Source organism: Microcebus murinus, chromosome 5, assembly GCF_040939455.1.
Source record: "Microcebus murinus isolate Inina chromosome 5, M.murinus_Inina_mat1.0, whole genome shotgun sequence".
Classification (NCBI taxonomy): domain Eukaryota; kingdom Metazoa; phylum Chordata; class Mammalia; order Primates; family Cheirogaleidae; genus Microcebus; species Microcebus murinus.
The window spans coordinates 13,222,429-13,695,097 of NC_134108.1; the positions used below are offsets into that span (position 1 = coordinate 13,222,429).

General features: G+C 37.7%; 1 protein-coding gene, 1 long non-coding RNA gene and 3 pseudogenes across 9 annotated transcripts; 2 read left to right on the forward strand and 3 right to left on the reverse strand.

Annotated features, from left to right (window-relative positions):
* Window positions 1-27,112: 27,112 nt before the first annotated feature.
* SYNE1 (spectrin repeat containing nuclear envelope protein 1) lies at window positions 27,113-465,464 on the forward strand. 7 transcript variants are annotated; one of them, XM_076002855.1, is made up of 146 exons: window positions 27,113-27,373; window positions 35,505-35,782; window positions 113,091-113,152; window positions 126,146-126,241; window positions 131,789-131,872; window positions 135,507-135,527; window positions 136,004-136,096; window positions 136,842-137,020; window positions 140,772-140,968; window positions 142,336-142,445; window positions 147,592-147,699; window positions 150,333-150,470; window positions 151,746-151,910; window positions 167,780-167,892; window positions 168,439-168,607; window positions 173,917-174,013; window positions 174,554-174,756; window positions 176,582-176,746; window positions 177,207-177,359; window positions 178,339-178,482; window positions 180,789-180,962; window positions 183,951-184,109; window positions 184,401-184,565; window positions 186,149-186,283; window positions 188,329-188,487; window positions 188,688-188,896; window positions 189,505-189,613; window positions 191,242-191,406; window positions 194,284-194,451; window positions 196,115-196,285; window positions 197,072-197,212; window positions 201,219-201,379; window positions 203,345-203,495; window positions 206,608-206,835; window positions 207,216-207,314; window positions 209,031-209,218; window positions 209,598-209,721; window positions 211,735-211,901; window positions 214,407-214,560; window positions 216,787-217,415; window positions 219,393-219,572; window positions 221,961-222,111; window positions 222,438-222,596; window positions 223,799-223,981; window positions 225,957-226,058; window positions 226,710-226,913; window positions 227,891-228,098; window positions 228,977-229,089; window positions 230,650-230,855; window positions 231,883-232,038; window positions 235,109-235,400; window positions 235,873-236,045; window positions 238,904-239,213; window positions 240,774-240,938; window positions 244,905-245,261; window positions 249,019-249,155; window positions 249,371-249,548; window positions 252,322-252,504; window positions 255,231-255,374; window positions 255,704-255,859; window positions 257,310-257,474; window positions 258,873-259,045; window positions 260,483-260,636; window positions 263,286-263,429; window positions 264,220-264,384; window positions 268,066-268,383; window positions 269,105-269,260; window positions 269,415-269,585; window positions 270,184-270,510; window positions 272,521-272,673; window positions 272,960-273,127; window positions 274,855-275,031; window positions 277,034-277,180; window positions 281,450-281,575; window positions 282,878-283,054; window positions 284,020-284,285; window positions 285,730-287,890; window positions 289,112-289,449; window positions 289,717-289,861; window positions 291,162-291,380; window positions 292,475-292,734; window positions 294,071-294,236; window positions 294,588-294,740; window positions 296,475-296,627; window positions 297,225-297,407; window positions 298,217-298,354; window positions 301,993-302,178; window positions 302,381-302,503; window positions 302,714-302,896; window positions 303,950-304,093; window positions 309,174-309,368; window positions 310,402-310,542; window positions 317,583-317,750; window positions 317,964-318,125; window positions 326,730-326,936; window positions 328,464-328,637; window positions 331,399-331,590; window positions 339,758-339,892; window positions 340,876-340,985; window positions 342,690-342,846; window positions 347,794-347,925; window positions 348,160-348,315; window positions 349,259-349,468; window positions 355,171-355,272; window positions 359,301-359,420; window positions 361,506-361,706; window positions 363,660-363,833; window positions 365,304-365,435; window positions 365,961-366,157; window positions 366,813-366,945; window positions 367,655-367,837; window positions 369,078-369,227; window positions 369,770-369,946; window positions 370,411-370,566; window positions 375,639-375,794; window positions 376,639-376,809; window positions 378,931-379,064; window positions 379,451-379,655; window positions 381,643-381,825; window positions 382,372-382,518; window positions 384,945-385,099; window positions 385,932-386,079; window positions 388,043-388,137; window positions 391,212-391,446; window positions 393,385-393,579; window positions 397,248-397,373; window positions 404,361-404,516; window positions 411,616-411,774; window positions 414,231-414,397; window positions 428,025-428,187; window positions 433,798-433,985; window positions 434,878-435,028; window positions 437,593-437,775; window positions 438,043-438,180; window positions 440,002-440,193; window positions 441,039-441,366; window positions 443,609-443,677; window positions 445,442-445,584; window positions 447,374-447,500; window positions 448,077-448,288; window positions 450,644-450,844; window positions 452,189-452,317; window positions 453,945-454,157; window positions 455,217-455,309; window positions 456,714-456,772; window positions 464,465-465,464. In XM_076002855.1, the coding sequence occupies exons 2-146, from the start codon at window positions 35,716-35,718 to the stop codon at window positions 464,703-464,705; spliced, it is 26,442 nt and encodes an 8,813-aa protein (XP_075858970.1). In that variant the 5' UTR covers window positions 27,113-27,373; window positions 35,505-35,715; the 3' UTR covers window positions 464,706-465,464. The 7 variants fall into 7 exon arrangements, with proteins under 7 accessions (XP_075858970.1, XP_075858972.1, XP_020142855.2 ...); XM_076002857.1 differs by lacking the exon at window positions 27,113-27,373 and adding an exon at window positions 27,662-27,955 and having other exon boundaries at window positions 326,742-326,936; window positions 339,761-339,892; XM_076002856.1 differs by lacking the exon at window positions 27,113-27,373 and adding an exon at window positions 28,421-28,679.
* Window positions 317,347-317,447, forward strand: LOC142871241 (uncharacterized; annotated as a pseudogene).
* LOC109730816 (small nuclear ribonucleoprotein G pseudogene) lies at window positions 325,417-325,636 on the reverse strand (annotated as a pseudogene).
* LOC105862102 (large ribosomal subunit protein eL33 pseudogene) lies at window positions 352,522-352,948 on the reverse strand (annotated as a pseudogene).
* On the reverse strand, window positions 440,187-445,442 carry LOC109730817 (uncharacterized). Of its 2 annotated transcripts, XR_012919253.1 has the most exons (4): window positions 443,720-445,442; window positions 443,128-443,302; window positions 441,342-441,487; window positions 440,187-440,488 (listed from the first exon to the last, which is right to left on the reverse strand). It is a non-coding gene; the product is annotated as an uncharacterized LOC109730817 (long non-coding RNA). The 2 variants fall into 2 exon arrangements; XR_002223920.2 differs by lacking the exon at window positions 440,187-440,488 and having other exon boundaries at window positions 441,361-441,487; window positions 444,037-445,442.
* Window positions 465,465-472,669: the final 7,205 nt, after the last annotated feature.

Here is a 472,669-nt window from a genome sequence, read left to right on the forward strand (position 1 = left end):
GCAGAAAATTTTGAGACAGCCCAGAGGTCTCAGACTCAGGAAGCAATTTCCATTTGATCTGGGGAAGTAAAGTCAAGACTAAATAAAGAGTGTAACAAACCTATTATAATTCGACATATGCATATCGAGTCCCCTCATTTTGCTGTGAACAGTGTAAGGTACCGAGGATGCAATGATGAACAAAATGATCACAATCCCAGCCTTTTGAAACTTAACAACCATCTATGTCTATAAACAGGTAATTTTACTTCCATCACTGTAATACTGTTAATTTAATAAACACATATGTTCTTACTGATAAAGGTATTAATTTAGAAAAGTCAGCCATGTAAAGAGTCTATTGCAAAACTGTATGTATCATCTGATTAAGTATTGCATGAGTTAATAAAACTCACCAGGAGATGGCAATACATAACTCTGTATCTGTCTGTTATATTGCTAAAGCTGAAAAACTATCACAATTGCAAATAACACTTTTCATTTTAGTCATTTGCATTAGTCATGCTATATGTACTTTGATCACCAGGCAGTACAGGCATTGTCAGATTTATAGGATTGCATTGATGACCAGGTACTTAAAAAGTGCAATGTTATAAAAATCCCAAGTTTAAAGGCCCATAGGAAGGCATCTCTTTGATCTCCTTGCTCTCTTTTTCCTTTTCCTATTTTCAACAATGTATGAAATTCAACAATAGCAAGATTCATGCACATAAAGTAGAATTATCCTATCAAAATTAGTTGTTTTTACATTTGAAACTTTAGCTTCAAAATGTATTTCTAAATATATTTTACTATAAAAAAATTTCAAGTACATTTTATTGAAAGGAAATTCAAGTTTTAGTCAGTTATGCAAAATAGGTTTTGTTCTCTAGTTTAAACTCAAGATAAAAATATTTCAAAGTTATTTGCTCTATTTTTTAATGGAGCCAGAAAAACATTCAACTATTTATTTTTAAGTCAATTCAATTATTAATGTTAATACAGCAATAATAATTTAAAATTATGAGTCAGTCACCTTTATAAATATCTTAAAGAAACTTCCCATCTATTCAAGCAGAATAAGTATTAATACCCTACCCATCTAAAAGTGGCTGAATAATGAAGATTTATGTTTAATTCCAGCTAATGTGGGTGCTTTAAGTTAAACCTCTGGAAAAAAAAGACACAATAAAAATTGTAAAAGTTTGCTCTTCTCTTCATAGAAGTGAAAACTATATTATAGGTACCAATAGAAATAGGTCAATTTTTAGGTTGTCTTTCAAAAATAAATGCTCTCAGGCTGGGTGTGGTGGCTCATGCCTATAATCCGAGCACTCTGGGAGGCTGGGGCAGGAGGATCATTTGAGCTCAGGAGTTTGAGACCAGCCTGAGCAAGAGCAAGATCCCATCTCTAACCAAATCAAAGATTCAATTTCCTTCACAATAGCAACAAAGAAAATAAAGTACCTAGAGACATATTTAACTAAGGAGGTAAAAGACCTCTACAGGGAGAACTATGAAACACTGAGGAAGGAAATAGCAGAGGACGTAAACAGGTGGAAAACCATGCCATGCTCATGGGTTGGCAGACCCAACATTGTTAAAATGTATATACTACCCAAAATGATCTACAGAGTCAATGCAATCCCTACAAAAATATCATCATCACAGATATAGAAAAAATAATTTTATGCTTCATATGGAACCAGAGAAGACCCTGTATAGCAAAAGCAATCCTAGGCAATAAAAACAAAATGGGAGGTATCAATTTACCAGACTTTAAACTACACTACAATGCTATAGTAATTAAAATACTTTTGGATTGGCACAAGAACAGGGACATTGACAGTGGAACAGAACAGAGAACCCAGATATAAAACCATCCTTATATAGCCATCTAATCTTTGACAAAGTAGACAAAAAAACATACACTGGGGAAAAGAATCCTTATTCAATAAATGGTGCTGGGAAAACTGGATAGCCACATGTGGAAGACTGAAATACTTAATAAATAAATAAATGCACTCATGTTCAGGTGTAGTAACAAGAAAGGACCAAATATCCAAGCAGTATCTGTAGAATCTTTTCAAAACATATCACTAAAATACATGGGAATACCAAAACCAATCAAAACTGTACAATTGAAACTCAAACACCATCCTAAATTTATGAGGAATTTTAACAAAATTTAATAAAAGTGATAGAACTAAATAAGAAATGAAATCAGTGACTTTTCCTTGTTCTGGCACACTGAAAATAGAAAGAAGACTTTTTTCCGTTCTTTGCAAACTGAAGCTCTCTCCTTTTACAGAGAATTCAGAAAACCAGGCATGCATTAATAATAGGTGTTATAGTAATGATGAAAAAATGTTTAGCAGTTTGAAAAAAAGTTAGCTAGGTAGGTAAACAGTGTATATTTTATAGGAAAATCAATTTATGATCCAGATATCTTGACTTTCATTGATACTAAAAATATATGTACCCTTGGTTCATTAAGAGTATTATTCCATACCTAAAATTTTGCCAATATCATCTCTAACTAGCAAAAATTGCTGACTCTTTTATGGTTTCCCTTTACACAAATATTTCCAGGAATCCTTTAAAATGTTTTTGATTATAATATGAATCCATAAATCTTTCTAAATTTGATGAGCAATCTATGTCAGAGCTCTAAATAAGAGCTAATAAATCAAATAACATAAGTTTAAATATATTAAGTATATAATCATAAACACCAAAAAAAGTATAATGCAATTAAATAGTGTTGATGTAACTAGGACAGATAGTGGAAGGAAGAAAAAGGAAATATGCTAAATTTATATTGTTCATATTTAAGAGTAAATAGATACTGTCTTAATATATAAAGATATGGAACTACTAAATGGAGTTAGGTAGGAGTGACATCAGCAAGATAATAGACTAAGAGGTCCCAGGTCTTATCCCTCAATGATTTAACAACTCTCCATGGGCAAAAATATCTCTAGGAGAGCTCCAGAATATGATTAAGAAATCATGCCAAGTCAGTGTTGTACAAAAACCAAGAACTGTCTCATAAAAAAGTGTGGGAAGCATTTTACCATTGTCACTCTGTTTTCCAGGTTTGCAGAGCTCAACACCAGGAGGAATCCTATTGGGTCAACTTTTCCCTATGATAGAAAAAGAACAGGAGGATCACATTTCTTGCTACCACTGCAGACACTCACGGCCTTCAACACTGGGGACCCCCATAGCCTTTGCCAATGCAGACCCCAGCTGATGGTGTTATGGAGCCCATGCCACTGTGCCTTGCCCCCCCCCTGCCCTGGCACCATCACATGCATATCTACTCCACAGATATCACCACTCACCCTGGACCCAATGCTGCCACACATGCCTCAACTTGGTGCCAATCAGACCCATCACTGCCACATGCCCCTGGAACCAGCAACCCTGTGTACACTGGAATTGGTGCCTTCCTGTGTCCCAGAACCACTGCTCCCTACCCATTTATCACCCTTGTACCCACAGAAGCTAGTCCATGACATCTGAAAGAGGTGAATGTTCCATAAAATTCATAGACACCAACTCAAAGCTACTAAGAACAAGAAAAATTAGACAAACATAACATCACCAAAAGGACACAATAAGTCTCCAGTAGCCAACCACAAAGAATTGAAGACAAATTGCTAGACAAAGAATTCAAAAATAATTATTTTAAAGAAGCTCAGTGAGCTACAAGAGACTACAGATAGACAATTCAACAAAATCGAGAAAATAATACATGTAAAAAACAAGAAGTCGGACAAAGATATAGAAATAATTTCTTAAAAAAATAAATTCCAGAGCTGAAAATATAATGAGTGGAATAAAATATGAAATAGAGAGCTTCAACAGCAGATTCAATCAAGCAGAAGAAAGAATCAGTGAACTCACAGGCAGGTTGTTGAAATCGTGCAGTCAGAGGAGAAAAGAAAACGAAAAACAGTGAAGAAAGTCTATAATATTTATGGGATACCAGCAAGCAAACCAACTTATGCCTTTATGGGATCCTCAGAAGGAGAAAAGAGAGAGAATAGGGAAGAAAGGTTATTTGGGAAAATAATGATTGAAAAGGCCCCAAATCTGGGACAAGAAATACATATCTACATTTATGAAGCTCAAAGTTCCCAATGATCAACCTAAAGAAGACTCTACTAAGACACATTATAATCAAATTCTCAAAAGTCAAGGACAAAGAGAATTTTGAAAGCAGCAAGAGAAAAATGTCTCATCATATATAATGAAACCCCCATAAGATTATTGACATATTTCTCAGCAAAAATCTTGCAAGCTAAAAAAGAGTTGGGTGACATATTTAAAATACTGAGGAAAAACTCCCAACCAAGACTACTACCCAGGAAAGTTATCCTTTGAAAATGAAGGAGAAATAAAGTCTGTCCTAGGAAAACAAAATTATGATAGTTCATCACCACTAGAATCGCCTTACTAGAAATAGTTAAAAGAGTTTTTAAAATGGAAACAAAAATACTCTAAAAGCAATACAAAACCATATGAATTCATAAATATCACTGGTAAAGGTAAATATATGTACAAATACAGAATAATGTAACACTGTAATCATGATACATAAATTATTTTTAACCCTAATATAAAAGTTAAAAGACAAAAATTTGTTAATGTATATACAATATTTAAAAAAAAGTAAATTCTGACTACAAGAAATCTAAGTATGGAGGTGGGGAGTAAAAGTGTAAAATTGTTGTATATGGTTGAAGTTAAGTTGTTATCAACTTAAAAGACAGTTATAACTATAAGAGATTTTATGTAAGCCTTGAATTAATCCCCTACAAAGAAAAAAACCCTATAATAGATACATAAAAGATAAACAGAAAAACAATCAAAGCAAATCACTACCAAAAAAAAATCACCAAATAACAAAAGGAGACAGCAAGAGAGGAAGAGAGGGAAAAAAAACAAGTGCAAACAGACAGAAATCCATGAACAAAATGGCAATAGTAAGTGCTCACGAATCAAAAATTACTTCAGCACTTTGATCACAATCACTTATAGCAGTAGCCAGTCTAAAAAATTCTCAAGCTTTTAATTTCTCACTTCAGTCTCTTCCAAAGGACATACATACTTGAAAGGTAGACATGAAAGAACATCCTGCTAATTTGAAAAATGGCAGACTAGAAGGAGTCTGCCAGCAGTTGCACCCAAGGAAAGAAGTGAAAAATGCAGACAGCTGCTTACAGATGGATTGCTCTTCTCTGATGCAACATTGTGAAATCACAGAGAAGCAACACAAGACACTCAGCGTGGGGGGATAAAAAGGTGACAGGGCAATATATTACAAGATCAGAAAACCCATGGGGAAGAATAGGAGGACAGAGCTCTGGGGCGCTGCATTCACCCTGCTGGCACTGTGTGAGTTGTGAGATGGCTTCTCCCACCTCCACTGCCACTGACCTCTACCCCAGGACCTGCCTGGAGTCTGTGCAGTCATTGCAGTGACTGTAGGCATTATGGGGATCAGGCAGCAACTAAAGCCATCCTGAGCTCTCAGGTGCATGGTGCTAGGTCCACACCAGGCTGGGCAGGGAATGGACTACCTAACAGCTTTCCTGAGTTGTACCCTGTGACTGGAAGCCAAATGCTTCCCCCCTATAGTACAATGGGATCTGAGTATAGGAACTGACAGGGGTACTGCAGGCTCTGACCTAAGAGGCTTTGGGTGACTGCTTCCACAGGTCCTGGGTAGGGCAGAGAGAACTCCAAGGTTCCTGGGCCACTGGAACTGATCTCTGCCCACCAAGACTGGTATCCACAAAGTCCCCAAGGCTGTGGAATAACCTTCCACTTGTTCAGCCCTGTCTCCATCCTCCAGGCCCCAACTGCCTCCTGCCTGCTTGGCCCTGACCCTACCATTCAGGTTGGATCAGCCTCACTGCCTGCATAGCCCTGTTTCTAGCTCAGAGGCCCTGCTCAGAAACCCTGCTTCCAACTTTTCCCCAGTCCCAGCTCTGACGTTCTCACACTGGAACCTGAGACTCTGCTTATGTGCCTCCAGAGCTCCTGCCAGGCCCAAGACATCATCCCTAAGACTCCATCACTGCCCCTGGACCCCAAGATCTCACTCCAGAGCCTCCACCACTGCTGCAGGGCTGCAGGAACTGCTCCAAAGTCCAACACCTAGTCAGCAACCCCCCAGCCTCAAGCCACCAGTACACTGTGACCTGGTTTGAGCAAACACAGCCTGGGAACCCATGACAAACAACTGCCTAGATAGCCTCACCCAGCTGCTGCTGTCACCTCTGTGAGGAGACCCTGGGTATAGCAATCTCTACAACACCAGCCTCAATGAAGAGGGTATTGTCCAACTCCCAACTCAAACATCTTACAACTATCTAGTGAATAACCCAAAACCCAACACAAACAGCATTCAGCACAGGCTTGAGCAGAGGCAATCGCAGGCAAACAGAACAAATCAGAATGGCTGCATTATAGGCTTCTAGTGTAAATGCCCCTCCTCTGCTATGCCAACATTTCAGAGTAGGGGGGAAAGTGCCATCTAGGGACCTCTCCTTACTCTAATCAAGCAGGAGAGTTCCCAGCAAGGAACAGGTGGCTTGAAAAACCATTAGCCTTGAGTTGAGAAAAGAGGTTTTAAATGAGAAGAAATCATCCTGCAAAACTAAATTTCACAATTGACGGAGAAATAAAGTATTTTCCAGACAAGCAAACATTCAAGGAATTTGTCATGATCAGACCTGCCCTGCAGGAAAATACTCAGAACTGTATTATACGCAAATCAGCACAATAGATATCCACCAGCGCAAAATCACCCCAAATAGCCAAAGCTCACAATTCCTATAAAACAATAGCGCAAGAAGAAAAACAAAGCAATAAGGTACTACCCATTATGATGAACAGAATGGCACCACACGTATCAATTCTATCTCTTAACATGAATGGCTTGAAGGCACCACTCAAAACACATAGGCTGGCTGAATGGATGAAAAAACATAACCCAAGCATCTGCTGCCTCCAGGAGACATATTTAAACCACACTGATACAAATAGGCTCAAAGTGAAAGGATGGAAAAAAATTTTTCATACAAATGGAAACCAAAAGAGAACAGGTGTAGCCATTCTCATATGAGACAAAATTAACTTTAAATCATCAATGATAAAGAAAGACAAAGATAGTTGGGAGCAATTCAACAAGAAGACATAACAATCCTAAATATATATGCAGCTAACACAGGAACTCCCAAATACATAACACAAATTCTAGAGCTAAACAAGGAACTAAATAACAGCATTGTAATTGCTGGGGACTTCAACATCCCACTATGAGAACTGGACAGATCATCAAAGCAGAAAATAAAAAAAAGATACAATGGACTTAAGTGGGACCCTAGAACAAACGTACCTAATAGATTTTTACAGAATATTCTACCCAACAACTGCTGAATATACATTCTTCTCATTAGTCTTGGGACAGTCTCCATGATTGATCATATCTTAGGACACACAACATGTCTCAACAAATTTTTAAAAAATCAGAATCATAACATGCATCTTCTCAAGCCATATGGATTAAAATTAGAAATCAATTCTAAGAGTAACACTCAATTCTACACAAAGTTATGGAAATTAAACAACCTGCTACTGAACGATTATTGGGTCAATAATGAAATTAAGATGGAAATCAAAAGATTCCTTGAATTGGATGGCAAAGGAGACACAAACTATCAAAATCTATGGGATACAGCAAAAGCATTTTTAAAGGGAGAAATTCATAGCCTTAAATGCCCACATCCCAAAGTCAGAAAGATCATAAATTAACAACCTAATGACACATCTCAAGGAACTGAAAAAAGACGAACAAACCAAACCCAAAGCCAGCAGAAGAAAAATAACAAAATTCAGAGCAGAATTAAATAAAATGGAAAATAATAAAATAATACAAAAGTTCAGTGGAACAAAAAGTTGGTTCTTTGAAAAGACAAGTAAGATTGATAGACTTCTTGCAAGATTAACCAGGAATAGAAGAGAAAGAACCCAAATAAGTTCAGTCAGGAATGAAAAAGGAGATAAAGCAGAAATAAAAACGTCATCCATGAAAACTACAAAAAACTAAGCACATAAGCTAGAAAATGTAGAGGAAATGGATATATTCCTAGAAACTCACAACCTCTCAAGACTCAGTCAGGAAGAAATAGAGCTCCTGAATAGACCAATAATGAGCAGGGAGATTGGAACAGTAATAAAAAGATCTTCCAACAGAAAAGGTCCCAGAGCAGATGGATTCACAGCCAAATTCTACCAAACCTAGAAAGAAGAACAGAATCCATACTGCAGAAATTATTCTATAACATTGAGAAAGAGGGACTCCTCCCCAACTCATTCTATAGAGCCAGTGTCACCTTGATACTAAAACCAACTAAGGACACAACAAAAAAAGAAAAATATAGACTATTATCCCTTATAAATACAGATTCAAAAATACTGAATAAATACTAGCAAACTGAATTTAACAACACATAAAAAAATAATAATAATTCATGACTGAGTAGGTTTCATCCCATATATGCAAGGCTGGTTCAGCATAAATAAACTAATAAATGTGATCCACAACATAAACAGAAGCAAAAACAAAGACCATATGATCATCTCAATAGTTGGAGAAAAAGCATTTGACAAAATTCAGCACACTTTCATCATGAAAACTCTCAACCAACTAGACATAGAATGAACATATTTCAAAATTATAAAAGCCATATATGACAAACTTATACCTAACATCACACTGAATGGGGAAAAGTTGAAAGAATTTTCACTAAGAACTGGAACAAGATCATTATTTTAAGAATCACTTCTTTGAGTTGATTTTTTTTGAGATGTGAGAAGTGCGGATCCTGTTGCTGTCTTCAGAAGACTGAAACAGGATCTGAAATTTTCACCATTATTTTAAGAATCATTTGATTCATCAGCTCAGAGCCTAAAATGGTTTTGGTAGGCAAATCTATGTTTAGGCTGAGCTAAATGGATATTTCCTAGAAGTAGATACTAGAACCTTTGTAATAACTGCTATATTAAGAATCATTTCTTTGAATTGATTTTTGTGAAAGGTGATTTGTGCAGAGCCTGTTTCAGTCTTTTTCTGGCAAAGTAGAAGGCCAAAACAGGATCCCTACTTTTCGCCATTATTTTAAGCATTCTTTGTTTGAGTTGATTTTTTTTGAGAGGGGAAAAGTGAAGATTTTTGTCAGAGGTGAAAGTGTGGATCCTGTTTCAGTCTTACTTCTCAGCATTATTCCATTATTTTTAGAATCACTTGTTTCATCAGATCAGAGCCTAAAATCATTTTGGCAGACAAATCTATATTTACACCCAGGTAACTGGATATTTCCAAGTAGTAGTTTCTACAATCTCTGAAAAAATCATTATTTTAAGAATCATTTCACCATAATTTTCAGCATTATTTCACCATTATTTTAAGAACTGTAGCACTTTCCACCATTATTTTAAGACTCATTTGTTTTAGTTGATTTTTGTGAGAGGGCAGATTTTTGTGAGAAGTGAAAAGTGTGAATCTGGAATCAGTTTTCTAAGAAGACTAAATTTAAGAATTATTTCACCACTATATTCGCCAGTATTTCCTCATTCTTTCACCATTATTTTAAGAACTGTAGCACTTTTCACTATTATTTTAATTATTTTTTTCACCAATATTTTCACCATTACTTTAAGAACTATAGCAGTTTTCTCTATATTTTAAAGAATTACTTGGTTCATCAGCTCAGAGCCTAAAATGGTTTTGGCAGACAAATCTGTCTTGAAGCCCAGCCCTCTGGATATTTCCAAGAAGTAGGTACTAGACCCTCTGAAATAACCATGATTTTAAGAATCATTTGTTTGAGTTAATTTTTGTACTCTGATTTTAAGTAATCTGACTAAAATGCCTAAATATCCCAGTTTGCCTACAATCAAATGGGAACAGGGTGTGGAAAAGCTAATTTTATGACTCTTCCTAAAGAATTTTTATAAACTTTCTTGAACAGACTAAGGTTTCTACTGTCAATGTTGATGCCCAAGAGCAAAGTTCTCCTCCGTCTGGTAATTGAGTAACCTGGAACTCAATAATCACTCAGCAAAAGTGATGCCTGTTAAATGACATACAACATACCCTTCTTCACACAGAACTCCCAGTGGGAATTCTTAATTAGGAAACAAAGAATAAAGACATTTATAAATAACAGAAAGAAAACCCACACCCCCTTCTCTCCTCCTCTTTCTTAATTATAAATTCATCTCTTCTGTGTGAGAAGAATTGCTGGGATAAATGAGGACTTAAGTAAGCAAACAAGCAAAAACTGTATTCAGAGGAAACTGAGATAATTCAGGGAGCCAGATTAACATTCTGAGAGAGACTTAAGAAGCTATCACACCCATAAATAAAAACATATTAGTTATTCTGAGATGGAAGATAAATGTTCTATGGCCTTCCTCACTTGTTCAGTTTCTAGGGGGCCCAGTGATATGAGACATATAAGAATGTCACTTCTAGAGTAAGAGACTTGTTGCTGTGCCTTGCACAGCCCACCGTGGAGAAAGAAGTGTAATATATGGTGAACCCCCCTGGGATTTTAGAGGTAACACATACTTCCTTTGGTCAAGTTGCTCCAGTCCATATACAGTATCCATCAGCTGCTAGTTTTCAATAGGGCCCAGAGGAAGAAAAGGCTCTGTAGCAGGTCTTGTGGCAGCTGTCCTGATCCTTGGGCCTTATGATGAAACAGGTAGTAGGAGTCTCTGGGGCAGACAGAGATACCATATTGAGCCTCTAAAAAGCCCCAATGAAAGAATAAGCATACAGACGCTTAGGGTTTGGGAGTAAGGTCATGCCCTCTTCTACAAACCATCATTCTTGATTAGGAGAGTTTTTCTCAGCCTTGGTAGAGGCTAAACAGCTGACCATGGGACAAAAGATGTACTGAGTTGAACAGGATCGCTTCAAAATTCATGTCCTCCCTGGAACCTTGGAATATGACCTCATTTGGAAACAGGGTCATCGCAGATGTAATTAGTTAAGATGGGGTTATATTGGAATACGATGGACCCTTAGTCCAATGTAATAGATATCCTTATAAAAAGAAAAGCAGGCACAAAGACAGACACATGGGCAGAATGTCATGTGACAACAGAGGCAGAAACTGGAGTGATGTATTTACAAGACAAGGAAAGTCAAAGGTTGCTGACAACACCAGAAGCCAAGAGAAAAACATGGACAAGATTCTCCTCTAAGCCTTCAGAAAGATCATGGCCCTGTCAACACCTTGATTTGGAGCTTCTAGCTTCCAGACTGTGATAGAATAAATTTTAATCCACCTAGTTTGTGGTACTTTGTTATGGCAGCCCCGGGACACTAACACAAGAGGTGATCATGCAACCTGTGTTACACCTATTGAACTGGATATTCTGTGACCACCAAACCATACACCTGAGTACGCACAGCAGTGTCACATTGTCAGGTGGAAGTGGTATCCACAAGTTCTGGCCCCAATATGTCTGGAGGGCAAATACATTGAGATGGCTCAGTCTCTCATTTCACTGCTTTGCTGCCTCACCTTCATCCCATACCTATGGCCTCCTGGGAAATCTTCTATGACTATTTACAGGAAAATCTTGGGCCTTGGCCAAAGATGAACCTCTGCTTTGCTACCAGAGTTGAAAGTGAGCAGTGGCTGCTCTATACTCAGCAGTGTCTCTGTGAAAATAATAGTGACAGAAAATCCTCCTTGTTGGCAGACTTTGGAGGGGGACAGGTGACTGTTCACTTTGTAGAAGAGATGGCCTGGATCATATGGCAATTCTATTTTTAGTTTTTTGAGGAACCCCATACTTTTTTTGTAATGGATATACTAATTTACATCCCATTTACAAGGGTTCTCTTTTCTCCACATCTTTGCTATCTTTTGTCTTCTTTTTTGTATCCAAAAAAAAAAAAAAAAAGACATATAATCCAGCAATCCTACTTCTGTGTATTTACCCAAAGGATCTGAAATCAATATGTTGAAGATATGTCTGCACTCCCATGTTTATTGCAGCACTCTTCACAATAGTCAAGTTTTGGAATCACATACTTGTCTAAAACCAATAAATGAATGTGGTGTACATACACAATGGAATACTATCATTCTATCTGTTGCCCTGGGTAAAGTGCAATGGCATCATCATAGCTCACTGCAACCTCAAGCTCTGGGCTCAAGTGATCCTCCTGCTTCAGCCTTCCCAGTAGCTGGACTATAGGTATGAGCCACCACTGCCCAGCTGTCTTTTTGATATAGCCATTCTAATAAGTGTGAGGTGATATCTCACTGTGGTTTTAATTTGCATCTCCCTAATAATTAGTGATGCTGAGCATCCTTTCATGTCTGTTAACCATTTGTATGTCTTCTTTTGAGAAATGATTGGTCCTTTGCCCATTTCTTAATTAGATTATTTGTTTGCCCTATATGATTCAGAAGTAACATTTGGAAAGCATTGCTATTACATAAATCTCAAAAACATAGAAAACTAGCTTCAAATAATATTTATTATGTTATTACATAACAATCACAAATATAATTTCCATTATATTTTATTTTCTAAAAATTATCCATAAACTTATCTAAGCACTTTTTTCCCCCATAATATCCTATGTGGTTTCCCTCATTCCTGAGTTTGTGTTATCCTATTTTAGTCAGTACCACTTTGGGGGATTGAACACCAAAAGCACATCACTTAGTTTATAAAGTGGTACATCCTTATCTGTTTTGTGTTTCTCCCCTTCAAAATAAATTGCCTTTCAAATGACCTCTTTACATGTAAATCATCAAGCAATGACTTGGACATAATGATTCTAGAGGGCAATAACTGAGACTAAATAAGAAATGACAACAGAAATGGGAGGGAGGAAGGTGAACTGAGAAAAACAGAGGAACTAGTAAACAGATAAAGAACTCAAGAGAAACAGTTGCAATGCCTGAAAATGTAGGAAGAGGAAAAGAACAAGGCACAATTGAAGTGCTTATAAAGGATTTGTTTCCTGGAATTGTCTTAAGGAAGATTAAGTGAATGGAGAATGTTAGAATTTCTGCTATAGTAGCAATTGGGCAGAGATCGAAACAGAGAAAACATAGGGATAGACGTGGTATCCAGAGAAAATAAATGAAAAACAAAGTGAAAGAGGCAAATACACAAAGAAAAAGGTCCTATTTTTGTTTAAGGACAATCTCTTTCTCCTTATTATCCAGGCTTAATACTTTTGATTTATCATTGATTCTTCTATGTTGGCCTCTATATTCACTCAGCTGCTCAGCTTTTACTTATGAAACGTCTTTCATAGCCTCTTCTTTTCCTTTCCACTATGATCAGCTGAGTTCAGATTCCAATTTCCTCCCACCTGGAAACTTATTCTTGGCTTTGATTTTATAACCCTCTGTTGTAGACTGAATTGTAGTTTCCCTCAAATTCATATGTTGAAGCCCCAACCCTCCCAGTGACTATAGTTAGAGATAGGGCCTTTAAAGAGGGAATTAAGGTTAAGTGATAAGGATGGAGGCATTAGTCCAAAATGACTGATGTCCTCGTAAGACAAGGTAAAGACACCAGAGATGTGTGTGCACAGACAAAACGCCAGGTGAGGACACAGCAAGAAGGCTGCCAGCCATCTGCAAGCCAAGGAGAAACCAGCTGTGCCAGCACCTTGATCTTAGACTTTCAGCCTCCAGAACTGCAAGACAATAAATTTCTGTCATTTAAGCCCCCCAGTTTGTGCTATTTTGTTATGGCAAATGCCACAGAAGGTGGAAGGTGGATAAAACTTTTTAAAAGGCAACACCTGTACTGTTACTTTTCTCCTCAAAATTTACTAATGACTCCCCATAGAGGTTAATCACCCTGATCTTTAAAGGCATTCTTTTTGGATTTAGCTTTGGCCAGCCCCATGTTTCAATGTGACTCGTTCATGTTGCAATGTGACTCGTCACCATTCCTACATATGCCAAATAGTTTCTTACTTCCATACCTCTCACAAACTATTTATCTCTATCTAGAAATATACTTCTTTTCTTCAACTCAATAACAGTCAGGAGTAGCAGGCACCCTGTCTAAACCAGTCCCAGGAGCCACCTCTAGCATATGCATAGTAAACAGACTGAATGCATCATTGAAAGTCATTGGGGCAGTGGCTGAGGGAGTAGAGACTATAAGAAGCCCCAGAAGGATACAAATGCCTTTTGTAGTTTATTACTGACCGTCGTGTTCTCTTAGCATTTGAATTTTTAAGAGATAAAAGGCCTCTATGTGCATTGTTTCAGACTCTTAATTTGCCTGGCTTCCAGCCATATAAATTGCTACATTTCCGTTAGATTTTAGCCCAACTCTGGTCTCTAATATCAGCCCTGGCTTAGCTGACGCACTATGAAGCGCCTTAGAACCATAGCTCAGTAGCTAGGCAGCATGTTGGTTATGTTGTCAGCCCAGTTCCTAGCAATGTTAGTGCCTTAATTCCCTGTAACTGAATCCCTCTCTGAACCAATGAGTGGCTGCTTTGTTCCACAATGATCAAATTACTGCCTAATATCTTAAATCTACTACTAGTCAAAATTACCACGATGCATGCTCTTAGACATCGCCAATGCCTTTCTGCCTAGAGATGTGTTGATCACCTGATACAGGTCTGCCAATCATTTTCTCAGCCATTCTTATATCATCTTGATTCACCTGGGATCTTATCCTGGGTTTAGAATATTATTACTCTATCCATCCTGATTGGTCCAGAATTTCACTTGGAAATTTGCCTCATGAGAGTGATGCACTTCTACTTTCAGACCTGTTAGAACTCAAATATTTCCATGAGAAATCTTTGGAAACATTCCACAGATCTTAATGTCCTGTCAATTTTTCTATCTCTCACATGCCACATTCAGGTTGTCAATAAATCTTATTAGCTTTAAAACATATTCATAATATGATCACTTCTCACCTCCATCATTCAAGCTACCATCATCTCTCACCTGTGTTATATACAATGGATTTCTAACTAGTCTCCCTGCTTCTGACTTAAATCTTTCAGTCTATTATCATCACAGTGGTCAGTGATCTTCTTAAAACACATGCCATGTCATTCTTGTGCCCAGGACTCTCCAGTGGATTCCTACATCACCTGGAATAACAGCAAATTCCCTATAATGACCTGCTGGGCTAATACAATCTGTCATTCGCCACCATCCATCATTTCTATGACCTCATCTCCTGCAGCTCTCCCTTTCATCCACGACACTCAGAAAATTCTAGCTTCCTTTCTGTTCCTCAAACAGAACAAAGAGTATTCAACCTCAGGGCCTTTGCACTTGTCCTTTGCTCTCCCCAATATGCTTTCCCCAGTTATTTCCCCTATGACTCCCTCATTTGCTTCCTTTAAGACTTTTCTCAGAACTTATACTAACTAGAATTTCATTCATTTACTCAACACATCTTTTGTCTCTGCTATGTTTTTCTTCCTTGGCAGCCATCATTATCCAATACAGTATATATTAATATACTGTTTATTGCCTACCTTCCACGCTATTGTTTACTATCTTCCATGAACATTAACTTCATGAAAGCAAGGATTTTCTTCTGTTCACTGTTCCAATAAGCACACACACACAAAAATTGTCTGGCACATATGTGGTAGGCAATCAGTAAGTACTAAGGCAATGAATGAATGTTCTGCATACCTGCCTGGATTTTGAGATCTGCCTTTTCTGGTCTAGCCCATCATTCCATGCTTTTGTCCTTGTCATTATATACAAAATGGATTATGGAGGAAGCTGAGGATCCTGCTGAGCAGTGTGATGGCCTGGCCATCTGAATTGCCCAAAGCTAGCTTTGGATGGAGAAGGAATATATTCCATTGCCCTACAACCAAAGCAGCTGTCACAGTGGTAGCCACCCTGGGACGTAGAGCAATTCTGTGCTTAGGAAGCCAAAACAAATTTTGGATATCATTTTAGGCCCTGTTGGTTGCCAGATTGATTTTAGAACATAGGCAGAGAAATCCCAAAACTATGCTCAAAGATAATCACAAAAAACTTTTGGAGTTTAGCATTTCCTATTATCAAAGCTGTCTACCTCCATTTAACAAAAATATCACTTATTTAATGAACTCATTTTCTCTCATTTTATGTTCAAGAATAGGGCGGGGATAGCAGGTCTCTATCATCCATATGATCATCTTTCACATGTAGAATATTTTTGGTTAAGAAGTTTTCCTAGAAGTTAAGCAATATGTCCTATTGGTTAGCTAATGCCCTTTCTGTAACTGGTGATACAGCTGATAACAATAAATACGATTAAATAAGATAAATGGCTGGTCCATGCTTCTAGTCATTGAAGTAGGAGAATACTGACAAACATATGTGATACTATAATTATTTTAAAGAAGATTTGTTTGCTTTTTGAAATACTAGGTGCTGTCTTAAGTATGTTAAGATTAGTGGATATAATACTTTGGGCTATTTCCCCAAGGTTTGTTATATTTTCCATTTGCTCCCCCCCCCCCAGCTCTATTCTCTGTCTCTTTCTGCTTGGTGCTTGCCCTGGAAGGGTGAGCAGCATGGGCAACATCACATTGCTCTTGCATCTTCAAGCTTCTGGTTTGGCTTAGACTTTGGTGGGGAGGGGGGTGGGCAGGTTAGTGTAGAAACGGGGTGTCCAGTAGAAACAGGAGCAAACAAGAATAGCAAAGTCTTAATGCCTATTGTTCCTTCTCTGAGCTCCTCTGAAGTTACCTGTGTTCCTCAAAGGTCACTGTTTCTATCAGTATGTTAGTCTCTAGAGAACCCCTTTTCCAGGGTGCAGTAAGCTCTCCCTCCCAGTTTTCCTTTGGGCCTAGAATGAGCAGTGGTTCTGCTATTGCTCCCTCCACATTCATGCTCTATGCTTATGGATCCACTATGCCCCATCCACGCTTATAATGTGGACCTTTGAATAAAAAACAAAGGCAAACGCACTTCACCTCAAATGATCCTAATCTAGCATTGTGTGACTTCTGTTTCCTTTTGGGGCAATTACAAGTACCTACATGTTGCTATGTAGACCATTTTCTTTGGAAAGATATTATGTCAAGTTTAGTACCAGAGATGGATCCTGATTGTGTAAAAGCCAATCAGCACATTTTATTCCTTTTGACCATAGGGATTAGTGGGAGGAGGCCATTAGGCACATAGCCTAAACTAGTCTAATTGGGGTAAATTTCAAGACCTTTGCCTGGTACTTTTAGACACAAGTACTTCCTATCTCAATGGGTGGACCAAGAAGTCTGTACTAGGTATCCTACAAACATAAGAAGAGTCAGCCCTAGAATGAACCTAACATGTGGGTAGCAGAAGAGAGGACTGAAAGAAACCAGATTTTTGATGTAAACTTGGGTGAATCCCGAAACCTCCCCTTCTGGATTTTCATAAGCAAATAAATCTTCTGTGTTATCTTTGCCAGTGTCAGCTGGCTTTTCTTTTACTTGCATCACGATGAGTCTGAACTGACACAGAAATTTGATTCTGGTGATTTTCTCAAAATTAATCCAACTGAAAATAGATATGGGTAGTAGAATAAACCAGGAGAAAGAAGCTCACAAATAAGGATCCTCTTTCCTTTTCAGAGGCTCCTTGAAGTATTTCCAAGTGGCCAATAAAACTGTGTGTACTAGTGTGTTCATTCAGCCACTCTGGAACACTCTTTGTAGGAATCCAATTAAGAAATTCTTCAAGCCACATGATCTATGACCTGATGTCATTACTGGCACAGTTATCTTGTAAACAAAAACTCAGTGATAAACTCTACTAGCAAAGTCATTACACCCACGCCAGCCAGAATGGTGGTGGCCTATGAAATAACTTTTCTAATAAAAGTCTCCAAAAAATGTAAAAGGTCTTTGAAAAAAGGGAAAAAAAGACAGAGAAAAAGTAGATGACATCAATGCATGACAAACAAAGAAAAGATGCCAATATTCCCAGAGAGTTACACAAACCCAAGGGAAATATGAAAAGCAGCACAAAATCTCAGAAGTGAATTTATCAGGGGATTTCAGAGCTGTCTGCTTATCAGCAGCCAATTCAGCATAGAACTGTATAGCCAAACAGAACCAAAAGTACAGTGACAGAAGTGCTTTGCAATAGTTAAAAAATTGTGAACTGAGAAGAAGAGACAGAATTAAGAGCTGGAAAGAAAAATGATATCTTCTTACACCATCATGAAACGCAGGATTATCTTGTATTGATGGCCCCACTGAGAATCATGATGTCCCAGAGATTTGGGTAACCAATTTCTAGTGGGTTTGATAATAATATATCTGTATAATTGGTGATATATAGAAATCCATGAAGAATAGTACATTATGGGTACATTATTCACTTATTTACTTAACTAATATTTTTTGCGGTATCTTTTATGTGTTTGTTATAAATGCTGAGAATATAAGAGTTAACAAACAGACAAAAATATCTGCCCTCAAGGAGCTTACATTTCAGGAGTAGACATAAAATAAACCAGATAAGTAAGGAAAATACATACAATATTAGTGCTAAGTGAGAAAGTAAAGCATGGAAGAAAGATAGGATGTTCAAAGCAGAGTGGAGGGACTTTTAAAATTTAATGCAGAGCATCTAGGAAGGATTTTACCAAGAGGGTGATGCCTTTTAAAAGTCCTGAAAAAAAGTAGGAGTAAGTCATGTAAATAGTTTTCAGAATTGAATTTCCAAGCAGAGGGAAAACCATATGAAAAGGTCCCGAGGCAGAAGCTTGCCTGGTAACCTTCAGGAACATTAAGGAAGGCATGTGGAGCTGATTAGTAATGGATTTTAGGCATATATTTTTTTATCCCACAGAAAGGTTTCTAGAGCGTTACACAGAACCCACACACACCTTTCCACCAGACTCAGTGGTTTACATTTTGCCCCATTTCCTTTCTCTATCCCTCACTATCTTTCATTATATTATTTTTTCTGAACTACTTGAGTATGCATGAGTTACCATGCCCTACTATTGCTAATTTTCAGCTTATTTTCTAAGAACAAGGACATTCTATAGACATATTTTCATGATAGAGTCAACACAATTTGCCAACTGGCTGAAGGTGAGAAATGGGAAAAAGAATTGTCAACTATGACACCAAGACTTTAGGCTTGAGCAGCTGAGAAGGATGGGATTGCCATTAGCTGATGTGGGGAAGACAGGAAAAAGGGGAGATCACAAACTTAATTTTAGACAGGTTTTACTTGAGATGCCTTTTAAATTTCCTAGTGGAAATCCTGAATAGGCAATTGGATATATAAGTCTGGAGCTCAGGAGAAAGGTCTGGGCTAGAGATGTAAATTTGGGATTTCATAGCATATGCATGATATTTAACAACAAGAAATTGAATTAGCTATCCTAGGAATTATTGCAGCTGGGAAACAGAAAAGCTCCCGAGATGGAGCTCTTGGCCTCCAACATCTAGAGGTTGGGGAGATAAGAAGGAAGTAGCAGAGGAGACCAAGAAGCAGCAACCAGAAGTGAGAAAGCAAGGGAAGAGTATGGTGGGTTCAGAAGCCAAGTGAGGAAAGCATTATCAGAAGGAAAGAGGAAATACATAAACACTTCTGGGTCAAGATAGGGATAGAAACAGAACCGTTTAATTAACAAAGAAGTCGTCATTGGTAACATAGATAAGGTGGAGTGCTCAGGGTGAAAGCTTGCCTGTGCTAAGTTCAACAGCGAGTGGGAGGAGAGAAATTGCCAACAGTAAATGTAGACAACTCTTTCAAGGAGTTTTACTTAAAAGTAAGGAAATTAATGAGGTAGTATTTGGAGTTCAGGTGGTCATCAAGAGCATTTTTTTTCTTTTTCTTCTTCTTTTATTTTTTGTTAATATGGGAGAAATAGCATGTTTATGTGCTGATGGAACTGAACTAGTAAAGAGAAAAGAAATTCATGACTCTGGGAGGAGCAGGAAATATTGTTGGCAGGAAGGGATAGATGGGGCATATGAGTGGAGGAGATTGCCTTAGCTAGAAGCTTGAAGAGTTCATTTGTAGCAATAGAAGACAAATTTGAATATTGTATATGGGCACTGATGGATATACTAGTGGAGGCTTGTGGAAACTCTCTTCTGATTGCTTAAAATGTTCAAGGGAAATGGGAAACAAGGTCAGCAGCTGAAAATGTCTATGTGGGGAAAGATATCAGAATTTTGGGAAGACAAGAAAAAGTATGAAATTTGTTTAGGAAAGTAGAAGAGTATATGATTAGAGAAATAGAGTATTCAGGGGCATTTGATTTGGTGATCATAAATGCAAAGACCAGTGAGTATGATGGATCTTTTCTCTAGCCATCTTCAGCAGTGAAAGTGCAGGCACAAAGTAGGCACAGCTGAATTTAATAAGGTAGGTGGTTTAGCCAAGTGAGTATGACAAGGTGGGAGGAAAGGCAATTGAGGATAAATGCAAGGGGATGCATTGATGGTTAAACGTGGAATTTAAACCATTTTAAAAGAAATGAACACAAAGGGGGTGATGGACAAAGACAAAATACTTGTAGGACTGTCAGGTTGCAGTCTGAAATGTTGGTTCTTGAGGTGCTCATAGCCAAAGAATGACCAGATGCATCAAAGTAAGGCAAGCATGAAAATAGTTTTATTGAGGAGAGAAAGATAGGATTATAGGGAAAGAGCAAGATACAGGTTTACAGAGCATGATACATATGCCACAGATGATGACCGAACCCATTGTTGCAGCAAAGGGAGAGCAAAAGGAAGGGGCCAAAAACGGGGTTGGTTATGGTCTGCATCTTGTTTTATAGTGCCCAGACTGGGAACTCCCTAGTAGCTCAGACGTCACCATGGAACCACTTTGGACAGTTGGGAGTGGCATTACTACACATGCAGGTTGTTGTAGGTCAATTTCCAGACTCTATGGTACCTATGCTGCTTGGCCCATGGGCTAGAGTCCTCTGCATTCTTTTGCAATTGGTGTGGTAAGTTCTGATGGGCAGATTCATAGGGTAGTCCCTCCTCCCCCAGGTATGGTAGTAGCTCAGGGCAGGATTAAGGTACAGCAGGACCAAGATGGGGACCTAGGGCCCATCCTTGTCCTTCTTCCCAGGCGGGGCAATTGCACCAAGGCAAGACACCCACTTTTGTCCCTAGGAGACCCAGAATCCCTTTCTATCTACGTAACAGGACCAGTAGTCACTGAGCTGCCATATATGGTTAATGTGTGTTATACACTACCTACCCCAAATGATACCTCTTTCAAATGAGCATGGTCTATATTTGAAATTTATGATTTTTATATTTATTATTTTTTCTGGAATGTAAAGGAAAATAAAAATCTCAGGACCACCCCCCCCAACTCCTTATGCAAAAGAGGAGGTCAAGCTTGGAGGCTGAGTCGCAAAATCCCCTTCCAACGAATAGCTGTTACTAACATTGTGCATCATCCAGGTCCCTATGGAAAGGTGAAAGGCCTCTGGCATCTAAAAGAACAGCCCCCACAGATCTTCATAAGGAAATTCCATGCTGGCCTCCCATAAGCAAGGACATACAAATTGTAACTTTGGGTCTGCAGGCTGAGTCTAGCTCCTAAAATGAAGGTCTATTCGATTCCACGCTAATAATTTGATTACAAATTTATCTTCCTAGGTGCAGAACAGAGACAAGATCAAACATTCTTCTACCTACCCAGAGACATCTACATAATTGATGCTTCACTTCCCTTTTCTCTTCTAACATTCACTTTATCTTACGTAAAATGTTGATTTTTTGGGCCTCACAAGAATGCAATCACTTGTCTCACTGACCACCGCACTCCTTTTTTTTTTTTTTTTATTTCTGTATGTTCTATCCCTTTAAAATCCCACTTTGGAAAAACAGTCACAGGTATGTCTGTAGTTTGTGTTTTTTCCTGGGTACCTCCTCAAACTGTGACTTGACCAACCTCCATTGTTTGAGGTCTTTGCTTCAGTCACTTATGTTGGGTTGTCAGAAAGATGCCACTCAAGTGTCTTGTTTTATCTAAAAGGTAATCTATTATAATCATTTCTAAAAGATTTAATTGAAATATATCAAAAAATTCAAACAAAGGCATTGTAAGGGCCAGCAGTGGCCCTGTCAATGGCTGTAAGGTCCTATTCAGTTGAAGGATTATTGGAATTGGAATACTTAGAGGGAGAGAACTGGGAATGAATGAGGCATCATCAGAGAGTGGGGTGCTTACAATTGTCATCACAAATAATTATCATTATTGATAATGACAAGGTCAAGATTATGACCACAGGAGTGGGTGGCTAAAGTAGGGGAGAAAAAATAGTGGTCTAAATTGAACAGCTCCTAAAGGAAGCACAAGGAGAAAAGGAACAAGAAAACTACCCTAGGGAATTAATAGCATCTTGAAATGTACCAGCAGTGCTAAAATATTTCATGTCCTTTTAGAAAACAGTCTTTAAAAACCTAACCTTTTAAATTCTAAAACAATATCAGCATGAGTTATAGTAGATTACGAAGATTCAACTTCTTAAACTGGAATTTCTGTGAGTTTTAATTTCAGCAAACATTTGCATTAACCAGATCAACCCAAGTTTGTGTTTGTACTGGATACTATTTCTTGGCAAACAACCTTCATTTGCAACCCCTTCTGTCATCTTTCCTGTATGTCAGGGCTAAAAGTCTTACATTTCCTATAGACTCCCTTTCCTGAGGGGTTTGGATGAAATTTGCATTCTGCCAGTGCAATCTCATGAGAATTGGAAGGCAAAGGAGACACCAAGAAATTCTCCCTCCAGCAGCAATGGTAGTAGTTTCACAGTGGCTGGCTGAGCACCAAGCTCCATCACCAGGACTAGCCTTAGAGCGGAGCAGGGCAGCTGTGATGCTGCTGGCGGTTTCCTGCAACATATTCACCTCTGGGTGGCAGCAGCAACTTGCTGAGTCTGAATTGCACCTGCAATGGTACTACCTTAAAGCTAAAGGCAGACACACTGATGATCACTTCTCCAGCCTTTCTAACAATCTTCAAGTCGTTTTAATTTTTCTTTAATGAAATCCTGACTGCCACAATATTTTATGCCAAGACGTGTTCCAGGCCTTCAAGATGGGACTCTTGTTTGACCTGGTTGCATTTGCTTACAGAGATGACCTCACTGCCAATGTAAAATAAAATTCTAAAGAGACATGATGTGCTACCAAACAGCTACTTAAACTATGGCTGGTGGAAGTTAAGGCTCATTGAAGATGAGAATTTAGGAGACCAAGTTGACTGCTGCTGTGGAACTATATGAAAGAAGAGAATGAGAAGGACTATGGGATGTGTCAGCTACTTCCAACTGTACGGGAGATTGGAGAAGTAAAATGACAAGCTCAGAAACTTCACATTCTTGGGACCAAGGTATGGTTAGGCATGAGAGAACTTCTAGGACCCTTACCATTCTACCCACATTGTTGATATAGGAAAAAATCAAACCTAAGGTCTGTTCCCGAAGGTTACAAAATTATAGAATAAGATGAATTCAAATATTTTCCAGGTCTTTTTGATTTTTGATTTTCCAGGTCTTTCCATAGCCTATTATAAATAGTGGGCTATGAGAACTGGAAAAGGGGCATTTTGGAGGATTTTGGTGAGTCTGAGTACTCTGAACCCCAAATCTTCCTGAGCCTTCCTTGCTACGAAAATAAGCCCCTCCTTCCCCATCTGGTCTTTCCTCCCTTGTCAGCAGATTGTATTGACTCCACTTGAAGCCATTACCTAGCAAGAGGCTCCCAAGTTTCCAAGACCAAGCCAGACCATTACTGACTGCATGAAGACCCTGACTGGTAGGATGTCCCAGTTCCTTTAAAAAGTAAGTGAGCTGTTTTGATTGGGATTTCACTGCACTATGCATATGTGGTAGTTTTAAAAAGACTTATGACTAAAAGAGGGAGGTGGGAGAAGAGACTCACTTGTTGAGTTGCAAATGTGTTTATTTGAGTAAAGATGCACTTCCTTGTAAGACCTCGGGGCTGGCTGATAAATCAACAACATATTTTAATGATGGCAATTTTTTGCCATGGTATGAATATAATTACATAAAATAGGAATGACAGAAATACAAAAGATTATTTGTTGATTTCATATGGGAATGATGTGCTTATTTTACAGATGTGTAGAGCAGGATGATGCAGGCATTGAGATAAAGCTGAGCTGAAGGCTGCCTGCAACATTTGCTATACTTTGCTACCTCCTGTTAATGCAGAGAGGAAATATTGAAGACGAAGCTGTAGTGACGTATGAGAATAGGATTTTATATAAAGTGAGATTGGATGAAAGGAAGATGGGTGAGGGGGATGGGCCTTGGGCTTGGTGGAGGAGAAAATCAGGTTGTTGCCCTGGCAGCTGTCTCTCGGCTCATCATCTCGGCCTGGGATTAGATCTTGCTGTTCTCAGGAACTGGCACCCTAGCTCAATCAGCCTATTGCAAAGTGAAGTAGAGAATAATTATTTTCTCCTTATTTGCCAAATTAGGGAACATCTAGAATAATTATAATCACAACTATAAGTATAATAATGACGCTATTTATAGTATTTCTTGACCACATGCCAGGCACTAAAGTACTAAGTGTTTTTTAGGTATCAGCTCATTTAATACCCATAAATGCCCTATGAATGAGATATTATTATAATCCTGAATTGCGGGTTTGTAAAATCTGAATTCATGAGAGGTTGAATTACTAGCTAAAAATCACACAGGTAGATAATGATAAAGCTGGGACTCGAATCTAGGGCTTCCTTGCTTCAAAACCCAAGACTTTAACCACCATACTCTTCTAACGTCCTTTTGTCACATTTCTTAGTGTGTTTGGGCTGCTATAATATACAATTAATACTATAGACTAGGTAGCTTATAGACAATGGACATTTATTTCTCACAGCTCTGAAGGCTGGGAGTCCAAGATCAAGGAATCTGCAGACTCTGTGTCTTGTGAGGACTATAGATGGCTGCGTTCTCACATGGTGGAAAAGGCAAGGAGTTCTCAAGTCCCTTTGTAAGGACATTAATCCCATTCATGAGGCCTCCACTCTAATGACACAATCACTCCCAAAGGCCCTACCTCCTAATATCATCACATTGAGGATTAGGTTTAAACATATGAATTCTGGGGGAACATAAACATTCAGTCTATAGCAGAACATATGGCCTTGTGCCCTATAAGTTTTATCTATTAAATATCTCTCACATCCACCCACTTTCCCCACCACCATCACTCTAATAACAAATGACGTAATCTTTTCTAAAGGAGTACTGCAGCACCTTCCTAACTGGTTCACAGTCATTGATTTTTGGCCCCACTTCTAATCTGTTTTCCACATTATAACCAAAGAGAAAATTTCAAAGCATAAATCTAATCAATGTTGTTCCAACTACTGAAAATACTTTAATGGCTTACTATAAAGACCCATCCCTTCAGAGTGGTTTTTAGGACTGGCACAGTCTGCACTTAGCTCTGTTTCGAGCCTCACTGGGCCCATGATTTCCCGAACCTCTTGCCCTCTCGCCTGCTTTCTCTCCTACAGTCAGCTAGGTCCTCCTCAGTTGCTCAAGTGCACCATATGATTTCCTTCCATGCCTTCACACATTCTTTTCCCTCTGTCTGGAGCCCTCTTCTAAACCCCCACGCACCCCCTTCCACCTGTCTCATGCCATCCCTCCTGTACCTCACAGTTCAGATGCCACTCCCTTAGCAACCCTTTTCTGATCCCTGAAATAAATTAATTCTTCTCATTGAAAGCTTTCATAGCAACATTTGCTTTTTCTTGGAGAATGGGGTTTTATAAGTATTTGCATGGTTCTTTGATGAATGTCTGTCTCTCCCTGATCACACTGTAAGCTCTGAGAAGGCAGGCACCAGGTCAGATTTTGCTTACCACTGTTAGCCCCAGTGCTTAGGATAATATCTGGTATGCAGTAGGTGATAAAACAATAGTTACAGAATAAATAGGGCCTCCGAACCCTTCCCTGGGGAGTATGGAAAAGATGAGCCCTTTTCAAAAGTCTAAAATGTGCTTAGTCCTTCTCTGGAGGATAAACTTGAGCTAAGAGTGGAAGTTCAGCTCAGTGGCGAGCCAATGCCAGCCGAACAGCCATGTGCTCCTGCAGGTCTAAGCCTCGGGAACGGAGGTTAGGTCTAGAAAAGGAGTCTTGGTGGAAGCAATGTTTCAGGCTTGCATTTAAATGGCTTGATTCTCAAGTAAATTAACCCAAGGAGGCAGCTCCTTAACACATAGAATATCAAGTTGGGAGAATATCTTCCTACTCCATCTTCAAAAACCAGTAGGGTGAGTTGGTTCTATGAAGGTAGGAATTGAAAGGGTGTGCTGAGACAGTTTGACCTTTTCCCTCTGAGTGGCAGGCCTGAACGTTTGGATCCCAGTCAGGTGGGCACTTGGGCAGAGAATGCTGACCTGGAATAACGAGGCTCTGGTGGTTATCTCGGGAGGACTCTGGATGTCCGTGGTGACGGTTCTGCCTGGGCAGAGGCAGGGCATGCGCTGATAGTGACCCAACCCCCTCAGGGGGGTGATCATTACTTTTAAGATTCTTGCAACATAGCTTCAATTATTCTAGCTGCAATGATCCTGTTGGACTTGGACTTTATTGTTGCTGAAGAAAGTCTGTGTTTGACTTTGCTTGGAAACCATGAAACCACAACAAAATAAATTCTCCCAAATGCTACTAGGCAACACCAGGATTTCTTCCACACCACGAGAAGGGCTTGTGGTAAAAGATTTAAATGGCTCTACAATGTACAGAATGCACACAGTGCGTCTGAAGAACCTAAAAGTGTTTTTTGTTGTTATTGTTGTTAAACATCATCTTAATAAATAATCAAGAATTAATGCGATTAAGATGTCCCGTGCCTTCTCGAGACATCTAAGCTTTATAAACAACAATAACAAAATCCTATAAAGCCTGACCAGTCTCCCTCAAATTAAATTACTTGCTACTGATCTGACAGCCCAAAGGCCAGCTGTTAAGATCTTTTTGGAAGTTGATGAAAAGGGAGCGGGCCAATGTGCTCCTTGCTCTGCATCACGTCCTTCCTGGGACCGTCAGGGAACCTCCCGGTCTTCCAGGATAGGCTCTGCTCAGAGAGGTCAACGGGGCAGTGGAAATCCTGGGCAAAAGTTGGCGGTTGGAGCAGCGCAACTCCTTCTGGCCGCGGAGGCAGCAAGTCCCGCGCTCTGGGCCGTTTCCTTCCCACCTAGACCCCGGGAGGGAGGTGGGCCCCTGCACAGGCTCGCCCAGAGCGCGGGTCACAGGACCGCTTTGCCCTTGTGGAGAAAGCGGGAGGCCGTGCGTCTCCCTGCAGCAGGTAGGGGAGCCTGCGAGCGAGCCCCAGGCCCCCGCCCCGAGCCCTTCCAGGCACCGGCGCATCCCGGAGCCGGGCGCGGGGCGCGGGGCGCGGGGCGCGGGGCGCGGGGCGCGGGGCGCGGGGCGCGGGGCGCGGGGCCAGGCAGGGGGTGTGGCGGGCTAGGGTGGCGCTGGGCCCTGTCCAGAGGCTCTACCGGCCTCCGCGACCTTCCCTTCCGACAGGAGCGGCAGCTGCGGGAGGCGGGAGAGGGGGAGGCCTAACCCCCGGTGTGCAGCGGGAGGAGGAACGGCTCGCGGAGGGCGGGGAGAGCGGCGGCGCTGCGGGCGCGGGAGTGAGTGTGGGCGAACCAGCCCGGGTGATCGCGGGCGCTGGGTCGCGGCCGCCCGCCCGGGAGGGCTGGGATTGTTGCATTCTGTCACCAGGGCGGCCCGGCGCCCTGCAGCCCTGCAGACCGCGCCGGAGCGCCGGCCACAGGGCTGGCACACAGCCGCCGTCCCGCCGAGCCTGGGCGCAGCGAGCCGGGAGGAGGCGTTCGCTCAGCTCGCCCCACTGCTCGGAACCCGAACGAGGCCGAGAGAGAAGGTAAAAGGAGAGACAGAGAGAGAGAGAGAAAGGAGAGATAGGTGCAAGGAGAAACAAATTGCAGAGACATTGTAAGCAAGTTTGTGCTTGCACGCTGGAGCTCTGGGTACTTGATGGGAGGGAGGGGTGGTGGCAGTGGTGTGTACGTGTGTGATACTCATGGAGAAGGAGAAGAGGTTGGGAGCCTCTTTGCATCTCATACGTAGATATCCCTATTAATATCCCCCTCTCTGAGTTGTCATTTCCGCTTGGCACATCCCCTGGCTCCAGTGATGCAGAAGCAAAAGGTAGCCACCCTCTTATTGTGATGGTCGGTACTGTTGCTACTATCAGATGGGAGATGGAGGGCGTTGAACGAATTCTAGGAGCCTCGCTTCCTCCACCCCCGGACTATTTTAGGAAGGGCTGGGGAGGTTGGGAAGGGGGGCATGGGTAGCACAGCTGATGGCTTGGAGGCTGTGCGGAGGCCCCGCGCGTCAGACTCCAGCGGCGCTGTCATGGTGCGATTGCTTCCAGGCAGAGCCTACACTAGAGGGCAAGATAACTTTCATCTCCTCTTGAGAAAGACACGTTTCAGACAGAGATTTTGCATTGCTGCCGGAGGAGTTCTGGGAAATGGTGGTTCACAAGGAGGGCAGGTGCATCGCAGAGGGCAGGAATATAGTGCAAAATGAAGCAGCCATCAGCCGCAGAGGAAGGAAAGCCCCTGGGGAAAAGAGGCTGGGTATGCTGACAGGGATAGCAGTGTTTGGATGCTGGAAGTTCAGCCCTGTTCAATAAATAGAACCAGGTTTGGCTCAGGGAGTAATATCAGCTGTGAAATCTTAGCATCCTGAATGTTCATTTCTGAGCTTTCTATCTGGGGTGAAAAACTTGTATGTATCTGAAATTTTTCTGTTAACATTAAGGAAGTTCAAAAGGAATTAATTTTTTTCTTTTTTCATGCCCATCTATTTTTGTCTTGGTCTGAGAACTACTTTCCCAAAGGCAGCAGAAGCCACCTATGTAAGAGAAAGTATAATCATTCTCAAGCAAGCAAAGGTTGTGAATATGACCTATATCTGCATAAAGTGCTGATTTAATCATGACTCAGGAGCATTGTTCATTGAGAGACTTTTTTATTCCCTATGATGAAAAAGATGCATAATATGGATAAAAAGTTCCTGACAACACCAGAACAGTGTAATGGAATACATATCCAATTTTTCTTGTTGCTTCGTTACTTTGTGGCAGATTTAGAACAAAATGTGCCAGATCAATACTAAATATGTTTCATGTTGAAGATAAAGAAACGTCTTCAGACTAACCCAGATAATAATAGTGCTAGCTTTTGAAAACTATTTGCTCAACTCTTACAATTATATCCTCACTTTAATCTTTCTTAACAAAATGATTTTTCACAAACTGGTTCCCTTCTGTCCTCATTGTCCCTGTATAAGAACTCTTTCTTTACTTGATTCCTTCCTGCCAGTGAGTGGGGATTGGAAAAAGATAGTTTATCTATTGAAAATTTTCAAGAATTGCTTGACGCTACACTGGGCCTACTCTCTGATAATTATACAGAACGTACAGCATCTTGGAATTGAAAGGAGGCGTAACTGTAAGAGCATGTAAGAAGCCCGTAACTGGGCAGGGCTGGTAGCATTTTCACAGCCCCAGCTCTAGCTGCTGCAGCCACGCCCTGTGGTCTGAATGTGACAGGCATACAAGGCCCAAACTCCTCTGTGGTGACATGTGCATTTCTCCTCCCCTTAAATGTGTGCTTCCTTGTGGTCTGATCTAATGAGAATTCATGTTTGGCAGTAAGTGCAATCTATATTCTAGCGAAGTAGGAAAAGAAGCTTGTGGATATCTTTGAGTATAATTTATACTCCAGGCTTACAAAAACCGAAACTGAATTATAGCACAGTATTTTTCAGCATATTACTTATGCTGATCTGCTGGTGTGCAGACCATGCTGATCTGCTCTATACTTTGTCTTTTGATTACTTGTTCACATTCCTGTCTTCCAGGGAAAGGTCTATTTCTTATTGTTACCCTGTATAATTCATAATAGTGAATATTTAACAGAAATATTCACCAATAATCTGCACACATGCATTAGTAATACATTAACTCAGGGATATTCCTCTTCCTTTCTAACTTTTAGTCATCTTCATGTTTACTAATTAGTACCATTACTAAAGGTTAAATAGAGAAAATATAATTAAATTTAAAATGAAACAATTATGTTAACTCGCTCCAGCAAAAGGCTTGAATAGAAGAGAAGATTAAGATTTATTCATGGCTTTTTAATATTTGTTTAAGTGTATTTCAATATTAGTGCTATTCTTGTACATGTTTAGACATTTAATTAAATAATATCCATATGTCATACTAGTGTGATTCTGTTTATGTGTTTATGGTCACAGTTGTTTTTTTCTGTTAGAAATGAGCCACATCATCTCAGGTTGTTGCAGGATTTGGGATTTTCTGCCATAGTTTCTAATACCTAAAAATTTAGTTATATTGCTTTAAGATGAATTCTTATGGACTAGTAGTATTTCTTCTAGTGATTTTCTTCTTCTATTCCTTTTTAGTCATACAAACAAGAAACTGCATTAGTAGCCAATGTCCATTCTGCCTAAAGACAGAAAAAGTCGAGGGGTGATATTTCATGACTATGCTTTTCACAAGTGTTGGTGTAAAGAAGGGTATGCCATTCAGCTAGGAGAATCCCAAATAGCAGATAGTCTAAATTCCATCTGCATCCTACGCAATAAATGCAGCAGATGGTGTTCTGTTTGCTCCCACAGTAGCCTGGACTTCTCCATTACAATATTCACCCTACTTTGTTGTAATATTGTTTATATTATCCCCGCTCTGGTACACAAGCTCTAAGAGGAGATTTTCTCTCTTCTTCACTGCTATTTACTCATACTATGATCCCTTATAATTTATCAATATATATTTGATGTGAAATAATAAATACAGGAATCTTACCTCCCTGCTAAGTATAGTGGATTTATTTAGCTGCATTGTAATCTTAGTTCCTTTCTCTGGAAAAATTTGGAAATGGTACAGGGACTATTAATTGGTATATAGCCCATCAGTGTCTACCTAATTCTCCCTTTCCATCCCATACCTAGCTTCACTCCTGATTCCCCCCCACACACAATATTCTGCATCTATTAAAAACTATTTTAATAACCCTGGGAATAGTGAGCTCACTGATATCTATCTTTCTCTGGTGTTCTGGTTCTACAGGTCATTTCCACAACCAGAACACGCCTACATAACCAGTTAGTTCAAGGATTCATGACCTTGCACCAGCAGTTGTTTTCTTTGTCACTTGTGCTGCCACTAGTTTGGGAACTGAAGATCACACATCTCTCGTATCATAGATGGAGAAGCCAAGGCCAGGGGAGGGAAAATGGAAACCAATTATTTGCTGAAACTCTACTATATGCCAAATAATCTGCTGGGTTATTAAAAATTTTTAAATTTAAGTGGGATAAAATTAAACCTAATTTAGCATAAATGTACCTCATTTTACAGATGAAGAAACAAGGGCTCAGAAAAGTTAACTTTTCTTAAGGTCACATGGACTGTAAGAGACAGAATTAAAATTCAGCTATAGGTCTTTCTTAGTCCAAAGTCTGTGTATTTCCTGGTACCACACTCCCTCTGATAGGTAGTTGTTGAGGACCTTCATACACAAAACCAGCTCAAAACCACTCAACTAGCTGAAACAAAGTTAAGCCTAGAATTCATATCTCCTACTTCCCATTCTCCCTTTATTATCTTCTTTTTATTAATTTGAAAATTTTTATCAACTCATATGATATTAAGGTATCAGTCAAAAGCAAGAAAATCATGGTTTCACAATATAGGACATGTGTGATACTTGAATGATGAAAACAACATTCTTTATCTTATGTCTGAAAAGGGAAGGATATTGCATGAACTTCTTTTGCAGTAGGGAGGAAGTGGTTTTCTGGGGCTGTCCCATAGATATAAATTACTATGAACTTGATTCAATGAAATATATATATATATATATATATATATATACACACACACACACATATATACATATATAACATATATATATATATATATAACATATATATATATATATATATATATATATATATATATATGTTAGGGGCCTAGGATGTGGTCAGGGATATATTTGGTGTCAATGGATGAGATGTTACATCCATAAGTGTTATAGTCTATACCAGTGAAATGTTCACAGTTAGGTTTGAGTGAGATAAGACCAATAATAGCGAAGAAAACAAACCAAACTGTACTTATCGTGGGGATTGTTAGTGCTAGAGGAACTAAGGGAAAGCAATGCTAATGTATGCTGGTGTGTTTAGGAAAGGCTTCAAGTGAGATGTGGGTTCTGGGTTATATACTTAGTGATGCTTTGGATTTGTTCGGCTGAGAGTGTTGTCCGTTCATTCTGTAGAGGGGTGATCTGAAGGACAATGAAGAAATTGTTCCACAGAGTTGTTCCAAAGATATAGAGATATGAAGTGAAGAATATTTGAAAGTAAAACCTATGCAGCCCCTCTTCTGCTGAGCCAAATTAATAGCATCATGAATCCTAAAAGTCATCAGAAACTCCTCGGACTTCCTTATTCACCCTGGAAACCCCACCTCCTTCCGCCTGTACCCGACACCTTGCTCATCCCACACTATCCCCTATTGACAATCACCAAGTCTTACAAATTTTGCTTCCTGAAACTTTCTTAGATTTTACCCTCCACTCACTCTACTCCCTCTGTCTGATTTCAGTTCTCTCATCATCTCTCACCTACATTCCTGAGATACCTTCCTCACTGATCTGATCTTCCTGGATCTTCCAGTCTTGTCCTTCTCAAATACACTCTTAAAAACTGTAGCTAGAATCAAATTATCCCTTCTCACTTCCACCCTGAAACCCCCCAATGGCTTCCTGTTGCCTCCCAGAGAGCCAAAACCAAGCTTCTGGGCACAGCATGCAGGGACCTCACCACCTGGCCGCCTGTTTCCTGTTCAGCCTCATCTCTAGAACGTCACCTGGCAGAGTATTCAGTGTCTGGTGGTGGTAGTTTTTATGAATCATGCTGTTGCTCGTGCCCACACCTTTGCTCAGCTATTCACTCTGCCTGGGATGCATCGTCCATATTTTGTACTTGCCTAACTCTAACTCATTTACTGAGACTCAGCTCAGGCACTAGCTCCTTCTTGGGACACTTTTCTAGAACCCCTAGACTGACTTGGCCTCCATCCTCTGTATCCATCCATCCTGATATTTTCACTTATCCCTAGTATTTTTAACATTACCTTTTCTATGTTTTATTTCCCACTATGTTCTAAGCTCCTCAAAAGTAGGTTTGGTGTCATATTTATCTTAGTACTCCCAGCAGTGAGCTCAGGCACTCAGAATACGTCAGTTATGCTGTGGACATAACACTGGATACATTCTGGGTCCAAGCAGGGAAATTCTGAGTTTAATGTGGTGAGAGAGAGAGACAGAGACAGAGAGAGAGAGATTGTTTCCGGATTTATCTGCTGTTTGACATGAAAGTGAACTGGAAGAGGGGTAGAAGCAGGGTGATCTCTGATGCAGTGATTTACAGAAATCCCTTTTAATTCCATGATTCTTGATTGAAGGCGGGGGCCGTGTCTTCACCATCTGTAAGCTCCAGTACTGAGCACTGGGATCGCGTTCCTGAACTGAAGTGAATGTCTTTCCTTCTTTTTAGTTAATGTATATGCACATACATTATATTGGCCAATTTATTGATAGATTTCAAAAAATCTATATTCTTGCATTTGGGGAACCTCACCTCCTAATAGCTCGGAGGAGCTATTTGTAAGGTCCCCCAGGCACTTCTCACTATCTATTAGTCTCCCAAATTAAAGTAGCTTTTGTATGTGGGCGAGTGGAATATTTTTCCCCAGGAGATACAGGCTGCTAATGGGCACACAATTCCAGCAGGAATATAGGTCTTGATGTGTGACAGCCCAGCCATAAGTAATTATTTCTCTTCTGAGAATCCCTTGGAGAGCCACCCACTGAGAAGTACCACTCTAGCCTAGAAGATGCCAAGAATTGGGTCCTACTTCTAGTAGTTATCCTTTCAAGTGGCCAAGAGAAGTCTTCTCCTACCTTCTTACCAATTAATGATGTTTATTGTATCTCCGCCCCTTGACTTGCTAAGTTAGTGATGCTTTCTTGCTCCAATACATCATTTTCACACATACTTTTCACACATGCCAGCAGCAGTGTACAATGCTTTGCGCCCCTTTTTATTAATAGATGATAGTCTGAAAAAGATATGATTAGCTTTGCATTCATGTATTCAGACCAGATACCAATATATGCTAGTATTGCTAATGCCATTTTTAAATCAATTGTAATTGTACACTCTATTACTTAATCAATCCTTCATGAATTATACTATTTTATGGACCATATGTTCAGGTTATAATAGAGTTTTTTATAACACCCATAAACTCCTCTTATTTTCTTTTTTCCTTCAGACAGGTGGACCATCCCACATTTATGTGCTTTCTTTGGCAGTTTTGCTTTTTGCATTTTTTCCTCCTTCCCCATTTCTTTATTATTATTTTTTTACCTTCATTTTCATAACCTAGAGATGCAATGTGATTTGTAATAAAGTATCACTCTCGCCTGGGCCTTTTCAGCCTGGCCCCTTGGTTGAGTTTCTTTCTCTGGATGCATTATTCACTACCCTCTTCTTTCTGTCTAATTATACTGTTCATGGCAAGATATTCTCTTCAGCTAATCCTAGGGTTAGGAAATTCTTGCTCAAAGTGCATTTTGCAATGTCGAGATTTCATCAACTACTCTCCTACCTCTTTTTTGCCTTCCCTCTCAGTTGAGATGTCAGTTAAAGTTGACCAAGCAGAGAATTCAGAAGGGAAATGCCCTCTCTGTTTAGTGCACCCTTCCCCCAGCCTTACAACTTACTTTAGTGTCCTTCTGTATAGGGAAGGAAAAAGCTAAATCAGACCCATTGGGCTACTAAAATTAGAATATTTGAAGCTCAAATTTTTGGAATGAGATAGTTTTTACATTTATACCATTTTAATCCATCAAACTGGTATTAGAAATTAGGATTTTTATCTCATTCCTGTAAAGTCTACAACAAAACAGGGCAAAAAATGTGTGCAAAGCAGGATACAATAGCACAGATAGGAGAGCTTGTGAACACTGAGAACTGTCACTCAGGGCTTTGAGAACTAGGGCTTTCACTTTCATAGGTCAATGGAGAAAGTTTATAGCTTAGACAGAAAACATGGAATAACAATGAACATTACTCCTTTTAGCAACCAATTAGATTTTATATGTCTCATTTATGTGTTTATTTTATCAAATATCATGGGGATTCCTAATATTTGCATAGTTCTTCATAGTTTGTAAATGTTTTCACATGATTTCACTTGATAATGAATTAGGTATTCCAATTGAATAGAAATGGTTCTCCTTTTAGCACTATGGTGACCTTTGTAGATTTTTTATATTGCACCTTTCTTTTTTGTTTTTCAGGTTTTTGAGTTCATTTAAGAGGACAGTATTCAAAGAAGAAAAAGAAGTGGTTCAATTTTGGGAGTGCTGTTTCCCTGATGACTGCTACAAGTGGGATTCACTTATGACTTGATAGATCTAGGAGAGTTCAAGTATGTTTTCTAGAGTGGTGTAGTCCTGTGCTGCCTCTGGTGAGGTCTTGTGGCGTTCCCTTCATCCTACCGCAGGGACCATGGCAACCTCCAGAGCAGCCTCACGATCTCCTCGGGACATCGCCAATGTGATGCAGAGGTTGCAAGGTAAGGGGCAGAAATTTCAAGAATTTCTTTATAGTACACTTTTAAATTCAAATACCAACTTAACACACAATTCACTAAATGTCCATGGATTTTTATTCGATTTTATAAAATGACAACAAAGAATAGAATGGATGTCTTTTATCCCAGTGTTTTCAAACAAGGCCATGCTATCTCAAGATGCTGTCTTCTTTATGTAGAAAGAAAAGACAAAGATACAGCTCTTTTTGTGATTTGATTTTCTGTTGGTGTTAGTATGCTTTACATGGTCAGTTGGGAATTCAGAGTTATTGCCAAATGTGCTGGTGCTGTCCTTCAATAATACCAATGCCAATACAACACTAGTGACAGTGCCTTGATAAGGTTGTCATGACAAAGCTGGACAAACAACTATGTGCTATTGTCAAATAAGTAAACCAGTGGCATTTCCCAACTAGAAATCCCTTAGATAGCTAGAATGCCTTTAAGAAGAATTAGGCAATAGAATTAGGCAGAGACATGTAGTGCTGTGACAAGACTAATGGTTAATGGTGGTGTACAAACTAATCCTACATTCTTCTCTGGTGCTCTTACTCTAACAGCATATTGCTTTTGAGAAGAGAATTAACAGGGGAAATTTAAGATAATCCACAGGGGAACTACCAACTGTCAGTTTTCTTTAAGCATGTACATTTCTTGAAACAGAAAAATAATCATCACCTATAGATATATGAAAATATTGTTTCTTTGTCATAATCTCAGTGATATCTCTCCTAGGCTTCAAATAAGTGCTTTTAGGATATAAAAATAACCAAATTTAAGAGAGTTTTCCTGTAGTTTTTGTCAAGAGAGCTTAAAAATAATGTCATAGCTCCAGTGTGAGTGGGGCATGCTTCCCATTTATTACTGATGGATCCTACTTGTCATGCCAGAAAGAGCCTCATTAGATAAAAGAACAGGTCCTTGCTGAATGTATGGATCTGTTCCATAGGCTGAAAAATTATTTGCTTGCCTTTGTTCAACACTAAGGATCTCAGATTTAAGTTGTGCATCTTTACTTTCACACGTGCAACACAGAATATGCAGCTCCATTCCTCTGTCTATGTTTGTCTTTGTGGTTTGCTTGAGGGCAAGTGCCTCAATGACATACTCTGAATTGTTGGAAAGGAAACCCACAGGTCCCTTACAGAACTGTGAGGAAGAAAATGAGGTGATAAAGCAGATTTTCCTTTGAGTCTGTTAAATGTGAAAATTCTCTGGATGGCATACATATTGACAATTAAAGAATGCTGTAAAGAGCAAATGTGAAAGAACTCAAACAGAATCAGATTGTGTTCCTACAAACATTCTACTCTTCGTTCTGATCTTGTTTTGAATGGAAGTTCTTTTTTTAATTAAGGCAATGGTTAGTGGTGAGAGGAGAGTGAAGAGTATGGATGCTTCAGTGTTTTGTCCTGTTTTTAAGAGCACATGTGGTTTGTCTTAAGAAATGTGTGGAGTGGGGCAATGAGCTGGAGCCCCCACCTCATCCCTCACTAAGCCTGTGACAGTGGATGCCCTATGTCACACCTGTGCGTCTAAGTGCCCCATTTGTAAAATGTGGACTATTCCCACTTACTTCCCTCTCAGGATTGTCGTGAAACTCAATGTGACAGTATACTAAAGGAGCTTTAAAAACTATAAATGCTGTTATATGGTGAGCCATTCAAACAGTCATGGAAGAAAATTGGATGAGAAGGACTGGTGTTATAATTTGTTGCAAATTTTTTAATCATCCAGATTTTGGGAGAAATGTTAATGGTTTTCTATTTCACAGAAGTAATTTTATTACATAATGAACTGACTATACTTATTGTATTACTGTTTTTCATTGTTATAAAAGAAAGAGTTATAACATGTCATAAGGTACCTGACAAAGTTAGAACAATAAGCCATAAAATTCAGAAGAAGACAAAATTCCTGAGCACTAGATACTTATCGTTAACCTTTAAACATCAATCACTTCGTGTATGTAGGTTACTGCTGGCTACAAAATGTAAGGTCTTCAATGACACAAAGCACAATCTATCTAGCCTCACTAAGTGGAAACTTAGTGAAATGATAGGAAGTGAAAGTGATCTGGTAGGTTTGTCTGTTAACAAATTGATCTGCTGGGTTAATTCTGCTGATTCAGTTTGTGAGGTGTGGGTCTCCTGCTTTCAGTTTTCATTGTGCATATTTACTGATGCTTTAAACCCAACTTGCCCAGACAGGAAAGACTTGTCTTCTATTAAGAGCATTTAGTAAACCTGCTTACCTGCTGGAACCTCCAGACAAGGGACCAAGATCCCAATAAATGGAGGGCTGGTATTATTGCCCAGATAACTAAGAAAACATTGAGGAAAAATAAATTTCTATTAACTTAAAATCAAAGTTGCTATTTTCAAAGTTCAAATCCATAAGAACAATCTTTTGGAATCCCTTTTCTTTGCCTGGGTAGGTGATAAGTAACTAATGTTTTGGGGTTTGTTTTTTTCCCCTTTCTTGGATTTCATTGTCTTTTCAAATCCTCACTAAACTAACAAAGAGCATGGGAACTTTGAATAACAGCAACTTGGCTTTTCTCCTTTGCTTATTTAGCTTACAACCATAATTGCTGGCTATTTTTCTGCTTTTAATTTTTATTTCTTGTGCTAGGAAATTAAAGAACAGACACAGATTGCTACATAATTTAGCTGCTACTGTAACAGTTCAATATTTCACCTTTGCCAATATTTGTGCTTGTTTGAGCATAATGTTTTAGGCTGAGATCCTGAATTATGGATGAGCAGTCAGACTGCAATGCAGAGTTTGCTTTTAAGAATAATGAATGTTTCTATAACTTTAATCAATTTAAACATAACCTTAGAAGAAAATACAGGACAATGGTATCATACAAAGGTATTAAAAAATAAAATGCACATAATTAATATACACATCTTCCACTTTTAAAAGCTAAGGGGATCTGTATAATGGCTGGCTTTTGGAGTCATTTTAGTTCATAGTCACATCTAAGAAAATAAATGGCTGAATTCTTCAGAATATAAATTTCAGTAAGATAGTGACAATTATTTTAAGCCTCTTTGTAATTTTTCATAGAGCTGCTACATAACATTTGCTTAAAAAGTATTTGTTTACTGACTTTTATCAACTACATTTTTTGTTTGAAAATACCATATTAAACTTTATGTATTTTTAAATTAATATGCCAGTGTTGGTTAATGTGAGACAAGGTGACTGACATCAATGCAATCTTAAAGAGCAAGTGGTAAATGCCAGAAAAGATTCAAATAAGCATGGTAAGGTATTATATAGAGACAGTTTTATAGAAAAGAATTTTTCACTGCAAGGTCAAAATTTTATTTTTAAATCTTGTGAATAGATTCAAAGAGAAACAAATGAAAAAAGGGATAAGCATTTATCCTTGGAAATATATCTATAAAATTTGCTAACCATCCAATTCAAAATGATCACAGCTTCCTCTTAAAAAATTTTTACGAGTGCTTTTAAACCTATTTTGGTTTAAGTATAATATTTCTTATAAGTCCATTACATTATAAAAGAAATCCTCAAACTAACAAAGGAGTTGACTGAAAAGTAGAATCAAATAATAATAAATAATTAATAAAAACATAATTTACTTCTAGTTTAGTATCATTAGGTATAAGAAAAACTTGAGAAAGGAAAAATTTGCCATCTTATGAAGATTGAAACTTTTATAGTACTTTGAGAGATTAAGTTTTATACTTTATTACTTTGACTTAATGACCCTTCTTATTAAACCACAAAATACTCAAAAACCTATTTATTATATTTAGGCTGAAATTCCCTTTTGGATTTAATCTCTCCCTTTCCACATGACTGTTGTGTGAAAGTATCTCAAATTTACATAACACAAAATGATGATTATTTCTTTATATTTTGGAACATCATAGTTAAATAAATATTTGATAAATAAATGAACAAATCATTCTCCCTAACTGAATGAATTAAATATAAAATTAGTTAAGACAAATAAAAGCAAAGGAAGAAACCAACTAAATTGGGTCCTACTTTACCTGCCTTCTTTTTGGAAAACGTTTATCTGAATTTTGTTCTTAATCAAAAGTGGTTTTTGACCATAAAAATCACTGTAAAAATACATATCCTGCCTGAATGATGTATTTGTTGTTTTTATAAATAAATGTTTTAAGCACATTTTCCTTCCAAAATGTATATTATTAAATACATATTCATATTACTTTTAAATGTATAAAGGTATTTATATGTATTTGTGCAGTGCTCTTTTCTCCAAGCCTCTCTGTTTGCAGACCTATTTCATCCGTACTTTATGGAGAAAGTGCGTGAGGCCTTCAAGGTCTTCAATGGCTAAAATATTGGCTCTTAAATAGAAAAAGAAAACTGCTAAATAAAAAATAATGAAGTTTGGCTAGGCTCGGTGGCTCACGCCTGTATTCCTAGCACTCTGGGAGGCCAAGGCAGGAGGTTCATTTGAGTTTAGGAGTTCAAGACCATCCTGAGCAAGAGTGAGACCCCATCTCTGCTAAAAAAAAAAAAAAAAAAAAAATAGAAATTAGCTGGACAACTAAAAATATGTAGAAAAAAATAGCCAGGCATGGTGGTGCATGCCTGTAATCCCAGCTACTTGGGAGGCTGAAGCAGAAGGATTGCTTGAGCCCAGGAGTTTGAGGTTGCTATTAGCTGGGCTAATGCCATGGCATTCTAGCCTAAGCAAGAGAGTGAGACTCTGTCTCAAAAAAAAAAAAAAATAGTGAAGTTTTATAAATGCTGATGTGTGTCAACTAGTCAGATATATCAGGTCAATTCAAAAATCATATATGTCTCATAATGTAACATTAAGCGATGTAACATTACTTCCTTGACCTCAGGATTAAAGTCTCAACTTCTTGGCTCGGCTTTCATATTCTAGCTCCATCTTAAATGTCTAGCATTTTTCCTCTAGCTCCCCTACATATCCTTCTATTTCAGCCAAATGACACTATTTGCCATGCTCTGAAGGTCCCCCTACTCTCTGTCTTCTTCTGGGGCACCTTTAGGAATAAGCTCAAGTCACTGTTCCTAAAACTTTTCTTATTATCTTCAGGGCCCAACTTAAATGCGGCCTTCTCAATGAAGGCTTTACCTCCAATACAATCAGAAATTCCTTCTCTTCCTTCTGAACTCCTCTAGCACTTCTGTAACACTATATGGCAATTATCTAAAGTTGCTTTGCATTATATTACATGTATTATATGTCTAATCCACTCACCCAGAGTATAAAAGCCTTGAGGGCAGGAATTGGGTCAGATTCACATTAGGGCCCTGCATATTGTCTAGCATAGTACATTTCATAATGTGAACTCTTCATAAGTATTTGTTGAGTGACTATAATGTAAATATTTAAAATCATATTGATTTGCACTGGTAGAAGCCAGGAAGCTAGTAATGAGGCTATTTTTGATGAGTCAGGAGACAGATAACAGTGGCTTGGACTACTTATTAGCAGTGGATGGGGAGAGAGGTGGCAACATTCCAGATATATTTTGAAGGTAAGACCAAAATGATTTGCTGATGAATAAGAGGTGGTATATGAGAGAAGGGAATGAAAGTCAGCCCGTTCATTTTTTATTTTGAAACACAGAAAGACTACTGGGGAGAACAATGTTAAGGAGGAAAATCAAGTGCTTATTTTGGATATGTTAACATTTTAGATGCCTCATAGACCTCCAAGAAAGTAGTTGAATATTTTTATATGACTGTAGAGGTCAAGGCAGGAGATAAATTTGGAGAAAATATTTGGAAGTCATCGGCACACAGAGAATATTTAAAGCTGTGGGATTGGTTGATGCCACCCAGGGTGCAAGGGTAGATATAAAAGAGAAGAGGTTTGAGAAGTAGAGCATTCAGCATTATGGGATGGTGGGGGTGGATGAGGAGACTCCCACATATGAGACAGGGAAGCTGCAACCCATGTGGTAGGAAGAAAGAAGAGAGAAGGAAGGTGTGGAAGCCAAAGAAAGAGTGAGTTCAAGGAGAGAAGGATTAATAGTATTAATGCTGTTAATATTCTTTATATATACTTGTTTCCATATGTTTATAGTATATAAAAGATTATGTGCATTTTATATATAAATATCAGGCCTGGGTAGGTGCAAATACATGTGATTATCATTTAAAATTATTTCTGGAGGAATAAAGAATGGCCCTGTGCATTTGCCCATGAGGATTTGCAAGGTTCTTAGAAGTTAATTGGATAAGAGAAGTTCCTTAATAATTTATTAAGTATAATTATATATACAATATGTAGAGCCCACTCAGAAATGAGCCCTAAGGATAAATTGTCCCTTTCTCAGGCCCTCATCGGTCTTCCGTTCTTGTGGAGTTGGGAGTCCTGCTATGAGCTGACAGTGGTCCTCGTGAGAGTAGTGCTGCTGTTGGTGCCATTTTGGACACTTGTGTGTGACTGTCCCACCTCTCAGTGCGTTCCTTCCTTCCTTCTGTACCTCCTCCCCTCGGACAGCTCCACTTGCAACACTTGAGATTATTTCTCTAGACTCTTGCCAAATAACAAGACTAGTATTATTCTTGCTTGTGTTTTGGAGAAAAATCCTTATGGAGCCAATAACATTTAGTTTGCCTTGCTTGGTCATTGTTTAATTAGCTCTGTTAGAGCATGGTTTCATGAAAAGGAAAGAGAAAGTATGACATTATAGGTGTTTGTATTACCTCAGACTTGTAAAGACTCTGAGATTTCCTTTCCATCAAGACTGGGATGGTATCCTCCCCAAAAGTGATGTAACCGAATTAGGAAAACTGAATCTACATTTGGAAAAACTCTGTCAGTTGCTGTGCTGGTGGTTATTTAACCCTGTCTGTGTTGGATCAGACCTGGGGTCTTGGGTTGGCCTCTGTAAGAAGAATGAAGACCACCCAGGTGCCCATGAGCTTTAGAGTTCCATTAATGTATAATTTAAAGTAATAGATACTTACAAAGGGGATAAAAATCTAGGCTTTAAAGTTGATGTATAAATCCCTCATATATCTAAAGGGACTTACAAAACCAATTCACATCCAAAGTTGTTATTATTTTTATTTTCTTTTAAATTGGAGCTGATGAGGATATTGGCACATTTTGTGTGTGTGTGTGTGTGTGTGTGTGTGTGAGTTGTATGACAATCTGTAGTTCCCAATCTCTGTATGACAGCCAATCTCTGTATGACAGCCTATAGTTTAATTAAGCAATTATGAATCATAGGTATTCAGTTATCATGCACTCATTTATTTTAAATGGTTGAAAATTTTCTGCATAAGTATATATATGGCTTTGCTAGAATGCTAAAGATAGGCAATGATAATTTTCTATTTGTTTCTTCCCAAATAAATGAATGGAAACATTTGAGAGAAGTTGATGACTGCCCCAAAGAGATTCAGCATCAAATGACACATATATAATTTTAAATTATTTGAATATAGTGAAATTTGCCTCAGTATTTAAAACATGGTTTCTATGGTTACTTATGTTCTTTATTTTTTTCTTCCATTACTTACAATGACCCCTTGGATCGAAAACAAACAATTCCTTCCTCTACTGATATTAATCTTTCATATTTAGTAAACACTGGTCTCCACCCACATTAAAAAGTTATATACTTAGAATTACACAATTAGCTCTGTTCCTTTGCTTCCTTTGTCCTCACATATGTCACTGACACTTGGAATCCCTTTTATCTGTTTATTCTTTATTATACTGTTGACTTGTTTACTCACTTGGGAAGAATTTTGACATTTTTAGGACTTATCTTGGTGTTTTTTGTTGCTGTTGTTACTGCTGTTATTATTATTAGTTGCTTTTGTATTTGTTATATGTTACTGTTGGAAGTTATGAAGCACAGTGTTCATTTTGCCAAGAATTACACTAATCACCTGCTCGCGGCCTGCGTTTTCAACTCCTTTAATTTTCCAGGGGTTCTCACAGATTATCTCATTTTATCCAATTTTAGTTGAGATAAGCATTCGTTGCTTCAATATTCAACAGAAAAATTGGGAATTCTTATAACACATCCAGAAACCTGGGAGTTCAACTAGACTGTACCCTCAGTATTGTAACAAGAGAGATCTGGCAAAACACAACTCTGTTTGCATCCCTTTCCCTATTTAAAAACCTATAAGGACTCGCCATAACTTTCAATATAAACTCATTATGGCAGAAAGGATCTTCATTATCTGACTCCTGTTAATCCTCCTATCTTCATATCTGTTCATCCTTCTCAAACGATGGTGATGGTGTTCTAGTCACCCTGAGCCACTTCTAGATACTCTCAAGCTAACTTCAATCTCACTTCCCTGTTCTCTCTGCCTCTTGACTCTCCCAAACTTTAAATCTCAGCTCAAACATTGCCTCCTCTGTGAAGCCTTTCCTAATACCACCAGCTAGAGTGAGAGGATCCCTTATTTGTACTTGACTTTGAACATGTTTCTAGTAAAGTGTTGATTACATCAGGCTGTAAGGACTTATTACTTTATCTCTGTGCCCCATTAGTATACTAGAACCTTGGGGGTAGAGGTCTTGTCTATTCAATTGTGGGTATTCAGTACTAAGCACAAGTAGGTAATTAGTTTATTCAACTAACGTTTAGTAGGTATTCAGTTTATTCAATTGTACATCCCTGCATTTAACAAGTATTTATTGGGCATCTGCTGTGTCTTAGTGCTCTGAACACAAATGTGAACATGATTTATAGACTTTGTATCCTCATGGAGCTGTAGTCTACTAGAGTGACATGATAATTAACAAGAAATTTGTACCCTGGATGATAGATATAAGTAGGTATATGTTTCATGAGTAAATTAATGAATAAATAAATTTCCACAAAACTGACAGATATTTGAGTAAATTGACCAAGGTAACAGACTACTGGATAGCCTAAATTATTTTTATGTGGTCTTTTAATCTGTGAAAACATCTTACTCTTAAAAACCACAGGTCCCTAGTTTCATACAGAGTAGTGTGGATGTTTAGATTAGAAGGAACATTATAGTTCATAATTTGATGTCCTAATTTTGCAGATGAAACAACAGGATTCTAGAACAGTAAAGTGATAAACCAAAGTTATAAGTAGATATTTGAGGGACCAATTTCTGAGAAAATTGAGGGGTAACTCGATCTTTATGCATTAGTGCACATTCTTTCAAGGTTGTTCTTTCACACAGCTGTTAGTGATCCTGGATCATTATGGATAGGAGGTAAGACTAGCCACATAATTTTTAGGGCACAGCACAAAACAAAAAATCATTAAGAATGATGAATATGCAGCAGGGCATAAAACCATGTGCAGGGCCCACCAGAGTTCAGGGCCCTGCGCAGCTACTCGGGTCATACACCCACGAAGCTAGTTCTGAGAGGAGATCAGACTTCAGAGAACTTGGGACCCTGAAGACTTTAGGGCTGTCATGAAAAAAGAAATTAAGAGGTAGGAAAGTATGAGGGAGAAGCAAAACATCAAGGAGAGCCCTCAGCTGTTTCAAAATTGCATCTGGAATCGATCTCACATAAAAGGGAAGCAAGAGGAGGTCTTAACACTCCCTTGACCAGAACTGAAAACTAGTTATTCTGCACCATTAGCCAATCTCTCTATCAGTCAGATACACTAAGGACCTGGGAGCCTACCCATCACTTACAACTTTATCTTTCTGGGTTCAAAATAATTTATCATAAAAACAAATTCATGGTTATTTAGTGAGGTGAAGCTTGCCTATACATTTCTTCAAATGGAAAGATCATTTTGAATACTAATTATTTTAATATGCAGTTTCCCACCAAAAACATTTAGGTCATACTGAATAATCATGATGAGAAACTAGCAATTACTCTTCTTATTTCTGGATGTATTCATGCTAATTATATCCCTTTAATTTCTCTGTCCCTACAATTAGTAGCATGATAGTCAAATTTATAAGAAATGTAATGCATGGCATAGAAAAAGATTTGTTGAAAATTTCTGTCTCTGGACTTATCTTATTCAGTGAAGTTGTGAAAAATCCCTGGAGTACATAGCTCTTCTGTTTGCAAGTCAAAAGGTGTGAAAACATTTAGTTGAGAAAGTATTGCTATGTTAATAGATCTCATAGAGAGTCAGATATTCTGAGATCATTTTGTATTATGATACTTTTTTGATTATATAATTATTGTAGATGGACATCTACATAATTAATTAATTGATTGATTAACGTGAAAGATGTTTATTTCAGACTGGAAATATGTGTTTACAAATAGCACTCTATACTAATAGCAGCACACCTTCACTTTGATTTTATTTCTGTTTTTCTATGTCTCACCTGGGTGATAAAATGGCTCCATTCCAAAATAACAACTTCTACCATGATAATAATAATAATAGAATATTTCTTCCAATATATTTTAATGTTTTGTGTATTTTCTTCTCATGTTACTTTGTACTTTTAAAAAGAATAGTTTCATGACAACATTGAGTTTTGGAAATATCTTTATGAATTTAATATGATGATAGCAATAGATGCATAAAACTCCATTAAATATTTATAAATATTTCAAAGATGGCTAGTTATCTTTAAAATCTTACTTTGGTAATTTAACATTACTATATAAGATGAGTATTTTGTAAATAATTTCCTAGGTGACACTTAATAGTTGAGATGTAAGTGATCCTGAAAGAGTTATAGAATCTCACAATTTTAGATGGAAAAATCTTAAAAGATCAGCTTGTCTCACTCTGATTTTTAAAGATGAGTAATTGAGATTCTTAAAGATTGACTGGTACAAAGTCATGCATTTAGTTAAGGCAAAATAGGACTAGATAGATCCTACATTGTCTTACCCTCTCCAGAACTATGAAATTGTGAGAATTTTTCACTTGTAATAAAATTACATACTTCACTAAGAAACATTGTCTTTTTAGCTCTTTTCTGGGTTTGAAAGCAAGACTAATGTTATTGTGTGCTTAATTTATATACAATTATGAACTCCATATTTACCTGTAATTAGAGCTCTTACTACAAATAGTTGGAACTGTGAGGACATAGCCAATATCTTTTTCAATTTTGCAAAATAAGGTAAATGTTCGCTAAATATTTGTTGAGTGGATTAGATGAGCAAATTCACCTTTCCCACAGTGTGTCTTTGAAGAGCGAGAGAAAATAGAGATAGAGATGAGGGTGAGAGAGAGAGAGAGAGAGAGAGAGAGAAATCTTTAGCTCATCATTTCAGTTTTTATCTGTTGCCTCAGGACTGTTGCAAACATTTCTCTATAGGTCCTGCTTGCTCATTGTAGTCACTTGAAGTAGGAAAAGCTAACTACTAAGTTAAAAAGTAAGAAAACCTTTTCCTTTGAAAACTTGGCCATATGATTGATTCATTTCATTGCACTTATGTGATCTTTTGTTCATGAAATGTAGTGAGTGGCAATTCAGAAGATACTCCATTTCTACCACATATATAAACTGAACACCTTCTGTGATCCAGATACTGTTAAATGTAAAGGATCTAACTCTGAAACCAACAGCTGTGTCCTGGCCCTCAGGAACTTTAAAGTGATTGACCAGGTTGTAATCACAGTTTTGCCCTTGAAGAATTTTGCAATGAGAAGCTCTGGACAGAGGGCAGAGGACCCTTTGGAAGCTGTTTAGGTTCCTCCTGGGTGGGCTAATGTCAGGCAGCCCCCAGAGGCTCCCTGTCTACTGCTGTGCATGTTCTCCAGCTTGGGCATTGGCCCTTCCTCACTTTGATTCACATGCCAGGTTTTCGGAACTAGGCCACATTCTGACAGAACTGCCAATGAGCTCCCCTTCCTGCCACACTGCAGATGGCCATTAGGTTGTGGACGACAAACTGTGGCTTCTTCTCTCCAAGCACTGCCAAGCCACAGACTGTGAATGTGGAAGGACAAACGCTGATCTCTTCCTTCCCTGCAGGGCATCCGTGGGGTACTTATACCACAGACTTGCAATGTTAACATGCTCTTCTTTATCCTAGGGAAAGTTGGCTTTGGTTCCATGTCCAAGACATTTAAGGAATAGTAACTTAATTATTACTTTCCTGAACTTAGTGTATTAACTTTGGCTTTGGGAACGTGTGGACTATTTAAATGGCATACTATGCTCATTTTATTGAAAACCAAGAATTGCTCTAATGAATACATAGAGCTCCAAGAAAAAGGAAAAGATGACTTCTTCAATTAGTAAAAGCCCCAAGCCTTAATCACAACTATAAAGATATCTTTAAAGATCTGCATTTTGAAAAGTAACATTGTTTCTTTAAAGAACCTTTTTGCCCAGAAAGCTACGTTCTGAGTTTTAACTGGAATTGGTTTTAATTGGCTCTGTTATTGATGCCTCAGGAATGAAGTTTTATAATGGAAATGTCAAATCAGCCTTAAATATGGGCCAACAGACTTAATACTGTAATGCATTTCTTCTTGGCAGAGCTACTTTACAATCAGCCTCATATTAATGTGAACTTTTATTTTATTTATTTTTAATTTTATCAGAATATTATGGGGGTACAAATGTTTTGGTTTCGTGCATTGCTTTTTACTGCTTGAGTCAAAGTTATAAGTGTGCCCATCACCCAGATAATGTACATTGTACCCCTTAGGTATGGTTTTACCCACCCTCCCATACCCCTCCCACTAATGTGAGCTTTTATATGTTTGATAAAGATAACTATTTCCTGTTACCCAAAATAGGTTCTGATGTAGGTCAGATTATTGATGCGGAACATTAGACACTCCCATTACATTTCAAGGACAATCAGTACTTTGAAGTACCAAGCAGCTTTTGTTTCTGTTTTACGAAAGGAAACATGAGTCCATTTTTTTTACTTCTTCATTGCTAGTTAGCTATTTAATAATTTAACATAGAAAATGTGATGCCTAGAAAATATAGAGATTTCATCATTGCTTCTTTAGATGGGAAATAAGTCCAAATGGAAAACTGGTAATATTTTTGTATTTTAAGCAAAAATATTCTTTGTGAAATATAGTGACTATTTTTTAGAATTCTATTAATGACATTAATCAATAAATTTAGTAGATAGGCATCTAAAATTTTTTTCAAAATTAAAATAGCTTAATTTTCACAGATTATAGAGTATTGCAAGTTTCTTAAAATTCAACCAACATAGAAAATAATAAAGTGATAATTCCTTCCCAATACCACTACATAGATGGATATAGATTAGCTAGACTGATAGACAAGTATAAGTATTTTGGTAGACAGTCTTCCAAATGTTTTTCAATGTATATATATGTAAATGAGAAAAGATGAATTTATAGTTCTTGACAACTGTTATTTGAAAAAAGAGAAAAAATGAATTTATACCATGCATGCTGCTTTATAATTTGTGGGTTATATTATGGAGCAATATGTTGTATACATCTTCATACATCAATAAATATAAATTTATATCATCATTGAATGTTTGAATAATATTACATTTTATATATGTACCATTGTTGATTTAACTAATCCTCTATTGTGTCTAGTTTTTTGCTATTATAAATAAGATTGGTCATCTTTTAACATAGAATGCTTCTTCTAACTATAAATTGGGTAAAAATTTAAGAAACATGGACTTTTATGCCTTATAAAAATCAGTTTTATAATCGTTTTAATGAACAAGTTTCCAAGATTGTGAAAGTCTAATGAGGATTATATTTGAGACTTAGAAATTGAAAAAAGGTTGGATAAATTTCCTATTACTATGGAATATTTTCAGATGAAGTCTCCAATGCTTTTGTTCAAATAGAGTCAAACTACCTAACCCAGAAATAGAATAACACTTGAATGGGAGGTTCTAAAAGGAAATTTATGTCAGGAGCTGATGGTGAGTTTCCTTTGATCAGACTGATTCCCATGTGGCTAAGGACAGAATTATCAGTGGCATTTTCATTTAAAATGTCACAAACATATTTCTGCAAAATAACAACCACCTGTGATATGATAAAGCCCAATTTACTCATGATATTGCAGAATATAGCATTGAAATCAAGAGAACAAGCCAAAACTATTTTCCTCAACTCTGACATAATATATAGGCAATGGATATTGGACTTCAATTTTCCTATTCCTCGACTCACCCAGGCAACTGTCTCAGCTCTCAGCCTCATCATTGTGTGTGAGTGAGAGTGAGAAGTTCTGAGAAGTCTTGAAAGTGATGGGCACCAAGACGCTAAAGTCCTGCCTCGTGCTCCTAGCAATGATGATTTTACCTGCAGACTAGTTATTTTAGTCTGAAATTCACAGATCCTCTGCCCTGGTTGGCCCCTGGTAGAGCTTCTCCATCCCAGCCTTGCTCATATTTACTCTTCCTGTTTTTTTTCTCATCTAACAGGTAAAACCTCCTTGTCTTTCTCTGAGTTGCCACCAAGGGGACATCTCTCCATCCAAGCCAGCTCTGGTGGCAGGACTTATTCTTCCTTTTCTTGCTGCTTGTTTAGGAAGGAGCATTCACCCCTTTGCCATTTTTTTAAGTTACCTTTCTCTCTCTCTTTCTCCCCAACCCCTCTCTCCCTCATTCTTCCTTTTTTTCCTTCTTGTTCCCTTCTTTCTTTCTGTGAATAGCAGCTACTTAAAAATAAACAGGTATTAACAAAAAGAGGAAACAACCGTAGGCCTAGTTTCAGATCATGAGAAATCTTTATTTATGCCATACTTGGTCCAGAAAGGATTGAAAACAACAGACATACATACAACCACATACATTTTGCTTTTAAATGAGGAAGTGAGTAACTTAGGCCCATGGAAAGTGCTAATGAACATCACCTTCATTATTCACTTATTAAAGATGTGCCTGCATTAGTTTGTTAGGACTGTCATAACAAAGTACCACAAATTCAGTGACTTAAACAACAGAAATTTATTGCCTCATGGTTCTGGAGGCTACAAGTCCAAGATCAAGGTGTCAGTAGGGTGGTTCCTTCTGAGGGCTGTGAGGTAAGGATTTGGTCCAACCCTCCCTCCTTGGCTTGAAGATGGCCATCGTCTGCCTGTGATTCTTCACATTGTCTGCCTATATGAGTCTGTCTATATGTCTATCTGTCTATATGAGTATCTCTGTGCCCAAACTTCCCCTTTTTATAAGGACACTAGTTATATTGGATTAGGGTCGGCCCTAATGAGCTTACTTTAACTTGTGTACCTCTGTAAAGACCCTATCTCCAAATAAGGTCACATTCTGAGGTCCTGAGGGTTAAGACTTCAATATATGACTTTTTGGGGTAGGTGGCACCATCTAACCCATATCAATATCTAAGTTTTTCTCAAGCTTAGGGCTCAGAGAATTGGAATGGGGGCAAAGAGGAGAGAGGAGAAGATGTACTGAGAAACTTTTCTCCGAGTTACTGAGCACCAGACTTGGCATTAATCAAAGAAGCACAAGTGCTGGACCAGAATTAGTGGGAATCGAGGAGCAAGACAATCCAGGCCAAGGAGCACCTGGGTGGGCACCTGAAAGGAGCCAGGTGAACCCTGAGATTATTTTAATTTCCAAAGCACATGCAGCTTTTTACACATAACATATTGCTGATGTAAAGGGGTCAGTATGGAATCCTTAAGCAGCGGATGCTGTTCTCTCGCTCCTATGTGGATATTCTCACTTTATCTACTGCCTGGATCTCACTGTATGAACCAATCCCCTCAATGATGCTTAAAGTCCATTCAGACAATGACTGCCATTAGATTCCTACTGGAACAGCATTTGAATGATGGCTTATAATTTTTTCTGTGGGTGTTTAGGATGCTCCATCTGCCTATGGTCTGAACTTCATTTTCACTCTGTATCTGTTCATCAGGATGCTGTGCTTCCTGGACTCTTTGTCTTTTGGAAGAGTTAGTCATTTACATTTTTATCCTGGGGCAACCATTTCCTCATGTGACATAGGGTGCACTGTGCTCTCTTGTATTTGCCTCCTTTACCAGACATCTCAAAGGCATTGATGGTTAAGCGTTGACCTCAGCCTATTGCTTCCTCTTCTTTGGTTGGCCTAAAATGTATTCATTAACCCATGGTTAAGCATGAGTGTCTATTTAGATGAACCTCAATTTCTTTAATTAAATTAACCCTGTGCCTAGCTAGGTCTGCTATTGCTTATGGTCTTGACAACAATCACATCATCCATAAATCTTGTCTCCCAATAATCAGCAGATGCTGTTGTCTTCTTATTTTTAAGCATCTAACTCACTGCTGAACTTCTACCAGTGTTTCTGCTTTTGACATGAATGGCTGCCCCCTCACTTGGTGTAAAGCACAGCATATGCCCTGAACTTACTTGAATGTGCAAGGCAAGGCTGCCTCAGTTCTGACCACCTCGTAACAGCAACGTCATTCTCATTCCCAAATTCTGTTTACTGTCTTCTTAGGTTTGGAAAATGATCTTCCCAAATTATCTGATTTTAAACTTGTAATTTTAAGATTCTACAAATACGTGGGAAGAATTGTAGCATCGTTTCCATCAAGAAAAGATGACAACTGTTTGTTCATACCTTCACTGGGCATTTAGTTCTTTATCAAAATATAATAGAGGGCCATCTAGAGGAAAACCTTTCTCCAGTGACCCCAATTCCTTCCCATCTCTAAGTTCTCTGAACATTGAGGAGAATTGAGACTGTCTGAGGCAAAGCCAAGAAGAAAAGGAACCTGAACACAGAGGTTAGAGCTAATGAACCTCTGATTGCCATGATTGTAAACTAGTCAGAAAAAAATAGATGCAGAGTTTCAACAGATCCCTCCCTCCCTCCCTCCCTCCCTCCCTCCCTCCCTCCCTCCCTCCCTTCCTTCCTTCCTTCCTTCCTTCCTTCCTTCCTTCCTTCCTTCCTTCCTTTCTTCCTTCCTTCTTTCCTTTTTTCCTTCCTTTTTTCCTTCCTTCCTTCCTTCCTTCCTTCCTTCCTTCCTTCCTTCCTTCCTTCCTTCCTTCTTTCCTTTTTTTCTTCTTTCCTTCCTTTCTTTCTTTTCTTTCTTTCATTATTTGACAGCTAAGAAATACTTTTACCATAGGAGGAATAGTTACCATAGCTTCTACCAGGTCGTGATTAGTTCCCAAATTCTGCGTTTAATTCTCTATATACAATGAAGGAGAAGACTATTACAAAAAGTTTTTATTTGCTTTTTGGTTTTTTATAGGAAAGATTTTTTTACATAATTATCATTTACCAGCCATTTGAATAACAATTCTTGTTTGGATTGTACATTTTATACCCTGTGTCTAAAAGAAAGCTGTGCAAAGGTGTGATTTGTTTGGACTCTCAGTCCCTTCTCACCTGGGTGGTAGCAGCTGTTCCTTGTAGCCTCTTGCCATCTGTTGTTTTGTTTTGTCAGCCCTTCTAAGGTCAATGCCACATCAGAGCTATCCTCTTGTTAAATTATTCACCTTTGTGAATATATGTGAAATCAAAGTGTTGTCAACTGCTACACATTTAATGTAGCGGTCAGTCCTGACTAATATTACTGGGCTGTGCTGGCTGTTGCTGATACTAAAAGACAGACATATCAGATAAATTACTAAATCTCTTCAAGTCCCATGTTGTTGGGTTTTTTTTTATTCAACTCACATACCACTCTTCATTTTCTAAATAATTCTTGTCTTCAATAACCTCATCTTCCACTTTTTACCTGCTAGATATCATTCAATGTATTTAATCTTCATCTATTGACTTGCAGCACCTTATCAGAAATGTTGTATCTGTCCTTCTATGCTGTAAGATATGTGCACAATTTATTACATGTCATTGCCCTCGCAGCATAAGTAGACAATAGAAGACATAGTGCTGTAAATAAAATAATGTCGCTGAATATACTTGACTCAAATGAAGCTGGCCAGTGGATTTTAATTCTTACCATTGATAGGCTGCAGAAATTTCGTTATATAAATGATAAGTTTTATAACCAATAGTTTGGGGATACTTAACAAAAGAATTGACCAAGCCTCATGCAACTTTTTAGTTTATTCATTTTTATCTGAAAATCTAGAGAAAAACCCTGATGTATCTGGCTCTGGTAGATAGAGCATGTCCAGAGCATTAATTCCAAGAATTTATTGTTTTCTTTTGTTGTTATTCCTTTGGGAACCAAAGACATTTTTAGTTCTTTGATCTGATAGTGTCACCAACGTAGGATTGCTCAGCATGTCAAGGGAGGGAAGTGGGAGGAGTTCTGGAAAACCCTGTGAGTCTGTGATAACCTAGTGCCATCAGATAAGTAGATCCAAATAAAACTGCACAAAAAGCATTCTTCCTCTGTATTCCAAGCACTTATTAGAACAGCCTACAGTGATATTTTCCTTGGCAGGCTTACATAGCCATTATTAGCCAGTGGGTTGTCCAGTCTAAAATTGGTGACAATTTGAGAGACTCACAAGGGGCTAGATTTAAGCACTCTAAATAAATCCAGGATGATGATTTTACTCTCCTGTGAATTTTTATTGTTGAAATTATTAAAGAAACAGCAAATTTTCTTGGACTGAGTTTTCTGTTTACTTCATATGAAGGGTAAAAATTAAATCCAGATGTTTATTCTCATTTCATCATTTGATTATTGTGGAAGACTCAAAAGAACCTCTGATCTGTTACAAAAGAGGATGACATCACTTGAATTTGTTCATTATTCTGATTCTCTCTATGATAAGGATGAATAGCACCAAAACATCTGGATTAATAGGGAAAAATAGCTGGATGAATAATAACACTATTAATTATGTCATAAAATGCCCTTGTTGGTCATTATATTATCTGTCAGATATAGATCACATATTAAATGTATATTTATATATTACTGATATTCAGTCTCCCAGATTCTGTTTATGCATAATAAGAGGAAACTTACTCAAAGTCTTGGAGGTTTTATAGCTATCAAATGTGATGAGTAATTGCCACATTGTTCCTTCTTTATGCACTCTACAAATGGCAAGCTTTCATTTAACCTTGCAAATGAAGAGTATTCCATGTCTGCATGATGCTATTTTGAAACTCCTAAAGCTGAAATGGTATTTATTATGAGAAATATTGCCAAGAGATCATTGAGTTTATGAAAGCCTGAAAAATGTGACTTAATTAAATTACTTAAAGAAGAATTATTTTATTAGTTTAATGTGTACCTGTAGGTTCTGAATCTTAATATCCAAGCTTGAGCTTTTTCCTCCCTCAGGAAATATTTCCTTTTTCTTACCTTATTTAAGGATAATAAAAGGACAGTGCATTTGTTATCATCAAGGCAGTGATTCTGCTACTAAATTTGATGGAGCTCATGGATCAATTCCTAGTCTCTATACACATACATGTGTGTGTATATATGTATGTGTGTGTGTATATATATATAACATATATATAAAATTATTACTATACAATGCTTTTTGTATGATACTTAATGCTATGGTTGCCATAGAGGAGAAAGAAAAAGGGAATTTTTCTAGAGGAGAAAAACTTACCATTTTACTGTAATGTATACTACATATTTAAGCAAGTATTTTGAGGTTTTTTCATTATGAATATATTCATGATAACTACAATGAAAGAAGGAATTCCTTACATATAGCTATTTCTCATTAGACATGCACTCTCTAATTGGATAGTAGGAAATATGATCTCTGCAGTTTATGCTCATTCTGAGTACAACAGGTATTTGGGCTACTGAATGAAGTCCAATTCAATAGATATTTATCTTGCACTTGCAAAATCATGTCAATTTTATATGGTTGAAAGTTTGAGGCAAAGAGGAAAGTTTAGGTAGTTTCAGTTACTATAAGATGTACAAATATTTAATGCTTAAAATAAATTTTCCTACGTATGCTTAATGGGAAAATATCATGTTGCTCAAAACTCTGATATCTGTTGGTTTACTAAAATATCTCAATCTTCCTTCCCAGAGCAGTGCATGTGAATGAAATCCACCATTTCACATGTAGTTTAACAAAAATCTTATTTGTCATTAAAGAAGTACCTATGATTTAAGAAGAGGGTAAGAGTGATTTTATTGAATTTTGTGTTGTCTACAATTTGATGCCCACATTTGCCCCAGACATATGGACACACACATGTTCCTGGCACAAAAGATAAGCGGTTTTTGCTTATGTCTTTTCTGTGCCTTGAGAGAGAACGGTCCCTTTATGAAATAAACCAAGTGCTCTAGTAAGTTAGAAAGTCTATAATGCCTCATTTACTTAAATTTGTAAGATTCAACAGGAAGGGATAATAGTCAGGGAGATCATTGTCAAGGAGATCTCTTTTCCATTAATTTTTAAAAGTGTTGTTTTGTGAATACCATAGTTAATATGAAATGAAGGAAATAGTCCTATAAAGCTCATGCTTCCTACATCTTTTCCTTTCACTCTGCTTATATGCAATACCCTGAACGTAAGTGAACAGTTAGTACTTCCATTCACCATGTATAATAGAAAGCTTAAAGAAATAAGAATAATAGAAGAAGATTATAACCATGACATTTTAAAAATGAGAAAATAATAAAAAATTCCTCAACATTCAAAATTCGCTTTTAAAGAGTAACTAAGACAATTCCAGCCAGGGACACAGATCAGAAGGGGCCTTTTTATTTAAGATTACTTTTTGGGCCAGGCACATTCTTTTGGGGAGAAGCACAAGGAACAGTAACGGCTGTTGGATCCAGCTAAGCCCTCAGCCCTCCACCTGGATGTCCCTGATTAGGGCAGCTCCATCTCTCCTCTCAGTCCCATGTACGAGCATATGTAAGGCCAGGGGCTCTGATTAGTTTCTCGGGATGGAGGACATTTAAGCATAAAAACACAGAATATCAGAGTTCGACCAGAATGAAGAACATGAACCCAAAGCCACATCTTACAGCTGAGGCAACTGGGACCTTGAAGTTTACTGCTTTGTCAAAGCCTGAACTCTGGGTTAGCTGCTGCTATCATACCTCCTTTATAAAGTTTCCAGAGTTCCCACTAGGGGCAGATGTAGAGAGACAACTACGTTTTCCCACAACAGCTCTGTTAACAGATTTCTGTTCCACTGTTTCCAAATTCAGGAAAGAATATATAGTATCTGGCAAGGCAGTTTGGAAGAGCTAGTGGCAACATTTTAAAGTATTATGATTGAAAAAAACAGATTGCTCATTTGTTCATTCACCAACTATTTGATAAACGTCTGCAATCCTACTTGAGATAGGGTTGTCAGCAAAGGCACATCTGAGAGTTGACATTTGATCAGAGACCTGCATGAGAAGGGTGGAGCCTCAAAATAGGGGAGGATGTTCCAGGCCAAATAAACACCAAACATAAAGTGCCATGGAACCAATTTAGCTGGTGGATCTGAAGCTTGGAGGATAAGGCATGGAATCACATGTTGTGCATTAGAAATATTCACATGCAGTGCAAATGTAAGGAAATCAGTTTTATTAAACAGTCTGGGGATCAGAGGAGAGTTCAAGGCCTGGCATATATGTTTGTGATTCATGAGCATATAGATGACATTTATCCAGATGAAATCTTTTGAAGAGAGAATGCAGAAGGAAGTGCTCGTTACTGCCTTGGTCTTCCTCAATATCTGTAGTTCAGAAAAAGGAGGGGAGACGGCAATGGAGGCTGGAATGGAGCAGTAGAAAACACACATACAGACAAAGAAAAACAAACAACAGACAAAGGGGATGACTTGGCATCCAAGCACACAGAGTTTTAAGAATGAGGGTGTAACTAGCAATGCTGATGTGTTGCAAGGTCATGTTACCTGAGAACTGAGAATTTAGCTTGGAATGTGGTCAGGTAGAGGTGTGGCTTTGGTGAGAGTGTTGTCATTAAAATAGTGAAGATGGAAGTCTGATTGGAGCAGGCTCAAGAGAGACTGGGTAGTGAGGAAGTGAAGATTGGACTATTTATTGGAAATTCCTTGAGAGGGTTTTTCAGTATAATTGAGTAGGGAAATTGATGGTCGCTGGAGGAAGACATGACATCAAGGGTGGCATTTATTTTAATAAACTGTTTCTAGATACTTTACAATAAATGTGTGACAACGTTACATAACTTAAAATAATCAACCCCATTTGCTGTAATTGAGTCCTTTTTTATAATTTCAAGATATAATTATAAGGTACAAATGTTTTTGGCCTCATGGATTGATTTTGTTATGCTTGAGTCAGGGTTATAAGTGTGACCATCACTCAGATAGTGTTCATTGTACCCATTAGGTGGGTTTTCACCAATCCCCTTCTTCTCGCTTCCCCTTGCTTGATTTCCGTTGAGTTTTACTTCCCTCTGTGCACATGTGTGCTCATCAGTTTGTTTCAATTTAACAGCAAGTACATGTGCTTGTTTTGTTTGTTTTTCCATTCTCTAGATACTTCACTTAGGAAAATGGTCTCAAGTTCCATCCGAATTGTCACAAAATGCCTTAATTCATCCTTCTTTTTGGCTGAGTAGTATTCCATAGTATACATATACAACATTTTTGTTAATCTACTTATGAATTGATGGGCACTTTGGTTGATTCCACATCTTTGCAATTGTGAATTGTGCTGCAATAAACATTTGAGTGCAAGTGTCATTTTGATAAAATGACTTCTTTTCCTTTGGGTAAATACCCAGTAGTGGGATTGCTGGATCAAATGGTAGGTTTACTTTTAGTTCTATGAGGAATGTCCATAGTGTTTTCCGTAGAGAGTATATTAATTTGCAGTCACACCAACAGTGTATAAGCATTCCTTTCTCTCTGTATCCATGGCAGCATGTATTGTTTTTGGACTTTTTAATAAAAGACATTCTAACTGGGGTAAGGTGATATCTCATTATGGTTTTAATTTGCATTTCCCTGATAATTAGTGACATTGAGCATTTTTTCATATGTTTATTGGCCATTTGTCTATCCTCTTTTGAAAAGCTTCTGTTCATGTCTTTTGCCCACTTTTTAATAGGGTTGTTTATTTTTTCCTTACTGATTTGCTTGAGTTCTTTGTAGATTCTGGTTATTAGCCTTATAACAGATTTTTAGCTTGCGAATATTTTCTCACATTCTGTAGGTTGTCTATTTTCTCTGTTTATTACTTCCTTAGCTGTGCAGAAGCTTTTAAATTTAATCATGTCCAATTTATTTGTTTTAGTTGTTGCTGTGATTGCCATTGGGGTCTTTTTCATAAAATTCTTTGCCTAGGCTGATATCTAGAAGAGTTTTTTAAACATTTTCTTCTAGAATTCTTATGGTTTCATGCCTTAAATTTGAATTTTTCATCCATCTTGAATTAATTTTTGTGAGTGGTGAGAGATGGGGATCCTGTTTCATTCTTCTGCATGTGGCTATCCAATTTTTCTAGCACCATTATTGAATAGGGCCTCTTTTCCCTAGTATATATTGTTGTCTGCTTTGTCAAAGATCAGTTGGCTGTATGTGGATGGTTTTATATCTGGGTTCTCAAATCTGGAGGCATCACATTACCAGACTTCAAACTATACTATAAGGCTATAATAAACAAAACAGCATGGTATTGGCACAAAAATAGACCAATGGAACAGAACAAAGTTGCGTCTTGTGTAACACCAAAAAAAGAAGTTTCCTAAAGACTTCATATATTTATTGGATATCAAGGTTTCTTGGGTTTTGTTTTTGTTTTTGTTTTTTTTTTTGGAGACAGAGTCTCACTCTGTTGCCTGGCTAGAGTGCTGAGTGCTGTGGTGTCAGCCTAGTTCACAGCAACCTCAAAATCCTGGGCTCAAACAATACTCCTCGTCTCAGGCTCCTGAGTAGCTGGGAGTACAGGCACACACCACCATGCCCAGCTAATTTCTTCTATTTTTAGTTGGCTGGTTAATTTTTTTTTCTATTTTTAGTAGAGATGGAGTCTTGATCTTGCTCAGGCTGGTCTAGAACTGCTGAGCTCAAGCAATCCTTCCACCTAGGCATCCCAGAATGCTAGGATTATAGGTATGAGCCACCTTGTCCAGCCTGGATATCAAGTTTAATTCCTAAAGGTAGAATAGCCTGACCTCTTCTCAGACCTCTAACCCTGTTCATCTTTGGACAGACCAAACAGCCAAAACCCATACGTCATGTACACTGAACATAAATATGTCTCCTTGTAACTTTATTCTTGTGTTTTATCCCATTGGGCCATACAAACTTTGGCTGCTCCTATACATGAAATAACCCTGGTCTCCTCAGCAATTCTCTTTGACAGCCCAACACTCCCATTTCCCTCCATCCATTCTTTGCATGATATGGTTCCAAGTTCCTTTGCCCATCTAATGACTATCCCTTTCCAGCAATCTGTGTCCCATGTGGCATGGCATAACCTGCAGACTTTCTTTATAAACTTCAGCTCATCTCTTGAATTTGTGCACCTGACAATGACTCCTTTCTCCAGCCACTTAAGCCTCTCCTGAATCCAAGTAAATAGAAATTACACGGAATGGAAAAAGGAAAACATGAATATTTTCTTCATCTGAAACATTGGTAAAAAGAAGTTAATGAGAAGGCAGATGGGCTCTTCTTAGTGGAGCAGTTACTATTTTTTTTTCTCCTGACCTTAGCAATCAGAGACTTCTTGTCTGTGGAGCCAGCCCTGTGTTACCTCTAGAAGAGCACCTCTAGGCACTCTTCTTAGTGATCTCATATAGTTTCACAACCCTGTGAGTAGTCATTTCTATCTCTGTTTAACAAAATAAAGGCCCAGAAATTCTCAGTAAATTGTTCAAGGTCACATGGTTTACAAGTGGCAGCATCAACATTAAAAATCACAGTCTGTCTGACCGACCTCAGAGTCTCTCTTAGCCTCAACCTGGGTACTTCCTGATGCACTCAGATCAAAGTCCTGGAGCACCTTGAAATGTTTTCTGCTATCTGTGGTTCTTAGTGTTACACATTTCATTATATTATACATTTCATTATAGTAATGAAGTCCTCATTTAACATCATCTAGGTAGGTTATTGGAAACTGTGACTTTGAGCAAAACCATGTATAAGGAAATCAATTTGACCATAGGCTAAGTGATATAAAGAAGACTGAAGTTCCTACCGTATATCTATGGTCACAAAAACATCACCAAACTGTTAAATAAAGACCAACACACTACTAACATTAAACCTTGGAATAAATATGCACTATACATATGTTTAAGAAAGATTGATAAAAACAAGAGAGATGATTATTTACCCAATTATTCCAGTTTAGGATGGCAGGTGGCTGGAGCCCATCCTGGCAGCTCAGGGCTCTGGGTGGGACCCATCCCAGACAGGATGTCATCCTATAGCATGGTACACTCACACACACCCACACTCACTCAGACAAGGACCATGTAGACACACCAGTTCACCGAATGTGCACAGCTTTGGAATGTGGGAGGAAATTGGGATATCCAGAGAAAATCCAGACATGGGGAGAACTTGCAAACTCCACACACACAGTGGCCCTGCTGGGAAGTGATTAGTTTTCTTCCCAAGGTTATAATGAAATGACATTGGGCAAAATATTATTTGAGGATCTCCTGTATGTTCTTTATTATATTATACTCTTTAGATGATTTATTTTTTAAAACATTTCATTATTCTTCATTACATTATTGAGCACCTTTTCTGGATTTTTTTGGTTAAAAGAAATTAAATTTGTAATTATTATAATAATAATTCATTGTTTTTGCCTTATTTGACACTGTGAAAAAGTCATTTTACATATAAAATTAGATAGTATGCTATGACCTTATGTGGACTATCGCAGAAAAAAATGGATTTTTGACCCATAAATTTCTTTCTTTAAACATTTTATTATGATCTGAGATGTTGTTTTGTTATGTTTTAGGTAATTGTTTCATTAAGATGAACACAGTTTACAAAGGTAGGGTAATAAGAAATAATTTTGAGGGGGAGCAAATTGGTTCCGATTCCCCTGAAGTTTGCTTTTGTATATTGAGACTGTAGGTTCAAACTAGCAAACAAACCAACTGATGGAATATGAAAGTGTGTGCATAGAAATAATTGACTCAACTAAGGTTTGCTAAAGCCTTTATTTTACTTCGAATTAATCTTTCAATGGGATAACTGCAATTCATACTTAGTTAAGAGAGCCACACTAGATTGTCACACTGGGCCTTTGCTGCTCATTGTCCCTCAGGATTGGTGACATGTGATCCTTGCTTGACTCAAAGCTGGTGCATACTAATGGTGATGTGAATTGATGGATGAAATGTTGACTGCAGACTTTTCAGACAAAGAGTCTCCATTCAGTTCTATTTTTGTACTTTTAAAATTGTCATTTACGACCATGACCTGCACTTCTGTTTAGATCCAATTTATTACCCAAAATCATTTTTATGATTGATTTTCTGATAAGAGGATAAAGAATTTTCACATTAATGGCTTTCTATTTAAAGCCTCTATAAAAGATAAGACTTTAAAATAAACGAGCTTTATATTAAATTTCCTGGTAGGAAATGGATTTCTGAGACTACTAGTAGTCTTTCCTAGATAACCAAAACTAGTAATAGAATATTTCATTATTATATATTTCTTCCATCATCCCATGAAATGGCTATGATCATCTCTATTAAATAAATACCTATGATCTCTATTAAAAAGAAGGATTAGAACACAAGCATTTAAAACCCTGGGCCTTCCTGATTTTGCTCTTGCAGTCTACTGGCCAAGTGAGTTCTTGCCTACTACATGGCCAGAGGGATAAGCCTGGCTTTCTCAAAGGGCCTATCGGTGCTGGGTCCCCCCCCCCCCCCCCCCGCCCCAGAGGCCTAGATGGATGAATCTTGTCAGGGCAATGGTCCCCACCAGCTTTTATGGATGCAGCATGGGGAGGAAAGACAGTTTAAAATGTGCATGTCTCTCTTCCTACCCTCTGTTGTTTATGAGAACTGCACTGGGAGGAGAGCTGGGCATGTGTGTTTCAAAAGAGCACCTCTGGCAAGTGTGCTAGAACCCACCCCTCCTCCTCCCCTTTCGTTACCATCCATCATGTAGGCTCACTGTGAGGATTCTTTTTCCTTCTCCAAGTCTAATCTTGACCTTGTTTGTTCTAGAACCCAGTCAACCACCGGTCAGACCTCTCATTCACTGTCCAATTTGTATCTGTTGAAGGAGTGAAACCACACACTCAAAGAAAACCGGACAAAAGAACTTGTGGAATAGTTTCTGCCTTTTTGTGAGACACTCTGTCACTGATCATTTCAGTTTTAGACTATTTTACACGTTGTAATTTTTCATCTATATGCTAATGTTCTATTTGCATGCAAGATTCTTCAAGGCACAGATCATATAACACGTTTCTTTGTCCTTACTGCCCAGCACAAAGCCTCAACAGTATAGTTATTCAAGTTTCTGTGGTTTTTCTTGTTGACATCGATGTTGTTTTGTTCTCTGCTGACCCTGTTAGTGCTCAGTCTGACTTCAGACATTTGTATCTGATGAAGCAGATAGAGGCGACAAGTTATAAGTTTGAATGTCAGCTAGACTATATAAATCTATTATGTTCTTCAGACAGACAAAGGATAAAGGTAGAACACTTTTAAAATTTTGTGGCAACTGTGTCTGAGATAGATGACCAATAAAACATTGCTGTCTTTATTCTTAAACAAAAACAACATATACAAGTCCAATGTAAGAGCTTGCCTCTTTTATTCGAGGTGACCCCCCACCTGACTTAAATCAATGTAATATCTTTATAATCATAATTTATAGTAGTTAAATTCCATATGGCAGAAAGGGAATTTCTTCCAGACAACAGTTTGACCTTAAAACACTTCTGTAATTACTAATGGTAACCTTGGATTTTCAAATAAGTGAGAACTCAAGGAAATGGAAACACGGAAAACTGACTGCTACCAAGTGCAAGCTTACATCAAGTGAGAGAGGTGTTCTAATCTCTCACAGCAATATTGCCACAACAGACCCTGTATGAGAGAGAGGATGTGGGAAGCAAAAAGAGAAGAAGAGATTAAATAAGAGGAACTTGCTAAAGAGATGCAGTTCCCTTTATAGTCCTTTCTGCCTGAGCAGCTCACCCAATAAGTCCCTTTCATTCATTCCTTTTTCATGATTCCATAGGCATCCTCTACTTTCATGATTCTATAGGCATCCTCTAAGTCATTATTTTGTGTGATTGAATTGGATTTTCTGTGATCTTGTTCTTTTTAAACAGTCGTTCTTTTCAGTGATATTTATCGCGGTGAAACTTTGGAACAACCTAATTATCTAAAAGTAGGAGGGAGGCCAAGATAGCAGACCAGAAGCAACCTGCACAAGCCACTTTCACAGAGAGGATCAAGAGTGGCAAGTTGATATTCACCTTTGGATTGACTGTCCAGGGAAGAACATTGGGAATCAACAGAGAGGTGGCAGGAGCCTACCAGGGTGAAGGAAGGGGAGATGGGAGGACCTGGTCAGCAGGACACAAGGCACACAGGGGAGGGATGCAGGAGAGAATCCCAGGGCTCCACACTTCTTCCCTTGCAGACATTGCAGTCAGAGTTAAGGGGGGCCCCTCCACCACAGACCACTGGACTGACACAGGGAGCTGACTGGAAACTGTTCAGCAGCATTGCTCTTGTGAAGGATCTTTAAAGTTTTACAAACCAGTAAAGTAAACTGATTAACCAGAAATAGAAAAAAAGAAAGGGACTCAAATAAGCTCAATCAGAATGGAACATAGAGACACTACAGCGAATATCACAGAAGTACGAAATACCTTTCGTGACTACTATGAAAATCTCTATGCATACAAACTAGAAAATCTAGAGGAAATGGATAAATTTTTGGAACCATATAAAAAGAAGAAATAGAAATCTTGAACAGATCAATAATAAGTAGTAAGATCGAGTCAGTAATAAAAAAAATCTCTAAACAAAACCAAAACCCGGGATTCATAGCCTAAGTTCACCAGATGTACAAAGAACGAAGCTATTCCAAAAGATGGAGGAAGAGAGAAATCCTCCCCAGTCCATTCTATGAAGCCAGCAGCACTCTGACACTGAATCCAGGAAAGGATACAATAAAAAAGTACAACTACAGACCAATACCGCTGATGAACATATATGCAAAAATCCTCGACAAAATACTAGCAAACCAAATCCAACAACACATCAAAAAGATAATACTACACACACACACACACACACACATACACACACACACACACACACACACACCCATGGAGTACTACTCGGCCATAAAAATAAATGAAATAATGTCTTTTGTAGCAACTTGGATGGAACTGGAGACTGTTATCCTAAGTGAAGTATCTCAGGAATGGAAAAACAAACACCACATATTGTCATTTATAAGTGGGAGCTAAATGAGGGATGTAGATGGTTATAAAGTGGTGTAATAGACATTGAAAACTAAGAAGGGGAGAGAGTGAAAAAGGGGAGAAGTATAAAAATCTACATATTGGGTATACTATGCACTATTCCAGTGATGGGTACACTGAAAGCCTGTATTCAGTATGATATATTTCATCCATGTAACAAAAAAAAAACAACTTGTACCTTCTAAACATTTGAAAATTTGAAAAATAAATAAAAATAAAATAGGAGATTTGTTAGATACATTAGGTACAACCATTCGAAGGAACAATGGCTAGCCTTCAGAATAATAGTGTGGGAGTTCTGGTGAAAGATTACGAGGAACCATATTTTCATTTCTCCCTGAGACTTACCAAAACAGCAGAAAGGAATGTAAGAGTTATGGAAAAAGAAGCAATGTTAGTCAACTTGAAAACAATCATAATCCAACCCCCTAAAATATCCACCAAATAATAGTGACATTTGCATCATATCAAGTGAAGGACATCAAGGACAAATGCACACTTCTCCAGAGCTCAGTTAGGGTATGGACATCTCTATAAATGAGCTTTATGGTTCTGAAATAATCCTTTACAAAGGTTCCATGACTAGGGCCATGGCAAGCCATTGTAGATGTGGAGAACAATCTTATACAGACCCATTTCCTCACTGAAGAACATCAGAGAACCAGGGTTGAAGTAGGAAACATAAAGCTATATTTATTTTCTGTGACCCAGAATAAACAGAGTTAGCATTTTTTAAGATAATAGTATACCACCAAATGGAGAATCTTCTCAGAATGTAAGGATAATTCAATATTATGAATTATATTAATATAATTTACCTTAGTAATAACTCAAAGAAAAAAACCATATACCCATCCAAATGCAAAATAATTTATATAAAATTTGCACTTAATTCTGATTTTTAAAAAATCTTCATTTTGTGTGTGTTTGTGTTTGTGTGTGTGTGTATGTATGTATGGCCAGTATCAGGGCTAATAAGTTTTAGAAACATTCCCACTAAAATCAGCTGCCACATACTAGCAAATAGAATCGGGTATAAATAAAAAATTTGGAGGTGATATGGCAAACTTTTATCATTAGTTATATGTAATGTGAATGTATGATGGGAAAACATAAAAGAATTAACTGAAAAATTATTTAAAAACTATAAGAGAATTCAGTAAAGTAGTAGATCTTGAATGTGGAGGAATGATATGAAGAAAAATCTGAGCATCCTTTTGAGGACTATATATTAATAAAAGAGGATTTAACTAAATTAAAGACGTATCTTGTTCTTGGACCAGAAAACTCCCTATAAAGATGTCAGGTCTTAAATTGCACACTTGGGCAAGTAGTTTCTTAAATTTGAATTGTTCAAAATAATTTTATTCATTTGGAAAAATAAACATTATAAAATTATATAGAAAATAATCTACAAAAGAAGAGTTGTAAGGGAAGACTAGTTCTATCAGATATTGGAATATACTTGAAAACCACAGTAATTTAGACAGATATGTCCTTTGGGCAGGATATGTAGTCCAAAATAAGCCCAAATATGTAGAGATGAATATTCGTTAAATCATTTGGCAGTAATGAGCTGATTTATTTACCTCATGCCTTTATACCTCACACATGCACACACACACACACACACACACACACACACACACACACACACTCTTCCTCCAAAAACACATACATACCACAAAACACACACATACACACACACACCCAAACACACACACAAATTTCAAGTGGACTAAAGGTTTAAATACATTTGTCTGAAACTGACATTTTGTAGGCTAAAACCACTTGATATCTGGGGATTTCAATTAAGTGTAACTCGAATTTTAAAAGATGAAACCTTGGAACTATTAAAAGAAAACATAGAGGTGTTTTTCCTTGTCTTGTATAATCTCATAGTGAGGAAATTCTTTTTTGGTTTATCAGAAACCCAAAACCAAAAAGAGAACTGATTTGTACATTTCAGTACATAAAAATATCTGTACAACAAACTACATAACTAAACAAAAAGCAAATGAAAAAAATGGAGAAAAATATTTGTCACACATCTGACAAAAGCTATATAATTTTGAAAAGACAAAGGTCTTTATAAATCAGTAAGTATATCAGCCAGTAGGAAATGGGCAAAGAACAGAAGAAAACATCTGTATTTAGGCAATATTCCTTCAAATAGAGGTGTGCATATTGATTCTGTAATTTTACTTCTACAATTTTTATCTCATGGATCTATTTGCAGTTGTCCACAAAAATAGACTGCAGAGTTCTTGATTGCAGCATTTTTAGTATTATATACATTTTTAAAAAGTAAAATTATCTGGAGTTTCCTTATAGGGAATTCTTTACCAGTAGTAAAATGCATCCATTCAATTAAATATTATGCATGTTTAAAAAGTGAGGAAGATTTATATGTAATATATGTGAAGATGCAGAAGCATACATAGACTTTCATCCCAGAAATAGTTTCTGCATATTTAAGAGTGTGGGAGTACCTATAAGTATTTTATACTCTCTTGCTATGTTAAACATTATCTTAAAAATGTAAAGATAACCAAGAAGCAGATGTCTGGCTGACGTCAAGATAAATTAAGTGAATACTTTTCTACAAAAGCCCACCAAAAAAAGAGATAAATGAAGTGAAAGGGTTAGGTAAAGTATATGATCCCATTTTCTGATACTTTCTCTGTCTCTCTCTTTTACCTTATTTGTTGAAACTTTGTGGCCAGGCACTATTGCCAGTGTATTGCATGTGTTATCAATATCTTACTTAAACCTCACCACAACCCTAAAGAAAGCTTTAATTATTGTGCTCCCCAATTAGCAGATGAGGATAGTGAGGCACTGAGTTTAGTAATTTGCCAAAAATCAGCAAGCTGAGTCAGTGCCAGAGCCAGGACTTCAAACCAGGCAGTCTGTCTTCAGAGTTTCTGTTCATAAGTCTCAGGCAACAGTGTATGCATATAAAATCCACCATAGAGAGTCGCACGGAAAAGATGTTTCTCTTTTTTCATTGTGAGGCTATGTCTAGTTTTTAGGCAATTTTGAGTAGGATGAACATGTTAGTGCTGACTCCCCAGCTCCAATCCGTCCCTTCTTACTCTGCCCCAGGCCTGATCCATGTTCTAATCCACCCATGCCTGCCCCCAGGAAATGAGCTCACAAATTCAGTCACACAGATGATCATGACCCACAAGGCTTGGATGCTCCTCCAGACATCCTCTTTTATGAAGGAGAAGAACCTTAAATTACACACTGATAGGCTCTACTGAGTCACTGCAAGTGTTCAGGGTGTTGAAGGCTAATGGAGGGGATTTGATGGATTTCTGGAACCTGTAAAAACAAACACAGCCTCTTTACCAGCACTGGACATTTTTAACAATGCTGATTCTACCAAGCCATGAGATGTTTTTCCATTTGTTTGTCGTCATCTGCGACTTCTTTCATCAGTAGTTCTCTGGAAGTAGTGTGTTCCCTGTTTCTGTACATTTTCTGATAAAAATCCCAAATGTTGGGGTTGTTGGGATAAAGCATGCAGTATTTATAGATTTCTTATTATTCTGCACAATCCTCACAAGAACCTTAGGAAGCTGGTGACACTATTATTATCCTTATTTTATAAATAAAGAAATGGGCCTCAGAGCAGTGAGGTAACTTGCTCAAGGCCACCCAACCAGTAATGGTAGAGGGGCCACTAAAATGTCTGTCCCCCTAGGGAGACAGCTATGGTTTGGGGGTGTGACAGAGGGGATTTTTTAAAATTTCAGGATATTATGGGGGTACAAACATTTTGGTTACAGATATATAATGCCTGCACCTCGCCCAAGAGAAAGGGGATGTTAACTGTGATGGTCCTAAAGTCCCCTCCTCTCTGAGTGTTTTGATTTTAGGATGTGACCCATGAGGCCAGGGCACACTAGAAGTCTGGCACATGATACTTCCTTAATGAGGGTCACTGATTTAGAATCCGAATGGAGATACTCAAAGCATATATTTAATGCATTCCCTTTGATACAAAATAACTTTTATATTCCTAAAAAGCAGCTTTTTTTGTTGCTCTTTTTCCATAAAATAATTATAAAGTGTGTAAGACTTAACAATACTTTAGAAGCCCTCCACACTAACAGAAGTATTAATTTAATTATAATAGCACTCCATGATGTTGTCGATATTCATGACCAAGAAAATGCTAAATATAATTATCTGATAAAAATTTAAAATATTATGATTACAACCTTCCACAAATATTTAGAAACTATGAAGTAAATTTTCATTGTAGAATTACGAATTTCAGTAAAATGTTGAAGAGGCCACGATATAAGTGGCCAACCCAGTGTTTGAAGTGCGAGGATGAGGAACTGTAATGCAATTGTGCTAAAAAGAAAATATAACCTTTGCGTTTGGGGCTATTGATGATTATATAAATAATGAGTCATCATTTATTTTGCCATAAAAGAAATACCATTTCCTAGAAATGACTTTAAAGACAGTTTCTTATTACAGTGGTTACTACTTTAGTTTATATTTTATGGTGTTTTATTTGTACATCATGATAGCCATTTACATTTCAAAAGCTCTTTGAAACTAGACATTAATAGAGTCAATTACCACAAGGTGATATAGCATGATTTTCTTCTGAATTTCCTGCTGAGATAACTTCATACTTGCAGCTGACCAGGACTGTCATCAGTGATAAATCTGATCTTCCTTTGAAATGGAACTCGGTGTGTGTACACAGACGTGTACATAAACACATGAACATATACATACTTTTGGGGTGACTGGGGCTGGCTCTTAGGTAAATACTGATATTATTTTTACAAGGAGGGATGTGAGAGCTCCTATGAGAATGTTTAAGGTAATTCACTGCAGATTTACAGAGGAGGGAAAGAGAACTTCCAGATATGAGGGTATCATGGGAGCTCTTACTTTTGAACTAGACACGCTGAGGAGGAGAATTTACCAGCTGCCACAGAGGAGCAGAAGGTATCCAGAGTGGCAGGGCCCATTGGAACAGTGGGGCCGGCGGGCAGCTGGGGAGGGAAGTCCAGGCTGTGACTGAGGAATGTTTGTGTGTTGGGAGTTACAGTTTGGCAGAAGCAAGCAGCGTGGAGCACAGCTAGCTCTAGATGTGTTATTAGTGACATGACTAGAAAGTAGGTTGAGGCCAGATTGTAAAAATTTAGAGTTCTGAGATGTGGAGCAAAAATTCTGCTAGGCAACTGTAACCCATTTTAAGGTAGCAAGGGATTAATTTTTCAGTTAAGCTCTGAAAAACTAATCTAGTGTTTGTGAGAAGTTTGAATCAGACAGCAGAGAGACCAGAGCGGGGGAGACCAGAATCGATGATGTATAAGAACTAGCAGGAGCATTTATGAAAGTTCAGGCCTGCGCGGTGGCTCAATGCCTGTAATCCTAGCTCTCTGGGAGGCTGAGACAGGCGGATTGCTCGAGGTCAAGAGTTCGAAACCAACCTTGAGCAAGAGCGAGACCCCGTCTCTACTATAAATAGAAAGAAATTAATTGCCCATCTAATATATATAGAAAAAGTTAGCCGGGCATGGTGGCGCATGCCTGTAGTCCCAGCTACTTGGGAGGCTGAGGCAGAAGGATTGTTTGAGCCCAGGAGTTTGAGGTTGCTGGGAGCTAGGTTGATGCCACAGCCTGGGCAACAGAGTGAGACTCTGTCTCAAAAAAAAAAAAAAAAAAAAGAAAGAAAGAAAGAAAAAGAAAAAAGAAAGTTCAAACTCTGGGTCCACTCCAGTGGTTCTGATTCAGAGTCCGGAGTGTCCCAGGGGTCTGCAATATTAACAAGGCCCCCAAGGGATTCTTAGGCTGTACATCAAAGGAAAGGGTGAGGTGTTTGAACTAAACCTGGAAGGGGAGGGGCCTGCAGAGAGGAGAAGGGACGAAGGCAGTCAGAGGTGACCGAGGTCGGTGCAGGGAGAGAGGGGCGGGCGACAAGAAGACCGTGTGCTTATCTCGGCCGCGGTACTCGCCACACAGCAGTTGTGTGTTTACACACTGTGTGTTTACATGGTTACTTTCCTACCCCGAAGTCCCTACAGGATCCGCTTAGGACGCAGCGGACACTCGGTAAATATTTGTGGGACAACACCAGCCTTTGAAGTCTCAGAGACGCCTGTGTAAATCTGGCCTCTTTCTCAGAAGGCTGAGAGTTCATTCGGTTTGAGGCACAGGCTGCCGGTTGTGGCTGAGGGAGAAGCTGTCTTCCGCTCTGCCCAGTCCCTGGCCCGCCAGGGCACCTCGCCACACCTGCGTGTAGGAGTCCCAGCCCCTTCAGGCCCGTGCATGGCTTAGCCCGCTCCACTGGGCCAGGCGTTCAGAGTGGCCAGTGAGTTCCTGAGGCCTCCCTGGAAAACTTACTTTTCATTTTTGTCTAGCTCTGCAGGGTAGATTTTAGCAAAGTTTACCAAGAAGAGAAAAACTGATAAGTGGAGAAAGGAGCAGATTGTTTAAAAAGCCAAGAGAAAAGCAACATTACAGGTGTTAACAGATGCTGCATATTAAGTGCCACATTGTCTTAGTGTACATGCTTAGGTCTGAGTACACGTGGGTTCTGGCTATCTGTGGCTCTGTAACAAATTACAAAACGTTGGCAGCAAAAACAAGCACTTATATTATGCTTACACATTTTGTGGATCAGGAATTTTGCAGTAGTGGCTTCTCTCTGTCCACAATGCCTGGGTCCTCAGCTAGAAGACTTAGATGCCGGGGCTGGACTCCTCTGAAGGCTCTCTTCCTACATCTGGCAGTAGATTCTTGCTGTTGGCTAAGATTCTACCTGTAGCATCTGCATTTGGCCTCTCTTTGCGACATGGGCATCCTCACAATATGGTAGCTGGGGTCCAAGGGCAAGTGACCTGAGAGAGAGAGCCAGGCAGAACCCTTTTGCCTTTAAGATCTAGCATAAGAAGGCACATCGCTTATTTCTGACACTTCTTATGGAAGTCCCAAAAGCCCACCAATTTCCAATGGAGGGAAAATAGTTTCTACCTCCTAATGGAGTAGTAGCAAGGTTTCAGAACAGTATATAGGACCAGAAATATTGTTGTTGTCTTTTTTGGAAAATGTAATCTTCTACAATATCGTCATATTTTGATAATATCCTTGTGTTACCAAATGGATGGAGCCTATTTAGTGAGAAACAGCAGGTGAAGTATCATCATACTTGTAAATTGACATTTCTTGGTTATAAGCGTATGAAGTCAAATCTCTTCTGAAATAAACTAGAATATTAAATTAATATCTATATCCGAACACTCACATTTTTAAATAGATAAATCTGGAAATAAAATGTGACTCTCGTTGTTAAAAAATGTTAATGAAATAAACAGAGAAGTGACCATCATATAAAATATTATTTAGATAAATAAATAGAAGAGATACATGCATAGTAAAGGTCAGAATTCCTAATTATGAAAGTTAACAGGAAAACAGGGCTATAGACTTCACAAGATTAGCCAGCCTTCAAACCTCCAAAGGCAACCTTCAAATCAAAGTCAGGATATCAAAATGAAAGAATTTGAAATTTTATATCTCATGAATTTAACAAAAGAAAAAGAGTTTGCTATTGTTTCTCTGCCTATTGTGGGGAAAAAATGGTTTCTGCTATGGGTAGTTGTATATTAAGTAGAAAGAGCAACACTTTACAAATGCACAGACATATACATGTACCCCCACCCTCACGAACACTGTCACATCATAGTGTATACAGGGGAAGAGATGCAGGAAGAAAAGAAGGTGTTGAGTTGTTATTCCAAGAAATACTTGTTTCTGGTGGTTCCCTTCAAAGTAAGTCCTATTGGATACTATAACCTTTTTGTAAGTAGGTAAAATATCATATAATAAATGCATAATTATTTTATTGGCATATTGCTTACAGGGGAGAAAACTCGATACTGTAAAAATGGGGAGATGTGATACCATCTAAGTGAGTGCAGAGCTTCATTTCAATCCTGTCTGGAAAATCACCAAAGTGATTAGAAACATTTTCAGTATAAGAGAATGTTTTTATAATTTAAAATGTACTAACTATGTCATTTTTGAACTCAGTTGTTTTCATGGATCTTGGTGAATTATCAGGATTTTAAATGTAAACTTTTGCAAAGTATGTGGCAGTTTTGTCCATATTTCTGCCTGGAAACACGGGCCCTGCATTAGCTGTGATTTCTTTAAGGCCCTGCATTAATTATGGCTTCTAATGAAATTCTTTCTATTATTGAACCATTTGCAACAGGTTTTATTCTTGGTAAAGAACAAAAACACTTCAGTAGCCCCAGGGCTTATGAGTACTCTTCCTATCCAAAGCTTGATTTAATTTATAGAAATGACCCCCCCCCAACAAATCTTTTCTCAATGTATGAACAATTGATTATCCATCTGATAATGAAAGCTGGCATTTTGTGTGTGTATGTGTTCCTCAAGTTACTTTTAAATTACTAAAAATCCTATTTGCTTTAGCTCCCAATCTGTTTTCTATAGATCTTTCGTTAGTGTTCAATCATTGAGTCAAATTGTATCTCCATTTCCTCTGTTCTTTGAGGGTTATCTACTCTTCTTTAATCTAATTGGACTGAATGTGATTAGACTCAGGGAAACACAAAGACAAAGTTGGATTTTTCCACTAATTCTTCACAGCCAGATTTGGGAAAGTATAAAATAATTTTCCCACTTCCTACATCTAATTTTAATGGGAAGGTCAAGAATTTGGCCATCCATTTTATATCTGCTGTGGCCTAAAATATGCCAAGGTTTTGAAAGCCTTTGGTCTATGTGTCATTGTCTCACTTGGAGAATCTTTTTTTTTTTAGAGGAGGGGGTAACCACCATTCCATAGTAGTGATTCTTTAGTTACATCTCTGACAGATGTATGAAGGTAGGCCTCAGAAATTAATCTGATGGCAAAATGACTAGGTTTAGAGATGGAAACACACCAGGTTGCACAGGATTAGTCATCAGGAAACTTGGGGACAATGTACTCATGGAAACTGAGTGATTGAAAGAGGATAACACTGTGTAAGTACATGGGAGTATTGTCAAGTGGGCAGAGCAGGACTTAAAAATGAAGACTATGTGCTATGTGCTAGTGTTTCTGCCATAAATGCCTACTAATCAGTTATTCCCAACCTGCAGTTGTGAACTGTCCCCCAACATCTCTCACCATGTCACTGGACCTTGTTGGTAAACACCATAACATTTTGCCTGCTCCAGACCACTTGAGAACTTGCTCATGCATAATAATTTTTATTTAGTTTACACGTATTCTATATATATAGAATGTGAATATATACGAATAACTGCACGAAGCAAGCAGCTAATGCGGATTAGATTTAACATTAGTAAAAAAAGATGGGTTGATAGATTTTTTTTTTTAAAGAACCACAGCAGGAACAATTTAATAGCTGACTACATGGCTACCAGAAAGACATGCATGGGCATGTTTTGTTGATTAATCAAGGTCCACTTTATTCTTATTTGGCAGATTATGCAATAGTTGTTTCCCAGAACATTAGTGCTAATGCTGCAAGAATTATAAGAGAAAGTTTGTTTAAACTGAATATTTTTAAAGAGATTATAGTCATATCAAGTTGCTAAGATATAAAGCGATAATAATAATCAGTAGCTTGGATTTAGTGCCTATTATGTTCCAGGAATTGTGCTATATGTTTTGCATGCATCTTACTAATTTAGTTTCCAAGCAACCTTGTGAAGTAGCTGTTATTAGTTTCTCCATTTTAAAGATAAGGAAACTGATGGTCTAATAGATTGAGCAACTTGTTCAAGGTTACACAGCTAGTAAGTGGTGGTGAACTTAGTTTGTTCTGACTCCAAAGATCATGTTTATTTCTATGACACCACGCTCTAAAAATAGAACATCTTATTTGATTATTGAACTGTAGTGAAATGCAATATCACTTCTGTCTTGAGTGTTGTCATCAATCAGCTTAATTAAATTAACTTATGAATATTTTAAGGTTCTAAAGAAGTAGTTTTTGAACTTTATTTTGGATAAGAATTGCCTGAGAAGTGTTCCAGTGCAGACCTCTGTAAGCCTTGTCCCAGAGAGTCCCAATCAGGAGGCCTGATGTGAAACCCAGGACAAGCACCACATTCTCACGCCATTGGTCCATGAACCACATTTCCACAGATACAAATCTAGAGAAATGTAATTCAGCCCAGACCATTTTTTAAAAAGCTTCTTTTAAAATTGTTCAGCTTAATTTTATATTAGGAAAAAACTTTATCAAGTAAGTCTTCTGGATGTAGAAGCAGTCCTTTAGGACATTTATTATATTCCCAGATTGAAGACTACTATCTTATACTATGGAGCTTAGAGAAAACCTAGTCAACTGTATACTTTTAGAGATGTGATTTATAGCTCAGACGCAGGCATTCTTACATTTAAGGTTTTGACACTCATTTTTCTAAAGAGAACATGATCCCAACAGTTATTCTTTTAAAGTACTTTCATGGTGGCTTAAAGGAACTAAAAATCATAGAAATGAAAAACAAAAACAAAAACAGCTAAGAGTGAACTGAAGTTCTGAGAGTCTTCTTCTATAAGAACTTAACAGTGAGTGGATCTCAGGGTAGCACACAGACTGGAGTCTATTCTAGGGATCTCAAAGTGTCAACGTGCCTGATAAAACCAGAATTTGGCTTATACATTGGGGGAAATCAATTACTTTGACTACCTCAAATGTTTTAAATACTTGCACACAAACTTAGTAAAGAGCATATCCTCCAGGTGGACTTTTTCATCATTGAGAAGCAACTATAGTATTTACTAAGCACCTGCTAATACTCATCCCCTTTCAGCCCTCCAAGCTTCATTTAGTCCAATTAATGAGATAATATTTGGACTAATGACCACACTGCTTAACTTTAATCAACTAATGACAAGAGAGTCGTGAAGGAAGCAAGACTGAGGGGACAGATGAAGGACATCCCAGTCCTTGTCCAGCTAGAATAGTTAACAGTCAGGTGTAGAAAGGAAGGACAGGTATAAAAGCAAAGAGAAGGTAATTACACAGGATTGAGCTTGGGGGGCTGCCTTTGTATAGGTACAGACACATTTTTAGACAATTCTCCAAATCTCATCTATGAATACAAATATATAGATAAACACTGACACAGTAGATTTTTCCCTTATCTTCATTCTTCCTCCATTATGAGTCTCAAATCATGTTACAAACTGGTGTCAATGAACCTGCTGTGTTTCTTTTAGGATAGGTAGGTGCTATTATCACTATTAGTTTGATCATCTTAATCAGATTTCTAAAAAATGATTGACCAGATTTTTGAACATATGGATTAGAGTGCTGGGGTAACAGACTTTTATAGAGAAATCCTCAGAAAAATTTATGCAGAGAAGGTATAATTTATGAGAGTCCCAAGGTTACATTCTCGGAATTTCATGAGGATGGGTTCTAAAAGCTTCTTGAACATTTATTCCTATATTCAAAATTAGAGAATGACACATTGGGGCTATCTGAGGGAAGGAGAGTTGTGAGGAATGGAATCCAACCTACTTTTTCCTTCTTTTCTCTCCAGCTTCTCTCACTTGGAGAAGTCAATCTCCTCCATAGGGACCTCCATTAGGTACTGCCCAGAGGGGGGAGTTCTCCACCTCTAAGTGCCTCACCCTTAGAAAAGTATTCCTTTCTCTTTCTCCACCCTTTATTTTTCATTGCCTGAGGCTATTCAACTAGGTGTTATCTAAATAGAGCAATTGACAGTGAAGTGTGAATGATAAATAGACCTATCCTTCCCAGTAGGTGTTTACATTCTTCAAATGTTCATTAGACCTAAAGCAACTCCTTGTTTCAGAATTGGTGGCCAACATAGTTTTTATGCTCTATGTGCTTTCCCTGCCTACCCTAGTAAGCCAAATGGCCTGGAAAACACGCCAACACAACATCACTTCGTTAACACAAAACGCCAATGAGCGGATTTCATGGAATCAGTTTAATTCTATAGCTTTTGGCATTATATTAATTAATCCCCATTACCTCTGCTCTCTTTCCTTTTAAGTTACTCTTCATTCCCTCTAAGGAAGTGAGTCACCCTTCAAGAAAGACTTTTGCTGTAGCTAATCTTTCCAACTGCAGAGGAAAGAGCTTTGAGTATCCGGCAATGACGGGTATTATTTCTGACATTTTGTGGCTAACTGGTTTTGTGACATTGGGTGGGTCGTAGACTCTGTAGTTGTTTCTCATCCATAAAAAAGTGCTCTAATTCTAGAATTCTTTTATTCTAGGAGTCCCTTTATTCTGTTTATTTTCTTTGAAGCCCTTCCAATCGTACAATTTCTACCATAAGGCATAGGAAATGGGCACTTGGATAAAAAGCAAGACATCTCGGACTGAAGTGAATTGTTCTAACAGATAAGTAGATTGCTGTACATTTGGATAAGTATAATTAATGGACCCCTCCTTTAAAAAGATAGTGAGAAGAACTGAACACCAATTGGCAAAATGGACAGAAATGGAAACATACTTTAGTTTAGAGAAATTTTAATTTACCTAAGATTGTAATAAACATTACTTTGGCTATTATACTCCCTACAATAAATTGCTAAGGATTATGTAATGACAACAGAAATATCACCCAGACACTTTCAGGAGTGTCATTAAAGATTCATGCATTATATAAAAACATATTGATTACTACTCTTTTTTTCAAATGCTTAAGGCAAAAGGCCAGTCCAAGATTGTGGTTATAAAGCTTCCCCACCCATCCTCCTCCCTTAATTCAGGAAGTGACTAGAAAGAGTTTTGTCATTGCACCTACAAATATGATAATTTCTTAGCAAGAACATTTTGAAAATGTGTGATGGTGCACAAACTAGTGTTAAAATTTTTTTATTATTAAGTCCATAAAAAAATAACAAGTTAGTTGCATCTGACATACAGGAAACAGTTTAATCATGTTTTTCTTTCCTTTTTAAATTAAGAAAATATGATAAAATGTTAATATTTTCTCTGCCAGAGAAAGTACCTCTTTTGTCATAGTAATTGCTCCAAATACTGCCAAATACTGCCGTAATATGACAATTTTGTTTCTGAGACTCTTTTCTCTCTTTGTGAGCACTTAATTGTCATGGATTTTATAAATAAGTTAAATTGCACTTTTTTTATGAAAAGAAGGTAATATGCATTCTTTCTTCTTGTAGAATAAAAAGCATATACATATTATATATACAAATTAAATATAAATTCTCCCCCTTCATCCTGAAGCTACCGTGAAATGTCTCTGAAGGATTATAGGTATATAGCTCTAAATTTCATGGTGCTGCTGGATTCATATACACATGTATGTCCTCCATTCTGTAAGAAATATTTGGATCTTTTTTGTTTCTGCACATTGTGTTTTTCTTTCTTCCCTTGATTTTCTTGTTCAGAAGACCCAGATTCAATACAAGTGCCATTTCTCAGCTAGAGGTCATTGCTAAAGCTGTTATTTAAAAAGCAAAACTAATAATGGGTACTTGGATTCTTGATCTTAAGCAATTTCAGAAGATGAAATAAAACACTAATAGGGAGAATTTCAATCCACTGGGTTAAATGGAGCCTTAGAACCTAACACATTGTAAGGTAGTGTTTACTGGTTAAATTTATTGAAACTGAGTAACTGAGATAGAAAGTTGTCCATTGAAAAATATCTCCATATTCCTGTGTGAGTAAAAAAAAAAGACCAGAGTAAATACCAAGCTAAAAAAGCAATTTTATTTCTAATCTGAGTCCCTTGCCAACCAAAGGGACAAATCTCCCTTTGTTTATCCCTTCCTGAAACTGAGCAGAGATATCTCACACGAATTCCTCTGTATCTGGGCGCCTTCGGGGTAGAGCAGTCTGGGCTGATGCTCACCTTATTGGCAATCTCCACATTGCTATGGGTAGGAGTTTGAAATTTTTTCCCCTCTTCAGTGAAGTAGGCAACAAAAGAAAGATTTCTTACCATGATACTGGGTTTGAACCTTCCTAGATCGCTCCCTTTGTGAATATGTAGAAGGAAAAGAATCCCATCATTTCAACTGCCTTTGATTGTGGGAACAGTTACTGGGCAATTTGCGATTCCAACTTGGTGGAAGTAGGTACAACACACCACCATCTGGAACTTGTTTGGGGTGAAGGAGCCAGAATGAGGACCCAGCACTGAGAGAGTGGAGATCCACGGTGGCCTCAGTGAGTTGAGTCCTGTTCCCTAGTAATGGCAAGGTTGGGCCTCCCCCAAAGGGTCAAGTTGATCATTTTGGTCTTCAGCAACTGCTTTGTTTTTTATAGACCTCAGTGACTTCCTTATCTACCTAACCCAAAAACTATGAGTAACTTCCTGGTTATCCCATTGACATTAAAAGAAGCTGAAAATTATACACTCAGGTGAAGCAAGTGTTTTGAATGTGATCTAGTAAACGTTTTATAAGCAGAGACTCAAAAGATTTTTTGAAAGCATAACAAAAGATATGTTTAAGTTTTGGATGATCAAATATCTACTTGATATTGGGGAAGTATTACGATTTTAACTTTTATATTATATTGCCTAGTGCTGAGGAGGAAAGGTAAAAAAGAGAAAATAGAAGATTGTGGTGTTTACAGATTTTGCTGTGATTTCATGATAATTTAGTTATCATTAACAACTAAATAATTGAAGAATTTAGTGGAGTTGTCAGACAGAGTCTAGACAACACTGAAATAATTGCTAGACTTGCACTTTAAAAAAATTATTTCAGGAACTAAATTGCAAGTCAGAGGAGTGACTATTAAGTAGACTGAAATCACTAAGAACATATCTTGATGACAGGCTAAGGTAATATTTGGATTACTTGTAACTTAATAAAGATGTATTTATTTCGTCAAAGTATGGCCTCAAGCCATGTTTCCACAGCTGTTTTATTAGCATAGAAAATCAAACAAACACATCTTTATCATCAAAGAGAAGTGCCTTATATTTCCACATCATTTTCAACTGAGCACAAGAATTCACAATTCCAGGGTTATCTCCAAGGTCTCTGAATTAATTGCATGTTTGGCTCTGCATTGTCCAAGTATTTGAGAATATTTTTGATGCAGCTTATGTATATTCTTTTTTCTCCTTTTCTTCTTATTGTACCTAAAGCTACTTATGATCTATTCGTCTATTCCAAGTACAGATATGCAACTCTGCTTGTCATTTTTGATGCTATAATTATCTTTTAAAAAAAAATTTTATGTGGCCTTTTCTCTTTTTGATTAAAAAGTTTTTTAAAACAATTTTATAAAACAATGAGTTAAACTCTATACCGGGGGGGTCCTCAAACTTTTTAAACAGGGGGCCAGTTCACTGTCCCTCAGACCGTTGGAGAGTGCGCACTGTGGACCTGGGATGAGTCAGCTGCTAAGCAGGACAGGCACTGGTGGCAAAAACACCTGGAGGGCTGGATAAATGTGCTAGGTGGCCTGCATGTGGCTCTCGGGCCGTAGTTTGAGGATGCCTGCTCTATACTAAGTACTGTTTTACCTGCTTTTCAAACATTAACTCCAAACTTGATTGTACATCAGAATCAGCTGGGAGTCTTAGTAAGCTAGTTGCTGATCTGATTCTGTAGGTCAGAATTAGGGCCGGGGAATTTACATTGCTAACAAGTTCCCAGATGCTGCTGCTGCTGATGGTCCAGGCACTTTGACAGCCACTGATGTATGATGACATAGAGACCATGAGAAATAAATAGCTAATTTATTAATGCTGCTTAATCTTCATTATATAAGTTGAAAATATTGAATTCAAAATAAGGAACCTTTTGCAGGCCCCACATGTCTTATTTTGTTTAAAAATTACCCCTGGATATTATGCTTATCTCATTGTTTTAATCTCCATTTTAAAATTTGAATAATGTCAAACTTTATTTCACATTTTGTAAATAGCTGGTTCATGCCTTTGTTTAACAATGTAATAGTATTTAAGATTTTTCTCATTGATTTCATTTAAATTCCAACCCATATAATAATGTTTTTAGTAGATATTTTTCCAATATACTCTTTGCCTTTAATTATGTTTATAATATATTAGATGTGCATTTTTTATTTTTATATAGTAAGATCTAGTCCTCTTTAGTTACTTTTAGGCCTAGAATGTCTGTTTTCATTCATCAAACATAGATACTAGCCATATTTTCAGGTAGCTGTTATAGTTACTTTATTTACTTTAATTCTCTAAACCATTTGAAATTTATTTTGGCATAAAATGAGATTGTAAATGGATTTTTCTACTTTAATATGTCTTCTAGTTTTCCTTAAACCATTCGTTAAATAATCTTTCTCATTTTGTTTAGATAGACTTAAGTCTCTTTCTGGACTGTGTATTCCATTCCATTCTGTGGCGTGTTCCTTCTCTGCTGTCACACTGCTTTAATTAATGTAGCTTTTTATTGTATTTTAATCTTGGGCAGGACAAGCCATATGTTCCCCTCCCTTGTTATTTTCCTTTTTCATATCTGAGATTTTCTTCATGAAGGAGTCAGACCTCCCTCCTTTTTTCTAGAAAGCATCTATAAAGCTGGCTTTTGACAACTTAACAAAGATCACGATTTTATTAGATTTTGCACAGAAATCTGTAAGTGCAAAGTTACTGCTATAATAACTAGTTAGCATTGGGATAGCAGGAGAGTTTCAGGCTGAAGACATCGTGACAGATGAAAAAATACTCCATTCTTTGATTCTTTTGTTCTTCTCTGTTGCCTTTGCTTTAGCAGATGGTAGAAGGAGTCAGTGGTAAAAATGGAGACAAAAAATTCAATAGAAGCATCCAAATTATTATCTATACTTCACTACAGGCTAATAAAGATCTTTACTACTAAAGGAAAAAAAAAGAGCTGTGTAGGTTAGGAAAACAAAATAATGTACAATTTTATGTTACTGTGGGAAAAATCTTTTTCATTCGTGAAAAGTTATCATATTAACAAGTCAATGTTTAACCATTCATCTATGAAGGAATGAATGTATAAGGAAATTATGGCGCATATATATGTCTGTGTATATATATTACATATACACAGAGAGACATATATATAATGGAATGTTATTCAGCTTTTAAAAAGAAGGCAGTCCTGCCGTTTTTGACAACGTGGTTGAGATGAACTTGAGGACATTATGCTAAGGGAATGGTCTCACTTATATGTGAAATCTAAGTCACATATAAGCGAGTCAAATACAGAGAGCAGAACAGTGGTTACCAAGTGCAGGGGGAGGGGTGGGATAGGGAGATGTGGGTCAAAGGGTACAAAGATCCGGAGATCTAAGGATGAGGACCATAGTTAATAACGTTATAGTATATATTAATACTAGAAATTTGCTGAGTGTAGATTTTAGACACTTTCAGTGTGTACACACGCACACACACGGTGACTATGTGAGGAGATGGATATGTTAATTTTCTTAACTGTATTAATTATTTCACTGTGTATATGTGTAACAAAACATCATGTTCTACACCTTAAATATATATAGTAAAAAAGTTAATGTTTAAAATAATACATAGAAAAATAAGGGATACTTTGCAGTGCCACAAAAACAAAGAATACGTGGATTGTTTTTCTACCCCTGAGATTAGACCCTGGGATAATGACGGTCACTCTTGTAACTTGTTTGTGAAATTAATATTTGAGTCTAGCCCAGGTCTATGTGGAGTAATCCTATAAAGACACCTTGCTGAAAGTGCACCTGTGGTTTCTCTTCCTGCCTGATGTCCATTTGGCATCCACACTCTGTTGATAATTCCACTAAGCCTCATCCTACAGCACTGTGAGTTTAAGATTTAGTGCCAAAAAATGCTATATTAACCATGCTTTTAATTCAATTTGGAAGGTGATGGATTAGAGTAAAATTGCCTCAAAATCTATATTTTGCCACCCTTGCATCTTCCTGTGTCCCCTTTCTACTTCCTTCCTATCACACGTCTTTCTTGCTGCTATTTTGTGTGTGTGTGTGGATATTTTTTCTCAAAGTCAGTATTGTTTCTTCCTGAAAGGAAACAGCATTGCCCTTGGCAGTGCAAACTGAAAGCAAAAGGTCATGCTGGTTGTTTGCCCCCTCTTGAGAAGACAGGACATGTCATTCTCAAACCAGTTGGCATCTTCGTTTTACGCCACGACTTCCCTTGTTTTTGCACTCTTACCTCAATGGGCTGAGGTCCTTCTGGCTCACAAGTACACCAACACTGGAGGGGTAAGGTGGTAATGAAACAGAGGCTGTTTCTTCATCTAGAACTCCCACCCCCCACGGCTGTGGTAGTGTTGGGAAAAAAATACTGTGGTATTGTTGAAAAAAAAAAAAAAAAAACTTCTCAGGAGTGTAAAGGAACTAAGCTTATGAGGATGTTAGGTTTAGGTTCTGTATCTTCTTCCTCTTTTTCTCCTTGCTCTTGTGCTCCCCCACCCCTGCCCCCGCCAATCACCAGTATACCTAGTCTTGGCACATAATTTGTGTGCAACAAATGCTTCTTGAGTCATTGAAGCAACCTAGTCCTCCTTTAGGACCACAACCCCTTTTTAATCTAACTTTTCATTGCCACAGTTCCTTGCTATTAGTCAGTAATGAGTAGCTGTTTACCAAATGGAAATAAGGTTTATGTAAGAAATTGGACAGGATAGGAAATCCTATTTGTAAAGTGACAGAAAATCATCTCCCTCTTATTTCTTCAGTTTCTTAGAAATTCTCCCCTCCTTAGAGTTTTTGTTTTATTGCTTTTTTGTTTTTTTTCTGGTCACTTTCAGCAAGGGGACTGGTATGAATAAAAGGAAATTTTAAAGTAATAAAAAGTTTAGCAACTTTTGACTTTTTTTTCCAGGCCTTGAGTGAATACAAGTGAGAATTTTGAGAATTATGAGGTTCAAGATTCAATGTTGAAAATATTGGTATCAGGTGGAGAGGAACACAGCAAGTGACAGAGGATAGAATAACAATGCCAGTAAATGCAAAAAGACACTATAAAGTTCACACTTTTCTCTGACTTTAAATTTCTGCACATGCCATACTGGAGGATAAACTGCTAACCTTTAGGGGTGAATACTAGGTGCTGGGCCTTCCTCTTAAGGTTTCAGGGTCATTTTATTCCCAATAATTAATTAACTTAATTATCCTGAACATGTCAAGATAAAGGAAACCTAATGGCTCAGATTTGCTCTGTCAGTATATGCTGGAATGTCTTACATTTCACGTGAAGCTCTCATTCTTAGGGTTCAGAAGCAGGTGGAGGTAAAAGGATCCATGTAAATATTTTAATAAATAAGCAGATTTCTCCTGGTTTATAGAAACCTCTTAACTTCCCTGCCTTTGTTAAATGCATATTTGAAGGGGTGGGAACCTGTGGCCTTAAAGTAACAGGTGGCCTTCTAGGTCCTTAAGTGTAGCTTTTTGACTGAATCCAAGTTTTACAGAACAAATTCTTTTTTTTAAAAGGGGTGCAGCCAAGGAAAGATGATGCTTTTCTTGCCTCCTTTTAAAGAAAGAACAATCTTGAAATCTGAAGGCTAAAGGCTCCCCACCCTTAGAAGATGAATAAATACTGTGTGATAAATTTTGAACAGAATTTACATAAAATATCTGATTTAATCTTTGTAGTGATCCTGTGAGACTTTCCTTATTTTTTGAATCTATATTTTACAAATGGGTAAACTGAGGCATCAAGTGATCAAGACACTTTTGTGGGGTCTCATGATAAGTGATGATACTGGGATTCCAAGTCATATCTGTCACACTCCTCATGCCCAGCATTTGTTGAGGAAATTTTCATTTCCCTTCCCCATCTACTGAAGAGTTGATTTGGTTTTTTTTTTTTGTTTGTTTCCCTATAAATCATGAGAATAATCAACATTCTTTATAAACAAACTTTTGGGCATGAATAAATTTTTTATGACAATAAACACTCCTTACTCTAAATGGTCTAGAAAAATGAAAACATTCCCATTACTAATTTCACTGTGTTGTTTTAAAGGGCTTAAGTAGGCTACGACTGATTTGTATTTTGCCTTGAAATTTCAGGCCAAGGAGTTATTTGACTGTAGGCCTGGACAGACTCACAAATCTGTAAACATTTCTTGCTTGGAAATAAAATCTTAAATCATCTTACACAGTATAGCATGGAACTTTTGAAAGACTATGTGTTCTTATACTTATGTTTGTCTTTCAAATGCTTTTTTCTTTAATGATATTTTATATACTTACATAATGTAAAACCTCTCCAATATTGTTTGCATATTTTTAAAAAAAAAATGGTGTGATTCCCTTGGCAATGTGCTATCATGGGCATTTCTAATATGGGAATCATAATTTCTAATAATGGGTCACAATATTAGATATTTGGGAAAAAATTCTAGAAATTTTAAAGAACAAATTAGAAACAAACAAGATTATATCTTATGTAAATATAAATATAATAAATTAAATGCCATTGTAGTATTGGTCTACAAAAGACTCATTTAGTTTCCTCTCCAAATTTCTAAAATTAAAACTTTATACATATTTCTAAAGTAATAAGCCTTGAAATTTTTGTAAGTTGAATGATTTTTTTGGTACCAAAAACATCCTTAAAAGTTATTGAGATTTTATGTTATTTTATTTTTTAGCTTTATTGAGATATAATTGACAAATTAAAATTGGTGGGTAATGTGATGATTTTGATACATACGTATGTTGTGAAATGATTACCGTAATCCAATTAACACTAAGATTTTTAACCTGATAAAATGCCTGAATTTCTAAATGTCAAATAAAAAATGCCTCTTTTTTTTCCACCAAAAATGCATGTGAAGCACTTTTTATAAATCGATGTGGAAACTGTTTTTGTAGAAATGCTGGCACTGGGGAGTAGTGCATTTGGTTAGTAAGCAAGCAGGGGGTGAGGGTAAAGAATGAGGGAAGAATAGTATGCTTTTATAAAAGCGTTGCTATAGTGATAACTTCAGGAGGACGCTGCTGGGAGAGGTGGAAGTTCCCCTGGTGAACACTGTGTTTGGTTTAGATACTGACTGAATTGGGATAACTTCTAAAAGTCACTAAAATAGGTGGGATATGATAAAGACAGGCTACAAGACTCCGGGTATGATAAAAGGTACTTTTCTCTTGTCTTTGCGTGTGTGTGTGTGTGTGTGTGTGTGTGTGCTGACACTTTTTCTTCTGTTATAATTCAAGTTGGAATCCCTTGTACAAAAAATGTAATAATAATGAATATACATAAATCAGGCTTTAAAGCAACTCTAAAAGATTAAAATCTTTTCTTCCTATTGTATATGAACCTAAAACTAATGGAAGTGAAATGAATTATATTGATTTACACTCATGATTTTGGAATACCTAAAATCAGTATTCATCGTGGAAGCTTGAATAGTGAAAATTTAGATGATTGATGTTTAGATATTTAAATGTCTGCTGTTTATAACAGCTGAATATTGTCCTCAAATCAATGAACAAAAATACTAGGAAGCCTGAGTTTTGGGTGAAAAATTTGTTATTGTCTGTGAATAACTTCATTTTCGTTTTACTATTCTTTTTAAATTCTAATTTTTCAGTACATTGACTTATTTCATATCTTTATGTGAATATAATGGAATTATTTCATCGTAATTTTATTGTTTTCAGATTTCTCTTTTCCCCTGCCTTATCAAAGTATAACTGGCAAATAAAATTGTATATATTTAAGGTGTATAAAATGATGTCTTGATATATATACACAATGTGAAATGATTGCCAGCATCAATCTAATTAACTATCCGTCATCTCACATAGTTATCTTTGTGTGTGCATATGAGTGTGGTGAAAACATTTAAGATCTACTTTCTTAGCAAATTTCAAGCATATTATATATTAACTATAGTCATGCTGTATAATAGATTTCCAGAACTTGTTCTTCCTGTATAACTGAAAATTCATACCCTTTGACCAACATCTCCCCATTTCCCTCAACCCCCAGACCCTGGCAACCTATATTCTACTCTCTGCTTGTATAAGTTTGACTTTTTCAGATTCCACATATAAGTGAGTTCTTGCAGTATTTGTTTTTCTGTGTTTGGCTTATTTCAGTTACCATAATGTCTTCCAGTTTCACTCATTTTGTTGCAGATGACAGGATTTTCTTCTTTATTAAGTCTGAATAATATTCTGTTATATCTATCTATATCTCTATCAATCTATCTAATTTATCTATCCATTTATCTATCTATGGACACTTAGGTTGATTATATACCTTAGCTACTGTGAATAATGCTGCAATGAACATGGGCATGCAGACATCTCTTAAGCATACTGATTTCATTTCCTTTGGATATATATCCAGAAATGTGATTGCTGGATCATATGGTAGCTCTAATTTTAATTTTTTAAAGAACCTCCATAATTTTTTCAATAATGTCTGTACCAATTTTCATTCCCACCAATAGTGTGCAAGGGTTGGCTTTTCTCCACATCCTTACCAACTCTTATATTTCGTCATTTTTAAAAAAAATTTTTATTTTTTATTTATTTATATATTCTTTTAAGACAGAGTCTTGCTTTGTTGCCCAGGCTAGAGTGAGTACCGTTGCCTAGCTCACAGCAACCTCAAACTCCTGGGCTCAAGCAATCCTTCTGCCTTAGCCTCCCAAGTAGCTGGGACTACAGGTATGCGTCACCATGCCCGGCTAATTTTTTCTACATATACTAGTTGGCCAATTAATTTCTTTCTATTTATAGTAGAGACAGGGTCTCACTCTTGCTCAGGCTGGTTTCGAACTCCTGACCTCGAGCAATCCGCCCACCTCGGCCTCCCAGAGTGCTAGGATTACAGGCGTGAGCCACCGCGCCCGGCCCATCTTTCATCATTTTGATAATAGATTATCTCACTGTGATTTGAGTTGCTTTCCCTGACGATTCATGATGTTGAGTATTTTTTTCCTATACCTGTTGGCTATTTGCATGTCTTCCTTTGGGAAATGTTTTCTCAGGTCTTTTGTTCACTTTTCAATCAGGTTATTTGTTTTCTTGCTATTGAGTTTTTGAATTTCTAATATATTTTGCATATTAACTTCTTATCAGTTGTGTGGTTTGCAAATGCTAATATTTTCTCCCATTCAGTAGGTTGTCTTTTCTCTCTGTTAATTGTTCCATTGCTGTGCAGAAGCTTTTTGGTTTGATGCAATTACGTCTATTTTTGTTTTTGTTGCCTGTGCTTTTGAGGTCATATCTAGAAAATCATTGCCCAAACCAATGTCAGGATACTTTTTCCATCATTTTTTTTCCTAGTAGTTTTATGGTTTCAGGACTGATGTTTAAATCTTCAATCTGTTTTGACTTGATTTTTGTATAGGAGGATAGAATTTCAGTTTTTTGCACATGAATATTCAGTTTTCCCAACACCATTTACTGAAGAGACTGTCCTTCTCCATTGTGTATTCTTGGTGCCTTTGTTGAAGATTAATTGACTCTATATTATATGTGGGTTTATTTCTGGGCTTTCTATCCCATTCTACTGTTCTTTGTATGGATTTTTATGACAATACCGTATCATTTTGTTGACTATAGCTTTGTAAAACTATGATGCCTCCAGCTTTGTTCTTTTTTTCTCAAGATTGCTTTAGCTATTCATGTGTTTTTGCGGTTCCATATAAATTTTAGGATTATTTTTTCTATTTTTGTGAAAAATGCCATTGGAATTTTGTTTGAGATTGCATTGAATCTGTAGATCACTTAAGTAATATGGATATTTTGACAATACTGATTACTCAGATTTATAAAAAGAGCTATCTTTCCATCTATTTGTGTCTTCAGTTTCTTTCGTCAACGTTTTATAGTTTTCAGTATACATATCTTTTAACTCCTTGGTTAAATTTACTCCTAAATATTTTATTCTTTTTGTTGCTATTATGAATGAGATTATTTTAATTTATTTTTCTGATACTTCATTGTATATAAACATGCAACTGATTTTTGTATGTTGATTTTGTATCCTATAATTTTGCTGAATTTCTTTATTAGTTATAACAGTTTTTTGGTGGAGACTTTAAGGTCTACACTATATGAGGTCATGTCATCTGCAAACAGAAAGTTTCACTTATTCTTATCTAATTTGGATGTCTTCTTTTTATCACATAATTGGTTTGGCTAGGACTTTCAGTGCTGTGTTGCATAGAAGTGGGGAGAGTGGGGAGCCTTGTCTTGTTCAGGATCTTGGAGGAAAAAGCTTTCAACTTTTTACCACTTACTGTGATGTTAGTTGTGTGCTTGTCATATGTAGTCTTTATTGTATTGAGATCCATTCCTTTTACATCTAATTTGTTGAGAGTTTATAACCATGAAAGTATAGTGAATTTTGCCAGATGCTTTTCATGCCATTATTGAGATGAGTACGTTGATTGGTTTGCGTATATTGAGCCATTCTTGAATACCAGGGATAAATTCCATTGGCGATAGTCCTGTTGAATTCATTTTGCTAGTGTTTTCCTTGAGGATTTTCATATCTATGTTGATCGGGGATATTGGACCATAATTTCCTTTTCTTGTAGTGTTCTTATCTGGCTTTGATATCAGAGTATTGCTGGTCTTGTTAATTGAGTTTAGAAGTATAACCTCTTCATCAATTTTTTTCAAATAGTTTGGTAAGTATTGGTATTACTTCTTCTTTATATGTTTGGTAAAATTTACCCCTGAAGTCATCAGACCCTGGAATTTTTCTTTGTTGGGAGGTTTTTTTATTACTGATTCAGCCTTCTTACTGGTTATTAGTCCATTCAGATTTTCTTTTTTCTTTTTTTCTTTTATTTCAGAATATTATAGGTACAAACATTTTGGTTACATATAATGTCTTTGCCATTCAGATTTTCTATTCCTATTTCTTCATGATTCAGCTTTGGTAGGTTTTGATGCGTGTCTAGGAATTTATCCATTTCTTCTAAGTTATCCAATTTGTTGATGTATAATTGTTCATAGTGGTGTCTTATGGTTCTGTGTATTTCTGTGGTATCAGTTGTAATGCCTCTTCTTTCATTTCTGATTTTATTTATTTGAGTCTTCTATCTTTATTTCTTAGTCTTGCTAAAGGTTTGTAATATTGTTTATCTTTTAAAAAAACCACCTATTAGTTTCATTGATCTTTTTGATTATTTTCTAGCCTGTATTTCACTTATTTCTGCTTTCATCTTTATTATTTCCTTCTTTCTACTAACTTTGGTCTTTCTCTGTTCCCTTTCATTCCCATCAACATTGTGCATGGGTTATCTTTTCTCCACAACCTTGCCAATACAGTCATGCATCATTTAATGATGGGCTACATTCTGAGAAATGCACTGTTAGGCAATTTTGTTGTGGTGCAAGTATCATGGAGTATACTTACACCAATTCAGGTGGTATAGCCTATTATCCACCTTGGTTATATGATATATAGCCTATTGCTCCTGAGCTACAAACCTGTACAGCATGTTACTATACTGAATACTGTAGGCAATTGTAATGCAATTATTATTTGTATATCTAAACATAGAAAAGGTACAGTAATAATATGACATTATAATCTCATGGGGCCGCAGTTATATGTGGTCTGTCGTTGATTGAAATGTTGTTATGTGGTTCATGCCTATGCTGGGAGGGGAATGTTTTTGAGGATGTGAAAAGAAAATCCTTTCCACTTTCCTCAAAGACATAACATAGCTATAACAAAGATATAACAACCATAACCAAAAAGAATTACAATAGAGCTTTTAAAATTGGGAATCTTTATTTTGCTTATTATATCTTCCTAAAATTTATCATCATATTGTTTCTTTATCTCACTTCCCATCTGTGTATATATGGAAGGTCTGCCTTCCTCTTTTAAGAGGTCTTAAACTTAGTTAACTTCAGGCGATTTGAGAATTTAACTGGTTTAAGACAGTAACAGGTTTAAAACAAAGGAACTGGTTTAAGATAATAGAGAGTGATAGGTATATGGAAAACTGGGAAATGTAAGTTACCCCTAAAAACATTAAGGTGTCTTCTTAGAACATAACTGGTGAGAGAAAACATATTTCAGGCCCAGATTCTGCCTACATGCCACTACATGGCAACTCCCTGTTCTTTGTTTGTGCAGGCTCTTGGATGACGATGTTTAGGAGCTAAAAGAATAGCATCACCTGTAGGAGAAAGAGTGGAGCAAAGGGCCTATGTTGCTGTAAAGGTCAGACAGAGGGCAGAACTAGATTGTGGTTGCTGGGGTTGTCAGGGTTGGAGAAGTAAAAATGTACCTTAGGTAGGCAGGCTTAGAAGCTAGAAAGACACAACCAGACTTTGTGATTAGATGGAGGAAGTGTATGAATTAGTAAGAAACTATTCAAACTGAGAGAAAAACTAAGGGGATTTGGGGAACTCCATGGAACTGGCTGTCTCATGAAAGGTGTGGCCCTTTCCCTTTCCTCGCACTACCTGCTGTGCTGCCACACTTTTGATCCAGTCCTCAGAAGAGTGAAAACATGGGTCTTAGACACCTTATTCATTTTGAAATAAACAGAGGAGGCAGCATCTCATGGTGCCAAAGTGTTTGGCTGCAGTGACAAACAGAGATAGGAGCAAATCTTGACTCCCTCTGAATGCAGTATGCCTAACGTGACATGCAACAAGTGGGAACTGCTCTTCCCATTGTTCTTTGGACTGTTCCATTTTTCAGCACTTAGTAGCTAACATACGGTAGCTGATGTAGCACAGCCCAGATTCTGCCCTTCAGTTCTCTCAGCTCTCCCAAGTGGTGCCTGCTGAAGGATCACAACCGAGCCTCTCCCCAGGACGTGCCCTCAGCCCAGGGCATCTGCCTCTTCCAAGTTATGCCCCTCCCCGGAGCTAGCCCATATCCAGCAACTGGTCAACACCTAGGTGCCAAGTCCTAGCCTGGCCCCTGGCTTCCCCTTAGCGTGTCTCCAAAAGGCCATCCCAGCTTCAGATACATAATTGCATGTGAGTTCACCATCTCCCTCTGCCCAATTCTGCTTCCCCTACACCATTTAAGTTGCCGTTCTTGAGAGCACATCCTAAAAAACCTCCTGCTGACAAAATTCCTTCTAAAATCTGTTCCCCTGTTAACCTGACCTATGACACATGATAATAACACCAAAGCATATGCAAATATAGTCATGTGGAAGGAAAATTAGTCTGTGGATTCATATATGTGAGCCAACTCCCATGAACATCAGGTTAGATCTGTCTCCTGCTCTGTTGCGGGGGCTGGAGCAGTGGTGAGGAGGACTGAAAAATGAGGATAGACAAAGTTCGAGAACTGAAGACAGGAGGTCAAGGTGTCACTGGAGAGGAGAACTCTATATATTTTGTAGCTCAGAAAGATGATGGCGCACCATGGCCTAGCTTGGAGGTGCTCTGTCAATCAGCCAGACTTCAGCCAAAAGGTTTCTGACATGGTGCAAGGGACAAGGGGTCCAAAGGATTTTGGTTGACTTTGCCACTTGTTTGCTGAGACACCATTTCTGAAACTGGGTTGCCTCATTTGTGGGTTGGGGATAGTGTCCACATTGCCTATCTCCAGCTCTGATGTCGCGTGTGCAAGTATTCTGGAAACCCCCGTGGGCAATTTAGGCATGAGAGTAGAATGAAGTGATTGAAGGCACAGACTTTGGAGGCAGACAGATACCCACAGTCTACCACACAACTCAGGCAAGTTGACTGACCTTGCTCACCCACTTTCCTTCCAAGTAAAATTGGGGTGGGGGGGGTGAGGGATATTTCCTCATAGGGTTGTTGCAAAGTTTAAATTAGATAATGTATGTAATGAATATATATGCAACCTTATCCTTGCTATATGCATTCTACATAAATGGTAGATTTTTATTATTATTAAAAATAAACTTTAAAATATTATATTACTGTACGAATAAGCACGCACATATAAGGTATGACTGACACTCAGGAAATCCATTTGTGATAGTCACCAGCTGCTGCCTCACGTGGAATCTCCTGCAGCTAGCCCAGTGGCCACAGGTTCTGTGAGTCAGCGGATCTTCCTTTATGACAAGCTCACTGGTGTCACTCCAGTCCTGAAGCGACCGAAAGCTACACCACCCCCTGGTGGTATGTGCAGGACTGACCCCTGAACGCAGGTCTTCCAAGCAGCTGATTGAACATTACGTGTTACGGTGAAGTTTGAGGTTGAAACTTCCAACACCTGCTCTTCAAACTTTACCATTTGACTTTATTTTTCAGTTTCACTATTTTAGGTTTTTGCTTATTAAAAATTTTTATCTGCATCTCAGATTTATACATTTCAATGTTAAAATTATGGCTCTCTTTACCTCTTCTTAAGGGAATAGTCAGTATAAAATATAAGTGAAATTGTGTCAAATTATTGTATTTGTGCTTGGTTGTTGATAAAAATAATATACACATGTCTAGGGGAAAGAGAGTCTCTCTCTCTTTCTCTCTCTCTCTCTATATATATATGTTCAAAATACAAAATCCTGAAATGTGAAAACATGGGATTGTAATAATGAACCTGCTTAAGAGAAAGGGTAGTATTAATAATTTAATGAAAACAACAACCAAACTTTGAAAACACTACCTGGGAAAATTCCTATTTATTTGAGAGAACTCTGTTTTTAAAAAGCCTAAACAAAATATTGGATGTAAAATATATAAACACTGTGATCAACTATTCTCCCCTTTATTCCCCTACCCCAAATAAAACTCAGTACTTTGAGTCATAGAAACTCTAGTATTAAAGTATAGTTTTAACACTAAAATAAAGTGGTTCTATAAAGGTGGCATTTCAGGACATTTTCCAATACTCCTTTTCTTTCTGCTGCCCTTGTATTGCTAAGAGCTTACAAGAGGAAAAGATTTCAAAGTTGTGATAGCTTTCTTGCAAAATTAGGAGACATCTACTTTTAGCATGAGGAAGCTACATGTGGCAAGTTCACCCAGTCCCAGTCCTAGTTCGAAGTTCTTCTCAAGACCTCTGTGCTCTCTGATTGGAAATAATGCTTCCTCCAGGAGATAGTCGTCCTGCTGTTTTCTTTAACCCATGCCTCTGTATGTAATTTACTGGGGAAACTCTTAGATGTAGAGGCAGCAGTTTCTCCTTAGTTTCTATCCTAACAAATGGTAGGGGTTGGTTTTTCTATTTTCCACATTCACATTGTCTTTAATCTCATAACAGTGTTCTTTTAAAATCTATACTGTGTTTCATGTCACTGTTATTAACTTTTCTTTGCATGTACAAAACCTGGCTGTGGTGTGATTCTTTTTGATTTCTGTCTTCCCTGCTGGACTCTAAGGAACAGAGCTCATCCCCTCAGATTGCACCCACGGCTGGTCGGGGAAGAACAGCTGACACACAGAAGGCACATAGTGAAAGTTATTAAACAAGTGAATAAAGAATCGGCAAACCGATCTGATAGAAATCAGATTAGACTAGGAGTCTGACTACCTAAATTCAGGTCATGATTCTGTAACTCTCCATACTTCATTCCAGTTTCTAGATTTCTGGCATATTTCTTAGCCTCCACTGTTCTTTCGTTTTCTTGTTTGCATTGAGGTTAATGATACCTTTTCTGTGTAAGTGGCAGGTTATTTGTGAGAACCAAATGAGAATATGCATAAGACAAGAGTAAATTCAAATGCTATGCAGATATAAGGTATTTTCGTTACTTCACTATGTGATCCTTTTTTGGGGGTAATATTTATATCTACAAATAGAGGACAAAAAAGGTGTCAGAAAAAAGTTCTGCTGAAACTATTTAAATGTATTGTCTTTATTTAGAACTAAAAGGTATTGAAGGAAGCCACCAGTATGAATTGTCACAGTAAGCTCTGCTGTTTTCACCATCTTATTGTATTTATTGAATCTTGTTTATATATTAGGAATATTATTCTTCTGAGTACACATCTCTATCACTGCACTTCTGTATTGCATGAACAACCCTTTATTCCAAAGTCTAAGGGCCCCAGCTTTGTTTTCAAAATCAGAATGGTGCATTATACCGTGTATTATGTATCAGCTCTAATCAGGATCTGTGGCAGCACCTTACAATCAAAGACATTAATATTTCTACAGAGAAAAGTATGAATTTTCACATTAACTGGGATAATGAAAGATTATAAATAGCCTCTTCTCAATTCAGGTCAGTTTTTTGTGGCCAAATGATTTACTGAGAAATTATGAAATTGAAGCCTGTCTGTGGATTCAAGCCTGATACATCTGTTATTTCCTCTCTCCCACAACCCATGTATATGAGATTACAAATTCCTCATGAGATGAAAGCATTTCCACATCATTCTATCCCTACAGACTAACCCAGTGCCTGGTACATTGTCTAATATATGTGTCCTTATAAAACCATCTCTACTTAACTGTTACAACCACAACAAATACACTTAAGATTCTGTAAATATTAAGATTATTTGTGTATTTCACTGACTGTCATGTGCTATATGCTTTTCCTGGTCTGACAGTGACAGAATCAAAATGTTGCGATAAATGGTTCTATTTTTTTTTTTAACTAAAAATAACCAACTGCAACTGATCAACTGTGTTTTTTTAAATTTTTTTTTTTATAGTTCTGAAAATTTTCTAGAGGTTTAGAACAATAAAATAAACCAATGTCAGGATATATACACCTTCTCTCCTCCCACACCCTCCTAATCACATAAAACCAAGCTTTCCAGATTTAAATGATATAATCTCAGACATCATAGGATATTTCATTCATATTGAAAAAAATCATGTAATTTCCATGTAACCTTTCAACAGAAGCCTAAGACTTACTGCATTTTGGCACTTCTCAAATAGATATTATCTCAAGGTAAAAGATTTTTGCCTAAATAAACATAAATTGTGGGAATAGCCTTATATGATTATGACTTTTTGGAGTTACTAATTGGATAACAATAATTCAATTGAAAGATTGACAATAATAGTGATGTTATGTATTTTTTCAAATGTTCGCACTGGTTTAATGCCCATTGTTATACATAGATGCAAAGGGCACAATATAGGTAGATGTTGTCAACCAGTATGATTTTACCCCCAGCAGAAATTTGGCAATGTCTGGAGAAGTCTTTGATTGTCTGTGCAGGATGCTGCTGCAATCCCTTGGGTAGAGGCCAGGGATGCTGCTAAATATTCTATAAAGCATAAGACAGCCTCTCACAACAAAGAATTATCTTGCCCCAAATGTCAATATTGCTGAGGGTTAAGAAACTCTAACTGAAGAACTGAGATAATTACATTCTTTTCATCCCTTCTGCCTTAGATTTAAAGTGAAATGGTGCCACATTTTGTAACTGCAACTTTAATGAAACTAGGCTCTTTTGATTTAGTCATTAGTTTTAAATACAAAATAAATACAACTTCAATTCCAAAACTCTTAAGAGCAATATAATTCTTTATTTACATTCACTTGAAAAACAATTTTGAAGCAGTGATTAGAGCACTCAGCATAGGCAAGACTCCCTAAAACTTCTCTTAACTAATCTGTTCCCCCATACTGACTGTTCCAGAGAGCTACTGATCTTCTCTCCTCCTCTCCCTGTCATCAATACTTGTCAGAACTTATGCAAAGTACCTCTGGATGACTTTGCTCCTTGCTATTTTTTCCTCAATTGCTCATCTGATCAGAACATCAAAGGCCCAGGAGATGGATCCAACCAAGTAAACCTAGAATCTTTCCATTATGGAAGACAGAGTGAGGGAGGAGGATAAGAATCACACACACACACACACACACACACACACACACACACACACATACACACAAGTAAATGCCTTTGTTTCAGTAAGCTTTTGCTGTGTAACAAGCCACTCCAAAACTTTGTGACTTAAACCAGTCACAATTCATCATTTCTCACAATATGTGGATTGGCTGATTGGTTCACAGTTAAATATGGATGGTTTCATAAGAACAGATATAAGACAATGTACCAAGCAGTGTATTAGTCTCTAGGGATACAATGTTGGGAAAAATACTTTCTTCCCATGAAAAATTTATAATCAGTTTTACGTATGAATGTGGGAGAGAGGAAGTATCAGATGCATCAGCCTTGAAGACTTAGGCCTCAGTTTGCTGGTTTCACTTGAGCTCACATGCGGCTGAGTTCATCTGCAGGGTTGACAGAGCTGGAAGATCAAAGGTGACCTCACTCTCGAATCTGGTAATTAGTTCTGACTATCAGATGGGACTTCTCAATTCTTCTACACATGGACTCTCATCTTCCAATATAGACTGCTTTCCTTGCAAGTGGTTTTAGGATGGTGATCCAGACAGCTAAAAACAGAAACTTCAAGACCTCTTAAGGCCTCGAATCAGATGACATAAAGTCATTTCTGCTGCATTATTAATCAAAGCAAATATCATATGATATCTGATTCAAGGGGAGAGGAAATCAATCCTACCTCTTGATGAGAGGAAGGGCAAAGTCACATTGCAAAGGAGGATTTATGGTTGGACCAGAGGATTTTGTGGTGTCATAATTTAAAATCTGTCCTTGGCCACTGTTATTTATTTTCTTCCTACATGCAAACTACACCTATCTTCTCTTAAGACATCAAAAGTCTCCTCCAGCTCTGAGTTTGGCATCAACCTCCAAGTCTAGTATTACATCATCCACATCTGGTCCAGATATAGAGTAGCCTCCTCAGGTGTAATTTCTCTCCATCCATAGACCTGTAAACTAGAAAGAGAAGTTGCCTGTTCCTGATCCATCTGACATTCAGTGATGAGGCCAGGGCTGGGTCATTGCAATAAATGCTTCTGTTTGAGGAGAGGGAGAATGGAAAGGAGGTGGCAGTCATGGTCCAAAGTTATTTTGAAATCCAGCTAGGCACACGTGGCTAGTTATTTTAATCCAAGGGCAAGGGATATTCCTTTTCTTCTTGACAAGAAGTGGCTCATGATTGCAAATGATAGTTTTCTTAGCTTTCTTCCTAGCTACCTAAAGTTATGGTTCCAAAGTCCTCTCTCTGATAGTTTTGAACTATCCCTTTAGTACCAGCTGGCTTCCTAAAGATCTGTTTGGAGTTCATTCTGTGCACACAAAACCTAACATTTGAAACAAACTTTGGACACCTGAGGCTTCTGGGGGCAATGACCTTAAGATTCTTAGAAGCTGGTTTGTCTAGTTGAGAAGGTCAACTAGGCACTACCTTAAACCTTTCCAAGTTCTCTCTTTTTGTTCCCAAGATTTATTGAGGTATAATTGACAAATACAACTTGTATATATTTAAAGTATACAATGTGACTATGTGATATACATATACATTGTGAAAAGATTACCACAATCAGGTCAGCACATCCATTACAACAGACAAATGGATAAAGAATGGAATACTAGTCAGCCATAAAAAGGAAGAAATCCTTCCATTTGCAAGGATATACATGAGCCTGAAGGACACTTTGCTAATTGAAATTAGCCATACACAGAAATAAAGATGCTATATGATCTCACTTACGTGTGGTCTCTAAAAAAGTCAAACTCTTTCTGAGTTCTTAACGATGAGTCTTACAGTCACATACTTGATTTGTTGTTCCCTGAAGTTATTGCTTACTTTAAAAATCTTTTTCCTGGAGAGGCTAGGGATAACAAATCATCTCATTTTCTAATCCACCATATCCCTGGCTTTTTGTATTTCTTCTACCTTGTGCTTGCAAGCAAAACAGTTCATTTCTCTCTCTTCCAGTACTTTATAACTGCAGCTAAAAGAAGCCACTTGACACTTTCAGCATTCTGCAGGGAAATCTCTCTAGCCAAATGCACAAGTTCAAGTTACTGCAGGTGACAGGATATATAATATACAAAACAAACACATATAATATACCAACTACATGTGGCTCTGCCTTCAGTTTTTAATAGCAGATCCCTCACTGTTCGGCCTCCGGTAATAGTCTCTTTCTGTCCTTTTAACTTCCTTCCCCCACCTGGTCCCAAGGCCAATGCCATCTGTTTTAGATTTTTGTTATAGCAGTACTACTCTCCTGGTAGCAATTTCTGTTTCTGTTAACATTTGCTGTGCAAAAGCCACCACTAAATCTTAGTGGCTTAGAGCAATTTATGATTTCTCTTGTTTCTGTGGGTGGGCTGGGTGTTTCCTCTGCTAGTTATGCTTGGGCTCATTCATATGGCTGCGTTCAGAAGGAAGGACAGTTGGATTGGCAGGTCCCAGATGGCTCACTCGTGTATCTTGCAGGTCTTGCTGGCTGTTGCCTGGACTGCCTCTTTTGTTCTCCAAGTGACCTCTCATTTGCTAGGATCCTAGACCAGCTTCCTTGTGTAGTAGTCTCAGGGAACAACTCCAATATAGCCAAATTGGAACTTCAAGGCCTCTTAAGGTTTAGCCTCACAAGTCACAAAAAATTACTTTCCTTGCATTATTAATCAATGCAGATCTCAAGGGCAGCCCATACTCAAGATGTGGGGAAACCACAAGTCATTTGACTTAGGTCATACGATCGAGGCTATTAATTAGTAATAATTACATTGTCTTCTTTTGCTTTTGTTGTTGTTTTCCCCTTTGTAGGCACACCATTTTGTTGTAGCAAGAAATTCAATCTGCATATTTCTATTTTTAAATCTCATTCCAACTTTTTATTGAGGTGAATCCATCTGCATCACAAATGATGAAAAAACTTTATTAGATACAGTCAGAAATAAATGTGATTCTAAATGTGTGCTTTGTTTTAAATTACATTTACATTTTTAGGTAATTTAAATCTATAAAACTTTTATTTAAGTCATTATTATTAAAGAAACTTACAGCGCATAATGAGAATATGCAAAAAATGTAATCATAACCTATTGCAAGTTACTGTGAATGTATCAATATATGATACTGTTAGATCTGTCTCAGTGTTCCCTGGTCCTCAGTTCCCAGTGTCAAGAGTGTGGACTGGTACCGAGTTGAGATGATAACAGAGTGATCACAAATACAAAGCAATATCACACAAACAGTTTATTACAGAAAAGAAAGAAACTATTCAAAGTGAAAGTAAAGAAGAAAGCTACCCAAAGTGAAACTATGTTCCAGAGAGAAGAACAGGTCAGTTTCCACGAGTAGAGAAAGATGTTGAGGACTCCCAGCTGGTCTTCTTCTATTGGCCTGGTCTGGGGAAGAGCATACAGGAGGGGCGCGATAGTATCCAATGATTCTCAGGTGTTCTGCATTTTTATGCAAGCCCTTCCCCTGCTTGGTCCCCAGCTTTTCTGCCCCTGCGAACTGCCCTCCTGGCCTGTATCTGTCACCTGCAGGTTTGGTCCCTGCCTAACAATACCCTAATAATTTTTTTGCCAGAGATGACAATTTGAATCTTAAATAGATTTCTTTCTTGTTGGTATTTACATATTAAATATGATATTAATTAAAGATGGATACATGGAATAATTGCTATTTTGCTCTTTATGATTTTTCATGATTCTGATAAAAATACATTATGCATTATGTTCATACTTATGTATGAAATGCTATATCTCTCAGAAATAAATTATTACAAAAGAATTTGTTCCACATATTGAAATATACTGATTTCAATTACTGTCAGCATTTTAAGCATACTGTCTGTTAAAAAGATATTGACATGTATTTTAATATTTTCTTAATTTAATAAACCTATTTAAAAGCTAGTGATCATAGGATTCTGTGACACAGGTTTACATAACATACTATATGTGGTAAATTAATTATGTATAGTAAAATTAAAAGTATACATAACCAGCCTGAGCAAGAGCAAGACCCTGTCTCTGCAAAAGCTAGAAAAAATTAGCCAGGCATGGTGGCATACCTATAGTCCCAGCTACTTGGGAGGTTGAGACAGGAGGATAGATTGAGCCCAGCAGTTGGAGGTTGCGGTGAGCTATGATGATGCCCCTGCACTTTAGCCAAGGGGAGAAAGCAAGACCCTGTCTCAAAAACAAAACAAAACAAAAAAGTATAATTAACCTATTTATGGAAAGTAAAATTTTCATGATTTCTTGCAAAGGTTCCTCAATAACTCAGACAACCTTTTATTATGACCTCTGGGCTTGCAGGTGCATGTGTAGGTCACCTGAGGTAAAACACAGGTGTGCAATGTCAGCAAGTGACTATTAATATGATTCATCAGGAAGAAAACTGTGGGCTATTGTCAAGTGTGGTAGTTTCCTAATGGTCAGTCACCATTGCTAAGTGGTGATTAACAGTAACCACCATTGTAATCATACATTTGTCACAGGTCATGCTCTGAAATGGCAAAGATCAAAAAATAGGAAAAGAAATATAGAAATTGAGTATCTGAGCCAGCTCTTTTTATTGCTTACTTATTTCTATAGAGTGATATAGCCTTGCATTTGTGCTCTTGTAGCAACATTACCCAGAGCCAGGTGCTTAAATAGCCTTCCTACCTAGGTCACAAGACTCAGTAGCCTTCACATCCTGAAGGCTGGGGAACCAACTGCTTTTGAAACAAAACCAGCAATGCAGGTCTCAAGGGCGAGAGATTCAGGGAGTTTTTATAACTAGTTTGTTGTTGTTGTTGTTCTTAATTTTACATAGTCTTGCCTTTAGAAATGAATCATAATTTAAGTTATAGGAGATAAGGGGAATTTTTAAATGTATGTTTCATTTAATTGCTGAAAATGTACATATCACCAGATTTTCTTACCAAGGTTTCATATTAGAAATGAATAACAATCATTAGAGCAGAAGAAATTTATCTATAAAGCATTGTCCATCTCTCCTCATCTTCAATGGAAAATAACTGCTTTCAGCTTGAACAGGGAAATTCAGTGTTTTCTCTTCTTCTATTATAGCTTTTAAGAAACAATATTAAATTATTCCTTGAGTTGATCTCATTTTAAGATTATTTTAATCTGTTGTTCGCATTCCTGTTGTTGAATTTTCTTTAAAAAATTTTTTTTTACAGATTTAGGGAGTATAAGTGAAGATTTGTTACATGGATATATTCCATAGCAGTGAAGTCTGGGCTTTTAGGGTACATTAATAGTGTACATTGTACCCAATATGTAACTTATCATTCCTCATGGGCCTCCTGCCCTCTCACCTTTTGATGTCTTCAATGTCTATTATTCTACTCTGTACGTTCATGTGTACCCATCATTTAGCTCCCACTTAAGAGTGAGAACATACAGTATTTATCTTTCTTTCCATTTCTGAGCTATTTCACTTAGGGTAATGACCTCCAGTTTTATCCATGTTGTTGCAAAAGACATGATTTCATTCTTTTTTATGGCTAAGTGATATTCCATGGGGTATATGTGTATATGTATGTAATATATACATATATACACATCACATTTTCTTTATTCAATCATCTGTTGATGAACATATAAGTTGATTCCACAACTTTGCTATTGTGAATAGAGCTGTCATAAACATACGAGTGCAGTTGTCATTTTTAACGTAATGATTTGTTTTCCATTGGGAGATACCCAGTACTAGGATTGCTGGATTGAATGGTAGATCTATTTTTAGATCTTTGGGAAATCTCTACACTGTTTTAAATAGAGGTTGTGCTAATTTACATTCCCACAAACAGTGTGTAAGTATTTCCTTTTTTCTGTGTCCTCACTAACATCTGTTGATTTTTGACTTTTTAATAATAACCACTGTGACTTGTGTAAGATGGTATTGCATTATGGTTTTAATTTTGCATTTCTCTGATTATCATTGGTGTTGAGAATTTTTTCGTATGTCTGTTGGCTGCTTGAATGTCTTCTTTTGAATAGTGTCTGTTAATGTCCTTTGTCAACTTTTTGATGGGGTTATTTGTATTTTTCCTGTTGAGATGTTTTGAATCCCTTATAAATTCTGTATGTTAGTCCTTTGTTGGATGAAAAGTTTGTAAATATTTTTTTCCATTCTGCAGGTTTACTCTGTTGATTATTTCTTTTGCTGTGCAGAAGATTTTTAGTTAATTAAGCCTCATTTGTATATTTTTAGTTTTGTTGCATATGCTTTTGAGGTGTTAGTCATAAATTCTTTGCCTACACCAGTATCCAGAAGAGTTTTTCCTAGGTTTTCTTCTAGGATTTTTAGGTCTTATGTGTAAGTCTTTAATCCATCAAGAGTTAACTTTTGTATATATCGAGATATATGGGTCCAGTTTCATTCATTTGCATATGGCTCTCCAATTTTTCCAGCATCATCTACTGGGTGTCCTTTCCCCAGTGTATATTTTTGTTGATTCTGTAGAAGATCAGTAGTTTGTAGGTGCGTGGTTTAGTTTCTGGGACCTCTATTCTGCTCCATTGATCTATGTATCTATTTTTATGCCAGTCCTATGCTATTTTGATTACAATAGCCATGTAGTATAATTTGATGTCAGGTAATGTGATGTCTCCTGCTTTGTTCTTTTTTACTTAGGATTTCTTTGGCTATTTGGGCTCCATTTTGGTTCTATGTGAATTTTAGTTGTTTTTTTTTTTTCTTCTAATTTTGTAAAAAATGACTTTGGTAATTTGAGAGCAATTGCATTGAATATGTAGATTGCTTTGGGCAGTATGGTAATTTTAGTGATATTGACTCTTCCAATCCATGAACATGGAATGTTTTTCCACTTGTTTGTGTCATCTACAATTTCTTTCATCAGTGTTTTATAGTTCTTATAGAGATCTTTCACATCCTTGGTTAAATATATTCCTAGGCACTTAATTTTTTTGTAACTATTGTAAATGAAACTGAGTTCTTGATTTGGTTCTCTGCTTGATCATTATTAGTGCGTAGGAATGCTATTGATCTTTCTAAACTGGTTTTTGCACATTTATTTTTTAAATTGAAACTTTAATGAAGTTTCAACTTCATTTATCAAGTTTAGGAATCTTTAGTGTTTCCTGGGTATAAGATCATATGATCAGTAAACAGATATAGTTTGACTTCCTCTTTTCCAACTTTATTTCTTTCTCTTGTCTGATTGCTCTAACTAGGACTTCCAGCATTATGTTGACTAGAAGTGGTGAAAGTGTGTGTCCTTGTCTTGTTCCCATTCTTAGAGGGATCCTTTCAACTTTTCCCTGTTCAGTACGATGTTGGCTGTGTCTTTGTCATATATGACTTTTATTATTTTTAAGGTATGTTCCTTCTATGTCTCATTTGTTGAGGGTTTTTATCATGAAAGATGCTGGATTTTACTGAATGCTTTTTATGCATTTGTTGTAATCATCATATGGTTTTTGTTTTTAATTTTGTTTTTATGATGAATCACATTTATTGACATTTATAGGTTGAACCATTCTTGCATCCATGGAATGAAACCCACTTGATCTTGGTGTATTATCTTTTTGATTGCTGTTGGATTTGGTTTGCTAGTATTTTGTTGAAGATTTTTGCATCTATGTTCATGAGGGATTTGGGCCTGTAGTTTTTTGTTTTTTATTGTTGTTGTATCTTTGCCTGGCTTTGGTATCAGGGTGATACTGGCTTCGTAGAATAAGTTGGGGTAGATTTCCTTTCCTCAATTGTTGGAGCAATTTCAGTAGGATTGTATAATGTCCCCCTTTTTCATTTCTAATTGTGCTTATTTGAATCTTTTTCTTTTCTTGGTTAATGTAGCTAGCAGTCAATTTTGTTTATCTTTTCAAAGAACCAACTTTTCATTTCGTTGATTGTATCTTTTATCTAAATTTCATTTAATTCTGCTCTGATCTTTGTTATTTCTTTTCTTCTGCTAACTTTTGGCTTGATTTGTTCTTGTTTTTCTAGTTCTTTAAAGTGTGATGTTAGGTTGTTAATTTGTTATATTTCTGGGGTTTTTTGTTGTAGGCATTTAATGCTATAAATGTCCCTCTTACAGCCTTTGCTATATCCCAGAGATTTTGGTATGTTTTGTCACTATTTTCATTTGCTTCAAAAATTTTTTTGATTCCATTTTATATTTGTAGTTGTCCCAAAGATCATTCATGAACCTGTTGTTTAATTTTCATGCATCTGTATACTTTTGATAGTTCTTATTGGTATTGACTTCTAGTTTTATTTCACTGTAGTCTAAGAATATACTTGGTATGATTTCAATTTTTTTAGACTTGTTGAGAGTTGTTTTATGGCAAAATAGGCTATTTTTGAGAATGTTCCATGTGCTGATGAGAAAAATGTATATCCTTTGTTATGTAGAATGTTCTGTAAATGTTTGTTGGATTTATTTAGTCTAGAGTCCAATTTAATTCCAGTGTTTCTGTACTGATTTTCTGTCTTGGTGATCTGTTTAGCACTGTCAGTGAGGTTTTGAATTCTCCTACTATCATTGTATTATTATCTATCTCTTTTCTTGGGTCTAGGTGAATCTGGGCACTCTGGCATTGGGTGTATATATATTTAGGACTGTTATATAATCTCATTTAATTGATCCCTTTATTATTATATAATGACCATGTTTGTCTTTTTTTTTTTACCATTATTGATTCAAATGCTATTTTATGTCATATCAATACAGCTACTCTTGCTTGCTTTTGATGTCTGTTTTTATAAAATTTCTTTTGCAACTCCTTTACTTTGAGTCTGTAAATGCTATTACCAGTTAAGTGGGCTTCTTCAAAACAGCATATGACTAGATTTTGTGTTTTTTTTAATTCATTCCACCAATCTGTTTCTTTAAAGTGGAACATTTAGTCCATTTACATTTACAGTTAATATTAATATGGAAGGTTTTGTTTCTGTCATAATGCTTCTGTAATGTTGTTACCTGGTTGCTTGTTGTCTTGATTGTGTACTTGCTTTATGAGACCCATGAGTTGTATATTTTCATATGTTTTTATGATAGCAAGTATTGACCTTTCATTTCCATGTTTAGAACACATTTGAACGTTTCTTATAGACCTCGTTTTGTGACAGATTCCCTTAGTGTTTCTTTATCTGGGGAAGTATTTGCTTTTCCTTCATTTATGAAGCTTAGTTTAGTAGGATACAAAATTCTTGGCTGTCAGTTTTTTTGTTTAAGAAGACTAAAAATAGGACCCCTATCTCCTCCTGTCTTGTAGGGTTGTAGGGTTTCTGCTGAGAAGTCTGCTGTTAGTCTGATGAGATTTCCTTTATAGATGTTTAGATGCTTTTTTCTTGTTGCTTTTAGGATTTTTTCATGTTGACTTTAGATAGTTTGATGACCATATGCCATGGTGAAGTCCATCTTGCAATATCTCTCTCAGGGGTTCACTGAGCTTCTTATATCTGGATGTCTAAATTTCTAGCAAGACCAGGGAAGTTTTCCTCAGTTATTCCTTTGAATAGGTTTTCCAAACTTTTTACTTTTTCTTCCTCTTCTGAGGGAACATCTATGACTCATAGGTTTGGAAGCTTTCTGTAATCCCATAATTCTTAAAAGCTTTGTTCATTTTTTAAAGCTCTTTATTTTAAAATCTATTTTTGTCATTTATTTGGGTTGATTCAAAAGACTTGTCTTCAAGCTCTGAAATTTTTTCTTCTGTTTTGTCTAGTCTATTTTTAAAACTTCCCACTGTAGTTTTCTTTTAATGAATTCTTTTAATGAATTTTTAATTTTCAAATGTTCCATTTGATTTTTTAAAATATCTATCTCTTTCATAAATTTTTCATTTATATCCTGAGTTGTTTTTATGATTTTTTTGGTGTTGGTTTTCAACATTCTCTTGGCTGTCATGACTTCTTAAGAATCAATATTTTGAATTCTTTATCTCATATTACAGAGATTTCATTTTTGGTTGGCTCCATTATTGGAGAATTAGCATGATCCTTTGTGGGTGCTGCAAAACTTTATTTTTTCATGTCATCAAAATTGTTTCTCTGGTTCCTTCTTATCTGGACAGACTATCTCTTTTTATTTTTAAATTTACTTTCCTTTGGATAGGATTCTTTTTTCTTCCCCTTGTGGATGTGACTGTAATGTATGTTGTTTATGGTCACCTGGGATTGGTTCTGTTTTTAGTGGCAAAGACTCTGTAAGAGTTCTTTGGTTATAGGTAGCCTTTGAGTAGTGGCTTTGTCAGATGCTGGTTGTAGTAGTGATGTACTGGGCTTATGAGCAAGTTCACTGCCTCCTATGGGGCCAGGTTGGCTGAGGTCTCAGGAAGCTTATTTTGTTCTTCCATGTTGTACACTTCTGTCAGCAAGTTTTACACTGGGTTGTGCAGTTCAGCCTGCAGACCTGTGGTGGCATCCATGGGTAAGAACTGGCTGCAGTGGAAGCAGGTATATGTAATGTCTCAATGGTGGGCACAAACACCAGCCCTGAGGGAAGTGGTGGGGGGAGCTCTTAGTGAAATGCATTGAGTTCTCTGCAGTGATGGAGGGGACCAACCCAGCTCCCAGCCTGGGTGAGTAGAAACACAGTTCACCTTACTGTCATGCCTCTGTACTGATGCTCTGGATATTCAGATCAGACAGACACCACTGTCCATGTACAGGAATGTTGCTGTCCCATGTGTGGGGATGCCCAGCCCTTGTGTAAGCCTGGGCTCAGTGGGCATACCACCAGTGAGCGCTTGCCACCCTAATTGCCCTAGAATGACCATCTACAGGTGCACCCATGCCAAACTCCTATGGGAGGAAGAGAAGTCCCCCTCTGCATGTCCCTTCACAAGCACTGGGGCTGCCCAGTCACTGGAGCAGAAACACAGTCTTCCCCTAGACTCCAGCACAGTGCCCAAGTCTTTGTTCAAAGAGTCACAGTCACTTTCTGCCCACAAGGGGTGAGCTCTTGGGCACAAGAAAAGCATGCACTCTGGGTGGGCTGTGCTTTTCCATTTTTTAGAGGCAACAATCCCTGAGGGCTAGCTACCCTGTGTGCCTTCTGCAATCCAAGTGGGTACTGGGGAATGTCTGTGGGGGATCCAGTGATGTGAAGACACAAGGGCTGAAAGTCCCCAGCAGTACAAAGTCCCACAATGGGTATGCACCCAGTATGGTGCCTGCTGTGGCAGCTCAGGTCTATGGGGAAAGCGAGTGACTCTGCATGAGCTGGCAAGCTGGTACAATGCCCTTAAGAAGTCTCCAAATTGCCGCCCACACCAGTGCTTGGGCTTGCAAAGGTAGAGCTCTCTGTGAATTCAGGAACCAGCAGTCTGCTGCAAGGGCAAAGGGATCTGAAACACTCCCACGTACCCTCTCCATGGAATACCAAATCCCTCAGAATTTGATTGCTGCCAGCCTCTTGCTTCCTTCTTTTTCTGTGTCCTAGTTTCTTCCTATGAGCTCTTCAACAGGCGTCAGCACTGTCCCCTTAATGCTCCACTCAAGCAGATTATTCACCTGTAACTTCGGTTCCTCTTTCTGAGGAGCATTGGCATCTGACATCTCTAGTCAGCCAGCTTGGAAAAAAAGAGAAGGGGAATTTGAACTACCTCCACCCAGTAATACCTGAATCAAAAACTCGTCTTAAGTCAGAGCCTGTTACGGCTTCCTATCTATGCAACTCCTGCTTTGTAATGTGGCTTCTCAAGCCCCACTTCTCCTCTGCCCTGTGAAGCCATACCATCCCTTTTACAATGCATTTGCAGTGGGTCTGAATTCTCAAAATCTTCCCTCTCAAGCAGAAATCTCAAAAGCACCCTTACCTCGTATCTCTCTTCTTCTTTTTGATTTTACTTCTGATATTTACCTTTCAGCCATTTTATGCATTCCATTCCCGTTGGCACTGCCCTAGAACAGAATTCATCACCTGTAGCATGTTCCCAAATACCCTTCCTGTTCTCAGGTTCTTTTCCCTCCAGTTAAACCTCTCCACTCCTGTCAGTGTTTCAGGTCTGATGTGATCGTGAATTTGTCGTGTTTAAACCATTGAGGCTCCTATTGCCCATCAGATAGAGACCAAATTCCTTGGCAGAGTAAGGCTTTAATAACCTGCTCCAGGCTCACTTCCAGTCTCTTCTTAACCCTTCCTCACTTTATAGTCTAACTGTAACAGATTTTCACTGTCGATTCAATATATTATGCCACGCTTTTTAAATGCTGCCTCTTTTCCCTAGAAAGTCATCTACTTTTTCCACCTGCAAATTTCCTTTTATTATCTGATGTGCAACTTAGTGGTACCTCTTGTCTTTAGTTTTTCTAGAACTTCCAGTCTATTTCATTATGCAAAAGAACAGCTACTTGCTCCTGACTTTATGTTCTCTTAGCACTTTATATGTTCCCCCATTATAGTCATTGACACATTACTCTGAGTTATTGATTGTATGCTGTCTCTTCCGTTGTACTACCAGTTACTCCAGAGCAGAGGCTATACCTTTGTCTGCAGCACTTCCTTAGTAAGTCCGTCCATTCATTTGTTAAGCATCTGTTGTGTGGTGATGGGTAAGACTGGGGTGAACAGTCAGATATGGTCCCTCTCATCTAATCTAGAACTTTGGTTCTAGAATTGGTAATGAACAGGTCTCCAGAGAATGATGGTGGCTTGAACTAGACTGATATTGGTAGATATGAGATATTCAGGAAGTGAAATTCACAGAAATTCCTTTTGGATTTATTATGGAGAATGAATAAGAGCAAAGAAACAATGATGACCACTAGGTGACTGACTGGCTTATGCACTGAGTGGATCTTAGGCTGAATTAATAGAAATCAGGGAATAGAACTGGTAACAGATCAACTCCTTGTTCTCTGTGATTCTTAGAACTAGAGGAATGGGTTTATTTGTGATATATAGATAAACTTTACTGTGTTCAAAGCTAACATGCATGTTCAGCAAAATGGGTAAATTATTGATTTTAGTAGAAATATTAGCATGCATATGTCTGAACACTTGGTAAGACTACATTGTTCTGTGTTCTCAACATTGTTCTGAAAGGCTCAAGACAGAAACATCATTAATAAGATTGTTATTTATTAAATATATTTAAATGTTCTCTTAAATACAATGAAATATACAGTCATGTTACTTAATAATGGGGATGCATTGTGAGAAATTAGTCATTAGGGATTTTATGTTGTACAAACACCATAGAGTGTACTTACACAAACCTAGATGGTACAGCTTACTACATACCTAGGCTGTCTGCTATAGCCTATTGCTCCTAAGCTACTAACCTGCACAGCATGTCACTGTACTGAATACTGTAGGCAATTGTAATACAGTAGTTACATATTTGTGTATCTGAACATACCTCAACATAGCTAAAGTAATACATTGCATTACAACATTAGGATGACCATGATGTCATTAGGCAATAGGAATTTTTCAGTTCCATTATAATCTTATGAGACCATTGTCATATATGAGATCTGTCAATGACCGAAATGTTATGCAGTACATGATTGTACATAAAGAAAACTTTGTAAACATGAGAGTTATTTCAGTTCTTTTTCAGAAACATTATAAAGAAATTTTATTGTTCATTATGTTTTTAACCCAAGTTAGTAGTCTTTCACTGTATGTTTCTATTCCTTCCACAAATTAAACATTTTATTCTGTTGGTATCAGATTCAACTACCAAGTATTGGGAGTGTATTATTCAAATTTTACAGAAAAATAAGCTTTTGCTGACATGATGAAATTTTAGGAAAATAGTAAAAGTAGAAAAATATTTAGTTAGAATTCAGCTGTCTGTGTCTGACAATATTAAAAGTAGATTTTTAGGACTTGGTAAAATCTATTTTGCAGCCATAATATAAAGGGAAACATGTAGAGAATTTGACATTAAAATGTATCCAATGCTACTAAAAACATAATATGAGCTTTCTATAAAAGGCCTTTTAGCAAAAATCTAAATATAAACTCAGAAACTTATCATCAGATGAAACTGTTACAATAACAGTATTGTTTTATTAGAGGTGATACTAGTGAAAATATAACAATTTAATATTAGGAAGTAATATATTATCAGGAGATTATATACTTAAATTTATGATACTATAGGTAAACATGCTAATTGTAACATTTTTAAATAGTGACATTTTGTGATATTTGTAAGAATGTGTAATCTCAAATTGAGTGTAAAAAATTGATACATACTCTAATGGTAAATATTTTAGATTTAGACTTGGATTTTATGTATTATAAAGTTTCAAATTCCATCAAACCTAGCTTGATTGGTGAATATCATTTTGCTACTACAAGGCTTTATTTACAGAACCCAAATATTCAAAGATCAAACTTATTGAACTATGAATTTATCATTTTCTTGAGGTTAATATTTTATGTGACTAATGTAGTAATTTTTATGCACCCCAATGACATGGGAACCAGATTTCTGGTGTCTAAAACATGGCTCTGCCTTGAGTAAAAATATCTAACTTCTGTGTGCCTTGATTATCTTATATGTAAAATGGGCATTGTAGTAATTGCTGCTTATATGTTTGTGACAAGAATTAAATGAGTTAATACATATATAATATATGAGACATAATTAAATAAATAGTACTTAATTAAAATAATTGTATAATATGATCTATCTATCAATTTATACATTAGTGCCTGGTACATAGACAGTATCACCTACTGTTATACTGGTTTGTGTTTGTGAACTAGAAAGTTAAAACAAAAGAGCATGTTTAAAATACATTAGAGCTGGGGGGAGGGGGGGGAAGGGCATTTATTGAAACTTTAAAATCTGTACCCCCATAATATGCCGAAATAAAAAAAAAATACATTAGAGCTAATGACATACTCTTAATTTTATGGATGATGTATCTGAAGTTCCTCCAAATTGAAAGGTTTTGTTATTTATTTTCTTCATTCAGGTCATTCTTATTGGTCACACCTTTAGGGTCTGGGAACCAAGTTGCTGTCCTCATGGCTTTGCATTCTAGTGGATACTCAAATGTTCTGAGCTGAAACCCAGGAAAGGTCAGGGCTAGAGATGTAGATTTGGGCATCCTCCCTCAAAGGGTTAGGAACTGAAATTATATCTTTTTTACATGTCCCCCACAACATCTGGTATAGTGTTTTATGCACAGCTGACACGCAGTGGGTGTTGGCCAAGCAAATGGAATTCACTTTTTCCTTTAGAGGTATTATTAAACTATACCCCCTCATCTCTTTATACCTCTAATTAAAGCCTTCCTGAACATACCTCTTTTTCTCCCTATATTAGTTTTCTCTTGTTACATAGTAAATTACCACAAACGTTGCAGTTTAAAACAATATTTCTCCAGATTTTTGTGTTTCAGGAGTGCATGCACAGCTTAGCCACATCATCTGCTCAGGGTCTCACGAGGCTGTAGCTAAGGGGTCAGCTGGGCTGCATTCTCATCCAGAGGCTCAACTTAGGGAAGAATCCACTTTGAGACTTGTACATGGTGTTAGCACAATTCATTTCCTGTGGCCATTTGACTAAGGGCCCAGATTCTTACTGGCTGTTGGTGGGAGGCTACCCTCTACTCCCGAAAGAGCCCATAGAGCCCTGACACTGGCCCTCTCGGTGGGAAGCACAGAGCTTGCCTGCTTGGGTCTTCACGGCCAGCAGGAGAATCCTCACTCCAACCAGCTAAGATGGAGTAACATAAAGTAACACGATCATGGGTGGGACATCTTATCACTTTTGTCATGTCCTATTGGCTAGACGCAAGTCACAGGTTCTGCCTACACAGAAATGAGTACTCCACGAGGTGGGAATTTGGGGGAGGTCACCCTAGGGTGAACTCACCACTCTTCCCAACTGGACCGCGTTCCTATAGTGCTCATGGACACAGCTCTGTCTTATTACCACATTACTGTGTAACCCTCTACTATTCATACGCCCTTGCATGTCTGTCTCCACCTCTTGATCTTTCATGGCGGAGACCATGCCCTGTTCATCTCTCTATATCCTTTTGCATCTGGCATAAAACTTGGCCCTTAGTTTCAGTGAATTTTTATTTGTAATAGCTTTGTGGAGTTACAATTTACCAGTAAACTTTTAATAAGTGAATTAAGACAAACATAGGGCTAACACAATGCAAATTCTAAAGCATTTGCTGAGAATTTTAAAGGAATAGTCTAATTGATTATGCAGTTGAAATTGTATTGACTCTTCCTTCAAGACAATTCTTGGTAAACTGAATTAGAAGATAAAATAATTTTATGATTCTTTCTAGATTTGTGTAACTATGATACAACTTTATGACATATTATGTTATCTAACTAGGTATTTTTTTTTCTTCTAGATGAGCAAGAGATAGTTCAAAAACGCACTTTCACAAAATGGATCAACTCTCATCTGGCCAAGGTAAAGGAAACGACCCGAGTTATGGGTTTGCTTAGTTTGAGCCAATAAATCATCAAATGCACAGTAAAAAGGAATATTGCCGTAGATATTGTCACTATTACTAACCAATGATCAGCAATTCTGTTGGTTGGTTTAACTGTTGCTAAGTGTGGTGTTTGCTCACGTTGCCTCAAGGAGGAAATGAACTGATAGCTAGAGTCAAGTTACTTCATGTCGGTTCTATGAATCTTGAGGAAATATTTCATCCAATTTTTTCTTTTGTACTAATGTGTGTGTCATATCAAAAAGAAATTGTGCTGGATTTTTGTTTGTGTGTATTTGTATTTGGACATAAAGAAGCATGAGTGGTCTGTGCTTAGCAAAGGATTTTATCTCAGGAGATCACGACAGTACCTCTGCTCCCCTCTCTGGTGTTCTGATTAAAAACTAACCATTTTAGTGATAGGACACTAAAAAGGCTGCAATCATTTTGAGATTTTCTACACTAACATTAGGTGGTATTAGGTGACTATGTGGGCATTGTCTTTGAACATAAATACTAATATAAAATAAATTTCAATCTTGGTACATCATAATAGAATTAATTTCTTACACTGCTGATAGAAAAGCAAACTAAGAAACGTCACATTTGTAAAACTAAATTCGGACGCTAGGACAACTGTCTGAATTCAGTTAGAGGGTCCTTTTGCTGAGAGCAGTGCTTACAGTATATGAGGCACAACCCTATGGGCACTTTTTTTTTTATTTCAGCATATTATGGGGGTACAGATTTTAAGGTTTCAATAAATGCCCACTTCCCCCCTCCCCCCACAAGTCTGAGTCTCCATCATGACCACCCCCTAGATGGTGCACTTCTCACTCATTATGTATGTATATACCCGCCCCCCTCCCACCTGCCCAATACACTATTACTGTAGTACCTATGTGACCACTTAGGTGCTACTCAGTTAATACCAGTTTGCTGGAGAATATATCTGGTGCTTGTTTTTCCATTCTTGGGATACTTCACTTAGTAGTATGGGTTCTAGCTCTAACCAGGAAAATATAAGATGTGCTATATCACCATTGTTTCTTAGAACTGAATAGTACTCCATGGTATACATATACCACATTTTATTAATCCATTCTTGGATTGATGGGCACTTGGGCTTTTTCCACAGCCTTGCAATTATGAATTGTGCTGCTATAAACATTCGAGTGCAGGTGTCTTTTTTGTAGAGTGTCACTGGATCATTTGGGTAGATGCCCAGCAATGGGATTGCTGGATCAAATGGTAGATTCACTTGTATCGCTTTAAGGTATCTCCATATTGCTTTCCACAGAGGTTGAACTAGTTTGCAGTCCCACCAGCAGTGTAGGAGTGTTCCTCTCTCTCCGCAACCACGCCAGCATTTATTGTTTGGAGATTTTTTGATAAAGGCCATTCTCACTGGGCTTAAGTGATATCTCATTGTGGTTTTGATTTGCATTTCCCTGATGATTAGAGATGTTGAGCATTTCTTCGTATGTTTGTTGGCCATTCTTCTGTCTTCTTTAGAAAAATTTCTGTTCAAGTCCTTTGCCCACTTTTTAATGGGGTTATTTGATTTTTTCTTCCTAATTTTCATGAGTTCCAAGTATATTCTAGTTATCAGTCCCTTATCGGATGCATAGGATGCAAAAATTTTCTCCCATTCTGTAGGTTGTCTGTTTACTTACATGACTATTTCTTTGGCTGTGCAGAAGCTTTGTAGTTTGATCACGTCCCATTTATTTATTTTTGTTGCTGCTGTGATTGCCTTTGAGGACTTCTTCATAAACTCTTTGCCCAGGCCAATGTCTAGGAGAGTGTTTCCAACTTTTTCCTCAAGGGTTCTAATAGTTTCATACCTTAGGTTTAAGTCTAATTGAGAACCAAATCAAAGACTCAATTCCCTTCACAATAGCAACAAAGAAATTAAAGTACCTGGGAATATACTTAACCAAGGACGTAAAAGACCTCTACAGGGTTATGAAACACTGAGGAAGGAAATAGCAGAGGATGTAAACAGATGGAAATCCATACCATGCTCGTGGATCGGCAGACTCAATATCATCAAAATGTCTATACTACCCAAACTGATCTACAGATTCAATGCAATACCTATTAAAATCCCAGCAGTATTCTTCACAGATATAGAAAAAATAATTTTACACTTCGTATGGAACCAAAGAAGACCCCGAATATCAAGAGCAATTCTAGGCAACAAAAACAAAATGGGAGGCATTAATATGCCAGATATCAAACTATACTACAAAGCTGTAGTAATTAAAACAATATGGTATTGGCACAAAAATAGGAATATTGACCAGTGGAACAGATGTGAGAATCCTGATATAAAACCATCCTCATATAGCCATCTAATCTTTGACAAAGCAGATAAAAACATACGCTGGGGAAAAGAATCCCTCTTCAATAAATGGTGCTGGGAAAACTGGATAGCCACCTGTAGAAGGCTAAAACAGGACCCACACCTTTCACCTCTCACAAAAACCAACTCACGCTGGATAACAGACTATGGGCACTTTTTGATGAGGGCCTTTTTTATAGTTCAGAAGCAAACAAAGCATGGCAACTTATTTTAGTCCCATTCTACAAATTAGTGACTTACTTCATGTCTATGCTAGCCTTTGAAGACAGGAAGAAATTAGTAAGACACTTTACGAGGCCAGCTCAAAATCCAGCAATGAAAGAAGACTAGAATGGTATGTCTAGATGCAGAATGCTCTGGGATCACCATTCCTATAACTTCTTTCTGAAAGCCACTTGATGAGAGGGGAGTCTTCTGGCATAGTGGTTGCCCCCAGCATCTGCCTTGTAAAGAGGCAGTGAACACAGTGGGCTTGAGATTTTGAGGCTCATTTTCCCCAGCCTTGGTTGGTGCCGGCCAGCCGCTACTTATATTATGGAACTGTCATCAATTAGGGAAGATCTTCTTTTTCCAAACTGAAAATAGAGTTATTGTTTCTTCATAGTATAGAAAGGTTAGATGCTAATTATAAATAATATTAATAATAAACCTCTTACAAAGTGTAAAGTAATTAAAAATCATCTTAAATCACCCACTCCAGATATAATCATCCCTAAAATATTGGTCAACATTTTTCGGCACACAGACATACACTGTTTCATATAAACCATGTTATAGAGTACTCTTCTAGAAGCCTCTATTTCACTCAACACACCTTTCCATGTCAATAAATAGGTCTACATAATCATTATAATTGCTAAATAGACTTTATTATATTATCTGCCTGTGTTAGCCAGTTGCCTATTGACGGTCATTTAGATGGTTTCCAGTTGTTTAATATATAAATATATAAAATATAAAATACTATAGTGCAAGTCCTTGAACATACATCTTTGAGCACCATGTGGCTTTTCTTCTTAGGATAAAGTTCTAGAAGTTGGTGAATAGTCTCAACAGGTTTGCACAGTTATAATTTTAATATATCACAAGACCTTATGAGAATCCCCATTTCCTTGCACTATTAAAACATTCTTCAACATTTTTAATAGTTAGGGATGGGAACTTGATCCAGTAATGATGGCAATTATGAGCTTGCCTCCCTTTTCATATCTGATGTTTCCTTATTGGCAATCTCTGGTATACATAGGTCTGTGTTTTGGAATTTTTTCAGATGATCTGACAACCAAACCATTTTTAAAAATTAAAATACATTTTATTTCTTAGTTGTAGCCACTCCCTACAGTTTTATGTTGATATCTACCAATAAAGGTAAGAAAAATGACCCATGTTGAAAATATTTTTATCCTGGTAATCAAGATATTAGTTTTAAATAGCCTATTATGCAGCATGATACCCTAAGTTATTTTATCTCTTAGAACAGGAGGGGATAAAAGTGCTAAATTGGCCAAGAAAAATAAAAGTTTCAACTTTTTTTTGGAATGCAACTTATACAGACTTTTGCAGGATGTTTATTGTCTGAAAATTTTTATACAACTATCATGAGAGTTTTGTTGATTTAAATTAGGATGATAAATTATAAATTCTGTGATTATATCTTGCCACTGAAATGCCCTCTTTAAGGTTTTTAAGATATCTAAATAAATGCAAATTTTATTTTAAGGGACAATTTAAAAGACTCTCTACTTGGAAAGAATATTTATATCTAGTTTCTCAAATTCATCTTTGGAAATTGACTAGTTCCACATATAACTTTACTAATAGGCAGTGGCAGGTTTAAGAGCTATCAGTTTTAGTTAGGAAGCAAGAAAGCTGGTCTCTCTGTCCTAAGGTCATTGAATCTTGGGTGCATTGAGAGATGTTCTGTAGATGCTTATGAAGATAAATTTGGGAAGGTTTTGTAATAAGAAATTTTCATTTTTGTTCTTGACTGCTTTGCTCAGTTACAAATTCATAAACTGTTTACTTATAATTAAAGTCTTTTGCTGATAACATTCCATTCTATTATAATAATTCTTTATAAATATTATGACAGCAGTATGAAGAGATAGGATACAAATAAGAGTGCAATCTGTTTCTTAAAACTATACTTTTCTTAAAACAAACATCTTATTAAAAGTAGGGAAAAAACCTAGGGATTTTTCTCTGTGTTTGTGTTTTTATGCCATTTTTATTACACAGATATAGATTATTCAAATTTGGGAGTATAATTATCTGTTCATTATTTTGATGTTTGTTTTCAAATTGAAGTCTTCATGTTTCTGTAATTATGCAAGACATTGCAAATCACAAATTTTCAATGTACTATAATATAATGTTAACCAAAATTAGTGGGTTGTAGTTATTTCATATATCTGATAATTCCTTTTGGGGATGGGGCTCCAATTTTAGACATGGAACCTAAATTTTCTTCCTTTCCAAAAAAAAAAATCCTGTATCTTTCTATTCTGTTAGCTCTATTAATGAAAGAAGGTAGAGTTTTTATTTTTCTTAATTAGCCCAATATTGATTTTGAGTGATAGTTTTTCAAAGTTGGGTTCCTGCCTCAGCTCTAGCTTGTAAGTACTCGTTAAAATATGTTTCTAAATTGCAGGGCTACCATTTATTGAGCAATTATCATATGCCAATTACTGTGCCTTAGCAACTTTATCTTTATTTTATTTAATACTCCCAACAACAAGCAAATGTATCATTTTTACTATTTTATAGATTATGAGCCTGAAGCTTAGAGTTAATTGATCAGCTCTTGGTCACTTAAAAAGTAAGTGACAAAGCCAGATGTTTCCTATGCTTGGGGCACTGTCAGCCAAACCGGGATGCTATAATGAAATGCCACGGACTGGGTGGCTTAAACAACAAACATTTATTTCTCACAGTTCTGGAGGCTGGAAGCCCAAAGATCCTGATGCCAGCAGATTCAGTTCTTGGTGAGGGCTTTCTTCCTGGCTTGTAGATGGAGAGCTCCTTCTCACTGTGTCCTCATGCGGTAGACAGAGAGAAAGTTATGGTCTCTCTTTCTTTTCTTATAAGGACACTAATCAATCCCATCATGGAGGCCCCACCCTGATGACTTCATCTAAACCTAATTAGCTCCCAAAGGCCTTGCCTCCAAATATCATCGCATTGAGGGTTAAGGCTTCATCATATGAATTTTGGGGAAGACACAAACATTCTTCCATAATAGGCATGAATCAACGTGTTATACTCACATGCTCTGCTTGTTTATTTAGTTATTCAGCAAATACTTATTAAGCAACTATTATGTGCTAGAGATTGTGAACAAAGACAGGCATAGTCAGTGCCATCATGTCATTGATCGTGTAGCAGAAGAGACAAACTATTACGATGACATGTGTGTGATGAGTCCAGGAGAGGGGAAGTGCAGGGTGACAGGTGAGCACATGGCAAGCACCTCCAGCCACACAGGTGACCTGAAGGAGGGCATTGGTAAGCTTTCAAAGGAAGACACATTTAAGCTGGTGCCTGAGAAAGATCTTGGGGTTGGGTAGATGAAGAAACCAGTGCTTTCAAAAGTGGAGAGGTGAGAAAGAGCACGGTATGGTAAAGGGAATGGAAGCAGCTCAGAATAACTGGAAGTGTGGGTTCCAGCAGTGTGATGGGAAAAGAGAAAACTGAGAGCCGGTCGAAGGCCAGTCATTAAAAATGTCTGGACATTGAGTTATGGACAGTGGAAAAGAATCTTTGGAGGAGAATGAAATGATCACTCTGACCCTAAACATCTCTCTCTCTCCCTCTCCCTCCCTCTCTCTCTCTCTCTCTCTCTCTCTCTCTCTCTCTCTCTCTCTCTCTCTCTCTCTCTCTCTCTCTCTCCTCTCTCTCATGAGAGCAGGAACAAGTAAGATTGGAGGTAGAGTGGCCTGGCACTAAGTCAGATGAGAGGTGAGGGCACCTTGGACTAAAGCAATGGTGGGGGATAGATTGAAAAGATGTTTAGGGGTGGACTTGAAAGAACTGAGTAATTAATTAGAACCTTGGAGGAGAAGGAGTCAGGAATGACTTCAGACTTCTGACTTGAGCAAATGATTAAGATCATTCACAGAGGCAGGGAATACAAGAGGCCTGGGGAAAGGCTACTAAGTTCAGTTTAGACATAGAAATGACTTGGTAAAGATGAATCCATTTGATCTGGCAATTAGGAAGTTGTTGGCCACCATTGGGAGTGTCACATTATAGTAGAAACCAGACTCTAGTAAGCTGATGAGTAAATGAGAGGTAAGGATGTTAGGACACTTAGAGTCTATCAGCTGGTACAGAAAATTGGATCAGGTAAGAGCTGTTTTAATAAAGAATGGGCTTGAGTGTGTGTCTGTAGGTAAGATAATGACCAAGAACCAGTGGACAGGGAGAGGCTGAATGAAGATGGAGAGAATGGTTATTCTGAAGGTACAAGGCTCTGGGGAGGTGAGAGAGGAAATCAAGAGCATGGGTGGAGGGTGTAGGCTTGTACCAAGGAGAGAAATCTCCCCTCCCTTGAGACTAGAATGGGAATAGGAAAGGGCGCACCTAAGTGTGGGATAGGCAGAGAGACGAAGACAGAGATGGAGTAGACTTCAATTTGAAGAGATTCCCACCTAATGGCTACAAATTTCTTAGTCCTAATAGTATGGTCTTTGCGTTCTTGAGCAAAGAAATTATATTAGGATCAATATGTTAAAATTAGACAGTTAAAAAAAGTTAGTTCTTTCACATTTTAAAATTTATCTTAGAAAATTTATAAATTTTGTGCAAGATCCATAGGCTATTGTGCTTGTGTACTGGTACTTTGGCCACACAAAGAAACAGTTTGAACACATCTTTTCCAAAAAAACTTTATAAATGGTTATATTTTTAAATTAGACTTAATCTATATAATCTTAATATTTATATTGATTATATTCTGTTATCAAATGCTTGCAGTTTCATATGTTCTCTCATTTTGTCAAATGGAATAGAATATTAACCCTTGATTCAGTCTTTATGATATTTGGCTGTAAAATAAATAGATGGCTTGGCAATAAGCTCTTTGGGGGAGAATAGGTCTCAAATAGCCATTTTTTAGTGTTTCTATTAATATAAATGGAGCTTCTTTTGAATATGCAATGAGCAGTTCTTTATCCATCTTCTAGGCTTAAATTTATGGAGCTATCAAGCGTAGGCATTGAACATTTTAAATACTGTCTTTGGGATGAACTCAGGCATGATATGAGCACCTTCTCATTCCTTAGAAGAATGGGGGCGGGGAAAGTATTATAAAACATTATTTAGGTTCTCTATTAGTTGCTAGGGCTGCCATAACAAAATACCACATATTGGGTGGCTTGAAATGAGAAATTTGTTATCTCACAGTTCTGGAAGCTAAAAGGCCATGCTCCTTCGGAGGGGCTGGGTAGAATCTTTTCTTACCTCTTCTAGCTCCTGGTAGTCTCCTGCACACTTGAAATTTCTTGGCCTGCAGCTGTGTCACTCCAGTCTCTGCTCTGTGGATGCCTGTGTCTGTGTCCAAATTTCCCCATTGTACCAGGGCACTGGTCATCGGATTGGGACCCATGCTAGTGACCTCATTTTAACGTGATTATCTCTCTAAAGACTCTATTTCCAAATAAGGTCACATTCTGCCGTACTGGGGGTTAAGATTTTAGTATATCTTAGGGGGAGACGAAATTCAACACATAACAGATTCCGTTAAGAGCACATTTTATTTTAATACCAAGTTAGATTTATATACTCCTTTAAAAGGAACACTTTAAACTTTCTATGTTTTTCTAAAATAATCCATGCTAATTATGACTTTGAGTGATGTCTCCATAGTCATAAAATATCACTTTAGTGGTGGCTTTCATCTTTAATTGTCTTTCCACCATCAGTGCAGAAAGATAACATGGAAACACTTTCTAAGCTGAATTTTACTGCCATCTGTTTCCTTGTACACACTCTGGTAGGATTATTAATGAACTAAGACAGGAAGATAAAGAATCAAAGATGAAAAGGTAAATATAATATTTGACCCCCAAAACAATTTTAGTTGTTTTTCTAAAGCCACATTAGGTATGTGAGATGGTAGATATGTTAATTAGCTCGATTTAATCATTTCATGATGTATACATATATCAAAACATCACATTGTACATCATAAATTATATATATATATACATATATACAAGTTTTATTTGTCAATTTTATATTAATAAAGCTGGGAAAAATAAACTTTTAATTTGTTAACCCTATAGTTCCATAAAGTTAATAATAAATTAGTTATTTCCAAATATATAACTAAAAGATTACAAACAAAAATCACCATTTCAAAATTAATAGCATTTATTAATTTATTTATAGGATATGTTAGTTTATTGATACTATGGATATATATCTTATAAAATTTATGTGGATTAATAAACATTTTGCTGATATTTTTCAAACTTCCTTCTTTAGATTTTATTTATTCATCCATTCATTCGACAAATAATTTTAAATGCCTTTTAATAAATTAGGCAATATTCTAGGTATTGAGAATGTGGCAGTGAACAAAACAGGAAAAATAATCCCTGCAGTAAGGACTTAGGTCTTAATGGAGGTCATGGGCAACAAGGAAGATCCAGAGGCTGTTGTTAGACTCAAGTGAGGGCAGAAGGAAGGAGACGAGCTGGAGGTTATTGAAGTCAGCCCGGCGAGGGACTCGAGGGACTCGTGAGTTGGGCCAGGATAGCAGCAGTGGAGGTGCTGAGAGGTGGTTGGATTCTGGATGCATTTTGAAAATGAAGCCAACAAAATTTGTTGATGGATCAGATATTGAGTATGAGCAAAAGAGAGGTGTCAACCCTAACTTTGCACTGAATAAAATAAATCACTTGGGGGTTTATACTCGATAGTAAAAAGGACTTTATTACATCTGAAAATGTTTAAAAGAAGAGTTTTCCAAGCAGATTTAAAGCTGGGCAGGAGGGCACTTATTGCCTTTGGGATATTTATTCAGAATTAAACTAAATAATCAAGGAAGTGGAAATAATTATGCTGTCTGTCATAGGAAACAAAAAAGAATGGGGAATATCTTCCCACATTTGCCAATTAGAGGTGGAAAATAATCACAGTACTGCCGTTGTAAAGGGAGTAAAAGAGGAACAGATTACACATGCCATTTTTAAATTACTTCACCTTGTTTCTGGAGATATTGGTAACATTTAATTAGATTTTCTGAATAAAATGACAAAACTTTCAGGCAGTAAATTAATTTTATTTGACCACTGTTAGTGGTTATAGTCATGACTTTATTGATCTGGTCCAAGGCTGCTTTGACATTTTGATACATTTTAGTGTGGTGGCTCTTTGCCAACCTTTAGGGAGGTAACTTGCTCCACATCTGCTGGTTAACCTCTCTTCCCTTCCCACTCTTCTCTCTGTTCCTGTTGTTTAGCTTGTTGCTCACACCCAGCAGATAACCATCAGAGCAGACAATAACCCTGGACTAGTCCTGGGATGGGAATTTGTCCCCTTATACTATCTCTCAGCCTGTGAAATAGTTCCTAGAAGTAGTGGTTTGTCCGGTTCTAAAAGTTTGGGCCTTCTGTGCACACAGGTTTCAAGGATACACAGAATAGAGAAGCAGCCCTCACCTTGAGACCTCCCTACAGCCTGAGCACAGGGCAGTTTTGTGGCTGTCTCAGATCATGACTTTGATTCCTGTTCCCGATTGTGCTCAACAGGGTGTGTGTTTCAACTGAAGTAAATAGTTACTTGTAGCATGGGCTTTTCCTTCAGGCATTTTCTAGTTCAGTTTTATTGGTGCCACTAAGTATCCACCAATTGCAAATATTAAACCACAGGATACGTGGTTACTATTTTAAAGTAAAATGCTGTAGCTTTTTATGGTCATAAGATGTTTTGAGAGCTCCTTCCCCAAGAGAGAAAAGCATTTAGTAGAAGACTAAAAGTGATAATGGCAAATGAGGACCCGGATGCTTCTGACATGACATAGGTGATTTTACTCTTTTCTTTGCTAAAGACTAAATCCATAATGCTGAAAATCTACTTTACAGCTGCATGATATTGGTCACTAGAAACTAAGATTCTAGATGTGTAGGTATCTGCTAATGAAGTAATGATATGCTAGTAATGTTTAAAAGTAGGTTTCTGTTCTTCCCCAAAGCAGCCACTATGGAAAGCAGTACTGCAGTTCTTAAAATAAAAATAAAAATAACATATTTCAACATTTGAGTACATATCCAAAAGAATTGAAAGAAAAGTCTTGAAGAGATAGTGGTACGCCCATGTTCATAGTGGCGTTAATCACAATAGCTAGAAGCTGGAAGCAGCCCAGGTAGCTATTGACAAGCAAATGGATACACCATATAAAGTATATCCATACAGTGGAATGTTATTCAGCCTCAAAAAGAAGGGAATTCTGGCATCTACTATAACATGAATGGATCTTGATAACATTATGCTACATGAAATTCAGTCAGTGAGACAGCCAGCAATTTATATTGTGTGCTTGCCACAAGTTCGACAATGTTTAGGAGTCACAAATGTTTAGGAGAAGACACTTAACTGGAAGGAAGGATTCAAGAGTCATATCTATGCAGACAAGATTTCATAAAGAATAAAGGACTCAGGATTGAGTTTGGTGGATGGCCATAATTAGGAAGAAGAGAGGGAGGAGAGAGAGAGAGAGAGAGAGAGAGAGAGAGAGAGAGAGAGAGAGAGAGAGAGAGAGAGAGAGAGAGAGAGAGAGAGAGAGAGAGAGAGAGAGACAGGACTGGTGCCTGTGAACAAGGTAGTCTGATTACAGAGGTTTGGGGAGAAACAGATCAGGGAGCGGATGGTATCAGCAGTGGCCCATGCAGAGAGACCAGGGGGCTACTGAAGTGTTCAGCAGTCATTGCCGATCTGAAGGCCGGTTCCAGGAGCATCATGCAGGGAACAACCAGAGGGAAAAAGAGAACAGGTGCAGCATCAGTAGAGATATAAGAGGGAACAAAATGAGAGATATGAGGTCAAGAGAAAAGGTTCTTTGAAGTGGCAGAGACCTGTGTATCTTTAAAAGCAGAACAGATAATTGCATGCATTTTATTATTCTTATGGTATAAAATTTTTTAGAAGCTTTATTATTTCATGAGAATTACTTGCTTTAGGTATTTTTACATATGCAGGTTAACACAATATATGAAAAACTTAACTCATGTTTGCTTGTTGAACTTATCACACATTTATGAACTTTTTTTCTCATTGTTTTACTTATTTGAATTATTGGCATATGAATAGACACTTTGAATGATAAATAGACCATATTTTAATGACTATATATGGCTAATACAATAATTCTGATTATCACACCAAATAGTTTTCATTTTAATGGCTCCTTTTATTCTGAATAATTTTATTTATATGCTTAGAACATAAAGTCACTGTTACATTTTTGTCATATAAGTAAGAGTAATTGTCAATGGTAGAATTTTAAGGAAAATGATTGAAAACGAAAACTCTTATCTTTGAACATGTATTTAACAGCATGAGAACAAAATATGTTCAGCTGTGCATTCTGTAAAGAGAGAAAAATACATTTAAAATTAGAATTACACCATTCAGAGACTGTAATTTATGCATTCATAAGAGAAATATAAATGCTTCAGATCAGTGGGTAGAGAAAAAAGTCACATTTCATCCAGACATTTGGTGATTAAATGTCTCTACATAGAACACATTTTTTTATGGAAAGTTGAAAGTCAGGAATTGAACATCAGGCCTTTAACAAGATTCAGTGGGAATCAGAAAACTATTGAGCTTGAACTCGGTGGATAAATGGAAGAAATTCTGACTCTAAATCAGTGAGCATCTCCCTTCTATTGACAACCAGAATTGGCATCATTGCTTCTTTACTTTCTTCTGAGCCAAAGCAGACCCTAATTCAAGTTTTGATGAACTTCAGTATATTGAGTATTTTTAAAAACTTCATAAAATATAACCTCCCTGAATTAAATATGAACTTTGGCTTATTTCCCCAGCAGTGGTGATGGATTTTCCCTGCTTAGTCTGCACTCTTGTGCTTATGATCTTTTGGGTTCAGTGCCACTAAGAGAAGGCTTGCTAGATCCCCCAGGCTGTGAAACAGAACATACCAGCTAACTAACCCACAGGGAGATTAAATCTGCCACCTGGGTTACGTCGACAGTGCTCCTTCAACAGGACACTGAGCTAGTGAGGTTGCCTTGGTGAGAATCTCCTATAGAAAGGCTACACCTTCGTAAGCAATAGCAATGTGGCTAGCTCAGAGTGAAGTTGTCAAAACTCTCTTTCTAGAAAGAAGCTGGCATATATGTTAAAGCCAAAGCATTAAATCTTCTGACATCCTTGAATGTTGAGTTTTTTTCGACTGTATTGTTTTACTTCTTGTAGTTATCAAAGGGTAATAGATAATCATATCCAAAATAGAGTCAAGGTATACAGAAATTTATTTTGTCTACAAATTTCACTACAGTGAGTAGCAAAGGTGAGGTTGGGGGAGAGAGAGAGACTTTAATTTTTTTGCATTTATTTCTCTTTTTTTATTTTACAGCGGAAACCCCCAATGGTGGTGGAAGACCTTTTCGAAGACATGAAAGATGGTGTTAAGCTGCTTGCTCTCCTGGAGGTCCTATCTGGGCAGAAACTGGTAAGAATTTTTTTGTGAATATGTTTGTCAAAGTGTTCCTATTTGGAATTTGGGGATTGTTGGAGTCTCCCTTATATACGTGCTGCCCGTATAAGAGAAAGTTATTCTCTTTTGTAGTTGGTAGTATTAAGGAAACACTAGTCTACCAGTCACTTCTGGGAACAGGAATAAATTTCCTCCTTTCTTGTTGCTGCACACCCTGATGGATTTAAAACATTATGTTTACAGTAGCAATCTTAGAAGTAAGAGTAAAGAACTTCAGCAGTAGCTAGCATGGTTAACTATTACATCTGTATCGTATCCAGGAAGATTAGTAGCAAGTTAACATCTATCTCATTTTGAGTGTTTGCTTTCCATTCAGAAAGGATTATTGGTCCGTATCTGTGTGTTTATATAGTTGTTTGTTGAAAGTTAAGCTTGAAACCATGTGACATTTTTCATTCTCTTGTTGACATCATCCATCATTAGTCATTTGTAACAAGAACAGGCTATTCAGAGTTGATTTTATGCGCTATGGAACCAGCAGAGTGAAAAACAGTATTGACAGCTGTAAAGTTATTTTCCTACATTATCCAATAATAAAATATTTTTTCTTTAAAAAACGTTTGCATTTTAGCAATATCTATACAATCATTATAGTTGGATAACTGAGTTTTTAAAGAGTGCTTGTAAATTTCATAAATTTCAAGTTAATTTTGTATGGGGAGTCCTCAAAATAACTTTTATAGAAGAGTTGTTTGTTGGAAAATACAAATTGATAATAATTTTGTACCAATCAGTTATCTAATTGGATTCGCATTGTAGCAGACACTTTTGGTGCCCCACGTCCCATCTCAGCTTCATTGGTGGTGACGTTGCCCATCTGTGCTGACAGCCTCTCACCTCAAGCACTGGTAGCATCTCTCTGGATGTCTTCTTCAGGACTCTTATCAAAGCCACGGGTTGCACATGGCAGCCCTGAAGTATTGGAGGGTTAATGGTCCCAAAGTATCCTCAACCAATGGAGACGAGAATCCATGAATAAATGTTCCACTCTTGAATTTTTAGGAGAGGCCGTTCTGAGGCATATTTTCCATATATCTTCTAGAGTTCCCACAGGGTCCCCTGTGGGATGGAGCTCCAGTTGCTCACAGTGGCAGCCCCATTAGCATACACTTTGTTGGCTTTTCCTCCTCCCCAGGCCCACTCTCCACACATCCTCACTCCTGCTGCCTAAGATCACCTCTCCAATAAACTACATGCACCCAAATCCTTGTCTGAACCTCTGCTTTGAAAGAAATCAACCTGGATGTATGAGCAGCCAATTTGGAATATATAGGCATACACTTTAGCTAAGTAAACTGGATAAGCATTAGGATGTGGGATGCATTAGATTGAAATATATAGACCCTTGGATGGACTGATATATCTGTCCATCTTTATATATCCTCCTTAATTAAGCTAATTACTTGTAAGTTGAAGGAGTCTTCATACTCACGTGGGCATTTAAGAAGTATATGTGTCATTCTAAGTGTCAATATAATTCTGTCATTGTACTTGGCCAACAGTATACAGAAATTTTGAGAGGCATTTAGCTGCCAAACTAAGTTATTCTAGAAAAAGTGTGTATTTTTGACATGGAAATCCTACTTCTGTTTAAGTGCCCAACATATTCAGATATATTTAGAATTATGGGATCTTAAAGCTAAAAGAAATTTCAGAAAAAAATCATAGCATTCTCATTTAACAGATAGAGAAAGTGAAACATAGAAGATAATTTTCCAATTTAACCATTATTATTTATTTATATAGAATTCTGCAATATTCTGAACTTCCTAAAGTAAAAGTATTCTGAAATTATAAATATGCTGTTGCAATGGTTATTTAAATTTTGTACGTGTATGCATTATGGTTCAGGGCCACATTAAGATGAAAAGCCTCATTTAAAAGAATAAGCATTCTAGACATTGTTTTAGATCTTTTCAAAGGGACAGTGTGGGCAAGAGCATTTTCCTTAGGAGCATTAACATTGATCAGGAATCTGTAATTATGTGATGGATAGAACCCTACTGAGAACCCTACACATGATCATCTGGAAAATGTGGACAAATGGCTTAGCATCCCCTCTACTGCCAGCATCTCAGAATTAGAACAGAATCTCAGCATCCTAGTACCCTTTGCTAACCTATTGCAACTCCTTAGGATATCTATGATTTTATTTGAGATCTTGGGGAATTATAAAAGTTTTATATTATTATTCTTGGATTTTTCTACATCCCTTGAATATTATTTGTAGAACATTTATTCCTTAAATGAATAAGTGATCATATATCTTAAACTGCACATAAGCATAGCAACACTAATTTAGTTTTGCACTTAGGAATTTTTTTAAGAATGTGAGAAACTGCCATTGAAAAATTAGCAACAATAGAAGCAATATGAATAGAGGTTAAGGACTACAGAGAAACTTATTTAGTACCTATTTTGTTAATATTCTGTACAGTATTTTTTTTTTACAAAGATCTTCAAAACTTTGCAATCAAGAGAAACCTAATAATACAATAAGAAATAAACAATGAATAATCTATGGAAATATTGAGTATCAAAGCCCCATGCATATTCACCACATGACTCTGTAAGTCATTGAGTATATATTTAGAGGAGAACTCAATTCTGCAACAGGGTTGCATTGTCTGATAATCATTCGGCTAACATTTCTGTAGTGGCACTACTTTATGCCCTGTAAGGAAAACACAGATGAATGAGATATGATTGGGTCCCTCAAAGATACTTGTAGCCTAGTAGAAAGTATAATTGTATTAGTTAGAATAGGTTAAGTTGTTTAAAAATAGGTACAAATATGTGATTGGACAGTACGATAGATGTTTATATCTTCCTCACTTAGCCATGATACATGTGAAGAAGAAAAGCAGAGAGAAGGTATTTGCCCTACTAAATACCAGATCTTACAATGAAGCTATATCATTTTAGACCAGTATGGTATTGTATGTATGGTACAGGCATATTGACAAATGCAATATAATCCAAAGACAGACAAGACATACATAGAACTTTTGTATATGTCAGAGGTAGATGTCAGATCTGGGGGAAAAGCAGGACTGTTCAATACATGGAACAAGAAAGTAATGTTTATTTTAATAGAAAAAGGTAAAATTGGATGCTTATGGCCTACACAAAAATCAAATCTACATGGTTTAAGGACCTAATGGCAAAAACGCTTTAAGCTCTTAATAGAAAATATAAGTGACTATATTTCAGATATAGAGTAGGAAAAATTATTCAATAAGAAATAAAAATATTAACAATAAAAGATTGCTATATTTAACTTTATTAAAATTAGGAACATTTTAAAAATAAAAAATCTTTGCCCAGGCGTGGTGGCTCACACTTGTAATCCTAGCACTCTGGGAGGCTGAAGTGGAAGGATCTCTTGAGATCAGGAGTTCGAGCAAGAGCAAGACCCTGTCACTACTAAAAATAGAAGAAATTAGCCGAGTGTGGTGGTGCACGCCTGTAGTCCCAACTACTTGGGAGGCTGAGGCAGGAGGATCACTTGAGCCCAGGAGTTTGAGGTTGCTGTGAGCTAGGCTGACACTACAACACTCTAGCCCAGGCAACAGAGCCAGAATCTATCTCAAAATAAATAAATATAAAACATCTGTAAAGAAAGTGTCAAAAGAAGTTACAATGTTGTAGAAGTTATTCTCAATTTATGTTGTGAAAGGATTAAGAGAGGATTAAGTCAAGAATATATAAATAACATCTTCCAAACAATAAGAGTACAAACAACCCAAAGGAAAACCTGGGCAAGAAATGTGAAAAGGCGTTTTACACACATTGCCAGTGAACACAGGAAGAGATGCCCACATCATTACTGATCAGGGAAATGCAAATGAAGGCCATAGTGAAAAACAGTACACATATTTTAATACATTTAATTGAAAAAATATTTTTTAAATATATGTCAAAATCAAGTGTTGGAGAGGACATGGATAAAGATTATTTTTTGTAATGCTAGTAAGAGTGAAAAGTAGTATAACCATTTTGGAAAAGTTTGGCCTTACTTTACAAGCTCATAAGTCACATTCCTTCTGACTTGGAAATTATACTCTTTCGTGTACATCTGAGAGAAGCTTTGCTAGTACAAAAGGTGAGAAGTCCAAGAATGATCTATGAGCATATCACAATAACAACAACCTGAAATCAACCCAGATTCACATCAGAAGGGAGTATCTAAAAGGCATATTATATAGCTATATTACTATAGAGTAATATATGCTATATTGTATAACATCAAAGATAGCATATTCTATAATATATATTATATAACACACTCTATTATATAAAATGAATGAAATGCAATGAAAGGCAATGATAGATGAATCTTAGAGATATAGTACGTGGAAAAGTAACTCTCAAAGGATTAATGCGGAGATGTTCTTTATATAGAGCTAAAAGCTAAAATACTTTTTAAGAATGCATAGTATGACGGTTGCCTGGGTGCAGGAAGGCAGGATGATGAAACGAATGGGGTGGTGACATTGCAGAATGTGGCTCTCACACTTAACTGTGGGTCCTGGCTTTGTTTTAGGTGGCAGGTTCACAGGTGCTTTATACATTATAAAAGATAATTAACTAAATAAACTAATTAAGTGAGCTGTGCATGGACTAATAATGAGACTATGATCCTGTATAACAGAATTCTCAGTAAAGAATAAATAAATATTTAAAAATATATCATCTATTTAAATAGTTGTTTCAAATCATGTCATAAAAATTACCACCTGGCACAATATTAATTGGAAGTGAAAAGATACTTGGTTTTGAATTTCAATGGGAGATTATTTAGAGCTCTAGGCTCACAGAGAAGAGACTAGTTTTTTTTCTGTGCAGCTTTGCAACTTTATGACATACTTCCTGTTAATGTAAAGGAAGCTTATAACATATACTTCATTGAAATTATTTTGTGTTTTCAAATTAATAGGGCAGCACAGAGAAGGCATATAGTCAATTTTGGTTACTTAAACACACATAACTTAGAGTATCCATGTACCAGAACACACCGTTTCATCCTCACAATCCTATTTTTTAATGTTGGCTTGTATGTGCCATGTATTTTGGTCATTCAAATCAAGAAACGTTACTAAATACTGTCAGTATCCTTACATGTTCATATGACTGAAAAAAATGGTAAGTAACCAAGTATTTTTCGTGTATATATTTCCTAAATTATAGGAGTGACAGTCTCAACAGACAAATACACAAGTTTTATGAATTTCTGCTTCTAGGCATACAGTAGCCTAAAAGGCAATAGATTAACAGACAAGCTGAGAATGAATGTTTTTATTGATCAAATTAGTGCATCTTCAGAGTGCTGTGGAAATAACACTCCTCTATATGTTTGCTAACCTTTATGGAAATTGAGTAACATTGGTTGCCCTTGAATATTCTTCAAGTATATTTTTAATTCATTTAAATGGTAGATTTTAATGACTAACTTTTTAACATGTGCATTTTGTTTTATTCTTATTCTTTCTCTTTTCACAGCCTTGTGAACAAGGACGCCGGATGAAGCGAATTCACGCTGTGGCTAACATCGGCACAGCGCTGAAGTTCCTTGAAGGAAGGAAGGTAAGAGAGAAACAAAGAAATACTTAGGAAGAAGGTCTGGGCATCCTAATGTTTCCAATATAGTCCATGGGGTCAAAACACTGCATGTAATCTATATAGATGTGCAATGTTATTGTAGGATAATTATAGATCTATCAAAAATTGCAAAAAAAGACTTCATGTCTACATTCATTATGTAATGTTAAGAACTTACAAAATCATAGTAACCTTACTATCAAAATAAGGAAATTAAAATAGGTATGGTACTACTGACTAAAGCATAGACATTAGCCTAATTATAACAATATTCCACCTATTGTCTTATTTCTGTTCCAGGATCCAATTCAGCATCACACCTTGCATTTATTTAATTTAATTATCTCTCCCTTCTATAATAAGTTTTCATTCTTCCCTAAAGTCTTTTATGACCTTGATACTTTTCATAACTGCTGGTCACTTATTTTGCTAAATGTCTCTCAGTTTGTATTTGTATGATGTTTTCTCATGATTAGATTGGAATTATATATTATTATTCTTCCCCATCCCCTTCAGTATGTTATGTTATTCATTTGTCATAGAAGTAGGTTCGTTTGTTATTATTTGTGTTCCATTTTTCCCCTATAGACACACACATCCTGATTGATTTTGTTTATTTATTTTGAGAGTGAGACATTACCATAGTTCTAAGAGCAAAAGTTAGACTTGAAAAATTATACCCTCTCTTCATTCCTATACCCCATTCTCATTCCCTCACTGTTACTGTAATTCCTACTTCTAGGTAACTAGTCTCTCTGGTTTCTGACATCCTTTCTGTGATTTTTTTCATAACTGAGATGTGTTTTCATATCCCCCTTTCTTTTTTACATGAAGAGTAACATACTATAGATGTATTTTGCTTTTTTCATTCAGCAGTATATCCTGGAAATTCACCCCTAGTCAGTTTATAGACATTTCCTTATTAATTTTTACAGTTGCAGAGTATTCCATTGCCTGTATGTCCTAGAGTTAATTCAACCACTCTCTTTTGAATGGGCATTTCGGTTGTTTCTAACACTGTCCAAAAGCAAACAATGATGCAATTAATAACCATGTGCATGAGTACTTTCATATTATTGGAGGTGTATCTTCTAGATAAATTTCTTGAAGTGTGATTCCCAGGTCAAAGGTAAGTGTGCATGTAATTTTGTTAGATATTGCCATATTTCCCTACAAAAGGGCTGCACCAATCCTCTTAGATTTAGCCTTTACTAATTTGTGAGAATTTAGGAAGTCTGTCCCTGGCAGTACTAAAATGAGCTTTATTCCCAGATAATTCTGGGAAATAGAATGATCCAATTCATTTCTTCTCAGTCTATATGTACTATATTAATTAATTTACTTCACAAATATATAATTGAGTATTTCTATAAGGCAGGAATTCTGGAAAATACAAAACAAAAGAAAACTTGGATTCTGGCTCTTAAATAATTTACATATTAATTAGTTGGTAATCCAGTGAATCAGTATACATTTTAGTCAGTTGGCAAACTTCATGCCCAGGAGAGATTCCAGGCATTAGGATGGTATAGAAAACAATCTTAGCATCTTAAACAACATTGGACAATGTTTCCAGATCATTCTAATCTCATTCTTATTGGGGGTTTCCCTTCTTCCCGCTCACCCTTCATTAGTTTTTCATATTAATAGAAAACTGAATGAAGGCTTGTTGAACAGGATATTTAGAGTTTTTCGGGTCATTCATTCTCTCATTTCAGTTGTATGAAAATAACGTCTTACTTCATTCTGATTATATTTACTGTTAGTTGTGAATTAATGTCTTAGAGAAAAATGTGATGACAACCTATGAAAGTCATTCTCTATAAGAAAAACTTATTTTCATAGAAAACCTGTTTTTATAAGGTCCATCTTCAAAGAACAATGCTAAGTAATAAAAACAATAAGTAGAGGAGAATCAGACTTTAAATATTATATTTGCTAAAGACAGAAAGGAATGTGTTTGAATCGCAGAACAAAATCCAAAGAATTTCCCCTCTGGCCCCACAAGTCCCTTAATCTTTTTAAAATTTCCGCTTAAGTCCCCCCACCCTCCAACTACCTGAAACACATCATTTGTGGCCACTGTTTCTTGTACCTCTCTGTCCCATTGCCCGACAGGACATTTGGCTATGGGGAGCAATGAGTGTTGAAGGCTCCTTGGCGCCCTCCCACTTACTGTTTCCTTTTCTTCTTCACAAATTAAGAACTTATGTCCTGATCATATTTTTAGGAATTTGTCTTTGAACTTTATACTTACTTTGTCCTCCACTTAGATTATTTTTGCCTTAGATAGTAGGAGATTTATTTAGTCCTCGTATTCTTACTAAGCTTGTTTTGAGGAATCACGAAGGCACTTCTCACGTGTTACTGGGGAAACCCTACGCACTGTGTTTATTTTTTCTCTTGTTTGCAAGGCTATTGAAAAAGACATATGTTAGAATCTGATAAGAAGCATATAAATGTGACTGGTGAATGGATCTACCATGACTTTCCATAAGTTTCTGTCTCCAACGAAGTGTCAGGTAGATGATTCTAAACAGTAACACAGGAAGCTAACCATGGACCACCATAGTGCAGACAAAAGACATAGTGTAGATTCCTAGGAGGTCCATAAAGGTGCTGTGAAGAAATGAAGTGAGATAGAAGCTCGCTATGGTAACAGGAGCACGGAGCAGCCTGTGCTCTGTCTGTCTAGAAGAAGGGAAGAAATACTCAGTTTCAGCTAGAGGTATCTTAATGAAATGCAAGGATGGTGATCCCAGGTTTTCTGATTTGTCAAGAAAACTCAGTAATCTGGATTTTTATCGAAATGTAATTATTTATTTTAATTTGTTTAAATTATGTATTAAATAAGGCTAGTAGTTTGCTACCTGTATTATTGTCTTACACTAACAGGTTTAAAAGAAGTAAACACAGTCTATAGAAGTTCTTAATTTTTTTCTGTCATTGAACCTGATGAATAAGCTTCACCAGTGAGACAAAATCCCATGAGCAAACTTCAAATTATTTATAGTGATTTTTGTGGCAGCTTTTACTCTGCCCCATGATGTAAAACTAGTCGATTTAAACTATTTATTCAAGAGTATTTATGGGATGATTTTGCATCTGATAACATTTTTTTAAGTAAACAAACTTCTGACCTTTATTGTTAATAACACCTCGTAAAATCTTGGCTGAGAATCATTGAGCTCGAAGTCTGAGGAGTACTTCATTGTGTTTTTTAATTTGTTTAGGAGTTATGAAAGGGATGCTGAGCAGTTGTACATTGTAGGATATAGAGATTGACTGAGATTGACTTACGAGAGAAGTTCATTTTGTTGGGACTTAGCAAATAACTTGCTAATGGTTGGGAACACATCAAAATGAATAAATGGGGACAATTGTACATAGATTGACACCTGTCCTGAAGGCTTATAGTTACCATCAGCCAATAGTAGGGAATGGCAATAGTCTCTGTTCTACTGTTTCTTGGCTTTCCTTTGTTTTTCTTTATAATGTATTTCCAAAGTCATGTACTAAATTTATTCTCTACATTTTTATTCTCTTTGAACAAACAACGCTGATTTTGAGAGAATATTTATGTGTGTATATCATCTTCTCCCTTTGTTTTTCATGTCAGTCCATGTACAGAGGATCACCGGTTAGTACACATTTTAGAATTCTTAACTCCTGATTTTTATAGGTAAAAGAGAACATAAGTTTCATGCTATTTGGTATCACACTTCAAAGTAAGTGCATCTTCTTAAACTATCCATCACAGTTTCTTTTAAGTTGCAGTCAACCTTTACATATAAAAAATAACCTTTTTTTGTTGTTATTTGGCATTTTAATAGATAATTTCCTGCATGGTGTTACATTTTGTCAACTTTAAACAAAACAAATTTCTGGAATACGATTTTATAGTTGTTTTTGTTTTGTGTACCTAACAAATGCCCTTGAACTCTTCACTGAAACTACGTGCTTGTTTGTATTTATGGCTCACCCTACTTACTCTTGTGTACCACTGTGTAGGCATGACCAGATCTTACTCATGTCTAATAAAGTCCTAATTATTGCATAGTCAAATTGGTTATAATATTCTAGCACATTACTAGTACAGTTTTTCTTTTTATACAGATTAAATTAGTCAACATTAACTCCACTGATATAGCTGATGGCCGACCCTCAATAGTTCTCGGATTGATGTGGACTATTATTCTATACTTCCAGGTATTGCACTATAGTTCCTTTTTCATTGATGCAATCTCATGGAGGGAGAGAGTGGTAGACATTTCAATAATGCCTTCATTTGCCATATCTTTGGGGTTTATCCTCAACTTAGCAGACATGTGACTTTCACACATACATTGTTTTTTGGTAGCAGTAGAATTTCCACTTTTTCCTTGCAAGAATGTTGTACATGGAAGTTCTCATCCAAAAGAACTCCAGCCAAGGTACCCAATCTGAAAATTGGGCACAATACAATGGAGATGAAATGTACAGGGTGTCCCCAAAGTCACCATACATAGGAAAAATGGGAAATTATAGCTAACTGTACCTTTATTTACAAAATATTCATTACAAAAATTTTCCTTTGTATGGAGACACCCTGCAGATGTAGAAGGAACTCAAGAAAATTTTCTTTTGTCTCTGGAAGGGAGCAGTTCTAAGCTCCTATTAGACACAAAGGGGAAAATGAACTTTCCATTCTATCTAGAATAATTATTCTAATGATTAGGTTTTATTTTATTAATCCATTCATGCATTTGACCAGTGTTTATTACTGTGTGTAAGATGCAGCTAGAGGGGCAGTAGGAAGTACGAAGAGGACTAAGACATCAGCCATGCCCTTTAAGAGCTTACATTTTTGTCAGGGGTCTTAAGGGTATTAACTATAGTTGGAAAAGTAAAATATCTGATGAAGGAAGAACAAAGATGATTCTTATATTTTTTCTGGCTGTTAACTAACTAACAGATTGAAGAGCTGACCAGCAACCTCCCCCAGCTCCAGTCTCTGTCTGGCAGTGCATCCTCCGTGGACAGCATAGCGAGCTCTGAGACTGCCAGCCCACCAAGCAAGCGGAAGGTGGCCACCAAGATCCAGGGAAATGCGAAGAAGGCTTTATTAAAATGGGTTCAGTACGCAGCAGGCAAGTGAGTACCTAGAGTTTGTCTAAACTTGAAACCCTTAAATAATTTGAGTTATCAATTTGTTACTGATTGAACCTTTTAATAATTGTAAAATTTAAAGACATATTTGAAGCCATTCAGTCTTGGCTTCAGTCCTTGGTTTCACCCTTTCCTTAAATTAAAATATAAACATGAATCACCAGTAATATTCTAGGAAATGCTGTAATTATATCAATTCCTTCTTCATTCATGTGATTGGGCCTGATTAATTAAGTTGGTTAATCTTACACTTTGCTTAGTAGTGTGAGGGCTGATTCTATTCAGGTCATTGTTTATAATTTCTGCTTCCATTAAATAATCTCTACACAAATAAATTAGAGATTTAAACTTGATTATTTCTTCATAAGACTGTTGAGTTCTATTTAATAACATTATAAGTTAAGTTCCACATTCTAAAAATAAATTTGTTTGCTTTAATTCCCTGAAACTTTCTAGCAATTTTATTTTTAAATTATTTTCCTTTGGTCTTATTTTTTATCAAGAATGTAAATTCCTATCTCAACTCTAGCTTTACGAACTGAGCATTTGCTTCTAGTTTTCAGTTTAGGCATAATAAATTTACATGTGTATATATTTATGTGATAATAATGGATAGAAAATTATTACTCTCAAACTACCTTTTCTCATAGCAATTCCAATAAAGCTTTCAATTGATCATACCTATATTTTGTGGTCTGTTGTGGGCAGGGGCTAGTCCCTTCACAAAGAAACTGTGCTTCTGCTTGATTTTCCAAAACATTTAAAATTAATTCAGGGTTGAGTGCAGTGGCTCATGCCTGTAATCCTAGCACTCTGGGAAGCCACGGAGGGAGGATTGCTTGAGCTCAGGAGTTCGAAACCAGCCTGAGCAAGAGCAAGACCCTGTCTCTACTATAAATAGAAAGAAATTATCCAAACAACTAAAAATAGAAAAAAAAAATTAGCTGAGCATAGTGGCATGTACCTGTAGTCCCAGCTACTTAGGAAGCTGAGGCAGGAGGATTGCTTGAGCCCAGGAGTTTGAGGTTGTTGTGAGTTAGGCTAATGCCACAGCACTCTAGCCTGGGCAACAGAGTAAGACTCTGTCTCAAAAAATAAATAAATAAATAAATAAAATAAAATAAACTCACTTTCTATCTAGTTTTGCATGCCAAAATCTAATCTGAATTTGATTCTCTACTTCTGGAAAATAGCTGTAAACAAGTACTAACCATTATAAAATATTGAAGCACTAAACATAGGGAGTTCTATTTTTAAAATGTTTGAAGAGCAAAAATAAAAAGAGGAAAAGATAAACATAGAAAAGATGTAATTAGTGTTACTAATTTGTGTAGTTTTGTTTAGCTTTCAAAGTGAGGTCTAGTTAAGGGTATGTTTTTATGATTCCAGTTATAGTCAAAAATATTTCTGAAAACAAAGCTTTGTGGCTCTTTAGAATCTGTAGTAGAAATTAAATAAAACCCCTTCTCACATTGCTAGTACACTATTTGATTGGGTCTATAATTAAACAGTACAGTGGGCATTACTAATCTCTACAGCAACTTAAGTTGGCAGGGAGGTGAAAATGTGTTAGGTACAAGAAGACTGATAACCACGTGCTAACATTTATTGTGAATGCTCTTGCGATTAAACTTTGTAATAATGTCAGTGTGATATTCTGCTGCCCATTGCTCCACGCAGCATTAAATTAACCAAAAATAAATTGATTTTCTTTAACAATATAGTAGCTTTCATTTAATAATGTAGTAAACTCAAATTTAATGCTGTTGGAGTTATCCTGCATTTAATCTAGTTTTACGCATGCTGTTTTGGGTGTCAAAGACATATGAGAGTCTGATCACAGCTCAAAGTCATTCCTGCAAATCGTGTATTGTCAACGTTAGCGGAAATTGTATTTTCCTTATTTGTGTGAATGTCCAGAATCATGGACCTGAGGGTCCTCCACCTACCAACACATCAGTAACATCTGTTTCTTTTGTAGCTGCATAAATTGTAGAGGTTTGGGGAAATGACTATCCTAAGCCATGAAACTTCTGTAATAAACACATGATTCTACTATGCTACCAACCTGTTCATAATTTTTTCTAAAAGCTGCTTTTTATATTATCCCAGTGTGTATTTTTCAAACAACTTTTTATCTGACATGTGTAAACGACTTTAAAATATGCATCCAATTCGGTATATGAGTAACAATTGTTCTTAAAATTATTAACTTGTGTGGGATCCTATAGTCTGAAGATTTATCATGCTCCCAAGATTGGAGACAGTGGGAAATCATAAATAATCTAGGAAACAGTAGGCTAATTTTAAGAGTATATTTACTGTTTTCATATAAATTTTAAAAATATTTAACAAATAAATTAAAAAATTATTTCAGTAACCCAAGATAGTTAAGCCGTTTATAGTTTTTTGAATTAATTCCATCCACTATCAGTACAGATTCTCAGAAATAAAAACATTAAGTTATAGCATATCTGACATGTGCATACCTACTGTCAAATGTCTAAGAACAGTTATATTGTAGGACAAAATTAGTAACATAACCAAACAAATTAATATATGTTTATTTATGAAGCCGGTGATTATGTTCAATGATGCTATTTTTAGCAAGTATATTTCACAAAAACTGAGTGCACATGGGTAAAACATGTTTTAAATTGAATATTAAGTTTGCTGAGATAAAAGTTAAGAGCACTTACCAACTAATTGTATTAATCAATGTATCAGTCAGATTGTGTTTTACATGGAAAATTTGAAATTCTGGCAAAAAAATAATTGAGTGCTGTTTCTGCTTTATTTAGAAACAACTGTAAAGTGAATCAGACTAACTTTTAGAAAAGAAACTGCCAGATGACTTTATCCATTGAACGCTACCTATTTAAGTGACCTTATTAGTAGGCTCTACATGTGATCCAGAGGTCACGTGATGCTCAGGGGCATCTTTACAGCTCTTTTTTTGGAACTGCCTTTATAATTGATAAGTTATATGTAGAAAACTAATTGTGTACTTGCCTTCACTTCTATTTTCAACAACAAAATGTAACTACCAACTTGAATGAATTTCTCAACTATAATTGGATTTGAATTAATCAAACCATCCCCATAAGAAAAAGGCCTACCCCCAGGGTATTGCCCTCAAGGCACTTTCAAGAAAAAAAAAAAAGTTTAAAAACACTTTGATTGGTGGAGTAATTGGAATTATCGTCTGGACTTAAGTAGAGCATAAGATCCTTCGTGGACACCTTAAACATAGAATCACATCCCTTTACATTTGTGAATTCTAATGCATTTGATATAATTCAGCCACATTATCTTAGTCTGTTATAACCTGTGCCTGTACAACACAGTGCTGCTTAGCATTAGAAATGTGTTAGATCTTTCTTTAAAAGATAATCATTTATTTATTGTTATCATTTTTGGTGTTTTCATAATTTTTCTTTCTTAAAATTTTTTCTGCAAGTTTATTTTCCTTTAAAAAAACAAGTGTAAAAAAGGTGCTTTACATTGCCTTTCTTAACTGAAAAATCTAACAGAAAAGTCTAAATATGGAACAAGAATTTCTCCATCTTGTTACCCTCTAAAATTTTTGGTTTGCTTAATTTTTCTCAAAAACAATGAACTGATATAGCTAATTGCACAACGTTGGTGAGAAGCCTTGGACTTTGCGTGAGGCCTTGGAGAAAGGGCTTGCATGTATTAAGAATGTGACGTTATTTTATGTTTTTGTCACACTAAGGCACACTGGAATAGAAGTGAGAGACTTTGGGAGGAGCTGGAGAAGTGGGGTTGCCTTTCATTCAGTCATCCATGCCATTCGACCTGAACTAGTGGACTTGGAGAAAGTGAAAGGCAGATCTAACAGAGAAAACCTGGAGGATGCTTTCACCATCGCTGAAACGGAACTGGGGATCCCAAGACTGCTAGATCCCCAAGGTAGGCTGGATGATGGTGCAGCGCAACATAGTGGGCTTGCATGTCTTATACCCAGAAATTACACACGACTTCCATAGTCAGGAATAAAATATGACTTCATTGGTCCCACCAGAATTAGCCAGGTGAATGGACTTACTCATTAGACTTAAGGTGGAATGAAAGTTTTGGAAGTGTATGCACAGAGTGTGAGGATGTGATAAGATAGAAGAATTACTCTGTTTCTGTAACTGCAAAGAATCTGGGAGAAATAGATTATTACTAATCTAAGATTATAAAGTGTTGGTTATTAGATACTTAGAAATGTTGGTAGCCATCCAGTGTTTTGGTGTCAATCAGAAAACTACACAAATGATTGACTAATATTTGTTATCTTAATTGTTTGGCATATTTTTGGTAAGGTTGTAAATTTTAAGACTTTCTGGAAATGGAGTTAATTCCTTCAAGCCTTCAAAAAACAATTTTTGGCCGGGCGCGGTGGCTCACGCCTGTAATCCTAGCACTCTGGGAGGCCGAGGCGGGTGGATTGCTCGAGGTCAGGAGTTCAAAACCAGCCTGAACAAGAGGGAGACCCCGTCTCTACTATAAATAGAAAGAAATTAATTGGCCAACTAATACATACAGAAAAAATTAGCCGGGCATGGTGGCGCATGCCTGTAGTCCCAGCTACTCGGGAGGCTGAGGCAGTAGGATCGCTTGAGCCCAGGAGTCTGAGGTTGCTGTGAGCTAGGCTGCCGCCATGGCACTCACTCTAGCCTGGGCAACAAAGTGAGACTCTGTCTCAAAAAACAAAAAAAACAAAAACAATTTTGATGCCTTTGATAAACTTTAATAACCTAGTAAGTTGCTTATTTTGGTGAAATAAAAGTATCAAAGCGAATTTTCCAAATGTCACTGATAATTTCTTATGTAGGTTGGCAATTATAGAAATTTCCATAATAAACACAGAAATGTAAATACACAGTGAAAGCAAATTATCCACCACCCCTCAACCTTCCTGGCCTCTGCTTACTGCCAGCTCTGTCACCCAGGATGGAGTGCAGTGGCCCAATCATAGCTCACTCTAACCTCAAACTCCTGGGCTCAAGCAGGAGCTTGAGCCCTCAGCCTCCCACCTCAGCCTCCTGAGTTGCTGGGAGTACAGGCAGGTTCCACCATGGCTGGTTATAATGTGCCGTCTTTCTGAGTCATAACATTTCCACCACGTATTATCTATGCTTAATTGATTTCCCTTCCCCTCGAAATTTTAAATAGTAATTCTATTTTCATTCTACATTTTGGACAGTGGTTTTTGGTACAATTGCTAGATTTCAAAGCTTGTGTTATTGAATGCTAATTAATTTATTCAAGTTTGGCTTTGATTTTTCCAGATGTTGATGTGGATAAACCAGATGAGAAGTCTATTATGACCTACGTAGCCCAGTTTCTGAAACATTATCCTGACATCCACAATACAGGCACTGATGGGCAAGAGCACGATGTAGGTCCTTGTTTTCTGCAAGTATTGATAGTGAATGCAATGATAGTACCCAGATTTTTAAACTAGAATATGTTTTTAATATGAGAACAACTGAATAAAAAATAGATACTACCAAAGGGGGTGGTGACTAAAGGAAAAAGTTTCTCTGGTTTGTATACTAGATATGTCAGAGAGAGCATTACTAATAGTAAATGCAAGCTATGTGATGTCAATGAATTAAAATTGTGGAAAGATAGCAGCATTAGGAAATACATTTTAGTAAACTGCGCATTTAAATAAGTGTATATCTGTCACATCATTTGCATGTCTAGATCTTATGTACCCTTTTTCTGTTTTATCTGATGAAATCTAATTCTGACTTTTGGATTTTATTATTTCTACTCACAGCAAACTTATGGAAGTAAAGCACAATTTGTAAAAGTTCTTATTATTTACCATAGTTAGATTTTTTCAGCTTTTCAACAGTTTAAATAACATTTACGTTTTTCATATTGCTCTGATGATATATGTTCATTGTCACAAATTTAAAAATTGAGAAAAAAAGAAAAAGGAAAATAATCTTTACTTGAACGTCTAGAGAGAAACTATCCTAGAAAAAAAATTAATATGGTGGTGTTAGTTCCCAACATTTTTATATGAATATGCAGATATAATATTTTTAAAAACAGAATCATAGTGTCCATACAATTTTATAATTTTCTTTTTTCATTAACATTATAAAGAATTATGCAAGCCATCATATGTATATACAATAATTTTTTAGCCAATATTAATTGTTGGAAATCTCTAACTTTTTGCTATTATAAGCAGTGCTTTTATGAACAACCTTTAATAAGGTGTTGTTCTAAGATTATTTTATAGAAGTAGAATTCTAGGAATAGCATACAAAATGGTAATTCTTTTAAGCATGTTTTTCAAATCCCCATGTAGAAAATTTGTCCCATTTCACACTCTAGCCAGGTCAGCAGAGTGCCTGTTTTCCTGGTCTTTAACCACAATGCATATGACCATTTTCTAAATATTTTAGAAGTAGTATTGTATTTTTTAATTGTAAAGGGGTGGAAGATTCAGTGCTGAATTTAAAATGAATCATAAAGCACTCCTTCCCTTCTTTTCCCTTTTTCCCCCTGAAAACAAAATGTAATTATGAGGCAAATGGGATCAGGGAAAATAATAAATGGAATTTTCAAAATATGTTAAAAACTTTCTCTGTCTTCGTTACTCAAGTCTCAATTGGAGTTTTCAGAGCACTTGAGATTACAATGAAGAGCAATAAGAAACCAAACATTTTAAAGCGTGTTTTCTCTGTAGACTTAGAAACAGCCTAGGGAAGGAAAAGGTTAGAGGAGCATAACCCAAAGTTCTCAAGCAGGAAAAGGTATTTTGCCAAGAGTTCAGAATCAGTGGCTTCATAAAAGAATTAAGCAGAACAATAACGATTCCTTCCTAGGTCTCTTGGATGAAGTTAATCTGGCATTTAATAGAACTATGTTAGTTTCTTAAAAACTGTAATTTCAGGAAACCTCTTTTGTTCCTTGCCAGGATTCAGGCACAAATATTGATCATCAGAGTAACTTATCTAGAGTTAGTAAAATAAATGTTTCTAAGAAACACCACAAATGGCTAAAGCAAAGACTCCACGTGCAAATGCAAGCATAGAATGATGCAAGTATTTTGGAATCATTTGGGGCTTCTTGGGTTTTGACAATATAACTGGACATGAATGTTGCCTTCTGACTAAGAAACTCTATTAGAAAGCATGTTAGACTTACGCCATACAGCACAGAGAAAATCCCGCCAAATTTTCATCTGGTTTTCTTATCTGAAGCCCTTATATTATTCAATTGAATTTATATCTGATCTGGTTTCTGAGTTTTTACTATTTTAATTTCTCTGACATTAATCATCTCTCCAGATTAGTAAACTCTGTGGCTGGGAACATCTAAAAAGCAAAAGGAGATGCTTTACTTAATATTCATTAGCAGAAATTTAATGCAAAAACTCCTTAAAGATTTGAAACACACACATTCTTTTTTTTTAATCTCCTTGGAGTTTATTTAAAATTAAGATTCATGCCTCTTCCTGCCATTTGATTCCAATGATGGGTAGACCCTAAGATTCTGCATTTTTATTTTTATTATTTATTTATTTTTGGCTGTATAGTATTCATGTGTGTGCGCGCACGCATGAGTAAATGAAAGAGAGAGAGAAAATAAAAGTGAAAGTAAAAGAGAAAAGTAGAGAGAATGCTGACAGCTTAGCTGCTTGGAATTTAGGTGGTCTTCTACAAGCAAATAGAGCCCCATGTCTTTTTTTTTTTTTAAAGACACAGGGTCTCATTCTGTTGCCTAGGCTGGAGTGTAGTGGCACTGTCATAGCTCACTGCAGCCTTGAACTCCTGGGCTCAAGTGATCCTCCAACCTCAGCCTCCCAAGTAGCTGGGAGTATAGGCACTTGCCACTACACCTGGCTAATTGTTAAAAACTTTTTGTAGAGGTGGAGTCTCACTATGTTGCCCATGCAGGCCTTTAACTCCTGGCCTCAAGTGATCCTCCCATTTCACTCTCTCAGAGTGCTGGTATTACATGCAGGAGACACCACCATTCCTGGCCTCCACATGTCTTTTGAATGCATTTAAAAGTTACCAACTGTAGAAAAGCCATGAGACTAAAGGGTTCTGGGACTCTAAATATTGTTTTGCCCTTTGTTTTTCTATTAGAAAGGAGAAAATCGAGTGTATAAATAGCTACATCCTTCTCGCCTTATTGTAATTTGCTTGACACTTTCCCAGCACTAGAATAAGTCATTACTAAATAGACTCTAATGAAGTTATTTTAAGAACATAATACTTTTCTCTCAGGTGACTTTTGCTAACAAACAGCTCCTCTTCCGGACAGTCTCAAGTGCTTTTCAAACGCAGAACTGTCCTCAGAGGCGCACGGTGAAATCCTACACTCACCCCTTACAGAGGTCACATCGACCTGTGGTACCATGGATAGAACAAGAGCATCCTTTTCCGCTGAGCTCATAAGAATGTGTTATCAGTGCTTTGCTGGGCATGAAAATCAACCAGGAATAAAGCATGTGCCTTGATTACACTCACCTGCTTATTCAGGAGAGCTGTGATGGGGAGAGTAGAGAACTTTTGCACTCTTGAGCTCCAGCTCCATTCCTTTGTTATTAACTACACTACCAACATATCACTTATCCACTGTCATTTATTGAGTGGTACTGAGTGCCAGACACTGTTAGGCAATGGAAATGAAAAGATACATAAGGCATTTGTACAGTTGTCCCTCGGTATCCACAGGGGATTGGTTCCATGACTCCCAATAGACACCAAAATCCTTAGATGCTCAAGTCCCTGATATGAAACGGCATTATTTACATATAACCTACATGTATCTTCCCATATACTTTAATCAGCTCTAGATTATTTATAAAACCTAATGCAATGCAAATGCTATTTAATGGTTGTCATGCTGTATTTTTGAATTTGTATTATTTTTATCGTTATTTTTCTTGTTTTTTTTTTTTCCTCAATATTTTTGATCTGAGGTTGGTTGAATCTGTGGATACAGAGGGCTGATTGTAAAATGAGGAAAGAAGAGACAATTAAGGGGACAAATACAATATAATGCATTTGGGTAAACATTAGTGCTCAGGCTGGTACCAGATCATAAAGAAGTCTTCTCAGCATGTGGTCCTAGACCAGCACATCAGATTCACCTGGAAACTTAGAAATATACAATTCTCAGGCTCTGCCCCAGATCTACTGAGCCAAAAAGTCAGCAGGGGGGGGGGGTGCCCAGCAATCTGTGTTTTCACAAGCCTTCCAGGTGATTCTGGGGCACACTAAGTTTGAGAACCACAGGCCTAGAAGAGAGACCCCTTCCCCAGACTTAGAGGTCAGAAAAAGCTTCCTAGGGAAGTTGTGCATGGGTTGAGCTCTGAAGACAGCAGCATCCAAAGGAAATGGGAATATAAGTGTTTGAGCAGAAGGGACTATCTTTGTGAGACCAGAAAGTGAGAGAAGCCATGGATCATGTAAACACGTACCAATCTTTGTACTAGGTGTGTTACATAGATTACCTCTATTCCCACCAAAACATGGAAAAGGTGTGCAATGATTCCTCTTTACAACAGTAAAGAGGTTAACAAAAAGACATACCAAGTTCCCAGAGCCAGTGCATGGCAGAACCTGAATTTGAAACCAGTTTGGCCTGCCTTCGTAGACAGCACTCCTTCCACTCTGACACGTCACCTGTCCATAGGGTCGGTGATTTTACCTGTGTCACAGGACTGCCAGCAGCAAGTGAGATGCTCTAGTTGAAAGCTATTTGTATTTGTATTTTGGCTATTTGCCAAAAAACATGTTAAATATGTTTATGATTACTTTGGCATTCTTACAAGATAGGAAATCTTGATGAAAAAAAATAAGATGTTTTCATTAAATCAATGCTAGAATGGCTCCTGTTATTATGTGTGAAAACAAGGATGAAAATCTCAATTTTATTTTTCATTTTTGAGATGTAAGCAGTGGCCTTGATGCATTCATTCAGCAAATAACTTGGTAAATCTCTTATAGTGCCCTGTTGCCAGGGTCTAGGAATACCACATTGAGCAAGATAAATGTGCTTTCTGTCCATATGGAGCTTATAACTCTGAACTTATAACTATTATCATTTCAGACAATAGTCCAGACAAGTCATCCAATGTTACTGTGACTGAGACTCCTCAAATTCAGTCCAAATTAATCCCATCTAGAACAGTCCTCTGGGTTACCGATGGCCTTGGGTTAGGAAGCAATTCCCAGGCTTGTGTTTCCACTCGAGCTATTGCTCTTTCTCAGTTTTTGTATAATTAGGACATTCCCTCTTGAGCACGTTTTCTTTATTAGTGTTACTTGAGGGGGAAAAATGGAGGAAGATAATTTCAGTATCCAACAAGATAATTAAGATATTTTTCTAGTGCCAACCTTTGCTTCTTATTCTCCTAAAGAGGTGGAGGTGAATAGAAAGAAAATTTTTCGGGGATAATTGGGACTTACTAAATATTAAGTCTCTTCTAGTGTCGGTCAAGTATTAATCATCAATTAAATAAATGCACAGATACTAATAAAATTGCATTGTCTCCTGGTTTCCAGAGAGAAGACAGACTAATTTTAAAGGAAACGAAAGTTTGGATAGAACAATTTGAGAGAGATTTGACAAGGGCACAGATGGCAGAATCAAATTTACAGGATAAATATCAGGTAATGTATGGAAGAGCTTTTTGGATTTTTCAAAAGCTTTTCATGAATAAGATTCATGTATATCATTTAATCTATGTTTAATCTTTAAAATTATACGAATGAGAAAATCTTTAAAGAAAAATAATATGCATTAACATAATAATTGTATTTCTATCTAAATTGCATTGTGTCCACACTATCTATGGATCTCTGAGTCTTCTTCACTCAGAACTCAGCCTTGTAGATGATCCAGAACATAAACATAGAACTAGTGGTCTCATAGATGTCATCCAACACAAATACACACACACACACACACAGAAAAGGCTTGAGTCAAATTTAAAATTACTACAAAATAAGCTGAATTTAGTAAAGGATTGCAACATGAATATTCGGTGTGGGTCCATTAAAAGGACTAATTTCTACTGTGACCTGCCTAGTTCAACACTTTTACATTCAAGTAGAGGTTGGAGTTGTTTTTGTTTTTCCCCATGCTCATTATGCTGTCATTAATTGGATTTCTACTTCCAATTTCCACTTCCTAGATACAAAGTCTTTTCTTTTTTTGAGACAGTCTCACTCTGTTGCCCGGGTTAGAGTGCTGTGCCATCAGCCTAGCTCATAGCAACATTAAACTCCCGGGCTCCTTCTCCTCAGCCTCCCGAGTAGCTGGGACTACAGGCATGCACCACCATGCTCGGCTAATTTTTTCTACATATTTTTAGTTGACCAATTAATTTCTTTCTAATTTTTTTTTTTTTTTTAAGTAGAGAGGGGTTCTCGCTCTTGCTCAGGCTGGTTTCTAACTCCTGACCTTGAGCAATCCTCCCACCTTGGCCCGCCAGAGTGCTAGGATTACAGGCATGAGCCACCGCATCCAGCCCAAGATACAAAGTCTTATAACAGGTTTCTTCCATTAAAAAGTTGTGATTTATTTTGTGCAGCATTGTCATTTTTCTCTCATTTAAAATATCACTCCATTTTAGTGGCAAAAATGTAGCATATTCTATAGAATTTTCTACTCTACATTAGATTTCAATCATTTGTGCTATCAAAAAAATGGTGGCATAAAATGATACGACAGTTTCAGCATGGCAGACAATAAAAGATTTATCTCTGACATCAGCGTGTGATTTTATATAATCATATCTATAAACATGCCTGAATTTAGATGGATGATGCCATCAATACTGTATTTGTTGAACTTGGCAAAGCAATAAATATGTGCTTGTTATGCGTGTACTCTCTTGCTTTGTGACTCAATCTAATCTTTTTTCCCAAAAATAAAATTTTCTGGGATGATTTCCATTAAAAAATGATTAATACAGTAAACCGAGAACAGATATGCAAGAACAGAGTGAATATACTTATTTAGTACATTGGTTTTAGTTTCAGCATAAATTATCAAAAACTAAATTTCAAGTTATAAAGTTACCTGTTGCGCAGATGCTATTTTATAAGGGGGAAATAAAGGATTAGAAAAGTATAGAACAGAAACACTCCTTTAGGCCAAAGGTGATCACTAGTCTCCTAAAACAGGGTTAGACAATATGAAATCTGAATATAGGGAAAATTTTCTTTCATCTTTGTATTATGTACATCTGTTTCAACCTATCAGTAAATGCTGTATTTTCCAGTTTTTCCATTCAGAGAAGTCTGTGGGATAAAATTAAAAATTGGATTTACGTTTTGTATTTTTAAAATTCCGTTAAATTAGAGAGAATGGAAGGTAAAACGTGAAGTAGAATTCTTATTCACTATCTCCCCCTAGTGTTCTTCATGTAAATTTACATGTTGGTTTATAATTTTGAAATTCTTTTAGATGTTTTAATTGCTAGATTCTGTGAGGCCATTCTCCTGTTCTGAAACATAATTGCACATTTCAATGGTATTTTTAATTCATATTTGGACTTGGAGTCACATTTTTGGGTGGGTTAATTTAATGTAAAATGTAGAACTTTAAAATGACTACTTTTAATGTTAGTATTAAGCTATGGTTAAGTCTGCATATTATAAATTTATCTTTACCATGCTATGACATACATAATATTTTTTTTTCATACATAATATTTTAAAGCCATAAAATTAAAGCAAAAGGTTATCATGTAAATGAGGTCCCCTACAGTAAGCCTCTTTATACAGGCTTACCTAAGCACAAATTTAGGTATTAATTTGGCATTATTTCGATAGATGTGATTTCTATTTGTAAATTGTTTGAGACTTTGAAGGAAAGCAACTATCTTGTTTATTAGCCTAGATTTATACTCCTGTTCGCTTTTATTTCTTGGCAAACATGTACTGGTGTATAAATTACTAATCTAGAAATGAGAAACCCTAGGTTTTAGTCCTGCCTCTGTAACTTGCTCTTGCCAGGTTGCTTCTGGGCTTCATGGTAATAATGCATGTCTATGTTGTAGGGTTGTGGAAAGAGCCAGAAAGGATAATATGCAGAGAGCACTTAGCACAGGATCAAGCTCACGGTCAGGGCTTGATGGGTGGCAGCTGCTATTAGTATCATGGCTGTTATTATTATTATCGACAACATTTATTGAGTGCTATCCAAATATAAAGGATTGTTATTTAGGAAATGTGCTTTCCTTTGCCTTTGCTTTTTTTGACTCATTGCCATATTGTTGCTGTTTTTCCTCTTTTAGTCATTTAAGCACTTCAGAGTTCAACATGAAATAAAAAGGAAACAGATTGAACATTTAATACAACCATTACATAGAGATGGTAAATTGTCACTTGACCAAGCATTGGTAAAACAGTCCTGGGACAGAGTGTCCTCCAGGGTAAGTTCTCTCATGATTAATTTCATTAGAGCTATGGAATTCGGTCAAGAATATTTTTCATCATATTTTCTACACAGTGATATTGTGTCAGGTCCTACTGCTTCTGTGGAAGGGTGGAAAGGCTTAACTATGGGATAACCTTTGCCCTCTTGTCAGGTTTTCCTGTAAGTTACTGGAAGTGCTTGGTCTAACAGCCATTTTCCTGCTTTCCCTACCCTACATGTGACATCAGGCACCAACTAGATGGTAGACTGAAATCCTGAAAGACTATATGCACGATTGCTCACCTTATCCAACTTAATTCTGGGTTGTTTAGAAGAGGTGACCCTGTTGTCTTGTAGAAGATTCCAAGGAATGGAGCCCCAACAGCTTCTCATAGTCTGAAACCATGTTTCATCATCAGTTAATGATTTTCTTGTATTGACATACAATTTTATGTTCTATAATTCAGCATTTCTTCTTATCTGGTCATTCATGAATCTTAAGGGAAGCTGCTCATTATCTTTCATATTAATGCTCTTCCTGCTTAAAGACCAAGATTTCAAACCCCTGGGACTTTTCTACCACTAATAGGAATATTTTTCTTGACCTTACCATGTGTCCTGGCTTTTGATAATCTCATTTTTACCATTGACTTCATCAAATAGTAGGTTAGTTCCTGAGCACATTAATTCACCACAGCTGGCATTTCAGTAAACCAGGAAATGGTGTTTGGGAATTGGACAAAGTGGAAGCAATGGAGAGAAGATTACAAAATCATAGGATTATAGAAAGAATGCTGAAAACTCATCTTTGTCCAGAACTTTCTAGATAACCCTAATTTTTTTGGACTTGTTCTAATTGTGTGAAAAGTTTTAATGAGATTCTCATTTGACAGCCACGATACACATCCATGGGTGCATAACTATTGCATCCTTTAAGCATGTCAGAAAACTCGGTCCCTTCCCTTTCAGCAAAAGCCACACTCAAAATCAGTGGGGGCTTTGTGCTATTCCCATAAGAAGAAAATTGCTTAAGCTTCCAATAATACACTTTCGTGTTTAAGATGTATTTTGAGTTTCATCAAAATTTGCTTATAACTGTAATTTTCTCCCAAGCTCCAAAGCATCAAACTTACAACAGAGATATTTGCTTATTTGATATTTTTTGAATCAGCCTAAAATCGTCAACTTTAAACCTTATATAGGCTTTAAAATCATTTGGGGGAATTTTAGAAATTGTCTTCTGTATCAGAGATATTTAATATTTCTATTTTCTTGCTTTTTTAAATTTCAGCTCTTTGACTGGCACATACAGCTTGATAAATCTCTTCCTGCACCTCTGGGCACCATTGGTGCCTGGCTGTATAGGGCAGAGGTGGCCCTGAGAGAGGAAATAACCATTCAGCAGGTCCACGAGGAAACGGCAAACACAATACAACGGAAGCTGGAGCAACATAAGGTAAAAATTCTTTTTGGAAAACTTTCCAGCATGACAGTCCTAGTGTGGTTTGGACAGGTGGCCTAGTCAGAACCTATGCTGGCTTGGATCTCCCAAATATCCATCCTACGTGATTGAGAGATGTCACGCCTGCTCAAAGTTTTCTAGTTAGCATTTTCCTGTCTTGTACTTGTTGACTTTTCAAGTCCAACTGTTCTCAGGTTGATTTCCTGAGATATTTTCCAATAGATCTGTGGTATTTTTTCATCTGCAGCTATCTTTGTTATTTCTCTTGCTGTGTATTGTTTTCTAAAAGATAATCCCACCAATAGTATGTGCTCTAGGCCTCATCCCTGCCTCCACTCTCAAAGGAAAGCAGGCTAAAGTTCTTATGTCCTGGTGCTGTGGGGGTGGAGAGAGTGGTGTCTTTAAGAAGTGGTGGAATTAGGCTTTGACAACCTCTTACTCGTTTTGAAATTTTTTAGCTTAATGTATGGTCAGTTGTATATAGTGTAACTTCAAATATACTTTCTCTTGGTGTTTTGTGATGGCATGGGCCTAACTAAAATGCTATATTTCAATAACATTACATTAATGCAATCCTGTATTTTGTGTGACTAACTTTGTGAACCCAATTTTCTGTGCCATGATGGGGTTTTAATGTACATGTGGAAAGCAAATAGATTTCTACTCCTGACTACACATGTGTAATTCATACCTCATAAATATGTGTGTATATTTCACATGACTGAGTCCCTTATATTTAATTTTATTTTTATTTCAACAGATTTAGGGGACACAGTGGTTTTTTGCTGCATGGTTGTATTGCATAGTGGTGAAGTCAGGGCTTTTAGTGTACCCATCACCCAAACAGTGTACATGGTACCCAATAGGTCATCTTGTTCCTTGCTCCCCTCCCAACCTTCCAACTTCTGAGTCTCCAATGTTCTTTATACTACTCTGTATTGGCCATGTGTACCCACCTATTATAGATCATACATGTTTTATGCCAAATTATTGATATATATACTTTTAAGTGCTCCAAAGAAATAGAATGCTATATATTCTAGATTAGATCATAAAGCAAATTCATGACAGATTTTGTTTTTTTGATGCCTCTCTAGGACATTATTTTGGAGCTAGAGAGGTAGAAATTCAGAGATGTCACGACATTGCAGCTCCCAGCCCTTTAAGCTCAACTGACTCCACCCCAGACAAGCTCATCAAACCAGACAGACACAGCGAGGTCTGACAGTGGAGACCATCACTCAGGGTCCTGCCTCCATTTCCTCCTGGCCTCTCCTCAGTTAGACTCGGTGCCTTCTGACACTTCTCAATTTGCTGATTATCTCTTATCCCCTCTCTTCCCACTGCCACAGTACACACAGACATTCACACATTCCCCCTCATCTGGCTACTAAGATGCGAGCATGACTTTGGGTCTTCTCCATCTGTACAAACACACACACAGAAAATCTGGAGGTAGGGGAAGCTATAAGAAAGCCGGAGTTCAAGATCATACAAGATCAAGTCATAGAGTTTTTCCTGGAATTGAGCTGGGTTAGGGCTTGTCCTAAGCATACAAACACCTGGCTGTGTTCCTTTTGAGATTCCTAGCATATCAAAAATAGGAAAAAGTGTGAAAACAGGGTTATACAGATATCTCTTTTAAAAATTAGCAATTAAGCATGTATAACATACAATAATTTCTCTTTATGTATTATATGTAATAATTGAAACCATTTTAACTGGTATGAATATTTGATACAAAAGAAGTCACCTTAGAGTTTTAAATAAAATGCAGAATGTATACAAATTGTGAGTTAAATGTTTTAGCAAATATGCATTGCAGAACTAGGATGTGCCAGTTATTGGCATCAAGGAAAGAGGTGAAGGGGACAGGTGGGGTCTGGACATCTGTGGTGCCTCTAATTTAGAAGTTTGAGAACATCATGTGTTAGTTGTTAATATAATACACCTGAGTTTGATTTAAATGTTTCCCTGTAGAGAAAATGTCCTACAATATAACTGTGCTATTTGCTAGATAATACTAAGATTTCACAGAAATACTAATTCAAGGCACACTACATGCGGCATCAGCCCCTGATAGGAGTGAGTTTTAACTTGGACAATGTGCACGCTGTTGGTATGTTCCCATAACTACATGATTCCAGACATTTCATAAGCCCTTCTGGCTCCCTTGAGAGAAAGAGAAAGATTCTGTGCCAACCAAGAGTACAGCTAGAAAAATCTCTCTGCCTAAGTGGAGTAACCAAGCCATAAAAACCAGAAATGAAGTGAGGCAGGGAGAGACAGGGGGCAGGAGTCAGAGAAGATGGTTATCTGAGACGAAAAAATCAGAAGGATGAGTTTCCAGCATGACCATCCCCCAGATGGTGCACATCTCACTCATTATCAGACTTGTGGGGGGAGGGGGAGAAGGGCATTTATTGAAACTTTAAAATCTGTACCCCCATAATACGCCAAAAAAAACAACAACAACAAAAAAAAAAACAGAAGGATGAAAGAAAGCCAGGGAATAATACAGTAGACAACAGGGAATAAAAACAGAGATAGGTTAGAGCAGAGGCCAGGTTCAAGGTGTGAATCTCAGAATGATCTTTTATGGAGATAGGAACTTTTTTCCTGATGCCTTATATTTGTACATATTTATGGGGTACATGTGGAATTTTGTTCCATGTGTGGAATATGTAATGATCAAGTCGGTATTTGGGGTATCTGTCACTTGAGTATTTATCATTTTTATGTGCTGAGTGCATTTCAGGTCCTCTCTTCTAGGTATTTTGAAATAATATATCATACATTGTTGTTAACTATAGTCACCCTGTTCTGCTATTGAATATTACATCTTATTCTTTCTATCTAACTGTATGTTCACTAATCAATATTTCTTCATCCCTTCCACACCTCCCCAACCCCAGCCTCTGGTATCTACCACTCTACTTTCTACCTCCATGAGATCAACTTTTTTATCTCCCACATATGAATGAGAACATGTGAAATTTGTCTTTCTGTGTCTGGCTATTTCACTTAACATAGTGACTTCCAGTTCCATCCTTGTTACTGAAAATAATATGATTTCATTCTTTTTTTACAGCTGAATAATATTCCATGATATATATATATATCACATATTTTAATCCACTCATCCATTGTTGGACACTTAGGTTGATTCCATATCTTTGATATTGTGAATAGTGCTGTCATAAACATGGGAGTGCAGGCATCCTTTAATATATTGATTTCTTTTCCTTTGGATAAATACCCAGTAGTGGGATTGAGGTAGGAACTTCTGCTAGGCCTGGGCATGGGTACTTAAAGTAGCAGAGTCCTGAAATAATTAAATTGTCAATTATGAGATTAATTCTCATTTATTTTATATGTGTATAAATATTATTGATTAATATAGATTAATATATTAATTATACATAATATATTAATTAATATTTATTAGGGACCTATAATAAGCTAAGGTTTTAGGATGAGAAGTTTGAGTCATTGTTAAGATAAGTAAAAATTCTAGGTTTTCTCAATGGCACTAAATCAGTCCATCAATTTGATATAACTACTTTATGCTAGTATATTGGGCTCACTTGGAGACGCAATAAATTGGAAAAGCACAATTTAGGACTCATTGTTATGTAACCAAGAATATTTGAAAATATTATCTTCCTATCACAGTCTAGAAAGTAATTCTGATTGTTGTCAAGAAAACTTAAACATGCTATCAAGATTAGAATGCTTGTATTTCTGTACTCCACATCATTTTTTTTTTTTTTTTTGAGGTAGAGTCTCGCTTTGTTGTCCAGGCTAGAGTGAGTGCCGTGGCGTCAGCCTAGCTCACAGCAACCTCAAACTCCTGGGCTCAAGCGATCCTTCTGCCTCAGCCTCCCGAGTAGCTGGGACTACAGGCATGCGCCACCATGCCCGGCTAATTTTTTATATATATATCAGTTGGCCAATTAATTTCTTTCTATTTATAGTAGAGACGGGGTCTCGCTCTTGCTCAGGCTGGTTTTGAACTCCTGACCTTGAGCAATCCGCCCGCCTCGGCCTCCCAAGAGCTAGGATTACAGGCGTGAGCCACAGCGCCCGGCCCCACATCATTTTTTTTTTTTTTTAAATGTAATTTTCATCAGTTAAAACATAGGCAGTGTTTGCAAATTGAATTCAGATCATGTTTGAAATATATATTTCAAAAAGTTTACTTTGTAAATGGTTCTGCCAGTGGGTTCATTTTACTATTTTTTTAAATTAACTTACATGTATGTCAGAATGTATTTATTCTGCAAAGTACACCTGTGTTATCTTTCCTATTTTCTAGTTACCCAAATGCTCAGTTGTCTAGAAAGATAACAATAATCACAGCTAACTATTATGAAGGATTTAATCATGTTTCCATTTTTAGTATTTAATTTTACTGAACACTTGACATGAGGGATCTGACACAGGTATTATTATCCTCTTTTACAGATGAATAAACTGTAGGAAGAGAGAGGCTAAGTGATTTGCCCAAGGTCACATAGCTGATAATCCTGGTTGTCTTAAACATTAAGCTTAAAACATGCCCACAAAGCTATTGCATATGGTACTTGTAGAGTGATTATATTAATATATTAATGGTGATATTGCTTTGGCAAAGTAAGGCTTTCAGTCTTAAGGAATCATGAGAGTATCCATCAGACTCTGCCACTTACTATCAATCCCATAAGCCAGTTTCCTACTTTCTTGAAGATTTTATTTCCTGAAAGGCATTGCATGCCATAATTCTTAATAACTTCAGTAACCCATAGATGATCCTCCCAATATTCTGACCTCTCAGTTTCTTGGCCTCTTCCCCAGTGGCCCTGCCTCCACCCAACCATAGTGTTCTCATCCCTCAGCCACTTACCCCATACTCATACCTAGAATGGTCATCTCCAGTAGCCATAACCCCTCTACGATCTCTTTGCCAAGCACCTCACTCTCCAGCCAAGCAAGCCTTCATCTCCTCTGCACCCTGAAATCCATCGACCCCACTGCCTTTTCACTGTTCCCATCCTCTTCACTTCATCACGATGCCCTTTGTGTTCCTCTTAAACGCAGTGCCCAATGACTGAAAGTCCCCACCTGTATACATCTTCACTTGCCTTGTCCACATCTCCCTTTCTCTGCTATCCTGGTGAAAACACAATGCTGGTCAAAGCCAACTCTCCGCCTAGTTCATGCCCACACACACACAGCTGACTGTGGCTGGAGAAAAACACACCCGCAGGCACGGTGACTAACCAAGTGGGTTGTTGCTGCTGCCTGGCAATCCTAAGGCACTTCCCAACCCCATTCCCTCTCCATTTCTGGGACAACTATTTCATACCTTGCCTCCTCAAACCTTCCACACCTCCTCCCCATCCTCAGTCTTAGCTGATGACATGACTTCCTTTTTGTCTGAGAAAATAGAAACAGTCGGAGAAGAATTTCCAGAAGCTCCCACAGCCACATCAACCCACCTACTTGCATCTGTGCCCGAACACTCTCGCTTCACTTCTGTTACTATGGATGAACCATCTGTGCTCCGAGATAAGGCCAGCCCCGCCACATGTGCATTAGAGCCCATCCTTCCCCCTCTCTCCAAAAGACAATTCCTGTTGTTCTGTCCTTTCATGTATTTTTCTCTCTCTCCGTTGGATTTTTCCCATCCACATCAGATATGCTGTTACTATTCTCATCTTAAAGAGTCTCTTTCTTAGTCCTACTTCCCCTCCTAGCTACATACTTCCCAATTTTCCTCCTTCTTCTTACAGCAAAGCTCTTTGAAAACATTGTCAATGCTCTCATTTTTGTTTCAACATTCTCTTCTCCCATTCTTTCTAGAACCCATTCCAATCAGTTTTTCCCTTGCTGCACTATAAGCCAGGTTTACCAGGGTTGGCTTTGCGCTCCTTACCCAGTGGCCAAGTCTCAGTCAGGGGCAATTTACATAGTTATCCCTTCACTGTTGAAATACATTCTTCATCTGTTTTCCTAGTTTCCTTCCTAGTCTCCTGGCTATACCTTTCTAGTCTCCGCTGGTCTTTCAACAAATATTTGTTGAGCACTCTCAATGTGCAAAGCAGTGTTCTAGGTATCTATGATGCGCTGGTAAGCAAAACAGATAAAAATATCTGCCCTTAGATAACTTGCCTTCCAGTGGGAAGAGGCAAATAAAAATAATAAACACAATAAATAAACACATTTATGTTAGAAGGTGAGCAGACAGGGAGTATTAGGTGGTGTTGCAATTTAAAACAGGATGGAGGCCGGGCGCGTGAGCCTGTAATCCTGGCACTCTGGGAGGCCAAGGCAGGTGGATTGCTCAAGGTCAGGAGTTTGAAACCAGCCTGAGCAAGAGCAAGACCCCGACTCTACTATAAATAGAAAGAAATTAATTGGCCAACTAATATATATAGAAAAAAAATTAGCCGGGCATGTTGGCGCATACCTGTAGTCTCAGCTACTTGGGAGGCTGAGGGAGGAGGATTGCTTGAGCCCAGGAGTTTGAGGTTGCTGTGAGCTAGGCTGATGCCACGGCACTCACTCTAGCCTGGGCAACAAAGTGAGACTCTGTCTCAAAAAATAAAAAAATAATTAAAGAAATAAAATAGGATGGAAAAGATGACATCGAACACATAAACATGTCCCCACCTCAAGGCCTTTGTCTTTGGCATCCTTCTGGAAATTTCATGCCTCTCAGCCTGAAACATCCTTCTACTGATGTTCTCATTATGTTCTTCCTCATCTCCTTTGGGCCTCTACTAAAAGGGCACCTCTTAGTCAACCCTTTCCTGACCACCTCTTTTGAAATTAAAATTTCCCCAAAACTCCCTTTTCCCTTTCCTGCTTGATGTTTCTTTTTAGCATCCATCATCTTAACTGTTAATATTATCTGTTTCATCACTTGTTTATTGCTTGATTTCCTGCACTATAAGGTCAATCTTGTAAGCGTGAGGATTGTTGTTGTTTTATTCTTTCATTGTTGTATCCCCATATTCAGGCTCTCAAAATTTAATGAAGTCAATATTGCTAATTCATACTTTCTAGGAATTTGTTCATTTGATTAAATTTTCAAATTATTGGCATAAAATTGTTCAAAACATTCTTTTATATTTTTTTGTAATTTTTTCTGTGCCTGCAGTTGAGCCTCTATTTTTTCCCAAGACTGCTTCTTTGTACCTTCTCACTTTCCTGAATCATGGTTGATTTGCTCTGTTTGGTCTCAACCTTCTTTTTCCATTCATTTTCTTACCAGAGGAATGACAGTACTTTCACCATATAGCTGCCATGTGAGAAGAGACTAGTGCAGGGATGGCGGGTGGAAGCCAGGGTACTCTTTCCGTAATCCAAGTTAAGTGGCTTGAACCAGGGCAGTAGCTGTAAGGATGGTGAGAAATGGCAGAGTCTGAATATATTCTGAGGGCAGCACAAACAGAATTTTCAGCATTAGATATCCATTGTGAAGCAAGAGGAGTCATAAATGACTATGATTTGGGGGCTGTGCAACTGAAACAACAGAGATTCTATCAACTGAGAATGGGAGACAATGAAGCAGGCATAGGAGGAAAGATCAGGACTTCAGTCTGGGGCATGTTGAGTCTTTTTCTTATCCAAGAGGACATGTGGACTAGGCAGTAAAAGAGAAGAGACAGGAGCTCACGAGAGAAGTATAGGCTGGAGATAAAAAGTCATGGGATATTAACTGGAGAAATAAAAGAAGCGTAGACAGAGAAGAGAAAAGATGAAGAAGGACTGAGCCCCAGGGAATCCAATATTGAGATCAAAGAGTAAAAAATACACCAGTAAAAGTCTGAGGAGTAATGACCAGTGAGATAGGAGGAAATCCCAATACCATCTTGTCTTAGAAGCCTGAGGAAGCAAATGTGTGGAAGGCATGGTATTTTTCCATAGAATAGCCACAGTGATCCTTTTTAAATGCAGCTCAGATAATTTCACCAATCTACTCAAAACTGCCCACTGGCTTATATCTACTCAAACACCAAAAGTTTTTTATAAAGGCCCCTTTCTGCAGCCCCTTCCCTCCCCCTCCCTGCCTTATCCCATAACCCAACACCTCACTTGCTCCCTTTGCTCTATCTTAATCATTTAGAGATGTGTGTCAATAATTCCCACAGCATTGTGGATTTATCACTTTCAGTTTTTGCTTTATATATTTTGAGGCTTAATAGGTATGTTCAAGTTCAGGAAGAATGTATGTTTTAGTAAGTGGAGAGTTTCCTCTTTAACCAATTAATTACAGATGGTCCTCAACTTACAATGGTTCAACTTAAAATTTTCTGATTTTATGATGGTGCAGAAATGATATGTCTTCTGTAAAAACTGTATATTAAATTTTGTTTGGGTTTTTTGTTTGTTTCATTAATTTTTCAATTTTTTAAATATTTCATTTTTTTAATTTCAGCATATTACAGGGGTACAAATGTTTAGGTTACATACATTGCCTTTGCCCCACCTGAGTCAGAGCTTCAACTGTGTCCATCCCCCAGATGGTGTGCACTACACCCATTAGGTGTGAATATACCCATCCCCTCTCCCACCTGCCCAACACCCGATGAATGATACTACTATATGTGCACATAAGTGTTGGTCAGTTAAGTCAGTTAACACCCATTTGATGGTGAGTATATATGGTGCTTGTTTTCCTATTCTTATGATACTTCACTTAGTAGAATGGGCTTCAGCTCTATCCAGGATAATACAAGAGGTACTAGATCACCATTGTTTTTGTGACTGAGTAGAACTTCATAATGTATATATACCACATTTTATGAATCCACTCATGTATTGATGGGCACTTGGGTTGTTTCCACATCTTTGCAATTGTGAATTGTGCTGCTACAAACATTCTAGTGCAGATGTCTTTTTTATAGAATGTCTTTTGTTCCTTTGAGTAGATGCCCAGTAATGGGATTGCTGGATTAAATGGTAGTTCTCCTTGTATCCCTTTGAGGTATCTCCATATTGCTTTCCACAGAGGTTATACTAGTTTGCAGTCCCACCAGCAATGTATGAGTGTTTCTATCTCTCTGCATTCACGCCAACATTTATTGTTTTGGGACTTTTTGATAAAGGCCATTCTCACTAGAGATAAGTGATATCTCACTGTGGTTTTGATTTGCATTTCCCTGACAAGTAGAGATATTGAGCATTTTTTCATATGTTTGTTGGCCATTAATCTATCTTCTTTTGAAAAGTTTCTGTTCATGTCTTTATCCCACTTTTTGATAGGGTTGTTTGATTTTTTCTGGCTGATTTTCCTGAGTTCTATATAGATTCTAGTTACCAGCCCTTCATTGGATGTGTAGCATGCAAATATTTTCTCCCATTCTGTAGGTTGTCTGTTTGCTCTCATGATAAGTTTCCTTGGCTGTGCAGAAGCTTTTTAATTTGATCAGATCCCATTTATTTATTTTTGTTGTTGCTGTGATTGCCTTTGGGGGTCTTCTTTTTTTTTAACTTTTTTTTTTTTAATTATTTTTTTTATTTTGGCATATTATGGGGGTACAGATTTTAAGATTTCAATAAATGCCCATTTCCCCCCCTCCCCCCAAAAGTCTGAGTCTCCATCATGACCATCCCCCAGATGGTGCACATCTCACTCACTATGTATGTATATACCCGCCCCCCTCCCCCCTCCCACCTGCCCAATACCCTATTACTGTAGCACCTATGTGTCCACTTAGGTGCTACTCAGTTAATACCAGTTTGTTGGAGAATATATCTGGTGCTTGTTTTTCCATTCTTGGGATACTTCACTTAGTAGTATGGGTTCCAGCTCTAACCAGGAAAATATAAGATGTGCTATATCACCATTGTTTCTAAGAGCTGAATAGTACTCCATGGTGTACATATACCACATTTTATTAATCCATTCTTTGATTGATGGGCACTTGGGCTGTTTCCACAGCCTTGCAATTATGAATTGTGCTGCTATAAACATTCGAGTGCAGGTGTCTTTTTTGTAGAGTGTCACTGGATCATTTGGGTAGATGCCCAGCAATGGGATTGCTGGATCAAATGGTAGATTCACATGTATCGCTTTAAGGTATCTCCATATTGCTTTCCACAGAGGTTGAACTAGTTTGCAGTCCCACCAGCAGTGTAGGAGTGTTCCTCTCTCTCCGCAACCACGCCAGCATTTATTGTTTGGAGATTTTTTGATAAAGGCCATTCTCACTGGGGTTAAGTGATATCTCATTGTGGTTTTGATTTGCATTTCCCTGATGATTAGAGATGTTGAGCATTTCTTCATATGTTTGTTGGCCATTCTTCTGTCTTCTTTAGAAAAATTTCTATTCAAGTCCTTTGCCCACTTTTTAATGGGGTTATTTGATTTTTTCTTCCTAATTTTCGTGAGTTCTAAGTATATTCTAGTTATCAGTCCCTTATCGGATGCATAGGATGCAAAAATTTTCTCCCATTCTGTAGGTTGTCTGTTTACTTTCATGACTATTTCTTTGGCTGTGCAAAAGCTTTGTAGTTTGATCATGTCCCATTTATTTATTTTTGTTGCTGCTGTGATTGCCTTTGGGGACCATGCTCGTGGATCGGCAGACTCAATATCATCAAAATGTCTATACTACCCAAACTGATCTACAGATTCAATGCAATACCTATTAAAATCCCATCAGCATTCTTCACAGATATAGAAAAAATAATTCTACGCTTCGTATGGAACCAAAGAAGACCCCGAATATCAAGAGCAATTCTAGGCAACAAAAACAAAATGGGAGGCATTAATATGCCAGATATCAAACTATACTACAAAGCTGTAGTAATTAAAACAATATGGTATTGGCACAAAAACAGGAATATTGACCAGTGGAACAGATGTGAGAATCCTGATATAAAACCATCCTCATATAGCCATCTCATCTTTGACAAAGCAGACAAAAACATACGCTGGGGAAAAGAATCCCTCTTCAATAAATGGTGCTGGGAAAACTGGATAGCCACCTGTAGAAGGCTAAAACAGGACCCACACCTTTCACCTCTCACAAAAACCAACTCACGCTGGATAACAGACTTAAACCTAAGATATGAAACTATTAGAACTCTAGAGGAAAAAGTTGGAACTTTTTTTTATTTCAGCATATTATGGTTATGTGTATTCCCTTCCGCCTTTCACCTCCCCCCACTGAGTCAGAGTTTCAAGCATGTCCATCCCCCAGATGATATGCATTGCACTCATTATGTATGTATACACCTATCCCCTCTTCTCCCCTCCCATCTGCCCAATGCCCAATAAATGTTATTCTTATATGTCCAACTAGGTGTTGATCAGTGAAACCAATTTGCTGGTGAGTATATGTGGTGCTTATTTTTCCATTCTTGGGATACTTCACTTAGTAGAATGGGTTCCAGCTCTATCCAGGAAAATACAAGAGGTGCTATATCACCATTGTTTCTTATAACTGAATAGTACTCCATGGTATATATATACCACATTTTATATTAAAAATATAAAATGTAATATATTGATGGCCACTTGGGTTGTTTCCACATCTTTGCAATTGCGAATTGTGCTGCCAGAAACATTTAAGTGCAGATATTTTTTTTATAGAGTGTCTTTTGTTTTTTGTTTGGGTAGATGTCCAATAATGGAATTGCTGGATCAAATGGTAGTTCTACTTGTATCTCTTTAAGGTATCTCCATATTGCTTTCCACAGAGGTTACACTAGTTTTGGGGGTCTTTTGAATACATTCTTCCTCTATGCCAGTGTCTATAAGAGTGTTTCCAACATTTTCTTCTAGAATTCTTATAGTTTCATGCCTTAGATTTAAGTCTATTATCCTTCGTGAGTTCATTGTTGTGAGAGGTGATAAGTGCTGTTTCAGTCTTCTACATGTGGCTATCCAATTTTCCCAGTATCAATCATTGAATAAGGATTCTTTTCCCCAGTGTATGCTTTTGTCTGCTTTATCAAATATTAGAAGGCTATATGAGGATGGTTTTATATCTGGGTTCTCAGTTCTATTCCATTGGTGTATGTCTCTGTTCTTATGCCAATCTCATGCTGTTTTAGTTACTATGGACTTGTAGTATAACTTGAAGTCTTGTAAATTGATGCCTCCCAATTTGTTCTTTTTGCTTAATATTGCTTTTGCTGTATGGGGTCTGCTCTGGTTCCATACGAAGCATAGAATGATTTTTTTCTAGATCTGCAAAAAATGATGTTGGTATTTTAATAGAGATTGCATTGAATCTGTAGATCACTTTGGGTAGTATAGACATTTTAACAGTGTTGATTCTGCCAACTCATGAGTATGGTATGGTTTTCCACCTGTTTACATCCTCTGCTATTTCCTTCCTCAGTGTTTCATAGTTTGGTGAGTATATATGGTGCTTGTAGAGGTCTTTTACCTCCTTAGTTAAATATATTCTTAGGTATTTTATTTTCTTTGTTGCTACTGTGAAGGGTAATGAGTCTTTGATTTGGTTCTCAGTTGTTGCAATATAGGAATGCTACTGATTTCTGTACATTGATTTTACCTGAGACTTTGCTGAATTTGTTTATCAATTCCAGTAGTCCCATGGCAGAATCTTTGAGGTTTTCTAGAAACAAGATCATTATCATCAGCAAAGAGCGATAGTTTGACCTCTTCTGCCCCCATTTGTATGCCTTTGATTTCTTTCTCTTGCCTGATTGCTCTGGCTAGGACTTACAGTACTAGGTTAAATAGAAGTGGTGATAGAGACTTTGATCTTTTCTCAGCTAACAATATGTGGTATGATATTCTTACATCAGTTATTCAAAACTTTATTATAAAATGGGGTTTGTATCAGATGATTTTGCCCAACTGTATGTTAATGTAAGTGTCCTGAGCACATTTCATGTAGCCTAAGTTGAGATACAATATTTGGTAAGTTGGGCATATTAATTGTATTTCTGACTTACAATATTTTCAACTTAGACTGGGTTTATCAAGATGTAACCCCATCACAAATCAAGAAGCATCGGTAATTATAGTGACTGTTCTTTAATCTATTTTGGCTGATAATACACTTATATGAGTATCAATACACTTATATGAGCTTTCTTTGATTATTTGCCTGGTATGTTTTCCATTTTATTAATTTCAAACTATCCATGTTCTTAATGATTAGGTATATCTCTTTAAAAGGCAGATAGTTCTATTTTTTGTTTGTCCTATTTGACAATCTCTGTCTTTTAACTATTAATAGTAAATTTATACTCCATTCACATTTTTTTATTATTATGGATATATTTGAATTTGTTTTTGTCTCTTTGCTATTTGTACTACTTTTACTTTTTTTCTACTTTCTTGCTATTTACAAGTTGATTGAGGAGTATTTGTTTGCTTTTTTGTTTGCTTGCTCATTTCTCTTATTCCATGGTCCTCTTTCTATTGACTTGACCATTATAAACTCTAGTTTTGTATAGAATGATTGCCCTTAAAATTTCATCATGGATCTTTAACAAAATTGAAAGTTAATCAATATCTTAATCTCTTCTTGATTGATATAAGGAATTAAGAATACTTTAACTAGATCATTCTCCTTTTACTTACATACAGTTGTTGTCAAGTATGAAATTACTGACATTTTTCTAGCACCATAAATTTGTTGCTACTGCTGGTTTTCACTCATGGTGGCTTGCTTCCTTCAGTTGGTGACCTTTGCTTTCCTCCTATTGTATCTGCTTTTGCTAATAACTGGGCCACGTTAGCCCTCCTTGAGGGTTCTGGCTAAATAGAGGAGATCCCCTTTCAGTGTTGTCTCCCTGTTCATATTCTAAGACTCAATCACCTGCAGCAATGGTAAAGATATTTAACCAATCTGGATTTTTAAATTTGATTTTGCACACAGGTCTGTGATCCAGTTTGGGGTCATGTATTACTGAGAATGAGACACCTAAAAGATTTTACTTACTTCCAATAAACTCAACAAAGTGAATTAAAATCGGCCGGGCGCGGTGGCTCAAGCCTGTAATCCTAGCACTCTGGGAGGCTGAGGCGGGCGGATTGCTAGAGGTCAGGAGTTCGAAACCAGCCTGAGCAAGAGCAAGACCCCGTCTCTACTATAAATAGAAAGGAATTAATTGGCCAACTAATATATATATATATAAAATTAGCCGGGCATGGTGGCGCATGCCTGTAGTCCCAGCTACTCGGGAGGCTGAGGCAGAAGGATTGCTTGAGCCCAGGAGTTTGAGGTTGCTGTGAGCGAGGCTGATGCCACGGCACTCACTTTAGCCTGTGCAACAAAGTGAGACTCTGTCTCAAAAAAAAAAAAAAAAAGTGAATTAAAATCATAAATTTTGCTAGACATCTAGCTCTTTTATAGCGAGAGGTTCTTTCAGAGGAATCGCGGTGACATCATTTCAGCTGTAGAATTTCTTTTATCATATGTGTGAAAACGTTTTTGTTTCGATATTTTGTAAAGATTTTTCAATATAGTAGATATTAAAAACTGTCACATATAACAAATCAGCGAGCTGAAGTGATAGCTCCAAGTTTGTTCTGCAGTCACTTGAGGGAGTTTCAGCCCAAACCATAAGCCATAGAAGTGTATCTGGCTGCAATAAGGAGGTAGTGAGTGACTAAAGTACTCGTTGTCAATAGCTGCTCTAGGAATAGTCCTTGTTTTACTGTTCCCTTGCAATTAGCTCTTGGTTGCGTGTAGTGCCCCTCAATTGAGGCACAAATGATCTGTGACATCTGTGCAGTTACCTGCGTGTCAGGATAGAAATAGTTTGGCCCTGAGGTTTTCTACAATGTTAAAATATCACTTATGTGGAAAACATATATGATCTTAAAGTTTTAATTTATAATAGAAGGGTCTTCATTTGTCCCTTCCATTAAATGTGTTGCTTGGTTTTAGGCTGTTTTTGCTTCTGTTTGTTCCAATTAAGCCACTAAATCCAGTTTGAGAGAAAAATATTAATTTTCATTTATTATTTTGGTAGGCTGCTGTGTCTTAATTGTTAATAGGGGACACATCACTGGGTATTATAGTTATTGAGCTCTTGGAGCATAGACTAAGCTCTAAAAAATAAGGCATGAATCTCCTTTCACCTCACTCTTACCTTGCTACTGTGTGAGAAATTGGCTAGGAATTGTGAAATACATGTACATCTTTTTATAAATAAGTTTGTAGATGGTGAAAAACACATAAAATAAATCAAGGAAGATTCAAATTATCCTAAATAAATGAATCAGACCTGCATAATTCTACACAGTCCAAAAAGAATATTTATAAACATTGTATTTGGTCTTCCCACTGTGCTGTCTATGGGATATTCCCTGAGCTTGTTTGAAATTTTCTAACCAAAAGGGTATTTTTCAAAATATGTTATAATATGATTACTTTAGATGGCAAGGAACTATCACTTTATAATAGCCTGCATGCATTCAAAATGAAATAGTAATAGAGAGTCTCATCTCTTTTACCATTAAAGGTTTAAATTTGTTTTGCTTAATTTTAAGCTTTTAAAAAGCATCATATCAAAAAAAAAAAAAGCATCATATCCAAAATCAAGAAAGGAGAAAACACTAGAATCATTGTTTATGGCAGTAATTACATTTTCCTTTGGATCATGTGCCTTTAAAACGTCTGAATGCATTGCTGTGCAAGTGTCATGTGTGTTTAAAAGATGCATAATTATTAGATACGGCTCTAGCATAGTGTCTTAAACACAAGCACCGGCTCCTGTTCAAGGTAAGAGGCTGTGACGGGCACCAAGCTGCCTTTGCATGTGGCAGCAGGATCGAATTGTTGAATACATTGACTCATCCGTGCAGGCTGAAAATTATGCTTCTTAGCCTCCTGTGAACATGTTTCCTCATTTTCTATTTTTTAAAAACTGTATCTTAGGATCTGCTTCAGAACATAGATGCCCACAAAAGAGCATTTCATGAAATCTACCGGACCAGGTCTGTTAACGGGATCCCAGTGCCACACGATCAATTAGAGGACATGGCTGAGAGGTAAGAGAATGTCTGGTTTTTAAATGAAGTCTCTTTTATAACACTAGGTGGATGCTTTTTACATTTCTTTGCTTTTCCATGAATTGTTTGTTTTGATTTTTAACAGAGATGCTCACATTTGGTAAATAAAAAGTGGGCTCCCATAACATATGCTAATAATGTCAACATTCTAATATATTATTAACTGAAAAGAGTGAATCTGAATGTACCCACAGCTTGGAAATCACAGAAATGTTTTTTTCATAGGCTGTATTTTTTGCTCAGTACTGTAAGGAACATTATGTAATATTGCAAAAAACAGCCTATAAAAGAAACAGATGAGAGATGTGTTGGCAGGGGAAAGAACTAAATCAAAGACTTCAATCAATCATGTTCCGCTTTTAAACCCAGGGCAAGAAAAGGAATCAGATCTCTTCATAATGATCAACCAGAGTTTAGAAGACCCTGTGGCTGCATTATGTTTAAGGCTGGCATGTAACAGGTTGAGTAAGCATCATCCTGTTACTATTAGTTACATTCTGTAAATTCTCCCTGTTTCATTTCTAGGTTTCATTTTGTTTCCTCCACATCAGAGCTACACCTAATGAAAATGGAATTTCTAGAATTAAAGTACCGTCTGCTCTCACTGCTGGTTCTTGCAGAGTCAAAGCTGAAGTCTTGGATCATTAAGTATGGGAGGAGAGAGTCAGTGGAGCTGCTTCTACAAAACTACATCGTAAGTCCCCGGTGCTTTGTCAGAGAAATCAGATGGCCAGTGGATTTAGCATCTAACACCTACCAGTTTATTTAATGCTGTTTAATCTTGAATTTAAACATAAAGATACCTATGTGTTAAATGGGTTAGATAGTAAATAAGTTTATGAGCTTTTCACAATCATCTGAAACATAAACCTTTATTCTTTGGAGTTTGATTCCTTAAAACCCCCTAGTTTAGAAAGGTTTTGCTGCATTAATCATATTGAACCATTGTGACTGGCTTTATGGATTAAGAAGAAAAGTTTTTGTATTGTATACCCACATCTTTGATTGTAGCTCACTGCTGAAACTGAATTAGGATACTTAAAGATTATCTTCATGTGTTCTAAAATCCAATCATGAGTAGTTTGGAACAATTCTCAATTGTCCACGAGGACTATTTTTTAGAGTGGGTCCAGTGTGTCTTTTTCATGGTCATTTCCTGAGCTTCACTGTTCCTTGTGTGCACTCAGGAAGAATAAAATCTTGTCTAGGAATTTTTGTACCAACTTAATTTTTAAACATTATCTCATATTTTGGGCTATGAGTCTCCATAAGCCTGTATCTACATAGAGTAGTAGCACTGCATTAATAAATGAATGGAGTTGTTCTGTAACTAGCAGTTTTCATTTACATATAATTAGTATATATATTTATTAAAGGCAGTTTATTTCTTAATCAATTAAAAATGCCCTCCTTATGAATTTATTTGGAATGCAAATGTGCTCACAAAATTAATGTTAATAGGGCATCTTAGTCCTATACTGTTCCATTTATATTTAAACACAAATTCTAAATGGTAACTCAATGAACTTTTAAACTATGAGCCCATAATAACCTGATTAGTCACAGTGTCTCTGTAATAAGTTGTGCTCAGATACTTACTGAAATCATATTTTTACTGAAGCATCTTAGAACCATTATCTATTTTGCTGCCTTTTAATTTCATTTTCTAAGTGATGAGTGAACAACATGTATTTGAAAAAGAAAAGATTTAACTGGTTTACAGTAAAATCTTTTTCTAGGTTTACTAAAATTGTCTAGGAAACATTTGTTAAAAACTGTGAAATCTGGTATGATATGTTCCTTTACATGTTTTAAGTTATTTTAGAAAGTAATGGAAGATCCAATTTCTTAAATTCAAGCAAGTACATGAGTCCTTTAAATATTAAATATAATTATACATTTGTATTTTCAGGTTTAGTCATGTCAAATGATTTACTCTGAGCCCAATAGGTAATTATACAGGATCCATTCTTTGTTCTAGCTATTTAAGAACAGCCAATCAGATTTAAATATCTAATGGGACTGTTCCACCAGGTTAATGTTCCAATACAATTATGTTAATAATTCTCTTTGAACTTCTTGAAGCATATATAAATAGAGAATTATTATTGATGATAAAAAGTTAATACTTCCTGCCTACTCCATAAAGTCAAAGAGAAGTTCACTAAGCTGCTAATTTTAAACTGCTTTGTAACTTTCGCAATTATTTCTAAAGTTGCTAGTTACCCTACAGGTAATACATAGCATATATCAATAAACATTTCCTACTATTCTCACCCCTTAATGAAGAATATCTATTTGTCACTGATGTTTTTTTTTTTTCCATAAAGAGTTTTAAGACACTTTTTTGCTTAGTTTCGATGACTGCGGGGTGTTGAATGTTGCCTAAGTGCCAGGTCTTTTACATGCATCATCTTTCGTCTTAATTATGGTCTTACAGGCTGAACATTTGCACATTAATTTACATGCTGAGGAAACAGTGTAGGAGCCATTAAGGCTTCATAGGCTCACGTTTCATGCTTCAGGTGGTAAAGCAGGTTAGATTTGGAACCAGAATTTGAATCTAAATCTTTCCAAAGCAAAAGCCCTCGTGCTTAAGTATTGAATATTACTATCAAAAAGGATTTTTTAACTTAGAAGACCAAATCACTGATGCGATATCTTGCATTTTTGTAAACTAAAGAATGTAGCTCACATAAATATTAGTTCCATTTAATATTGGTCCATATCTGACAGTATTTAGCAGCCTGATAGTTGCTGTTATTTATGCCCTAGGCAACATGGTGTGGGGGTGGAGGAGACTGATGAAGCCCAGACCATAGTCGCATTAAAATGGGTTTGAATCATGGTTCACCTACTTACTACCCATGTGACTTTGTGAATGACTTAATTTCTAAAGGCCTTAGTTTTTCTCAAATTTTTAATAATAATAATGGTGATAACGACAATAGAATAATAGGAAGTTTTCTAAGGAACAAAGACTGACACATACTGTTTTCCTTTTATGTTGGATCCCATAGAGCTGCAGTCCCCAGTCCTCGGGGCCGTGGACCAGTACTGTTTAGGGACAGGGCCAGAGAGTTCTGCCGCCCCCCGAACCCTGTACACATCCATGGAAAAATTATCCTCTATGAAACTTAGGAACTTGTACCCTACCCAGGTCCATGGAAAAATTGTCTTCCATGAAATCAGTCCCTGGTGCCAAAAAGCTTGGGGAACCATGGCCATTGCACCTCCTATCTTTTTGGTGTATTCTAGAAAATCATGCTCTTTAAAACAGACTATTCCAAAGAGCATGAATATTTTCAAATAAAATCACAAAAACCAGTGTTATAATAAGCTGTATGCCTCTAATAATCTAATAACCAAATTAATATTCAGGACATAAGCTTCCATTATCTTTTCCTTAGTTTAAATTCTCAATTCAAACTTATTCATTTCTAAAAAAGAAAAACAGTACATTCTTTTAAGGGTTAGAGAATTAGAGAATGTAGTTCCTAGCTCAGATATGCAGTTACTGAGCGCTTAAAGAATTCTTAAAAAATGCCGCACAAATGTTTGTTGTGATTAATGTAGGCCACATACCATTGATATGTGATTAAATACTGTAATGTAAGTCAGAAGATAATTGGTTTGGTCCTTGCTGTCAGAATTATTGAAATGACCAAAACATGTGCTTCAATTTGACTATGGCAAAAATAGGATAACATTTTAATCTCTCACATAAAAGAAGAGCTCTTGAAATTATGGACTGTCTGAATGCAACATAAATTATGTGAATATTTATTTTATTATTAATAATTATTTTATTAATATAAATAGACAATTCTAATAAATCACCCCTCAAAGTTAATTTGAAATATCTTAAATTATCTGGTTTATTTCCCTTCCAGTGAAATTCATGAGGTTTGTATTTGTTACATCTGTATTTAGCTAGTAAAAGTAGAAATTTAGTGACTTTTAATCATATTTTGAATTTAGTGGTGTAAGAAGTATCTCATTTTTCTTGAAGTACAATTAACTCTCAGAGTTCCCTAACATCACTTATTTCTTAAACTTCACATCCAAGGTTCAACTTTATTTTGAAAGAATTAAACTAATTCTGTCATTATTATTTTAAATGTACATTTCTATTTCCTTTTCCATTTTACTGAGAGGCATTTCTAAATAGCTCACAGTAAAAAGGAAGTTTAGCAATGCTCCTGCTAAAGTGATTCTAATAGACAAAATAATTCACATTGCTAACTGGGTTCACTCCATATTCAGGAAAAAATAACCAAATTAAATGGATCGATAAAAAATAAAAATAACAAATAAGGTCTCTTTTTCAAAAATTAATTGCCTAGTTTTCCTAATAGGAAAGCTAAAAAATAATGAATCCCTCCAACATTTATAAAATATCCTTTCTTCTTTCCTGCATCTTGGACCAAAAATGAAATGAAATAAGTTTTTCTCTCTTGTTCATTTTTAATTAATTTATAAACCAGCAAAAGCATATTGAAGTCTTCCTGTCCATCACAAGCACTATTTCCCATTTCTTTGACATTTAGAGCAATTGTCTTCCCACTAGCTTTTGAAATTTGCACCAAAACTAAATGGAGACTATTTTTAAGACTTTGCCAGATATAATTCTTTCTTCAGTTTCTTACACAGTGTCTTTAACATTAGGTATAATTTCCCATTTTTTATCAAATCATGATTTGCTTAGTTGGTTAAATTATTCAAGATTTAAATTCTAGCAAGTTACTCTTTTCCCATGTGGGGAGTAAGAATACGATGTAAAGCTAAATAATGAATTAATCAGACTATTATTGTCTTACTTTATTCTTAAACAAAAATAATAAAGTTATTGAAGTCATTGAATAAAGTATTCATCATTCCAGGTAACTCACGGCTTTCTCTATTCACTGTATTCCTAAAGAATAGTTAATGTATAAGTAAATGCTTGATAAACATTAAATGATATGAAATGCATCATGGATATAATGTTTTTAAATGTTATCTTGAAATATGATATAAACATTTATCAGTAAAAATCTAGGAATATTTGAAATTGCTGTTATGAATAACTTTGCCTATGCACACAAGCACCTTGCATCTATCTATTAAGCATTCATCAGCATACTCTATAGAACTTCAGATGATTTTTGAAGGCTGATTTTGCATTTTGTGATAGTGATACTTATCAAGTATTTTAATAGATCCAAATCATAGGAACTCATTATACTATTAAAAGAAATTCCTTTACTGATATGCTATAAACTATAATTGCATTAATTTCCTAATCTAGAGGAATAGAATAATCTTTGAAATGAGAGTTATTTCATATTTCTTGGACTTAACAATAATAAAATTTACCTAAACATTTATTGCATGTTCTCAATTTTATACTGTCCATTTGCTGATAGTGACTTTACTACATATGTACAGTACATGTAGATATATAGACATGTCTTATCTGTAATTTTTATACTAAGTAATTGAAATATGAGCCCATCAATAACATGGATGGAATATATGATTATTTAAAATTTTTCTACTTACCTTTTAAGGGAAGTGTTTGTGCACTGTGTCATTTATTTATAATCTGAAGTTCCTCAAAGCAGTCATTCACCAGGATTAATATTCAAAGAGCAACATAATCCCACAGCTAGAACACAGTGGGACACTTTAAAATGCTCTTCCAAATTTAGTGCTTTCTAAATGTTAGGCTCAGGTTCTCTGGATAAATTTTTTTCTTTGAAAAGCAAACCCCTGGGTGGTGAACAAAGGGAATATGTTCTCTATTTAGTGCTAAGTTAGGATTTAAACTGTGGAATTAATTTATATGTTCAGAATGATCTTAGGTTATTTGTGGCAGTGGAATTATTTTTGTATTTTCAAAAAGCATGAGGTTGGCAAATTTGGGTAAAATATCCATATAGCTATTCTGAAGAAAATTGACTTTGGCATTTCTACATAAGCCTAATGTTTTCTATCTTCTAACTATTCTTCCTTTTCTAGTCTTTCATAGAAAATAGCAAGTTCTTTGAGCAATATGAAGTGACATACCAGATCTTGAAACAAACAGCTGAGATGTACATCAAAGCAGATGGTTCAGGTAAAGCGTGCTATAGGATTTGTTGCAGTGTTGACTGCAGTAGAATTAGAACCTGTAGGTGTCTGTGTGATCAGGTCATTTTTTTTCCTCTACAGAATCTTTGTATGACCATGCCATTGGCCTGGAGAGCACATATTGTATTCAGTCCCTTTGATTTTGTACAATGCCTAACCTGCATGATCATACTCTTCTCTCCGTGTGTGTGTGTATGTGTGTGTATTCTTCTAAGAGAAAAGCAAAATACACATTAATTTTCCAAATTATAATTTTTCAACCTATTTCCAATTCTAAAGATTAAAGGCAAAGATATTGGAATGACTTGAATATGATAATCAAGTAAATGAGAGAGTAAATTAGTGTGAAAACATGATTTGTAAAATGTTTGTTTTCAATTTGTAATTATGTCTGTCATATTTGTTGGAAATGAACTTTAGCATTTGTGATTGATACTATTTCACACCAGTATATAAGACTATTTTTAAAAGGGGTGGAGGATTTAAAATATAATGTAAGGATTATACTTGGTTTTATCTCTTTCAGTGGAAGAAGCTGAGAATGTGATGAAATTCATGAATGAAACTACTGCTCAGTGGAGGAATCTCTCGGTAGAAGTTAGGAGCGTGAGGAGTATGCTAGAAGAAGTGATCTCTAACTGGGATCGCTATGGCAGTACTGTGGCTAGTCTTCAAGCCTGGCTAGAGGATGCTGAAAAAATGCTAAATCAGTCAGAAAATGCCAAAAAGGTAAGACTGTCTCCTGCAAAAGGAGAAGATGTGGATTTAGAAATGAGAAATTTTACAGCATAGCTCACTAGGGAGTGGCATGTATTTGCAAGTGTGGCTCAAGAATCCTGACTTTGCCTGGAAAGTTGCACAGGTTAGTAAATTACTTCGGACCAATAAATGCACTGCTTAATGAAAGCTCTGTTAAAATAGTTCCCTATCTGATCACTCTAGTGTCTGACTTTTGCATTCAGAAGAGTAGTAACTGATGTTTAGCCAAATCCCCTGGGCAGCAGAGGGCACCACACTCACACTGAGGTCTGTACATGAAGGGGCGTGTCTAGGGCCCCAGTCCTTGATTTCCTGATTTAAGAGACGATGGAAACAACTTTGGCTAACACAGTACTGAAGCTGTGTGGTAGTATACACTAGGTAAACAGCAGGACCATCATGCTCTTACCTCTTTGAACATTCTTTCTTGTATGTTGTCAACCCTCAGTCAAGGGTCTCACTCTGGCTAGGAGTGATTTCTTTTTTCATTTTTTGGCAGTACAAGCGTGTATGTGTGTGTGCATGTGAGAGTTACTGTTTTACTTTAATATCACTCACATGTAAATAGCACATGAAACGGACTTACTTCAGTGCATATACTTCTTAATGGGTGCCTGGCATTTTCATATGGAAAATCAATTTATATATAAAAGATGTTCAAATGCCAGGTTTCTGTTAAGAAATATAGTACATACATTAGAATTACTGCTTGCTATCCAAGATTGGATCATCTATTATTGTTTGCATGAGTAGATGTATCATTTTCAAATGTTTTACTATTCTATATTTCATATAGATGAAATATGCTTGTGTAGCTGAGGAAGGCAGTAACTATGTACCCATATAGATTTTGGCTTTTCTGATCAGACCGGCAGTGCCCGAGTAGATGTCATATGTGTTAATTTGATCCAAGGGAATATAACCGGCAGAAACAGAAGTGTTCTCATCTATTTATGTAGGAAGTCCTCCCACACATGGCTTATGAAATGAATTTTGAATTATCTTTGGTATCCTTGGTTTTTACTGTGATGTGTGTGTGCACACACATGCATTTAATTTAAAATGAGTTGGAAACTGTTTTATTGCCAAGTATGTGGCAATAAAACCTTAAACAAATAAGAAAGGTTGTTACTGTATTAAGTGTTCTTTACCCAGACATTTAAATTTGTTTCCTTTGTTGGTTTATCCCCATGATTGTTAAATTATTTAATGTGCCGTATTCACCTTTTAAAGTCAAGAATAACAGTTCAAATTTTGTTTTAAATTTTTTTAGAAACATCTGTATTTCCCTAATCTGTTATGGCTTTTATATGATCTTGGCACTGGTATTTACTATTAATAGCTTGAAGACCATGCACAAGTTTCTTACACTTACAGTTTTATTTTGTCCTCAGCTAAAAATACGGCGTAGATGTTCTTATAAAAAGACACTCAGCATTTCTTGTTCATATTTTGAAGCTCTTTATTACAAATTTGCATTTTGAATTACCTGGGCGTGGTGATGTGCACCTGTAGTCCCAGCTATTCAGGAGGCTGAGGTGGGAGGATGGTTTGAGCTCAGGCGTTCAAAGCTGCAGTGAGCTATGATTGCAACCACTGCACTTCAGCCTGGGCGACAGAGCAAGATCCTGTCTCTTAAAAAAAAAAAAAAAGTTGCATTTTGAAGGATTTAAGATTTACCTTAAAATTTGCACAAGTTTTAGAACAAAGACATTTCTCCTACTCTAGTCACTTTAGTATCAGTTATTAATATACGGTTTATGGTTTGCAATACTGTGTATTCTGTATTGTTTAGGATTTTTTTCGAAATTTGCCTCATTGGATTCAGCAGCACACTGCCATGAACGACGCTGGCAATTTCCTAATTGAAACGTGTGATGAGATGGTCTCCCGAGACCTTAAGCAGCAGCTACTGTTGCTAAATGGGCGGTGGAGAGAGCTGTTTATGGAAGTCAAGCAAGTATGTCTTTCAAATCTATAGACATCTCCAATGTGTATATATTATAAATATTGTGATAAACAGTCTGTTTTAAAGACAATTTTATTTATATCGGCTGGGCTTATTAAGGCAGGGTATGGATATGTTTAAAACTGGTGTATTTTATGGTTGATTATTCATTGTTTTCCATTTCTAATGGAGGAATGTTACTGAAATGCATTAATTTGATTAAGGACTATGTTGAGATCTGGAGCCCACTTACATGGAATGATTTGTGTTTCAAATCATAGTTCATTTTTGTTCTAGTTTTTATCCTTTCAAAGTAATTGGACTTACTTCAAATTTACCTAAAATGAGAATCAGGAATTAGAATCTTTCTTGCCAGTTAACAATTCCAGAGACTATGTTAAAGTGAAGGTTGGTGGGTCTTCCAGTCACAGCTTAATGGCTTTCATAATATTCCCCTCCCTTTTCTTAACAGTATGCGCGAGCCGACGAGATAGACAGAATGAAGAAAGAATACACAGACTGTGTTAATACTTTGTCTACTTTTGCAACTGAAGCCCATAGGAAACTTTCTGAACCCTTAGAAGTCTCTTTTATGAATGTGAAGCTAATAATCCAAGACCTGGAGGTGAGGAGTTTCTGAGTCATAAAATGAAAAGCCTATTCCACTGTGAAAATAAAGATCAGCAGGTTGCTCAGATCATTGCAAAGATCATTTCTGTGTCTCCTGGGCATCATTTTGACTTAACTGCCTACCCTGATTTGTACCTGTCATAAAAAACATATTGAGTTTTTTAAAGATATGTCTTCATCATATAAAGTAACTTCAAAATAGTTTTTCAATTTGGAGATTTTTTTTTCTACAACCAGATTATGAAACATTGGGATAAAACAGGAGACATCTATAGATAGCACTTCCACATAAATGCTTCCAACAATAAATGATTAATTGCACAAATTGTGGTATTTACATATTTTGAATAGCCTACAGCTTTCAAAATGAAGTACTGGAAAAGTTTTTAATGACATGGAAATATTTTATTATACAATGTATTGTTAAGTGAGAAAAGCAAACAATAGTATCATTGTTTTGTTTTTGTAAAAATAAAAAATGGATATAAACACAGGAAAAATATTAATGATGTAATGATGAGATTCTGGCTTTTGTTTTCAATGTGTGAGAAGACTATAAGTAACTTAAATTTTCATTATCCTAATATTTCTAATTTACAAATTACAAAGTGTATATTTTTTAAAGTCAGAATTGCCCCAAATTTTTAATATGCATTTATATGTTATATAATGTTTCTATACTACATTAACATGCTGTTTTTTTTGTTTTTTTTGAAAGTGTAAAGATTACTTCAGCTAATCCTGATGTTAACTTAAAAATGTTGGTCACTTTTAAGGGAAAGTTTTATTATTTATTTGTATAATATTACATATATATATATTAGTAATGAAGGGAAGCAAAAGCTGGACTCTCCTGAAGTTTACTATAAGTGTAGCATTTTATACTATTGATTTTTGTTCTGCCTTCTGTGGAATCCAGACATGAAAAGGAAATGTGTCATGCGTTAATCTAGCTGTTTCAATGATTCATGCAGGATATCGAGCAGAAGGTGCCTGCAATTGATGCTCAATACAAGATGATTACAAAGACAGTGCACCTCATTTCCAAAGAGATCCCCCAAGAAGAAGCTAATGAAATGTTTGCAACCACATCAAGACTCAAAGAGCAGCTAAGCAAGGTGCGAAAATACTTTAATGCACAACACTCTGGGTGGCACCAACGCTGCCTTCAGCTTGCCTTACACCTGCTTTTTCACCTATGGGCTAATTGTTTACTTCTTAACAAATCACACTTGTTTCTTATTGGGATTTTTTTTTTTTTTTTTTTGAGACAGAGTCTCACTTTGTTGCCCAGGCTAGAGTGAGTGCCATGGCATCTTCTAGCTCAAAGCAACCTCAAACTCCTGCGCTCAAACAATCCTGCTGCCTCAGCCTCCCAAGTAGGTGCGACTACAGGCGTGCACCACCATGCCCGGCTAATTTTTTCTATACATATATTAGTTGGCCTATTAATTTCTTTCTATTTATAGTAGAGACCGGGTCTCGCTCTTGCTCAGGCTGCTTTCGAACTCCTGACCTCCAGCAATCCACCCGCCTCAGCCTCCCAGAGTGCTAGGATTACAGGCGTGAGCCACCACGCCCAGTCAGGATTCTTGATTTAGTAATTTTGTCATGAATTTAAAAAAAATAAAACTATGATACTATTACCAAGTATTACTTCTGCTAATTCAGAAGTGCTATAGCATATTTTAATAGAAAGGTAAATGCTTTGAGGAGGACAGCTGAATGTTATTAAACAGAGAGAGAGAAAGGCAGAAAAAGAAAAGGAGAAGGAATAAGAGGGGATCACACATTTAACTGAGAACTTACTGAGATTCCTTTGACATACCTCCACTCTAAGCCCATTTATGCAGTTTTCTGCTGGCATAGCCGCAAAGCAGTGGAAATTCTGTCCTCCTTTTCTCATGGAGTTCACCTCGGGCTTAAATATATATACTACTATATATATACTACTTCTGTGCAGGGAACTAGATGGATGTATGCACTAGCCATAAGCCTTCCCTATTCTACTGAGGGTTTTTCCTTAAGAGCTTTGGAAGTTCCATTGGGATATTTTATCTATCTAAACTTGAATTTCAGAAGATGGTGTTATTTGCAAAGTCCACTTAGATTGGGTAATTAGTATCTGATAAAAGACAGAAGTGATTATATAAATGGAAATGTTTTATAATAAAGAATTGAAAAACAAAAGAAAATAAAGTAGAAAAACCTGTTAAATAGGAAAGGAAAAGGTAGAGAGAAAGAAAGTAACCTACGTAAAATCAGTGGTGGAGAATTAATGAAAAAGTGGAAAAATTCAAAAAGCAAAAATAGGAAAAATCATAGTCATGAATAAAAGGAGAAAATTTTATCTATCAATCTGGGATGTATTCGAAGTTTATGTTCATATATTTTAACATTCAAGATAGAATTATTGGTAATTTAAAGGTACTGAATAATAATGATAATATTGGCTGCCAGCAAAAGTTGCTAAAGACTGGGTACAATTTAAAGTCAACATTTTCAATTTGATAAGCTTCTAGCAGTTTCAGGACCATATCTGGGCTTATGACATTGCAACCTGAACCAGGTTTAGTTTGTTTAGGGCAATCCCTGAGAAAGTAAATTGTGCCTAAAGTCATTATGCCTTCTTACTGCTATTTCAGATGCAGCATTTTGATAGATATTGGTTTAAAAATTTTTTTAGAGACAGAGTCTCACTATGTTGCCCATGCTGGTCTTGAGCTCCTTGTCTCAAGCAATCCGCCCGCCTCAGCTTACCAAGTAGCTGAGACTATAGATTCAACAGATTTTCTGTTGCACCAGGAAACATCAATAAAGCACACTAACTAGTATTTGACTTTAATGCTTGGGACAAGTAGGATGTTGATAAGCAGAGGGTAGGAAAGCACGGAGCTGGTGGGAGGTAGGGAAGCACAAAGTCTGTCTGGGAAGAGTGAGTCAACAACTTTGTAGGTTTGTAGGTTTGTCTGGAGTCAAGTGTTCAAGGAGGAAAGCTCTTGAAAATAAAGCTGGAAGGCACAGCTTGCTCTAGATGATGTAATAATAATTCGTGACTATCTTAGGTCAGATTCAAGCTAAAGTGAAAATGAGTTGATGGTTTATGAGGTGGAATTTGATGCCATCTGCCTCACAAACAACAACCTTTTAGATGGAAAGTGTTCTCCAGAAGGACGATGTAGGTGAATTTTCATGAGAAAATTTAGTAGCCATTTATTTGTTTCAGGGGTACAGCTCTATTATTAATATTTTTATCAGCAAAATTTAATATAAAGGAAATATCATTAAAGAAATAGTCTTTGGGTATTTGTAAGCACCAAATGACAATGTTACAAAAAAAATGTTCCTGGGAGCTATGAAGAGTGCCCTGAACTTGTGGTACTTACTGGCCTTTCATGGAATTTTTATCTTTGTGTTTTTAAAGGTCAAAGAATGTTACTCCCCACTCCTTTATGAGTCTCAGCAGCTGTTGGTTCCGTTGGAAGAATTAGAAAAGCAAATGACGTCCTTTTATGACTCACTTGGGAAAATCAATGAAATTATAACAGTTCTTGAGCACGAGGCACAATCTAGTGCTCTTTTTAAACAAAAACATCAGGTAAGAAAAATCCCTTTCAGGAGAAATTATTATTTTAATGCATGTGAAGTAAGACTGAGGTGTTGCTTGCAGTAATAGAGATTCAGTTAGGACAAGAAACATGTTTCTAGAATAGTACTAGCAGCTCAACAAAACAAAAATACACCTTGTCCAGAGGCAAAAGCCCATGCACTGAGTGGATTCGAGCAGTTTATGGGGAGCAGTAGGGCTGGCCCCAGGTGCAAGCCAGGCTCTGCTCATCTGAACTAATAAGTTCACTGAGTCAAGCAAAATTAGGAAGAATGGTTTGTTTTGAGCACCCAGTTCCCTTTCTATCAACTGGGCAACGTGAGCCGAGTGTACTCAGCAAGTATTTATGAATGTCTGCCCCGTTCATGCATAAGCCATGCATTCCAAACTCCAGGTGCAGAGGGTGGGAAGTTCACGAGGTCTCTGTGAAATAAAGAATATGTTTTGGGAATAGAGCCAAATCTATTACTCTGTCGAAAAGGACACCCATAATCAAAGGACTTTCTATTATCCTTTTTGCTTTGTATTTATTTAATTTTCCTATGGTGTCTATCGATGGAGCTAGGGATTATGTTTCACAAAGTCTGTAAAAAAAGTTTAATGTAAATAACTTCTCATTTGCATTTTCAAAGCATAGAAAATATATGTACAATAAATTTTTTCATCTTTATATTGACTTTGTTTTGGGAAATCATTTACTGTTGCTTCCCACGTATACCTTTGGGCATCATGTCCTGCCTCCCTAGTTGACAAAATGGTTAATTTCATTTTTAAAAAGTAGTGCCATCATTCCTTGATACTTTGAAAATGTATATATATATATATATATATATAATTCATATATATTTAGATATATGTAAAATAAATAACTGCATTCCATTTCCATCCAGTATGTATAATTATATTTTATGAGATCTTTTCTTTGCCTCTAGAAATAGGTCTATTAAACAACCATAAAAGTCTGTATATGTGTTTGGTGTGATAATCATTTTTTGGTCTCATTTTTAATAAGCATATCTGTATGCATAGCAATCTCCTACTGAGTGTTGCAGTTAATTGACTGACTTAGTTGGTTTATTATAAATAAGCCTATCCATCAGAGGAGGGTGATACTAACACACAGAACGTTTGCCACTGCTTTAATTGAAATAGATTCATGGAAGGAAGACAGCATCACTTATTAGAGATGACTTACACAGATATTCAGATCTTAGGTCTGATACAGCAAATAGCAAAGCTTTGATTAGCTTTAATTTCCTCACCTTAAAATGCAGGTGACAATACCTGAGTTTCAGGTGTGTTGTGAATATTATATCAGATAGATATTCTATAATGTGACTAGCATATAATAGCACATATGTACTCTGTAACTGATAGCATGATTATTATTATCGATTGTGAAGCCACAGTGATTATACCACCAAACCTCATCTTAATGACTTCTTATCATATTGGATAAAGATTATTTTTCATTTTGAGACAGGGTACCATTTCCTACATTCCCAAATTGCTATAAATTGTCATCAACTTACCTTTTCATAATCAAAATAATTATTTATATTATTTTCAGGAAATATTAATAATATTTCACAATATATTTTAAACTTATGTTAACCTTTTATCTCCTAAGTCTTCAAAAGGAAAAAGAATGTCTTTATTCTGCCTTGCCAAAACAAAACAAAAATTCTGCTCTTAATATTTGCATCTAGATAATGGAAAATGGTATCCAAATAAGGAGTTTGAAATATTTTTTCAAAGCAGTTGAGGATGTTGAAATGCAAGTGATGTGGATTCAAGTCAAAAAACAACTCTCTGTGCCTGTTCCTGAGATACTTCACTTAGAATAATGGTCTCCAGTTCCATCCAAGTTGCTGCAAAAGCCACTATTTTATTCCTTTCTATGGCTGAGTAGTACTCCATGCTGTGTGTGTGTGTGTGTATATATATACATACATACATATATATATATATATATATATATATATATACATACATACATACATACCACATTTTCTTTATTCACTCTTGAATTGGTGGAGACTTAGGTTGATTCCATATCTTTGCAATTGTGAATTGTAGAAGCCAAGAAGCAGGGAGAGTGGATGGGGGTAAGGAGTAAACACTTACCTCACAGGTACAATGAACATTGTTCTGGTGATGAACATACTAAAAGACCCAATTTAAGCATTATACAAGATATCCGTGTAACAAAAACATTTGTACTCCCTTAATATTTTGAAAGGAAAAAAAATGACTCTCCACCTTGGGCTGGGCTGGATAATTTCCATGCTGTCTACTGTGGAAATCCACTATGATGCCAGACTACCAGTCAAAAGTGTAAGGATCTATGAGTACCGTTGTGTCTCATCCTACAACTATGGGACCATTGTACATTTACCCCAGGCTCATTGATCTGCTGACTTTTTTGAGTAGGATCTAAAGTCTACCATTTCATGAATAAGGTGGATAGATTATAAAGCTTAGGAATTCAAATATTATAAATTTAGGTTATGGAAATACTACTTAATTTGCTGCATCTCTTTTAGTAAAGTGAATGTGCATTGGTTCAAATTTGTTTAGTCAGATGAAAACGTGATATGTAGATTGATTTCATGATGGTTCTCTTAATAAACCCTAGTCCCACCAACTGGTTGGTGGAAAGTAGACACTAGACAAATAATTTTGATGCTCTGTCATTTTCTTAATGTTAATAAGATGTACATAAAGTATTTTTAAAACCTCAAAAAACTCCTTGTGACATTTAAGTGCCATATATACAAAAGCACTGACTTCAGCAATTATTTAAAATTGAGCTTTTTTGAAAAGAAATGTTCCCCTGTACCTTTGGTTTTACTTACTGTTGATTGAAAGCCTAAAAGCTATATAATGTTGTTCTTATTATTTGTAATTATTACTCTCTTTATTTCTCTCTCACTCTCTTTTGTAAATAATATTATTGTGGGTTTCTTTTTCTTATAGGAACTGGTAGCCTGTCAAGAAAGCTGTAAGAAAACCTTGACACTAATTGAGAAAGGCAGCCAAAGCATTCAAAAGTTTGTGACCTTAAGCAAAGTGTTAAAGCATTTTGATCAGACAAAGCTGCAAAGACAGATTACAGATATTCGTGTTGCTTTTCAGGTAATGTGCTCTCCGTGCTATAGCGGTGTGAACCAGGGAAAATGCAAAGGGTGAGGGCAGGTAGCCATCACTTACGCCTTCAGTCTGGCTAACATGCCTCACCTACTGGTGCTTGAAATCCAATCATTTTTCTACTTCTCCTTGTAATTAACATTGAAAAGAATTAATTATTCTCATCATGATGAAATGTCTTTCTTCCAAGTGTGTTTTTTTGAATCGATAATGCTCTAACTAAATGATACTGTCAGTAATGAGAAAGCAGCATCGCATTATGGTTATTTTTCACATCAGAATATGGTAAAGAAAACTGGAGACTGGAAGAAGCATGTCGAAACCAACAGTCGCTTGATGAAGAAGTTCGAGGAGTCCCGAGCAGAGCTGGAGAAGGTGCTGCGGATTGCCCAGGAGGGCCTGGAGGAAAAGGGGGACCCGGAAGAGCTCCTGAAGAGACACACTGTGAGTCTGTGCCTGGTGGGGCACCTGCCCTGAGTACAGGGACGAGCGACCCTGGATGAAAACCTAAACAGAGCATTCCGATCTGATACAGAGGAAGACGGGGCAGATGTGTCAGGAAGGCAGAAACCTTTTAGGTCTGAGACCCAAGGCCATAGTGCACAAAAAGAGCTTCAAGGACAATTGATGAACTGACTTATAACTGGGCCATTCTTAGGCCCCTAGAATAGTAGAATCATGATAATTCAGGATCTCCAAGCTACTTATTCATTATTTAGCTCAGAAATTCTTACATAACTAAAGAATCTTTTAAATAGAAAAGGTAAATGGCTAGGACTTTTGTGGCCATTTGATAAATCTCCCTTATCATAGTATAGAATAGGTACCATGCCACTTGACATCTGCTATCTGATATACAACTTGTCTCAGTATTGTGAAGCCACCTTCATGATTATTATACTTGTTTATGAAAGGGCACATGAGATGACCAGCACTCTAGCATCTACTGTGAATTATTTTTCCTGAAATTTCAGTAGACAGTTGTATAAACTGCACTCTCATATGACAAATACAATATATTTGTGATACAGCTGTCTAGACTTAGGGTCAATGTCTGTGACGATAAAATGCAAAACACCTCATTTAGTTTATATGCCTTTATGGTATGGCACTTTCTGTTTTGAATCACTGTTGTTTCAAAATAAGTCTGCATACATACTTCTGAGACAGCATGAGATTTGGTCATATGTGTGTCCTCTTAGTGCTCAGGCTGTCATGACAAAATCTCATAGACTGGTGGCTTAAGCAATAGAAATGCATTTTCCATAGTTCTTGAGGCTAGAAGTCTGAGATCAGGGTGCCAGTGTGGTAGGGTTCTGGTGAGAGCCCTGTTTCTGACTTGTAGGCAGCCACTTTCTCCCTGTGTCCTTGCATGGTAGAATGAGCTAGCAAGCTTTCTGGTGTCTCTTCTTAGAAGGGCACTAATCTCATCATGAGGGCCCCACCATCACGACCTCATCTATACCTAATTATCTCCCAAAGGGCCCATCTCAAATGCCATCACAATTGGGGATGAAACTTCAACATATAAGTTTGGGGAGGGCCATAATTCTTTCCATAGACTATGTGCTCACGTGTGCACATGTGTGAATGTAGGAATGGTTCATAATGAACCAGCAGGGCTTGGAATGCATTGCAGTTGGGGAATTGGGGAGTTATGAGCCTTAGTCTTGGCTTCTACTCTGCCCTTCCCTTCCAACTTTACCAAAGAGGAACCAAAGCTCCATCACTATGGAATCAAAGTTTTAGGATCTCCCATTGACATTTAGAAATATGCTACCAATTTTAAAAACTGCAAAAAATTTTTCTAAAAAATAGAAAGTACCAGTTGAATTTCAGATTTTATGGCTTCTGACTCATAACTCTAGATGCTTATAAGTTCAATCCCAAAAAAGAAAAACAGCAGTTGCCCCGAAGTTTTGAAGAGCACAACAGCTGGCGGACAGCCCGTGAGAGGCATGACAGGGTCTGGTGCTGCCTTTTACTCTGCTTGACACTCTTAACCATGTCCCGCCTCTCCCTGTCAGGAGTTTTTCAGTCAGCTGGATCAGAGGGTGCTCAACGCTTTCCTGAAAGCTTGTGATGAACTCACCGACATCCTCCCTGAGCAGGAGCAGCCAGGTCTGCAGGAAGCTGTCAGAAAGCTCCACAAACAATGGAAGGTGAGTCAGGACATGATGGGGACACCGTGTGTCCTGAACAAGGGGAGAGAACATGAGGATGCTAAGGTCCGATTGTAAGAGAATTTAGAAATTCATGGAAAGTCACTATAGCGACTTCCTCTATTAAAAAACAAAACAAAACAACAACTAAAACACTGAACTTGAATAAGACTTGATAATTTATGATAGAACTTTGTTATTCATATTTTTCAGCAGCATCAACTTTATCATACTACTTGAGTACTCTTTTTCTGTTTACTGATTTTCTTTGGCAGGGTGACAAAGGCATGTAACTTATTCAATCACCATTTAGTGAACTCTTCTCAGATAAATAAATCATGCCGGGTATACTACTGAAATTACAGAAAAAATTACATATATATATATATATATATATATATATATATATATATCTGCTGCCATGAAGGATTTTACCCTCCAGTTTAGATAGTGATGATCTAAAAATATAAATTAAAACATTTCTTGGTTAAGGATTCAACAATGTGCAAAGGATAATCCTCCTCCCCTAAAGGGCTTACATTTCAGTAAGGGAGATGATTAGTTACAAATAATAAAAGTATAACGTGTAATATGTCCGATTATATATAAATAATATACTTAAAAAAGCTTTGAAGGAGGGAGGCAGACCCACTTGGAGACTGGAAGAGTGAATAGAGTGACTAGTTTTGAGCTAGAACTTTAAGGGAGCAGCAGAAATGTGGGTGGGCAGAAGGGTGAAGCAGCACAACCGGAAGAGAGAAAGCAGGAGAGTGTGCACGGGGGACGCAGTGGCCCATTGGGGTCTGTCTGTCTGACTTGAGTGCCACGTGCTGTGGAGGAACTGGGCCTGTCCCATGGAAGCCAACTTCAGAATCTGCATGTCGGATTCCGGAAGCAGTGGCAGCACAGTGTCTGCCCTGGAAGGCTGTCTTCCCTGAGCTAGACAAGGGGAAGACTGCTCTGGCTGTAGGTAGCGAGTGCTGGCGTGTGGCAGCATTTTGGAAGATTGGCTGCTGACACTCTCTCTATCGGGTCGTCTTACTTCCTGGATTTTTAAAGTCTCGGGAACAGGCTAAAAAATTATCCCTGTGCGTGCACACACAAAAACCCACCGTTAAAGAAATATCTTTAAATTGCTAAGTTTGAAAATTCAAGCATCTCATTAACAAAAATGATTCTTAAAGAAACCCAAGCTTTCTAAGATGTCTGTGAAGCTTAACGTATCCTAAATGTATACTGGAACAGAGAGTATAATTGAAGGTTGTATTTTATTACACACACACACACACACACACTAAACTCTCTAGGATACAACAGCTTCTTTTTCTCATCAGTTACCTCAGCATTCTCTTTTAAAGGTAATCATTTTGAATGCCATAGGATAATCGAAGTTAGTTAAAATGAATAAATTATGGAACTAAAGGTAGTGCTAAAGCTTATGCTTATATTTAAAAAGAACATAAAATGTTATGCATTGTTTGAATGCTTGCTTGCTTGTTTTTTCAAGGTATGGTCTAAGAAAAGAAGGATATAGCAGGTGTCAGTAGCCCTGGCTGTTTAATCCTGGTTTTTTTTTTAACTAATAAGTTTTCCTATGTTCCTCCTTTACGAAGTGGGTATAATATCTGCCCTGCCTAGTTCATGGGGTTGTTGACAAAATCAAAAGGGACACATACAGGGGAGAGGGTATGTGGCATCAGTGCATGATTTAAATCTAGGTTCAAATCCCAGCTTTTCTGCTTACCCCTGAGCCTCCATTATCTAATCTGTAAAATGGGAACATCAATACTTTGCGGGGCTATTGTGAAGATTAAATAGACTCATCACTGAGCAAACACCTAACCCACAGCAGGATGGAAGGATTCCCTGTGGTCTCAGTACTTGGAAAAGTACAAAGTAGGTGTGGATAGGTGTGAACAGGTATGAACGGTAGTGATTAAATCACATTGGCCCTAAGTTTTAAGGATTTTTTTTGCCAGTTCAATTGGAAATGTATGTAATCAGGAACATGATCCTATTTTTCTGAATCTTCCTATGGAATGTAGGATCTTCAAGGAGAAGCTCCTTATCACTTGCTTCATCTGAAGATTGATGTGGAGAAGAACAGATTCTTAGCCTTGGTAGAAGAATGCAAAACTGAGCTGGAGCGAGAGACCAAGCTGGTGGCCCAGGAAGGCAGCGAAAAGATTATTAAAGAGCACAGGGTATGTCTCCCCACCGCCAAGTGCATAGTCACGTACAGTCACGTTGCTACATAAAGGATACAACTGATACTTTGGTTTGGGTTTGAAAAAAATAATTACTTAGTTGTCTGCATGGGAGTCTTCCTTTGGTTTTTCTATGAAAATGTAAAAGTATTGTATGGCTTCCCACTGAGATGATAAAAATGTTTCTTGCTTATTAGATTTTCTTCAGTGACAAAGGTCCCCATCACCTCTGTGAGAAAAGGTTACAGCTCATTGAGGAGCTGTGCGTGAAACTCCCAGTCCGGGACGCAGTGAGGGACACATCGGGAACCTGTCACGCGGCTCTCAAAGAGCTCAGAGCTGCCATTGACAGCACCTACATGAAGCTCATGGAGGACCCAGACAAGTGGAAGGACTACACTGGCAGGTAACCTTGGAATTGTCTCCAGAGAAGGGTAGAGTCTATCTTAATTCTCTTAGCTCATAGATCATTACAAAACAGGAAATGAGATATATTTCATTTTATGCATTAAAGAAAATTAGATTGTGTGATCTTGCTGATATTCTTGTACAAAAATGCTTCATTTGATAAAAAGAATGGGTTTCAGTAAGAAATAGGGTGAGGCATTTTATTTCCAAATGCCTCAGATGTTTTCTCTGTGCGACAGAGTTGGCCAATCCTTTTCTTGTTGATTTCCTCACATCCTTGAAGGGGGCTTCTGCACATGTGGGTTAGTGTCCCGCCTGGTGAGGACAAGTGAGGCCAGACCCCAAGTGGTCCCTTCCTTCCTTCCAGGTGCTCAGCGACTGGGCCACGTCGTTTTCCTCAGCTGAGCTCCCTCCAAGAATCTGAGCACAGTGGTGGCCACCCCTGCCCTGGGCTTCATGTTAAAGGAACAGTTTCCAGAAAATTTTTAAATCAATTCGCTGACCACTTGATTGTTAAATCCCCATGAGTGAATACAAAACAGAAGACGTATTCTAACCATTCTGATATTTTCTCCCTTCAGTAAGAAAATGCTTGTGTTATTTCAGATTTTCTGAATTCTCCTCTTGGATATCTTCAAAGGAGACACAGCTGAAGGCTATCAAGGACGAGGCCATCAGTACTGCCAACCACGGAGAGGTCACACATGCTGTTGAGGTACGTTCGTGGATGTTGTTTGCTAGAGAAAAATTTCCAATAATAAAAGACAAAAGCTAGACAATCTAACAGTTGTCCTTTGTTTTTTTTTTTTTTTCCTTGAAAAATTTAAGTTCCTGGAATTGTCTCTAAAATAAGTCTCATGTTACTGTGGAGAACTGTAGGGTTTTTTTCCTGTTGAATCGTTGGTAGCTTTGAGAGTTAGTCATACTCAGTGGGCCTCTAAGGCATCTTTAGCTAATGGGAATCCTGAGTGGAAAATGGCCTGCATGGGTGTATCACCCGGTAGAGGTTTAAGGGTTGTCATGGAAAACCAGAACACTGTATGCTTTTATACAATACATTTTTCAGACATGAAAAAGCCGGATCACAGAAAAATCAAGGAATTGGGCAAGGTCTCTAAGCATCTTTTCTATGTCAGATTGAAGCTGGGCTGCTTCATTTCAGCCTCTGTGAGTTCGAATACAGCCTGATAAACCTGGCCAGGGCCTCAGAGCCTCTCAGGCCTAAACACAGGCTGCGTTCTGCGAATGGCACTCTTTCACTCGTACGCACACACTGTTTGAAAATTCTCCATCTTTCAGCAGTTTTAACCCTAGCAAGTCACATAGTTGCTGTTAAGGAGAATATATTTCCTTTCTATTCCTGTCCTCTGAGTCCTTTTCTCAATTAAATTGTATAACCTTCCCCATGCTAGAGGTGCTCAATAATGTTATAGTATACATATAGAGGGATATCTACATTTGCCACTAGTTGATGTTATAGTACAAAAGTATTCACATCTCAGAATGAAGAGATCACTGGCTTTTGGAACCATCTGTTTTCTGGCTAGTGTGCCTCTGCCTTGTAAAAGCCCTGTTTGGAGACCCCCACCCCTGTGCCACCCCGGAGCTCGAGTAGGAGGCACAGCCTGCGCCAGTCACCACTCCCTCAGTCACCAGCCCAGAGTCTTTTCAGTGTTGTCCTGGCCAGTTAACCCTCCGTTGCTGGATTAGAGCTGTGAATCTTATTTATGTATCTTAATATATGGGGTGCTGATTTTTAAAAGCTAACAAAAATGAGCCAGAAAATACAATAAACCTTTAGAGCATCCGTAACAATATTCTACAAGTAGTCTCTTCAATAAATGCAATCAACTGACTTTAAAAAAAGGGGTACCATTCTTATTTCCAAAATTACTATGTTCTTTCCAGCTCACAAAAAGTGAGGGCTATCTCTCTCTCTCTATATATATATATATGTGTATATATATATATACATATACACACACATACATACATGTATACATATATATATGCATGCCATAATTCCCAACTTTAGTATCTCATATTCTTCTACAGTACTCTTAGAAGCATCTTCATTGTCATCAAGAATATATCTATAAATATTTAACCAATCTAATTATGAAGGTGACTTTTTTAGTATAGACAATAGTATTCTTTAGAGCTCTTGTGAACTTCTATTAAAGATGTGTATGAAACATAAAATAAACAGGCACTCTATCAGTGATTGAATGTCCATCTCTGTTCCCCTCTGCCTTGCAAACCTTCTTTGGTTGAGTCCTTTACTGCTGGAAAGTTATGATTCACAGTTGTACTCTGGTCAGCAAAAGTGTTCTATGATTCCAGGAGATCAGAAATGGTGTTACCAGAAGAGGAGAGACCCTCAGCTGGCTGAAAGCCAGGCTGAAAATTTTGATTGAAGTTTCTTCTGAGAATGAAGCCCAGAAGCAAGGGGATGAGCTGGCAAAACTATCCAGCTCTTTCAAGGCTCTGACGACGTTGCTGTCAGAGGTATGTCATTTCCTCACACTCTCGACAGACCGTTCTGAGTGAGGAATCTGCAAGGTTCTCTTTCTTTTGGTTGTAGTTTAGCAAGCAATTTTATAAAGAAAGTGTACTTGAAACAGAATAATTATCATATTAATTTATGTCAAGATTGTTGGGAAAGAGGAGCAGGATGTTTGAATTATGATAGTCTGTGCCATTATTGGATATGTTAGCTCAGATTAATGACTTATGTGTAAAGCAAAAAGCTTATCAAATCCACACTTCTTTACTCCTGTTAGAAGCATTGTTATTTCATCTTCAGTTTAAGGTATATCATAGGGGTTAAGAACAAGGCTTGAAGGTCAGACAAACCCAGGGTTAGAACTTAAATCTGATACCCTACTTCCTGTGTAACTTGAGCATGTTATTTAACATCTTTGAGCCTTGATTTCCTTACTCGCAAAACAGGGTTAAAAATACCATAAAAGTCAGTGTCAGTGATTAAATGTAATAATGTAGTTAAAGCACTTAGTACAGTGCCTAGGACAGAGTAAATGCTTAATAAATAGTAGTTAATACTAATAAAATATTCAACATTTAGTTTTCAGACACGTAAAATTTTCTTTTTAGCCAAGGTCTGCTCATTTTAAACTTTTAGATATGCATTTCAATGTTTATCTACATTCCTTTATAGATTAAAATATAAAAATCTATCTACTTTATTTCTAGGAGGGCCTCTTCCCCACCAGCAAGAGTATTTTTACTGAACAGGTTTTGTATAAGTCTAAGGAGTTTGTATATGGGAAGATAATGTAATAATGTAAAGTAGAAAAAATATTTACTAATATTTCTTGAAATTGTATAAATATAAATTTGCATGGGAAAATGATCTAACAGAGGACTATAAAATGTCTACAAAGCTCTCTGATTATGAAGATATAGAATTCTCAAAAATGTCCCTAATTTAACAGTTTGTCAATTAATCTTTTATATTTTTAATCCGGGTAAATCTGCTTTAGACCATAGTGGTAAATTTACATAAGCCCAAAATACTCTGAATTGCATGTGATTTTAGTTTATGTGAGAATTTTGATACATAAATTATGATTTTTCTCAATAATTTTGACAAGTTGAAAATAGAGATATTATTAATCAAATTTTAGAACATAAACTATTTCAATCCTTTGATTATCCATCTTCCATAGCTTTAGGCCAAGGTCTAACAAAGGTTTTTATCATACTGATAGACAAATTTGTAATATCTTTTGTCACCCCCAAAAGCCAAAATAAGACAAAACATTTTGTCAGCCTTTAAAATTAGAAGTTACTAGTCTCCCTAACATTTTTCCAAGAAAGGCCATTTGCGTTGTCTTCCTAACACTCTCATGATCCTGCCCATAGCAACCAACTACCAATTTGTAGCAACCAACTACCTCTAACAAAGTTTTATACAGACATTAATCTTTTATACACTCATTTGTTTTAAACTTCTGAATAATTTTAATTAATATTGTATTTTGCCACTTAGTTGCTTAGTGAAAGCAAAAAGGGAAGAATGGAAAAACACACATTCTGTTTATAGATAAATTTATGTGAAAAGATGGATTTGGCACATCCAGGCCCTTCCTTTGATAATAATCAATTTAGTATTTACATTAATGTTCAACACAAAGTGTTTACAGTTGCCCAGTATAAGAAAAAAACAAGGTAGATTCACAGTATTTAATGAAGAGTCATTTCTTTCAATGGATTTATACTGATTTCTACTGAGATCTGGAGTTTGTGGTTTTCTCAGGGTTTTATTGCTGCTTGTTGGGAGAACAGCATGCTCTAAGACACCTCAACAAACTCAGGTCAGAAGAGGGTCAAAGAAAAAGGTTAAGAGAAAGAGAAACTGAAAAGCTTCTGTGGGGAAAAAAATGATGATAAGATATAAAAATGATGATCTTAGTGAAGATGAAGGATAGACTTTGAAAATAAAAGACATTGGTCAAACTAAAATAGAAGAAGTAGAAGTTAGATGGAAGAGAAAGTTGAAAATTCAGGAAAATGACAAGGAAGAAAATCCACTAGAAAACAATAAAATTAGAAATTATTTTGATGCTTTATGTAGAAATATTGCAAGTGCATTTTTAACAAATACTCTTCTATTCTCTTCTTTTTCAACTCTACAATTTTTTTCTTATTTACTTTAAATGAGGTAAACTCAACTGTCTTGTAAGGTGCTTTTATGATTAGGTTTTAATCATGAGATTGTAATTGAAGAGACCCAGGAGACAATATGTACGGTTTTATTGTTTTGACTTGATTTCCAGATTAAATGGGTTTTTAATATATAGCAGAGCACCATATCAAATGAAACTTGAAATCTCTGTGAAAGACTGTGCAATTTAATAATAATGAAATGAGCCTTAAAATACTAATATGTGAGAGAATAAAAGTTAGAGATCAGTGTTTATCTTTCAAGTGGTTGAGATAGATTTTAACTATGCATACTCTTAAAATATGTAAGATTACATGATCTTTAATAGAGGGATGTTGATCAAAGGTACAAATTTTATGTTAATAAGATGAATAAGTTTTGGAGATCTAATGTACAGAATGATCATGTAGCTGATAATACTGTACTGTATACTTGAAATTTGCTGAGAGAGTAGACCTTAACTGTTCTCCCATACACAAAAATGGTAAATATGTGAGAGGATACAGATGGGCTAATTAGCCTGATTAAGGGAATCATTTTGCAGTATGTGTGTGTGTGTGTGTGTGTATCTCAAAACATTATACTGTATGCTCTAAATATATACAAAGTTTATTTGTCAATAATACCTCAATAAAAAAAGATTACAGGAACTTCACTAAGTAGCATATGATTTACATTTTTTTTTCATGAAAATTTAGGTTGAAAAGATGTTAAGCAACTTTGGGGACTGTGTCCAATACAAAGAAATAGTCAAAAACTCCCTTGAAGAATTAATTTCTGGCTCTAAAGAAGTTCAGGAACAAGCCGAGAAGATCCTGGACACTGAAAATCTGTTTGAAGCGCAGCAGTTACTTCTTCATCACCAGGTAGAAATACCTTTTTACTCCAATGCATTTATATAAAAATTAGTTACTGACGGGACAGAGAGATGAAGAATTTATCCACTGGGTTGGGGAGTAGATGAGGTGGGCCCAGGAAGGAACTCAGGTGAATGGTTAAAAGAACTTAGCACTTCTGTTTTCTGTTCTTGGTTAAATACTAAATATTTCAGAATATTCTTCAATATTAATTCCCAGACTGAGTGATTCAGTGACATCAAAAAGCTTAAGGAATACTGTGGAGAGAAAATTGACTCAGCTATGAAAACCTGCATAAAACTTGCCAGATTTTTATCTATGAAATCTATGCAGCTATTTTTATCTATGCAGCTATGAAAACCTGCATAAAACTTGCCAGAAGGGCACTTTTTATAACAGAGAAGGAGAGCATAGAGATAGACAAATGGTTTCGTATTTGAGATCACTATTCTTTTGTCATGTTAAAAATTTTTTCTTCAATGTACAACTTCCAGCTCTTCCAATGTCCAACTTCCCAAATTTTAGTTTGGGAAAGTTCCAACTTCCAATGTCCAACTTACGAAATTTTAGTTTGGAAAATTATAATTTACTTGAAGTATCAGAACCTTCAGGAGAGTATGTTCTTACAAAGAATTAGAACTAGAAGTACAGAAATTCTAGTACATATATTGATAATAAACAATTTTAATCAACTTAATTCCTGATAGTCTGGTAGTAATCATTAAAATATATGCATAAATGGAATATATTGTCAAAACTCAATAGAAACAAATATGATTCAAATAAAATACATTTAATGACAAAATTCTAGCCAATTTGATGTATAATAGCAAAATGCTAGCTAACTTTCTATATACCTTTAATATATAAAAATAGAAGTTGCATTAAAAGCAGCCTCTAGGCTTTATAGATTTACTTAATAATTACAAAAAGGTTGTGAGTTCAAAAAATTAATGTTTGGTGTTACAGTGTCATCAACCATTGTAAGATTGTTTGGGTTTCTATTCAAGTCGGAAAAAATATAAGACTATACATATTTATATTAATATTTAAGAACTCTTCTCATTTCTTGGACCAGGTACTTGATTATATGTCTGTATATACTTTGTGAAAATTCAAAAGCTGTACACTTGAGATTTGTTTATCATTCTGATTAAAGATTATACTTCAATATAAAGTTTACTTTAAAACACAACTTTTCCCAAAATATCTGAGATTAACCATTCTGAATATACTCAAGAAGTAAATTTTATAATATTTTTAGCATCTTTTACAGCATTGATAATAAAAAAAAAAATTGGAGTTGACACTTTGTGTGTTTAGGCAGAAAATAATTATTTAATACAAATCATGTCAAATGAATTGTTTTGTCATATTCTTTCTGGAGTACTGCACAAAATGCTAAATGTTCTACAAATTTGCACACAATTAAGACACTACAGCCAAATTATTTATGTTGTTTGCCATAAAAAATATACAATTATTGTAAATAATGTCTTTGACTAATACAGAGTTCCCATTACCGTTTTAGCTGCTAGTCTTAGCTTTAAAATACAGGTTGTGCCCGCGCTGAAGGAGACGGTAACTTTGTGTACCTTTGTGAAGTGTGGGTGTTTTTTTTCCCTGCTTAGAGGGTAAAATTTATATCTATCTGTGGAATAAATGCTTCCAGCAAAAGACAAAGGGGATCTCAGCAAAGAAGAGAGACGTGCAGCAGCAGATCGCGCAGGCTCAGCAGGGAGAAGGTGGGCTGCCCGGCCGAGGCCAGGAGGAGCTGCAGAAGCTGGAGAGCACCCTGGACGGCCTGGAGCGCAGCCGGGAGAGGCAAGAGCGCCGCATCCAGGTAGGGGCCGGAAGTCAGGGGCCATTTACACGGAGGCCAGGCTGTGTCGACTTCCGGTTGGGCTTCGTAACTGCAGGAGCAAATGTTTGTTACCACCTCTGGTGCTCCAGCGTTGTGTGACATAGGCTACGTGGTGAATTTTCTCTTTTAATCTTCACATCCGCCTTATTGTAATTTGCACGTTTATAAGTGTAGCTGCTTGAAAAGAAAGAGTTTGAGGACTTGCCGTGATGTTACACAACAGGGATCAATAATAAAGCCAGGATTTAATCCACACTTGTCTGAATGCAGAAATTTGATCGTATTTTACTTTTAACATGAAGTCCTGCATCCACACATTTATGCCACCTTTTTGCTTTATTGTGATGTTGACCTTCAAAAAATTTTGAGTTTTTGCTATCTGCTCCCTTGGCTTTTTTTCCCTCTCCCCTTCCCTCCATCCTCCTTTGCTTCCTTTCTTTTCTGAGAAAGATTGAGAGGCATTTTTTTCTTTCGTTACTTATCTACATTTTCAGTAATATCTTTGTGTTTCTAGGGCTTTACAACTGACAACTCAGACATCATCTACTCCTTGTGTCTTCTGTTTTTGCTGATGAAGACATTGAGATTGACAAAGGAAATTCTTATAGAAGACAGTAGAATCACCTTTACTCAGTGTGACTGTGAAATTTGACTAAGGGTTTACTGGAAGTTGACCATTTAGCAAATGCATGGAAATGTGGCAGTATTTTATGACACACTTTGGTCATTTGTAACCTGATATGTTGTTTATTTTTTCAAATTTAGGTCACATTAAGAAAATGGGAGCGATTTGAAACAAACAAAGAAACAGTAGTCAGATACCTTTTTCAAACAGGTTCCAGCCATGAACGCTTCTTGAGTTTTAGCAGTTTGGAAAGTTTATCTTCAGAATTGGAACAGACAAAGGTATATTCATAAGACCATGTGGTTCCTTGGTACTCGGTACTCAGAAAAAAAAAATTATTTCTTCTGCATTATTACTATTAATTGCTATTATTCATTTAATCAAGATTTACTATTTGTTGATGACCCATTTTTTTCAACACACTGGGAAATAAAAACATAAGTAGGATTTAAACATCACAAATGAAGATAAAGTTTTCATAAAAATGGGAAATGGTTAGTTCCCTAATACATGTATACATTTTTAAAAAGCTAGAGGAAATGATTTTTTTTTAACTGAACATTGAAGAGCAGGCAAAACTTCAAAAGTGGAGTTTGGAGCAGAAAATAGACATTCCTGGAAGGCAGAATGGCATGAGGGATAAAAGTGTTTGATATGGGGATTCTGTGTTATAAAGTAGAATAAAGAGAAGTGAATTTGTAAAGGAAAGCTGTGCTACATCACAAAGAGTCTCGAAAAGTTAAAGCATTACTCTCTAAGACAAAATGGAGCAGGAGCCATTGAAGGATTTTAAGTAAGAGGATCACACGACCAGAGCTGTGCTTTAGGGAGATGAATTTCTAGGCAGTTGTAGAAAATTGACTGAAAATGTGAAAGAGTGGGATTATGGTGTCCAATTAGAAAGTCACTGCATATGAAGATATGGGAGTTAATATGGTCATAAATAAGGTTGGTGGGAGTGGCAGTTGATACATGGGGACAGATGGAAAAGATGTGGAGTTCACACCAAGATAGGGCAACTACCTAGAAAGAGTGAAGGCAAACAAGGTGATACCCAAGGTTTTGAACCTGACGGAGACTATGAGAGTGAGATGGGGAGCTTGAAGGAGAAGCTGTTAATGGGGAAAGATGAGCAGCTCAGTTTTGGATATAGTGAGTTTTAGGCTCCAATGGGGCATCAAAGAGAGAATATTTAGTAGATGTGCTAAATGAGCTCAACTCTATGATCTCAAATACCCTGAACACTCTGAGCAAACAAATTAATTTGTACAAAGCATGTACAGGTCATTTTTTTTTTTTGGCTATTGCACATATTTTGGGTTTAATAGAGGACTGAATTGGTATAGTAATAGGTTAGCTGATACATAAGAAAGAAGAGACTTGCACACACCCTTTCTTAGCCTTTAGAAAGTAAACCCTCATTGTCTATGACCATCCCACCCTGAATGCATCTGATCTCAGAAGCTAAGCAGTGTGAGGCCTGGTTAGGACTTGGATGGGAGAAAGTAATACCTCATGCTTCTGTTTCTTTACCAGTAAAAGGCTTCTCTGTCTCTCATACTACTTTTTGTTATTTCTCCTTTTATTAACTTACCAAGGAGTTTGAAGTTTTATAAAGCCACACATTCCTTTAATTCTGTACAATTTTCATCAGTCATTTAAGTAGAACATTTTTAAAATTTCTATTTGTAATTATTTTATCTGTTAAATGTATTAGGTATCTTTTATAAATACAAAGGCATCTGTTGGGTTAATTTGTGTGTGTGTTTCCACCAAGGTTCTAACCAGGGTTTCTGACACCCTGTGACTCTTCCTAATCTCTTTAGATTTGTTTGTCTGTAGATGAAACAAATATAACTTTTTTAGTCTTGTTATTAAAATTCTCCTTAGCTCATGATCTTCCATACTTTGGGATCGATTTAATAATATAAACTAACATTTATTGAACACATACTGTATACTGGTCTAAAATTTATTGAACACATACTGTATACTGGTCTAATTACTTGATGTTTTATCATTTTAATTTAATCCTCAAAACAATCCTAAGAAATAGCTATCATTATTAATCCTGTTGTATAAACAAGGACATAGACATATAAGACACAAAGTTGATGATGAACTTGTCTAAGATCTCTAGATTACTAAATGGTGAGGTTGAGATTCAAACCTAAAAAGTCTCAGTCCAGAGCCTACACCCTTAGCCTGTATATTATATTTTCATTCCAAGACTGAGCCACTTTACTGCTAATTGCTTATGTACACTGCCACATAAACATGTATAAATAATCTAGAACAGTTGTTCTCTACTTCTTTCTTCACCTTGCATTGTTATTATAATCTTTATTCCAGTTAATAGTCCTGGAGTGGTTCTTGTGCTAAGGAATGGTTTTGTGTCCTCTGTGTGCTGATGTGAGGTAGGGTGTTCATAGCAATATCCTGTTTAATTTTCACAAAAAGGCATGGCTTTACTGACGAGGAAATGGAAATTCAGAGAGATGTGGCTCAAGGTCACTCAGCTAGAAAAGGGCAGAGCCTGGTTTCAACTCCAGATCAATCTGATGTGAGTCAGTTCTTTCCCGATGGATCCTGCTACCACTCATATGTCTCCTTCTCAGGACTTGGAGATAAGGCCTTACAGTGTTATTCTATTTTCATTTAATTTTCGTTTTTATCAGCATCACTTCTATCTTTGGATTCCTCAGCATTGTGCTTTCTCTTTACATAGCTCACACAAAAGGCTCTAAGATTGGATGTATATAAGCACTTTCAAATATTACTTTCTCCATGTTTTTTTCCTGGGTTCTGAGAAACATTAGTGTAAAAAATCATTTTATTTTATACTTCCTATTCTATTCCTGGGATTCTAAGAAATCATGCTGTGGTTCACAGTCTTCACAATTGAATCTACAATGACTGTAAGTTCACATATAGTAATAGTGTGTGCTTTTAACCATAGAACTTAAAGTTGTGACATTAGCATGTATCATATTTTAGGACACCATAAGTCTCTATACCATAAGGAAGCTGTACTTATTTTTAGCCTCTCAAATTGCAGGGTACTTCTTCTATGAAGTAACATTGATAGTTCTATGAGGACGTTAAGTATTTCAAACATGAAGATACAATAGTATTATGTAGTAACTCTATCTTATATGGTATTGTGTAATAATTCTAGGAGGTGCTCTGATCAAAAAGCTGAATTTTTAAGAATATTTACGTTAGATTTCTACATTATCCATTGAAGAGAGGGGAGTTGATGATCAAAATTTAAACTTCCTGTGAGATTATCTTAAATGAAAAGAAAAGAGACACTAAGTTAATTTTCTTCACTCAAAGTTATCACTGTGTTTTTCTAATTCTGTATTCAATATATTGAAGTGACAAAATTCAGATAACATCTAAAGTTTACCTGTCTCATGCATATTAAATTAACTTTTTAATTAAAAGAGTTCAGTATTGTTAAAATCTGTGTATGGACTTAATAACCCATTTTCTCCTCAATTTTATGTGTAGGAAAATAATTGGGACCTGCCAGAATGTTAGGCACTTAAAAGTAAAGTTGCTAATGGAATTCTAATAGTCACCTTCCAGGAAAAGCATTACCATCTGCATTTTACATTACAGAGCCTGAAAAGTAATTCACCAAAGTCAGACAACTAGTGATTAGCTGATCTAGGATTCTGGCCGAAGCTTGACTGATTCATAGTTTACCTTCTTTCCATCATGTTGCATATGCATATGAAATAAATAAGATATACAAGCATTAAGATCAGATGATATCCCTTTTTAGGAAACTGGGAAACTAAATGTTTCTTTATAATAAGGACCACTGATACTCTATTTTTTTAAAGATATTAAATTAAAGAAATATCTATTTCTATTCCTTGGCCTAGAAATCCATTATCTCTATGATAGAAAAAAATCAATTACTATTGAATATTTTGTGAATTGGTCTGTAATAAATTACTATACTTGTGGATAAGCTAATCATTATAATATAGCTAAGAATTCTAACAAATAAACCAAAGCCAGGAAATAATGGAAAAACCATTTTTATGAGAATTGTTGGATAATTATTAATATGAATATTTGTAGCTGGCTGTGTGTGTAAAATGAAAAAATGTTAGCAAAGGGTCTATTTTGGTCATAAGTACAGTATAAGATCCACACATGTACAAATCCATCTATTCTGAGGAATACTATGCAGTATAAGCAATTTATGTAAGAGCAGAGTTAAATAACATAAAATGTCTACCTAACAATTATAATGTTTTTTTTTTCTAGGAGTTTTCTAAACGGACAGAAAGTATCGCAATCCAAGCTGAGAACCTTGTAAAGGAAGCCTCAGAGATTCCACTTGGGCCCAAAAATAAGCAGCTGCTTCAACAGCAGGCCAAGTCAATCAAAGAGCAAGTCAAAAAATTAGAAGACACGCTTGAAGAAGAGTATGTGATTGACAAGTCCTAAACTTTCTTCTCTGAGATAAAGTTTCATACAATCTTTCCTGTATCTTGTATTCAAAACATTCTTTTGAAATCTCAAAGTGTCTGTGTATTTCAGCATGTTTTGAGGAAGCAACTTACAATTCAAAAGAAAGTATCACTAACACAGAAACAAATAATAACAGAGCCAAAAAATATAAGGGATGTGGTTTTTGCGACTTAAAGAGATTAGTTCATGAGAAAGCCATATCTATTCCATTCTGTGGCCTTTGTACATTATAGAGGGAACCTTAAAAAGAGCTAATATTTAATTTTTTTTTTTTTACTATATTATTCTGCTGTCACCAGCTGGAGGGAAAAGGAGATATTTTCTTAATGTTAATTCTAGATGAAATACACATCACATAGACCAAATGTCTCCAACTTACGGAAGTCATGAAGCTTGTTTACAGTGCCTCGGTATTCAAATTATCACTCAATATGCTATTTCCAGAAGCTAACGTTAAAAGCCTATTTTATTTTTAAACATTTAATGTTTGTTTATCTCAAAAGAATGACATAACAATTTGGCCTTTTGATATCCTGTTATATATAAAATAAATACAAAAAGTTTGGAGGGGGTAAATTTATGAGGATATGGCCAATATTCCTCAAAATAGTATGACTAAACATTTCTATTTTTAAGGTTATTTAGTGGCAAATCAATGACACATAATAGCATGTTATTCTTAAGAAACAGGACATCATTTCTAAGATGAATTTTAAAGTGTAAAATTTGTTTTTAATACTATTAACACCTTGAAATTAACATTTTACATTTGCCTAAACTTTAAAATTTGATAAATATTTTATTTAAAACAAATTATGACTTGAAACTTTGAGGACTTTATATTAAATATTATCCATCAAGTTATGGAAATAGTAAAACTTATAGTTTATTGGAAAGGAAGCTGCTTCTATTAAGAATATCCATTTGGATCTTTATTTCATTTTAAAAGTTAAAATATAACATAGCTTGCATTACCTGTACTGCTGAGAGAATTGAGCACAACTGGGGTATAAATTTGAGATTGCAATACTATTAAATTTGACAATCAATGATGCCATTTTATTTTTCTTGATGTCTTTAAGTGCCTTTTGGTAAACAGGAACATTCTTTCACTTTTTTTTTAACCCAAGGATTTATCAGTTGAATGATATACTGTTAGTTTCTTAGTTTTTTCCTAGACTAAAAGCCATATTCACCTGGTTATATATGCATAGCTAATACACACAGGGAATCTATAGTTGATAATTTATTCATTAGATCTGTTACAAATAAAGCCTAAGTTGTCTAAAAGTAGTTTAGGGTGCTCTATACACAAAGTTTATAAAAGTCTTTTGGAATCAGGGTCATAGGACATCTATGAAAATAGCTAAAATCACTAGAGAGTATAAATCTCAGACTTAACTCTAATGGTAAATAGGGCCTGTTCTGTCTAGATTCATGAAGATGCATTTTATAAACATCTTTCACTATAAAGCATCACTGCAGTGTCTCTCCTTTAAGAGCAAGAGGAACAATTCCATAAAAATAGGATTTTTGAAAAACTATGTACACTGGAATCTCTTCTGGCATAGTTTATTAAAATGAGTCTTAGCAACGACTGGTCACATGCAGAGTTTAATTAGATTATTCCTGGATTCAAACTCCTTTGGACCAAGCACTATGTTGTTTGAAGTGCAGTTCCATGCATAACGTAGAATAAATGCCACCTCATTGAATGTTCATTCTCAGAGGAGATAGGAAAACTTGAGGCCCCACAAAGTACTCAAATCAGATGTGCATTTTTTTTTCAGTTCAAATAGTTTCAACTTTGAAATGGTCACAGATGTCTTCACTATCTTTTCATCGGGTGATTTAAAGAAAAAATGTGTTGTTCTCTATTAAAGTACTGCATTTTATTTACTTAATTTGGTTAATTTTAGTATTAAAACCATGGAAATGGTGAAAACCAAGTGGGATCATTTTGGCAGTAATTTTGAGACTCTGTCCGTCTGGATAACTGAGAAAGAAAAAGAACTCAATGCCTTGGAAACTTCGTCATCTGCCATGGACATGCAAATCAGCCAAATTAAGGTGACCTGTTCACACATTATATTTATAATCCATGTGTAGCTTTTAAGAACTCCTTTCTTACATTTCTTCAAATGCTATTTGGTCCCAGGACAAATCTTTCATTGTGATGTGACTCTATTAAAATTAAATTTCATATAAATTACTAAGCTAGGAGGTCTTGATTGATACTGAGCAACACTTTATAGATGGAATTATGTATTAATATTGTCTGACTTGTGCATTTAAAGTCAATATTGTGTGCAATATCATTAAAATATTTTTATGGTTACGTTATTCTTTTCCTTGATTTTGAATTAACGTCAATCGAATTCTCTGTTGATTTATTTATACAACATGAAATGTATTCATCATCTACAACTCAGCTTTATAAGAACCATTCCAAATGTCTAGCTCAAGAATTGGTGGTACTTACCCTCACCCACCACGAGGAGGAGTTTGAAAAACTACTTTCTTTAGGTGAACCAACCAAACCTAGGAGCTCTAATGTTTTCATTTCTGACCTTGGGGCTTGAACAGAGATACTCTGCTTGTTTAGTTCTTCCAGCTCTAAAATAACCATACAGATAGACTGTCATCGTCCACTTCATTCAAACAGTTTAACAAAAAATGGGCTCCAGGAAATGAGCTCATCGTGGTCATCTCTCTTTTATACAATTTTACACCACACATTTTCAAACTTCAGGCACTTCTTTTTCTATCTCAGCTCATTTTTTTTTGGAGTGGGAAAACCCTCTGCCATTTCATTCAATTAAATATAGTAAAATAAATACCAAGGTAAGGGAATGTTTCACACTATGACTCAGAGCAAGTTATTACCATGTGCAGGGTGGGAGGATGCAGTGCTGCTCAGCTAAGATTACCCACTGCGCAGATCGTCCTTGCTTATCACACATCTTTTGCAATCAAGGATACGTGGAGGGTGGTACACACAGTCTGCTATGTCTTCTGTGCTGTACTGGGAAAAATAGATGGCAAGCCATTAAACGGTATTCATGAAATATTATTAATCCTTAAAACTGTTTTCAAAAGTTGTCATTTTATTATTTTTGCTAAATTCTAAGTAAAAAGGGAATAGCACATTTAAATAATTTTATCTCAAAAAATCCCCTTTCAAAAATTAACATACATTTTAAGTTATTTATCCTTTCTATGATTCATTTACTATTATTTTAACCTTTATTCCAAGACTTCCAAAATATATCAATGATCAAATGTCATCTCACTATTATTCCTCAGAAAAAAGATATGTACATATTTTATTTTAAATATTTAAATATTCAGTTGTGGATTTCTGTGCCATCAGACTAGAAATACATTTTGGTATGTCCAATATGGCATTTTGAAAATTATCTAAAATATATTAAATGCATAAGAATACTAGGAAAAAGATACTAGAAATAAAAGAATGTAATACAGTGTCCTATGGAAATTGGGATAATATGTTCATATTCTATTTCCAAGCAAAAGACTATATTATAGGAAATATTAAAAATATTGTAACATTTGCCATAGTGTTTTCATTTTAAAACAACTTTAGGATTAAAATTAATGAAGCATTTGCATTATTGGAAGATAAATACTCTAAGCCCATTTTTGTTCCTCATTACATGTTATTCTAAACGACCGATTTCTTATTCCTAATTGATAATGATAAATAATAAGAATAAATGCTGGAATTATATTCCATCTTCTTCTCTTGCATAGTTTTTCTTTTTTACCACAATTCAACAATACAATTGTATGGTTTGTGTTTATGAATTTTTTGATGACAGGTATGACTCTAAGAACTAAGAACTCTGTTCTTAACTAAAGATTATTTCACCGATAATATTGCAGGCACCTGGAACAGTTATGAGTGCATTGTAGACACTCAATATATATATGTTGAATTTATGAGTAATTTTTCTTAAAAAATATAGTCTTAGAAAACACCAAAATGAAGAAAGGCTGCCTTAATGCTCAAACAACAGGTATCTATCAGATATACCACTGCGGTCATGCATATGAAAAATAAAAATAAATAACTTACCCATACCTGGCATTTAATCTGATATAAGTTATTTTTGGTTGTCCCAACTAGACAGATGTTATTTCTGACTATGTTGTTTCATTTAGGTAGAAGTCACAAATTTATTTTTTTAAGATAACTATATTTTTTATTTAAATTATTTAAGACTTGTCTGAATTTTTGACATTATTTTGATTGAATGATTTGGCCCTTTTTCTCAGGGAAACAATTTTTATTTCTTAAATATATGTTTATGAGAGACATAACCCTACACATACATATATGCACATACATTCTTAGTAGTTACCAGTATTTTTCAAGTGTTTGCTAAGATATAAAATGTCCTTTTTGCTCCAAATTAAAATTATATTACATAGGCTTTTTGCTGTAAAATATTAATATGTAGCTAATGAATATAGCAGTGGAGTCCCTGGAATAGCAGTATCAGCATCACCTGGGAATTTATTAGAAGTGAAAATTCTTGAGCCTCACCTTAGACTTAATTTGTAATTGTGAATCCCAGAAAGGAGGGGCCAGATGATCCTAATGGATTCTAGATTTGAAATTACTGGCATAAAGAATAGATGATAAAATTTAAAAAAAAATAAACCTGGTTTCAGGTAGGAGTGCAATCAGAAAACTTTTTTGTTTAGTAAGCCATAAAATACTCAATTCCATTTTAGAAAAATAAATGAATGTCTATATTAGCATTCCAATGAGTTACTGAAACACAATGCTTCCCCAGATCAGCTAGTTAAAATGCTTGGTTCACAGGGTAAGCAGAGAATTCTCTGTGCCTTCAGAGATACTGTAAGAGATCCAGGGACATTTCCTTGCTTACTTTTCTGCAAACAGGAGTAGCTGTTTCTCTTTCTTCTCTATCCAGTGAGCACAACCTCTGTCAGGTTGTATTTTGCAGACATCATTGGCCATTTCTATCCTCCCCAACCACATGGTGTTTGCTCATAGCTGTGCTCTGATCATTCAAGTATGTTGAAATGTTAATTAAGGAAATTTTCCTGATTTTCTCTATATGCAGATAGTTCCATCATTTCAGAAAGCTTGTTCAACCTGCATTGTCATTTTTCTTGTTTTAAATATTAGGTCACAATCCAGGAAATAGAAAGTAAGATCGGCAGCATTACAGAATTAGAAGAAGCAGCTCAGTCTTTTGCTCAGTTTATTACCACTGGAGAATCTGCTCGAATCAAAGCCAAGTTGACACAAATAAGAAGATATTGGGAAGAACTCCGAGAGCACACACAATGTCTGGAAGGGACAATCCTGGGACATTTGTCACAACAGCAAAAGTTTGAAGAGAATCTTAGAAAGGTAAGAATTGGCCCTGGTATACTCATGTATTTCACATTGTATTTATAGGGAAATGCAATAAATATTCCACAAATAGCAGAATAAGGAAAGACAATTTGCCAATCATCTACCAAGTTGTCAATGATGAACAAATTTATAATTATTTGAAAAGTATTTTGTGGGTGGAATATAAGAATGTTGTACATTGTGTTTGGATAGTCATTAAAACAAACATTTTCCTTTCAAATAATTGGATACATGGCTTGATATTTTTTAAAAAATGCATTTTATCATTACATTAAAAGTTATCCATAAAAGGTAGATATGCTGACTTTTCAATAACCTTTTTTGCCTTGATGTATATTTCCCCCCATTATTTTTATATTGCACCAATGTTTTAGATCCAGCAGACTGTGTCTGAATTTGAAGATAAACTTGCTGATCCAATTAAAATATGTTCTTCAGCTACAGAAACATACAAAATTCTCCAAGAACATATGGTAAGAGTGTGCTTCAACATTTCTACTATTTATCAACTCAGAAGTTTGATAATTCCTACTTGAGAAAAAAACAGAGTATTTTTATGAGAATTAAAAGTGGAAAATTTTTTATGTTGAGGAATTATATAGATTAAACATAGTCACTTTATGTAATATAAGGAATGTTGGTATGCAGGTAAGTTTTCATTAAAATGTGTATTAAAGAAGTATTCATTTAAAATATATTTCTCTCTTTTAATTAGAATATGTAACATTTTTAGATTATAGCTTTAATAAACCCTGTTACCACTTGCCAGCACTATAAAAAATTAAATGTGCAAGGAAAAAAATAGATGTGCACAGCAGATTTCAGATTTTAGCCCACTACACTCAAATATGCAAAGAATGTGTTCTCATTAACCTATTTCTAATGACTGGCTTTTTTGGTCTGTGCTCTGAACTGATCATTGCGAAACTTCTGCAAGGCTCCAACAGAATTTGGGGAAAGGAGCAAACAGGAAGAGCTATACACAAAGAAATACTAAAAAGAAATATGTTAATTAATAAACAATAATGCAGATATTCCTACTACATGTGCGTGTGTGCACATATGTACATAAAATGTAGAGAAAGGGGACAGCTGCGATGGAAAACAAGCAGTTGACAAAGGCACATCTGGAAATGGGAGCAAGATTTATATTGTTTGAAGATTTATAATGAGAATGCATTTTTGGGTTATTCGTGTAATTTTTAATACAAAACCATGAGGAAAAGTTCATGTGATGAAATTATTTTAATAGACAACTAAGTTAATAATGGAGTACCAGAGAGGATAATATTCTGTTTCTCATATTTAGATTTCCTAGAGCAAATTATTTTTCTCTGCCTTGCTATTCTAATTTGTAAAATGAAGATAATGAAAGAGCATACATACCTCTTAGGGTTCTCATGAAGATTAAATGAGTTAATACATGCAATGCACATAACACAGTACCTGCCACATTCTTCTTATTATTCTTTATTAGTAGTAGTAGTAGTAGTATTGATTCCTGACAGCAGCCATTTCAGCCATAACTCTTTCTATATAGTTTTTGTAGAGATTATAGTATATTACATGTAGTTTTTGTAAATCAAGAATAGGGTTTTAAAATGCTCACATATTTGGCATAAAATGAATAATAATTTTCACAAACTATCTGAATTGTTAAGGGAAAGTTGAAGTTATTCAGACATACAGCAGCACATTCTTCTTTGGGGAAAGCCTCTCCATTCTCATTTTTTATTTCTGTGTTCATGAAGTAACTTCTCATTTTCACTGTCTTGCTGTACATCATAAGGAGAGATTTTTTTAGATTCAGTTTTTAGTTATTTTTTTGAGGGGGTATGTGGGACAATTTAATAAATTCATATAGTTTATTAAAATCACATCAGCGTAATTGGGATATCCATTGCTTTAAATATTTGTCTTTATGCTAGAAGCATTCAAATTATTCTCTTCTAGCTATATTGAAATACGAAATAGATTATCGTGAACTAGAGTCACCCTACTGATCTATCGTACACACTGTCTTTTTTGTCTTTTTTCTTTTATCAAACTGTATATTTGTACCCAGTTTTTAGTACTATTGCTGTTTATTATGACTAAGGAAAACTAGTTTGCCCTGATGCATCTCAAAGAAAGACGTAGGTCTCATTGGATCCTGTGCGCTGGTTGTGTTCCTTCCGCACCCTCCTTAGGACGTCTGCCAGGCCCTGGAGTCGCTGAGCAATACAGTGGCCGCCTTCTCAGCCAGTGCCCGGAAGGTGGAGAACAGAGAGTCCTGTGTTCAGGAGGCTGCAGCCCTGCAGCAGCGATACAAGGGGACAGTAAACAGGGCCAAGGAGAGACAGACTGCCCTGGAGAACCTGCTGGCCCACTGGCAGAGGTGAGCGATGTTTTGCTCGACTTACCATCATTATTAAATAAGAAATTCTGGACAACTGTTCTCTAAATGACAGGGAATAATCATCCCAGATGTATAATACGTGAGCTCATGTGTCTCGTATAGGAAGATCTTGATCTTCATTATAAGATGAGGACTTCTGAGAGTGGAGAGGATGTCTTTGTATCTGACAAATTACCCAATGTGTGCAAGCACACACGGAAATGAAAGGAGTCATTTTTCTACCTTTACATCTAAGCCTGAGATAACCAACATTTTATTATTTGTAATGGTTCATGTTGAACACTCCAACTTCAGAAAGGTTTAGTCTTCTCACATGATGATTTTAAATGAAACTGTTTCTTTTCTCTGCTTCCTTTAGGCTAGAGAAAGAACTGTCATCCTTTCTGACCTGGTTAGAGCGGTGTGAAGCTGTAGCCAGTTCCCCAGAAATGGACATTTCTGCAGACAGAGTCAAAGTGGAAGGCGAACTTCAATTAATACAGGCAAGTTCAAGAAAGTGTGAGGAAGGAAAATAAGATGCTCTTTCTTATGGTTGCATTATTTTAAAAATGATAAAATAATAAACAAACCTCTATCCCACTTCACTTCTTGCTTGGATTTATGATCCCGGAAGCATCATTTGATGTCAAAGTACCCTGAAAAGAGGAAAGTAACCCTGAGCTGAAAGACAAAGTAAGGATGTACATTTCGTGATGATCAGTTTCTGTGATGTGTTAGAAAATCCTATAATATAATGTCTAGCATTTGAATAAAAATGATCTGGCAAGAGAGTTGAGGGAAGGATGGGTAGAAATAGAAGAAACACGGTTGACTATCAGTTAATGATTTTTGAGGCAGGTAATAGGTATAATCTCTCTACCTCTGCATGTATATAAAATTTTGGTAATAAAAAGTTTTTTTTAAAGAGAGAAGTAATAAAATGTACAAAGAGGTCACAGTTAGGATTATTTTCAAGCAAGGCAGAAAAAAATGAATGAGCGCAAATGCAAATGATAGGCAGAAAGACAAAGAATACTACTAGCTTATTACGTCCTCGAAGAAGTTAAGTTTTTAAACTAAAAAACATTCTTTAAGTCTAATTGAAGCTACAGTCAAAAATGTTGCTGATTTCTGGAGATTAATAAATTGCTTGCTTTAAGCGATACTGTCTATGCCAGAAAATTCATTAAAGTTGCTTCTTAAAGGAGATTTATTGTATTACAGATTTATATTCCAACTTTCTCCCACCACCTTTTATAATAAATTTAAGATAAAGCTAGGTTATTTCACTTTTTATAATTGCTTTTCTAAAAACTGTGACAGAGGTATCTGTAGCATCTGAACCTATTGCCTCATATTCAAATTTTCTTCTTCCTTGACTTTGAGGCTACTCCATACTCCTGGTTCTCTTGCCTTTCTGGTTTATTAAACAACAGTGTCTGCATTTACCTTCCCAAAAGTCCCTTCTCGAAACCTACAGTGCCTGTATCCTGAGTCCACAATGTGGTTCTTATCTTCTTCCAAACACATGTGACATGTTCCAAGCAGAGGAGTCACAGTTCCTGGCTTTACAAGTGATAAGGCACAGATACAAAGATATCTAGGCATATAAAACTGTGTTGCTACATGCCTCTCTTTGGAAACTAAGTGTTGTATGTGTTCGAGGACGGAGAGAGGACTGGGGGCTTCTGTTACTCGGGCATCCAGACACCGTGTCAGCCAGGCGGCCTCGCTGCTGTGGGCTGGACCTGACTTGTACTTTCCCACCTCCTGGCCTTGCCTCCCATGCTGCTTCTTTCCTTGTCCTGCCCAGATAAGTCCCAGTTCTGCTTTGTGGTCCCACCTGTGGTCTATAGGCTGTGTACTCCTTCCTTTGATCCCTTTAGCAATTTGGCTTGTATAACACATGTGGCTTCACTAGAAAGCATCTTGGCAAACATCTGCTATCTACCAAGCTTTAACTATCATCTCAACACCTTTTTTTATTGCTGCCTATCTATATGAGTGTTTATATCTTATCTCTTATTAGGTGGGAATCTCACAGTACCTAAGAGATTCATTGCCTGATTAAATTTTTAAAAAATAAATAGTTCGGTTGCTTGAAAGTGAAATGAAGATCCCTTAAGTTCCCAAATATAGACTCTAAACAGAGACGGAGACCATGTTCCAGGTACCTAGAATCGTGTCTCTGTTATTGTAAGCCATGCATCAGTTCTCCTTGGCAATAGTTTTTCTTTGATTTTCTTTGCCTAAGCAGCTTCTTCATGCTGAAAGAAATTTTACAGCTTCTAAATTTGCCTAACTTAATATAAATCAGACTCCAGAAAACTTATCCAGGTTTCAGTAGCATTTTAAAAATTGCAATAGAGGTTAAGTGGATCCATTTCCAAATCAAGTAATAAAACTCTCTTCAACCTGGCCCCAGTGATTTCTACTTTGCAAGAAATTGGAAATCCTTGGGAAAGCAACCACCTGGGAGTCACACGTCCTATTCTGTAATGTGTTGTTGTTCTCAGGTGCTGCAAAAGGAAGTTGTATCCCAGGCCTCATCCTATAGCAACCTTTTGCAATTGAAGGAATCACTGTTCTCAGTAGCCTCCAAAGATGATGTGAAAATGATGAAACTACAGTTGGAGCAGTTGGATGAGAGATGGAGAGATTTACCACAGATAATTAGCAAAAGGTTGGTTCTCAAAAAAAAAAAAAAAAACCGGGGATGGTCATAATGGAGACTCAGACTTGTGGGGGCAGGGGGGGAAATGGGCATTTATTGAAACCTTAAAATCTGTACCCCCATAATATGCCGAAATAAAAAAAAACCCTTCTAATATTGTTCATTTGTATTTAATGGTGAGCAAATAAATTAAGAAAGCATAATTTTGTTTACTTTTGTTTAGCTCAGCTATTCATGGGCTTTCTGTAGAAAGGAAGAAACTTTTACTTTTATTTACTTTTATTTAGCTCAGCTATTCATGGGCTTTCTGTAGAAAGGAAAAAACTACTTTATCTGTCATTTTTATTAATTAAGGTCCTCAAAAATAAGCATTTCTGTTGAGCCTCAATTCATAATTTTAGCTGTAAAATCATGGAAAATGATTACACCATTTGAAATAGATTAAAGAGAGTAGCATTGCTAATGTTGGTATTTATTTATTGCCTAAGCTGTTTGTGTACAAAAGAAAAACAGTAACTAAAATTTCACCTAATGTGCTATTCCTCAACCAGAGGCATTTTCTATACATATGCTTTTCCATTTTCTATACACATGCTTTTCCATTTCATTTTAATATAGATCTTTGGAGAGAGCAAGGGACATTGCTGTTATAGTAAATGGAAGCAAAAATGGATTAAATCTTAATTAACTTGGTGATTAACAATTGGCATCTATACCTTTCTAATATACCAGAAAACAGATTTTCTCTTTACATTAGTATTGATTATCCATATGATCTTAGATGAGCATTTAACCTGTCTAGCCATTTTTATTTTATTTTATTTATTTTTATTAAAAAATTTTAATTTGGCCATAGATTCATTCATTCAGCAAATATTTATTGTATTTCTACAATGGGTGGAACACTGTACTATGTGCTGAGGATAACAATGGGAAATGAGTTTCACTCTCTGCTTTCATGGAGCTTGTGTGTATTCCATGGTTATTTGTTCATTTATTCAGTCAACAAATGTGCACTCAGTGTCTGTTGAGGGCCAGGCACCGTATCAGGCGGATATTGGAGCCACCAAAATAAACAAAACCTGACCTCCAGCAATTTACAGATAGTGTGGGAAACCAATGAGAGAGGTGAGCACAGAGCATTATAGGAACAGGAAGAAAAGGGGCGTTTGAATGGGTTCGGGAAAGATTTCCAGAAGGATTTGGTGCCAGTTCTTGAAAGGTGAGCAACATTCTATAAAACAGAACAGTATCTGCCTTCCATCTGTCCCTCCCAGGGAAAGTAAAGGACTTTTAAAGTGATGCAAATGTGGGAAGGCATTCAACATATAAATTATGTATGGAAAGATAATGTGTAGAAGATTATGTAAAGATTAAAACATGAAAGCTGGTTTAAAAGCTGAACTCTGAATATAAACCATTGTAATGAATATTAGCATTTGATTAAGAAATTATTTTTAATATGGGTTTTGAATTCTGATCTATGATCACAGATTATTAAAAAGCTAATTCATTTATTACAAAAACAGTGATCGATCCCTGACCATATCCTAGGCACCTTTTTAAGTGCTAGGTAGATAGTAGAAAGCAAAGTGGGCACAGTCCTTACTCTCGTGGCGTAGGGAGGGGAGGATGGGGCTTGGGAAGATAGATACATAATTAAACAGGTGAATGAACAAGACTGTTGCAGGTGGTGTTAAACATTATGAATACAACGAAATAGGGTAACATGCCGGGGACTAGCGGGATGGTGCATTTTTAGACTGGGTGGTCAAGCAAAGCCTCTGTGGGGAGGTGACATCTGATTAAGACCTGAGTGCTGTGCAAGGAGCAGACCCAGGGGTCTAGGAGCAGAGCACATGGGCAGAGGGAGCAAAAATGGCAAAGGCTCTAAGGCAGTAATGAGCTGGGATATCAGAAAACAGGTCAGCGGGAGTAAGGGGCAGAGATGTATCAGATGAGGCCAGAGAAGTAGCTTATGTGGGTTCCTTGTAGACCACAGTAAGGAGTTTTGGGGTTTTGCCTTCCCAAGCACAACAGGAAAGTGCTCCAGTGTCTAAGCACAGCGAGGGAATGCCCTGATCATACAAAATCCTTTCTGGCTGTTTCCTACAGAGTATACTGCATAGAGGCAGAGAGGGAAGGAAGCCAGTTAGGAGAGTGGAGCTCAGGCAGGAGATAAAGCGATTTAGAGCAGGGCTGGATAGTGAAAATGGAGAGAAGAGCGAGAATGAACGTGTGTTGGGGCTTCCGACAGGACATGCATAGGTCAGAGGTACCGGTAAAGACATGGCGGGATGAAGACTGACTCATAGGACCATCAGGGTGGATGGTGGCAATGTTAACTGAGACAGAACATTTTGAGAAAAAACAGGGCTTGGGAAGCAGAAAACATCAAGAGGATCTGGCCTGTCTATATATTAATATAACGACATCATTTTTACCCTTGTGTAAACTTAATTCCTCTTTCTGTTCACTTAGGGGACATTTTAACTGAAATACCTTTCTCTACAGGATTAATTTTCTTCAGTCTGCGGTCGCTGAACACCAGCAATTTGATGAGCTGCTGCTTTCCTTTTCTGTCTGGATTAAGCTGTTTCTCAGTGAATTACAAACTACTTCTGAGATAAGCCTGGTAGACCATCAAGTGGCTCTTACTCGGCACAAGGTAAATACATTCTTTTAAGATTGAAGAATTTATTTACAAAAAAAAAGTTCTTGAATTATAAAGGTAAGCAACATTTTAAAATAAAAAAATGCATGGCAGCAATTTAACTTTTTATTCATATGAATATGTTTTAATAATTGAGCATGGGAATCTAAGCAATGCATTATGCACATAAATTCAGCAGATAAAACCACTTCAGGTAAAACAGGCAACCGCTTTAAAAACTGTTTCTTCACAGTGGAGCAAATGCTTTCTAGTGTAAAGTGATAAGAATGTCCATTTTTAAGCTTCCTATTTCGTTTTATTTCAATACTGAAAACTAATACTGAATTCTAATACTTTAATGATATAGCTTTTCTCAGTTATTATTTAGCTTAAATTCATGCCTTATTCCCCTTTTTTATAAATTATGCTTTGAAGGGGTGATGAGAACTTTCCCTGTGTCCTCTGAAAGTCCCATTAATTTGAGTCTATGAAATGAACTGACAATAGACCAGTTAATAGGATTTATTATGTGCATATGTACAGGAGTCCCCCAAAATGTGAGACTCAAAGAAGGACCGAATGACTAAAGTTTTTATACCACACAGAGAAATAGGAGCTGGGGCTTCCAGAGTGCAGTGGCAACAAGCTATGGGAGCGTGAGGGAAGGAAATGTGTGAGAACAAAGATGTCCTATGCAGATAAAGGCTGTCAGAATAGAAGGTAGCCTGTGGTACACGTTTCTCTGAGTGAGTGGTCAGACCTTAAGAAACTTTTCCTGTGAGTTACTCTTGCCTGGTTGATGTCGCGTTCCTTCTGGAGGAACTTCCCTTAGTCAGATCAGGGAAAGGCCATTCCCTGCAGTTGCTACTCCCCGGGTGCTCTTGGTTTGAAGTCCAAAGCAGCATATCTTAGCGTATTGTTTTCTATAATGTGTTTAGCTCCAACACATGATATCTATCCTGACATCAAAATGTATTTTAAAAATCATCTATTAATCATCAAGCATTGGGACAGTAGAAATAAGCTACATGACGTGCTTATAACAATACATTTTATATTTCTTCAGTGTTCATTCTACGTTGGGTTTGCTAATTGGCTTTGCAGAAGGGAAGAGCAAAGTTTCTGATGTCTTCAGGGCAGGAGGTAGTTGTACAGCTTGGAGGCAAGTGCCCAGTATGTTAGGCTCCTGCCCTCCACAGACACTGGGGGAGAGGGATGCTATCTTCCTTCATGACTACATTTCAAAGGGGTGGTGCCCACGTCCTTGTGAAAAACATTCTAGGGTTGTAAAACTGACCAGAGGCTCTTACAAGCTTTATGCCTCAAAGTGGTAGAGAATGAATTTATTTATTTCCAAAGTAAGTGCTATAGGAAACAGGAGGTCAGGAATCTCCAGTCAGGAAGAAGCTGCCTAAAGTTTAGTAGTCACACTGAAGGGAATCCTAAAGCCATTGTGATCAAGAATAAGATCAGCAATAACTTCTCTTTAATAGGAACCATGCTGATAGTATTAGCAATTTTCTGCTAGATTTTAAATGTGATTTATTGTGAACCTCATCAAATTTCCTATACAATAGTCTCACAGGAAGCACAACTCTGATTTGAAAGTAATTAATTACATGCAAAAGAATTTCTTCATGGATAGAAATTGTTACTTAAAAGAAATTAAAAATTTGGAAGACTTTTTTTGAAGAAACACATATACACACACAAATGCATCTTGTAAATTTTTTAAAGTTTTTTTATATATGCATCTTTTAAAAATAAAAAATCAAATATATAAAAATATATGAAATATATTTAAATATAAATATTTACATTTATATATTTATATATACAGATATACATCTTTTAAAATTTTAAATTAAAAAATGTTAAAATAGTTTATGCATCTTTTAAATTTTTAATTTAAAAAATACATCTTTTAAAATCTTTCAAATTTTCAATATCTTTTAAGTAAAATTTCTATCCATGAAGAAATTCTTTTCTATGAAATTAATGACACAGTTCCAAATCAGAGCGTGTGAAGTATACAGATGAGCAAAACAGGAAGTTTTATGGATATTTTTTAAAGGTTTACTGTAGATGACCTTTAAATACTAGGCTATCCATGAAATACTTAAAATACTTAAAATATCTAAAAATACTTAAAATATCTCTTGATGTCACAAATCCTGGAGCGTATCTGTCATCAACTGTAGTGTATCTGAGCAATCAATCACTCTCTCTCTCCCCTGCCAGGACCACGCAGCAGAAGTGGAGAGCAAGAAGGGAGAATGGCAGAGTCTGCAGGGTCACTTAGCGAAGTTGGGTTCTCTGGGCCGAGCGGAGGACCTCCACCTCCTGCAGGGCAAGGCAGAGGACTGCTTCCAGCTGTTCGAGGAGGCCAGCCAGGTCGTGGAGAGGAGGCAGCTGGCCCTGGCCCAATTGGCAGAATTCTTGCAGAGCCACGCCTGTCTGTCCGGGACTCTCTACCAGCTGAGGCAAACGGTGGAAGCAACCAACAGTATGAACAAGAAACAGTCTGATCTGTTAGAAAAGGACCTAAATGATGCTCTTCGAGACGCTAAAACATTAGAATCAACTGCCATCAGTCTCGATGGCGTTCTTACCAAAGCCCAGTACCATCTGAAAAGTGGGAGCTCTGAGCAAAGGACTTCCTGCAGAGCCACAGCGGATCAGCTCTGTGCAGAGTTAGAGCGGATCCAGAACCTTCTGGGAACCAAGCAGAGTGAGGCGGATGCCCTGGCAGTGTTGAGAAAAGCATTCCAAGACCAGAAGGAGGAATTGCTGAGAAGCATTGAGGACATTGAAGAAAGGGCTGACAAAGAACGACTCCGAGAACCTACACGCCAGGCCCTTCAGCAGAGGTAAGGCAAACTGTCTCAGCCACTCATCTTCTTTGTATTTTCTCAGAATTGACTTTTGTGCAAAACTTTGTTAGTACCATATTTGAAAACTTTTTTTTTTAACATTATGATGATAAAACAATGATGAATTTGATGCTTGAGAAGTACTAAAATTTCTTTGGCTTCCTTAGGGATTTCTCCAAAAGCTATATATGAGCCACTCTGAGACCTTGTTTACAAGACAGCATATAGATCATATTATCTATTTGTAAGCAATATTTTACCGATGGGGAAGGGACTCATCTTCTGTAATAAGAATGAAGGCAGGTGTTGGAGGAGAGAAAATGGTGTGAAATCATTCTCTTATGGCGAGGAGCTTAGGAAAGCGATGAGCAGCCGTTTGAGGTCTGTGTTCATTCAAAGCAGAAGCAGTCAGCTTGGCAGAGTGGTTCTCCACGACCACCTTTAACTGTCTGCTTAGAGGTATGGAGAAGCCGGAGAAGCGGGTTTAAGCAAAGTTGGAGTTTTGTCAGGTGAGTTCAGTAGAGGAGCAAAGGGGCCAAGGGTAAGTTCCCTTAGTAACTTTGACAGGTGTCAAAGATTGAAAGATTCATTCAATCTTTTCAAAGATTGAAAAGAAATTGTAGCCTTCTTTTCAATCTTCTTTTTCCTTCTTAGTAGAAGAAGGTTTTGGAATTATGTTCTCGGGACCACTTTCTATCCCATTTATTTATATGGCAAAAAAAAAATGGTTAAAATGCACTCATACCAAGGTACCCATAATGGATGTAGATTATGTTGTCCCTGCCAAGGGACATTTGTTTTCTTTTGCCCACGATCAAACATTAAGTCAAGGCTTTAGTTGGATGATGGTTGAGTTCATATCAGGGCTAAAAACTGGGCTCCTGAGGTTATACCCCTCATGGGCAATAAACTCTTTTGTTAGTTGAGCAATACATTTACAAAAGGGAATGGGATTTTGGAAGTAAAAGTAGCCTGCAGGGTAAAGAGAGAGCAAGATGCCTAGTGTCACTCACCCAGGAAGTCAGCAGAAGCATTGGTGTTGCAGGGGGGCTGACCCCTCTCTGGGCTGCTCAGGCCAAGTGGATGGGGGATCCTAAAATTGCTGGAGAAGAAAGCCCAGCTTGGGCTCAAGAGCCAAATCAGTAACCTCAACACTGAACTCAACACCAAAGTCACACATCAGCTGTAGGAAACGTTGCATGGAATCGATGGGCTTATTAAATGCCAGCCATGCTTATGTTTCACTGTGTCACCTTGAGCAAATCAGCTGTCTTCTTGTGAGGTGGGGATAATGAAAATGCTTACCCCCAGCCACTTTGGGGAATTAAATGGGATAGTCGTGCATACTCACTTTATAAACTCTGAAGCACCATACCAAACTCTAAGAATGAAGGAGGCAGTGACTGTCTCCATGTGGACACTTTGTACAAATGCCCCACTATTAATAGATTAGGGACAAAAAAAAATTGATCATTTTCTCAAGGTAATCTTTTCAATAATGTAGGTAATTTAAGTTTTTAAAATATGTACTTTTTGGAGAGCTCAGTAAAACTATTTTGAGTTTGAATGAAACACCTGTGATCCTTGAATATTATTTACGAAGATTAAACCTCATGGCCCAGAAGCATTTCTTCCCAATAACTTTCTAATAAGTATTCACCTACTTGGCCTACAAGATCAGTCTTAGTCTTAAAAGTCTTACACCATCAAAGCAAAGAAGAAAGAGAATATAAAATTAATAGAAGATGGCAGGTAAGTGGTAAGAATGACTCTCAAAAATTTTTGAGGTATAATCTGAGTACCCCAGAATCTGAGTATTTTGCAAAATTAATTTTAAAAGCATCTTTCATTCATTTAACTGCTGTGTTAAAAGTTTTTTCTAGCTATCTTATATGTGCTTTATGGACTTATCTGTGTTTATGGAGAAGAAATATTAGTTAACTACCTTTAGTAATTTAACATTTTAATTCACAGGTTGCGAGTGTTCAATCAGCTAGAAGATGAATTAAATTCTCACGAGCATGAATTATGTTGGTTGAAAGACAAGGCTAAGCAAATTGCTCAGAAAGATGTAGCTTTTGCACCTGAAGTTGACAGGGAGATAAATCGCTTAGAGGTTACCTGGGATGATACCAAAAAACTAATTCATGAAAAGTAAGTAAAAAAAAACCTAACAGTGTATGTTTTTAACTTCCCACTTATTTTGTGCCATTGGGCCATTGACTGTTAATTTGCATTGATATGATCAAGAGTTGAATATCTTTTGCCTTCTTAGATATTCTGTGTTGCCTTAGTAACATTAAAAATTTTAGTGCTATAGAACTTTATTGAGGATGTTGACTTGAGATAATTACATGTGAAATTCAATGCTTAAAAGCAGGAGTTGTCAACAATTATTAAGTGCAACCAAAAGAATTTTAACCCCCAATTTTCCTTTTTTTCTGTTTTTGTTGTGCTTGTTTATAATTAATGTATGATTTAAGTACTTTGAATTCACTCTTTTTAGTGTACAATTTTATGAGTTTTGGCAAACTTATTCAGTTATGTAACTATCAGCTATTGAATTTCATAGTAACAATTCTCATCTTGAGAATCTCAATTCCCTCATCTCTACTTCTTCCCCCCACCCCCAGCCCTGGAAACCATTGATCCATTTCCTGTATCTATAGTTTTGTCTTTTTTCACAATTATATATAAATGGAGCCATATGTTAATAGAATGTGACCTTTTTAGTCTGGCTTCTATTATTGAGCACAATGTATGGTGTATGTATCAGTAGTTCATTCTTTTTTTATAGCTAAATATTCCATTGTATGGGTGGACCAGTTGAAGGACAATTGGGTTCTTCCAGTTTGAATGATTATAAATAAAACATCTATAAACATTCATGTTTGAATTTTTGTGTAAACATATGTTTTTATTTCACTTGGGTAAATAATCTAAAAGTGGCACTCAGGGTTATATAGTAAAGGATATGCTTAACTACCAAACTATAAGAAGCTACTAAACTATTTTCCAAAGGAGTCACACAATGTTCCACTCACATCAGCCATGTGTGAGAGTTCCAGTTGTGCCACATCATTTCTAACACTTGGTATAGTGAAATTTTTGTTTATATTCTTGCTTGACATTCTAATAGATGTGTAGAGATGTTTCATTGTGTTTTTTAATTTGTATTTCCTGATGACTGATAATGAGCATATTTTAATGGGTTATTTGCCATCCGTATATCTTCTTTAATAAAATACCTCTTCAAATTGGCCATTTTGGGGGGAATTTTTTGTTACTGGGGTCTTTTTTAATATCAATACAATCCCTACCACAATCCCCACAGAATTTTCATAGAAATTGACAAGCTGATTCTAAAACTTATATATAAAAGCAGAAGGACCACTAGAATAGCCAGTACAATTCTGAAAAACAATTGGAAGACTCACACTAGCTGCTTTCACTGTGGTACTGGCTAAAGGATAAACGTATGGACCAATGGAACAAGTAGAATCTAGAAAATAGACCCACACATATGTGGTCAATTAATTTTTGACAAAGACTCAAAGGTAATTTGATGGTGAAGAATAGTCTTTTCAATAAGTGGTGCTGGAACAATTGAACATTCATATGCATTTTTAAAATGTACCTTACACCTTATATTATGTACAAAGGCCTTTTAAACAAAATTGACAGCACGTTATATAATGTAGACTACTAATGTAGGCTTTTTTAAATTTAACCATGTTGCATAAACTTCATTCCATGTAATTAAACATTCTCCTAGATTATAATTTCTTAGAGGTTGCATAGTGTTCTAATATAAGAACATATTAGAATTTTTCAATTATTGACCTATTTGTAGCATTAGGTTATTTCTACTTTTTTCTCCTATTACAAATAAAGGTATAAAAATATATCATTTTACCTAGATCTAAATAATCTAAGTAATCTAAGTGCACACGCCCTACTTCCTTTTCTTTGGAAAAATTTCTAGATATAGACTTGCTTGCTGAAAGGCATTTTACTCTTATGAATAAAAACTATATTTTTATTTTGACAGTTTTCAAGGAATTCATATCCAATGAAAATTTGTTACATTGAGACACAAGAGAAAATTTCACATGCATTTTAATTATTGACCAGTGTTTTTGTTTCTATTGTTGTTTTCTCTCCCTTCCCCCAATATTTGCCATTATGAAATTATTAAAACAGAATGGGAAAAAAAAACACCTAAAAAAACAGAAAAATTGGGTGACTCTTTTAAGTAAGTTTGAGTTGTCAAGAACATATATTGCTTCTTTGTCAATGAGTCCATAGACTTTGTTTCAATGGTTGTGTGCATTCTTCATTCCTGAAGAATATTTGGGACATTAGAATGAAGTAGCATTAACCAGCTATACTATTTTGACCTCAGTATATAGAAATATGGTTTTCTCTTGGCTCCAGCATCCAGGAATATATTCATGTATGATATGTCAGGTCTAATTGTAAGGAATGCTTTCCTTTCCTGACACATGACACTAAATGATACATTTTCTTTAATCATTACAGCCAGGGTCAATGCTGTGGACTTATTGACTTAGTGAGAGAATATCAGAACTTAAAGTCAGCCGTGTCTAAAGTCATAGAAAATGCCAGCAGTGTGGTTGGAACCAGAACTACTATAAAAGATCAAGAGGATCTTAAATGGGCTTTTTCCAAGGTAAAATTCAAAATTTGTTTATTTTAGTAGACAAGTTTAGTAGATTTGTTCTTACTCATAAAGTGATTCTCTGCATAATTCTTCTTGTCAGTACATTTAGATGTGGATAATTCATGCTAACAAGCTCAACTTCTTTCTTCTTGGAATACTGATACCCTAGGATTCTAGCAATTCAAGAAAATGATATATATAGTCATATGATTAATTAATATCACTAGTTTCTGCATGAGGTCAATCATGAGTTAAGTTTCTTGGAGGCAAATGTTTTTAAACTATGGATTTATCACTGATTATTTTATTAATTAAGGAAACATTTATATCCACAGCATGAAACGGTCAAGAATGAAATGAATTATAAACAGAAAGAGTTGGATAATTTTAACAGTAAAGGAAAACATTTGTTATCTGAACTGAAAAAAATCCACAGTAGTGATTTCATCTTGGTAAAAACAGACATGGAGAACACCGTGGACAAATGGCTGGATGTAAGATGGTCACCTGGGATTCTGAGAATGGTTTAAATATTTACATCTCTCCATCACATCTTTGGCCAAAGGATTATTCAAGGATGTGCATTCCACTTTTAGCTTTCGATGTTAAATGCAAAATGATATTCTGAGGAAAAATGCTGATCACATAAAGTTTAGAAATAGTACAAAAATTATTTGCTCTATCAATTTCACTTGATAGCTTCAGACATAACAAATTGCCTTGAATCTTTTTCCTCTCAAAACTATGGAATTATGGATAAAAATAGAAGAATAATTTATAAATATCATATAGAATATTAAACCACAAAATGTGATAATTTAAAGTAATAAGTCTATAATTAGAAAATATTAGAAAATATTTTAGAAATATTGGAAATATATTAGAAAATATTGCACTTATAGTTTACATCTTTGAGTTTTAGTTATTGTTCTGTCACTTAGTAGCTATGCCATCATAGAGCAAGTCACTTGATATCCTTGAGACTCTATATATGAATCTATAAATATTTTACATTGCCTTCCAGCTCAAAAAGACAGTGATTCTGTTGTCCTGTTATCAATATCTAAGTTCAGAAGTTTAACCTACAGTGGGTTCCCTTACTAAAGCTAAATTTACTAGTCAAACATTGATATTTGTGTAATATAATAAAATAATCTGAGGACATCTTAAAACCCAATATACTACCATTTTTAAAAGAAAATTCTTATAGGAAAAATGTTAAGCAGTAATACTTTAAATGTGCAAACTTTGTTGCTCTCATAAATATTTACTTATATTATAAATATGTTTGAATCTAATGCTCATTACTATAACTGAGCATTAAAAGTGCTTATTGTATTACTTTCAAAAATAAATACGATACTGCCCTAGATAAACCTTGATCCTATAGAATTTACCCTTATAGTGAGTAATATTATAGTAGATTCCAATAGACCTGTTGTTAGTATCCCAATTTACAAATGAAAATCTAATGTTTCAGAAATTCTGACTACTCTCTCAAGGACAGAAACAATCTATGTATTTGTTAGCATGAATCAGGAGCAATAATTAACTTACAATAATTTTTGCAAAACTTTGTTATAATATAATTTTCTGATGAAGAAAGGAGGCACTGGCATTTTCAGTACTTTGAGGGAGAAACGAGCACTTTAAGGCCTCAGACTATTAATGCTATGGCTTCTGTTTTCCATCCTAGTTATCAGAGAGAATTGAAGAAAACATGGAGAGGCTGAGAGTAAGCCTGTCCATTTGGGATGAGGTGCTTTCAAGTAAGGATGAGATCGAGGGATGGTCAAACAACTCTGTTCCACAGCTGGCGGAAAATGTCAGCAACCTGAATAACAGCCTCAGAGCCGAAGAATCTCTTAAAGAATTTGAGGTAAATTGACTATGCCTACATACAGGAGCTTGTGGTACATTGTTGACCAGAATGTGAACAAAATTGTCTTTTTTTAAAAGTTAATTCTTTTTTTTTTTTTTTGGAGACACACAAGAGTGTTACGAAACTCGTAACTATGTTTTCCCATTTACTTGAAATTTGAATAGGTTATGGATAAGAGTTTTTTGACATTTTTATCACTTCCTAGTGGTGCTGTTAATTTGTAGTATTAGTAGAAAAGTAAAAGTCTATAAAATCTATAATTTTTCCCATTTATCTGAAAATATGGCACCTTCCTACTTGAAAGCCAAATTGGAAGTGTTTCTAATTTAGTGATATTTAGTATCTATGTTTCTTCATTCCAAGGGAAGAAACCGTTTGCTGCGGACTTCCATGTGCCATTATTATGCTATGTGCTGGGTTCTTCCACTTCCTTTTCAGAAATGGAAGAAAACTGGAGATTGGAGTGTCACGGGCTCCCGTGGAGAGTCTCTAGGCACCAATTGACTTTAAACTGAGCACCTAACACATGCCAGACACTGTTTTACACCCTGAAAATATAATAGTAAAAGAAAGTTTTTTTCCTTACCCCCATGGAATTTACATTGCAATATATATTATATAAAATGCCAAATAGTAACTGGGCTATGATAAAAATGAAGCAGGGTAAGGGGAAATAGCATGAAAAGAGAATGACTTTAGTCTGAAAAAATATAGGCGAATGAATTGTGCTACTTAAGTCACTTAGCTGTCTTTGATCCAGAGAACTTTCTAGATATTTTATAATCTAATTCTGATTTCTAAGGCAATCAGAAGTAGAAGAAATTACTTAGACTGAAAGTACTGTCAAGGGTGATGGATACTACAATTTCTTTAGTTACTATTTCTGATGTCAAATTAAGATCACAGTTCAAACAGTGATTTGGGTTGGATCCAATTTGTACCAGCTACAAAAGTTGATTGTTAAATTTTTAGAAACTTTGTGACAGTGTTAAAAGCAACCATCATTAAAAATTAAACTATCCCAGCTACTCAGGAGGCTCACGCAGGAGGATTGCGCCAGGAGTTTGAGGTTGCTGTGAGCTAGGCTGACGCCATGGCACTCTAGCCCAGGCAAGAGAGTGAGACTCTATCTCAAAAAAAAAAAAAAAAAAAAACTACAAATAAATTCACAAAAAAATTCTATTAAAAACAAAGGTAATTACCACCAAGAAATTATTACTTCCTAATTATTATTCTACATAAATACAGTAAATACATTCTTTCTGAATTGAAACCATCAGGTGGTTTATTAGTATCCACAAAACACCAAAATACCATTTTTAAGCTGAGATGAATAACTTATTAAATGTTCCTTTGTTGCCCCAAATAACAAATGAAGGTTGCAAGCATCTAATTGTTTCAAAATGATTCTCTGATTGTTCTTCTTTGTTTTTTAGGTTAGTATTAATTTAAAAAAAAAAAAAGATAAAATATTATATGGCACTTACCTAATTAACCTGATTTCTGCTTTAATGTCCTTCCAAGTTTTACTGAAATGTTTATTCCATGTTACTTACATATAGTCTGCACTCCCAATGTGTATTTGCTTTGAAATGCTTCTTTAAGAGTTTCACGCTACCATAGTAACCAGTGATATGAAAGTTAATGAATAAATGACAGCCTATTGAAAATCTTCACTGACTCAAGACTTTTGGTTAGTGTTTAATTTTTTCCGGGAGCTTTTTTCTCATAAAAGTGGGTGGAGAGAAAGTTCTGCATACTCTCTTACACTCCAAGTGAACATTAATGGTAATGTTTTTCCACATTTATGACAGCCTTCAGGAAAGGAAATAGAAACCTTTTTTTTTTTTTACACAGCTTAAAGTTGGGGTATTTTGATAAATTTTGTTTTCAAAATTATTAAATGTTGAATATAGCATGTCAGTGTTTTTGATTAGACAAAGCTTCTCCCCTTTGTCTTGTATTTTGGCAGTCTGAAGTTAAAAACAAAACATTGAGATTGGAAGAACTGTATTCCAAAGTTAATGATCTTAAAGAACTAACTAAAAATCTGGAAACACCACCAGATCTTCAGGTAAGCACTGAATTAGTTTTGTGATAACTACCGTGTACTAATCCCCCTCTTGATGTGTGTGTCTCTAGGTCTCTCTCTCAAAAAGTGTGTGTGTGTGTGTGTGTGTATGTATATCTGTATATATACTAATTGTTATCATCATCATAATTCCAAGAAAATATATGGATTTTATGGGGATCAAAATTTTGATTACCAAATAGGCTTGGATGTTTGAATTATTATTGAGACTGTTTTGCAATTTAGAATATAAGTCCTTTTACTAACTAGAGGGCCAGACAAGTCAATCCTTCTGAAATATAGTTTAAAGATCTTTCAGGGAAACTTGAGAACAGATTTTGGTCACCTCTTGCTAGACCCTGTGTAGGTCTTACTCTTTCCTGAATGTGATCTCACATTTGCCTGTAACCTCAGTCAAAAGTGCCACTTTGTATCTAGTGTTAACTGTAATCCTTACTCTTTCTATTTTCCCATCACTTAATATGTTTGACAACTGTGCCCACTGATTTTTCTTCTTGGAAAAGGGATATTAGCATTGGATCTGGCTCTCATGACAAAGCTTATGTGTTTTTGACAAGCTGCATATGAACAGAATTCCTATGGAACAAGTGTTCTGGTCTTCACAGATTTTAAAAAATATTGCTTTATATTTAGTTTATTGAAGCAGACTTAAGGCAGAAACTGGAGCATGCCAAAGAAATAACTGAAGTAGCAAAAGGAACCTTGAAAGATTTCACTGCTCAACGCACACAAGTGGAGAAATTTGTTAATGATATAACAGCATGGCTGACAAAAGTGGAAGAATCATTGATGAATTGTGCCCAAAGTGAGACTTGTGAGGGATTAAAGAAAGTGAAGGTAGGTAATAAACTATTGTTAAGTGCTTCCACTCAAATAAAGATATTAGTTCTCCCATTTTGTGGTGACTATAATAAGAAATATAACCTCTGCTCTCAATTACCCGTGTTAACAGCAGACCAACTATTCATGACATTGAACATAGCAAAGTAAGCAACAGGTGAAGAACTGAAATCAAAGATGTTATGAAATCAAAGATGAATACTCTAGAATACTCTAGAAAAGCATGCATTGCTGTAATGATTTTTTTTAATTTTTATTTTTTGGTAAATAAATGAAACCTATAGAGGAAATATTTCACTTTTCATGAATTTTTTAAATTGAATATCATAGTTTTTCATCAGTTATTTTTATTGGTCAATATGACTTCTTTCACCTAGAGAACAGTATATTTGGGGTGAAAAAAAAAAGTTGAGAAAACATTCCACTTCCATGTTGTCTGTTCGTGTTAATAGATGAAATTCCTGATCAACTTCTGTAAAGGATGTGCATTGAGTTGACTTCTCAACATATGCAGTGTGTTCTCTTCTGGCATATTTTATTACTGTACTTGAGAATAAAGGCATATATTTTTACATTAAGTACTGGTGCTTTTGGTGTGGCCCGTGACCCTTAAACGAAGCTCAAGTGGCCTATTGAAGAATGTGAACTGTGATAGTTTCTAATCAAGCGACTAAAACCAAAATCATGGACTGGGATCCATAAGAACCTATTCCATTTGCTTGAAATACTAGACTATATTTCAATTCCTAGGTACCTCCCAACCCTTGTTTATTCCTAAGGAGAACAGGCAAAATTCTGAGAGAAGCAATACAGATCTATCACAAATATGCAAAAAGTCCCACCAAAATGTACACACTACTGAGTGGATCTCAAAAGCATTAATTTCAGATTTAAAAAAAATACCATTGTGGAGTAAATGGAGTATCTCTCTTGAATGTGATGAGTATTCTTCATGATATACTTTTAATCTGTAGGATATGCAAAAAGAACTTCAAAGTCAGCAAAGCAACATCAGCTCTACCCAAGAAAATCTCAATAGCTTGTGCCGCAAATACCACTCCGCGGAGCTGGAAACCCTAGGCCAGGCCATGACTGGGTTGATAAAGAAACACGAAGCTGTGAGCCAGTTGTGCTCCAAAACCCAGGCCAACTTGCAGGATTCTCTGGAAAAACACTTCAATGGTGAGTTCTGATGGGCCTTAGCATGAACAGTTTGTTTACAAGAAAGAATCCAAACCAAATGCTGCCTAGAAACTGCCAGCAAAAGTTTGAGAAAACTTTCCAGAAGGATATCATTTTAAATTCATTTGTGCTTTGAGATTTGAGCAATGAAAGTGCTTTGCTCAGGCCTCTCGCCCTATGCAGAATTCTTCTGTCTTCCCAAGACAGCAGGAGTCCACCATTTGATGGTTCTGAATTTGATCCGGATTTTCTGCATGTAGCTCATGTGTGTGGAAAATGACTTCCACTGTTCAAGTGGCCAGCAGCCACTGTCCAAGTAACTACTGGAATGTTTTATGTCATGACGAAGTAACACAATAAGCTTGGGTGTTAGGAGAGGCCATGAAACAAAGGCAGCCACAAAATCCAGGAGTTGCCCATCCTGTCCCCCCTCTGCTGCCACACAGCTGTGCCTGTGCTCTGATGTAGATGCATAAGAAGTCTCCAAGTCAACTTAGTAGAAAGAGGAGGAAAAAGGAGGTGCTTCCCCCTGTGCCATGAAAATGGCTTTAATATCCCTGGAGCATTTCTCCCCTTGCACTCTTACATATGGAGTCAATTAATTATCTTTCTTCACCAAAAGAAAGAAAAACAATGGAAAAATCAGACATTCTGGGAACGCCAATGTTAGTCTTTTCCCTGATATAACTTCTCAATCCTACCATGAACAGTCAGGGTTGAAGATCATGATGTATTACTTTCTATATTATCATTTTCTTTCTGGAATATTTTGGAATGCAAGAGGCGATAGGCGGAGGGCCAGAAACAATTCATTGTGGTAATCCTGGGAACTCATTGAATGCTTTAGATTTATTCCTGATTTTCGTTATTTCCAAAAGAGTCCATGCAGGAATTCCAAGAATGGTTTTTGGGAGCAAAGGCAGCAGCAAAAGAATCATCAGATCGAACCGGCGACAGCAAAGTTCTAGAGGCAAAGCTCCATGACCTTCAGGTACAGAAGCTGGTATCCTTTTCTTTCTGCCCCAAACTGCACTCAGGTGCCTTGAGGTCGGACCTAAATAATCATGTTTTTCAGATCTTCCTATTTGAGCCCATCCTTTCTTCTTCCCTAACAGAATTTGGCTTATTGAGTCAGAAGGAGAGCTAGGCAAAGTAAAAAGTACTTTGAGAAAAGTAATTTGGAGCTAGAGAATTTCTAGATTCCTTTCTTCTCTCTTTTTAGCCTATTAACCATTCTTTGTAATTCATTCAAAACTAAACCTAATTTAATTTTTATAGAAGTAAAAGTATAAATAATTATATCTATGTTACATTATTATTGTATGAGAGTTTTGAAAAGAAGAAGACATAGCTTATAGTTTTTTTTAAATAACTTATGGTCTAAATGTGGAGATAGGATATATTAGATTAAAGTAAAAGATATTACAGGTTTTATAGGTTTTACTGACTATGAAAAATGTATGAATTCAGAAAAGAAAAGGCTATGGTGAAGCAGAGTTAAGAAATTATTTACAGAGGAGTAGGTTCAAATGAGGTTTGCACCAAGTTTTTCAAGCAGCTAATCTGAACAAAGCACTATGTTAAGCAGAGGTCCTCAAACTTTTTAAACATGGGGCCAGTTCGCTGTCCCTCAGACCATTGGAGGGCCGGACAATAGTTTTAAAAAAACTGTGAACAAATTCCTATGGACACTGCACATATCTTATTTTGAAGTAAAAAAACAAACGGGCAAAAACACCCGCATGTGGCCCACGGGCCATAGCTGGAGGACGTCTGATATTAAGTATTATAAAAAAAAAAGTTTTAAAAAATTAACATAATAAGGACCATGAGGGTTTGGGGGCCTCATGAGTGATAAAAATGATTTAGAGAACTCATTATATTAGAAGTCAGGGTAGGAAGATTGTTATAGCAAAGGAAGCTGGTTTTGCAGGAGGTGTGGTGAATTCATACATGCAACTGTCTCCTTTTAAGCTTGAGGTGCAGTGAACTCCATAATGAACCGCTGGAGCAACAATTTAAATGCCACTCTGGAGCTCTGGGGAGAGGCAGAGCTAGCACTGCATTCTGGGATGCTTCAGCTTTGTTGAAGCTGTGTGTAGATCTTGGTGCATACTAGGGAAAGAAGGGGCCTGAGGATGGGATTTTGTGTTCAGGGTGGATCAGAGGAGAAGGAGGAAAGGCTGGAAACAGCTAACCAGTTAGAGTGCTGTCACATTAACTGTGAGAGGCAGTGGGGCCTGGATCAGATTGGGAAGGTGAGAACGAGGAGAGTTAGAGAACGAGACCTTGATAGAGGACTTTTCTCTTGTTCACATTTTGCCCTCCGTGGTCCCAGTGACTGGCTGGCACCATCCTCAACAAGGAGCCTTGACTATATCCAATTGTATGCATCATTCTCACTCCAACCCTGTTAGACAGTTTTTTCCCTTGAACTCTGTTATTCTTTCTTGCTCTATGGTCTCAGCCCACAACTATAATGACAATTCCCATGCACTAGGGTTGCTGAATAATAGCAAATATTTCATATGACCTTTATTTTCTGAAACAGAACATTCTGGACTCAGTCAGTGATGGGCAGAGCAAGCTTGATGTGGTGACTCAAGAAGGACAGACTTTATATGCACATTTGTCTAAACAAATTGTCGGTAGCATTCAGGAACAAATTACAAAGGCTAATGAAGAGTTTCAGGCATTTCTGAAACAATGCCTTAAAGACAAACAGAGTCTCCAAGACTGTGCTTCAGAACTTGGGAGGTAGGTTGTTTTGATAAATATAGATTTCATCATACACTGAATGTGTTTTTGAAGACTTAGAGAAAAAGAGTTTTGTAAATAAACAAACAATATTTGAAATTATGAGTTTAAATTAGAATAAACTTTGACTTTAAGTACATGTTGATACTAGGAAAGTAATCCATTGCTCAGAGTCTGAAGTTATCATTTGGCTTTATTTTCTACATAGAAAAAAAACAAAAGAATTATATTTACTAGTAATTGAAAATGATATAAATGATGAAAAACATATATTTTTTGTCTATTTGGTTAACTCAAGATATTAGAACTTTCACACCTCAGTTTTTAGATTAGCCAAGCCTTTTTCTTGTGTCTACTTCTCCTTAGATAGAGTCATGGAAGAAAGCAACTATTGAATTCTGTGGATGACGATTCAAATCAGTAATATTAATGTTTGTTAATGAGGGTAAATATACAAGTAGAAAGGGAGAAAAGCACTCTTTACTTAGGGCAGAAGAGATGTCAGTATAATCAAATTGCCTTCCTGGTGGTAATTTATGTGACTCTAGTCCAGTTTTCTTGGAGAGTTTACATAGTTTCTAAAACTTAGAGCTCTTGTGCTGTATTCAAATTCTCTTAAGAAATAAAGATTCAGAGACCACTTTCCCCTCTTTTCCCTGGGCTTCCCCCTTCCCACTTACCCACTGGCCTCAATTCAAGGGTCTTTGTAGTAAGAAACAAATTTGAGTGCACATTGACATGGGAATGTGACTTGCTGGAAATTGCCAGCTATGAAATCAATTCAGCTAGGTGAGGTGATTGTTTTTCTGCTTGGATCTCAAAAGAAATTACCATGATTTGTCACTTTGTAACTGAAGTAAGTAAACAATTTGGATGGGCTTATTTTGTAGGGTTTTTTTTTTTTTCATAACATGAAAAATCATGAGATCTTAATTGCCATATAAAATACATTGTGACCTCAGCTAGTAGAACTTACCTATTATAACAAGCATATAAGAATTTCTCTAAGGTGTTTTCTTTTCTTTAGCTTTGAGGATCAGCACAGAAAACTAACCTTATGGATCCATGAAATGGAAGAAAGGTTAAATACAGAAAACTTGGGAGAGAGTAAACAGCATATTCCTGAGAAGAAAAATGAAGTTCATAAAGTTGAAATGTTTCTGGGAGAACTACTGGCCGCAAGGTATGACCCACGAATGGAATTGGTCCTTTATCTGCTACCATGTTGTAGACTGGCTGGTTGGTTATTTGTTTTGGTGTTTGTTGGGTGGGTGGGTGGTTGGTTGGTTGGTTGGTTATTGACGATGGTTTGTCGCTGTCCCTGAATGTCTAGAATACATGTGATCATGCTGCACTCTTTACAGCAGAGTGGTAGTCAGTCTGCTAAGTGCAGGGTGGAAGTTAGGAGCTCATCTGTAGTCCTGTCCCACTTCTCTTTGCTCAAGAAATTGGGCAGATCACTTACCTCCTAGAACTTTGGATCTCAGTCTTTAAACATTGTGTTAATAATTCTGTATCCTCCTCTCTGGGGTTATTTTGAGGAACAATTAACATAATGTGAAGCTGATATGGGGAAAAGAAAACCTCACCTTCACAGTGACCATAAAGATATAAATTACTGCTGTAGACCTCAAATTCCATATATTCTTCACACATTTCATCCCCCCATTCCATTTTCTACCCACCTATCCTCATAATATTCTTAGTATTATGAGCACTAAGTCTGACTCTCCTTGTGGCTCCTGCTCTCCACTGCAACATGCATCTCTTCATTGCTTCCCCGAGAAAACGCTTCTGGCTCCTTGCCCAGGCAATGCTCTCTGTGCTTTTGACGCTACCACTTTCAGTGCATTGCTCCTTACATTTGTGCTCCACCACTGGCATTTTCAGTTGTTTTTGCTCCATTGGAAGACAAAACACTTTCCTTCAGGGACATTCAGCTTGACCAAAAATTTTGGGCTCCTTAACTGTCCTCTTAAAGAGCAGGTGCACTCGTATGTGAAGCACAAGATGATAGCACCCACCATGCTCAATCAGATAGGTCAACAACAATCATCAATTGGGTACAAATTGCCTAATGAAGATCACAGTCATTCCTCATTTCCACCGAGGCCTCTTTTAGGTCAAACATGCCTACCTACTATTCCTTGTCCTGAAAAACAAACATGCAGGCAAATGAGCAGCAGAACATATACTGACAACTGCTAGTTGGTGTGCTAGTGTGATGATTGTTATAAAATGTTCCTGGAATGCTTTGGTCCCATCTCCACAAGTCCTTACTATGCTGAAACTCTTTGTTTACTCTGTGCACCCCAACTTCCAACTACAAGTTCCTCAAAGTCAGGGACTTTAGATCTTTATCATCTTTATAGTCATATGGTCTAGTATAGTGCCAGAAAAATAGACAATATTCACTGAATTATGAGAGTAATAGCATCATCTGACCATCCCAGCTACCCCAAAGGCTGAGGCAGGAGAATCGCTTGAACCCAGAAGTTTGAGGTTGCTGTGAGCTAGGCTGACGCCACAGCACTCTAGCCCAGGTGACAGAGTGAGACTCTATTTCATAAATAAATAAATAAATGACTTTACATGCTCTCTGCTTTCATTTCTTCCCCACAGGCTGCTCTTTCCCTTGCTTTGTATTACTTCTGCTGTCATTACTCTAAAACTGCATTAGAGAAAGTGGCCCAAATACCCTTCAACACCAAATTCAAAGTCTTTATTCCCCATTGTTTTTCTGATAATTTCAGCTTTTTAACATCGATGAAGACACAGTCCTTGCAGTTTTACTTTCTGATATTCCAGGACCAGCTGCTAGGAGACCTTAGATGGTCTGGCTTCCAGTTTCTTTCCCTCCAAACTGGGCACTTTTGGGGACAGTCCTAATGCACTTGTGCTGGTCACTCAGATTCCCAAACTGGGTCACCTGACTTCTTTCACTTGCTTACTGCTTGCTCCTCCAGTCTTCTGGATTTTTTTCACCCTAATGTTTCCAATACTTCAAATATTTTGGGGAGATTCTTTGTATAAAACTACACAGCTTGAGACGCATTGAATTTTTATCATCCGTTAAGCGATTCATCATGTAGTAACAAGGGAAATCCCTTGTCTTGAATTATTATTTAACTCATACCATTGCTGAAGCCACCTTCTTGTCTCATCAAACAGGTCACAAGTATAACAAATGTCTTCCTAAGTTGGTATAATGTTGTGTAACTCCTTGTATGTCTCAGGGTGGCCCATTGGATGCTATTTTTATGGTACCTGCTCAAAAAAAAGTTGAGACATTGTAGGAGGTTCGATTTGTGTTCTTTTTCTAGTAGTCACAACATTTTGTGTTAAGACATTTTCACTCTCCCTTTTGTTATCCTGGACTTTTCCTGATTGACGTGCTGGTAAGAATTCAGAACTCTAACAGAGAGAATGAAACCGACCAAGTTACATAGCGATTCCGTTTTTCCCTCAACTAGCTCTAAACTAAGATGAGCTCGATGTCCAAGCCATAACAAAGAAACTCATAAAAGCACTTTTAAATAAAAATGGCCTTTTAAGAGAAACTTTTTTCCCCCACTTTGTCTCTGTCCAACATCGTGTTGGATCCTGGGACTATAAGTTGGCTGTAACAGCGCTGGCTTCTGGAAGGAACGGCCCTGTAGATCAGAACAGAAGGTATATGAGGTGTCAAAGCAAGACAAGGAGCAGAGGGCGCACACGGTGTCCTGCACTCTCTGCCCTCCCTGTGTTGACGCACGTGCTTCCTGGGGACGCGATGCCAGAGCTGAATTTTAAAGGGGCAGCTAGGAACAAAACAGAAGAGGACAGAAGGGTTTTCACAAATGTGGAATCTCTATGTCTGTATAAAATAGCAGAGTGTTTGGTGGATTTCAGGGAGCTTTTCATCAATAGAGCATTCAGTAAGAAAGGAGAGATGCTAGAGATGAGCTGGGAGAGGCAGCCAGGCCCACTTCTGAGTTTAATTCCTAGTACTACGGAATATTCTACCACTGCTATTTGCATGCAGGCACAGCAAGAGTGCATTGCGTCCCTGACATGTATTGGCTGCATTAGGAGAGACCATAAGAGAATGCAAGTAGCCAGCCCAGTTCCTAGCATCTTTATTTGAAAGGCATGCCAGCTATGAGCCTGTGTCTGGTTACTGCTCCAATGTCAACAATCCTTTGCCACTCCTCCCTGCACTACTCCAGAATGTCAGAATTAAGATGTTTTTCCTTTTTTTTTTTTTTTTTCAGGGAGTCTCTCGATAAACTTTCCCAGAGAGGGCAGCTTCTGAGTGAGGAAGGCCACGGAGCTGGGCAAGAAGGACGCCTGTGCTCCCAGCTCCTCACGAGCTACCATCACTTACTCAGAATGACCAAAGAGAAACTCCGCAGTTGCCAGGTGGCCCTGCAGGAGCATGAAGCCCTGGAAGAAGCGCTGCAGGGCATGTGGTCCTGGGTGAAAGCTGTTCAGGACAGACTGGCCGGGGCAGAGAGCACTCTCGGGAGCAAAGACACCTTGGAAAAGCGGCTGTCGCAAATACAGGTATGTGGGGCACGAGCTGGCAGCACAGTGCACAGGTGGGGGCTGGGATTGAAGCGAGCAAGGGTGCGTTGAAGTCACAGAGCAGATCACCAACCCAGACTGTAGTCAATGAAGGTGACCTTGGCAGAGAGGAATTAGGGGACTGCTGGGTTTTGGACAGGTGTGCCTTCACTTTCAAAATAATTTCTTTTGACTCTTTGAAACTGAAGTCCATAAAATTATGATTTCTAGGCTAGGGGCCCAAAGTTTTCTAAGAATTTAAATTGGAGCTAATCTTGGTCTCCCAGACTCCCAGATATGTGATTTTTAAGGATAGCATTATATTGCAATAGGGTCCGGAGTTTGTTGTTGTTTTCCTTTTAAGGGGAGTAAAGTATTCCCTACCTCAATTCTTATGGGAAACATAGCCGTTTTTAAAAATAGCAGAAGGTGTTTATATTCCTACTGACAAGTGTTCCTCCTTCCTTCCCAGGACATTCTCCTGATGAAAGCGGAAGGCGAAGTTAAGTTGAACATGGCCATTGGCAAAGGGGAACAGGCCTTGAGAAGTAGCAACAAAGAAGGTCAGAAGGTGATTCAGACCCAGCTGGAGACCCTGAAAACCGTGTGGGCCGACATCGTGAGCTCCTCCCTCCGTGCTCAGAGGTACAGAGCCTATTTTTAGTGCTTATTTGCCTAAGTAAAACCCAGTGCCTTGGTAAAATGATGGCGCAGTGCTGAGGGATCCTGGGGTAGAATTACCAAGCGTGTCATTTTATCTTGTTGTATGCATACCTGTCTTTGCCTGCATTGTATTTTCCAAAGGCAAAGACTGGTTTTTGTTTGTTAGCTTGCTTTGTGTCTGCGTTTTTGTTTTTTAATATTTACATCTCCCCTCATATTGCTCATGGAATCTTGCAAATAATCTGGGCTCAGTAAAATATATCCTTTTGAGTCATCAAAGCAATGATATGTGATTCTTTAATAACTTTAATCAGTTTTAGCTTTTTAAAGGAACATACGGGGAATTAAGCTGTTGGTGACTGTTGAGCTTAAGTATAAATCTGTTGCTCAAGAAGAAATAATAATCCCACCCACACTGGGGTTGCAGGAAATGTGTGGGGTGGTTTTGACTGACATCGTGATAGGGATATCCCTTGCATTTAGTGACTGAGGCAGGGGAAGCTAACATCCTGCAAAGTGTGGGACATTCTCCCAGAAGCAACAATCAGCCTAGCCAGAATAGAGCCCAGCCCTAGAGCCTCTGTTGAAAGCACTGAACCAAACACTGATGAAGAAGTAGACATCTTGACAGTTATACCAGGTGGTATTTTTGTTATTGTTGTATTTATGAGTGGACCTCCCTCCCTCTTGGAGTATCCACAAATTATTTGGCCAGCTTGGTGGACAAATGACCATCAGTCAAAAAACACATCCCAAGAGCCATATTCTGAAGGTTATACACACTGTCAGACACTGACAGAGTCCCCAATGTGATCACAACAAATAGATGAGCAGAAGATTACAGTTCATCATAAAACAAACAAACAAAAACACTGCAGTTATCCACTTTAAGGTAAGCAATAAGCACTGCTTACAACTAAAATTTGGGAGATTTTTTTGTTTTGTTTTTGAGACAGAGTCATGTTCTGTCACCCAGGCTGGAGTGCAGTGGCATCATCATAGCTCACTGCAGCCTCCAACTCCTGGGCTTAATCCATTCTCCTGCCTCAGCCTCTTGCTGAGATTGATCTCAAACTCTTAGCCTCAAGGGATCATCCAGCCTTAGCCTCCCAAAGTGCTAGGATTATAAGCATAAGCCACCACACCCAGCAGGAGAGTTGTTTTTTTTCCTTTAATATGGACCATGGGTGGTGACTGTCAATGTCAGCAGGACTCTGCATCTTAGTAATAACTCAGAATGGTCAGCAAGAAAAATTCAAATCCTATGGCATCTACTTGTCCAGTAGACTGCTGGAGCATGAACTAAACTTCCCAAGGCCAGCTTCCTAACAGTTAAAGGAATGCAGGTGAATATTTTTCATATGTTAGAATAAAATGTTAAATACAGGAAATCAGATCCCTGACTCCCCTATTTCAGCAAGACATTAAATTTGACAACTACATATTAACCAATAGCAATGCTCAAATTATTGTGTTAAAATAATCAGACAAAACAAAGGGTTTTATCCTCTAAGAGCTCAGAGGCTAGGGTAGGCTATATTCCAGAAAAACTCTGACTCAGACTGTGTTACTGTGAGTTTTCAAAAGACGCTACGAGGTATAGAAGAATGCAGAGTCTGGGATGACTTCTGGAGCAAAAGCATTGATTTGGACATTTTAGAAAATTCTTTGAGGAACAGATAGGACTTTAAGACCTATATGATGAAGTTTCTATGGGTGCAAAAGCAACAGTTTGAACAAATGCTGGAAGTACATTTACCATAAGATCTTAACTCCAGGATCATAGGCTTGTATGCAATGGGGGTTGAAGGGGGTTTCACTGAAGATGAGTTTAGAACAGCTTGTAAAGCTGAATAACGGAGAGATTTTTCTTTCCAAATGTTAGTCTAGAGAGCCTTTTCTTTGACTATCTGGAAAGCTATTATATTTGTGACTATATTTCTTATAATACCTGACCATTCATTCACATTTTCAACACATAAGCACTATATATATATTTATATATATATAGTGTGTGTGTATGTATGTATGTATATCCATGTATATAATATCCCTAAATGAAAGTCAATCTAATGGTATTATTTACCCAGAAAGAATACTTTGAATTTTGAGTTCCCGTCAACAATCACCATCTGATGTCAATAAGATCAAGTAAGCCCAAAAATATTAATAACGGCTGGGCATGGTGGCTCACACCTGTAATCCTAGCACTCTGGGAGGCCGAGGCGGGTGGATTGCTTGAGGTCAGGAGTTTGAAACCAGCCTGAGCAAGAGCGAGACCTGTCTCTACTATAAATAGAAAGAAATTAATTGGCCAACTAATATATATAGAAAAAATTAGCCAGGCATGGTGGCACATGCCTGTAGTCCCAGCTATTCAGGAGGCAGAGGCAGGAGGATTGCTTGAGCCCAGGAGTTTGAGGTTGCTGTGAGCTAGGCTGATGCCACGGCACTCTAGCCTGGGCAACAAAGCAAGACTCTGTCTCAAAAAAAAAAAATTAAGAATGGATAAATACTAAATAAAATATAATTGATATTCCAGTGCTGATTTTTAACAACATAGCAGATAAATTTGTCTGTTCACTTAGAACAACAGCATGTGGAAGACAAATCTCCAGATGCATGTATGATTACAGCTTCTGTCTTCATATTTTAACACACAGTATGACGAGTCTTACAGATCAGGGAAGTAGTGTTTCTCCTTGCACTGAAAAACAATTTTCATCACTTACAGTAGCATTTAGTAAAACAATTTACATGGATGTGTGATGACCTTGTGATTGGTTTTTGATAGAGATGTCAAGATAACTCACTTTTATGATATGTGACATTAATTCTAGCGCTTTAGAGTCTGTGATTAGCCAATGGAATGACTACACAGAGAGGAAAAACCAGTTGGAACAGTGGATGGAATCAGCAGACGAGAACGTGGAGCATCCCTTACAGCTGCAGCCGGGTCTGAAGGAGAAGTTCTCCCTGCTGGACCACTTTCAGTCCATCCTGTCTGAGGCGGAGGATCACGCCAGAGCCCTTCCCCGCCTGGCTGCCAAGTCCAGGGAGCTCTATGAGAAGACAGAGGATGAGTCTTTCAAGAACACAGCTCAAGAGGAACTGAAAACACAGTTCAATGATATAGTGACTGTGGCCAAGGTTAGTGCTTTATACCAAAAAAAAAAAAAAAAAAGGAAAATAAAAGCTTCAAGGGTTAGGTAAAGAATAAACTGTGGATTAAATTATTGGAGAATTGGTTGCTCTAAAACTGTACATTTAGTGAATAAATATCACATAAAGATCATTTCTTACTTATGAATGCTCATGTGTTTTTCTCTCTCTGAAATTTTGAGATGGATTCTTTATTCCTTGTTTTTTATCTTTCTCCACTTTTTTTTAATCAACCCATCTATTTTCTTTGTAAGAATGAGCATCAAATGTCAGTGTTTGAAGATATTTTTTTTCTTTTGCTGCACTTTTTTTTTATATTAAAATGTAAGTCTGTTTACTTCTCAGATTTCAATCATGTACAAAGTATTTTATTCATTTGTCATCTTGGTAACAACTGTATTTTTCTATTTTCCAAAGTATGAGCTCCTTCATGTAATATCAAATTTTTTTCAGTTCTCTATATGAATCTTTATTTTTTTCCTTCATGATTCTTCTTTTGTATATTTGTGAATATTATGGAAATTAAGTGAGAGTTTTTATTGTTGTTGTTTTATCTTCTTTGGTTTGACTTTTGGGGAACTTTCTTTGTCTTATTTTTTTTTTTTTTTTTTTGAGACAGAGTCTCACTTTGTTGTCCAGGCTAGAGTGAGTGCCGTGGCGTCAGCCTAGCTCACAGCAACCTCAAACTCCTGGGCTTGAGTGATCCTTCTGCCTTAGCCTCCCGAGTAGCTGGGACTACAGGCATGCGCCACCATGCCCGGCTAATTTTTTACATATATATATCAGTTGGCCAATTAATTTCTTTCTATTTATAGTAGAGACGGGGTCTCGCTCTTGCTCAGGCTGGTTTCGAACTCCTGACCTTGAGCAATCCGCCCGCCTCGGCCTCCCAAGAGCTAGGATTACAGGCGTGAGCCACAGCGCCCGGCCTCTTTGTCTTATTGATACTATAATTACTAACATAGGTCCTGTTTATCTTCATTTTCATCTTGATAATGACTAAGAGCTATGACTCTAGAGTCAAAAGACCTAAGTTTGAATTCTGGCTTTGATACTTTTTTACTATGTGGCTTTGGGCACATTACACATTACTTAACCTCTGTAAGTTTGTGTCTTCTTCTGTGAAATGATAATACTAGTATCTACATCACAGGACTGTTGTGAGGATTAAATGAGAAAATGCATCTAAAAATGTTGAGCAGAACACTAAGCTAACACAAACAATCGTTTTAATACTAAGACTAGACATTATAATAATTATTATTAAGTGGTCTATCAGTGAGAGATGTTAGCCTACATACATTAAGCATAGATTTTTATGCTAAAGTAGACAATAGTAAACTTACAGGGAAAATGGTTCTTCTTCAAAGCCTTTTGGCTTACTTAAGATTTGATCGTTTCTTTTTAAGATATTAAACTCAGAGAAAATTCAAGCATAGGAATGAAATCTGAGATATCTTAGGAGATCTATCTCAGGCCTATTGTCCTATCTGATTTCATGGTCTCAATAATGACTCCTATTAAAGTAGTCTTGTCTTTGTTTACTAGGAGAAAATGAGAAAAGTGGAAGAAATTGTGAAAGACCATATAATGTATCTCGATGCAGTTCAGGAATTCACAGATTGGCTCCACTCAGCAAAGGAAGAACTGCACCGGTGGTCAGATATGTCGGAAGATTCATCAGCCACCCAGAAAAAGTTGTTGAAAATTAAGGTCAGAAAATGGACAGATATTATAGCTTCATTGTTTCATTGGTTCTTTAGTACAGCACACTTGATATTTGGTGGATATGAGATTCTGTTTTATCTAAAATGTTTCCTTCTTGCTTTCTATGAATATTTGTTGGTGTTTATTACCTCATGCCTCATCAATTCTAAACATAAACAAGATTTTAAAACAGAATTCAAAAGACTTTTCACTTGTGAGCAAAATGTAACATTGCCTATGTATGTTTCTGTAAGGAAATGTTTTTGTTGCTGTAATAAGACAGACTAAGAAATACACTCTCGCTTCATAGGCTGACAAAAGCAGATACTGTTTTCTAGCACGGTGGAAGAAAGTTTATAACCTAAAGGTATTTTAACAATAACTTGGGAACTGTCATTCTAGATGTTTTATTCTACTTTCCTAGCCAACAGTCCAACAACATTGTAGGAAACAGTACTTTAAAGGACATTAAAATGATCACCTAGTTTACTCCTTGTAAGGGAAATTTCAAAACCAGAAATTTACCCATATCTTTTAGTATATTTCTAGTGGCTTAAATATTAAATCACAATCATTTTTCCCCATAGAAAATAATGGATTTGTGTATAAAAATGAAACAGTGATAAAATCTTCCATGGTTTACTTTTAGATGAGGAAATGTTGGTAATAAATAGTGTAATCATGGTCAGGAATTTAAAACTCAAATTGCGTTTTATTCCAAGATCAGAATATAAAAGACATAAAAAATCATAACTGATGGTAACAATAATAACTACATTTTGAAGGTTGTCTTCTAAGTGCGTTAAAAGTATTATTTCATTCTTACAATGCTATGCATGTTTTAATTGAGATAATCACATAAAGTCACTTTTTAAATTCTTATTCTCTGAATAATTCTTTAAAATACTTCTTTCATATATTTCTTAGTAATATTCTAATTTATTTATTGGTCCCTCTAACCATGCATCCACCCCTCTATCTAATTATTCAACCAGTGCTATGCATCCCTTCAGGAACTCGCAGTCTAGTGAGGAACAATAATGCACAAACTGATGTTTAATAATACACTAAATGTCACGATAGCTCACTATACTTTGAGAGTTCAAGCTTTGGAATCAGAGAAACCCAGTGTTGCACATTTCCTCTACTGAAGTGACTTTCTAGCTGTGTCTTTTGGGCAAGTTATTTGATGTCTTCAAGATTCAACCTCTTAATTGGTTAAAAAAGAAGAAGAAGAAAAATAGTAAATAGTACATGCCTCATAGAGTTGTTTTCAGGACTAAATTAGATCTTACATATAAAACATTTAGCATCATGCCTAGTACAAAGAACACACTCAATAAATAATCCCGTGGATTTGGTAAATGAGTGATTAATTGGCTACAGGGTGACAAGGTAGAACGAGTCAAGGGTGATAGTTAAGTCTTACCTAGAGTCAATAGAGCTATCACCTGACCTGGGGGAAATAACTGCATGCAGAGGGCCTGGTTATTGAGGGGAAAAACATGAAGAGTTCAATGATGAACAGATAGAATTTGAACTGGCAGGTGGTAGTAATGTCCAGGAGGCAACTGAATATTCAAGCCTGAATTTCAGGTTAGGAAGCTCGATTGAAAGACACAGACTTGGAAATTACTAGCATATACTTTGTAGTTAAAGCCACTAGAGTGGATGAAACCAAGACTTATGTATAAAGCAACAAAGCAATGGCCACAGAACCAAAGCCTGGGGACTCTCAACATTTAAGGGGTAACAGAGGAAAATGATTTGAAAATAAGAGAGATAAAGAAGAGGAGAAATAATATTAATAGTTAGAGGAAGACTAGGAAGGTGTGGTGCCACCAAGACCCCAGGTGGAGAAGGTGGTCAGCATCATAGATGCACCGGAGGCTGCCATTGATAGGAAGACTGAAGAATGCCCATGACATTTGACAGGCTATTTGGCAACCTCCCTGAGAACCATTTTCACAGCAAGGGGAGGTGGCAAACCAGATTACGTAGATTTAGTAGTAAATGGCAAATAAGGAAGACCCGGGTGATAAAGATGGACTAGCGTTTTGAAAAGTTAATACAAGAAAGTAAGATAATTCTTTTGCAAAGACAGCTTCATGGGTTGCAAAATGTCTTTTTTTTAAAAAAAAAGACTTTATAAAACGCTTCCAAAAAGAAAAGGAATATAGGAGAAAAAATTGACAGAAAAAAATTGAAATTTGGGAAGGAGAAGGTGAAGGCTGTCAGAGGCTGCCTCTGAAGTTCAGGCGGGGAGAAAACCTTGGAGGAAATACACAAAGCACCTCCTCTGTCCCTCTTTGCCATTCCTACCTCATCCCTAGGAGTAACCACTGAGAAAAGGCAACTCTAAAGCAAAACGTGTATGTGTGTGAGGGTGTGAATGTACATATGTATGTATGCGTATATAATATTTTAAAAGAGTTTAAATACAAGATAAGAAAATATATGCAAAACTCATTTCAAAACCCCAATGATGATGTCCTTATTCAAAATCTGGATGAGTGGAATTAGAAATTGCAAATATTGAAACGTTCCATTTCATGCTAAAGAAAACTGGGAAAATGCAAGAGGGAATATTTTGGCAAACTGTATTTGACAATTGATACTGAATTCTAGATTTCAAGTCACTCATAAAGTCACATTATTATAAGTATTTAAATCTATTAGATATAGCACTTATTAAAAAGTTATATTTTCTTCATCAAATCAGTAATTATCATATGTATTGGAAAACAGGGATAGTTTTCAGAATCCCACTGTTAAAAAGGTTGAATATGTATATTAAAGCTAACTGTGCATAAGGATTTTCATTTGATTGTGCTACTTTCAAATGATTTCTACTAAAATGTGGCTGTATTATATATAATTGTGATAAATATTTATTTCAAGCTAATTTAATGGAATGCAAACACCATTATATAGACTAGTTAAGGCATTCTTTATGCTTAATATAATTTATTAGGCATACTTTATATTTAACACCCCAATTTTTCTTTACTTGCTAATTTATAAACAATTTTCTTCTTGAAGTTTCTTTTGTCCCTAATAGTCATCTTTTTCTTCTATTTAATCCAGGAATGAAGTCATAATTTTGTCTTAATTTTAACAAAATCCTGGCTTTAGCAATGGATCTGTAAATATATAAACACCAGATGATGATTTCATCAAGAAAAATTTCAGTAAAGAAAACTGTTCTCAGAGATAAATACCAATATTATACCTATGTAACTTGCATATTTAATTGTATCTTGTCCCTTAGAGTACTTGTGTGCTTTAAGACTAAAGCTATAGCTAAATTGTTAAATTTCTGGTAAGTTTTTTTAAAAAGGTAAATATAATAGTAATAAATGAACCCAAGTCTAGAATTTAAACTTTTGATTAAGTATGTCTGTGAATTATTCATTTTAGTTGCTATAAAAATGTTTAGTTAAGGTACTGACGTTTTTGAAGTTGAATGGGGCTCATTCTTTTGTTGTGATGGGTCAGCTGGATTCCTGGCGGGACGGAAGTGTGATTGAAGCCAGCATCTTGTGGAAGATGAAATGTGGTGGAGATTGTGAGCAGAGCACAGTTCTGCTACAATCCTTGTTCACTTGTCCATCCACTGAAAGAGAAATGCAGATTCAATCATTTATAGGGGCAGTATGCCACAGACAAATATTTAAGTCACCATCAAACCATTTTAGTATGTTCAAACAATGCCTGATTTCAGGGTCCCTGTTTAGTCTGTTTCAAGACGTTGCAAATTCTCCGGTTTATCTTGCAGTAAGCATTGGCACTTGCGATGATAATTCCCTGCTTATATGATTTGAGAATAGGCAAAGGAGTTGATTCTGGTTCTTTGTGGCACCCTTGCTGAAACTTCCTAGCAGGACAGGGTCCCCTTCTGTACACATTTGGAAACTTGCAGCCCAAGTGACTCACAGCCTCCTTGGTTACCATGGCGATATTCCATTACAGGAGCTGATAGATTCCAGAGAGATTGGGGCAAGCCGCCTGAGCAGAGTGGAGTCGCTGGCTCCTGAAGTGAAACAGAACACAACTGCCAGTGGGTGTGAGCTCTTGCACGCGGAGATGCAGGCCCTGCGCGCAGACTGGAAGCAGTGGGAAGACAGCGTATTCCAAACGCAGAGCCGCTTGGAGAACCTGGTGAGCCAGATGGCCCTTTCGGAACAGGAGTTCTCAGGCCAAGTGGCTCAGCTCGAGCAGGCCCTGGAAGAGTTCAGTGCCCTTCTGAAAACCTGGGCTCAGCAGTTAACCCTCCTGGAAGGCAAGAACACTGATGAGGAGATAGTGGAATGCTGGCACAAGGGACAAGTAAGTTGGCTTCCTGTTTTCCATTGGTGGTTATGCTAAAAAAATTTTTTTTTTTACTCTCACTGTTACTTTAAAAATAAAAAAAAAAAAAAGAAACTTCTTGCTAACTGAAAACATGCAACATTCAGACTTGGAGGAAGTATTTAGTTAAATTTACAAAGTCTGATCTTTTTCCTCTTCTCACAAATCAAACTCTTGTAAAAAGAAAGATTTGAGGAAGAAGGAGTTGTTATTTGCCATCGGAAACATTTATTGTTCGTGGAGACATTTTACTTTCATTCTTATGGTGTAAGAATTTGCAATAGTGTATTCAGCCATGCAGTCTGAAAAATAGCCTGTGGGCTGAGGCATAAATAGACAGAGAGTCATATTTGTTTCCTTGCCAGTTAACTCTTTCAAGCAATTAAATGATTGAATTTATGGCTCTGAAAGACTCATTTGGTAATCTGCTAAAGCACAACTAATAGTTTTCTTCCTGATTAGCGCTCCTCTGTGTGGTTTTAACAGCTGTACTTGAATTAGCCCATTAACGGGACTCCTACGTCATGCACCCTGTTGCCTTCCCGGACTTTTTTTTTTTTTTTTAACTAATGGCAGCTTCTTCAAACTGTGAGAAAGGGAAACACACACCAGGGATAGTGCAGAGTGGGCAAAGGAGCTTGGCATTTTCTTCTTTTTCTTTCTTTTTTTTTCCCTGTTAAATGGTATCTTTGAAAGCCTTTTCAATATTTGCAAATTTATAATGCCCTGAATCATGGATGTCCTTAAAAGGAAGTTTAGTAAACTTCTCTGCTTCTATTTATATTATAATCATTTCAAAATAGCTCCAGCCAGTAGGAAAGTCCTGTAGTATTTCCAGCATTGTCTTGTTTTAAACCAAGTATTTGAAACAAATTTAGCACATCATAAATTGAAACTTTATAATTATCTCTTTATGCTGTTTTATTTATAATGTTTGTAGGTTTTTTGTTTTTGTTGTTCTGATGCATTTCCTGTCCTTTAGGGTTACACACCAGACTAAAGCTTGGAAATCAGTTCTGTGAGTCAGGGACAGAGAAGTTGGTAATTGTTCCATGTGGTTCTGATATGAACAGATCAGTTATGCTATTTTGGCATCTTTTCATTTCCCTTTCTTTCCATTTCATTAACATGAGTGAAATTTTTGAAAAAGAAAGATTTGGTTCTACCTAGGTTATAATGCTATTCTCAGTTATTGCTATTTCTTACACTGATACTATTAGTGAAAATAATAAGTGAGGCCTATAAAAATACATATGATAATGCAATAGTAAATATGAGCTTTTATTATAGTTCTAACAATTCAAGGATGTCAGCCTTCTACTTAGGTCCACTTCTGGATTTGACTCTAGAGCCAACGTTTTTGAGGACGATACTACATTTTCTCTCAACATTCATATTTTCTTTTATTTCTAATAATGGAATTTTATCTAAAAGTGGAGATAATACTTCAGTTATTATTATTTTATAACTATTACTTTATGTTTATAAAATAGTACATTTGCTAGGGTTCTTGTGGCATTGTTTTGCCATTAGGGTGGCCTTGTCGGTGACAATCAAAATAGTAATCACAAGTATTTATTTTATGCAGTTAAATGACAATATCAAGAAACCCTTTAAAGCATAAAAACAGATTATTTATAAACTATATGAGATAATGTGGCAAAAAATTCTGTTTACTGTGTTTGTAAAACTTGTTTATCTTAATATTCATTCAATTATTAATATTAGAAATATAGCAGTTTTCTTAAGCTGTGTAAGGGGGAAAATGCATTCTAGCATGTAACCAAATCAGAAATGTAAAACTTGATATTTACATAATAAAAAACTCTACTGGCATGTTTTAATTTAAGTTGAAGTTATAGAAATTTTTTTCAATGTAAAGTTTTGGTCAAAAGCTTTTCATTTTTAATGTCATCTCAAATTTATAAGTGACTGACTTGAATCTCAGTGTTTTTACTTTTTTAGTATGTGGTAAGTTGCTTTAGATTTTATAATGCTCTCCCTTAAATAAAAGGTTCAATATGACATAAAATAAATTGTTCTTAGCTTAGCATTTGGAGTTTCAGAGAGAAACTAGTTGTTATATATGAATTTTTATAAATGAAAATGTTTTAGACTCCTGTAGCCCAGACACTGAGCTAAATAAAGAATTGGCAGACCAAGAGAACACTCTCCCCACTCTCATGACCACTGTCTAGGTGAAAAGACACAAGTACAGAGGCAGAGGGCTGCTTCTTGTGGTGAACGCCCACAAGGTGCTCTGTGTTCTCAGAGGAGAAGCCCTAAGAGGTGGGAGGGAAGACAAAGGAGCCTTAGAGGAAACATTATTTGAGCTGAGTCTTGGGGCATGATTACCACTTGACTGGATAGGTGAGAGAGGGGAACAGCACCAAAATGCAACATTCCTGAGGAATGAGAAATCACAGGAGAGGAAGCTAGAGGACAGGAGGCAAATTAGGAGGAATCTGTGCCATTCCAGAAAGAAATGGTGGAGACGTCCATGGGTCTGTGAGAGTCAGCATGCAGAGGCAAAGACGGGTGTGATGAAATGAGCGAAGGCACAGAGGAGGCTAGACTGGGTGTCTCTTGCATGGAGTGAGAAGAGAAACAAAAGGAGAGGCCAAGGTCCTGTTCAGTCTTCTCATTTATATCAGCAGGAGGACAGTGGTGCCATTTACCAAGATGAGGATGCAACACAGATCTGGTTTGTTGAGGGATGTGCTTTCTCTACAGATCTGGGCCATCTCTTGATAACTATCTCTGAGAATAATAATAGTAACAGCAATAGCTATTTGAGTAGTTACTCATCTTTTTGTTCCTCCTCCTTAATTTATTTGGTTGCTTTGGTGATAGCACTATTCACATAGTGTTTAAATATTCCAGAGTCATTTTCCTGCTGATTTCACTAATGAGGCACTTAGTGTATTAGAAATTGTGCTAAGTGTTTGTCACTTGTGATCTCATTTGCTTCTTGTGACAACTCTGTAAGAAGAACACTCTAATTGCAAAGCACCTTGTGTAACTCAGCTGACCATGGCATTGATTTCAGAAGTGTACTCTTCAGTTCCTAAGAATTTATTTTGGATTAGGTACACTGTTTTTCATGTGTCTCCCTTTGTTCATTTGGGCAGGTAGAAGTGGGCAGGGTCCCAGAATCCAGCAAAATACTTGGCATATAGCAGACATTTAGCAAATATTTGATGGCTATATGAATGAAACTATGAAATAAATGAATTAGTAGTTAAATCAGACCTGTGGATTATAAAAAATTCTTAATGTAAATGTTACCTGTATATGCTACATAAAATTGATTGCTATATACATTTTAATCCAAAATAAGTGTTGCTTGTTTTGGAAGTGATTTCTCTTCACCTTTAAACTATATATATATATATATCCCAATGACCTAGTCAAACTGTTTTTAAACAATGTGGGTTCTCTTTTCTTTTTCTTGTTTCATTTTCAGTCCTTTGACCAGTTAATCATTTGACTACTCTACAATATTTGATGCTACAATGTCTGTCCATGGCTAGAAAACTAGAAAAGGAGACAAATTAGCTGAGTGCTATTATTTGCAAGAGGAATTCTGAAAATAGGCCTCATTTCTTTATTGAATCTACTGTGTTGGTTCCTCCCTTACTAAAAATTTATATTATAATTTATGCCTGAATAGCATGAGGATATGAAAATGACCCAATGTAAATGCTCCCTTCTCTGTCTTATTATTTCCTAAAAGGAGATCCTAGATGCTCTACAAAAAGCAGAGCCTAGAACAGAGGATCTCAAGTCTCAGCTGAATGAACTTTGTCGATTTTCCAGAGACCTGAGTTCATACAGTGGGAAAGTTTCTGGCTTGATTAAAGAATATAATTGGTGAGCATGGACTTTATTGGTATTCAAAATACTTTTATACAAATTAGAAGCTAGAGGTTGATTTTAAGGTGTAATATCCAAATGATATTAATTAAGCATTAAATATATTAATACATGAGGTAAGTATGCATTCTAAGAACTGATTCCATCAAACATTAGTTTAATCAACTTTATCAATTTTTTTCCTCCATTAAATTGTCAAATCACTTTTTCAGTCTTTGTTTGCAAGCATCCAAGGGCTGCCAGAATAAAGAAAAGATTTTACAGCAAAGATTTCGGAGAGCTTTGAAGGATTTCCAGCAGTGGTTGGTTAATGCAAAAGTCACTACCGCCAAATGTTTTGATATACCTCAAAATATTAGTGAAGTCTCAACAAGTCTTCATAAAATACAGGTAAGAGCATTATCAATTAATTTTAATAATGGTTAATTCTAGTAATAGCATTTAAAAGGTACCTCTAGATCTTTTTGTTAGTGCATTGCATATTAAAGTTTTGCTTAAGAAACTTAAATTTCACAAAAATTCCCACTTGAAATGGTTGATTTTGTATGTGAAGAGAAACTAGTCTGTTTATATAAGTGCATACTATTTTTACATGTGAATAAGGATTTAGGAAATAATAAAACTCTTTCTATGTGACAAACATTGAATTGTGCCTAAGCACCCTAAGTGGATTTTCTCATTTAATTTTCACAATAAGTATATCAGGTACTTAAGATTATGATTCCAAGTATACAGATAGTATAAAAGAAATTTAGTGAGGTTTCAGAGCTGCTGTGTAAAATAGCCAGATTTATCTATCACAAGTAAATTTTATGTTTGTTCAATTTTTTCTCTAGTTCTTTCCTTTACCTAATTATAACTTCATTGTGCCATTCTACATAATACCTTCAACAGCAGCCTTTTTTAGGCACAGTTGTTGAAACTGCTTTTCAGACCTGTACTTGTCTGTTTATTCCATATACTAGCAGTCCCGAAAGATCAGTAATGAAATTTGAATATTTTTCAGAGGGCATATGTATATAGAAAACTATTTATACATGCTCATGCTTGAAGTATTTCTAGCAGGAGCAGGCTCTTAAACAGTATTACCCAGATTTTTTTTCACCAATTTGAATTCTTGGTTCATAATATAATAGGATAACTCTTGCTTTGAAAAGTTGCTCCATTTAAAATTCTTCCAATTTTGTTCGGGTTAAGGGGTAGAATTTTGAAACTTCATTCACCTATTGGTGTTGGAGAAACCCAGCACTATTTTTGAGGACAAGCTTTGGCCTCTTCTCTGGCCCTCCCACCTCAGCATAGCTCCATGTACGGGGGTGGCCATCCATGGAGACAAACATCCTGGTGAGGTTCCTTCAAACAAAATCCACAACATAGAATATCTATGCTTCTGTTTCCTGTCAGAATAAATAACCTTGAGTCTGGGCTTTCCATTTCTTCTCTAACATTTGAAAATATTAATGGGAGTTAACTGTAGAATACATACAGAATCTACCTATTTTTCTAGAGAAAGATTATATTCTTTTTTTTTTTTTTTTTTTTTTTTTGAGACCGAGTCTCGGTCTGTCACCTGAGCTAGAGTGTTGTGGTGTCAGTCTAGCTCACAGCAACCTCAACTCCTGGCTCAAGCCATTCTCCTGCCTCTGCCTCTTAAGTAGCTGGGACCACTGGTGTGCATCACCCATGCCCAGCTAATTTTTAGTAGAGACAGGGTCTCGCTGCTCTTGCTCAGGCTGGTCTTGAACTCCTGACCTCAAGTGATCCTCCTACCTTAGCCTCCCAGAGTGCTAGAATTACAGGCATGAGCCGCCATGCCCAGCCAAGGTTATATTCTTGGATCTAGACAGATGTTGGGAAAAGTACACACTTTGGCTACACTTTATTAAATTATACTTTGGCATTATGTCATTGACTTGTCTATCATAAGGACAACCCTATGAAACACTTTGTTGTATTTTATTTTATTTTTTTAGAGATAGGGTCTCCCTCTGTCACCCAGGCTGGAGTACAGTGGTGCAATCATAGCTCACTACAGTCTCAAACTCTTGAGCTCAAGCAATCATTCCACCTCAGCTTCTTAAGCAGCTGGAACTACAAGTGCACACCTCTGTGCCCAGCTATTTTTTTTTTTTTTTTTTTGAGACAGAGTCTCACTCTGTTGCCTGGGCTAGAATGCCGTGGCATCAATCTAGCTCTCAGCAATCTCAAACTCCTGGGCTCAAGCAATCCTCCTGCCTCAGCCTCCTGAGTAGCTGGGACTACAGGCATGCACCACCATGCCCCGCTAATTTTTTCTATATATTTTTAGTTGGCCAATTAATTTCTTTCTATTTTTAGTAGAGATGGGGTCTCGCTCTTGCTCAGGCTGGTTTCAAACTCCTGACCTTGAGTGATCTGCCCACCTCGGCCTCCCAGAGTGCTAGGATTACAGAGAGCCCAGCTAATTTTAAAATTTTTTGTAGAGAAAGGGTCTTGTTATGTTGCCCAGTCTGGTCTTAAACTCCAGGCCTCAAGCAATCTTCCCACCTTTGCCTCCCAAAGTGATAAGATTATAGTCATGAGTCACTGTGCCCAGCCTCTTGTCATTTTTTGGTAAACTACCACTAAAACTGTAATCTACACCATATAATAGCATTTGCTTTATTAAGAGTACCCAGAAAAATTCACATCCTCTTTCTTTCTAAGAATAATTCTGCTTCTGCTGAGCCGATGGTTTGTTTTTATCATATGTGAGTTGTGTACCTGGTTGTGTTTACTCTTTTGCTTTTGCAGCTAGGATCCTCAGAGCCAAAGTCATAATCCAACTCCATCAATAATACAGAATCATATGGCTTTTATTTTGTAAACTAATCTTAGCCAGAGTCTATTTTATTTTATAATTCTTATTTTTCCTTGGTACTCATTTCTTCTCCTATTTATTTTTATCTAATTGTTAATATTATATGAGACAGCTCATAACATTTTTGGGACAAGTCAGAATTTAGATTAGTAAATAAAATAATTTGCAACTGGACTACTAAAGGAAGACCTGGGCCCTTTAACGTATATGGTTAAAATAGCTTATTTCTTTTCTTTGATTTTAATGAGGAATATGTAGGAAAATCGACGTATTTTAAAGCATAGAGCGTTTTATTGTGCTTAATTTTATACTTTTTATTTATAGGAGTTTTTGTCTGAAAGTGAGAATGGACAGCATAAGCTAAACATGATGGTGTCTAAAGGAGAACTTCTGAGTACTCTGTTGACCAAAGAGAAAGCTAAAGGGATCCAGGCCAAAGTTGCAACTGCGAAAGAAGATTGGAAAAATTTTCACTCAAATCTCCACCAAAAGGAATCTGCCCTAGAGGTATATATAGCATAGCCCACCACGTGGACATGTTCTGTGTTGTTTGTTGTTGTTGTTAATTAAAGCACAGTTTCCGTATAACCGAGTGCCAAGATCGATGACTTTTCTCATCCCTCTTTGAATATAAATGGACAACTGGATAACTGTGCAGTAGCTCAATGCTCGCAGAGGGAGCCTCCCTGAGGACTTGAGTAGCTTCTTGCATGGTGGGGTCTGTTGTCACAGACTCGCCCCTCCAGACAGCCTGCTTTACATTTCAGCATAGCACTTAATCGTTCATTTAAAAAGCCTCAATATTTTCTTCAGAGGCAATATAAGCTGAATGTATCATAACCATAAAAGAATTATTGCAGCAATAATTTTTTTTCTTCTGAGAGCATCTATTGTATGTAGCAACTCTTTTCGTAGAGGAAAATTTTAGAGGCATGGAGAGTATCTTTTCCTTTTAAAACAATACTTCCTGGCGGAATAGAGTCTTCATTTGATTATGACCATAATTAATGCAGGTTGGAAAAAGGTAATAGGGGATTAATATTCAGTAAGAGAAAATGTATATTTCCTCAATTCTTTTCTAACCCAAGACGATCGAGTTCTCTTTGTAACCATGGCTGTTCTTTCAGGGCAGGCATCCTCCACTTAATAGAGTGATAACCACTGTGTAGTGCCTAGAAATCTACAGTTAACTCTGCAGGAATCATTAATGCAATGTGGCTTGAGCTCTGAAGTGTCAGCTGTTGAGTTTAGTATGTCTAGCATTGATCGCAAGATTGCTTAGTTCAAGAGATGCGCAAAAGTAGGCAAGCAGGTCATGAATTGCCTGTTTTCTTAATCTGTTGTTTCCCTCATGATTAAGTGTAACTTTTTAAATTTATTCCTCCCTTCCTCCTTTTCTCTCTCCTTCTTATTAGGACTAGATACGTAATAATGCCTATTATGTGCCAGGCACTATGGAAAGAATACAAGTGGGTTAGTCTTTTGCCTTGCCTCAAGAAGTACACTTTCTAGAGCAGAAACAGTATATAAAAAATTATTGCAACATAATATATGTATGTTCAGGGGTTAGTAGTCAGTCATAGAAAGATGCGACTAGTTCTATTTGAAGAAACCAAGGAAAGTTTCCAGAGAGGTCACATTTTAACTGAATCTTGATGGCTAAGTGTTCTTTGAATTTGCTAAAGTTGACATGCATTTCACATGGAAGGAATTGAATGCACACGGCTACAACTATGAATGGGAAACTTTGAGAAGTTTGACACCAACATAGGGTTTTGCAAGAAGAGCAACAGAGATAGGATTAGGATCCGGCAGTGAAATGTCTTGTGTGCTAAGCAATTTCACCTTGTCTCTCACCCTGGGGTTTCTCATTTGAATCCCAGACACAGTTTTCCCAAAGATAAAACATAATCCTTACTATTCTAATCACATACGAGAGAAGTTAATTCATTACATTCAATGGATGCTTTAGGGCACTAGGACTTGATTCTCTCAGAACCTGGTTGGGAAAGGCCGAGTGAGGAATCTGCAGGTCTTTTAGCTGGAGATAAACATGTCAGTTCTCTGACCACAATGTAAACCAGGATAGGGAATAATAAGTTAGTGAGAGACAGAGAAACCTTTTCATAGTGATCCAGATGACAGAGACCAGGGCTGGCATGAAGAAAATAATAACAGGATAAAGAATCTCTTAAAACATAATAGGACTTGGTGACTAATTAGACAAAGAGCATAGAAAAGAAAGAGAAGTTAAGTTTGAGTCCTCAGTTTCTAATTTGGAAGATGGCATGAATGGTGATACCATTATCTGAGACATACATATGGTAGGAAAAGTAGTTTTGGAGGGGTAACAAAAATTCATTCAGTTTAACGTACATTAAATTTGATGTTCCTTCCAGACATTTAGGAGCTAATGACCAAGAGGTAGCGGTTAACGTGAGTGCAGAGCTTTAGAGAGATGATAAATGTGTATCAGTGATAATGGAAAATCACTCATGCTGGACACTGTCACAGGCACTTAATGTATAGTAATCTGAATTTGACCCTCTTAACTATTCACAGAGGTAGGAGCTCGCCTATCACTATTCTGTGGATGGAGCACGTAAGGCCCAAGCTGATTCAATAACCTGCCAAGGTCTCACAGCTACTAAGTGACAGAGACAAGTTCAAACCCAGGCACTTGGTCTCCAACTGTTGTGTACACACAGCTCTATAAATGTGGGGCTTTGAGAGTTCATAGGTGGTCATGAAGCCATGGTAGACATCATTGGAAAACATGCAGAGTGAACATCAGTGGGATGCCTACCCACCCCTGTAGGTAGAAAGTACATGAGGAACTTCTGGAGTTTAGGAGGAACGTTAGAACTTAATGTCAAGCTCATCCTTGTTCTGATTACCCAGGACTTGTGCTCAGATCTGTGACTGCACTCCTTAAGAAAATAACCCAGCTTCTTTCTGTATTAGACCCTGGACTGATCCCCTAATGTTCTGTCCCTCAGTCTCTTTTCTTTGCAGATTCTAAATTCCTCATCACACTCCCTCACTTTGCCCTTTTTAGTGACCCCACTAATTAGTTAGTGCCCAGGTGAATAATGGAATATTCCAGACATTGAGAAAAGGGCAGAAAGGGAGGAGAGGGGCCAAGTTGGAGTGGGCTTTGAATGCCAACCTAAGGACTCCAGACTTGCTATTAAAATATTCTCTTGCTCTTGACACTATCTAAAACCTTGTAGAATCTAAAGATCCAAATGAAGGACTTTGAAGTAAGTGCTGAGCCCGTCCAGGCCTGGCTGAGTAAGACAGAGCAGATGGTGCATGAAAGCAGCAGTCGCCTCTACGACCTGCCGGCCAAGAGGAGAGAGCAGCAGAAACTCCAGGTGACGAGTCCACACCTCTGTCCGGCCCCCTGTACGCCCATGAGAGCAGGTGCATGCTGAGCACCCCAAGTTAGACTGTGCCGCTGGGAGATGCCGTGTGTGTCCTTTCCCCATTTCTGACACATTTTATGTTTTCTAACTTTCCTTTGATGTATGATTTGTTTCCTTCCTATGATGCTCCACTGTGTGGAGGTCAGAAATAACAAAACCTTCAGGGTACTCCGATGGATGGCTTGCCCATGTTGATTTCCACGTTCTTTGGTCCAGAGCTTCGTGTGCCATGTGCTTTCCCCCTGGCCCCTCATTTGTGACTTGCTTGTGCTTTTCAGTCTGTCCTTGAGGAAATACACTGCTACGAGCCTCAGCTCCACAGGCTGAAAGAGAAAGCTCAGCAGCTGTGCGAAGGACAAGCTGCCAGCAAGAGCTTTAGGCACAGAGTGTCGCAGCTGTCTTCGCAGTATCTAGCGCTAAGCAATTTAACCAAGGTAACGCCTGGCATGTCTGTGCGTGAGTGTGATACTGATGTCGCAAAACTGCAGTTGCCACAGGTTGTGCAGGGCACCCATCCTGACACGCCCCGGGCTGTGTCTCGCCTCAGCAATGAGGCGCGTGAGTGCTGTGTCCCCAGCCTTGCAGTCCAAGTTAATCATTTGTGTGACAGAAGCTTAACCTGGGTCTCTGAAAACACCAAAGGAGGTTTCAAAGATTGAAGAGACTTCCAATCTCTTATTGCACAAAATATCCCTTTTACTACTGAAATGATATGTTTCCCAGGGCTCTGACTTTGAAGACTCAAAGCATAAACATAAGGCAAAACTCAGAGTTTTTGTTCTCAGATTAAATTACTTTAGAAAAACATGAATCCAAAGCAATATAAATTTTATGGAACTAAATATAAAGGTAGTTTGAAAAAAATTAGTCTAAATTTCTTATATTCATTATATAGTAGTCAAGGGTGTGTTGATTGAGAGTTTCAGTTCAGATTCCAGAGCAGAGCTCACAATTGGCACTGATTCCCCTAACTGATTAAATCTCTTTTTAAACAGCTTAGGAAAAAGTCAACAGAGTTCCACTGTGACCTCGTTTAGAGCATTCAGCTAGTGTAATGCAGACCCATCTTGAACTTTAGGACACAGGTTTATCCTGAGCTTTATGTGCCTTGTAACATTTGTTTCCTATATTTTAAAATTTCAGATGTTAGAATTTGAGAAACCTACTGTAATTTGGTCTTTAATTTAACTTCATCTATTTTAGTGTTGACTAACTTCTCATCTGCTAATCTGGGCCATCAATAATACATTATTAAGGTAGTCACACTAGTATAGATCTTCAAGTAAACAGTCTATATTTACAGCCATGTTTGTTCTATGAATGTTACTTTTTTCTCGCTTTAGAAAGTCTGTCATATCCAATGAACTATGGTGAAAAATGTATCATTTTAAAATGAATAAAGGACATTTCTATCCCTTTATATTTATTTAGATACCAGTAAGTAGTAGATATTTTAATGCTTTAAGAGCTATAGACTATTATAAAGTCTTTACGGTGTTGGATATGAAATGTAATTAATAAGCAAAACCACGTGTATGGTTCCAAGTGTTAAAATTGAGAGATATTATAAAATCTCAGAAACTACTTTGATTCCCCTCCCAGACAAGGCATTAGGCAGAAAGCTTACTGATTAAAAAAATCACAACTGTCATAAAGAAGGTGAGGGGCAGTAAATTGTAATTTTTCTGCTTTTTGGCCCAGTTATTTTAATAATCTTACTATTTAGAAAGATAGTTCACATATCTCATAAAATGAGTGCAGACTTGCATCATGTATGCAACACATGAAGCTCTGACTGATTGTAGTTATTCCATAAAACCATTAGCTTTAGGATTTGAGTCTCTGTGGAATGGACAGCTCGAAAACCATTTCTGTTGTTTCCAGGAGAAAGTGTCAAGACTGGATAGAATTGTTGCGGAGCACAATCAGTTCTCTCTCGGCATTAAAGAGTTGCAAGACTGGATGACAGATGTGGTTCACATGCTGGATTCTTACTGCCACCCGACATCTGACAAAAGCGTCCTGGACAGCAGAATACTCAAGCTTGAGGTGTGCATGTGTAGAGAAACATTTCCAACTTTACAGCATTTGTTTTTTTCAACATTTCCCATCTCCATCTGCCTGGTGTGGTGATGTCACAGTCTCCCCATGACCAGTGTGATCCTGTCCACCTTGGGTGGACATGCCTTGCCGGTGTGATCCTATCCACCTCGGGTGGACATGCCTGAGCGTTCCTGAATTATTTGACTCTAGACATATTCACTCATAATTTTTTTCCAAAAAATGTAATCAAACCATAATGTGGTTACTTGCTTGATAGCCAAATAAGAGATTAATTTCATATTACCTCACAATTATTTTTGAGAAAATATTTTGAATGTCAAAACATTTCCCATCTTACTCAGCTCACTTGCCTGCCTGTATCATCTAGTTCATCCTTCTCCCATCCCAAAATTTGCATCATAAATGCAAAAGTTCAATTTTGCATTTGTGGTGAAAATGATTAATCTGCATTCGTTGATATATGGAGTACCTTCTAGAAGACTGGCAGTCTGTCTTGGTACCAACAAATCAAAGATGAATAAAATCTGGCATTCGCCCTCAAGGACTTTATTTTCTGGGCCTGGAGATTGAAATACAGAGAACAGTAATAACAACTACAGATATGCTTATGGTGCTAAAGACAGAGGAGTGCAACTGGGAAGAAGTGATGGGTTGAATGCTGGAGCAGATTTCTTAGGAAGTCTACTTGCTAAACAGAGATTTTAAGAATGATGGAGGGAGTTACCCTGGCAACAATGACTGGGTGGAGATTTGTGAGTGGTAGCAGAGAGGGGAAAAGTGTGAGCAAAAGCCAGAGGGAAGAAACAGCATGGTGTGTGGCAGACTGCTGCAGCAGAAAATGGTAGCAATGGTGGCTGAAGCTGAGTCTCTGGAAACTGGCAAGATCCACATTAGAAAGAGATGAAGCTTTATCTTATAGGTGACACTCCCCATTTTAAAACTTTGAATTAAAGTTTCCTTCTCATATAGGAAAACAATAGGAGTTAGGAATAACTTAAAATGTATCATCTATTTCCATAGGTTGTTGTGCTAGAGACCTTAACACTTATAAACTCTTCATCCCACGACCTTTGAGAATTCATGAATCCTACTGTAGTATCTTTTTCCCTTGTTAAAACCAGTGAAGTAAAACTTCATTGAAAGAAAGGGGTTATTCAGACTCAAGACTTGCAAAGCCAAGGCCCCTTGGAGATCAGCAGGTGGCTGCTGACTGGCGCTCACCAACCAGCAACTTCTCCACCCTCCATTTCAGCAGCCAGAGAGCTCCAGGGCGGGTGCAACCCAACTGCCTCTTGTTCTGCTGTCTTCAGGGGCTCTGAAATATTTAAAGCCAGAGATGTTAAACATGCAAATGGCAAAGTGTTTCTGTGTTTGCTTCTATAGGCTCTATTATCAGTGAAACAGGAAAAAGAGATTCAGATGAAAATGATACTGACCAGGGGAGAATCTGTCCTTCAGAATACCTCTCCAGAAGGCATTCCTGCTGTTCAGCAGCAGCTGCAGAGTGTGAAGGATATGTGGGCAGCTCTTTCGTCTGCAGGGATTCGTTGTAAAAGGTAAGGGAAATCACAGCCAGGCACTGGCAAGCCATTAGTAAAAGATCAGTACAATACTGCAGTCACAGACTGTTCTTATGGTTCTCTTTCCCTTATTCCTTCCTCCCTCCCTTCTTTCCCTCCTTCTTCCCCTCCTTTCTTCCTTCCCTCCCTCCCTTTCTCTCTTTCTTTCCTTCCTTCCTTTTATTTTTTAGAATAAAAGAAACTGGCAGATATAATCTTACATTCACATTGACCTGAAATACTATGCCTGTGATTTAATATAACTAAAAATGCATGTCTCTTGTTGTTGTTCACTGCTTAAAAAACAAAAAAACATGAATAGATGTTTCATAATGTAAAGATATATTGATTAAAACTGAACCATTTCCTTGGGAGGTAACCCCAGGAAATACCAGTGGGAGAGAGGGAAAGAAGTGAGGAATGGGGCAGCCAGGAAAGGGTATAGTATCAAACAAGTTACCATAGTGGGCAACTGGAACTTAATCCAGCTGGGAGCCGATTTAGAGCATGTGCCTCAGAGATTTTGTACCCAAGGGCAGGGGAGCTGGGGCATTTGGAAACAAACTCCCATGAGTCAGGAGGACAGCTGAGGGCTGCCCATGAGGGTGACACTCCCCAGGTACTTCTTGCCTACGCTGCCCTAGAACTGAGAGTACATCGGCGTGTCCTCAAGCTAAGAGATCTAGGAAGGAGCAATTGGGAGCCCAATTGGCAACATGCTGCAGTGCCAGGGTCTGAAGGTGTGTATGGTGGGAGGGAACTGACAGTATCTGCTGCAAAATTACCCAAACATGGCAGTAAAGTTGAGCACAAATGACTAATGTCATTAAACTTATAGCATTCATACTAACACAAGAAAATATTTAACTTATCTAAAAGAGAAATAGTTAAGTTTTAATATTCAGACCAATTCAGGAAATGTTACCTTATTTTTCCATTGTGATTTTCAGATTTTTAAATCTCATGCAAGGTGGTCACTGTGCTTATTCTTCCCCGGTTCTTCCTTCCTTGTTTTAGTAATTCATTTTGCTCCTCTCCTGCTCTGCATGCCCTGCTCAACTTGATGAAGTTAAGTGTTGATTCTCCCCTGCACAGAGCTTTGGCTTGGGAAAAGGCCCACTCGGGAATCTCCCTCTGTTTCTCCTTCAGGCCTCTCCCCGTGTCTGGTGTCCTCTGGCCACTGACTTTTGGGTTTGTACCCAGTCCCACTTTTCTGCCTATCGGCCTCTGTTTAACTTGCTTCCTGAACCTGTCCTTGCGACAGTACTGGACTCAGAGTTGATGAGAGCTGCCCAGCCTGCCCAGGCCCAAGCCAGCCCCTTTCCTGGTCTCTGGACGCCCTGCTGGCTGGAGTGGCCGGAGCAGACACAATGACAGATTTTAGACTCATAAGGATTCTCCATATAGACTGTTGTCTTTTCACTTCCCTTTCAGTCAACTCGAAGGCGCCCTTTCTAAATGGACAAGTTATCAGGATGATGTTCGACAGTTTTCCAGTTGGATGGACGGTGTGGAAGCCAGCCTGAATGAATCGGAAAGGCAGTGTGCGGAACTGCGGGAGAAAACAGCTGCCCTCGGAAAAGCCAAGGTTAGAGCCGAATTTCAGATTCCATTTGTTCTCTTACAGGCCTCTTTAGAATGCCACAGTCAGACGAAAATATGATGACCCATATGCCAGGGCTGTACAGATAAGTAAATTGTATTTGGGGCCTGTGCTATAATTTCTAATGGCTTCTTAAACTGGACTTTTATTTGTGGTTATTTTGTTAGTAAGTGAAATTTTTCTCTTCCAGGAAAACCATGTAGAGTCATGTTTTATAATATAGGCCATTTAAAAATTAGCACCTTGTGACAACATCTTTCAATATCTTCAGACTGCCCATTTGGAAGTCAAAAGGCTTTCTTTTTATCACATCCTCTCGTATTGCTACTTTTGTTTTCACAGTGATCATACTCATACAGTACTGCATGTAAAGATTTTTATAATATATAAATAAATATTAAGAATGCATTCTTAAAACTCTTTTATTAACAGTAGGATTCAAACATAAAGCTTTGGAGACTTTTGGTTTATAGGGGCAGCCTTACTCCAAGGCATGTTCATTGGATGGTCTATTCCATCGCAATTTTGTCGTGTCCTCAGCAGTACTTATTATCTGCTATGCAGAAATCCTTCCAGCTCTTGTATTCTCCATTTCTGTTAATTTGTATCTAGTCACCGTGAGTACATTAAATCAGACACCTGGTTGTCCCAGCGTCTTGTTTCTCATTCTGACTCTGCGTCAGGTAGTAGGTTCTGCTGATCTGTCCTCTTCATCTGAATTGGAGCAGACCCCTAATCTTTCACCTTGTTGCTTGTTTCCATCTACTGCTATCTCCACATAAAGGTGAAAGTCTCACTTACTTCCCTGTTGGCTTGTGATCACCTACAGTTTAATCCCAATCTCCCCGCCTGGTTTGTAAGAATGGTCATAGTCTCCTCTTGTCGTCCTCATCCTCATTTTCCTTCACTCCTGCCCTCCTCCCTTCCTCTCTTCAGCCTGACTGAATCTCATGCTATTTCCTAAACCCGCCTCAGTCTTTACAACCCCGTGCCTTTGCAGAACTCCTTCCCTTTTCACAGAACGTCCTTGCTCTGCCTCAGCCCCTGGCAACCCCCCTGCTCGCCTTTCTGAGCCAGTTCACAAGTCATTTTGGCTGTGACATGCCATCCCCACCACCACCCTAGGCTCGATTGGTTGTTCTCTTCTCTCATGGCCCTTGGTTCATAGCTGTTTATTAATCTTATAGGATATGTGCTTACCTGTCCCTTTCCCTCCGTGGCTGGAGATGCTTAATTTTCTTTCCATCCTCAGGATATGGCTCTTTGTCTCAGCAAATGCTGAATAAAAGTTATTTGAGTAACTAAATGTAACCAATGCCAAGGTGCTTAATAGTTCTAGGTCTGATTTATGCATCTGTAAAGTAACATAATCATAATTATCTGCATCATTCTATTTATTATCTGTAATAATTATTCATTGCTCAATAAATTAAATTATTCATCTATTTAATCAATATTTATTGAGAAGTTGCTGTATGCAGGGGGCTTTGTGCCTGATTCTAGGCAAATAAAACAGGCGAGGGCTGTGTGCTGGTGGGAACACACCCACTCAGCAATAAATGCACAAATAAGTAAATAATTCTCACTGGTAAGTACTGTGAAGAAAAAAAGTGGTGTGGTATGAGAGAAAGTAATGGGGAAATGGCTAATATAGATGGTTTAGGGCCATGAGGTAAAGACAGGAAAGGCCTCTCTGAAACATTGGACATTAGACTATACCCTCTAAAGGATTTAATGCAGAGAAATCAGTGTGGGGAGGATTCTAGCATTCTAGATGGAATAAACAGTGTGTCCACAGGCCCTGAGGAGGGAGAACCCGGTGCAGTAGGCAGCAGTTGCTGCTGCAGAGAGTAAGCAGGGGAGGTGCTGCAAGGGGTGTGGAGGGTGGCAGGGACCTGATCCTGTGTCGCCACGTCCGCTGCCCTGAGGATTTTCCACTTGATCCTGACAGTGTTAGGAAGATAATCCATGTTTTAAGCTAAGGAGCCACATGATTCCATTTTTAATCCTACGCCATTTTATCCCTTAGGTTGCTGGGTAGAGTGTGGAATAAGGGGTAGGGCAAGAATGGTAGCTGGGAATCTGCCTAGGAGACCACTGCAAAGTCCGAGTGAAAGATGAGGACAGCCTGGGCTGGGGAGACATAAGGACAGACGTCAAGATGTAATGGGAAGGTGGAACTAGCAGGATTTCATGATGGATAGGAGGACGGAGAGCTAGGAGGGTTCTGGAACATTCCAGCATGCTGGATTGAACATCAGGGTGGGAGGTGGTGGTATTTACTGTTTGAAAAAAATACTGAATGAAAAGGGGGTTTGGTGGGTGCTGGGGCAGAATGGGGTGGAAATCAGGAGCCCATTTCTGGACATAATAGGTTTGAGAAATCCAAGTAGAGATATAAAGTAGGTAATTGGGAATTCATATCTTAGAGAAAGTTCTGGACCAGATACCAAATACAGACACACACACACAAACACACAGATACACACATCAATACACATCCATTTATCCATCTCAGATAGATAAATGGATAGATAGATAGGTGGATAACCAAAGGTCACTTGTCAACTATATGGTTGTGATTGCTGTGACAGTACATGGGTAACTCCTTTATTTTTCAAAAATGCTCTCTAGTTATTAAATGAAGAAGTACTGAGTCACAGCAGCTTACTGGAGACCATCGAAGTCAAAGGGGCTGGCATGACGGAGCACTATGTCACCCAGCTGGAGCTCCAGGATCTACAGGAACGGTACAGAGACGTCAGAGAGAGGGCCAAGGTAGGGCTGACCAGGCTCCTTGCAGACTCACCACCATAGGAGTGTTTGGAACTGTGCTGTTTAAAGACTCATTTTTTTTTTTTTTGAGAACAAAAGGCTTGTGAAAACAGAACATAAGAAGCAAAATGCATTTTATTATTTTAAAGGTATCCCTGGCAAAACCAAGCAAAAACTTTCAAATATTGTTAGTATATGAAAGTCACTAAAGTAAAATAATTCTTAATTTAAAATTCTTAAAAATACACCAATTTAACAAAAATTTAGACCAGCTTTATAATGAAGGCTCATCAATGCCTTATTACATCTGGTGATGAGACATTTCTGAAGTAGGAAATAATCACCAGTCATATTTATCACCCTTCATTCAGGCCTCACAAAATAAAAATACTTTTTTCAGAGCACATTCTACTAGACAAAGCACATGAAAAATTAAATCTACAGTGAGTCCAAATCCTCATTTAAAGCATAATAATCTCAATTTTTTTCATTAGCAAAAGGGAATTTTTATAAAAAGGAAATTCATTTTTTGCATGCTTGTTACATTTTATAAGGAATTTTGAGATCAAGTAGTTAATTCAACAAAATAATCTTTAAGATCCCTTTTAATCCTGAAATATGTGTTTACATTTTTTACACAAATCTTGAAGGTTCATTCTGCTAGGAAATCATTCATATGCCAATGATTTAGTGATTGTGCTTTTCTAAAATTCAAAAAGTGAACTCTTACAGCACATTGACGCTATGTGTAGTAATGTATTCCTATCTTAATGATTTTAAATGCTGATTATAGGAAGCAGTAACCAAGTCTGAAAAACTTGTTCGCCTACACCAAGAGTATCAGAGAGACCTAAAGGCATTTGAGGTTTGGCTGGGGCAAGAACAAGAAAAGCTTGACCAATACTCCGTTCTGGAAGGTGATGCCCACACTCATGAGTCTACGTTGCGGGATCTTCAGGTAAAGCCACTTTTGTCCTGAAACAAGGGAATCTTCCTTTTGAATATGAAATTATTACTTTAAGCAAGGTAAAGTTAATATGACCTTGAGCTCTACAGGCAGCTGATGCGTATTATAAGTAATCTGGTAAGGTTTGATCTAGAACATTCTGGAACCTCAGTAGTATATGCTAGTTGGAATCACTTGGTAGGCAATTTAGACTGGGCAGGGCTGGCACTTGGAGACTGTTACAGCTACTAAGCTGGCCTCTGACAGGTGTGGCCGCAGATCTAATTTATGGTGTTGACTGGCCCACCCGCCTATTGCTCCCTAAAGGATCAAATCACATGTGGGCACAGCAGCAGGATCAGAAGAATGTGACATTACTCTAAGTTCGACTGGTGGCTATATCTTGGGCCATCTGATTTTAACCAAAACCTACCATATTGTTGACAATACAGGGCCAGGCTCAGAATTCCAGAAGAAGGAATTAGAGAAGCTTAAAGGAGGGTTGGTGTTCACGCCAGCAGGCTGCAATTCAGGGTGACATGTCAGGCACAGTGGGAGTGGCGGTCATAGCCCATTTATTTATTTATTTATTTGACATTTATTAAATACCTAATACAGTGCAATGTTTTGCTAGCTACTTCAGGTAATGATGATTACGATATTATTTCTGTCTTCAAGGAACTTGCAATCCGATGGGGAACACAAATCCATTGATGGATTGTTATAAACAATGTGGTGAGGACACTAATGAACTAATGCAAGTGATCTTATGGTAGCATCAAAGGGGGAACTTAATCTTACCTGGGAGGTAGGTAGGGGTCAGGGAGGTTCCCCAAGAAGAGGCCACCAGGTACACATAGCAGAGGATGGAGAAAGGCCAGTGAGACCACTCCATGTCCCCCAACAGTGTGTTGGAACTTACAAAAGTGCTATCAGCCCTGATTAGAATTGGTTCAGGCTTGAACAAGGTGCAAAAATCGGGGACTATCATGGTTATCTCTGGTGTACATAATTTTGGCTAATTCTGGGAGTGTTACATAATGGTAGAAGGACAGGGTTGGGGTTAGGAAGTTGGGACTCTAATCCTTGCTGGGACCTGACCCTAGGGGCCTTCAGGCAAGAAAGAACCTCTCAGGCTCAGTTTCCTCAACAGAGTTGTTGTAAGGATTAAATGAAATGGGAGAAAATCTTATTTAAATATATGGTCTATTCATAAAATAAACAAATAGTAGAAGTTAGAAGAAGCACAATTTCCTTAGCTTACTTACAGGTTTCATCCATCCTGCCTTAAAAGAATAAGATGTCCTGGTCCACCAGGTTCAGCTGTTGTAATTTATTTGAGTAGAATTGACTTTGTTTTCTTTAACCGTTCTGAGCACTTCACTGCAGTCACTCTTAGCAAGAAAACACCGAGCTCCCTATGCTTCCATGTAGGAACTAGGCCAACCCTCAGCAGCTGCTTCTCTTGTTCTGGTCAGGAGACAATATTTCACTTAACATGGAATTAGTGTGGTTCAAACCTAACTCCAACTGCTGTCTTTGTCATGTATTAATTCTCACATTGTTTTAGTTTGAGTCACGATCAATGTTAAAAAGAAAGGAAGATGCTAGTGGCAGGAAACAGTAGTGGAAAACCGCAATGCCCCAACCTCATAGCAGGAATTTCTTCAGAATCTGGGTCTCCTACAGCATGCACAGTGTGTGGGTGGGGGATCAGCCAGCAGTGTGCACCATATTCACAAGTTATTTTGTATAAACTGAAGGCCTAATGTGGGTCATAGAACATATATATGTAGATACACAAAGTTTATAAATATATGTAATTTATAGTATTTATAAATATATGTATTTATTTCCTTAAATATTGAACCATGTTTTACTTCAGAACAAATACTTGAAATATAGAATACTTGAATATGAGAATTTATCTAACAGAATGATGATTTGGAGAATAAAGCTGTTATTTATAAACTAAAGAAAGGGTGATAAATTGGGAAGATGAATAAATAGGGATCAGTAAACTACAGCCCACAGCCACAATGTCAGTATTTTAAATAAAGTTTTATTGGAACACAGCTGCACCCACTCATTTAAATATTATGTGGCTCCTTTAGAGCTACAGTGGCAGAGTTAAGTAGTTGCAGTAGAGACCAATGGCCTACAAAGCCCAAAATATTTACTATAAGCCTCTTTATAGAAAAAGCTTGCAGACTTGAATTAGGAAAAAAGATTGTACAAAATGACTTTTTACAAAAATCTAAGAATTTTAAAATAAATTTTCTGTGTTTTTGGCCATTTTGATGAATATTTTACCATCTATGTGTGTATATATATATATATAGTTTTTCTGTTTCCATATACATATGCATTCACATTGCACTATTCTTGGAGTAACATCATATTTGAAGAAAAATGTTCTATTAGTTTGAACTATGTGAGATTGCTATTTTTGTAAGTAAATATATCAGAAATTTTAAATTATTTGAGCTGATGGCAAGGATTTTTTTCTTAATACTATATTTTAACTATATATATTAGTACTTTCAACGTTTTTGGTGGGATTTGACTTGATTCCTTTTACTTTAAGTAATTGATCAAGTGACAGTATGGGTTTGTTTTGATTAAAAATACAAGTACAAAATATTGTTTTGCCACCAGCTTTAAGGATATAAGTTTCTTTCATTCTATAAAATATAGCTTGGGCTGGGCGTGGTGGCTCACACCTGTAATACTAGTACTTTGGGAGGCCAAGGCAGGGGGATCATTTGAGCTCAGGAGTACAAGACCAGCCTGAGCAAGAGTGAGACCCCATCTCTACTACAAATAGAAAGAAATTAGCTGGACAACTAAAAATATATTGAAAAAATTAGCCGGGCACAGTGGTGCATGCCTGTAGTCTCAGCTACTCGGAAGGCTGAGACAGAAGGATTGCTTGAGCCCAGGAGTTTGAGGTTGCTGTGAGCTAGGCTGACGCCACGGCACTCTAGCCTAGGCAACAAAGCAAGACTCTGTCTCAAAAATAAATAAATAAATAATAGCTTGTACCCTTCAAGATTTGGTCCATACTAAATTTGTAGGGTAAATTTGTGGGGCTTAACTTTGGCGGAGGAAAGATTCTTTGCATCTGGGAGCACCCAGTAGGCACATGTGATGAACCGAACTCCCAGGCTTTCTGGGTCGAACTTTTCTTGGCACCACAATTCTCTAGAGTACAACTTTGGCAAAGGATCCCTCCTTAGCAAAAAGAGAGTTCATTGTTCCTTTCTCAGCCGCAAATGTACACTGAGCCCATTCGATGTCGAAGCAAGAAGCCCGAGGGCTTTAAGCAGATTATGAGCCATAGTAAGCCTCGGTTATTCTTTTAAACCATAGCCTTTCACTTATAAGAGTTTTTGTCTGCAAGCTGAAAAGTCATATTTCAGAAACTTTTGATTAAGAAAAATATTGCTGGGGTTGTATGTGTTGATTATTTTAATTGGAAATTTTTCAGAATCTTTCCTTTGAGGAAATCTTCCTATTAGGAGATAATATTCAATGTTGGGGACACATTTTTTTGTATAAGGCAGAATCAAATCATTTTTTTCCCTCATATATGAAGGTCAAGCTGGCATAGCTGGCTTGCGTGAGACATGCTAACCCATGCAAGGATGAGTACATGACTGAAGCGTGACGGCCGAACCTTCCTCCCTGCAGGAGCTCCAAGTGCGCTGCGCAGAGGGGCAGGCGCTGTTGAACTCAGTGCTGCACACCAGAGAGGACGTGATCCCTTCCGGCATCCCCCAGGCAGAGGACCGGGCTTTAGAGTCTCTCCGGCAGGACTGGCAGGCTTACCAGCACAGGCTGGCTGAGACCCGAGCTCAGTTCAATAACATAGTGAACAAACTGAGGCTCATGGAGCAGAAGTTTCAGCAAGTAGATGAGTGGCTAAAAGCAGTGGAGGAGAAAATTATTCTCAGGACCGGACGTCAGTCTAACCGGGCAACCAAGGAAATACAGTTACATCAGACGAAGGTACAGTGCAATGTAAATTCTTGGTCTTTGACCAAGCAGCAATTATCTTGCATAATGTGTCTCATTAAAATAGTAACTTTTGTACAAAGCTTAGGTTTTACAGAATCTCTTTCTGCTTGCTTAGAAATTTGCAATAAATTACAACAAAGCTTTCCTCTTATAGCAATTATTTTACAGGTAAGTCTTTGATAGAATGTAGTTTAATGGAAATATTTTATAATTTCTTTCCATAAGCTATTACCTTGTTTTGTAAAGATATACGAGTGCCAGTATGACAGTTAATTAAGTTTATGGTTTGATAGGAAATTGCTCCAATATAGGGCACTGAAATAATATTTGATAATTAGTTTTATTCTAATTTTTATACAATTTCAGTATATACATCCAAAATAATTCTCAGGCCTAGACAATTTTTTTTCTTTATCTGTTTTAAAACTACTCTAACAGAAGATACAAAAATATATGCCACTTTGGGTTTTTAAAAAATTTTTGAAACATCATATATGAAAGTATCCAAACTCTTAAGTATATAGTTTCTATCAAATTGTCATAATACAATTTTTCGCAAAGATAATATATGACACATTTTCAAAATTACATCTCAAAATAAATATACTTGAAATATATAGTGAAGTTATTTCCTATTAAGAAGATAATATATTTGTCATATTCAAGAACGGTTGAGATTGACTCTTTCCCCCCAATACTGACATCATTTCAGAAGTGGCATGAGGAGGTGACCGCGTACAGAGACGAGGTTGAGGAAGTGGGCGCTGGAGCCCAGGAGATCCTGGACGAGAGCCACGTGAGCAGCAGGATGGGCTGCCAGGCCACGCAGCTGACCTCCAGATACCAGGCCCTGCTCCTCCAAGTGCAGGTGAGCAAACCCCCGGCTGCTCGACATGGGCCAGCCAACTTCGTAAGCCCAGGTGGCCTTCCTTTCATTAATTTCCAGTGCGGATACATATGTATAACAAAGGCCCTGGCACAGCTCTGTGACTCACTGTTCAATTTGCTCTTTTTTTTCAAAGGAACAAATAAAATTCCTGGAGGAAGAGATCCAGAGTTTGGAGGAATTGGAATTATCCCTCAGTTCCTATTCTGATTGGTATGGATCTACTCATAAAAACTTCAAGAATGTGGCGACCAAAATTGATAAAGTAGATACAGCCATGATGGGGAAAAAATTGAAGATGCTGGAGGTAGGCGTGCATCCTTCAGATTTGTTTCTAGTCTTTTCTCTTTCCCTGAGCCGCCCCATTGTCCTGCAGGGGTATCAGAAGCACACGTGTTCATCCTGACCCCATATGGCTGGTGGGCCTCAGCTCAGCATTTCACTAGAAATACTAAGTTGGTTCTTTAAGGTCCAAAGCTGGCTTTCATTTATCTGTGATATGTTGTCATCTGAAAGACTTACACGTGGCTGCCACAAATGTCTTAGCTAAATTCCAATGTGACACTTGAACATTAAGAGAAAAAGCAATCATTCTAAAATTTTTGGCCCAATGACTTAAAAAAGAGTTTTAACTCAGATCTTTAGGGAGATTGCTAAGGATGAGAGAAACATCAAGTTCTTTTCCAAGTTTCTGATTTGGAAATGATATATTAATCAAGACTTTCTATATATTGATCAAGGTTTCTAAATGCAGAAAAGAAACCAGGGTTCCTAATCCCTGGCAGGTCAAATCTGGTTCTAAACCTCATCAACTTATTTTAAGGAGAAATAAGTGGACTCAAGAATGGGACTTGAAAGGCTTTTCTTTAACTCTTTATTTAGTTCCTACTCACTCTCTTTTTCAGGTTTTGCTAAAGGACATGGAGAAAGGCCACAGTTTGCTAAAATCAGCCCGGGAGAAAGGAGAGAGGGCTCTTCAGTACCTGGAGGAAGGCGAGGCAGAGACGTTAAGAAAGGAGATCCATGGTCACGTGGAGCAGTTGGAGGAACTGACCAGCACTGTCAGGAAAGAGCACATGGCCCTGGAGAAAGGTCTTCATCTAGCAAAGGAATTCTCAGATAAATGCAAAGTGCTCACTCAGTGGATAGCAGAGTACCAAGAAATCCTACATATTCCTGAAGAACCCAAGATGGAATTATATGAAAAGAAAGCTCAGTTGTCCAAATACAAGGTAGTACATTGCTGCTCCTTGGCAGCTGCGTGCGGAGGGCATGCAGGGACTGCATGGGAGGGAGGTGTTTCCTGGCGTGTGGCACCCACAGTGGGTACTGGAAAACATCCTACACTTGTCTATTCTGTGGTGGCCAGTGATGTCATGACCCTACATAGATTGATTTTGTTAAATACACTACCTTGGAGTTATTTTTCCATTTGGGAATCTGATACCCAAATATTGTATCAATAAATGTATTGGCTGTATATATCAATTAATCCATCAGTAGAGGTCTTTTCTGACAGTGTGATCCAGGTGAATGGATCATCCATTTAAACCTTGCTGGTACCAGGATCTCATCCATACCTACAGATTTTACTTGACCCATGTAGAGGGCTTCCCTTCACCTTCTGGTACTCAGGACCTAGAAGCTCACCTATAAGAAAGTGAGATAAGGCCGGGCGCGGTGGCTCACGCCTGTAATCCTAGCACTTTGGGAGGCCGAGGCGGGCGGATTGCTCAAGGTCAGGAGTTCGAAACCAGCCTGAGCGAGACCCCGTCTCTACCAAAAATAGAAAGAAATTAATTGACCAACTAAAAATATATATACAAAAAAAAATTAGGCCGGGCGCGGTGGCTCACGCCTGTAATCCTAGCTCTCTGGGAGGCCGAGGCGGGCGGATTGCTCAAGGTCAGGAGTTCAAAACCAGCCTGAGCAAGAGCGAGACCCCGTCTCTACTATAAATAGAAAGAAATTAATTGGCCAACTGATATGTATATAAAAAATTAGCCGGGCATGGTGGCGCATGCCTGTAGTCCCAGCTACTCGGGAGGCCGAGGCAGTAGGATCGCTCGAGCCCAGGAGTTTGAGGTTGCTGTGAGCTAGGCTGACGCCACGGCACTCACTCTAGCCTGGACAACAAAGTGAGACTCTGTCTCAAAAAAAAAAAAAAAAAAAAAAAAAAAAAAAAAAAAAAAAAATTAGCCGGGCATGGTGGCACATGCCTGTAGTCCCAGCTACTCGGGAGGCTGAGGCAGAAGGATCGCTGAGCCCCGGAGATTGAGGTTGCTGTGAGCCAGGCTAACGCCACGGCACTCACTCTAGCCTGGGCAACAAAGTGAGACTCTGTCTCAAAAAAAAAGAAAAAAAGAAGGTGAGATATATTTGTAAGAAAATAAGTTCTAATTAATGAACTATAACTAAACACCTGAGAAATTAATTTTTGAAAGAATAGAGTGTAGATATAGCTATCCATGATATAGATAACATATTTCACCTGCTCAAATTTGTGAAACAATTATCGAAGCTTATCTATGGAATAATTTGTTTTGTAAATTTGATCTAGATGATTTAGTGATAATCTTCAATACTTACAGCGTGGTGGCTTACCCCAAAGGTTTCCCTGTTGGAAGCTTTAGTGAACGCCTCCTCCAACCAATATGTCTATTTCTAGCCTTGGTTTCTCTGCCAAGCCTGACAGCTTGTCTTTGAAGATGCCACATAAGAATCACAATCTCTTCTTCCCCACCCCACCCCCACTGAGCTTTTGATGTATTTAAATAGAGCTTTCAGCTTGTCTCAGCAAGATGGCAACTGGAATTTTTCTCCCTAACTCCACATCTAGCTCAAGTCGGAACTGATTTCATGTCCTCAAAATCAAAAGATAGTAGCCTTACTCCTCTTCATTTTATGTTGAGTTTTTTTTTTTCTCTGTTGAAAGGAATGAGGTGGGAGCCAGAAATAGGAACTATGTTAAATTTAGCCAAATGTAATTCTTTTCCATCCTTTCTTCTCTACAAGTGAAGGGCTATTTGATGCGTTATAATTCTTCTGTATTTAAAAACTGCGTTAGTCATCATAAATCATTCTCTCATTAGTGTTTTACACTTGTTGATTCATAAGATATGTCCCAGATCTTTCTATGGGGTGGATGGTCTCATACATATGAGACCATCTCAGGCATATGTATGTATTCATCTTCTGCACATAGATAAAGCTGGCTCTTCTTTTCTTCTTTGTAATTCAAGTCACTTCAACAAATGGTGCTGTCCCATGAACCAACAGTAAAGTCAGTGAGAGAGAAAGGTGACGCTCTTCTGGAACTGGTGCAGGATGTTACTTTAAAGAACAAAATTGACAAACTTCAAAGTGATTACCAGGACCTATGCCGTATAGGAAAGGTAAGAAGAGACCAGAGATTTAATAATTGTTTATTTGCCAAACTATGGGCCCTACGTCCTTTCTCTCTGTCAGATCATTTTAAGGGCTGGTATGGGTCAGTGTTTTTCCTTTTATTCTGATGGGTATTTAAATGGCATAGTGACTCTGTTTTTTCCATTTCTAGTAGTTTTCTGATATAAGTAACTCTACCTATCGTGTGAGTTGCACTGGGTTTTTTGAAATACAAAACAGTTTTGAGTAGTTTTTCACTTGGAAATCACCTCTAATGGGTACCTGGTTTTACAGGAGCACGTCATTAGTCTGGAGGCGAAAGTCAAAGACCATGAGGACTACAACAGTGAGCTCCAAGAGGTGGAAAAGTGGCTGCTGCAGATGTCCGGCAGGCTGGTGGCACCCGACCTCCTAGAGACAAGCAGCCTGGAGACAATTACCCAGCAACTGGCCCACCACAAGGTACACCTGCTCTCTAAAGAGCTAACTAGGGGACGGTGCCAGCCCTGCCTCTGTGTGTGTGTGTGTGTGTGTGTGTGTGTGTACAGGGGCATCTCTGGATGATAATTGTACCTAAACAATCAAGTCTGAGACTCAAGCACCTCTGACAATTGAGAGCAGTTGAACTTGATATTCAAGTGAATCACACACAGTTGAATCTTGGCATTCAACTTCTGAACACGTCGGATTTTTTTCCAGCTAATAGTTTTTATCTCAGAATTTAGTCCTTATGGAGACTATTTTAGAAAAGTGCAGTCAAAGACAGGATACAAGACTAGTAATCAGAAAGTCTGGATTCTAGGCCAGAATCTTCCCCTTCCTAGCAGAAGGGACTTAGCCTGAGTCTTTTTTTCTCCTCTGTAAAGGGCGATAACAATACCAAGCCACTTAATAACTGTTGTGGTAATCACAGGAGATAATGTTTGTGAAGGCATTTTGTGAACCACAAAGTACAGCTCCAATATGAAGAATTTTTATTTTATTAATATGTATTTCTAGTAATTATGTATGTAATAAATGACAGGTGTCCTATGGTCACAGTTTTAGTCATGATGTTGGTCAGTGTTGATAGTGTGTCTTAACTGTTAACTTCAGCTAATAGTTAACCTCTCTGGGCTTCAGCATTTCTGTCTGTAGGAAAAATTTTTATTGCTATCTAACAAATATGAGTAGAGAAGCACCTGCATGATACTAAGGATGTGCCAACCCAGTAGGTAGTCTGTCCCATCAATAACCTCACGATGTAGGGTCCTAGTCCAACTCGAAGATGAAATGCTCCTTTTCAACTGAGTGTACGTAATAACCACTAACCCAGCACTGTTAGAAAAAGTGATGGAGCCCGAATTGCTGAGGGACCTCCCGAGTTTCCCTCAGATATCATGATGTTTGAGCCCTGTGTTGGAACGTGTCACTTGTCATTAGCATCAGATAGCAGTAAGGAAATTAAAACCTGATTTGAAAAGTTGGTTCCTCCTCCCTGAGTGTTCTATGAAACTGCTCACTAGAGAACACGTGTGTGTACAATGGTATGAGCTGAAATCAGGCAGAGCTGTGTCCAAACCCTGGGGCCTCAGCCATTTACTAGCTGTGTGACCTTGACTGTGTTATATAACCTCTCTGTGCTTCAGTCTCCTCATTCATAAAATAATAACAACACACATTTGTCAGGGCTTATATGTAATTCCTGGAGGTGCTTAATAAATGGTAAGCATTAATGTTATTTTATAATGTTATTAGATGTAAATCAGATATTATATAAATTAAAAGTTAGATATTAGATTATTACAGAAATTAGATATGAGGTAAATTATATTGAATAGTAATTAGATTGTTCTAGATAAAAATTATGCCAGAATTATAATTTATATAGCTGAAAAATATATGGACATTTTTTTCTCTGGAGCAGATACCTTTCTAAGAGCAGCCATGAACACACTCTAGTCTTAAGGTTGATGAAGGTTACTTCATCATTCCCTATGTAACTAATCCCTTAAACTCATTAACTCTTCCCATTAGAGTATCCCTGAAAACATACATGTGCTTTTTCCCCCATTTATATGTAACCACGATAAATTGCAGAACTCTTTCAAAAACTTTATTAGACAATGAAATTATCGATCTGTTTCATGAATAGTTTATTTAAAACTAAAAGCAGAATTATGAGGACTCTATTTGTTTCATTCTTACAGGCAATGATGGAAGAAATTGCTGGTTTTGAAGACCGTTTGAACAGCCTTAAAATTAAAGGCGACACTTTGATTGGCCAGTGTGCAGACCACCTTCAGGTGAAACTTAAACAAAATGTGCAGGGTCATCTGCAGGGCACAAAGGATAGTTACTCAGCAATCTGCAGCACAGCTCAGAGGGTAAGTACCACCAGAACATTCCATGATGGCAATGAATTATGGAGAGAGGCCATGCAATTCAGAGATTTTTTACAAATAGGGTTGATGCGTAAACCTTTGGGATGGTTTTGGCATGTTGCCTGACAACAAATTAGCAGGTAGATTTTATAGTCCGATGTGAACACGAAACTAACATGTTGTACGTTCAGTTGATGCAACTAAGCAGTGAATTTCAGACCTTTAGTTTTACCCAATCCCTTTATTCCATGAATTGATTAAGAGAAGGATTGTTAAAAGATGTTTCATTTATTTTTATTTGCACACCATTGATACTTCTAATTTGCCTTTTGTTCTATAACACCAAAATAAGTTTTATAACTTTGACAGTCATTTTTCTGTGTGCAGCCTCAGTTCTAATCTAATTCAATATTTTTATGAATTCATATAGACACTGAGAAAAGGATTAAGTATCAATTTTGACTTTTTCTTAAAAGGGTGTACGTCCATGAAAACAGAATCCTTAATGTTATAGAAAGAAGTCTAAGATGGATAAGACTTGTTCTTTTAATAAAAAATTAGTAAAATAAGTGAATTCCATTATTCTAGAATTTTTAAATGACACTACAAAAATATTTTATAAGATTTTGAAGGTCTTCTGTGTATTTTTGTCACTGTCCTAGCGAATAAGAACTGGTGATACACTGTGGGGAATGGTCTGTGTTCACCATGATGAAAAAAAGACAATGCTAGGTGACATTAGTCGACTCCCCAGACTTGAAAAATTAACTTTCAAAAAGTTAATAAAAACAAGGTTAAAGGAATCTAATAAATAATTGCAAATGATGACAAAAGGAAGAAGGGGAGAGAGAAGAGAGAAAACCAAGGTTGTGCAGGAAAGCTCTCTGATGAGATCCTTATTTCACTCATTCCACAGAGATTTACTGAATGCCAACTTCCTTCATAGTGGACATTTTATTTGCATTAGGAATATAGCTTAAATTTTTTTTAAAAATGGTAAATGTTGGTAAGACCAACATAATTTTTAAAAATTAAAAAAGCCTATGAAACTCTATGAACGTAGTCAGAACCTCATAAAGTTTGCAAAAATGACAAAGAGAGCAAAACAACTTCCTTTTTTTTTTAGTTCTGCTTGGAATAAGAATAAATAAGGGACAGACTCAATGTCAGAGAAAAATGATGAAATTAACAGATGACAGAGAAAAGAAGAATTATTAGTTCTTTAGTTGTCGCAGTAATGAAAGACATGCCTGACTAAACTCATTTCCTTCTTTCTTTTTTTCTTTTTCTTTTTTCAAATCAAATAATTTGCTCAGAAAGCATCATAGAAGTATTTCATCTTGATCTCAAGGAAATACACAATAATTTCTCAGTATTTCTTTATGGATAAAATGGAAATTGATTGGCTGGCTAGGGATTAATTGACTAGACATATTGGAAAACATATAAATTATTTTGGATTATTGTTGTTCTGGAACATAATTTCTAAGATGAAATGAGGGCATCAAGCTCTCCCCTCCCATATATTATAATTTATTTCCAATTTGCCCCTACCTTTAAAGCAGAAATGTTGCTGTTAGAGAAATAGTAGTTACCTTTTCTTGAGATGGTGTTTCGCTTTTAGTTTTCAGCTTAAACAAAAAGTGCAATATTTATACCATAAGGGAGAAAAGCTGCAAAAAGCCTCTGACTTATAACAATTTACTTCAATTAATTCGTGTATTCTAACACATTTCTACAGTTATATGAACCCTACCCATGTTCTCTTCCCCTAATCCGGATATTATGTTGCAAAGTGTGGATTGAGAAGTTATCAACTGGGGCATGGCCCCTTACATTTTGCAATGTTTTTGGACATATGAAACCACCTAGATGTGTGTGTGGTGTTGGGGAATCGTGGGGGTAAATCCATTTTAGTGGACTTGTTGTGTTGGATTGAATTCCAGCGATCTTCATAGAGGTAGAAAGCAGCTCTCACAAGCTCAGCATGGTTGTTTTGCCTCAGGTGTACCGAAGTTTGGAACACGAACTTCAGAAGCACGTCAGCCGGCAAGACACCCTGCAGCAGTGCCAGGCCTGGCTTTCTGCAGTCCAGCCAGATTTGGAGTCAAGCCCTCAGCCACCTCTTAGCAGGGCTGAAGCCGTTAAGCAGGTAGTAGACTCTTGAACGTTTACGTCATTCTTGTGAGTCATTCGGACAGTCAATGAAAATATGTGACGTTCCTATGATGTGCCAAATTGTGCTGGCTCCTGGGAACCTGAACATATAAATAAGGTCTGAACCTGGCTCAAGTCAAGTTCATGTTCCAGCCAGGAAAACGGACATGACACTAAGGGGTAAACCTGGTAGATTAGAAAGAGAATGGGCGCTGTAACCAAAACATCAACTCTAATACCTAAGTGGTGGGGGAGCCATGGGGAAGTCACTTAATTTCTCTGTGCCTCAGTTTCCTACTATGTAAAGTGACAATTATACTTTGAAAAGTTATGATGAAATTCAAATATCATACCAAATGAAAATGATTTATAAACAGAAAAGCAATACTAGCTCTCTCATAGTTTGGGGGCACAAACAAGATGCTTAACAAATAATTATTGAGTGAATGATGAATGAAATGTTAGTTCTCATGTGAAAAGGACCTACTGCATATTAATTTGACATCCACAAGCTTACAATTTTGCTGCCAAGACTTAATCAGCGTATGTGAGAAATATCTTTAAAACTTTTGTACTAAGCAGCTTTTCTATGCAGCCTTAATTATATGGGAAAATATTTCAGAGGAATTTTAGTTGTAAAGGTTATTGTTGCCTGACATGAATTAATAGTATTAAATAAATAATTCAAATTTTTTTTACCACAAACTAAGATTAGTATAATGCATTTGTTCATTTAGTTCACATAAGTGTCTAATTATCCCCCAAAGTATACTTTCTAAAGGCTTAAATTATTTAGATTATTTAAGTCATTAAATGGTTCACAAAAGTTGTACATACACATTACACTTTCTAAGAATAGGATTGGGACAAATGAAACATGGTTCCCCTTGCATCAAGAAAAATAAATTTTTTTTTTTTGAGACAGAGTCTCGCTTTGTTGCCTAGGCTAGAGTGAGTGCCATGGCGTCAGCCTAGCTCACAGCAACCTCAATCTCCTGGCTCAAGCAATCCTGCTGCCTCAGCCTCCCAAGTAGCTGGGACTATAGGCATGCGCCACCATGCCTGGCTAATTTGATATATATATATTAGTTAGCCAATTAATTTCTTTCTATTTATAGTAGAGACGGGGTCTCGCTCTTGCTCAGGCTGGTTTCAAACTCCTGACCTCGAGCAATCCGCCCGCCTCGGCCTCCCAGAGAGCTAGGATTACAAGGAAAAATAAATTTAAAACTGTCTATATTCTGCTTTTTTATTAGACTGTGAGCTTTCTTGAGTCATTGCTTGTCTTGTGGCTGTTTGTTTCCAATGTATTTTATTCAGAACAAACCACAACAAGGCTTAATTTTCTTCCTTTATTTGCTACCACAAAAGAAATAAAAGGAGTGAGAGGAGAAAAAAGTATTAATCCCAATGACCTTTTGCTAATGCGAGAAAAGATTTACTGCGCTCACCAGAATAAGCTGTAATCTCAGAAGGATGCTGACCCTTCTTGGATTCCAAATTACTTGACTGTCTCTGCTTATGGCTCTCAAAGTGGTGCATCTCCCAGAGAAGGGAATTAGAGATGGTGCAGACGTCTTGACTGCAGTATCTCTGAAGCGAATGAGTTTTGTTTTGTTTCTTTGCTTTGTTTTAATTAGTTACTTTTTCCTTTGGCAAGTACATTAAGTCCTCACTTAATGTCCTCAGTAGGTTCTTAGAAACTGCAACTTTAAGTGAAATGACAAAATGATGTTGAAGGAAATGATGTCATTCAACAACCCGCTATAGGTCATTTTGCTTAAAGTTGAAGTTTTGAAGAACGTAGCGAGGACAGTAAGTGAGCACTTACTGTGCTGTGTTCATGTATAACTCAGCATGCCCTTAGTGGCTGGCTAGTTTGGATACATGACTGGAGAATTCCACTCCAGATAGCTTCAGACAGTGTCAGCTTTGGGTCAGGCTTTGACTGGCCGTGCTTACAATGGTCATGGTCCCAAGATGTGTGTCCCCAGTACTTGCCATGTAGTAAACACCCGACAAATACAGAATGATAATATACTCCACACAACCACAAGAAAATAGCACACTGATTTGATTCCATTCAGAGTGCCATATGCTTTTATAAGGCAAGAAATGCAAATATTGGGGAATGGGAAAAAGTACTATCAGATTTTCCTTTAAAATTGATCTTAGCAAAAATCTTTGCAACTGGTTGATCACTGATTATATTGCTACTTCCAATAAATTTGGCATCTGGCCAACTACATAAATCTCAAAATAAATGATTATTCCCTTCAATTAAATATATTTATAAAATAAAAATTCCCATATCTTATTCTCATTCCCAAAAGGTGTTTGAGACAGATAACTTTCTCTGGGTTATAGCTACATGAGGTGGTGCATTTATACACTCGCTAGTGACTAATGTTACTAATTGGAAGTGAAATACCAGTTAGTTTGTACATTGAAAAAAAGTTGCTACTTCTGAGTTGATGAGAAATCGATCTGTATTTATTATATCTGCAGGAAAATGGGGTGTTTAGGGAATCTATACAGTGCAGAGGAAAAGATACTGAGATAAAAGTTTTAAGATTTAGGCTCCAAGATTGACATTATGATTTTGGAAAACCTCCTAATGTTTCTGTAGGTCATCTTTATCCCATGCAACTTGCAGTTGATACCTCCTTCCTTATTCATCCATATATATGTAGTAATTAATTATTAATTAATAATTACTAAGTATTAATTAATTATTAATTACATTTCTCAGCACCCTGGTCAGGCCACCATCACTTTTCATCAGATCCCTGCATAACCTAACACTTGGTCACCTGCTTCCATTGCTGCCTGCCACCCCCTGCAGATACTCTCCACACAAGGCTAAGAAGGATTCTTTGAAAGCCCGTGTCTTCCCATCCCACTTAGAGTAAATTCCAGATTTCTTACCAGGGCCTGTGAATAGCCTGGTCATACATATAATTTGTTTTCTAATAAGTAACCTTTTTGATAATAAAGAGTCTGCTTTTCATAATCCAATGGGACTGGTAGAGAGATGGCGACTGCCCTCCTTCCCCCACACCAGAGACATTTTGCAATGTCTGGACACATTTTTGGTTGCCCCAGTGGGAAGTGGTGGGGCTGCTGCGGGCATCTAGTAGGTAGAGGCCAAGGACGCTGCTGAACATCCTGCAATGTACAGGGCAGCTCCCACAACAAAAGTTATTTGGCCTCAACTGTCAATAGCTCTGAGGTTGAGAAACTCTGGACCACAGGCATAAACCCAGCAGTTGGGACTTACAGTCAGCTCTGTTGTAAGGACTTCCACAACGTGTTCCCCTGCTCCTCTCTCTGACCTCTGCTCCCACCTGGTTCACTCTGCTGCAGCCTCAGGGCTTTGCATTTGCTGTCTCCCCTCCATGTCCACCCTCCTGCAATGTTCTTACCTCACAACAGGTGACTCAGGTCTTTTCCTCAGAGACGTCTTGAAGAATACATGCTCCCTGAAGTACATGGCCCCAGTGCTGCTTCCTCAAACCCTATCCCTTAGCACTTTGACTTTTCTACATGGTATTTAGCACAACCAAACATTGCACTGCATATTGTTTGTTTATATATCATCTGTCTCTTTTGTAAGAATGTACATGCCATGGGAGGAAGGGTTTAGCAGACTGCTTTATGCCTGGTATCTAAAACAGAACCTGCATAGACGCTGAGCATCTGCTAAGAAACACATTTGTCTGTGTTTCTGTGAATAGAATAAAGATGCACCTGGAGGAGCCTTTCTTGGGATTGTGGAAAGGGAAGAACACTAGATGAGCTTTCCGCAGAGAAAAGAAGCCCCGCCATCTGTTATTTCCCTGACTCCAATAAAGCCCACAAACTCACTCTGACCTTTGCCTTATGCCTCTAAGATATGCACAAACATGCCAAGAAGCAGACCAGAGTAGGCTACAAATTGTTTCTCCAAAATGGACAAAAAGCTAGCATGCGAACACAGGATCTGGAAAAATTATAGAAGTTTCTTGGGCTTTCCTCTTTCCCAGACCATACAAATGACTTTAATTACAATGAGAAGCAGGTGGTGGACAAATAGATCCATGTCAGTGTGTTTTCAATTCTTTCTGTGAGTCACTAATTCATGCCGCTTTACAACAATGGTGGAAACACTGAGCATATAGCAGGATTATTTTTGAAATGTCACTAAAATATTACAAACGGAACAAATATTTGCTATCTAAATAGACCATGCATCTCTTTCACTCTGATAATCACCTTTTTTCAGGTTAAACACTTCAGAGCTTTGCAAGAGCAAGCAAGGACCTACCTAGATCTTCTTTGCTCCATGTGTGACTTGTCCAATGCTTCAGTGAAAACTACAGCAAAAGACATTCAAAAAACAGAGCATATGGTAAAAAAAAAAAAAAAATTAATGATTACATTGAATTTGTCTGTTTTATTATATTGTCTTGCTTAAATGTTGTATGTGGGGTTGAAGAAAATATCTCTTGACTTATTCTTGTTCTAACGCTTCTATGGCAATTATAATTAATAGATATTTGAATTTCAACTAAGTCATAGAAAAAGTAAGCATTCTCTGACAGTGATGACACTAAATTGAAACTGAATCATCTGGTCCCATTCAGCTGCTACCCATTAGCACTTTTTCCTCTTTTCTCCTTAATTACCACTCTCTTTTCTTCTTTTTCTATTTTTTTCCACACTTTTTTTGTTCTTTTCTCCTTCCTTACTAATACTTAATAAGAAAGGGGCTCTTGATCCTTGCTTTATGGTATCAGGGATGCCAAAGAGCATGCCCTCTATCATGATCCTTCAAATTCATTGGTAGTGGCTGTCAAGTGTGGTATTGGGAAAGATTCTGAAACTGTGTCTGGGCTTAGCCGAAAGTGTTGCAATGGGTTAGCAGTACCTGCCCCCACAGGCAGGTGGCAGCATGGGGGCTGTATGCTCACCGCTGCTGCAACCTTGAACTCTTTAGTGAAACACATTTGGGTTTAAAAAGAAAATAGGACTTGGTTTTGGTATTCAATTTATTAAATATTCACATAAATAAAATGATCCAAACAAAAATGTCTTAAAGTAATGTTTTCCTCTTTTATATTAAAGTTTCAAAACAAACCTGGCTTTAAATCCTTACAAAAGATAATATGATTCACATTTTTTAACAGAAATGATTTATTGAAACAAATTATACAGTTTCAAAAGCCAGCAAAGCATATCTAAAGATATATCCAAAACATTAATAACTCAGCATTTTAAAAGATGGATAAATAAATTTACAAAAGAGAAAAATGTAAGTCTTTTTTCGTTAACTTCAATTCCAAATTCATGAGGCAGTCACACAGATGTGTCTACTAAAATGTCCAGTGTGAAAACCATGAGGGTAGCTTTTTACCTAATGAATTGTTAAAACTTATTAGGGCTTCACAATACTGATTAAAACCATGCGGCATAACTCTTAGACTTTTAAAGTCTTTAGAAACACTAAATATAAAAGAAAATCCACATTTCTTGAAGCAAATAAAGAAGTGCTTTTGGATTTACCACTGTGCATGTCTGTGTGTGCATTTGCTAATGTGTCAGTCTGAGCATGCAGAGCAGCTGAGGAGTTGCATCTCTAAGTCTTTGCCCATAAATGTTTCCATCTATTTCCATCTATGGCTGCTGATGTCTCTTCCTGTGCTTTCTCAAGGTTGAACAAAGGCTTGTCCAGGCACAGAACTTAACTCAAGGCTGGGAGGAGATCAAGCACCTGAAGGCTGAGCTGTGGATTTATCTGCAGGATGCCGACCAGCAACTCCAGAATATGAAGAGGAGGCACTCTGAGCTGGAGCTGACCATTGCTCAGAACATGGCTGCCCAGGTCAAGGTGGGAATTGGTTTGTCTCCAGCGGAGATAAAAGGGCCAAAATAGTAAAAGAGTTGAAATGTATTTGTTGTATTCTCCAATATGCCTGGATGTCTTTCAATCCTCATACATTAACAACAGCTATTTAAGGAATAAGAAAATCTGAACAACCTTCATTGGTGCCAGGAAAAGACAGATTATAAACTAAAAATGAAGCTATATTCTTGAAACTTCAGTGGCTACTTGCATGGAAGGACATTCCCTCCATACTTTGTTCCTGAAGGTTTAGTCTACAGAGTCAGAAGACTGCAATGAAGCAAACACAAAACCTTATTACTTTTTAGATTTTTATTACCGTATTACCACTGCTGTAGCATTGTAAGCCTATCAATCAAATATATATTTAATGAATATATAATTAATTTAAAATGTAATTTATATTATATATTTATGTATAATTTAAAATATAATAGAAAATTATAATAGGTCTGTTAATTTGATTATTAGTTGGGTCAAATTTTTAACAAACTTTAAGATTTTTTTCTCTGTGATAATGAGTCAATTATGACATATTTTCTACCATAGTATTGTTTGCAAATTCAGAAAAGAAGACTAGGGACAACATAAATTAGATTTTTTTTCTCAGAAGCATAAATTCTAAAAATATTTAGACGACTAAAGCCATACTTCAAGATAAGATAATGACTTTTTCTTCAGTGACTATAATGTTGTTTCACATTTATCGGCTTTTTTTTTTATACTTCTCAAAATAACACAATAAAGAAAAATACCATAGCTGCTCTGATTATTATACACTTGGAAATTGATGTTCATATAGAGGTGTGGTGGCCTTTAGATTTTCTCTTTGTTCCTTATGACCTATTAAGGAACATAAAGTGTTTAGAGGTATTATGTCTGTGTTTTACTCTATATTTATTTGAGAGGTTCATCACACATTACCTATTTTTTTTGTTGTTATCCTTTAGGACTTTGTCAAGAAACTACAGTGCAAACAGGCATCGGTGAACGCTATCATAGAAAAGGTGAATGAGTTAACTAAGAATCAGGAGTCTCCTGAACACAAGGAAATAAGTCATTTAAATGACCAGTGGCTGGATCTGTGCCTTCAGTCTGACAACTTGTGCTTGCAAAGGGAAGAGGACCTTCAGAGAACAAGAGATTACCATGACTGTATGAATGTCGTTGAATCGTTCTTAGAAAAATTTACTACAGAATGGGATAACTTGGCCAGGTAACAGAAATTCTCTAATGGATCACCAATCACTACAATTGAACCCCTCTTAGCTTTCTTCTTAAAAAATAAGGATACACACACACACACACACACACATACATACACACACACACACACATACACACACACACACACACACACACACAGGGTCATCATATGAAAACCTTTCCACACTTTTGATCACTATAATTGTAAAAATCTGTACTTCCTTTGCTCAGGTTTATTAGCTTGCAGCAGTGAAAACTGAAAACGTTATTCTAGTTAAATCTCACTGGGGATTTTTGTTTGGGTATGCTGTCTTCCAATTTGTTTGCTTTTCCTTGATGCTCAACAGTTTGCTGGTGTTTGGAATAAACCTAGTTAATATGAGCAAAGGCTCATATTTCTGGCTTGTAATAGACCCATAGTCACTTCAGACCTAATGTGTCCAAAACAGAATTCATCATACTGCCTCCCAACTCTCCTTCTCATACTTCAGAACTGATTGTTTTGTAAATGAAAGAGACTATAAGATTCTACTTTCTCAAATGTGTGTGGTAGGCAAAGGGATGAGAATTCTTTGCATTTCACACTGATTTCTAAAGATTTCTAATGATAAACAAAACATATCAAAGTATGCAATTGAGTAGCTATTAGAGCCATTGGTTATACCTTGCAGATTGTATTATCTAACACTATATTGTTTATTGGATCCTTCCTAAAGAAAGCACATTAAAGCACAAATCACTTATTAATTTCTTTCAGCATCATTTTCAAGCATGCAATAGATTAGTGCTTCTCAGTGATTAATGTTACTCAGATCATCCAAGGATCTTGAAACCATGCACATTCTGCTCAGTTAAGAGCCAGAAGGTTCAGGCATGGTGACTTACGCCTGTAATTCTAGCACTCTGGGAGGCCGAAGCAGGAGGATTGCTTTAGCTCAGGCATTTGAGACCAGCCTGAGAGAAAGAGTGGGACCCTGTCTCTCTCTCTGTCCCTCTCTCTCCATATATATATATATATATTTATATATTATTTATATATATTTAATGTATATAAATATATATTATATAAAAATATATTGTTATATATTATGCATTAATATATATAAATATATATTTATATGTTTCATATATATTATTTATATATATATACAGAGTCAGAGGAAGCTAAAAGCATAGTCAGATGTCATTGGAGGGCAGTGTTAGCCAGAGAAAGACAAGTAGAGAAGAATGTAGGCAACTTTGTTTGATGCAACTTCTTATACAGACTTCTAATGGGAGTTGTATTCCATAATGGTTATAGCACCTCTCTTATTAAACCATGAATTGAACCATTCCCAACTAAGCTAAGAACATCCACTTAAAGAAATGGTACAGTATAATTTAGTATGGTATGAGCAAACATCAATATTGACTATAAAGCTAATTTGCTCTTACACCTTTCCATATATTTTCAGGTCTGATGCGGAGAGTACAGCTGTCCACCTGGAAGCTTTGAAAAAGTTAGCACTGGCATTGCAGGAGAGAAAGTATGCTATTGAGGATCTGAAAGAGAAAAAGCAGAAAATGATAGAGCATCTGAATTTAGATGACAAGGAATTAGTCAAAGAGCAGACGAGTCACTTTGAGCAACGTTGGTTTCAGCTTGAGGACCTTGTGAAAAGGAAAATCCAAGTGTCAGTCACCAACTTGGAGGAGTTAAATGTGGTGCAGTCCAGATTTCAGGAGCTGATGGAGTGGGCAGAAGAGCAACAGCCCAACATCACGGAGGCCCTTAAGCAGAGTCCCCCTCCCGATATGGCTCAGAACCTTCTCATGGATCACCTGGCCATCTGCAGTGAACTGGAGGCCAAACAGATGCTCCTGAGATCGCTGGTGAAGGACGCCGACAGGGTGATGGCTGATCTCGGCCTAAATGAGCGCCAGGTCATCCAGAAGGCACTCTCCGATGCGCAAAGGCACGTGAACTGTCTGAGCGACTTAGTGGGCCAGCGAAGGAAGTACCTAAACAAGGCCTTGTCCGAGAAAACCCAGTTCCTCATGGCAGTGTTCCAGGCGACCAGCCAAATTCAGCAACACGAACGAAAGATCATGTTCCGTGAACATATCTGCCTGTTACCAGACGATGTGAGCAAACAAGTTAAAATGTGTAAGAGTGCACAAGCCAGCCTCAAGACCTACCAAAATGAGGTCACTGGACTCTGGGCACAGGGTCGCGAATTAATGAAGGGAATCACAGAGCAGGAGAAGAGTGAAGTGCTCGGTAAGCTTCAGGAATTGCAGAGTGTCTATGACACCGTTTTACAAAAGTGTGGTCATCGGTTACAAGAACTAGAGAAAAATTTAGTTTCTAGGAAGCATTTTAAGGAAGATTTTGATAAAGCTTGTCATTGGCTAAAACAAGCAGATATTGTTACGTTTCCTGAAATCAACCTAATGAATGAGAGTGCTGACCTCCAGACACAACTGGCCAAATACCAACATATTCTTGAACAATCTCCAGAATATGAAAACCTTCTACTTACGTTACAAAGAACTGGACAGTCCATATTACCTTCGCTGAATGAAGTTGATCATTCCTACCTCAGTGAAAAGCTGAATGCTTTGCCCCAGCAATTTAATGTCATTGTTGCCTTGGCTAAGGATAAGTTCTATAAAGTCCAGGAGGCAATTCTTGCGCGGAAAGAATATGCTTCCTTGATTGAGTTGACAGCCCAGTCTCTGAGTGAACTCGAAGCCCAGTTCTCGAGGATGAGCAAAGTCCCCACCAATCTGATCGTGGAAGAGGCTCTGTCTCTTCAGGATGGTTGCAGGGCTCTGCTGGGCGAGGTGATGAGCCTCGGGGAAGCAGTGGATGAACTGAGCCAGAAAAAAGAAAGTTTTCGCAGCACAGGTCAGCCTTGGCAACCAGACAAGATGCTGCACCTTGTCACCTTGTATCACAGGCTGAAGCGACAAACAGAACAAAGGGTTAGCTTGTTAGAAGACACCACGAGTGCTTACCAAGAGCACGGAAAGATGTGCCAGCAGCTAGAGAGACAACTAGAGACTGTAAAAGCGGAGCAGTCCAAAGTGAACGAGGAAACGCTGCCTGCAGAGGAGAAGCTCAAAATGTATCACTCCCTGGCAGGAAGTCTCCAGGACTCGGGAATTCTACTAAAGCGAGTGACCGTGCATCTCGAAGATGTTGCTCCACACCTTGACCCCTCAGCATATGACAAAGCCAAGCATCAGATCCAGTCCTGGCAAGAGGAGTTAAAACTGCTGACTTCCGCCATTGGCGAGACGGTGGCAGAGTGCGAGAGCCGGATGGTGCAGAGCAGGGACTTCCAGACCGAGATGAGCCGCTCCCTGGACTGGCTGAGGAGAGTGAAGGCGGAGCTCAGTGGGCCAGTGTGCCTGGACCTCAACCTACAGGACATCCAGGAGGAAATCAGAAAGATCCAGATTCATCAGGAAGAGGTCCAGTCCAGCTTGAGAATCATGAGTGCCCTGAGTCATAAGGAAAAGGAGAAATTCACGAAAGCCAAGGAACTGATCTCTGCTGATTTGGAACACACCCTCGCTGAACTCTCAGAGCTCGATGGAGACATTCAGGAAGCTTTGCGCACACGGCAGGTCAGTGTGATAGGACTTGGCTTTTCTTGTTTTCATTCTGCTTATTTGTAAGCAGGTATGAGAAATTTGGTTGGTTGGTTGGTTGATTAGAATGACTTCTTTAAATATTTCTTTTTTGATACTACATAGAATCACCTTCAACAGTGACTTAAAAGGATGCTTTAATTGCTTGTGCACGTGGAATTCATTTTATGTGATTTCCATGTAGACTTCATTTTTCTTCTAAGAGTGCAGTACCTCAGTGATCTCTCACCTGAGGGAGAAATAATGATACTAATAATATAATTAGTATTATATATTAGTATATTAATAATAAAATTGATTAACAATGAATAGTTAATGATGCCCTTTTTGAACTATGTGAAAACCTGGCCTTTCTAAGCACTGAGTGAAGAGTTTCCAAGTGGAGAGAGGTAAGTTAGAAACCTTGCAGCCCTGAACCTTTGTTTGTGGGGCCTCCCATTAGTTGCCCCATCTCTTCACCCCTTCTCCTCAGGGAGAGGCACCTCCTCTTCCTCCCTTCCCTATAGCACAGCAGAGGCAAGACTGGACTATTCATAATGACTTGACTTGGAGATAACAAAAAGAAATGGGAGCATGTACGGAGTTTCCCAGATTGGCCTCCTAATTGCCGCTTGCTCTCTAGTGTAGCTTGCAAATTCCATGCATTCAGCAATAAGAAGAGATTATCAATGCGCCAGGGATTACCTTCTCTAATTCCTTGGCCATTTTTCTCTATGTCTTCAGACCTTCTGAATCCAGGAGATTTCAACCAACCATTTAGGTAAAAGATAGCTTTGTTAGCTAATATAATAGCTAAAGCCTTGGAGGAAGGTACATCCGCGTTTTAATAGCAGCTATTCCATCTTAGGCAAATCACTTACATCCTTTAAGTCTCTGTTTTCTCTTTGTGGAAGAAATATATTAATGCCTCCCTCATTATTAGGTTTATCTTCTTAGCATAGGGCCTGATGTAAGGTAGGTCCCATGAATGTTAGCCATCATTTAACTTTATTTTCTGCATAGATCAAAGTTAATACTTTAACTAGTAAAAATTTTATCTCAATATATGAGCAAAATCTTAATGAACTTCATCATATATAATTCTGACTTCTTCAACTAAAGTCTGAGGACTGGAAAATAAATAGAGAAGTGAAAAGTATTTCCTGTAAACAACATTGCAACTGAGAGTTGACTATGCTTATAATTACTATTTTTCAGGCCACCTTGATTGAAACATACAGTCAGTGTCAAAGGTATTATCAAGTATTTCAAGCAGCTAATGACTGGCTTGAGGATGCCCAAGAAATGTTACAGCTGGCAGGCAATGGCTTAGATGTGGAGAGCACAGAGGAAAATCTCAAAAGCCACATGGATTTTTTCAGTACAGAGGCTCAGTTCCACAGTAACCTGCAGGAGCTCCAAGGCCTGGTAGCCAACCTGGACCCACTCATTAAGCCGTCCGGCAAAGAAGACCTGGCACAGAAGATGGTATCGCTAGGAGACAGGAGCGGCAGAATCATCCAGGACTCACATGCCCAGTTAGATCTCTTGCAGAGGTATTTAAAGTTGTTTTGTACTTTATATTTCAGTGAAATGAATTTTTGCATAGAAAATAGTAATAAACATTAGCATGTGAATTCATTCTTCTCTATATGTATTGTCATCTTCTATTGATATATTAAGTCAAATACATCTCAAGGTGTGTCTGGATTAATACATCTTTAGATATATTGTCTAATATATCATTAGACATTGACACCAGAGCTTCATATAGAAATGTGTGATTTCATGTTGCTTATTGGTTTCTGTTGGACTCTTTCAAGATGTACAACGCAGTGGCAGGATTACCAGAAAGCAAGGGAAGAGATTATTGAATTGATGAATGATGCAGAAAAGAGATTGTCTGAGTTTTCTTTGTTGAAGACTTCTTCTAGTCAGGAGGCAGAAGGAAAATTGTCAGAACACAAGGTCAGTTTCATTTTTTTAATATCCTTTAATTATCATTGTAATGAATGTTTGCAACATGATGGTTCCAGAAATAGATCAATAAATCTTAGTTTCTACCTGGGTTCTCTAAATATGATGAGGACACATTTAACCACATTTTATAGAAGTTTTAAGTTAGTTTAAATGCTATCACCTTTTTAGGTTTCTCACTGGCAATGCATAGCTAAAGTCTGAAAGAGACATTCAGGCTGGGCATGGTGGCTCATGCCTGTAATCCTAGCACTCTGGGAGGCTGAGGTGGGAGGATCTTTTGAGCTCAGGAGTTCTACACAAGCTTGAGCAAGAGCAAGACCCAGTCTCTACTAAAAACAGAAAAATTAGTGAGGCATGGTGGCACATGTCTGTAGTCCCAGCTACTTGGGAGGCTGAGGCAAGAGGATCGCTTGAGCCCAGGAGTTTGAGGTTGTAGTGGGCTATGATGAACACCACTACACTTCACCCGGGGCAACAGAGACTCTGTCTCAAAGAATAAAACAGACATTCAGAGCAATTTGCTTCTGATAAGGTGTGGCATATAGTAAATGTCAGTAAGTATTTCCTATCGATAACAGATTAATTCAGATAAAATTCAAAAATGCAATTAATTCAAAAATTAATAACTGAGTCTCTCTCATATATCATAGCAATATAAGGAAGAATGTAACATACTGAAATGTCAAATATAGTTTATTTATATTTCTGTTTTTTAAAAATGGGAAAACATCAAGTAGCAAAACTTTTGTTTTTAATAAATAAATAATTTAATAAATAATATTCACCTTACCTCTTTAAAAACATCTAAGCCTAACTCTATTAAAAAATAAATATTGGCTGGGTGCAGTGGCTCACACCTGTCATCCTAGCACTCTGGGAGGCAGAGGTGGGAGGATTGTTTGAGGTCAGGAGTTAGAGACCAGCCTGAGCAAGAGTGAGACCCATCATTACAAAAAATAGAAAAATACGCCTGGCGTGGTGGTATGTGCCTATAGTCCTGGCATTTCAGGAGGTTGAGGCAGGAGGATTGCTTCAGCCCAGGAGTTGTTTGAGGTTGCAGTGAGCTGTGATGATACCACTGTACTCTAGCCAGGGTGAGAGCAAGACTCTGTCTCAAAAAAAAGGAAAAAAAAAGGAAATGTTAAAATGAGAGTTACTATAGGAGAATAAATTGATAAGGAAACATTTTTTTTTCAAGTAATTTTGGACTTTACCCAAATCCAGAGAACTTTAAAAAAATTAGTCTCTCTTCTTTCACCTTTCTTCCTCTCCTGACCCTTCACCCCAGGCTTTAGTGTCAGTAGTTAACTCTTTCCGTGAGAAAATTGTGGCCCTAGAGGAAAAAGCTTCACAACTGGAGAAAACTGGAAATGACGCAAGCAAAGCGACCTTAAGCAGATCGACGACCACTGTCTGGCAGCGCTGGACGCGTCTTGGTGCTGTGGCCCAGGACCAGCAGAAGATACTGGAAGATGCAGTGGATGAGTGGAAGGGCTTTAACAATAAGGTAATTTCCATTATTGATGGGCTCAAGTTATTTTTTTCCTCATTGGATATAATGTATTTTGAAAAACAGGATTTTGCTTCTTTTTGAAATCAGCCTTTTGAAAGTAAAAAGGCTTTTTAAAATCTCTATTTCAACTCTGGGAGGCTGAGGCAGGAGGATCACTATAGAGGTCATGAGTTTGAGACCAGCCTGAACAAGAGTGAGACCCCATCTCTACTAAAAATAAAAAAAATTAGCCAGACGTGGTACTGCAGGTACGTGCCTGTAGTCCCAGCTACTCCAGAGGCTGGGGCAGGAGGATCACTTGAGCCCAGGCATTGAGGTTGAGCAAGGCTGACGCCGCCATACTCCAGCCTGGACAACACAGCAAGACTCTATCACACACACAAAAAAAATCTTTATTTCAATGAAAAATAAATTATGAAACAAAACACAATACACAATGGGCAATTTAGTCCCAAGTCAGGGTCAAATTAGAAAACCAAGCAATTACATTTTGAAAAAAGGACAAATCCATTTTGCTCCATTTGTTTTCTCACCTGGTCTTGAAAAAGTACAAAATAATTTTCCTTTGCCATGTAAATGAGTAGAAATTTAACTAATTTTCCAAATCTTATATTTAGTTTCTTCTGTCTTTTAAGCATCCAGTATTTTAAGCCACGTCTTCCTTTATAACTCAAAGGCACACATTTATGTTAACTTAAATATTGAAAAAAATTTTTCATTTGTTTAGTTTAAAAAAATTTTTGCTTGTAACTCTGACTCAGGCAGGGAAAGTAACCTAAACATTTGTACCCTAATAATATTCTGAAATAAAAATAAAAAAATCTAAAAATCTTTTTTTCTGTATTATACATAGTCTTTGATTGCTCTGATATTTTGAGATTAAAGCTTTAAACGCAGAGTTATAGAGGTGGTTTTCTCTTTCATGTTAAGGAAATTTATCATATTTAATTTCCTGAAATTTAGCATTTACACCATCATCTTGAACATGCTTCAGTGCACTAGTGTCAAATGTGGCATTTATTAGAATTGTCGTATTTCTTTTTTCAGTTTATTTATTATTTAACTTCATGGTATGTACGTTTTAACAGGTTAAAAAAGCCACTGAAACGATCGATCAGCTGCAAGATAAACTACCTGACAGTTCAGTGGAGAAAGCCTCAAAAGCGGAACTCTTAGCTCTTGTTGATCATCATGACACATTCCTTGTGGAGCTGGAACAGCTGCAGTCCACGTTAGGCATGCTGCGGCAGCAAGCACTGAGCATGCTCCAGGACGGAGCCGTCCCTTCCCCTGGAGAGGAGCCACCCTTCCTGCAGGAAATCACAGCAATGCAGGATCGGTGCCTGAAGTAATTATACACCTGCTTTCATTCTCCGTTACTAACCTGGCCTTGAACCCAAAGGACAAGTGTGGTTCTTGGGTGTGGGGGTGCTCTATCATGCCACCTTAAAAATGTGGGAATCTGTTCCCATCATCCGTGCTTTTCAATTCTCTTAACTCTTCAGTCATTTGTCTGACAATATAGCTGGTAGAACTTAGACATACAATGATGAGCCAAATAGATCCATTATTTACCTTCATGCAGTTTACAGTCAAGCAGCAGAGATAGGGCAGCTAAAGAAGCCATTTCAAGTGTGAACAGGGAGCTAAGGGAATCCTAAGCAGAGACAACTGACGAAGGAGAGAAGTCAAAGAAGGCAGTCCTTCAAAAGAGGGATTTGAACAGAAGACAGAGCAGACTTGAGAGAGGCATTTGGTGGGAGCATGTTGCAAATAAAGGAATGACATGTAAGGAAGCTTAGGAGTAAGCAGGTCACTGTCCAGGAGCTCCTTGGCTGGTGGGGAGAGGAAGGGTGATGCAGGAGAAATGAAACTTGAGAGGGAAATGACTGAGAGCTATTTAGAACTTGGGTTTGATAAAGCTAGGTAAGTCATTGGCTATAAGGGATGACAGGGACATAGAAGCAAGGTAAATAATAGCCAGTGAATGGCAATGAATTTAGTAGAAAAAGAAAGTTAATTTTCAAAATACATAGCCAGCCTGATTCACTTCCTGGACCACAGGAAAAAGTCATTAGATAATTTAATTCATATATTAACTGATATTAGCTCATACATGTGCCACATTTATATCTTTCAGTTATAAATGATGTCAGGGTAACCTGACACCATTTATTTAAATCTTTTAATCAAAGTTACATTAATTCGAATAAAGACTTGAAATTTGGACATTATTAACATTATTAATTTGTGAAATTTCTGAAGCTTGATTCTTTCTTCAAAAGATTTTTTTCTAATAGCCACAAATATTCCAATTATACATTACTTTTAAATGCTGGTGACTCTACACCATTTGAGTAGATTTCCAAAGAAAAAGTAAATACTCAAATAACCTCTGAGCTACTTTAAATAAGAAAATTAATTGTGACTTAGTGGCATGGGAGAAAGTCAACTCTCAACTTTTCAGGGATAAATTATTCTTTTCATATGACATATATTCTTCTGTTATGCTTGAACTGATATTTTACTGAAAAATTATTTGGCAGTTTTGGGGAAGTGACCTTACTTGGAAAAAATACTAGATTTCCCTTTCTACATATGCTTTGGATAAAAAGATGTTGTGTGTTAAGGGGTTTCTTTCATTTCAAAACAGCTTCTTTTTTTTCCCTTTAATGTTTCTGAAGCATGCAGGAGAAAGCGAAAGATAACAGAAAGTTGGTAAAGCAAGAACTGAAGGACCGAGAAATAGTGGAGACTCAAGTCAATTCTGTGAAATGTTGGGTTCAGGAAACAAAGGAATATTTAGGGAATCCCACAATAGAAATAGATGCTCAACTTGAAGAACTTCAGGTACAAATACCTCCTCATTCCCTATACCCTTCAATTTAAAAAAAAATTTCCTGTTAATTTAATTAGATGCACTTGTTTCCATTTAATGAATATTGAATTATAATACATTTCAGAAATGTGTTATATGAAAGACATTTAGTATTACTTCATGAGGTTTTCTTTTATTTTGTATAAAGTGGACATGCTTCATATTCATATACTAAAGGAAAGTTTAGTTTTCTTTTAATATATTTCTCTAATTCCACACTTAATCATATATTGATGAACAATATGTAGCCTTCTTCCTATACCTGTGGAAATTGGTTTCCTTATCAGGCTCCCAGAAATTTTTTATTTTGATTTTTTCTTCAGATTCTCCTAACGGAAGCCACAAGTCACCGACAGAACATTGAGAAAATGGCTGAAGAGCAGAAGAATAAGTACTTGGGTCTTTATACTATACTGCCTTCTGAGCTCTCCCTTCAGTTGGCTGAAGTGGCATTGGACCTGAAGATCCGTGATCAGGTAAACCCATGATCAAGACAGAGTATCTTTCTATTCTTTTGCAAGATTAATCCTTTTGTATGAAAATGTTTGACTTTCATAGTCATATCTTCTTGGAAACAGAGTTTAAAAATAGGTCACTATAAAACAGGAATATTAAATTAGAGGTCTTATTTGTGGGCAAGAAATACATGAGATGATCATAGATATGAACAGTAATGCCATGTATTTAAAGATAATTTACCTGCTTCCCCTCACCTTTACAAAATGACTTAAAGAAACAAACAAAAAAAGATATATTACATGTGTTCAACAAATATTGAGTACACAGAATCTGCCAAGCATTCTTCTATCTGTTAGTCATGTCACCAGTTCAGCAAGATATAAGTTAACTAGGTGAAGATATTTGAGGAAAGGGAAAATCAAAGTAAAGAAATGGAAATATAATAGGTTTTTAGGACTTTCTTGGTGGCTTAATTCTAAAGCCATTAAAGTTTATTTAAAACCACTCTATATGGGACAATGAACAGATATACTAATTCTAAACTGCTACATGAAATGGAAAGTAGTATCACATTGTGTGAACTATGAAGTTCATATGAGTTTGCTGTACTTTTTGGGATCGCCAATATGTTGAAAAGTGTTTCAAAAATCTCATCAAAATCCAAGTCTACTGCACCATGATTTTGCCTAAACTAATATATGCTGTTTTCTATTAAGTATTTAATTGACTTAATACTTCAATTAAGTATTTAATTGACTTATTTAGCTTTTCTTCTTAGACATTGGAAGGTCCATTTGGAAGAATGATTTGGCAAGTTCAGATATTTAAAAAAAGAGGATTCAAATTTAAGTTTTCATTTCTCTGGATACATTTCTCCATAATAGAGTTTTTATATGCATTCCGTTTACTTTGGTTCTCAAAATAATGAAGACCAAAAAGTATTCTTTTAATGGTGTGCTCCCTCCCTACCAAAGAGGTTTTTTCTTTTGTTTGTTTGTTTTTTTAAGGCCTTTCATTTATATAAAGAAACATTTCTCCTCTGTACCATCTTCTCCACAGCATTTTATTCTAAGCAACGGTATGAATGTTTGTTATCAGATCAAATCAAAGCCACTAGGATTTGCAAATGTTAAGTTATCTTTTTGCATCCTCCTTTCCATTGGCCATGCTTAATGCTTTGTTGGCACATTACAGGGAGGCAGTTGGAAAGTTATGAAAAGAGTTAATGGATCATTAACAGCCCCTTATAAGAAGGTTCTTGGAAAGAAATCCATGTGTCTCCAACTATTTGGGAGGATTTTCCATTTTATGAAGAAGAAGCCTTAGAGGAGTTTGTGGGCTCAAAGTCACAAAGTTAGTAAATGGAGAAGATAGCATTCAAACTCAGGTGTCTATGTGGCCGTCTATAATGAGTATTTTGTAAATATTTGATAAGTGAATTGCTGTACATGCATTGCTTGTTCCTTTGCCAAAACAGCACAGGAACTATAAAATTCATAAGAGTGTGCCATACTTTCTTGTGGGCAGTGTATGAAGACGGTGGGAAGTCAGGCATCGTGGAAAGCCAGGAAAGCTGGTAACTAACTGCACGTGGCTGGTTGGACCAAGCACACATCAAAGCCAAAGCAGCATTGACAGCCTAAATGTATCTCATCAACATCATTTGAGGTTTTTGTATCGTTATCCGTTTTTTTTTTTTCATTATCCGTTTTTAACCATAGTTGGCTTTGTTGTTCTCACTGATTATTTAGATCCAAGACAAAATAAAAGAAGTTGAACAAAGCAAGGCCATGAGCCAGGAATTCAGCCAGCAAATTCAGAAGATAGCCAAAGATCTCACAACTATTCTAACAAAGCTGAAAACAAAGACAGATAATTTAGCTCAAGCGAAAACCGACCAAAAGGTAAGGAAGTATAAGTAGATATATAAGAAGTGCTACTGAATGAGTTAAATATTTTTTTTGGAGTCAGTATTATTTGGGGATGTAGAAAAAAGTATCTTTATTAGCACCCTTTATTAAAACCAGATAGTAAAAGCAGACAGTACAGAAATTTTGTAACTATAATAGCACAGACCCACTTATATTTATGATTGAATTACATTATTATAATAAATATATATTCATATATGTATAAGAGAGAAGAATGTAAAAAAAAAACTAAATAATGATTTAGGAATGCAGATCTGTAAACTCCAAAGTAAATTAAGTTCTTGGTGGTTAAACCTGTGTTCTCATTTTGTTGATGAGTGAAATGACTCTAATCCTTTTTGGGTGGGGCAGAAGGAAAAGGTTAGCCCTCTCACGCAGCCCCATAGGAAGTAAACACCAGGATTACAACACATCCTGCTCTGCCTTTCCAGGCGAAGAAATATAAGTGACCTAGTCATAGTAGAATTATTCGTTATAATATTTGGCTTTGACAAAAATCAGTCTGATTCGGAAAACGTAGAGACATTTTTCTTTGTAGTCTAATGTTTTTTCATCTTGATGACCATGTAGGTGCTGGGAGAGGAATTGGATGGCTGTAATTCAAAGTTAACGGAATTACATGCAGCAGTACAAAAATTCTCGGAACAGCATGGCCAGCTGGGTAAGCCACTGGCCAAGAAGATAGGAAAACTGACCGAACTTCACCAGCAGACCATTAGACAGGCGGAGAATCGGCTCTGCAAGCTCAGTCAGGTATGTTTTCCAGGCCAGTAATCAAAATTCTCTAAGGCAGAAACTTCCATGCTATGGTTTTCTCGCTTGAAAATAAATAAAAAGATAACATTGACAGCAATGTGAGTACCTTAGGAGTAGCTTATTGCCTACCACACCTGTGTTCCTAAGATTTATATGTAAATCCGAATTTATTTCACGCTCAACCATATTATAAATTTACTATAAATAGACTTGGAGTGGATATTTTGTAAACTGGAGAAGTATTTTATAAAGTGAATATTCATCCATGAAGATGTTTTGTAAAATGAATTTGGGGTGCATTCAAATATCTTTAAGTAATCTACATACATATTAGCTTGCATTTACTTAATAAGTTCAGGTCACACATCCATCATAATCGTTGAGTATAGACTGGACTTTTGCAAATCAGTTAAGTATTATTTGTATAATCAGGGACAAGTTAAACTAGGAGTTGGTAACCAAGGAATTATAGTACTGAAACTTGGCATGCTCTAATTCCCCCCCACCTCCTTACCCAGTGGAGTGTGGAAGAAGGGGCAGAGGAAAGCCAGACAGAGGAAAAGGAGATGAGAAAAAGAGGGATTATGCAAGCAGATTAAGAATTTGGGATTTACCCTAAAGTCACTGAGAAAACTTTGACAGATTTTCAACAGGGAAATGATTTTTTTTATAACACCTCTAAGTGGCACTGAAATTATAACAGTCAGCCCTGAGGACCATTGCATCCAAAGAGACGGACAGAAGACTGATTTCTAGCTCAAGAAGCAGAGTTTTCATTTGTTATCTGAATGTTAATGATTTTTCAGGCAGCATCACATTTAGAAGAATACAATGAAATGCTTGAATTAATTTTGAAGTGGATTGAGAGAGCTAAAGTCTTGGTACATGGAAATATTGCGTGGAATTCTGCAAGCCAGCTTCGGGAACAATACATTTTGCATCAGGTAACTTGAGGATAAGCAGTTTTCAAAGAGTAACAAAGAGCAATTTGATCTAATTGCTTGGCTGACAAAAGATTTAGAAGGCCATGATGAAAAATTGTTGTAGGTACCAGATAAAAAGAATGCTAAAATAGCCCTAATGTGTCGTCCAGTGGTTTGACAGGAAGTAACTACCCATGAGATTTCATGAGATTATATAAATAAATATCCTCTATGTTCCCTAGACTTCCTTTTCTCGAAGACCCAAAACAGTCAGCCCTATAGGACTCCTTTTTTCTTTTTTGTTTTGCATCTTCTTTGAAACAATTCCATGCAGAGATATGGTAGGAAATTCTTCCCCATGAAGAGTTATAGTAAAATGTAGAAAGATTATAGGCTCTGCACTTAGAGTGACAAAAAAAACTCTACCATTTTAGGGCTGTGTGGTTGGGAGCAGAATACTTGGCCTCTCTGAATTCTGTCTTCTCATCATTTACATACAGATGTAAATAACATTCATATTTCAGACTTGCCATGAGGACCAGACAGTTTAACATCTGTAAAGCATCTACCTGGCAGGTGCAGGCGCTCAATAGGAGCTCTCACATCTCCTTCCCTCAGCCTCCTGCCTGCTCTGCTGTCCGGCCCCAACAGAAGGTCGGGTCAGCTGGGAAGAAGCCATGAGGCCGCACCACGTGCAGGCTGCATTACTTCATTTCCTCTGAAGTTATGTGACAAAAATGTTCCTTTCCTCTCACTCACATCATCCAGGAAATTCTGTCATCCTTTCATAACTTAGGCTTGAATTAGATGTAGTTATTTAACAGGATAGTTATCTTGCAATGAAATATAGAATGACTTTATGATAAGTTATGTGGATATCCTCAAGTATTCTAGATTTTCTCTCTGGTATGATTTATGTATACTTGTAGCTTTTAAATTAATCCTCTTTTCCATTCTATCATTTACAGTATTCTAGATCAAAGCCTCTTTGCCCCCTTTTTTGGAATACTTAAACAGCTCCTCGTTTTTTTCCTGAATCCACACTCTTCCTTCTCTGATCAATCTTGTGCACTCCTCTCAAAATATCTTCCCTAAACAACTCCAATCTTTTGCTTTAAGATATGCTTATATATTAACAGACAAGTAACAATTGACTTGGAAACAATGAAAAGATATCTAACCTCATTAGAAATTTAGAAATGCACATTAAAGCAAAAAGAGGGAGAGAGAAAATTTTAACTTTCAGTTAAAAGTGTTTTTTACAAGTTCATATTGAAGGAAGTAAGAGCTCTCAAACACTGCTGGTAATCTGGTAAAATCTTTTTGAAAGATAATTGGCAAAATATATGGTGGTCATCAGAAATGTTACTACTCTGATATGTTGATTATCTTTTTCAGACTCATTATTATGTCAGTAATCCAAAATGTGGAAAATATTTTCTGCAGGATTAATGACAGTGGTAAAATTTTAAAGAAAACTTAAATGCCAAATAATTTTTCTGAGTAAATGCATATAATGGAATGTAATATGGTCCTTTAAGTGATCATGAAGATTTTTTTTCCCAATGGCTTTTGCATTCATTTATTCAACAAACATGTATAGAGTACTTTCCCAAAGTAGGAATTTTGGTAGACATTTGGAATACCAAGAAAGTTCTCTGTTGCTGCCCAAGGAGTTGATCATTTAGAGGAGGGAACAGATGAAAAGGAGGCAATTAGAATACAGCCCACAGGAATATGCTCAACCCAGATGGACCACCAGGGTTAAAGAGGAAGGGGAAGCCTGCTTAGGAAAAGGTGATACTGGGCTGAGCCCAGAAAAACCCCACAGCCTACTTGTTATGGAATGTATTTTAGATAACGCAGGAAGACCTAGCACAGTGAGGGGTGCTCTTTTTGGTGCCCTGGGACTCCTTTTGGTCCTGGAAAGAGGGATAAGAGATAAGAAAGACAGATCCTGAAAGCCTGTTAAGAATTTGGACTTTATCCTAAAGTCACTCTGAAGCCTTTGAAACAGATACTCTGGCAAGTGACAATTCAGACTTGAATCTTAAGAAAGCTGACTTAGCAGCCTGTGGACAACAGATTGCTGATGGTGAGACAATGTAAGAGGTGGTTTCGATATTCCAGGAGAAAATGACAAGGCCTCTCTTTGGAGATTGAGAGGAGAAGACAAAATCAAGAGATATTAAGGAGCTAGAATCCCTGATTTGGAGACTTTGGGACATGGGAGAAAGGGAAGTGTCAAGGATGATTCCCAAGGTTATAGGACTTGGGCAGTTGGGTGGGCACAGGGGAAGGGGCTTCAAATACTGGGGTCATCCAGCACAGACACTCAGGAGGGAAGGCAGCCTGTAGACATTGTTCAGGTTGTTCTCATCTGCCTCCTTTAGGGATTACAGCTGCCTGAGTTTATTCAAAAAGAGTACACAGTGAGAAAAATCTGTGTTCTAATATCAGGTGAGAAAGAAAGATGGAAAGCCATAGGTATATTATGATCTCTATCACCTAAAAATATTCCCAAATGTATCAGCAGTTATCTCTTAAAGTCATCTCTGGGTTATGAAATGATGGAATATTTTTATTTTCTTCTTTATATTTTCAATATTTTCTAAGATATATATTTTCTATAATATATATGTATTACATACATTGGGAGAAAAGAAAGTACTTTATGTTTTAAAATAGAGTCTATTCCAAAAATAAAAAATAAAAATAAATAAACAAAATAGTCCATTGCTTAAAAATAATCTCCCATCTCCCATTTCTGCTGTTTACACATCACATACCCCACTAACTGCACATTCAGTGCTCATCCACCTCTTTGCCTTTGCATATGCTGTTCCCTCAGTGTGAAATATCTTTCCTCTTTCTCCCCATCTGTCAAACTGCAAACATCCTTCTGACTGAGCTCAGATGGACTCTTCCAAGGGCCCCTCCTCCCAACTGTCCAGCAAATTGGAGCACATCTCACCTGTGTCATCCCTTAACACTGGCTTCTCTTTCGCTTTGTGTTTTGTATAATGTATCTTATATGGTTATTTACCCATTTGTATTACTGCTTGACCCAGTTGATGATAGCATTCTGAATGGCAAGGGCTGTGTTTCTTCTTCTCTTGATATTGCAGGTAGCTTCTACTCCTTTGTCCCACTTAAAGCAAGTGATCCATGGTTTTTGTTTGCAATGCTCTTAATTTTCTTTTTTTTTTAGATTAATATGCACTTAGGTCTTAGATATAGAATAGGAGAGCTGAAAAGTACTTCTTTAGTTTAAATATGGGAAAAGTTAAACCCAGAGACATGATTAAGACACCCAAGGTGTTTGATCTTTGCCACTGCTGGAATACTCAGGTCCCGACTCTCAGAAGGGGACAGCTTGGGGTTGATGGAACCTGAGCCTCATGGCCCCACACTTAATAACACATGGCCTCTGCATAGTGTTTATAGTTCCTGAACTATGATTTGTTTTTTGTTTTTTTGTGTGTGAGAAAGGGATAAGAGTAGGTGCCTACCAAGTGGAGAGTGGGCACAGGGTGTGAAGGTCAAACACAATAAGGTACACCCAGAACCTACACAGAGCACTTTATACCTCACCATAGTGACTACCTATACCTCTCTGTCTGCCTGTCAATGTCATGAATATTGACAATTCACTCTAGACCCTGCTGGAAGAATCTGAAGACATTCACAGCGATCTGGAAGCAATGACTGGGAGATTACAGTGCCTCACTAGCGTGTACTGTACAGAAAAAATGTCCCAGCAAGTGGCAGAACTGGGACGAGAGACTGAGGAATTGAGACAGATGATCAAAATTCGTTTGCAGAACCTCCACGATGCAGCTAAGGTAAAAAAAAAAAAAAAGAAAGAAAGAAAAGAAAAGAAAGATAGAAAGTCTATCATTAAAAGAAGATGGTAATATGGCAATGCCACTATGGAAACACAATGCTCACTTGTAATATGGTTTCTTGGCTGTAATGTTTTTCTTCACTTATGATTTTAATCTTCAAGTGCAATATATTGATAATCAAGTGGTTTTTATTCTCCAGGATATGAAAAAATTTGAAGCGGAGCTAAGAAACTTGCAAGCTGCTTTGGAGCAAGCCCAGACAACCCTGACTTCTCCAGAAGTTGGACGTCTTAGTCTCAAGGAGCAACTCTCTCATCGACAGGTAAACAAAAACAACTTAGGGTGAGCGGGTGGGGGCCTATACTTTAAAAAAGAGGATAACAAGGAAAAAATGCTTCTTAAACTTGACATTGTCTAAAAAACATTCCTTGCAAAATATTCGTAACATGTGACATAGCTATATGACTTACTAAATATCTTTTGCTTACGAAATAAATATTAAATCTTTGAACTATAAAATCGCACTTTTCAGCATTTGTTGTCGGAGATGGAGTCACTAAAGCCAAAGGTGCAAGCTGTGCAGCTCTGCCAGAGCGCCCTCCGGATCCCCGAGGACGTGGTGGCCAGCTTGCCGCTGTGCCACGCGGCTCTGCGCCTGCAGGAGGAGGCCAGCCGGCTGCAGCACACGGCCATCCAGCAGTGCAACGTCATGCAGGCAGGTGCCGCGGTGCCCACGCCGCATGGCAGTCGCGCATGAGTCACGGCTCCTTTTCTTAGCGTTGTGTGGGCTCAGCCATCAAAACACACCCAGAGTGTTAAATTTGACAGGCTGTTGTGATTTTATAAAATAAGATTAAAATACTGTCATTCGGATCACCTACAAAAAAGCCTAGGGAAAGCTATGTAAAAAATATCCTTCGGTGAAAACTATCTTGTAGTGATATTTTCTACAAAGAACAACTCACAAAGGTTAATTTCATATGCTATTATACATTTTTATTTCTTCTTATTCACTTCAAAATCATCTAGAACCTAGTACTATGGGTTAACTGTTATGTTACAGAAATTTTTTTTCATTTCAACTTACTGAGGTATCGAATGAAATTTCTTTTGAGTGTCTAAAAAGTGAACTCAAGTTTAACTCTTAGTCTCTTCACCTAATAAGAGAAAATCATTTACCGTGGAGAAATGACACTATTTGCTGTATATCTCCTTTCAGGTAATATTTCCTACTTTATCCAAAAAAACTGCATAAATAGCTTCTGATTAAAATCGATAGTGGTCCATTTGGCCGACTATCCTTGCTTCTCACGGTATCTTGTAATTTGTTAGAAAGTAAATTCCTGGGTCTAGAAGTCATGGGTAATTCATGTTTTTATCCCCTACTGCAGAGCTTAGTCTAGTGTCTTGCTTATATGTTCTTGAATGGAAAAATGAAATAATCATGTTTTCCATACTGCTTGCCACCTTCTGACCATTATGTTCCCTCCTCAGGATAATATGAGTAGGAAGAAGAGAGCATCCTAACCACTGAACTATTTTTGTTTCCATCAATAACTGTGCCACAGTGTTTTAGAGAGAAATCCCTGAAATATCTCAGTTAAGAATTTGAACCATCTAGGGATTTTACCCATCATTTCTTTATTCTCTAGACACACAGGTGAATCTGAGTTAGCATTCAGTTTAGCAGACGTGGTACAGAATCACTTAGCCACTTATTGATAGTGAAAGGAAATTACGTGTGTGTGTATGTGTTTTTTTTCCAAAGGAGGCAGTGGTGCAGTATGAACAATATGAACAAGAAATGAAACATCTCCAGCAACTGATAGAAGGAGCTCACAGGGAAATTGAGGATAAACCCGTGGCCACCAGTAACATCCAGGAGCTGCAAGCCCAGATTTCTCGGCATGAGGTGAGACCAGAATGTAGGCAGAATACCCAGGGCAGGAAACTGGCTTGATTAGAATATACGAGGGCCAGGCAAGGTGGCTCATGCCTGTAACCCTAGCATTCTGGGAGGCCAAGGCAGGAGGATCGCTTGAGCTGAGGAGTTCGAGACCATAATATATGGTTGGTTTCTGGTGAATAAAAGAGAAAAATTTCCCCTGTCCTGTATGGCTTGATTAGAATATATGGTTGATTTCTGGTAAATGAAAGAGAAAAGTTTCCCTTGTCTTGCATGTAGGGTATTCAGTTCTTGGGCAGCCACTTTGACCGTCTTTGCATCTTGAGTGCAATTTTTGCTGATTCAGCAACATGAGTCTTTCCCTTGATTTTACAAACTCTTAAAACGTCTCCACTGGGACCCACTGATTGTCTCCTGAACCCAGAATTCCATGGTTAATACACTAAAACACGGTCTACTTCCTGTTTTTAAAAACTACCAGAAAAAGCAATGCTCACCAAGCTTTGCTACATTGATCGCCCTCTTAACAAAGGAGTATTTCATAGTAAAAAGAAAATTTGTTCTTTCAAATAGTAAGTCATTTCAGTCCCTTACACCAAAATCAGAGGATGGTCCATGTTGTTTACTTTACTAATTTTCAGACTGGGCCTGTTGGCATTTTCCTCATTTTCAAATGTGCCTCCTCCTGCCTTGTTCCTTTGGCATCATTATGACCTTAGCACAGGGATACTCCTTGTGCAGACCTGGTCTCAAAGATCATAGGTCTCCAGTGATTTAGCTTTAGTGAATTTCCTTTCCTAACTTGTCAATTCCATATAAGTTAAGTATACTCTTTCTCTCAGGGGTTGGTTCATAGCACCATGAATTATGGCACTGAGAGGGAGGTGTCTTATTTCTCTTTGCCAAGGATAGACATTTGGTTTACCCTTCCATCTGCTCTATTTTAACTTTGCTATGAGAGCAACAAACTATTTTTCCAAATCAAATATCATAATTAGGTTCTCAGAAGGTTCAAGTGTAGCCTTTTAAAGATGGAAAAGCTTACCCCCCATTCTCCAAATGCAATTAATTCTTTACTTTCTTGACATGTACAATATAGTAAACACTTACATTTATATATTATTTACAAAATAATTTAAATATCTCACCCACGTTTACTCCTACAACTGTAGACATCTATGTTAACAATTTCCCTTAAGCACTGGTTAAATGAATATACGGTGTGCAAATTTTGAAACCGCTGTTTATGTAACACATATATTAGTCTATATATTACGTATTTATTTTGAAGCTATTTTTAATCACATTTTATAAGATCCAGAATTTTGTTGTAACAACTCTTCCTCTTTCATGGTGTAGAAAACATTTTTTTAAATCTTGTCTAAAATAATAATGATAATTACTGGAGTTTTTGGTTTATGTTTTTAAAAAATAATTCACAATGTTTTACATAATTTTAATAACAATACTATGAGATAAGAATTCTTTTGTCATCTCCATTTTACTGATAAGAAAATTGATTTTTTAAAATGACTTCCAGAGTTCCCAAATCTAGTAACTGATAGAAAAGTGGACTCAAACTCAGTATGTTTGGCTCCAAATTCTGTGATTTTTCCACTGTAGCAGAAATTATTTGGGCTACTTCATTGTACAAAAGAGAATAACGAAGTCCCAGGAAAATAAATGACTCACCTGAGGTTGCAGAGTGAGCTTTCAACATAGTCAGCAGCAAACGGTGCCTTCCTGGCTCCTATTTCAGTGATCTATTTATTTTATTCCATTTTTTCCTCACAATTCTGAACATCAATGTTGACATTTGTTAATTCTGTCATGTAATTTAGAACATGTTTTCATGCAAAACATCATGCAGTCCTCTGTGAGGTTCATTGTATGTATAAAACAAACACAGGAAGGAAAGTGTCCAGTAGAGAAAGCCTGACTGATGATCACATAAAAATTGGGAAGAGGGTTCTTTCCTGTATGTTCAGTCTGCATTTAATTGAATTTCAATCTCAAGGTGAATCTGGTTTCCATAGGGATTACTTTAACTCATAAAAGTAACTAATAATTTGTTATTTGTAAGGATCTTACATTTTATTTTCTGCAATTTTTGAAAGGTTGCATTTAATTTGAAAAAATTGTCCAGCCACTTTTAAATCATAAGAGAGAATACTCACTCCTCTTCGCTCTCCACCTGACACAGGTGGCCTGCCAGGAGCCTGCTGCCCACAGGGGGTGACTTTTCTTTGAGTGGCCACTGTATCTGAAATTCCCACCTTTATAAACATTTTCAGAATTACCTAGTAAAGATTTAAATACGTGTGTCTATGTGTATTTCCTCAGAGAAATAACACATTAATCCAGTGCTCCGTTTTATTTTAGTGGATTTGATCACAGATGAATAACTCACACATGAAGGTAATGAGATACAAGCAGGTTTCCACTTAAGAAGAAAGTTCTAGAGTAATATTTCTCAAAGAGAGTTGCATACATTAGAGTTAGAGTCAAATGGGCTAACTATGAAACGCAGATTCTCATAAACCTAGTAAATCCAAACTCTTTGGAAGTGGTGTCCAAAGTTGCATTTTTACCAAACAACCCAAATGAGGTTTATACACAATAAAGTTGAGAATTCCAGCTTAGGAAACAGGGGCTTGCTGTCAGTACACCTTTGTAGGGTACTGCAGTAGGGAGCTGTGCCCAGCCATGTGGTTACAAAGGGTACAAGGGCTAAGACTAACTCTGTCTTCACAAAGAGTCCTCAAATTCATCCTAATGCTGCAAGCCATGGTAAGAAAGCTTAGTGACTTGGAATTCAAGGAGTCCAGTAAGCTGGTAGATGTTTTCTACCTGTGCATGTTAACTAAATATAAGAAGTATCATTTTTTAGTATCCATGTGCTAGCCACCAGACAGGATGTAGTAAATAGCTATTTTGTCACTATTCTTTCCTTAAAGAGCTCTAGTAGGTTTAATTAAGTATCCACATCCTCAGAGGTAAAGAAACTATGATTTCTACCTTTTAAAATCCTTGGCTTAAAAATTTGTAAGATATTAGCCGGGCGTGGTGGCTCACGCTTGGAATCCTAGCACTCTAGGAGGCTGAGGCAGGCGGATCATTTGAGCTCAGGAGTTCGAGACCAGCCTGAGCAAGAGTAAGACCCCATCTCTACTAAAAAAAAAAAAAAAAAAATGAAAAACAGAAAGAAATTAGCTAGACAACTAAAAATATATATATAAAAAATTAGCTGGGAATGGTGGTACATGCCTGTAATCCCAGCTACTTGGGAGGCTGAGATAGCAGGATTGCTTGAGCCCAGGAGTTTGAGGTTGCCGTGAGCTAGGCTGACGCCATAGCACTCTAGCCTGGGCAACAGAGTGAGACAGTCTAAAAAAAAGAAAAAAAATTGTAAGATACTAGAAGTCAAGAAAACAGGCTGCTGGCTGGGTTCTGCTAGGCTATTCCCTGCCCTCCCACCCCCATAAGTTTTTACTTGGGAGAGAAGAAACAAGTAAAACAATAATAATAACAAGAAACGTGTGTGTGTGTGTGTATATATATATATATGTATATATATATAGTGTGTGTGTATGTTTTACACACATATACAGTTGGCCCTTCATATCTGTGAGGTCCACATCCATGGATTCATCTAACCATGGTTGGAAAATATATGAAAAAAGAATGGATGGTTGCATCTATACCTGTTCATGTTTTTGTCTTATCATTATTTCCTAAACAATGCAGTATAACACCTATTTGCATAGCATTTACCCTGTATTAGATATTATAAGTAATCTAGAGATGATTTAAAGTATTTGGGAGGATGTGTGTAGGTTATATGCAAATACTATGCCATTTTATATCAGGGACTTAGGTATCACTGGATTTTGGTATCCAAAGGGGGTCCTGGAACTACTCCACTTCAGATACAGAGGGGTGACTGTATATAGACATATATATACATATATATATATATATATATATATATACACAAGCAATCATTTTAAAGACAATGACATTTAATGTCTCTGTCACTAAATGAAAGCTTCTTAGGCAAAGGGCCAAATGAAAGGAATAAAAAATAGTAATAGTTTTATACTTTCAGGATTCATGTTTTGGAATATACAGTTTCACATTTTAAAGATGCAAGAAAGTATAACTTTAGCATTTACTATTTATTACATTTAATATTTAAACAAAAAGTATAACTTTAATATTTTAGAATTACCATACTCCTAAAGTGAATCTATAGTTACCTTTTTAAGAGCGACGTGCTGTCCAGAATATATTTCCAACAAGCTCTTAGTAAATATTTAAAAACCTATATCTCTCACAATAATTTTTTTCCAAAGGCAAATGGAATTAAGAGCCATTACATTTGAACGCACATGAAATTCAGAGCTCTAGTTTGAAGCATCAGCAGCATTTGAGACATGATGGAGCGCAAGAAAAGAAAATCTGATGAATGTACAGAATTTATTTGGGGGACAATCTGCATAGCAAATTGAAGTTTCCTATGTAATATCTAACTTACCTAGAAAGAAGCCAGGAACAGGAACGGACAGGCAGTTTACCGTGTGACCCTATCCTAATAAATGACTGTCGTCTCTGTTCTGTCATTTCTCAGCATGCTCAGAGCTGAGCATTGCATTTTGTTGCAGTTTTCGTCATCACATGACCTAATTTCCGTGGCGTGAACCATCTGGTAGATTTCAGATGCTTTCTTATTTGCATGAAAGTTGCCAGTTCTTGATGTTCAGGGTTCAGTGTGGGGGCATCTGTCGCGATTAGGTGGGGCACCTCTCACTGACTTCGCAGGGTTTCTCCTCTGGTGGCGCCGCCTGCTCCGGCACTCGTGCGTTGTCGCTGGGCCGGGCGGCTGCCGCGGGGGTCGGCCACGGTGCAGTGCAGGGCCCGGCTCAGTCGCAGCCTGCTCCGCCACATCCTGCCTCCCGGCGGTGTCGCCACCGCGCGGCCCCGCGCTCCCATTGGCCGGCCCTGCAGGAAGGTGAACGCTGCTACTTGGGTTTCCTTTTGATGCTGCTCTGACACCCCGGGGGCGGGGGCGGGGGTGTTTCCTCAGGAGCTGGCTCAGAAAATCAAGGGCTACCAGGAGCAGATCGCCTCGCTGAATTCCAAGTGCAAGATGCTGACGATGAAAGCCAAGCACGCCACCATGCTGCTGACGGTGACCGAGGTCGAGGGGCTGGCGGGAGGCACCGAGGACCTGGATGGGGAGCTCCTCTCCGCGCCCCCGGCCCACCCCTCCGTGGTCATGGTAAGGCTGCAGCCCGTCCTGGCCGCTCCGCTCTTCGGACCGGGCCCGGCCAGTGGCTCCACGCTCTCTCTTCCAAGGTTTATTTCAGGGATCAGCCTTAGATTTTGCAGATTCAAATTGAGGAACAGTTTCCTTAACTCTTTGACTACACTTGGGCAGGAGCCAATCTTTGACACTGTAAACAGTGACAGGTGACATGAAACTATTCGCCCCAGACTGCAGAATGGCTGAACGTGTCTCGCTTTCGTTCATGATTTAGAAACAATACTGAGAGGCTCTGAGCTCTAAGGAAAAATTCCTTTGCACAGTGATTTAGTTTTCTGGGGGATGGGAGAATCGTGGCACACATATTTAGTTGTGTTTGCCAAGCTAACTAGCTCACTACATTTGTGCATGTACTCTACTGTGTACATGTTTAATAAAATTTGGAAGAAAAGCTATTGTTAGAAAAAATAAGAAAATAGATAATCCAAAGTTTAGCTTTGGATTAAAGTAAACTTCATTATTTTTTATTCTACACCATACACTTGACATTGAAAATGCATTGAGTATTTTGGGAACTATATATAATGTTTTCTAGTGTTGTGTATTTTCCCTCATATGTTCTATGCCTTGGATAATGTATAACCATACCTGGGCCCATTTGACAATATACTATTACTTTGAGTACACAAAAGACCAAGCTTTATTTCATAGACCCCTTTTGTATTTGTATGATTCATGACTTTTCTAGTTATTTTCAGAGATACAGTTTTAAAAAAAGGAAAATAAAAGAAGTATTTAATCAACACCACAACTCTTACATGTCATATGTACTCACATCCTTGATTGTTTTACAAATGATTTCTAGAACATATTCTCCTGAAGATGAAACTTATAAATACTAACACAGAATTAATATGTGAATTTGAGTCTCAGTAATTCTAACCTTTGTTTTAATATAATGATCTCTGTTTTGACCTGTGCCTGGCCAGGTGTTTTGTTAACATGCTAACTGATTTTCATGTCCTTTGGGCTACATTTTACATGGCAGATGACTGCAGGTCGCTGTCACACTTTGCTGTCACCTGTCACTGAGGAGTCTGGGGAGGAGGGAACCAACAGTGAGATTTCTTCTCCACCAGCCTGTCGCTCTCCTTCACCTGTGGCTAATACAGATGCTTCTGTTAACCAGGTATCTCCCACTTGACGTTCCTCTAGCAATGAATGATCTCTGGGCAGATGCAGGACTCCATTCTCTTTGTTCTCAATTAGGCTGTGGGTATGGATCTTAGACTTTGTTGCATTTGGTTCCAGAGACACACCATTAGGTGTTGTAGCTGCACAGACTATGATTGCCAGGTGAGACCACTGGCTTGGGATGTCATCCTCCTTCCTGGGCTTCTGACAATGAGATGAGCAAAAATTAGGTCATGGGAATTATAACCCAAAAAAGCCCCATTTTAAGGCATAATAGCTTTACTTTCTAACAATCATCTAGAATGGAGTTCTGCATCCTAGCAGAGAATGAAAGTTCTGTGTCACCATTGTAAAATAACATGATTATATGGCTATTTTAACATTCATTGAATATAGTGTTGTGTTGATATTTACCAGCTCAGATTTTAAAGATAGGAAACTGCTGTTTATTATATCATACTTTTTCTTTATTTACTATTTGTAAACCAATTTAAGGAATGTCTGCCAGTGTATTTCTTGGAATGCCTGGTAGATTTGAGTTTTTTGCTTATCTTTCAATAATCTTAAATTTATTTTCTATAAAATGAGGATAATACCTTTTTGTAATGTCTTTTTTATAATACTGTGCATTATATTAAATATAGATTATACTAAATGAAATATTTAAAAGTTTTCATTAAAAAAATTAGATAAAAATAAAAAAGATGCTTTTATAATAACCAAAAACATTTAATGCATGTTAAATAATACTTTTAAAAATCAAAACAATGAAAAAAATTTAAATTATGTTATTATATGTAAGTGTTGAGAGAAGTTGAGATATATTATCAAAGAAGAAGCATTAAACAGACCAAATGCTTTATAAGCTATATTATAAATCAGTTATATTACTTTTATTTTAAAGTAGAAGCATTCAGAATAGGATTCTGTGATAAGTAGAATCCCCCTCATTGACAAAAAAGGAAAATAAAAATGACAAAACTTTTAGATAATACAATCATACAATTGTCTTAGTAACAATCAATGTACCATGTTTCCCCGAAAATAAGACCTACCCATAAAATAAGCCCGAGCAGGATTTCTAAGCATTTGCGCAATATAAGCCCTACCCCGAAAATAAGATCTAGTGATGGGCGTGGCTACACGGTGTATCTGCACAACCCATGCATTCTGTTGTAGAACAGTAAAGAAGACGAGCAGCCCTTCTCATCTGCCCCATTGTGACAGCTACTATCCCAGAGGTGACTGGAAAGGTCCGGGCAGCCCCACCAACAAGGTCAGCTCCCCCTGTGGGGTCCCGGCCATCCTGTGCGTGCTGCAAGCTGAGATTTTGAGGGGAAAATACCACATCTCCTAAAAATAAGCCCTAGGGTGTCTTCTTGAGCAAAAACAAATATAAGACCCTGTCTTATTTTCAGGGAAACACGGTAGCTCTAGGGAAGTTTTCAACTCATCTATTCATCAAATACATTCTGAGCACCTGCTGGGACGAAACTTTGTTCTGGAAAGGAACAGCAACAGTGGCCCTGCCTGCTAGGACCTTACCATCTAGCGGGAAAGGTTGACGTGGGACGAATGATAACAAAGTGACAAGAGGAAATGAAGAACAACAACAAAAAAGGAGAAGTTCAGGGCACCCTGGGGGATTGGGAAACTGTTCTCCAAATTCTAATTCAGAAATATGTATTACTCATTTTTTGATGATAGGTTCTTCCTTGTGGTTACAGATGTTATTAGAGTCAGAAAAATTGGGCTATAGTCAGCAGATTGTCATATAGAAAAATTTATCTTATTAATATGCTTAGTGTTCTGAAAATCTTCAAATGGGATCAATATCGATCTTGAGACTAATACTGTGGGAAAAATATACCTTTTCTAAAATTTTAACTCTCCATGCTACTTCTTGGAGAGTTAAACTGTCCATCTATAGGTGAGAGTGCCCATAAATGATAAAACATGCAAACATTTTTATTATTATTACTTGGCAGTATGGTAAAGCTTAATCAGATCCTAAAGCTGAGTGACGTTATACTTTGTTGTAATCCCTCCTCTTTTCCCTCGTCACAGGACAATGTCAGTTAAATAACATTGTTAACCTAAAATACTTTTATGTGATGCTGCAAATCAGCGGAGTCAGACAGTTTACTCAGAGGAAGCTATTAAAAAACAAGTGTATTACGCTTGATGTCGCTCAAACAAATCAACCCCGTCATAACAGCCACTGTTATTCTTGTACAGTAATGTTAAGTCACAGGACATTGAAAAAACACAACAATGTGACCAATGATGCATTGGCTTTTCAAAATTGTCTCTTGAAACTGAGGAGGACATTTAGAATCCCCATAAATTTCAGTCTTCAGGCTCAGAACCCTGTACGAAATGTGCACCACTGTTTCAGGGAGCCGCCAACTATAATTGCTTTATAAAATCCCAGCTGTTACAAAAGGTTTTGTGCTTGCTGTTTCTGCAAGTCGGTCTCCATTATGTAACTACCTGATCCCACTCACAGTGTGTTTCGTATCTGACAATAGCTATTAGCTACAGTGTAATAACAATTTAGCTACTGGAGGGTAGAAATAATGAGGAAGCCCCATAATTTGCCTCGGGCGTCTTGATTCCCCACAGAAGCAAGCCAAGACTTAAGACACCACAGAAAAATTTAGAGAAGTTAGGTTTGGAAAGAGCGTAAGGGGCAAATCACTGGCCTCCAAACGAAAAACTCATTCTGGGCCACAGCTCTCCCTCCTCCAAGCTGAGTGCAGCTGGGAAGTCCTTTGCCCCCCTCTTTTGTAAGTGGGAAGCCATACTACTTAATTCGAGATTGCGCAAACGAAATGTGATGTAAATCACAAAAGTACTTCTTAAACTTGAAAATGCTGATCAAATAGTAGCTACAGTTGTGGAAATTTATTTCCCTAAGAATCTGGTTGTAATAAACCCTCATAACTTAAACACATAAGCAATAAGGGACATATTTCTAGCGGTGATTTCTCACTACACCAAGTATTGGCTTTATTTAGTTATTTCTAGTACTGATTGATCTGTTGTATTGAATTTATGTAGTCCTCAAATAGATCTAAATTATTCATCTGTAAAAGGTGATATGTTTTCAAATCCCTTTGAGAAACCAGGAGTTGTAGTTCCTGTCTATAGGCCTGAGCCATGCACAAACACATACACACAGAGGCAGAAAAAGGACTTTTGGTAACAGATTTATTCTAGCTCTTTTGGAGTCCTTTTTATTTATAATAGAGTAAGTTAAAATTTTTACACTATTTTAAGCCATTTTTTCGATTTTCTTTGTGGACAGTAGTAATATATTACCTCCCATGTATATAAAATAATAGAGTTCACAAAGTGCTTTTACATACATGATTTATTATGAACATAAAACCTGCCTGTTATTTGCCAAACACCCCACAAGGTGCTCAGGATGAAAGACTGAAAGCGATGTCCCAGCCAGCCCTCAGGGAGCTCACAGGCAAATGGTTACCATAGAGGGCAGAGGTGGGATGGCGGGCAGAGGGAGGACGCAGGGGGAACCCCTAAACCAGGCTGGATTCTGGCAAAGGCCACAGATGGCCCCCTCTAGTTTTAAGGGAGGAGCACAAGTTAGGCAGCCAGAGCGCACGAGGGCAGTATGAGAGGAAGCGTTTCAGGCAGAGGAACCACATGTGGAAGGCTGTGGACTCAGGAAGAAAAATGGCCCAACAAGGCAACTGCAGACAATTTCAGTGTCACTGGAGAAACAGGTTTGGAGGAGGAGAAAGGGCATAAATGAGAGTCAGAAGAATGCAGAACCACATCAGGAGGGACCCTGAATGCCACACAAAAGAATTTGAACTTCCTCGAGAAGCTGATAGTTAACCACTGAGGAAATTTAACTAGCAGCTCTGTATGGAGTTAGGTTTTAGAACAGATCATTCTGGACCATTGGGGGCAGGAGAATGGAAGTGGGAAGATTCAGAACCAGGAAGGTGATAGGTACAGAAGTTGCACACTCTCATTCTTGGTCTACCCTAGTGACATAAACAAGAAAAATGGGCCAGGAGGGGCTGCAGGGACCTGAACAGTGCTGCTCCACTTAAATGAGGCCATGTCTTCTCTGTTGGAATTACTTTATCCATGCAGACATGGGACCCAGGGTTATATACCTTCTGGTTTGCAGGAGAAGCCATGAATCCTGATTTTTATGAAATCTCTCTATGTTATTGAAGAGAGATTTTTAAACAGTTGAAAACACTGTATAAGCCAAGCTGAAAGTATGGAGGTCAGAGGCTGCCTGTCTGCAACCTTTGAATTAGGAAGTTGTGGCCGTAATGAGAACTCGAACTAAGGCCGTGGCAAGTTTATGCATCAAATAGTAATTTGTCCTTACATAAGCATTGGGTGGTAATGGAGAGGAAAAATCGAGAAAAAAAAAAAATCCCAAATCTATAGCTTAGGTGGGTAGAAGTTCTGTTTATTGAAAGATGAATAACACTATTTTTTTCCTAAGTCCATTTCTCATTCTATTTTTTTTTTTTTGAAATGTTGAGTTTGAAGAGCCCATGGTACATACATGAGCACCAGGATATGTGAGCCTGGAGGTTATAAATTCACCAGTGTTGAAGAGTGAGTGGAAAACAAACTACAGTAGAGAAAGTGTGACTGACTAGAGAGCTGAGAACAGATTAAAGGGGAAGTGTTTCTAAAAAGGGATGGCTGGTGCTATTGGACACTACTCAGAGGTCAGCCGCGGAAGGGCTGTAGAGTGACCATTTCATTCCGTAGAAAAGAAGCCTTTGAGGACTGGTGAGAGCAATCTCAGTGTAGTCACCAGATTGAAGCCCGGGGGGTGGTTTAGAAGTGGATTGAGGGTGAAACAATGACTATGCCGTGTGTAAATCACCCTTCTGAAAGAAGCTGGATTATGAAGTGAAAGGGAGAAGAGAAAGAAAGGAGGACTATGTGTGCGCAAGTGTATTCATGTGTGATAATCCATCACTTTGCGATTTGTGGACTTTTCTAAAATGTGAGATCCTTCAAGAAAAAATATCAAAAGAGAAAAGTGTGTACGTGGTTTTGGATAGAAGAGAGTTGACTACTTACGTACAGAGTAGAAAGTCAACAGAGAGGGAGGAGATATTAACGGATCAAAGTCCTTGGAAAAGCAGTTTGTGGGATTTTAGGAGTTGGTGGGAGAATCTTCCTTAAGCAGTGAAACTGGCGAGCGTGAGATAAGGTGAGTCTGAATATTAACAGACTTTTGAAAATGTAAGAAGTTGCAAGAGGATCTCCTTGACAGCTTCAATTGTGTGTGTGTGTGTGTGTGTATATGAAACACCCTAATGCATATGAACTCTGGAAAGTAAAGTTGGATTGAGTCATGGTTCAGGTTTTCCAAGTGGGTGAAGCAAGGTTAAAGGGGCAAGGGAGGCAACAGTGTTGGTAAGAAAGTGGTTTAAGGAACTTTAGAAATAGCTACATATCTATTCTATGAACTGAGCAGCTTTTAAAAAAAAACCAAAGAATTATTAATAGGTACAAGTCCAGTTGAGTGATGCCTGTATTCAGGGGTGTGGAGGACTGAAGTGGGTGGAAGTGAGTGAGGATCAACAGGCACGAGCCTATCAAGGACTTGAGGATACCCAGATAATCCATGCGAGATGGTGACAGGTCAGGAATGAGGAGGAGCCTGTCTCCGTGTTCCAATGCTGTCAGTAATGTTGGGGTCTTCTCTGGAAGCCTCGGAAATAACCACAGAAAAATGGGTAGAAGGTGTCATAGTCATGCAAATATTACTTCATTTAATTCTCAAAGCCACCTAATGTTGAACCAATGAGTGAATCGATGCACAAGATGTAGATTATTTGCTCCAATTACATAGCTACTTAGAAGGAGAAGTTCAACTAGAATCTCAGGTGTCCTGACTTCCAGTCTGAACACATGCTACTGCACGAGCCTGCTTCTGCCCCTTAGAGACTCCCCAAAACACCAGGCTCCTTCCTGCTATTATCTTCATATCTCAGGTGGCTGGAGCCTTCTACACTTTTAACTAATATGTGATTATCAATAAGGCTTAGGTATTTTAAACTGACATAATTATCTTTAATAGTACAACTACAAAAGCTTTATAATAGCAATTCACAAAATATAAGCATCACTCCTTCAATTTAATTTCCATTCAAATACAGATAAATACCGATAGAAACAACTGAAAACACATCAATTACTTCTTGATATAGTAAATTTCATTATCAATACTAATGAAATGTGTAATGTTACTTATAATCCAAGAGATTAAAAAAATCAGTAGTATGATTATTTATGGTTTACTTTGATGCTTTCTTATGCACTTCCAGGAAATGAATAGAAACCTTTTTATTATTTGTTTCTAAGAGTAGTGTTAACTTCCTCATTATATTTTCTCTTATTTAATATTAAAATATTTATATTAATTTCTATAAATAATGAATTCACAAATAGTGAAGATCTGGCTACATCTGAAAAATTATCTATAGATTTAATTTTATCTAAATCAAGTACTTTTTAAAATTATTTAAAACTTTAATCAATACCTTAAGCAGCATTTTAAGAACTAGATCATTGAAATTTTCTTTTTTGCTACACTAGTTAATCTCCAAATATATGTGTACCACTTATATCCTTTGTATTTCCACTTTACCTAATATAAAATGAGTTTGAAATATTGGCAACTTGAAATATTGGTAAAGTCTTAACATATAAACCAAAATTCTGAGGCAAGTATAATATGCTTTGATATGATCTTTAAATTCTTGTCAAAAAAAAAAAAAAAGTGCTCGCCTCAGCAGCACATATACTAAAATTGGAACGATACAGAGAAGATTAGCATGGCCAAAAAACAACACAAAAAAATGCTTGTCATAAGAATTTACTAACTTTACTAATTTCTTGTGCCCAGTGAAAGGTGCAAATCTTAAGCCTTTCCTCCATGTGACAGATAGTACCCAGAACATATCAATCTAGACTTTGTCTTCATTTTGAATCCAACACTACGCTTTGTACTCACAGGACATTGCATATTTCCAAGCCCTGTCTGCTGAGAAGTTGCAGACGGATGCTGCAAGGATTTCCCCCACCACATCGACATCCCCTGAGTTCTATGAACCGGGACTGGAGCCATCTGCTACTGCCAAACTGGGTGATTTGCAGCGTTCTTGGGAAACCCTAAAGAATGTGGTAAGTCTTTAAAATGTAGAATTGTTTAAGCCCACCAGACACCAATCGCCTTAAGCGATTGTCTTATGAAATACATGCGGAGAGTTTACACATCCAGTACGCAGTCGAATACCCTCTGTTGGGCCACAGAGATAAAGCAGTGAGGAAAGCAGTGTCGTAATCTGGAAGATAAGGGGCTGGGAAACATTTGGTAATATCCCTTTCCTTGTTTAGATCAGTGAGAAGCAGCGCACACTCTATGAGGCTCTGGAACGCCAGCAGAGGTACCAGGACGCGCTCCAGTCCATCTCTACAAAGATGGAGGCCGTGGAGCTGAAACTCAGCGAGAGTCTCGAGCCCGACAGGAGTCCTGAGAGCCAGATGGCTGAACATCAGGTAAACAGAGCCATGCTTTCAGCTTCCTCACGATTAGATAGGTGCACTCTTGTGACCGGCTGGCCTGTCAGGCACGTGTTTGGGACAACAGGTGGACATTTTTTAAAATCTTTTCTACTTTATCAGTTCTTACAGAGTAAACAAGATTCCTAATGGTGGTTGTTTCCATCACCACGGCAGGGAGGGATCTAAGGAAAAAATGAATAAATTCAGACTTTGAATCTAATTGAAGAAAGCTACATGGATTGATGTTGCTTTTTAACTTTTATTATACAAAACGTGTTTCCTTACAGTTCTTAGATTATTTTGATTTTGTTCTGAGCTCTTGGTGTAAGAATAAAATGTACCCCAAATCTACCTTCTTGGGTGTGTACCCAGTACCTCCCCTTTATTATTACTATTATTATTTTGAGACAGAGTCTTGCTCTGTTTCCCTGGCTAGAGTGCTGTGGCATCAGCCTAGCTCACAGCAACCTCAAACTCCTGGGCTCTTGTGATCCTCCTGCTTCAGCCTTCTGAGCAGCTGGCATGCCACCACATGGGCTAATTTTTTCTATTTTTAGTTGCCCAACTATTATTTTTTTTCTTCTATTTTTTTAGTAGAGACAGGGTCTCACTCTTGCTCAGGCTGGTCTCAAACTCCTGACCTCAAGCAGTCCTCCCACCTCAGCCTCCCAGAGTGCTAGGATTACAGGCGTGAGCCACCGCACCCGGCCCCTCCCCTTTATTACATAAGAGAAGACATTTCAGACTTCAGGGGCAAAGAAGCAGTTGAGGGATAAGACGTTCTAAGTTATTTTGCCATCGTTCTTGACTTGAATCATTTCTTAAAATGTTACATAAACTAGGCAAAACTTCAGCTTTATTTGAGAAACAGAGATGATTATATTAACCTAACTCAAAAAGATTATGTTAAAAAGGCATCAATTTAAAGTGCATGCTAAGAAATATTCATAAGTTAAAATCTGGTTAATACTTTAGCTGTCTTCTGACGTGTGCTCTTAATGTGCAATCATATTTATATGTTACGACTGGGGTCCAAAGATACTGAGGCATAGATTCTCCTACCTATTCAGTGACCACGATATGGGAAATGCTGCCTGCCTGCTCCCCACCAGAACCCAAGAGCATGTGACATCCCTGCAAAAGGCAGGGGGAAGGAAAGATATTTTTAGATGTTAATTGAGAGCTATAAAAGCATGGCGTGGTAAGTGTGTTTATCAAGGATAGGGAAATTTATCAGCTTTAAGAGTAAAACTCTGTCTTTGCTTTACATCTTTCTGCTTTTGGAAGCAGGAGAACCTTGGGATACATTGCTTGTTCAAATGTGGAGGCAGATAAAATTGCATTCTTTTGCAACATAGGACCTTTCAGTATAACACAAAAATGGGAACATTTCATCTAGAGACATATTGAGAAATAGTGGTTTCAGGTTTTTGACACTCTTGTAACTTCTGAAGAGAGATCAAAGTGCATAGCACCCACGTTAAGGCCTTATTTAGGTAAAAAGTACCTTCTGCAGGTCTTGTGTTATCCTAAAGTCATCTGTCATCAGCCAGGTTTGCAGAGGATGCTGTAAAGGCATGAAATGGAAATTAACCCTTGTTTGCCTAGACCAAACTCATCATTAGGGCAGTGTATTACAATACTCTATTCCTCTGAGCTCCTCCCTCCCAGGTCCTGTTTTCTCACTAGGCCACTAACCTCCCAGGCCCCTCTCTTTTCTAGAGGGGCTTCAGTGTCTCACAGTGCTTTTAAACTGGTGCTCCAGTTTCCTGATTGCTAGCAGCCACCTCCTCCTCATTGGAAAGGGTTGCCCCAGCATGTTCGCTGGGGCTCCTTGCTCTTTGGTCCTACAGTTCTGTCCGTCCTGCTGTTCCCACATCTTTGCTGCGCTGGACCAAGAGGGGCCGGAGAGCTCCATTCAAGTTGATTACAGGCTCCTCAGGCCATTTTGATGGGCTGTCCTGTACAAGGCCACTTCCTTTAAGCATTCAAAAGAAACAGAGCATCGACTATCCACAGGCAGAATTAGAGTGAACTTGAGGGTCACTCATTCAGATTATCAGGAGCCAGTGTTCCAGGAGAAGGTTTCAATGTCTGACCCTTTCCCTCTAGCTTCAGGTTATCTCCACCTTTGCTCAGGGCCCCTCATTCTTGTGGCCCGGGTGACTGACCACAGCTCCCAAAGACCCTCCACTGCCTTTGCAGGATTTAGGAACTGCATGAAAACAGGGGCCTGGTGGCCTGCCCTGATAGTCGAGTTCCTAACTGAAATTGGAAGTTATCCCCCCATCAGCACCACCACCCTGCATCTCGGTCATTAGTATGAAAATACACGTAAACTGAACGTAGAGCAAAATTATTATTTTGGTCAAAGGACTTAATGGAGAAGACTCAAAATGGCACATTAATTCTAAGAATTAGAAATTAGAAGTGAATCTGTGACTTTACTTATGCTTAAGGCCAACCACATGACTTTTTGTCCCTTTCCAAGTTGGAATGATAGTGTTGGCCATCATAGCAGTAAGGGAATAGAACTAATTTAATAATGATTACCCATCACTAGGGCTTGACAGTTATATTAATATTATAATGGGAGAGAGAGAGAAAATATAAATAATGCATAATTCAGTATAATTTTGCATATCATCACCAATCTAACATTTTCCGTCTGAAGCTATTTTTGCTAACTTTTGCCGTCTGTGCCTAAGTCCCACAAATTCTGGGACAGAGCTGCCCACATGCAATGGTATCACAGTGTCTAAATTTGTTCTTAGCTTCTGGAATGGTACTTAAAAAAATCTGAGCACTACTGTAGAATTACTATTTTTAAATTTCAACTGACTAGGGGTGAGAAAATCCAGTATGCTTTTTATATTTCCTAAAAATTAATAGAAATACTTTGTTATTTCTTTCCCAACACTCTCTTGGAAGTTTTTATGTTTCTTTAAACAGCTCACATAACTCCTACATTTTTCCTCTAAATACTTTCCTCTAAATAAAGTCTAAACTGCTGGATTTGGGTAGAGTGCTGTGCGTTTCCTATTATCCTCTCTATATTGTATGACCAGATTTAATTTTAAGGCTTTAATGCAGTTCATAAACTGACTTATGGCTATTGTTCTGAGTCCTCTGTAATCAGGACCTTCTTTATTATGGGATCTGGTGTGTTTGGGGCGTGTGCTGCCACACTAAGCTCAGTGATAGATAGAAGGCAGAGCTCTGAGGTTACTTTGTTTTTGTTTTTTAATGTCTAGACCAACTCTAAATAGAGTGTGAAAAGAACTGTGTTCTTGTAGATAATTCTGAAAGTCACATGAAACTAATGTTTACCTTTGGTGTTAAACCCACCACCAGTTCCTGTACTCAGATGTGGGACCAAAGACATATTTGACTATTGATATATTTTTTTAATTGACATGAAATTCACATGACATAAAATTAGCCATTTTAAATTGTACAATTCAGTTGCATTTAGTACATTCACAGTGCCATACAACTATCACCTCTATCTGGTTCCAGAACATTTTCATGGCCCCAGAAGAGAATCTCATACCCATTGAGTTTACCCGCTGGATCTTGGAGTTAAAAATTCTAGTGACCCCCCAAAATACCCTCTCTTGCTTAGGGGTAAACGTAAAGGCTGGCTAGGGATGCCTGCCTCTAACAGGGTTTCAGCCAACAGTTTTAGAGTTCCTAGTTCCTTGATTATTTACTACAGAGCATCCAGAGAGCTATTTTAGAACATTGTGAGTTAGAAATGGAAGCTGATAACTTCACTGCACACCTGATTGGTCACATCCACTGAGATTAAATGAGGTAGTGCTGGTGTAAATTACCAACACATTGGACAGAAAACAGAGACCTGGTTGTAGACTAGATTGGTGGGAAGTAGGTTAAGTGAGATCTAGCCGGGACTTTGGAGAGACACAGAGTTTGGAAATCTGGACTGACAACAGGAGTGGGCAGGAGGCACTATAAATGTAGCTGTGTATGGAAAGGCACAGAGGAGAGACTGAGAATGAGCATGCTGTGATAACTTGAGGAGGCTCATCCTGCTTGTACAGAAGGATCAGTGCAAAAGAAAAAAAAAGACATAATGAGGGCAGTCTAATTATGGAGGAGCCTTTATTATAAGACCAAATAGTATCAGTTTTATACTTTTAGCAATTAGGTACCGAAGAGTGATTATAAAATAACAGAAAATCATTTACTGAACAAAAAATACTTTCAATTTATAATAAATAGTATCAGTCTGTGAATTCAGTGTAATCACATTTAAAAATTCCAGCAAGGTTTTTGGTAGGGGTTGACAAGCTAATTCTAACGTATTGCAAATGTGTCAAAAATATATATATTGAAAATGCAAAAGGTCAAAAATAGCCAAGATAACCTTGAAAAAGATGAATAAAGTTGAAGGATTATATCCTACAAGTTAGTGAGACTTATATAAGATTGTGTGGTATTTGCACAGATAGCCAAATGAGTTAATGGAACAGAATTAAAGAATTAAAGGCCAGAAGCAGTCATCTGGTTTATGGCAAAAATTATTCTGCAAAACAATGAGTGAAAAATAGAAAATAAGTTTCACCCCTACCTATGCTGGATACAAAAATTAAGTTTAGGTGGATCGTAGATCTAAATGTGAAGTTATAACAACCACCAAAAAACAAAACAAAACAAAAAAATTTTAAAATAGTGTTTCTCAAGTTGTTTGTGGTAAATAATCTTTCTTAAGAAAGAAATAATTTTTCTTTCTTAAAATAATCTTTCTTTTTTTTAAAAAAATTGCTAATCCATCATAGACCAATAATTTAGTAAAATTAAATCAAATGTTGCTTTGCTGTCATGACAATGTCAGTTTGCTATGAAAATTTCTTAGTGCTTACTCTCAATATCTTCATCTCATTACAAACTTGTAACAAACATCTTAGACACTGGCACCATTCCATGGACCACACTTTGAGTAGCATTCTTATAGAAGAAAACATATAAGAATGTATTCCATTCATTACCTTGGATTAGGCAAAAATTTCCTAAATAGGATACTAAAAGCCCTACCTGTAAAGGAATATATTCATTTATTAGACTACAATAAATCAAGAACCTAGTTTTATCAAAAGATGCCATGAAGGAAGTCTTTTCCTATTAAGGGAAAATCCATGCCACAGAATGGGTAGGCAGATATTTGCAATACACAGAACCAAAAGAAACACAGGGACTCCTATCCAGAATATGCAAACACCCACCCGTAAGAACTGGAAAAACTCCACTAGAAAATGAGCAAAGGATTTTTAGCAGGAAGTCACAAAAGATGCCCAAAAAGCATATGAAAAAGTGCTCAATCTCGTTAGTCATCAGGGAAGTGCAAATTAAAACTACAATGAGATTCTACTATGAAGTCATTTGGACGACTTAGATGAGAAAGATTCACAAGCCAGGTGACAGAGGATTATAATATGATGATGAAAATGAACAACTTTCGCAATCATGGTAGAGAGTGTAGGAGCCAGATACAAAGCAATGCATGGGTTATGATTTCATTTCTATGAAGCTGAAGTACGGGCCAGGGTCATTTATGATGTTTGCACATCATCATGGTGGTTATTTTTGGGGACAGCAGTAGCAACTGGGAGGAGGTCAAAGGGACTCATAGAATCCTGGAAATGTTCTGTTTGTTGATGTGGGTGGCAACAGCATAGGTACATGTGTTTGTATGCTTATGGTCTGTGCGCTTTTCTAGAGTGTATAATAATGTCAATATAATACTTCATTTTATAAAAATAACTTGGACATGGTAACACTTGATATTAGAAAAATAGAAGGGTTTTTTCTATACTTTCTAAATATTTATTGAGAGCCCACTCAGATGAGCCATGTGCTTACAGTGAAGCCTACAGTCCTATGGAAAAGACAGGAATTATGCAAATAAGGGCACATTGAAAACTGAAATAGTAGCAAATATGAAGCCCATGTTACTTGCAATCATGATTGCCTCTCCAGTGGTAGTGCCTGTTTTCCTAACATGTCCTTCAAATCCTAAGTAGAAACTTCTCCTGTGAAAATTCCAACTAAAGAACAAGTTATAAAATACAAAAAAGTGAGAAATAAAAACCATGAATAACTGTGATAGATGTTGAACAGGAAAACAGGGTGCTGTTGAGAAAGACTTACAGAGATTTTCTTTACATCAGGTAGGCAGGAAAGGCCTCTATGAAGATATGACAATGTAGGGCTGAAGGATGAGCAGAGCCATCACACACAGGGCAGGAAGAAGAGGGTCCAGCTTGAGGGGTAGCATGTGCAAAGGCCCTGTGGCCAGGAAGAACTGGGAGCACTGCAGGGACTGAAGAAGGCAGGAATGTTGGGAGAGGGAAGGGGGTATGGTACAAGAGACAGAAGGGTGAGACTACCCAAGCATGGTAAGAAGTTTGGATTTTATTTTACAGGCAAGAAGCCAGTACATATTTTAAAGCAAGGGAGTAAGAGAATCTAATTCACTTTTTTTTTTTTTTTTACTATTACAAAAGTTTATTTAGCACGAAGTTTAATACGAAAATTAAACAATGACCTGATTTTTACATTGTGAATTAAAATAATATATTAAGCCCCACCCCCCACCAGCTGATTGACTGGACCCCTCTTGGCCAAGAGGACCCCAGAAATACACTAAAGCTGAGTTGCTGGCCACGAGAAGGGAGGTCAGACACACCTCATCATGCCCCTTTCCCTTTTTGGAGATATCCTTTGTAACTCATTACCAGGCCTGAGGCTATGTGAGACAAAACTTGAACCACACCTGCCGGTTTTCAATTTACCCAGCAGATCTTGTGAGTCTGAGCCTATGTCTGGCAGCTTGTCTCTTATTAGCAGACTTCCTTATGTTAACTTAAATCATTCCAAGCCTTTAGACAAAGCTTCATTTCTTTAACCAATTATAAATCAAAGACTCTTTAAACTCCCCTAAAACCTGTAAGCTCCCCCATGTCCCCTACCCTGATGCCCTTCAAGGTGTTCGGGGCAAACTAATGTACACCTTCCACATGTATTGATTTATGACTTCCACATGTAACTCCTGTCTCCCTGAAATGTATAAAACCAAACTGTAACCCAACCAGGGCGAGACCATTGCTCAAGGCTTCTTGGTGTGGCTCCGGGACATGGTCCTCATACTTGGCTCAGAATAGCCCTCTTCAAATTATTTTATAGAGTTTAGGTTATTTTCCATTAACAACATCATAGTAAAAATGGAGAAAGAGCATGGATTTTTCTGCAGGGCAGCCATTATTTATACTCGCTCTAAGGCTTCTAACATGATGATACTGTTTCCTTGTATCACCACCACTGCTTTATTGCTCTGTTGCCCAGTAGTTGCCATGTCCACACATTCATCTATCACTATTCATAAAGGGATCAAATCCCTGTAATATTCCCTGGACATGTCTCCCACCATGTAATTTCAATAATAACTTCTTGTCCATAATTTTTTTCAGTTAGCGAGGGTGAGCTTTGCTACTAGTGTCTATGCAGTGGGCTCAGAGATGCTTTGAAAATGAATTCACGGCCTCCCTCACTCAAGGTTGGGCATCAGGCCTGGCGTCTTGCCTGCTATTACTGATCCCATTCCAATTTGCATGTTAAAAGATCGCTGTGATTGCTTTGTAAAGAGTAGACTGGAACAATAAGAGCCTGAGCAGGTAGACTGGACCATTATAGCAGTTCAGACAAGAGAGGAAGTTAACGTTGACTTCGGGTGGGGCAGTGGAGATATGCAGATGTACAAGATATGTTTGGGAGATAAAAACAGTAGGATTGAGTGATGGATTGGGGGTGGTGAGTGACCAGTGACCTTCCTCTAGCGAGAGGAAGGTGTGAAGAAGGACTCCTGGTCTCCAGCTTGAGGAGTGAGGATGGGTGGTAGAAGACGGGATTGCAAGCAGGTTTAGATTTAATATGATGGAGACACCCATGAACTAGGTAAGTTGAATACGCAGCCTGAAATTTAGGACAGATGTCTGGGTCAGGGATGTACCTTTGGAAGTGCTCAACATTGGAAAGCCTTTGAAGCCCTGGGAGTGGACGACATCCCATGGGAAAGACTTCATATTTTAGAGTAGGGTAGAGGAGGAACAATGAGTAGGCTGAGATCACACAGAAACAGGTCACAGGTTCCTCCCATCTTATGAGAAATTATGTGAGTTTGGGAATAGAAGGCAGTGCTGTTTCAGACTTGGGGAAAGTTAGAGTGGGAAAATCATGTTAAGGAAGAAAATGATGTATTTTATTTTCAGCACAGAATTGGAGACTCTTAGGAATAATGGAGCCTACCCCCTCTTGTATTACAGATGTGCTTATGGAAAACCAGAAAGATTAGGCAACTTGGTTCAAAGTTGCTTAGGTTAGTGATATGACTAGTATTAAAATCAGACATGTCCTGGCATTCAGTCTGGTACTTTCCTTTTGAAAGGTAGGTGAGTAGGCCCGTCTGCGGGTTCAGTGACTTCCAAGTGAGATGTCTTCCACTACCCCGATGGATGTGAGGCTCAGCGGGTGGTGTGATTCCTCAGTCAAGAAAGTGAATACATGAGCGTGATTCCATAGTCTTTCCTCCAGGCATTGATGGATGAGATTCTCATGCTCCAAGATGAAATCAATGAGCTCCAGTCCTCTCTCGCAGAGGAGCTGCTGTCTGAGTCTCGCGAGTCAGACCCCGCGGAGCAGCTGGCCTTGCAGTCCACGCTCACCGTCCTGGCCGAGCGAATGTCTACCATCAGGATGAAAGCCTCGGGGAAACGGCAGCTCTTGGAGGTAACTAGAAATTCTGAAGTTGCCCCCTCACTTCTGAATTCACTCTTATCGTTGTGTTAACAAGCAGGTGGGTTACTTACGTGGTCTACATGTTCATTGTTTCCCTCTCCTAAGAAGCTGGTATTGTGTTCTAGAACGGTCTCATGAATGGAGCATGAGTCAGTTGTAGTCGTATGTTCTCTTACTCCTTCCTGACTCCTTTCAGGCATGAAATATTAAGAATGTGGAAAGCAAATACTTGGTAGATATGAGCCTTGTGAAGTATAATTGTAGAAGGTTTACATAATGGTCTGCTATGTTTAAATAAGAGCTTTTGATGGATAATATTACTAATACTATAAAGGATAAATCCTGTTTAGTCACTGTTAGCCAATTCAAACATAGTAATTCATGAAAATACTTTTGCAATTATGGTTCCCATGCTACTTAAATATTATTTAAAATGGAGATAAATTTTGACAACACTAATAGATATGTTAAAAATCAACCATTTTTCTTTTTATTTGTTATCTTCTAATTATTGGCCCTAAGCATATTGGATGCTCATATTGTTGGTCCTATAATTGGGTCCATAAAAACTTTTGTAGTGTCTGTCTCCTGGTATCTCTTAGCAGCTTCTCGGGCACATAATAGGTTCTCAATGCATTTCCTATTGTATGAACTGAATATTATTTTATATAGCTACTGATTATACCATAAGTCCATTTATGGTGGCCCTATTGTTGGGTGTAGTATAGTTTCTTTCTAGTCTTACCTATTATAAGATTAGTTAAATCATCTATATATTTTTTATACTGGAGAAATTTAAAATCAATGTGTCTGCCCTAATTATTAATCTCCATTTTAAACTATATAATAAAAATTTAATTTAAAAATAATAATGAATTATTAATTTTTAAAAGAAGGTATTTAGAGTACCTTATCAGTTAATTTAATTTGTTCATACTGTCCTCACTCTATGAAAATTTGTGGGATTTCAAAATGAAGTGATTGGCCTGAGTTTTTGTTTTAACATGAATTATTTACACTCATTGGAAAAACCCAGAGATCTACCTAAAATTTGGATTTCTGCCTTTCCTTGAGATGCAAGTAACGCTGGGCCCAAAGCTGCATGCAGGCTGCCCTTTTAGGTGGGCCACATGTTCTTCACTTTGCCACAGTCCTCAGCACTCCTTAAAGATTCCCAGACACTGGGGTCAAGTGTCTGTTGCCATTTCCCAACTGCCTTCTGACACTGATTTCTTCTAATCCTGGGCTGTTTCCATCTTCACGTGACTGCCTGGTCCTGTGGGAATATCATTTAAGAACGCCTTGTTCAATTCTAGGTGCACATTAGAATCACCAAGTCTTTTAGAAAATACTGATTTTCAGAAATTCTGATTATTGTGGCCTTAGCAAGGGTATTTTTTAAAAGCTTCACAGGTGATGGTTATGTACAGCCGGGGCTTAGGACGATTGCTCTACTGCATTGCATTTTGAAGATTTCATCTTAGGGTGATCTGTGCTCCATTCTCCTTAATTCATTAGGAGAAGTTAAACGATCAGCTGGAGGAGCAGAGGCAGGAACAGGCCCTGCAGAGGTATCGCTGTGAAGCCGACGAGCTGGACCACTGGCTCCTGAGTACCAAGGCCACCCTGGACACTGCACTGGGTGCGCCCAAGGAGCCTATGGACATGGAGGCCCAGCTTGAGGACTGCCAGGTACAAACATGATCTCAAAGGACTATGCCAACATCACAAAGCATATATTTTAACTACAGAAAACATACTGGTAAAAAGCCTTGGTATGGATATATGGTTTTTCACAACCCATAGACTTTATATATTTAAAGAGTAGAAAAGCAATACATTATAAAAGCTTAAATGAAATCCAAACTTGGGTTTAGTTTTTGAAAAAAGATCACCAGTAATATTTGCTCTTTAGAAAATCTTCAGCTTCCTAAAGTTGTTTTAAAATACTGTAGACACCAAAATACCATGGGATCTGTATTTAGTGGCTAATAGGGAATGCAAACGCAATGAAAACAATTAGTATCAGTGAGTCAGACTGAACGAATACAGCAGGAAGTGTCCCTAGATGCTCTGTTGCAATATTGGTTTTAATCCAGATATATTATTTGGAAAACTTTTCCCACTGTCAGTTTTAGGCAGACTGACTAAACATGGGAAAGTTGGCTTTGGAAGCAGAGAATTTGTTTCCTCCCATGTTAGCTCTCTAGGAATTAATGTGAGGGGTAATTGCATTAAGGTGTTTGTTCTGATACTTTTTTACCACTTTTTTGTGGAAATTTCTGAACACACATATAAGGGTAGAGAATAGAAAATGAACTCACATGTACCCATGATTGAACTTCAATGGTCATCAACATATTAGACTTCACATATGAGTGAGGTATGCCTTAAAAAGCTTTTTGATTTAATTAAATAGGAACTGTCTAGAAAACCCAACCTAATGTGCAGGGTTAAATATCAGTTTACACAAATTCATATTTCTCCTATTTGGAACCAGAGGACATACATTGAAATCTTTAATTAATGAATACTGACTTTTTTCTTAATATATAATATGCCATTTTGGTCATTTCTATTTATGATTTGAGATTCATAGTATTGATCATTATTATTTGGATTTTTTTAATGCTTTGGGAAACTTACCTATATGTATTCAAAGCATTGTTATTCTCTGCCTTGATGATAGAAATTATTCAGAGTGTTACATGCCGGTGGTGCTTTCCATTCTTTATATCTTCTTTCTAATGTTTCTTTTCTGAGAAGAGGTATCTATTTTTAGCATTCCCTGTTAGCACTTGAAATTACCACTTGAACTGGTATTTCAAAGTTGTTTTGTCATTACTGCCACTCTGCTCTTTAAGAGATAATCTATTTTTATAGTGATGCATAAAGTCCATAATTCAGATAATCTATTTAAGGACTTTTACAAAGTATTCAAATAGTTTTTTCACACTTTAAGAAACTAGAAGCATATGAAATCACACAAGTAAACAACAGTTTATTAAAATCTAATATTTAATTAATTACTATGTTAAATTAATTACATTTTTAATTAAAATTAAAATCAACTAAAATATGACATTTAAGCCAGCTAAAACCTAGTCAATTGAAATCTAGTATCAACCAGTTGTGTGATAATTGTAACTGTGGCTGCTATACAGAGTGGGAGCCACATGGTGACTTTGGTGGGCCTGGGCACTTTGCTTTCAGAGACCCTTCCCCCCTGAAAAATACTAACAATTATATTTGTATTTTACAACTACTATGGTACAAAGACCACTATAATCCTGGGTGGATTCATTATTATATATTCCACACTATTACATTCATTTTTTTCTTCTGATTTTAAAATAAATTAAAATTAAACATTTTTCTTGGACCTCTGAAAGTGTTATGGGCCCTTAGCATATGGAAAAATCAACTCTGCACAGAATTATATCAATTTTTCAAACAGTCCTCAGGAAATCATTTTTTAATCCCCATTTCAGTCGAAGTTTCACTTCGTTCTAGTTTTTTGGTTTGAAATTATATTCTTAAAATTGATGGGGTGGTAATAACCTGATTTTGTACAGGGAACCAAAATATCTTTTCTCATTAATAAATTACTTTATTTAATATAAATTAGAAAGTACATTTCAAAGAGGTCAGACTTAAAGAATATAAAAACAGAATTATTTCTGTAGAAAATAAAACATGTTGTTTGTTCTGTTTGACTTTTTCTTAGTATTTTTTTGTTTAAGTCTTACCTTGAAAGAAGGGAGACTATTTTGCTGCTGATCTGGTTTTAGTCTCCATTTTAGAGAAAAACCGTGTAGCACTAGAGAGCAGTTACAGAATGTGAAACTAAAACTTTAAGGAAAACTTTTGAAACTGTAAGGTTAAGCATATATCAAATTTAAAAAAAAATAAGAGCAGCAACCTAAAAAAAATTAATCAACCCAAAGAAGTTTTATATTTGGAAATAGGGAAGAAGAAGAAGAAGAAAAACCCAAAAAAAGCAGTTTTGAAAGAGGATCTTCTTTACATTGACAAGGAAAGGGTTGATTATGTGATGTCTTCACTATTATTAGCCATAAGTATCATAATCTAGAACAGAAATAATAAAACAATAATAATAATGATGGCATAACGTTAAGGCAGTGTGGCCTTTTCTCCGTATCTGTTGGCTGTATAAAAATGTGCTTTCCATGTGTTTTTTTTTTCAATGTGTTTTTCATTATATAATATCTAATCTTAATAAAGAGAAAAATTAAGAAGCTCAGGCAATTAGAAAAAAAAGTGCATATACTACTGTTTAAGGCTGTGAGAAAACTACAAAAAACAAATAAATAAATAAATAAAAGCCTGTAGTTTGATGCAAGACTACGGAGGGCTGTGTTTCGCTGTGGGGAACAGTCTTTGCAGAGGCTGGCAGGGTGTGTGAGCGTCAACCTTATTTCTGTTGCCCCAGAACATGCTGGTGGAGATAGAGCAGAAGGTGGTGGCCTTATCGGAGCTCTCGGTGCACAACGAGAACCTGCTGCTGGAGGGCAAGGCCCACACCAAGGAGGAGGCCGAGCAGCTGGCGGGAAAGCTGAGGCAGCTCAAGGGGAGCCTGCTGGAGCTGCAGAGAGCCCTGCACGACAAGCAGCTCCACATGCAGGTGAGGGCGCCCGGCCCGGCCCGGCCCGCAGGGAAACTTGGCACGTTGTTTGCACGCCTCTCCTAAGCGTGTGACACATGAAACAGCAGGTGGGAGGAGGGTAATAAAAACTCATGTATGTACTTGTTTTACACAAACATTTTAGCATGACATTTTAATTTTACACTCTTTGACTTTGGCATATACTTCCAAATGGGTTATGTAAGGACTACTTGAGTGCATAGACTTGAGGACTGCAGTGATGGGGAAAAGAAGTGAAATGAAAATAATTACCCCAAAACGTTAAGTTCAGGCCATGGGTGAAGATACGCAGACACTTTCACATTTCTCTTTTATTTCTCTTACATTCTACCTTTTAGATATACTCAGACTTTTATTTAGTGCCTGCAACTTCAGAATTGTCATAGATTCCAGGTGAATTGAGCTTTTTGCGATCATGTAATGACCTTAGTGTTCCCTAATAGTGATTTCTGTTTTATATTGTGAGAGCTTTTTTGGGTAATATTTGCCTGACATGTATTTTGACTTTTCTTTGATTTCAACCTTTCTGTGTCCTTGTGGTTTAGGTTTGTTTCTTATAAGAACATTCAGCCATATTTCGTTGGTTTCAAACATTTATTTAATTGGAAAATCTCTGACTCTTAAAGAACAAGTTTAGTCCATTTAAATTTATTGTGACTACTCATGGGTTAAAATCTTTATCCCTCTGCAGATCAATGTAAGAATCTTAGAAACACTTTCACTCAGTTTCTCCCCATGTATCTTACACACATATTACCTAGTACTTTAATTCTATTTATTAACCTCCACAAATTAGATATTACTATTATCGTCTTCTTCAAAAATTAAGCAAATGCTTATTGAAAAGCTACTATGTGCCAGCTAATGTTCTATGCAATAGAGTGAAGGAGCATGGAAAACAACTATCTATATATATCTGTATATTCCTATCTTCAAGGTATTGTGGTTGTGAGAGACAGATAATAAATACAATTATAATGCATTATTACATACCGAATTAGAAGATGGTAAGAGCTATAGGTGACATGACACCTATAGGAAGTAGACACTTGTCTACTAGGAAGTAGACACTTCTCTACTTCCTAGATAAGTAGCTAAGAAAAGGCAGGGATGGGAGGATTTGCAGTTCTAAACAGGGTGGCCAGGGAATGCTCACTAAGTTTACATTGAAAGTACATGTGAACACATGGAAGAGAGTTCCAGGCAAAAGGGGAAGCAAGTACAAGGGCTCCCAGGTGGGATCATACTTGGCCCATTCAAGAAGACCAGTGGGACAGGAATGATGTGAACAAAGAAAGAGTGGTTGCAAATGAAGTCAAATAGTGTCTTAGTTTGTTCAGGCTTTATAACAAAAATACCATGAACTGGGTGGCTTATAAACAACAGAAATTTATTGCTCACAGTTCTGGAAGCTAGGAAGTCCAAGATTAATTTGTCAGAAGATTCAATGTCTGGTAGTGGATCTCTCTCTGATTCGTAGATGGCATCTTCTTGGTGTGTCCTTACATGGTAGAAAGGGCCAGCCAGCTTTTTGGGGTCTCTTTTATAAGGGCACTAATCTGATTCATGAAGGCTCAATCCTCATGACATAATCACTTTTAAAGGTCTTGCCTCCCAATATTATTACATTGGGGATTAGGTTTCAAAGTGTGAACTAAGTAGGGGAACAAACTTTCAGACTATAGCAGATGGGTAACAAGGGGCCCAGGGACTAAAGGACCTTGTAGACATCATATGGACTTTGACTTGGAGACTCTGGGGAAGATGAGAAACCATTGGAGTGTTTGGGAACAGAAGAGTGGCAGGATGAGATTTTAACATTGTAAGGAGACGGGGTGGAAGCTGAGGGGACCAGTGAAGAAGCAGTAATAGTGCAGTGGCAGAGGTGATGAAAACTTGCCAGATTTTTAATAACTGAAAAGATGGAGACCATCTAAGGAACAGATATTAGAGGAGGAGGAATAGTTCGGCCAGTAGTTTAGTTTTGGACAGGTTAAGTTTGAGATACCTATTAAATGTCCACTAGCAGTTAGAATTCATGGGAGAGACATAGACTAGAGTCATCAGTTTTGTAGATGGTACTTTAAAACATGAGATTTAAGGAGCTCACCAGTGGAAGGAAGATGACTAAAGACTAGGGTCCTAGACCAGGCCCTGCGGCACTCCATCATGAAGAATTTGGAAGATGTGGAGGAGCCCCCAAAAGAGAGCTAAAAGGAGAAGCCAGTAGGAAGACTGAGAGTTTAGCTCCTGAAAGCCTCTTGAAGACCACCAGATAGATGCTGTTGGGAAGTGAGGTAAGATGAAGACTGAGAACTGCCCACTGGATGTAGCAACATGCACATGACTCATGACCTAACCAACTGGTGGTTCAGTGGAGTGCAGGAGGCAAAAAGCACCCTCAAGTGAAAGTAACAGCGAGAGGGTATGCATTGGAGGGAGAGAGTACAGACTACTTCAGGAATTTTGCTGTAAAAGGGTCTATAGAGGAATGGGATAAGCTATAAGAAGTAGGTCAAGAAAATTTCATTTAGTTTTATTTTTTATTTAGTTTTATTTTAGTTTTAAGATCAGAAAAATAATGACATGTTTACATGTAGGTGGAAATAACTCAGTAGAGAAAAAATTGATGAAAAAGGAGTGAGATTGCAAAGGCAATCTTCTTGTGTAGGAGGGAGAGGATAGGATCAAAAGTGGAGGGTTTGGTCTTAGAACTTAGACCCGAAGTGCAGGAGTTGGTCTCCCCTTCCCTTCCTGACAAACCAGGGACCAGGTATCCCAGAAGCCCAATAACACTTGAGGGCAGAATCAGGACTTTACTCAATTTAAACAATTCCTGTGCCGCTGGGCAGGATCTGCTAGGTATGGCACCACATGGATATGCTCAGCCCGGCCCTGGTAAGTCTGGATCCTGGCCTTTCAGTCCATCAGAAGTTCCTTTCCTCCCCAAAAATGTGGCTTGGAAAATACTTTAAAACTACTTTAAAATTACTACACAAAACCAAAAAGTTCTATGTGACAAAAAAATAAAAAAAAAAAAACAGCTGACTTAAAAGACATAGAGAAGAAACTATGCAATTTACAAATCTTTTGTATCAATAAGAAAAGATCACCTGACAGAAATATGGACAAAAGATATGAAGAGATAATTCACAGAAAAAGAAATACAAATGGACATATGAAAGATGTCCAACATATGAAAAGATGCTTGAACTCTTTATTGGATAAATAAATGCAAATGAAAACAAAATACAACTTTTCACTTTAAATATATACACTTGAAAATGCACATGTAATCAGACTCTACAACTAAAACAAAAAGGGAAACATTAAAAATATTAAAATTGAACATAACCACAATGATTTTCTAACTGTAAAAGTAGACAATAATCCACTTAGTTGTACATGCAGGTATTGTCAGTATAACACAATGCTTTTCTCCATTTTCAGTGGTCGTCTGTGAATGAACTGAATCTCTAAAGAAACTAAAACAAAGGGAAAGCCTTGAAAATTCCATGTGTGGGATAGCAATCATTTATAAAACTCTTATTACACCGTTATTCTGCTCTACCTCTAGAGGCATGTAGCCTCTAGGGGTACAGAGGAAGAGGTAGCTTGATGAGCCCATACACACCTAAGGCCTAAACAGGGCCTCAGAGCCGGGGAGGGCATCCCAAAGAGTGAAGCAGGCCCGTCAGGCCCCTTGGCAGCTGTTACTCAGCCCAGCTGTTGTCATACAAGAATCTACAGGCAGCATTGTAGATCTTCTAGTCTCTCAAGAGATGGGAAATTTGGGTTTATTTCTAAAATCTCCCGATTTTTAAACATTGACATTTAATTCTAGAATTTTTAAATAATTTGTGTGCCGAATAAAGCCTAGTCACGCACCAGGATTGAAGTCTCCCCATCTTGGTCCCACCAGTTATGGACTAGATGATCTGGGGCAAGATCCTTGAATTTCCCACAACATTCTTACAAATCAGTTTCCTCACCTTTAAAATAGAGAAAAATAATATTTAACTTAAAAAAAAAATCCTGAGATTTTAATGCAAGTAATGCTTACAATGAACACTCAAATTACAGCAATTATAATAATTAATTACAGTAACTATTTCTAAGCCACATTTTTGGGGAGGAAAAGAATTCCTGATGTGCTGAAAGGCCAGGTTCCAGACTTACCAGGGCTGGGCTGAGCATATCCGTGTGGTGCCATACCTAGCAGGTCCTGCCCAGGGCCACAGGAATTGTTTAAATTGAGTGAAGTCCTGACTCTGTCCTCAAGTGTAAGGATTCCTGAGGATGCCATTCTGTGAAGTGGAAATACAGAAAAATATTGTAGTGTTTTACTGTATTAAAATTGGTCATTGTTTATTTTTCAAATATCTATAAGTCCCATCATCATATCTCCAAGGAAGTTCTTGGCATATAAAATATTGATGGATTTTTTTTTAATCATTAAAGCTTTCTGAGAAATTATTTTTGTATCTGTAGGAATAAAAGGAGACTTGTTTACATTTTGTCATTCCATAAAAAGGATCATTTCCCTTTATGTAAGAAACTAAAAATGTTTCAGAGTTGATCTGAAATTAAAGTTAATTGGGGAAAAATCTTCCATTTAATGAAGATATTAGTAATAATAGTGCCATTTAATTGGGGCCTGGATGATTCAGGAAGGCTGGAATACCTTCCTAAGGCTTTTGTGGCTATAAGCACACACTTTCTTAGTGCTGTCATATCTGTAAAATGTTAATACTTATTACCTCCATTCTTTTTAACCAATTTGATTTGTGTAGGTATCAGTAAATAACTAATCTCTTTTGTTCCTCACCACTACTAAGTAGACTGTTTCTCTATATGAAGAGATATAGATTTGAAGGGCAGGAATAATAGCTCTTGAATCACATAATATCTTTCTTCATAAGCAGCTTAAGTCATGTTTACACATAATCATCCATTGAAGGAGCAGAGAGTTTGCCCCATAAAAATAATAAAATGCTTTTAAAGAAAAGTTTCATTTAATATTTGGCATTTCCCAATCCTCATTCATCTTCCAAAGAATGTTCCTGGCAAAAGTGTTTATTGTTCTAGTATTTCCAAAATAAACAGCTTATGTAGCCCCACCCTTGGTGACTCTGGTGATGGAAGCCACCTTCCCCGCCTATCCATAGATATGAGAGAAAACTGTTATCACACCTCAAAGAAAGTAATTACCACAATTGTGTTCCCCCTGGAACTGCCTTCTCTTCCCAAGGGATGAGAGGATAAAATGGGAACTGGATTCTAAATCATTTCTTGCTTCCTGTGGTCCAAGTCTTAAGTTTCAAAATGACTAAATCAGTCAGAGAAAAATTCACTAACTGAAAAACTGAGCCTAACCACATAGAATCTGAATATATGTCTGTGCATGTAAAAGTAAGTTAGTTGTTCTTAAGACCTGATACTTCAACTGTCATTGTTCCAAGCACAAATGTGGTGTAAGGAATCAGAAAGAAATGCTCTCATAGAAGAGTGAGTTAGTGCCGAGCGCTGTGAGAAGTTACCAAGGGCGTCTTCAGGCCAGGCTCTGAAAAACAAACTTTTAGCTGAAGAGAAAAGCAGAGAGGAAGTGGCCTGGATCCCACAAAGGAGAGTCAGCAGGTCATGGCCAGGGCCACTATTTTGCCAGCTGGACAGACTGATTGGGGACAACTTTCAATCTTAGGCACTGACTTCTTGAGGCCATTCTCTATAGGTCCCTTTTGACCTGCTGTCTCATCTTCACCTGGAAGAACCAAGATCTTTTAGAGCTTATTCTTGGAAGATGGTGGATTCTTAGATGAGGGAAAATCTGTTCCACGCAGAAAATCTTGGGCTCCAGTCCTTAGGAAAATGGCCATGCACCCAAACCACCTACTTTCAGGAAAATCACTCCTTATCTTTGAGAGACATTTCTGGGAGTGGCGGGAATTTAGTTAACTGAGTGTCGCTAGTCACTCATTTTGAAGGTCTTGCAAAATGTAAATAGCATATTTTAAACCAGATAATTCTTCCCTGGCTGGGAACTGGCTTGTCTTAAAGGACAGGGCATTGTGCCTGTGAGCTAAGGTGGTCTCAGATATGGGAGTGGATTATGTATACTCCCTGTGGCTTTCACTGTTCCCTTCAGTTCATTCAGCTTCAAGCGCTGATACCAATGTACAATTGAATTATTCTAATGAGAAACAAGGGTACACAAACCCCATCTCTTTCCCTGTAATGGTGAGTGTAAAATTCTGAAAAGAAGAGGCAGAGTAGGGTCTCTGTGGGCAATTGAGCTGGCTGAGCTGGAAAGTCTGGATCCCATTGCGTGGTCACACTTGGCAAAGACCCCCGGGGCAGGGAGCTCCAGAACTAGATGGCAGGACGATTCCTATGGAAGCAGCCCTGAAACTGACCCTCCTGTCCGCCCCACCGTACTCCAGCATGCTGGCCTGGTCACTGCTGCTGTTCTCTCTGAAATGCCGAATTGCTTTCACCTTGGGTCTTTGTGCCAACTGTTCCCTAGGCTGGCGTGCCCTCCCCTGCATTTTCGCCAGGCTGGGAGTTTCTCATCTTGCAGAGCACAGTGGTCTCTTCTAAAGATACTTTCTCAGACCACCCTAAGAACTTTCTATCCCATTACCTAGTTTCACTCTCTTTGTAGCCCTTATCACTAGCTCAGTTTATCTTGTTTGATTATTGTCTGGCTCCCTGCCAGGGCCCAGGCCTGCCTTTTTCTTTGCAGAATACATCCAGCTCCTAGAACAGTTTCTCACACTTAGTGGGTGTTTAATAAATATCTAGTGAATGAGTGTTATTGAAATCGTATATTTATCCTTTGACATATGAATATATGCGAGTAGAAAGGCTCTCATTCAGAACTAATCTCATTTGCTATGCATTGTTTTATAGCCTTTCAGATCTTATTAGAATAATCAGCCAGCAGGGATAAACTTGCCTGTGTGCGAAGTCATTGCTTTTGTCTTTCTCCTTTAGCCAAACTTTATCAAAGCCTGCATGGTAGCCACCAGCCCCTGCTGCTGGCAGTAGAGGGTGGGAACAGCACTTTTCCAGAGATGTTACCTTTGATTACCACTGACCTCTGAAGCCTCAGTTAATCTTTTGAATTTGTAGAATGGTAACCACGGCAGTTAAATGACATTTTTTAATGTGCTAGTTTTAAGGGTTTGAAAGAAAAGCCTTTAACGGTTTCTCATATTTGAGTAGAGTCTATTCATTATGTAGAGCAGTCTGTAAACACAGCTATTAATATGTAAACAGCACGCACTCGAAAATAGAGAATTGTGTGAATAATTCAAATCTAGAGCCCTAGTGGGATAGACATGGAAGGTTTATAAAGACCAGTTTCAGGGACGAGGCTTTCTGCCCGCTTAAGTATCTTGGGATTTGAGCTACCTGTGGTTGACCACATCCTGCAGGCCTGTGAGACAAGAGGTCTGGAACTGGGCTGAGGAAGGCGGGACAGAGGATGCCCAGACACCTGCAAAGCCCTGGCCTCTATTCTACAGACAATAAATTTTCTTTCAAATGAACAAAAAATCAAGTTTAAGCTCTTACTGAATTCTGGAGATTGTGATGCCTTACAGAACTGTGGACTTACTGCTTCTTAAAGACATTGAAATCTCTTTGGTTAGCAACCTTTAAGAAAAATCTTTGAGTACTTGCTACATGCATTCATTGGACAGACTTGGGTGGAGAAGGTGGCATAAGGCAGGGTGATGCTTTCACAGGAGGGACAGTAAATTATGATGGGGAATGATCATTCGAGAAACATTTTACTTTGTGTGACATTCAAAAAAAAAAAACTCATAAAAGAACTAGAGTTATATTTTTGTGGAGAAAACTCTAGAATAATATCTGCTGAAACACCAGCCAGCTAACCTCTAAGTAGATGGGTTCCCCCTCAAATATTTCTGTGTGTGGTCATCTGTTTATTGTTCTTGCTCCTGGAAATGCCACAACTTAGATGGGTTTTGTATTACTGCCTTTTACAAAAAAAATGTGGTTTCTTGTCCAAGTGGAGCCACTTTGGTGTCATTATACAGATCACATCAAAGTAGCCGTCTCTACACTTTGGTTAAGGTTTCTCTGTGGGTACCATGACCCTTGATTTCTGCCTTATTAAAAGCAGGGAACGGCCCAAGAGAAAGAGGAGAGTGAAGTCGACCCAACCGCCACCCAGAGCCCCGGCGTGCAGGAGTGGCTGGCCCAAGCCCGCTCCACGCGGACTCACCAGCGGCAGAGCAGTCTCCAACAACAAAAAGTAAAGTGTTTTCTACCTCTCGCTAGCCTGCAGATGTTCAAAGGGAAGAACGCGAATGAAATGTTTTAGAAAGACAAGTTGCTTCTTGTACCAAAGACAGAGTGCCCCTTTATCTTCTCTTTGAATGAAGCAAGATGTGGCTAACCCTGTCAGTGTACTGACTCATGACCACTGGAATGACTGGTCATTTTAAAGTCCAGGGTTTAAGAAGAGCTTGTGTTTAGGTTTATGAATAGCGTAATGCAAATATAATCCGCCTTATCCTGGATACCTGCTCTATTTTCAGATTTGCCCTCCTTTGAGTCCGTTTGATTATAATAAAAATCTCAGGAAAGCCTTTGAGAATTGGTGAATGCGTGCATTAGATGTTTTTTTTTTTTTTTTTAAGAAATGCAATTTATTTTTTACTTTCAAACGGGATGCCATCACAAAGTAGAATTGCACATTGTTGCCTAGTGAAACAAATGAGCTTTGAATAAGAATCATTCCTCATTGATACCTTAACTATGTGCAAAGGGAATATTAAAGTATTTTATTTTCTCAAAGAGCAAGAATATTTATTACAAATAATGAAGACATAAGACCAAATCCATTGATAATCCAGTTTATCAAGTTAAGTAGAAAATTTTAAAAGCTGCTGCTCCCAGAGATGCTTCCTGGCTTGCCCAATCCTGATTTTGAAAAGTGAAAGTGCATGTTTTACCACTCGAGGGCACCATTGCCCAGCAAGATTTTCTTTTCCCGTTGATTCTCCCTCCCCCGCCCAGGTTTTTAAGAGACATTCTTTATCGAAGCAAAGGAAAGCTATAGAGTCTTCTGAAAACACATTTGAGTATTTGCCCACAGCCACACCTTTGATGCAATGTACAGACTTAAAACCTTTCTACCGAAGTTCTCTGAGAATTTTATAGGCGTAGGACCTGATCGTAGACAATAATCCTCAAGTAACACGGATGTTTGCGTTTGTCCTTTGCCTGGAGCAGGAGTTAGAGCAGGAATTGGCCGAGCAGAAGAGCCTCCTCCGCTCAGTCGCCAGCAGAGGAGAGGAGATTCTCACCCAGCATTCGGCTGCAGAGACCTCTGGTGGCGCTGGGTATGTTCTGAACCACTTAACTTTCTCTTCACTGTGTTTCCCTGACATTTGAAGAAATGTAAACAGCTCACTTAATATTTTATTTTAAACATCTTCTGAAAAACTTAGTCATGTTTTTTCAGTTTTACCTGTATTTTGGACATTTTCTTGCATAGCATGAACACAGCTGGTAACGATAATAAAATATAATAGTTAATAACTTGGTTGCCTTCCTTCCAATATGTTCAGCATATCGGTCCACAGAAGATGCTCATGAGCTCATTTTTTTAATCAAATAAGAAATTATTATAGAATCAGATCCATGATGTCTCCAATTGAATAGTTCTAACTATAGAGCATTTTCCCTGCAAGAGCCTCTCTTCCCCTAATGCTATTCTAAAAACTAAATGTATGTGCTTGCTAAATACCTTGACTGTCCTTGATGGGTGTATTTCTATAATTCCTACATGGAAGGTCAGTGAGCTTAGAATCTTGGTTTGGAGTTGAGACTTTGAAAGTCTTATACACAGAAAAGTAAAATATTAAAAGAAAAATTAAGGAAGTTGGAGAATTTTCAAGTTGAAGATTTTGATTTAAATGGTAGGAAGGTAAAGGAATTGTAATAGAGTAGAAGTATCACTGTATTTTGAGTCAGGTCTGAGTTTTATTCTAGTTTCACAACCATCAATTTGGAAAAGTCACTTAACTCTGAGACTCAGTTTCCTCCTCTGTAGAATTAGAATAATTCTCACTCACAGAAGTGCTGTGAAAATTGTAAATGTCAACTGAGAGAATATATAAGAAAACTGTTTTTAAAATATAAAATATTTTTTAAAAAGTTTTAATGACACCTGTGTTCATGTATTGCTAAAGGTTGCAGTTTGGTAGTATCCTTTGGCAAATACCTTTGACTCCATATCTGAACTTCTTCTCAGGAGAAATAACATAAAGAAGGAAATATGTATTATGGAGATGATTTGAAAAATATTATACGTAACACCAAATAATTAAAAAGGCAGAAATACTCGCTTGTGTAAAAAATGCTGAAAAATTTATGTGCATATTTAATCTTAAAAACTATATAACAGTATCAGAAAATGTATATATGATGCTAAATACAATTATAAAATTGAAAGTATAGTATGTGTGTAGATAAGAACTAGAATAGAATATAGATAATCAAAACTAACTTTGGAGATAACAGATGCAGGAGCTTTTAAAAAAAACTTTTTTATAGTTTAATCAATGCTGACATATAACATCAATACTGACTATATAGAGAGTATGTATATATGTGAATTTTGAGGACAAATGATAGGATAAAGCAAACTAAAATGCAGTTGCCCCAGATACATTAATATTATGACAAAATATATAGGAAATAGGAAAGCATCAAGAAAAGAAAAACAAAATAGGAAACTGTGAAAGTATTGGCACAGATAATAAATATAAATTTAAAAGAGTAGGAATGAGTATTCTTATGACATCTATGGTCTGGGATTACATTTACATAACCCTAAAACTATAAAAATTATCTTAAAAATATAAAAGGTTTAAAACAACTTTATTGTCTATCATGCTTAAAAATTCTAATAAGGCCATAAATGTATATCTGTAGTAAACCCAAAATGAGACGCTCTGTTCCTCCATTGATTGAATCGAGACTTGCCTTCACTTTGCTTTTTTGTACACATTGTAAATTTAGATTATTTATTCTTCTAATAGCGAAAAACCTGATGTGTTATCCCAGGAGTTGGGAATGGAAGGGGAGAAATCATCCGTGGAAGACCAGATGAGGATGAAATGGGAAAGCCTTCATCAAGAATTTAGTACCAAGCAGAAACTACTACAGAATGTTCTGGAACAGGAACAAGAGCAAGTGGTATCAAACATTTTGCTTTTACATATTAACTAATATGGAGGATCTATAGCTCATGCCGAAGGAATATAACTGTGCAATAATCTATATTTTCATAATCTCAAACTAAGGCTTGAAACAGATTTTTCATTCTACATTTTTCTTAGCCTGTTTCACATTTCCCTTAATAATTATATACTTATATGTGAAAATTTATTTGATTTATGGATAATATTTTTCTCAAATATGATTAATGTCTAATTCCTCATTGGTGTAAACCATTAAATTTCAAGTTCCCTGTTTTTTAAAAAAATTTTTTACAACCTTGAAAATTAGGAATGCAAATCAAGAATATACACATCTAGGACAAAAGGAATTCCTCAAATCTGGAACTAAATTGTCAGGTCATCTTATTTTCCATTGATATTTCCAGTGTTTAATAATTTCAGGAGATCTTAATGAGAAACATATTGGGACCTTGGTGGGTCTAAAGGGACGAAGCCAGTGGTTAGCTGGGCTGGTTCCTGACCCCTGCGTAAGGCTGTTTCCCGGGGTGGATACTGTGTGATGTTGGGCTTGGTTCCATCAAACATGCCAAATCCAAGGGAATTGAATATAGCAACAGATGGTACCAGGTAATTGTTCTCAGTTCACTCTAAGCAAGCCAGGGAACAACTGGAAATCAGAGGAATTCGAAAGTTAAGAGGGCTAACGAGTGAGCCAGGAACCCCCAAATTCTGAGATGCCTCCTACAGCTGTGGCCCTGAGGGATTCTGAAGCTAGAAGACTAGTCCCATGTCCTGGACCAACAATGCCTGTCTGGGCTCATTCCAGGACAGTGGTCTTATTAGGGTAAATTCTAGAACCTTTACTGCTGGTCTGAGAAGCTGCTACTCTCTCTGCTCTGGCCAGGACTAGCTTAGATAGGGGCTGGGAGGGGCTGAACTTGGAGTGAATGGTGTCAGAGAGTTCAGTACATCTGAGGGCAGGCAGGGGCTCTACAAAGCAGACAACCTGCCAGGACTAACTGAAAGGAGATGGTCATAACGTGTCCCCGCAGCTGTGGGGAGCCATGCCCAATTCTTTCTGTCCCCTTTTACAAAACCACGTGGCCTGCCACACTTCCTGCCCTCCACTCTCCGCATCTGGCCAGCAACCTTCTTTGCCACTGGCTATGGGAATAGTCACCAGCTTCGGCGCTGGGAAATGTAGAGCACTCCATTTCTGGAGTCAATTATTCCAGAATCATACTCCACCCTGGCAAATGGTGCCCTGTATTTTTTGCATGGACCCTCTAACTATGTTTGGGCTAACACTTAAATTCCTGATCAAACATCCCTCAGACTTGTAGCCTGAATTCTTGATTTCTGCTGTAGATCTCCCAGGCTGGACTGCTGGCTCCTGTTATAGTATTCTCCCATTCCTTTGAATATAAGGGGTATGTGCAGTTCTCAATCAGACTGCAGTCTTTTCTGACTATCTTAAGTCAGATAAATACAGGACATTTCTGGATTTCATGGCTACTTATTCTTTGCTTACTTACTATTCTCCACTCATTAGATACCCAACCCCAGGATTCTACCCATTGTCCATTAGACTTAAAGCACCTGCATGATTCATCCAGCATCTGCAGACCTCCTAGGTGTGTCATCCACTACCTGCTATGATCTGGGAGAGCTACTTTTTCTATCAGTCAGGGCCAGCACCCCTACATCCTCCATGCTGGGCTTTCTGGACCAACTCTGTGCTGCTGCTGCTGCTGCTGCTGCTGACATTTCCACATGATACCTGGACCATTGAAGTTTAGGTTCATGTTCATATATCACTTGCCTTCAGGACTAGAAATGGAAAGTGCTGAATGTTCTTTATTTATGGCATTTTTGCTTTCGAGTCCTTTCTTTTAGGAATCACTGGTCATTTATACAAAGTGCTTCACAGGTTGTTTTCCTCTGTGTGGTATGAAGAGCTGAGGGAAGAGGTAGAGAAGAAGCAGTTTAGTTGTCAGAGTTTCCAAGAAGAAAGGGAATGATCATTTAATGAGCACATTTTAAGTTCTAGGTGTTAACCTATCTAAGCACACATGGTGAGATCCATGTTGTCTCCACTTTATAAACCTATAAACTGAGGCTTGCAGAGGTCAGATAACTTCATAGGGTCTCGTGACTAGAGGCTGCTCTGGAATTGGGAGATCCTTAAGTCCCTTCTTTTTCATGCTACCTTACTGGCAATTTTTTTTTTTTTTTGAGGAGTGTTTTATTACACAATTTCTAAAATGTGAGCACTTAATGCTCTTTCATTACTATACATGATTACAGTTCTATGAAAATAATTTCTAGGAAATCAATGCCAAAGTTTTGAAGCTTCCCCAAAAGACTTAGAAGGCAAAGTTTAGAAAAAGCCCTTTAAATAGAGAAATTAGACTTTTGACTTTGCATATTAAAATTTACCCTGGCAATATCCACACTCAGACCTGATCAGCCCTAGGTGAACATCACAGTGACTGGGAATTTGTGGAGCTCATCTTGTGCCAAAACTCCAAAAGATTGCAATAGTTTTAGAAAGATTATGACTGGCAGTTTTGTACACTGGATTATGTTTACTACTCTCAAGTGTAATAACAGGCACAGTTTTTTAGCCTATAGTTCACTAGGTCAAAGGGCATTAATCTCAGAGCAATTTTTCTTCGTCTGTGCACTTCCAGCGTATTGGCTGTGTCTGTGCAGAACACCCTGCCTGGCTTTGGGAGGAGACACAGCTCATGCTCCGGGGAACCTATAACCCCAACAAGGAAATACTTCACACATTGCTGAAAAATTAAGCAACCATGATAACTCCATAAGCAGGAATTCAGAGATAACAGAGGTTAAAAAATTTAAAAAGAAGAAAGTCACTGTAAGAGGTGTGGAATTAAAAGTAGCAGATTTTAAAGGGATGCTGGGGAGCGGACATCCCAGCTACAGTAGGGAATGTTTCCAACCCAACTCATTGTCCTGTGACTTTTCAGGACTGTGAGTAATCAGCCTGAAAGGTGAGGAGGAGGTGTTTTGAACAATCTTGGGAGACTGGGTTTGACTGGAGACATTATCGAAAAGTTTGAATGCTAGGCCATATTGTGATTCTTACTGGGGAACCGTAAGTATGCCTAAAAGAGTTTAGGGGAGATAAGGTTAATAATGAGAATGAGGAGATCAGCCTAGGTCTGGTGTTTTGGATGGATTATTTCACTATAGGTAGTGCTAAAACGGAGAAGACAAATTGAGAAGAAGGCTATGATAAGATTTCAAGCATTTAAAAAAATGATTAATAATTTTCTAATTAATATAGTCTATCTTTGAGGAAAATCACTGTACTCATTTTGAAAAATTGCATGCACATATTATAATGAGTTCACATTATGCAGCCAAGTACAAAGGTGACAATTAAAAAGAACAGCAATTATACCAAGTCCCGTATTCTGTAAATCAACTTAATCTTTAAAGTCGTCCATGCTTATGACCAGTCCTTTTAACATATCTCTTTAATTCTAAATTTTGATTCAGCTCTTAAATATCTGTTATTTCATTGTCAAGGACTCTTTCATTCAAGAACTCAGGTTCTGTTTTGTCTGAGAATATCAGCTAGTTGCCCTGTATATTTGATGGACATTTTGCTGTATGTAATATTCTTCTGTTATGCTTTTGTTCTTTCAGAATTTATATATATGTAAGAGTGTGTGTGTGTGTGTGTGTGTGTGCTCATTACTGTCTTCTGCCATTGAATGAAACTTTAGAAAAATATAAGATCAATCTATTATATTTCCCCTTAATTTAGGGGGCTTCTGTCTGGCTGCCAGAAGAATTATTTCTTTTTCTTTAAGTTTCAGTGGCTTATCTAGATTATATATGGTGTTAAGTGTTCTGTTATCGTATTTTTCTTGTAACACAATCTGTTCTTTTATATATGTAAGAATTAAGGTTTGCTTTTTTATTCATTTTAGGAAATTTTTTTTATATAATTTAAATTTATTTTATGTTACATTTGTTATATCTCTGCTTCAGGGACATCAACTATTCTTATGTTAGATCATCTTTTATCTTTTTCCTGTATATTGACTTCTCTTTAGGCATTGATCTTTGTAATTGACATTCACTTTTCATCTGACTATTGGAAGATTTTTCTCTATGCTAGTAATTCCATGTTCCGCAATGTCTCTTCTCATACTTTCTATTTCTAATTTATTTATGTTTTAGTTTTATTCATTTCATAAAATTTACAAGCTACCTTTTAATTTTTTTCTTGTTTTATAATCTCAGCTTTGAGCTTTCATTTTATTGACTTTATTTTTTGTTACTGTTATTTTGTTTTTAGTTGACACATAATTGTACTTATTTATGGGGTACAGTATGATATTTAATACATGTATATACTGTGTAATGATCAAGTCAGGGTAATTAGCATATCCATCATCTTAAATATCCATTGTTTCTTTGTGATGAGAACATTCCACATTATTGTTAACTATATCCACCCTACGGGGTAATAGAATACTAGAACTTATTCTTTTTTTTTTTTCTTCCACAAACTGGTAGTGAAGGGAGAATAAATTTCCCTCTTCTTCATTTTATATCAGTGGTTTTTTTTGTTTGTTTGTTTTTTGTTTTTTTTATTTTAGCGTATTATGGGGGTACAAGTGTTAAGGTTACGTATGTTGCCCATGCCCTCCCTCCCCCCTCGAGTCAGAGCCTTATTTTTGTTATCTGTCAGGCACTTTTTTCCACCACTTTTATTTTTAATCCATCAGTGAAAACAGTGCCATTGCTAAAGCTAGCCACCATGTTTAATGGGCATGGTGTGTTGTAGAAGTTACATTTCTCCCAAAGAGATTTTCATAGGGACAATTTTTCCAGCATCTACTTCAATGTATATTTCTAAATTAGTAAACTGGGACATAGGTCATATGCTCTTAAATAAGCTGCCCCTGTTTGTCCACAGCTTTACAGCAGGCCAAATCGGCTCTTGCCGGGTGTGCCACTGTACAAAGCGGACGGGCAGACCCAAGATAAATCTGCAGTTACATCTTTGCTGGATGGACTGAACCAGGCCTTCGAGGAGGTTTCATCCCAGGTAGGGCTGTGCTATCGGGGTGCTTGTCTTGGTTTGTGGGGTCTTCTCTTGCTTGTGTTGGTTTCCTTAGCTTCTGGAAAGTTGTTCCACCCATGTACGTGAACTGTTGAGACCCCAGCACTAGTGATGAGGCCTAAAACAAAGAGCCACTAGACGTGGAGTCTCAGCCTATTCTTCTTTGATTTCTCAAGACACTGTAATTGGTTCACCCTTTGGTATGTGTTTGCTTTCCAGGGTGGAGGGACAAAGAGGCAGAGCATACACTTGGAACAGAAGTTATATGATGGCGTCTCAGCGACCTCTACATGGTTGGATGATGTTGAAGAACGTTTATTTGTCGCCACAGCACTTTTACCAGAAGAAGCAGAAACTTGTCTCTATAACCAAGAGGTAAGGTTGGCAGTTTCTGTCCGTGTACATGTGACATTGCAAGCCTTTGAAAAATTTTGATATTGGGCTGGGCATGGTGGCTCACGCCTGTAATCCTAGCACTCTGGGAGGCCGAGGTGGGTGGATTGCTCGAGGTCAGAAGTTCGAAACCAGCCTGAGCAAGAGCAAGACCCCTGTCTCTACTATAAATAGAAAGAAATTAATTGGCCAACTAATATATATAGAAAAACTCAGCCAGGCTTGGTGGTGCATGCCTGTAGTCCCAGCTACACGGGAGGCTGAGGCAGCAGGATCACTTGAGCCCAGGAGTTTGAGGTTGCCGTGAGCTAGGCTGATGCCACGGCACTCTAGCCTGGGCAACAAAGCGAGACTCTGTCTCAAAAAAAAAAAAAGAAAAAAAAGAAAAAGAAAAATTTAATTAATTTATGTATAAAGAATGTCAAGCATAAAATAATTTTTAGTAAAGTACAAATTGGGTGTATTTCCATGTAGCATCGTGTAGAACAGAATGGCTTAAACATAAATTACTCTCAAAGATATTTATGTTTTATGTTTTTATTCTTTATCTTGTATATGTAAAGGGAGGAAAAAATGGAGAACTCTCTGTAGAAACAATGTTCTACATCATACATCTTCCACTTATGAAACATAGACTAAAAAAAGTACCGAATTCTTAAATAACCATTTACAAAACTCATTTTTTAACTAATGTATATTATTATTAACTAGTGATATAAATAGAGTTCCTGAGAAAAATCTCTCTTCAAGAGCAACTTGCCTAAAATGTATAAAAGTACATATGAAAGAGGTTCCCCTTGCCTTAGGTATAATTATTACTAAGCAATAAGAGATTTATTTGACTTTCTATGAGGAAATGGCTCGATATGCATATCAATTCATGCATCTAAACACTGAAATGAGGCTCTTCTTTTATCAACCCTAGACTCTTGCCAAAGACATTAAGGAAATGTCTGAAGAAATGGATAAGAACAAGAACTTATTTGCACAAGCCTTTCCAGAGAATGGCGATAATCGAAATGTTATTGAAGATACTTTGGGTTGTCTTTTGGGCAGGTTGTCTTTGCTAGACTCAGTAGTGAATCAGCGTTGTTGTCAGATGAAGGAAAGACTTCAGCAAATACTAAGTTTTCAGGTAAGTAAGACATTATCAAAAGATTTTGACCATTCTCTAGGTATAGTCAATAATAAGCAATATGGCATTTTATTGAGGTATATTGCAAACCTATTTTTTCCCAAATGTATAATGACGAGCAAGAGCATTGCAGAAAATTAAGGGTATTGGAATAAAGTGTTAGAAAACTAAAAGTTTCATGCTCCTAGAAATGGAAGGTTGAGAAAACTAACTAATCAGAGTAAAGGCTGAAAAGAAAGACAGTTCTCACTCATGTGAGAGCTAAATATTAAAAACAACTGATCTCATGGAGATGGAGTAGAATGATAGTTAACAAAGGCTGGGAGGGGTAGCAGGGAGTGAGGGATAAAGTGAGGATGGTAAATGGAGACAAAAATACAGTTAGATAGAATCAGCAATGTTTGATAACACAACAAAATAGCTATAATCAACTATAAGTTAGGATATACTTTAAAAGAACTAAAAGAGTGAAACTGGAATGTTCCTAACACAAAGAAATGATAAATTCCAGAGGTGATGGATTCCCCAATTATCCTGGCTTGATTAATTCACATTGTATGCCTGTATCAAAATATCACATGTACCTGATAAATATATACTATTGTGTACCCATAATAATTAAAAATTTTAAAAATTTTAAAACAACAAAGGGCTGCATAGAATTTTAAATTCAACCAATAAAAGTCAAATTTATGGCTCATTATAATTATAATCTAGTTGGTAATAGTAGAGTTTAAAACATGTTACCAAAAGACATACAGGAAATGCTAGAATATAAAAAGAACCATAGACTCCAATACCTAAAAGTTTTTGTAAGTGGCTGTAGTATACATACTACCTGTGTTAAAATATATAACTTTTCAATCCTAATTCCTTGGATTTATTGCCTTATAGCCCTATATTATAATTCTGTTACCAACTAAATAATTGTGGGCTTATAAAATTTTTCTCATGACTAGTTTCTGAAATAAATACAAAAGCTGCTGCCAAACTCATAGTGTTGATTGTTCATTCCTTAGGGAAAAAAAACCCTTTGGGAATTCTTAAGCTTTTATTGAATGCTATTTTTAACAAAGGTGGAAGATGTATAAAATAGATACACATAATTAGGGTAAAGAGTTTAATATAAAATTTTGATTTGTAAAAAAAAAATATTGCAAAGTGTCATATAAGTGCAGCATTAACCAAGAAACATGGAACTTTGTAGATGTTCATCTGGAGGGATAAATTACCCCTGGCTTCCAGTAGCCTACATTCTTAAAACTACAGGGTAAAATTATCAAAAACATTTATATTCACGTTATATTCATGTTTATATTCATAAAAATTTTACATGTGTCATTGTCTTTACTCTTTGCAACAGACTTATTAGGTAAACATTGTTCTAATATTAAATTTGCAAAGTTAGAAGAGTAAAAATTAAAAACATGGTCTCTGATGCCAACACTCTTGAGTTCAAATTGTGGTTTTGTCACTTACTGCTGTATCACCTTAGCTGCTTAACTTCTGTGAGCCTTAGTGTCCTTGGCTATTAAATCAGACCCATAGTAATTGCCTCATAGAATGTTTAAGGGTGAAATGAGTTGAGATGTGTAAAATAATCAGAACAGTGTCTGTTACATAGTAAGCACTCAGCAAGTTTTGTTATTATTGTTGCTATTAATAATAGTATTATAAGAGAGAATATAAGGATCTGAAACCAAGAGAAAAGTTAAATTTCTTCCCCAAGGTTATTCAACTATTAAGAAATAGAGACAGGATTTTGACTGAAAGAACATTTTTATATTTTTATAGTATTGGGGTGTTAGCAAGGGAAATGGAAACTAGTAGACCTATTCAAGATGTTACTTTATATCAATCAAGAGGACATGTTTGTTGATGGTTTGAATATGAGGAATGAGAGAAAGGGGACAGAGCAACTCCAGGGATTCTGACTTGAGCATCTGGGGGCCATTGACCCATGGACAAGACTGAGTTGCCAGTGGTACCATGCATGGCAAAAGATATGGAAGAGAATTCTGACTTGAGCATCTGGGGGCCATTGACCCATGGACAAGACTGAGTTGCCAGTGGTACCATGCATGGCAAAAGATATGGAAGAGAATTTAAGATGCTCTGATGAAGGCCACAGTGGACATTTGGGTGTGCAAATCTGTGGTTTAAAGGGATGACCTGAACTGGATTTTTGCATCCATACCTGTTAGGTTGTGTAGTACATAGAGAGGAAAGAGCATTTCTCTTAGGGTCAGAAAAGCAGGGGTTGATGATTTGGGTATTTAGTTTAAGATGCAAGATCCGAGGAAGACAGTTGTGTAACTTGTGGAAAACTTGTTTCATTACTCTGCAGTTTGTCTTTCATAAAATAATACAGGGATTTATAACAGCATTCTAGTCTATCAGCCATGAATGAGGTGGGTTAAAAGTGCAAATGTGTGCCTCACTCAGAAGCGTATTTCCCCTTTATGGATTGTATTTACTATATTAGTGTCTTTAGTACTTTAATACTTTTTAATTTTATTAGTAATTATCACCAGTCACAGTAAAAGATGAACTAGGCACGAATACTCTGGAACTTATTTTGTTGTAGAGGACTAAGAGAAGAACATGTAATTGTGAAAGTCTCTCTAAATCACATTCTCTACTTCTCTTCTGCCAACAAGTTTCTACTTACTGATGGCCAGCTCACGAACAAGAACTGACATTTCATAATGTTTGTGTTCCAGTTTAATTGAGAGACAGAGTTCCAATGTTAACATAATTAAATGTCCAGTCACAAACCATTTTATTTTACTTTGTACCAAGCACCTGGTATGCTCTCAGTGCTCGATAGCTATTGGAGCGGTATGTCTTCATTCTGCATTTAACCTTTGAGTATTAGCTTTTGCCAGACTGTTAACATTATTGCAGACCCAAAAGACTACCTGGAAGGAAGCATAAATGTTATATAGATGTGTATCATATATATGGAATCACAATGAAGTCAATTATCAACTGCTCTGTATTTTTTTTTTTTTTTAGGGCAATTAAGTTTTTTTATGCCACTTAACAAAAAATACAAGAATACAAATCCACTTTTATTTATTTACTTTTCATCAGTTTAAATTCTTGAGGGATACAGCATCACACGGATTTTGTGTCCAATGGCCTTAGCAGGAAGGTTGCTTCGGAATTTGGCACGAACCATGCCACTGTTTCCGTGGGCCCGAGTTACTTTTCCCCAGATTACTCTGGTTTTGTTTGGTTTGCCACCAGGAGTCACTGTGTTGTTCTTTGCTTTGTATACATAAGCACATCTCTTGCCCAAATAGAATTCAGTTTCATCTCGGGCATAAACACCTTCAATTTTAAGGAGAGCTGTGTGCTCTCTTTGGTTCCGGAGACCGCGCTTATAGCCAGCAAAAATGGCCTTCGACCACAGCCTTCCAGACATATTTGCCTTCTAGAAGTCTTGTTCCCAGGAGACCTCCACAGGCTCCAAGATGGCGGCTACTGTTCTGTATTTTTAAATATTTTTACCCGTAGACTTAACCCCAAATTAATTTCCTGAACATGTAACGGAGTATTTTAAGTTATTTTAAAAATTAGAAAAGGAATAGAAGAATTCTTTAATAGATGAGTAGGGCAGCACAATCGATTTTAAAGTTGGAAACTTTCTATGAATCTATTTCTCAACAGCTAGAATCTTGCCCCTTAATTCCAGTGACTATAAGAAAAAAAAATTGTGGCATCTCTCTTGTGTATAATATGTAAAATACCTTAATTACCCGGCCATATCCCAAGTACAGTAATAAAAAATTGTTAAATCCTTTGGATTTTTATTTTTAAGAAAATGTCAACCTCCATATGATTATTAGCACCTCTTAAAGTCTTTTATTTAGTAACTTTTAAATCAGTCATTTTCTCTGCTTTACTGTCTTCCTGGCTAGCCTCTCCCAATTATTAGTGTGGCTTCTAGGAATGTGAATTCTGTTTTCTATTATCTTGAGTAGAATATAGGTAAGAGAGAAAAAATATGCTATTAAAAATATAAAAATGGGCTGGACATGGTAGCTCTCCTAGCACTCTGGGAGGCTGAGGTAGGAGGATCGCTTGAGCTTAGGCGTTTAAGATCAGCGTGAGCGAGAGGAGACCCGTCTCTATTAAAAATAGAAAAATTAGCCAGGGATAGTGGCGTGCACCTGTAGTTCCAGCTACTCCGGAGGTAGGAAGATTACTTGAGTCCAGAAGTTGGAGGTTGCTGTGAGCTGGGCTGATGCCACTGCATTCTACCCAGGGTGACAGAGTGAGAGTCTATCTCAAAAAAAAAAAAAAAAAAAAAAGATGATGTACAGGAAATACACATTCTTCATTTCTAGCCCACGTTATGTTATTTTTATCTACTCATTTAGATTAATTAAACTAATGTTATAAATATATGCAGATAATGGAGATTTTATTTCTTTTGAATCTGTTCAAATGAATGGGAAACATCTTTTGCCAAGCTTACAAACAGATGGATGTGTGATAGTTCTCATGCCCCGTATGAACTCCCTATGAAGGCAGTTGAATGATACAAACATGATCATTGCTCATGTATAGAACTCTTGTTTCTGGCATCATTTTTCCAGTGTTGTTATTATAATTTCTTATTTAATTGGCTGGCCACCAGGCTTGCAGATTAGTTTGCATTTTGGTTAATGACAGTTATCCTAGTTCTCATTGTCAGAACTATATTTTCATTGTTTTTTTTTTTTTTTACTGCATAATTCACCTGTTATTTTGCTTTTTAGCCTTGCATTTGCTTTATGATGCCTTCATACATCCCATAAGGATTTGTTTTTCTCCCTTTGCATGATTATCACTCTCCCCATAAGGCAGTCAGAATTTGTCATGGTCAGCTCCCAGCAAAGAAGATGAGCTTCAACTTCTGATGAACAACCAGCCCATCTATATATTTTCTAATTATTAATAAATAGAGCTTATTTGCTGTTATTTCAGGGGGGGAATTAAATTTTTTATAATTTAAGTATTATTCCAGCTTTTTATTCTTTTTGGAATTGAGTACCAAAATTCTGATAAGTTATCTTCTTTTTTGTATCAGTCTCCCTCAGTATAAGTATATTTGGACACTTAAATGAGTTTATGAACAAATACTTAGCTAAGATCTTTTTTGTGTTGTCTCTTCATATGTCTTTGGTCATCATGAACAGTGTTTATTTTCTAAACTTCTAAATGGCTTTTTATAAGCTTGTGCAAATTCTTTGAAAATAGGAGAAGAAACAGAGGGAGGGAAGGGAGGAAAGGGGAAAGAGGGAATCATATTATTCTTAAGAATCATATTATTTTCCAAGTCAGGGTAACACTTATAGTTTGTTTTCCTAAATACAATTCATTAGCATAATATTTCTGCTATGATGTTTGAATGTGTCCATTTATTTCAGATATAGCAAGATTAGGATGACCAATATTGTCTTTTACTTGTGTACTTTATCTCCATTTGTATTATGTAGAAGACACTTTGGGTAGCAAAGTCTTCAAAAGTCAATCTTAGCATCTAAGTAAATTGTAACCTGCTCCTTTCACTTTCCCATAGCACAGTATTATTTATCCTGGAAACTAACTTTCTATGCCTATGTATTATTTTTAAGAATCTGTGTTATCTTTACAAGTATTTTGAATTCCCTGGTACACATGTTAATTCTTCCTGTTGCTTTCCTCCTCAGAATGATCTGAAAGTGCTATTTACATCACTGGCTGACAGCAAATACATCATTCTGCAGAAACTGGCAAATGTGTTTGACCAGCCTGTGGCAGAACAAATAGAGGTATTTCCAGAGCTGCCTTTTCCTACAACAGCAAGTGCATAGAGGAGATATGATGTACTATGACATTCTAAATATTTTATGAAAGATTAATGGCTTACTATAGCATTTTTGTTTGTCATATTTTTGATTTCGAGTACGTGGTTTGAATAACACGCCAGGTGGCATTCACAGAATTAGGAAATGTGAGATAGGAAAAGGTATCTGCGGCAGATGCTGCCCTGAAGGAGTTTGCCACCTAATGATGAGATTACACATGAACCGCAATAACAGAGGGCAGAAAGTCAGACTGTCCTGGGAGAGGTACAGAGCACCGTAGACATTCAGAAGGGGTGGGCTTGCTTCCAGGAGGGGATGACCAGGGAAGCCTTTATAGAGGGAGATCTGAACTGATCTTGGAAGTATGGACACACAGCAACTGGGAAGAAAGGTCTTAAGATAAAGAGAGCAGCAAGAACAAAGCATAAGTGTTAGAAAATTCTGACCACTTACAAAGAACCGTAGGTGATCCTATTTAGCTGGATTTAGAATGAATGAGAGTGATTGAGGGAAAATAAGATTGGATGTGTAAATTTTCAGCAGTTTCTAGGGCCTGTTGAGTGTCAGAGAGCTTGGTCTCCACACTTTTTTGATTGCCTACCACACTGGCTAAAAAAAGAAATAAGCACACACCACAAATGTATGTATTTTTACTTATTTATAAATTACAAGTAAGTGTTAATAGTATGTTATCTCATAAAACATGCAAACAAATGACAATTAAAAACGAATGAGGCTGAATATAAATACAAAATGTAGTATTTCATCCTGATAGATCATCTTGTGCACTTTTGGGTACTTAGACTCGTGTTGGAGATCCCGGGCTGTGGAATGTCACTGGGGATGTGTGGGGACAGGAATGAATCTCAGTTCCGCATCCTGCTTCTGGGTTTCACCTGACAGCACCAGGGTCAGGAAACGAGATCCATTATGAGGTGTCATGTAGCTGCACTGTGTGATAATGAATGAACTTGAACTAGCATAATGGCAGTGAAAACGAGGAGCGAAGAAACTGGAGGGATGGTAGAATATTTCCTGTTTCATAAGCTAAGTAACTATGGAAAGTATGTGTTTTAATAGAATTTCTTAATCTAATTTCATTGGGCCCCTAAGGGACCTATGAGTAGACTGTAGAGAATTGCCTGAAATAGAGATCACCTGGGGTGTGTGTGTGTGTGTGTGTGTGTGTGTTTATGTATTATGTATGTGTAAAAGAGAGAGGGAGAGTCACCTCAAATAGTTTGCAAAATTATACATGAATGCCATCTTTCTTGACTATAATTTCATCTGCTTTTTAAAGAGATTCCTCATTTCCTCCTAATTAAAGATGATTTTTGATGTCATATCTTCCACGTGAAAGAACCTTTTTTGGGGGGGAGGGTGTTATAATGTATGTGATTCCAAAAAATGTCACATATAAATAATTAGATTTTTCTTTGAATAATGGAAAGCAACTAATGAATGTGCTAATCCCACCCATACCCAACTGGGATTGAAATGGCAATAATAGTAGGGGGTGACACCCCTCACTCACTATGTTTCTCTCTTGAGATATGTTGTCTCAGTCTAGAACAGACCTGTTGTGTCAGAAGCCTTGTGCACAGTGGTCTTCCTAGGATCTCTTTCCACCACGATCCTAAGAATCCCTTCATTTCTTCCTTTGTTGGATCTTCTCTTTTCTGAGCCCCAAGTCTTTCTCTTTAATACATTGGGTCCTTGCTTGGCTAGTGCATATCCTTTCTAAGAAAGGGAGAATGTAGCTGCATTTTTTGAGATGTGTGTCTGAAAATGTTTTTATGCCATGCTTTTTTGATAGCTTGGCTCTTTGTAGACTTCCAGGTGGGAAATCAATTCTTGCAGAGTTTGGAGACTTTTACTCTATTTTCTAGCTTCCAGTTTTGGCTTGAAGAAACTAAAAAACAGTTTAAATTCTCAAAGTTCTCTAGTGTTCTGAAATTTCACAATCACATGCCTTGGGGAGGGTCTGTTTCTATCCACTGGGCTGGGAGCACAATGGGATCTTTCGATTTGGCCACTCTCATCTTTCCATTTTTGAAAATTTTCTGCTGATCTATTTAGTATTTTTCATTCCTCCATTTTCTCTGTCTCCCATTCTGGAGAACTCCTATTAATCAGATATTGGCTATTCTGGTCCAAGTCCTCTAATGTTCTTATCAAGAGACCTTTCTCTCTTTGTCTTTTTGCTCCACTTTCTGGGAGACTGCCTCGATTTCAACTCAAGGCTTTTCTGAGTCCGGCATTTCTGTTCTCATGTGTTTAATTCCCCCAGAGCTCATTTTAGTTCTCTGAATGATCCCTTTTTATAGTATTTTGTTCTTTTTTTAATGAATGCATTATCTTTTATAATCTTTTTGGGTATATTAATGATTTTTAATTGAAGTTTTATTTTTCCTATATAATCTGTTTCCCTCTAAGTTGCTTTTGTTTATTTGCTTGTGTTCATCCCTTTCATGTTACTGACAGGTGTACTGAAGTCCTTTGTTATCTGTCCATGTTTAGGAATACTGAAAGAGAACTTCCTGTGTGAATGGACCTTGACAATTTCAGGGTTTACTGCAGGGTGGCCTGTGTGGACCATTTGTTAGAGAATCCTTGTGTCAAATTGTCAGGCCTGTTAGTCTTTTCAGATATTTTTCCTCCTCCTATCTGGAGAGTAGAGGTCTAGCTGTAGCACTTCTTCAGGGAGAGAAGACTCAGGGGCCCCATAGTCAGCATTCAGTGGGCATCCACTTACTTCCCCTGTTTTCAGGCAAGCACTCAAGCCCATGGCAGTGTTGGGAGCTACTTATCTTCTCCAGAAAACAAATTTTCAGTCCTTCAGCAGGGAAAGAAAGGGACAATATGGAATGAGGACAATGAGGACAGGGATATGGGGACTTAACTACTCTTTGGGCAGCTTTGCTCTAACCTTCCTAACTTCATACCCCATCCCACTTCACCCAGAGTTCCAGAGAGTTCTGTTGCTCTAAATTTGGTGGTGTAGATCCTCTGCTAGCTTAGCATCCAGCTTCCTTAGATTTCGTAAGTCAAATATCATGTATCCTTCTGATCTCCAACTTCTGCAATTTTGTTGGCATTGTATTCTTTCTTGGTTTCATGTCCTTGTAGATTTATGGAGGAAAAAAGTAACAAAAAACCAGCAAACAGTATTTGCTCTGGTTGTAGAGGGTTTCAAAAGTGAGAAAACTGGACACGTATGTTTCATCTGCCATCTGGAGTCTATGTTCTTGTCATCCTTCCAGGGCAACTGAGCTTGCCCTTCTTCCAAAAGCCTACTTAGACTGCTCCAGGATTCATGGTCCCACTAAGGGGGATGAGTTGCATTATCAGGGTTAGTACTTAATTGTACTCAGCCTTGCTTTGTTTTCTTCTGTTTACTCTGGTTTCCTAACCATCAGCTCCTTGAAAGCCAGAATGAGATTCTGCTTCTACAGACCTCACGCTCGGAAGGCAAGGCTTAGCAATAAGGCTGACTTTCCACTTCACAGCTATGGGCAGGCATTCCTTGACCATGCTGTAACATATTTGCTTGTTGCCTCATTGAATCTTCTTCAAAGATGCTCACAGCTACATTTCAAGACACCAGAACATGGTTCCCTAGAAAAGCTCAGGAAAATACCTTTTTTCTAACTGTGTCTTCAGTCATGCTTCTTTGCTAAGGGTTGCTAATCACAGACTCTATTTTTTTTTTTAAGGAGGCGATCCTTCTCCCAACTCTCTATGCTAAGTCCCACCTACCTAACTCCTTACCTTTAAGGCAACTAATCTGTAGTATGATAAAGGGCTGCTTTCTCTTTTTCTATATAATATCTTAGCATTTTTTTTATGTTTTATTAAAGTGACTCCTTTTGTATGTATTGAAAAGGTTCTATGTGGAGGCAGTAGGAATACATAAAGAGATGCAGCAGTCACATTTTCTGTGGGGAAATCGTTCCCGGGAGTTTTAATGAAATGTCATAAATCTTCCATAGGCAATACAACAAGCTGAAGAGGGACTAAAGGAATTGGATGCAGGGATCATTGAATTAAAAAGGCGTGGTGACAAGTTACAAATCGAGCAGCCTTCCATGCAGGAACTCTCCAAACTGCAGGTACAGTCTCTAACCAGAAGTATTCAGCTGCAGTGGTACATCCGAACTCGAAGTCAAGAAAAGTTATTTTCTCTATTGTCTTGGCTTTCTTTATAAAATTCATGTCATTTAGGTCCTACTCTTTCTTTCAAGTAACTTAGAAAATTTTTTCTGAAACTTTCAACATATTTAGTACAATAAAATGAGTCATGTTTTCATGCTTCCAAGAGTAATATTTTTTTCTGACTAAATTTACTTTGTTATTATTCTGATAGTTAAATACTGTGGTATAGTTTAATTGTACCATATTATTTTCTACCATAGAAAATATTATAATTGTCAATCCTACCTAAGAGAGGGATACCTACCCTGTATTACATTATCTCTCCAAAAACTATTTAGGAAAATAAACATTCAAGGTAATACTTCTTAGAAAGTATTTTCTTTAAGATGTTCAAAAACTATGGTTTATCTTCCATACATGTTTGAATGGGTTAGAGACATTGTTTCAATTCTAGAACAACAGTGACAAAAATTAAACTAGAAGATAATTGAAATTTAAACAGGCTTCTTGGCATCCTTCGGGAATAGAGAATAACACTTTGGGTTAATTTGCTTTCCTAGATCTGACACTTAACAAGAATCTGATATTGGAGTGGCAGAAAGATACTGAGATATTCAACCAGCAAAATTTAGCATCTGATAGGCAACACAGTTTTATCATATTAAAAAAAAATTGTGTACAACTATCTACAGTCACACACACACACACACACACACACATTAGAGTTTATCTCTGTGCCATATTGCAGAACTACTGTGGATTAGTAGCACGAGTCCAGCAACTATCTCATTCTTTTATGTAATAGTTCATAATGTCATCAGTCCACCACCCCCACTTTGTACCTTGGTAGATGCTTTTCCAAGAGCACTTAAGCATCAGGTGTAAGAGTCAAATTTCATAGCTGTAAATAGGCATTAAAGTTGAACTTTTCCAGACTGAACCATTTTGGCCTGCTAAGCCTTAATATCATGCATTAATCAGGTCCATATGCCTCAAATAAATTTTGTGTTTGGTGTGTCATCATCTCTTAAAATGTCTTTCCAGTTTAAATAGTTATTTACCCCACCACATTTGGCAAAAACATTGCCTTCTTAAGTCTTAAAGGCTTTCTACTCACATCAAATTCTCCTATTTCTCTAGCTCTTTGTTTGAGGCGTACTTTCAAATCGATTGTTATTTAGCAGAAAAAAATATTAAGAATACTGTGCTCAATTACTCTAAAATTATATAAACGTTGAGAATGCTATAAAAGTTGAGATTGCATTTTCTATGACAACTCTCTCAGCCACATGGATAATTTTTTAATATTTTAACCCCACATCTCATCATAAACTATTGATATCATGAGAAGATAGTTTTCAAAACTACCTCATATATCGTTTTTAGGAAACACTTTGCATATCCTTTGAAATCTTAAAATACTAAGCTTATTTTTTGTAGACACATTTTTATTTCCTTTTAGATTTTTAACTTTTCTTTTTTCTTTATTTACATTTTTTATTTTTTAATCAATCTAAATTTCTTCTTGGTATATGGCATGAGATAAGACTCTAACTTTACTTTTCTCCAAATCACTGAATTGTTTTCACATTATACTTATTGAATATTTATTTTGTCCTTTCCCCCGATGACTCCGTACTTTAAATTCTTATGAATATAGTTCTTTTTTTTTCACTTTCTCTGTTATACTCTATTGTTTGTCAATTAAAAATGAAATAAATTGTAAAAGAATAAAAGATAAGAATACTGAACAAGATTAATGAGAGACCTTGAACTACCGGATATCAAAACATTGTACAGCTGCAATCATGTAAAATATATAGGCATGGGAATAGAGGTCCAAAGCTTATCTTCTTTGAAAGAAGTTTTCAAAGTAAATGTCTTAAGAACAACAGGCAGATGACCTGTAGGCAGAGGATTCTCATAGGTCACCTCCCTGGAGGAGCTTTCTTCGTTGGGTCACGGTCCTGGAAGGTTAACAAGCTTTTAGACAGGTGCCAGAATTTGAATCGAGGGTGAGTGTCGCTGTCTCTGTTCCTCAGGACATGTACGACGAGCTGATGATGATCATTGGCTCCCGGCGCAGTGGCCTGAACCAGAACCTCACACTCAGGAGTCAGTATGAAAGGGCCCTGCAGGATCTGGCTGACCTGCTGGAAACTGGTCAGGAGAAGATGGCAGGAGACCAGAAAATCATCGTGTCTTCCAAAGAGGAAATCCAACAACTACTTGACAAACATAAGGTAAAAAAAGAGAGAGAGAGAAAGAAAACACAATTGTGAAAGCATGTTCTCAAGCCCAGATACATACATACATACATACATATATATATATATATATTTAGTAATACTTAATATTTTATTCTTTTGTGAGTCTTCCTTGTATAGATTATCCTTTAAAACAGTCAACTAATGTGTAGTCACACCCACTGGCATTCAATAGCACATAGAAATTATAGAGGATATATTTCCATAATTTTATAAATTAAAACAGAAAACCAGCCTCACCAGTTACACACACACACACACACATGCACACACACACACACACACAGAAACAGCCCTTGAATTATTAGCAGTGATTATGGAAGGAGCAGTTTTGCCAGTCCAGAAACTCAGCCTCCCACTCTTTGGGAATTTCCTGTAAGAAAACTGAAAAAATCCTATTGGGTTATAGAAGGTTAAATCTTCTACCACTGTGTAGCTTTCTGGTGGCTTACAAAGGTGAATTTTTTTTTCTTTCTATTTGAAATTATACTTCTCTGTATTTTTTCCCAGAGCTTTTTTCCCAAAACTTTATGATTTATTAAAGCCTTATCATTTGGCTTTGAAAACATTGCTTTAAAGTTCACAGCTGGTCTTTCTCAAATTGTTGACTATAGCAATAAAAGATCATTCTGAGTTATTCCAGAGGGGAAGCTAGGATCAATGAGTATAAATAACAGAGAGATAAAGCTCAATAGAAGACGAATTCTAAAGTGAGTAGGCTGCCATTGAACAGACAGCCCTCCTAGCCATGAGACGTCTAGCCAAGGCTTTCAGGGGAGATGGGCTTGTTAAAGGAATCTCAGCTTTCATTGATTGTTGGAGCAGTTGAACTTCAAGGTCTCTCCCAACTTGAAGATTCTATATACGATAATCGTGAGTTAAAAATCGTGAGTTAAAAATGATGATTCTGGCTTCTACTGACCAGATCATTTTCTGCAGGAAAGTTCGGCAGTATTGGTGGGTAGCACTGACAGAAGCATGTGCCCAGATTCAAACCCCAGTTCTGCCACTGCTAGCATGTGTGACCTTGGGCAAGCTACATAGAGTGGGTGGCTCAGTGGTCTCCTCTATAAGATAGGAAATAAACTACCTATTGCATAGAGTTATAGAGTGGTTATAAAGAGGAAATGAGTCAGGTAATGTGTTTATGGCATGCCCAGCAAATAGTAAGACTCAATTAATGTTAGCTGTTATTATCAGTTTCCGGTTCTTATATCTATCATGGGGCTAGGAACAAGAAATGGGATAAGCTCTACCTCCACCCTCCAGGGTCTATTACACAAAAAAAGTAACATTTCAATAACATTTGTAGGCTGGTGCAAGGCCTACAGTTCTGTTCTCTGTAGGTATATTACAAGGAAAATAAAAACTATTTAATACCAATCAGCCAAGCATTAAGCACAGCACACCCTCTGGAAATTCAGGAAGTATTGCTCAAACCCAGCCAGAGGAGGGAAAGTCATTGAAGATGTCAGGTGAGAACATCTCAAGAAGAGCAGTCCGAGCAGAGGCCAACGATGGGCGAGTGGGAGCTGATGGGTGTGAGGACACGGGGGCAAGTGTGCGGTGGAGTTAGTGGGAGACCGTGCCAGGACAGGAAGGAGGCCAGAATCTACATGCAGGAGGCATTAAGAGGGCAGAGGAGTTTTTTCCGCAGCTGACACATGTGAAGAGCTTTGTTTTGGGGACAGTGTGTCTGCAGCACAGCAGGGTGTAGGATGCATTTGAGTAGGGAGACAAGACAGGCCAGCTGAAAGCCTAGATCCCCGTCTCTGCAGGACGTGACCAGTGTCTGGACTAAGGGGGAGGTGAGCGGGGATGTCACTTGTATATTAACTGAGTTCTGTCAGCTTTGACAGTTGAAGCGACTTTGATCATAAGGCAGTCAATGGATGAGTTGCTGACTTCTTTCTACCTGAAAAATTACAGGAGTACTTTCAGGGCCTGGAGTCTCACATGATCTTGACTGAAACACTCTTCAGGAAGATCATCAGCTTTGCAGTCCCTAAGGAAACCCAATTCCACACCGAACTGATGGCTCAGGCTTCCACGGTACTGAAACAGGCCCACAAGAGGGGCGTGGAGCTGGAGTACGTTCTAGAGGTGAGACCACTGATGTAGCATCTCTGCTGCAAAGTAGACCTTTAACGCTGAGTGTGTTTACTCATTCAGTTTGCCTCTCATAAGCCCAGAACTAGCTGTGCTCTGGGGCTCAGGATTGTGCCTTTCCTATGGTTGTGTGCCGCCTTGCCTGCCTTGCATTTCCTGTTCACATGCAGAAATATCTGTGCCATGTAGCGAACCAGCTACGTGAACACTGACTTCAGACTGTGCATGAAGGTATCTGGCGTTTCCATAGTCAGTCCAATAGCCTAGTTAAGAGTATTTTTAAAAATGTACAAATATATCCCTGGCTCTGTCCTGATTGCAGTTGCTCTCGTGGTCACGACCTACACTGGGGTCTAGAAGTCAGAAGGCAGCCACCTGGATCCAAGGCCTTGTGCTCTGGAAACAGAATATGAAGGATCCGTTTAGTATCAGACTAGGAATGCTGGATTGAAACCAGAAAGTCTGGGTTCATATTATTGAAGCAATTTGTAGCATTTACCTTGGTTACAGGTCTTAATCTGCTGTCGTGAAAGGAGACTGACATTTCATTCTCTCATTTGTTTAGTCACTCTCCTTCAGTCACACTCATTGTCCTATCAGCCATTCCTTCAGCATTAACCAAGCTGCCACTAGTTTTTCCCAGTTTTAAATAAAATAAAAATCTGAATTTAGGAATTAGTGATATGATATTTTTCTTTGATAGAATATACAGATTATATACTCATATTTATAAATGTCTGTGTCTTATTTGAACTTTTATTTGCAAATGTAACGAAACGTTATGTGGAAAGCAAACACGCCCATCCCTTTGACTTAAATTCTTACTGTGCTAAAAAGAACAAAACCATGCATACCAGATACCAGCTACACTGCATACGTTATTCCATTTAATCCTCATCGTGGAGAAAATAGCTATTGATATCCCCATTTTAACATGTGGAAAATGAAGTTCAGAGAAGCTTAGTAACTTACCCATGATCATACAGCCAGTTAGTTGCAGGTGCCAAAGCCCATTCACAGTGCTTTAAAGCCGTGGTCCCCAACCCTTGGGCCACAGACCAGTACCTGTCCCTGGCCTGTTAGGAACTGGGCCACACACAGTGGGTGAGCAGCCAGTGAGCGAGCAAAGCTTCATCTGCATTTGCTGCCACTCCCCATTGCTCATATCATCACACGAGCTCCACCTCCTGTCAGATCAGCAGTGACATTAGATTCTTATAGGAGCTCGAACCCTGCTGTCACCTGAACAAACCCGCCAAAAAGGTTGGGGACCACTGCTTTAAAGGACCACCATCTGATTACTTGTTTCAACGCCATCTTTTGCTTCCCAAAGCAAACCCCAAACCCAAACAGCCCCGGCATAACTTTGAAGAGAATCTGTCAAGACATATTTTGTACACAAGGAGAAAATGTCATTCCCTAATGAGGACTTTTTCAGCTCCCAGACTAATGTTGTGTTTCTAGACATGGTCCCATCTGGATGAGGACCACCAGGAGCTCCGCAGACAGCTGGAGGTGGTGGAAAGCAGCATCCCGAGTGTGGGGCTGGTGGAGGAGAGCGAGGACAGGCTCATCGACCGGATAACACTCTACCAGGTTGGTGCCCCAAGGGTATCTTGGTGTTACAAGTTGCCACATATCATTATGAAACTTACCAATAGTTTTAACAGAATCTAAACAAACTTGTGATCAAATATTTTATGAAGTACTTTAATTTTATTTCAACTTATTGACATTGTTGAAAACAGATAGATTGTGTTTGTATTATTTATAGAATATTAAAGTCTTTTTTTTTTTTAAATTAGAGAACACTTTTTGAAAATTCAGGTTTCACCAAGCAGTTTCGGTAGTTTGTGCTAGTATAAAACTCTTCCTGAAATAATTATAGTTTAACAGTTTTAAATGCACCTAAAGTCAATACCAAAAAACAAAAAAGGAGAATGTCTATGCTAATATATTGAAGAAACATCTTAAAGTTGTCAGTTACTTGGGTCCCAATAGTTAAGGTTTGAATAACAGGCAATGGGAGCATTGTGGGCAACAGAAAAAAAAAAACCATAATTCTTAAAAACAAAAGTTGCACAAGCCAAACTTTTAACCCGATATTTTCAATCATTTTAGCACTTAAAATCTAGCCTCAGTGAATACCAGCCCAAATTATATCAGGTATTAGATGACGGCAAACGACTTCTGATATCCATTAGCTGCTCAGATCTGGAAAGCCAACTGAATCAGCTTGGAGAACACTGGCTGAATAATACCAACAAAGTGTCTAAGGAACTCCACAGATTGGAAACAATATTGAAACACTGGACCAGGTAACACAATGACTATTTTGCATATTTTAGATAAGTGCTGCAGTGTATTAATAAGGCCAGTGGGTACTATACTTGAAAATAATATGGTCCCTCTAGGAACTTACTGCATAGTTTGGAAAATAAAGACAAACAGGAAGTCCCCACTTGGATTCTTGTATAATTGTATAAACATATAATTAAAAGTGGGCACAGAGGCAGCTGCATAATGCACTTTACGTTGGCCTAGTGACTGTCTGGGTAATCACAATAAAGCCTTTGATGGAAAGAAAGAAGAGAAAACATGGATTGAGAAGGGGAAGCTTCTCAAAGACAATGGGAAGTATTTAAGGGAGGTGGAAGGTTGATTTTTTTAGGTAATGAAATACTGTTTCTATGCCACCTTTATTTCAAAGAAGTTTTTATAACAATTATCTAATATTTTCTAAATAGCATCCATGCGAAGGAGTAGGAGAAAGATATTTATTTTTATTTTCAACTTAGAGATGAGCAAGCTGAAACCCAGAGAGACAGACTTGATCAAGGAATAAATATTAAGAGAATTTCAGAATGTCAGCTTAGTGCATTTTCCTAAAACTGACGCCATTGGTGAATAACATGGGTGAGCAGAAGGTAGGGATTGGATGATTACTTCATAGACTCATTAATATACTTACAGATATCAAAGTGAATCTGCAGATCTAATTCACTGGTTACAATCTGCAAAAGAAAAGCTAGAATTTTGGACTCAGCAATCTGTGACAGTCCCTCAAGAGCTGGAAACAGTCCGTGATCATCTAAACGCTTTCCTGGTAAGTTTAAGATCTAAGGAATTTGATGAGATTGTATTGTTTTCAGGCCTTCAGGTCAGACATGACCCATATACCAGCAGAAAGGAAATCAGTTGTCAATGGATATACTTAATAAACTAAATTATTGAGAATTTATCAATGTTAACTATGTGTGTTCAATAATTATGCAAAATAAAGGCTAAGCATGGTGGCTCACACCTATAATCCTAGCATTTCAGGAGCAGAGGAGGGAGGATTGTTTGAGGCCAAGAGTTGGAGACCAACCTGAACAAGAGCGAGACCCTGTCTCTATAAAAAATAGAAAAATTATCTAGATGTGGTGCGTGCCTGTAGTCCCAGCTACTCGAGAGGCTGAGGCAGTAGGATCAGTTGAGTCCAGGAGTTGAGGTTGCTGTGAGCTAGGCTGACGCCATTGCACTGTAGCTGGGGTGACAGAGTGAGACATTCTCTTGAAAAAAAAAAAACCCAAATAATTATGCAAAATAATAGGGCTCAACTTCTCAACATTGCCCCTTTAAAGTCGTTTTCAAGTAATGGCTTCATCGTTGGCTTTCATTCTAGGGCAAGGGTGTGCTTCTTTCATCTGCCCCTTCAGTACTTGGCATAACACCCCTCTCAAATGTAAAGGGAATTATTCCATGCACTACATTGGCCTTTAATGAAAGGCCTGGCTATTTAACCCTAACTTGAAAGTCACTACTTCTTTTAGGAGTTTTCTAAAGAAGTAGATGCCAAATCTTCCCTGAAATCATCTGTTCTGAGCACTGGAAATCAGCTTCTTCGATTAAAGAAGGTGGACACAGCCGCGCTGCGCTCTGAGCTGTCACACATCGATGGCCAGTGGACTGACCTGCTGACCAGTATTCCAGCCGTGCAGGAGAAGCTCCACCAGGTAGACAGAAGCATTGTTTTAATGAGTACTGATGGACTCAAGCTCTATGAAATGGAAAAGCAAACTAATCTGCCCTTGCTCACGAATTTAACCCAGCATTGACTCAGACATCTGCCCGTTTCTCTTTTCCATTTTACATATTACATATTAAAAGTGAACTATTTTACAAAGCTCCACTCAGGTGGCATTTCTTCCTAGGGTTTTTTTAGAGAGAGAGAGCGTGTGTGTGTGTGTGTGTGTGTGTGTGTGTGTGTGTGTGTGTTGGCATCTTTGTCTGGTCTCCTTTAAACTCTATTTTCTCACGGGTAAAAGGTGGGCAATTACACTTCCCTCATAAATTAAGTAGTTACGAAGATTTATAACACAATGTATTCAAAAGATCTACCATTGTACATATAGGAGAGCAACTGGAATACAGTAGATGTAAGCACTCCTCTTTCCTGGAAATATACCTACCTAACCTGAAATCTCAGAGCATTTTATTTTTATCTCTCTTTGACATTCATCACCATGTATTAGGCACTAGAGCTATGTTTAATATATATGCCTTATGTCTCCTAATCAGCTGCTATACATACATTTCTAGATAGCAACTATCCCATGTTCAACTCTACATCTTTCACCACCACATAGAAATTGATTTATAAATATTTTACATGATTGCTTTTGTTCCTTCAGATCATTCTAATAAGTATGTGCATAAATGCATGATTTATTAAGTAAGATTCAGAATTTTAAGTATATTTTCGTTAGAGACTTAGGAAATTGGCTATTCTCTTGGAAATAAACAGGAGAGTGCCAAAAACTCTAGAACATGATAGCTTGTAGTGTTGTATTTTTCTTTCTTCTTTTAACATTCCTGAGTTATAATACACAGATTTTACAAGATAATTAATAAAATACATCTGTTGAATGTTTTGTAGTTAAGTTTTCTTAACTCATAAAAGTAGCTATAAAATAAGAATAATATTTTCCTCTTGCTGGTGTTTTAATTAATTAATTAATGTTTCTACGATGTTTATAGTATTGGATGTCAAGTGAACATAAAATGACTATTACTGTTCAGTGTTTGCCTGATGTTTGACTTCAGGCTTTCTAATAGGGTTAAGATATCAAAATGCAATTCAAGAATGTTATCTTTCTAGGTACATATATAAGAATTAATATAGGATTTTTAAGTTAGCAGAACTTGGGTTTGAATTTTAACACTTGGGGATTGTTCTGTGTCTGACTTGGACAGCTCCAAATGGACAAGCTGCCTTCCCGCCATGCGATTTCTGAAGTCATGAGTTGGATTTCTCTAATGGAAAGTGTTATTCAGAAGGATGAAGATAATATAAAGAATTCCATAGGTTACAAAGCAATTCATGAATACCTTCAGAAATATAAGGTAATCATTATTTTTTTTCTTTTAACTTTTCATGTCTATTTTATTTGAAAGAACTCAAAAACTCAAATTATGGAAATCAGGTCTTGAAATATGTGTTCCTTACATGGTGACCAGATGGGCATTCAAAGGCAAGAAAACTGCATGCATAGTTATATGCATAAGAAAAGTTGTCCAGTGCTAAGAATAATTTTGAATAATTTGGTGTTATTTTTAAAAAATCGTAGAAATCATAAAATTAAATGCTATAATTTATGAATATTTTAGAGTGAGGTTATGTAAATTATCCAGTTCTACATCTTCTACCTAAAAATATATATGTATATGTGTATCTGTGTGTATTTATATAAACACATACAAATATATACTTCTAGAAATGATGAGTAATGCCAATACACACAAATTGAGCCATTTGGACTAAGCCATGGCGCTGATAACATCGATCTTAATGTTACTTAAGACTTTCCAATTCCTGGTAAAATAATAAGACATTTATTATATATATGTATAGCCTTGTTTTCTTATTTTCTCTTCTCCTTTTTTAGGGTTTTAAAATAGACATTAACTGTAAACAGTTGACAGTCGATTTTGTGAACCAGTCTGTGCTACAAATCAGCAGTCAGGATGTGGAAAGTAAACGTAGTGATAAGACAGATTTTGCTGAGCAACTTGGAGCAATGAATAAAAGTTGGCAAATCTTGCAAGGTCTAGTAACTGAGAAGGTAAGCCAGGTGGCCTGCTGCTGTCCATATTTACATGAAAGTCCCAAGAACAGGCACACTCTGTAAGGAAAACTTAGTTCACGAGCAGTGTGGCTGTACTAAGCACAAGAATGCCTCCGACAAGGCACTGAATGTTAATCACTGTCAGCGTTTTCTTTTACCCTGCTAATGATTTTCTCTTATGCACCCTCTACTCTGTATATTTCATGTTGCTTCAGTTTTTTAAAGATGTCTCTCAATTTCTTTTACCTTTGCTTCACGTTGACTTTAGTCCTTTCTTGCTTGCCAGTAATAGTCATGGATGCACACTTTATAAAATTCATTTTTTAAATCATATGTACATACAATGGACTGTATTTTAAGAATTCTTAATTTGGAGGCAATAGTGGCTAGAGTAATTAGCCTGGCAATGATGTGATTTTTTAAAATAAAATTGAAAATTTCATTTCATTATGTTTGTTCAGATCCAGCTGTTGGAAGGCTTACTGGAATCTTGGTCAGAATATGAAAACAATGTACAATGTCTGAAAACTTGGTTTGAGACTCAGGAAAAGAAACTAAAACAACAGCAGCAAGTTGGAGATCAGGCCTCTGTTCAGAATGCGCTGAAAGACTGTCAGGTAACTTGTCCAGGTGGCTGACATGAACCATTTCACAATTTCACAGCATCTGCTAAAGAATTTTATAGGCTCTGAGAGTTGCAAGTTAAATATTTTTAAAAGTTGCATGTGGTAACAAATTTCTCTATTTATATGAGCTTATAGAGATTTTTTAACTGTTAGATTTTTTCAGCTTTTTTAAAAAATTTGAAATTTAAAAAATTTTTAAATGTACTCAAAAATAGAGAAATGCTGTGACCTCTATATACTGAGCATTGCACTTGATAATTATCAAGATTTTGACACATTTGCCTGAATTCTTTCTCTTTTTAAAGATTTCATAGTAAATACCAGATAGCATGTCATTTTATTCCTACATGCTACCATACAATCTCCGAAAAATAGGCACTTTCTTATACAACCATAATATCACCACAGAGCTTAAACATAATTCCTAATATTTTATGTCTAACTCATAAACATATTTCCTTTATTATCTTTAAAAATATCTTTTTTCAGTTAATTTATTCAAAATAAGGATGTAGGTCCAGGCATGCAGTGACTCATGCCTATAATCCCAGCGCTTTGAAAGGCCAAGACAGGAGGATAGCTTGAGGCCAGGAGCTCAAGACCAGCTTGAGCAACATAGTGAGACCCCATCTCTACAAAAAATTTAACAATTAGCTAGGCATGGCAGCATGTGCCTTTAGTACCAGCTACTCGGGAGGCTGAGGTAGGAGGATCACTTGAGCCCGGGAGTTCGAAGCTGCTGTGTTCAAGTTCGAAGTGAGCCGTGATTGTGCCACTGCATTCCAGCCTGGGCAACAGCCTTGTCTCTTAAAAACAAACAAACAAAAGGTTGCAAACAGTGTCCACATAGTACATTTTCTTGTTAGAGCTCTGAAGTCTCTTGACCATTTTACTATGAACTCATTGCAGAAAGTGTTGACTGGTCCCATGTTCAGGGTGGCCTGTGTACTTCCTTCAGATGTCATTTAACTTGCTCTTTTCTCTGTGTTTTCTATAAATGGAAGTTAGCACTAGATGCTTCGTTGGATTCCCATTTAGCTCTTCTGAATGAGTGCTTCTCACGGGGTGGCAGTATTTCTTCCTGTTTTGTCCCATGGGGAGTGATGCAGAGTCTGCTGATTCTGCTGGTGCTGAGGCTTGAAGGCTCAGGTGGAGCCGCTGTATGTAGCACAGTGTTTTCTAGTGACATGGGGACACATCTTCCCTCAGGCATTCTTGTTTATGCAAAAGGTATGTGAGTGGTAGCAGTTAATGCTGTAATAATTTGAAAAAATAATCCATTAATTCGTACGGAGTTACAGATAATTATGACTATTTTCTTACTGTGTTTCCTAAGAGCAATTGAAGACTTGACTATGAAGTAATTCTACAGAAAAGCTTCTCTCCTCAAGTCTTGTTTTTCTTCTATTCTCGGTCTCAAAAGAAAGAACTTTGGTAACGATTTCCCTTCAAACCAGCATTTTTTTTCCTGTTTGGGACATGTGTAAAGGGAGATACATTTAAGCATCAAAGTTGGTTTCATTTTATTTTGTTTTGAGATAGAGTCTTGCTCTTGTCACCCTGGGCTAGAGTGAAGTGGCGTCATCATTGCTTACAGCAACCTCAAACTCCTGGGCTCAAGTGTTCCTCTTGCCTCAGCCTCCCCGGTAGCTGGCACTATAAGTACATGCCACTGCACCTGGCTAATTTTTCTAATTTTAGTAGAGACGGGGTCTTGCTCTTGCTCAGGCTGGCCTCAAACTCCTGACCACAAGGAATCCTCCCACCTGGGCCTCCCAGAGTGTTAGGATTACAGGCGTTAGCCACCACACCTGGCCGTCAGTCAAAGCTTTTTAGTTCAGAAAAGGAAGAGCAGAAATTCCTAGTGCTGGCTCTCCAGCTAATGGATTACAATTTTAGGGCTACATGAAAATGACAAAGAAAAACATCATATAGAGAAATACCTTGAAATAATAATAGTTAAAAAAAAATGCCTCACATCAGAAGTTGAGTGTATAAAAGATTGAAGACCAAAAACGTGCATCAATCAGCTAGTCTGATTGCATTTCCAATTTTCTAGGGGTATTTATAATTTAGGCTACAAATAGTAGCCTATTTCCAGTAGTATTTCTAATTTAGGCTACAAATTCTAAAATGTACAAATAAGGCAGAATTTCAAAATTTTTCTTTTAAGAATAAAAAGTCTCACCTTTGTTGAGTTCCTAAGTTAAATTATTTTTATTAATTTTAAAAGTTAATTCTAAGTATTAGAATTCACAGAATGAGTACTTCCCAGTGGTAGACTTTACTAATTGAGAGACAGACATACTGCACTAATATAACTTTTTCTTTTTTTCTTTTTTTCCCTACTTTTCTTTTCCTCTTTTTTGGTATTTTTTCTTCTCTTTAATACACTTATTTCCACCATTTTCCATTTTGTTTCTTTTCCTGTTCATGTCTTCTATTTAGAGACACATTGCTATCTAGAAATTATGGCAGAAACTTGGCCAAGTTTAACTAGTTTTAGGACCTAAGTTTTAGTCTCCCAGAGTTAGGTCAGGCAGTATCAGGAAGGAAAACTTACAGTGTGGTTTAAAGACCTGCACACCAGTGCCAATTTGTGATTTCAAATGAAAAGTCATTTTTTTGAAACAAAAGATAGAATGAAAGTAGCCCCATACAGTTATTTGGTAACATTACATATAAATCACAATAGCCTAACTGGAAGGTTCTACTTGGCAGTACTACAAACCTTGATAAAATTGTCATTTTTGAGAAACTGTTCTTTTGGATCAAAGTGTGAAATTCAAGCCAGTATACTTAAATTTGTGACTGGATTCAAGCTTTATTTTGTTTTAAAAATCTTGAATATTTTCCCAGTCTCTTAGAGGTGATTTATTAATTTAATATAATATAAAAACTGATATTTATGAATTCACTCAAGTTAAGAATGATTTATTATAACAAAAATGTTAGGTTTGGCCTTTCCCTTCATTCATCAGAAACAGAATCATCTTTTTGTTATTATTGAAAGGAAAGGAAAACACACCTTTATTTTGCACAAAATATCTATTTTAATCTTGTTTCTCTCCTGGGTTTTGCTCTTATGTTAATGTACATGTGGAGGGCATTTTTGAGATGTGTTTCTAAGCAGTGAATCATTTATTTAATGTTCACTGAAAAAAAAGTTAGTGTCTATAGAAAAATGAAGATAAACTTAATGTCTAATGGTTACATTTTATTTTTTAAAATTTTTCCCCCCATTCTGCTCTCCACATTCTAATGCTTACATTTTAGAATCATGTTAAGGACATATTGGAAGGATTGTTTATAGTCATTTAATCTCTTAGAGAAATAAAGAGATAAGTCCTTACATAATAAAGATAATTATGTTTTCCATACTGCATAAAAGACCTGTAACCCCAATAATCATTATATTCATTCTCTGGTAATTATCAAAACTGTCAAAATATTGACAAAAATTATAAAGAGGAAATGAGAAACAAAAATGATCTCTTCAAGCTACTAAATGCATGAATTCCTAATTAATACACACCAAGACAAAAATAGCCATTCATGATAATTCAGTAGAGAAGAATAAATAAATTTACACTGAAACATGGCAGATTGCCAAATGGCTAAATAAAATAATAGTGTACCTTTAGCTAGTTTTTGACAGCTTAAAAGATATTTCGTATATATTTATTTAATTTTATCCCTTTGGGGTAAGAAGGAAGTGTATTACTATCCCTATTTTACAAATGAAATACAGATAGATTAAAAGGTTGAACTACAACAGAAACAAAAATAAGAGGCAAAAATAATTTCGAAAGCACAAAAATTTGTAATTAATATAGTAGAGCCTAGACTCTTTATTAACACCGTATCCACAGCACTACCCAATCCCAACATTATTACCCATATTTGGATCATGGGAGGGAGTGAAAATCTTTTTTAAACAATTAAAACACTATCCAAATTTGAAATATTTTGGAATTTTCTCCCTTCTTTGGTAACTGCCAGGGCCTACAGATTTATTTTTAGTTGTAGGGGTGTACTTCTGAATGTGGGAATACAACCATGCCTTACTATTAATACCTGGCTTATCACCCCAACGTGGGATTTATATCCCCCGACAGTTTGAGGTTCAGCTGTCTCACCTCCAGCGTTGAGCTGGGAGTCAGTAGGCTCTAGGACTTGGGTTCTAATCCCCCCCAACCCCAGCCCTCACCAGCTCCGTTACCAAGACGGGTCAGATCTTCCATGTGTTTATTTGCAAAACGTTGACAGCAGTATCAGCCCCCTTCACTGAGCTGCTCGGATTTTCTGATGGCATTAAAATATGTTAGGATCCTGGCATATGGTGCAGTATGAGCTCCAAATCTTTTCCTCGTTTTACTTTTCATTCTTGGACATTTTATACTGACAGTTCCAAATGCACATCTTAAAGAAAATGAGGATTTGATTCGCGAAAAAGGCCTATAACCTTTCTCAGAATCACATAGTATCAGAGTATTTTAGAGAGAAAGAGAGCATAATAGAGATTATCTTTTCCAATCTTCTGATCTCCCATCTGAAGAAACTGAGACCCAGTGGAAATTTCTCACTTACCCAAAGTGACACAGCTTTATAGTGGCGGAAATGTGACTAAATCTCAGATACTGGGGCCCAGAATCCCATTCTTTTGCATTTCTTCTTATGGGCGAGACTGTGTGAACACCAATATATATGAATTTGAGAATATAAATCATATTGCCATTTCTGGCATACATTTCTTACCTTGTAGCTTCTTGAAAAAATTACAAGGTGCCATTTCCTTATCTAGTAGATTATCAAATCTTACTTTTTTAAAGTTATGCTAATTTCATGTGTAGAAAAAGACTCCTCTTTTTTTTTTATTTTTATTTTTTATTTTACATCTGAGAGTAGGAATAAGTACCTTGTGGCAACCCTTTCTGAGAATGATAAGCTTTTTGGATTAGTAAAAGGTTTTTAGGACATGAAACTATAATGGCTCAATTTCACTGCACCCTAGAGTTCCATAATAGAACAATTTAAAATAACTATTTTTAAAAATCTTTCAGGATCTGGAAGATTTGATTAAAGCAAAAGAAAAAGAAGTAGAGAAAATTGAGCAGAATGGACTTGCTTTGATTCAGAACAAGAAAGAAGACGTCTCCGGTGAAGTCACGAGCACACTGAGGGAACTCGGCCAAACCTGGGCAAATCTGGACCATACGGTAATGTCGCTCGTGCGGAGCCAGCCCCGAGACCTTGTTTTCCAGCTCGTGGCCCAACTCTGGGTTTTGCTTTTCCTAGAGTAACTGAGTAAATAATTATCAAATCCATACATCATCTCTTTATACTGCAAAGTCCACTTCATCAGCCTCTTTTTCAGAAAAGTCTAGTGGCTGATGTTTCCTAGAATAAGCCTTTATCATAAACATTCCTCTGTTAATAATCTCATCCAGTCCCATGGCTACAGGTAATTCTTAAATGTCTATTCCTCTGCCTGGGGAAAGGTAGCCAAAGTAGATGTCCTTCTAAGTGGTAAAGAACAAACTAAAAACTTCTCTGATAGAGATAAATACAAGGAAAGAAATACAGATTTTATTTCCTGGACCAGACTACCTGGATTCAAATTGAGATCTCAATCATTCTAACAGTATGATCTTGGGTAATTTTTATTACCTTTTAGTGCCTCAGTTTCCTCATATACAAGATGGTGATAATGACTATATCTATACCTACCTCAGAAGGTTGTCATGAGGGTTAAATGAATTAATGCATTTCCTAAACTGTTAAATATGTCGACCTTTTATCACATTAAAATACACATATATTTACAAATTAATCACATTTTAAGCATTTCCATTTAGACCAAATGTTCAGAAGTGTGAAAGGCATAAATTTCAAAGTGGCTACATTTTATCTTTTAAAAATTTTTTGGTAAGTTTTTGTTTGTTTATGATGCCTGAAACTCTGGTAAAGTTCTTAGATGTTAATGTTTGTCCATCATTGGAATATATATTCCATCATTCTCTATGTTATGTAATTTTAAGAAGTGTTTGTCGTTTTCACAAGGTTGGGCAATTAAAGATACAGCTGACGTCGGTGCTTGACCACTGGGGCAGTCACAAAGTGGCCTTTGATGAGATAAACAGTTGTCTCATGGAAGCCAGGTATTCTCTTTCCCGATTCCGTCTGCTCACCGGCTCCTTAGAAGCTGTGCAAGTCCAGGTGGACAATCTTCAGGTAAGGGATGAATTTCACACATCCTTAACATTCTTTTTAATTTGGGAAAACTGAAAAATTAGCAAATGGAAGCATCATCCTCAAATACTGCCATATATTGTTTACATTTAATTCTTTTTACAATCTTTAAAATTAATCTTACCTGCTTTATTGTTACTTAATCAGACTATGAGTGCCAAATGCTGGATTAGCTAGTATATAACTAAAGGGTTTTTAAGATCCCATTATATAGATATCCACCTAAATGTATTTTTGTAAAATGGTGTTATGCCCAAGTTAACCTCCCTGATCCATCATCTCTGCCTTTTGTCTTCCCTTTCTCTTTTTAATCCTGCATCTCCACCAAACATATTCTAAGGGATTAAAAGGAAAACAAAGAGAAAAACAGGAAAAGTGGTGAACCTTTAAATCATTAAGTTATTTTCTTTTTGTTCAGTATGATACCGGTAGCTTACCCCGTGTGTCCACACACTCCTCTTACCTAGCACTCACTGCTCAGTTTCCTGTATGTCCATTTTCACTGTGTTCATCTAGACTGGCATCCCTGATGTTTGTCTTCAGCATAGCTCTCACTCCTGTCCCAGGTCACTGCCCTCAAATTCGCTGCTGCTCTCACTTCCCCACACACCTGGGCCATGCTGTCCTGCCCCTGCTCTTTCTTCTAAGCTAAATAACATGGACAAGCCTTCAAGGGCCAGGGTGCCAGCAAGTGCCCAGCACGTGCCCTCCTTACCTCTAGTCCACCTCCTGGCGTGGCAGTCAAAATTTGTTGCTGTCAAAAATGACAATTTGTTGGCAGTCAAAAATGTGTTGCTGACCCTATATGCAAACTTTTGTAAGGAAATGCCTTTTTGGGGTGGGATGGGAGGGAGAAAGGACGAAATGTGTATAAATAATTTCTTTAAACCTTACATAGTTGTGGCAGATACTAAGGATCATTAAAACATTTTGAGGATAGTAAATTTAAAAACATATTTTATACCTTTGACGCTGTTGGAGATACTTTTTAATTTAACACATTCTGTGTTTAACATCTAGAAGAGCTGTCTTATGACATGAAAGCATTGAGGGTCTTTTCCTTGAATGTTTTGATTTGAGGGCAACCAGATATTTATGTTGAATAGTACTAAATTTTTATAGCCTACCTAACCTAGGGAGTTTTTGTAAGAACTTGCTCTTCACTTCAGCTATATTTCTAGGGGCTTTCTTCCAGTTCCTTCATTGATTCTTGGTAGAAGACTCCACCAAGTCTGACTAATAAATATTCTTTGCTTTAAATATTTTTGAAATATACAGTGTATTTTATACATTATGTATTAACTATAGTCATCATTCCATGCAGTAGATTACTAATGATAATTCTCCCTGTCTTGCTGCAACTATGTACCTTTTGATCAACATCTTCCTTTTCCGCAGCCATGCCCCCCTCCCAGCCTCTGGTTTCTACCATGCTCCTCTCTACTTGTATGAGTTTGACATTTTTAGACAAAAATTGGTAGGTACAAGAGGTGATATGTTAATTAGCTTAACTTATTCATCCCACAATGTAAACATATATCAAAACATCACATTGTACTCTATAAGTGCACAGAATTATTTGTCAATTAAAAATAACATTAAATTTTAAAAAATTCTTTTAAATCTTTGCAAGGAAGAACACTCAGAGAGAGAACTTGGGAAAGCTATGCTTTCTTGGAGTCTTTAATCATCAGGAGTTTGTGGTAGAACCACTCTAGGTATATGATAAAATAAAAATCTGGCCTTGGCTTTGGGCGTCAAAGGGAACCACACTATGACAGGTGGTGCATTATATACGCCACCACCATAACTTCCTACCAGACCATAGACAAGGGCACCCCCTGTGTGAACTCTTCCAGCAGAATCCAGATGCCAGTATAAGAATGCTTAATTTCTAAGAATCTCTTCTCACAGACATAAGAACAAAATCATAAAAAGGAAAAGAAATGACTAAGAAAGATTATAAAGCATTGGAGCAAAGTCATGCATGGTTTATATATTTTTGTGTATGGATTTATGAAAACATACATAAATCACTTTTAAATCTGCTTATTAGAATTTACATCCTGTCATGTCATCTGTGGGACATTTTTCTTTGGGCAGAGTCTTCAAGATGATCTAGAAAAACAGGAAAAGAGCTTGGAGAAATTTGGGTCTGTCACCGACCAGCTATTAAAAGAGTGTCACCCACCTGTGACAGAAACTCTTACCAATACACTGAAAGAAGTCAATATGAGGTATGGAGTATGCTACCTTTATGCATTATTTATATCACAGCCTTATTATAAATAATGATATCATTAAAGCTTTTTGACATTTTGAATTTGAGCCTTATCGATTCTTTTCCATTAAAGTTTTGGTTTTTACAAAATGGAGTTAATGATAAATGCAGTGGAGATATTTACAAAGAATTAGAACTGCTGTATACCCAGCTTGCCCTCATCTTCATTATCTACTCCTCTTGAAATATGAAGTGTTCCTTTTTGTTATGTTAAATAGAAATGAGTCATCCTCGTATTATGCACATATTCACATGAACCAGGATCATGGAAAATAAAATAGTAAATACCAGCATTTGATGAGAGGTGGTAATCTGCCCATGAGTGTTGGCTATTATTTCCAGATGGAATAACTTGTTGGAAGAGATTGCTGAGCAGCTGCACTCCAGCAAGGCTCTACTTCAGCTCTGGCAAAGATACAAGGACTACTCCAAACAGTGTGCTTCGACAGTGCAGCAGCAGGAGGATCGAACCAACGAGCTGTTGAAGGCAGCCACTAACAAAGACATCCCTGATGATGAAGTTGCGACGTGGATTCAAGATTGCAACGTATGTTCAGGAGCTATGGTGTTTCCCCAGCTTGCCATTCTTAGACTTCCCAGGTTTAGCAAGGCTAGTGCTGATGTGGGTAAGCTTTTGGTATGTCGCAGTGTGTGAGACAATTTTCTACGAAATAATTGTCTTAGTATCTATGAGCCTGCCTGACTTTCAGAACACAGTTGCACATGCATCTGATTAAGAGGTCACCTCCCATTGTTTCGTTTTAAAAGATAAGTTGTTTTCCCATTTTTCCCTAATGGAATATAATCCATGTGAGAGATTTAGGGTCTCTATTTTTACTGAGATGGTCATTGTAAGAAATGACCATGTGGGAATAATGTCATTTCTTTAAAAAAAATCTACTATTAAAGATATCATCCTAGATTCATTACCTCCTAGGTAAACATCTACACATTAGTTTCATCTAAGATTTCAATGGTAGAAAGAAGTCTTTCTCTCCAAATTTACTTCTTTTTAATAGCTTTTTAATAATTCTCTTTTTCACTAGAGCTGCCAATAACCTACTTAAGGCTTGTAAGAATAGCTCTTCTCTTGTTTCATCCATTACATGACTCTTTCTATTTGTCCTTATTTGTCTTTATTTTCATGAACTTGCTACAAGGATTTTTTTCCCCCAATTAGTTTATTTAGAATTAGATAAGCTAAAAAAATACATAAATAAAAGTTTAATCTATTCTAATACTTTCAACCTGAATAATCACCTTGAAGTTAAAGGTGAATATTTGTAATAAAAATAGCACAATGCTTTTTTTTGTCCATACAGTTTATCCTTGCAAGAGCTGTTATTTTCAATACTACTACACTGAAATACACCTTGTCTGTTGTCTACATCAAGTGTTAAGGGTTAAAGAGCCGCCCCCCTTTTTTTGAGACAAGGTCTCACTCTGTTGCCTTGGCTAGTAGGGTGCAGTGGTGTCATCATAGCTCACTACAACCTCCAGCTTCTGAGCTCAAGTCATCCTCTGCCTCAGCCTCCCAAGTAGCTAGGACTATGGGTGCATCCCACCACACCCAACTTATTTTAGTATTCTTTGATAGAGACAGGGTCTCACTGTGTCACTCAGGCTAGTCTTGAACTCTTAGCCTCAAGGATGCTCCTGTCTTGGCCTCCCAAAGCGCTAGGATTATAGGCATGAGCCACCACACCCAGATGCTCTTTGCTTTTCTTTCTCTCACAGTAGTCACTGTGTAGGGATGGCAGGCTCTGTAGTCCCCACCATGTCTGGATGGGGCACCAGCAACAGATAGAAGAAACAGCCACTTATTATCTCTTAATAGTGTCTATAAATCAGACATGGGGTATTTCCACTGGCTTATATTTTTGAGCATATAAGAAGGTTCCACAAAAAGTGGAATCAACAGAAGCCATGGGAAAGAATGGAGATACAGACTAATCTTACCTCTGCTCACCAAAATCATCACTGGGTTCCATATCCCACTGAGATAGTAGAGTGGCTGTAACTACAATAAGGTGACCACACATAGAGAAGATACCATTGACAAACTGGTGGGTCAACTCCTGGTGGGTATAATAATAATAAGTAGAAAAAGGTACAATATAGCATTATGTTTTCAATTTGATATCAGTTACATAAAGAAGCAAGACAAATCTGCCAAAATGTTTCCATTTATTGGCTCTCGTGGATCATGTTTTTTTGTTTCTCGTTTATGTTTATTTTCCTGCATTTCCCTAATGTCCTATCATGAACCTATGTGGGTTTTATTAACAGAGGAGTAATTAAATATCTATATTTATATGTATATAATATATATTTAAGATATTAAAACACATGATATTTTTAAAAGTTGGATTCAATTCTTGATCATTTTCTGCAAGTGAAGGCTATTTAGTATAATCATATGATAAATAAGAATTGCATGTTTCTAAATGTGTGGCTTTTTGCCGATTGTTGTTTTTGATAAGGAGTACACTTGACATGTTGTTTCACTACGGGCATATTTTCACCTTCCATAGGACCTCCTCAAAGGATTGGGGACAGTTAAGGATTCCCTCTTTGTTCTTCATGAGCTGGGAGAGCAACTCAAGCAACAAGTGGATGCTTCAGCTGCATCGGCCATTCAATCTGATCAACTCTCTTTGAGTCAACACTTATGTGCCCTGGAGCAGGCTCTTTGCAAACAGCAGACTATGTTACAGGTACAGAGCTTATGTTCACTGTATGTTACAAATTGAATATTCTGTAACATCTGGGCATAAACACAGGAAAATAATTTTTCATCCTGGAGGCAATGCCTCCTTCAAGAGAAGAATTAAAAAATAAACAATCTTGGAAGTTTCACTTAAGACAAAGGAGGGTGGGAATTTTACATTGTTCTCTAAAAAGTAATTATACAATTACTTGAGGGGGCAAGCTCCTAATTACTATTCATGTTTATATGACAGGATTTTACAAGAATCGCAACATTTTTTCAGACATGTTGTTTAATAATGTATTTAAAGAATAACGTTAATAGGTTATGACTAATGGTACTTAGAGAAGTAATTCTACTTTTTAGAAAAATTACATCAAGACAAGAAAATTTAAATCATTATAGCCTTGCTGTTTTAGGAATGGCATCTTGAGAATGACAATTTGATACAAGAATATGAAAAATAATTTCAATATCTACTTGCCCTCTGGCTAGATTTCATTAAAATACCAATATTTTTAACTAAAATACCAATTTCTTCTGTGAAAACCAGGCGGGAGTTCTCGACTATGAAACCTTTGCCAAGAGTTTGGAAGCTTTGGAGGCCTGGATAGTGGAAGCTGAAGACCTCCTGCAGGGGCAGGACCCCAGCCACTCGTCCGACCTGTCCACCATCCAGGAAAGGATGGAGGAACTTAAGGCAAGTGTGTTTAGATCTGATTTCCAGATCTTTTATTTTCTGTCCTGAGAATCTTAAGGAAAACTCAAAACTAACATAGACTTACTCTTCATTCTAAGCTCCCTGTGAGACGCTCATGGGTTCTGCCTTCTTGGTGTCCTACGAGGGGTGAACTCTGTTGGCAACGAGCATGGCCTGATTTCCCAGCCCATAATGGGCACCTGGCCAGGACCAGTCCTAGGAAACCTCCTCACTCCTTCCTACCTCCAGTCCTTCCCCGTCCCAGTCCACCAGCTCCTTAATAGCTTGTGAGTCTCCCATCTCCACCTCTAACATCCCCAACTCCTACTTCCAGCTACACCAATCCCTCTGGGCCATGGCAGTGGCCTCACACAGATCTGCATCCACCCCCCTACTCAGCCTACACCCCCCCCAGCTGCCAGAATGATCGTCATTTAGAAAAAAGAATTTTAGTCAATTAGTTTGATTCAATTGTTCCACATTGTGCGCATATATATATATATAGAGAGAGAGAGAGAAACATCACATTGTACACAGAAATGTACCCCAAATCATGATTTGTCAATCAAAAATAATATTAATAATTTTTTTTGAAAAAATGGTTTTACTTAATTATGAATGATTTTAAACATTCAGTCAAGTAAATAAAATAATATAATAGACATGCAAGTTTTTTCATATAATTCCTCTGGTTAAAACCCTCAGTGGTTCACACTACTCTTAGGCTAAAGACTATGTGCTTATCAGGGCCAGCATACCTGGCTGCCACCTGTCCTGAATGTCTCATCCTGCACCACCGCCCATCTTCCCCTCCAGCCACTCATGACCCATGGAGCTTCCCGGTGTCTGTGCATGTGATGTTTCCCCTTCCCGGATTCTTTTCTTGTCCCCACTAACTTCCTTCCCACCAAAAAGAGTAACATCCTGGTCATTTTCTTCAATGAAAGCCTCCACTGCTCATCCTGGGCTTGGCTCCCAGTGGCATGCTTTCATAACACACACGTCTTTTCCTTCCATGCTCCGTCATGCCATTTAATTACTTTCATGTGAGTAGGTGATTACTTTGTGCCCTCTACTGTTGCAATAGCGTCTTGCTCCTCCTAAGTGCCATGAAGGGAAGGACTGTGTCATGTCAGTTTTGTTCAGTGCTGATGTATACCTGTGGAAATTCTGTCATTTAATAGTTATGCTTTGGCTTTAATACTTGGCAAGATTTGTTCTTTCTTCAGGAATCATGAACCTTTTGCAAATCATACAAAGAGAAAGCACACACATGGCCAAAGATGTGCTGACATTTTCTCCTTTCTGTAACCAATTTCCTAGATGGAGATAAGAATGCCCATGGGTCCTGGCACAGTGGATCATACACATTGGGAGGCAGAAGGATCTCTTGAGGCCAGGAGCTTGAAAGCAGCCTGGGCAACATAGTGAGACCCTATCTCTAAATAAGAAAAATTAGCTGAGTGTGGTGGTGTGTGTCTGTAGTCCCAGCTACTCAGAAGGCTGAGACAGGAGGATCGCTTGAGCCTAGGAGTTTGAGGTTGCCGTGAACTATGATGACGCCACTGCACTGTAGCCTGGATGACACAGCAAAACCCTGTCTTAAAAAAAAAAAAGAGAAAGGAATGCAGGTGGAAGACCAGAACAGGCAGTATTTCCTGTGTTTGAAGAGAGGCAAGAGACCTGAAAGCAGACTGCTCTTTTGGTTGATTCTTACCAACTTTGAGGTTAGGGTCGTAGGGCAATGTGTGGTCATTTCATAGCTCATGTGAGACTTAATTCTGTTTAGCAAGATCCCAACACCTTTTGTTTACCCAGCTGTATCACTTACTAACTGGGTGGCCTTGAGCACTTTTCTTAGTCTCTGTGCCGCTTTTTCTTCATTTGTAAAGAGGGAATAGCAGTGGTACTTGCCTCATGGGATTGTTTTGAGGATGGAATGTGTTATTGCTTATAAAGCTTTTAATAACATTTAATTCATAGTAAGTGCTCAATTAATGTTAGCTATCACTGTTACAGCTATTATCATTATTGAATAATAAAGGATCAGATTAGTATGAATAAATTAAATACAAAGGGTAAGAAAAAAGCCTTTCTACTCGTCAGCATAATTTTCATCGTTTCTCAGTTCTATCAAGAATTATCTATGAGTAAATAGGTAAATAAGGTAATGCACATAGCCTACTAAGTATTCAGTAAAGGTAATGAGTAGCTGTAGTAGCAATAACAGAAGCAACAGTTCAATCTGAATAGGAGATTCAGCTTTTTTCTATCTGTACCTCTGGAGATTGCAAGTAAGATTCCAGAAACACATAGCGGACCAAAGACCAGCTTCTTCCTGAAATCAGAAGTTCACTGTGCACTATGAAAAAGCTATGCCTATTTTTGACCATGGTGCTAAACTTGCTCTTAAATCTTGCTTTTAGGGACAGATGTTAAAATTCAGCAGCATGGCTCCAGATTTAGACCGCCTAAATGAGCTTGGATATAGGTTACCTCTGAATGATAAGGAAATCAAAAGGATGCAGAATCTGAACCGCCATTGGTCTCTGATCTCCTCTCAGACTACAGAAAGATTCAGGTAGAGTAAACAACAGATGTTCTGGTCACTCCAATTATCTTGTTCCGTCTTGTGCTGCTATAACAAAATACCACAGACTGGGTAATTTATGAAGAATAGATTTGATTTCCTCGTGGTTCTGGAGGCTAAGAAGTCCAAGATCAAGGTGCTAGTAGGTTCAGTTGTTTGGTAGGAGCTGCTCTCTGCTTTTAAAGTGGCCCCTTCTTGCTGTATCCTTGGGAGGGGAGTGATGCAATATCCTCACACTGAGGAGGAAGGTGCAAGGGTGCTGAACACCATGTGAATCTTCTTTTATAAGGGCCCTGATCCCATTCACGAGGGAGGAGCCCTCATGGCCTAATCACCTCTTAAAGTCCCCACCTCTTCATATTATCACATTGGCCATTGAGTTTCAGCACCTGATTTTTGGAGGGGATATATTCAAACCATAGCACCAATGTATAATAGAATATAAGTTCATGATTTGTGTATACATATAAATTCTGGTCTTTCCAATAATACTGACAAAATTTGCACTAAAAATAGGAAACTTAAATTGTAAAGTAGTTTTCTATGTTTGATGTACTAAATAGTCTTTAATAAGAAAACTCTTTTAAGTAAGAATATATTAAAGGTACATGCATAATTTTGATCATTTTGAAACATTTAACATTTTAAACTTTCACTTTTTAAAAAAAATTTCTTTTTTTTTTTAATTTTACCTCCTAACATGAAAGCTTTGTGATGGTCCAATTAGAATCAGAGGCAGAGATTATTTAATATAGTTTTCTATGCTAGAAATATAAAAATAAGGAGCAAAGTAATCATTATTCCTTGTCCTTCATTCTGTCAGTAAGTTGCAGTCATTTTTGCTACAACATCAGACTTTCCTGGAAAAATGTGAGACATGGATGGAATTCCTGGTTCAAACGGAACAAAAGTTAGCAGTAGAGATTTCAGGCAATTATCAGCATCTTTTGGAACAGCAGAGAGCTCATGAGGTAGGTTATGCCAGTGGATTTTTGGATAATAAAAAAGTTTTAGACCTTTGAAAGATGGTACAAAATGCCATGTGGGAGAATTAAAATCCTGTACCTTGTACTGAGTCTGCTCAAATGCATGTGTCACTTTTGCCTTCTCTTTTAAGGTTGGGGTTTTGATATCTTAGTTACAAAAATGTTGCCCATTTCTCTGCTTCATAGTGAGTATAAGGGTGTGTCAGGCTTCAGTACCTTGCAATGTATAATGCCAGACTTGTGGCTAAAGACTACTTGCTGGGGGCTGGGTGGAAAGAGTTACACAATTTACAAATTGGGTTGGAGACAACAGCATTAATATTGCCAAGGCTAATTGTTTAGGAGACTATATTTTGATCAAAAGTCTTTAAAAATTGTAAACTTGTGTGTTCTTTAAAAAACATATATGAATTTTATAAGAGCAAATTAAGCTATCAGTGATCTCCAAGTGTACCTCTTAATCAAATTGCATTATAATTATTTCTCAAGAAATGCAGAGAGAGAACTATTAATATATGCAAAAAGCAAATTAATTAATTTGCTAACAATTAGTCCCTATTTTGCTATTTGCTGGTGTAAGTAAGTTGTTTTGTGTGTTTATACACATGGAGAGATGGGACTTACCTAAGGGCACAGAAAAGTGTAATTCATAGCTTAAAAAAAAATGAAACTAATTTTAAAAATAGAGAATTTAAAGATGTATAAGGTATTTTTAAATCCAGTTTTATTGAGTTGACAGATGGTGAAATAATAGACAGTGGTATAACACTACAATGAGATAGATACTATTTCATACCCACTACGTTGGCTACAATGAAAAAGATAACAGTGTTGGTGAGGGTGTAGAGAGATTGGAACCCTCTTACATTGCTGTTGGGAATGTAAAATGGTGAAGCTGCTTTGGAAAACAGTTTGGCAGTTCCTCAAAGTGTTAAGCATAGAGTCACTATATAACCCAGTAATTCCACTCCTAAGTATATACCCAAGATAAATGAAAATATGTGTCCACACAAAAACTTATATACTTACATAAGTATATTGTTCATAGTGGCAGTATTCACAATAGCCAAAAAGTGGAAAGTTGATGAATGGATGAGTAAAATGTGATATATTCATATAGTAGAATGGTACTCAGCAATAAAAAGAAATAAAGTCCTGGTACATGGTGCAACATGGATGAACCTTGAAAACATTATGCTAAAGGAAAGAAACCAGTCACAAAAGTCCACACGTTGCATAATTCCATTTATATGAAATGTCCAGAATAGGTAGTCCTTAGAGATGTGAAATAGATCAGTGGCTGCTTAAGGATGGAGGATTGGGAGAAAATGGGAATGATTGCTTATGAGGTGGAGTTTCTTTTTGGGATGATGAAAATGTTCTAAAATTGATTGTGGTCATGGTTGTACAAGCCTTTAAATATAATAAAAGTTATTAAATTGGGCATTTTAATGAGTGAATTATGTGGCATGTGAATTATATCTCAATAAAGCTATTTAAAAAACAGTAGAAATAATTTGAAAGACCTTCTACTGAAAAACAGTGAATTCAGAAAGATCAGAAAAAGAAGGGGCTTTTTTTTTCTTCAACTTTTTCAAAGATCCAAAGCTACTCTCTGTGTCTGAAAATAAACCACATTTTGTACACAGAATAAACCAGAAAACAAATTGTGCATTAATTTATTATATTAGGTGCTTTTAAAAGAATGAAGGGAAACATAATTCTGCTTTTAGTCATTTAGTTTTAGTAAACCAAAAACTAAACTTTAAGCATATCTGAATTGATGATTTAAAAATAAATCATTCCTGCACTACAGGATTTCACACATTTCCTGATTCAGCTGGCGATACTTTTCATAGTCTTGCTAAAACCAGAATATTTAGAAAGTTATCAGAGAACTGGTCACTAAAATTAGGAACTCTAAAGTATGCTCTTCTTTAAATTATAGTTGTTTCAAGCCGAGATGTTCAGTCGTCAGCAGATTTTGCACTCGATCATTATTGATGGGCAGCGTCTTCTAGAACAAGGTCAAGTTGATGACAGGTAGGATCTCTGGTAAATTATTATGAAGGCAGTTTCCGCAAATTAGTCATTTTCTTTTTAATGAGCAGATTAGAGGGCATATATCCAATCTTCCTAAGGCAATTGTATGACAGTGAAGCCTCAGTAATAGGAGGAGAGAGGTTTGTCTGAATCTCTGAAATTACTGAGTATTGTACCTTTTTAGAGAACTGCTGTTATGTTATATGAAGGACATAGAGTAATTGGAAATCACGTAGCCAACCTCAGCTAGTCATTTGTAGGGACTGGAATTAATGAATAGATCAGAATGAATTGTATCAGTGTCGTAGCAATGGTTTGTAAACATGCTTCTGATATTCTTATACAATTACAGAAATTTTATTTGTAAAAGGAGCATAGCGATCACTGGTCCATCTCTCTTACTTACAGATGAAAAACCTGAGTGAGACCCACAAATGTGAACTGATTTGACCAAGGTTATTGAAACTAAGTAGCAGCACATTCAGGGCTTGAGCTCCAGTGTCTGGTTTTCAGTCAGTACTGGCTTATACTGGGCAGCTTTTTCATACCGTGATAATTCGTTTGAAAATGGTTTGGTGCCTTAAATCAGATTAAATGCAGCCTGGAATGCTTCTTCCTTTTCATTTACATAGCAAATTATCTCTTTATTAAAAATGCAGAGGTTTAAAAATATCGCTGTAAATTGACAATTTTATACTATATTTACATGTCTTAGGAACAATATTTATTTTATCCCTTCTACTTTTCATGGTGATATTTGGAGTATGAATTTCATTTGTTTTGTTACATTTGCACATCTTTCCCATATTTAGCACCAGTAGTTGTGATTATATTTATTAGTATTTTTTCAAAAAATTAAAAAATAAATAATTTTTATTGAGAGTTTTGTTTTTAATGTTTTAGAAGGCATTTCAGGTTTAAGTGGATATTTCTTTGGAACCACATGAAAGATTTTCATGGTTAAGCTTGGAACAACAAAATGTGTTGTCATATTTATTCTATTCTAAGTAAGCCAAACTTGAATGTGAGCTTTCTTGAGAATAAAACAAATTCAAATGCAATTAACTTTTATCTTTTGCTTTGTCATCTCTTAGCCAACTCTATAACAATATTATAAACGTTCAAGTCATTAAGTAAAATAAAATTTAATATTCACATGCAAGCCAACATCTATTAAATTTTAAATGCTAACATTTAGGAAAAAAACACCAACAAGATCAAAATGGTAAGCTGGACCTAAGGATAAAAAATTTGGAAACTTGCAAGTGAAAAAATCAGATTAGAACCTGCTAACAATAGGAAAGCCCCAGCTTACAAATCTGTTGTGCTCTAAATGTTAATTGATGAGTTTTAGCACTGGGAACAATGTCATGTTTTAAGTGGTTGCTCATGCTGGCAGGTGGTTCAGGACAGCTGGGTTGTGCAGAGTGAGGGTGAGGGCTCCGAAGAGGTCTTGGATAGTTACCTGGTACACATAGCAGCATGCAAGGGCCTTTTCATGTAATAGAATATTCTCAAGTCCTGAAGGTACACATTTTCTGAGTTGACAGATACTTACAGCTTTTAGGGAAGTTATCATGAACCCAATTCTACTGCGACTGATTATTCATCTGTACATATAGATAGATAGATCAGAATATCCTTTCAAAACTGAAAGTCATCACCAAAGCCTAACTCGTTATCATATGGATCTATTTTTAAAATGAGACAGCATAAGAAAATTTTTGCTGGGGCTTTATTCAGTACTTTTTGTTTTTAATACTGGCTTTGTCGAGTGTGACTATGTATTATTCATCTTTTGTTTAAGTTGAATTATTAAATAAGTTTTGGGGCTCATAGCACATTTGGCTATAAAATCAAAATTGATAGTGGCTCTAGATACTAGGATACAGTCAAGAATAGTCTGCATCAGTAAGTCCCATTCAGATTTGGTGCTGTCCTCAAGAGGATAGGATGTCTGAGGAAGAAAAGCAAAATGAACGTCATAGACAAAACACAAGCAATGTTACACTTTAATACGAAGACATGCAAACGACACTATAATCAACAAAGAAACTCATTCTATTTGATGCTGGACAAACCGTTACTAACCAGTTCTGGAGCCACAAGTTGAATATTAAAATAAAACTTAATAAAGGACTACCAATATTTTTTAAAAGGTAAAAAAAACACAGAAGTAGGAAGAACACGTTAGAAGATCTGAGATTCTTTAGCCTACAATTGAGAAAGCTTAGGTAACATTTAATATTTCCAAATACATGAATGGCATTTAAACAGACCATGATAACTAGTTTTCATTTTCCTCATAACAAAGTGAAGTCAGCCTAAAATGTAAAAGGGATGCTTTAGATTAATGTGTGGAATAATTTTCTAAAGATTAGGGCTGTTTATTGTGAGGGAATACTGAGAGAGTTTATGGAGTGCAGGGGTTTTTTTTTTAATTTATTTTTTTATTTTAGCGTATTATGGGGGTACAAGTGTTAAGGTTACTTATATTGCCCATGCCTCCCTCCTCCCTCAAGTAAGAGCTTCAAGCATGCAGTTTTTAAAAATGGTTTTAAACTGCCTAGTTTAATCGAAATGGTTTATGATTCTAGCTAGGGTAACACAGTTTTGTCCAGCCAAAGAGGCGTATGAATTTTGGCTGAAGACAGGAGTTCTGCATAAGCTTTGCTCCACGTACTTTCCCGCAGGGGGCCCACGAGCCCTTGTCCTGTGCTGTACATGTTGCTATGAGGTGCTCAGGCTTTGGAGCTATTCCCAGTGCACCTGTGGTTTTCTACTCCTCTCCTGCCATGCTCTCAGGGAGGGAATAAAATGACAATGACCTGATCGCAAATTTTCCTTCAAACTGGGCTGAGACATGGTAACTCTCACCATTTGCAAACACTAGTAGTTTAATTTTTAAAGTTACTTCTAGTAGACCCAGTAATAGATCGCATAGCGATATTTGGATACCTCTGCCTTGGGTCCCTTCTCAGAGCTTAAGGTCATGCGAAGTGGACAGATTGGCTGATTATGTAACTGCACCCAAGATGTCGGCGTTTTTCACCACGCAATTATTTCTTCGCCAGGGATGAGTTCAACCTGAAACTGACGCTCCTCAGTAATCAGTGGCAGGGAGTAATTCGCAGGGCCCAGCAGAGGCGGGGCATCATCGACAGCCAGACTCGCCAGTGGCAACGCTACAGGGAGATGGCAGAAAAGCTTCGTAAATGGCTTGTTGAAGTGTCCTACCTCCCCGTGAGTGGTCTCGGAAGCGTCCCTATACCACTGCAACAAGCAAGGACTCTCTTTGATGAAGTGCAGGTAAGGTGCAAACACACTGTTCTCAATCCTCTTATGCATTTCCGCTGCACACTTTACCTTAGCCTTGGTTCCTCAGGAGGACTCTGGAGTGACGCTGGAATTGGGACAATCATTGTTCTCAAATGTCAACAGGGACATACAAAATGATTGTGTTGCAAAGCCCTCGTTTAGTGAGGAAATGACAGCAAGCCTCCACAGAAGCAAGGCCTGCAGCCGCTCACTGAGTCCCAGCACGGATAGAAAGGCAACGGCGAGGAAAGGGAAACTTTGTGTTGATGATGCATATTTTACTCATGAGCAATTTAAACATGCAACTTAAGTACCAGAGAAGGTAAAAGGCCCTGTCCAGTTTGACCTCTGTCCCTTCCCAGGGAGCCCTTTACTTGCACCAGCATCCTAGACAGATACCTCCTAGCACTCTAGCCAGTCCTTCTCAGTGTGTCTCACGGGCTTCTCGTCCTTTAAAGACACTGTTCTCTGGTTCCTTTCTCCTCCAGATTTCTCTGAGAGACCTCATCCACCAACATGGCTTCAGCTACCCCCTACAAGCAGACAAGGGGAAAATTTGTATCTTCCGGTCACATTCACCTGCTGAGCTTTGAACTCATGTATCCAACCAACATTTGGATTTGTATCTATGTGCTCTGCAGGTGTAATGTACTCATGGGTCTCAACAGAGCCTGTGATCTCTGGACCAGCCATTCTCTCTTTTTCCATGTACCCAATTTGGGGAAGTGTCATCACCAGACTATCAGTGTAGGAATGCTAGAGTCATTTAAGAGCTGTACTCTTGCTTGTCTCTCACCTCCCCCCCATATCTAATCTGCCCCTTCCTGCTGCCACTGCCTTGGCTGGGTTCTCATGATGTGTTGCCTTGATGGACAATAGCTTCCTAACCTGTCTCAGTAGATCCAACAGATGTCTTTCTTCCATTCTACCTTCACTCTGATGCTGAGTGCTTTTATGAAAATTTTAATCCAGACACATCACTTCCCTGCTTAATATTCTTCTATGAATCTCAGTTGCTTTGATTACCAAACCCAAATTCCCATGCAAGACATGGTCTTGCCTCATCTTCTACCCCTCTCTTGCATGCACTTCATACTCCAGCCACTGAAAACTATGTCCAGCTTCCTGAAGTCATCATATTGCTTTCGTATAGTGAATTTATTTGTCCATCCTTATTTCTCTGTGGGAAACATCCTCTCCTCCACTCCTGGTCACACTTATCTCCCCACTCCAGGTCTTTCTTAATCTGGGTGAGTTCATATGTCTTTCAGGACTCATTCGGCCTTTACAACTTTGAAGAAGCCTCTCTGATCTTGCTGGGTCCAGTGTCCCTCTGTAGCCCGGCTGTCAGTCTCATAAAGGAATTTCCATATCGCCACATCCTGACGGTGTTTCACCTGGGGCAGAAACTAAGCCTCTCCCCATTGCACTTTCATTCCTTTATACATCGGTGCATTCATGTACAAAGTATCACCCCAGTAAATGCTTGCTGAAAGAAAGAGGACAGGCTATGTATGCTAAAATTTAGGGCCACTTAAAAATACTCGTGCCTAGCACTCTGGGAGGCCGAGGCAGGAGGATCACTCAAGGTCAGGAGTTCAAAACCAGCCTGAGCAAGAGGGAGACCCCTGTCTCTACTTAAAAATAGAAAGAAATTAATTGGCCAGCTAAAAATATATAGAAAAAAAATTAGCTGGATATGGAGGTGCATGCCTGGAGTCCCCAGCTACTCGGGAGGGAGGCTGAGGCAGGAGGATTGCTTGAGCCCAGGAGTTTGAGGTTGCTGTGAGTTAGGCTGATGCCACAGCACTCACTCTAGCCTGGGCAACAGAGTGAGACTCTGTTTCAAAAAAAAAAAAAAAAAAGTACTTGTGTTAGGGAAATGATGAAGAAAAGAAGGAGAAAGTAACAAACTGTGGTTCCTTTCAGTTCAAAGAAAAAGTGTTCCTGCGACAGCAAGGCAGTTACATCCTAACGGTGGAGGCCTGCAAGCAGCTCCTGCTCTCCGCAGACAGTGGAGCCGAGGCCGCCTTGCAGGTGGAACTCACCGAAATCCAAGAGAAATGGAAATCAGCCAGCGTGAGTCTGGAGGAACAGAAGAAAAAACTGGCCTTCTTGTTGAAAGTAAGTTCCACTAAAAAAAAAAAACCAAAAAACACCTTTTAATACTTACACTGCTTTCCCTCTCATTGTTATCCTGAAGATCAAATAATGCAAAGATCATTAAGTAATACCTTGCAGTATTTTGATCCTCTGTGTTTTATTTAAGACTTTGTCCTGTCTTGCATGAACTGGAAAAGTTTCTCAATTTTCAGCATTTCATCTTTCCAGAAAATCCTCCAACGAAGTAATTTAAAGTCTAATAACACTGCCCAAACTATGAATTCTGATTAATGGCCAGTGTGAAGCCTTAGCCATGCATGACTTTATAAATCCATACAAAAATTCAAAGAGTAGATTCTGCTCCCTAATCTAAGACTCTAAAGTGCTTTTCAAGATTGATATCTCTTCTTTTATAGGAGGGGAAAAACCAACCCAAAAAGATACTCTTGATTTAGCTTAGCTTATCCAAGCCAGTTGCTTTGAGATAAAATCTCCAGGAGGTATATTAAGCCCTTCGTTGGATACAGATTGCATACTGATCACACAGTTAATTTGGAAAATGTAGATTTATCCAGGCCTCCCACAATATGCTTTTATCCCTCACTCTCCAATTCTATGCATAATACATAATTAAATCAACAGTGTAAAAAGGACATGGGCTCTACATTCAAATAAACCCAAGTTAAAAACATAGTAAACCAAGTGACCTGGTTAATTCAACTACCTAAGCCTCAATTTACACATCTGTAGAGTGGGTATAATTTCACCTCCTTCCTGTGGCCATTGTGAGGATTTAATGAAATAAAGAAGATAAATCATGTGGTACCATATCTGGCATATAGTTAGTACTAAATAAATGATAGTAATGATCATGGTTGAGTTTATTATCATTTTAAAAAGTGAAAACAGCTAAATGCTAAGGTCTTATATATATTAATAATCACTAGCACTTAAATGAGATTATTAAATTTGGCCTGTCGCATGTTTGGATAAAAGGTAATAACTATAAATAAAATTAATGGAAGGGATTTGGGTTATTTTTAATGCTTAAATATGCACACCCATTGTGTTTATTCTACTCAATTTTATTTAATAATATATTACCTTCAGCGTAAGAAGCAGTCAATCACAAATGCCACTGAAATAAAGAACTATTATTTTCACACAGCACAATACATCAGTAATATAATATGCCTGATTCTTTTTTCTTCCTTTTGCTTTTAGGAAAGAATTTTAAACATTGTAATTCATTCTGTAGAGAACAAGTTAATCATATATTTTTTTAAATTTGTAATGTGATTTTTGGAGATACTCCCAAGACTTAATAAGGCATGATGTCTGAGTCACTGCATTGCTTTTCTTATCTGTCTGTTTGTTGGTGTATAAAACAACCACTTTGATAGATGTTTGCAGGCCGTGACATTAAGTTATTTCCTTATAATTCATGTAGTAAAAAGACTTGGTTATAGTTCCAGAATCTAAGTCATCCTTGGAAAGAAGAATCCTTATTCTTCTCTCGTTAAAGTTAATTTCATTTTGAATCATACACTACCATCCTGTTGGTCTGAGAAGAAATTTATGAATCTAAATTTTAATGTTTATATAGCCTCAATTTATTATATCTTTTCACTATAACTATAATACTCACCTATTTTTAGCTCTTAATGCTCTTAATAAATATGTCAAAATACAGCCATTATCATTCCATGCCATGCACATTCATCCTTCTGCACTGTCATCTTTTAATTTTGTTGTGAAAAATAAGTTGACCCTATCTGTTTTAGATCCATTAACATTTATGGAATGCATGTTGACATATTTCACAATGTGTATTGATTCTATTAAGAATATTGTTCAATTTAAACAGAAAGAGGATCTTTTTGTCTACCCTTACTCTGCTTAGCGTTGATGAGGTATAGTCATAAAGATATTTTATCATGTCTGTCCATGATAGACAAAAGTTTTTTGAGGTGTTTTTTTTTTTTTTCTTTCTTTCTTTTTTCTCCTGGTACTTTGGAAGAGGGCAATGTAGTCACACACTATAGGAAGTTCCATGAGGGAATTTTAAAGAGAAAAGAGACTCCTGGGCCAAACTCTGAGTTTATTAGAAACCAAAAGACATGTTGTGAGGAGGTACGTAAGTCAGCACTGTTTCCAGAGACAATTGTGGTAGTAGTACCTATGCATTGTTATGCTGAAAATAAGGTGTCAGAAGAGAAGACAGAAAGAATCCAGACAAGAAAATATTGGTGATGATGAAAGAGAGATTGTGAGGAAAGATGCAAGGTGCTTTGACACCATGCTACCTGGTAAAAGTGATCCCAGCTGTGATTCTAGTTGTCTTTCTGTGGAACTCAGTAACTCATGGTGTGGGGAATGGCCACTTCAGAGGGGCCCTGAAGAGGAGAAGGAGGAGGAGGAGGAGGAGGAGGCAGCGGCGGCGGCGGCCAGGAAATGACAATAGGATAAATGGATGGTCTTAGACAAAAAGAATGAGACTTGTTTAGTTGAATTTAATTTTCATTGGCACTGAGACACTAATAGGAGTTAATGTGTAGCTAAGGTGCTATGAAGAATCAATCTCTGCTATGATTCCTTTCATTTTTTTCTTTTGCTTTTTTTTTAATTACCAAAAAAATATGTGTCTAATAAAAAAATTCAGAAATAACTGAAGTATGTGGAGTAAAAAATGAAATTTGCCTTGCACTATCATCCAAATTCTACTATCTTCTCCAGGTCACCGTTGCTACCAGTTTGGTGTGTAACCTTTCAAAACATAACCACTGAATGTGTGTTTTCTTTTATCGGTACACAGAGATCTACTGCATTGTGTACAGCCACTCTCTACCACCCACCTACCCAGCTGTGTTCTCTCTGGAGCACTTATCACCACTTCACATAGTAGAGATACATTTCTTAAATTGTGCATTCTCTCTTCTTCCACCTTTTGGTTTGTATGGGTTTTCATGTATTATAAGTTTAATCCTTTGCTACATATGTTTCAATACTAACCACATAAGGCCAGTCAAATGCTATGCCTTTTGTAGTGTGTTTCCCCGTCTATAACAATTCAAATCTATGTGGCTAATACTATTTATAAGTCTAATTAAATCAGAGTCAAGGCTATATTATTTTTATGTTCCATCTCTCTCCTCTTACCCAAACATATTTTCATTCTGAATGAGATTCCATGTCCTCCTTTATACCCTCATAGTGCATTCAGGAGAGGGTAACATTGGGTGCAGTTACAGGTAGGGTTAGGAAGCAGACAAAGTACTGGGCTTACACTCCTGCCTCTACACACAGGTTGGGATTCAGATAACATTTTTGCATACCCAGAATATTCTGGGCTTTGTGCTTGGCGCTTTGACACCTATTTCCTCCTCTGTCCTCCAACAAATGTAGAGAGTTTATATTATTTCCATTTTCACAGGGAAAATTGAGACCTAGAGCATTATCTGTTTAAAGCCACACAGATAGTAGGTAACAGAGTCAGTTTTGAATCCTGCTCTGATGACCACGGTGTGCTGCCTACCCTGGCCATGAGTGTGGGCACAGCCTCACACTGCTCATCCGTGGGACTTTAATCCTTTCTCAGGAAATTAAGGAAAGTCCTTTTCTTTTCTTTCCTTTTCCCCAATTTCCTATGTCAAAACAATTTATTCCATTTCTTTCTCTTCCCATGCTAGGACTGGGAAAAATGTGAGAAAGGAATAGCTGATTCTCTGGAGAAACTACGAACTTTCAAAAAGAAGCTTTCTCAGCCTCTGCCAGACCACCACGAAGAGCTCCACGCAGAACAAACACGTTGCAAGGTAAATTCCCGGGTTGAGATTTTCACTGCCTTCCTTCTGTGTGCCTCTGCTGGAATAAAGTCTTTGAGGCCATAACCCAGTCAGACTCTCCTATGGCTGCCGACATGCAGATACAAGACCCTGGTGCATTGGTGCATGACATAAGGGCAGACAACTCTGGTGAAACTTGCATTGCTGATTTATTGCAGTTGATGAAATTATAGACTAGCTTATGGATTACTCTGAGGAAGCAAATGAAAATTTAAAGCACAACTTTAAAAGATACCTAAAAGCTGTGTCAAGAACAATAAAAGAAATCTTTTTAAAGCATCAACACTGGGGAGTCATTCTAGCAGAAGAGTCTAGTTTACAGCAAGATGAATAAGGCTCAGCAGCCTGGAACATCTGTAGACAGTGGCCCTCGGAGGAACACACCCTGCCCTCCAGACCATTCTACAAGGAAGAGGGAAAAATAGCTGATCTCAGTGATTGCACAGAGACACACAATCATTAAATTACTCAGAGCTCTAACTACTTAAAGATTATGATTAACACCTCAAATGGTACTTGGAAGCAAATCAGCAGCTAATACAGACCACTCCCTGCATTATGAGCTCATGAAGACTAATAAGATTTAGTGGCTGTAGGATTCCTTCCATTCATACCTCTGTAGCCAAGTGGAATGCCAAACAGCAATTCCCTGTGGAGCTAGGCCAACTGTATCCAAAGTATCTTTAAAAATGCTTTATTTTTTACTCTGTAATTAATGGAAAGCAAAAAAAAAAAAACACCTTTTCTTTCAAATTACACATGTCCTTGGGTTTCCCAGGCATTTGCAAATTATTGCTCTAGGGTAATTCTATTTAAAACCCCATATATACTTAAATGAATTTTGTAGAGATAAGGAGAAATGTCCCCTTTCCCAGAAGGTTTGCTGAAAGATCTACTCACAATAAGGCAGAGAAAGAAATTTATTTACTATGCACACCAGGAGAATCACAGAATGATCACCTAGTTTCTGAATGGGGTCTAGAAATTTATATGCACACATTTTAGAGGGGAGGCGTAGATGAGGAAGATATGTAATTTGGTTGGATGTCAATAAATGGTTACTACAGATGATAAATAGATACTTGGGAGAATGAATGAATGGGGAGAATAGACTGACTTGTAAATGATTCTCTGGAAACTAAATTAACCTGAGAGACGAGTATTGTCTTAAAATGGTTTAGGCCAGGCCTGGTTGCATTCTTTTTTTTTTTAATGTTTCTTTTTAAAATTTAATTGCAAAATTTTATGGGGGTACAAATAGTTTTGGTTATATTGATCGCTTTTGTAATGCTTGAGCCAGAGCTATAAGTGTGCCCGTCACCCAGATAGTGTTCATTGTACCCAGTAGGTAGGTTTTTGTCCATCCCCTCCCTCCCCTTGCTTGACTGCCACTAAATTTCAATTCCCTCTGTGCATACGTGTGCTCATCAGTTAGTTCCAATTTAATAGCGGGTACATATGGTGTTTGATTTTCCATTCTTGCCATACTTCATTTAGGATAATTCCCTCCAAATTGTTGCAAAATGCATTCATCCTTTTTTATGGCTGAGTAGTATTCCATGATATCCATATACCACATTTTGTTAATCCACTCATGAATTGATGGACACTTGGGTTGATTCCATATCTTTGCAATTGTGAATTGTGCTGCGATAAACATTCAAGTATAGGTATCTTTTTGATACATTTACTTCTTTTCCTTTGGGTAGGTACTCAGTAGTGGGATTGATGGATCAAATTGTAGGTCTGCTTTTAGTTCTTTGAGGAGTTTCCCTATTGTTTTCCATAGAGGTTGTACTAATTTGCAATCACATCAACACCGTATAAGCGATCCTTTTCCTCTTCATCCATGCCAGCATTTATTGTTTTGGGGCTTTTTAATACAAGCCATTCCTCTCTAACTATCTTTATGAAGATAGGTGGAGTCTTTGGGGTTTTCTATATAAGATCATATCATCAGCAAAAAGTGATGGTTTGACTTCCTCTTTCTTGATTTGGATAACTTTAATTTCTTTCTCTTGCCTGATTGCTCTGACTAGGACTTCCAGCACTATGTTGAATAGATGTGGTGACAATGGGTATCCTTGTCTTGTTCCAGTTTTTCATGGGAATCCTTTTAACTTTTCCCAATTCAGTAGGATGTTGGCTGTGGGTTTGTCATATATGGCTTTTATAATTTTGAGATATATTCCTTCTGTGCCTAGTTGAGGGTTTTTTTTATCATGAAAGGGTGCTGAATTTTGTTGAAAGCTTTTTCTGCATCTATTGAGATAACCATATGGTCTTTGTTTTGCTTCTGTTTATGTGGTGAATCACATTTATTGATTTCCATATGTTGAGCCATCCTTTCATCCCTGGGATGAAGCCTACTTGGTCATGGTGGGTTATTTTTTTTGATGTGTTGTTGAATTCTGTTTGTTGGTATTTAATTAAGGATTATTGCAACTATATTCATAAGGAATATTGATCTGTAGTTGTCTTTCTTTCTTTTTTTGTTGTTATTGTTGTGTCCTTTCCTGCCTTTTGTATCAAGGTAATATTGGCTTTGTATTAATAGATGAGTTGGGGAGGATTCCCTCTTTTGTGATTTTATGGTATAATTTCTGAAGTATGGGTATCAGCTCTTTGTAGGTATGGTAAAATTCTGCTGTTAATCCATCTGATCCAGGGCTTTTTTTTCTTTTTATTGGAAGATTTTTTTATTACGGCAGGTTACATTCTTGATCTTCTTTTATGCAATATATTGAGATAACAGGGAGAAAGGGAAGTCAATTGTTCTTTTTGATGAGTGTGGTTTTATGAAGACAGAGGGAAGGCCCTTCCAGCACCTGTTGATCTTTAATTCAAAATACTCATTATATCAAGGATTCATGTTTTGGGGTGAAACTTCCTGAGCTCCTTCACTTGGATTGTAATCATACGTTCCTTGCTTCACTTTGGCTAAGAATTCCTAAGTATTTAAGAGAGACTAATTGTTAATGAAGTCTAGAGCTCATGACAAGTATAGATATAAGAAGTTTTCTTTTCACATTAAAATTCAAGGATATTCTTTGAAATTTGAAAAAGACAGATTTACTAAAATTAAAAGGTAGTATATATCATCGATGGAAAGTGAGATTTTACATTCAGATTTTACATTCAAAGTATGCAACAGTGGCAAAGATTTAAAAGAGTTTATTTCAAACCTGCAACTGTAAATTTATTAAAAATAATTAACAAAAATTTTTGCAGAGCAGGAACGTGCATTTATGAGGTTTCTCCTATGTGCCAATAGCTGTATGAGTGTTATCTCTGTTAACATGAACACAACAAGCTCATGAAAGCATTCTGTTATTACCCTTTTGCAGATGAGAAAACTGAGGCTTCTTGAAGTTTAATAACTTTTCAAAGTTAGTAAATATCAGGGTTGCCTGATTCTACAGGTTATATTTTTACCAACTGACTCATCTAATGGATAGATGTACTGAGTCTAAAACAGTTGGTTGTTTTGGGGGGTGTTATTGTTTCCTTTTTAATCAATATACCAAATCTGAGTTGGGAGCTAGAACTGGGATAAAAATAGGAAAATCTTTTACATTGAGATAACAATTTAATATGTCTAAGGCTATAAACAGAAATGTCACATATTTAATTCACCTAGATGGTTTGGTTTTTCAGCCAAATACTGTTGCCATGGAACCTAATTTTTCATCTCTCAAAATACATGACAGTTACAAACACACCCTGCTATTGAATTTGTAGATTAAAAAAAATTTATTTCAGTCTAGTTCTCTGCTACTCTTCCCCAAACCACGCTCAGCAGCAAAACAAAGCAATTACCTGGAAAATTTAGGCTAAAACCTTGTTTGCCTAAATTGCCTGGGAAGTTAGCCTCAAACAGCGTCGTTAATTGCCTGTGCCTTTGAAAACCTGTCTCCTGTGTGAAAAAACATAAAGGGAAGAAAAAGCCACGTGAAATATTCTATTCATACATTGAAATTATCTAGCATTTAAAAATAACAAGTGGTTATACAAATTGCAAAACTCATTATTAGTCAAAGCATTCCAAAAACTAATGTCAACTCATTCAAATATTGTTATATGGATTTTTTTTTTCTTAAATCATTCCCCAAAGGGACAGGGTACATATTCCATTTTTAGTAACTTAAAGAAATCTCTGATCCTGCAGAAAATGTCTTCAGTGCATTATTTAAAATTGAGTAGTAATAGCAACAGATCTTCTCAGCTATTACATTGTAAGTATAGATCACAGAATATAGCAACTCATAATGTTTAGAAATGAAAGTTAAATTTAGGTATATTTTTTTAAAAAAATATATTTTATCAGCATGATCCATAACTCAGGACAAGAAGAATGGATGGGTTATGGCTTATGAAGTCAGTTTAAAGTAAAGAAGATCAATGCAATGATGAAACTTCAATTTAAAAATCAACATCAGAAAAAGATCAATGAAATGGTAAATATATGACAGGAAGAGTCTACAGGCAATCATATTTTATCAGAATCAAATTACACAGGAAGTAAATAAAGTACAAGGAAACCTCCTTTTATTTTGCTTTGCTTTATTGCACTGTGCAGATATTATGTTTTTACAAATTGAAGGTTTTACAAATTGAAAACTCTGCATGGAACAAGTCTATCAGCACCGTTTTTCCAACAGCATATGCCCACTTTATGTTTCTGTGTCACATTTTGATAATTCTCACAATATTCCAAACTTTGCATTATTATTATATGTCTTATGGTGATCTATGATCAATGATCTTCCATATGATTATTGTAATTGTTTGGGAGCATGATGAACTGCGTCCATATACGATGGCGAAATTAATCAGCAAATGTCGCATGTGTTCTGACTGCTCCACCAACTGGCCATTCCCCCATCTCTCTGCTTCTCCTCAGGCTTCCCTATTTCCTGAGACACAACAATATTGAAATTAGGTCAATTATTAACCCTACTGTGGCCCCTAAATGTTCAAGTGAAAGGAAGAATTGCACATCTCTCATTTTAAAAAGCTAGAAATTAGTAAATTTAATGAGGAAGAGATATTGAGTGCCAGGATAGGCCCAAAGCTAGGCCTCTTGTACCAAACAATTAGCCTACTCGTGAGTGCAGAGAAGAAGTTCTATAAGGAAATTAAAAGTGTTACTCAAATGAACACACGAATGATAAAGTGAAACAGCATTATTGCTGATAGAAGAAAGTTTTAGTGGTTTGATAGAAGATCAAACGAGCCACAACATTCCCTTAGCCAAAGCCTAATCCAGAGCAAGGCCCTCATTCACTTCTATTCTATGAAGGTTGGAAAGGGAGGAAGCTGCAGAAGAAAAGTTTAAAGCTAGGAGAGTCTGGTTCATAACAGAAAAGTGTGAGGTGAAGCAGCAAGCCTACTGAAGAAGCTGCAGCAAGTTAGCCAAAGGTCTAGCTAAGATAATTGATGAGGGTGGCTACACAAAACAACAATTTTCCATGTAGACAAACAGCCTTCTATTGGAAGAAGATCCCATCTAGGACATTTATAGTCAGAAAGAAGTTAATGCCTGGCTTCAAAGCTTCAAAGGACAAGCTGACTCTCTTGTTAGAGGCTAATACAGCTGGTGACTTTAAGTTGAAGCCAATACTTATTTACCATTCTGAAAATCTTGGGACCCTTAAGAATTATTGTCAATATACTCTGCCTGTACTCTGTCAATGAAACAAGAAAGCCTGGGTAGCAGCACTTCTGTTTACAGTATAGTTTACTGAATATTTTAAGCCCACTTTTGAGACCTACTGCTCAGAAAAAAAGACTCCTTTCAAAATATTACTGTTCGTTGACAATGTACCTAGTTGCTCAAGAGCTCTGATGGAGATTGATATTGTTTTCCTACCTGCTAACACAGCATTTATTCTGCAGCCCATGGGTCAAGGAGTAATTTTGGATTTTGAATCTTATCATTTAAGAAATATGCTTTGTAAGGCTATTGCTGCCATGGATAGTGATTCCTCTGATGGATCTGGGCACAGTAAACTGAAAACCTTCAGGAAAGGAATCATTCTAGATGACATTAAGAGCATTTTTTTTTTTTTTTTTTTGTGATTCATGGGCGGAGGGCAAAATATCAACATTAGCAGGAGTTTGGAAAAAGTTTATTCCAACCCTCATGGATGACTTTAAAGGGTTCAAAACTTCAGTGGAGGAAGTCACTGCAGAAGTGGTAGAAATAGCAAGAGAACTAGAATTACAAGTGAAGCCTCAAGATGTGACTGCATTGCTGCAATTACATGATAAAACTTGAACAGATAAGGAGTTGCTTCTAGATGAACAAAGAAAATGATTTCTTGAAATGGAATCTACTCCTAGTGAAGATGCTGCAGACACTGTTGAAATGACAACAGAGGATTTAAAATATTACATAAACTTGGTTGATCAAGCAGCAGCAGGGTTTGAGAGGACTGACTCCAATTTTGAAGGGAGTTCTACTGTGGGTAAAATGCTATCAAACAGCATGGCATGCTACAGAGAAATGGCTCTTGAAAGGAAAAGTCGATCTACATAGCAAATGTTATTGTCTTATTTTAAGAAATTGTCACAGCCACCCCAGTCTTCAGCAACCACCACCCTGATCAGCAGCTTTCAACATCAAGGCAAGACCCTCCACCATGAAAAGGATTGATTACAACTCACTGAAGGCTCAGATTATCATTAGTGTTTTTTTAACAATAAAGTATTTCAAATTAAGGTGTGTATGTTCTTTAGACATAAAGCAGGACAGGCATCAACGGAAAAAAAACACCCAGTGGGCTGGATAAATGTCCTCGGTGGGACACATGTGGCCTGCGGGCTATAGCTTGAGGACCCCTGAAATAGAGTGATATGGAAGGAAATTATGTCAAGAGGGGATTCAAAAACATTTCAGAAATCATTGACAGTATATGTTCATGGGTATTCAAAAAAATTTTTTTTTTAATTTAGGAATTAGAAAATGCAGTTGGGAGCTGGACAGATGACTTGACACAGCTGACACTGCTGAAGGACACCCTTTCTGCATACATCAGTGCTGATGACATCTCCATCCTTAATGAACGCATTGAACTTCTGCAAAGACAGTGGGAAGAACTATGCCACCAGGTAAGATAAGTTCTAAAGATGGAATTACCTCAAAATGATGGAGAACTGGGAGATGAATCAGAATGTCAAATGGCTTTACCCAGATTTGGACCCATCCTGTAACTCATAGTATGGATGAAGAAAGAACCCTGTGGTTATTACCAGAATATTTCAGATTATTACAACTATATTTAATATTACAGTTTAGATTCAGTTATCTTCCTTTCACTTTTGCTAGCTGGCATAATATTTTTAAGAGGAAACAAAATGCTGTGCTTCACAGGTGTGGTTTTGTTAGGTTGGTATAATTTAAACACGTGAAAAATCATCCTACATGCCATTCCAGGTTATACTGTGGAGCTGGTTTTGTTCATGGAATATTGTTACTCTTGATTTACTGTAGTTGTTGCCTAGTAATTCATGGGTATATGGCATTTTTAGTCATACTTTATTCATTTATTAAGTGCCTTCTATATGTACCATATCTTAAAAGAGATCCCACATTAGGTTTTGAGTTGGAAATGAAGGGGAAAATATTGGTGGAAAGGCAGCAAGAAGACACCCTAGGCAAAAAGGCATAACCGATTAAAAGGCTCACAAGTTAAGAGCAGGTGGCTGCCTCAGTGCCTTGAGGTCGTCCTCTCCAGGAAGTAGGGGCTGTATCTGTCTTGTTCCTTCTGCACCCTAAGTACCATGTCTGGTACGTAATAGGCTACAATACATAAGAAATATTTGTTAAATGGGTCTGTTGTATGAATTATTGTGAATTTAACAAAATGTAATACATCTGTCTGCCATCGGGTTTACAATTGAGCTGAGACTGAAATCAGTGTAGAAAGAAGAAAACCAGGAATAAACAGGGAAAAATAATGTGTAAGAATATATAAAGATGTAGGCAAGCTGGCCAGGCACAGTGACTCACACCTGTCATCCTGGCGCTTTTCGGGGCCAAGGCAGGATGATCCTTTAGCCCAGGAGTTCAAGACCAGCCTGGGAACACAGATCCTTTAGCCCAGGAGTTCAAGACCAGCCTGGGAACACAGTGAAATCCTATCTCTACAAAAACAAAGCAAAACTAAATAAAACAAAACAGAAAAATAACCTGGACATAGTGGTACGTGCCAGTAATCCCAGCTACTTGGGAGGCAGAGGCGGGAGGATTGCTTGAGCCCAGGAGTTCCAGCCTGGGTGACAGAGCAAGACCTTATCTCTATTTAAAAAAAGAAAAAAAAGATGCAAGGAAGCTAAGGGCCGTGGGGATTGTAGAGAATAAATGAAATGTTTCTTGAAATGGATAAATCTTTTTTTAAAACATACAATTTATTTTTATTTATTTATTAATTTTTTTTAGAGGGGCTCTCACTTTTGTTCAGGCTGGTCTCGAATTCCTGAGCTCAAGCAATCCTCCCACCTCGGCCTCCCAGAGTGCTGGGGTTACAGGCATGAGCCATCTTGCCTGGCTGAAGAGGATAAATCTGGAATTGAGTTCTGAGATGAGACGTGGTGGAGATAGAGTGGGAGGAAACAAACAATGTTTTTGATAACAAGGTTGCCACTGGAGTGGAGGCCAGAAGCAGAGGGCCTGGTTGGGTGGAGCGGGTGTGGGTAGGCTGAGGAAGGGGCTGTGGAGAAGGGGCCTCTTCTGCCCACCTACCCTCACGCCTGTGTGCCCATGCCAACTGTGCTGTCCTAAAATCTTCTTTCTCTTTCATCCTCTCTCTGACTTTAGGGATGGTTATCCTCACGCTTCAGGAACTATTAAACAGTTTAAGAGGCCCACAGTCTTTTGGTTTTTGTGACATAAACAAGAAGTGTGTTCTTAGGAAAATGTCTGTGTGTATGTTTTGATTAAAATCCAGATTTTTCTCAGACCCCAGACCAAAAGAAAACTCTGGAGCACATGTAATAGATGGGTGAGCAGTTTCAAAGCGGATATGAAGAGATGACTTTCACCAGCATGTTAATGATTTGAGCTCAAAATGAATTTAGCTACTTTTCACAGAGTTCCATGTTCTCAGTGAATATTTTGAAGGTTGAGAAGATTATGGCTTTGCAATACTTTCTGATTTAAGAAAATTTGTATAAAAATGCCATGGAGTTATTAGTTGTTGTGAAATTATATGTTTATATGTTGTAAAATTGTTCACCAGACTTAGATAAATCTGGGCAATAGTCTGTTTGTAAATATAAATTCGAAAGCTGCTGTTGATTATATGATATGCTGTGAAGAGATTAATACCTTGCACCTAGTAGAGTATGAAGTTAAAAAGAGGAAGCCAACTAAATATATAGTGTTTTTAGAAACTTTATGCTTTCACTTCATGCCTTAAGACATTTCAATACACACTTATCTCATGTATCTTAGTCCATTTTGTGTTGCTATAAAGGAAATACTAAAGACTGGATAATTTATAAAGAAAAGAGGTTTATTTGGCTCACAGTTCTACAGGATGTATAAGAAGCATGGTGCCAGCATCTGCTTCTGGTGAGGGCTTTAGGAAGCTTCCAGTCAAGGCTGAAGGGGAAGGAGGAGCAGTTGTGTCACATGGCAAGAGAGGAGGAGGTAGCAGACTCTTTTAAATAACCAGCTTTTGTGTGAACTACCAGAGTGAGAACTCACTCATTACCACTGGGAGGGCACCAAGCCATTCCTGAGGGATCTGTCCCCCTCCATCCCCCATGACTCAGACACCTCCCACCAGGCCCCAACACTAGGAGTCAAATTTCAACATGAGATTTTGGGGAGAAAAACATCTGCTCTTCACTATACAATATGTTGTGAAGAGAGTAATACCCTGCACACTCGAGTAGACTAAAACTTAAAAAAAAAAGGAAGCCAATCGAATATATAGTGTTTCTAGAAACTTTCTATATTGAAGTGTCCTAAGGCATGAAGCTAAAGCATATTTATCTCATATCACTTCCATCTAAATAAAAGTATTTAAACCAGTGAGTTTTGTCATGGGTTTGCTCAAGGTGCCAGGATATAACTCTAAGGAGAGAAAGAGATTAGTTTCCAGTTCTTGAGTTAGTTGTTTCCGGTGAACATTCTGTCAAGTATGAAACCACAAAAGGAAATGAGCTTGCGCCCATGTTTCATTGTAAAAGTCAAAAAACTTTAGTTAAACCTGGTATTACCCATGCTAAGGAGCAAGCAGTCCGTTCCTATTCTGTCGGAAGCCGTTGATGAGGGGTCTGGAGTGATTGGAACTGCAGCGAGAATGAGGAAGACAGGCTGTAAGTTGCAGGGTGGAGTTGACGCATGGAAGTCTCCTGTTTCAAGTAGACTCCCCTAATCATGTGTCGCGACTGTGTGCAGCCCGAGCTTACGCTTGCTCTCATTCCTGTTTTGGTTTGTAGATCTGTGAGTAATTCCCAGTTGAAATATAAACATATATCATCATCGTAATTGCTCGTTTTTCTCAAAATGTCATGGTGAAAATATTTGGAGTAGAAAAGGATGTACTTCCTGTTCAGCTGCTTCACACTTTGGATGTTTTGGCTGGTACCTGTCAGCTGTTGGCAATGCAGTGTATTTGTACCCTTGAGAAATCATAAATATGTACTAACTGATAACTGATAAATAATTTGAGGGTTTCAGCTGAGTCCAAAGAAAGAGATGGTCATGTTAACTCATCATTTACAAGCCAGAAGGAAAATACCATCCCCCTTATGACTTTTTATCTTTTGAAAAGCTTTTGGCCTCGGTTTGTCCCCAGCTTGTAACCTAGCTGTTTCTTCTTTCAGGTATAGCTCCACAGGTAGCAAAGGAAAGCCATGCTTTCGTGGTGTGTGATAAACACTAGGAATGTATATTCAAGCTGTTTAGTGGAGATATTGAATACATGAGTGTCAAGAAGAAAAGGATTAAAAATTTAAATAATGCCCTGTAGTCATGCATAATAGTAGCAGTAGCAGCAGCAGCATAGTAATGGAGAGATTTTGTTAGGGCTGTAGTGTATACCAGTCACTTTCTTAGATTACTTTCTGGTTTATATTGTATTAACTCAGTCCCAGTACATAGGACAGTGCTTAGCACATTGTAGACACTTGTTTACCACTAACAATAAACATTTGTTTAATTAATTTTGAAAAAAGCATAAGATTAATTTACAAATAAGGAGAGTAAGACTTAGAGAAGATAAGTAACCTTGCCCTGGTTATATCATTAATAAGGGATAGAAACAGGTTTTGAATTTCAGCTACTTCTGGATATTTAATCATAATGTCATATGGCAACCTGTATCAAAAGACTGGAATTTTGTTGTTTCTAACTCGTACTGACTGTAAACAGATGTCTCAAATGTGTCCAACTTTCACCCTCCTTGTCTCTGGAATGGGAATAAAAATGCCTACCTCTCAAAGTAATATTTTCTGTTACATGGTCGTCTTCCCAGCATCTGCTGGGAGTAAAGCCCTGGAATTCATTTTTGGCTCATGGCCAAGAGTAGGTGAAACACTACTCACAGCAAGACTTGTTCATCTTAAGTCCGAAGGGCAGAGGTTTCTAACCTTTTCTTAGAAAACAGTTCCTTTGGGCAGTCCCAATTATGCAAATGTAGTTTCAGCTTGGACATCAGTTGAACCAGAATTCTAACTCCCAGCCAGACTCCTACCTCTGATGCTCTGTGAATTACAGACTCTGCAGGAGATCAGAATGCTCTCTGCCCTTCGAGTTGGAGAGGAAAGGGAGGCTTGAAGGGTTGTCTTCTTAGGCACTGTCTTGAGTACAGCTTCAAGTAGGTGAAATTTGTCTCCAAAACTTTTTAGCCTGTGTTTTCTTAGCTTTTTCCATTCCTAGCAGTATCCACTCCTAGTATGTTCACTGCCTTTCGGCCGTTCTGTATTCTTCTGCCAAAAAACCAAAAATAACCAAATGGTAAACAGAATTACACTAATGGGGAAATGCTTAATGGATTCATCATTGTCACCCAACCCAGAGAAATTTTTATTTTAAAAGATCATAACTCAAAAGAATGATTTTCTAAGGCTGGTGTTTCAACTAAGGTAGGTTATGGTGCTCACTGTCTGGGCAGCTCGCTCTGCCTGAGGCTGGCCTTGAGAAAGGTCAGTATCCTGGGCTCATGGCCTAATTCTCCTCTGTTTTCTTGGATATGGAATCACAAATATTTGGGGTCATGAGATACCATAAATATTATCTGCCTAATCATTAATAGAGCCAATCCTAGGCAGAATTGATCATTAGGAAGTATATGGCACCTTAGAAATATTTTCTTTTTCATCTTCAAAAAGAAGTTCATTTGAAATACACAAAAAAAGTAAGTGGATTAATAGAGGAATATATGTATTAAAGCAAAATATAACAAAATATTAACAATTTTAGGGTCTAGGTATATATTGGAAGTGCTTACCATAAAATTCTTCCAGCTTTTCTGTGTTTGAAACTTTTAATAATAAAATGTTGGGGAGGAAAGAAAACTGTTGGGAAGGTGTTTAATGCAATTAATTGGTAATGGAACAGCACTTTCAGCAAACTTCTTACCGCTCAAATCAATATCATGTTTTGCTAATCTGTAGTGTAGTTCAATTAGAAATATTGTTTGCTATCTCAACCAGCACTGTAAAATAAAAGTGCTGTATTATGAAGTCAGAGAATTGTAGAATTCTGAAAAGGATCATTCTAGACCTAGTAATAAGAAAACAAGCCCATTGTATCTATAATATAAAGGAACTCTCACAACTCAGTAATAAAAAGACAACCCAATTAAAAGCAAGCAAAGGATTTGACTAGATAGTTCTCAAAGAAGATATACAAATGGCCAAGAAACATGAAAAGATTCTTCACATTATTAGCCATTAGGGAAATTCAAATCAAAACCACAGTGAGATAGTACTTCATACCCATTCAGATGGCAGTAATCAAACATTAGATGAAGATGTAGAAAAATTGGAACCCTACTACTAGTGGGAATGTAAAATGGTGCAACCACTTTGGAAAACAATCTGTAGTGTTACCATATGACCCAACATCAGCAAATACACTCCTAGGTACATACTCAAGAGAAATGAAAACATGTATCCATCCAAACACTTGTGCACAAATGTTTGTAACAGCATTATTCATAGTAGACAAAAGGTGGAAGCAACCCAAATGTCTTTCAACAGAGGAATTGATAAATAAAATATAGTATATTGATACAATGGAATATATTCAACAATAAAAAGGAATGAAGTATTGGTATGTGCTACAATATGGATGAATTTTAAAATATGCTAAGTGAAAGAAACGTGTCACAAAATACCTCCTATTATATGATTCCATTTCTGTGACATGTCCAGAAGAGATTGTAGCTGGGAGGTGGGTGGAGAGAAGCAAGAGAGTGGCCACTGATGGCTACAGGGATTTTTTTTGAGTCATGAAAATATTCTAAAATTTATTGTGGTGATCATTGCATAACTCTGTTAATATACTAAAACCACTGAATTGTACACTTTAAACAGGTGAATTGTGTGGTATGGGAAATGTATCTCAGTAAAGCTATTATATAAGGGAAAAAAGAAGGAAAAGAAACAAAAATAAATAAAAATGAAAACAACAGAGAAATAAAGGAACGTTCCAACAGCCATAGGAATCGTGTCCGCACTGCTGGCCACTGTCCCTGCCTCCCGCACACTGCTCTCTACATGCCTGGGGCTCTGTCATTCTTCCTGCTTCACTTCCTTCTCTTCTTTACCTGTTTTTTCTTTTTTCTTTTTCATTTTTACTTCTGTTTTCTTTCTTTCTTTTTTTTTTCTTCTCTATCCTTTTTTCCCATCTTTCCCTTGTCTTTTCAATTTCTTTCAGAAGGCACTCGGGGTGTTTTAGGGGGGAAAAGTGCATTCACTGATGTTGTATCATATCTAAACAGAACTAATTGTTGTTTGGAGATGGATTATTCAGAATCTTTAATAAGCTAATGTGCATATGAGTCTGAAAGAACCATAGGGTTCAGCATCTACCACTTGTATTTAATGGCAAATTCTAGACTTCAGGAAACAGTGGACTAAAAAGATATATTAATACGACTATTGCTCATTTTAGTCCTAGTTTATTTTCTGTTTTCCTCAGGGTTATGGACTCCTCTCTAATTATCGTTTTGCCTATTTCTAAACTTTTCAGCTCTCCTTGAGGCGGCAGCAAGTAAGTGAAAGATTGAACGAGTGGGCAGTCTTCAGTGAAAAGAACAAGGAGCTTTGTGAGTGGTTGACTCAAATGGAAAGCAAAGTGTCCCAAAATGGAGACATCCTCATTGAGGAAATGATCGAGAAGCTCAAGAAGGTACAGAATACGCGGTTGCTTACGTTTCCACCCTTCGTAATGCTTAGGTACACTTCTAACAGGTGCCGAAGACGGCTCTACTCATAATTACTTTCCTGTCAAGGGGGCACTATATTTTAAAGGTTTTAATTTTTAATTTGAAATAAGCATGCATGGGAAGGCCTGCTTTACATATAAAATACATAGAATACTTTCAGTTGATGATGAAATAGATTATCTTTTGGAGTTTTAGCTACCTGGTCTGTAGGAATCATTTTATGAGTATTAGTTTTCTTTTATTTTGTTTTTCTGTTTTTGTTTTTAAAGAGATAAAGTCATTGTAGAGAAACTAAAAGAAAAAATTCTTAGGATAAATGTTAACTGACATTTTCTCTCCAAAACATGATTTATAGGCCATAGATAGGAATGAAGACTTTCCTCAAAATTTTGGCTTTGTATTATATTCAAGTTATGTATGTGCTATTAAATTGTTTTATATATTCAGTTGGATCTAGAACATTTCTTATGTCTATATAGAGCTGATCAAATTTACTAACATTTAAAAAGTTTTGATAATTTCAGTGTTGTTTATATATCATTTTTGAATAATTAATCATCTTACTGTTATTTTAGTTTGTATTTCTCATTAGCACACATATCACCATCTATTATATAATGTATACCTTATATTTACTTGTTCATTGTCTATCCAAATGGAAGCCTCACTGGTCTATAAACTTCATGGGAACTGTGGACTTTGTCTGTTTTGATCATTGCTATGTCCCCTGTACCCAAAGCAATGCCTAACTTCTCAGAGGCACTCAGTATTTATTTAATCAATGAATTATGGTTTCATTCTTTTTGAAAATAAATATAAGTGGTTCTTAGGAAAAAATGTCTTAATCTATACACATATATAGAGAGAAAATTAAAACTTTAAAAGCCAACAGAAAATATTAATGTTACAGTAGATTGCAAATTCTATGTATATTTGTTTATTTGATGCTGTAAACCTATGAAATGTGGCCTGAAATGAGATAGATGTCATTTTAGCATCTGCTAACAATTGCACTTTGCTAGTTGCTGGGTGTTGTATGTGGTGTCTCTTTTTATAAAGGAAAATAATATCAAGGTTTGGTAATTTTGACAATATAGAAGAAAGCAATTGCTAAAAAAATGGAAACAAAGATATTAATGTTTACTGGTATTAACACTCAAAAACAGAACAGTTCAATTTTAAAGACAATCCAAAAGAATTGCTTTACTAGAAATACTTTCTAAGGCTTGGAGTAATTCATTTGAAATAAACATTTCTCAATAAGACCACCTCAAATGTATGATGAAATATTATAACTATTAAATAAATGCATCCAATGTAGTAGTCTTTGAATCCCATTGTGTTGAAATAACATAAAAAGGAGGGCATGAGGAGAGCACTAAACACTGGACTGGAATAAAATTTCACTGGCCCCTCTCCTTCCTCTGGGGCCCTTTTTGCTTAGACAGATGACTTGGGAGGGTAGCCCTGTTCCCACACCAACTTTAGAGGAAGAGAAGGTTAAAATACTCATGCTCATATAATACCTGTCTTCATATATTATTTTGCTGAGAAAATATTTGCTCTACACTAGGAGCTTAAGCCAAAAATGAAAGGGTTGGTCCTAAAGATTGGATCCTGTTCCTGTGTCAGAGCGTAAGAGGACATGGAGGTGGGAAATGTCCTTTCATCATCACTTAAATCACAGCATTTAGTGCCTATCTCTTGCGTATAAACCACTTGGAGTCTGTTCTCTTTAACTAAAATAACTTTAAGAGAAGCTACACAGAAATTGGGTAAATCAAGAAGGTTTGAGGCCCACTAATCCTCTAAAATTAATCGCTATTATTCTTGAAAGTTAATGTATCATTGATTTATGTGTTGCAAAATATTGGCATTGCATGGATGATATCTCCTTAAAATGAAGGAGCTCTTTTAAAATATTCTGCACAAATAACATAATTGACATACACACACATATACATGTTTACATATATACATTGCATATGTCAATTGAATAGGTATTTGTATGTATATGTGGCAATTATTTGTATTAGACTTTATTCTAAATATAATATCAGGTTAGTGATTACAGCAATAAGGTATAATTTCCCAGTGTTAAAATCCTTCAAGTTTTATTTTTTGTATTTATGTATGTACTTTTATTGTTTTTTAATGCTCATTTTAAGTAAATAGAGATCATTCCCCCATTTCCTTCAAGAACACTTATATAAAAATTTAATCCTGACTGTGCATACAAAGTGAAAATAATGAGTACTACTAATCCCTGTGCACATGGACTGATGTTCACATGGTGTTTCTCATGCCTGAACTATTTCCAAGCAGTAGAAAATTGTAACTACCATGATTCTAGTAGAGGTGGGACTGAATCCATTGAGAATATGCTTTCTGACCTCTGTGATTGGTATTTATTACACAGGATTATCAAGAAGAAATTGCTATTGCCCAAGAGAACAAAATACAGCTCCAGCAAATGGGAGAACGTCTTGCTAAAGCCAGCCACGAAAGCAAAGCATCCGAGATTGAATACAAGCTTGGAAAGGTCAACGACCGATGGCAACATCTTCTAGACCTCATTGCAGCCAGGTAAAGAGGACCCAAGTAAATAGGACATGTGTAGGCAACATTTTAAAGCCTTTCAGTCCACCTTTCATTTCAGCTAAAGGTGATCCAATAAGTCACTCTCTCTTTCTGGCTTATTCTATATTTTGAAAAATGTTCATGCTGTTTTCATAAATGGCACTTTCATTAACTTGAAAATTCTCCTTCTTATTTCATAAATCTAGTGTTTGCATGTAGCTGAGAGAGAGAGAGTCATATTAATACATATCCAAACAAAATCCATTTTCGAGAGATAATTATTTCAGGGCTTCATGAGTATTCAGCCTCCTATCAGGAAGAAAGAGAAACTGCTGACCGTCTTTGTGGAGGGTGTTGTTGTCTGCAGTAGCAAAACACATATATTACAAAATTCCTACTCTATTTTTAGTTAGTGAGGTGTGGGAATAAATCCAATTATTGCCACTCTGCTCAGTTGTACAAATTGGCCGCTGCGTTATCATAATTTTGTGCTTAGTTTTAGTAATAAACGATGAGTATCTGCCTCACATCTCAGAGGAATATTACATTCTGTTTCTGTCATAGAAGGGCAGGGTGAGTAAATGGGATAAAAGTTAAAAAGAGAAGTATATGCGGATGTTTATGAGCAATATGAAATTCTGATATGCTGAATGATGCACTATGTTATTTGATATAAGAAGAAGGAATGACTAAATAGATGCTTTGTTTTAGGTGAGCTTTCTTCATGTTGGAATGTAGGCACCCTAGGGTCAGACAGCTTTATCTATTTTATTCACTATACATCAGAAACACCAAGAACAGTGCCTAAATGTAATGCGGGCTCAATAGATATTTCAATGAGGCCAGGCACAGTGGCTCACGCCTGTGATCCCAGCACTCTGGGAGGCCGAGGCAGGAGGATGGCTTGAGGTCAGGAGTTCGAGATCAGCCTGAGCAAGAGCAAGTCCCTGTCGCTACAAAAAAATAGAGAGATTAGCCAGGTGTGCATAATTATAGTCCCAGCTACTCGGGAGGCTGAGATGAGAGCCCAGGAGTTTGAGGTTGCAGTGAGTTATGATGACACCACCGGACTCTAGCCAGGGTGACCGAGCAAGATTCTGTCTCAAAAAATGTATATATTTCAATGAATAAATGAATGAATATTTGAATATCTGAGTGGATGTTCTTCATGGCAGTTAGGCGAGTGGGACTATTACAAATGCAGCTGATCCACAGCTGTTTTGGGTTTATCCCACAGCACATTTTTAAAATCTGAGTTTCTTTCCTTAGCCATGCAGCATAAAGGTGGACGCAAATAGTGTCCTTTGCATGCTGTGTGCACTAAAACTGCATATGGGCATGACAATTCTGTAAGCTGATATTGAAAATAGTTTGTATTTTTTTTCTATAAGGGAGTTATCCAAAAGTGTCTAACTCAAGAAGGTGAGATTATAATTTATTTTAGTGGTAATGAAACAAAAATGGAGTAAGTATATTTTAACTTTTAAAATGTTTAACAATAGCACTGTAATAGTTCACATTTATTGAACAGTTCATTTGTGCTGGTGACCAGGCTGCAGGCGTCATATGCTTCTTCTCATGTATTGTTCATAGCACCCTTTGAGGTGGGCCTTGTTATTATAATACCCACTTTACAGATGCAGAGGCTGAGGCTCAGGCTTGCCCAGGGACATGCATGTGTTGAGTGGCAGAGACTGCTCTCTCTGACTCCTAAGTCCATTGTGCTCTCCTGCCTGTCAGGGTTGGGATTCCTTTTCCCTCTTAGAATAGATCAGTGGAAGACAGGGTCTGTTATTGATCTTGATGATCTAATTTCCAGATCCTTTGTAAAGTACTTACAGTGTGACAGCGACTATAAGAAACTATGGGGATGCAATGACAGAAGCCCCTTCGTTCTAGGGTAGGACTATAAACATGCAAGGAAATGAAATGAAACAATGAGCTAAGTGCATGCTCTGGTAAAGGCACTATGGAAGACACAGAAACAACATTTTAGCTTGAATTACTCTAAGTTTTAGATAGATGTAGGTTTTAGAAATCTAATGCCATATGTTCAGGCTCTCTTTTCAGACACTAAAATGATAACAAAATCTTGTTTCCAAAGAAGAAATTGAAGCCCTTTGTGCTATAAATATCCTTAGGGAAACTGCCCACTCGGTAAACACCCCTGGGAATTTTTTTCTGCCAAATTATGACTCATGGATTGATTTACGTTTCCATGTAATCCAGTTGAGCTAGTTAATATTCTTCTCTAACTCTTAGTGGCTCAATGGTGTAGAGAATGGGGAGGCACTATGTCAAAGATATTTTAAATTAAATTTAATGTAATTTAGTTGTAAACGGTAGCTTAGTGTATTCCCAGCTATTAGCCAGCATTACAGCAAATGAGTTTGGTACTTTCTCCTCAAAGTCATATTCATGTATAACATTTTTGCCTGGCTGTTCAGGTGAGAATTTTCTAGATGCTGTTTAGTTTACTGTCTCAAAAGATACATTAACAATCTTGAATCAATTATATATTTATAAGGTACACATGCTTTGCACTGTAGCCAGTAAAGTGCTCACATGTGTTTCCACTTACGAAGAGCCTCACCATACAGAGATATAATTCCCATGGGAATGGGAATTGGATATGTGTTGTCCGTTGTGTCCTTCCAGGTTAGACCATGGCATGCTGATCATTAGATTGTCCTGGAGTTTAATGCCACTGTGGATTCACAGTCTCCCTTGCAGCCTCTCCCGAAAGACACTTGGCTATCACATTCGTGTTCCATTTCCTTGTTTATTGATGCTTCATTAGTGCACAGACTTGATGAATATTCCCACACCCATCTCCAACTATGAACTGAAGTATTAGGTTTCATGATTCAGTCTCATTCACGACTCTTCCCTCTTCCAACTTTTTTTCACTCTGATTCATTAAAGCAGAACATAACCTACTGTATACCTTTTGATATTTCTGTGCTATTTTGGTCCTCTTGTGGGAATGGAAAGGTTATTTTTGATGATGATCATATTTCTGGGTGAACATCTTCCCAGCTAATATAAAACATGAACTATATCTTCCAATTTTTGATCACAGAAGCAAAGAAAGAAAGAAGAAAAAGATAAACTAATAAAAACCCTATTACATATATGCAAATAGAATACAGACTTTAGAGTCAATGTCATATCACCATTGGATTAGCTTAGACCATTCTGAGTACAAAACAGTTATGTTTTGCACTGAGTTATTAGACTAACTGTATCACCAAGCATTGTTAGTTTCTTTTAGGGCAACAAAAGTTGCTCTAGGAACATTTAGGGCTCAACGGATAATATTCTAGTATTCATTTCGTACTTTCTAGATTTGAGCTGCCCAGTGCAGCAGTCACTAGCTACAGGTGGCTATTTAAATTAATTGAATAAATTAAATTGATTACAATTCAATTACACTTTAATTTTAATTATAGTTCATTGCACTAGCTGCATTTTCAGTGCTGAATAACCACATGAGGATAGTGGCTACCTTATTGGATACTGAAGATGCAGAACATTTTTATCATCTCAGAAAGTTCTATTGTTTAGTGTTGGCCTAGACAACTCAAAATGTCTCTGAGCCCTGGGCCTTCATTAAGAGTCACCATAAACTGCCCCTGGTGAAGCATCACTCTAATTTCTGTAAAACTGCCTTTGAGGATACTGGCTCTCATTTTTGTCTGTGACCCCTATACAAAAACCCGCATAGCAATTTCTCTAGAGCTCGGGACTAACAGGACATTTGTCTTTAGCATTAATTGTTCAATGCTCCTTATGATGCATAATGAATTATATTTCACATTTCCCATTAGAGTATCTAGGAAGGTCGGATTCAACTTGTTTGTTCTAACCTGTTGTTGTTGTTTTACCCGGACCTTCTAATACAGTAATTTTATCTACCCTGTACGAAACCTAAACCCCCATCACCAAAACAAAGGCACATGGCAGTTATTTGGCTCTTTTAGGTTTTGCTTTTTTTCAATCACAACTTTGTTGAGATACAATTTACGTGCCATATAACTCACCTATCTAGAGTTTATAATTCATGGATTTCTTGTGTATTTATAGAGCTGTGCATCTATTTTCACAATCGATTTTAAAACATTTTTCATCACCCCTAAATAAAAACCGTACTACCCATTAGCAGTCACTCTTTCTTCCCCTCCGCCCTCCCCGCTTCTCCCAGCTCTGGGAAGCCACGAATCTACTTTCTGTCTCTACGTTTACCTGTTCTGGATAGTTCATGCACATGGATCATACAGTTTGTGGTCTTATAATTCTCTTCAACATTTTGTAGAAGTAAAGTAAAAACAAACACAATTTTAAAAAATTATTGGATGTCTACCATGTACGCAGTACTGTGCCCGTTGCTATGGGGCAGAGGTTGGCACGTGTTTTCTGCACAGGACCAGATAATAAATATGTTTGGCTTTTGGGGACCAAATAGTCTCTGTTGCAACCACTCTGCCATTGTAGAGTGAAAGCAGCCACAGAAAATACGTAAATAGAAAACCGTGGGTGTACTCCCATAAAATTGTATTTATCAAAACAGGTGGCCAGCTGTAGTCTGCTGGTGCTTGCTCTAGGGATGTAACCATGAAAAAGAAAATGGTCCCTGACGAAGCAAGGGTGACAAGGCACAGTCACCAGTGGCTGCACACACAGGGCTTTTCCCTCTGTGCTGTCTTCTGCCGCTCTCCTGCCCGCGGCCTGGCCAGCTCAGCTCCTGGTGTCCTTCATGCTCTTCCTTTTCTTCAGGTTAGATCAGAGTCTTCCTACCTGCCTAGCGGGCTTTCTGGGCTTCTCCTTCATGGCATTGCCCTGAAGTGTGTGGGATCCTCTGTGATCAGTTGTTTACAGTCTGTTCTCTCTACTAAAACGTACGTGGATCCAGTCTCCATAGCGACCCCAGAACCTAACGGAGTTCTTTGCACATAGCGGTCCCGCCAGTACTTGTTGGGCTTCTCAAATCTAAGGCATACGGTGACAGTGCCACCTAGGCAGGGGAGCTGTGCAGCCGGGCTCAGGGGCTCGACTGCCTCTGTCCTCAAGTGTTTCTGCCTCACCAAGCTGCTTATCTTCTCAGTACCTCGGTTGCCGCGTGTGCGAAGTGGGTATGGGAAGAGTAGCTAACTCGCGAGGTTATTAGGGGGATTAAATGAGATAGCACCTGTAAACCCTTAGCACAGAACGTGCTCAGTCAAGGTCACCTTTCATCCCAGAGGGAGTTTAAAACACCGCACGTGCAGTGCAAGGACGGCGTCGTGGAGTCCATAGCGGCTGCTCTCAGGAGGGGTTTCAGTCTAAATGGAGTTCTACCCACATTGGAGGCCAAAGGAAACTTAATCCTGGGAACCTATGTCTAGTGTTATTACCTAAGAGTGGTCAAGCCAGAAGGTGCCGGGTAAGGATCAGGAATGCATTGATGCAACAAGTATGGAAACAGCACCGAACTAATCAAGAGGCTGGAGTTTATCCACCTCTTGTGTGGTTCTGCTGTGTGATCTACGGCTTACTGAATAACTTCTCTGAGCCTGAGCCCCAGATTCCTCATTTTCAAAATGGTCCTTAAACTAACTGCCACATCACCAGTGAGACAATGCAAGGGAAAGGACTGCCTGTATACCGTAAAACACTGGGTACGCCAGTGTCATTCTTTTAGAAAGCGACAGAGTATTTCATAGTGCAAATATACTATGACTTATTCAGTGTTTTCTTTGTTTACAAACATTGGTATTGTTGTCATTTTTTGCTATTACAACAATCTTTTAAAGCCTTGCCTTGCCTTGCCTTGCATTTAGTTCACTGGAATAAATATACCATGCTAACAATAATGAGCATGAAAAAAAGCAAAACATTTTTAAACCCATAAGGAAAACTAAATATGGTAAAAGGAATTAAACTAAGGAAATTTTGATTAAACTTTCTGAAGATCTCAGGTTTTTTAAAATGTTAATTATGATCAAGAAAAAACAAACTTACCTACTCTGATGAAATTATGACCAATATATTCCTTTGATCAAAGCTTATATATTTCCATTTCTGATTATTAAAAATAATATATCAGAGTGATTGTTTTATAAAAGAATTCACCATAGGTTATCTTTAAGTACTGAATTTTGTGGAGTTTTGTATTTCTTATACAACACTTCTTTATTTCTTTTATAAAGAAAATGTATTTCCTCCAGTATTCTGTTTTAAAAACAATCAATTCACATGACCAGAACCAAATGCTTTATTTTAGTTATAATTCATCCAATAGGCCTTTTAAAAAAGAACTTAGAAAATATTAATGATTTATTTATTTATAATTTACTTGTGTGTATACTTTACTCAAAAAAGGACTTCAAGCAACCAGCATTAGTTATATTTTATTACATTATCAGTAATTAACAATTTGGAGACTTGTCTTTAAAAGTTTAAATTATGAACTTAGTTTTATTAGCACAGGAAAAATTGGAAAACTCTTAAAAATCCACAAAAGAAAAATATTTATCTGAAATCCCACCAAGCAAACGAACAGATAGGGTCTTTTTTTTTTATTATCTTTAAATGAACATATTCTTTTTATCACCTTACATCATTTGTTTCAAAAGACAAAGGTTTTCAATATGTAAGAAAAGAATAACATTTCCTCATTATCTTTCATGCTCAAATAGTCTATTCAAAGGTAAATACCAGGTACTTTTCCCTCCCACCTTCCCAAACAACCCCCAAAATTACTTACATGAGCAAGCTGGCATATTGAACTCAAGGAAAAAAGAAGTTGCTCATTTTGCTACTACCACTTGTGGAGGTTTTGTTTATTCGTTTGCATTGGAATGATTTGTTTTGTCAAATAGCTTTCCCAGTGAAACAAACCCCCCTCAAGAAAAGTTGACTGGTCCCTGCAGAAGAGCAGAGTTGTCTGCAGCCGGCATTATTTTTGGTATCCTTTCTTTAGACCTGTTGCTTCCTCCTCCTCGCAGATTACACTGAGCTTCTTCCCCTTCTTACACTCGTGGCCTACATTCCAGGAGATCAAGCCTGGCACATGTTAATGAATGTGGGTTTTATTTAGAAACATGACCACTTGTCACTGCTCAGTGTCATGTTATCGGGCAGAGACAACCAACATTTGTCTAGAGGGAGCATTTTCATACTTCTATACACAGACAAGGGGAAACTTTCATCCCCACGCAGGATTTAGCCTTTTGCTCTGCAGAGCCCAACTTTTGCAAGTGGAAGCTTCATGGTGGTGGCAGAGGACCTGCGTGCCCTGAGGATGGCAGAGGACGACTGCGTGGACGCAGATCTCCCAGATTGTAACTGCGATGTCACAAGGCAGGCGTCTCCTTGAGTTTCTTCCATTGTACATAGCTTTCGGGTTACGTGGGGTTTGTAGGGTAGATGCCGGAAACTCTAATCCAGAATTGCTTTTGCCAACGTTGAGTGAAGGCGATTGGTGTTACGAGGTTGTTGGCCATGGACTCCTAACAGTTATTTTGTTGCTTTGCTTTCTTGTCCCCTGCTAGGCGTGCAGAGCTGGATGAAAAGGTTAATGGACTTTTTATTCTGACTCGGTATTCCAGTTGTCTCTGGCCCCTGTGCGTCATGCAAGGAGTATGGCTACAGTAGCAAGGCTGAGACACAGGAAGGAGATTCAGAAAAAGACCCAGTTAGTCTGTCATCTGCTATTTAAAGGATGGGCTTCTGATGAAACTGAAATTCAGCCTTAGCCAGTTCACAGCTTTGTAGTTGAAAGCTTTCCCTTTATTAAATAAAAATCAGGGTCCTGGAGGATTTCCTGTGTGGGGGAAACTTGCATTTGTGTTTGTATGTGAATTTTAATCACTAGCTCATGTAAAGCTTATGTAATGTATGTGCAAAATCTACACATTTATGTCTTAAATAGTAATTTAGTTGTATTATGCAAAAGTTGAGTTCATATTTTTCAGTTGTAATAAAATATGACAGGAATTTTCATTTTGAGTTTTTAAAAATATTTTTCTTTTACCATATCATTTCCCCAATAAATTCCTACAAATGAGTAAGATTTACCAGTGGTACTTTGGTTCTATTATATTTAGAATTTGGATTTTTTTTTATTTTGGGTTATGGATATACTAAATTACTTTGAAGGGAAGTAGTGAAATATAAATATAATATATATTTGTAGGTATGTAAGTACGTGTGTGTGTGTGTGTGTATTTATGTGACAGTGTTAAGAAGCTAGACAATTGGATTTGAAAGTGGAATCCTTCTCAAGAAAGGTCAAATGCCTGTGATACGAACTGGACAGTGAAAGGAGAATCGTAAGCTGCAGAGACTTACAGATTTATCAGGCTTGCTAAACTTACTCAGACATGTGACATCTGTAGGCATCTATTTTGAATTATAATACTGGACGCTACCCAAAGGGATGTTGCTTAAACTTCTCACAATGATAGATAAATAAAAAATATTTTTTACTCAAGCATTTCCTTCAAAGAAATAATGGAAAAATCATGGGACATTTCTCCTAAAAGAGAATGATCCACGTCCAGCACATATCAAGTTTAATAAGCCAAGGCAAATTTATGGGGACCTCTATTACACACCTCCCCCCCCCAGCACGCACATACATGCACACGTATACACGTATACACACACAATACATTACACTACTTGTTGTAAAATGTACTTTTTAAAAAATGAGAAAGGAGAGCCACTTAAACGTTCACCCCACTACTTTACCAAATTTACACATTAGTTTGAAAGAGGAATTTGTCCCTAATGCACTATATGAACAAGCATTTCCATGTCACGATGCCCTTGACATATTGCACACTAACCACTCTGACTTGGAACTCATTCAATATTATAGAAAATATCCTGTAATTTATTTTGCTAGTGTAGCCAATCCAATGGTACAATGTTTACTCACATTCTTTTGTGCTTTGGAACTTTTGATTGTATTTGTGAGTGAGGGTTTTTTTTTTTTGGTTTTTTATTTTTTATTTATTTATTTATTTTTTTGGTGAGTTTTGAACCAAGAAAATAAATGAATTTTAGTACTTGACAAATAGACCATTTGCAAATGTTGGACCTAGAGGAAAAATTTAAATACACATTTAATATCAAATAAATTTTTTTAAATTAATTAAAAATATTTCACTTAGATACTAATTATTAATGTTTAGCAGGCATTTAAATAGTGTCCAACTTAGTGCAAAGCACTGAGCTTAGTATGGCCAGGGGACGGAAAAAAGTGAATGTGAAAATTCACAGTTCCAGCTTTCTGAGGAACTTACCATGAAGGAGACTAACTTGTGCATAAGTAACACCAGGGAGTAAAATAAGGGTAGGAAGGAAACAAGCCCACTGCCCTCTAATGAAACTCTAATGATATTATGAAGTTGCTATAAAACCCCATCCTGACATGTAGTCAGCATTATGATCCTACCAAATCTGAAGGCCGGAAGCTGGTGAAGTGGAAAAAGGTTACTGAGAGAGAATACTCTTACAGGGGTGAAACCGGGATGGACATCTCGCTGCTATGTGCCATTCTTCAGTCCTTTTCCAGTGGGTTTTTTGATTGTAGACTGTCCTTTCAGTCTAGGGTGCTATGGCCAGGACCATGTTAAATTTCTCTGCCTGTCCCTTGGTCATTGGTAGAATGCGTTCCCCAAGCTTTGCACCCCGTAGCCATTCTACAACTGTCATTCACTGACTGATGCTCAAATGAATTTTGTCTTCTATGTGAGAGAAATACGAGTGAGCTGTATGTTAAAGTTCTTGGAAATATTGTTCCAGGCCAATTTATTGAACTTCCAGGCATTGAATGCCTAGGGGATAGTATATAAATTGTACTTACAAAGCTATTAATAATCAGGGAGGTTTTATCTTGAGTGGAAATATAAGTCATGATAAACATCGCAACACATTTTCTTTCCCTATCAATAGAATATATTGTGGAATATGAACATAATTTTTTTTAATTTTAGCATATTATAGGGGTACAAATGTTAAGGTTACATATATTGCCCAATTTTTAAATACACATTTTTTCAAAACAAAATGATGTACGTACCTAAGAGTGCTTTTACAAACTGAAAATGTTAATATAAATATTATTAACTATAATTAATCAAATAGAGATATTATTATTAACAGTTGACCATAGTGAAAATCCTTTTAAGAGTATTTATTTGTATGACAGTGCTTTAAGGAAAATGACAAGGGAAACACTGATTTATTAAAAGGGATGATAACAATTTTAAGCAACTAAAAATACATCAAAATGTTTGAAATACTCTGATTGTGTGACATTTTCTTCATACTAGTTAGTGACTCTTGACCAGAGGAGCATATCAGAATCATCTGTGGCTTAAAAGCACCCTCAGCGGGTTCTGTGACCCAATTTGAAACTTCTTTGACATCTGAAAGTAATAGAGTTGGGAAATATCCGATGACTCTGAGTGTAAGTTGTCAATCTTTGACAACATTCTAATGCAGATCTCTCTGCCTTTAAGTAAATCACATCCCTACTGTCTTAAAAGTCATATTGCTCTTGACACCTTTTCTAGAAGATACTTCTTCAGTTGGGCCAAATTGACACCCTAGGAGATTGAAGTATTTTACTGCTTTTCTGTTTACCTCTAAGATGAGCAGTGCCAATTAGGTGACCATATTTCCTGAACCACAATGCAGGACACATGGTCTAAAGGCAGAACTGCATTTTAAATAAGGGCTGTAACAGCTCATTGATCATATGCTTATTATCACCTTGACCTTTCTTTTTACAGCAATCTGTGTACATTCAGCCATGTCAGGCCCTTAGCAGGGACTCTGTAATTGATTTTTGCTCTTACTTGATCATAATGGAGTTGAGAAATACTACCAGTGACCCTCCCAAACTCCTGCTCACACCCTGTCCATGTTGGGTTTCAAAACTCCTTTATCTGCCCTAGACCCCGGCTCTTTGCCGGGCTCCATTGTCTATATTCATCTAGGAGTTCTCTCCTCCTTTTTCTTCTTTGGCTTCCTCCATATGAGTTCCTAATTTTTTACCTAAAACCATTATAAGGCTATTCCAAACAATTAACTACATTAAACAAAGAAAACAAACAAAAAAAGAAATCAATCTTTCCTTGAAGCCAGGTCATTGCACAGGTTCTGTACTGTATTTACTCAGCTTCGTTGGCTATTTTTCTTAAAAGAATGAACTATACTTCCTTACCATAAGTGTCTGTCTTGGCCTAAATGCACTCTGTTTTCTGTGTCCACAGACCTTGATAAACTGCTCACTTAGAAATGGCAGAGCCCTTCCAGTTGCCAGACCATGGGCCCTCTTGCAGGCCTCCTCATACTATACTGCTCTGCATTTGACAAAGTAGACCAGTAATTCCCAAATTTTAGAATGCACAAAAATCACCCGGAGTGCTTGCCAGATATGCACATGCCCTGGCCAAACCTTCAGAGGTTCTGATTCAGTAGGACTGGATTGGGGTCTAGGATTTTGTGTTTATAGGAGGCAAACCAGGTGAATCCGGTGCAGGTGTCCTTGAGAACACACTCTGACCAACACTTCCCTTTTGAAGCTTCCTGCCTTTAACTTTATGCTGCACTTTCCTGGTCTTCTTCTTTCCTTTCTGATTATTTTTTCTTAGACTGTGATTCCTACTTCTTTAGCAAGCCTTTTAAAATTCATTCTTCTTAGACTACACCTTCTCAGGAGGAAGTTCATCCATTCCCAGGGCTTCAGCTCTATGCGGACAATGCCTAGGCAGATGTTGTAAACTCCTTCCTCTCTTCTGGACCTTGAACTACGTTTCTGTATGTTACTACCTGGTCTCTCAGGCTCATCATGTCCCAAACTTAATGTGGCATTAATCCGAGAACTCGCTCCTCTTCTACATACTCTAAGGCAGCAGCATCCAATTAGTCACCCGACTGGAAAACACATCATTTTTAACTCCACCTCACAAGATGGCAATTCATGAATTTAGCAATTCCATCCTCACCTCTCTTCCTGCTGTGTTTCTAGTGTAGTCTTTTTTGGAAGCCACTGTGATGATTCCACTTACTTGACTCCTATGACATCCCCATTTCAAACTTACATACTCAATATCAGAACTGACCTTATCAGTGCTCTGCTGATAAACCTTGGAGAAGGTCCACTGTGTCAGAAACTGCATACAAACCCATTCTCTCCTCCTTAGAGCATCTTTATAATCAAACTCCTGCCTACCCACCCTTCTTGTATTGCCTCACGTCTTCCTCTCTTTTCTGCTTCTCTTCCTCATCCTCCCTACCCCAACCCTCATTCTCCCTACCCCCACCCCCTCAGCACTATGACACTATTTGACTTCAAAATCTCTGCATTTCCTCTTTCTGTTTCCTGGACCAGAAGCATTCCTCTTGGCTGACATCCGTCTCTCCAGAATGCAGCTCAAATGATCTCTTCATTTCCTTTTCATCAAAGTCAAAACCCATCAATGGCAAGGATGAAACTTCAGTTGTCACTGTATTTTTGTTACCTGGAGCCATGTCTACCTAACACCATAAATATTTGTAGACGGAATAAAGAAATTAACAAATGGGGAGAGAATAAATGAATGAAGTCTTACCCAAATGTGGCCAGACAGAATTTATCACTCCTTGTTTATTAACCAGAGACTGGGTTCATTTCTTTAATCAGGTTCATACCACATTATGTTGCATTTCATTGTTTCCATGTCCAGATTTTCAGTCAGATTGTACATTTCGTAAGAGAAAGAAGTGAGTCTTGTTTATCTTTGTCTCTCGACATGTCACACATCACATATCCACAAATGATTGTTAGATAAATGACATTCTTAAAGAAAACATTTTTTTCCTGCTCCCTAGGGGAAAAAAAATGGGAAAAGGCTCTCTTTTAAAGCATGCTATGTAGTGAATACTAATCTAGGCTTCAAAGGTAGAAAACTGGATCAGACCTTGGATCTGCTCTCTGTTGCCTATAACCCAGTAGGTCCTCAGTTGCCTTTAACGTAATCTCTCACTGGTAATCTCTCACATTGATCGAGTGCATGTGATATCTCGCTGGTGGTTTATCTTGTGTGTGCTTTCTTCTTTTAACGGAGTTCCTGTCACAAAGGTGCTGAAATAGAACTCAACAGGGCTGACGTCATGTTTGTCAATATCAGAATCATTGCTGTGTAATCCATTTGTTGATAATATGTTGAAAATGTTTTTAAAAAGTTTTTTTCTCTTGGGTATTACTCATAGGAGTATAAATTATGTTATTAATGAAAATAATCTTGTGGCAACCATGAGATATCTGTCACTATTATAGTATTATATTAAGAGTTGTGTGGCATGTCATATTCGCTAGTATTTATTGAATATTTGCTAGGCACTGGGCACCCTACATTATTCAGCTTATATAAATCTCATGAGTACTGTTATATGCTATAAAATCCCCATTTTATAGATGAGGAAACAGAGACCCAGAGAGGTTGTGCAACCTGCACAGTGTCTCACAGCCAGCATGTGACTGAGCCAGGATGGACCAGGGCGGTTTGGCTTTAGACCCAGCGCTCGAGGCTGCATGTGAGGGAGACGTCAGAGGGGATCTTGCTGGAGCCGTTATGTTCATCCTCTCTGTCCGCAGGGTGAAGAAGCTGAAGGAGACCCTGGTGGCCGTGCAGCAGCTCGATAAGAACATGAGCAGCCTGAGGACTTGGCTCGCTCACATCGAGTCAGAACTGGCCAAGCCGATAGTCTACGATTCCTGTAACTCGGAAGAAATACAGAGAAAGCTCAGTGAGCAGCAGGTAAGACCTAGAATTGAAGTGAAGTTAATAAGCTGTGGAATGCCTGTGCTCCTGGCCAGGGTGGCGGAGTGGGTATAAGATGGTGACTCTTGATGGAAGGTCAGTAGGAAGCTAAGCAGGACTGCTAAGGAAGGGGGGCTTTGTCTAGGTAGGCGTTTGGGGCGAATAGGTTCCACATCATCACAGAGTTGACTTAAATAGATGCTTGTGCCATCATAGGGCTGGTGTCATTGATCCATCAAGAAGCCATTCTAAGGTGGTAGGTCAAGTTGAGTTGCAATCATGTATCCAAAACAGTGTTGACAGATTCATTTATTTATTTGTGGCTCACTAGCCCACTACCATAGACTTAGAAAGGAGCTCTTTTTTTCTGTGTATAGTGTTTGGTGCATGCTTAGAATTTTTGGAGTTTTAAAAAATTTTGTTTTGCTAGGAGGATTGCATGACCTGCAGACCACACACTTGTAATTTCACCTTAATGAGTGTAGCAAAGACAGCACGTCTCACTGGCATACAGTGTACGATCCAACAAAGCAAAAGACTACGACCCTAAAAAATGCAAACAGAAGATACTCTCAACTCCCACTCCCCTTGTTTATTCTTACTAAGTACATCAGACTACAGTTGCCTGTAGTAAACACCATAAATTTACCAGTAGAAGTATTGTTATTCTAGGCTGAGTACAATGGCTCATGCTTGGGAGGCCGAGGTGGAAAAATTGCTTGAAGCCAGGAGTTCAAGACCAGCTTGAGCAATGCAGCAAGACCCTGTCTCTACAATTTTTTTTTTTAAAGTTAGCCCAAACGTGGTGGCACAGGCCTATTGTCCCAGCTATTTGGGAGGTTGAGGCGGAAGCATCACTTGAGCCTTGGAGTTTGAGCTATGATAATGCCACTGCACTCCAGCCTGGGGAGCAGAGTGAGCCCTTGTCTCAAGAAAGAAAGAAAGAAAGAGAGAAAGAGAGAAAGAGAGAAAGAGAGAGAGAGAGAGAGAGAGAGAGAGAGAGAGAGAGAGAGAGAGAGAGAGAGAGAGAGGGAGGGAGGGAGGGAGGGAGGGAGGGAGGGAAGGAAGGAAGGAAGGAAGGAAGGAAGGAAGGAAGGAAGGAAGGAAGGAAGAGAAGAGAAGAGAAGAGAAGAGAAGAGAAGAGAAGAGAAGAGAAGAGAAGAGAAGAGAAGAGAAGAGAAGAGAAGAGAAGAGAAGAGAAGAGAAGAGAAGAGAAGAGAAGAGAAGAGAAAGAAAGAAAGAAAGAAAGAAAGAAAGAAAGAAAGAAAGAAAGAAAGAAAGAAAGAAAGAAAGAAAGAAAGAAAGAAAGAAAGAAAGAAAGAAAGAAAGAAGTGGTTTTGACTCCATGCCTTTAGATTGCCTTTGAATATTCTATCTGGACCCTGGTCCCTTCCATTACAATTAGGCCATTATAGCTAAGTTACTTAAAAGCTATAAAATGTAAGTAGCATCTGTTTTTAAATCCTATGAAATAGTTTACTTTATTTTACAGACTATTTAAGCCCATCAAATAAGTGTTAATATACACTTTTAAGTGTTAGGCTTTTTTGAAATATTAAAATTAGCATTTAAAAATTTTTATTTAAAATTGACACATAATTGTACATATTCATAGAGCACTATGTGATGTTACATTGTATGTATACATATTATAATAATTAAATTGGGTAATTCCCAATTTAATTACCCAAATTTTAAACATTTATCATTTCTTTGTGGTGACAACATTTGGAATTTTCTAATTATCTTGAAATATGTACTATGTTGCATTGCTTTTAAAGAAATTTTTGTTAGCCAGACATTTTTCAGGTTTTACGAAATTAACATTTTCTGATGGACACTAATGTTTGAAATTCTGACGCTTGAACTGTGGGGTCATGCTTGGCTTCCGGCTCCCCAAATTCTTGTGGTAAACATGGTAATGATGAGTGCAGTGATAAGAGTTAACATGCTAATGGCCAATACTATAATTTAGCAAATGTATAAAAATCAAAAAAATATCTACTTAAATATGACAAATTGATCTTAAGAATTTATAGCCACACCTACTGCTAAAACTGCAATAAGATGATAGGGGGAAAAGGTCACAGCCACAATGGTAAAGATAACAGGAGAGAAAATGATAGAGATGATGGACATCCAGTGGAATTTTTGGAAGATAGAAAGTAGATAAGTCAGTGATGGTGTTAGCAGGATGGAGGGTGGAGAAAGTTGACTCATGCCACAGAGTTCTAAGCCTTAGAAAGTGGAGATCAGGTGAAGCTGAAAGTTAGGTTGTCTGCAGAGCTGTGTTATAAAATGGAAGACGGCTTGAAAGTCTAAATAAGGAGCACTACTGGCAGATGCCCCCCCTCAAGCCCAGGTAGCCAGGCTACTCTGCTTTCTTTTCCCTGGTAGAAGAACAGGGCATTGCTCTCTGGAGAAGGGAAACCAGAAAGACTTTAGGTCACCACCAAGGCTCGATTTTCTATATTAAAAATGGAGATGAAGTGAGTGCCTCTGGACTAAGAGGTGTGGCTCCCACCCCACGTACCCAGCTTGGTTCCCACGATGTCAGTAGCCAGGCTTGTATCGAGCCAGGAGATTGGAGCAGACCTCTCAGGAGAAACTGACCACTTGTGAGAAAATACCTTCAGGTAGTGAGACTTAAGGCAACCCTACAAAGAGCCAGACCTCTGCCTAGCTCAACCCAGTGAAGCCTCCTGGTTGGCAAGCTTTAGGGCCATGCACAGCATCCAATGGCTGACTCACTCCGAAATATGTGTGGAGAAGCAAGAATCCCCACCCCTTAAAGTTACTACCATTAAAGGAAAGACCGAAATAAATAGAGGGGATAAAACAGAAAGGAAGAATCTGAGAAAACACATTCTACAGAGAGGAAGAAAACTTAAAAAGAAAAAAAAGAGGAAACTCATAGAAATGAGAAATTTAACATTAATAAAATAATAGGATGCCTTTTTTTAAAAAAAAAAAGTAGCTTTCATAATTAAGAGTATCTCCCACAAAATAAAACAAAAAGATAAATATATGAAAAATACGAGAGAAATATAATAAAGGATTAATGTGAGAGTTTCAAAACAATTCATTTCTTCCATAAAGGTCTCCCTCACCACCAAAAAAGAATAAAGAAAATGGAGAGGAGGAAGTTGCCAATGTAAAAAAAAATTCCCAAATGAAAAACATACATTTTCAGGTCATAAGAGAGCCATACGAGTACCCAGAAAAATTTAAAACAAAGCAAAACCATCCGAGGGCACCGCATCATAAAATTGCAGAATATAAGGGATACAGAGATCTTAAAGGTTTCTAGGATGAAAAAATCCCGGACTCTCTGAAACAACACTGGAAGCTAGAAGACAATGCGTGCTACTTTCAAAAACCTGAGAAAAATATTTATACTTTAGAACTGTATACCCTGCCATTTAATACACAAAATGTTTACCTCAAATACACCCATTTTCAGGAACTAATGAAAAGTGTGCCACTTATACTGAAGACTAAAGGGAGGGTAAAAACACTATTCAATTCTAGAGAGAGAAAGAGGGAATTGCCAGGATGAAAATGAAGAAAAGTCCCCAGTGACAGCTGTCCTGCAGCCCAGCCAGCACCTGTCCGATTGGGAGCAGATGCCTGGGTGCTCTGGGAGGGACATTTCCAGGGCGGAAACAGGTGGACTAGAGTCCCTGATGGGCTTAACTCATCCTGTAGGGACTTTTATAAGTTCTGTAGGAGAGGGAATAGACATAAGCATTGTAAATTTGAGAGAAAAAGGATTGTTAATTCCAGAAAAACAAAAAGAAATAGAACCATATAGCATATTCTGTTCCTCAAATGTGAAAAATAATTTAATAACTATAGTCATGCAAGCAATGATTGTAGTAGTCTGAGGAAATGCAATGCCTTGTTTTTATCATCATTTTTTATTTCTGTCCCACATTTAAACTTGCTTTTTGAGGAAGCTGCCCGTATCATACATGATATAGAAGCTAGGTCTCTTAAACTATGTTACACTTTTTAAAATTGATACATAGTATTTATACATATTCCTGGGGTACATGTCATATTTTATTACATGCATAGAGTGTGTAATGATCAAGTCAGTGTATTTGGGGTGTCCATCAGCTCAAGTATGTATCATTTCTATGTTTTGGGAACATTTCAAGTCATACAATACATTGTTGTTGCTTATAGTCACTGTCCTCTGCTATCGAACATTAGAACTTATTCCCTCTATCTACCTCTATGTTTGTATCTACTAACCAACCTCTCTTCACAGTCCCCACCCACACACCCTTCCCAGCTGTGGGTATCTATCATTCAACTCTTTACCTCCATGAGATCAACTTTTTAAACTCCCACGTAAGAGTGAGAACATGCGATATTTATTTTTTCTGCCTGGCTTATTTCACGTAACATAATGACCTCCAGTTCCATTTATGTTGCTGCAAATGACATAATTTTATTCTTTTTTCCTGGAGTTCAGTGGCAAATCATAGGTCCCTGCAGCCTCACACTGCTGGGCTCAAGTGATCCTCCTGCCTCATCCTCTAGGTAGCTGGGACTACAGGAATGTGCCACCATGCCCAGCTAATTTTTTTTTTTTTAGTTTTTTTGTAGAGATGGAGTCCTGATACATTGCTTAGGCTGGTGTCAAACTCCCGGTCTCAAGCAATCCTCCAGCCTCTCAAAGTGCTAGAAGTACAAGTGTAAGCCACCGTGCCCAGGCTAATTTTATTCCTTTTTATGGCCAAATAGTATTCCATTGTGTGTGTGTATGTGTGTGTGTGTGTACATATATATGTGTGTATATACACCACATTTTCTTGATCCATTCATCTCTTGATAATCATGTTACCTTTTAACAATGGTGAATTAAGTGTTTAAAACAGTTTGTAGATCTTTGGAGTGTAAATTCCAGTTCTTGAATGCCAACTTTTAGCCAGTACAGCCTGCCCTCTGTGTTCATGGTTGATTTAATCAACTGCAGATGGAAAATATTTGGGAAAAAATTGCTTCTGTACTGAACATGTATAGACTTTTTTCTTAAAATGTTCCACAACTGTTTATATAGCATTTACATTGTATTAGGTATTATAAGTTATCTGGAGATGATTTAAAGTATACAAGAGGATGTGCATAGATTATATGCAAATGCTACATTTGCTACCAGGGACCTGAGCATCGTGGATTTTGGTATCCATGGGAAGTCTTGGAACCAATCCCCTACAGATACTGAGAGATGACTATATTCTATGATTGATCATGTGATTGGTTGGAATGGAAGCAATGGATCTGTGTAGTAGAGTCTCGGGCAAGATTCATTCTTCATTTTTATTAAAGAAGCTGGTTTTATTCTTAGTGTATTCTAATTCATTTGTTCTGTCTATATTTTGGCATTGCTCACATAGCCAAAATATTTCTGGATCCATTTTCTCATACTTCTGAGCTTGCTGGATTTTGTAAATGACGCTCAAGAAGCTTCATGCATGCAAGCAAATGAAATATTTGTCAAGGTTTAGCCTAGCCATTTGTCAATGAGCACAGCTTCAGTTTCTCTCCTCTGTAGACATGTGATTTTTTAATAAAGCATGTTTCGTTCCCCTGCAGGAGCTTCAGAGAGACATAGAGAAGCACAGTACGGGCGTCGCCTCTGTTCTCAACCTGTGTGAAGTCCTGCTGCACGACTGTGACGCTTGTGCCACGGACGCCGAGTGTGACTCCATCCAGCAGGCGACAAGAAACCTGGACCGGCGGTGGAGAAATATCTGTGCTATGTCCATGGAAAGGAGGCTCAAGTAAGCTGGATGCTCAAACAGTTAGGGAAGAGAAAAGCCCAAAAAGAAAAGAAAAAATTACCCAGAGTATCCATTGTTCACTATTTCCTTTTGGTTACAATGTCCTGAAATAGCCTTGAGTTCCCAAACTTGCTGTCATCTACAAGTAGCTGGGAAAATAAGTAGGTATAAAGACAATATATAAATACAATGAGCCAAGTTATGTCTGCCCTAACAGTTTGAATATAATATAGAAAAATTAAAATATTCCCTTGCCAAATATTCATTACAGAATTTGTGGCTGAGAAAAAGTAAAATTTTTTATTGAAAAGGAAATGATAAAAAGACATTATATTTAAAATATAATGTCTTTGAAATTTAAGGTGGCAAAAAGTCATGATGTATTACCAAATTATTATAATGACATAAAACACACTATCATTATGCTCTCTGGTGAACTCTTGAAAGCTTAATATTTATCTTGTTGTCATAGGTTGACCTTTGTCAGGGTGAATCTGATGTTGGACTTAAATAGATTTTCAAGCCTCAGTTTTATTTCAGTGGAGCACCGTCCTGCAAGTATACTCTAGACGTGTTGTTGTATTTGTAAACTTCCTTGCACACATCCAGGACAGCTCACGTGATGTGCTTATGCTATTCAATTTGACTAATTCCAAATCCAGAGCCTTAGGGCATGTTTGAAAAAAATTAAAAAAAAAAAAAACAGCTGTTTTATTTTAGCTCAAACAGTTGTCTCTTTCTCTCTCTGGTCAGCTTGGCTCAAGGCACAGTTATTGTTTGGCACAACAGTTGTATGTTTGGGCACCCTTAATCCTGTGGCAGGCATCAGCAGGGTTCTGGAGTGTAGATAGTCTCAAATGATGAGAATCCGACTTTTTGCTTTCTGTCTCAGAATCGAAGAGACCTGGCGGCTGTGGCAGAAGTTTCTGGATGACTATTCCCGTTTTGAAGATTGGCTGAAGATTTCAGAAAGGACAGCTGCTCTCCCCAGGTCTTCTGGGGTGATCTATATAGTTGCCAAGGAAGAACTAAAGACATTTGAGGTGATTTATAATTCCAAGTTTTTAATCCTTATTTTGCTATGAAAGTAGCCAGCTGGTCCTTGGTGTTCTAAGGCATAAATTAACTGTTTGCCTACAAACTAACTGTTCACATAGCTGGGTGAGGACTTTGTAGCCATCTTTATTATTGCCTCATAAGTAGGCAAAGAAGGGCAAAAAGAAAGGAGGTTTGTATCTTAATTTAAGATTATCAAGAATTAGAAATAATGTAATAATGATGAGAAATTCTATTAGGAAACAAGAATCATGATCCCCCCCACAAATATATACATATATAAAATCATTGATAAAATAGAGTTGGCTCTATTTTACAGAATAAAACGTTTTCCTTATAATCCATTTCTAATTTCACAACGAAGAGCAGTGCTGGTCTTGAGTCACCAAGGCTTTTCAATTACATGGAGACAAAAATAGCAGTGGTGTAATTGTACTCATAAAGAAAGGAATCATTCAATAATTGATTCTAGTTCCTCGCCTATTTGCACAATCTTGAGTCTACTCTATCACTGTGACACAATGAAACTCAGCTTCTCAGCTGCTGCTCATTTTCACAGAGGACCTGACAAAGCCCAAAGTTGACCATTTCTAAATTTGAAGGCTCTTCTTCCTTCAATTCCCACTGATAGGCAGATGTGTGTACTCACATATTGAGAGCCAACAGTTCGGATGCATTCTGATCATTCTTGGTTGCTAATTCTGCCTGAATTTCCTTAAGATGTTTAGAAATAAGACTAAAAATCCAACCAAATCCAGCTGGATTCATTTTTACCTTGCTGTATCAGATAACTAGGCATTTACTGGGGCTTGTTAGAAGAAATGTGGAGCTTGCTTTTTGTTCTTGTGGAGTTTGTAATCTGAGCTGTATGAATCTATAAAATGTTCAAATGTTACATGAAATAAATAAGAGTTTTTCTGAGGTCTGAATGGATTTATGTGTAACTATATCTCTTAATTCCAGAAAAAAAAATATGTTCCTATATAAAAGATTTTCCCTTATAAAACTTCTAGTAAAAAGCCACAATAAACTTTGCAGTAGATTTCAGGTCATCTCACTGTGAGCCAGTACGAGTGGAAGTGCCACTCAGCTGCCTCTTATTACACTCAGCTTCATAAAGGTTAAAACCTTTTGTAATTGGCTTAGACTACAAAGCAGATTATATAAGATCCTTTCTGATGCTATTTTAGGCTCTCAGATTTTATGGGAAAAGTTAGCCATATAGTTAGCTTCTATAATTATTTATTTAGTTCGTTTGTCATTAATCTTGTAGTTAATTTTCTGAGGAGATAGAAATAAATCATAGAAACAAAGTTTTGCTTAAGGACAGTCTTCAGCTCATTCAGTTGAATGTTTGGGATGGGTCTGGATGTGCCGGGTGCTGGCCCGGGTACTGTACCCACTCCAGTGGGCAAACACATAGGTAACTTCCAGGAACAGCAAAATCTCAACTCTCTTTGCTGGGGAAATAACTTCCATCGCTGGGGAAATAACTTAAAGTTTTATAGGCTAGAAGACAGGATTTATTAGGATTAAGGCTCTTAAAGCAACACTCAGAAGGAAAACCATTTAAGAGGCAGTAATGTGGTAGCATGTAAACAGTGTAATAAGCCAAGGAAAACAAAATTTGGGGATTTGATGAGTACAGTCCAATTGGTGAATTATAAAATTGTTGTCTAATACACGATAAAAATGTCATAAATCATATAAATGAGTTTGAGAAAAAAGAGCTTCATTTTATTTTGGCCAAATGATTCCTATGCTAGGGCTATTCTGTATTGCAGGGAGAAAGCAGAAAGAGTGTTTACCTTTAGAATCTCTAAACTGTGCTCAGGGCATGTGGGTATCTTCAAAAGTAGATGAACACAACCATATAGGGTGGTGCACTAGCTCCAACATGTTTTATAGAAACTGTGACTAATTCACAGGAACAATTTAAAAAGAAATAGAGCATATTCCAAACTTTTCAAAACGTAAAATTACTTATATTTTACTAAACTGCTTTTTTAAAAATAAAGTTCATAATAGCTAACCTTTGGAGGGCTTTCTGCAAATGGTAGTTTTAAGTTTTTTCCTGATGGATAGCAGCAGAATTGAGGCAATTTCTAGATTTTTAGGAAACTACATGTTTTACAAATAAACAGTTCCATTATAGATGTCTTTTCTCAGTATTGACACCAGAAATATTGAACATTTCAAACACACATTTCAAAAATATACACACACACACATATGATTTTGTAATAGTTTGTTTTGTGGGGAAATTTGTTTCCCAGGCTGTTAATTATTTTAAAAACTATATTATATTTATATGCTTGTGTGTGTATATATGTGTGTATGCATTTATTTGCTACTATTCTCCATTTTCTTTCATATTTTTGATTAAACCTTTATTTTTCCTTAAGCTACGCCAATTAAATTACTTCGCTTCCATAAGGGGATCCGTACTGTCATTAGAAACTTTCCTTTCCCTCTGTCTGTGGTGGTGTCACTGCCCATTCTCCCGATGGGAGCTGATGTCCCACGCTAATATCCTTCTTTGTGGTCGTAGGCTTTCCAGCGACAGGTCCACGAGTGCCTGACCCAGCTGGAACTGATCAACAAGCAGTACCGCCGCCTGGCCAGAGAGAACCGCACCGACTCGGCGTGCAGCCTAAAACAGATGGTTCACGAAGGCAACCAGAGATGGGACAACCTGCAGAAGCGCGTCACCTCCATCTTGCGCAGACTCAAGGTTCTTATTACGCCTCACCTGTCATTTAGAGGCCCAGAGGACAGGATCGGGCCATTTTTGAACACAATGTTAAGACACCATCTCGGTGATTTTTGTAAGAGTGGGATGGCAGAGGGGTGTTGCAGGGGATGGGAAGTGGCAAAGGATTGCAGGGCTCTCGTTGCTTGTTGAGAAAATGGCTTTCCAGAGTAACATTGGAATTGGCTGTGCCGCGTCAATATGTTTATGTGGACTTTTTAATTTTTATTATTTGCCTCTCGTATCCAGCATTTTATTGGCCAGCGTGAGGAGTTCGAGACGGCGCGGGACAGCATTCTGGTCTGGCTCACAGAGATGGATCTGCAGCTCACTAACATCGAGCACTTTTCTGAGTGTGATGTTCAAGCTAAAATCAAGCAACTCAAGGTAACAGAAATATTTTTCAAATGATCAATGTGAAGAAAGTCTGAAAATGAAAGGATTTGTAGAGCTTTTTGTGAAGAATATAGTAAGGTCTTCTTTTAACAAATGAGTTCTTGGTTTGCCCCAAAATATTCAGAAAATAGAAGAGATATTAGAAATAAAGAGCATTACACAGGGATAAACAGCCACCATTTACATATATGCTTTTAATGATTAAACTTGATTGCCAGGGTGTTAAGGATCGTCTTTTGTTATTGTGTTTGGATTTTTTTTATGAGTTGCATCTAGTGCCTTCAAATAGTTTGTTTGACCTCCATGTTCCAAAGCAATACAACTGTTTTTTCCTGATATTTCTACATATATTCTTCATTCTTAGATGACAAATTAATCGTAAATACATTTTGTATTTTTCACTATATAATTTAAACATAGTGGCTGGGTAGAAATTTGAATAGGAGGGATTTACATTAGATATAAGGATTTCCTAAAAAGGAGAATGTTTGACAACTTATTAATTTGCAAGGCAGCTTATGAAATTTTCTTCCCAAGATCTATGTTTTTGTTTTGTTTATGTGTTTTTTTGAGACAATCTGGCTCTGTTGCCCAGACTAGAGTGCCGTGGCGTCAGCCTAGCTCACTGCAGCCTCAAACTCCTGGGCTCAAGCAATCCTTCTGCCTCAGCCTCTGGAGTAGCTGGGACTACAGGCATGTACCACAACACCCACCTAATTTTTCTATTTTTAGTAGAGACAGGGTCTTGGTCCTGCTGAGGCTGGTCTCGAACTCCTGAACTCAAGCAATCCTCCTGCCTTAGCCTCCCAGAGTGCCAGGATTACAGGCGTGAGTTTGATGGGTTTTTTAAAAGAATAGTCAGGATTCCCATAACCTTTTGGTTGTTATAATAAAACAAGGAACTTGCACTTAATCATAGATTCTCAGGAAGGAAGAAATCATGAGATAGTAAATGCTGCTATTCTGCCAATGCCTCCCTTCCCTGTTCCCACTCTCCCGACATCTCTCAGGCAAATCAATATTTAAATCCTTCAACAGGAAATTATTACCAAGTAGTAGTTGAACCTTATCCTTTTGGACTCCGGCAGGATCTGGGCACTTATCCCTACCCTCCCTGCTCCCCTGGCAATCTTTTTCACCATAGGCCAATTTAGAATTCTTCCAGAGTTTATTCTTGGATGGAATTAAAATTTACCACCTGAAACTCGTCCCCAGTGATTTAACTGTTTTGAAACGTATAGAATGAGTCGAAATAACCCTCCCAAAACTCCCTGTTTTTCAAATCATTTTAACTTTACCTGCTTATGTCTGGAAACAACAAAAGAATCATCTGAGAAGAATCCGTGGCGCCATCACCTGGATAGCTTCTCTCAGTCATGTTTGACATGTGATCAGGACATCTAAAGTTAAAATGTTTAGAATTTTTCTTTAAAATGCGAAATGTATTTCAGTGGCAGTTTACTGATTGCCTTTGCTTTCATCAGGGATAACCAGTGCCATCAACTTATGATGAGTTTGAATATTTTTTCCTGTTATTCCCCACACTCTGGACAAAATTTATGTAGCGCTAAATTTTATTAGCCAAAGGCTCTTCTCTGGTTATGAAATTCTGATGTTTCCACTCTGACTCCTATACTGGCTTAACGTATTTTTTTCATTACCACGAGATAATAGCCTCTTGGCTTGTCATTGCATATGGCAAATTAAATATCCCCCTCCATGGTATTTTTAATATAATGAAAAATATGTATGATTATTTCATGTCAATCTGAACAACAACAACAAAAATCCCATGAGATTTGTCCTCCTTAGGCCTTCCAGCAGGAAATCTCACTGAACCACAATAAGATCGAGCAGATAATCGCCCAGGGAGAACAGCTGATAGAAAAGAGCGAGCCCTTGGACGCGGCCGTTATCGAGGAAGAGCTGGATGAGCTCCGGCGATACTGTCAGGAGGTCTTCGGGCGCGTGGAAAGATACCACAAGAAATTGATCCGCCTGCCTGTACGTAACATTGATTGTTCTCATCTTCTTTAAAGAGAATTAACTATGTGGGATTAGGCAGCACTGGACAGCAGGTGAGAGGGTCCTGCGTCGACGTCCTAGCGTTGACGTGCATTGGCTCTGCGACCTTGCGCAAGTGACTTCACCTTTCTTGCCTCAGTGTCCTCAACTGTAAACTGGTTTAACAACAGTAACTACTTTGTAGAAAGGATGGCGTTGAGCATTCGATGAGTTTATGTATAAAGAGTGTAGAAGAGTATTTGGCATATATCTTCTATGGAAGATAAAGAAGCCTCTAGAAGAAATAAGAAGGTGAATGTGAGCAATATAATTACTGCACAGTTGGTGAGGTTTAGGTTTAGGTGAATTTTTTCTTCTATTTTCCTCATTGCTATCATAATCACATCTCATCCATGGAGATATTATGAGAATATTTGGAATCTTCTGTGATCAACTATATTTAAAATCTGGGACGTAAAGTAAAAAGGACAAGCTGTAGTTTTATCGGTAATATCCTTTTGTTCCTGATATATGTCATTGCGTAGCTGTCATATTGCAGGCACAGTACTAGGTTGCCTTTCTTTACATATTACCTTACTTAATCTTACATCAATTCTTTGAAGTAGGTTTTAATATTATTCCCATTTTACCAGTAATGAAACTGAGGCTTACGTAGATTAATTTATAAGATGTTTTTAAACGTGACCAAAAGGTTCTCATTTGCTCATAGGAAGTTTACAAGTATCCCCACATGGTAGACAGGTGGCCCAGGTAAGCTGGCATGCTGAGATTTGCTGAGAGGTGGAACCAATGCAATAACGAGGTTGGCTTGACTTCCCTTCCAGCTCACAGACGATGAGCACGACCTCTCGGACAGGGAGCTGGAGCTGGAAGACTCTGCGGCTCTGTCGGACCTGCACTGGCACGACCGCTCTGCAGACAGCATGCTCTCCCCGCAGCCCTCCTCCAACCCCTCGCTCGCCCAGCCCCTGCGCAGCGAGAGGTCGGGGCGAGACACCCCCGCCAGCGTGGACTCCATCCCCCTGGAGTGGGACCATGACTACGACCTCAGTCGGGACCTGGAGTCTGCAGTGTCCAGAACGCTGCCCTCTGAGGACGAAGAGGGTCAGGAGGACAAAGATTTCTACCTCAGGGGAGCCGTTGGCTTATCAGGTAGGAAAGAGCCTTTCCTGTACGTATGCCGGCTCACAGGAAAACGCGAGGGAATTACCACTGCCCTGGGAGCGTGTCCGCAGTTCAGAATCATCTTCTTCTCCCTTCAGGGAAATTGCACCTAAGCACGCAATTGGATATTAACGTGTTACTAAATGCAAAAGTCGGCACGGCCGTTGATTTATTCCACTGATTTACATTTAGAGTGCTAGCTGACGAGCTCTTTGCTAAGTACTAGAGACACACAGTTCCTTCTCTTCTCAAAGAGCTCACACTCTAGCGTGGGCCACAGGTAAGGAAATAAGAAACGACTGTGTGAGCTGTTTGGTGCCAGGATAGCCATGCACGTGTGGTTGGTGGCGTAGGGGCACAAGGGGGACTAACCGGGAGCTCTGGGGAGGCTTCAGAGAAGACACTGCTGAGCTCAGACCAGAAGGATGAATTGCAGTTGGTCAGGTGGGCACAGCAATGTCCAGAGGAAGAGAGGAGAGGAGCCCTCCCTGTGTAGTGATTGGTCTTGCTGCTTTGGGTCATCTAAGTTTTACCCAGAGTGACCAGACTATTCATTGGGCAGCTTGGAGTGAACAAAGTAGAGACAGGAAAGGCAAATAAGGCCCTGGTCATAAAGCAGCCTGTTCATCATGGAAAGGAGTTTGGCTTTTACCCTGAAGGCACTGGGGAGCCACAGCAGGATCTATAGGGGGAGAGGATGAGATCAGATACATTTTTGCATGTTGTATCTGTCTAGATACTATAGAGAGGAGAGCATATTGGGGGAGAGAGTCCAAATGAAACATTTTATAATCTGAGATAGAGGTAGGATGATGGCCTGAACTAAGGAAGCAGCACAGGGAATGGAGAGTATGGAAGAGATGTGAGAAATCATGAGGAGACTCCTCCATAGGAGAAGATTGATTGAATTGGGATGGAGGAGGTTTTCTGGCTTGGGCATCTTGGTGAAAGAGGCAGATGGTCTCAGGCCCTGAGGACCACAGAGGGAGGGCGAGTTGTGGTGAAGCTGGGCAAGGGAGGCAGGGCTGCGAGACAGGGGAGGTGATGAGTTTGGCCGTGTGCATCCTGATTTTGAGATGCCTGTAGAATATGCAAGTGCAGACTCCCAGCAGTAGATGCGTAGGGCTAAAGTTCAGGACCTGGACATGCAAATCAGGTAGTTAATCCACATGCCAGTGGTGATTGGCATGGAGCCAACAGAGGAGGTCCCACAGGAAGAGTATATAGAGGTGACCGAGGAGGACCAAAACACAGGCAACACATATAGCGAAAGGACAGCCAGAGAAACAGGAACAAGGAAGGGAAGTGCAAATAGAATCAATAGCTGGAGGCCAATTCGTGGCATCTCGTACATTCTCTGAAAGGACATCTGGGATAATTTCTGTTTGTTTCTGATGGTTCACATCTGGACTCCTGAGAGATGACACTGCCCTAAAAATAAAATGATGCCTCTCATTTCTATGTTGTCTTTACAGTAGAGTCTATCAGTCAGGCATCTGGCACCCGAAGCAGCACTGTCCAATATGTTGCCACTGGCCACAGGGGATTGTCAGCGCTTAAAGGTGACCGGGCCAGTTGAGAAGGGCTGTGTGTGGAAAATGCACTTACAGCAATACATGAATTTCAAAGGCTTAGTACAAAGAAAAAAAACCATGAAATATTAATATTTGTGTTGATTACATGTTATAAATAGGGTATATATCTGTTTAGTAAAATATAGTATTAAAAGTAATTTTGTAGGTTTCTTACCATTTTCTAATGTGTCTGTTAACCCTTTGACATCACGTATGCGGTTTGCACGGAAACGTACAGGACAGCGCTGCTCTGCAGCCTGGCTGTCTGGGTTGAAATCCCAGTTCTGCCGCTTACTGGATGTTTAAACTTGGATAAGTAACTTGATTCCTCTGGACTCCAGTTTTCTTATCTATAAAAAAAACAAATAAAAATGGGAATAACACTCCAGGCACCCTGTATGGTTTCCGTGAGGATAAATAAGTGATTATGCTAGTGCCTGGTCATAAAACACTCTCAACGACCCAGAGCTCTCACTATAATTCATTTCAGGAAAGCTTCGGTGAGCATACTCACACACTCCTTCCTCTGTGTGCTCCAGAGCTATGTTTCTAGGACGACTAACTTCCTTTCTTCCCTAGGAAAGTTATTTTCCTGCCTCAAGGGAGCCGAGGTTTCCAGAACTTAGCTGTCAACTTAGACTGTGCTCTTTTTGCAGATGTAACCATCCCCGAAAGCCCCGAGGCCTATGTAAAACTCACAGAAAATGCAATCAAAAATACCGCTGGTAGGCACAGAAAGCGGGAGCAGTCCTCCCTCCCTCCCTCACCTGTAACAAGCCTCCTCTCTTAGCACACCTGCTGGGTCTCTCACAGCTTTGTGGCTCGAGCATGTCCAGGCACACCCTTCCTCTCTCACTGCTGTGCTAGAGGAAACAGCTGATCAACGCCAAGCAAAAGATTTCACTCATCAAGTGAAATGAAATAACTTCTCAACCTGTACATGGTAACTGGTCTCACTAAGTATAGACCCCTGATGCCCATTAGCAGCAGACGCTATGAGAGGGAAAGCCCAGTCTCCACCCTCTGTGCCCTCCCGTCCTGCTTGGCTGTGGTAGCGACAGCTTTCCTGGGCTGCAGAACCTACCTGTGGCTGGGGGCAATCAGGACACGGTTCTGTCCCTAAGTCCACCCGTCCGCACAAGTGACCTCGGGCTCCCCCACTGCGTCATTCTCCTCATCTCAGGGAGCCCGTGTAAGACGGGGGTGAGACCCGATTTCAGCTCCAAAAAGGCATCCAATTTTAATTTAAGAAGTCTTATCTCATGCAAATAATTTTTTTTTGAGAAATGTATTCCACAGTATCTTGAGCCTCAGGTCTTCTTTTAAGGACAGAACCATTCCTAAAACAAGAAAAATTAAAGAAAGGAAAACGGAAGCAGTTTTGCTTAGTGTTGCACTAGACAAACTTAGTTCCGAGTCAGTGATTTGGGGGAGGGTGGAGAGAATAGAGTTTGCACACAGTGATAGGATGTTGAATCATGGAGTTACTAGTTTACACTTCAGTTTTTTGAAGACAAGCATCAGGGCAGAAAAAAAAGTAGCATTACTGGGAGGATGATTTTCTGAGTGAATCCTAGTGAGAGACCTCTTCTAGGTGTATTTCAAAGGCTTTTTTTTTCCAAAATAAATTTAATAAAGCTTACTAATATTTGTTCTGCTTTCTCCCTGTGCTAGCTCCGCTCCACTCTGATGATCAATGTTCTGTTCAGTTCAAAGACTTTAATACACACACACTATAATTTTGCAAGGAAGTGTTACAACTCTGAGAGAATGAGCCAGGCATTCCAGGCTGTGGGGAAGAGCCTACGTAGATGGAAATGCTAAAATGTTAGCTTTCTCCTGGTTTTGTTTCAGATTTTAGATAAAAGCAAGTCATTGATAGTTTGACATTAATATCTCCATACATATCTCCTCTGTGCTACTCTTTTCTTGGTTAATTTGAATTCATGCTTTAATTTGAATGATTAACCATGAATTCATGGTTAATTTGAATGATGCAGCAGCTGGGCCTTGAGGGGCACTGTTGTCTTCTGAGGTGCACAAAGGAAAATCAGAGAGTGTATCTTCCTCTGCTCGCTAAGTGAAGAGCATGAGAAACAACTGCCTCCTCCTGACAGGGACGCAGCAGAGACCACTGCAGATTTTTAGAAAGGCCTTCCAGGATTAACAACATTGGCATTATCAGGAGGATCCGCTGGAAGGGGGAGCAGATGCACAGGGCTGTTCAGAGGGGAGTGGTAAGAGCCTTTTGCAACGCCCTGTCTGCTAGGGCTCATAGTCAAGCATATTCATCAGCTTGGCCACTTAAGTGTCTAACCCACCAGCGCGACGGTACTAAGACAGCACTAAATTGGCTTTATATTTACCCCCACACACGCCATTTCTATGCTGCTGTACCTGAAATCATTTCTGAAACTTCTCCTTGACTGTCATGCTCGAAATAAATCAAACACTACGGCCGCTAAAGATTGTTGTGCTTGACACCGCAGGGGATCACAGCGCCTTAGAGTCACACATGCGACAACTGGGCAAAGCCCTGGATGATAGCCGATTTCAGATGCAGCAAACCGAAAATATCATCCGAAGCAAAACTCCCACGGGGCCGGAGCTGGACACCAGCTACAAAGGCTACGTGAGTACCCCGAGCACCCTGCTCCTGACCTGTCCCTGGAAATCACAGTTCTGTGACAAGGAACAGTCCATCTGCAGCACGAGGGATTTATGAAGTCTCTGAACACCATGCTGCCCTTGAACTCGTGGACGTGGATGTGCAAAACAAAACCCTGTTATTAAGTTACCTTTTGAGTGGAACTGGGCTGTTTTTAGGTCCACGAACCTGTTGTTATGACCAGCCTGTTCCTTCACACTGAGCACTTAGGAAGATCCTTTTAATGGAAAGCAAAAAAAAAAAAAAGTTTTGGCTCTCAAAAGTCATTAGGCATGTTTTCAAATTCAACTAATGATTTTTGAACCAAGGTTATCCTTGGAGCAGCAGATTCTAGCTAATAGATTACTAACGTGCACTTTTTTAAAGTTCATTCTCTGGGCTTATTGATTCGTTTAATGACCTTGGGAATTTTTTTATCTTCTGTTCTTAGTATGCTCATTCTGGAGAAAACAATTCTGACTAACAAGAGGGATTTGGGGAAAAGCTAGCAAGGCATTGTGTATATTACCAGTTCTATTTATGCAGCTATAGGCTATGTATCCTAAGGTCTATCATAACATTACTGGCCCTCCTCAAGTTACTCTCCAAATAATTTTTTCCAAAGAACTACCTGTTTTGCTACACATACTTAAGGAAGAGAATTTTAAAGTAAATCTCTTTTCTGCCTCAGTCTTTTTCACACCCAAAGGACTGCTTAGTAAAATGAAAGAAAAATTAATTTCCTTATGTCTAATCACAACTCACACATGCTACTTTTTGAAACCAGAGAAAAGAACTGCCCTAGCCATATATATTGATTTCATGATCCTCACAATTACAGAAGAGTAATCAATCATGAGCTATTTTTTGCCCAGTTTGGCTTATTATACCAACTTCTATTATAATGAAGCCTCTTTTTTTATGTTCTTTTGAAGATTCACAACATGAACCTTTTTTTTTTTAATTTCAGAATATGATGGGGGGACAAATGTTTAGGTTACATATACCACCTTTGCCCTGCACGAGTCCAAGCTACTAATGTTGTTTTATGATGATCATGCTGACATCACTGGGATTACACTTAACCTCAATCAAAAGTAATCAGAGTAACTTAATAGCATTGTGATTTATTAAAGGCTTTGCAACCTTTGAACCATAAAGTTCAGTATAACAGGAGTACCTCAAAATGATTTGTTCTTTCAATTTTTGAATACTGTGCATGATATTAAAAATGGATTTGGAAACTTTTTCTTTTTGATTTGAAAATTTAGTCCCTTGATACCTGTTAAACATTGCTTGAGTTTCTTCATAAAAACCAGCTGGCTTTGATATTGCCTTATATTCTTAAGTATTTTAATTATTTAATGCAAAAATGTTCCCATGGAATTTGTGGTACTATTGTCTTTCCCACATTTCAGTTTCAGAAAGAAGAAGAGAGAACAACTTGCCAAAAAAGTGTAGACTACATTGCCACCTGAGAGCTCTGAGTATAGATTTAAGTCCCAGATTGGTTTAATCTGTTTTGATTCATGAATTTAAAGGGCTTCTCATGCAAAATTATGCGTGCAAAGTATGTCTTTCAGGCATCACTTTTTGTAATCGTGAATGTTTCACCTGTTTAAAAAGCATTTTTTTGAACTTTGCTTGTAGTAGAGTGTCACAGAGAAGTAAAACAGCCACTTCTCTTGCTCAGAAACTACAAAGATAGATTCCCAGAGACTCTTGCCCTCATGAGCAATTTGGTGACAGGGGTCTGTTTTTTATGTGTAAACAGATGAAACTCCTGGGTGAATGCAGTGGCAGTATAGACACAGTGAGGAGATTGGAACACAAACTGAAGGAGGAAGAAGAGAGCCTTCCTGGCTTTGTTAACCTGCATAGCACCGAGACCCAAACAGCTGGTGAGTCCTGGTGTTCAGTTCAAGAAAGAGTGAAATGGGAAATCCTGACGCACTTCATTGTAGTCAATTTCCACTAGCCTGCTTGGCCTCCTACACTGTTCTGTCTGAGACCTTCTCTCCCAGTTATAATGATCTCCTCTGACAGGAGAGGAAGGTAAAGAGTGCCTTCCCTGGTAGTTTATTCCCTTGTTTCATTTATTTGAATGCACTGTCTTTAATGTGTCTAGTCAGGCATTTTATATGTGTGTGCTCAGAGTCCTATTGCAGAAAGAAACCAAGACCTGAATGACACCCTCGCGCACATGACTACTCCTTACTGCGTGGAACTCTTGACAGAGTTAAATCTCACTTAGCTGGTTTTTTTAGTCTATTATCATGAAAAAATGCAAATAGGAAAAACACAGTCATATCGTACTCATGTAAGTGTTATTTCCAGACGACAATAGCAGAAATGCCCAGTGGAATTGTTTTTTTTCCAGTTGCCATTTAAAGTCAGCCACTAACGTATGTTTGAAGGATTTCCTAAGCCTCGTCTGTGGAGCATGCCCCGTCACCATTCTGTGCATGTCCTGGCAGGCGTCATTGACCGGTGGGAGCTTATCCAGGCCCAGGCCCTGAGCAAGGAGCTGAGGATGAAGCAGAGCCTCCAGAAGTGGCAGCAGTTCAATGCGGACCTGAGCAACATCTGGGCCTGGCTGGGGGACACGGAGGAGGAACTGGAGAGGCTCCGGCGCCTGGAGCTCAGCACTGACATCCAGACCATCGAGCGCCAAATCCAAAAGCTCAAGGTAGCTGCCCTTCCACCTTGCAAATAATTTAATGAGTTGGTATTTTAAGAAATGGCCATTAAAGCTTCTTCTTGAAATATCCAGGCACCTCTAGGACCTGTTTAACCTCTTCATAAGGGAAATACAGATCTGACCAGGGTCTTCAAGTCTATAGCTAGCGCAGGAGAGAAATCCTTTCCAAGATCATACCTGCAGGAATTAGTGGGAGACCAGATGAAATCATTTGACCTTCTCCAACGAGTGAAACTTCTGAAATCGGTTACAGTAGTGGCAAAAGCAATTTTTTGCTGTAGTAAATGTAACAAAAAACTGTAACTGTGGTGAAACACCTTACTTTAACATTTGGTTTTGGTTTGGCCTGGGTGGGTATGGTACATGAGATAAATTCCCTTAACTCCGGCTCTAGACCTTAAAAATCCTCCTTAATGCAGCTACTAAAGTGCATTAGTGCGTGGAGACTGTTGTGAGCATCTTGTGGAGTGAGCGCTCAGGTTCTCTTTGAAACCCCTTAGGGCCTGTTTTATTGTTAGAACATTAAGATGTGCTCGTCCTCTGGGTTCAGGGATTAAGTGTGTGCTGCTTTTATGTTACTATGGTTTTGGTATATGCTATTTATTTGGGGTTGATGTGTTTGTGGCTTGCTTTCTGTGGTTGTGTTGTTTTAAATTTTCAAACAGAGAAATGAATCTTCCCCATAGATGCTCCAAAAGCAGCAGCCCTGTAAGTTTTAGGACAAGGTACCACTGGATGGGAGATGTAATTTACAATATCTGCATTATGAAATACATTTTTCTCTAGAGTCCCTAAGTTACTCTAATAAGGCAGTGTTGTATTATAACCAAATTCCTTAAAATTGATGAAGCAAATGCTGGCCAGGGTCTGAGACTTCAGCCAGATTAGGGCAGAGAAATATGATCTTGAAAGTCAGCCTGCCTGATAAGAAAAACTCACCTTCCTCTGCACCCCTCCCTGATCTTTCATATGTATGTTTTCTGTGAATAAATCTGTAAAATAACCAAGAATTTTCTACAATATCTCTTGATTTTATGATGTCTCCATGATTGAGTCTATAACACAGCATGTTAAAAACCTATTGACAGGTGAAAAATTAAGACAAGTTGGGAACATAACAGGACAAGTGAGATATTGTAAGAAAATGAAGCCTGGGTAGGTGTGGTTTCCAAGATTATTCACCATAACCAGATCCAAGGATATTTAACAGTACCCAGGTATTCAACGTTAATACAGAATCATGTGCTCAAGTTCTTAGAATTGAGTTCTGGATTTTTTTGGAACTGCACAAAGCCCAAAATCAGTTGCCTGCTTTTTTGTGAACTCAAACTAAAATGGTTAGCTCATGAAATACCCAATTCATTCTCTTTACCATCACAAAAATGTGGCCTGTTGCACAGGCAGCGTTCTCAGCCTGTGGGTCACTGTGCCTGCAGATCCAGAACATCCGGAACCCAGGGCTCTGGAATCTTGTTTTTTAGCAAGCTCACCACTTCCTCTGTAGGCACATAAGTTTGAGCACCGCTAGTCTAGTGAACTGGAATTATTACACTAGGGGGAAAAATACAGGTGTCCTGCTGCTCAAAATCATCAAAGCCAGGTTTTTGTTTTGTTTCACTGTGTTTGAACCTCCATGCAGGGAGTTGCATTCATGACACTGCTTAGTTAGTTCATTGCACAGCATCATTTCTGTTTCCTAAAAGACTCCCCTTCACTTTCTTTATCCTTCCCCCTCACCTATTGCTGTTTTTCAATTGCCATTCCTCAAACCCATGGCAACCATTCTGAAATATTTAATGGGCATTCATTGTTCATAGGTATTCTTTAAAAATATGGATTTGTGTGTGTGTGCGTGTGCATGTATGGATGCTGTTGCATTCCACACACCATTCTGTTTCTGACTTTTTCACTCCACACCATGTTTTCTTAAGATCCATCTATGTTGTTAAGTGCTTGTCCAATCTATTTCTTCCAGATGCAGCCTAGTTCTCAGTGGTGTACACCCACCATCTTCTACCTAGCCATCCCATTAAGGACAGTTTTAATTAATGGATCTTTGCATTCTAGTAAAACATTTTAAAGGATTTAGGGTACCTTTTTTTAATGTTATGACATGTTTATTTCTCCACTGGGCCCTAATAGGCCAAGTACAGAAATGCAGCAATAACAGGCAAATGTAAGCATGCTTTCTGAGAAATGTATTCCTAATCTGTGAATGGAAGAAGTTGACAAAGAAACACATTTTAAACTACTTTTGTAAAACATGCTTTTGTCATTTTTGTTCTTGTACGATTTTTTTGTTTGTTTGTTTGTTTGTTTGTTTTTCTCTCTCTCTCTTTTCAGGAGCTCCAGAAAGCTGTGGACCACCGCAAAGCCATCATCCTCTCCATCAATCTGTGCAGCCCCGAGTTCACCCAGGCCGACAGCGAGGAGAGCCGGGACCTGCAGGACCGCTTGTCCCAGATGAACGGGCGCTGGGACCGGGTGTGCTGTCTGCTGGAGGAGTGGCGGGGCCTGCTGCAGGACGCGCTGATGCAGTGCCAGGTCCGTGGGGCTGTAGGCCGGAGGTGACTGAGAGCCCAGCATCAGCTGAGTCTGTGACTCGAGGTAGCACGGTTTCTTGAGGGATGCAGTCTTCCCCACAGTCCGTATCTGAGTGAGACGACTTTGTGCCCAAACTTTTCATTTTGCTGGAGGAATTGTACGTGTGATCAGGCTTCAAAGCCTTCCATCTTCTTTCCAGCTAAGAAAAGGCTATTCCCCAAGTTTATCTCAGTCCCGACATTCCTCCAATGACTCATTTATTTCATTCATTCAGTAAGTAGCTACTGGGCGCATAGGCAGGCATTTCGTGAACATTAAAGTGAGCATTACAAATATGCTCATACCATAGTTATTTGCTGAGTGTCCACCATGTGACAGCTACAGTGCAAAGCTGTTGGATACAGCACAGCCTGTACTTTTGTGGGGGAAGACAATAAAATGCAAGTAAATAGTTCACCATGCTACCTACAGACGTCGTTGGTGAGAGTAACTGAAAAAAGCCACTTTGGGAGGGTGGTCAGGGAGTTCCGTGGGTCTTAAGCTGACTCTGGGAGGATGTTACTATGAAGGAGATGCAACAAATGGGAAGTCCCAGAAGCAGGAAAGGATTTAGTGTCTTTAAGAACCGAAAAGAGACCAGTGTGACCAGAGCGTAGTCAGCAAGGCAGGCAGTAATGGAAAAGACAGGGGAGGTGGTCAGGAACCTGATCACAGAGGAGTCAGGATCATATTCTAAGCGTGATGGGAAAATCTTGAAGGATTTGAAGCCTGCTCTTCAGATTTATATGAATATGTGCCCCAAGAGTAACAGCTACTTGAGAGCAGGTACCCAAGCAATTTTTTCACCTCTGCACTGCAGTGCCTTACACAATAGGAGATCTTTAGTAGCTTTATGTTGACTAAATGAATGGATGGATGGATGGATGGATGGATGGATGGATGGATGGATGAAGGGGACATGGGATTGGACCTAGCCCTTAAAAGATGGAAAGATTTAAATACATGGAGAAGAGAGGGGAGCAGAGTTGCTTCCTTCTAAACTGCATAATAACATTACTCTTTTCTCAGAAATATAGTATTTTGATGACAATTTTCCTTATGTCTAAATTTTCCCCCAAGTAGTAAATTAGGTGGCTTTGGTAAAAACGTAAACTCACGAGCAGGTCTTTATAACAGCACCAGTGCCTTCCTCAAAAAGGAGTTGTATGTGTGACCTCAAAACCAATGTATGTTTGCAAATGGTAGCAATTGGAAAGAATAGAAATTTAAGCTGTAAGGGAAAGGAAAATAAATTACCCACAGCTGTTTTAAACTCCATATGTTTTTTTTTTTTTTTTTTTGTAGGATTTCCATGAAGTGAGCCATGGTTTGCTTCTCATGCTGGAGAACATCGACAGAAGGAAAAACGAAATTGTCCCTGTTGATTCTAACCTTGATGCGGAGATACTCCAGGACCATCACAGACAGCTTGTGGTAAGATGTGTGCACTCTGGCAGCTGCAGTTATTTTTAGCAGGGTTGCATTTCACTTGTGTAAAATGAATAGAGACGGTAATTTTTTTTTCCTTTTGTGTTATAGTCTCTATTTTACACTTTTAAAAAACTCCTTATGGTTTCCAATTTTTGTGAAGCAAACATGTGCATAGAAGATGGCATCTGCTAGCTTTAGGGCTTGTTTTAAAGTCATTGCTCAGTTGTAAAAATCATAGATGTTCTTAATCTTAATTACCTTGTCTTTATTGAGGCAGCTTTTTTTGTGAATTACACTTATTTTTAATTTAAACTTTATATGTTGTATCTATGTCCCCAAAGTATATTTGGAGGTTTATAGTGAAAGGACATTAAAACTATTAGAATAAAGAGACAATTAAGTATTTTTAAGAGGAATTAATTATACCAGATTAAACATGAACCTTACTGCCAGGTTTTCTTTTTTTTTGTTTGTTTGAGACAGAGTTTCACTCTCACTTTGTTGCCGAGGACGGAGTGCCGTGGCGTCAACCTAGCTCACAGCAACCTCAAATTCCTAGGCTCAAGTGATCCTCCTGCCTCAGCCTCCCGAGTAGCTGGGACTACAGGCATGCACTATCACGCCTGGCTAACTTTTTCTATTTTTTGTGGAGACGAGGTCTCACTCTTGCTTGGGCTGGTCTCAAAATCCTTAGCTCAAGCAATCCTCCCACCTGGGTCTCTCAGAGTGCTAGGATTACAGGCGTGAGCCACTGTACCCAGCCTTAGTGCCAAGTTTTCTGAAGCTATGACAAAAAGGGAAACATGATAAGTTAACTCATTTTCATTATCTGACAAATAGAAAACATTCCAGTTCTCGGGAGTAAAAAACTTTTTCTAGCACTAAATTCAAAAGGAAATTTACTGTGTAGATTCTTATCTAAGGATCTTTGGACGGTATAATGTACAGTGTATTTAAGTGATTTTATAAAAGATAAGGAAGCATATTTGAGTTCCATTAGGAGAAAATGCTGTGCATTTTGTAGCTTTCTGTGTTTTTAAAATGTCCTTTCTTAACATTTAATACTCACTAATGTAAGCTATAGAATTGGTACCTTTTAACTGAGTACCGGAAGGGTCTTAGAAACCTAGAGGAAATAGCCATGCAACTGCATTTTTCCTTGACATTGACCTCTGGCATTAAGTTGTGAATGATGAACCACGCTAAATCTTTCTTCAAATCTTGACTAGATTTCAAAGGACACTAATACATACTTGAGTTTTGCTATACTTAAATATTAATGTTTTACTTTTCTATATAAAAAATATCTCATATCTCACATAATGCTCTATATTTTAAGTACTTTCGTATACCTTAACCAATTGAACCTTCTAATAATACTTAACTGTGGACCAGGCATCAAATGAGAAAACTGAGATCAGAGAGGATCGGGGTCTTATAGAATATTTTTGACAGGGGCAGGAATAGAACATAGGCTACAGGCTGCTGCATCCTTTAATGCATGAATGCCACATGCACAAGTTCAGGTGTTATAACTGCCCACTAAGTTACAGCGATGCCATTCTACACTTTCGGAACCTAGGCCAATTACCAAAAATTCTTAGAAAAATATTTCTTATTATATACATAGCAAATACGGCGTGAACTGTTGGAATCCCAGCTCAAAGTGACCTCATTGCAAGACATGTCTTGCCAACTTCTGGTGAATGCTGAAGGCACAGACTGTTTAGAAGCCAAAGAAAAAGTCCATGTTATTGGAAATAGGCTCAAACTTCTGTTGAAGGAAGTCAGTCGTCATATCAAGGACCTGGAGAAGTTATTAGACATGTCAAGCAGTCAGCAGGTAAGCTCTAAACAAATGTCATTGTGTAGCATTTCTTACAGGAGACAAGAGAAGCATCATCTTCATCCATTTCAGAAAGACTTTGAATGTAGTACTTGTCAGAATGGAGTATCTACTCTGAATCACCACTCTAAGTAGTCCTATCTCAACATAAAAAAAGCAGACTCAAACTTTTACAGTAGGACACTACTTTTGATTCTGTTAATTCCAAACGATCTCTTGTAATTCTTACTGCTCACCCTGTTACCACCAGTACTGTGTCATTTTATTTCACTCTGTCTATTTAAAAATTCATACATTTTCAGCCACATAGCCATGGTAGGGCAAACTATTACAATTGCTACCTATGGGTTTTGCATTCAACACCTCTAATGCATGAATATGCCTTATGTATATAGTAGTGAATTTATTTTAAAAATCCTCTATTCATTTATTTTTATGTTTTTATTAAATCTATTGCATCATGATATTATTGTTAATTTTGAGAAATGCTTTTGCAGGCACAGCAGTGCTTGGTAAGACTTCAAACATACGATTATGAAAGCCTGTCATGAATACACACTTTGCCCTTCTGTGTGCATGCAAAAGAACAATCCACTGTGAATAGCAGTAGTGCCAGAAATAACACGATTTCTCTGCTGCTAAAAGGCAGACTCTTGGATGACTATCTTTTGTTTCTGAGTCAAATGAATTGGTTTCTCTCCAGCCTGAACGACCTGCAGCTGTAAGGCAAACTTCTTCCTCCTCCCAAGCCGATGTCAACTCATTTACTTCCACGTCACTAGGAAATAATAAAGCTATAAGTGAAACATAGCAGTAACAAAGCCATAGTTGTATTTTCCAGAAGGGCCAAACTTACAACCTGGAAATCCCAATACACTAGGGGAATTAGGTCCTGTTCTTCTTGGAGCTGTCTGATTCCAGTTTTCCTAAGGCATGGTTTGCTGTTTATGGCGGGGACGTGGGGCTGGATGGAGGTGCAGTGGGAAACACATCGTGCGTGACAGAGCCGCATGGCTCTGGGACAGGGAGTTGTTAAAAGAATCTTCTCCCATGTAGGATTTGTCCTCCTGGTCTTCTGCTGATGAGCTGGACACCTCGGGATCTGTGAGCCCTGCGTCGGGAAGAAGCACCCCAAACAGACAGAAAACGGTAACTTGGCACTGGTTGTTTTCAGTTGTCCCGGGGGAGGGAACACAGGAGCGACAGTATTTGTACCGACCGCAGGGTCCACAGGCTCTCGTCCCGCCCCGCAGTGGTCCCCAGACGGAAGAGGGCTGTCACACAGGGTAGGGCGCCTCCTCGGCCCTGCTGCGTGCGTGCCCTGCCAGCATGCGCTCAGGAATGGAAAATAGCAGTTCTGTTTTTCAAAAGAAGCAGGACTCAACGTGTGGCTGGTATGCAGGGAAAGCAATTATTTTTTTTTGTTCAAATGGCCATTTCTACAATGGTGCTCATTTGCCCCTTTGGTGGCTCCTTCAAACCACCCACCGTCATGTCCACGCTAAAAACGCAGGCCATGCTTCCGCCGGAGGTGGACAGACACGCGACGTCCTTGAGACCGCTGAATGGACGGCACAGTGGAAGTTCTGTTGACTCTAAAGCAAAGAAGCTTCTGAGTGGTGGTCCTGAAGGATTTTGGCTATTGTGCTGCCCCTAAAGTGGCAACAACCCAAGCCAATTCCCCACAGGCCTGTGGTGGGGGCTGCCTCACTGGGACACAATGAGAAAGAGACGACAAGTTTGACCCCTGCTGCTCTCTATACCTTGATTTCTCTGTGTAATTAGAAGCTTGTTTTTTGTTTTCTGGTTTTTTGTTTCTGGTTTTTTTTTTTTTTTTTTTTTTTTTTTGGTCTGGCTTTATGATTATATTCATTCCATTTCCCCTTAGTTCGTAGAAGGACTGATTTCATTTGTGCATTTTTGTTATAAGCACGTTCTATGCTGATAAACGTATTATCTCTTCTAGGATTGTTTTTTACTACATTCGCTAGTTTCCTATAGATCCTAGTTTAAGAATGTGAAGGAATACTGGCTTTTCAAGTCAAATTTTAGCTTTTCTTTAGCTTGAATATTTAACTTGTTGCATTTCATCACTACAAAGAAGAATCTTCTGTTACCATTGTTGTTTTTTATCTGTGGGGAATTTTAATACTGTTTCAGTGTTCTAAAAGGTGAAAAAATACATAAAGCATCTTTGAAATACATGATATGACATAGTGAATTTTATATTTATTATAAGTAAATGCAGAGACTCTTGAGTAGTGTACAGTGACTTGAGTTTCTACTATGAAAAGTGGGAGGCCATGTGCCCACCATGGTATGGGCTCCAGAACCAACCACAACTTGCGATTTTTTTCAATGCCTAATCATATGGATGTAAATTTTACTTCTTCAACAAAAGAAAAGCCAGTTTCCTTAATTTGTGGGTACTGATCATTTCATTTGATTTATTTTTCCTTTGCTGCACTTTTAGTTTAATTTTCATTAGTAGCTTGTCTTTATTTGCCTGGACTGAACATTCTTCTTTCTTTACCCCCTGTTCATTGCAAACAGCCACGAGGCAAGTGTAGTCTCCCACAGCCTGGACCCTCTGTCAGCAGTCCACATAGCAGGTACCTCGTTCTCCTGGTTTCCACACTGTTCTAGAACTGTAAGAGGATGATGAAAATTGTCCGTCATTTAGGCAGGCCTGTATCTGGTCTGCCTCAAGGTAGTTGGGAAATTGTTCATTTCAGTCCACACCCTTTCCTGAGAAATTGGAAGAGACGTTTCTAAATGGAAAGTACGAGTCAATCTCAGAACATAAAAATGTTTGGACCCCACCAAAATTTTGTTTAGCCACACATAGCCCATCTGGCACTTTTCATCAAATGGTATTTTCCTTGTCGATAAGGATTCGGTACAACTGGTGGCACAGCTGCCAATGGACTCACGGCAGACTTTTATCATCCTCTTTATTTCTAGATTTTACAATAAGACAGGTAATAATAGATCAATGAATTATTTTACCACTCACAGAACCCACACATCTGAATAAAATATACTAACATCCCCAGCTTTTTGTTTTATTTTCATGTTTTATTCAGATTGTGGGTTTTGGATTCTCAAAACAGCAAGCCCTAATTTGGTGTTCTTCACTGAAAAATCTATAAACACCTTCTCTCTTCTGCTTATCCTAAAAACTCTTCAGCCAGCACACTGGGCCACTCACTTTCCTAACCCTTGGCAAGCGCTTTCACTCTGGAACCAACAGCAGTCAGTGCCCCCGCCCGGCCACCTCCCCAGAGCCCACTCACAGCTGCCACTCTGCTCTGCGCCTTGCCTCCGGCCGCCCCTCCTCCCTGCAGTGAGCAGTGCTTTGCCTTCTTTGTTGTTGGTGTGGTGTCTGTGCCTCTCTGCCCTTCCACCAATCAGTCCATGTTTCCCCAGACAACTTCCTTAAAAATGAAAACACTGTCCTCCTAGCTGGTTTTGCGTTCCAATCCCTAGCAGTTCCCTGTTAAAGTAGTCCGCCCCTCTGGAAACTTATCACCGTGAGCAGGAATCTAAATTCCTGGAAGGAGGGTGGGGATGAGGAAATGTAGAACTGTAAACAACCCCTGAGTAATAGTTTTAGTTTTCCAGCTGTGTGCTGAAGGGACTCGCTCTTTTATTTGGTCCTTCCCACTCAGCTGAAGTCCTGCAGAATGTATTTTAATATGCTTTCTGGTTTTAAGCCTCCTTTCACTATGGTTTTTTTTTGTTTTGTTTTTTTGTTTTTTTCTGTTACCCTTTGGTTTAGTTTGAAGGCAATTTTGTGTTGTTGTTTTTTTTTTTTTATCCTTATCAAAATAGCAATAATGAAATATTGAGAAAAACTCACAGGGCTTTGGAAGCTAGTGATAAACATCTGCAGATGCTCTGATGTTGTCTCAGCCCTTATAAGAAAAGACAGTGGTGGACTGTAGAGAGATCCCTGTGTTATGCAGTCCATCTTTCCCCGACAAATTGCTGATGTGCAGTGAACAGAGACAGAATATCCCCCTAGCTTCCTTTTGAGGGTACCAGAGATCAATTCTTTGGTTGATACAAATGATGATGTTGAGAAAGGAAATAGCCTTTATGTTATTATGCAATACCCATAGCAATCACCCTTAGGTTCCCAAATATTGCATTGATCTACTCCACCAGTTATTTCAGACAGCCACACAGATCTTTTGAAAACATCAAGGGCAGGCATTGTTTCTTAGGGCAGCAAGTGCTTTCATGTGCCTCCTAACAGGGCTTTGTGATGGGGACAGCCACGTTCTCACTGCGACACCCCCCGAGCGCCTTTCAGCTCTGCTCTGTCCCGCACTGTTGATTAACATTTTTCTGAGCATTTAGCACAGTGTTCACTTTGCTACTCAAGTGTGAATGGAATAGAAATAATCTTCACCTGAATGGCAAACTTCCTCAAACACCTTGGCAGTCAGGTCGTGGTTGAACATTCTTGGGCTTCCTTACTCCTTGGCACTGCTGTTTGGGGCGCACCCAACTCCGACAGTGAATGGCAGAGTCTGCTGGGGAAGAATGAACTTCACCCACAGACCAGGCCGTCATGGTGTTCCTTTACTTTGAGACTCGAGATATCTTGTGTTTGATCTTGCACTGGTCCAGCAAATTTGAAAGGTTATTGCAGAAGCACAAATGGTTTAGAATGTTGCCCCCAGCAGTCTGCAATGGGAAAACTTTGGACATGTATTCTTCCTGGAAGAAGAGGCTGAGTTGGAAGAAACTGAGTATTAGTTTGAAGGGAGGGCTACTTATAAGTTTTTTCATCATTTAAAGTCAGATGTTAATAATTTACTAGCCTGATGCATATTTCAGTTTGATTTGATAGAGTTGATTCTGTGTCCTCATATAATGTTCTAAACCTACATATGGAGTGATGCCAGCAGTTACTGAACATCTAGTCTGTTTAGGCCCTGGGCCTACAAAATGTGATTCCTGCCATTAAAAGGCTTGCAGTGTATCAGAATCTAGAGAGTCCCTACATCATTATAAGGAGCTCCCTAGCACTTCTTAAAATTCCATGCATACATTCATAATCACTGTCTTCATTATTTTTGTTTGAGATTAAACATATTTTAGAAGCATATTTTCAAAGCAATGTGTGTGATGGTCCAGCTGGTACCTTTTTCCTACATCTGACTTAAAATTTTCTAGCCCTGTTGCCAATAATTCTGCAAAACTCTACTGTAGCTGAGTTAAAGATGACAAGTAGGAAGATTTTACTCCAATTTCCAAAAATACAAAGGAACAATTGCTCTGGAGTCCAGACACTGTGAAATGATGAGTTCCTTCTAAAGCTCAGAACTGTAAAATGCAGAATTGCCCTAACACCTTTGGTCTCTGGCACCTTCTTTACAGAAAACTAAGAATAAATGGGATGTGGCAAATGACTGGCTGAAACACTGAGAGGGAGGGAGAAAGACCTCATTGTAAAACTTGTTCAAGGTGGTCACATATATTTAAGTAAGTGCAGTGGGTTTTTCGCATATACACTAGGGTCTCACTATAAATACTATTCAGTTTCTTGTGGAATTTGTTTTCAAGTCTTTTCTGACCCTGGGGACCTATTTTTTTCAAGGCAGTCAAAGAGCCCCAGCACAAAGCAGTCTCCCCCATTAGGCAGGTTGGCTGCCCATGCCCTGAGCACAGCCATGGGGTCACTGTCCTGTGGGCTTCCCCTTCAGTATTTGAGGTAGGCCTTCCCTGTGTTCCTTTGGGAACAAGTCAGGCAGTTAGAGAAAGTCATCACATTTTTGAAAGAACCATGCATAAAGCAGGTATGTTTTCCTGAGAGAAGAGGCAGAATCCAGCCAACCCCCAGCACACCCTTAGTACAAGTATACAGATAATACTGACAAGTTGCTGGCATTTATTTAGTAGTTGATGTATCCCAAGCACCATGCTAGGTGTTGTATATGTGTTATCTCATTTAACCTTCACAAGAACCCCATAATATGGCTACCTTCCCCAATTTATAGACAAGGACACTGGGTATTAGAGGGATAAAGATGTAGGATCTGAACCAGGTCACCACCTGACGCTGGGCCCTTCCTGGTTAACCACACCACTCTACTAAAGGGCTCTTGGTGGGTAGGATGCTTCCAACACCAGCTCCAGGGCAGGGGCCACCCCAGGCTGCCTGAAGTAGCTTAGGACTAGCCAGGATGTTTTTTGGTTTAGAATAAGAGGAGTCTGGAGCCCTAACTTGATTCTGGAAACTTGTCTTCTGAACCGCAGGTCCAGGAAACACTGGGTTTCAAAGACAGTTCACATAAGAGCAGGCAACAAGATTGTGGACAACCGAGACATTTCCCCACAATAAATTCCTGTTACGCACTGCCAGTGTTTGCCAACAAGTAACAAAGTGAATTGAAACTTTCTTTTCATTTGGCTTTTAGGAAGCATGCACAAAATTAACTCATTTTATTTTCCTTGATTATGTAAAAATTTTAAAGTGAGTCACACTCTATGTGCATGGTATTCAGACTCCTCACATCTGTTTGTCAAATACAGTTTCCTTTGTGGGATGGGTTGTTAGATACTGCTACCTCCCATCATCTTCCTTCCTCCCATCATCCTTCCCCCACAACTGTATGTGATTTGGGGACAGATATGAAATGACTCCTGGGCAATTATTTACCCAGAAGTTTGAAGGAATGAGGAGAGAAAAAAATAAATATTCAAAATATATATACAAAAAATATATTGTACAAAATAAGCACATTTTTTCCCTGAACAGAATTATATATCTCCCTTGATTAAGTTCCTTAATTAAGTTCATACATTTAATATTTTTTATGTAAATAATCTACACTGGCATCCGTTTATGTCAGTACAAGAATAAGGCCAGTAAAGAATGACCAGTGACTAGTCAACAAGTTGCCTCTGTTGTTTCCCTTGGCAAATGTCCCAATACTCTTAAAACTTAGGTGATTTTAGATCAATAGATAAATACTAAAAGTACCCTTTAGCCTAAGATCATTAACTAGTTGGTACTATTAATAAAATCTCTAGACAGGTTCACCCTGAAGAAGAGGCAACTTTGGGCATGTTGAAACTCTGGTAGTTACCCCTGGAGGGTGGGCGTTTTTCTCAGTAGATAGTAGATTGGACGTTTTCAAGGGCAGTTAACTGCATGGACGGTCACTAAGCACTGCGTGTTCCCTTTGTCCCTAACTGAGTCCACTACTTCTCCCTAGGTTGGCATTCTTCAACATTAGAAGTCATTCGCAAATTAAATTTTAATTAAAGAGTGCTCTGATGCTGTTAAATGTGCCATGTCCTTTAACAGACTCTCTAACGTATGAGCCCATATTCCAAACATGGTGACCTTTCTAGTTTTTCTCAGGAATAAGCTAGTTCAATATGCAGCCCTTGTTTTGATCTTGATCTTTAACCAAATTGCTCAAAGAAGCTAATAATTGACAAAGAAGGACCATTTAGCTCTGTCATATTATATTATCAATGATATGCATAAATCTGCCCATCACTAATTTCCTAATGAAAATTAGTTAGATATTTAATAAAGAGGAAATGTGGAACTCTCCTCCATCGTTCTGTTATAACTCAGCTACAGGTGGTGAGTGTTTTTTGCCAAGACATATTTTCAAGTCAAGAGAAGGATATATTGAAGAAAAATTCAATCCAGAGTTTGTGGGTAGTCCCATCCTTCTCAAGGCACTTTAAGGCAAACCATTGAATCTTAATCTGTCAGAGCCAAAACAATTTTAGGCTATCCATGCACCCCTCATCATTGCAAATGAGAAAACTGAAGGCCAGAGCGACTAATTTATTGGCCCATGATTATACAGCTGACTCAAAACAAAATGTCCTCATGTCCATACACTAATTTGATGATGTGTGTGACACTATGAGGCTTCATGACTAGAAGCATTTATTTCAGACACGAAGTAACCCCTTGCTTCCACATGTTTTAAGATGTAAGTGCAATATTCTCTTCTTTGCTTCTGTATGGGAGGTGCCTGTGACATAAACATGAGCTGCATGGTCATCATTCATGTCACCAACCAGCAACACATTGCAGAGCAGACAGTGTGGTGGGCAGGGATTTTGGAATCCTGAACTCCTGCTAGATCTCTTCCTTTAATTGCGGGATTTAGGGCAAGTCCTTTGACTCTATGTACAGGGTCCAGGTTTTAGTAGTTGAAATGACAGGGTTGAAATCGAAGTTCTCCCACCTGCTAGCTGTGTAGACTTGAGCCAGTTATTTTTACTTCTCTGAGCCTCCTCTTCATCATCTATAAAATGAAGATAATAAGCACACACCTCAGAGAAATGTTTTGAGGGTTAAATGGTAGAAGCCAAAGTAAATGCTTGGAGTGTTGCTTAGCAATTAGAAGAATAAACGTTGACTCTCCTTAGATACTTATCTACAAAATTAGGAAATGGATGAGGTGCTCTCTAAGGCCCTATCTATACTTGAATATTTTATACTCAGGTAACTCAAGAAGTTTCTCTTTTCCCTTGCATTAATAATATGTCTGACATATTTATTTTATGTTCTGTATTTTCACAAATGTACATTTTTGTTTTCCTTTTCAGCTTATCAGAGAATAACCCATCAGTCTTAGCATCAGGGCAGTTAATCAGTTTGACCACTAGATGGTGATTGAACTCTTGTGGCTTCTGGGTTGGGAGACTATTTATACTGACAAATTAGTAGAAGACAGAAAACATATAAAACATGGAACTTAAAAGTTGGAAGACCCATCTATTCTAACGTGAAGAGGTTAACGAGGAGGTTGGCACACAGAGGTGAAGTGAGTGATTCAAGGTTACGCTGTCATTAGTTGTGGACTTCAGAAAAGAGCACAGTTCCAAATGAGGCCAGTGATTTGTTTTTTCATTACACTACAAGAAGGGTACGAGAAACCCGGCGTGGTGCAGGCTGCTTTGGGTTTTTGCAGAATCACTCTGTTTGCCTCCCGTGTTTCTTTGATGGTTTAAGAAAAGAGTTTTGAGTAGTCCCTCTGTTCCCTTTTAAGGAGATTATATCTAGTTTTTATTTTAACATTTATTTTCTTTGGTGCCACCCTCTCCCCCACTGATAATAGGGTAATATGTCTTCAGAAATTAACAGCTAATAAGGGAGCTACAAACATACTGTTTTCTTACCAGCCAAACCTACAGTTACCAATACAGTTTTTATATCTTCATATTTTTCCAATGGGCTCACATTTTAACACCCTTTTTCTTAGTGATACGAAAACCATTAGGGAATTAATACTAGGTGTGTGGGAATGTGTCCCCTTGGTATATCTATTCTTTTTTGCTCATTCAGTGTTGTCTGGATGTGAGTGTACACAGAATGCCTCTTGTAAATAACATTTCTTATTCATCTTCTCCACTCGTAACGAAACATTAATGGCTGTTCACAAAAAGAAAACAGTGGCACCCAACTCAGAACCTACTAAATCGTATTCAGTAGTCCACAGGCAGTCTTTCTTAGGAATTCTGAAATCTGTGCTTAATCTCTAATGCACTGTTTAAAAGGAAGATAAAGGTGAGATAGAAAAACTTGGAACTTTGAGTCTAGATGGGGCTTCAAGATAACAATCTGTCCTCCTCAGAAAAATTTTCCAAAGTCACAGAGCTAGGGACAGCATTAGCCTAGAATCTCTGTCACCCAACACCACTGTTCTGTAGCAAACTCCATTTATTCCTTCATCCAGCTTTGGAACCCAGTAATGTCAGGGCCAGGTGCTGATTCAGTGCAAGATGAAACCATGGTAAACTCTAAGATTAATTAAGCTTTTGTGGGTCTGTGCAAAATGATTACGATCCTTTTTATTCTTGCTACATGGATTTCGGCACATCCAGGATGGCTAAATGGAATACTTTGTATAATCCTGACAGCAACTAATTTGCCTAACAATATTTCTGATATTCTTAAACCTAATATGTACTACATCAAACTTTCGTATTTTAATTATCTTGGAAATACTTAATTTATGATGGTAGAATATGTGTAAAGCAGTTATCTTTGTTGATGAAAAATGTTTCAGCAAATTAAGGGATAAGAAGAGTGGGATTTGAACCGAATTAGTGATTTTTCATCAGTGCAGTTTCCAACAACTTCATTTGGTGGTGGGGCGGGACCTGGGTGTCCCACGGGAGGCTGGCAGCTAACTCCCAGGGCGGGTTGTGCTTGGCATGGCCCTTAGCTTCCAGGAAGGTGCAGAAGCAAAAAGCAGCATCCAGCCAGCCAGCAGTTGAGTTATTCGAGTTATTTATGTCACTTCTCCTCTCAGGTCCACAAAAGGTGGCTCCGATTCCTCCCTTTCTGAGCCTCAACCAGCTCGGTCGGGCCGAGCCTTCCTGTTGAGAGTCCTCCGAGCGGCTCTTCCCCTTCAGCTTCTCCTGCTGCTCCTCATCGGGCTGGCCTGCCTCGTACCCATGTCGGAGGAGGACTACAGCTGCGCCCTCTCCAACAACTTTGCCCGGTCATTCCACCCCATGCTCAGATACACTAACGGCCCTCCCCCGCTCTGAACCAAGCAGCCGCCATCTGCAAGACGAACCTGCAGACGTGCTGGGAGTCTTGGGTGGATTGGGCCAAAAGCAGTCCCAAACCGTCATCAGGAGGACCTTGATCTTGGCAGAAGCCCCTGGCGTGGCAGCTTCAGCCCTCCTCCACATCCTGTGTGTGGAGATCCTGGCTTCCGAGGTGGAGGACCAACAATAACAGGAGGGCAGGCAGATCACAGAAGGTTTGGAAGGAATTTGGTTTGAGACTCTCTCTGAGCCTTGGCTCTAAAGAGGTTGAGTAAGGACCTCCAAAATTCCCTGGACTCATGAATTCTGGGCCTTTGGTCCATTCTCTGCATAGCCAAGGACTTCAGTAGACCATCGGGCAGCTTTCCCATGGTGCTGCTCCATTTATCCAATAAACGACTCTCTCAAGCGCCATGTCAGTATCGTACAATCTACCCACCCACCAGTGCTGGAGAGATTTTAGAACCTTGTAACATACAGTTTTTAAGAGCTTATACGGCAGCCTCCTTTTTACCTTATTTTCCTCTTGGGCATGATGTTCTAACCTTTGCTTTAGAAGCACAACCTGTAAATCTAAAAAGGCACTTTTTTAAAAGGTATAAAGAGAAACTAGATGTAATAAATAATATCATAGAAGGCTTTATGTGAAAAAAGTTGAATGTTATAGTAAAAAAGAGATATTTATGTATGTACAGTTTGCTAAAGCCAAGTTTTGTTTGTATTGATTTATTTGCATTTATTATAGATACTGTAAAATATTTTGTCTGTGCTTTTTTTCCCCCTAAACGAATGACTCTAAATTTCACTGTTAAGCTGGGACTGATCAAAATGCAACCTATCTTTTTCTTGTGTATGTGTGTGTATGTGTGTGTGTGTGTGGTGGAATGAATGAAGCTGGAATGTACATATATATTAAAAGAACAGGGTGAATAGAGATAGTCCATAGTTAGGCACAGATGACCCTAGAACCGATGATTCGTTTTTCTCTCTTCCTTCCACGGCTAATCAGGTCTCAGGAATTCCTGCTTCCTGGCATTTTTCACACGCTCTTTTCAATTCCCTTTGCACAGTTGGAAGAGCCTCCTAGGATCTCCTGTCAGAGGCCCCTTCTCATTCCATCCTAAGAGTATACAACAGCCACGCCCATCTTCTTAAAGCACACATCTGTTCAGATCCCTTCTTTGCTGCAAAGCTTTCTGTTGTTCATTGTCTACCAGATAAATACAATTTTAGTCTATCATTCAAGTCTAAATACAGTAAGATTTCATTTTGTGCCTCTGATCTTGCCAACTAGTGGCCTTCGTGAAATTATTTGATGCTCATGGCATTTTAATCCATCATTTAATATAATAATTGAGCAGGTATATAAAACGCAGGTTTCAGGCTTCTCTAGAAAAAAGAAACCTCTGATGCCTTGAGCACATATCCCTTCCTGGCAGTAATTATTAGAGCTAATTGATTGGTTCCTGTCCCTTTAAGAATAAGAAGAGACAGTTTTTCCATTTGCACTACTACCTTATCAACTTCTCTTGTCGTTTGTGTCAGCCTAGCCCCTGGAAGTATTTGAGTTTACAAATCCTGCTCTAAATCAAGTGCTCAAACCAAATAGAGGTGTGTAAAGTGGCCTGAAACTCCCTTGCTGGGTTTCCTGGATGCACTGAGCCTGGGTCCATCCCCACTGGGGTTCCTGAGGCTCATTAAGCTTTCCGATTCCCATGCTCACTTCAGACCTTCCGATTCGACCTCTGAGGTAGGGCCTGGGAGCTTGCATTTTAAACAGATGCCTGTGGTGGCTTTATCCCTCCTAGCTGTTCAAAGCGCTGCCCTGTACTTCCTGAACTCCGTCTTCCTGTCGTTACCATTCCTCCTCTCCTCCCTCACCAGACTCGGCTCACAAACCATCTCCTTGTTGAAGAGTTTCCTGATCATTTTTAAATGCTATTTAAGACTTCTACTACTCTGCTTTCTACCATCAGATTATTCTTGCCTTCTGGCCTCTGTAATCGCTCTCAGGGAACCAGGATGGAGGTTGTTACTTCATGGAGAACAGCCCGTTGTTTAAGATGTCCCATCGTCCTGCTTCCGGAGAGGCTGTGAGCAGTGGCGGCAGTTGGAGTTGAAGGGCGCCCTGCACCCCCATCTGAGATGGGTCACCCTTCAGGCGACCCTCCATGGGTCACCCTCCTCCCTCACTTCCTGCTCCCGACCCCTGCAAGTAGAGGTCCCGCCTCCATATTGTTTTTGTGACAGAATCCACAGCAGCGTAAGGAGGTGACAGTCGTGGAAGAGGCAGAGAGGTTTCTCAGGCGTTTCTTCTCCATATCACACGTCCCTGACTTCCTAGGCATCTCCTGTCACTGAAGAATCAAATGGTAAATGTTGCTGAGGAAAAAAAAAATGTGATTTTTCATTAAGAAAAATTTAAGAGTCCCATCCCACATGTGCCGTCCGTCCTAAAACCCTGTGAGACACCCAAGCGGTGCAGGATGTCCATTTCCATTGACTGTTTTGAAGACTTAGCAGAATGGTGGAACAGAAAAGGAGTTGGGAGCCCCAGTGAGCGTAAACGCTGAAGCCAGGAGGCCACGGCTGTGCCAGATGATCGTTTGACCAGGCTAGCAAGGGCCTCGCCAGCCTCTACCCAGAGCCCTCACACTCCCCCGTGCCGTGGCGGGGGCCGCGGGAAGGCGGTCACATCAGGGGCGTCCACACGTGCACCCAGCAGCTGCCCTGGCAGCAGAGAAGATGTGTTCCTCAAAGGCTTCATGGGAGGGGTGGGGGTTTACGAAAGAATATTAAAGGACAGGAATGGCTACTGATGGCTGTGTGGCCTGGAGAGGGGGCATAGTGTCCCAAGGAGAGCCGGGTGAGGAAGGCACAGGCAGAGACCCTCAACTGACCGGGAAGGGCGGGGAAGGGAAGGATCATAACGTGTTGGTAATGAGGTTGGCACAAGCAAACAGGAAATGTTAGTAAAGGTGAACAGAGAAAGAATCTTTAAAGCTAAGATGGAGAAATAAAGGGTTAGGAACTGAAAGCAGTGACTTAATAAGAAATCCAGGGAGGAATGAAAGGTTTTCTGGGAAAACGATGCCTGAGAAGCAGGAATGTGCCTCCGGGCAAATGGGGCTGCAGCAGTAGCTTCCCTTGTTTTTGTCAGAAGTGAGAAGAGGCGACCTCAAATGGCTTGGTGGGAAATTCAGCAGGCTGAGGGCAGAGATTTACTGTGAGAAAGACAGACTGAGGCAAACTGATGGATAGTCTGTATCGTGGGAGCAAATATTAACAAATTGTAGCTACCAAATTTAACTGACAAGCCATATCAGAGATAGTCCAGCAAAGAACAGTGACACAAGCTATTCCCTCCCAGGGAAGCAGGGCCTGGGAGGGCTGGGCTGGGTGGGCCCGGGAGTGGCCCAGCCATTGGGTTCTTTGCTCTATGCAAACAGTTCCCCAGCACGGTTGTCAAACAGCCATAAGTAATCCTTCAGAAATTAATCCTGCGGAACATGTGCCCAGTAGGTCCAGAAACGCCTGGTGAGAGCAGCATCCACTCACCTCAAGGTGTTTACCGAATGCCCGCTATGTGGCAGGCGCTGCTCCAAGCTCGGCGAAAGAGTCAAGGCCCACTGGGACCTCACAACTTCTTGTTTTAAGACTCAGGAAAAGCAGTCATGACCGGGCCTTTGACAAAGAGAAGCAACCGAGTTTCCCTGCACCAGGGAAGCGGAATTGGAATAAAGGCAAACGAGGACACCAGAAAGGAACCCAATAAACGCAGTATCTAATTCAGGCCGGAGAGGGAGATGAAGGCTATCAGATCTGTATTTCCTGTGAGCAAATCTCTCCTTTTGGCTTCTTGCTCTCCCGCTTTATGCTACAGTGAGATGCGTTTTTGAAGAGTAAGGGCGTTCGTCTGTGGAAATGGAGGCAAGTGGAGTGGTTTACAAGCGTGGAGGCAATTTTCCACTCTTCAGGTGCAGCAGCAGGAGTCAATTTGGGTGATAAGAGGAGGTGTTTTACCGAGAGTGGTCATTTCAATTTTAGATTTAATAGTACGTCGGGATAACTGTGGCTGATTATCAAAGCTTAAGTAACCCAGACCTAATGGAATTGAAAAGGAAGGACTTTTATTCTTCAGTTCCTAGCTTCTCACTAACCTCTCCTTCAGAGCTTTAAAATATCCATCAGGAATCCAATGGGAACCACCACAGAGAGGCCTAAATTTGGCGGGGGCGGGGTGGGGAGATCCTCATTCTGATGAATAAGTGCAAGAACGAGATGAATCAGGGACATTTCCCATCCCTCTACTAAGCAGCCTCCTGCAGCCTAAGGAGGCTGGAGAGTTGAGTGACTAATGAAAAGCAGGGTGATGTGCTATAACACAAGCTGACAGTGAGGAACATTTAATTTGGGGAGCTGAGCAAGCCGGTGAGGGCTTGGATGTAATCTAACATATGAAGGCCATGGAAAAAGGAATCAGGCTTGTGAATTTTTTAACCTGTTACCTAAAAAGGAGTGGGAACATAACTGAATTTGAACACCCCAATTAATTATATCAGGAGGAAAAAATCTACAGATGACTACATATTATGCCTTAGGTGGTTGAAAAGAAATCCCAATCTACCTGTGGAATATTGACATCAGGGCCTGGCAGATGTGTGTTCTGGGCTTAGGCCTACATCCTGGGGGACACATTTTTGAGGCAGTTATTGGGCTCAGAAAATGAAGGTGTCAAGCACCTGCCAGCATTAATAGCAGTTTTGGGCAGCCAACCCCAAACCACATTTTTTGGCAGGAAGCCCTCACAGCCCACCTCCACACTCTGCCCCACAGCAACCTGTGCGATGTATAGGTTGACCAGAAACTGTAGGGCTGCAAGTAGCCAGTGGCTTTCAAAGTGTGGCATCAGTATCACCTGTGATTGGAAGCATCAGCACCACTTGGAAACCTGTTAGGAGTGCAGCACATTCAGCCCTGGGACTGAGCTTCTAGGCTATCACCTGCTCCAGATTTCCCCATTGTAGAGCCCTTTAATTCTCTCCAGTTAGTGGTCATGGCCAGCAACTTTCCCCTTCCCTCCCCACCACCTCACAACGTGGGCTTCACCAAACGGTAGGTTTCCATATAAATCTAGATGTTTATCCTGGATGCTATCCTATTCTATTGATCTCTCTAGCCATTCCTATTTTAATTATAGCAATATAGAATATAGCTGATTACAATGATAATACATTAATATATATTTGCATAATGCATAAATATAATACAATATGTAATAAATAATACAAATATATAATATATATGTATCATAACTATTAATATACTAGTATAACATATTTCTTACTTTATTATAAGTTTTAGTACATCTTAGACAAGCCTCATTTCTTTCTCTCTGTATGTGTGTTTATTTTAAAGGCTAATTGTTTAAAAAATTAACTATTTTAATTATAAAATATTTTCTTGTTTTCTAAAGATAAAAAATAAGTTTCCTATCTGTCTATAGCTCTTGATCATCTCCCAATTTTGTTACCTTTTTACGCCTTTAGATTTTCTTATTCAAACATCCACATGTTTGTTCTTTAAAATTGAATCTACTTTTATTATTCTGTAGCTTGCTTGCATTTTTCACTTGAGAATATTCCACAGACATCAGTACATATGGATTCACCTTTGCTGCATTAGCTATCTCAGTATCTTTTTTACAACAGCTGTTTTCTTCCAGGGATTTGCTGTTAAGCAATGCTGCGGTAACCACTTGCATGTATTTGCATGTTTATCTTTTTGTAGTGCTGCTTTTATTTCTCCAAGATGCATTGTTCAAGGTGGAATTACTGAGTCACAAGGTATGTACATCATAACTTTTAATAAATTTTAATAAATTCTGCCAGATTATGTTCCAAAAAAGTTGTGATGATTTATAGTCACACCCACAGCAGAGACAAGAACTTCCTTTTCCTTATATCCTCCCTAAATCTACAACACTGGCTTCCAAATTATGGGAATTATTTTCAGATTATTAATGTCCAAATTCTGTGCATTAGAATCTCTTGAGGTACTTTTCAAAATTTAAAACTCCAGGCCGAACCCCAGTCCGTACCCCAAATCAATTAAATCAAGGTAGCTGGGGAACAGTATTTGCTGAAGGCTCCCCAGGAGATTCCCAGGTGCAGAAAGTTTGCAAGGGGCTGGTCTAGATGTTATCAGTTTTCTAAAAATATTGCCCAATTGAGGGCAAGAGTAACTCATTGTTTTGAAATTTGCATTTATATAACTAGTTTATATAATAATTGTTGCATTCATATTACCTCTTCTGTGGTCTGTTTTAGCCTCTATTTTCAATTTTTTATATTTTTATATTGTTTTCAAGAAACACTTTGCATATTAGAAAAATTAACCCTTTATATGATTTGTCTTGATTTTATATAGTTTCTTCAGTCACACAGAAAGTTTTAATTTTTATGTCATCAAATCTGATAGGTTCTCTTTCCTTTGTAGATTCCGGATAGTCTATATTAAGAACCCTTTTTCCACTTTAAGATTTTTCATATGTTTGCTTGTATATTCTTCTAATAGGGGTATAACCCACCGGCAATCATTTTGTAATTAGTATGAAGTGAGGAACTACTTTGTCGCTTTCCAAACGAATAGGCAGTTATCCCAAAACCAATCAGGAACAGGACAGGGATGCCTCCTATTTCCTGTTATTACTATATGTTAGCAACCCAGATGTCAGTCATTTGGGACGTTTGTTGAATAAATTATACTGCACACCTAGTATTTACTACGAGTCAACTGTTTTTATAAAATGAGATGAACTTATATGTATTGATTAGGGAAGATGCCTACCATATATTCTTAAATTAAAAAAACAAGATACCAAATAATTTGTATAATATGATCCCACTGTTGTAGGAAAAAAATCCACGCATATGTGTCAATTGTATAAGACAAGGAAAAAGTTGAGAGACACATATATGAAAAACAAGACTTGACATCATGACTGGAGTCATAAGGGGAGAAACCATTTTAAATACTTACATTATTTAAATCATGTCAAGGAGCGTGACTTGTTTTTGAGATCCAAATTGCCGTAATAATAATGACAATTTTAACACAGTGACTGTCAGGCTAGTTTTGAGCCCAGGGCCTGGTGAAGCAAAACACTGTAGTTGGTTCTTGAAAATCTTACTTGTTGATGTTCTTTATTGTTACAATTAAATTTGACAATTAACTCTAAAAACATGGATTTTGGCTCATATAGCTCACACACAGAAAGCAATAAAAAAATAACAAATTAGAAAGGATCGTTTTATTTTAATAAAACACCGTGGCCTCAGGGAATTTTTTTTTTTTTCCTAGTGTGGCAGTCAATGTGTTAACAGACAAAAAAGTAAGTACTCTGTTCTTATATGAGAAGACAACATTTGGTTTGCTTTTTAATTTTAAAAACCTTTTCTTGGCATGCCCAAAATACATGGTGACGGGTCACTTATTAAAAGTGGCTGAATCCTGATGGGTGACTCCACTCTAGGTGTTCATCTTGAATGCCTGGTTGGCTTCAGGGCATAAGAGCAAAGGCAGCACAAGCCACACATTTGACATACGGGGCCCCCTGATCAGGGGACTTGCTGAAGCTGGGAGAAGAGCTTCCCTGGGAGAGATGTCAACTGAGACATTTGTTCAAGAAAACCCCATTCTCCTAAACTACCACCTACCTCCTGAAGTCACCTCCTTACAGGTGAAATCAGTCCTTCGGGGGCAGCCTGGTCACCAGCGGTGACAGGGGTGGGGAGCAACAGCGACTCAGAAGTCACAGGCAGCTTCTGCCTGTACCTTTCTTCCCTGTCGCAGGCGACAGAGTCCTTTTGCCTCGCAGTCTGCTGCTGCTCAACAATTTCATGCACGATCCCACACTCCCACGCCTGGCTTTGGCGTTGGGACGCGGTTCCTCCCCTCCC

Coding starts and splice junctions, on each gene's coding strand:
- SYNE1 (XM_076002855.1), top strand. CDS start 35,716: ATGGCAACCTCCAGAGCAGCCTCACGATCTCCTCGGGACATCGCCAAT. Junction 375,795..376,638: donor GGGCAAATCTGGACCATACG/GTAATGTCGCTC, acceptor CGTTTTCACAAG/GTTGGGCAATTAAAGATACA. Junction 454,158..455,216: donor ACATGTCAAGCAGTCAGCAG/GTAAGCTCTAAA, acceptor TCTCCCATGTAG/GATTTGTCCTCCTGGTCTTC.